Genomic DNA, 482,560 nt, shown 5'->3' on the forward strand with positions numbered 1-482,560 from the left:
CTAAAGAGACTAAACTTGTTTCTAGGGGAAACAAGATCCAGAGTCCAAGTTTTTCTGACAAGGATGATCCGTAACTCAATGCCCAGGGAACTGGTGTCAAAGAGTCAGATGTGGAAGAAGCAACAACAAGCTAGAAGAGAATGGAGGCACTCCCCCAGCTCGTTTGTGGGATGTGCCTGGTGTAGGTTGGATTGCCTCTTGGCTATTGTATGTGTACTCAATTCACCTTCCTGTGTCTTGGCGAGTTAATCCTCTGCGCCTTTTATACTGGTGATTCGGAAACAAAGAGCACCATGGTGTAGTTGATAGATAGAGTTAGACTAGGAATCAACAGACCCAGGTTCCAGTCCTGGCTCAGACATGAACTCATTTTGTAACCTTGGGCAAATCATCCTCCCTCGCTGAGTCCTATGTAAAATGGTGGTTGTACCCGATGATCTTGAAATCGCCTTCTAACTTTCAAAACCCTTTGCCTTATTTATCTATTGCAGGGATGTGATAATAGAATAGAACCAGTGTCCTTTCTCCCACCATTGGTGGGATAGATGGGGAGCCCGAGGGTACATGTACAGAGAGCACTCAGCAGGAGTTAACAGGTCAATAACCACGTGAGATGTGAGTGGCTTGGGGTGCCATGCGAGAAGACGGTATCTCTAGCAGCAGAGATGCAAGGAGCTGTTCTGTCAGAGGGTGGAAGTAAGGCCAAGCATGGACCAGAGGGAGGGAGCTACATAGATTGCCTATGTAGTACTGAGGGATTTCCCCTACTCTGAAACAAGGGGCTTTTGCTGAGCTCAAGATGTAGCCACGCCTACTAGATACCACGAGCATATCAGAGGGAAGGAGGCAAACAGCAAAGGAGACGCTGAAAAGGTCTTGGGACCTGCAATATTAGTGCATGACACAGAGACTTTATTAAATGGTGCTGGGAGTTTGCAAGGATTGTGAACCAAACCTCTAGGGGAGAAAAAAAGCTCAGCTTGGGGATGGGGAGAGGTGCTAAATTTTTCTAAGGGCTGAATATAAGTCCTTCTGTGTTTATTATTGCCTTGAATATACTGTGTGTTTATGTGTGTATGAATACATGCGTGCATTCGAGCGTGTGTGTGTGTGTTGTGTGTGTGTGTGTGTGTGTGTGTGTGTGTGTTTAAAGTACTTGGTGTCCTGATTCTTGCATGGGATGTTGAGGGTCATTTGAGAGACATGAGGCAGATGCTGATATTCCCAAGGGATCCTGGGGTAGGGGGGAGGCACGGATTATTGAAATTACTATTAGAAGGAAGCTCCTGAAACTGAACCTGGCTTGTCAAAGGTCAGGGTCTGGCATGTATTAAGTAACGTTCTCCGAGTTTACAATGCTCTCAGGAAGGCTGTGTTCCTGATAGACAATTTGATCCAAATCTCCAGGCAAAAGTCTCAGGCTTTTGAACCTTGGCTTGAACTCAAACCCTAGCTCAAAATTAGCTTTAAGCACTAAGTGTTGGCTATGACAGAGAAACAGAGGCCAAGGGGGTCTGGAAAAACAGCATCATCCATTCTGGGTAGGTGTTGATTTAGGCACCATATCACTGACAGAATTACTTCCCATTTGCACTCCACACCTCGGCCTGTCCACTAATCTACTCCTGGACTATGGGACAATTCAAAGGGGGAGATGATATAAGAGGGGAAGCAGATGGCAATATCTTAAACAACACATTCCATCCGAATGTAATTAGCTACAGTTGCAGATGAAGCTGAATCAATTGACTACAGTGGCATTGTCAGGGAGGAATGTAGTCCAGGGGTTAGATCAGGATGGGAGTTGGTTGGCAAGATTCCTGGGCCAAATCCTCACAGTTCAGTGGCAAGACATGCTTCTTCTTAAGGATAGAATTTAACACCCTCTTTAAAATGTGTATACCACCAATCATCTCACAGGGGTGGTCATGATATCCAGACATATCTCTATTCATCTATCTGCCTAGCTATCTATTCTTCTATATCTATCTATCTATCTATCTATCTATCTATCTATCTATCTATCTATCTATCTATCTATCTATCTATCTATCTATATCTGAACAAGATAGGGCAGTGGGAAATAAAGACTTAGCTTTGCCATAGGTATGTAAGGGACCTGGGTGAGTTATGTAATGTTTTTGTTTGTTTTTCGAGCAGAACTGACTCTCCCCACAAGTCTCAGTACTGACTTTTTCTGTTTCTTCCTCCTTAGCTTTTCCTTAGGTCATGGGTACTGCTTACACAGGGTTCATGTCCCCATTTAAGAGAATATCTGTGCTAGGGGAAATAAAGGGGAAATGAAAGAGATCTGGAAGCATTTTAAGAATAAGAAAGTGCCAGGGAGAAGTAGGGAGAGGCTGTGGCTTACTCAATATGGGAAAGCTACAGACCAATAGAAAGTCTTATGAGGGAAGGACAAACAAATTAGCCTAAAGATCAGATGCGTGAGAGAAGTTGATACATGAGAACGGTGGGTAGAGTGTTTAGATGTTTTAGAGAGTAACCTGCAGATGTTTAAGACTGAAAGGACAGAATATAAAGCAGAGGATTATGGGCCACGGTGTGCTGGTAAATGCTTAACAACAAGATTTACCAAAAATGTACACCTAACACACTTTCAAATTTCATACGCATTAATAATATTTTCCTTCATCCCTTTCTTAGGTTCAGACAGTGAACAAAACAATAAATCAAGTGCTGATTTGTATCATTTGCTGATTTCTGAGGTCTAAATGTTCAAAGTGAAAATTGAATAATTCATTGGCTCCAGCATGCCTCTGATTGAGGGGCTATAAAGTGGATGGGGTTTGTTTCACATGCTGGCAGAGGAGGTGACTGCCTTGGGAGCAGGGCAGCATCCTGAGATCCCAGAATCTCACTACTCATTCGGTGAGAGCTGAAATTCTCTTACCTGGGAACAGGAAATTCCCATGCAACAGTGAAACTTTAAAAAAAAAAAGTGAAACTCTCACTAACATGCTACTGACTGATACCAGTGTCTTTCTTTGAGCAGGAAGAGAAGGAGACTGGGAGTCCAAAAAGATGGAGGAGCCCCACTGAGTGAGGGAAAAGGCTAGATTAGCTTGTGAGTAGGCTATGGTAAGGAATTTAACCTACTCTAAAATTTTGTCTTGTCTTGGCCCCTAATGAAAGATAAATATAATATGTTGGCATAACAATGGTTGGAAGGCCTGGAAGTTAAAAGGATGAGTGTGAAAGATGAAACAGTGTCTGGGCTCATTTTCCCAGAGCTAGGCTGGTTACATCTCCACATCAAAGTTCCAGGGGTACCCCTGAGGTTCTAAAGTTTCTTTTGTATGTATGTGAGGCAGTTGGGTTAAGTGACTTGCCCAGAGTCACACAGCTAGGAAATATTATGTGTCTGAGGCTGGATTTGAACTCAGGTCCTCTTGATTCCAGGGCCGACACTCTATCCACTGTGCCACCTACCTGCCCCTTCTTTTTCTAATACTATTTACTCAAGCTTCTATTACGGTGTGGCTCTCCCCATCCCCACTAGCAGTTGTCAGTGATTAGTTCCATTCAACTAATTAACATCAATTAAATTTTACAAATGGATATTTGCTTTGAAGACATAGCAAGAAGCAAAGTACTAATATTCCCTCCTATTTCCTTGGGGGACACATTCTTCCCTGTACCAATCTCTGGAGAAATTAGGTTCCGACTTAACATAATTCTACCTAGCATTAGGTCTCACCATGTTCATTTCCCAAGGTGGCATTACTGTCAGATGAGTCCTCATTTTAGCCACTGCCGGACTGGGTTCCAGTATTTTCTCCTTTTTCCTTGGGGAACATATGCTGGGTTGGCTTTCAAACCTAGCATTCTCTTTATTTCAGGACTATTGGACCTTGGGTGGTTCATTCTCCTGACCTTTCAAAACTCAGAAAGTTAACTATATGTGGGCCTCTAATGGGGAAGGCTGAAGGCTTCTTCCCTAACAGCATTTTGTCTTCCTTCCCTCATCAGAATGGCGTCAAGCAGGAAAAAGTCAGAAAGAAAAGAGATCAAAATGAAAAACCAGCCTTCAGTTCTGGCTACACAGATGTGGCCAATTGAAGAGGCTCCTCATCATCATATAGTAAGCAGCCCAGAACCGGTTATATTAATATTTATGCATGCTCTGAAGTCTCTTTGACTGACTTCCATTACACATCATCATGATTGTCTCAGAAGCAGGTTCTCCAGCTTCTTCCGCATAGGAAATTGTTTTAGTGGGACTTTGTAAATGCACATAAAGAGGGAGCTCAGTCTCCTTGTTACATGTGGGAGAAAGAACTGTGTAGACGTGGGTTCTCAACTGGGCTCTGTTGCTTTGGACAAATCCCCTCCCCTCTCTGAGCCTCTGTTGCTCCTCTGTTAAAAGAGGGGGTTTTGCTAGATTATTTTATAGGTTCTTTCTAGCTATAGCTTTTTAGGATTCTACAAATTGGCAGGAGGGATAAATTACAGAACAGTGTCAGAAGATAAAAACCCCAACTATTCACTGGAGATGTTTCATATTGTTAATTTGGGACCAATAGAAATGCCCATTTATTCCTATTAGTTTCTATGTACTTGATAATGCCACATTTTCCTGGTGATAGGGACACTTTGGACCAGAGAGAGAAAAAGATGCTAGAGGGAATACAGCTGCCCCAAAATATACAGGCATATTTGAGAGTGTTAAAACTAGTGTTGGCTGAGTTGGATGCTGGGAGAAGTGATTGAAGAAACTTTTATGGTTGTATATTGAAGTAAGATTGACAGTGAGGGGATAGTATTACAAATGGCAAGTAAGTCCATAGTGAGAATCTTTCATGGGCTGTATGCATAAAAATAAGAGTGTGAGTTCATGTACATGAGGGCCGAAGGGAGGTAGGGAATCCCAACTGTTCTTTGAGACCCGGTCTGAGAAACACTGTATATTACATGGGAGTAGGACAATGGTTTGGGTTCCAGTTTCCTAGAAGTACCATTCATCTTGATACAGTGATATACCAGGAGAGAGGGCCATGATGAGAGCTTTGAAAATTAGATTCTTACATAGCACATCTGAGTCTTGATTTTCTAAGCTGTAACTGGTTCTGCAAGAGGCAATATTGGGTGACCTTGGACACTGGATGTATGTGACAGTAAGTAATAGGACACCTGGTACCCGACCAATCATTTACTCACTAAGTAATAATAAATTTATGTTTATATAGTACTTTCAAGTTTTAAAATTCTTTATATATGGCAGACCATTTGAGCCTCACAATAATCCTGTGAGGAAGAATCAATGAGCAAGCATTATTAAGCACCTACTATGTGCCAGTACCTGTGCTAGAGAATGTAGATACAAAAAATAAAGTAATCACTACTGACAAACCGATATTCTAAATGTAGAAGAGGACAAATACATCTATACACATATTATATACTATATATGTATGTATATAAAATTAATATATGCCGAATAAATACAACTATATATGAAGCAGTAAATAAAAGAATTTGGGAAGGAAAGGCACAAGCAGTTGAGAAGATGAGGAAAGGCTTAATATAAAGGTGATACTTGAGCTGAGTCTTGAAGGAAACTAGGGGATCTGAGAGATGATGGTAAAGAGGAAGTGCATTCCAGACATGGGGTATGGCCAGGGCAAAGGCATGAGACAGGAGGCAGAGTGCCTTGTGTGAGGAACAGAGAGACCAGCTTGGCTAGTCCCTAGAATGTGGGAGAGAGAGTAACATACTATGAGATTACAAAGAGGTTGAGGACAGTTAGCAAAGGACTTCAAAGCTAAATAGAGGCGTTTAGAGACAGTAATGAGCCACTAGAATTAATTGTGTAGAGAGTCACATGAGCAGATCAGGGCTTAAGGAAAATCACTTTGGCAGTATTGTCTACGATGGACTGGGGTGGGGGAGACACTTGAAGCAGGCAAGCCAATTGGAACTTGATTGCAATGGTCTTATTATTGTTTGTCCTTCATTCTTGAAGAGGACCAATGAAATCAGGAAGACAGTAGTCTAGAGAACAAGGGATGAAGGCCTGGATTTCCTAAAGTGGTAGTTGTATGAATGGAGAGAATAATCCAAATGGAAAAAGATGTTGTAGAGGTAGAAACAGCAAGATTTGGCAACTGATTGGACATATATGGTGAGGGAACATGAGGAGGCAAGGATAACGCTGATATTACAAATCTGGGAGAACTAAAGTTTGGTGGTGTCTTCTATAGAAATAGGGAAGTTTGAAGGGAGAAAGTCTGGGCCCCAGGGAAGAAGATAATGAATTCGGTTTTGGACTTGGAGTTTAAGGTATCTCTGGGATATCCAGTTGGAAATGTCAGAGAGGCAACTGATGCTGTGAACCTACAGCTCAGAGAACAGACTGATGTCTGTCTGTCTGTCTATTTACCTATGACATATATGGTCAGCTAGGTGGTTCAGTGGATAGAGTGCTGGGCCCAAAGTCAGGAAAATTCATCTTCCTGACTTCAAATCTGCCTCAATCACTCACATTTCTCCCGCTTCCTTTTTCTCAAAACTTCTTAACATCATCCTCTACTGTCACTTCCTTTCTCCAGTCTCTGACAATGAGGTGCTCTTCTCTTTGCCAAGGCCAACCCTTCTACATGAATGCTTGAACTCATCCCCTCCCCTTTTCTCCAGCAGATTGCAATCTCAATCATTCTTCCCCTTTCTCTTTAATCTTCAACCTCTCCCTATCAGCTGGGTTCTTCCCTACTACTTTCAAACATATTCGTCTCCTCCATTCTTGAAAAAATTTTTACTTGACCCTACCATACCTTCAAACTATTGTCCTCTCATTCTTATGCAAATGTCTAGAAAAATGCATGTACATTCACTTTCTTTTTCTCCTTTCACTCACTTCTCTGGAATCTGGCATCCAACTTCATGACTTAAATGAAATCACTCTTTGCAAAGTTATTAATAATCTCCTAATTCTCAAATCCAATGATCTTTTTTTCAGTCATCTTTTTCCATTTAACTACTGTATTGACCATTCTCTTCTCTTCAAACCTCTCTCCTCTTTGGGTTTTTCTAACACTACTCCCTCCTAGTTCTCTTATCTGACCACTTCTCCAACTCCTTTGCTAGATCATTATCCATATCATGCCCCAAAAAGTTTTTTCAAAGTTTTGTCCTAATGTATGCGTGTGTGTGTGTGTGTGTGTGTGTGTGGTGTGTGTGTGTGTGTATGTGTGTGTATGTGTGTTGTTGGTCCTTTGTTTTTCAGTTGCGTCCAACTCTCCATGACCCCATTTGGGGTTTTCTTGACACAGATACTGGACTGGTTTACCATTTCCATCTCCAGCTCATTTTGACAGATGAGGAACAGATGAGGAGGCAAACAGGGTTAAGCGCAGGTTCATACAGCTCACATCAAATGGTCTTAGTTTTCTAAGTAAAGGAGGAGGCCAAGTCCTCACCTGAGAGAGAAGTGAGAAGAGATAGAAATGTAATACTGCAGGTATTATTATTGTCCAAAATTATACAGAAGAGTAAATTGAGGTTCAGAAAGTTTAAGTAACTTGCCCATTATCACATAATTAATAAGGGTCAGAAGGAAGAACTGAATTTGAGCATCCCTAGGTAGTCACTGAATACCTACTACATGGCCAACCCTATGCTAGGTACTGATGGGGTTACAAAATACATCTGTATTCTATTTCTTTCCCTCCATAATTTTTAAGTTTAAATGGAACAAAAGAAATAGTTAATCACAGTATCACACAGTACCTGGCAAGCACCCTAATAGGTGATATTGACAATTAGTCCTGGGTAATACAGAGAAAGGGGTGGTTGCTGCCTACAGACCTGGGATGATAAGGCAAAGTCTCACAGATAAGGTGGGAACTTGACTGGACTTTGAAAGTTGGCAAAGGTAAAGAGGGTTGTGAAGGGCACTCTAGGAAGGGGTGACAGTGTGAACAAAGGCTTGGAGTTGGAAATAACTGAGACTTGTTCTGTGCCCAGGATTGATGGGGCCAGGGTCAAGCATTGTTAGTTTAGCAAAGGTGTCTACCAAGTGCCTCCTGAATGCAGGGCACTTTCCTAGGTCACGTCAGAGATAGAAAGATGAATAAGGCACATTCACTTTCTTGAGTAACTACAATTCAGGGGCTTATAAGAATTCATCTCCTCAGCAGAAAATTGTCAGATAAAGTTAATGTACTTTACTTTACCTCTCCCAGTTACCTGAGATATTGCTAGTGGCAGGAGATAGGGCCATGGCAGCTAGGTGGTAGAGTGGAGAGAGTGCTGAGTTGAAGTCAAGAAGATTCATCTTCATAACTTCAAATCCAGCCTCAGACACTAGCTGTGTGACCCTAGGCAAGTCACTTAACCCTATGTGCCTCAATTCCTCATCTGTGAAATGAGAAGGAAATGGCAAACCACTCCAGTATCTTTGCTAAGAAAATCCCAGATAGGCTCATAGAGTTGGTCATGACTGAACAACAACAGATAGAGTCATCAGCCATACTCCTATATTCTAATGAGTCTCAGGTCTCCTTGATATGACCATTAATGTCCCATAGATTGCCTATTAATGTGTAAATCTTAACCATGTCATTCATTAAGTTCACCCCATGAAATCTACCCAGAATCCTGGGGACCTTTCTCTGTTGTCCAGATAGCTTGAGGATGCCATTACCAGACTGCTCCTTAGTTATCCCTCACTCTTCCAACATGACCCACTTATCTATATACTTCTCAGATTCTACTCACACTTCATTTACAGCACTTCACAGGTGTGTTTGCTGCGTACTTCTACATTGTTCTTTGGGGTGATCTTTTGCTAATCATACATCACTAGAAAAGCACTGATATTCAAAAGATGGGCCTCTTCTAGGGATGAGAAACATGGAGCCATTTAAAATAGCCTTGAACTTTTCCAAAGGCAAACCAGTGCTCTTTCCTCTTCCTGTTCAAATATCAGCCCAATTCATCAGCAGATGACCTATACAAGTTGCTTGTCCAACTTTGTGTCACAGGCTGGACAAAGAGCATTCTTCATCCATTAGATCTTTCTCATGTGAATAGTTAGGTTGAACTCTTTTTGAAGGATTGTAGATTTAGTAGGCTTGGCAATTTTCCAGAGCTTGATGCAATCAGCACAATGTTGTCCTCAGACAGGAACATCTGGAGGACCTTACCTACAAGGAACTCCTCTTTGACTTGCAGTCTGCACTTGGTTTTTGTCTGTAACTATGCTGATCACTTTTGGTGAGTACATATCATTCTGTCTTAATCCTCATATGACACTGATGATCATAGGGTCATTGGACAAGGTTATCTCTCTGTTACTATCTTTCAAGGAATCATAAAATTTATTTTTTACTTTTTTTATTCTAAACTTAATAAACACACAAAAATGTACATTTCCATATATGTATGTGAATGTATATTATATTAGAATATATTAGAATAGAAAAAGGGAATTGTATATGAAATTGCAGATCCCTGTTGTGTACAACTTGTTTTTCTTTTTAAGCACATAAAAAGTTCAACCTGTAACTTTCAAAGCTGTCTTTCCTATCTGTGTTTTCCGGGTCTTCCTTCTGTTCTCGTCTTTGCATTTTAAAAAAAGATGCCTCAATGGTCCTATTTCTTTCTTTTTTTATTCTTTGTCAGCCTATTCCTATCTTCCTTGAGATGGAAAAAAGTAGGCTGAGGAGTCAGTAGTCATCGATGTTCTCTTGGTTGCTTTTTTGTATAATAATGAAGCCTAAGACTTCCCACACACACATTTGGTGTCTTCCCCTAGTTCAGATACCTTGAGGATTGATCCCTCTGTGTCCCTGATATTATGTTGCCTCCAGCACAGACCTACTCTGTATCTACTTGGTTTAGTTCAACTGTTCTAACTGTCTTTATTTTCTTCAGCAGTGTATCTATTTCCTCCAGATGTTCTTCTAGGACTGTAATACTAGAATCCAAAATCAGTGGCTCAACTGTCTTGATGGTGAAAAGAATTTCTCAGAAAAAACTTCGCAGATCATTTTCGTCTTGCTTTTGATTATTGTCTTCCTTCTAGTTTCATCCTTAAAAATGCCCCAAGTATGATTTTGTTTGGTTGGGTCTCTTGCCAAGCTTTCTTCAAACTTGTTTTGCTCTCTATTGCTTCTCATTACTGCATGAGGTGATACTGTCCATAACCATCCTTTTATATATGACTTTACAAACGTGTTTATATATTTTAAACTATCATGACCCTTAGCTGCCATATCTTTCTACTGGGCAAGCAGGTCGAATGTGTCCTACCCGAGGTAGGTTTAGTATCTTTTGGTCTCCTTGTGGCAGTTTATTTGCATTAGTTTAGGTATATAATTATAAAATAATAATTAATGTTGATGTCCTTTCTGATACCAATTTCCCATTTTTAAGCACTAAAAACTTGTTTGAATAGGCCAGGTCAGGATTGTTTTGATAACATGTCAAATATTTTTATTCTTCCAATTTCATATTAATTTTAATCTTTGTCCTAATAATCTTCATTCTAAAGTTGGTGGCCTGGTTGCAGACAGATAGTTAATTGTATGATTCCCACATCAGTATCAATTATTTCTTACATATTAAAGTCAAATCCATTTAGGTTTTTTTTTTAATTTTAATTTGGAGCTCACTACATCCAGAGCCTTATGATTGTTTCTTTGAAGAGAGTATTGATGATGTATATAAACATGAGGTGTCTGAATAGCCTACAAGTCTTTAGTCCCTTTCATTCCTCACTTCTAAATCATATTTTTCTTCATTCTTAGCTAGGCTTATCTTTGTAGTGAGGTCATCTAGTACCAAAATGTTTGGGGATTTAATTTGGAAGATTTCATGAAGCTCTTCTTAGAATTCATCTGTCTCTTCATCCTCTGAACCAGCTGCCAGGTGCAATTATTTTCAGCTGCAATTATTTTATTTCTTTTTTTCTTTTTTTGAGTATCATGAATATAACAATGCAAGATGACCAACTAGCTCATGAATGGACACTTCTTGCTGCCTCTGGACATACGATAAAAACCAACTCTTGTTTAACTCTCCATGAAGAATTGATGAGCTATCCTTCCATTTAGTCAAAACTTCATTTTGTCTCCTGATTTTTTTTATATACAAGAGTGTCAAGACTAACATGATTAGGTTCTTAGTTACCATAGAATGCAATGCTACTTGTTGATTATTGGACAAGGATCTCTCAGGTACAGTACTCTCTTTTAGAGTACAGTTAGGTTAATGTTAATAAATGGTCTACAAACTTTGTGATACTTAGGAGCCTCCTCCTTTTCTCCCTCCCTTCTGCCTGCCCCTATCACTGAAAGTAGTAGAAAGAGAATATAGAAGTGACTGTGGTCCTTTTTGTGTTTTTCTTAGTTTTGTAGTTTGCCATGGTGAAAGAATTTCTCACTAATCGACTAGCCTACTGGTGACATACTTCTCTGTATTTAGCGAGGCTGGTCCTCAGAAAGCAGACAATTTGTTGTCAGGATCTTTCTAGCGTGGTAGAATCTACTAAAATTTGTTCGCTTGGTCACACTTAAACAATTATAATAAAGTGCAAGATTTTTTCCATGCCTTTGGTATTTTCCTGTCCTTCAGATACTTGAGAATTGACCTTTTACTGCTCTCAAAATACCTCTGTAGAACATGAGAATCTAATTCACGCCACAATGAGGCATAAGTAGGACTGTGTGGAGTTTTTATTATTATTATTTAGAGAAAAAACAAAACAACCATTCCCTTTAGAGGTTGAAGCTAGTTTAAAAAAAACATAGACATGAATCATTAACCTTATTCCTAGTAATATTCCTTAACTTTATTTCTATGCATTTAGATCACTTACTTTTCTGAAATGGAGGGCCAGGAAATTTTTGAGAACTTCCCTTCCCCCAACAAGCCATGGCTCCTAGAAGGCCCCAAAGATCTTCACTTCTCCCTCCACCTCACATTATCTAGCTTCCTTTTCCAATGGATACATTTAACATTCTTAGTCTCTTATAATATTAAGTGAAATCAGAAGAAAATATGGTAATTAATCCATTGTTCATTCAAGGATTCAGGCTTGAGCAGCAGATGGGAAAAGTTGTGGATCATAACCCCATGCAATATTTGACAGAATATCAGTCAAATATAGTTCACATGTCTCCATGTTTCTGTCAGTCCCTCTTATCTAAAGTTAATCTAAAGTGACAAGAAGTACATTCACACTTTTCAAAGAGTAACACCAAATCTCCCAGAGTCTTCAGTGGTCTAAAGGAGCCCAGTTTGGTTTTCTTAAGCAATATTTGCTCTGAAACACTCAAGACTAATTAATCAAGATCAGGATTGATCAGTCTCCTTTCTTTGTGGATCCAAGCCCTTTTCACCATATCCAAAGAATGCTTCTGATGGAGGAATCATGATTTGCAGCAGTACCATCTCATCTCCCAAGAATACAAGTTTTGCAACAAAGTTTTATTAAGGCTTATAAGGGTTCCCAGTGTTTAGCCTAGTTAAGAAAGAAGTGCTGTCAGCTGGTGAAACAACCTATGTGAATAACATTTAGGTTGTATACTGCATGAGGAGTCCTCTAGCTTGTAGGTGGAGTGGCAGGGATGTTAGTCAGCTAGAGTATCAATGGCAGGCTTTTTTTTTTTCTTTAACCTAGTTTGTAGATTTTCTTCCCCAAGTGCCAACAGGCAATTACAACTTCATGAAACTTATGTGAAAACTAGTTTTATTACAAGAGAAATGAACATGCATGTGGAACTTGAAGAATTCACAGTCCATATAGAAGTTTGCATATTTATAACAGCAAGACAAAGGAAGGAGGAGATACGAGGAATCTCCACCTAAAGGGGTGTGGCATGGAAGGGGGAAAGGTGCAGTAAAGGTGGGAAAAGGACAAAACCACTCCTGAAGGGGAGGGGCAAGGTGATGGCAAAAGCCACATTCTTTTCCCTTGGGAACTGCTAGACCATGAAGACAGGATGGTCTGCTTATCTATGAGGGTCCCAGCTGCACAATCAATTTCTTAGTCTAGTGTGGACTGACTGGCGCCTGTCTTGATTCCCAACGACATACAGGAAGTCCACTTTGGGATGCAAACAACAAATTATGTCAGTTTGAGGGAGGGGTGGGGGAGGGGGCCTTCATCTTTGACACAGTCAGGGCTTCCTGAATACTCTGGGACCAGTGTTTCTGGAAAATACAGCAACTCAAAAAAGACAAACTCAGGGGACACCTTAACAGTCCTTAACACATTTTAACATTATAAGGTCTTTAACTCAATCCAATTCAACCTGCATTTATTAAACATCTATATGTGTAAAGTACTATCCCAGTGGGCCAGTAGAATGGCTCCTGCTAGGGATTGGGGATACACGGACTATTACTTTCAAGGGTTCTTTTTGCTCCTTATTGCTTTCTTACCACACCACGTTGACCTGTATTGTCATATAGCATTAAAGGGCTCTAGGAAAACCTAAGATCTTTGTGATTGATTTATTTTTTGTCACATTAGAAGGCACAGGAAATTTGGCTTTGTGGGGCAGAGAAGTTTTAATGGGTTTGTGGAGGAGGATGGTAGAAACTAAGAGGAATAATAAAGTAGTAGAAAGAGTGCCAGGTGGGACACAGTTAATCTATTCCACCAAAATAGGGAATCTTCCTGTTACCATCTTGGTACAGGCTTCTATCCCATCTTTGACCTGGAGAGGACAAAAGTGTGTCAGTCTGATACTTTCCCATTTTAACTAATCATTCTGGTTAACTAGATGCCAAAGCCAGTTTTTGTATGTTGCTGAGAGAAGGTCCATATTATAACAGCCCTCTAAAATTTGCTGCCCTGAGGCAATAGCCAGTTGCCTTGCCCTAGTTACTGTTCTATAATGCAGCTTGCAAAATTCACAAATCTTCAGGTCAGTCATCAGAGCAAATGATATTACCATTAGGTATATGCATAGCCTGCCCAGAAAACATTATTGCCCAATGTTTTAATAGCTATAACCAACAATAACTTACTAAGGAAAAAGAATTGAGAGTTGCTGGCATTACTCTACTGGAGCTTTCTAATGATTAATTAATTATACTTCACCACACACAAAACTGGTTGGGCAAGTGTTTTGCTGTTGGACATGGACTCAGAGTTGGCACAAATTCAGGAAAGCTAGGCCCTGAGAGGTGAGTATAAAGGAAACAAAAGGAAAGGAAAAGAAATACAAGGTCAGTGTTTGTATCAGGGATGGTGGTGGGAAGGATTGGTTTTAAGAGAGAACAAAGGGAGTCTGTCCCCAGCCCACCTGAGACACCTCAAACAAAACCTGTGTAAAAGGTGCACCTTATACTTGGTGTCCTCCCATGTTCTAGAGAACGTTGGTGAGAAAAGGAGGGAGGAAATATTCCAGAGAAATATACATAATACAGTTGGATCAGAACACTGGGCCTAGGGTGGGGTAGGGGCAGAAATCAGGATTCTGATACTACATGTACTACATGTGTAGTTACATTAATAAAGGAAGAGCGTGGACAGCAAACTAGCCCTGTTCTAATCTGCCTTTATTAGACTATTGTATCTAGTTCTCGGCCTCAAACATACATTTAAAAAAAAGTTTTATGGATGCCTTTGGTTTTTACACTACAATCTTTTCCTGTCATATATCTCCTTCCCCAAATAATTGAACCTTCCTTTGCAACAAAGCCATCTAAAACAGTGATCATATCTGGTAGTATTCAATACGCTGCACCTGAAGTCCTTCACTTTTCTACCAAAAAGAGTGCTGTTTCATCATCTGGTCTCTGAGACTAAGAATGGTAATTACAAACAATCTGATGCTGGCGGCCTTCCAACATCATTTTTGTCATTCTGGGTATTGTTCTCTCTTGAATTCGTTGACTTCATTCTGTTATCATTTCCTATGCTTCTTCCCATGTTGTTTATTACATTAAAATGATTTTCTATTATATTTATCTATTATAATTCAACCATTTCTCTAATTTGTTTCAAGGTTTGGGGTTCTTTTTATACCATAAAAAGTATTACTATGAATATTTTACATGGGGCACTGTCTTTTGGCCAATAATAGCATTTCTGGGTCAAAGGGAAAAAACAGTTTAGTGACTTTTCACATATAGTTACAATTTTTTTTCCAGAATAGCTGAACTGATTCAAAATTACATCAACAGTGTTTCAATGTTAGGAAAAAATCTTGCAGCAAGTTTCACTGAAACTTCCCATAATATATGGAAGGATTTAAATATATAAGAACAAGAGCTATTCTTCAATAGATAAATGGTGAAAGGATGTGAAGAGACAGTTCTCAAAAGATTTCAAATTATCCAAAACTATATGAAAAAATGCTCCAAATCATTAATAATTATACAAATCCAAGTTAAAATAACTCTGAGACTGTATCTTATAGCCATCAAATTAGAAAAGTAGATTAAAAAAGGAAATTGACATTAGTAGAGAGGTTGCAGGAAAATGATTTGCCCAGTCTGGAAGCAACTATGCTCCCAAAGTCATTAAGCCGTATATACCCAGTGATTCCACTACCAGGCCTTTGAGAGATCAAAGAAAGAGGAAAGGTACCCATATGTACAATAGTAGTCATAGAAGCTCTTTTTGTTATATCAAAGAACTGGAAACTAAGGGGATGTCGATCACTTGGGAGTGGCAGAACACCTTAATGTAATGGAATTCTATTGTGTCATAAGAAATGATGAAAGGGATGGTTTCACCTTCGATGACTTGTATGAACTGATGCAGAGTAAAGTGGGAAGAACAGGGAGAATAATTTAATAACAACAACATTGCAAAGAAAAACCACTTTGAAAGACTTAAGAATTCTGATCCATACAATGACTATGATTCCAAAGGACCAATGATAACACAGGGTATCTACCTCCTGACAGAAAGATGATGGGTCAAGATGCAGAATAAGACATACATTTTCATACACAATGTGGGAATCTGTTTTGCTTGATTATGCATTATGTTACAAGTGTTTTTTTTTTCTTCAATTGGGTGAGGTGGGTGATGTCAAAAGATAGAGGGCCTAGTCATTGGGTTGCCACAAAAGAAGAAATAAGAAAAGTGAATTGTTGAAGCATTTTTTTAAAAATGCACAGAAGAGAACAGAAGGAAATCCAGAAGGAAACACAGACAAGCAGGACAGCCTTGAAAGCAACGTGCTGAATTTATTATATCCTTAAAAATAAAAGCAAGCTGTATATAATAGAGATTTGCAGTTTCAGGCACAATCCTGTTTTTTTTCTGTTCTACTTTGTACAGAGAAATGCTCAATTTATTTGTTGTTTGTTAAGCTCAATATATTTTATATATATATATATATATTATATATATATACATATATGAAAAAAGTGTATCAGTATGACTGTATTCCAAAATCTGAGCCACTGGAGGGGGACAAGATTCAGAACTTCTGGAAAAGTAAAAACTAAGAACTCAATTTTGACTCTCAGGGACATTTCTTGCCAATAGCAGATTGTCAGACATCCAATAGGAGTCAAATCCTTGAACTCTGAGGGCCATGGAATGAGTAGTATTTTTTTTAGCAGTCCTAAGTGTGGCCTGGGCTAGAGGCCACCTGTGCAGGATTTGGGATTGGGGAGTGGGCTTAAGGCAGGAATACTCTGCTGAGACTGGGCAGGAACCTGGGGCTTGATTCCCCTTCCAAGACTATGGACATTTTCTAAGGAATAAGATCTAAGTCTATATGGTGCAGTTCATATCTGCCCTCAGACACTTACTGTGTGACCCTGGGCAACTCACTTAACCCTGTTTGCCTCAGTTTCCTCCTGGAGAAGGAACCGGCAAACTCCTCCAGTATTTTTGTCAAGAAGACCCCAAATGGGGTCACAAAAAGTCAGACAGAACTGAAAAACAATCGAACAAGTCTACACAGAAGTGTGGAGTAGGGCCAGCAGAATGGGTCCTGCTGCTTTGGCTGCTGGCTTTTTATCAACTGTGGTGCTAGGCCTAGGTAATAGGAAAAGAGGGAAAGATGTTGTGGCTCATTTACAGATTTTATGTAGGGGCAAGAGGGTCCCATTGCCTATGCCTATGACCTGCAATGACTATCCATGCTCCTCTACTTTTTTTTCCCGACTCTTTAACCCAGGGTTTGGCTCCCTGGACCCTCCTATTGCCTTTTATCATTTCTTATTTACTATCATCTCTTCAGAGCTTCAGAATGGTGTCTTGGATAGAGAGCACCCTGGGAGTCAGGAAGACCTGCTTCAGGTGCTCTCCGACACAAATGATCTGAGATTCTGGGTGTGTCACTTACCCCCTCAGGGCCCCCAGACAACTCCCCAAGGCTATAAGTTATCGATCTATACTTATAGAAGGAAATCTCTCCTCAAGGGTCCTGATGCCTAAGGAATCACGGTCCAGAGGAAAACCAAACAAATCCCTTCTTCAAAACTTAGTTGCCCTCATCCAGTTCCCTTGAAAGGAAATGCATTTTTCCAACTTCTCCCCTTCCTGGTTGTCACTGGAATAAGAACATAACCCTTCCTTAGCTTTTCTGAAGGTGGATGTTTTGGGTTTTTTTCCTTCTAGTAACAAAAAACAGGCAGGAATTTAAAATGACAAAGGGAGAAAGTTTCAAAGTTTTGCATAAATCTTAAAAGGTTATACATGCAGTGAGAGCTTGGCCTCCTAGATTCTTCCCAGCAGTTTCTCTTCATTTAGCACCTCTGTCCTGTGGTTCTCTTTGCAGTTACCTGGCCTAGTGAGGTCTGAATTGAATGCTAGCCTAAACTTGGGCTCTTAGCCCAAGGTAGGTTTAGTTGAGCAAGGAAGAGTGGAAAGAAGACTAGACATGATGTCAGGAGACTTAGGTTCAAATCCTGGTTCTACTAAGAATTTTATGTATGAATTTAAGTGACTTATTTTCCCTCCTTTGGCGGCAATGATCTCAAATACAAAATAAGAGGGTGAGACTAGATCATCCCTAAATCTGATATTCTATGAATCTGTGAACTAGGTTTTTCAGCCTTTCTGGAGCCTGTTTCCTAATCTCATCTTCAGCTGTCAGGCTCTGGGGTTGCAGAAGGGATTTTTTTAAATCTGGCTCCTCCAAAGATTTCTCCCATTCTCTTCAGATTGTCTTGCAAGGACTTTGTAACTGCTTCTCTTCCCCTTATTGAAGGTCTTAATGGATCCAGCTTCTTTGAAAATTCCAACCTCCACACCATCTTCTTACTTGGGGAAAGCATTTTTGTACTTAATCCCTAGAGATTCATCATCTGCAATGTGGAATGTCCTTGCATCCATCCCCTCCTTTACCTTCCTTAATATCCTTAATGGCTCTTTGAAAGTCCCAGCACAACCTTGATTGGGTCCTTTTTGATCCTTGTTTATTTGCCTGAAGTGAGATTAAATCCAGTTATCAAGACTAGTCCTAGCCTCTTGATGAAGCTCATCTCTTTAACTAAATCCATTAAATTCAACAAAAATTGATTAAGCACCTTTCTATGCATCAAGCACCATGCTCTAGAGATACATCAATAAAAACAAAACAGTTCCTGCCCTCAAGAAGCTTACATTCTATTATGAGAAACAGACAAGCAAATACAAAATCAGATGAGGAACACTAAGGGAAAGTTGGGGGAAGCAGGAAAATCCTCTTATAGTATACAGATCTAGTTGCTCAGAGCCCATGTGCCCTGTGGCTTGAGGATCTCAGGGGTTATTGTCTTTCCCATAGCTACTGTCTTCAAAAGCTGCCCTATAAACTGAACTCCTGAATCCCCATGTTGTGGAGTTCCCACTACTTTTCCAATTTCTATTCTGGGGATACTTCCAATGTATAGTCTTCAGCTCACTTATAGAGCTGGGATGAGGGAAAGGTTATGAGCTCAGTGAATGGTCACAGCCCAGGAAACTGGCTCCACGCATTTCCCAAGTATTTTTTGATAACTCATCTCTCAGATGTTCCCCTCTTCACTTTTCTTTCTACCCCAGAGGAATTGTTCTTTCTAGAATTTAGGTTCCCAAATGGAAAATACATAGTGCTAACTATATAGACAATGCCTTCCTCTGCTAAGAAGGGTAATCCCACAGGAACTACCTCTCATTGAAGGTGACAGAGGTGTTTTTGGGGCCAAGTAGCCACCTACTGTAGCTTGTGTATCCAAGTGGAGGGCATGGATTAGGAAGCAGAGGACCTACATTCAAATCCTGCTTTTGCTACTTCCTAATATAGTAGCCTTGGGGAGAAAACTTGACCTTTCTGGGCTTCACTTTCTTCACATATAAAATGAGGTGATTTAATTAGATTACCTCTAAGGTCCATTCTAAATCCTATAAATTCAGATACCTATCAGGTCCTTTGAGCAATCAGTGAGAGTGTGATCACAGAATCAGAGAATTTCAAAGTTGGAAGAGACCTTAGATGCCAGGTAGTCCAACCCATACCTGGAAAATACAATTCCTTCTACAACATTCCAGACATTCTTGAAGACTCTCCAGTAGAGGGAAAGCACTGCTTCTCCAGACAGTCCATTCCACTTTTGTATAGCTCTAATTATTAGGAAGGTTTTTTTTCCCTCCACATCAAGTCTAAAGTAACTTCTTTGCCACTTTCATTCCTTGGTACTAGTTTTGTCTGTAGGGGCCGTGGAGAAGAAGTCCATTTTTCCTTCTTAAGATTCCTTCAATGGGTCAGCTAGATGGTGCAGTGGATACAGCACCGGCCCTGAAGTTAGGAGGACCTGAGTTCAAATCCAGCCTCAGACCAAACACTTGACATGTACTCGCTGTGTGACCTTGGGCAAGTCACTTAACCCCAAATTCCTAAAAACTTTTAAAAAACAAAACAAAACAATCCTGCAAAAGCAGGATGTCTCCCCTTAAATCTTCTCTTATCCAGGCTGAACATCAGTTGATCCTCATAATGAATGACCTTGAAACCTTTCTCCGATTGCCTTTGTCTTTTAATTTGCCCATACTCTGGTGCCCACACACAACAACAACAACAGCAACAACAACAACCATCCTGAACTGGGAGTCAGGAGAGCTGGATTCTAGTCCTAATTCTCCCACCACTAACCAGCTGTGTGATTGTCACTTTTACAGTCTTTGTCTAAGAGAATCATAATCCCTGCTTATCTCCCTCATGGGATTGTTGTGAGAACCTGATGAGATAATACACATGAAAACACTTGGTGAATCATAAAGTACTGGACACAAATAAGGAATTATCATCACTGTCACTGCCTACTCCTGCCCCATGTGCATCCCTTGCTGTTGACAACAGCCGTCATGACTCCTCCAACTGAGCGGAGAGTTCCTAGCAGTTCAAAAGTATAGTTTGGGCATTTTAGAGAAGAGCAAAGAAGCACAGTTCTTAAGGCTCCCAAACTTGACCCTTGATGCTGTTCTTCATATCTTCTTCTACTGTATCTTTCAATCTACTACTAGAACCTAGCCCATAGATTTAGATCTGAAGAGGACCTTAGAGGATGTTGATTTCAACTTTCTCATTTTAGAAGAAACTGAGGTATACAGAGATTAGATGACTCGCCAAGGGTCATATGGCTAGTGAGTTTCTGAGGCAGGATTTGAACCCTGGCCTTCCTGACTCCAAGTCCAGTGACCTAACCGCTAGCTTATTGGGAATAAGTTAGTTACCTTCCTAGAGGATCACAGATATAGAGCTGGCAGGTACTTCAGAGGCCATTAAGTCTATATCTCTCCTTTTTGGAAAACCCAAAGCCCAGGTGAAGCCCAGGACTTGCTCAAGGTAAAACAAATAGCAAGCTTCAGAGGTAAGATTTGAACCCTGGTCCTCTGACACCAGAACTATTGGTCTTCCCATTGTACCTTGTTGCCTTAGAAACAGACATTTTTTAGGTAGATCGACATGCATCCCTCTAGCTCCTAAGGGCATCTATTAGGAGATCTTTGGTGGATGTTGACCATATTGGGCTGTCTCCCACTGCCACCTAGCCAATATTCTGAGAAAACTGCCACCTTTCAGATTCCACACCCCAGAATGGAGGCTAAATAGGTTCCCTTGCTCTGAGTTTGACCAGGAGGGATAGAACAAAGTATGCCTTTTGAAAGAGGCAGTGTGGTATAGTGGAAAGAGCATTGGACTTGGGGGGTCAGAATGCTGTGGTTCACATTCTGCCTCAGACACAATCTATGTGACCCTTGACCCCTTTGGATCTCAGTTTCTTCATTAGTAATATGAGCTGATTGGATTTGATGATCCTTGAGATTCCTTCTAGCTTCAACTATATGATACCATGAACCTTCCAGAGGCAAAAAGAAAGGACAAACTTCATATGAGGGTGGATGTGATCCCTCTGTGTCCAAAATGCCAATGGTAGGTGTCTATGGAGTGATTTTTCATACACTGCTCTAGTCTGGCCCTGCTTGTGACCATACTTATGTCAAAAGCGTCAAGATCAACTGGGCAGAGGACCCATGGGGGGAGTTACAAATGTTTGCTCCATGCCCCACCTTTACTTTAAGCCCAATCACTTGTGAGGCCTCACTTCACTTCTCAATGGGGCAGTCAAGAAATGAAAGGTTAAATTCCTCTTGGTTTAAATACCCACTCTTGGGTGGCTCTGATCATTAATACCCTGTTCCCTCAGGCAGGGAAAAATGAACAACTATTTTCCTGAATGGGCATATTTTCTAGCTGACTCAGATTTTCTTCTAGAGCACAGTATTAATGGGAACTATGTCAAGCCCTACAGACAGAAGAGGAACAAAAGAACTTCTATTCCCAGAGCTGGAGCCCAGAAATACATTTTGAGGATAAGACCAATTTGAGTGGTTTCTCCCACCTTAAAACAAAACAAAACAAAACAAAACAGTCATCTTTTATAATGTTAGCACCTGTAAATACTGTGGTGCCTTTTCGCCACAGAGCTCCACGAGACTTGCCCACATTTTATTTTTCTTCTTTTTGGTTTTGCTATAGAATGTTGCATTGTGTAAAATGAAAACATGCACACACACAGAAGAGATCTCTATTGCTGGTTTTGGTGATTTTATGCTTTCAATTTCTGCTGCCTGTAGCCCAAGCAAACCCAAGGACTTATTCCATGTCCTGTCCTCCCCCCACCCCCAACCCCCAACCCATGGAATCATGGGCAAAGTTTTTGGACTCATTTCCTGAAGAGGGGAAAAAAGGTGATGATCTCACACTGTTTCTCTGTACATATTCTATATTTCCAGCCAAACTGAGCTATAGCCAACTCCCAATTAGTGCAAACAAAGGATTTTCCTGAAGTGGTTGCATTATTCGAATTGTACTACATATTGCCATTGGGTTGGAACCAACCATATTTTATAGAATTTATAACTTCAAGTACAGTAAACTCAAATACATGTGACCACTCCAGGAGAGTCATTATTTGCACTAATTGAGACTCAACTGTATTCACTTTTTAAAAAATAAATAGTATTTTTTCCCCAATTACATATTAAGAAAAAATTTTCACATTCATTTTTTACAAGATTTTGAGTTCCAAATTTTTCTCCCTCCCTCTTTCCCTCCCTTCTTCTGAAAACGGTAGGCAATTTGATATAGTTTATATATGTGCTATCATGTAAAACATATTTCCATATTTGTCACAGTTGTGGAAGAAGAAACAGATCAAAAGGAAATAGAACCATGAGAAAGAATAAAGCAAGTGAAAAAAACATGCTTTGGTCTGTACTCTGAGTCCATCCAGTTCTTTATCTGGATATGGATAGTATTTTCCTTCTTCAGTCCTTTGTACTTATCTTAGATCATTGTGTTGCTGAGAAGAGCTGAGTCATTCATAATTGATCATCACATGATGTTGCTGATACTGTGTACGATGTGTTCCTGGTTCTGCTCATTTCACTTTGCCTAAGTGTGTACAGGTCTTTCCAGATTTTTCTGAAATTTGCCTGTTCATAATGTCTTTTTTTTAATTAATTTTTTTTTATCATTCACTTCCCTAAGATTTGGAGTTCCAAATTTTCCCTCCCCTACCCCAAGACATCCTGCAATCTGATATAGGCTCTACATATACATTATTATTAAACATATTTTCACATTACTCATGTTGTAAAGAAGAATTAGAACCAATGGGAAGAACTACAAGAAAGAAAAAAAAAAAGAGCAAATAATATACTTTGATCTGCATTCAGATCTAGTTCTTTTTCTGGATGTGGATAGCATTTTCCATCATGAGTGTTTTGGAACTGTCTTACATCCTTGCATTGCTAAAAAGAGGTAAGTCTATCAAAGTTAGTCATCTCACAATGAGGCTGTTACTATGTACAATGTTCTCCTGGTTCTGCTCACTTCACTCAGCATCAGTTCATGTAAGTCTTTCCAGGTTGTTCTGAAATCTGCCTGCTCATCATTTTTTGGGAACAATAATATTCCATTCCATTCATATGCCACATCTTGTTCAGCCATTTCCCAATTGATGGGCATCCCCTCAATTGCCAACTCTTTGCCACCCCAAAAAGAGCTGCTATAAATATTTTTGTACATGTGAGTCCTTTTCCCATGTTTATGATCTCTTTGGTATACAGATCTATAAGTGGTATTGCTGAATCAAAGTGATTTGGTCTAGAGGTTTAGGGGTGCTGGGACTCCCAGATCCCAACACACCGGTCCTGCCTGAATTTGCCCAAGCCTTCTTTCAGCCAAAACCAAGGTTTATTAAAGATCCACCATATTAGCCAGACTCTTAAGGAATCTGAGCACCTGTGAGTTATTGGCTAGATTGTAAAAATCTGAGCAATGGCTAGATTATAAGAATCATAGCCAAATGTATTCACTTTCATCTGTTCTCTTCCTGCCCTCTCCTACCTCCATGCCTCTGCTCAGATTGTACCAATTCTTAGAATGGACTTTCCTATACTTGGGAGTCATGGAAAGGGCATTTTCCCCTCCAAAACTCTCATAACCCCTTTCCCGTGTCTCTTTTTCACACTTATCACATTTTCATTTGTAGCATACAACTTGAGTGGATGACTTTCCTCCCCTTAGATTGTAAGATCCTTGAAGGCAGGCTCTATGTTTGACTCTCTTTGTATCCATAATACTTATATAAACAGCAGTTCTATTATATGAATTTGTTGAATTAAAGTAATTGGAAAAAAAAGGAGAGAGAACACAGGTAGTTCTAAAGATGAAGTGATAAGGTAGATAGAAGTTATGTGATTTCTCCAATATCATGTGGTAAAGGACCCAGGAAAGCTGGGACTTGAAACTCCAATATTTAGAATATTGAGAGCAGGGATTGTCATCCTTTGTCACGGAATGGTTTTAAGTGATAAATGGCAAGTAGGCCAGGTAGGAGAAGCATGTGCTTCTCTTTCATATGAGACAGTCTTAAGAGCCCTTACTATTGAATGGTTTTAAGTGATAGGGATAGCAGGCAGGTAGGACTAGAAAAAGAAGCATGCACTCATAGTGCCACCCTACTACCTCATCTTTCCTTTTGAAAACTTTTCCCCCTAGGGGGAAAGAGGGAAAGCCAAGGGTCCTTGGCTCTTGTCATGTAGCCTTGATCAAGCCATTTCAACTCTTTAGTTATCATAGGCTATATTACTCAGGAGTCTCAGTTTCATTTTCTATAAAATTAAAGGACTGGTTGAACTCCAAAGGTGGGTCGGCAGAGGGCAGTAGCATGAGGGAGGCACTGTAGGCCCTCCTCTTCAGCTTCTCTTCCCAACTCTAGTTACTGTTTTCCTTTCCATTTAAAGCTATCTCATGCCATAGGTTGTTGACCCCTCCTCCATTCATTGAGAGTTTAGGGCCCTAAGCTCTACTCTGACATTCTATATCTTTAGCACCTAGCCCAGTGCTCTGATCACAGTAGGTACTTAAATGATATTTATTAACTTAAATTGGCTATGCTTTTTTCCAAAAATCAGTGATCAAAGGATATGAACAGATGGTCCTCAAAATAACTTCATACTATTAACAACCATAGGAAATATTGCTCAGAGTTGTCGATAACAAGAAAAATGTAAATCAAAATAATCCTGAAGTTCTATTTCATTGGTAAAGATGACAAAAGAGGGAAATAATCAATGATGGAGGAGTTGTGGAAAGACAGGCACACTAATACACCATTGGTGGAATTGTCCACTGGTAAAACCATTCTTGAAAGCCATTTGGAATTATGCTAAGAAAGTAACTAAGAGATCTATACATTTTAACCCAGAGATACCATTCCTAGATAGATGACTTCAAAGATAGAAAGGTCTCACATGAACTAAAATATTTGTAGTAAAATTTTTTGTAGTCTCAAAGACCTGGCAACAAAGTCAGTGCTCATAGATTGGGGAATGGCTAAACAAAGTGTGATAAATGAATGTAATGTATTACCACTGAGCTGTAAGGTATTTGGAATATGACAAATGCAGAGAAGCATGGAAAGATATGAACTGATGCAAAGTGTAATAAGCAACACCAGGAAAACCTATATAACTATAATTGACATATATGACATATAGAAATAATAATATGACACATATGTATTTTATACACACACATAAATATATATATGTGTGTGTGTGTGTGTGTGTGTGTGTGTATGACTATAATAAAAATGGAAAGAACCCCCAAAATGGAAACTAAATATTGTATAATTATTATTACTAAGCTTGGTCCCAGAGAAATGATACGAGGATGCACTCTTCTTATAGAATCATGAATCCAGGGTTGGAAGGGACCTGTTTCAACTTTCTCATTGTATAGGTGAGGAAACTGAGGCTCAGGGGATGAAGTGACTTGCCTAAATTTACATAGCCTCTCTTTTTTCCAGAGATAGAACACTGAGTATGCTGATACTATTGGACTCAGGTGAAGTGTTTACCTAACTTTTTTTCTCATTTTAATTCTGTTATGAGGGATGGCTCTTTGGATGGGAGTAAGGCAGGGATATATTGGGAAATTAAAATGATGTACATTTATTTATAATTTTAATATGGCTGATTTCTCTGTTGGGACTTGGGAAGTGTGATCTTGACTCCTTCTCCACAGATAAACTCAATTAGCCCAGTTTCTCAAATATGTGGGACTGAAATTCCTACCTACCATGTACAAGGTAATTAATAAATGAATATATAAAGATTGAGCTGGAACTTGGGAAAGGGTGCCACAGACTGATTTGGGGCACAAATGATCAGACAACAGGGACCAGGTCTTAGCTGTATGACATCCATTTCCATGGGGTTATGTTACCTCTGCCCTCACTGATGATAGTCTATTTGTTTTACACTGTTATTTTCAGGCAGTCAACACTTATGGAATACCCACAGAAGCTGGTAGATGAGGGGTGACAAAGTGAAATAATGGTAATATTGGCCTTTGAGAAAGGTACAACAAAATGAAATAGCAAGAGACTCTAAGGGAAAGACAAGAGATGTAAATGTATGCAGAATAAGTGGAAACGATTTTGCTAGGAATTTAATGGATGACCCTGGGCGATGTACAATTCTTGGATTATCAATTTCCTCATCTGTAAAATTAGGGAGTTGGATTGGATGGGGTCTTAGCCTTTTTTTTTACCCTGGACCTTGTTGACAGTCTGGTGAAGCCTATGGACCTCTTCTCATAATACATAAAATAAAATGCATAGGATTACACCAATTAAATTGAAATGCAATTATCAAAATATATTTTGTTTTTAAAAAATGAGTTAATGGATTCCAGGTTAAGAACTAGAATCTGGAGGTTCCCAAAGTAGGTGATACCACCCCCTTGGGGGGTGCTGGGGGGAATTAGTAGCCTCAGGTGAAATTGGGGGGCATTGAAGAAAAATAAGGGGGTGGTAGAAACATAAGGAAAGAAAGAAAAGAAAATTTTGGAAAACCATTCATATGTGCTTCATGTGTTGTGTAACAGAGTTAAAGTTGTAGTGATTACATTATTTTCCAAATAAACACACTAAATGCAAATTATAACCAATCAGTGGTCAAGTCCACCGGTAGGTCTTAACAACAAATGTTGGCAGGCCAGAGTGTTGCCCATTGTCCGGAAGTCCAGCACGCATCTGCAGAAATATGTGCATGTAATGATTTGTTTATAATAAAATACTATAGGGTTACATGATACTACATTGCATCATTAAAATTTCAATGCAGGAAGAAATCCACAAATTTACCATAAGTTATTAAATTTACTATTTTATATTTCTTTTAAATGATGCACATTTTAAAGAAAATAGATTTCTAAGGGGGTGCTAAATGATTTTTTTAAAAAAGGGGCGGTAGGCCAAATAAGTTTGGGAACCTCTGAACTGGTGATCTCTAATCAATTGCATGATTCTAGCTGTGAAGAGCTAAACACCTAAATGCTGAAGGCAAACTGGTTCTGCCACTTAACAACCATTTTTACTCTGGCGAGTCAATTAACTTCTCTGAGCCTCAGTTTCCTTTTCTGGAAGATGAGGGAATTGAATGAGGTGATGTCTGATCCCACTGTGACCAGAATCAGGTGGGCATTAATGAGAGAAGACTTTCTGGAGGCAGGTACTCCTACATCTCTATACTTAGTTTATCACCAAGGATCACATTTCCCTAATCAATTCAGTATACTCTTTTGGAAAGTACCTTATTTTTCAGGATGCTGAAATGGGCCAAACTGGCCCCTTACTCTGCAACACACCACTGAAACACTAGGCTTGAGATGGAAGCCTGGTGCTTATGATTCATGCTTTCATTTGCCTCAGCAAGGTTAACTTCCTGAATAAGTCCCAGTTCTGACACTTAGGCATCATCATAGACTATCAAAGAACTCAGAATGTCAGAGCTGCAAGGAGCCTTCAGTATCAGTTCCATGTCCTCATTGCATAGATAAGGAAACAGCCACTTCTCCTTCTCTTCCTTTCCTCCTCCTCCTTCTCATCCTTGTCCTCTTCTTCCTCCTCTTCCTTTTCTTCTTCCTTCTCCTCTTCCTCTTCTTCCTCTTCCTCCCACTACTCAACTCAAAGGGCTGTGGTGAGAAAAGCAATTCGTGAATTGTAAAGCACTACAAAAATGTGGGCTATTTTTCTCCATCGTATACTAACAAAGGTCTTGACATCCCATTTTTACCTTCAGTCATTTCATAAGCATTTATTAAGTTCCTACTAAGTGCCAGGCATTTATACTAGGCCCTGGAGACACAAAGACAAAATGAAACAGTTCAATACAATAAACATAATAAATGTTGAAAGTGGCTTCTATGTGCCAGGTACTGTGCTAAGTGCTGGAGACACACAAGATGAAAAGAAAGTCCTTGACCCTAACGAGCTTACAATTTAACAGGGGAGACACTATGCAAACAACTATATACAAAGCAAGGTATATACAGGATAAATAGGAAATAATTACCAGACAGAGGGGACTGGAATTAAGAGTGGCTAGGGAAGACTTGTTGTAGCAGATGGGGTTTTAGTTGAGACTTAAATGAAGCCAGGCAGGTCAGTAGTGGGGAGTGGAGGAGGGAGAATGTTCTAGGTATAGGGGACAGCCAGACAGAATGCCTGGGGCTGTGAAATGGAGTGCCTTGTTCTTGTGGAACAGCCAGGGTCACTAGATCAAAGAGGACATGTTGGGGAGTAAGGTTTAAGAAGACTGGAAAGAGAGGAGAGGGTTAAGTCATGAAGAGCTTTGAATGTCAAACAGAGCATTTTGTATTTGCTCCTGGAGGCAATAGGGAGCCACTGGAGTTTATTGAACTGGGGTAGAGGGTAACATGATCAGGCTTGAGCTTAAGGAAAGTCACTTTAGTGGCTGAATAGAGAATGGATTGGAGTGGAGAGAAATGAGAGGCAGGCAGACCTACCTACCAATCCCTGACTTGAAGGTACCAGTGATCAACTGTAAAATCTGATGGCTTTTTCTTTATCCTCATCCTTCTTAACTCTCTCTGTAGCATATGACATCGTTGAACACTCTTTCCTCTGGATACTATCTCCTCTCTGGCTTTTCATGACACTCATCTCCCTTGGTTTTCCTCCTGGCTTTCTGACCATTTCTTAGTTTCTTTTGCTTGATTATCATTCATATCATGCCTCCAAACTGTGGGCATACCCCAAGGCTCTATCTTGGGCCCTCTTCTTTTCTTTCTCTATATCATATCACTGGGGATAAATGGGGTATTCAGGGAGAACTAGCACCTCTGGTGTGAGGGCTTGCTGAGTTCTTTTCAGGGCTGCTCATCTACCTTTGATGTTTACCTGTCACCCGGCTCTCACCTGTGGCTTCAAAAAGAGGTAGCAAGTGCAGTGGCCACATTCTGGTAAAACCATCTTGGTAGATGGGCTAACTGAGGTTATGAGTAACAGACAGGCTTCAAACCCATTGGTGAATCAGGGGGATGACTACTCCAAGCATGTGAAGACTTTCCCCAGTGTAATGGGCAGAAGAGAACAATTTGTTCCAACGACTATGAAGGGGGCTGAAGCAGGTGCTGGGGAGCCCTTAGAGCGTGGTCAGACATTGAAGGTGCCAAAATCATCCATTACATCCTGGGCCATCACCAGTCATCTTGAATTTTGTCTTGCCACTGGACTTTGATGACTCTGGAAGAGAGAGTGAGGCTGATGACTTTGTGCAGCTCTGCCTCACTTAAATCCAGTTAACGCACAAGTCAAGACATCACCCATGAAGTCATCAGTCATCTTCAGAAACGAAGGATGAACAACCACAACCATCTCACTCAGTGACTTTATCAGTTACTATGGATTTCTATGCAGATGACTTCCAGATCTATATATTCACCCTGTTCTCTCTCTTGAGCACCATTCTAACATCCCCAATTACGTAATGGACATCTTAAACTGAATGTTTCAGAGTTAACTCAGAATCAACATATCCAAAATAGAACTTGTTATCTTTCCCCCATCAAAACCCAACCTTCTTTGGAATGTCCCTATATCTATTAAGTATGTCTCCATTCATTTGTGTTATATGGATAATACCGTAATCTTGGTATTATCCCAGACTCCTCATTTGAACTCATGCCATATATCCGATCAGTTGCCAAATCTTGCCATTTCTACCTCCATTGCCTATTTCAAATCCATCCCTTTCTCTCTACTCACACCACCTCTATCCTAGTTCAGGCCTTCATTACCTGTCTCCTGGACTATTGGTATAACTTCCTAATTGGTTTCCCTGCTTCAAGTATCTTCCCACTTAAAACAATTACCTAAGTGATTTTCCAAAAACACAGGTCCCATCCATGTTATTTCCCTACTTAATAAACTCTGATGGCTCTCTGTTACATGGAAGATCAAATATGAACATCACCATTTGATATTCACAACCTGGATTCCACCTGCTTTTTCGGTCTTATTATACATTACTCAATCAAACAATCAAGAAGCTTCTATGTGCCAGCCTCCTTTGTGCTAAGTGCTAGAGATATGGAGACAAAACTGAAATATTCCTTGCTTTCAGGTGGCTTACATTCTAATCTAAACATGCACATTTGTAAGTCTTTACCTAGGATAGGGACTTAACCTGTGATTTCAATGGCTCACACTTGCCTGTGTCTGTCAAAGGTAGGACATCAAAGATAGGACATGGATGTAGGTTTTCTTAGCTCCAAGGCTGGCTCTCTAGCCATTACACTATACTAGGGTGGAGAATCTTCGGCCTAGAGGCCACATGTGCTCCTCTAGGTCCTCAAGTGTGGCCCTTTGACTGAATCCAAACTTCCTGGAACTGTTGTTTGAACTGAAGTTTGGATTCAGTCCAAGGACCTCACTTGAGGACCTAGAGGGTCACATGTGGCCTTGAGGCTACAGGTTCCCCATCCCTGCACTACACTGTCTTCCATTATTATGTATTTTTATGCACACACACATATGTATATATTATTATGTATATATGCTTAGTATATATACAATTAAGGGGGGAGTGTACTAGAAGCTAAGAGGGCTAAGAAAAAAAAAGGCTGAGGTGTCACTTAATCTGAGTGTTGAAAGAAACCACTGATTCTGAGAAGTTGAAGCACAAAGGGAGAAGATTCTAAGAATGAGGAATAGCCAAGTTAAAGACATGGAGATGAGAGACGGAGTGATGTGTGTGTGTGTGTGTGTGTGTGTGTGTGTGTGTGTGTGTGTGTGTAATGGTAAGGAAACAAATATGACTAGATTATAGTGTTTAGAGCGAAGTGATAAGCAAGAAGATTGGAAGGGGGATTGTGAAGAGATATAAATGTTCCCCTTCACATACACTACAGTCTAGTCAGACTGGTCTTTTACTGTTCCTCACATGGTACTTCATCTCTGTTCTCCATTCATGTGCACTGGCTGTCCACCATCATTGGAATGAAGGCCCTTCACCTCTGCCTTTCTCAATCCATAGCTTCTTTCAAGGCTCAGCTCAAGCATTACAAGAAGCCTTCCTTGATCACCCATTCTCTCCACCCCATTACTCCATTATTATTGCCTTTCTTCCAAAATTAGCTTGTTCCTATCTTGTATTTACCTATATGAGTAGAATATACACTACATTAAAATGTAAGTTCCTTGAGGGCAGGACTTCTTTCCTTTTTCTTTGTATCCCCCAGTATCTAATACAGTGCCAGGTATATAGTAAGCACTTAATAAATGCTCAGTAATTGATTAGTTGTTTGACTTAAACAGTCCATTTTATCTCGAGGAGGTAGGACTCCAGGGCCCTTGAGTATTTCAGTGGGAGTATGTAAGGTGGCCAGGTGTCTTTGTCCAGGTGAAGAGGGTAGCTGACCTGGGCAAATCTCTAAATGCTGTGTTTAATGTGCTGGAGCATGTTGAGTGAGGAGGTTTGAGGGGGACTCTGACAAGCTACCCACGGGAATGGCAAGAGGGTTTCCTAAGAGAGGAAGTGGCACTGCTTTTGTGGCAAGCTGAGAAACAGGAACAGACTGGAGCTGGGGGCAGGGTGGCAATTTTAAGCATTAAGGGTCAGTTTCTCTGTGTAATCCCACTTCCCCTCTCATGCCTCTCTCTTACCACCTCATGTTTCCAGTTTCTTTAGTTCTCTTATAAATGTCTTCCTGAAATGCAGTAGGTCAGGGGTAGTGTGGTATTGTGGAAAGAAACCTAGGTTGAAGGGCAGAGTTATAGGATCTAAGATAGAGGAGCTTCAAAGGCCACCCAAATTAGCCCTCTCATTTTACAGAGGTGGAGCCTGAGATCACCTGAGGTTAAATAACTTGTCCAAGGACACACAAGCAGCAACCATCAGAAGTGGCATTTATTCGCACCTCAGATGGTAAATGACTATTGGGCATCTCACTGCTCTTCTCTGAGACTCAGTTTCCTCATTTGACACCTTACAGAATTGTTTTAAAGCTTTATGAAGGCAATTTTATTATTGCAAACTGCTACTGCTACTGACTTCTCTTTATGCTCTTCCTTTTGTATTTGTTTATTGAAGGAAACTGGGAACAGACTGGTGCTTTAGGGGTAGGCCCTGATCCTGCTCATGAGCAAATGAGATGGGGAACCAGAGCGTGGGCAATACAGACTCATTTTTAATATGCCTAAGGAGAAGTAGAATTAGGGCAGTAAATTAAACACATACACACACACACACACACACACACACACACACACACACACACGCACACACACGCACGCACTGCTCCAAAGAGACAAGAAGACCAAAGAATATTACCTCCAAGTCAGAAGACTTGGATTCAAGTTCTGACTATTCTGTTTATTTGCAGTATAACTGTAGGCAATCCACTTTACCTCTTCTGAGCCTCATCTGTAAAATTTGCAATAGCCATCCTAACAAAGTTGATTTGAGGATCAAATGAGAAAATGCATATAATAGACAAGAGTTGTTATTGCTATTTCTTTAAAAAAGAAAGTCAGCCAAGTGTCTAAAAGAAGAGTTAACCCTCTGGAGAGCAGTTCAACCTCAGTCTTACTTTGTTTTGAAGTATAAATTAAGTTCTATTTGGGGGCTGGGGAAGGGAAGAGGACAAGATTAGTTTCATATCATAAAGTCCTGGTCTGGCCTTTAAACTCAAGTCCAGCCTCCACTCACAAAGTGATTCTCTTCCCGTGTCCAGGAGGTGCCCTGGGGCTGGCACCGCTGCATACTGCACCCAGGGCCATGTGCTGCACGGTCACACAACCCTGCTCCCACACCACCAAAGGCTTCTCTTGAGCCAGGCCTTTCAGATGTTGATTCAGGCTGGAGCTTCCTGACCTTTGGCACCTCGTGTGTCATTAGTGGCTGTTTCTGATCAATGGAAAACAGTGAGATCAACAAATAATGAAGTCCATTTGCTAGCTGCTCACTCATTTGTGACATTTAATTAGAATAATTGACCTAAACTGGTCTTTTTCTCCTACCTGCATTAAAAAATACATCAATGCACCCCAATGCAGGGAAGAAACTGTACTTTTTTTTTAACGAGGTTTTAAGTAAAGCCCAATATCAAAACACCATATAATACTTTTATCTCATTGAAGACATTTCATGCTTATTAAAATATTATTGCTCTAAGGCATATTTTGATTTTCTGCTTAAGAGTGTGTGCAGAGACTTGCTATGGAGAGAATAACAAAGGAACCTTAAACGTGAAAAAAAAAAGCTCACACACACATGAAAGATAATATGTTGGCTATTAGTCTCAGTATCATTTCCCCAGGATTATGTCTTTCCAAATATAGCATTGGTTTAAAAATAAAAAGCAGTGTACAGTAATGGAACACCCTCCCTTTTCTTGGGGTGAAGGGGTCCTGTGAGTGGCTGGCAATAGAGGTAGTTTCTCCCAGCCTGGCACTCCCTCGGTGCCCTTGTCAGGCCACTGACTGCTCTACTCTTACCTTGGGCCAGGGCTGCCTACACCTGAGTGTGCAGCACCTCCTTACTGAGCTCTCAGAAGGCAAGGGGAAACATCCCCTTTGTCTGTTTCCCCCCCCAGAGATGAAAGCCTTGAAGAAGCTGAGGAGCAATCTCATCCAATTGGCAGATGATTGGCAGCTTTTTGAAGTGTATCCACTTGGTGGAAGTCGTTGGGTCAGGGGCACAGAGAGCAGGAGGGGCCGTCTTCCTTGGCTATGTGTGTGTCTCTTAATGCAGATTCCTCTCTCCATCCATGGCCTCTCTCAGATTGGGGAGAGTCGCTAGACTGTTGCTTTGGATGGGGAAAATTGCTATCAATTGGGAAGGCCACTTGGCAATACATTTAAACTCCTTTTAGGTTGGCCCAGAAGTACAATTTAAGTTTTATTGAATATAATCAAAGCCCATTCTGAATTGATCCTCATAGAGTGAGATAACACTCTCTAGTCAAGGGAGAGTAAAACATTTACATAAACGGAATAAATCAGGTGGAAGCAATGAACAATCCCCGCTGATTCACAGAGATGTGGAGCTAAGAACAGCCTCCTGGAAGAGCCTACAGAATGATGCAAAGGAGCTAATTTCTTCGTCATTATTATTTCTTGAAAGTGGAACCCACTCTTGGATTACTTAGACTAGTTACAGCTAGTTTTCATCAGTACCACTTAGCAATCTGACCATTCCAGGCTACCCACAAATATTTCACGGAATCACAGAATCAGAAGTCATGTCATTTTCAACTCAAATCTATCAGATTGACAAAGATGATAAAGAAAAAATGGCAATTGTTGGAAGGGCTACCAGAAAATAGGCACATTAATGTATGTTGGTGGAGCTATAAATTGGCCCAGGAGACATCACTACTAAGCCCATAACCTAAAGAGATCAAAGGAAGAGAAAAAATATGTATAAAAATATTTATAAAAGCTTTTTCAAAATTTGTGTTTTTTTTAATTAAAAAAAATTCTTTCTCTCTTTCTCACCACCCATCTTGGGGGGAAAAAAGAAAACAAAAAAGAAAAACAAAATTCCTATGCATAGTGAAGCAAAACAAATTGCTCCACTGGAAATACACCCCCCCCCCACACACACACCTATACATCCACACATATACATACACATACATCCTGAGTCCATCACTTCTCTGTCAGAAGGTGGGTAGCATGTTTTAACATGGGTCCTCTGGAACTGTGACTGGTCATTGAATTGATCAGAATACTCAAGTCTTTTAAGGTTGCTTGTTTTTTACAATGTTGCTGTTATTGTATAAATTGTTCTAGTTTCAATCCTTTCACAATATATCAATTCATACAAGTCTTCCCAGGTTTCTCTGAAGTTATTCCTTTTATAATTTCTTGCAGCACAGTTGGATTCTATTATATTCATATAACATAATTTGTTCAGCCATTTCCCTAATTAGTAGACACACTCTTAATAATGATAATAATATAACAAATAAATAATAGAACACAACAGTTTTTGTTGTCAGTCATGTCTGACAGTTTGTGACCCCACTTGGGGTTTTCTTGGCAAAGATACTGGAATGGTTTCCCATTTTCTTCTCCAGCTCATTTTACAGATGAGGAAGTTGAGGCCAAAGGGTTAAGTGACTTGCCCAGGGTCACCCAGCTAGTAAATGTCTGAGGTTAGGTTTGAACTCAGGAAGATGAGTCTTCCTGACTCTAGTCCCAGGACTCTATCCACTGTGCCACTTAACTGCCTCCTTCTTAGCCCCTGCAAAAAATAGCTGCTATAAATATTTGTGAACATAAGAGTCCTTTCCCCCTTTTCTGTGATCTCTTTGGTGTCTAAACTTGGTAGTGACATCACTGTATCAAATGGTATGCATAATTTATTGACTTTTTGGGTACAGTTCCAAAATGCTTTCCAGAATGGTTTCACAGGTCTATCAATAATGCAGTAATATATGTATTTTCTCATAGTCTCTCCAACATTTGTCACATGCCTTTTTATTATCTTTCCTAGTCTGATAAGTGTGATATGTAACCTTAGAACTGCTTTAATTTTCATTTCATTAATTATTAGTGTTTTGAAGCAATTTTTATGATTTCTTTTTTTACATTTCAACATTCTCATTTAAAGTTTTGAGTTCCAAAATTCTATCCCTTCCTCCCTCCCTCTCTACCCTATCCCCTCCCTAAGGTAGTAAGCAATCAGACATAGGTTATATATGTGCAATTATGTAAAACATTTCCCTATTAGTTATTTTGTACAAGAAGACTCAAATAAAAGAAAAAATGAAAGAAAGTGAAAAAATAGCATGCTTCAGTCTATATTCAATTAATATCAGTTCTTCCTTTGGAGGCAGATAGTATACTTCATCATTTGAGATTGTCTCGGATCATCATATTGCTGAGAATAGCTAAGTCATTCACAGATCTTCATCGAACAATATTGCTGTTACTATGTCCAACATTTTCATAGTTCTGTTCAATTCACTATGCATCAGTTCATGTAAGTCTTTTCAGGTTTTTCTGAAATCATTCTGCTTGTCAATTCTTATAACACGATAATATTACATTACAATCATATGCCACAGCTTGTTTAGACGTTCTCCAGTTGATGGGCATCCCTTTGATTTCCAATCCTTATCCAGTACAAAAAGAGTTGCTATAAATATTTGTGTATATATAGGTTCTTTTCCCTTTTTGTGGATGTCTTTGGGATATGGACCTAGCAGTGGCATTGCTGGATCAAAGGGTATGCACAGTTTTATAACCCTTTGGGCACCATTCCAAATGGCTCTCCATAATGGCTGGATCAGTTCACAACTCCACCAACAGTGCATTAGTGTCCCAGTTTTCTTACATCCCCTCCAACATCCAGTGTTTTCCCTTTTTGTCATATTAGCCAATTTGATAGGTGTGAGGTGGTACCTCAGAATTGTTTTAATTTGCATTTCTCTAATCAACAGTGATTTCGAGCCTTTTTATATAACTATAGATAGCTTTGGTCTCTTTGAAAACTGCCTGCTCACATCTTCGAAGCATTTATCAATTTGGGGATGACTTGTATTTTTATAAATTTGACTCAATTGTCTCTCTTTCTCCATACATACATACATACATACATACATACATTATATATATATATATATATATATATATATATATACATACATATACGGAAATGAGGCCTTTATTAGGGATATTTGTTGCAAAAATTCTCCTCCCCCCAGTTTTCCACTTTCCTTACAATTTTGGTTGCATTGGTTTTGCTTGTGCTAAACTTTTTAAATTTTATATAATCAAAATTATCATTTTAAAGTTTGTAATGCTTTCTATATCTTTTTTGGTGCTAAATTGTTCCCTTCTCCATATATCTGACAGATAAGCTATTCCACACTCTCTTAATTTGCTTATGGTGTCATCCTTTATGTATAAATCATGTACCCATTTTGACTTTTATCTTGGTATATGGTATGAGATGTTGGTCTATATCTAATTTCTGCCATACTGTTTTCCAGTTTTTCCAGCATTATTTGTCAAATAATGGGTTGTTGTTCCAAAAGCTTGGTTCTTTGGGTTTATCACATACTAGATCATTATAATGTAATTTGTACCTAATCTATTCCACTGATCTACCACTCCATTTCTTAACCAGTACCAGATTGTTTTGATAATTACCATTTTATAATACAGTTTGAGATCTGGTACAACTAGACCACCTTCTTTTGCATTTTTAAAACTGATTCCCTTGATATCCTTGAGCTTTTGTTCTTCCAGATGAATTTTGTTTTTATTTTTCTAGCTCTTTAAAATAATTTTGATAGTTTGATTGGGATGTCACTGAATAAATAGGTTAATTTAGGTAGAATTGTCATTGTGATTATATTGGCTTGGCCTACCCATGAATAATTAATGTTTTTCCAGTTGTTTAGATCTGATTTTACTTGTGTGAAAAATGTTTTATAGTTGTGTTTCTTTAGTTCCTGGATTTGTCTTGTCAGGTAGACTCTCAAGTGTTTTACATTGTCTACAGTTATTTTAAATCAAATTTCTCTTTCTATATCTTGCTGCTGGATTTTGTTGGTAATATATAGAAATGCTGATGATTTCTGTGGGTAACTATTTACTAAATAGCTTTGGGTAACTGATAAAATTGTTAATAATTTCAAGTAGTTTCTTAGTTGATTCTCTAGGATTTTCTAAGTATAACATCATATCATCTGTAAAGAGTGATAGCTTTGTTTCCTCATTGCCTATTCTAATTCATTTAATTTCTTTTCTTCTTTTATTGCTATACCTATGATTTTTAGTACCATATTAAATAATAGAGGTGATAATGGGCACCCTTGCTTCATTGCTGATTGTATTGGAAAGGCTTCTAGTTTATTCCCATTATAGATTATGCTTGCTGATAGTTTTAGATAAGTAGTATTTATCATTTTAAGGTAAGCTCCATTTTTTTTTCTTTTTGGTGAGGCAATCAGGGTTAAGTGATTTGCTCAGGGTCACACAGCTAGTAAGTGTCAAGTGTCTGAGGCTGGATTTGAGATAAGCATCATTATTCCTATGCACTCTAGTGTTTTTAATAGGAATTGGTGCTATACTTTGTCAAAGGCTTTTTCTGCATCTATTGAGATAATCATATGATTTCTGTTGGTTTTGTTATTGATATGGTTAATTATGCTGATAGTTTTCCTAATATTGATCCAGCCTTGCATTCCTGGTATAAATCTCACCTGGACATAATGTATGATTCTTGTGATGTATTCCTGTAATCTCTTTGCTAGTATTTTATTTTAAATTTTTTCATCAATATTCATAAGGGAAATTGGTCTATAATTTTCTTTCTCTGTTTTGGCTCTTCCTGGTTTGGGTACCAGCACCATATTTGTGTTGTAAAATTACTTTGGTAGCACTCCTTCTTTGCCTATTTTTCTAAATAGTTTATATAGTATTGGGATTAATTGTTTTTTAAATGTTTGCTAGAATTTGCCTGTGAATCCATCTAGTCATGGGGATTTTTTCTTAGGAAATTCATTGATGGCTTGTTCAATTTCTTTTTCTAAGAGGGGGTTATTTGAGTATTTAATTTCTTCTGTTTATCTGGGTAATTTATATTTTTGTAGATATTCATCCATTTCATTTAGATTGTCAGATTTATTGGTGTATAACAGGACAAAATAGCTCCTAACAATTGTCTCAATTTCCTCTTAATTGGTGGTAAACTCATCCCTTTTATTTTTGATACTAGTAATTTTAAAAAAGCTCTTTTATTTTCTGAATCAAATTAACCAGTGGTTTATCTATTTTATTTGGAGCATTTTTAAGAGTGTTTTTATATGGCTATTGGTAGCTTGGATTTCTTCCTCTGAAAATGTGTCCATATACTTTTACAATTTACAAAATAGAGAAAGATTTTTATTCATAAATTAAATTGGTTCTCCATATGTCATAGGAATGAGACATTTATCAGAGAAACTTATTAGAAAGATCTTTTCCCATTTATTTATTTCCCTTCTAATTTTAGCTGCACTAAAAAGGTTTTGATTATGCAATTGAAATTATCCATTTTGTCTTCTGAGATCCTTTCTATCTTTTGCTATGGCAAAGAACTGGAAATTAACCAGCAGCTGGGGAATGGATGAACAAATTATGGTATATGAAAATAATGGAATACTATTGCACCATAAAAATGACAAAAAAGATAGTTTCTGAGAAATCTGAGAAGACATATGAATTGATGTCCAGATAAGTGAGCAGAACTAGGAGAACAATTTGTTCAATAATAGCATTGTAAAGAAAAGTAATTTTGAAAGACTTGAGAACTCTGGTCAATGCATTCATTAATCATAATCCCAGAGGACTGATGATAAAGCGTGTTATCCACCTTCTGATAAAGTAGTGATGGACTCAAGATGCAGAATGAGATGAGACATACATTTTTGGACATGATCAATATGGGAATTTGTTTTGCTTGATGGCGCTATTTGTTGCAAAGATTTTTCTTTTCTTTTTTTAGTCAGGGTTAGTCAGGGAGGAAGAGGGGACTAGTGGTAAGGTTGCAAAAAAAGAAGACAAAAAAAAGAGTGAAAGGAGGGTTATTGAAATTTTTTTAAATGCACAGGAAAGAACAGCAGGAAAGGCAAAAGGAAACACAGATATGCAGGACAGCTTTGAAAATTATAGGCTGTGAATGCAATGGAATACTATTGTACTATATGAAATGATGAGCAGGCAGATTTCAGAAAAAACTGGCAACCCTTACATGAACTGATGTTAAGTGAAGCGAGCAGAACCAGGAGAGCATTGTATGCAGTAACAATAGCATTATGCAATAATCAACTATGATAGATGCAGCTCTTCTTAGCAATACAGCGATCCAAAACAATTACAAAAGACTCATAATGGAAAATGCTATCCACATCCAGAGAAAGAACTATGGAGTCTGAATGGAGATTGAAGCATACTATTTTCACTTTTTTTCCCATGGTTTTCCCTTTTGTTCTGATTCTTTCACAACATAACTAATGTGGAAATATGTTTACCATGATTGTACAAGTATAACCTATATAAAATTCCTTGGGGATCGTCTTGGGTAGGGAGGGAGGGAGAAAAATTTGGAACTCAAAATCTTACAAAAAAATGAATGTTGAAAACTATCTTTACATGTATTGGAAAAAAAAGAAAACACTTTACAAAAAAAGAGAAAGTTACATGCTGAATTTGACATATACTTAAAGGGAAAAACAAACTGCATGTAATAGAGATTAACTGTATCATATATAGTCCTTTTTTCTGTTCAGCTTTCTATATGGAAATGCCTATTTTATTTAGTATTTAAGTTCAAAACAAAAAAAAATTAAAAGGAAATGACCTCAGAAATCAGATAGATGAATCTATATGTGACCAATCTTCCCTTTGAAAGAATTACCAACCTCTTCTTGGAAACTTCTAGTGGGGGAGGACTTTTTCCTTTTAAGACAGCTGGTTCCGATTTTTATTGCTCTATGTATTTGGAACGTTTTCCTTATATCAAGCCCAAATTAATCTCTCTGCAATTTCCACTCATTGTTCCCAGTTCTTTCCTTAGGAACCAAGGAGAACAAGTCTAATCCCTCTTGTACCCAACAGCAGTACCTGAAGAGAGCCATCCTCTTCCCCTGTCTTCACTTCTCTAGCCTAAACACCCCAGGTTCCTTTAACTAATCTTCTATGATGATCCTCTCACAATCATCTATTTATCATCTCTGTGTAAAAGACCAGTGGTGATTTAGATGACATGGAAAAGGGTCCTTCCTTTGAAAGAATTTCAACTGTAGTTAGGGACATAAGACATATGTAAGACAAGATAACTAATAATATCAGCCCATTTATGCTAAATGATATAAATGGATGAATTACAGTGCTGTCTGTAGCATAGGAAGGAGAAATCACTGTTGTCTTACGTTTTCAGGAAAAGCTTCATGGAGTAAATGGGCCTATAGAGGAGTGGGATTTAGATGAATAGAAAGGAGGAAAGAAAACATTTTAGACAAAGGCAATGGTATGAACAGCGTTTGCACAGGTGGGGAGAGGAACAGTGTGATGTAGAGGAGGAACCTTAGATTTGAAATCCAAAGGTCTGGGTTCAAATCCTGTCTCTAATCCTTACTTCCTATGTGACCTTGTGCAAGTCACTTTATTTCTGTGGGCCTCAGTCTCCCTAGCTCTGTAAAATGAAGAATCTGGGATTATCTATTAGGTATCTTCCAGCTCTAAATCCTGAGATTACATGCAAGGTGTTTTCAGGGAATAATGTATTTGTCATTTTAAGAAACTTAACACCTGGTTACTGGTTTTAGATACCTTTGATTGATTTTTTTAAAAATGTGAGATGGTCAGTTTTTTGTTCATCTAGGCTTGCTATATACAACAACATTGGGCAGATTTACTGCATATACTCCATCAGGCCCACCTGCTGCAAAGTAACCACCTTCCACACATTGCTATGGAAGGCAGCAGGTCTAGTGGTTTCACAGAAGTGCAAGGACATATAGAAAACTCAGAGGCCAAGTTCCTCAGGCCTACAGAGGAGATGCACATATCACTCACATTTCAAATTTGCTCCAGTGGCCACTGTCCAGAGAAACTTTATTTCTGCTGAATAAGAGCCATTAAAAATTCTCTATTCCTCTTTAATGAATAAGGGTCTCCACAAAACATTACCATATTGGAAATGGGGTGGGCTGAATGATATAAGTAGATGGCCTAAAAGCTAGAGGTTATGACTTAATGATCTAAGTACCAGTTTTGAAATATTTGAACTCCCCTGGAACCACCTAGAGTCAAGGAAGAGAAAATGACTTCTCTGAAACTGACGCCTCTTGCCAAGTAGCATGGGATAACTACAAGCCTTCTTTTTGAGAGGCACTAACCTCCCATGGTCCCTGAGGCCCCAGAGGCCAAAGGTTCCAGGACTCCCTTGAAGAGGTCCTCCACTGAGAACCTTTCTGCTGCCTGACATGTTTCAAGCAGTCTATCACCACAGAGTATTAGTATCCACCATTTCTGTATCCCAGAGGGCTCTCATCCATGGTGGGGTGGGGTGAAATGTGGACCCTGAAGTTGGCTGGCTGGAAGGAAATGAAGGAATTAGCTGGGTTCGTGGTCCATTACAGTTTTTACATATTATGTTTCTCCTCTCCTGGTGGATGTAATCTGACCCACCAGGGTGTGAGACTTTGGGGATTTTCGAACCTGCTACACATCAAATGTACCCCTCCTCCACTCCTGAGAAAACTGGGGGCCACTTTGCGATAGACTTGCCCAGCATTTGATTGTATGGAGCACATCAAACAGCCCAACTCTCCCTTGTAAAAGTTTTACAAGAAAATCATTGAAGACCAGCAGAGCTATCCTTTTCCTCTCCTCTTTCTTAAATTCCAAGCTCCAGCCGATTCTCGATTCCCACACTTTGGTGTTGGACAGGCGAGAGCACCAGCCTTTTCAGCAGGCACTGGCGGAAGCAACAGCCCCTGGATCATTAGAATTTCAGTCCACGGCTTGTGGGATCTAGTGATTTGGACATATTTTATTTAACCAGCTTAGTAAAAGGTAATATTCAGCAGCTGTGATCTATAGCAGAATTACAATTTTCAGGGTCAAGGAGGGATTTTGATATTAGGAGGTTGGGCAGAATTGCTGCAAAATCTCATGAGCTGTCGTTAAAAATAAATGAGAAAATAGGTTATCCAAGAGTCATTGTAAGGGAAAAATCAATAGGCAGTGTCTATTCACTTGGGCTATCAAAATCCTTGAAATTTGAACAAAAGTTTCACGTTTAGTGTGCTGTAGGTTTTGAAATATCAGTCCTGAAGTCTCCGTGGGTACAAATTCATTGTGCTATGCATTCCAACGAGGGAAAGCTTGTGAAGTTTCTCAGCTCCCTATTAAGATGGGAGAATATCTCAGTGACCAAATCAGGCAGGTAAAACATGAGGGCCTCTGCAAGTCATTTCAGCTAATTCCACCAGGCAGTCAACAAACACTTGTTAAGCTTCGCCTGCACCCAGAGAACCATACTTAGCATGATGAATTCTATAAGTGCCTCTTTGCTTTCCAAGGGACCTGCTCTTGTGGTGATAGGGGAGGGGTGGGGGTGGGGAGGTAGTACAGTGGAAGGAGCATTAACTTAGGATTTTATAGCATCATAGATTGAGACCTGGAAGGGTCCATCTCATCCAGTCTTCTCATTTTAAAATGAGGAATTGAAGACCAGAGAAATTAAATGATTCCCCCAAGGTCACACAGATAGTAAATGACAGGGATGGGACCTGATCTTGTAGGTTCTGACTCCAAAATCATTGCTCCTTCCCCTGTACCATACTGCTTCTCAAGGTTGAGGTCTGGCTGTCTGGGTCTACCACTATTAGCTATGTGACCTTGAATGAATGAATCACTTCTCTTGTCCGAGCCTTCCTTAATCTGTAAAATAGCAGAGTTGAGATGCTCCCTGAGACCCTTCCAGCCCTGACATCCTGAGAATCTGAGTCAAAAGATAACTCCTCCTGCACAACTTTCAGTGCTTGGTCCTAGAAATTATGGGAGTAAGTCCTTACATAACATGAAGGTCATGGATAATAGGGAACATTTTTTTTTGTGAGGTTGGTCAGAAATATGATTTGTTTTGTTGTTGTTGTTATCTTTTTCAGTCATATCTGACTCTTCATGGCCCTATTTGGGGTTTTCTTGGCAAGGATAATGGAGTAGTTCACCATTTTCTTCTCCAGCTCATTTTACAGTTGAAGAAGCTAAGGCAAACAGGTTAAGTGACTTGTCCAGGATCATATAGTTAGCAAGTATCTGAAGCCAGAATTGAACTCAGGAAGATGAATCTTCTTGACTTCAGGCCTGACACTCTATTCATTGTACTACTTCCGCCAGGGAAGATGAGACCTTTAAGAAACTCTTAACTTCTCTTTGCCTTAATTTCCTTGTTAGCAAAATGTATGAATAGGGAAAACTTGTTCATCTAAGTGAGCCCCCACTCATCTATCTGGTTCTCAGGTATATCCAAACACATATAATGTGTTACTAGCTCATACATGCTTCTGCCTCAATGGTCCTTCATTGCCTATTGAGTAAAAGACAAGTTCCCTAGCTTGACATTAAAAGCTCTCAACAATCTAGTTCCAATTTTCCTTTCTAATCACATCTCATATGCTACCTCCCCTGCTCTTTTATCCCCTCTACCTTGCAGGTAACTCAGACCACTCACCACTTCCTATTCTCATCTTCTTTGTCCCACCAATGGGGGCCTTTGCTCATTCTATCCTTTGAGGTTCAATTCATGTGCCACCTCTTCCATGAAGTCTTCCCTGACCCCCCTCTCAGATTTCTTAAAGCACTTTGTACACATCTCCTATGTGGTTCTAGTCAGTATTACAGTTATCCACAGTGGGTTCTTTTTTTCTTTTCTTATCTGGTAAATGTTCTGGCAAATAATTGATACATGTTGGGAGACTTATCAAAAGTTGTGTACCTGACTGTATGTTTCAATCTTAAATGTGAAGCATCTGTCATACCTGTCCCCTTTTCTCCACTCATAGAGCCACAATCTCAGTTCCGATCGTCATCATCTCTTGCCTGGACTACTGTAATAGCCTTGTAACTGGTCTCTCCTCCTGGCCTCCCTATTCTAATCCTCTCAGCTGCAAAGGGGATTTTTCTAAAGCATCTGTCACCCTCCCTGTTCAATGAGTTCCCATGGCTCCCTATTACCTCCACGACCAAATATTTGTACTATTTTGGGAATTTGGGGGGATTTAAAACTCTTCATAATGTACCTTTCAAATATTCCTAAACTTGCCTATCTTCCATACACACAGATTCAGCTACACTGATCTACTTACAGTTCCTTGTAACACATCCCTCCTCCTCTCCTGTCTCAGTGCCTCCTTACACTCTATCTCCCATGCCTGGAATGGGCTACTCACTCATCTTCTCTTGGCTTGCCCTGCTTTCTTTAAGACTCAGCTCAAAGCTCACTTTCTGCAAGAGGCCTCTTCCAGTACCTTCCCCTCATTCCCACCAGCTGCTAATATTTTTCCCTTCCAGCTTCCCTTCTATCTAACAGTAATAGCTAACATTTATGTAGCAAGCACTTACTGTATGCCAGGCATTGTACTAAGTATTTTACAAATATTATTTCATTTCATCCTCACAACAACCCTATTATTACCCCCATTTTATAGATGAGGAATCAGAGGCAAAAGAGGTTATATGGCTTGCCCAGGGCCATACAACTAGTGTCTAAGGCTGGAGTTGAATTTGGGACTTCCTGGCTCTGGGCCCGGCATTCTATCCACTGAGCCAACTAGCTGCCCCCAAGTCTACTCTGTAGATTTCTTGTATGCCCCTAGTTACTTACATGTTATAAAAATGCATGTTCCCTGAGAGCAGGGGTGTTTTTGTCTTTGTTTGACATATAGTAAGTGCTTAATAAATGCTAGTTGACTGACTGATTGACCTGGAGGACCATCCATACAAGGTCACAAAGGTGGGATCACCATACTTGGGTTATTGCAAAGGAAAGACTATGTATAGGTTGTAGGGCGCTAGAGAAGTAAGAGTTATTATCATCAAGGATAGAATGAGGAAGACTGAAAGGAACTTTAAAACATCATCCTCTTGTCTTCAGGATAGCCCAAACCTCACTAATCAGCCCAGACTTTCAGGCCTGATTTTAAAGATCTTTTAGCAAATGCATTTCCATCTCATTCTTTGTGATGTCAGGTCTTGTGGACTTGTAATAAGAAGGACTAGGTCTGAGGATAAGTTCTGCCACTTTCTTAAACTGTGTGACCTTTAAGGAGTTGCTCTCCCTCTCTGTGCATGTGTTTGGGGAGGAGATTGAACGCTATCATGGAATCATAGAATGTCAAAGGTGCAAGGGGCCCTAGAGATGATCTAATCCCAAACCTTAATTTTCCAAATGAGGGCAGGGGATGTCTCCAGTAACTGAATGTTCAACTTCACATGGCAAGTTAGTGGCTGAGCCAGGATTGGATTTTGGATTCCTGGCTCAGTGTTCTTTTTTACTACATTGTAACTCTCTCTTTTAGGTATCTTCTAACTCAGACTTAATGTGATTCAGAGACTAGCTAAGAAATTTTCCCATTAGGATAGGCTTCCTTTTATCTGACTTTGGTCCTTCTTACTGCAATTTAAGTACCTCTCAGAAAGGCTAATGTTCTCAGAACTCAACTAGCATTTATTAAGCTAATAATAGGAACATATATTCCCAGCTAGAAGAGACCGTTTAGTCCAACCATTTCATTTTACAAATAATAATAATGATGATAGCTCACATTTATATAGCCTGCAAAGTACTTTACATAAATCTTCTTAATTGATCTTCACAATTGCCCTGTGAGGTAGATACCATATTATTATCTCCACTTTATTTTATTTCCATTTATAATTTCCATTATTATCTCCATTTTATAGATGAGGAAAGCTAGACTCAGAGAAGTTAAATATTTTGCCTAGGGTCATACAGCTAGTCTGAAGTAGGATTTGAACCTAGGTCTTCCTGACTTCAAATCCAGGAGTACCCTATCCACTACGTTACACTGCTCATGTGTGGTCATAGAGAAGAGCTCCCTGATGCATTATTCATTCAAAACCAGCTTATAGCAGAAGACTTGCAAATGTCATCAACCTTTCAACATGACCCACATCAAACTAAGGAACACTGGAATTATTAATAGAAGGTGAATTTTACAGATACTTAAATCAATTAATTTGTGCATTTCTTTTTTCTCCAAACCTAAGACATATAATTGGGCTTCTCATAGGAGAAGGTGTAAGTGAGAGAAACATCTGAAAATGAAAGAAAATTCACTGTTGTACTTTGGAATGAAGTGTTTTATTTGGATCATCAAAGAAAATAAAAAATGCCAATCAAAATATGGTCCCGTGCACAATATGCAAAATAACAATCTCAGTAGATTTAATGAAAATAAATGCTTTTAATACATTAGCTCATCAAATTCAACAAATAAATAGATTCTACAAACATTAACCTGAATAATGTTAGGTAGAGGAAGGGTTAAGAAGGTAGGAAGAAGGTAGAAGATCTAAGAAAGACTGGAACTTGAAACTGACACCTATGTCACATAAAAGAGCAATATATTAATGAAAATTAGAAACAGACATTTTAACTCCTCTTTTTTATTTTTAGGATTCCGGAGGGATTTTCTCCTCTTAAATCTCACGTACACACTTCTAAACATTGCTTGTGTCACCCACAGCCCAAGTGATCCAGATAATATAATCTAGCCATCATTAGGAACCATGAAATTGCAGTCCCTCAGGGAAGAGAAGCGAGCTCTCTGTTCCATACGGAAAAGCCATTAATTAGGGGATCTGAGTGTTTAACACGATTGTGTACTACACTGATTCCAATCTCACCATTGAGCGGCTATCATTGCTAATGAATTATCGGGGACAAAGTTGACTGAGTGCCAGAAGACATCAGTTAAAATAAAAATGATTCACAAAATATCTAGGAGCTGTGCTTCAAAGCCCTAACAGAAGCAACTCACTTATCACCTGCCTGCAAATCATTACAATCATCATTGTGAAAAGTACCTCCATTTAAAACAAATTTTAATTAAAAGTTGCTTTTAAATGTATTTTAATCTGCCAAAATCCATTTTACAGAAAATGACATTATTTTCTCTGATCCTTTGTAACCGTCTGATCACTTGGCAACCATATCCCCAAATCTGGTGTTCTAAGAAATCTCCCTAAACTATTGTTTAAAACTACAGTGATACAGCCTTGAAAATTAATACAAAATATAATTTGCAGTGAAGGAATTACAAAGAGTATCTTTACTATAGCATGGAATAGTGGAAAGGCCAGAAGACCTAAGTTTGACGCCATACTGCTGTGTAACCTTAGGCAAGGCACTAACCCTGCTTTCTAATGTGTAAAATGGACACAATAATACTAGTAACTACCAATCTCAAGTGGATTGTTGTATGAGTCAAAGGAGATCAAATGACATGATCAAGAAAGTTTGATAACCACAAAGTTCTTTGTAACTGGAAGCCAATATTATAATTATCGCTCTCCTGTGAGCAGCAGTTTGAGACACTACATTACCTTTCAGTGCATTACTGCTGGAATAGACTAAAGGTTCAGACCCCCGTTGCTCAAAGGACAGAATGTTTAGGCAGCACTGGCCACACTTTCACACTAGTGCTAGAGACCACACTTCACTAGTAAGTCTTACTTTGATGCCTTATCATGGAATGAAGGTACCTCTGGGTTTTACAAAGCTGTGCTAGGGGAGTCCACTCAGCTAGAAAAGTTTTGAAAACAGATATGGTGATGGTATGGGAGCTATTGTTCAAGGATCAGATAAGTATATTATGGAGAGGCTCATCGCTAGAGTAAAGCTGGCCACCCTGTGTATTGATCAATCAATGATTAATATTTTTGGCCATGGAAGTCCATGAAGCTTGGATATAGAATTAAAATCCTTTAGTAGACCATGACTTCCTTGAGGGCAGATCTTTTTGATCTTTGTGTCTTTAATGCCCTGCACATTTGAAGATACTTAATAAATATTTGCTGAATTTTTTAATAACTTAGATTTTATTTTTTGGTAAATTTTCTTACAAACATCAATAAACATGAATTTTTTATCTATGAAGAATAGAAATAAAGGATTGTATATGATGCCATGAATCTTCATTATGTACATACGTTTTTAAAAGTTCATGTTTAAATTATAATTTGGTATTTCCAGCAAGGTTCTGCTTATCCTTCTCTGAAACTCCTCTCTTCTGTGTATTTTTTTCATATTTAATTGATACTTTTTTCTTTTTATGATATTACTATTTTTAACCTTCTTCCCCCTCAATAAATCTCACCAACCCTTCCCACATTTACTTTCTGTTTATTTTAGTAATTATATTCATGTAATTCCCTTGTGTGTCACAAATGAATGAAGCATTTATTAAGTGCTTACTATGTGCAAAACACAGTATTAACTGAGCACTAGGGAGACAAAGATTACTCTCCAGTAAGAAAAATTCTTGCTCTCAAGGAGCTCACATTCTAATAGGGGTGACAACGTGTAGATTTCACCAGCAAGTGAGATGGAAATATTCCACAGTCCTTAGGGTATAGTGGCAATGTAGATATTAATGCCTTGTCATTATTTAATGTCATTACTCTAAGACTCTTGGGTTCACTGCTTGCCTCTGCCTTATGTGCTTTTTACCCCCATACCCTCTCTGGTTATTAAAGTGTTATTGCCACCCTGTTTCCTGCTGCCAATCATGGTTTTTCCTGGTGAGTACCCAAGAACCACAAGTACAAGCCCCCATTTCATAATTTCCTAAATTAATGATCAATTCACTTTTTTTTGTAATATTGGAATTTATTGGTTTTTGATATAATTAATTTTATCAGGTCCTGTTTTTTCCCCTTGAGAAGTTCTTCTATGGTTTGTTCAATTTCTATCTAAAGTCTCTATTTCTTCCTCTGTTAACCTGGGAATTTTACAATTTTATAAATATTTATTAATTATATTCACTATCAATTTTTTGATATTTAATTGTGCAAAAGTTTCCAATGATTGCATTTTCTCTTCATTTGTTATGAGTCCCCTTTTCATTTTAGATTTTGGCAATTTGGTTTTCTCCTTTTTTGGGGGAGGGATCAGATTATACAATTGTTTATCCATTTTTTTGAAAACAAGTTCTAGTTTTGTCAGTTTATTTTTTGGTTTTTAATTTTACTTATCTTTTCTTAGTCAGAATTTTCATTTTTGTACTTAGCTGTTTTTTAAAAATACTTTTTTAAAAAAAGTTTTTTAGCTGCTTTCCAATCCATTGATCTATCCTTCCTTTCTCTCTTTGTTGATGAAATTGGTTAGTGATATAGATCTTCTAAGGACTGCTTTGGCTATATACCAGGGGTTTTGGTATGTTGTCTCACTGATATAATTTTATGAAATTAGATATTTATGTGATTTATTCTTTGACCCACACATTCTTTAGGGTCAAATTTAAGTTCCAGTCAAGCTTGATTCATTTCTTCAAATGATCTTTATTATTTTTTTTATTTCATTGAGGTCAGTAAAGAATGTTTAATATTTCTGTTTTTCTGCATTTATTAATGAAGTTTTTATGTCCTAGAACATGGTCAATTATTGTAACAGTGCTATATACAGCTGAGATATGTGTATTCCTTCCTATTTCCATTCAATATCCACCAGAAGTCTATCATATCTAATCTGTATGAAATTCTATCAATTCCTTTGTTTTTTTCTTTTCTTTTCTCTTTGGTTAGATTTGTGGTATTTTTTAAGGGGTATATTGAGGTCTCTCACTATTACAATTTACTATTTCTCTCTGTAATACAATTAACTTTTCCTTTAAGTATTTGTGCGCTATGCCATTTGGTGCATATATACTAAATGCTGATATGATTTCATTTTTTTATGGTACCCTTGAATATAATGCCTTTCCCCTACTTGTCTGATATGATTTCTACCTTAGCTTTTCTGAATTCACCTGAAGCATAATAAATTCCATTCTAGCCTTATATTTTAACTGTGTGAATCTTTTTTTTAAAGTATATTTCTTATAAACAATGTTATTTTTGGATTCTGCTTTCTAATCCATTTTGTGATTTCCTCTCTTTTATGGGTGAGTTCATTTTATTCATCCTCATAGCCATAATTGTGAACTATTCACTTCTTTCCATTTTATCTTTTTTTTTGTTTTCATTTCTTTGTTTCCATTCCCTTATTTGCAAAGGAGGAGATGGAGAAAGAGAAGGAATATGGTTAACACTAATAATCCATAATTGAAGTGTTCTGTTCTTCAACCTTCTCAGATCCTCTTTTCTTTATCTGCTCCCATATTGTGGACTTACACTTGTTTCCTCTCTTTTTAATATCTTCCTTTATGATCAACTGTCTGAAGATGATGCTTTTTGCTTACAACTATTCTTTCCCTGATTCTTCCCTCCTTAAACTTTGCCCTCCTTTCTTCCTTACCTTTTTATTATTATATTTCTCTTTTTCTTTCTCTTTCTTCTCTGAAAATGAATAAACCAAAGCAAAATCTTACAAAGTTTCTATGTTTGCATGTTACTTAAGTCCATTCATGACTCTTGAAGATAGTGAGATTCTAAGGGACACAAGTTTTTTCCCCCCTTCTCTTTATTAGACGATAAATCCATCATAATCATTGATGCCCTTCCATGTGTTCATATGTATTCACCTCTGTAGCTTTCTTTTGACTCTTGTGTTTGTGTTTCAGTTTCCTCTGAGCTCTGCTATTTCATCAAGAATGCTTGAAAGTTCTACAATCTATTAAAAATCCATTCTCTTCTCCCCCCCAATTCCATAGGATTATACTGTCTTGTACAATAGGTCTTCTTGGCTACCAGCTCTTAGCTTTCACCTTTTGGAATACGTATTCCAAGGTTTCCTCTTCTTTATAGCTACTGCATAGTCTTAGGTGATCCTGACTCACATTCGTTGGTACCTGAACTCTTTCTTTCTGGCTGCTGGCATTACTTTTTCCTCAACATGGAAACTTGAGATTTTGACTAGGATACTCTGGTGTTTTCAGTTTGGAATTTCTTTCAGGAAGTGATTGGTGGATTTTTTTTCTTCCATATTCACTTTCCCCTCTGGTTCTACTAGATCTGGACAGTTTTCTGTTTCTATTTCTTGAAGTGGGCACCCAGAGTTTTGGTTTGGCTTTGGTTTTCAGAAAGACTGATGATTCTTAAATTATTTCTTCTAGACTTGTTTTCTAGGGGAGTTGTTATGATAGTAGAGATATTTTATCTTCATCTATTTCCCCCCAATCTTTTGACTTTGAATATTCTTGTTTCATGGAATCATTAAGCATTAATTTTTAGGGAGTCTATTACTTAGGTAAAATTTTCCACTTTCTAATCTCATTCAAATTTTTCCCCTTTAGAATTTATTAGAATAAATTCTTATTTAAATTCTAATTCCATTTTTCTCTAGTTTTATTTTTTCATCCATTCTTGTAGTCCTTGTGGCCAAGCCATTTTTTTCTTTTAGGCTTTATTAGTATTTATTGTGGATATTCTCTTTGTATGGACTTCTTAGTCCATAGTGTTTCTTCATTATATTTGGTTGGTTTTTTTTCTACTCATATTTTTTCCTAGTTACTCATTCCAGCTACTGGTGACCACTGATATCTTTTTCTCAGTTCTGGATTATGTGGAGGTGCTTACATCATTTAAAAAAATGTGGTTTTTTTTCTTTATTATAGAGTGTGGAAATCAGAGTTAGAACTGAATTTGAATCCTGCCTCAGACACTTACCAGCTGTGTGACCCTGGATAAGTCTTTTTGTGCCTCAACTTTCACATCTGTAAATTAGGGATAATAATAGCACCTATGTTACAGGGTTGTTGTGAGGATCAGATGAGTTAACATATCTAAAGCACTTTCAAACCTTAAAGCACCATGTCAGTGCTAGTTGCTATTATTATATTTGCTGGGGTATTTGTCCTACACAATCCTTCACACTGTAATCTTAACCAGAAGCATGGGAAGTATTTTGTCATTCTTTCTCCCTAAGGTGTTGCTACTGAGCAAAGAACCAGGGTGTTGAGCCTTGGTATCTCAGTTGCTCTTCTTGATTAGATGAGGGAAGGGCAGGTGACGCTGTGAAACCATGGAAGAAGAAAGGGCCCTACAGGCCCCTTGGTTTACTAGTTATGGCTCCTGCAGTTTGGGTTGAGTGAGAAGGCTCCTGTTAGCAATCGTCAGGGCATCTCATCCCAGGGTTGGATAGTGAGAGGTCAGGGGGATAATAAAGTAGCAGTAACTGGTAGTCAAGCTTCCCCAGGCCAACTCATCTTTGGACCTGAATCTGGGTGGTGATTATGGTGTAGCCAGGGGGAGGCATGTCTGTTTGATTTGTTGAATGAAATGGGCTGTGATCTATGTCAATATAAGGAGTCCCACAATAAGGAAACTATAGACTGTTCAAAGTATCAAAGTAAAATGGAAGCTCCAGAACTTGTGACTCACATACCTACATCATGGCAGAATTCAGATAATAAGCCCTTTTTTGGAAGATAGCTTTATTGAAACTTTATGTTCTCCTACCCATAGGACTTCTGAGTCCCCTGTTCTCTAGCATCCCCCAGACTGGGCTCTAGTGGATTTTCATACACCTGGGAAATGAAATGATTTTTTTAAAAAATTGTAGTTGCATTCTGGGAACTTATATGGAGCAAAACACTTTGTTACTATGATGAATGTTGAAAATAACATTGTCTTTGACAACAGTATTTAAATCTTAGATTACTATAGTTGGACATCCAAGGAATTGGAGTTCCTGTGTATCACTGGAGATACTGAAAATCACAGGAAAAGAAGTCTTATGCTGGCAAGGCATATTTACTTAAAAAACACTGTCAAATATATTTTCTGATTTTATCTTCATGACATCTTTATAAAACAGGTAAGGACAAATATAGCATTGCTGTCTCTAGTTAAGGATGCATATGTGTGTATGTATATATATGTACGTAATACATATGGCTGAATTTATTGGTAGAGCAATATGGTGAAGAAGAAAGTGCTGGGTTTAAGGTCAGAAGACTTGACTTCAAATCTTGCTTCTGCCATTTACTAGTTTTGTGACTATAGGCAAATCAAACCTTTCTGGTCTGTAGTTTCCTCATTCATAAAATAAGGAAGTAGGACTGGATGACCTCTTAGATCTGTTCTGGCAGTAAGTCTATGATCCTAAGGGCCAAGGAAGTAACTGGAGCCATGCATCTAGGAACACTGTTGCTGTTTCCTAGGGAATGACTGGGGCCCTTTTCTGGCTAAAATGAGAGAAAGGCTGTGCCTGTGGCAATGAGAGATAAAGGGCTGGATTCCAAGACTTAGAGGAATCAAACATCTGAAATCCTCCAGCAGTGTTTTAACATGGGATCCAACAGAACTGAGAAGAGCTGGAGGAGTGATTCAGACCTGGCAGAGAACGAGCTATGTCCAGAGCCATTGGATGTTACAGCTTTATATTTCCAGTCTGTGGAGTTCTGAAAAGGTGTCAAGGGAGGAGTCTAAGGACTTGGCCAGCCCTATCACTGCCTCATTGTTTGGCCTTGGACAAGTCCCTTCCTTTCTTAGGGTCTGTTTCCAGATGATCTCTAAGGTCCCTTTAAGCTTGAAGGTCTTTAGGTCTCTAAAGCTGGTTGGCTTTTGCCATGTTGTCAGTTCTATATTCTTCCCCCAGTCTTGTCTCCTTTTCTCTGTTGGCCCATTGAAAATGAATGTAATTTTTCTCTCATAAAAGATTTCAGAAACTAGTCTCATACAAAGTAAGCAGTCTTCTTAATCCCTTTTCTGAATTCCAAGGTTTTAGATGAAAACTAAAGTTTTCTTTAGTCTAAGTGTGGGAATGATAGAAGGATGGATGGAGGGAGGTGGCAATCAAAATGATCATTTTCCCAAATTAGAATTTAGCTTCCATTTTCTCCTTTCAGAGAGGAAAGGAAAAGAGAGAGGGAGATGAAAGTAAAACCCTTTGAACACATCTCCTGCTTCATTTCCTGTGATTCAACAGATGAGTGGTGAGTTCAGTTTATCCAAACTGGTGGGTAATTCTTAGTCCTGTGCTAACTTTTTGATTGTGTGCCAAGTTAAATGTTTCTAATTTAATAAGGGGTTTTAGAAAATTCTAAGTCTGAGATTTGCATGATCCCTTTATGTGAAAAGGGTTCCATGGTCTGTTTCTTTATATATATGTTTCATACATATGTTATATATATATATATATATATATTATATATTATATATAATATATATATATTATATATATATATATTATAATATATATATATATATATTATATATATATATGTGGGGTGTGTGTGTGTGTGTGTGTGTGTGTGTGTGTGTGTGTGTGTGTGTGTGTAAACCTAGAATCTGCTTTCCCTAAGGGAATGGGGTACCCATATGAAAGTGTTGTCCTGACATTAGCTCAAATAGCTTATTACCTGCAGGATAAACTCCAGCCTTTACCCATACTCAAAAACATTGAAGGACATTAAAAAGTAAAAGGAATGCCCAAGACTGTCCATTGAGTTTTCCATAGTGCCCTTCTGAAAGCATTTTGTGGTGATGGGGGCATCATTCTCCATCAATTTTATGGTGGAGGGACTCAGAGTTTTGTATTAACAACAGGCGTTTAGAGAACTAATGACTAAATATGGGCAAATGAGGTATCTAAAGTAATACAGCAAATTATGGCAGAGTTACAAATAAAAACAATGTCTCTGGATGATCAATTCAGTGCTGCTTGTCCATTCTTCGTAGTCTCTGAGATTAGAATCAGTGTGAATTAAGAATAAATCTATCCCACTATGAGTGATTTCATTTTTTTAAAAGTTGTTTCTTAACCAATAACAATGATGTGGAAGCTCCTGGGAGTTGCATTTAGCCCCAATAAAGCTATTAGCCTAGTACTGATGGCCTGCTTTATAATAATAGCTTATATTTACATAGTGCTTTAAGGTTTGCAAAACACCTTACAAATATTAACTAATTCTATCCTCACAACAACCCTGGGAGGCAGGTGCCTTTACTATCTCCTTTTTACAGACAAGGAAACTGAGGCAGACATTAAGTTATTTGCCCAAGGTCATTTACTAGATAGGACCTGTGGCAGGATTTGAACTCAGGTCCTTTTGACTACAGGTCCAGCTCCCCAAGGATTACAATGTCTTGCTCCCTTCTAAAACAGCCTGCCTTATCCTCCATCTCTTATGGAGGCAAATGGGGGCACTGTAGGGATGGCTTCACATGCTATAGAGACAGACCTGTTTAGGGGCAATCTATTTTCCAAATAGAAAACAAAATATTGCAATAGCCTAAGCCTCTTCCTGACCTTTATCTAAGTGTTTTTAGAGGAAATGAGGCTAGAGATGCTCATGGTATTGAACCATTGGTTGGAAATGTCGAGTTGTGAGTTCTCTGACTGGGACCCCTTTTCAAGTCCTACTCCTATGCATAATCTAGAAGATGAGGACCGTGACCTGTTCTCTATAGGGTAGAGACAGCAAGTTTCTTGTGAAAATCATCCCCCAGGATTTTGCAACCTCTGTTGGCAGTGCCAACTCTTGTTGACAGACAACATCACTGCTGTTTTCCCCAGGCTGTCCTTATGGCACAAGATAGATCACTGGCCAACCAGATGCATATGAACCTTGTATCAAGAAGTAGAAAGGGGGGGCAGCTAGGTGGCACAGTGGATAGAGCACCAGCCCTGAAGTCAGGAGGACCTGAGTTCAAATCCGGCCTCAGACCAAACACTTGGCACTAGCTGTGTGACCCTGGGCAAGTCACTTAACCCCCAATTGCCTAAAAAAAAAGTAGAAAGGTTTGGGGACTATGTGGCATATTAGACTGTTCAGAATGTCCAAAATAGACTACTAATTACACATATGTTAACAATGACAGGTGAATATAACTGTGCAGTCTGGCCCAACATAAAATCATGTTGTTGGAAAAGCTTGCATTTGGTATCCTGGCCCTCCACTTTTTCCTATAGCCAGTGGTGTCCCCTCTTGCTCAGTTACTGAGCGTGCTGCTATACTCTTCCCCTGTCCCCTATCAAAACTTACTCTCTAGAAATGATTTGAAATTCACTCATACTTACAGGTAAATGACCGAGAAGGCTAAACACATTACCCCACCTCTAAGGTTGCTTTCATTTTAACATAGGATAAAACTTTCATCCAAAGGAACAAATCATTAATGGTGAAATGTCAGGCATCTTATAGCTCCTAGGAGAGACTGCAGCCTTTCTGGTATCCGTAAAGTTATATCACACACATAGGGATGCTTGGGTCTCTGTCATATAAGCTCTCAGAACCACTCTAAGCTGTAAGGCAGACTGTTGATGCAAGGATGTTGGGAATGACAAATTTCAAATGGAACTTCTAGATTAATATTGAAAAGAGAGAGTGACACCAAGAGATGACAGGCTGGGCTTAGCCTAAAGTTTATATGAAAATTTCTCAAATTTAGCAACCCACTACTCCTTTCTTTTCCTTTATTTCATTTAGCCTCTCCTCTTCCCGAGATAGACACATATCAGTTCTAAATTCCTTGAAATCTGTTCTTCACAAACCTTGAGCTTAGATACTCAGGTACCTTCCTGAAGAAGGGTGGTACCATACAGACTCCATTTTGCTTTCTGCCCTGCCAGATTTTACATCACAACCACTCACATAGTTTTCCAGACTTTAAAAAAAAAAAAAGAAAGAAAGAAAAAGAAGAAGAGGCTGAAAAGCAAAGTTGAGATAGATAATGGACTCAGTTCTCTCTGGATCTGTCCCCTTTTGAACACATCTGGGGGAAGCTGAAGATGGAAGGCATTCAGCACTGAACTGTGCTGGTCATACCTTCAGGAAAAGTCCAAGGAACTATCAGTGGACTTTTTGTGAGCAACAGATCAATACGAAGCTTCATATCAGCCAAGCTATTATTCACGCCAAAGGCGGTTGTTTGGATGAAGGGAAGGACTGAGTGCATAAGTTCACTGAATCATAGTACAGAGCTCTCCTGTTTGGTGTTTTTCCCCCTTTCTGTCAATGCCTTCATTATTTATGTAGGACAAGTAAAACACAGTGGGTTCAGGATGATGAAATATTTTTCTCTGTTGTCCCTGCCATGATTAACACCAAGATGGTTTTGTGTGTGTGTGTGTGTGTGTGTGTGTGTGTGTGTGTGTGTGTGTGTGTGTGTGTATGTGTGTGTGTCTTCTTGGGGTTCCACAAGATGTGACACCCAACCTGCCCGACTGCTGGGTTAACAGAGACCTCTGCACTGGTAAGAGACAAAGGGGTGAGGGGTAGTATAAGCTGCAAGAATACTTATGCTGCCAACATTGGCTCTCTTGGGCACCTTACCTGCAGACTTTGCTCAAACTGAGCAAGATCTTTGGTGATACTTCCCTGCACCTGCCTCTAGAGCCTCATTGCCAAACCTGATGAACTATCACTGAGCCCCCCTAGGGGTTTAGCTATGCCCCTGGCTACTCTACAAGGGGTCCCCCAAGATAGTTACAGAGTCTTATCTGAGAGCTTTGCTGAAAACAACTGCCTGCCACTACTCAATAGCCTGACCCATTTTTAAAAAGAGGAAGTCTCATCTGAAATCTTTGTATCCACAAGATAAACATTTCCTTAGCTGCTGGAGGGTCAGGCACTTTTCTTTTTTTACAGTGCCTAACATGCTGTACAGGTACCAAAATAATAAAAAACAAGACTATATATTCCAGCCCCACTGAAAAAAGACTATCCTCTCTGACCCTGTCAGTACCACTAGATGTGTCCCATCAGCTCAGGAGGTTAGAGGCTGATGATATGGGGCCACAGAATGTAACCTAGCCTTTCACCCTCCCTCATGCCAGCCTCCAGGTGTGTAAATGCCCTCACGGAGGAGCACTGAGCAAGAGAGAATAGATTGCTCTGTGCAGAGTCAACCCTACATAGATTAAAGTATGTACCCCATAGATGGTGACTCTGTGTATCTTTGTATACAAAGGATGGGGCATGATAACCTGAATGTTATTTTTGATGAGGGTCAGTGTGGTGAAGTGGATAGTCAGAAGGACTGGGTCCAAAATCTGCCTTGATACTAGCTCTATTTGAATCATCTTTGCCCGGCACATAGTAGGTGGTCAATGAAGGCTTGTTGATCGATTGTGTGACCATGAGTAAGGCAATGTTCTAAGACTAATTAGCCAAATTATATGTGGGTTAATTCTTGGATTATGGTCAGAGAATAAAGGGGTTTCCCACTGATGCATGTTATTTCTACTAAATTGAACTATTTGATTCAAGGTGAATAGCATTTATATGACCATCTTATGCCTTCAGGGCTCCTTTAGTATCCAGATAGTGGCAGAGTTTTAGGTCTTGGGAATGGGTAATGTCTGCAGCTAGTTCCATCGTGGGTGTAATTGATGCATTTGTACCTTTTCAAGCAGGGGAAGCAAAAACGTTTTGCCTGCCATCTTCTCTCCTCCTCTTATTGTAGCTTATGCTCACATGGTCTGAAGGGTCATGAGTTAGTATTGGAAAGGGAAGGGTTCCAAAAAAGTTGAGAGTTATGGGAAAGCATCATGTAGAATCACAGACTATTCCTTCTGGAAAGAACCTAAGAGATTATCTAGTTCAACTGATTTTACAGAAAAGGAAACAGAAAAGAATGCCTTTCTATGTTATACAATTAACTAGTAGTAACAGAGTTGGGATTAGAACCCAGGTCTCCTGACTTCCAGTCTGATGTTCAATATTTGACATCATACAGCATTGCCTTCTGCTACTCTGATGCTGCTTGACATCCCTGGGGGTGGCATAGCTCTGCTCATGAACTGTCAATGTACTGGGTCCCTTGGGTCAGATCCCTTGAGCACAAGTGGGCTGAGCTGGTGAGGTACATGAAATCTTTAGATGCATCAGATCCCACTAGACAGTGGTTCTTCCCCCACTCCCCACCCCTTCCTCCCTCCCTCCCCCTTTCAGTAAGTTGCAGCAGCCCGAAGAATGCCCTGGCCTTTGAACGTAAATTGTTCTCTGATTTACCATGACGCAGCTTTTTATTCTTAGGCCCCCCCCAAAAGTATAGCACCTGCTGAAAGGCAGATCAATTCGTTGATAGCAAGTCATAGTCAAAAAATGGCCAAAAGGTCAAACTCAGAAAAGCATCGCTCCTGTTACCCATTATTGAAACATTATTTGCAATCAGCTATGGTCAACTACACAGAGACACCCTCCCATCACGCCTGGCCCCAGACAGCCTTCCAAACAAAAGCCTGCCTTTCAGATTTCAGCACTTACTTCATTTTAGACCATGATGCTCTAAATACATGTTCGGGCAGAGCGGCAGACAATTGAGCAACAAGGCTGTGTGGAACCACCACATTTCTCTGCAAACTAGCTCATGCTGCAGTCAGCAACCCTGGCCCAGGTTTTCACACCTAACTCCTTCTTTCTCCTGGGAAACTGTGGCCAGAAAACAGCATTCAAGGCCCCCTCCTAGGCTAGTCCTCCAAAACAGAAAGACGAGGAAATTATGGTTTGGACCTGGATGAAAGTGGTTAATTCACAACTATGTCAGGAAATGGGCATATGTTAAATGATGGGAAATTTCATTACTCAAAATCAGGCTCCAAATTTCCTACCCGACTCCATGAAGGATGCCTGCTACACAGGTTGCAAATTAAGAACAACTATTTTCCTCTCTTGCACTTGAATCTAACTTACAGCTAAAGTCATTTAAAGGGGTTAACATCCACCTTAATTAAATATTAAAGTGTGCCTGTACCTGCTGCTATTGTTGCCCCTTCGAATAAGATATAACCTATTTTTGACAAGTTTTCATCTTTCTCTGTGGAAGACGCTACATGAAACCAAATCAGTGGCAAAGAGGAGGGTAATGAATAATCCATTCCATATTCCAACAGTACCCAGAGCTCTGAGTGGAAAAAAAAAATATTCAGTCAGATGATAGCAAGAGGCTGCTGAGGTACCACGTGACACAGCTAATGTTTAAATAATAATAATAATAAAAAAAACCCGCGATAAACAAATCATTAGCCCTTAACAGTTGTTTAATGCAATTTGTTAATGAACGTAATGGTGGGGACGAATAATGAAAGAAAATAAAAACGTCTAAACAGGCGCCAAGTTGCCGGTGATGCGCAATTATTTCCTTGTCAAGTTTTTATGATTTAATGAGCTCCTCTGGGACTGACGGCTGTCAGTCAGTCGTGACTTTTTGACACCATTACAACTTCAAATACAGCAGCAGGCAGGCTGTTTTCCTCGGATTTGAAATACTGAAATGATCTGACAGTTTTAAAGAAAAGATGTGCAAAAAAAAAAAAGGAGAAAGAGAGAGAGGGAGAGAGAGAAGACAGTTTCTGTTTCTTTCTTTTTTTCTTTCCTTTTTTTTTTTTCCATGGGGCAGGCAATCTTTGGATGCTGTTTGGTAATGAAAACCCAATCACTGAGGTCATTATCTGATGAGGTTTTTTGGACCGGGTAGGGTTTCTTCCTCTTTATTTCTTTACTTAATGATAACCCTCAATGGGTTTGCCCCGCATGGGATGGTCAGAGCTGCACAATTTTGTTCACCATTAATTTCTGCCTTTGAAGCTCAGGGCTCAGAAGCAGGAGCAAAGCAAACCCCCCACCAAGCTAGTTCCAAAATAAGACAATCCAGCCTGCCTTAAACAGAATAGCAAATGGCCTTCCAGCCCCGGGATGGGAACTGACGTCAGGCCCGCTGCATTTTCAGATATTTTCCCTCAATGTGGAGCATTTAAAACTCTTTAAAACTTAAGCGTCTTTAATTAAATTGCTTTTGATTTTGGACCAGGGTAACAGCATTTTATTTATTCTGTCAGGGAAACGGTTTAGTCTGCATGAATTTTACACAGCAATGTACCGCCCCCCCCCATGCATCATTTTCAACAAAGGCAACCCGACATTAGAAACATTCGACTCTTTGAGGCTTACATTTGTAAGTACTTAGAATCATTCACAGATCCAAGGCCTGCTTCAAATTTGACAAGCTACTTCCGGCAAATGTGGGAATACCCGAATCTGGGGAGGGGTGGGAGGGGAGGAAATATGTCCTCTCGGGGGTACTTTCCTTCTCAGTTTTTCCAACATCCACTCAGGGGTCATGTTGGGGGAGTTCAAGGGATCCTCCAAACCTACTTCCTCCCAACTCTCCCTAGAGACAAATGGGCTTGCCTTACCACAGGGGGTCATTACAGGAGTAGAGCAAAGTGGAGCTGGAGAGGCGTGTCTATTCAACTTTGATAGCCCAATCCCAAAGTGCAGAAATGAAATTTGGGCAACAGTACGTACTGACAGCAACGTGTGCAAAAGGCAATAACTGATGAAGGGGTGATACTTGTGGAAAAAACAAACCAACTAGTCCTTGAAAAGTTAGCATTCTATTTATTCTGCCGCTGGCACAACAATGACTTCAACATGCACTGTAGGTTTAAGTAAAATATTTTAGAGCTGAAAAGTCTGGATTATAAAATTGATTAAGCTCACTTGGTGGACCCCAGAAGCCTGCTGGGTACTGGAGCATGATTAGGTAACTAGATAACTAGATGTATACTTTAGCTAAGATCAACAGATCTGAATGAAGACTAGAGGGGATGTTCTATTACAGCCATGCTATTAGTGCTCCCAAATAGGAAGGAATGCTTTTAAAGAATGATTTCTGTAAGGTTTTTAGTGCTTACAGATTTTTGTTATCTGAATAAAAGATTCATGACCAGACGGATTCCTAAAGCTGATAGGAAAATTAACATAGGCTCCCATTCCTTCTCCAGGTCCCACTTCACTCCATCTTATTCCCTCACCATCATTCCAAAGGAAAGGCTGAAGCTTTATTTACACAATACTAAATGATTTATCGGAACACATACATGCCCTAACCTGCTTAGATAAGTACCATTTCTCTGGCGAATTTCACCATCCTTGCATCCCTGCATTTCTTTTCTGAACGGTAATAGTTCTCTTCTGAGTTGGTTTGGAAAAAAAGAAGGCAAATGTTCCAGCCAGGTGATTGCTGGCTAGGCATACAAGTTATTAAACATTTTTATGAGAGACAACAGGTTTGATTTCGAAGACGCTGAAGCTTCCAATTATATTCAAAGGCTGCCCTAGAACTTGGAGCAGCCTAGGAAACTGTAATAAAAACACCTTTTGCTTCATGGCTGAGGAAAAAACAAAAACAAAAACAAAACAACAAAAAAACCAACCAACCTACCTCACAATTTTTGCTTGAACAACTTTAAGCCTGATTACAAATGAACTCATTTCTACCCAGTACTTCAAAAAAGAAACCCGAAATCACAAATCAAATTACAGGTTGGAACAAATATCCAATTCTGGAAGGTTCTGAGAATATTGGTCAGTCAAAGCACCAGCTAACTGCCTCTCTCTTATTCCTGCACACCCCTCCTTTTTTGTATTCTGCTGTAACTCACTGTTTTCAAGGAGGTTTAGTAGATGTTTCAGATAAAGTTTATTCAAGTCTTTCTTAGTACAGAACATCATCATATTTATAATCACATTTGAAATTTCACACTAATGGAGTCATGTTCTCCCTCTCACTGAAATATTCATGTTCTCTTTACATACGGAAGTGAAAATGGAGAGAACCTTGTCAGACCTTTTACTTATACTAGGGGCTGCGTTTGGCAGCACAAATATTAAAACTGGAAAGACAGAGAGATGATTAAATTGGTCTGGAATGCCCAGGTCACAATTAAATGTTGTGCAAGGCCTCATCTTGCTAGTAAATATGAGGAAGTCTGAGCTCTTACAGAGCAAAGAAACCCTTCTCACAGCCAGTAATGAAAATTGTAAAAAGTGGATATTAGGCAATTTTAGTAAAAATATATTAAATAGAAAAACGGGGAAAGTTGTAGGTCAATTTACTACATGGCCCACATTCCATAGCATCCTTTACAATTAAGCCAAAGAGGTTTGCTCCTTTTTTTTTTTCCCCTTCTCCCTTCTCATGAACTGGATTGGTTCTCAGGAGAAACTCACTTTCTTTCTTCATCACCTGGTTTCTTCTTAACTTGTACAGTTGGACACCACAGAAAGGCTTATACAACAAGGGTTCTGACAGTCTGACACCCAACACAAGCTGACAGAAACATTAAGTAACTCATATCTCTTCCCCTTCCTTCTCCCCTTATTCCCCTAATAACACCTCCCCCTTCTCCTCTCCCCCTCCCACCTGGTCCCCAACAACCTGGCCTTTTCTATTTTCATAGACTGGAGAAAGAATTTAACAAATACCGTTCTGATCACTCAGTGAAATTTTTTCAAGTCAAATACTAAGATTCCCAAAAAATATCTCTGTGAAGACATCAGCAGGAGGGGAAATCACCCCATATGCAATCAAGAATAGAAAACATCTTTTACACTCCTTGCACCAAAGTTGAACAGTGGCAAGAGTGGGGGAGGAGAAGGGGGCACTCGGGCCTGTCAGTGCAAAGGGATGATTCATGTGACCACTTTGTCTTAATTACTCAGAACAAGGCGTGTGGTGCTGTATATCAGGGAAGAGCAGATACATCAGTGTCCTTTGACAGAAATAAAAATAGCCGTCAGGATGGTGACGACCACGATGATTGCCAGGATAACCACCAAAATACGGTTTTGGATGATCCTATAAAGAAGCAAAGAAAAAGAAGAGGAAAATCAATCATAGAAACTGGAACAACATTTGCCAAACCACACATAAAAGACAAACCTGTCTAATCAAACAGTGAGGGGAAAATTGGTCCCTGGATACCTATAAAAGGGACATGTTTGTGTGTGGTGTGTGTGTGTGTGTGTGTGTGTGTGTGTGTGTGTCTGTGTGAGAGAGAGAGAGAGAGAGAGAGAGAGAGAGAGAGAGAGAGAGAGAGAGAGAGAGAGAGAGAGAGAGAGAGAGAGAGAGAGAGAGAGAGAGAGAGAGAGAGAGAGAGAGAGAGAGAGAGAGAGAGAGAGAGAGAGAGAGTGGGAGAGGGAGAGACACACAGAGAGAGAGACAGAGAGAAACAGAGAGAGAGACAGAGAGAGAGAGAGAGAGAGAGAGAGAGAGAGAGAGAGAGAGAGAGAGAGAGAGAGAGTGGGAGAGGGAGAGACACACAGAGAGAGAGACAGAGAGAGAGGTGGAGAGGGGGCAGTGCAAGGTGGGGGTGGTGTTCCTGAAGTCTGCAGTTTGAGGACTTCACAAATTGCAATACAAAGAATAACTTCATAATGATTTCCATGCTGCACCGATGACACTCAGAAACACTTGCTGCAAGCTAAGTAATGCAAAAACTTTTCTGGGATCTGACTGCAATATAGTCTCTTAAGTGATCAAGGGACCCACATCATTTTCTCTTTTTAATCTAATATGTGAGACAAGGCTCATTTTTAGCGTTATTTCTTATTAAGGTAAAAGATTCCAAGGAAACACACGTCAGGGAGGTACCTACCTGTACAAAAATACCCAGGGAAAAGTATAAAAGGGAGCTGGGGGGGAAAAAAAGGATAGGGATAAAGAAGCAAGTGTCAAACTGTGAAGCTTGTGCTGTAAAAGCCTCATCTGTCATGGGAGTGTCACACACGTTCCATTATGCTAGAAGGGAATGTTACATTTGCTCAGTAGCAAAAAGATGGAAATGAGAAATAATAAAAAAAAAAAGATGCTGGAAGTCCAAAACCTAGGTATCATTCAACATTTGTTGGGAGAACCTTTATCCCTATGGCTGCTAAGTAGAAATCAGTCCAAAGTCTACTGAACAAAGATTGGTCAACAGAGATAATCTAAAATCCAGAATGAATAGAGACAAACATTCCACTATGCCTGGGGAAAGCTTCTGATGAACTTATTTCATAATTTGCTGTTTGGTTTTTAGAAAAGGATCCCAGTATCCTAATGTTTCCTCAAGACAGGGGGAACTTGGGTCACACATAGTCTGATGTACTCTCACAGAACCTCAAACAAATAGAAAGAAAAGTAGCTATTTAAACCTCCCTCTCTCTCTTACACACACACACACACAAACACACACACACACACACACACACACACAGACACCCTGCCCTTTTTCTAGATACAGTATTTTGAATGTGGAGTTTCTACTCAGAGTCTAAATAAATCCTTCAATTTATGGAAGACAGACTTTTTCCATGCAGTCCATAAATATATCTGCTTATGTAGATTCAAAACTCTACATAGATTCTGGATGAATGAATGTGTTGTGTGTAGCAATAAATTAAAATGCAGTTTTATCCAAGTTCAACTCCCCCCTTTCCACCTCTGCCTCCCCTATAACAATCCTACCCCCCTCCCCAAGTAAATGGATGGAAGAAAACTGTCACATCAGACAAACACACTCCCTTGTGACACTCTAAAAGGACTAGCTCTCTATCCTCCTGACAGGTTACAAAATGATCACATTTGCTGACACGTCTTCCGCAAAACTGCTTTAGTGCTTGTGTCCACTCTCCTCGCAGGAGATGAATGGCCTGTTTTGTCCTCATTTATCACTTAAAGCTCAGCCAAGATCCGTCTCGTTTATTTCTCCCTTCCCCACTAGAAAGGCTATGCCAAGACATTAATTCTTTGCGATGACAGCTAATTCAGACTTAACAGGACATATTTACTCAGCCAAAGGAAGGTATGGGGGAGTCTTTCAATAAAAATACTTAATGCCATAGCAAAGGGAATCTGCTTTTATAGATATTGGTTCATGCAAATTTGGTGGCTTAAATTTTCACCTGGACTGGACTTCTCTTTTCTTCTTTGGTGCATGTGTCTCCTGAGAATAGGCTTGGAAACACACTTATTTCCCTCAGTCTCTGTGGGAAATGAGATCTCTGTTTTTCCAGAAAGTTACCATGTGGCTGGCTTGCAAAGGCAATCGGCAAAATTGGAACTCAGCAGTAAACTAGATTAGAAGCATGAAAACGCTTTAAAATTCTGCCCTAAGTAATATACGGTAATAGGCCTCTTGTATAGTTTGGTTGACAACCATTTTATTTGTGGGTTGAAGGCCTCAAGGCATCCATGATGCTAATTTACACAGGATTAACTATGGGGAAAACTTGTTTAATCTAAGGCATGTTTAGAAAAAATGCGTGCATGGGAATGCTTACATCCTCAGTTCTTCCCTGGCCTGTTTAATTGGGTATCTTTATTTCCAGCCCCAAAGAAGATTCCATCCAGAGAGCTCTCCTAAAGTCTCATGTGTTTAATTCATTTAGGGCACACCTGATCTGAAGATTATATATTGTCTCTATCTTTCAGAGGCTCGCAATGAGACAACAGAACACTCAAGAGGAAACCACATACCTGTCAATGAGTACTTCTATTAAAGAAAGGGTAGAGGACATATAAATATATAAATATATACATATATATGTATATATACGTACACATACATACTTCATGGGTCTGTGATTTTGTCAGCGTGATTACTTCCTCCACTGACAGATCACACTCCTTCTACGATTTGGTAAATGGTCTGTAATGGTAGATCACAGCTCACCCATGCCTTCTCATCCTAAGCACCTCTTGTCCACGTCCTCCCATAAATCCATTACAGGGGGTTCATCCAATATCTGGATGGCTTTTTCTAGGTCCCTTGATATTACACAGGTATCACTGCAGAATGTGGGCTGTCCACTTGTTATCTCTTACTACATGATAGGCCTACTTTTTTTTTTCCCTGGTCATAGATTTCTTAGTTGGTATCTTTTGCTTTTATGTACAACTGGCAATATGCTGCTTATTTACCATGCATTTGGTCACCCAAAATTTTGTCTCCTTGGACTTGCAAGTCACAGATCAGCTAGGTGGCACAGTGGGGTTGCTAGGTGGCACAGTAGAAAAAGCGCTGGGCCTGGAGTCAGAAAGACTAGAGTTCAAATCTGACTTCAGACACTTACTAGCTGTGTGACCTTGGGCAAGTCACTTGACCTCTACCTGCAAAACACTGGAGAAAGAAATGGAAAACCACTCCAAATCTCTTTGCCAAGACAATCTTAAGGATGGCTGGTCCACGGGGTCACAAAGAGTCGGACACAAATGAACAGCAACAAATCATAGAGCATCAGTGGAATGATGGGTATTAAGAATGATTAGGTATTAAGAATGATTGGATTTTGTTTTAAGGAGAAGTTTGCAAAGTCCTACACTGTTTACCAGAGGCAGTTTAGCATCTATGTTCCTCTTACTTAGTTTCGGGCTCAGCTTACTGTCCATTTGCAGTGTATATTCAATATATATAAAGTGATGGACCAGCTCTATGGGCTTTCCATTCAACTGTATCTCATAGTCTGGACAGTAGACATCCATTTATTTTTTTCTGGTGTAGCTACATTGGTCAAACTCTTAAGTGATTATGGTTCTTATTTATAGGAAGCTCTAAAATGTTCCAGGGCTCAATGCAGTAAACACAATGTCATAGCAAACAGTAGTATCTAGATTACCTACATGTGTAGGGATTCCCTTTTCTTGTCTCTAACCTAGTTATTTTTTAGGCAGTGGCAAATATTTTTGAGGGACCATCCATCCCATCCATCTCTGTGTTTTATGTCTCACTTGGTGTTAATAATCAGAGAATTATTAAACAAAGTTAACTCTGTTGTTGTGTCTATCAAGGAATCTGTGATGGTCTTAACCACGTGGTATAGAAGACTCCTTGCTGGAGGGAAAGTCTTGGTGGTAGCTTTCTGCTTTACCAAATGAAATGTTAAAACAAAACGAATCAAAACCCAGACCCCAAAAATGATAAACACAGTTAGATCTTATATTCTTCTCATCTTTAAGTCAAGTGTGTGACTGTAGAGATGTAGTATGCTGTAGAATATAATTTGTGAAGGCTTTCCTATACTCTTCTGATATTGTCACTAAAGATGACCTTGATATGGTATAAAGGAGCCAAAATGATTCTGTAGAATGGAGGAAATAGGCATCTAGATTAGTATTATTGATGTTTTGATAAACTTCTGGGCAACATTAAAGAATTTCTTCTACTCTTTTGGCATTGCCCTTTCTTTCATATATGAGAAGCAACATAGTAGAGTGAAAAGAGTACACTGGCTTGGAAGTCAGCAGGCTGGAATCCCACATCCGATGCTCACTTACTGCCTGGGCTGTTTGTGCATGTCACAACTTCTCTGGGCCTCAATTTCACATGTGACTGAAACGAGGGAGATGGACGAGATAGCCACTGGGGCCCCTTCCAGCTCCAAAGCTATGATCCTAAAACATCTTGGAAATTTATTCCTTAATGCCTTCAAATGATGTCAATTAAGTTCAAGCGTTTATTAAGTGTCTGTTATGTATAAACCACTATGCTGAGCACTAGGAACACAAAGGCAAAAAGGAAAACCAGCTCCCCCTCTGAAGGAGCTTCCAGGCTAAGAAGGAAGTTGCCTCCTGTACCAACCTTCTCTTTGTATACATCATCTAGTCCAGGTATCCTTTCCCTTTCTTTCTCTTTTCCTTTTTTATCCTCCCTTCTTCTTTTTCTCCCTTTCTCCCTTCCTTCTGTCCTTTCCTTTCTTCTTTCCTTCCTGCTTTCCTCTCTCCTTCCCTCCCTTCCTCTCTTCTTTCATTCCTTAATCCTTTCCTTCCTTCCTTCCTTCCTTCTCTTCCTCCTTCCTTCCTTCCTTCCTTCCTTCCTTCCTTCCTTCCTGCTTTCCTCTCTCCTTCCCTCCCTTCCTCTCTTCTTTCATTTCTTAATCCTTTCCTTCCTTCCTTCCTTCCTTCCTTCCTTCCTTCCTTCCTTCCTTCCTTCCTTCCTTCCTTCCTTCCTTCCTTCCTCCTTTCCACTTTTCTTCCTTCCTTCCCTCTCTCCCTTGCTCCCTTCCTTCCCTCAATCAGCACATTAAGTCCTGTGATGTAAAGAGTACAAATGCACTAACTCCATTATCATTGATGGATAAAACAGTTTGTTATAGAAATCTTGACATGATATACATTTTGAAGTTTTCCCTTTGGGGAATTTATAAGGGAGAAGGGAATCTGTACCATATGAGTCAGTGTACTTGGGTTCAAGCACTGCCTAGCTCCACCACTCACTACACATTCGAGCTACAGCAAGACACTTCATTTTTCCATACCTTAATTTCCTCATCTGTAAAGTGAGAAGGTTAGACTGGATTCATTCATTTATCCAAACATTTATTAAGCACCTGTTGTAGTCAGAGTCCCTGCCAGGTGATGGTGGTGGTGGGGAGGGATATAAGATAAAATGCATGGGTTAGACAGGTCCCTTGCCTTTATGCAACCTAGAGTCTTCTCAGTGAGATAAAATATAAACATACAAAGCATTGAGTGATAAGTTCATTAGACAGTAATAAAACAAGGTGTGCCTATGTGAGGGGCCAAGACAAAGGTCTTCACCAACTTAGGTCATCAGGGAAGGAATGATGGAAGATGTGACATCTGATCGAACTGGGCCTTTAAGGTAGATGACTAGATGACCTCTAGGTTACTTCAAACTTAAACATTTTATAGTTCTAAAAAAAGATCATATTAAGAAGAATAAATTAAGCCAGAAAAAGATGAATGAAGTTAATTGGGATGCTACCCACATTAGATGAAACATGGGGTATTACTCAACAGCAGGAAAAATAATCTTTTTTTTTTTTAAGTGGGGGGAGGGAACATTTACTTTCAAACTAAAGACTGGCAAACATGTGGATATTCTGGAATGTCAAGAAAAGACCAGAGGTTAAAGCAGAGAGATGCATGATGGAGTTTTGATTCTGGTCATAGTTGTCCTCCAAGATGACTTTGGATCTTAAGAGTTTAGGTGGGAGTAGCCCTTCTGAAGAAAGCAAAACTGAGAATTGAAGGACCCCCAAAGAGAAAGAACAGTTAGGCCAGCTTGGAATCTGGAACAATGGTTGGCATTGGCAGGGGCCATCTGTAACAAAGCCCACAGTACAGTCACAGCCAGACACTGCCAGTGGGTATTGCTGTAGGCAAAGCAGAAAGGCATCTAGAGTGGGGAGGCTGAAAAGCGGGCTTCCCTGGCTTATGAAAACGTGAAAATCTGAGGAGGAAAATCCAAAATGACTGAGTTTCTAACTTGGGGGAGGGAAGAAGGACCTAAAATTCAATCAGATATTTTGAAAGAGGAGCTCCAACCTACCCCCACTTTGAAAATGCAAAGTGTGTTTACCAAGTAAATAATTTAAGAAAGAATATACACTTAAAAGAAGACACCCATTGAAACAGCCAGGCTAAACTGCCTCAAGGCAAAAATTGGTGCATTTGCATGTTGCATTCTATTAAGTTAGCTCACTGTAGCTTTAAAAGAATGCAGAGTCAAATTAAAAGGAATGTGTGACTGAAACATCAAGGATTCTCCAAGTTTACATTATGAATCACAGTGCTGTTGATACAAGATGAATTAACCATTTACTTTGAGGCTGAGCTCACTGAGTCCTGTGGAAAATACTGATCTCTGTGTGGAACCAAGGAAGAGGCTAATCTTTTCATTGCTATACTCTCTTCCCTGCCAGAAAAACAAGCTCATGTTGCTGGAAGAAGGCACTCTAGAAGACCTGCTTTGGTTTGGGCAGTTCAGCCATGAAGAAGAAGCTGCAGCAATGGTTACCTACCACCTCTGCCTCTGGGAGTCCTACTCGTCATAAGGGCCTGAGAACCAGTCAATCACGAAGTTCCTTCTGGTTTGAGTCCATTACTTTTTCCAAGTCTGGCAAAAGCTGTATCAGCTCTTTCTTTTTTTGTCTTTGAAAACAAGGATGGCTCCTCTTTGTTTGAAAAGGCTTAACCCTCTTTTCCCTGGCATGTCTGGTCATAACACCTAACCTTTGACAGCAGTGTCTGAAGCTGCCCGCAGAGGCATCTGTGCACTGACAAACCAGCATTCACTTTCAGCAAATCACTGGCTCATCCATGTCCCCTGGCTTCCAAATCAAGCCCCCTTTCTGAATGTACACACTTCTCTGGCTTGGAGGCCCTACTGAGATGATATCCTCTATTTCTCTACTCACTCAAATATCTGAACAAAGCCTGTTTCGTCCTTTTTTCCCTGAGTTGGAAATGCTACTTGTAGACAAGAAGCTATTTCAGCAGAAGCTTATTATCAAACTTACATTAAGGATGCCAGTGGTGTCTAAACCCTTTACAAGCTTGCATTCATTAGCTGCAGAGTGCATGACATCTATGCAGGTTCAACACAATGTCTTGTACATGCCTTCCTGTCTGACTGACCAGAATTGAATAATGATGGCTTGCCATTTAGGGTTTGACAGCACTGTAGCGATTATCATGAAAATGAGCAATCCTGGGGACAGGTTATAAGCTTTGGGGCAAAAGAGTCAGTACACACTCCTCTCTGGGTGCTTACCTGAAAAGAAACACTATCTAGGTTCCAAACAAACTCAACAATGGGCATTGATTGGTATATCCACCATCAATCAGATTTACACAATGATTTTAATTTAGGATTTTCAAAGCAAGGCATCATTATCACCTCAGCACGATTCCTGTGCTGATTCCAATGTGCACTACTTGCAAACATGTTTGCAAGATCTTCCATGACTTTATGGTTTAGGTGGGGACATTCACAAAGCAATCACCAAAATCAATGAGATGCTGTGCATAGAATGAAGTCCTTTAGCTTTAGTCAATTGAGACCCAAGATGAAAATGAACATAATAGTTCACTTTTAGATTATACAATGCTCACTCTTTTTTTTTGTGTGTGTGTGTGCAATGCTCACTCTTGCCAGGTATATGTCCATGACTACTTTGAGAGGGATTCCTGGAGTTGACATATACTTACTCCCAGGATAGCATGGTGGTCATTATGCCTTAATTTTATCAATGATCATGTCTGGTATTTTTGTATAGACTCGCGTCTTCAGACCCAGTGGGTTCTTTCATATCATCATTATTCTAGAGAAGGAAAGTGACATAGTGGAAAAAATCTTGGCCTTTCAGCCTGGAGATCTGGCTTTCAGATCTGGCACTGCCACTTAATAGTTGTGTGGTGACCTTGGGTAAGTGCTTCATATCCCTTTGGACCTCAATCCTTTCCTCTAAGAAGTTCCTTTTACCTCTGAAGGTCTATTGTCTTCTCTAAACTTTGAGAAAAAAGACAACATGTTTTTGGGTCTTTGTCTTCCCAGCACAGGGCTTGGCACACAGAGGACATGTAATAAATACTTGGCAGTGAATGGATAGTTTTCTATCTTATGTCTGACTTCAATAATAATAACATTTAAGGCTATTTACAAAGCAGTTTACATATATTATTTCATTTGGTCCAGCACATCATTTCTTTTGATGCTGAGCAGATAATAATTTTGTCAGATAAGAAGGGTATAGAGGCTCAATGGCTTGCTAAAGGTCACATAATTATTAAGTAGTAGAATTGGGACATGAGTACAAGTCTTCTGACTCCCAAGTCCAAAATTATTTCTCATATTCATCCACCTAGGGCTGGGCTTCTTTGGGCACAGGTGGAATGAGAAGCAGCCTAAGTGGGTGATTTGAAAAAAGCTGAAAGGTCCCTGGCAAAGGATCACGGAAATTCCCACATTACTCATGCCTTTGGGTAATGACACCAAAGGACCTGTTAAAATGCAAATGTTACCATAGCACATATTATGCCATTAATTAGTCATTAATATCTATCTCCAATTAGTTCATCAGGTTAGGTTAGGGCTCTGAGGGAATGGGAAACACGGCAGAATTTTGATGCTGCTGGGGTGGGGGGTCTGCCCACCCACCTGGAAGGAGAACCATGGTAGGCAGCTCTGAGTAGCCTGGTTGAGGACACTCAGCTCCCTAAAGAGGAAACAGAGCAAGAGTGAAAGAAGGGCAAAGGGAGCAAGCAAACTCCAACTGGTTTCCAAATTTGTGGAGACCTAATTGGCTCACCCTCCCTCTCACCACGTGGGCTGCAATTCTACTTTATACAGAACAAAGACATGCTTAGTCCCTGCCCTCTAGGGGCTTACTGAGCTAGAAGGAAAAATCAGAATAACAAGGGCACAACTAAGGTTATAATTATAGCCATTCTAATAATAAGGCAATTTGTTCTGTGCCCATAATCCTGGATTTTCGGTGGTGTGACCTGGAGCAAGGCACTCCGTGACACTCAGCATTTAAGTTTCCTCCTCAATAAAATGAGCCGACTCACCTACCCACAGGGGAAGGAGGATTAACTAATTAAAGATTATAAAGCACTTTGAAAAGGTAAAGCCCTTTTAACACACATACTAATACTACTCTCAGAGAGGGCTGAAAAGAAAATGCCAGCTCAGGGATGGTAAGAGTCACAAGCCCTCTCAGGCTCAGGGAAGCTGAGGTGTCTTATTTGTGGTGCTTAGTTGGGGGTGCCAAGCTGGCCCTTCCGTCTGTAGGGTGGGATACTCCCTCCCACAGACTGGCATCTGGGCTTTGAGTTACAGAAGTCTCCCCAGCAGGGCTGAACTTTCTCTCCAAGGTGGTAATGGCTACATCAAACAGGCGAGAAGAGACGTCCTATTGGCTGGAATTGATGATACCTTTTCAGTCTGGGAAGAGCGCCAAGGAAGACCTATCAGAGACCACTCCTAACTCTGATAGGTTCTGATCAGGAACATGTCATTCCATTATGTTGTACATTGCCAAATGTGTATATCACATTTCAATGCAGGTGCCATGACTACTGTCACCATTAGAAATGGACTGGAGCAGGGTGGCTTTGGAAGAAGCTCCTTCACAGGATGGCCTTCATCCATTCATCCTTCATTCTGGTGGACTGACCCAATCAAAGACCTTGGAAGCTGTTTATGGGTGAGGGGTTCATAGACTTGCGGAATGTTAGAACGAGAAGTGACCTCAGAGACTGTCTGGTCCAATCCTTTCATTTTTCAGGGAAGGAAACTGAGGACCACAGAGAAGAAGTCACACAACTAGATAATGACAAAGCTAAATAAAGAACCAAGGTCTTCTTGTTTTCAGCCATACCACAATACACTGATATTTCCTTGTTTTCAACCTGCACTTAAAAATGTAGTTGCCTTTGTGAATAGATAACATTTTAGGAGAAAAACAAGGAACAGATTAGGAAAGATTCCACTAATCAATCACATATTTACTAAGTACCTACTAATGTATAAGGTATCACCAGATGTTATCTATTCTACCTGTCATTGAGGACCATCAAACATACCTTCCTACATGGAGAAGGAGATTTAATAATTGCCAAAGACAATACATCTCAAAATTTAATAGCTCTTCCTGTCAAGAAGCAACAGGAGTGATTTAGGCTCAATATAAAGAAGTTTCTGACAGGGCATGCATAATGAAAGGGATTTAGGAAGGATGAATGGGTATTACCTTTTTTTTGGTGGGGTAGAGGTGGCATCTGGACCTATGATTTAATTAGTGTGGAAAATTCTTACTATAGAAACTCCCTAAGTTGACATAAATGGGCAACTCATCTGTCATCTATAGTCTTAGAGAGCTGTCCGGAGCATTGGGAGGTGAAGTGACCAGCTTCATGGTCAGAAAGCCAGGGAGTTGCCAGGGATAGATAGGTCTTCCTGACTCCAAGGCTGGCCCTCAATCCATCAAGCCATACTACCCTTCTATTATGTGTTGCTATTTCTTTAAAATGAACACTTTTGAAAATTCACTTTAGCCTGCAATGATTTTATGATATTAACATTATTAGTACTGATAAGAGATTCATGGAAGATTCTCAAGCAGAGGTCAGGTGATCACTTGTCAATGACATAAAGGATTCTTATTTTATGTACATGTTGGACTAGAAAACCTTTACAATCCTCTCCAAGTCTGAGATACAGGTTCACATTTTTAGATCTGGAAGGGACCTTAGGAGTCAAATAGTATAACCTCTCATTTTACAGATGAAGAAATTAAGGCCCAAAGAATTTAAGTCACTTGCCCATGGTCAGACAGGTTATATAAATGGCAGAGCTGAGATTCAAATCCTGGTCTTCTGAATAAAGATCCAATATTCTTTTCACTGTATCACAATGCTAAATATAGTTCAATGTGTGAATACAGTCTTCAGTGCATTATTAGAACTGAATCATATCAGTGCTAAATTCAGTGCTTTATTTTAATCTCAAATCAGACAACTCCAGAAGATTATCCATGCATCTGCCTACTTCCTTGGGATACAAACTATTCTTTTAAATGGTCAGTCTGGAAGTGTTGTTCTGCTATCATAGAAACTGTGAAAAATGTCCTGCAATTATGAAAAGTCACCAGTTTATTAGCTCTATCAGAGTCAGAAAGCATGTCTTATTCTTTGTTTCTCTCCTAGTACCTAGTAGATGCTTATAATTTGTTGAATTGAACTGAGTAGTTGAAATCAGCCTGACTGAGGCTGAAAAGCCCCTGAAGTGAGTGATAGCTTAAGGAATTTTATGTATTTACTTCAAAGATATATAATTTAGCTGATGTGGGCACTTTCTCCACTGACAGGGATTTCAAACCCTCTATAATTTAGTCTTCGAGAGTGGCTATGGCCAAAAAATTCATCCCTCTATAGCTGACCTGGTAATGAGCCTCTTGGAACTTAGCTAGGCTGGATCTCAGACAATAGAAGGACAGGCTGTCATTGAGCGCATACCTGGAGCCTTGACAACTTGGTAAGACCGGCCAGAATGCACAGTCCACTGGCAGAACCTTTGGAGAAACACTTCCACTCCACAGTGTAGCATCAGTGTAAGCCTTTTGTGGAGGAAGAGGTGTAACATATATTAATAATTTTCAATTAAGCAGCATGTTTCACCTGCTTTCTTCCATCTCTAACAGTTATGTAAGTCCTTCAAGTACTGTTGGTGATTTCATTAAATTTTTCTAGCTTAACCTGAAGCTATCAACTTGGCCTCACTCAAAAGACTATAATAGAAAAATGATATTCTTCTCTAAATCTATTTCTGGGGCATCTGCAGAGTGGTTTTCCAACTCAATTCTCTATAATTTTGGCATGTTGTATTTGTACAAGTGTATGCATTTTAAAGTATACTACAATGGGTAAAAGTCCCGAGGGGGGAAAAAAATCTAGGTGGTCCACAGGATTTAATAAATTGAATTCTTTTGGTATAGTGGCTACAGTATTGGACAGATAGAAAGACAACAGAGTACAGCCTCAATCCTTTGTTAGCTAAGTAACCTAAGGAAAAGACAAAGGTACTTATACCCAACTATAAAATGGTAATAATTACATTGGTTCCAAGCTTCTTCACAGGGTCTGTAAGCTCATGCCATTGTTACTGTGGTAAAAAGCATGTATTCTCTAAGTTCTAACACCATCTGGACCCACAAAACCACAGTAGTCAGGGAAATGGCTACACACTGGGTGAATGCCTAAGGAACACCAACTGGATTGAACTGGTCAGATGTTACAAAGAAAATGAAAGTGGTTATGCCTATCAGTGATACCAAGGGCACAGGGCTTGTCAGCCAGACCTTCCAGGGGTCTTTAGCCTTTGGGCAGCCTAAATCATAGCATTCTTCTCCCTGACATTTTGCCTCTCTGGCATTTAAGGTTTGAAAAAAAAGATTGCCAAGAAAACCACAAGACAACGTCATTGTGGAGCTACCATCCTGCAATGAATATGGCTTCCAGATTCCCTACACAAATATCGGACAATGAAACTGAAATATTATCACAAGAAAAAGCACCAAAATCACTGAATCATTCGTTTCACCATGCCTTGACTCACTTGTGACGCTTGCCAAATTAGTGGCAATTTAATAACACAGTTGTGGCTAGGGGATGGCCATGTTCCTTCTACCTCACCCATTGTAGATCTTTGTTCAGAGCATTTAAAATAATCGCCTTAACGAGGCTCACCTCTTTTGTAAAAGCTGAAGGCATCCACAGTCAACATTTCTGCAAAAATGCTAGCTAGATCGTTACCAGGGCCATGGCCCTCCTTGAATGATAGCAAAGCTATCATTGTGTGTGTATATATTTGGTTTTCAGACACTATAAAGAAAAGAAAACAATCAGAGCTGAGGCCATTTCTGAGATGGCTCTAAAAGGACCTACTCAGAGATGGATAAAAATAATGAGAATCTTTCTGTCAGGAAAGATTTAGAAAATATCACTGGCATTATTAAAATTTAATTTTTTACTCGGCTTTTTGGTTCCCCTTTCCCAGTGATAATGAGCGGGACTGCACACCTACCTCCACATAGCTAGTACTTGTTTTGTGCAATAAATTCAGCCTTCCAGTCTGAAGACATTTTAGACAACAGCTTTGACTGCTATAGGCTTATTTTTCAACCTGTGCTGTGCTTTGAGTCTTCCTATAAAAACCAGTTCATGAGATAATTTTCCACAAGGCCAGTGGAACTAATAAAAATCAATTTTTGCCGAACTGGTTCAGAGAAATCCTGGGAATAGCCAAGGCAGAACAGCAAAAAAAGAAGAAAAAAAAGATCAATGTATTCACTTAATGGTTTACCTGATAGAGAACTATCAAATTAGCTGACAGGAGACTCTTAGCTATAGTCATTTTCTTTTCAGCTTGTACAGCTCATCTGTTAAGGGGCCAGAAATATCTTTTCTTTCCAATGGTTGGAGACATTCCAGTATTAGAATTCTCCTTGGTACCTGAATGGTTGGTGAAAAGAGAGGATGGCAATGTACTTATCAGACCTTAAGTTAAAAGAGTAGCATCTATCCGGAGCTTTCAAAACCCTGTCATCATTACCACTCCATAATGTGTGGAGAAGCTGGGTTTTATGGAAATGTTTTGGGGTCAACATACGGTAGTTAAGGTAGTGCCCCAAATTGATCTGAGGATGTCATTTCTTTGAGGCTTCTGAAACAGCAGTGGTCTTCTAGGGGTAGTAGCCAGAAGCACTGGGCTTAGAGTCAGAGGATCTGTACTAGAATCCAAGTTCTCCTAATTCCCTAGCTTTGTGACCTCGGGCAAGTCACTTTAGCTCTTTACGTCTGAATTTCCTCCCCTATTAGAGGGAGAGGTTGGCTTTTATTTAGACTCACAATTTTGGCTCCTAGGGCAAAATAGACTAGGGTGAGACTAGCAAGCAACATTAAAAGAATTTTTAAATCAATTTTTAAAGACAAATTTAGTTGGGAGAGACTGGAGGGAACCAGGCTCTGTGGGAGAAAAGAACCCATGGGGGTGAGACAGATACCCCAAAAGACCATGGAGACCCTGAAGAGAAGGGGAGGATTTCACCAAAGTTGTGGCTATTTTAACCTATTGTTGCTAACTAGGTGCTAGGCCCAGTCATTTCTATGTGGCTGAAAGCATACAAAAGCTGTCAATGCCCTCTAAATTTTGATGCTCTAGGACAAAACACCATTTACCTCAACTTAGTTCTGGCTCTTTTGTACTAGATGGTCTCTGAAATCCCTTCCAACTTTAAATTCTACAATTTTTGTCATAATTTCTCAATCACACAGGTATAATTTAAAATGTGCATCATTTGCATAACATGATAGGAGGTAAGAATTTGGGGGCTTTACTGTTCTAATTCTCCAAAAGAGATACCCAAAGAAAGAGTAGATGAGATATTTCTGCTTATATTTGTTACAACATAAATATTTCATTAAAATACAATTTAAAAGTAGATGAGTGGCTGCAGAGAGAAAAATATAGTAAGTTCTCATTTATTTAGAATGTTTAAAGAATAAGAAAGGTAGTGTACTATATAGTGGAAAGAATGTTAGAAAGGGAGTTTCAAATTTCACCTCTGATACTAACTACCTGTATGACTTTAGGCATCTCATTCACCATTATGGTTTTAAATTTCTTCATGCATATACAGACATCACACCTACCCAACTTACTTCACAGAGGAGCAAACAAGATAATATATGTGAAAGTGCTTTGAAGAATATAAAATTATATTCAAATGTTAGATATGATTAACATCATCTTAATTACTTTGGCTAAGAGTTATAATATGACATCTGACTATATTGTTTTTTTCCAACCACTAGGATAAAAGGATCATTTCGTTGTGGATGACCCCACAATCTATTTCTCCAACTGTAGTCTTTCCTCTGAGTTCTAGCCTCACATTTCTGTCTGTGTGATGGATAACTGCACCTGCATGCCCTACTGGTGCTGCAAAATTAGCACAAACACAACTGAACTCATCAGCAACCCTCCCCAAATATGCTACTCTTTCCCCATTTCTGTTGTGGGTACCACTATTCCTTTTTGCAAACACCCAGGCTCAAAACCACCTCGGAGTCATGTGTGACCCCCATGCCCCATATTGAATCACTTGCCAAGTCCTGTGAAATGTCCCACCATAATATCTGCCATATCCATTCCAACTGTGACCATGTTGGAGAGCTAAGCGAGAGCCACATTGTGGAGGGTTTTTAAATTCCAGGCTGAGAATTTTGCTTTTTATCATAAAGAAATAGGGAACCACTGAAGATTAATGAGAAGAGAGATGACATGGTCAACTTGTGTTTTAGATTATGAATTTGGGCCTCTTTAGTCACTCCCAATCTAGGCAAACTGACTCACTCCCAATTCCTTTCCCACATATAACTTTCCACCTCCATGCCTTTGCAAAAGTTGTCCCCCTGTAATGCTGTCCCTCCTTTTTTCCTCCTTGTAGACTTCCTAGCTTTCTTCAAATATAACTCAGAAAAAGGACTTCTGTGTACCACAGTATTTGTAGTAGCTTTTAAAAATAGTAGCAAGGAACTGGAAACTAAAGGGGCACCCATCACCTGGAAATGGTCGAACAAATTATAGCATAAGAATATAATGGATTATTGTTGTGCAGTAAGAAATGATGGAAGAGATGGCTTCAGAGAAACCTGGGAAGGTTAATATGAACTGATGCAAAGAGCAGTGGCAGAACTAAGAGTCCAATCTATATGCTAAAAACAACATTGTAAAGACAAACAACTTTGAAAAACTGAGAACTCTGATGAATATAGTCACCAACAATTATTCCATAGGCTTTCAGAGCTAAACAGAAGAATTCACCTTTAATACTAGAGGCAATAGTGAGACACTGGAATCTATCGCATAGGTGAGTGAGAGATTGGTGTTCAAGGAAAATCACTGTGGTAGCAGTGTGGAGGTTAGGGTTAGAGTGGGGAGAGACTAGAGGCAGGGAGAATGATTAAGAGGCCATTTCAATTTTCCAGGTGAGGGATGATAAGGGCCTGAACTAAGGTGGTGGCCCTGTGATTAGAGAGGAGATTGGTTACTGGGGAGGTTATAGAGGCAGCAATGGCAAGATGAAGCAATCGATTGGATATACAGGCTGAGCAGGAATGAAGAGTGGAGGATAACACCATGGTTACCAATCTGAGAGGCTTGAAGAATGGTGGTATCCTTGATAGAAACAGGCAAGTTTGGAAGATGGGTGAGTTTTTGGGGAAAGAGGATGAATTTTGTTTTAGATATATTTCATTTGAGACATGTCTAGCAGTCTGAAGTGTCCAACAGGCAGTTAGTAGTGCTAGACTGGAGCTAAGGAGAAAGAGACTTGGGTTAGATAGAGAGAGACCTGTTAATTAACTACATAGTAAAATAATTAAATCAATCTAATCCTCTTTATATCTCCAGCTCCTAACATACTGCCCTATATTTAGTAGAATATAATAATAATCATGATAATAGCAATAATAATTAATAATAATAACAATAATAATATATGATTATATTGCCCTTGAAGGTTTATAAGATGTTCTCCTCACAACTATCTTATCCAAATATAATCATCTCTATTTTACAGATGGGAAAGGTGATACTCAGAAAGATAATATGACTTGTCCATGGTCACAGAAGTAGTAAGTATGAGAGCTGAATGTGAATCCAGGTTTCCAAGTCCAGTACTTTGTTGTTCTTTCCAGGATAGCACAGTGCTTTTCATTGCCTAAGTGTTTGCTGAAGTGAAAATAAAATACAGTTAACACTAAGACTAAACCAAACATAGTTTATTTGCATTTTGCTATGACTCAGAATGAGCTTCTGGGTCATGCAAAACACTGGAGTCATTAGTCCAAACATCAGTTAGCCTGTGAAACAAATTCTAGTTATTTGAACTATGCAGTTTGGATTCTGGCTACATGGGAATTTGCTTAGAGTCCACTTTAGTTCTTAAAGCAGTTGAGATGGAATAAAGACAAACACAGCTTGTCTTCTTGATGGGTACGGGTTTGGCTTATGGTCTTTGCCTTGTCTAACTAGGATGTAAACCACTGTGGCACAAGGATTATAACACCTATAAAGTATCTTCGGCATCTGCAGGAAACGAATGAGATGACAACAGTGACTGGGAAGACTAATATAACAGCCTAATCTTTCTCACTATGGGCTCAAAAATGTACCTGAACTCTTATCAAAACCCCTGATTGTTAGTGAAGCAGACAAGAATCACATTAGTGGGCAAACAAGGCCCATTTTGGGTTTCAAGCACTGATACTAGAAAGGTTTGCTAATTTATTTTAAAAGCATATAATGTGATTTGTCACATCACCATCATTTTTATGCCTTTGGCACGATGATGTCGGTCATTTCAAAAGAAGAAACAGAAAAGGGCCTGAGTACAGGACTTCTTAATCATTTGGCGAAGTCCTGCCACAAAAATATTATCATATACTCTGGAGATTATCCTGGGGCCAAAAAAACATTGGTCAACATATGGAAACTCAGAACGTATAAAACTCCACAGCTAAAGGGAGTTTGTTCATAATGCCCGTCCACAGTATCAGAAGCTAACATGGAATGCCAATGCTTCAGCTTAAGTCAAGACGAGGACCCATGACATTGACGCTGCCTTTCAGCAGATCACAAACAAGCACAAATCTGGGTTTCTTGTACTAATCGGGGAGGTTTCTAATTTACTTATGCTATCTGCCTGATATGGAGCTAATCTTCTCTCAGTGAACTCCTAATGCTGTCTGAAATAATCCGCTTACTGCTGGTCTGTCTTCCGTACTTTACATCAAATACTATGAGCTCTCGAGCCACAGCCAAAGCAGGAAGCAGTTATACTTGTGCTTGGGTCCCACTGTCACCATGTTCCGGACAATTATTGGCAGATGCCACTACAGACACATGTAGTTTAGGCTTTGAAAATGTCAGAGGATGAAATATAGGCTAAACAGCACTAATTATCGGATAAAAACATAATCTGATAGCTGTTTTGAAAAAAACAGAAACAGATAATTTTGCTTCCTCAGACAGGCAAAATATTTCAGGGTGTTCATCCAACCAATGTAATTATTATTGTCAACATTCAAACTTGCTATAATTTTTTTTTTTTTGCTAAATCCAGAGACACTCTGTGAACCCATATATACATTTAATGACATGGGCCAGAGACTTAATTGATATGGGTAAAGCAGTTAGTTTCAGCATGTCATTTTCCTTCCGTTATTTGGTTTGTACATTTAAGAGGTACACAAAGAATTTTAGTGAATGGAATCCTTTATATTTCATTAGCCAATGATATATGAATGCAGAGCATTCAAGTGGAATTCCATTCTGCTTTAAAGAAAAATGATAAGCAGAATGTAAGTTGCTTGAGGATAGGGGTTTATTGCTTTCTTCTTTGCCCAGCTCAGTACTTTACCCATAGCAAATGCTTAATCAATCAACCAATAAACATTTATTAAGTACTTACTATGCTCCAGGCATTGTGCTAAGTGTTGTAGATATAAAAAGAGGCAAAAGACAGCTTCTGCCCTTAAGGAGCTTAAAATCTAATGGAGGAGAAAACATGCTAACAAATGTATACAAAGCAAGACATATACAAGATAAATAGGAAATAACTAAAAAAGGGAATGCACTGGAATTAAGAGGGGCTGGGGCAGGCTTCTTGTAGATGGTGGGATTTAAGTTGGGACTTGAAGCTAGGGTGGTCAGTAGTTGGGTGGAGGAGGTAGAGCCGCTCAAGGCATGGGGGACAGGCAGAGAGAATGCCGAGAGCTGAGAGATGAGTGTCTTGTTTTTGTAGAACAGCCAGGAGGCCAGTGTCACCAGATGGAAGAAGAGAGCAAGGTATAAGAAGACTGGAAAGGTAGGAGAGGGCTAGGATATGTAGGACTTTAAATACCCAATAGAGTACTTTGTATTTGCTTTTGGGAGAAATAGAGAGCCCCTGAGTTTATTGAGTAGAGCAGTGATATAATCCAGCCTGTATTTTAGGAAAATCATCTGGATTGAACTGAATAAAAGAAATTTGTGGAGTACAGAGGCAGAGTGGAAAACATAACAACAATAATAATAGTAATTGTAATAACAGTTGATATTTAAGGTTTGCAAAGCACTTCACATACATAATTTCATTGAATTCTCACAATAGCCCTGATAGTAGTACCATGATTATCCCCATATCAAAGATAAGTCTGAGAGAGGTTAAGTGACTTATCTAGGGTAACCCAGCTAGTAAATATTTGAAGCAGTATTTGAACTCAGATCTTCCTGATTCTAAGGAATCTTCCTGTACTATCTATATCACTGAACTCAGAGGCAAGAGAGCTGGATTGCAGATTTAGCTTTGTCACTAGCTGTATGACATTGAACAAGTCATTCAAGTCATTAAGTCATTAAGATTCAGTTGTCTTATCTGTAAAGGAAAAGGCTGTACTACATATTCTAAAGACTCTCTTAATTTCAGTTATGTACCTGCAGATGGCAATGGGGTGTTATAGAAAGAGTACTAGGCTGAGAGGCAAGAGGCCGGGCTTGTAATCTGGATTCTGCCATTAAATTGCAATGTGACCCTTAGCAATTCACTTCATCTCTGTGAGCCTTGGTTTCCTCATTTGTAAAATGAAGTGGTTAGATGAGATGAGCTCCAACTCCTAACAGCTTTACCATTCTACAATTCTTAATTGAATGTTCCTTTTATTATAAGGGTATCTAAATGTAACAAGCCAGGTATGGTGGATCCATTCCCCTCTCTCAAACCCTTCCCCCAACTAAACAGAAAGCATGCTTCAAAATATTTTTTTTTCACATTTTCAGAGGTTACTGAAGGGGGAAAAAGTTATACTGTTTAATCTGACTTTATTGGAATTTGCTCTTTTATTAGAGAACAGAACCAGAAGAGTGATCAGTTAGATATACGTGTCCAAAAGGAAAAGGCGGGGGGGGGGGCAAAGAAAAGAAAAAAGAGGCTGCCTTCAAGGGCCTTGTGGAAATGTAGAAAACAAGCAGCGATATAGTCCTTTGCCAAACACTGTCATAAATTTTTTATTTGGCAGCTAACATTCTCACTAGTTTTCTTGGCAGCAATTGGGACCTTTAGCAAGAAAGGTGCAGGAGAAAAATACCTTGTTTAGAGATGTTTTCAACACTTTCTGGGATTTTTCCGAACTTCTGCCTCCAGCACATTTTTACAACTACAGTCTCCAATCACCTGATGAGTGGGTGGTGGTTTTCAAACTTTTTTTTTTTAAATATAGACAGCTGCTTACTACCCCTCTCTGGCCTTCTGCTGAGAGTATCTCTCTTGTTCTCTTTTTGGTACTGTATATTTCAGAGATAGATACTCCCTTCTGTCTGGACAAAAAACTGAAAATAGTATTGAGATGTACCTTTCATCGGGTCTGATTCTACCTATATCATATTGCCAGATGATAAAGATAAGTGGAGTGGCAGCATGCTAACAACTATGGCATTTTTCTTTGGTGGGTCTTCCCAAAACAGGGCACATTTGCTTTTCCTAGGCCACTTAGTGGGTAGGAGATGACAAGAACCATGAGATGCATTTCAGCATAGGATTTCCTCAGGCAAATACTGGGAATGAGGGTTACTGACCCGTGCAGTGAGTAACACCATGCCTTTTGGATTATATATATATATATATATATATATTTAACAACACTCCCTTAGAAACACTGGGAATGTGGGAACATATATACATATATACATATATATACATATATACATACACACACACACACACACACACGCACCTGGCCAACACTATGGTCTTTCATACTTGCCAAGTCTATAGAATGGTAATAACCAAGGAAGAACAAATCATTAGATAAGGATATAAACAGTGCATGTTTAGGTATGATTCAAATGGTAGACAGTGCCAGAGAAGGGAGACAGACATGAAAGCTGTCCCAGAATGAAGATGCAAGAAAAAGAGTATAGCTCTACTGAAAAAACCCAAGGGTTCTGAAAGGGGAGTTTTAAAAAGTCCTTAAAGTACAATGAAATCAGATTAGTGAGGAACAACAGTTACAGCTTTATGGTTCCAGTTAGAAGTATAATATAACATTCCCTGCCCCCACAAAAAAATATCTGGCAGCACAGCCAAGACACTATGAGACCCCCAAAGAGATCTGGAGGAGAACCCTTTGCCACACCCTGCTGAAATCATCATTTGAGCATAAACTCATGGGTGGGCACTTTGGGGTACCAATATTACTCCTTAGGTAAATCTCACAGGCTCACTCAGATGTCACATATTGACCAACATCCCATTCTCTGTCTCATCTCTCTCTGATCTTGGTGGGGGAAAAGAGGATTTGATTATGCCATGGGTGCTGAAATAAAATAAAAAATAGGACTTGTATTTAGGACTAGAGTTCTTTCTTTGAGCAAGCTTGTTGTAGAGAACCATGGAGAGAGCAAAACCAGACATGAACATGATCCCAAAGGGAGAAACACAGATCTGGCTTAATGTTGGGCTTGCCATCATACAAAACACATAGTTGTATGTAACATTCTGTCACGTGAATGACTTTTCCTGTTTCTGGAGCGTAATTCTGGATATAAGCGAGGAAGATACAGTTTTAAAGATCCTGCTGTCCTTCCTCTCCACTTCTTTCCTCCCTTCTTAGTTTATATTTCTTGTCCCTAAGAAAGAGAAGGATGCACATGGGAGAAAATTTATGAAGCTAAAATCATGACAAAGATTCAAAAAAATGCTTTGTGATCATACTCTTAGAACTCCCTTGATTTTGATTAGAGTAAGAGTATGAGAAGTGTGTTAGAATTGAGAAGTTATCTACTTCTACTCCCAAACTTGAGTTCTACAGTCTCTTGGGAGGTAGGGAGGGCTAGTTAGCTATTTGCTGACGAGAAAGAAGGCTTTTGTGAATAGCCCAAGTATACCACTGGCTCACTTTAAAAAGTGTCAAGTGCTATTTTAGGAGAAGATGTGGTTGACTGAGCCAAATTAGAACGCTGACTTATTGACCAATTTAGCAATAAAACATTAGAGCTTACAATGAAGACTACTCTGTTTACTCCAAGAGAGTTTGTCAACATTCTGCAAGTATATTTCTGTCATAATAAACTTTAGAAATGGTCAAAAGTATTATTTTTTACTGCTGAGGCAGAAATTGCGGTGCCCATCAGAACACTGAAACTTGAGCTACTATCACATAAGTAGCCCCTTTCCTGGGAAGAGTAGAAGCTGGGTGTAGCTAAAGTAGTGTATGATAGGTTTATTCTCATTCACAAAACAGGAATCACTAAAGGGCCCCAAAGTAAATCTAGCATAAGAAATGTACTGGCAGGTTTGCTACAGATGTGGGTTGTGACACGTATGCAAGGGATCTGCTGTTAATCACATGCAAAGATTTCTAACCTTATGGAGCACAATTCAGACAACCATTAAGTTCAAGGTCTGAACAGATAAAAAAAAAAGAAATCTTGACAAAGGAAGGGATTATTTTACCCATGTTTGTGATTATGTTTAAATGTATCTTAAAAAGATCTCATTCATTCATTTCTCCCCCATTCACCCCTTTTATTTCAAGGTTGGTTTGGCTTTTGTTCGGTGATTTCCACTGTGACATGGATGACAGTTCTTGGGGAAAGTGCAGCTCTTGAGCTCTCTCCTTTGCTGGACTATGACAGGAATGTTCTGTTAGGCATTGGTTTGAGAGGGCTTAGACTCCATGGATGACAGGAAATAGAGGAGAACAAGGTACAAATGTTCCAAATATCTCCTTCACCTAGACTCTTCTGCCCCTTTGTCAGCATGTCATCGGGCCTTAACTCAATGGTTAAGATGGCTATGGTAATTATACCATGGAAATGCACTGCTCTGACAAAATAATCAATCAAATTATTTCTCACAATTTCATTTCACCCCCCAAATTTTCCTTACCTCCAAAACCAGCTGGATATTATATTACTAAAGCTGTTGAAAGGGTGTAACACTAACCATGAAGCCAAAGGCCACTCAAACTATGCAATGCATAAATTTTTATTGTTTGTTCAGTATTGAAATCTCATTAGGGCTCATAATTCATCTGTGCACTGTAGACATATACATCTGCTGATCATGAGAACACTGGAGGAATGTACACCTTTGGCTAACTTGTTATGTACGTTCTTAAAGGAAGACAGTGCGTGTGTGTGTGCATGTGCACATGTGCCTGCGTGTATCTATTCATGTTTTAGGCACTTACCAGCTGCCAGTTAAATGTCCCTTTCCAAAACTATTTCCAACATGAATTGTAAATGTCCCTGAGTTATTTTCACTTTGGCAGCTTCCAGGCAAAGACTCACTTTTCTTAGAATATAGCTTAATCAATGTTGGAAAATTCTCCTCATTGAATAATTGTTCCTACTGCAGTTCTGTTGCATTAATTATATCAGAATTACCCTAAAGATTACCTACCCTTGATTCAACTTTAGAAAGTATTTTATCTTTCTTTTTGGTCTCTGAAACCCTCAAGACAGAAAAGACAAACAGAACTACTTCTAAATCACAAGGATGTCCATGTTTGCACACTGTTTGTCCTTATGACTAACTTTCCTAGAGACTTTCATGCCTTCCACATTGGCAGTGTTTCCATATACACACACGCATACACACACACACACACACCCATGCGCACATGCATATGAACACACCAATGGCTCATAGCAGGGCAATCTCTAAACTACTCAGAATGTCACATGCGCACAGGAATGCAATCGTTTTAAGGATGAGCTATGGCAGCAGCTGTAAGGGTCTTCTACTTAGCAGTTTAGGGCAGAGATGAAGAACACTGTGATGAAAACTCCAGAGGGAATTTAGGTAGGCCAAGTGTAATTCCCCAGTCTGACATTTGGCTTGGACATCCAACTTAACAGCCTTACTGTAATTCCTGCTGATGGCAGTGACACCTTCTGATGAGAGTCTTGTCAACTACAAGCTGCTTTTTAGTGAAACTTCACTAATGCATTGTGATGGGAAAAATCCAATACAGATGTTTTCACTCAGAAGGCCTTGGAAATTCTCAAGTTCTATCTTCTCTTCCAGTGGAAAGTGCAAGCACTTCCCTGAGGACAAAAGGAACCATCAGATTGTAATGTTGGGACAAGAGTGATGCAAGGGCCATTACAATCAACTTTTTCTAACCTACTTTTTGGGGGGCAGTGGTGTTGGTTTAGGGGAGAGGTCCAGACCTGTGATTTCATTAGTGCAAGAAACTCATAGTGAGAAAATTCCTTCCACCAATGCAGATCAGCAACTGCTTTACAACTTACAGTCTTAGAGTTTCTTAACCTTTTTTTTCTTTTTGAGTCATGGGCCCCTTTGGTAGTCTGGTGAAGCCTATGAATCTCTTCTCAAAATAAGGTTTTTAAATGCATAAAATGAAACACATGGCATTACAAAGGAAACCAATTTTATTGAAATAAAGATAAATTCCCCCCCAACCTAGGTTCACAGATTTCTTGAAATCTATCTGAAGACTCTGGGGGTCTGTAGACCCCAAGCTAAGAATCTCTGTCTTAGATGATTGCCTGGAGCACTAAAGGATTCAGGTTCAGGTTCACATGAATAATAGGTCAATGTAAAGACTTTCCTGATTCCAAGGTGGGTTATTTAACCATTATACTGCACTGCCTCTCTCCAATGTACTTTTAGGATTAGCCGAAGAACTGACAGGAAATAAGAGTTAGGCTGCTGTTGTCAGGATGACTTCCAGACAGTGGCATCAGGGGAGGGCTAGGAAGCTGTGGAATAGATACTCCCTGAGTGGAAGGCCTCCCCCACTGGGCTCTTTTAACAAGTGTGACAAATGGTAAACATGAAGTTACTTTTTAATGTGATTTTCAAGGCTTTAAAAAGATTTATTCTGGAAATAATTTGCATAAATCTCAAGCACACAACAAACTGCAAACAAAATGGTTCCTTATCCCTGAGAAAATTAAAAAACAAAAACCAAACAAACAAAAAACCAGGAGCCTAAGTTGAAGGGACTACTCATAGGCTCTGTCAATTACCTATAATCATACATATACATATGGTTTGCAATGACATAATTATTATAGGTAAATCAGAACTAAGAAATTGCCATTAGCACGAAGCTAGTTTTTGAAAAGTGGCCCAGTCAATAAACACTGATCAAGTATCCGCTACTGCTGTGCACTTGGGATACAAAGAACGGCAAAAGGCAGTCCCCGCCCGCGAGGAGCTAGAACTCTTAATAAGACACACAACTTTCCCATGGGGAATTTGCCTTTCTGAAACAATCCATCACACTGAAATACATGAAAGGGAACTCCTTCTTAAAAATATACCTAGACATAGTATACTTACTCCATATACTGAACAGATCCTTCTTTCCCAAATTACTCTATGAGCACTCAAGAATTTTCATTTCTAAATTACTTGAGAATATTATTCTAAGTTGCTTAATCTCTTTTTAACCAATGTAAATATTGTTGTATTTCTGAAAATGACCCTTTGTTCAATAAACTGTCCAAGTTCATAATTGCAAATATATCCCTATCTCTATATATCTATCTATGTCTATCCATCTGTCTAGCTATCTTTTGTAGCTGCTAACTCAGATTAGTTCTATCCTCATAGAAAACCAACAGATCATTTAAAAGTTTTCCCTGGATGGTTATCGTCTGGGAAAGTGGGTGACTGGACTGCTAGGTCAGAGTTGGAAATTCCAGATAATGTAAAAAAGCTGACACAAGACTAGTTCCTCTAATTCTGATCACAAACCCAACTACAAAGGAGAAAAGAATTGGGGCCTCACCTGGACATATCTGTAAGTCCTGCTTAAATTGTTTTCTCTGTGGTATTTTAAAAATTGGTAGCCACTTCAAATAATGCCATGGCATCTTAGCATGGTGGAAAAAACAATGGATTTAGAGTTAAGGGATCTGAGTTTGAGTCTTAACTGTGCCAGGGAGATTAACTCTGGCTAAGTTACTTAAACTTGGGAAGGATCAGTTTCCTTACTCGCAAAATGGACATACTTACACTATTTAATTCTCAGGGTTGTTTTGAAGAAAGTACTTTATAAACTTCAAAGCACCATAAATGTGAGATTTTATTATTTTCACTCCTGTGTCAAAATAAGGAACTAAGTTCTCCCAAAAGAAAAGAAAAAACAAAGAAAAAAAACCCCAACCAGCCACTGCCCTGACATATCAGACACCACTTTCTTTGACTTCTTAAGCATCCACCAAGTACACACTGCTATTATTTTCAGCTGTTTATCTCCTCGTTTGTTCCATTCAAGATGATTTTGACTGAGATGGACACTTAGAAGAGTGAATAATACTTAAAACTATTTGGCTTTCACTCCTGGAAATCTCTGGATGATACAATGGGAATAATAACCAAAAGAACTGAAAATCTGTGTATTCTTTGGTGTTTTTTCTCCTTTGCTTATAATGTGAGATTTCCACAGTCACCTCAAACAACAACAAAAAAACTTGTGTGAGAAAGTGAAGGTATCCAGCAAATCAACTTAGAGTCTTCCTTAGGTAAAATTACCTGTCCCTACCCTCTCTTACATAATTGTATCCTCACTATTATTAGGTCATCTTGATTTGTCAAAAATTCCTTGGATTACAGAGTAGAACCTAAGTATACTAGACAAGTATTTCTTTATTTAAATGGAAAAATATTGAACACACCAGCACTTGTGTAGCCCTGTGAAGTTACGGGGAGGCCCACCTTTGCTCAAATGTGTTTCTAAAATAACAATAATTTTAATTTTAAGATTTGTAAAGCATTTTATGCATGTCTTCTCATTTGTTCCTCACAACAGCCTTAAGAGGTAGGTGATATTATGATTCCCATTTTAGTGATGAAGAAACTTGAGACAGAAAGAGGTTTGGTAACTTACTCAGGGTCACACAGCTAGTAAATGTCTGAGGCAGGATTTGAACTTAAGTTTTCCTGATTCCAAATCCAGAGCTCTTACCACTATGCCACCTAGCTCTAAGTAAAAATTGCTGAAGGAATGCTACCTGATTGGATTATTCTATGCTTCTTATCAATAACTTCTGCAGAGACTGAGATGGTGGGTGGTTTAAGGTGGTTTGTTTTGTTTTTTAACTCAAACGTTTTCTCCCCTTGAACTTGCTTCATAGATTTGCCAAAGAATTTTGGCAAAAAAAAAAAAAGCTGTCATTCTTGGAACCTCTAAAATTCAGGTCCTTTAGAAAAAACCTTCTGGGGGGACAGGGAAGAAATTTCGATTCAAATCTAGATTAGTTCACATTTGGAAGTGCTGTAATTTGTGGACAACATTTTGCATTTTACCACAGTTTGGATTTCTTCAAAATTGTAGCCAGTATCTTATCCAGAGAACTGAACAGTAGAATTAATAGCAAAGGAGGAGCCTCAAAAGAGGAATTAAAATCACTTCAGGGAGCAGCTTGACTTTATTAAAAACCTTCTGGAGTCCTTTAATCACTGCTAGAGAGACAACACATGCTAGGAAAACCATGGTCCAAGCTTACTTCAATGGCTGAGTGATTTCAGTGGCATGTAAGAGTACTCCTTTCACCTGTTCAAATCATACAAAAGCGTTCCTCTGATACCCTGTCATGGTATGAAGGTGATGCTGGATTGTCAAAGGCTAGATGGGGAAGAAGCATCTGCCCTAACAGATCCTAGTAAACCGGAAAGGCTTTGAGGATGGGCCCTGGGACAAATGTGCTGTGTGCCATCTAAGGACCAGCCTAACCGAATATAGAGAAGCTTGTAACAACAATAGCTAGCATTAACACAGCACTTTAGGGTTTGCAAAGTGCTTTACAAATATTATTTCATTTAATCCTCACAATCCTGTAGTATTATTATTTCCATTTTATAGATGAGGAAACTGAGGCAGATGGAGACTAAGTGATTTGCTCAGGGGCACACATCTAGCAAGTGTTCACATTTGAACTCAGGTCTTCTGAGTTCAGGTCTAGTGGACTGTGTCAGCCAGCCACCTTAGATTAGCCACTTGATGACACATTTTTTGGTTCTACTGACCCAGTGACTGCTGCCTTGACCATGAGGAAGGACCAAGGAATTTTCATTTATCTTGTACCAATCTTGAATTCACAGCTCCTATTTTACCTCTTGCTCATGGATTGATAATCATATCAACATTAGTATTCTTACAGTGAAAGATGGGAAAATCCACTGCCTTTTGACTCAATCAGAATGTAGGCTGCCTAGGCCAAAGCTCCCTTTCCTGGGCACTATTCTTCTCTCATCCCTATCCTCATCCTTTACATGTATCCATCCCACTCTCCCCCCCTGCTCTACCTTTACTACCTTTGGGACTTTTGTTTTATTGCTAACAAATTGCCCTTCATGTTAGATCTACTCCCCTCCCCCCCAAGAAATTACTTTGTATATATTTTGTATTAATTTTCTAGTCACATATTGTTTTCTCCCAATAGAACACATGCTCCTTGAGGGTAGGAACTCTTTTCATTTCTGTCTTTGTATTCCTGACATCTAATTCAGTAGATGGCACATAGAAGGAACTTAATAAATGCTTGTAGACTTGAACTGAGTATCTGAATGACTGAACTCGATATCAAATTGAAAAAATAATATAAGTAATGGTGTCACTGATCACCAGAACCCTAGGGAAAGTATCTGCAATGAAATTTGTCAAAAGTGAAAATTTCTCTAGGGTTCTATGACCTCAATAAGATTTCTACAGGTATAACCACTAGTAACAGCAATAAGGCTTTTTATTCTTCCTCTTCCCAAACTCAAAGATCACTATGACATTATGTAATTTATGTTCATGACTTCTTTGAGATGTAGTCAGAAGACTCACTATGCAGGGGGAAGGATGACATAAAAACAAAAAAAAAACCCATCAACTTAGCATTTTTGAAGACAGCCAGGGAGAGAAGTATAATGATGTCCATCTTCTTGGTGAGTAACAAGGCCTGGTAAGATTAAATGACTTGCTTAAAAATCAGATAAATCAGACAAGGGCAGGTTCAAATTCTGATTTCATGTTGTCTTTGGCCAAGGTCACCTATATCACATTATCTCTACAGCATAGTTGTTTTAACCTGATCATACCGGTGCATGAGATATGAGTGAGATTAAAAACAGTGTATGTATTTTCTTGGGAGGAGGAAGGCTTTAAAATATCATTACTCCTTAAACTTCATGTTAAAATCCTCTTAAAGCATTCTTCTCTGACTCCTTCACTGGTTTTTCTTCATCATCTCTCCTCTAATTTGGGTGTCCACCAAAGTTCTGTTCTGGGCCCTGTTCTCTCTGTACACTCTCCCTTGGTGACCTCAGCATCACATCCATGACTCTGATTGCTTTGTGGATGATTCCAGCTCTATAGTTTAATTGTCACACTTGCTGATGAGCTTCAGATCCACATTTTCAACTGCTTGTTTGACCCACTGGCACCTTGAGCTCAAGGAGTCCAAAACTAAAATCATCTTTCCTCTCCACGTGGACTCTACTTTTAACCTGATCATTTCTTTTAATGATATTTACCTCTCTTCATGTTCCCATCTTCTGGTTGTGGAATGTCCTCCTCAATTATATATGCTTGTTGAAATCTTATCTTTCTCTCCAGGTCCAGTTCAAAGGCTATCTTTTTCATGAAGTTTTAAGATTTGATCCCTGGCTGGAAGTAACGTCTCCATTTTGAGATTGCTCATGATACATTTCTGGCATCTCTTCCATGTATTTATCTCATTCTGCTGTCTATTATAATTATCTGTGTACATGTCTTTCCTCCTCTGTTAGTTCATAAACTCCCTTTATTATAATATTTCCATCTCTTTTGGCACCTATCACACTGCTTTCCATGCATATAGTAGGTAGTAATAATAACCAAATGACCCACATTTACATTTGATCTTCACAATGACCCTGGGAGATTGGTACTGTATAATCCCCACTTTACAGATGAGGAAACTGAGACCAACAGAAGTTAAACGATTTGCTCAGGATCACACAGTTACCAAGTATCTGAAGATGGATTTAAATCAGATCTTTATCACTCCAGGCCCAACACTCTATTCACTGTGCCCCATAACTGCACAGGGAACATAGATTTACAGCTGGGAGGGGCTTTAAGAGTATCTGAAGTACTAACCAGTGAACACTCCCCTCAGCACTACATGTCCTACATGTCCAAGAGCTATATTTAAAATGTGTCACACAAGAAAGAGTTTAGGATTGTGCTGTATCTCTATGCCATTCACATAAAGTTGGCCTTTATAATTTAACCCCCTTTCTACCCACCCTTCCAGTGTTCTTATACCTCACACCTCACCACATAATCTTCCATTCCACACTGGCCTCCTTGATGTTGCTCTGACAAGACACTATCTCTCAGCTCCAGGTATTTCCACTGGCTATGCACGATGCTTGGAATGCTCTCCGTCCTTTTCCTCTATGCCTCCTGGCTTACTTCCTCTTGGCCCTCCTTTCAGCTAAAAGCCCACCTTCTACAGGAAGCCTTTCCCAGTGCCTCTTAAATCTAGTGTCTTCTCTCTGTTGATTATTTCCTATTTATCCTATACATGGCTTGTTTGTACGTAGTTGGTTGTTTGTTGTGTCCTCCATTAGACTGTGAGCTCCTTGAGGGCAGGGACTGTCTTTTGCCTTTTTTTTTTTTAGGGTATTATAGTTCCTGGCACATAGTATGCCTTTAATAAATGCTTATTGACTATGTGCCTACTCATAGCTATTAGATGGTAGCTACCTGAATTATCAGCTACAAATACCAGACAGGTAAATTAACCTTCCCAGTGGGCTAGCCTAATGAATTCAGTCCTTCTTCAGTGATGGAACAGTCAGTCACAAGCACAAGGAATAAAGTCAGGAGATCAGTTTCCAAAGGCTGCACCTGGAAACCAGACCCACAACTTTATAGTTATACTATGCACATAAATAAATTTCTACAAAGAGGTTTGTACATGATTTCTCAAAACACAAAGTCATACTTATGTTGATGCAGATATTAAATTCCTCACCTTTTTAATAATAAAAATAATAAAAACCAATTTAGTTAGCGTGAGAAGAAAAGCATTGACTCTCTCTACCTTCCAGGTAAGAGGGATATAAATGGAGCTCTTTTAGTTTCTTTTGCATATTTTACCAATCAAGCCCCATGAAATAATTTTAAACAGTAAACCATGACAAGAAGATCCAGAGCTATGAAAAAAAAAACAAGCATCCCACTCCTCCACATGGGTTAAACTAGCCCCTCTATAAAGGTTTCATGAAACACATGCTCATGGGCATAAGGAGAATAGCCTCACTATTCTTGCTAGAATCTAACACAGATGAAATTAGACACATTCTCTGTACATTGGCTGTCTTGCTTATAGGTCACAGACCAGGATGAACCATTTAATGCTACTGTGCCATTGCAGATTGGCCCAGAGAACATTTCTCGCGCTAGCCAGCGTCAACACTGACTCTGAGCTCTCTGAGGTTGCGTTAGATGTTAAAAACTAAAGTTGAAACCCTTGAAGCCGTAATGATGGAGTTCACAGAGTTCATAATCCCAGTACCCCACCCCAATTCTCCAGTGATCCTGCTGAAAGCTTTAAAACAGTCCACAGCACTAACATGGAACAGAGCATGTTCAACATACCGATCTGCTCATGATTACTCTTTGCTGCCATAAAACAATCTGACTCCTCAAGTGAATGGAGTCTGCAGCAACAATGGTGTTATTGACTTGTTGCTCCAGCTCTATTTAGTTATTACCCTCGAGGCCACAATCAATAGACTTTGCACCAAGTCAGCCTAATAAATCCCAGGCTTCCACTGGATCTTTGCCAGGACCGGCAAGAAAATCTATGGCAGTCCAACACTTAGAGTGCAGAGAGAGAGAAAGCTTCACTGACAGCTGTATAAATTAATTAACAAGGCATGATCTGATTCTTTTAAAATGATCAGATTTACACATTTGTCACTACCAAAGAAGGCACAGATAGACTATGAGAAAATTATCTGGCATCCCCCAAAAATAACAGAGCTGCCCCTCAAATAAAGAACCTTCCCCCACCCTTTCTATGGCAAGTGGTTTCCCACTTGATTACATTTTCAATTATTCAATGTATAAATTTGCTTCCTTAGTGCTGGTCTGGTCAGTCCATTCTATCCAGCTGTATTTGGACAAAGGCAGTCTGACTTGATAAGTCTTAAAGCTTGTAGCTTGAACAGCCTAACACAATCAAAATAAAAGGTTGATCATTAACAGCTTTGGGCTGCAGGATTTTTTTTTCTCTCTCTGCTGGTAGGAATTTGAATCCTGCTTGCTATGTTGTAGAGTTGTAGGGGGGCCCTCAGTGGCAAAAGTGCTAAAAGGTCAGTCACAAGTGAAGTCCTCCTGGTTACTTCAGCAGCTTTACAAGTGAATTCCAGACTAGTCTAGTTCCTTATGTAATAAGCAAATATTCTGCAGACTCAGCAGATAGAGGCCCTAGGTTCCTAGTGCTTTGAGACACACTGAATGGACCATGTAACAAGGGCTTGGTGCCTGCCTAGGAACAAAAGAATTTTTTTCCCCCACACGTTGAAAACAAATGTATCAGATCAATATGGTCTCAGAACTTCACCACCCTGGTGGTATCTTCTAGAACCATTCAGATTGTCTTAAATCATCGCTGCTTTCCAAGCAAAACATAAAAACTGATTTATTAACAAGCCTTCTCTTTGGAGTCTGGTTTTGTGTAGAGAAGTGCATACAACCCGTGGATCAAAGGACATCCTTCATAGTGTCATCCTACAAGTGATTGTACTTGTAAATGTGGGGCTGTGAAGGTCCTGGAAATGGTTTCTATGCAGAAATGGGAAAGTGGTCCTCAGTATCAGTCAGTAAGCAGTTTCCACCTCAATGGAATACATTGGTTGGACTTTGGCAAAGTCCATGCCAGTTCTATGATTCTATAACTGATTAAGTGACTTATTGAGCAAAGAACAATGGATATGAGTGCCTGGGTTCAAATCTCTGTTCTGCCACTAAAGTCCTTGGCCCTATCAAATGGTTGGTTCAACATCAGACAGTAATATGGTTTTATAAGCAGAAACGCTTTGAAAGGAGACTCATGGCCATCATCTTCGTCTCTGCACCCTAAAGACCAAGGGACCTCCCCATCTGAGTTGCAGCTAAAACCTTCCATGTGTATTATCTCCCTCATTGGAAGGAGAGCTCCTGGAGAACCCTCTGTTTGTGAACCAGCATGGAAACACAGTACGTTGCACGTAGTGAGTACTGTGCTTAATAAGTGTCTTATTCCTTTATCCATTCATTCATTTTCCTCTTCTGCAAAGTAAAGGGACAGGACTAGGTGATCTCTAAGGTCCCTTCTACCTCTAAATCCTATGATCCTATGACTGCAGGAGCAATTCCCTGTGTGAGACATCTCCAGCATTGCCTCCAAGCCATTAAAAGCTCAGTTCATTGCCCAGATCTATTCCAGACCTCACCTCCTTTGTATGTCTTCATATGCACCTGGGCACAGACACAGTCATTTCAAATTGCCTCCTTTTAAAGCTGCTTAAATTGACAGCACTCCCAATGGGACTCCCTCAGGAACACAGGTGCATATGTTTTATTATGGTATTGCTAATTGTGTTGTCCTGATTATTTATTGCCTCTTATAAAATGGTTTCAAGGTAATAAGATCTAATTGACTCAAAAGGCTTTCATCCATTGTAATTATCCTGTAATATTGTACATTAGGCCCCCTGGAGCTCCTATCAGTAAGATCAGTCTGCCACAGACAATGGGAGACCTTCCACAAAGTTCATTGACAAATAAAAATCCTGAAACAAAGTCATTACCAAAAATAAGTGCCTATTTTTATAGAAAATTGCCCTTCGTGGCTTTTGGATAAATTTACTAATTTCCATTCAACCAGGTGACAGCCTTAGAGAGTGAAAAGAATCACAGAATTTTTGATCTGTGAAGAATCTTAGATATCCAAAGCTCTTACTTACCAGAGGAAGAAAGTGAAGCATAGATAGAGCTTCAGAGGTGAATGTTGGAGGTGGGGGGGGGGGAGAATGTGGTGTCGGGTGGGTACCTTTTCTCCATATCCTCTCCTCTCCCAAGGTTCCCATGCTTATGCAGTTCCTTTGGCTGCACAGGAACATAGAATCAGCCTTGGAGTTGGATGTGATCTTAAAGGTCATTGGCTCTAACCCCCTCATTTTACAAATGAAGAAAATTCAGCCCAGACAAGTTCAATGACTTGTCCAAAGTTGCAGGTAGAGCTGGTACAGTGGGAGAGCTGGCAACCAGACTCTGCAGTGGAGGGGGGCCTTACACAAAGATTTAACTTACACAAATTAAACCCTTTGCTTTTCATAGGGAAAAAAGGAATAACTATGACTATGGTGATGAGATTATGAAGAATGGTAATGATCATCCTAGTGGCAGATAAGCAATAATAGCCAAGAGGAATGGTGAGTATTCACGTTTATAATTTTCCATTTTTAAAATTCTTTCATTTTTCTATGTGTCTGGTTTTTTTATGGAATTAAAAATAGTGTAAAACTGTATTTTGCATATGTACTCTTCATTATTGTATACAATGTACATTATGCATACATATTACTATATCAGAGTAAATACACAAAATTATTGAGTGGTTGGTCAGTCAGTTAATAAATATTTATTAAGTGCCTGCTATCTGTAAGGTGCCATGCTAAGCTCTGAGGATACAAAGAAAGGTAAAAGCCAGCCCTTACCCTCAAGGAGCTCACAGTCTAATGGGGAATACAACATGCAAGTCACCATGTACAAAGAAAGTATAGAAAGAATAAATGGGAGGTAATCAATAGAGGGAAGGCATTAGACTCATGGGGCTTCATGGAGAAGGTGAGATTTTGGTCAGGCCTTGAAGGAAGCCATGAGGCAGAGATGAGGAGGGAGAGCATTCTAGGAATAGAGGACAGCCAGAGAAAATGTTCAGAGCCAGGAGATGGAGTGACTTGTCTGAGGAACAGCTAGGGTAATAGTGCCACAGGATCACTGAGGTCATGGAAGTAGGGTGATAAAGTGTAAGAGACTGGAAGCAGGCAGTGGGGGGTGGAGGAGGGTGGGAGGGGAGGTTCTGAAGGGCTTTGAACACCAAACAGGATTTAATATTTGATCCTGGAAGTGACAGAGAGTCAATGGAGTTTACCAAGTGGGAGTGGGGGGACTGCTCATACCACTCCTCATGGTCAGACTAGCACTTAAGGAATTTCACTCTGGCAGTTGAGTGGAAGATGGACTATAGTGGGGAGACACTTGTGGCAGGGAGAACATCTAGTAGGTAATTGCAGTAGTCTAGGTATGAGGTAATGAGGACCTGTGCATCAGAATGGTGGTAGTGACAGAGGAGAAAAGGGGACATATATGAGAGATGCTACGAAGGTAAAATTGACAGGATTTGGCAACTGATTGGCTATGGAGAAGTGAGAGAGAGGAGTGGAGGACAACACCTAGATCATGAGCTTGGGTGACTAGGGAACAGGGGTACCCTCAACAAAAATAAGGAAGTTAGAAAGGGGGGAGGGTTTGGGGAAAAGATGAGTTCAGTTTTGGACATGTTGAGTTTAAGATATCTGTAGGATATCCCATGTGAGATGTCCAAAGACATTCGGGAATCTGAGACTGGAGTCCAGCAGAGAGATTAGGGTGAGAAAAGTAGATTTGAGAACCACCAACATAAAAATGATAACTGAATCCATGGGAGATGATGACCAAGTGAAATAATTTAGAGAGAGAAGAGATGAGGGCCCAGAACAGAGCTCTGTGATACCCCCACAGTTAGTGGACATGATCTGGATGAAGATCCAGCAAAGGAAACAACAAAGAGTAGTCAGAGAGGTAGGAGGAGAGTCAGGAGGAATCAGAATCATGAAAACCTAGAGAGAACAATGTATCAAGGAGAAGAGAGTGATTCAGTGTCAAAGGCCACTGAAAGATCAAGAAGGATGAGGTGTAAGAAAAGGCCATGAGATCTGGCAATTAAGAGATGAAGTTAGTAACTCTGGAGAGAGCAGTTTCAGCTGAATGCTGAAGTCAGACCAGGTAAGAGCAGATAAGAAGAGAGTGTGAGGAAAGAAACTGAAGGAAACTATTGTTTACAGCCTTCTCAAGGACTTTAGCCACAAAAGGGAGGAGAGACAAGGGATGATAGCTATCCAGTATGTATGGATCAAGTAAGGGGTTTTTTTGAGAACGGAGGAGACATGAGCATGTTTGTAGGCAGTAGGGAAGTAGCCAGCAGAGGAGAGATTAAAGATAAGTGGGAGAGTGGTGATGATAGAGAAAGCAGTTTGATGGAGATTCCTGATGACTAAATAGGATAACTTGTCCATGTCAAGGAGTTTGCCTTGGCAAGAAAAAAGGGCCACCTTGTTATGAAGAGGCAGGAATGAAGGCAGAGATAGTGGCAGAAGGGGATGTGAACTGAGGAGGAGGGGAGAAGAGGAAACCATTGGTGAATGAATGGCCTCAACATTTTTCGCTAATATATGAGGCAAAATCCTCACCTCAGGTGGGAAGAAGGGGGTAGGGCCCAGTTGAGATTATGTAAGATAAATGTGTAGTAGACCTCGTCAGCACTGTTTCATAATTTTATCCACCTATGGCAGCTTGTAAGTAGGAATAAAGGTAGTGGATGGTGCTAGTCCAAGGCTGAGGCTTGGCAAGGCAAGATTGGTGATAGGATAGAGGAGCAAGGGATTCAAGAGAAAAGGACAGTGTAGAGCTGAGCTGGTTTACTAAGAGGTCAAGATGAGGAAAGGAGGAAATTGTAGCTAGTATAGGAGTGATGACCTACATCACTGCAAGAACTGAGAGGTTGAGGGTTTGGAGGTAGGAGGAAGGGTTATGGTCAGGTGAAAGTCTGTTAATCATTGTGTTAATGGTGCATGAGTGAGCATTCCTAATGCCACATTTTCTGCTCACTAGAACTGGGAGTCCAGAGTAGATGCCCCTGATGGCCCAGGCTCTAAATCACAGGCTCCTAACTCCCTGGCAACATCTCACTCCCTCAATAGCTTCTTGTTTCTTCCTCCATTTCTTGGGGAAGGAGAGAAGGAGGGAGAGAGAGTGCTAGGATAGAGAAAAGATGCCCCACTGGGTGGGGACTTGTGATACATTATCCACATCATTCCCCACACAGCCTACCCAGGCTTTACTATCGATTCTTATCCCCGATCCAACGTGCCAAAGGCTTGCTTCTGGTGCAGTGATATCTAGGTCTCTTAGCTGCCACAAGGCCCATCTTGTAAGTCTTTTTCTTTATCATTTGGCTTGATATGGTGAACCAAGGTCTCCTCTAATCTCTTTTACCACTGCCCAGATGTTTAGTGATGGGTAGCTTCCAGGTAAAACACCATTAGGAAAATAAAACAACACTCCATTGGCTACTTCTTTCACCTAATGGATATATTTTACAATCCACAGAGCTGCTCCTTCCAGTAGATGAGTTGGAATTTTAAAAGAGGTGATAGCCGCCAGACCCACTCAGTCATTCTGAAAGAACTGGGCTCCAATACAAGAAACGCTGCTGCCACCCTTGCTCTGCTTGTCTGATGGACTTCAGAGAACAAGTAACTTGGGTTGGAGGAGGTGTGTCTTGGATGGTGATCCCACACCACACACTATCTTTGCTTCCATCAAAACCACTTTATTTGCTGCCCTTATGCCAAGCTGCTCTAGAGCTCTGAGGACAAGCTTCCCATCTTGCTAAACATACATTCAAATACTCTTCCTCTGACTTCCTAATAATCTGCTTCGTTCACATCAATGTTACTGAGCATCAACCCAGATGTTTTTTGTACAACTGTCAGGTTTTCTCTATTCATTCCTTGAGTGATGGAAAGAAGAATATTGTATACACTCAAGGAAATCTTGGTTTGTCCCTTGGAGATCGGGGGAATTACAAAAGTCTGCCTAAAGAAATAAATTGTAATTATAGCACAATAGAGGGACAGTGTGGTATAGTGGCTTCTCTTTTAACTTGGGTTCAAATAGCACCTCTGACATATACTGATCGTATGATCTGGGCCAAATCACCTAAGTTATTTAACCTTTCAGCATCCCCAAGCATTTCTCTGAGATGCTAAGATTCAGAGAATTTGCTGGTCTATACTGATAGAAAGGGCAGCTAGGTGGTGTAGTGGGTAGAGAACTTGACCTGGAGTCAGGAAGACCTGAATTCAAATATGACCTCAGACACTTACTAGCCATGTGACCCTGAGCAAGTCACTTAACCCTGTTTGCCTCAGTTTCCTCATCTGTAAAATGAGCTAGAGGAGGAATTGGCAAACCACTCCTGTATCTTTGCCAAGAAAACTCCAAATGGGGTCACGAAGAAACTGACACGACTGAAATGACTGAATAAGAACAAATAGGTGAATGAAATTATAGTCTGATCAACATATCTCTGTCCACCCCTGCAACCATAAAGGCATTGACTATAATATAAAATAATATAATATAGTATAAGGTAACCTAATATGACATAGCATGATAGAAGTATAATAGAATACTTTCATCCTCGCAATATTTTGAGGTAGGTTGAACTAGGAGTGTTATTTCTCTTTTGCAAATGAGCCAATAGAAACTTTATAGCTGGTTAAGTTACTTGTCCACAGTCACAGCTCTAGTAAAGGAGGCAGTTACTGAACTCAGGTTTGCAAACTCCCTGGTCCACAGGTCTTTCCACTATTACACCTCCCCATCCCATCTCTTCTACTCTAAATGTGTCAAGCTTTAGAGGTCTGTACTCTCTAGGGTGTCTGGAATTCTGGGCATGCTTAGGATCTAGTACACTTCAAAATCAAGGTATTTAAAATCTTTTGGGGAATCTTTTTTCCTTTGGGAGTTGGAGTTGAATTGTTGGTCTTTCCAGAATTCTTCATGTGTGAAATTATTTTGTACATTCTGTATGTTTTAAGGAGGAGTGACTTTGAAGTTAGATGGTAGAAATAGAGCATTTTGGAATTTAATTATGGAACTGGGTTACTTTTTAAAGGCCCTTGTACCTGCCTGTTGCTCAGTAAATGAATGAACCAGGACATATGATTTGTCTAATTTTGGCTGTCCTAAGAAACTAAAAAAATTAGATGCATAGTTTATAGAATTTATTGCACTGGTCTCAGCCTACTACCATCGGTCTATATTTCCCAGTAGTACTAAATTTGACACTAACTTTGTGTGTGACCTTGGGCAAATTACTTCCTATCCCTGGGCCTGAGTCTCTTTAACTATAAAATGAGGATTTCATAGTTGGACTAGTTGATTTCTACCTAAGGTCCTTGTAGACTCTCACAATCCATAATAATGCTTTCCAAAATTACATTAGGGAATTAAAAATCACATTCTGAACAAATAATGTACTAGATGAATAGCATAATTTAGATCAAAACAAAAGCCAAGTTGCAGGAAAAACTTTTAAAAATATCACCCTCTGTCCTCACATTCAAGATTACCAATGAGGCTGAGGATTACAAATCATGTATATTATATACTATCACTTTACCATGTCTGCAACACCATACCTATACCCTCCAGGTCTACAGAGCAAACTGAGTCCAGGACCTGGCCTATTAAAAAGCAAATCCTGAAAAATAAGCTACAGCCTAATCCTCACGTATCAAAGGAATTTGGTGCCCAAGTCACTTAATTTGCTCTTCTGCACAAATGGACAATTTAAGATATTCCAAACTAAAAATGAAAAAATCTGATGCTGTATCTTCTGGGGTATCAGAGGATAGCATGACTAAAGGAAAGAGTACTAGCCTTGAAGAGAGAAGATGGTTCAAGGACCTGCTGTCTCTGCCACAAACACTGAGACCTTAGAGTAATTCAATTCTTTGAATGAATAAAAAAGCATTTAATAAACACTTATAATGTACCAAACACAGCTCTACAAATATAAAAGATAGTCCCCTGCCTTCAAGAAGTTTACATTTTAATAGGGAGAGGCTGCACATCTAGGGAGGCATATTCCTTTGAAAGTTACTGGGAAGGGGAGAGGAGCCATAATTATGTCTCCTTCCAGGAGTGGTAAAAGGGTTGATTATATTTCTAGAATTGGAAGGGGAACAAGGTGTGAAGTGCACAGGGCACTATAGATACACTGAGGTGTGGAAAGGCTTCTGGTAAGGAGGTGACTGGAGAGAAGAAGAGCATTTCCAGAGGTGGTCCTGGATGTCATGAGTAACTGAGGTAAACATCAGTCAGGACAGGGCCCCCAGGAGTTTTCCTCATCTGTAAAATCATATAATGATATCTGTTCTAACTCTTGCAAAGGGATGTTATGTATATGACACAAATGAAAAAGTGAAAGCTCTTTATAACTATAAAATATTCTTAAAATGGCAGTAGTTAATAATATTTATTATAAACTAAGCTCCAGATAGGTACATTTGGTTGAGATCACCTTGTAAAAGAGGTGTTTTGGGTACTGCAAGAAGTAGAACTCCGTATGTGATGCAAGCTGAATTTTATAAAATTTGTTCTATCGTAAAAAGGCTTAGAGGGAGATCCTGGATTATTATAGGGTCTCAGATTTAGAGCCCAAAGGGACCTTAGAGATCATATGGTTCCAAATTCTCAGCCTCCAGTTTCTTCATCTGAAAATGAAGATCATAACAGTATCCACCTTATAGGGTTCTGGTGAGGATCAAATGAAATAACGCATATAAAATGTTATATAAATACGAGCTATTATTATGTTTATTAAGTGATTTATCCAAGGTCATTCACCTAGCAAGAGGCAAAGCCAGATTAAAATCTGGGGCTCCTGACCCCAAGTCCAGCAATCTTTCCACTACACTATACTTCCTAATCATTAGAAGAGCTACACTTTATCTCATTTTAAGCTATAATTAAAGGCAGAGTTCAACTCTACGCTCAAAAAGAAATTGCTTTAATCATAATTATTTTCTTTCTTTTTTTTTTTCTAAATATCCCAGATATATGTAGGTATGTATGCATGTATGTATGTATCCTCAGTCTAACAATGCCAGAAATATTCCCCAAAAGAGCTCCACAAGGGCTTTCTTCGAGGCCACAAACTAGATTAGATGGAAGCAGAGATAAACTCTTATAAAACAAACAAACAAACAAACAAACAAACCTTGAGTTATAACTATGTACTGAAATGGCTAGCCAGTGAATTGGAGCTGCACACTCAGACTAGACAGTGGCTTCAATAAACACATTATAAACCTACCTATTGGAAATAGGAACTTTGAAAAATTAAGATTCATCTTTCACAAACTTGTCTTTTCTTACTGCCATGAGCCTTGGTCAGCCTCGTTCTAAAAGTCGTAAATCTCTCCTGGAAAGGCATTGTTGTGCCCTAATTGCATTTCTGGGGAATAGGGGCAGGGGTTGAGCTACTCTTCCCTCAGCCTCTAAGTGTTACAAAGCATGGGAATCATTCAATTATGACACAACAAATGGATCCCCACACAGTTCAAACAATTCCCTTTAATTATGCAAATCACTCCACAGGGTTTTTGACAGTCTACAATCCATTATAGGTGAAAATAGCATGTGGGAAAGTATGGGTGGAAGTTGGGAAGTGGTTCTGGGAGGCCTGGGTTTGGGGAAATGGAGGGTGGGATGAAGAGGTCAAAAAAGCATATTCTGCAGGGAAGCCCTTCCATAATTTGTGGGTGCTGTAATGTATCCTAGAATGTTAGGGTGAAAAGAGACCCTAGAGAACATTTAGTTCAACTCCCTGATTTTACAGATGGAAGAACGTAAGATTCAAGATAAGGGAAGCAAATTTCTCAAGGTCACATCTGTTCATTGGTCACAAGTTCTCAAGGTCACAAATCTAGCACAGCAGGGTCATTGAAGGGGCTGATTGATTTTAAAGCCTGAAATTTCAACATTAGAAATAAATGAATTTGGTCTGGGTCATTCAGTCAAATCAATCAACAAGCATTTATACTGTGCTAAGTACTGGGGAGGCAAAGAAAGACAAAAACAATCTTTTACCTCAAGGGGCTCACATTATAATGGGAGGAAACACGTGAATAACTAGGTACACACAAGATACATACAGAGTAGACCAAAGGTAATCTCCTACCTCAACTCACTACCAGGTGGGAAGGAGAGAGAAGTCAGGAAAGGTCTCCTGAAGAAGGTGGGATGAGCTGAATTTCCAAGGAAGCCAAAGAAACTAAAGTGGATATGATGAGGAAGAGCATTTTAGGCCTCTACAACAATCAGTGCAAAGCCATGGAGATGGAGATGGAGTGTCTTTTTTGAGGAACGACAAGTAGAACTGTGCATCTAGATTGTAGAGTACATGGGGAGTAAAGGGAGGAGAAAAAGTATAAGTAAACTGGGGAAGATAGAAAGGGACCAGGCTGTCAAGGAATTTAAAAGCAAAATAGAACATTGCATATTTGATCATGCAGGGAATAAAGAACCATTGGAATTTATTGAGTAGGGGAGGGGATGACATGGTCAGAATGACACTGGTAAAGTCACTTTGGTAGCTTAGTGGAGGATGGATTTGAGTGGGGAGAGACTTGAGGCAGACTGCCAAAAGACCAGGTGTGAGGTGATGTGGATCTGCACCAGGGTGGAGAGAAGGAGACTTAAACAAGAGATGTTGTAAAGGTAAATGACAAGACAACAACAGATTAGATATGGGGGGTGAGTGTGAGTGAAGAGCTGAAGACGGCACCAAGCGTTTCTTGCCTGGATGGCTGGACAGATGACAGTGCCCTCAATAAAAACAGGAGAGTTGAGTTGGAGGAGATGACTTCGTTTGGAAAAAGACAATGAGTTTTGTTTTGGAGGTAGCAAGTTTAAGATGACTACGAGACATCCGGTTCAAGATGTCAAAGTATAATTGGTGATAAGTGACTGTAACCTAGAAGGGAGACTAGGGAAGGATATTTATATCTGGGAGTCATTTGTATGAAGATAACTGAATCCATGGGAGTTGGTGAGATCAAGTATGAAAGTACAGAACAAAGAGGATTTAAAGGCATGACATGATAAAGAATCAAAGGAGATGGACTAATAGCAGTCAGAGAGATAGGAGAACTAGAAGTGTTCATGAAAATCCAGTTAGGAAAGAGTATTTAAAAGCAAAATGTATCAATAGTGTCAAATGCTACAGAGTTCAAGAAGGATAATGATTAAGAAGAGGCCATTATATTTGGTAACTGAGAGCCTGGGGAATTGAGAGAGAAGGGGACTTAAACAAAAAGATGTAAAGGTATAAATGACAAGACCTCCACTGGGGACAAGATTGGGTAACTTTGGAGAGAATAGTTTCAGTGGAATGACAAGGGCCAAAGACATTGCAGAAGGTTTAAAAAGAGAGTGAGAGGAGAGGAAATGGAGGTACCATGTGTAGATCTTCTCAAGAACTTTAGCTGCAAAATGGAGGAAAGATAGAGGATGCTAGTTACCCAGGATTGTGAAATCAAATAAGAGATTTAAAATAAAATTTTTAAACAGTGGGGAAGATTTAGATGTGTTTGTAGGCAGCAGTGAAGGAGACTGTAGATAGGGAGAAACTGAAATGAGATAGAGAGAGAGAAAGATCGAAGGAGGAGAGAGAGAGAGAGAAGAAGAAGAAGAGGAAGAAGAAGAAGAAGAAGAAGAAGAAGAAGAAGAAGAAGAAGAAGAAGAAGAAGAAGAAGAAGAAGAAGAAGAAGGAGGAGGAGGAGGAGGAGGAGGAGGAGGAGGAGGAGGAGGAGGAGGAGGATAGAATGCAGGAAGGCATACAGAGGTTGACTGTGGCAAGGAGAAGAACCATCTCTTCATCTAAAACTGGCATGAAAGAATATATCCTTGGGAAAGGCGGTATATTAGCCTTAAAGCAATTTACATCCTGGACAGTACATTTATTAAATGCCTACTGGATACAGAGTACTGTGTTCAAGACTAGAGGTGACACAAAATTTAGATATCACATGGCTCATGCCCTCATCTATGTTCCAGTTTAATAATAGGATCCTATATCCATAAAAATAACTATTGTGCAGTAATTTATTGGATTAGCTAATTTTCATCTAGGAAGGCAGAGTGATCCTGGCCCTTCAGGAATGAAGTGTTGGGTAGCAGGTGATAGAAAAGGTTGGGGTGGGGAAGGGGAGTAATAAGCTGGGTGGGGTGGGGGAGAGGGTGCAGTGTCCTCACTGGGGCAGAGACTAAGAAGGTCCAATTGGAGATGCCAGTGGAGGGGAGTCTATGGGGATAGCATGACATAAAAGCACTAAGTCTAAACTCTACTGGATTCTAAGGACAGCACCAGATTGCGTTGGATATATGAGGCATTTACACATTAATGAGATGAGTCAGCTCGCAAGTACTGAGTTATTCATTCACTTCCACTGAAAGAGATGTAGCGCCAGAGCTGTTAGCTGCCAACTACTAGACTAGATGAACTCTATGATTTCTTATAGCTGCAACGTTCTGTGATTCTAAGTCAAGTCCTATGAGGACTGAAATCACCAAACCAGAGCTGCAAAGGCTTTCTGATTCTTATTTCCTGTTGACCCAATACTTTGCAAAATCAGAGCTTTCTTTGGTTTAACTTTCTTTATTTTCAGAAATGACATTAATCTATTATGGTAGAACAGACTATAGTGGCATTTCTATTTTCACTGTGGTCATGTTATAAGCTTCCAAACTCAACAAACAGATCTTTTTATTTCTTCTAAAGATCTTTGTCTACAATCAAGACACACTGTCACAAAGTGCCACTGGTGTGTGAGAGAGTAAAATGTTCTTCCACTTAAATAGAAGTATTTAAACAGACATCTATTTTGAAAAGAAAATTTACATAAAATTTCCAAGCAGTATTAAGAATTCTATTTAATAGGACCTACATTCCACAATTTTTCAAAAAATACTTGATTTTAATATCTGTAATTCCAGTGTGGATAGATGCTAACTGAATTCCTCCTCACCTTTCCCTAGTAAATGATCTTCATAAGTTGCTGTGGGCAAAAACAATAAATAAACAAACAAATAAATAAATCACTTGATGGCCAACTTTCTGGTAATTAGCCTTTTGAATTTAGCTAGGTTGCTCTTAATATGAAAGACACTTCTGAGAACATAGGGTTATTTCCACACAAAATAAAATATTGTAGTAGGTATTTAGCAGAGGAGGATACACATGGAACAAAATATTAAAGAAATATACATTAATGCATTAGTGAGGAAGATACCAAATTATACCTATTATGATTCTTAATTCTTTACCAATTTCCCCTTATAATAGTAAAGACAGACATGTTGGGATTTTTTCTCCTCCCTACTTGATTTGGTGCTGAAACCTATAGGTTTGTGAATTTCTGGGTTCTTTCCTTAAGTCCTTCAGGTTTTCTTCACAGCTGTGGGCCAATTTTTCTACTTTACTTTCTCCCTCACTTAACCACTTGTGGAAGAACTTCTAGGATGATGAAAAAGAATGACAGAAGATCCCTTTTCTACCATTGCTCTCTGAATATTGCTCCTTCTCCATTTAGCAGAAATCCAAAGATAGAGACCTAGTTACCTATCCTACATATATCTATATACATTAGATGTACATATACGTATACATAAATCTATGTACATGTCCATCTGTCTGTATCTTTCTGTCTGTCTACCTGTGTATCATCCTCCTTCCTCTAGCTGTCCTCAATCATTAGATATATAAAGTATTTAAGTGCTTGCTACTTGCCAGGCTCTGTGATAAATGTTAGGGACACAACTACAAGCAAGGAGGACGGTGCTGACCTGCTGGAGCTTACGTTCTAATTGTAGGGAGACAACATATAAATGGGAACTAGAAAGGGGAGATGATGACAGGGTACATGGAAGCATGATTTGGAAATGGTGGTTAAGAAGTGGTGTGGAGGCCTGGTTCTGGGCACCATAAGATGAAAACTCATCTATTAGAGCTGGGCAATATGGTAGCTAAGAAATGACTTGGAGAGGTGGTACCAGGTTGTAAATTCCTTGAGAGCAACGATTATATATGATTTCATTTTTGTAGAGGTAATACCTTACAGAAGACAAGTATTTGTTTAATTTGATTGAAAAAAGAATATTTCCTCTTCCAACAAGGATTATATTGGTAATCCTCTTCAGGTGAAGTTCATAACAGTCAATGGCTGTGTGTGCACACACATAAAACACAAGGATACAAGCTGTTTTGTGGTTTAGACAACAGTCTTTGCTACAAACCCAAAGTTCTCTTGAGGCACAAATTTATAAAATAACTTTTAAGCTAAACTTTAAAAATGTACACACATCACAGATTTAAAAATCATTTTCATGACTATGATGTTTGCTGCTAAAAATTTTTCTCCTTAATTCACTGAACTAGGATTAACTCTCAGTTATTATATAATAGATCTGAAAAAAAAATCTGCAAAGTGGATAAACCAGTCTCTTTTTAAATTCCAGTCTGGCCAGACAGAGTGTTAGAAGCGGCCTTAGGAAGACCTGAGTTCAAATCTTGCCTCAGACACTTATTAATTAAATGTGTGGCCATGGGCATATCACTTAACCTTTCTCTGCCTCACTTTCTTCATCTGTAAAATGAGAATAATAATAGTGCCCATCTTCCAGTACTTTTGTGAGTATATAATTAGATAATAATGTAAAGCACCTGAAAAACTTTAAAGTGCTATGTAAATGCTAGTTATTATTGCTATTATTATTGTTACTTGTTTTGCTGCCTACCAGGCATATATTCAGAACTCAAGTAAATTCTAATTTTTCCCTATGCAAAACATAACTCGATCAATTAATAAACATTTATTAAGTACCTACCTAGATATGCCAGATACTCTTCTAAGCACTGGAAGTTAAAGTGTATATATATACACCTACGTAAATACAAAAGTATTATAAAAAATTTTTTTTGAATTATCTGTTGGTTTGGATTAACCATGCATGGCACCATTCCACTCTCACAGATAATCAGGAAATAAGTGTAACTGGATAAGATGACCCACACTACAAGTACTTCAAATACTGATTAGGATTAAGTAGCTGGTGACTGATAGCATAATAACTGGACCCAAGAATTTCTGCCATGGAACAGGAAAAGTTGCTACCCTCAGCTAAAAATTCCAGAGGGTTGTATCTATGAGGAGAAATAGGCACAATATCTATAATGAATGTATCAGGTTTACAAGAATCTCTAAAATGAATCCCATGGATCCTTGGAATGCTGTCACTGTGGGGAAAATGACAATAAAATGAAATCCTTTCTTTAATGTGTTTCCCCCTCTCCTCAAAGCCAAAAACAAATTTTGAGACAATTTCTAGAAATGGTAGTGTAGCCTATGGCCAACAGGCATATCTATTAGATTTGGGAAGAAATTTCAAAGTACTTAGGTAAAAGGGCTTAATTTCACTAATAATAATGCAAGATTAATCATTTGCAAAGTGTTTTCCTCAGAACCACTCTAAAGAAAGGCTCAAAGAAATAAAGAAGTTGGTCAAGGTCATACTAGTACTTGGTAGAGCCAGGACCTGAAATTCTCATAATTCTCGTTAAGTTAGTATTCTTTCTACTATTCTATATTGCTGGGAGGGGCTCTAAAAGCCATCTATTCCAACCTCCAACTCAATATACCAATGCCTTCTACGATGGGCATAGGACTAGAGGTAGGTAGAACAAGGTTTTAGTCTTGGCTCTGACCTTGGGTAAGGAACTACCCTTCTTTGGGTGTCAGTTTAAAGCTCATCATAATCTGCCCTGTTCCTGCCCTGTCTTCTTATACTTTATCCTCTTCCGAGTAGTCTATAATGCATGTACACTGACCTACTTACATTCAGTTCTTCAAAAATGATACTCTGGCTTCCATTTCCAGACCTTTACCATCCACCATGACAGAAAGGATCTGCTTGCACTCTACCTCTTTCTCCCCTTTGCATCTTAATTTTTCCTAGTTTCCTTCAAAACTCAGTTCAAATCTCATTTTCTGCAGGAGGCCTTTGCTGGTCCCCTAGGACTAGGGACTTCCCCTCCCTGAATAGCTCCATCTCTTTCTACATATCACATATACATCTTGTTACTGACATTTTTCTGCTCTATTAGAATGTGAGCTGATTGAAGGCAGGGATTGACTGACTAAAATGATGAGGCTGGAGTAAATTCCATTCAATTTAATAAGCATTCATCAAGAGCCTATTTTTGCATTCCCTTCTAGTCTTCCTATTTTAGGAAGGACATTGATAAGTTGGAGAGTATCTAATGGATGCTAACCAGGATGGTGATGAGCCTTGGATCAACTGAAAGAACTGGCAATGTTTAGCGTGGAGAAGAGAAATCTCAGGGGACAGCTTCATCACTTATTTTTAAGGGCCATCAACAGATATTAGACTTACTCTGTTTGGTCCCATAAGGCAGAATTAGGAATAGGGGGTAGAAGTTGTAAAGATGAAAAATTTGAACTTGATGGAAGGAAGAAAAAAAAAACCAGCTTCCTTGTAATTAGCATTATCCCAAAGTGGAACTGGATGCTTAGGAGGTAGCAGGTCCCTTCTCACTGGAAGTCTTCATGCAAAGGGTAGAGGATACCACTTGTAAGTTGTATTGTCGAAAGGTTTGTCTGTTTGTTTTTAGTAGAAGTCGGACTAAATAGCTTCTGTGATCCCTTCCAACTCTTGACATTCTGTGATTATGTGCAAGGCACTCTGCTGGGTACTAGATGAGACCTTGAAGGCCATAAGACAAAGTACAGACTCTAAGCATCCTTTCAACTCCAATGTTCTAAGATCCCATATTTGGAGTCACTGCAATATCACTACTTCAACAACGCATCCCCCCTCCCTTTCAGAGAGCTGTAATTATTAGAAGAGAAGCAGAGTGGCATGTTGGGTAGACAGCTAGCCTCAGTGCAAGAAAGATCTAAGTTCAAGTCCTGTCTCTGACATACTGGATGTGTGGCCTTGGACTTCTTGGTGCCTCAGGCAACTGAGACAAAGGTTCTTACTGACTTTGTGGGGGTGGTCATAGACTCCTTGGGCAGCCAGCTGAATGCTGTGGACACTTTCTCAGAATATTGTTTCAAATGCATAAAACAAAATACATAGGATTACAAAAGAAACATTATATTAAAACTCAGTTGTCAAGGTATTAAAAAAAACCCAACCAAACCAAGTTCATGGAACCTCAGGTTAAGTACTCCTGCTCTAAGACATTAAATTGCAAAACAGTACCAATAAAATCACCCCCAAATTGTTAAAAAGTTCTTTGAAGTAAGCCAAAATCTATCTTCCTGTAATTTCCACTGATGAGTCCACATGGCGAGGAGTCACCTTATTTATATCTTTCAAGTTATACAATCCTGGGGAATAATAATGTGAGATGGTGAAAGAATACTTGGTTAAAAAAAAAAAGACAGAGATTTGAAACTGAAAGGAACCGTGGAGATCATCTAAACTGGCCTCTTCATCATACAGATGAAGAAACTGAGACCCAGACAAATGAAGTGATTTCTCTAAGGTGATCCAGCTTTGAGGCGGTTTTTTTTTTATAAAACAACACATGAAAAGCACTAGCCTCGAAGAGCTGTTGTGAGGATCAAATGAGATAGTGTTTGTAGAGTGCTTAGTATAGCGACTGGCATGTAGTAGGCACTATATAAATGCTAGCTATTGTTGTGAAAATTAATATCATCAAAATCCATGATATGAAATTAGAGTTTGTGACTACACACAAAAATGACCCCATTTAAACATAATACAGAAGACTTCTACACTCAGAGTGTATAAATCTCAAAACCTGTACATTAGTTTAGAATATGCATTAACTGCTACTTGATCATAAAATTCACTTTTCAGCGCAATGAGTTGGGACAGCTTGATCCTGGTGCAAACAGGCAGAAAACCAAGCTGGAGCCTCATTGCGACCTCATCCTGTTAGCACAGGTGTTGCCTATAAACTTGTGCTTGTAAATGAGCGTGTGACAAAGGTAAGTGGTATGTTTTTAGCCTAACAGGAGGCCCCACTCTCAATAATTTATTCTAGAATAACCAGAGTGGCAGAGCCAACAAGCTTCTGTGATGGGTGTAAAGTTATAGCAGCTATTTGGGTTCAGATTTAGCAGAGCCTGCAAAGAGTGTGAGGATGTGCAAAGCCTTCTTCCGCCTTTAACTCTGTGCTCCTTTTCATCTCTGCTCTATTTCTGGCTTTCTGGCTCTTTACCTGTCTTTTCTCTGCTCTCTCTCTTGGTTATTTATTTCTTTGCGCTGACCTAAAACATCTTAAGCATAGCTGACAGACTTATCAGTTCTACATCAATGCATTGGTCCATCACGTAAAAAGCTACTCACGGAGGAGACTAAGAGAGGCAGTTGGCCTGGGCCTCAAGCTCAGGGGGACCTCAAGTTTAGGAGCCCAAACAACTATCACTTTTTGACCAGAGTACCAATGTATTTGGATGGTTTCACTGTTTATTATCAATAGTGACGCTACAAAGGGCTAGTATTTGCCTCAATAATTATTTCATTTGAATAGTAAAAAAGTTTGAAAGACATTTATTTGTAAAATATAAGAAATTTAGATGGTGTCTCATGGGGGGTGTCCTATTTTGTTTTTAATGTATCATCGTAATTTTAAAAAATTATTATTAAGGGCCTCAAATGTTGGCATTGCCCTGAGCCTATTTTGATTTCTGAAAATCCCTGATTCCTGTGTTTAAAGCAAAATTGTGAAACCAAAGGGTGGAGACTGACCAAGTGTGCCATCTAAGTTTATTCTCAAAAAAACCCCCCAATTATTTCCAATAGAAATAAGAAATAATGCAAATATTATATCAACATGATTTATTAGGTTTTAGTAAAGTATTTTCCTTACAAAGTAGGTATGATTGTGCATGCTTTACCATTCAGGACACTGAGCCTCAGAGATGTAGAATGACTTGCCTTAGGTCATAAAGCCTGTAAATGTTACAGCTTGGATTTGAACCCAGACATCTGTTGACTAGATAGGTGGCACAGTAGTCACATAGCTGTGTGACCCTGGGCAAGTCACTTGACACTGTTTGCCTCACTTTCCTCATCTGTAAAAAGAGCTGGAGAAGGAAATGGCAAATCGCTTTAGTATCTTTTCCAAGAAAACCCCAAATGGGGTCACAAAGAGTAGAACATGACTGAACAACAAAAACCTGTGGACTCCAAGTGCAGCGCTCTCTCTGTTCCATAAAACTACCTCTTATAGCGAGGTCTTACAGCAAGTGTAACGGTAGTGACCTAACATCAGATAATCAAGTTCAAGTTGGATATTAATGGTAACTCGGTTTATTGACTGAACTAATGAGTTACTCCCCTTGAACAACTGTACTAACCAGTACTCCTCTTTAAACCCCAAATGATCTGATTAAGAAGAGTTCTATTGAAGTTAGAGTATCCTTAATTGAAATCCCTGGTCCAAATGTACTTTTAGGACCTAACTATGTCTGAAGATAGATTTGGAAAATTCAAAAGCAATCAGTTCCTGAGTGGCCAGGCTCTTGTAGAAGGCCAAAGTAATTTCAAATTCAATTTAAGAAAAATCTTAACTTTATGGCTCCAGTTCCAGTTCAGAGCAATCTTCCCTTTGTCTCTTCCTGTTTCTGGTTTACTATCTGCTTTCCATTTCAGAACAAAAAAAATGTTCTCAGGCTAGTTTTGCCCAACTTCACCTCTGCTTTCACTTTTCAGTGGCCCCATGACCATTTATACCTTGCAGCTGCATAGCTGCATCTGGAACGCTGACTGCTGAGCGACTGGCTGCAGCATCCCTTGTGAGTGCAACTCACCACAATGTGCCTGAAGTCCTTGAAGCTGCATGAAATAAGACCCAGGACGGCCATAACATAAGTGATTGGCCATCCCTCATTTGAATTCACAGAACGTATTGAGCCCTCGAACTTTCAAACCGATTTTATTTACAAGAAAATTTAAAACAGTAAATAAAACTGGATGTTCCTAGTAACACAAACGTCAAAATGCAGCTATTTTATTGTCTGTGGTGAGCGAGGCAGCACTATCCAGGGCTACAATAAATCAGTATATTGAAAAGAGTTTAATGAGACCACTGAGTAGTTATGAAGAAAAGGAAGCATAAGGTCAATTCTTATAGCATAAAGAAAATTGATTATATCTACCAGCAACGGTAATAAATGCAGCAGAGATATCAACTATCCTCGCAACTCAATTGCAAGGGAGAACATTTATTTTTCAAGCCCGCAGGATTAAAACTGGATTTCAACCTAGAAGTAACACATTGAATTGACATTAGGAATAATATCAGGCTATGTAAATGTTTCATGGTTAAAGAAAATGTGGCATTATTAACTGAAGTAAGACACAACTGCTCTGTTTAAGGAAAGAAAGCCTTGATTTGTTCCCTATGCCATCATAACTCAATCAACCAAACAAGACCATTTTCCCCCCTCAAGTCACCATTATAGTGGAAGTTTTGTGTAAGCTGCTTGTTTGTACAAAAGCCTGAAGATACAGTCATGAGGGGTAATCCTATAGCTGTGAATAAGGTCTAAATTAAAACAAATCTCACTAGCAGATTTGTATTTTGAAGACAGCCCTATTTTAAAAGGCCATGCTGATTAGACCACGAGATAAGCCTCCCACACAATCTAAGTTTGATCACTTTTGCAAACACCAGCTTGTCTTGCTTGCAGTTTGGGAGTCTTTTCACTTTGCAGGATTGTCAGAATCTTGCCATCACTTAATTAACAAGTGACATAACTTTGGGTAGCAGAGTCCTCAAGACAGAAAGCAAACTGTTGTGCACATAAGGCAATTTAAAACACTAGGTTCCATCACCTTTTTGTGTGTGTGTGTGTTATTTGACTTTAATGCACACATATGGGAGTGGGGATCAGTTTGATTTGTATTCAAACAACATAGAAAATTGCATTTGCAAACTGACTCCAAAATTAATTAATGGGTGAATAAATGCCCAAATCATTTTCAAATTTTCTGATATACTTGAACCAAAAGTAACTCCTATTTTCCCAACCAAAAAAATATTCAGAATATTTCCCATGTCAGACATAATGGCCGGTCTTATGTGAATTTGAAGTACAATTGAACAGCACAGAATAATATGAAAGTGGTCAATTTTTTTTTAATATCTCTAAATTCCACTTGTTGATATGTATATATGTTTGTCTTTGTTTAAACTGTTATTAGTTTCTCTTTTATTTCTTATTCTTGGCTAATGCTTTCCAGGTGGATCTAGTTCACTCAGGTACCACTCTTCCCAGAAAGTTCTAAGCCTTTTGTTCCTTGCCTAACAGTCACTCTCCCAGACTTCTGGGCATTTCTGAGGATGGTATTTTTGTCTTGTCCAGCTCTTTTCGTCAGACTTCTAGGCTCTAAACCTTTCTTTCTTGAGGTTAGACACCAGAAAGGCATCAGGAGTCTTTTGAACTGGGCAGCCTTGGAGGACTGGAGCAATGGAGCCATCCACTTGTCTAGTAGGCACTTGTCAAGCTGCCTATGCAGCAGGAGTTGATAGGCTAGTTAAGGAAGCCAGAGGAGACTCCCACAGGAAGAGAGGAACCTTTCTTGGCCATAGATGATGATCATTCAATTCTTTTGAATCTACTTTTGGAATCAATTCAACTCTTGCTTCCTCACAGTTTGGGCAGAATTGTAGCTGCCTGGAGGGTTTTCTTGCACTAGGCTGGCTGGTCCTCCCCAAGCCTGAGAGAAAATCGAAACTGAGGGGGAAAAGAAGCTACTCCAAATAACATTCTGTAGTTAGGCTGTTTGGGACCAGTGTCTGTTTCTAACAAAAGTACTTTCCAGAGCACTGTCACTAAAAGTTGGCTCAGTGGTGCTTGTGAACTAGCTTAATACACTGGGGGAAATAAGAAATGGATTTTATTAAGTTTATTAGCAGCTAAAAATGCAATACTTCAACACTAGGAAGAAAGTTATCCACCCACACAATTTGAGGGGAATGAACATTTGGCTTTAACTACAGCTCATATATGAAACCAAAAACCAAGTTTTCCATTTGAAGACCTTTGGGGTCCATTTTTACACCATCTTGATCAAACCAGGAATTAAAGCTCAAGTTGGCTTCTACCACAGTCCTAGAATATAACTGTTATTTCTCCAATCACACCTCTTCATGTCAGTATTTTCTTCAGCTTATCTGTCCCTCCCACCTTAGCTTAACTTGGCTTCCAACCAAAGATGCATTTCTACCAGTCAAATGCCACATCCAACATCCAACTTGTTCTGCCAACAGAACATTAGAAACAGAAGAAGCCTCACTTTACAAAACACTTTTCACACAAATAAAATCAGATCTAAATAACTGGAAAAACATCAGTTGCTCATGGGTAGGCCGAGCTAATATAATAAAAATGGCAATCCTACCTAAGCTAATTTACTTATTCAGTGCCATATCAAACTACCAAAAAATTATTTTATAGAGTTAGAAAAAATAATAAGAAGATTCATTTGGAAAAACAAAAGGTCCAGAATATCAAATGAACTAATGAAAAGAAATGCAGGGGAAGGTGGCCTAGCAATTCCAGATCTTAAATTGTATTATAAAGCGGCAATCATCAAAACTGCTTGGTACTGGCTAAGAAATAGGGAGGTGGATCAGTGGAACAGGTTAAATATGCAAGACACCATAGTCAATGACTATAGTAATCTATTATTTGATAAACCCAAAGACCCCAACTTCTGGGATAAGAACCCACTCTTTGAAAAAAACTGCTGGGAAAACTGGGAAAGAGTATGGCAGAAACTAGGCACAGACCCAAATCTCACACCATATACCAAAATAAAGTCAAAATGGGTTCAGAACTTAGATATAAAGGCTGATACCATAAGTAAACTGGGAGAACAAGGAATAGTTTACCTATCAGATCTATGGAAAACAGAAGAATTCATGACCAAACAGGAGATAGAGAACATTATAAAAAGCAAAATGGATAATTCTGATTACATTAAATTGAAAAGTTTTTGCACAAACAAAGCCAATGCAACTAAGATTAGAAGGAAGGTAGAAAACTGGGAAAGAATTTTTACAACCAGTCTTTCTGATAAAGGCCTCATTTCTAAAATATATAGAGAATTAAGACAAATTTATAAGAACACAAGCCATTCCCCAATTGATTAATGGTCAAAGGATATGAACAGACAGTTCTCAGGTGAAGAAATTAAAGCCATCTACAGTCATATGAAAAAATGCTCTAAATCGTTATTGATTAGAGAAATGCAAATCAAAACAACTCTGAGGTAGGTACCACATCACACCTATCATATTGGCCAACATGACAAAACAGGAAAATGATAAATGTTGGAGAGGATGTGGGAAAATTGGAACGCTAATACATTGTTGGTGGAGTTGTGAAATGATCCAACCATTCTGGAGAACAATTTGGAACTATGCCCAAAGGGCTACAAAAATGTGCATACCCTTTGATCCAGCAATAGCACTTCTAGGGTTATATCCCAAAGAGATCAAACAAATGGGAAAAGGACCCATATGTACAAAAATATACATAGCAGCTCTTTTTGTGGTGGCAAAGAATTGGAAATTGAGAGGATGCCCATCAATTGGGGAATGGCTGAGCAAGTTGGGGTGTATGAATGTAATGGAATACTGTTGTGCTGTAAGAAATGATGAACAGGCTGACTTCAGAAAAACCTGGAAAGACTTATATGGTCTGATGCTGAGTGAAGTGAGCAGAACCAAAAGGACTTTGTACACAATAGCAGCCATGTTATGCAATGACTAAGAATGTTAAACTGAACCCTTCTCAGCATTACGAGGACCTAAGACATTTCCAGAGGCCTCGGGATGGATAATGATGTTCACATTCAAAGAAAGAACTATGGAAGTTGAATCGCTATCACTTATTTTTACCTTCTGTTGAGTTTTGTTTCATCTTTCTGATGGTTCCTCCTATTGGTTTTAATTTTTACTTACAACTTCACTAATGTGAAAATATGTTTAATGGGTATGTAAATGTAAAGCCTGTATCAGATTGTGCACCGTCTTGGGGAGGGTAGGGGGGAGGAAAAGGGAGAAAAATTTTCAACTCAAAAGCGTGTGGAAAAAATTTTTTTAAAAATGAGGGAAAAAAAAAGAAAAAAAAAGAAGCCTCACAGAAGGCAAGTAAATGGTTAGGGCAGGAAATTCTCAGGGTGAGGTAGCTATAAAAGCATCTGTTACAAACCAAGCACTGGCTAGGAAGAAGCTGAAGATGAGTGGTAGTGATGCAGGAGGCACACTCAATTATTTCTGTGGATCACTCTATTTCCTATTGAAATGTGAACTTTTAGGTATATAGGATAGACATGGACTTCTGATGCTGAACTGATAGAACAATAAGTGGGATTTACCAACCTTCAGTTTCTTGAAGGGACAATTTGGTCATACTGGGGTTTCCTTCTTCCCAAACAAGGAGCTCATACAAACAATAAGAAACAATACCCAGAAGCTAAGACATGGCAAACGCCATGGGGTTCAGATTCCATTTCCATGAAGCTGTCCCTATTTCTGCTTTCACTGATCTCCCCTATTTCCTCTGAACTTCTATGGCATTTGTAGTCTCTGCCACATGATTTAATACTCACTTATATTTACCTTATACTATGCATTATTAATGTATTTATTCACACAGTCAATAAATATTGTCTATGCATGTATTATGGGCAAAGTATTGTAGGTGATACAAACAGGAGTAAAACATCCCAACTCTCTGAGAGTTTTCAATCTACAAAAACAAAAGAGTAGGATCATTAGAAGTGAGGGAGTGGAAAATGTTCACGGTGGGAAGGGTATAGACCTGTCTGTTAGTCTTGCTCTCCAAATAGGTAGTAAGCTCCTTAAGCAAAGGGACTATATGTACATACTTCTTCTAGAAAACCTTTTGGCACCTAGCACAGGAAGAAGCCTATAGTAGGTGCTGAATAAATAAAGCAAGCTCAATCATGTCAATAGTCAATATAGTCACATCAAAAGGATTGATGCCAAGATGGCAAACTGCCCTTTGGATGCCCCTCTACAAAAGCAGCATGGCAGCCACCAATCAGTCGCTGATTAATGTGTTGGGCAGAGCCAAATTGACTAATTACAAACACCATACCTAGTTAAACAGATTTTTGTTGTTATTGTTGTTGTTGTTGTTGTTTGCTAAGAAAGGCAGAGATGTACTCCCACCTCTTTATCTGCACCAGCGGTCATGCCTTAACATACTGCCACACCCCACCCTTTTCCAAAAAGATTGATAAGCATAATGATGATGTTTTAATGAGCTTAATTGCACATTCCTTATGTTCTTGCATAGTTGCAAGAACCAGCTACTTCAGGATCCAGCAGTTTATTTGTAATAACTTTTCCCCCTTCCTCCAAACCAGGCAGCATAATTATTCTTGTGGTAAATCTCTATTTCAGTTCTCTCTTCTTCTCTTCCCCCCCCCCCTCTTTCTGGGAATTACTGTAAATGGGTGTCTTTGAAAGCAGGGTGGCAGGCTGCTTTTGGTACAGTGCTTACCAAGAAACCTTTCATCAAAGAAGCTTTTGTGAGCATGCTCTGGAACAAAGCCAATCAGATCATCTCGCTGTCTGTCTCGGAAGAAAATTTGGCCCTGGTATGCAAGTCAAGCCAGACTCTGCAGACAGGGTGACTGCACTCCTAGTCCAACCTGTCTTAGCTGAGTGAAAAAATGCTGAAGGGAAAATTACCTGTTTGGCTCCAGACTGAATTAACTTTTTAAATATACAAGTATGTTTATTATTTTCCCTTAAAAGTGCCTGCCGATCTAATACATTCATTAATGTTATCTGGTCAGTACCCTTGAATCATTGTAAAATATGTGCAAATACAATAAGAATACAGTGCTGGAGGCAAAGCAAGATGCATTTTCTAATTATGTAACAGAAAACTACATTGTTATTAACAAATGATAGTACTGTGTAATCTGCTTACTCTGAGCTAGTCCATGTAGGGATATTTGGTCCATCATCAGCAACTATTTGGTATAAGTAGAATGCAGTAATGCTGTCTTACTCCCAAGCACACACATACAGTCAACTTCCAATCAAATACTAAAGACGGATATCCCATAGGCTGTATCTTATAGCCTTTTTCAAGAGATGTCAAATCTGTTTTAAATAGGATGATATAGGTCTCTTACCACCTAGCACTTGTTTCATCCTGGCCCTTTTGTGCTTAGGAGATTCAAGGGTTGGCCACAGCATTTAAAACCACTATATTGTTCAAAAATGTTCTAGAATGATACAACTCCTCTCATCCACCAAATAAATTGCCTTGAAAATATACTTTTTGATGTTTTCTTTTTACCATTCCTTAAATTCATTGTTGTTATAATAATTCAAATGAACAACTATTTGTTAAAAGGCTTATCATTTGCAAGGTATATAATAGCAGAAGTAGTGATACTGCTAATTATTACTGGTATAATATTGCTGGTGTCTCAGAGTTAATTAAAGTTAGATTGCTGAGAGAGAACTCAGCAATTATCTAAATCAGGGGCTCTTAACCTTGTGTGTGTGTGAGATGGACCCCTCTGGCAGTCTGGTGAAGGCTAAGGACCCTTTATCAGAATAATGTTTTTAATGGATAAAATAAAATACATGGATTACAAAGATAACAATAATGTTGAAATACAATTATCAAAATATTAAAACAAAACAAAACGGCAAACAAGTTCATGAACCCAAGGTTAAGAAGTCCTGATTTAATCTGATGCAAACCTGAACAGGAATCCCATCCATAATATACTCCATAAGTGATTATCCAGCTTCTGGCAGCTAGGTAGTACAGTGAATAGAATACCAGGCCTGGAGTCAGGGAGACTCATCTTCCTGAGTTTAAATCTGACCTCAGACACTTACTAGCTGGACCCTGGGCAAGTCACTTAACCCTGTTTGCCTCATTTTCCTCACCTGTAAAATGAACTGGAGAAGGAAAGGGCAAACCATTCCAGTATCTTTGCCAAGAAAACCCCAAATGGGGCCATGAAGAGTAGGACATGACTGAAAAAATGACTGAACAAAATTCCTGAACAGGAATCCCATCTATAACACCACGAAGTGGTTATTCAGTTTCTGTTGGAAGACCTTCAGTGATCAAAATTAACAACTTCAATATGACAATCCATTCTACCTTTGGCCAGCACAGTTTTTTTAGGAATTTTTTCCCCCTTATTTTGAACCAATGCCTCCTTTTAGTAATTTGCACCAATTGGTCATAGTTGCACAGCCAAGCAAAACATGTAGAATTCCCTCTTTCATGTGATGGACTGCCCTTCAAATATTTGATAGTAGCTATCATGTCTTCTTGTCTCCAGGTTAAGTATTTCCAGTTCCTTCAAGAGATACTAAGTTTTGGTTTGGTGTCCTGTCCTCCATATTCTTTCATCTAACTATGTAGCCCTAGGCTCTGTCCTAGGCCCTCTTCTACCTCTCTTTTGTGCTAAATGCATCAGCATCCATAAGTTCAATTATAATTTCTATAAATATACCTCTGGGATCTGTATTTCCAGCCCAAGTCTTTCTCCTGAGCTCCAGTCTTACATCACCAACTGGCTACTAAAGAGTTCAAAATGCATGTTCCATAGGCAGCTAAAACTCAATATCCACAACAGAATTCATTATCTTTACCCCCAAATCTGCCCCTCTTCTGAACTGCCCTATTGCCTTCACGGAACACCACTTCCAGTTCTTTCAATCACACAGATTCACAGCCTTGGCTTTATCTTCAACTCCTCCCTGACCCTTCCTGTGCATATCCAAATAGTTACTGAGTCTCATTTTTACCTTCACAGCACCTCTCACACCCTAGTTCAAGCCCTCATTTACCTCTTGCTTGGTCCAATGAAATACACTCCTGATTGATCTCCCTGCCTTCAGTCTCTCTCCCCTGCAATCTGTCTTCTTCTCAGCTACCGAAGTGATGGAAAATATCACTTACCTAAAGCAAAGGTCTGACCCTGCACAAGAAGTTCTAATGGCTCCCTATTAACTCTAGGATCAAATACAAATTCCTCTGTTTGGCATTTAACGCCCTTCTTGACCTGGTTCCAACCCACCTTTCCTGGTTTATTATCTGTATCTCCCTTTCACATACTCTGGTCAGGGCAGACCTGCCTTTTTGCTATTACTTGCACAAAGCATTTCAGCTGCCATCTCTGTACATTGTACAGGCTTTTCCCTAGGCCCAAAACATACTCTTCCCTCACTTCTTCCTCTTATTGTAGTCTTCCTAATTTCTTTCAAAGCTTGGCTCAGATGCCTTCCCCTAATTTGGCCTTTCCTGATTCCTCCAGCTTGTTAATGCCTTCTTTCCTGGCTTCGTTTTTGTTTATATTCTTTTTCCATATTTTATATATGCTGATTTTGTAAATACTTTCATGTGTACAAGGGGCAGCTAGGTGACACAGTGGATATGGAACCAGGCCTGGAGTCAGGAAGATCCAAGTCCAAATCTGGCCTCAGACACTTACTAGCTGCATGACCCTGGGCAAGTTACTTAACCCTGTTTGCCTCAGTTTCCTCATCTGTAAAATGAGAAGGAAATGGCAAACTACTCCAGTATCTTAGCCAAGAAAACTCCAAATGGGGTCATGGAAAGTCAGACATGACTGAAACAACTGAACAACACAGTTTTTGTACATGTTCTTTCTCCCTATAGAACGTACACTCCTCAAGACTGGAGACCATTTCATTTTTGTCTTTGTATTCCCAGTGCTTATAACAACAAAGAAATATTTGTTAATTGATTGAAGGAGCCTAATAGCTATCCTCTGGACTCCAGTTTGTCAGTGTTCACTCTAGAATGTGCCATCCATAAATGATGACAGATATTTTCTGCACCCAGGCTTTCTGACTTCAAAACTGTTGGTCACAGAGTTCACCACTGATAGAGCTAGTCACTCTATGTTATTACTATAACTGCTCTTCCTTACACCAATACTATGTTAGTGCTTCCTTTTCCCTTTGCAACCTCAAATTCATTTCAGGCCACTTCTGTTTACTGTCCTTTCTTTGGCTAATTTCTTCTTTTCTTTATGCCTGTTAGACTTTAAAATTACTACCTTGTGAGTGTTGGACAGGAAAATCACCATATTATGTCTCACATTAATATAGTAACAATGGGCAAAACAATGGATAATTATATTAATAAGATGTCTGAACCAAAATGGTGGGATTTTAACAAGCAGGGTTGTTGGAATATCACATCTGGTTTAAACTGAGGGCCCTGTAGTGTTAAACCTACTAATAACAAAAATGTGGCTGTGTTTTACATTTGAGATTTCATAACTTCCTGAGAAGTAAACAGCTCCCATCCCTTCACCATGAATGAGCCAAAAACAAGGAAGTAGCTGAACAAAGCTTTCCCGAAGTTTCCCAAGTGCACATAAAAGCAGAATGCCTGAAATGTAATATTCAAGCACCTTTCTATCTTTCAACTTAACAAGAGGGCCAACATCAGACAACAGGGAGTGTAATACAATGGGAAGAGCAGTGGGTGGAATGGCAGAAGATTCAGCTTCGAGTTTTGGTTCTGTCCTCTAACTAGCTATACATCTTTGGGAAGGACCTGGGGAAACCTGGCCTTCAGTTTCCTCACCTATAGAATGACAGGCTTGAACTCAGTGACTTTCTAGTCCTAGCATTTGGTGATTATGTGATAATGGAAAACCTAAAAACTTTGAGTGGACAGCAGCCAGGGAACATGATCGTCAAGCCTGAAGGGATGTAATTTTAAAATCTTGCCTACGGTATCAACACCTTGTCTCAGCTCTGCTAATGGGGCTCCAGGATAGTTATGGGACAAATAAAGATGCCAGTTCCTAGAGGTAAGAATTGTGGGATTTTTAGCTGGCTCCTCAGTATGCCTGTAAGGCATTGGCTCTCAGTGCTTCAGTCTCTTTAGGGTCCTAAGGATGTCTCCTCCCCTCCCCCAATTCTCTCTTACTCTCAGCATGGGAGTCCACCCCTGCACTCTTTTTGGACTGGCTCACCCAGAAAACATGGATAGGATTGTGTTCTTTCCATGCTATTCTCTGTGCACAGCTGCTGGCATTGAGGATATCAGAAAAGGTAAGGACTCCTGACACTGCAGAGTGCTGGCTTGCTCTCCTGTTCTCAGTGCTAACCAGAGCACCTAGTGGAAGAACACACTTAGAAAACTTGACAAATAGTACACAGTGTATTAGAAAAGCTTTAGATAAACATAATTCTGGGTCTGGCCTTATTGTTGTTGTTTTTTCAGACATGTCATTTCATCCTTGTAGGAAACTCCTGGAGAGGAAACTTCCTTCACCAGTTCAAATTGGTGCTCTGTAACTTATGCTCCTAGAATACAGAAGCCCGGAGGCACTGAGAGGCTGAGGAATTTGTCCAGAGTTACCCAGCCAGTATGTCACACCATCCCAGACTGAGAACTAGAAGAGACCTGACAGGTCGTGTCATCTTAACTCCTCATTTCAGAGAAGAGGACCGTGAGGCCCAGAAAGATGAAGTGACTCCAAGCTCACAAAGCCAGTTAAGTGTTTGATGCAGGATTCAAATCCAGGTCATGTGGACTCCAAGCCCAGGACTGCCTTTCTTGGCCTTCCTTATGAATAAATGATGAGCTGCTCATACTTTAGAGTGCAGCAAAGTTTTTCTAGGTCATGCAGGTTATATGACTAAAGCACTTTGAGTACTGCAAAGTATGACATAAATGGGAGGTACTGTTATGTGTCTGACTTGCTAAATTGTTCAGAATGCTATCCAGGAAGAGCATATTTTCATTCCAGAGGTAGAAAAAGTAGTTTCAAGTTAGAATTTCTTCTTTCCAAAATTGGGATTTGGAGGGGGTACTGGTCACTCCTGTTCAAAATGGCCTGAGACTTGGTCTTTCTCTCATACATGATGATAGATATGGCCAACAGAGACATAAATTCTATAAACTAAGTCATTTGGTCAGATAGCTGAAAATGATACCAGACTATGTGGTAAGAATGTAAGAGTCCACAAATTATAGCCCTCTGATTACACAATAAAGTGCAGTTAGGAAGAAATCAACACAAGGGAATTTAAAGACCTACAAGAAGCCGGCAGCTTGCCCAAAGAAGGGATCGTCCCATTGTGACTCATCTTTGAACAAAAGAAGCATTTCTACAAACGTTTTCATGTGGTTATCCTTTCCTAAAGTAGATTCTTAAATTTACTTCAATATTAGAGCAGAAGTAAAGTTTTCAGGAGTATGAGAAGGGTCTGGCAACATTACCCATTGGCATGGTGAGATCACAAGTCTGGCCACTGGAATGGGATCAATCTTTGTGACTGGGGTGTTTTCTCTAAACAATTGGCAAAAGTTAATAGTGTTTAGTAAATCATGTCTTTACAGATCAGAATTTATAATTCATTTTCATACCATTCTGAAGGATCGTGTCTTGATGTGGAATGGCATTTAGAAGCACTAAATTCTAATTTCAGTGCCTCTGTTGACTGAAGATAGACAATTCGCTTAGTCCATCTGTGGCTTTAATTTATAAAAAGGATTTAAAGTGCCTCTATAAGATCAAAGGATCACAGGTTTAGAGCTGAAAGGGATCATAGAGGCTACTGAGTCCAACTCTTCTTTTTGCAGATAAAGAAACTGAGGCACAGAGAGTTGTATAGGGTCATAGAACTAGCAAGTGCTTTAGGTGGGATATGAACTCAGGTCCTCCTAACTCCTAGCCCAGTGCCTTATCCATTTCTCCATGCTTGAAAGTTTCTTGAGGGGAAGGACTTCACCTTGTCCTTGTCTTCATGTATCTGTATTTCAAAGAACCTAAGAACTAAGAGTGATACTGAGGATCGTTGGGAATACTCTCTTCATTTTACAGAACAGGAACCTAAGGCCCAAGGAGGTGACTTGGATCCAAGGTCACAGGACAATTAATAGCATCACCTAACATAGTACTGAGCACATGGCAGCTGCTCAAGAAGGACCTATTGGCGTAATGGTAAAAACCAAACAGGTCCTTTGAGGGATACTGTCCTTTATCTCTCTGTATACCATGTGATCTGGTGTAAAATGGTAACAATAAGGCATGCACTGACAATTTCACAGGGTCATTGGCAAGAAAATGCTTTGTCAGCTCTAAAGCCTTACAGAAATGTGAGCTACCATTATTATCACTATGACAAAAGAGGTATCATGGGGAATGGTGCCTCGAGCTCCTTTGACAGAGAAGTGTAGATGGTCTCAGACATTTTACTATATTTCTCTATTTCCACAGAATAGCTAACAGAGCTCATGAGGTCAACTAACACACATTCCTCTGGAATGTCACATCACATGTCAGCACCTCTCTCCCCTTCTTAAGTGTTTTTTTAAATGTTCTCTTTGTCAATGCACGTGTTACATTCTCATATGAAAGCATCTAACGCTAATAAAATTTTTAAAAGGCTCTGCCCCAACAATGCTAATATTATTTTATGTAATTAATGAAAATGAAGATAATTGAAAATAAGGATCATTACCATAATCTGTCCTAAACGCAACCTAGGCAAGGAAGGAAGGTATCAGAAAATGTACTGTAACAGATATACCTGGACCAACTGTTACCTGGGCAAAAACTTTCATGCCAGTAGTATTTGTGCTGGGAGTTTTCACATGCAATTAATCATTGTCTTGTTTTTGTAATGCATCTAGCCAGAGTCATCCCCATGGCACGATGAGTCACCCAGAACCTCTGCTTTGGGGAGAACTACACTACCCTGGGGAATAAGTCAGTTGGGCAGGACTCAAGGAGGAAGCTGAAAAGTAAGGAGGTGGTGGCTTTACGAGTTGCTGTTTTAAAGAAACAAAATTTCGAGAGACTTGAAGCTAATGCTGTTGTTCAGTTGTTTTTTATTTGTGTCTGACTTTGTGACCCCATTGGGGTTTTTCCTGGCAAAGATACTGGAACAGTTTGCCATTTCCATCTCTAGCTCATTTTATAGATGAGAAAACAGAGGTAAACAGGAATTAGTGATTTGCCCAGGGTCACACAGCTAGTAAGTGTCTGAGAAGAGATTTGAACTCAGGAAGATGAGTCTTCCTGACTCCAGGCCCAGCACTCTATTCATCATGCCACCTAGCTGCAATAATCTATTATATAATAAATAGATTCTTCCACAAATTCTCCTAATTGAGACTAGGGCCCTTAATGAACATCTAGTCAAACTCCCTCATTTCACAGATAAAGAAACTGAGGCCCCGTGATTTGTCTAAGCCTGCATGGATATTAGCTTTCCTCAATTACACACAGTTTCCTTAATTGTAAAATGGGGATTACAACAGCACCTAGCTTGCAGGGTTGCTGTGAGAATCAAATGAGATAAAAAGCATATGTTACAATGCCTGGCACATAGTAGGCACTATATGAATGCTTATTCCTTTCCCTTCCCCCTAAATAGGGGAGCTGGGAGGCAACTGAACCTAGATCCTCCAATCCATTACCTTTCTGCTCCAGTTCAACAACATTCAGACTATTCTATCTCCTCCCTGATTTTCCTTTTTATGATGCTACAATCTAATTTTTTTTTTGGATATAAAATTTTGGGGGCAAGAGGTTGGGGCATATCCATCTAGGGACAAATGAATATTTTACAGACCAGTTCCCTAGTGTTCTTTTTAATTCAGTTGAACAAAAATCTATCAAATGCCCATGATATATAGGAAAATGAACTGGGAACTGATAATTCAAAGATAAAATCGGATATAGCCTAGTAAAGGATACAAGATTTATACAAAAGTTAATTGATATAAATCAGAAAATAATTACGAACGAGAGAGGCTTGCAAAGTGCTATGAGAAACCTAAGAGGGAGATCATTCCTAGCTTAGTAAAAGTAGGAAGGTTTCAAGGAGGAACTAAGTGAGATTCTGATAGAACAACAGGATAAGGAAGGAGAATCTATAATAGGTATGGAAGCTAGAGGCTGAAGAGAAAAGAGAAGGCAAGATGAGAATAATGGATGGCAAGTAATTCACTTTGGCCAGAATTTTTTAATTAATACAATTTCCTCATACATCTCCTACTTCCAGGAAATGGTTTGGTTTACTGCAATGACTGGAGCCAGGCCTGTAACTACATTGAAATACTCCCTCATCTGGGGATTCCCAGATGGAAGTTCCATTCCTTCCCATCCCCAGTCACTTATGAAATGATGAAGGAAACAGTAAACATCCATCTGAGAATTCTGCACTATTTTCTGTGGCTCTGGCATCTCCCAAGTAGCAAGAGATGGCTGACTGGGACTTTCCTCTTGTATTTAATCAATGAATAGTAAGGGAAGAATAGATATGTGTTCAGTATTTCTACTCTCCTATTAAGTAGCTGGTTGAAATGTCACTCAATATTTACCTTACCAGTGAGCAATTAAAAACAAAACAAGCAAACAAACAAGCAAGCAAAATCCATTGCTGGCCAATTTATTACTTAGCCAGCCGGTGACGTAGGCAAAAACATAAAGGTTCCAGTGATCTTCCCCACAGGGGAATTTTCAGATTGACATGCTTCATCAAGCTATATAAACTATAATTATTTCTGAGGGTTTATTAGTATAAAATTTCAGCATACGACCTCAGTAGAATCATTAGTGTCTTATAACATTGTCCTTTTGAAAACTGATAACAAAAGCAACTAAACCAATTATTTTCCCAGCTAGAATTTCACCAATCCAAAATAATCTGAAACATATTTCTCTTTCTTCCCTCAAAAAAGGTAAGTACTATCTATCATACTGCCAATTCTGCCTACTGTTAACACTAGCCTTTGTAACCCTGTAAATCCTTGGTGTCCACATTTGCCTATCAGAGAAGATGGATAAAAGGAAAGATTCTGTTGATAGTACCACTAATTTTCTAGTTACTAAGCTTTTTGACCATTGGTCAAGTCATTCTTGACACACACCCTTCCCCAATGCCCAGATGTTCTTGATTCTCCCAGGAAGCATCAAGGCACAGTGGAGACAGAGCTGTCTCTAGAATCAGATCAAAGCTCACCTGAATCTGTATCCCGCCTCTGATGCTAATTTACTTGTGTGACTTTGGAGAAGTCATTCGCTGTGAAGTGAGAGTGGAGGACTGGCTGGCTTTCTAACTCTAGTGTTCAGATCCCAGCTCCACAGCACGGCTTGCACCTGTTCTCTTCTCTCTAGTCACATGGTCATTACCTTATTTCAGATCCCTCTCACCTGGACTGTTACAACAGGAAGTGCAAATTGGACTCCCTGCTTCCAGTTTCCTCCCTCTTTAATCCCAAATTGATACTACCAATATGCAGATCAGGCTATATCACCCCTTAGTCAAAATCTTTAATAGCTCCCTGCTGCCTCTAGGATAAAACAGAAGCCCCATTTTGTTATTTAAAGCCCTCCATTATCTTTACAATTTTATTTCTATTACGCACCTTCGTGCCTCAGTTTCCTCATTTTAAAATGAGAAGGTTGGACTCAATGGCTTCCACCATCCTTTTCAGCTCTAAATCAATGACCACGTGATCCTATGTATTCTCCCAGTTAAACTGACCTAGAGATTCCTTGGGCTTTTGCACTAGGGGTCCTCCTTCATTACAATCTGGTATGCCCTTCTTCTTCCCTTGTACCTTAAAGAATTCCTAGCTTCCTTCAATGGAGACACTTTCCCCCTCCCCCCTCTCCTGAAGAGAACTTTCCTGACCCTCCCAGTTATTAGCACTCCCTCCCCCTTGTAATTCCTTTGTATTAATTCAATTCCATTCAACAAGCACTTATTGGGCACCTATTATGCATTAAGATACTGCGCTAAGTGTACAAAGACAAACATGAAACAACTCAAAGAGTTTACATCACTTTCTTCCCCTTTTCTACATCTCAAAACTCTTGGATACAATGTTCTAGTCTCTCTTCCTTTACTCCAGTTTCTGATAAAGAGGTTGCCAAAAGTTACCAGAGCTTGCCAAAACCATCCCTTTGACGCGCAATTTTCAATCTATTGCCTATAAATATGCTCAAGTGTCTCCCATTCTATTAACACACACACACACACACACGCACACACACACACACACACACGCATGCGCGCGCGCGCGCACACACACACACACACACACACACACACACACACACACACACACACACACACACCCCTCCCCTAAAAAACAAAGCAAAGCAAAACCAAACCAAACCTTTACAAGGCCTTATTATCCCATTAAGCTATTGCCCTATATCTCTTCTCCATTTCATAGTCAAGCTCTGAGAAAAAGTTATCTAAAGTAATTGCTTCTGCTTCTCATTCATTTCCCAACTCTCTTCAATCTGCCTTCTAGCTTCATCACTCAACTGAACTCTCTCTAAAGTTGCTAGGAATTTCTCAGCTGTCAAATCTGCTGGTCTTTTCTCAATCCTAATCCTTCTTCACCACCCTGCAGCATTTGACACTGCTGACTCACCTCTCCTACTCAGTACTCTTCTTTTCTTTGGAATCCATGACACTTTTCTCTTAAGTTTTGCTTTCCTGTGCTTGATCATTATCCATATCAATCAATCATGAATCAGTATTTATTAAGCCACCATTATGTGCCAGGCAATTTGGTAGGCACTAGGAATACAAGTACAAAGAATGCAAGAAATTCTATTCTCAAGGAGCTTCTGTTTTGATAGGGGCAGATAACAAGTACAAATAAAAATAGTAAGGGAGAAATCATTTCTATATGATTTGTATTTGCTTATCTGGGAACACAGGCAAGATCTTTGAGGACAGGGTTGTTTTGTTTTCATGCTGTATCCTCAGTACCTTGCACATAATCAATAAATTAGCTAATTAATAAATGCTTGCTGAATGAAATAGAAATCCAGGTGGGCAAAAAAAAAAAAGAAAAAGGAAAGGAAAAAAAAACCACAACACCAAAAACAAAAATCCTTTGCTCTGCCCCAACAAACGCCCATCTTTGAAATCGGAGAAATTACTGGGAAATTGTTTTTCTTCTTTTTCTTCTTCAAAGTCTAAAAAAAGCCTTGTGTCATGTGTGGGCCTTGGGGAAATGTTCTTTATCTCTAAGATAGTGGAGGTACTGAATGCAGTGGTTACCATAGTACAAACAGTATTTGATTCTGATTCAATTGCACAATATCTAATTACACAGAACCTGATAAAATTATGGATACTTAAGCCCCAATTAGGACCATTCTAAGGGAGTCTTTATGCACATACTTCTTCTGTAAGATTTCTTTTGGTTTTTTAATTTAAAAACAAATTTGGGACAGCCTTGCTTGGTGATTTACAGTGCTTCCTTTAACCAAACTCATGTCCTTTCACAGTGGAATTCTCTTAAACAGCAAGTGGAGGCTCATGAAGCCCCTCCAAATGAAAAACTGCTGCCTGTTGGGCAGAAAGGGCTTTTGGCCAACACAATTATTTTCCCACAAAAGCACAAGTTGAAACTATAAATTCTTTTCACCAAGACTATTCCACAATACATACACTTTAAAAATAACCTATTGGCTTCCTCTTGAAATAAATGAGGGTAAGATTCACCATCTCTATAATGGCTGGGAGCTTTAAATTTCTTTTAAAAGACTGATGAGGCTAATATATGTGCTTATGTGCATGTGCCTGCAGGTATATGCATGTTGTACAAGAGAATGTATGCAAAATATGTGTGCCTACGCTTAGCGCCACCCAGGCATTTCCCTCTGTCTTCATGCAAAACAATGCAGCATATTCTGCTAGAAATCCTCCTGCTTCAGTGCTTTGAAAGGAACAGAAATAGAGGGGTTGGAGAAAATACTAACTGCTTGAGTAGTTTGGTAACAGTATCCTATCAATGTATGAATCATTGATAATAGGGATACAATTCAATAATTTTTTTTTTCAGTTATGATGTACCAAAAAGACATTGGCCTTGGAGTCAGAAGATTTGGGTGTAAGCCTTGGCTGGGCCACTTACCACCTGTGGGATCGTGAACCAATCTGAGTCTCAGCTCCCTAATCTAAGATAGTAAAATAATGCCTATATCTAATAGTTCCTGAGTAAAGTGCTTTGCAGACTGTAAAGCATTATTAATTCATCAATATCAACCACTCAGTCAGCAAGGATTGTTGCACACCTAATATGTGCCAGGCACTGTGCTAAGGAAGAATTACGAAGTACACATATAAATACATACATGTTATAAAAACAAAGTGAAAACAAAGTAGCTAACCATAAGGAAGTTTGGAGGGGAAGGAACTTGCTATGGAGGGAAGGGATCAGAAGGCTTCATGCAGAATATGGTGCTTGAATTCTGTCTTGAAAGAAGAAAGGAAATTGATGAGGCAGAGGTAGGTTAGGAGTACTGGTGAAAAACAACTCAAACTTTGACAGTTTTAAGGTTTAGAAACGGAGCCATGAATACTATTTTTATTTATCTCATTTGTTCTTTTATTCTCATAGGTTGAGAACAATGACAATCTGAGAAAAAAAAGGAATTTTAGGCATTTTCTCAGAACATAATCATTTCAGTATTATTCTCATGAAACAGATTCATCTCAACTGTTGACACATTTAATGACTGAAATATCAAGAAGTATCTAAGAGATGTGAATGAGGAGGTTCTGGTTAAAAACAAGAAGAGCCATAACTAATACAGATTTGGAAAATTCAGTGCTAGGGTGCTAACCACTGGGAGGAGTACCCTACTTCACTCTTCCCCCATTCTATTCCTTGCCTCGTGGTTCTCTACCAGTTTCTGCTTCTGCTGTCCTTTCCCTCTTCCAGTAATCACTGCAGTGACATCTTCTCCTGGAGTCTCTGTTGTCTCCTCTCTCCCTTCCGATTTTGCTACTAGGCCCTTTTCTTCCCCTTAATCCTTTTTAGTGTCCCCATCCTGTTTTTACATTCAAGTCCTCTCCTGACATCTCATTATGATGTGGAGGTCACCACAGAATTTTAGAGTTTGAAGAAACCACAGAGGCCATATAGTGCCATTCATATGTGAACAAAAAAATCCCCTGTATACTATACTTAACACATGGTGTCCTTCCAGTCTTTGAAGTAAAGGGTAGAACTAACAGTTCCTGATTGACTGTGATTGGTGAGTATCTCACAATCAGGGCACACTGGGCAGCTAAACTTGCTGGTATGAACACATTCTAACTGTATCCTTTGTCTTGCTTTCAGTAAATTTAATTTCAATTTCAAACATTTAGTGAACATCTATTACGTGCTAGGCATGAGGGATATGAAGACAAATTCAAAAACCAGTTCTTGATCCCAAAGAGCCTACATTCTATCAGGGGATCACAACATGTGAACAGATAAATACATAACAATTTGAGGAAGGAAAAAAAGTGCTAACAACTAGGCAGGTCAGAAAAGACTTAGTTTAGGAGGTAGCATCTGTTCCAAGCCTTGATAAAAAGGAAGGTTCCTATAACGAGGTGAGAAGGGAGTACATTCTAGTACATATCTAGGCAACAGTTTGTACAAAAGCAAGAAGATAAATTAGACCACTGCAATAACTCAGATGAGAGGTGATGAAGGCATGAACTAGAGTGGTGTTTGAGTGAACAGGAGGGGACTGATACAAGAAAGGAGCCTAGATAGGACTTGGCAAGTGACTGGACATGCGGCTTTCAAAGGATCATGTGGAGGTGATAAACCTTAATTGACTGGAAGGCTGGTTCTCTCCTCTAGAGAAACAGGAAAGTTTGGAGGAGTGTTGCAGAAGACAAAAAGGTAAACAGATATACAAACGGAACATTTATGAAGTGTTTACTATGGGTCAGGGCACTGTGCTAAGTCCTGGAAAGCAGGGTAGGAGAGGGACATCCATAGTGGCATGGTATGGGAAGTGGCATGGAGACCTGGTTCCTGGCAAGTTAGGCAAACTCTCCCCTATCAGAGCTAGGGGGCCTAGAAATAAAGTCCGATAGGGGAAAATGAGGATGACAGCAGGAGTGTAGCTGGCATGCTAAGAGAAAGATAATGAGGTCCATTTTGAACACGTTGATTTTTAAATATGTGTGAAACATCCAAGTAGAGCTATCAGTTAACAACCATTTATTAAGCACTTTAAGTGACAGGTAGTTAGGGATATAAAAAAAGCAAAAAACTAAAACCAAAATATGAGCCTTAAGGTGCTCATATTCTAGTGGGGAGAAACAACATGCAAACCATCACATACATATAAGCTATACATAGTGTAAATGGAAAGCAATCTCAGAGGGAAGGTACTAGAATCAGGAAGGGAGATTGGGAAAGGCTTCTTGCAGAAGATTGGACTTGAGCTGAATCTGAAAGGAAGCCAGAGAAGCTAGGAAGTGTAGCTGAAGAAAGAAAACATTCAAGCATGGCGGACAGATGTGCCAGGAAATAGAGTGTTGTGTGCAAAGAACAGCACGCAGATCCTGTTGTAGTCAAGTGTTAAAAAAAAAAAACTGGAAAGGTAGGAAGAGGCCAGGTTGTGAAGAGCTTTACAAGCCAAAGAAAGGATTTTACATTTGATCCTGGAGGGTAGGAGAAGGAGCCATGAAATGTTTGAGGAGGGATAAGAAGATTTGGAATAGCCACTGTGGTTACTAGGAAAGGATTGCCTTACTTCAATAAGGATGTAGTTAAGATTATGTAACATGAATTTGTAGTGGACCCATTTTTGTGATTTTTCCCAGCTCTGTTCAAACAGCAAGAGAAGGTAGGGGGCAGTGGTATTAATACAAGGTTGGGGTGTGGCAAGCATTATTGGCAATAGGATAAGAGGCAAGAGATTCAAGTGTAAAAAATCTTGTAGAGTTGAATCAGTTCATCAAAAGTTTGAGACAGGGAAAGAAGGAGAGTGTAGTCGGTTCAGGGTGAAAGCCTAGGGGCAGCTAGGTGGCACAGTGGATAGACCATGGACTCTGGAGTCAAGAAGACCTGAGTTCAAAACCAGCCTCAGACACATAACACTTACTAACTGTGTGACTCTGGGGAAGTCCCTTAATCCCAACTGCCTCACCACAAAAAAAAAAAAAGCCCAGGAAAGAACTGAGTTGTTGAAGGATTGGAGGTCATGATAAAGATGAATAATAAGTTTATGTAAGGCAGAAGGATAGGTGGAATGATAAAAGATTATGACCAGATAAAGGAATTTTGGAAATCAGGACCTTAGAAGTGGATATTTATGGATGATGGGAAGAACTGGAGGAGTAGGTTATGGGCTCTGGGTAAGCCGAAGTGATCAGGAACTTAGCATGCTTGTTGTTGTTGTTTAGTTGTTTTCAGTCACGTCTGATTCTTTGTGACCCCATTTGGGGGCTTTCTTGGCAAAGATAGTGGAGTGGTTTGCCATTTCCTTCTCCAGCTCATTTTCCAGATGAGGAAACTGAGGCAAACAGGGTGAAGTGATTTGCCCAGGGTCACGCAGCTAGTAAGTATCTGAGGCCAGATTTGAACTCAGGAAGAGGAGTCTTCCTGACGGTAGGCCCAGCACTTTATCTATCCACTGTGCCACCTAGCTGCACCAGGAGGAGTGGAAAGACTAGGAATTGTAATATTAAAATGAGCAATATTTTCCCCTTGAATTCTCAACTGAACTATTAGAGGAGACATATATATGTACACAAATAATTAGAATACACTTTAGTGTATAACAATTGCCAAAGAGAAGTTTAAAAACAAAAAGTACTGAGTTTAAATGAAAGAGATAGTTTCCAGGTAGGGAAATCAAGAACAACCTTGTTGAAGAAGTGGCATTTTATCTGGGCCTTGAAAGAGGAACTGGATTTCAGCAGAAATAGATGTGTTATTACTACCCTCATTATTATGATTCTTATTTATCCTTTTATTATTTATGACTACTTAAACAAGAACTACTAGTTCAAATACAAATGTTAACTAGGGACTAAGGATCTTAAAGAACCCTATAAAAAGCTCATATTTGTTACTCCTCTTAGGAAAATGTATTGAGAGATGTGAGAGGAGCCAAGAAAAGAATGTACCCCTCTCTTCTCTGAGCCATTCATATGAGATCTTCTTATGGGCCCCCTGAATATTTGAATTAGCCATCAAAGGCCACGGTCCTCTTTATATAAGAAACAGTGAACAGGTAAAAAACATGGATCTGGCATTAGTGATTGGAAGATCCCAAGTTAGAGGACCCCAAGGTTTCTTTCTTATTTGCCAGGGATTTATTTTGACATTTAAAGGAAATTCAAAACAAATGTGTACAGCTAATTTTGGCCCAAGAGGTACATACTTAGAGATCCTCAACATTTCCCTTACCGATCAGGCTTATCAGCTCACACTGCTTCTGCCACTTTACTTATCCTGTCTTTCCCCTGGGACAAGTGCCCTTCCAGGACTCTTCACTCTCTGTTTTGGCAAAGGCACTTGTTGTATGAATGTGTTGTGCTCTCATATATTGGGTTGACACTAGACATTTGGGAGGTGGTTACTGAAGACTAAGATGCTTCCACAGGTGTGTCACACTAAAAGTAGTTCCTTTTGGGCTACTTCCTTTCTGGGCCTGATGAATTAAAAACAAATTAAATTATAAACTTGATAACTGTCAACAAACATGACTAAACTGGTTTTTGTTTTGTTTGGTTTTTTACTGGTTCTTAGGAATGAAGGATGAGGATTACACTTAATTTATCAGCCAGGAAGGGTATATTGAAAAATGCCCTGAGATAAATGATGAACAACATGATTACCAGAACATAGACTTTCCTGGCTGGAAGAGACACCATCATACTGACTATAGACACTGCTGGAGAAATTAGAAATTCTACATTCTGGTTCTAATGGAGGTTACACAGCTGTTAAATTTCAGTATTTTGAAGGAAGTTTGCATAGTTTTTGGCAAAAGACCACAGGTATCTAGGGACTTTATAGACAATTTGTTCTGAGATCTTGACAGGGCCTTATGAGGAATTTTGTACTAATGGGTCCACATATGTAGTTCTGGGACACATAAAAATGTAAGTACCTAAATGCTCTTGGGGAAAGGGCTGTGTGTGTGGAATTGGGTGTCCCTAAATGCTACAATAAGGCTATGACACCAGATCTTAATGTCTACTGAAAAGTTTCCCATGCGAAGCATATGCAATGCTAGATATAGTAGGCTATTTAAAAAAAAGAACATGTCTTTCCTTGCATTTGTATGTCATTGTGGTTCAGTGTGGGAAGAGTATGAGCAGGAGTCTGTGGAACTAGGTTTTCTAGTCCTAGCTCCATCCTATTACCTACTTACGTAATCGTAGACATTGTACCTTCCCTCTGGGGCTCAGTTTTCCCTTCTGCACATTATGTGAGGAGGAGGTTAAACTAGAGTATTTCTAAGATCCCTTATGGGTCTAACATTCTAGAATTCTGACCTTTTTAAACAGGCTTTTATTTTAATAGGGTAAGATGAATAAGAACATTCTGGATCTCCCAAGGGAGCTTCAGCAAATTAAGACGGGCTCAAAAGACACTGGAAAACTGGAAGAAGCTCTAGAAACCCTCTCTTCCAGGGGCTCATGAACTTGTTTGTAAAAATATTTTGAAAACTATTTCAATATAATTGATTTTCTTTGTGATCCTTTGTAATTGTATTTATTTTAATTATTTAGGCCTTCTACTAGACTGCCATAGGAGTCTATAATGTAAAAAAAGGTTAAGGGCCTAGGCAATCCTCTCTTTCTTACTGATAGGGAGATAAGCCCGGTTAAGGATGTGCCCAAAGTCACATGTCGTAAGCAGTGAAGCCGCGATTCAAAACTAGCAAACTCAAAGTCAACAAGTCCAAAATGGAACTCCTCGTCTTTTGCTTCCCAAGTCCCTCCCTTCCAAACTTCCCTATTTCTGCTGAAGGCCTCCCAGGCTTGTAACAAATTTGGTTCCTCACTTCACATATTTAAGCACTTTCCAAATCTTGCTAAAATTTTATAGTGTCCCATCTCTTGCATCTGATCCAGGCTCCCACCTTAGTTCAGGCCTTCACTACCTCTTGGCAAGTTATTGCAATGACCTTCTGATCGCTCTCCCTGCCTCAAGTCTTCCCACCCCAGTCTCTCCTCCACGTAGCTGCCAAAGTGATTTTCCTTAACAGCAGATCTGACCATCTGCTGACGTCACTCCCCTACTCAGTCAACTCCAGCGGCTTCCAATCGCTTCGAGGATATAATATAAACTTCTTTGTTTCACTTTTAAAGCTTTCCCAACCCAAAACCAAGCTATCTTTCCAGTTTGTTATTCCCCCTCCCGCACTCTCTGATCCAGTCGAGCTGGTCTTCTCAAGACGCCTCCTTTCCCATCTTGGACCCTAGGAACTGACTACCTGCTGTCCCTCTGGCCTGGAATGCATTCCCTTTTTGCTTCTACCTCATAGAATCCCTCTCTAGCTTCAAGATGTAGCTCAATCACCATCTTCTACCCAAACCTTTCCCAATTCCTCAAACTGCTGGTGTCTTCTTTCCTTAATTACCTTGCAGTTAACTACCTTGTATTTATTAGCTTTCTATTTAGTCTGCATGTGCTTATATATGTCCTCAGGGTATCCTTTCTTAGGATGTGAATCACTGAGAGTAGGGATTGCTTTATTCTTTCTATTTGTACCTCACGCATAGTAGGCACTTCATATTTATTGACTGCATAGAGTCATAGATCCTTGACTTTACACTCCCCTCATTTTACATTTCAGGAAACAGGAAATGCCCACGTCACACAAAGAATAAGTTCTAGAGTAGGGATTTGAACCCAGGTCCTCTAAGATTCCAAATCCCACACTCTTCCCATTCTACCACATTTCTGCTTCCAAATCCAATGTTTGTTTGTTTTCTCCACATCACAATGCCTCTCAGAAACATCTATGGGGTCAACTCCTTCTGCTCTGCCATCTTAAGAACTGTCTGTGAAATATATTCATGAAACCCTATTTCATCATGCTCAGAGCCAGAGTTTAAGTCAAAATACTGGCAAACATGGACAGTTTCCAGCTTCCATTGCTACAAAGTAGGTTCAGTGTGAAATCTTCCCCTGACATATGAGACGTGTGTAAAACAGCTTTGGCCAGCTGGTGAGGAAGTTAAACCTCTCAGAAATCTGAGCTTAAGATATTGTTGTTATTAGTTAATGCTTACTGAGTACCAACAATGTGCTAGCTAGGAGCCATATAGAACAACAAATTTAGATATGGTCCCTGCCCAAACAGATGACCTGCCAAAGAATGGAGGCAACAATTTCTTTTGTTGAAAAAACAAACAAACAAACAAACAAACAAACAAACAAAAAACAACTCGGCAACTACTGAAAGAATGAAAAGAAAAAAACACATCTAAGTCATCAGGTCTGGGAAGTTGTAAACATTTTTATATGTGAATTATCTTCATTTTATATACTTAACATTAATGGACATGATTTATTGTAGGCCTGCATTATGTCCTAGAAAGACTATCTAGTGTATTTTTTTGTTGGAATGATGGCAAATATTAACCCTGAACACTAACAGTGCTGATTAGTTCAGGACTTGTCATATTATAGTCCAACCAGACATAAATTATATTCCATTGGAAAAAGACCCCACACAATTGAAAACAAATTAATTTTCCAAATGTATCACTCATTCAGAAAGAGCATTGAATGAATATCTAATATCTAAATTGGCAGCATTAGCAAAATAATGTCCATTTATCAAATCAAGATACAGATGTTTGATGAAGCTGATTAATAAACTATTAATCAGCAGTTCATTTTCCTAGGCAGTACCTCGTCTTGGGATCCCAAATCTCATTTCCTGTTTATTGATGGTTGTTCTCACCACTTACATTTGTAAATCTTTCTTAAAAGAATGTCAGAGGGAGCCAGTACATTTATAAAACAAAAAAACCCTCTAATTAATTCATTTTCTTATACTCTAAAACCCTATCTTCTCACTGAAAGTAAACATGAAATTTATATGTTGGCTAGAAATATTAATTCTTTTACATGCTTAAAACAATATCAATGATCATTTCATCTTATAGACTCTGACTTGGAAAAACAATATATGCTTTATCCTAGAAGTAAGGTGGCTTGTCATTCATTACTAATTATTCTCATGCCTCAGTTATTTGAATTTTTCAGATGGAGTTGGTTGTCTTTCCGTTCTATTTCTCTCCATCTGACTTGTCTTCTTCGTACCCCAAAGGCAAGTAAACAGTTTGGTATGCCCTTTAGTCCATGAATACTGGGATATCTGGAGTCTAAGTTTCAATTGTCCTTATACAGTTCAAATGCAAAGTCCTGGCTGTGAAGGTTAGGAAACTGGGACTCCATTTCAGGCTGTTTACTTAACACATGTCACATCTAAAATAAGGATTGCTTCAGTTGAAAAAGCAAGTCATTTAGAAGTATGCATTTATAAGGGCAAAAGTCATGGCAACTGTGCAAACCGCTTGTCAACTTATTTAGAGGAAGTTGTGTAATCAACTTAACATACCCGTTAGACTTTACCTGCGAGGTCAAGCTTAGAGTTCCTGTATGTCACCACTCTGGCCAATTAATCACTCAGGAGGAAATTCCACATTTTTCTTTAAATTAAACTGTAGAAAGTGGAGCAAGAACAGAGCTCTGAGAGGATGTCCTCTCAATTTCTCTGTTTCCTTAAAGCCAAGTTGATGTCTAGTAAAATTTAAAAAAAAATTTTATGACTCTCTTGTTACAGAATTTAAAATATGGTCAAAAAGATATATGTCAACATGCAGTGATTTATTGCCCAGAGGCAGACCCATAGGCTTTGGTGGCTGGGAGCAATTCTACTGCTAGAGTTTTCCAACAGGTGCCAAAGAAATCTTTGGCAGTGTTGAACCAGTACCTGATACTGCATTAGAAAAAAAAATCAAGTATTTACATTTAAAGCACCACTTCCTTTATTTTTTGTGGCCAGAAAAATATTCTGGTATTAGATCTCTGGACATGTTTACATTTTGAATAGGATGGAATTTTTCTTATCAACTCTAAATGTACCTTTAAAAGAAAATATCAATGATGGGTGTTTCCTCATTGATTTCCCTAAGTCACTATTATGAATACAAAATAATCCTGGGATAGCAGTATCCCTTAAAGCAAGTGGAGGAACCTGTAGAGAATACAGACTCTGTAGGCAGAAAGAAGACAAGGTCAGATTTCTATTGTCACCAGCTTAACACTTTACCTGAAAGCTAAAATGTCTGAATTTTGAAGATATTTTAGAACATCAAAATGCTGATGATCTAAATGGTACAGAAGAACATTCAAAATGTAGAATATTTATTGGTATGATTCAATTTGGAAAAAGAAAATCAGCTTTTAAAGCATTATTTTAAATGACTGTTTATACTTTTAAAAATGCTTAAAATTTACTTCTGATAAATCATTTAAAGCTACTATTTTGTGTGAGCAGCCTCCATGGCTCCTGTTTCCACTTTTTGAGAGGCTGAGACATAGCAACAAAAGAGATAATCCTTCTTTGTGGGCATCCCTACAGTTAACAGCACACACATCTGGATGGTGGTTCAATAGTCCACTGTTATTCAAACAGTTTGTAATCACACATACTGTGTATCAACTAACAAACCCAGGCATGTAGCTTTTCATGATCCTGTAGCTTACAGTACGTGTAATTTACAAATGAAAAAAAAATACATAGCAATTACAATGGTATATTCTTCACTAAAAATCTGAGTAAAAGAACTTCTCTGTTGAAACACAGAACATCGTTTATTATTGGGTGATAAATGGAAAAATTTTAGAAGACTATACTTCGTTTGTTAAGTCTTTAAAAGCCATAGAGTAGCATATCTGGAGCACTGAAAAATATGGGGCCATACGTTTTTCTAAGTTGGGGTCCACATAGAGATGGCACAAAACCACAAGAAGTATAAAATTAGCTGACAAAGTTCTCATCAATCTTCGACTGTCTGGAATGTGGTGGACTAAGGGAAATGGAAATCTACATCATGCCCCAATATTTTTCTCTTTGAGGGCTAGTGTAGGAGATCCAAACCCTACTTGTCTGATTGACAGTTTCTGAAACAGAGTGCCTGATAACAAAAAGGGAATCTGACATCGAGCCAGCCCCAAGAAGGCAGCCTGGTGATGGGCTCTCAACACACTGAGCCGGTGAGACTCCAGGCAAGTGCAACAAGGTGGCAGAAACAGGGTGCCAATCAGTGCCGGATGGTGAGGTGCTCGAGACTGCGTCCTGAGCAGTCCCTGGGTAACGCTCTGTCTCCTGCAGCTGCTTTATGGCCAGGGAGTGCCTTCCACCAGCTCTCTTAGGGCATAGGCCCCGCTGGCAGCTTTGCAAGGGAAGCTTTTCTGACTTCTGGTCTGCGACGGCTCCTTTAGTTATATCTTGACTTGATTTCATGAGAACATGATCATAACAGCCATTATTTATGTAGCACACAGTTCCCCAAGTACTTTGCACACATTATCTCATTTGAGACTTAGCACAAGCCAGTGAAGTAGATTGGTGGGTATTATTGTCCTCATTTTGGAGATGAAATTCTTCAAGTTCAGTGAGCTGCTCAAGGTCATACGGGCTAATAAATGGCAGGGCAGAGACTTAAATCTTGACTCTCACCACCAGATTTTCCCCTATAATGTTTCCTCCTGTCCAGAAAACCAATATTTGAAAAGACCACATGAAGGTTTACAATTAGAGAACATATCTTGAATCCAAGGTAAACATAGTTTTGTCATCTCGCAAGACTTAGCAATAATGTTGTAGTTCAGGCATTTAGCCGTGTCTGACTCTTTGTGACCCTGTGGACCATACTGTCCATGGGGTTTTCTTGGCAAAGATACTGGAGTTGTTTGCCATTTCCTTCTCCAGTGGATTGAGGCAAACAGAGGTTAAATGGCTTGCTCAGGGTTACTTAGCTAGTAAGCATCAGAGGCTGGATTTGAACTCAGGGCTTCCTGAATTCAGTCCCACCTACCTGCCTCCTTTAGCAAAAACACAAGATAACAATTACTATTATTTTTTGGGGGGATGGGGGACTAGGTAACGGGGTTAAGTGACTTGCCCAGGGTCACACAGCTAGTAAGTGTTATGTATCTGAGGCCGGATTTGAACTCAGGTCCTCCTGAATCCAGGGCTGGTGCTCTATCCACTGTGCCACCTAGTTGCCCCTACAAGTCAACAATTATAAGGAACCATGAAACTCATGCTAGAAGCAAGTTTTCAAATGTTATGAGCTGAATTTGGAGAAAAGATTAACTTCACATAAGACTACATATGTCCTAAATTCCAGTCATACCTCTTTTCTGACTTTTTCCAACTGCCACATCACATCATTCTATGCTTTTTTGACTTCTCATGCAGCTGGTGGTACAGTGGATAGAGTGCTGGGTCTAGAGTAGGAAGACACATCTTCCTGAGTTCCAGTCTGGCCTAAGACACTTACTAGCTGTGTGACTCTGGGTAAGCCACTTATCCTCTTTCTGCCTCAGTTTCCTCAACTATAAAATGGGGATAATAATCACACCTACCATGCAGGATTACTTTGAGACTCAAATGAGATAGTATTTGTAAAAAAAAAAAAGTGCTTAGCACAATGCCTGGTACAGAGTAGATACTACATAAATGTTTATTCCCTTCCTTTCATCTTTGCCCCTTCTTTTATGTACTTCCTATTGTGACCAATTGTTGTGGAGGCTTCCAGGTACTGTCATTCATTCCTTTTGGGACTGATTAGGTATTATCAAGAAACTGATACACGTCCTGTGAGTTCTTAGTTACTCAATCTGACTTAACAGTAGAACAGCTGTAGTTGGAGTAACTTCAAGGAAGAGTTGGGCCTGGGGGAAGGTAAGGTAGGCAGCTCCCTAGGGTTCAGCATGATATGGGGGAGGAAGCACAATAAGAGGCAATGTTAATTTTCCTTTCTATACATACTACATGACACACAGGTATTCATTTTATGAGAAAGCAAGTCACATGTGTTCCAGTGATGGCTCACAGCTTCTAGAGGACAACATTCAGGTGACATATTTAAAATACTGAGATGGAAACCATTTTAGACCTGGCTTGGGTCACACAAATGCCTTATTGCGACTCTGCTAAGAACCCTCATGTAGCCTCTTAAAATGAAATCCCCTGAGTTTAAGTACAGTAAAGTAGATGAAAAGAAAAAAGATTAGAAATCAAAGGTGGGTCTACATCACACCATTTGCAGTATTTCCTACTTTTTAGTCGACAGAAAATAAAAGAAGTATAATATGGTTTTGGACATTACCCAGACAGAGTATTACTCTTGATCTTTGGAAATCTGCTAAGGCCTGCAAGAGGATGTTTTTATCAACACCGCAGGGCCTGCCAAGATTGCCCAAAGCATGACTCTTTGGGCCCTAATACAGCACTTCCATACACTGGGAGGAAGGCATGTGGTGCAAGGGCTCTGGTGTCAAACCAAAAATTAGGGAAAAAAAGAAGGATCAGGATTAAAAACACACAAAAAAAGACCCAGAAGCAAGTATCCTTCCTTATCTGAATGTTTTGGGGACTCTGGAAAGTGTATCCTTTGACTAAAGCAGGCCACATACAGCTTTAATTTGCACAGATCACTGTAGGTCTCTGTGACCTTGACAATCATTTTCACACAGATAAAGTGCTCTTGTTCTATTTCTGCTGTAGAACTACCATATTTCACACAAAGCTTTTGCCTTAATATTCACAGAAATAGATGAGACTCAATGAGCTATGTTGCCTGCCCTCTCTGAATGCGGGACCACTACTCAGAACATATCCACCTTACTGTCCAGACTAGTTTAAAATGCCCCAAGACATAGAGGAAAGGGTAGGGATTCTTCTCTCTCTCTCTTTTTTTTTTAAGGCAGTTGGGTTAAGTGACTTGCCCAGGGTCACACAGCTAGTGAGTATTACATGTCTGAGGCTGGATTTGAACTCAGGACCTCCTGATTCCAGGGCCAGTGCTCTATCCACGCACCACCTGGCTGCCCCAGTAGGGACTCTTCTCAAACTACATCTTCGTATTAGTGAGAAAATTTGCTCCCCTTCCAATTTTGTCACTCCCTCTTGCCTATTGGGCTGAGTACCTCCTCTGAGTGCCTCCATTTCTGTTCAAATAGCAGTGAACTCTTGAAGGATCTACTCTTCTCTCCTTTCATGATATTTCAACAAAGGGAATGAAATGTGTACTCTTAATTTCCTTATTAAAACTCAGCTATCTCCATCATTTGCTAGGGTAGAAGCTTTTTCAACTAACGTTCACGCTCCTGAGTTTCAATACCGAGAGTTCTGTAGTTGTATAACAAAGTGTCATAATGTCTAAGGATAAATTATCTTTTAATATTTTATCCCAGCTAATTAGTATTTTGTCTTTTCTCTAGCTGGTTATAGATTTAATAAGGCCCACAAATATTCTGTATTCCCTCTAGCTCCATCATTTTATTTCAGAAGGCCTTACAAAGTTATGTTTTAGGGACATTTTAGGAGTCAGTAAGAAGACTTCCCAAAAGGCAGGATAGTAGAATGGAGAGAACACTGGGATAGGAGTCAGGAGACCTGGTTTGAATCTGTGGTTCCATTGCTTATTAGCTGAGCGACACTGGGAAAGGCATGTATCTAAGCCTCAAATTCTCTCATTAGTGAGATGGGAGTAATAATCTTTGAACTCCTTATGTTTACAAGTAAGAGAATCAAATTAGATAATTAAGTAAAGCCTGTTGAAAGTGTTAAGTATTACATAAATATGTTACTATTATTCATAAAAAAAGCAAAAGATTTGTTGATCTCCAAAAAGAATTGGGGATATTTTAATAGCAAATATGTTAAATAACTTAAGAGAAGTCATATTTTCTAAAGCGTCAAATCTCCCTTCTAGCTTTTAGTAACTTTGTTTATGAAGCCTGTGTTAAGAAATAAATGTTTATTACAATATTTTGAAGGTGAGGTATATAACTTGGCAAAGTATTGGTTAATAATTCTGTATGTATGGTATAAGGAAAACCAGTTTTGAACTGAATTGTAAACAATGCATAAGCAAAGTGCTTCAACTATTTGTAGATGCAGAGCTTGCCAAAATATAACTGGTTGCAGATTTTCAATTACTTCTCAGCAAACAAAAGTTTTACATGCATTGTTTACTTTTCATTTAACTCAGACTGGACCTTGATTGGTTGATTTCAAAGTTGGCACAAATTTGGAGGGCCCAAGAAAAGCAGATAAATTTTTAAGCAGCCCTACACCTGCCGTTTTAGTCTTGAGTGATGAAAGTGTAAAAAATCTGGCAAAAATTCAATCAACTCAATCACATAATCTCAAAATGCCTCCTGTGTAATTTGTCAAAAGAAGATGTTTGGCAATAGCACATAAAACACTTGGAGATTATAATGAAGAATATAATCTGAGAAAATAAGCAAATGTCAGTTTTTCTACCAATTTAAATTGATAAACCACTGTATCATTAAATTCCATAGGAAATCAAAGATTATGAGGATTTTAAATGCTGGCCCCTGTTTCTGTGTTTTAGTTTTGTTCCTTCTTTGCTCCTTCTTTCCTAGGCTCATTCTTTTTTTTGGAGAAAAGACAATACACCTAGAAAATAATTCTATAGCCTTCTAGGATACAAGGTAAGGTACCACAAATTTTTAACAAAATCAGATACTACAACAATTTCCCCTTAGGCAGAGTTGTTAGTGATGTCAAGATGGCCAATGGAAGTTAGAAGACTTGTTTTCATGTTCTGACTCAGTTATATACTGGCTATGTTATCTTGGGCAAGTCATTTCATTTCTCTTGGCTTCAGTTTCTTCATTGCCGACTAGATTTAATCTTTCAGATCCTTTTCAAGCTCTGATATTCTCTTTCTGATCTCGAAAGACAAACAAATACAGATGTAAAACTGTAAGAACATTCCCATATGTCCACACTGTTTGGAGTTTTTAACTGATTCTCATGGGGTGAACTTACATATAACAGTAAGGGTAGCCTTAGCCCATATTTTCCTTAAAGGGCTGAGACTGAGAGACTTTGGGGTATTTAATTGGCAAGAACATTTTTCCTCCTGCAGGCATTGTCTTTACCTGAGAACCACTTGTGCCTTTTCTAGCTAACTTGCTAATGTAAGGATGCAATCTGTAATTCAAAAGACATATTTTAGGCACAGGGCAAATAGCTATTTGTATGTCCAGTGGCGGGAAAGAAAACATTAACAAAAACTTGCTGGTCTTTAGATTAATCATCAGTACCCTGAAGGGGGAATGGTGAACTCTTTGGTGTTTAGGCAGCATCATTATGTTTAAATTAGTGCTTACCATGTCAACCTATCCCCTAATGAAATTTTAAAAATCAAAACATTTTTGAGGCAAGGTCTAGAACCAGAGAAAATATCCCCTTGAAGACAGAGCTGGATGACCTCGGCAGCGAAGAACATTGCAAAGGAACGACTGAGCTTGTCTGGCATTCTCCTCATTCTCAAGTTGAATCTGATCTGACAGATGTGGTGAGTAATTAAACCCTTGTCCATTCAGACTCTGAAAGCTTGTTCAGCACAGAGAATGGGGCAAGAATAATGAGAGGCACACCCCCTCTGGGACTATTCAAGAGTGTTCACATTTGCATGGTCACATTAACCCAATGGAAGTGGATTATACTGGCCTCGGCAGGAAGAGAGGACTGCCAGGGCTCTTTGATTTGCATAAATCATGGGGATGGAAGGCAGGAGAGGCCTCAAAGTCTCTCAAAAAGGGAGGCCAGATATAGCTGCCTTCCTTCTTTTGAATCTACCGTGTGTGTGTGTGTGTGTGTGTGTGTGTGTGTGTGTGTGTGTGCGTGTGTGTGTATTTAATTTATTTTCCACAAAGGCCAAATAGGTGAATTTCTTTTGCATTATGTATGCACTAGAAAGTTTGGTAAACTTTTATAATTAAACCTCCAAACCACATGGATTTTCATAGACTCCTAGAATGATAGAACAGCAAGTGACTTTAGAGATCCCTCAGTCCAACTCTCTCATTTTACTAAGTGTACTTGCAGTTAAGTGATCTAGTTGGTCTTTTTTTTTCTTTTCAGTAATTACCTCGACAAAAAGTGATTTGAGAAGAGGCACTGTTTGCTATTATAGTTAGTGCTGTCAAAGAATTGCTTATTGCATGACAAGGTGCCTGGGTAAAGCACTGTTTATTGCTTTTTAAAAAACAGTTAATGCTTCTCAAAAAGGATTACTTACTTTGGAAGTTGCTGTTTCAAATGAAGGATAACAATTAATTAATCCATTTACATAACACCGCTTTGGATCAGCTTACTACAAAGATAAAGGCTGAAATCTAACATCCATTTAGAAAAAAAAAACATTTCAAATTTTATTCATTAATAGATAGAAGTAATCATCTTTAAAACTCCAGAAATGAAGAATTAATTAAAAAATAGAAACGTCTGAAAGTAAGTCTCTATGTAAGACACATAAGACACATTAGGGCCTATTTCGCTTATTTTACTTCCTGAATAAGTTATTCTTTAACACATCTTAGGTAAGCATGGGAATAAAAATCAGAACACGTGAGGTCTAATCCCAATGTGGCCACTATTGTCTCTATGGTACCTACAAAGAATTCATGCAATGTTGTCTCATAGAGTTTTTCTGTATGTCTGATAATAAAATGTAAGTCTTATTTCTCAACTAAACTGTAAGCTCTGTGACAGAAGGGACTATCTTATCCAAATAAATCACTAAACCCTCAGTTGCTTCAGTTTAACCACATGTAAAACAAGTAATACCACTTGCCCTGCCTAACTGCAGGAGACCTTCATGAGGATCAAATTTAATACAATATATGACGTGAAAATGCCTGAAAAATACTGTAGTATTCACTTTTGCATTCTCCATCTCCCTATCTCTGTCTCTATGTCATTATTTGGCTGTATCTGTGATTTTCTCAATGTGGATATTTGCTTCAATGGTACATACCTATATTTATGTGAAGTATTATTATTATTATTATTATTATTAATTCCCTGTGTTGCTGGTTTTATCACTGAACTACATTCAATACAATATGACATTTAAAGGACTCACTTTTGAGGGATTGTGTGGGTAGCTTCTTTAAGCTTTGAATGAGTCCTATTCTTGATACAAACAGTTATTATAGACTCAGAATGGAAAACAGAAGGCAGATATTTACTAGTAAAAACTGAGGTTCTTTAACTACTTTAATATCTATAATCAAATGAAAATTATACATTGCCTAAACTAATTGTATATAATTTCTTGGCATTAGGTATAACTAATTCAGAATATGAGAAGGAAAAGATGAATATATCCTACCTTATTTATAGGAAGATTTTCAGAGGAAAAGCTAACATAGCAAAGCCCTCTCTTTTCTAGTCTCTTAGCTCTCTTTGGTGAAACTGTCAACACAAGTTGCTTTTAAGCTTAGTCTCTACCATTGTCTTTTTCATTGGAGTTGTAGGTATTAAATCATAGTCACCTAGGAGGTTTTCCTGAGACATACAGGAGTTCTTATCAGCAGAAAATATGTCAAGGCCAAAAAAGCCTGCATAAAGATTGTGAGAGAGAATAGACAGAGAAGAGAGGAAAAAATACCACGAAACAGAAAGGAGAGAAAGCAGAGGGTAAAGAAGAGGAAGAAAGGATCTATTAATCCACAATAACCTATCATGTTCCAAGCACTACGCTGGTGCTGGGTATGCAAAGACAAAAATGAAAATGTCTCCCCTACAGTAGTTTACAGGTTTTGATACCTCAGAAGACACAGCTTAGTGTTAGATTATTTGATAGACTCACTAGGCATATAACTAAAGACCACCAAAGCTGGGTTCCTTTCCTACTGGGCCTGAGAATTTTCTGGCCATGGATCCATGAAGCACTGTCATCAGAAGGGGAGCAGTATCTCCCTCCTTTGTCAAAGCATCTCATCTCAGGATCCTGGACCCATTCCCCACAAACCCCCAGGGGAATGACTGACCGCTGTGAGACAGTGGAAGAAGAGGAAACAGACTTATCCAACACTAACAAAAACCAGGACTAGAAGAAAAATGGTACACAAAGGAATTTCCTATTTCCATACTCTCATAAGATTTGATAACTTTCTAGGAATAAAGAAGAATTCAAATAATTATAAAATTCTCTGCAGAAAGGGAATGAGAACCATGTTTCACAATTATAGATTAGATCCCATCAGGGTCTATGAGATTTTCATAGAGGACAAAGGGATAAAATTTTATTTTATTCAGAGCATGAAGGAGAGAAAACAAATTGAACTTAAGCTTAGATTAGCTTCTTTAAATGAGTTAGTCCCTTCTTGAGAGATTGGGAGTTCTGAATTTAATCAATTCATAATCTGTGTCTTCAGTTTTAAATTTGAAATTCCTCAAAGTTAACAGAAAATGGCGAGGTTAGCCACAATCTTCCCATCCCGCCTAAGAATTTTCCTGTTTCATAGTGAACTCCTATGATGAATGTACGGAAATCCAGAAGAAGAGATGAGGAAGGAAAAAATATATAGTTTGGGTCATGGTACCTAGGGGTCTCTAATATATCATAATCTATCTTGACTTAGCTAGCGCTATAACAGTCTGAAAAGAGGAAGAGCTATCAACATTCCTAGGTCCTTTATCAAAAGAGACAATTCAAGGTCCTCTAGAATCTGGCACCACCATATTTTTCTAGTCTTACTTCATATCACTGCCCTCCATCTACTTTATGCTCTAGTCAAACTGTTCTACCCTATTCCTTAAATGTACCTTGTGTCATACCTTTGTTCATGCTGATCCTACCTTATTCAAACTGTGTATCTCTTCTAGGGCCTAGCACAGTGCCCTGAACACAGAAGGTACAAAGTACTTACATTTGAATAAAGAAATGCAGAGGTGCAGCAGTTTAGAACTCAGGAGAGTCAACGATTTGTTGTCTTCTTTACGTCTTTCTTGATAAAACACATATTCTGTCCATAAAACAACAAAAATGCTTCTTGTGTGTATAAGGCTTTTCTTCTAAGGAAATCTGAGTGACTTATACAAACGATCCACATTATTCTTATGACATTTCGGTGAGACCAACGTACTCATTTATATTCAGGAAATTAAAGCCAGAGAAATGAAATAACTTGTTCAGAGTCACATAGTTGTGGTGTTAAGGACTAGATGCCAGGCTTTTAGGCCATTCCCTAGAAAGACATCACCAGGGAGTGGAATATCTTCCCCTGAGGTGCTGATGATGAAACCAAACACTAGAAGAATTTTCTTAACATTTCCTTACCCCCTTACTAGCTACACATACTTGTGAAGGGCTGACCTATAGAAGAGAGATTAGATTTATTCTGCATAGAGCAGAACTAGATGGGTAAAAGTTAAGCTGAAGTAGATTTGAATTAATTTAATGAATTTCTTGTAAATAAATGTCCAAAAAATGGAATGGGCCACATTGGTAAGTTCCGTATTACAAGAAGTTTTCAAATAGAGGAAGGATAAACACTTGGGAATGGTTTAATAAGGATCCATATTTTAGGCAATGATTGGACTAGATGTCCACTAAGATCACAAGATTCTCTTTTCATTTGACTATGAAGCTTTATAAAGGTATGATAGTCTTTACTTTCCTCTCTGGGGAGTTGTGAGAGAAACAGCTGTAAATGTATTGGTGATCTTTAAAAATTTATCAGAATAGACCTTAATATTATTGTCATTACATTATCACAAAGGCAATTCTTTTTCTATACTCCTCTCCAGGGCTCAGTTGAAATTATACACAATAAATACACACATGTATGTATGTATGTGTGTGTGTATATGTATGTGTGTGTGTACATATATGTGTGTGTATGTGTATATATACATATATGTATACACACACACACACACACATATATATATACAGATAATGCTTAGAGTAGGATTTTTTTTTTTTGGTGAGGCAATTAGAGTCAAATGACTTGCCCAGAATCACACAGTGTTATATGTCTGAGGCCACATTTGAACTCAGGTCCTCCTGACTCCAGGGCTGGTGCTCTATCCACTGTGCCACCTAGTTGCCCCTAGAGTAGGAATTTTTAACCTGTAATTTGAAGGGGTCTGTGAACTTGGTTAGGAAAAAAAAATATCAGTTTTCACTAGTCTCAATTGAAATTTAACATTTCCTTCAATTGTGGAGGCAACTAGCATTATTCTGAGAAGGGATCCATTGGACTTCACCAGACTGCCCAGGAATCCTTGACACAAAAAAAGTTAGGGATTCCTGGTCTAATGAGATGATTCCATGATCAAGAAAGTCATTTTACTACCAAAAGCTGCTAGGAAATGAAGAGGATAGAATGCTGGCCTTGTAGGCAGGGAGAGCTGAGTTTAAATCCTGTGTCAGATATTAATTATCCTTTCCACATCAAGTAGGTTAAGGGGATGGTGCCCCCACAATCTGGAAAATCCGTGTAAAAAGTTTTGGCCCTCCCTTTGTACCTGAGAAAAAGTCTGAATTATCACGGTATGAAAACACAAAATATGTTGATATTATACAATACCATAAATATATTTTATGCATTTCTGAGTTTCTAAACTTTTTCTGTGTTGTCTGCTGGCCTTTGTGTGTCATCTGTGGCTTCTGCAAAACTCCCCCCCCCCAAATTCTCATTTAATTTCTTATATTGATATATTGAAATTGCAATGGGGAAAGTCATGATGTGGAAGGGATAACTACTTCTGTATCCCAGGAAAGTCAGTTTAGCCTCTGAGCCTCAGTTTCCAAGCAGGGATAACAGCACCAACTCACAGTGTTCTTGGGAGGATCAAGTGAGGTAACACATAAAAGTCTTTTGCAAACCTTAAAGAGCTATACAAATGCTCGCTACAATTGTTATTGTTGTTATTGCCAAGATCACCTGCTTAGACTTTAATTTTTGTTTACTACAGCAGGTGACTGAGGAGCATTCTTTCCCTCTCCTTGGTGATTCAAATACAGAGAATTACCCATGTGTAATCACAGTATAGAATTTATCATGAAATTTAGAATTGGAAGGATCTCCACAGCCGTCTAGTCCAACCTGTGCCCAAAAGGCATTCTCAGCGTGAAGATCTCAGACACGTGGTCATCTAGACTCTATTTAGAAATCTCTAGTGGTGAGGGAGCGTGGATGGAAGCACCCACCACTGCTCAGGGAAGCCCATTCCACTTGTGGAGAACTCTAATTATTAGCAAGCTTTTCCTGACATCAAGCCCAAATTTACCCTTTTGCAACTTCCACCCATTGTGCCTGGTTCTGCCTTCTGGGGCTAAATAAGACAAGGCGAATTCCTCTTATATGTGACAGCCATTTAAACACTGGAAGACAAATGTTATGCCTGCCACCTCCCACCATGTCTTCTTCATGCTTAACTTCTCCAGTTCCTTCAGCTGTTCCTCAAGGCCCTTCATTACACTGGTTGCTCTCTTCTCCAGCTTATCCCAAACTGAACACTATACTCCAGATATTTTCTGACCGTTGTTCAGTCAGTCATTCAGTCGCGTCTGACTTCATGACCCCATGGACCATAGCCCACCAGGCCCTTCTATCCTCCACTGTCTCTCAAAGTCTGTCCAAGTTCATGTTCATTGCTTCTATGATACTATCAATCTCATTCTCTGCCATTCCTTTTTCTTGTTTGCCTTCAATCTCTCCCAACATCAGGGTCTTTTCTAATGAATCCTGTCTTTTCATTATGCGGCCAAAGTATTTAAGCTTCAGCTTCAGTATTTGATCTTCCAGTGCATAGCCTGAATTAATTTTTTAAAGAATTAACTGATTTGATCTCCTTGCTGTCTAAGAAACTCTGAAAAGTCTTCTCCAGCACCACAATTCAAAAGCATCTATTCTGGGTCACTCAGCTTTCCTTATAATCCAATTCCTACCACCATACATGACTTTGATTATATGGACCTTGGTTGGCAAGATGAATATCTCCACTTTTTAGTATACTGTCCAGATTTGCCATAGTTTTCCTTCCAAGGAGTGAGGACCGTTTAATTCCATGGCTGCAGTTGCTATCTTTGAGTCCATGAATATAAAATCTGACACTGCTTCCATTTCTTCTCCTGTTTGCCAGGAAGTGATGGGACCAGTTGCTAAGATATTAGGTTTTTTGATGTTAAGCTCCAAGCCAGTTTTTACAATCTCCTCTTTTCTTCTCATCAAGAGGCTTCTTAATTCCTTTTCAATTTCTACCATCAGAGTGGTATCATCTGTATATCTGAGATTGTTGATATTCTCCCAATAAACTTGATTCCAGCTTTTGATTCATCTAGCCTGTTATTTCCCATGATGTACTCTGCATTTGAGTTAAATAAGGTGACAATATTTTATAGATATTTATATTTATCTACTTTATAAATAAGGTGACTCCTTTTCCAATCTTAAACCAATTAGTTGTTCCATGTTTAGTTCTGTTACTTCTTGTCCTACATACAGTTTTCTCAAGGAAACAAGTAAGATGATCTGGTACACCTGTCTTTTTGAGGACTTGCCACATTTTGTTGTGATCCACAGTCAAAGGCTTTAGTGTAGTCAATGTAACAGAAGTAGATGTTTTTCTGGTACTCCCTTACTTTCTCCATAATTCAACAAATGTTGACAATTTGGTCTCTAGTTCCTCTGCCTCTTCAAAAATCAGGCTGCTCTTCTGTTAATTCTTGATTCACATATTGCTGAAGCCTAGCTTGCAGAATCTTAAGCATAACCTTGCTGGCATATGAAATGAGAGCAACTGTTTGGCAATTTGAACATTCTTTGGTATTGTCCTTCTTTAGGATTAGAACATAAACTGATATTTTCCAATCCAGTGGCCACTACTGTGTTTTCTAAATTTGCCGGCATATTGAGTGTAGTACTTTAACAACATCATCTTTTATGGTTTTAAATAGCTCAGTTGGAATTCCATCACCTCTGCTAGCCTTATTGTTAGCAGTGCTTCCTAAGTCTCATTTGACTTTATTCTCCAGGATTTCTGGCTATAGATTAGTAACCACATCACTATTATTTTCTGATTAGGATGGAGTGTAAAAATATCATCTTATACCTAGAAGTTATGCCCTTTAATGTAACTCATGATCATATCAGTTTTTAGGATACCACATTACACTTTTGGCTCATATAACTTTCCAAAGATACATCCACAATAAGTTCTTCTCAACCATTTCTCTTATTTCTTTTCTCACTTATAGTGCTTATTCTACTTTTTTTTTCTAACTTAAAAGAGTGTATTCTAACTAGACATGCAGGGGGGAAAAGTGTCTGAAGACTGCCTATTGTGTAGACTATGTTATGTAGTTAAATGGATAAATTTATGGATGAGCTTATCCAGAAGCATATAGCTCTTGGACAGACACAGCAAGTAGACAATGAGTTAGGTCAAGAGTTGAACAGGAAGAAGGGAGTAGGTTGCTTTGTCTCTGGGAAACTGTCAAGTATTCCACCCCCCCACCCCCAATCAAAACGTGAAATGATGATTTAGTATATATGTGGTACATTCATCCTTGGAAAAAACAGAATTGATCTAGAATGTCAAAAGGATCTATAGTATAGAACTGGCAATTGATTATTGGTTTCAATAGAAGTCATGCATTAAAAGCTATTCCATATCAAAGGGGATTGAAATGGGAAAGGTGGGAAGAATCCTATATCAGATGATGGAGAAAAGAGTCTTGGGTCAGATGAGAGTGATCATATAGCCCTAAATCATATGACATCTCCAAAAGCTTTAGTAAGGTGTGATGAGGTCAGCACAATTAGTCAATGGACCTCTGCTTTTCCCCTCTCCTCTTAATTTTAACTTGGCTCTTGTAACAACAAAGAAACCAACATGTTTGTGTTAAGACAATTTTTTTAAATGATCTGAAGCTTCACCATAAAAAATAATAACAATGACAAAAAAGTCCATCTTTTTAATATCAATCTTCCTCCAATGATGCCACAGTGCTGAGTCATGGAACACCAGTCTTCAAAGAATTAAAATTGAGGATCACTAACAAGGCGACAGAGGCCCATGGTATATTTAAGCAGTTTGCAACACATTACAAACAAGTAATTAAAAAGGAGAAGCATTTATGAAGGTGGAGAACTTACAAAGGAGGGTAAAGGTATCAGCAAGGAAACACATAAATAAAAGAGAACATGGGCTAACCATTGGATAGTTTGAGTGAGCCACTAGTATCCTTGCAATGTCAGAATTTCAAGAAAGTCTTCAATATGTTGGATGGACCCCAAGTGGTGAAATTATGGTAGGACATGGATAACGAAAGAGTCTCACTGGATAGGCAAACTCTTCAGTTGGAGAGAATATCCATATCAATAAAGCATAGATACATCAGGATATGGGAACATTGTACTTCCCCATTTTATTGTAGGAGATCTTGCTATATAGCTGCCTAGTTATGCCTTTAGAAATATTCATTATCATATTGTTCCAAGATATGGAAATGGGCTGATTTTTTTTATTATTTATGCTTAATAACTGGCATAATATACAGATTTTAAAATTCACAAAGTGCTTTTACATATTCTCTTATTTGATTCTCACAACAACATGGTTAGGTGGGGGGTAGAGATTTAATCTCCTCAAGTACCTTTGTATTATTATATTTGAGTTTTACTCCTAGTGACACCTTATTTAAAGACTATTAGTAAAGTTAATCCAAATGGATTTGGATTAACAGGGACCTCCCCCTAACTGGCACCTTTCTATTAATTATTACCTCTTGGTGATAGCAGTACAGCCACTTTTCACTCCCTAGGACAAGGTGATGTGAAATCTTTGGGTCTCTGAAACCATAAAACACTCTTAATTATGGGGAAAGGAAGCTTTTTTCCTTTTTCAATTTATAAGAAAATCCCACACAGGACACAAAATATGAGAGGCCAAGGACAGTTTCTAGAAAGTAAATCCTGCTAATGATAATTAGAGATAATTGGGGCTTCCACTTACCCAAAAGCCTCTTTGTCACTTCTTCCCTCCTCCCCCCCCACCCAATTATTTTTTCTTTTTGTTTTCCCTCCTCCAAATCAGGAAATTCCTTTGTACTTGCAAATAGTCCTTAAGCTCAGTCCTTTGTGATGCATGTGTTTAAATGTGGTGGTGACTTTTGGGGTTATCAGCCCTTTTATTTGTAGAGATAAAGGTCATAACAGACCCTACCTATTGTGCATTTTCTGGGCCCACATGCTGTTGGCAAACTCCTTTATGCATTTAGCATACCACCCACTGCAGGTTTGGGGCATGTTATCTTTTATTCTCAGGAGGGAGTCAGAATAGAAATTTTTAAAAGGAATGAATTTATTCCCCTAAATACATGGTGATATTCAGTATACTTCAAAACAAACCCACTCATCAACACTAATTTTGCAAATTTTAAAAATACTCAACTCTTCTACCCCAGATGGCTAAGCTAATGTTTGGGAAAGAACACCTAATTCCATTTAGGGAAAAACCCTACCATGGCTATACATCCTTTTACTAGCTCAGAATTTGAGAGAATGTCTAAAACAAAATTCCTCTCTCTGGTAAGTAAGCCAGCTGGTGACTTTGAGTTCATACAATACACCCCACAGCAGCCTGGTCAAATCACAGATGTTATGTACAGTTGTCTGTAAGACTGCTAAGCAGATCCACTGGCATAGCTCAGAGTATCAAACGGGCTGTATCAGGAGACTGCATTCAACTCCATCTTTAGGGCTGTTGGTCCTCAGGCTGACATGACTTTCAAGAGCCAGAGGTGACTTTCACAAGGGACCAATTTTCAAAGACCAGCCTTTAGTATGCCATTCCTTCAAAGGGCAAAATTTAACTAACCCCATGCTCATAGAGAAAAATAAATTGAACTAAAATCAAAACAAAATAGGGGGTAGAGAAAGGTGGGGTAGGGAATAAGTTCCCAAAGCATGTTTTCTTTTTAGGAATCTTACGAAAATTTTTTAAAAAATCTTTTTTTCTTCTCACTATTATGACCCCATAGGATCACTGGAGTTTTTCTTCCCTGAAAATGGACAATCATTTCTCACTAGCTGACAATTGTTGACTGCAGTGATATGTAATCTTAAATACAATGTACACAGAAAGCTTTAGAAATTCCACATTGAGGACCATCTGTTTAATGTTACCTTGGTTATTCCTTGTTCAGGGAGATGTCTGAAGCAGTTATATGGAGCACTAATAAGGATGATATGCAACAAATGTTAATGACTCCTTTTAACTCATCTTTTGGACAATAAAGTCTTCACTGTCAGCAACTTTTGTCTCTTTTTGGAAACTGTCAGAATTGCAGAAACATATGCTTAACTTTTAAAGTTTCCACTAGGGGCACACAACTTTCTCTCTGTCTCTGTCTCTTCTCTTTCTGTCTTGGTCTCTCTCTCTTACTGGGGAGGGGGTAAAGGGAAGAATTTCTACAAGGATCTATTCCTTTCCTCTAGCATTCCAAAGAAAATTTAGTGGCTGCAAGGTGCCGTACTGGGCTTCATGAGCACAGGAAGTAGAAGACACATCCTTCCCTGTAGGAGATAGCTTGACTTAAATTGGTAGAAGAAGATAAGGGCAACCCAGGCAGGGCCAGTAGCAGCACTCTGATTATTTGAACTAACAGCCATTGATTCTCGGAAGTCAAGTGGTAAGGAATTCTAATTGTCAGGTTCCAATATTGGTACTCAAACGCCTGGAAAATACTGTGTTTTCTTGTAGAATGTAAACTCCTTGAGGGCAAGGACTTTCATCTTCATCTTTGTGTCCCCAATGTACACAGAGGGTAGGTACTTAATGTTCTAAGGCAAAGAGGCCCCAGGCTCCAAGGGAAGTTTCAGGTTGAAAAAGCAACAGAGGCATGGTTTTGAAGTCTGGAGATCAGGAACAGGGCCAAAAAGGGGAAATTTTCTCTTTTACTTCAATGAATGAATAAGAAAAAATTTATTAAATGCTTAGTATGTGCCAGACACTGCTCTAAGTGCTAGGGTTATAATGTAGGAAAGCAAGATAGTCTCTGTCCTCAGGGGAATAATATTCTTATAAAGGAGGCCAATATGTAGGGAGAGTGTGGAAAAAGAGGTTGTGTGTATGGCCATATGCTTTGGAGATGGTCAGAAACAGCATGGTGGCCTGGTTCTGGGAAAGATGTGCGAAAGTTGACCTGTCAAAGTCAAAGATTCAAGGGGCAGAATTCAGAGTTCTGATAGTAGGAGGGAAAATACATGTGTGTACCTATGTATATATGTCTGTATATACTTATATTAAATGTATTTATATAATCATATAAATAAATACACTTCAACTTTTTATTATTTCCTTTGTATATGGACATGTATGTGTGCATATGTACACATGTCTATATATGCGTGTATATAAACACACACATTTGTCCATTTTTTTCCTCTGATAAAACTTGAACTCCTTGAGGGTAAGGGCAGTTTTATTTTTGTCTTTTTATTCCCAGTGCTGAATGGTGCCTGACATACATTAGGCACTTAAATATTCAAATAGATCTATGATGTCACAATTTGTATGTTCCCTCCAATGTGTCAATTGCAACCATCCAGACCTGCCCATCATATGCCACTCTTGTCCATATCATCCCAATAGTTCACCATTGGTGATCCACTCAATGGGCTGAGGCCTTCTCAATTTTACCTGATGTCATAAGGATGCTAGGTGAACACTACGGCTTTCATTCATAAATCCTTGTACCCATCATGTGATGTGCTCATCTTCTTTTCCTACCATACATTTCTCTGATGACACCATTTACTCCTACTCTCCGTCTTCAAAGTTCTTGACTGGTTATATGTTGCAGTCCGCTCACACCCACCATGCATCTCTCTCTTCTGTGTGAAAATCATTTTCAATTCTTCTGAAAGCCAATACAGAGTCCAAGTTGAATAATTCCCTGTGGATGGTGAGCTCCTTCAGATACTTCAATTTGAGGAAGACCCTGTGCTAATTACTTTAAACCCCAGAACACAGCAGTGCCTCCTAAAAGAGAGCCATAACTATTCAAAAACTCAAAAGTATTTGGCTAGATCATGCTCATAGGAAAGACCAGGGGGATGGAGATTTTCTATTGCTCAGATTCTGATTTATACCTGGATGGACAATCTATAGCACTTGTTCATTAGAATGTTTATCTGAAACAGAAAGTACAAATGGATGAAGAATTGTGTCCAATATTAAATAGGAAGAGGTGAATGGGTTAGATTGCCTTTAGGAAATGGCAAAGTAGCTTCTCCCAGAAACAAAGGCTCATCTTTTTAACACTAACATTCTACTCAAATTGTTACAGGGCTTTGAGAGATAAAACACAACAGCTTCCAAAGAATTAATCAGTCCATTGTTTATCAGTTATCAACTGACTGAGTTACAGGACAGTCTAAACTCCTGGGAGACAATGAAAAGATAGCACTCCATGCTGTGAAGTCACAAAAACATAAGGCAGGATGACTAACTTTTCTAGGTAGTATAATGACATTAACAATAGTCTACATTGGTGTAGTGCTTTAAGGTTTACAAAATGTCATCCTCACAATGAACCTATGAGGTAGGTAGTTGTCAGTCCTCACAACGACCCTATGAGGTAGGCAATCCTCGAAATCTCCATGAGGAGAAAAAGGAAAGGTTATTGTGGTCTCTTGAACATTACTAGGAAAACTATATATGTAACCACAGAATTGGAATCACAGAATCTCAGAGTTGAAAGAGACCTCAAAGGTCATTTGGTTCAACTCCACAGTAATCTGCTAATGTTTTTCCACATAGATTTATACTTTTCATTGCAAGAGGGCCTATAGGAATTCCTTTTAGAACATCCTAAACAAGTGGTCACCCAACCTTCACTTCAAGACCGCTTGTGTTTCCAGGTATGGGGGTAAAAATTAATCATTTGGCAAAAATTGCTAAGAAAACTGGAAAGCTGTCTACCAGAGATTAGGGATAGACTAACAGTTCACCTCCTATATTAAGATAAGTTCCAAATAAATACATGACTTAGACATAAAAAGTGACATCAGAAACAAAGTAGAAGAAGAATTTACTTTTTAGATCTATGATTGGAGGAAGAATTCATTACCAACGAAGGACAGAGAAGATTACAGAAGATAAAACAAAAAATTCCGATTAAATAAAATCAATAATTTTTGTATAAACAAAAAGAATGCAGCTGAAATTAGAAGGGAATTAAAACACTGGGGAAAAACCTTTGGATCCAGTTTCTCTGATAAGGGTCTTATTTCCAAGATACATAAAAAAGTGATTCAAATTAATAAGAATAAGAGTCATTCTCTGATTGCTAAATGGTCAAAGAATATGAATATGTAGTTTTCAAGGAAAAAAAATTAAGCTATCAATGGTAATATTAAAAAATGCTCCAAATCACTAATAAAGTAATGCACATTAAACAACTTTGAGGTTCCACCTCACATCCATCAGATGAGGCAAAGTTGACAAAATAGAAAAATGACAAATGTTGAAGGGGCTGTGGGAAATCAGGCATTTTAATGAACTATTGGTAAAGTTGTGATTTAGTCATTCTGGAAAGCAATTTGCAACTATGCCCTCAAAGTTAGTTAATTGTGCATACCCATTTAACCCAGTGATAACACGCTCCTAGGACTATACCATAAAAAATTTAAGGGGGCAGCTAGGTGGCGCAGTGGATAGAGCACTGGCCCTGAAGTCAGGAGGACCTGAGTTCAAATCCAACCTCATACCAAACACTTGACACTTACTAGCTGTGTGACCCTGGGCAAGTCACTTAACCCCAATTGCCTAAAAAAAAAAAAATTTTTTAAAAAGGAAGAAAGGGACCCATACACATGTGCAAAAGTATAGCAGCTCTTTTTGTTGTGGCAAAGAATTAGAAACTGAGGGGTTTGATAAGCAAATTAGGAGAGAATGGAATAGTTTACCTGTCAGATCTATAAATGAGGTAAGAATTTAGGACCAGACAAGATACAGAGAGCATTACAAAATGTAAAAATGGATCATTTTGATTATATGAAATAAAAGGTTTTGTACAAACAAAACTGATGCAACCAAAATGAGAAGGAAAGCAGAAAATTTTTTACATTAAGTATCTCTTATAAAGGCCTCATTTCTTAACTACATAGAGAACTGAGTCAAATTTATATGAATACAAGTCATTCCCCAATTGATAAATGGTCAAAGGATATGAACAGGTAGTTTTCAGATGAAGAAATCAAAGCTATCTATAGTCATATGAAAAAATGTTTTAAATCACTATTGGTTAGAGAAATGCAAATTAAAACAACTCTGTGGTACCACCTCACACCCATCAGATTGGCCAATATGACAAAAAAGGAAAATGATAAATATTGGAGGGGATGTGAGAAAACTGGGACATTAAGACACTAATACACTGTTGGTGGAGTTGTAAACTGATCTTGTCATTCTGGAGAACAATTTGGAACTATGCCCAAAGGGCTATACACTTGTTGATCCAGCAACATCACTACTAGGTCTATATTCGAAAGAGATTTTTTTAAAACGGGAAAAGGACTTATTTGTACAAAAATATTTCTAGCAGCTCTTTCTGTGGTGGCAAAGAGTTGGAAATTGGGGGGATGCCCATCAATCGGAGAATGGCAGAATAAGCTGTGGTAAATTATTATAATGAAATATTATTATACTATAAGAAATGACAAACAGAATGATTTCAGAAGAACCTGGAAAGACATACATGAACTGATACAAAGCAAAATGAGCAGAACTAGGTGAACATTGTCAAAACACTGTGACAGCAATACTGTATAGTGAAAAACTGCAAATGACTTGGCTATTCTCAGCAATACAATGATCTAAGACAAAGGACTCATGATAAAAAATGCTATCTACCTCCAGAGAAAGAACTGATGTTATCTGAATACATACTAAAGCATACTATTTTTCTTCCTTCTTTCCTTCCTCTCTCCCTCCCTCCCTCCCGCTCTCTCTTTCTCCTTGCACAAAATGACTAATAGGGAAATGTTTTACATGAATGCACATATATAAGCTATATCAGATTGTTTACCATCTCAGGGCAAAGGAAGAAAGGATAGAATTTGTAACTCAAAACTTAAAAAGAAGAACAACAAATGTTAAAAATTGTTTTTATGTGTAATTAGAGAAAAAAATAAAACATTATAAAAAAAAACTAAGGGGTTTCCTATCAAGTGGGGGATGGTAAACAAGTTGTATTACATGAATATGATAGATTAATATTGTAAAAAAAAACCAAGGTGTATTGATGCCTTTTATTCTTTTATCAGTTATTTTTTTCATATGCTCTCCCCTTGGAATTGAACCCTTCTTTGCAACAAAGAAAAAGTTAAGTAAAAACAATAACAACAACAAAAGAAACAGACACAAATGCTGACAATGTTTGCAACACTTCAGGCTATTTTTAGATAGCTATAATTACTAGGAATTTTTCTCTTATGTTTAGCCTTCATCTACTCCTCTACAATTTCTCCACGTTATTGTTCTGCAGAATCTGGGATCCTGGAGAATAAATCTAATTGTTCTTCCATATGACAGTCCTTCAGGTACTTGAAGACAGATCTCACATCTGCTCATGTTCCCCCACCATGACAGGGGTCTTCCTTTGAACACACTCTTGTTTGTCAGTATTTTTAATTTTAGAGCCAAGAACTGGACATAGTTTTCCAGATGTACTCTATTGCAGAGTACATTTGGACTATCACCTCTCTTGGTCTGGATGCTATATCTCTATTGACATGTCTTTACCTTTCTTGACTACCATATTGCACTGTTGACTGCTATTCAGTTTGTAGTGCATTAAAATCCACAGATATTTTTCACACAAATGTTTTTCTAGCAATATATATATCTGTGCTTGTTGTATCATATTGGGTTCTGCATCCAATGGGGAGTTGACTGCAACCAAGCAGTGTGATCATCTGCCTTGAGAAAATTAAAAGCAAGGCACCTCTTTCCTCAGTCCTGTGCCCATCTTCTTGTGTGTTATTATATGTTTAAAAGCTATAATAAATTTGGTCACGGTAGGGGTCCAGTCTGAAGCAACAATACTCTACTTGATACTAAAATGATCCATTGGGACCTATAATATCTCTGTGCCAGCTTTTTTCAATTAAATGACCACAGCTAGCAAACAACTATTAACATGGGGACTTGCGTGGGATACAAAGATATGCAGTGTCTGCATTGGTGAACCACAAAATACTTGTAGAAGAAAAAGAAAAAAAAGTTTCTCATATTGGTTCCTGAGACAAAGATGCTATTCACTCTTTACAGTCTTTGTGCTCCTTATAGAAATATTCCACCAATTTCCCCAATTGCAGTTGGAAGTTGCCTTCATATAATCTGTGTGCTAACTAGATCTATAATAGTCACATTTTCCCTAAACACGACACACAATCACTGATAAGTGCTACCTCAAACTATTCCTTCATCTTTTGAAAATTCAGCCGCGCTTAGTTGTGTGATTTAATTATCCCCCCTTTCTCCACTGCTCCCTCCTCTCAAAGGTCATATCAGATATTCACACTCCTTAGCATCTTACAATAGTAAGCTTAGGTTAAGTGGTATATATGTCCACTGACTCCTAAAGGGTACCCACTTTTCTAAGTTCTTACAGAATATGTTCTAAAGGTTATGATACAGTCCTTTACTTTCGTTACCTTGGTGTTCAGTGTCCTCATCCATAAAATAAGAGTTTTGGACTAGAGGGCTTTAAAGTCCCTTTCAAGTCTAAAATATTACGATTTAACACACTTAAATCCAGCTCTGTGGCTCTGAGAAGTGGCCTGATTTATGTAATACTGAATCATGTTGTTGGGAAGGAACTTTAGGAGACTGAATCAGAGAGTCTTCAGAGTTGGACAGTACTTCAGCGATCACCTGTTTCAGACCATAACTGAACAAGAATCCCCTCTATAATATATACAATTTACATCCAACCTTTACTTGAAGAACTCTAATGAGACAGAAACTACTATCTCCCCCAAAACCCATTCCACATCTGTATCACTCCAACTGCTAATCAATCAATTCATTAATAAGTCAGTCAACTACCATTTATTAAGTGCCTACTATGTGCTAGGCATTGCGTTAAGTGCTGGGCATACCAAGAAAGGCAAAAACCAGTCTTTGTCAAAGAATACACAGTCTAATGGGGGAGACAGTGTGCAAATAACTATGGATAAATTGAGGGTGTTCTCAGAGAGAAAGAATTAAGAGGCAGATTCTTGAAGAAGGTTGGACTTCAGTTAAAACTTAAAGGACTGTAGGGAAGTTAGGAGGTAGAGATGAAGAGATTCCAGATATGAGAGATGCTTAGAACTGGAAATGGAGATTCACATGTGAAGATCAGTAAGAAGGTCACTGTCACAGGATCTCATGGTGCATGAAGGGGAGTAAGGCATAAAAAAGACTAAAAGGGTAGGAAGGGACTAGGCTATGAAGGGCTAAAAGCCAAGCAGAGGATTTTTTTTTAAAAACATAAATTTATTTCTTTTTAGTTTTCAACATTCACTTCCACAAGTTTTTGAGTTTCAAATTTTTACCCCATCTCACCCCTCCCCCCACCCCAAGATGGCATGCATTCTGAATATCCCTTCCCCTAGTCTGTCCTCTCTTCTATCTCTTCCCTCCCCCCTTCTCTTATCTCCTTCCCCTTCTATTTTCCTGTAGGGCAGGATAGACTTCTGTACCCCATGTCCTGTATTTGTTACTTCCCAGTAGCATGTGAAAACATTTTTTTTAAACATACGTTTTTAAAACTTTAGGTTTCAGATTAGAGGATTTTATTTTTGATCTTGGAGGTAATAGGGAGTACCACTGGAGTTTAGTGTGTGTGTGTGTGTGTGTGTGTGAGATATGGTTGGGTCCACTTTTTAGGAAGATGGATTTGATATCTGAGTGGAGGATGGATTGGAGTGGGGAGAAACTTGAGGCAGGAAGACCAAACAGCAGGCTTAGCAAATAAATTAAATTAAATTATTAAATGAATTAAATATGATTAAATATATTTACTTTTCCATATTTTCCTTGACTCCTCCGAATTTTCTACTTAACACTGGCCTTTTCTTCAGTAATTCTTGTAAGTCCTCTTTTATTTAATGTCTCTTCCCCCCACTCCCCTTGCAGAATTATGCTCACTTTTGTTGGATAGGTCATTCATAGTTGTAAGTCTTTGTCATTTATCTTTTGCAATATCATATTTCATGATTTCCTCTGCTTTAAAATGGCGGCATGTAAGTCTTATGTAATCCTGACTGTAGCTCCCTAGTTCTTGAGCTGCAACTTCTTAGTTACTAGCTCCTCTTTCTTTTGGTTGTTTTTAGTATTTTTCCTCTGATTTAGAAGCTCTGGATTTCGGCCATGACATTCCTGGAAATTTTCATTTTGGTTGTTCCACCCAGAAAATACCAATGATTTTTAGGTAGACTGATGATTTTTAGGTCTTTTCTTGACTATTTTCCTGGTCATTTTAAAAAATAGTATCTACATTACTTTCCTACCTATTTTTTTTTCAATCTTTTAATTTTGTTTTAATATTTCTCATAGTCAGTGCTTTTCTGTTTGACCCATTCTAATTTTTAGAGAGTTAATTTTTGGGGTGAGAATTGTAACCATCTTTTCTAATATATCAATTGTCCTTTCTATTGTTTCTTCTCTAGCTGTCATTACTTACATCTCCAGCTTTGGTATCCAGCAGACTCTGCTACTCCCTATACTCTTGGATGATGTGAGGAGGTCCTGCTTGGTCTGAAATTTAATGACAAGACTAAGCCTCACATTTTAAAGGAATTCCTGGATTTTGGTTCAGTGTCGTGGTGGTTCTGCTTAGGCTTTGGACTTGGCCTCTTCTTCATTTTCTTCTCCTTACACAGACCTGAGTGCAAGGTTGGCTCTCTTCCTTGCTGTTAGCCCTAAAGATTCCAACCAGATATTAGTGAGTGTGCATTGCTTTCCAAGTGCTACTGTGACCTTTTCTCTTGCTGTGGCTCTGGTTGTGACTTGTGGGCTTCTTGGACAATGAGTAGCCCTCTCTCCTTCTATGAATTGGGCAGGGCTATCTGAGAACTATCTGGATACTTATATTTCATGCCGTTGTTTGGGAATAGAAGGCATCAGGCCAGTAGTGGGTACTGGTCTGGCCCTATCTTCTTCTTTGGATCATGATATTTGCATTCTTTACCTTACAGTTAGCCTGGCTTATCTTGAGTCAAAGGTTCCACAGACTTTGAACAGTCTTTTGTGCACTCCTGAAATTAATAGAGGAACTCATAGCTTTGTCTCTTTCTATGATTGTTCCTTGTGGTGCATTTTTAGAGCTTTCCCGGGGGTGTTTTGTGGGGGATCTGGGCTCCTCTACAGCCTAACAAGCTACCATTTCCCCAGTAGTTAGATATCTTCCATGTTTTTCACAAGAATAGCAATATTTTGTCAAATAGTTTGCTAAAATCTATGAAAGGATAATGGTACATAAATGCAATCAAATATTATCATGCCATAAGAAATGGTAAACATGAAGAATTCAGAGAAGTATGAGGTAAATTACATGAAGTGATGTAGAGTCAAGTAAGCAGAACATGAAAAAAACTAAAAAATGCTTGAAAATTGGCTGGGTACTTCTTGAGCATTTATAGAATGTAGTAACCACGGTCTTACTTTTATAATTTACTTTTAGGTACCAAGTCTTTTTCTAATTATTGAAAAAAATTTAAATTTATTTCAAATACTTCCCAATTATATCAAAAACATTTTAACAATTTTTTTTTTAGGTAAGTGGTGTTAAGTGACTTGCCTAGGGTCACATAACTAGTAATTGTCAAGTGTCTGAGGTCAAATTTGAACTCAGGTCCTCCTGACTCCAGGGCTGGTGCTCTATCTACTGCACCACCTAGGTGCCCCAACAATTATTTTTAAAATTCTGAGTTCCAAATTCCCTACTTTCACCACTCTTCCCTCCTTGGGGAGGCAAGCAATTTGATATTTATTATGCTTGTGAAGTCATGAGAAACATTTCCATATTAGTCATATTTCAAAAGAAAACACAGGATGGGCAGCTAGGTGGCTCAGTGGATAGAGCACTGGCCTTGGATTCAGGAGGAACTGAGTTCAAATCTGGCCTCAGACACATAACACTTACTAGCTGTGCAACCCTGGGCAAGTCACTTAACCCCATTGCCTAGCCAAAAAAAACCCCAAAACATAGGAAAAACAACAAAAAAGAAAGTTGAAGAAAAAAGTACGCTTCAATCTGCATTCAGAGTTCATCAATTCTCTTTCTGGAAGGGGAATGACCTTTTTTATCTTGGGTCCTTTGGATTTGTCTTGGATCACTGTCTTGATCAGCGTAGCTGAATCTTTCACAGTTGATCATCCTTACAATACTGCTGTTATTGTGTACATTATTCCCCTGGTTTTACTCACTTCATTTTAAATGAGTTTATATAAATCTTCCCAGGCTTTTCTGAAACCATCCTGTTTATTATTTCACATAGCACAGTAGTACTCCATCACAATTATATACCACAGCTTTTTCAGCCATTCCTGATTGAGGGGCACCCCCTTTGATTTCCAATTCTTTGCCGCCACAAAAAGAGCCGTTATAAATATTTTTTGTACAAATAGGTCGTTTTCCATTTTCCTTCATCTCTTTGGGATACAGACCTAGTAATGGTATTGCTGGGTCAAAGAGTAGATAGGGTTTTACAGCTCTTTGGTCACAGTTCCAAATTGCTCTCTAGAATGGTCAGACTCGTTCAAAACTCCACCGACAGTACAGTAGCATTTCAATTTTTCCATGTCCCCTTCAGCATTTGTCACTTTCTTTTTCTGATAGGTGTTGAGGTGGTATCTCAGAGTTGTTTTAATTTGCATATCTCTATTTAGTAGTGATTTAGAGCATTTAAAAATTGTTTATTTTTCCCCAGTTACATGTAAAGACAATTTTTAACATTCATTAAAAAAAAACTTTCTGGGGCAACTATGTGGCACAGAGGATAGAGCACTGGCCCTGATGTCAGGAGGACCTGAGTTCAAATCTGGCCTCAGACCAAAACACTTGACACTTACTAGATGTGTGACCCTGGGCAAGTCACTTAACCCCAATTACCTAAAAAAACAAAAAAAAAACCCTTTCCTCACCTACCCCCTCAGTAAGCAATTTGATATAGGTCATATATCAATCATGTAAAACAAATTACTATATGAGTCACATTGTGAAAGAAGATATAGATCTAAAGGGAAAAAAAACCCATGAAAAAATACATAAAATGAAAAATTATATATTTTAATCTGCATTCAGACTCTCAGGATTTTTTTTTTATCATGAGTCCTTTGTAATTGTCTTGGATCATTGTGTTGCTGAGAATGCTTAAGTCATTCACACAGTTGATCACTGTACAGTATTACTGTTAATGTGCATAATGTTCTCCTGGTTCTGCTTACTTCACTTTGCATCAGTTCATTTAAATTTTTCCAGGTTTTTCTGAAATCCACCTACTCATAATTTCTTATAGCATAGTAATATTCCATTACAATCATATACCACAGCTTATTCAGCCATTCCCCAACTCAAGGGCATCCTTCCACTTTCCAATTCTTTGCCACCACAAAAAGAGCTGCCAGAAATATTTTTGTACAAATAGATCCTTCTCCCACCCCTCCTTTTTATCTTTTTGGGATACAGACATAGTAGTAGTGTTGCTGGATCAAAGCACAGTTTTATAGTCCTTTGGGCACAGTTCCAATTTGCTCTCCAGAATGGCTGGATCAATTCACAACTCCACCAACAGTGTATCTGTGTCCCAATTTCCCCACATCCCCTCCAACATTTGTCATTTTCTTTTTCTGTCACATTAGCCAATCTAATAGGTATAAGGCAGTACCTCAGAGTTGTTTTAATAGTGATTTAGAGCATATTTTTATGACTATAGATAGCTTTGATTTCATCGTCTGAAAACTGCCTGTTTATATCCTTTGGCCATTTATCAACTGGGGAATGACTAGCATTCTTATATATTTGACTCAGTTCTCTATATATTTGAGAAATGAGGCTTTTATTAGAGACACTATCTGTAAAAATTGTTTCCCAGCTTTCTGCTTTCCTTCTAATCTTGGTTGCATTGGTTTTGTTTCTGCAAAAACTTTTAAATTTAATATAATAAAAATTGTCCATTTTATACCTAATAATACTCTCTATCTCTTGTTTGGTCATAAATTCTTCCCTTCTCCATAGATTTGACAGGTAAACTATTTCTTACTCTCCTAATTTGCTTATGGTATCACCCTTTATGTTTAAATCATGTACCCATTTTGATCTTATCTTGGTATTAGGTGTAAGATGTTGGTCTATACTTAGTTTCTGCCATACTGTTTTCCAGTTTTTGCAAAATAATGAGTTCTTGTTCCAAAAGCTGGGGTCTCTGGGTTTATCAAACACTGTATTAGTATGGTCACTTACTACTGAGTCTTGTGTATGTTATCTATTCCATTGATCCACCACTCAATTTCTAAGCCAGTACCATATAGTTTTTGATGATTGCCACTTTATAATACTGTTTTTGATCTGGTATGATGAGGCCACCTTCCTTCACATTTGTTTTCACTAATCCCCTTGATATTCTTGACATTTTGTTCTTCCAGATGAATTTGTTATGATTTTTTCTAAATCTATAAAATACTTTTTGGTAGTTTTATTTGGTATGGCACTGAATAAATAAATCAATTTAGGTAAAATTGTTTGTCATGTTTATCATATTGGCCTGGCCTACACATGAACAATTAATATTTTTCTAATTGTTTAGATCTGATTTTATGTGACAAGTGTTTTATAATTGTGTTCATATATTTCCTGGGTTTGTCTTGGTGGGTAGACTCCCACGTATTTTATGTTGTCAACATTATTTTAAAGGATTTTCTTTCTCTTGCAGCTGGACTTTGTTGTTAATATGTAGAAATGTTGATGATCTGTGTGGGTTGATTTCATATCTTGCAACTTTGCTTAAGTTACTATTTCAAGTAGTTTTTTTAGTTGATTCTTTAGGATTCTCTAAGTATACCATCAAATCATCTGCAAAGAGTGATAGTTTTATTTCCTCATTCCCTATTCTAATTCCTTCAATTTCTTTTTCTTCTCATTGCTATGGCTAACATCTCTAGTAAAATATTAAATAATAGTAGTGATAATGGGTATCCTTGCTTCACCCTGATCTTACTGGGAGAGTTTTTAGCTTATCCCCATTACAGATAATGCTTGCTGATGGTTTTAGATAGATACTACTTTCCACTTTGAGCAACATTCCATTAATTTATGTGCTCTCTAGTATTTTTTAATAGGAATGGATGTATTTTGTCAATAGCTTTTTCTGCATCTACTGAAATAATAAAATTTTTGTACATTTTAAAAAATTTATATGGTCAATTATACTGATAGTTTCCCTAATATTGAACCACCTTTGCAGTCCTGGTATAAATCTCACCTGGTCATAGTGTATGATCCTTGCATATTGCTGTATTCTCCTTGCTGGTATTTTAATTCAATTTTTTACATTTATATTCATTAGGGAGATTGATCTATAGTTTTCTTTCTCTGTTTTTGTTCTTCTTGGTTTAGGTATCAGCACCACATTTGTGTTATAAAAGGAAGCTGGTAGGACTGTACCTATTTTCCCAAATAATTTATATAGTATTGGAATTAATTGTTCTGTAAATGTCTGGTAGAATTCACTTGTGAATCATCTGGCCCTGTGGATTTTTTCTTAGGGAATTCATTGATGGCTTGTTCAATTTTCCCGCTCCCCCCTGCCCCAAGATGTGGTTATTTAAGTATTCTATTTCCTCTTCTGTTAATCTGGGCAATTTTTATTTTTGCAAATATCCATCCATTTCACTTGGATTGTCAGATTTTTTGGCATGTAATTGACAAAACAGCTTCTAATTATTGCTCTTCATTGGTGGTGAATTCACTCTTTCCATACTGGTAATTTGGCTTTCTTCTTTCTTTTTTAAAATCAAATTAATCAATGGTTTATCTCTTTTATTGTTTTTTTTTCCATAAAATCAGCTCTTAGTTTTATTTATTAGTTTAATGGTTTTTTTACTTTCAATTTTATTAATCTCTCCTTCGATTTTCAGGATTTCCAGTTTGGTGTTTAATTGGGGATTTTTAATTTGTTCATTTTCTAGGTTTTTTTTTCTTTTTTAGTAGCATGCCCAATTCACTGATCTGCTCTTTCTCTATTTTATTAAGGTGAGCATTTAGAGACATCAATTTTCCCCTAAGTATTGCTTTGACTGCATTCCATGAATTTTTGTATACTGTCTCATTGTTGTCATTCTCTTTAATGAAATTATTGTTTCTATGATTTGTTCATTGATTATTTAATTTCCAATTAATTTTTAATCTACTTTTCCACATGGTCAAGTAAATGTTATGTTATTGCATCATGGTCTGAAAAGGATGCATTTAACATTTCTGCCTTTATGCATTCAGTTATGAAGGTTTTTATGTCCTAATACATGGCTAATTTTTGTGTAGGTGCCATATACTGCTGAGAAAAAGGTATATTCCTTTCTATCCCCATTCAGTTTTCTTCAGAGGTGTATCATATCTAACTTTTCTAAAATTCTGTTCACCTCCTTAACTTCCTTCTTGTTTATTTTGTGGTTAGATTTATCTATTTCTGAGAGGGGAAAGTTGAGGTCCCCCACTAGTATAGTTTTATTGTCTACTTCCTCCTATAAATCATTTAACTTCTCCTTTAGAAATCTGGATGCTTTATCATTTGGTTCCTATATGTTTAGTTTTGCTATTACTTCATTGTCTATGGTGCCTTTTAGCAAGATGTAGTTTCCTTCCTTGTCTCTTTTAATTAGATTATTTGCTTTTGTTTTGTCTGAGATGGTGATTGCTACCTCTGCTTTTTTTAATTCAGCTGAAGCAAAATAGATTCTGCTCCAGCCCCTTAACTTTACTCTCTGTGTGTCCCTCTGCTTCAAATGTGCTTCTTATAAACAACATGTTTACATTTTCCATTTTATGGGGGCTTCCATTTTTATAGGTAAGTTCATCCCATTCATATTCACCATTATGATTACTGTGTATTTCCCTCCATCCTATTTCCCCCTGTTTATACTCTCTCTCTCTCTCTCTCTCTCTCTCTCTCTCTCTCTCTCTCTCTCTCTCTCTCTCTCTCTCTTTCTCCCCTTCTCCCCTTTCACTATGTTCCTCCTCACCAATGTTCCACTTTTTGACCACTGCCTCCCTCAATCTGCCCTCCATTGTATCACTCCCCCCTTTTGTGTTCCCCTGTCCTATTTCCAGACACAGGGCAAGATAGATTTCTATACCCAGCTGAGCATGTGCTATTTCTTCTTTGAGCTAAATCCAATGATGGTTAATAAGGTTCAAGTGATCCTCACCTCCCCCCCCCCCCCCCCCGTCTTCTTTCCCTCCAATGTAATAGGTCTTTTACATTTCTTCATGTGAGGTAATTTACCCTATTCTACCTCCCCCTTCTCTCTTCTCCCAGTGCATTCCTCTTTCTCACCCCTAATTTTTTTAAAAAATATTATCCTATCAGAGTTAATGTATTCACTTCACCTGTCCATGTATACTCCTAATTGCCCTAATAGTTATACAGTTGTTCTTCTTCTTTTCTTGCTAGTGGGTTAAGTGCCTTGCTCAGAGTCACATAAATAGTAATTGTCAAGTGTCTGAGGCTGCATTTGAACTCAGGTCCTCCTGACTCCAGGGCCAATGCTCTATCTACTGCACCACCTAGCTGCCCCTAGTTATACAGGGTTAAGAGTTACAAGTATCATCTTCCCATGTAGGGATATAAACCATTTAACCTTGCTGAATGGCTTGTGTTTTCTCTTTCCTGTTTACCTTTTTTGCTTCTGTTGAGGCTTGTATTTGAAAATCAAATTTTCTATTTATCTCTGGTCTTTTCATCAGACATCTTTGAAAGTCCTTTATTTCACTGAATATCCATTTTTTACCCTGAAGGATTATGCTTAGTTTTGTTGAGCCTTCCAGAATATCATATTCCAGGCCTTCTGAACCTTTAATGTAGAAGCTGCTAAAACCTATGTAATCCTGTCTGTGGCTCTGTGATATCTGAATTGTTTCTTTCTGGCTTCCTGTAGCATTTTCTTCTTGACCTGCAAGTTCTGGCATTTGGCTATAATATTCCTGGTAGTTTTCATTTTGGGTATAGCATTTTTTCATGCAACTATTGATAGTTTTGGTTTCTTTTTCTGAAAACTGCCTGTTCCTATCCTTTGCTTGCTTATCAACTGGGGAATGATTTTTAATTTTAATAAACTTGGCTTGGTTTGTTATATATTTGAGAAATGAGGCCTTTATCAGAGAAACTTGCTGTAAATCCCCCCTCCCTGTTTCTTGTCTTTCTTCTAATTTTGGCTGCATTCGTTTTGTTTATGCAAAAGCTTTTTAATTTTATGTAATCAAAATTATTCATTTTAATTCTTGTGATGTTCTCTATCTCTTTCCTATTCTACAGATCTGATAGGTACATATTTTACATATTTTTCTAATTTATTTATGATATTACCCTTTATGTCTAAATCATTTATCCATTTTGACCTTATCTTGGTACGTAGTGTGAGATATTGCTTTATGCCTAGTTATTGCCAAACTGCTTTCCAGTTTTCCTAGCAATTTTTGTCAAACGGTGAGTTCTTATCCTCAAAACTTGGATCTTAGGGTTTATCAAACACTAGAATTACTATGGTCATTTACTACTGAGTATTGTGTATCTAATGTAATACACTGATTCACCACTCTATTTCTTAGCCTGTGTATCAAATCTTAACATATATTGGCAAAGGCTAGGGAAGGATGATAGTGAAATAATTAAGGAAAATATTTTTCTCTTGTGTTCCAACAGTATCGTATGAGCTATCCTATTTTCCAAATCAACAGAGGACAAGTCACTCCTGCTGTAGGCACTTAAAAAACATACACATACACATACACTTACATATATTGATCTAATTCAAATGGCTAACTGCTATTCTTATGACAGTGTACTACTGTATTGAGGTGTGAGACAGTGTCACAATTAGAACACACAATGTCATAGAAGTAAAAAATTCCTTCCTAGATTTGTCATTTCTTTGTCTTTCTCAATGAAAGAGGCAACCACTTTATGCAGCAAATTGTAAAAGAAATTTGCGAGGCACTAAAAACACAACAGAATTTTCACTGGTAATATCCTTGAGCCTTCCTTGACAATGGAAGACAAAGTGGAAATTTTAAAGTGAAGTAAAAAACTTGCTGAGACTTGAATGGCCAGAAGTTTTGCCTTTAGCATTCGTAACTATAAGGTCTACTACTAAAAGGAAAACTACATTTATTTCACATAAATTTTAATGGTGAGCCTAGTTGTCTAACTTACAGCTGCTTGATAATGCTATTTTGAATCACTGTAAGGTATTAGAGAAATGTGTCAAAGTTTTCCCTACAAGCTGCCTTGCCTAAAGAAGCAAAAGAAGCCTATGGCCCCATCCAACCAAATGCCTGTCTCTGTTAGAGGGTAACTCAGTATCAGACTTCCGTGGAAGCTGTCTTCAGGGCCTGAACCAGGCTCTTTCTACCACCAACAGTGGTCTGGAAGATAGTAGGCACTTACAAAACTCTTGTGGATTTGACCAAGAAGACTGCAAAGAGCCAAAGCCTTTCCACAAAGATTTGCACTTCACTATAACAGGGAATGGGCACCACTAGACTGTAACTGATTGTCACTGAAGTTATTCAGGAAGGTCTTGCAAACCGGTACCAAACCAGACATGTGCTGACATGGCCATGCTAGTGCAGCAGGGGGCAGACAGTCTCGGGTGGGTGAAGAGGATGCATAGGCAGCACGCTTCTAGGGAGGGAGCTTGGGCGTAGGCTTGAATCCTGGCTCTGCCATGTTGTGTCAATGTGAAATCGGATGAGTTCCTTCCTCTTCCTGAGCCCCAGGGACCTCAAGATGAGGTGATGTGACTTTTAGAGGCCCTTCTAGCTCTAAGTCAATGAGTCTATGATCCTATGATTATCATTTGTTGTTCAGTCATTTCAGTTGGGTTCAACTCTTCATGACCCCATTTTAGGGTTTTCCTGGCAGAGATACTGGAATGGTTTGCCATTTCCTTCTCTAGCTCATTTTATAGATGAGGAAACTGAGGCCAACAGGGTTAAGTGACTTGCCCAGGTCACCCAGCTGGTAAATGTCTGAAGCCAGATTTGAATTCAGGAAGATGAGTCTTCTTGATGGGTCTAGCACCCTATCCACTGTGCCACCTAGCTGTCGGAAGCTAATATACATACAATAAATAGGTCCTTCTTCAAACTCTCCCCATTGACAAGATCCCCAGAGACGACAGCCCTTAATGAACATCTAATAAAAACATCTCAATTTACAGATAGAGAAACTGAGGCCCAGAGAGGTTAAGTGATTTGTCTAAGCCTACATAGATAATAAATAGTTTTCCTCAATTACATAGTTTCTTTAATTGTAAGATGAGGATAACAACAGCACCTATCTTGCAGGGTTCTTGTGAGAATCAAATGAGATTAAAAAGTATATGGCATAGTTTCTGGCACACAGCAGGCACTATATGAATGCTTATTCCTGTCCCTTCCCCCTAAATAGGGGAGCTGGGAGGCAAGGGAACCTAGATCCTACAGTTCATTACCTTTCTGCTCCACTTCAACAGCACTGGCCAATCTGAACTCTTGAAGATGAGTCTTCCTGATTCCAAACCCAGTGCTCTAGACACTGTGCCACCTAGCTGCCCAGATAATTATCACAGTGACTCGCTATGATTGTTGCTGCCCTGAAGGATTATGAGAAATTTTCTTTCCCTTGAGATACTTCCTGCTCAACTTGTTGCAACCATATCCTGCTAAATAAATAATACCTATTCTCAGAATGTTCTAGTCACAGCTTGGTTACTATGCCCTGGTAATTCAACTTTGTATACCCCTCAATGATCATCCAACTTCATACAATCTAATTCATTGATTTGTCTGATCAAATCAGTATGAAAGACTATTTAAAAAAGACCTTTTGGTTAGCTCAGTGAAGACCATGGCTTTGGTACCCATTAGTGTGTCTATAGTCTGGAACTTCCCTTATAGCTATAAGAAATAAAGAATGAATGGCTTGATTAATTAAGAAATCAGATTACTGGGGTGAATTTTTCAGGAGCAGTAACTTTAATGATATAAATACAAAGAACCCCCCAAAGCCCAAAATTGAAAGTTGTGTAATTATAATGATTAAGCTTGGCCCCCCAAAAGATGGAAGAATGTAACATCTTTACTACTTTGCACAGTTGGGGAACTTTGGGTGTGGAATACTGTATATAATGTCATATTCTGTTGATAGGTTCTGGACATTTACTCTCTCTAATCCTGTGGTATATCTCATATTTGTCAGTTCTTTCAGTACCATAGAATGCAGTTCATTTGGACCAAGTTACAACTCATTAAGGTCAGTTGGATCATTTTCTACTATCTTATGACTTCATATTGATAATCTGTTTTTTAACTTTCCAATCAAAATAACATTATTCTTGGGAGTTCTGCCTTTTAACCACTGTCAGATATCCTATCCACTGTGAGCAATGGATCTGGTCTCTTATTTGAACCACTTTCTCCCAACATGCCTATCCTCCCAACTTTTGTTATTCTAGGTTTTCCTTGCCAGTATTAGCTCATTCTGAGCTTTTAGGGCTATTCTTACTATCTCATATTCATTCCCCACTATCGACCTTTGTTTTTAATTTTTTTTAATTAAATTTTTGTTGTCATATTTTGTTTTTTAAAATACTGGAATTTCTCCCAGTAACCTTTCCCCTCCCCTTCTCCAACAGCCCTCCCACATAAGTAATATTTTCTTTTAAAAAGAGGAAGAAAAAATTTGTAAAAATGACTAATACAGTGAAAAAGTAAAAAATATATGTAATGTTCCATACCAATGGACCTCTAACCTCTGCAAAGGAGTATCTTCCTTAAAAATAAATGGGAGCAAATTAAGTAATTTTCATTTATATTATCTAGAATTACAGAAGGTTATATCTGGAAGGAAATTAGAGTTCATCTAGGCCCATTCCTTGTTTGATACAGGAATGACCACTTTCATACTTCTGAGAGATACTTTTCTAGTCATCTAGAAAATTTTCATCATCTTTCACAAGACAGTTTATCTTACTTTTAGACAGTTCTAATTCATACACTCATAAGCTTTAGAGGTGGAAAGGTCCGTAAAGATTATCAACTATAACTCCTTCATTTAATAGATGAGGAAATGGAAACCCAGCAGGTCAGGTGACTTGTCCTTAGTCATTGAGGTAATACTAGACCTTTAATAATAACATATAAAGAATAAATAATAGAAATAAATAAACTACATTTGTTGAAGTAGCAGAACCTGGATTTAAACCTCAGTCTTTTGGCCCCAAATCTAACATTATTTTGACTATAGCTTGCTGACTAGGAATTCTTAGAAAGCTCTTCCTTGTATTGATCCTGGTGTAAACATAATTTCTGTGAAATTACTTTCCAGTTTTCCTAGTAATTCCTGTCAAAAAAGGAAGTTTTTCTCCAAGAAAATTATGTTTTAGCTTTATTGAACACTGTGTTATTGAGTTCAATTGTTTCTAGTATATGAAACATATATAGATACACACACAAACATACATACATATGCATATATATTTCATTTCCCTTAGCACTTTGACTATTCCTCTCTTTTGCTACTTAATCATACCATTTTATAAAGTGAGCATTTGCATACATCTTCTGTCCCCGTTAGATTATAAACTATTTTCTTGAGGCAAAGAATTATGTTCTATTCATTTTTGTATCTTACTCAGCATCTAGAATATAGGAGTTAATGAGTAAATGTTTTATAAACCTTAGAGTACTTTGCAAATGTAATATATTGTCATTCTCAATTGTATAAAAGAGATGTCAGTAACTAAGATAAAACTTAATTCATTTTCAAAATATTTTACTTCAGTAACATCAACAAAATGCTGTTAATTTTCACAACAGAAACTAGGTGCTAGAAACCTAGAATAAATGAGTTTATAGTAATGTACAAATCATTGGTTACTAATTACTATAAAAATTGAAAATCACCTTAGTTAATAGTTCTCTCTTATAGTTCTAAATCCTTTATTCTCACTGACTTTTCATATGACACACCAGTTCTGTTCTTTTTTGAAAGGAGAAAGAAGTCCTTCCAATGCAGAAGCATTATTAGTGAATAAGTGCTCAAAATAGGTGTCTGTAAGATGTCTGTATCAGGGATACTGCCATTCAGAAACCTGAGGATGAGAGCACCTTGCCCTAGAGGCAATAGGTAAAAAGAACATATATAGACTTCCTTCTCATACTATTATGTATATCAAAGTTTCTGTAACCTCTAGAGTTTAAATTTCTATTAAAAATTCTACTAAATTTCTAATAAAAAGTATAATATGAAAGCAGCCTTTATGTTATCTTTACTTTAAAAACTAATTTGAAAAGAATTTTTCATTTTCTTAAATGAATACATAGAAGGTCTCCTACTTTTTGGGAATCCAGAGTCCTCGGTTCTGCTTCCAGCTCTGCTACTGGTTGTCTCTATGTCTATAAGTAAATAACTCTTCCTCTCTGGACCTTGGTTTCTTTAGCTATAAAACGGGAGTGTAATTTAAATGGTATTTAAGGTTCCTCTATGCTATTTTCCGCTAAACAGTGGACCACTTGAGGTCTGAGACTATATGTCTTACTTATCTTTGTGTCTCTCCCTGGGATGCTTACTACATGTTCAAAGAGGGGCACAGTGCTGTATTAAAAATATCAAAGTTTGGAGCCAAACGATTTGGTTATCTAGGCTCTGCTACTTACTCCCTCCATGACATGGGGCAAGATGGGTCCCCTGTTTCCTTCTCTATAAAATAAGGATATTGGACTAGATTACCTTGAAAACTCCTGTTAGCTTTATATCCTATGATTCTATAACCTGAGTTCAAATACTAGTTTTGAATCCTACTAGCTATGTGGTCTTGACCAAACTACTGAATTTCTATGATCCTTAATTCCACCCATTTCCTCAGCTGCAAAAGACAGTCACACATCTGACTACAGAGTTGGCTTGAGGATGAAATAAAATACTAGATGTTAAGGAACACTGCAAACTGTAAAATGCAATATGAATGTCTGTAATTATTCCCCCAATACCATCCTTATCTAATGCCTCATCTTGTGGTGGAGGTGACACTAGGTTCTAGAAGGCATAAGGTTAGCAGGTAACTTACCAAGCTGGCAGGGCTTTGAATGTGGCCTGGTGGCAGATAGACTATTTGTTGTCAGAAAAACGGCCTAAGTTCAGGGAAACATTACTAGATTGCCTGCAGAGTTATTAATTTTTTTTTTTAGTCACAGAAATTCTTTAAGATCATCTATTAAGCTAAAGAGGAGTTGTAATTGAAGGAGGAATAGCCATACCAACGGATTTACACATCTTGGAAACACAGAAGTATTATTATTTGATGAATGAATGAATGAATGAATGAATGAATGAATGAATGAATGAATGAATTATACTTTAAGCTTTACTTTCCTCTTCTTGAGGGGACTGGACTAGCCTTTTCAGCTAGACACACCATGGTTACACATTCTTGTAAAAATGAACTTATAATTTCAAAAGTGAAACTGCAGATATAAGATTCTTGAACACCATCAATTATACACTATTACAAATATCACCACTTTTTAAATGGTGACATATTGTTAAATGTGTGTTTATATTTAAAAACATATAGCCAAAGTAATCTACAACCTAAATGACAGCTTCAAGTCCAGTGCTGCTAATCTATCTTTTTTCTTTCCTTTCTTCCCTCCCCTTCTGCTTGCTACATTTATAATGCCTACTGGGCTAAGTGTGGACAGAGATACAGCAATGAATAAGATGGGGTAATCTACATCTGAGTTATAACAGAATCTTTAAAAATTTCATGGAAAAAAATTAGCACCAAATTGTTATGACTAATTCAGTTGCAACCTCTTTTATTATATCAAAGGGCAAAGTAAATTTGAAGCTGCCCTTGAAGTCACATTTATTTTGTCCAAGAGTAATTAACACTGATAATTCTTTGTCCAGCTACCTAGACAGTTTTCTAACATATAGATCATTCTTCAAAAAGAAGATGAAATTTTAAAAAATGTATAATAGAATAAGCAAGGATATTGCTGCATGTAACATATATTTCTTTTCTTCTAATCCTGAGGATTGTTTCTGCAGCACAAAATACCATTTTAAGAAAGAATGACAAAGTCTGAATGAGAAAATGCATTTTGTCACAAAAGATAAAAGTATTTCCTTCCCTAAAGTGAATATAGGTAACTTCAGAAGCAGGAGATCCTAATTATTCACCCCTGAAAAGCTAAAAAAAGTGCATATTGAAAACAGTGACCTCCAGTTTGCTCTGTGAATGAATGGAGGCACAAATTCTCATTTTACAGGAATACTGGTTGATAACTGAGTTAGGGAAAACATGCATTTCTTCATTACAGTAGAGTCCACTGTTCATTTAAATAACAATAAACAGCATAAAAGACACAAAAGCATTATCTGGCCATTCCACTGTGGAGAAATTAGTACCAACAATGCAGACAAGAGTAAATAAATGATTTTTTTCAGCATTATTTATGATTATTTCATATTATGGTAGCCTGGCATGATCAGTGGTCATAATATTCACAACACTGGGTCAAAAGGATCTGCTTAGATAACTTCTCAACTAGAATTTATTTTAAAATGCTGTTGTATTCTTTTTTCAGACTATGTTGGGGAGGAGGTGGGGGAATTGAAGGCAAATACTCAGAATGAGCTGAGGCTTGCTGAAAATCTTGGTATAGTTTAGAAAGGGAAGGACAAATGAAGGGAGAAGTTTATTGTTTGAGTAGATGGCCTAATGCTAACTAGATGACCAGAAGCAGAATTATTCAACTCTTACTTTGCTTTCCTCTTCTTTATCAAGAAGAAATTTCTGCATCAGGCAAGAGGTTGGACTAGGTGAACTCTAAGGTCCTTTTCCAACTCCAAGAGCCTATGAAATAGCTATATAGTGTTTATCTTGAAGCAAAAACATCTTGTTCTGTCACCAACTCTCAAGCTGAACAAAAATTTATCAAGTAATGGGCTGGAGATACTCAGACATAAATGAAAAACAACTCCTTTCTTCAAGAAATACACTATGTCATTATAAGCAAATGCAAAATAATTTGAGGAAGAAAGAATACTTACATCTATGAGGATCACGTTCAAGAGGTGGTACCTGAGCAGAGCAGAAAAGGAGTTGGAAGGAGAAATGGTATTGGAGCAACTAGGGTATTTCTGAGAAAGGCAGGCAGATGGGATGCCACATTGAGGGGGAGGGTACTATTTGGGGATGATGTCAAGAGGTTGGAGATAAGGAGAACAACAAAGCAAACAGCCTATTTTGCACAATTTTTTAAACTATGACTTTGGTGACAATCACCATCCCCATGTATCACTGAGAATTATGTCACATACGACTTTTAATATGGCTGCCATATAATTATTGATGCCTGCGTTAAAACATTTCTTTTTCCATTTAAAATTAGAGGGCATATGATCTAACAGTCATAATAATATTTTTAAAAATACAATACCAAAAATTGAATTGGAAATAATTATTGATTCAGCCACTAAACTTTTGCTAAGGTAGGAAGTTATTTAAATTTGAATTTAATTTCAGTTAATCCTTGCTGACTGCTGAGTGGATGAGAAACTGAGTTGAGATGAGGAAAACTCTTTTTGATCTCAAATAAATGATCCAGGAAACATATGAGATCTACCCAGGCAGAGTATGTGTTTAGGGAAAACTGACAACATTATTGACTGGTGACCTGCCAATTAGCCTCCCAAGGCAATTGAATTAGTTCAGGATGCTCCACCTTCAGAGAGCTAGTGACCACACAGTGAGTTAATAATACATGTTGCTGTGTCCTGTGCATACTCTGGGTAGATTCTGTATCAGAATTTTCCTCTTATAGGATCTAACATCAGATAAAACTTTCTGGATCATATTATTTAGCAAGCTAAATAATTATACAAGTTCAGTACTCATTTTCTAAGGAACATCTATATGGCTAAACATCTGACATTTGAAAATACAAGACAAAGATAAGTTATCTTTTCAAAACAAGAATCTATATATGTAAGGTTTTAAAAGTGGTACTTTTAAAGTCTTTGTATATACACTTTAACACTTTAAATGGCAGCGATTTCATATATGAATCCTGCTTCTGCTGAAACAGATGCCAGTCACTCTATACTTTATATTTCAGTAACAGAGAGTCTTCATGAATTGCTCTAGCCAAAAAATATCCTTACCTAGTGGCCAAATTTATGGTGACAATCTTCTGACCTTAGGTAGACTCATCCTCAGAGAACAAACATAGACCATCACTGGACCATACCTGAAGACTTTCCATTTTTGGTAGGAACTTACAGAAGTCGCATTCTACTGATGTGTCCTTTTAGAACATACAGAAGGTGACTTCCATGCCAAAAAAGCCAAAAAAGGCTTTAGGGGAAATTTAACAACAGTGGTACTTAATAAGTGATACTTGGTTGAATAAATGGTCTAAAGAAGGCACAACAGATTTTAGTTTTCTAGCATATTATCAATATTTTATTATTACTCTCCACTCCTAAGTTTAAAAATCAATAGCCTACTACTACTACTACCACTATATGATCTTAAGACTGTGTATAAAATAATGGAAAATTCTGTAATAAGAAAGTCTCTTTAACCTGTTTTACAGGCTCTAAAGGCAGTAAAAGTTAATCTGTTGACATTTAGGAGGAAAAAAAGAGTGGAATGCTAGAGTACATATTCTTGCAATGAGGTACTAGGATTCAAATTATGTTACTTGCTGTTTGCAGCCTTTTTGTTAGTATGTTCTCACATGTTATAATTATCCTGATTCTTTTCTACCCCTGATGTATTACCCCTTTAATAAAGATTCACTGAAGGCCTACTATGTAGAAAGGCACAAGTTGAAACATTAAGGAAAGTACTTTTCTCTTGAGGAGTCCTCTGGACTGCCTTAGCTCTGAATTTATGAGGGTATACTCAAAGTACATCTTGTGATGATGTTTCACCTTAACTATTACCTTTATTAAGTAAATATACTTCTCGATCTAATGAAGTGAGATTTTTAAAAGCAGCAATTTAAAATAGCTGTTGAATTGGTTAGCTTGATCAAATAGGACACCTAAAGCCATTTGAATGGGAAGGAAAAGAAAGAAAAAAATGTTTATTTTTCATAGTGAGGAAGAAAACTATAGATCTGTATTATTAGAAGGGCCTTTGGGAATTAAAAAAATACATTTTGCAATGTCCTTTCACATTAACAACATTACAAAATCTTGAAAGGCAGGTAGGGCCAGTATTATTATTATTTCACAAATAAGGAAATTGAGCCTTAGAGCAATTTCCCCAATATCACATGGTAAGTTAGTGGTGGAGCCAAAAAGGAAGGAAACAAGCATTTATGAAGCACCTACTATGACCAGACACTGTACTAAGTGCTTTACAAATACCTCATTTGATCCTCACAACAACCCCTAGTTTCCTCTGTACTCCAATGGCTTTCAATTATATTGAGATAATTATTATCTCATTTAACCCACAAGCCTGCTGGGCTTTTTCTTAGGAAGATATGGCATAATCTAAGCAAAGAATGGAGCATCAGATGAGATGGGCAGTTAAGAGATTGAGTTTCTATTCCTGTTTCTGAACCCGACAGATTTCTAAGCCCTGAGGCTCTCTGTGCCTCTGTTTCCCTCAGGGTAGCATGGAGATAAACATATCTACCCTAAACTTATCTCAGCAGGTAGTTGTAAGAATTGATTAGGTAATGTCCATAAAGTAATTTCACTCCCTCGGGAAAGAAAGCAGCAAAGTGTCAGGTTTCATCATTAGTTGAATTGATTTAGTATGGAGAGGGAGAAGATTAGGAAGTCAGTAGACAACAGGCAGAGGAAAGAGGAATAGAAAAAGAGGCCAAAGGACTAAAGTCATATCTGGCCTCATCCACAAAGACTCTGTTGACATATTCCAAATCCTACTCTATGTTTCCCTTTCTTTCCTTTTCCTTACTCTATGTTTTCCTTTTCTTTTCCTTCTTTGCATCTCTGCAGGCTATCTCCCAAGCCTGTAAAGCACTCTCCCTATTGCTCCCTCTGCCTGTCAAAATCCTTCCTTTCCTCTGAGGTCTGGCTTAGGTGCCTCTTCCTTCCAGAAGCTTTCCCTGATGCATTCTCCACCTCTCAGCCACAATATAACAAACACTTATTAAGTGCCTACTATGTTCCAGGCTCTGTGCTAAGTGCTGGGGATGATGTCTCCCTCCTCAAATTTCTTGTAATGTTTTGTCTGTACCTAATTTGCAGTTACAGTTTTTTGCTTTAGGCCATATTTAATTTGTACGCAGACCTCATGTGTCCTGTTAAGTTCTCTGTGGTCAGTGAATGTATAATCTTTCATTTTTGTATCCCAAATGTCTAATACAGTACCTTTCACAGAGCAGGCACTTAACAAATGTTTGCTGAAAATTGTCCTACACAGTATGTGCTAATGAACACAAACCAAATAAGATAATATAAACAGATATGTGATAAAATATAGATCTTCACAACTAGAAGGCTCCCTAGAGATCATGTTGTCCAATCCCCTCCTTGCAGAGGCTCAGAAAAATCAAGCGAATTATTGAAGGTCATAGAGGGAATGATAGGGCTAGGAAGCAGAACCTCAGTGTTCTGACTCCTATACCAGGAATCATGTACCAGTTACAGTACCTGTACTAGGGTTCCAGTACCCCTCCTACACATCTTTCTTATGGCGGTCTTTGTTCATGATGTATAATTTAAGGGGTTAAACAGAATACACAAATTGTAGCCATGGAGGGACAATATTTAACTTTGATTTGAACTAATTTTATACTGAAACTTCGCATTAAGGTGGTCAAGTTTTCTCTTGGAGAAAGTGTCATGATTTGGTCCTAAAAAACAGTAGATTTATACAATTGAAAATTCTCTAAATGACTGCACTTTTCAAGTGCATTCAAGGGGTACTCTGAGGAAGTTGAGGACTGGGGACTTCACGGAGCCCATGTCACTCTCTATGCCTTTTAATTAGGCTAAAACATTTAAAAAGGTTTAAAAAATGAGGCCATTCATTAAATCATTGATTTTGCTACAGATTGGGAGGCTGAATTTAAATGATACCCAAAATATAACTAGGTGTACTCAAAGAGGGAAGGGCTGATAGAGAATCTTTAAATGGAATGCAGTAGTTTAAAATGCTATTATTATTCAGATTCCCAAGAATATTAAAACTGCCCATTAAATGGAAACCTAATAATTGGCACTACTGAATTGTGACATTTTGTAACCTGTACAGAAATGTAGAAATTGTGGGAGAAAAGTCCTTTTGACACAGAATTTGATTTGCACAGTAATAGCATCCTAATAACCACAGTACACAACACATAAAAGGATAACAACAAGGAAAACAGGCTAACAAAAGTCTGAAAAGAACATTTAGAGTTGGAGCAGAAACAGCTGACTTAACGCAGAAAGTTGCGTTGTCTGGCACAATGCTGACACACAAGAGTAAGTTTAAAAATTAAGCCAGATTTAGAATTAAGCTCCCTCTCCTCCCCCTAGAATTTGTCTAAAAATGTAATAAAAACAATATCATCTACATTTTTTCATAAATGCCCACTATTTCTAGCCTTACTTTGGAATAGCCCAGAAAAATAGAAATTATAGTAGCTAGGTTCAAAAAGAGCTAAGGATACCAAGCTGGGCATTTTCAGATTCTCACCTACTGTTGACTTCTCTGAACCCTAGGGGCCCACCAGTTCTGCCTTCCCACTGACCACACAAGCCAAGGTAACAGGGATCTTAGAAGTGAGTAAGCTTTCTTAGAGAAAAATCTCTATTTAAAAATCAAGGGCTCCTCTATATACTTTCCTTGAGGTAGGCTCTCACTCATGATCCTTACCATCATGTGGCAGCAACACAGTGGGAGTGGGGAGAAGGAAGAAGCATAAATATGGGACAAACACATTGAGCTGAAAGTGGCTAAAAGGACAAAAATGCTAAAGTTGGCAGTGTCTAGCACAAAGTAGATTCTTAAGAAATATCTGTTTAATCAAATGGAATTCAAAAGAAGGAAGTGGTCAGAGAGAAAATATGATAGAGCAAGAAGAAAAGGAGGACAGTGGGTGGTGGTTGAAGGAGGACAGACAAGGAGGAGAAAAGAGGAACAAAAGAAAGATGGGGAAAATTAAAAAAAAAAGTGAAGCAAAGGGGACAGAATATTTCATGTGGTGACCACCATATACATAGTGATCAATCACCTCTAAGTAAAGTTACCGTACTACCTGCCCTTCCTTCTAAAACTCTTGCAGACTCAGTGGCCTGAAGTTGGGAGTCTTTATATGAGGAGATATAGTGAAGGGAGATCCATTCCTGGCATCCTAAGTCTTTCCTCATGTCTGCATAGGTTTAGGATACTTCCTTTAGCTCCTTCCCCTGAAATTCCACCTATCAAGGTTGAGCTTAAGTTTCTCTGTAATCATAATCACTTTCCTCAACACAAAGTGTTGAGGAATTATCAAAGCATCTTGATCATGTCTCTTATATTTTCCCCATATTTTCTTTTGTGTTATTGTTATTTGTGTACTTGCCTTACCTTCCCTGCTAGACTGTAGGCTCTGTTGGCCAGTAACCATGCATTCTTTGTTGTTGTATCTCTGCCAATGACTAGTAATGCATTTTCCCACAGAAACACTGGTAGTCATACTGGTTAGGTTCTACAGTCCTATGATAAAATTAGTCCTATTTAGCTACATAAGCTTTTGTGAGCTAGCCTGTAAACCTAGACATTATATATGACATTAGTACTACTTCTGAGTTCTAAACACCAACCTACTGGTAAAATGGTGAATGATTTCAAAAAATGTTTAAACAATTTTATGCCACGCCAGGCTGTGTCATGTGTAAGCCCAGCCAAACTTCAGCCTTGGATTACTCCCACCATTCTTTGCCTTTATTCTTACATACCAGCTGCTGAAACAAAGGTGGAGAAAATCACTCAACTGTTCTGACTGGGTCCACTACAAATTTATGCTACATAAACTCAAATGAGACCTCGCTGCTGCTGGGCAATCTGATTATACCTCCCAATTGACTCACTATCCCACTGTCCGTAGTGGTTTTTCTAAACCTTTTCATCTCACCTCAAACTTCCTATGACTCCTCCAATACTACTCTGTCTCAGTTGAGAACCCTGCCTCATATTTTACAGAAAAATTGAGGTCATTCACTCTGAGCTCCCTCTTCTCCCCTCTTCCTCATTTCCTATCCTTCAGATGCTTTTAGCCACTATCTCCTCCTTCAACTGATGTCTCACATGATCAAGTGACCTTACTCCTTACTAAGACTTACTTTTTCAAGTGATCCCAATTCCATCCCTTCTCCTCCCCCAAATTGGTTCCTCTGGAATCACCACTCTTTCACTTATTTTTACTCCTTCCCTGTCCAATGACTCCTTCTCTACTGCCTATAAACATATCCATGTCTCCCCTATCCTAAAAAAATCCTTTTTTTTTTTTGGGTGAGAGCAATTGGGGTTAAGTGACTTGCCCAGAGTCACACAGCTAGTGAGTGTTACATGTCTGAGACTGGATGTGAACTCAGGTGTTCCCGACTCCAGGGCCGGTACTCTACTCACTGCACCACCTAGCTGCCCCTAAAAAAATCCTTTCATTTGATCCTTCCATCTCTGCTAACTTTTGTCCTTTTTCTCTACTATGTTTTGTAATAACTACATTTTGTTGATAACTCTCTTCCTTGATACTCTTACCTCTAGATTTTCAGTACACCACTTTCTTCTGGATCATTTCCCACCTATCTGACTTCTCCTTTGCTGCATCTAGACCACATCCTCTAACCACAGGTGTCCCTTAGGGTTCTGTCCTCAGCCCTCTTCTCCAGCTATACAACTTCACTTGGTGATCTTATCGGTTCCCATGGATTTAAGTACCATCTCTATACTGATAAATCTCAAATATATTTATTCTGTGCCAATCTCTCTGCTGACCTCCAATCTCTAGTATCTCTAATTGCCTTTCAGACAACTTGAACTAAATGTCTTAAACTCAATATGTCCAAAATAGAACCTATTATCTTCTCTCTACCCTTCCCTATTACTGTAGAGAGCAACACCATCTTCCCAGTTCCTCAGTCTTGCAACTTAGGAGTCATCCTGGATTCCTCATAACATCTTAAACCTCCCCTCTCCATCCAAAGCCTGTTGACTTTGCCCCCGTCTTTTCTCTGACATTACCACCACTCTAGTGTAGGCCCTCATCACCTCAAACCTGTACTACTGCAATAGTTGCTGGTGGGTCTACCGGCCTCAAGACTCCCAATCCATCCTCCATTCAACCACTAAAGCAATTTTCCTAAAGCACAGGTCTAATCATATCCCAACCCCCACTCCTCTCCCTCCCACTCAGTAAACTCCAGTGGCTTCCTATTGCCTCAAGGAGCAAATACAAAATGTTCCTTTTGGCATTCATAGCCCTTCATAACCTAGCCCCATTCTATATTTCCAGTCTTCGTAAATCTTACTCCCCAACCCATACTCTTTGATCCAGTGATAATGGCCTCTTGGCTACTCCATGAACAAGACACTCCATCTCTTGGCTCTGGGCATTCTCTCTGGCTGTCCTCCATGCCTGGAACACATTCCTTCCTTTGCTCTAACTACTGACCTCCTTGGCTTCCTTTAAGCCCTACCTAGAATTCCACCTCCTACGGGAAGCCTTCCCCAAACCCTCTTAATTCTAGTGCCTTTCCTCTACTACTTATTTCCTATGTATCCTGTCTATATTTCTCTATATTTATTTGCATGTTGTCTCTCCCATTAGATTTTAAGCTCCTTGAGGGCGGGGACTGTCTTTTGTCTCTTTTTGTAACCCCAGTGCTTATCTCAATGCCTGGCATATAGTAAGCACTTAATGTTTATTGACTGATGTGTATACATTGCTCTTTCTTAAAATGTCTGAAGTTCACACTTGACATACTTGGCGGTGCTCTTGTCTCAAATGTTAAACGTGCTTACAGTAGATCCAGGAACACATACCCTTGAGAATATCTCTGAGAAGCCAGAATGACTACTGCAAACACAGAATCATGTCAGAGATACAGCAAGCACAGTACTGGACATCAGAGATGAGTGTTTATCCATTAGCACTATTAATAAAACACTCCATTCCATAAAGAACACAAATTGGTTTCTATTTAAAAGACTGAGGCATGAATACTAATAACATTCTTGAGTCTACACTAGTGGTTATAATCAATAGAACTTGTTTACACAAACCCAAGTCGCTTCATTTTGACAAATATGCACACATAAATTATGAACTGTGCATATGAATACCTGGCAGCATTCCAGCCTTCTCAAGAATGCAGAGGTTTCAGAAGCATCATACTTCTAAATCCTTTCCACATCGTAACATATATGCACTGTACACACTAAATTTTGCCGTCTTCTATTTTGGGAGGTATGCACACAGATTCTATACACCTTACTTAACACAGTGGGAGCCACTTGGGTGGTAAACGGAAAACCTGTCCCTTCCTATGTAACTTACTGAACGTTATCAAGCACATCAGTGCTCTCAGAAAGGAAGGTGAGTGATGTCTTTTTATTTCTTAAGAAAAATGTTATCAACTGTAGATATCAAAATAAATTTCACTGAGGACAAGGCTGAAGAAGTTGGCTGCACATTGGCAAAAATTCAATCAGGAGCTGCTAATTTTGGCTTGATGTTTTATAGATGAAGATAAAGGGAAACTATGAGGCAGTTACATGAGCAAATTAACTTTTCCACAGTTTATAAGTCATATTCAATAAACAATTCCAGCAAACTCTGGATTTTTTTATGTGAAAACACAGTTTTACTATTTAGGGCACTGCCTTTATAAATTTTGCTTAATGCTACAATCAGGTATAAGATTATTTCACTAAAAATATCATCTGATGGTTTACTTTCTTCCTTTTTCCATATAAATGAGTAAAAAAATTCCCATATTCTTTATTAGAAAACTACTGTCAAAATGAGAAAAAACAAATAAATTAATAAAGTGGAAAGAAATGTGCTAAAAGGGAACTGAGGGATAGAACACAAGAAGAATCACTCCGACATTTCTAAATAAATGTTATTGAACTTTGGTAGAGTGGAAATAGTACAGGTTCTGAGGTCAGGAAGGCCTGGGTTCCTATCCTGCCTCTCTTACCTACCAGCTGTGTGACCTGGGGCAAGTCACTTAATTTCCTTGGGGGTCAGTTTCACTTATAAAACAAGGTAGTCGGACTACAGGGCCCTGACATATCTTTCAGCTTTAGAATTATGACCCTAAGATCCCTTTCAAATAGTTTTCTCTTTCGATACAGGGCCTGGAATCAGGAAGACCTGAGTTCAAATGCAACTTTAGACAATTACCTGTGTGATCCTGGGCAAGTCATTTAATCTCTGTTTGCCTCAGTTTCCTCAATTGTAAAATGGGAATAACACCACCATTAACTTCATAGGATTGTTGTGAGGATCAAATGAGATAATATTTGCAAAGCATTTAGCACAGGTCCTGGCACACAGTAGGCACTATATAAATTCTTTATTCCGTTCTTCCCTCCCTGCTTTCCTCTTTCCTTCTTTTACAAGTAGTTGAAAAGACTAGTGAACCTTGAAAAACAAGAAATTGAGAAGCTATATGCTAGCAGGGACTGCCCGAGTGCCAGACAGCTTTCTTAGCATACTAGTTATACTAGTTATGAGCAGTGACCTTAGCAGTAATTAGGGACTCCGCCTCCAGTAATGACATCTGAAATTAAATGACACCTTCCAAAAGTGAATAAATGAACAAAAAAGCTTTAAGAGCTTAATATGTGATAAGTACGGTGGCCTAGAGACAGTCACCCCACATCTCTTGGTCCTCTGAAAATCTATATCCCCAGGGACATTGGAGAGAAGGTAGCTCCAGGTGAGGGGAAAAGAGTAAAAGTCATGAGTTGTTCAAGGAAAAAGGGGATGAACATTCTTTCTTCAGTTTCACTGGATCTATGATTGACTAGTTCCCTATGCCTGTGCCCCACCCATCCTAAACTGTCTTCTGCCCTGGCACCAATGCTGTACCCTCAACCCTACAACTGTCTTTGTCCAGGTGAAAAAAATTCCTAGTTATGCCACTAGCTGTGATTTATATCACACTCTCTTATCTGGCCTACGGAAAAATATTTGCCAGGAAGAAGGCACTAAGTTAACTCTTTCCCTAAAAGATTTGAAACCAAAGCTTTATATCTCCTGATGGGAACTATATAAAAATGATGGACCATTGTTCTCCCCTGACCAGTTTAAAGATTTTTTTCCCTCTTAACATACTGACAGGCAGAATATTAGAAGCACACAGCTATGAAGCAGGAAAAGCTCTCAACTAAAGAAGTTGAGAACATAAACAACATTAAAACAGGTATTTATGGCAAAGGGGCAACAGTTATTTAATTAGCACACTGTTGATTAACTTAACCCCATGTAATCACAGTCTTCTGATACTGCCAATGCTGTTTTTGAACTAAAATGAAATAAAGTAGCTAAAGAGTAATTAAGTATGTCAAGTTTTCTTAAGCTTGTGGTGAATGCTGATTGGGTGGTTCCAAAAGATGTTTGCTGTTTTGAACAGATGTTTCTATCTTAATAGAAAGTCTTTAATAAAGACCTGCTAGCAGTGAGGCCTTGAACAAGTCATTAGGCCTCATATTCCTTTTCATAAAATACAGGGGTTGGACTAGATGGTGCCCACCATGACTTTCAGGTTCTGAAAGCTATGCTCTATGAAAGACTTCTATGTCAGCTGGACATATGTGTAGCACTTTCACCAACCAAGGACATCAAAGAAGAATAGAATTTGCAATCATTCTCATGAATTCCCTTTAATAACTCTGAACAGAGTATTAGGTCTTCAATATGACATGGATGTACAATTGATTGGTAAGCTATTTTTCAAAGAAAGATAACTTTTTTTTAATATGGGAAAGGGAAGATTCTTATACCCTGGATATAAGATTGAAGAATGAAACATATGTATAGCCCTTTGATCCACCTAACTGAAGTATATTAGTTATCTCATCCACGAGGGTAATAAAATTAAGTTGGGTCTAAATGCACATATATACGTTTTGAAAACATTCAGTGAGAAAATGAGCTAAACTTTTGTGAAGACAGTGATTTTGTGGTTTCAAAGAACTGGAAACTAAGTAGATGTCCATTGATTGGAAAACAGCTAAACGACTAGTGTTATGTGAATGTAATAGAAGAATTGTGCCATAAGAAATGATAAATATGATTAATACAGAGGACTACGGAAAGATTTACATGAGCTGATACCGTGAAGTCAGCAGAGCCGAGCAAACAAGATAAAGACTACGACAATGCACTATTACCACAAAAACAATAAAAACAGCTGCAGCATGAATAAGATTGGAAGCAAAGAAAGGTATGAAGACACCTCCCCTTGCTCCTTGCCAGAGATGGGGTAGGGGAGAGGATCCACACGTGTGGAATACTGCTCATATTGTCAGATTTTTTTTCGTGTATTGATTGATTTTGCTCTCTTTTTACTCCTTTTCAGAAAGTTCTTTTTTATATGGGAGGTAGCTCTATAGGAAGCAGACAGGGGAGGATAAAGGAGGAAATAAATGTGATGTAAAAACTAAATATATCAACAAAATTTACCTTAAAACAAAAAGAAAAGAATGAGAATTTAATAAAATAACTTTTTTTTTCCAAGAGAAGTCTATATTTTATTTGTGTATGTTGTCTAATCATGGTTTAGAGGGGACCCTGAGTTCTCATGGGTTGTTCTAGTGAAATACAAGTTCTGGTGGGTTTTTACCAAGCTGGAAATGCTCCAAGTACAGGTTCAATGACAGACTGCATATCTATAACCCAAAGACCAACCAAACTAAATTCAGAGAGTTGTCACCAAGGTGGCTGTGAGTGATGGTCTTAGTGTTGTTGTTGTTATCCTTGTTGTGGTTGTTTTTTGGCTACAGTAATGCTTACCCCCATGCAACAAGTTTAGAAGAGTTTTGATCTGCTTTAGGTGGAGCACCCAACCCATACTGGCAAAATCACTAGATTTTGAAATAGTGAAATAACATGCCAAGTAATTAACTTAAGTAGCATATTTCAAAAAATTAAACTGGTTCATGTTGCACTGCATAAGCAATCTTAGTTGGTGAAGCATTTACACCTAACAGTTTGATTTCTCCTCCCTACTCCTCATTCCTAAATATATTATATGTTTCTTGTTATTTGTGCTTGAGAGACAAATCAAACCAAAGGCTCAAGTCTACACCATTATTTGTTCGTCCTTTGAAATACTCAGATAATTAACTGAATTGAAACACAGATTCCATTCAGCTGTTTGTTCAGAGTGACATCTGTATCTACATTGCTTTCTTTCACAAACATACATTCCAAATGTACGTGTCTCTGTGGATCCATAGCCTAGTTGGGTAATAACAGTGTAATGAAGACTACACCAGATGCCAGCCTGAAGACTTGGGTTCTTAGACCTAGCTCTACCATTAATTCTCTATGTGACCTTAGACAGGTCACTGTCCTTTTCTGGATCTCATAAATGCAGGATGCTGGCCTAAAGGATATCTAAGTTCCCTTCTAACTCTAAAATTTTCTATTCTGTAACATCAGCTTTACAGATGAGGCAATAGAGGTAGGCAATTTACTGTAGCACAAAGAGTAACCTTTTCTTTTTAACTTGCCAAAGTCCTTTTACATATATTATTTGATTTTAAAGAAAAAATTGCAGGTCTGTATCCCAAAGAGATCACACAAATGGGAAAAGGACCTACATGTACAAAAATATTTACAGCAGCTCTTTTTGTGGTGGCCAAGAATTGGAAATTGAGGGGATGCCCAACAATTAGGGAATGGTTGAACAAGATGTAGTATATGAATGTAATGGAATACTATTGTGCTATCAGAAATGATGAGCAGGTAGACTTCAGAAAAACCTGGAATGCTTTATGTGAATTGGTGATGAGTGAAATGAGCAGAACCAGGAGAACATTGTACACAGAAACAGCCACAACGTGTGATAACTAACTTTGACAGACTCACCTACTCTCAGCAATGCAAAGATTGGAGACAACTCCAAAGGACTCATGATGGAAAATGCTGTCCATATTCAGAAAAAGAACTATGGAGTCTGAATGCAGATCAAAGCACATTATTTGATCTCTTTTTTTTCTTTCTTTTTTTAAAATTTGTTTCTTCTTTCTCGTGGTTTCTCCCATTGGTTCTAATTCTTCTTTACAACATAACTAACGTGAAAATAGGTTCAATATGAATGTATATGTAGAGCCTATATCAGATTAGATGCCATCTCGGGGTGGGGGAGGAGAGAGATAGGGAGAAAATTTGGAACTCAAAATCTCATGGCAGTGAATGTTGAAAACTAAAAATGAATAAATTAATTTTTTTTTAGGCAATTGGTGTTAAGTGACTTGCCCAGGGTCACACAACTAGTAAGTGTCAAGTGTTTGGTCTGAAGCTAGATTCGAACTCAGGCCCTCCTGACTTCAAGGCCAGTGCTCTAACTACTTCATTACCTAGCTGCCCCCAACAAATTAATTTTTTAAAAAAGATAAAATTGCTTTGTGGTTTTAAATTTCATGCCTTCAATACTTCTAAGATCTATGATTTTACTGGTGCATACTTTCTCTACTGTAGTAGAATGCAATCTTTCCATGCCTAAGATTTTTAACACTAGATGGGCCAGATGTATCAATTGACACAATTTTTTAAAGAATTTTACTACAGCTAAGTATAATTTCTCCTATGTTTGTAAATGCACTTTAAATACAAATAGTTACAAGTAGATATTATAATTTTGAGATAAAAATTTCATCCTACTATCTCTATTTTCTTTGCATTAATGTACTGTGTTAAGTGACATAGTTTGGTACTAGATATTCTTAAATTCCAGTTCTTCTATCAAAACCATCATTTTTAAACTCCTTGAGGGCAGGGATGATTTCATTTTTGTATGGCACATAATAGGCACTTAAGAAATGTTTACTGATTGACTGATGGTGGTTTACCTTGAGGCAATGTTCCTACACATCACCACAGATATGTCATTACAACCAAGTATCAGGCAGACTAGTCCTCAGTTGACAGACAGATAATCTATCCCTGTGCTTATTTTCAAAAAGTTTATACTTTAGTAGAACTTGCAAGAAAATATTTTCACTGGCACCACCTTCCAGAACCCAAGGTCACCTCCATGCCACAGCGAGGTATCAGAGTAGCTCCTTTGTCGGGGGGACCATGGTATTAAAAGCACTAAATTTGTTTATTCCCCACCTTTTATTTGTTTCATCAAAACAAACCAGAGGTACATAGTAACAAATGCCACTCTAAACAAGGAGATGAACAAGCCCGTTTAAGGAAAAAATAAAACAAAACAAAACCTTCATTCAAATATCTGGATAATCACAAGAATTAAAAAATGGATGGTCCAAATTTAGCATCATTCTGAGAGAAAAATAGCAGCTTCTCTTGGATATGTTACAAAGAAGGGAGGTCCAATCATTTGCTGTCAGTATGAGGATTACTTATAAAACAGAATGTGATGACTGTAGGATATTCTTGGATTTCTACTTCGTGATTAAAACTATCAGAGGATGGGAAAATAGTTGATCAGTCTAATTTCATAATAATAAAAGATGACAGAAGAATCTAATCATTATTTTTTCTATTACAAGACTTGTATGCCTATTTGATTATTGACAGCACAAGAAGGTTCCCCCCCTATACATTCATTCGAAAGAACATCCCTCCCCAATTTTGTACACAACCCTACTTCATTTTCTACACATGGCTTAGACAAAAGGTCAAACCACAACTTTAAATATTTAAACTGGTCAATGACAGTCAAGTAGTCAGAAATGTTTCTAGTTTACTGTTAAATATGGATAGCCTCAGAGCTAACCTCAAGTACATGGCATGGCTTTCTAATGAGTAATTAGTTATGAAACTATGAAGTAATTTTGAATTTTAAGCAAGGCTGAAAAATAGATTGCAGTGGAGCAAATTAAAAGAACTATAATTATGTAACATCATGAGATGTATTAGATAGTCACACTATGCATATATCAAAAAATACATTAATAAACCTAACAGTAATAAAAAGATGAGCCTGGCCCTTCTAGACCTTAACACTAATTGGAAAGGATTTAGACAGCACATCTTGAATAACTTTCATTATCAATTTTGGCAAGTCATTTTTCAGCTATCTAAATAATGGTTATTTTCTACATTCTGTACTGCATCTATCAAAATCAAAGATCTAAGAAATATCATTAGCGAGTGTGAGTGAAAGAGCAACTGTTCAATACCTCCAACTTGAATAGAATATATTGGTCCTTTATAACTCATCTAAAAGACATATTTCCCCCCTCCCCCCCTTATAGGATTGCCTTTTAAAAAACAGTACGAGTTTCAAGATCACAGGCTTTGGACATAGAAAAACTTTCTTCACAGGTTGATGACTTTACAAACTTCATTCTTAATGAAGGGGAGGTAGCTTTCAACTCAAAAAATCAGATCAAAAAAAGTTTATATCCAGTAATAAATACATCCAATAGAACCCTATTGGTTAGAAATGTCAAAGAGATTCTGACAGTAACACTGAATTTTTGTAACCAAAAAAGATTTATTTTGTAAACATCTGTGGAAAGATGGTTATAACTAAAGTTTAAATTATAATGGACTAATCATTTACCAGTATTATTTGAAAAATAAATAATAATGTTACTTATTTCCTCCCCCCTCCCCCCCGCACAAATAGCTTCTAAAGCTTGAAAAGAAGAATGGTGTGTCTTATCAATGTCCCAAACCAGCCTTGACTCTTAATATTTCATTTAGGGGAACAAAGGGAAAGGGAACAAGCATTTAAGCACCTACTATGTGCTGGACTATGCTAAGTGCTTTACAAATATTCTCTCATTTGATTTATTTGTGGAGTTAAAATGTCTAATATGGCTACCAATTTGGGGAAATGATCACAGTCCTCAGTGAAGGACAATAACCTTATTTACCACCCTTCACCTAAGTGAGTTAAAGCCTTTCTGAAGAAAGGGTATCTTTAGAGAGTAAAACAGCCACAGAAATGAGGTGACTTGCTCAGTGTCATCAAGTGAGTGAGTAGGACAAAACAAACAAACAAAAAAACCAAAAACACTGCAGCCAGGACAAGAGAGGCTTAGGAATTCAAGACGGCCTTTCAGTTGCTGCCTTCTTTGGGTGTACAAGCTTTCTAGGAAAGACTTCCTCTATGCAGGTTGGTCCTTCCTTTTTAATTTTAATGCTGAAATTAAACTTCAGCTTATGCCATCTCCTCCTATCCAATCCAACAAATATCTCTTTTGTTCAAGTTATTGTTCTAGACATAGCCCATAGTTAATGCTGATTACAGTGCTCAAAGAAAATTATGATGGTATAAGTTAAAATCTACAATGAAGACTGTCCCTCATCTATTACTCCTTTCTCTATGTAGTGATATTCATTTGTGAATCATTTGCTTCATGACTCTAAAGCTGTGTGATTTGTAATGTAATACTCTAAGAACCTCCAGAGTCACTGCAATGTTAGTTATAAATACAATTTGGCTCTTTGCATATCTTAACCTTGGGAACGTGAACCTTTAAGTCTTAGAGATCAAATACCAACATCCCCCTAGGACCACTGTGCACATCTGCATTTCTGGACATCTAACTTCTTTTTTCTAATCAAATATAATCTCACTTCATAACTTCTCTTCTTGGCTCACCCTTCCCTCCTTTTCCAGGCAAGCTAAGAAATGAAGGCTCAAGAATTTGTACTCAGAGGCTTGGAGATTTGGCAGATGCTACATCAACTTTTAAGCATTTGATCTTCAGCCTCAACATGGTGAATTTAATTGAAATGTAAAGAAACCAAAATGTCGCTCCACACCCTCTCAATCTGCACCTGCAGTTTAAGGTTGCCAGTTATTTGAACTAAATATTTTGTGTAGAGAAGGAAACTGAATGACGACCTCAAGCTTCCTTCTGGGATGGTCTAGCAAGGAAAAATAACAGCCATTATAAATAACGATTGATTTCTGCTCAGTTCTGCGATGGTGTCAACTAGGATTGCTATCCCCAGCTAGACCTTACTCTTTGTTAAACTGGTCCAGTCTCATTTTTATATCTGGTCAAAACAAATGAACATGGACAGTTGATATATTCATGCCAGATAGTACCCTTTTGAATATACAAACTTGCTGAAAATGTAAGTGTACAAGAAGACTATAAAGTTCCATGAAATCAGATGAAGGAGAGAGAATTTCAAGCTTATTGAGAGTGCAGAGAAGGGATTAGGAGTTCAATTAATTTTCCCCAAGATTTAGGTAACAATGTTGTTTGCATACATTATTTCATTTGAACCTCACAAAAAACTGTAAAGTAGGTAACAGTGGGATTACTTCCATTTAAAAAAAAAGGAAACTGAGGCTTAGAAGAATAAAATGATATCCATGTTCACACAGCTGTGAAGGTAGTCAAAATTAATCTTTTTTTTTTTTTTACTATAAAGCATGCACTTCCAACTCGAGTTGTTGGTTCTTTCCAAGGCTCACTCAATCTTGATAAGACAGCCTCCAGCAAGTGAATCAGAATTAATTTCCTTTTATAATTTCTTGAAATATTATACTTAGGCTCTTTTTTTGGTCATAGCTTTCAAGTAATCCAATAATTATTAATTTTTTTCTCTTTGATCTGTTTCTCATGTCAGTTACTATGAGATACCTTACATTTTCTTCTTTTTTTCAGTCTTCAGACTTTATTTTAATATTCCCTGTTGTCCCATGGAGTCAATGGATTTTGTTTGATCCATTCTAATTTTCAGGGAGTTTATTGATTGAACACAATTTTGTATCCCTTGTGCCAAGTTGTTAATTCTCTTTCCAATTCTTTCCTTCATAGGTCTCATTTCTTTTCCATCGTTTTCTCTAGTGTTCTCACTTCATTTTAAACATTTTTTAAACTCTTGGTTCATATCTTTCAGTAATTCTATTTGAATTTGTGCTCCAGCTGTGTTTTCCTTTGAGACCTTGCTTGTAGATATTTTGGAGTCATTCTCTTCTTCTGGATCTGTGTCTTGAACATCCCTATCACCACAATATCTTTTTAGGATGGGATTCTTTTTTCTTTGCTCATTCAGCCAATCTACTTTCTGACTTTGGACTAGATGTTAGGACTGGGCTTAGGATACTTTTGGAAAGAAGGTCTGGGTCTGTTGCTGTTTTCTAGGGGGTATTATGTTGTCTTATTCCAGTATCTCAGGACAGCTTAAGCTGAGGATCTGTAAGCTACTAATGCTTCCAAAGTAGCTGTGGGTAACAGTTTTGTCTGTGATAATGCTCCAGTTCCAGGACATTTTATTGAATTCTTAAGGATCAGTTGAGGTCTACATTTGTAGTATGGGAATTTTTTTGTCTGTTATAATTTAAGTCACCAGGTTGTATCTTGGTAGGTATCCAGTAGGTGATACATTTTTACAACTTAGAGTAAAATGCTGTAGAGCTGCTACTGTTTTTTGCATAAACTTCATCAATCAACAGGTCTATCTCTTCAAAGATAATCTTCCTGTAATTTCTAGTGCTGATGACCTTGTGCTAAACTGGCATCATAACCCTTCTGTTTCCTTTTCCCCATTTTCATAAGTAAACCTGCATGCATGATTATTATTATCATCATCATCATCATCATCATCACTTTTCAGTGTACTATAGTAAAAAGAGGACTAGGCTGGAAATTAGGAGACCTGAGATCCATTCCCAATGCGATCACTTTCTTACTAGCTATATAAGCTAGACCAAATCTCTTGAGCTTCAGTTTGCCTATCTGTAAATGAAGATAACAACACCTAAAAACCCATGCAAAAAACCTTGTAAATGAATCCTTGCTAATAGTTTACCTCTCCCATCCCAACATTATCTCATAGAACTGAAAATTGTTTTCAGTTCTTAAAATATTATATTCACCTGTGAACGAGTTTTATTTCAGATATCTAGACTGTAAGTTCTTTGAAGACAGGAAATGTGCCTTACTTATCTCTGTCTCTCCATTAGTGCCTTTATATAGTAGATTTATATCCTAATGTCTTTTTTTTTTTTTGGCTCAGCAAGGCAAATAACGGGATGACCTTTTAAAGTTGCTATTAAGAGCCACCTTATTAATTATCCACCTTTCTGTAAAATACTTGCTTTCATACCCCCAAATATTTTATATTTTCCAGGATTAAATCTTCTACTTGATACAATGGTAGACAAAACTATAGACAAAAACTGTAAACAGTTCCTTGATTTAGGACAGGTACTGATGGATGCCACACAGCATACATTATGATTGCTAACAATCACATTATAGAAATGGCCAGAGAGTATGAAGCATAGCTAGAAAACCCTCATTGAAAGGTTAAATTGAAATTTTTTTCTGCTAACATGTTTAGGGTTCAGTAATAAAAGTGTCCTATTAAGATTAGTGTCTATGTAAAATGAGGGGCACAGTGCAATAATGGGAAACGGGCTGGACAGGAAAATGAAAGATCCATTTTACCTAACTCACAGGGTTGTTGGAAGAAAAGGTGTTTTATAAACAATATAGTGCTACAGAAATGCTTTCTGGAAAGTACTATGTAAATGTAAGCTGTCAGTATTATTTGACTGCTCAATGTGGCAATATCTTTAGGGACATAAGACTCCCAACTGCATTAAATCACTTCAAAATAACTCTGACTAGAGGTGTTCCAGAGAAACAAGGCTGTGGTAGGCCATCTTATACAGAGTCAACAGAATTCCCTCCCCCAGACCAATTGCAGAGACAGAAGTAGAGACGTCATCCTCTGAGAGATAGCTGTTATTTTACTAGCCACCAATTTTTCACTTAACAGTCTGAACCAATGAACCTTTTGAAAATGAGACCCTAGACAATACCCAGCCATACATTCAAGCATGAGTGAACAAAGGGTGTCAAAACATGTGTTGGAGCATATGTGGACAAAGAGCATAAAAACGTGTGAAGACGCGTGTTAAAACATCAGTTAAAACATGTGTTTAACCATGTGTGAGCAAAAGGGTGTTAAGCCATGTGGTAAGGCAAGTGTGAGAATAGATTCTATTACAAATGTTTCTAATTTTTGGTTTAAATTGTTTTCTGTCTGGCCTAGTGTTGCTAAGCAATATCTATGTGTTGTCCCAATTTAACACAATAAATTATGGTGACTTTTTGATTCAAGCCAGTTGTGTGTGTGTGTGTGTGTGTGTGTGTGTGTGTGTCTTGGATCCATCTGAGAGAACTTAAATGAATACTTTTCAAATGATATGATGCTATTCCACTACATAAGGGAAAATGGAAAGGAAACAAACATTTATTAAGAGTCTAATATGTGCAAGGAGAAAGGAGGGAATAAACATTTGTAGAGCACCTACTATGTGCCAGGCATTGTGCTACATACATTACAAACATTATCTCATTTGATCCTCACAACAACCCTGTGAGGTATTATCTTCCTTTTGCAGTTGAAGAAACTGAGGCAGAGGTTAAACAGGTTGCATAATACTACTGGCTAGTAAGCATCAGAGGCTGAATTTGAACTCAGATTTTTCTGACTCTAGGGCCAGTGCTCTATCCACTGCATCACATAGCTGCCTACTTAAAGCTAAAGCCACGAAAATGTAGAATGGTGAAGTGTAACTGTTAGAGACTCTATGGCTAGACTGTGGCCAATATGTATATGCAACCTAATGGCAAACACAGTCTGATGGTCATATGGTAACTACTCATAATTACATAATACTTTAAGACTAATAAGTACTTTAAATACATTATATAATTAGATTCTCACAACAACCCTGAGAGCTAGATAATTTTTAAAAAATGATTATTGCCATTTTATAGATGAGGAAACTTTATCTCAGAGGAATAGCAAGATTTACCTGGACTCATAGAGTTAGTAAGTAATAGTACTCAGACTCTAGGCTTCGGAATGCAAATCCAATGTTCTTTCTGAAACTCAATTCAGTAGTCATTTATTACACACCTACTGTGTAGGAGACACTGTGTGAAATGCTGCAGATAAAAGACATAAAGCAAAACAAAATAAAAACAAACAAAGCAGCCCCTCCTCTTAAGGTGCTCCCCTCCCTTATACCATCCAGCCTTCACACAATAAACATCGTTTCCCATCAACTGCTTTCCTTATGACATCTTGCCACTGCTATGATTCTTTCCTCTTTCTCTATATTATTCTTGAGAACAATTCTCTAGAGAACACTGTAATTGCCAAAGATTTTCATAGTTTTCTTAGACACAGAAGTGGAAATGAGATTGGATTTAAGGCTTTTCTGACATACTTTGCTAAATATTTTAGCTTTCAATTGAATACTGCATTGGGAAGCTTCCATTTAAGAACCTAAATGGATTCTCTTGCCTGAAAATGTAAAAATACAACCCTTAGAAGATATTTTAAAAGAGACAAAAATCAGAATGTGGTGTTTAAACCTTTTCAAAAGGACAGGGAGTAAATGCTAAACAAAGATACACATGTGAACATGAAGGAAAAACAAATTCTATGAATGTTATTTCATTTACTTGTTTTAAAGAAAAGTGATGAAGAAGTGAAATGGACTAAATAAATTGTTTTAAATTCAGCTATTTCAAAATTGGAAGCTGAAATAGAAAAAAAATTATAAAAAATTATTAAGTAGAATGGGAGAGGTACACATTTTGGTTTCAGAAGTCATGGGTTCAATTCCCAAGGAACACTAGTAAGTCACTTGGGTAAGTCACTTCATCTTTGGGAGCCATAGTTTCTTTATCAATAATATGCAGTTAATACTTGTTCTGCCTACCTTGCATTAAGTGAGATATGAAAGTGTTTCACAAAGCATAAGGCAGTAGACAAACAGAAGGTAAAATTATTATTAGGAAAGTAAGATTCCACAATGTAATATTATGCTCAGTATGGAGTAGCATATAGCAGATCCACATTAATAATAATTACGACTTCAGCATAAATGTTATCTATTTAAACACAGGGAAAAGATTTTTTTTCTTCACTTAGGATTATTATCCCACCTTCTACTAAAAGTGGTTTGAAGTGACCACAAAAGTATTTTGGATCATTTTTAGAAAAGAATGCAATAGAAACTATCCATTAAAGAAGCCATTTGTTAGCAATATATCCTTCCTGATTACCTCTCTCCTCAAGATCACTACATGTTGCATTGTGACAAAAACTGACAAGAGGAGGAAAACAATTAAATCGAGCCCATTTTGTTGTCCATACTTGTGGCAAAGGTCACAGAATTTCTGAACCATTCTCTCCTGCTCACTCATGTTAACTTAATGACTTGGCTGTGCTGTTCTGTACAACCCAAGCAAACAGAATCCATCAGCCCCAAAAGAATCATTTTTGATTGGACTGCTGTGACCTGACTCTTGGCTTAAATGAATTCCACAGAAAACACTCCTTTGGGGATTTTTTTTTTACTTTCAAAGATTCTGCCAAAATTAGGAAAGCCAAGAAGATAATTTGACCAAAATTAGTTTTATTATTAAATGCATTCATTTTAATAAGCCTGCTACATTTCTTCAAAATAATGAAGCTCTATTTTCGATGTTACAAATGGGAATACAACAAACTTTTACTTTCTGGAAATAGCATATACATATGTGCTTATAGATATGCATATATATATATCACATATGATATATATATGTATATATATACATACATATATATATATATATACATACATATATATATATATATATATATATATATATATATATATATATAAATACACTATTATTAGAAGTCACTTTACTCAGGAAATCTCAGAATGCACATAAATCATACCAGGTAATCCTGGAGATATTATCAAATCAACAGAATGCATTAGCAAATGAAAGAATTAACTACGTAGACAACTGTTTGAACTGATTAAGGGCCTGAATGAAACATTACCCATTTAAGACTAAACTGAGGATATCAACTTATGGGATAACGGGGTTACAAACACATCCAGTAAAGCAGTGTTGAAGACAAACCAATAATTTTGGTTTCCAGTTTGATATGTTATCATTGCTATTTATGACAAAGACAAGTTTGTGAGAAATGGGCTAGATGATAGCAGAGCTAGGTATTTTCCTGACTTGTTGATGCCCAAGCCCCCAAAGTAGTCATTAATGGTTCAATGACAATCTGACAGCAGATCTCCAATATTTCTGCTTGGGGCCATGCTGTTTGATAAAGGCAAATTTATTGAGCTGGGAAGGGATGCAAATTTGAAAGAGATGGCTAACATGCAGGATGACAAAATGAGGATATGAAAAGGTACATGAAAGGTTAAAGTACTGATCCAAATCGAGTAAGATGGAATCTAAGGATAAACGTATACATGGTCTTCTTATATATGGACCTCAAAAATTTAACACTGCCAAGTGCAAGATGAGAGAGGGTGAGTTAGGGAGTAGTGGTGGACTACAAGCTCAATGTGAGTTAGGAGCGTGAGATAGCAGCTTCCAAAACTCATAACATTAAGAAGCTGCTCATCTGTCCAGAACTAGGAAGATGATAGGTCCATTGAGTACTTTGCCTTAGTCAGATACCATATAGAATATAATGTCAGTTCTGTGCACATTTTAGGAAGGATACTGGCTTACTGGTTTCCAGGGGAGGGTGACATGTTTTACTATGTCCCTTTAACCCAGGGGAATGTTAATTCTTTGAGGACAAGAACTGAGTTTGTTCAGTTTTTATTTTGTTTTTGTTTTGTTTTCTGTCTCCTAGTACTGTGTCTTGCACATAGTGGGAACTTAAGAAATGCTTGATGGATTGGATAAGACCAGGATCCAAAGAGCAGTGGAATTACCATTTGCAGACTGGTCAAAGGAGCAGAGGATATTTCATCTAAAGAAAAGCAGAGTCAGGAGACATGATAACTACTTTCAAGCATTTTAAAGTCTGTAAAATAGATGAGGAACTAGAATTATTCAACATAGTCTCAGGGAAGAACTAGGAGCAGTAAGAACTTGCCAAGAAGCAATTTTCACATTGATATAAGAAAAAAGTATTAGCAGAGATATCTAAAAGTGGAATAGCTCATCTAGGAAGGTAGTGGGTTTCTTACACTGGAAGTCTTCAAGCAAAGGCTTCATGACTTTTGTCAGGTATGTTGTGTAGGGCATTTTGATTCAGATAGGGGATGACCACCAAAGTCTCTAATAGATCTAAATTCTGTGAATTTACGTTAATAACAATAAAATCCCATACTATGCAAAATGCTTTGTATACATTATTGAATTTCCATTCAACAAATCAGTGAGGTAAATAGTGCAAACATTCCCATCTCTACTCTAAAGACGAGGAAACTGGGACTCAAACAGCTCAGATGACTTGCCAAAGGTCCCACATACACAGCTAATAAGTTGAGAGTTAGGACCTGGATTCAGATCTTCTAATTTGAATCTCGGTGATCTTTTGATTATACTATGATCACTTCCTGGATTATTTGGGGGTTTCATTTAAACACAGTAAAAAAAAATTTTTCATGATAATCTGGGTAAGAAACACCTATTAGCAGATAGTACTAAATACAAGGATATGGACAGAAGAAATAGTATATCCGTAGACCATTCCCTATAGTAGCAAGTAGTGCAATGTAAGATAATATAGCTTTTAATAAATACTTAGGATTATTGGCAGAGGTGATAAAAGATGGGAATGGTTATTGTTGGAAAGGCTATGGAAGGAAGGACACACAAATGCACAAAGTGGAAGTATGAATTGGTCTATCCTAGAAAGCAATTTGTAATTATACAAAGAAGATAACAAAAATGTCCCTACATTTTGACCCCAAGATTTTGACATTAGGAATATGCCCCAAAGATGTCAATGAGAAAAAATAAGCCCCTATACACATCATGTTTTGTATTAAAGAATCAGAAACAAAGCAGATAACTATGGATTGTGGAATATCTAAATACTTCATGATAAATTAATGTAATACAATATTATTGCTCTATATGAACAATGATTATAACGAATATAGAAAACCATGGGCAGATTTCTATGAACTGCCACAGAATGCATTAAGCAGATCTAGGAAAGCAATATATATAATGACTTCTGTGATTGTTCAGTCATTTTCCAGTTGTGTCTAACTCTTTGTGAGCCCATTTGAGGTTTTCTTGGCAAAGATAGTGGAGTGGTATGCCATTTCCTTCTTCAGTTCATTTTACAGATGAGGAAACTGGGGCCAACATGGTTAAGTGACTTACCCAGAGTCACACAGCTAGCGAGTGTCTGAGGCTGGATCTTAATTCACAAAGACCCTAGGCCAGGCACTCTACACACTGTGTCACCTAGCCGCCCCATGACTACAACAACGTAAATGGAAAGAACAACAAAACAATTGACACTGAATGCTATGAAATTATGACCATCAAGCTTGGCAGTAATGAAGAGCTTTGAAAAGAAACCTTCTCCTCCTTTTTTGTAGAGATGAAAACTATGCTATGGAATAATGCACATAAAGTCAGTCCTGCACAGGATGTTGACTAGTTTTTCTGAATTGTTCGTTTTCCCTCCTTTTATTTGTTGTTATAAGGTATTACTCTCTGAGAGGAGGGGGAGAAATCATTGACATATGTGGGGGATGTATTATCAATACCATTATTTCAAAAAACACTTATGATCATAAAAAAGTTACCTCAGAAGTCCTCTTCTCCACCTCTCTCACTTTACAGGTGAAGAAATGGAGGCCTTTGTGTGATGTGCTTAAGTTTCCACAGGTGGCAAAGACTGGATTTGAAATCAGGTGCTTTGATTCCAAATCCAATATTCTTTCCAATGGACTACATTAAACCTTTCCTTAATAGTTTACATCGTGATTATTAAACCTTCTAGGAGATGATCAAAATGCTATATGAACCTTTAACCAAAGTCAGCTGGAATTTCTAATTTTCACCCAAAGTGACTTTTGCTAATATCTCCAAAGGGATATAAGAAACAGCATGGTTAAGTAGGAAAAGCAGTGAACTTGGAGTCAGAAGAGCTAGGTTCAAGTTGAACCTCTGCTGTTTACTAGACATGAGACCTTGAGAAAGTCATTTCTTTTCTTTACACATTAATTTCCTTATTAGCAAAAATGTGGAAATGATACTTGTACTCTCTATCTCAGGGTCAGAACAATGATCACATGAGATGATGAACATAAAAATGTTTTGTAACTTTTAGATGCTATAAAGGTACAAACGACTATCACCATAGCTTCCAATGGCAATGCTATACATGGAATGAAGAGCCTTTTGAAAAAATTATTATTTCCTCTTTCACCATCTTGGTGATTTTATTACAGTCATTGCTGAGGTTCAGGGCCAGCTGCTGGCAGTGTTTGCTTGACAGTCTCAGAATGCATCATCAATGGGCTGTTGTCTTCATTTCTAACAACCTTCTTCCCCCACCTCCACAGCTCTGTCCTTTTCATGGCTGAAGTCTGCCAAAGATGCCAAATTGGGTAAGAGTAAACAATTCTTAATAAGCCTGAACCAAATCTGCAAGTGTGTATGTTTAAAGTAAACTTGAGAACTTTCACAATATCCTGCAATGGGGCTAAGCAATTACCTCTGGAGGTTGGCAACATTTCCCTCTTTATGAACAAAACAGCCTCAGCAATTACAGGAAAAAGGAAAACCAACACAAATAAACCAAGAAAGCCTTTTATCTCTTTCAGGGATTTTTTAAAAATTTCTTTTAAAGGCTTAAAAAAGCATTAGGTGCTTTTTATACATCTAAACATTTATGCCCTTGTTCAACTTACTCAATATATTTCTTACTAATGCTTGTAGAATTAATATTGAGCTTTTTAATTGCCTTACATAATTAAATGCTAATACTTCAATCAGAAACAATAACACCAAATACCACGAAGAGGGGCTTAATATAGGCAATATGTGAAGACACATATTTTAGCAAGTTTCAACCTTTTATTTTTTGTAATCAATTGAGAGCAAGAAACCTTAAAGAAACAGCCCTAACAAATAAACCCTTCACAAGTGTCTTCATTTTCTGTCTCTGAAAAAAAAAAACATATCAAATGAAAAATAATCCAGCAACTGAATGATGGAATTGTCACCTCTAGATTCTTGCACTACTTTGGTATGTTTTGCTGTCTGAGACAAATAGATCTATGCAGGCAAGGTGGGTTTCCTTTTATTTTTGGAAATTACAATAACATGTAACATGGGGCTTTATGGTTTTCTAAGTACCCTAAATGACATTATTTCATTTAACCCTAACAATTACATGAAGGAGGAAGGTTAGGAATTACTATCCCCACTTTACAGACAAGGAAACGAACCTAAAAGAGGTTTGCTTGGGGTTGTCCAGCTTACAAGTGGTAGAATCTGAACTCTTACCTCTATTTCCTGCCTCATCATCCAATGCTTTTGCCACTATCCTTCACTTCTTCAAATACATGTGTAGGGTCTGACTTTGTTTAGAGAACTCTGGAGCTTATCTGATTCCAAATACTGATGGCAGCACATTGATCAACAAACATATCTATTCCATACACCAGGAAGTCCTTGCCCTAAATTTGACTCATTCGCTATCCTTATCAAAAGGTAGGAGGCTAAGACTACAAACTTTGTACGAATAGAAGTATTGGTCCAAAAGGAGTAACTGGTTTGGGTTAAAACAGATGATCACCCTTAATCCAAGAATGCCACTTCTAAGGCTACTTAAAGGAGGTCAAAGATAGAGGGAAAGGACCTTTATATACAAAAATACTTATAGTTGCACTTTTTGTTGTAGCAGTCAATTGGGGGGGAAAGTGAGAATGACTGAATAGATTATAGTATATGATTGTAATGAAAAACTATTGTACTGTAAGAAATGATGAGTATGATGGATTTTGAGAAACTGGGAAGACCTGTATAGACTAATACAGAGTGAAATGTTTATAGGGTCACAGATGTAGAACTAGAAGGGATCTTGGAGGCTATTAAGTTCAACTCTCTCACTTTACAGATAAGGAAACAAAGACAGAGAGGTTTTTGGCCATAGGAAATATTTGAAGTAGGAATAGAACTCAGATGTTCATGATTTCAAGGCCAATGTTTTATCCATTATGCCAATTTACCTCCCAGTGTCGAACCAAAATAATTTACATGATAATCACAATGATATAAAAGAAAATAACTCAGAAAAACTATAAAACTCTCTCAATGCCCTGACCAAGCATGACTTCAGATGACTGATGATGGGGCAAGCCAGATATCTCTGGGCGGAAACCTGTTGGACTAGAGGTATAGAAAGAGATCTACATTGTCACATATGGCCAATGCACTGACTTGTTTTCCTTGACTATATCTTATATAAGACCAGCTAGGTGGCACAGTGGATAGAGCACTGGGCCTGAAGTCAGGAAGACTTATCTTCCAAAATTAAAATCTGGCCTCAGATACTTACTAGCTATATGACCCCAGGCAAGTCATTTAACCTTGTTTGCCTTAGTTCCTCATCTGTAAAAAGAGCTGGAGAAGGAAATAGCAAACCACTCTAGTATCTTTTTTCAAGAAAACCCCAAAAGGGGTTGCAAAGAATTGGACAAAACTGAAAAACAACTGATCAACAAAAATACTTTATATAAGGCTAGTAGGGAGGCTTTCTGTTCTGGGGGGAGGAAGGAGTGAATCTGTAGGTGAGAGAGATTTAAAAATAAGGAAAAGGATATCAATAAAAAAATTTAAAACACATAGAGAAGAAAACAAAAAAGTTTAGAGGAAGAGATAGGGCAATTTTGTCACTCTCATATGAAATGTAACGTACACTTAAAAAACTCCACAAACTCTATGTAGCAGAAGTTCACGGTTTTATATGTAAGCCTTTCTTTGTTCTTTGTAAACTGAAATGTACATGTTTGTTGATGATATTGTTAAGTTCATAAAATTTTAAAATAAAATATTTAAAATAAAGACAAAAAAGAAAACAGATATTTCTCAAGGCTGGGATCTATGATGGATTATTCTAGTGACTATGTAAACATGAGTGACACCAGAATTGCACTAGTGCTATTTACTGTGATATAGACTAGTTTATGCATCTATGCAGCATATGGCTGATGAGACAATGTTGAGCCACACCTCTGTTTATTGGAGAGTAGAGAATGTCAGCTGTCCTTCAAATACAGCTGGAAGTGGATTTTGAATTCACTCTCTACTCTTCCATCTGAGAGGGAACTGGCTCACTTTCATAATGGAATCCTGCCCCCTCCCTCTCACTGTAAAAATGAGATTAATCCAAACACAGATATTCTACATCATCACTAGCTGCTTCCCCACTGTAGTTAACAAAATCTAAACTAACAAAAAAGCCAGCAACAAAATGTCACATCAGTAAGAAACAACCAGCTTCTGTGATACAATACTGGTCAAAAAAAAAAAAACAGTCAGTGCACAACCCTACTCCTCATACTGGCCCAGACTCAAAAAATACCCCTGTATTGACCACTGGTTATTGTGTCTTCCACTGTGAGGTACTCTCTCCTACCCTCTTCCACTTGCCTTTAAATTGTTCTGTTTAAATTGAAAGTACTTCATACTCTAAAATTATGGCCCCTTACTTTGTCATACACTATCCCCCTACTTCCCCTAACAGAAAAACTAAACAAACTACATGTTAGAAAATGATTAAGTGGCTTGAGAAATCAAGGATGAGAAGATATTTCCAGCTGGGCAAGGAGAAAGGACGGGGTGGAGAATGTATTCAAGGAAGACTGCATAGTGTAGGTGACCCTAGAGCTAAATATAGAAGGAGAAACATTTCAACAAAAGAAGATGTTAGGGAATCTATTCTAGGAATGGGTGATGACATATGAAAGACAGAGAGATGGGAGAAGATAGGATCAGAGATTAACTAACAGTGAATATTCCTTTTTGGCTGGAGTATATCATGTATACTTCTCAATATAAAGTATCCTGTGAAATGAAGCTGGAAAGATAAGAATCAAACATGGAGAATCTTGAATACCAAGCCAAGCTGCTGCAGTCTGAGAGATTTAGATCCCTCACGGACCAGAGTATAGGACAGGGTCGTCTGGAATGAATTCACAAACTCAAGCATTCTTTGAGTGAAGGTGGCAAAAATTTATCGTTATGCTATACAGCAGGCAGAGATCCTCAAGGAATTCTGCCATGGTGGGCAGAGCTCCTTAGGGAACTTGCAACCTAACAGGAATGATGCTAAAGCTTACATAGGAAAAGTAGTGAATTATGTGCCAAGTGTGCTAATTAGGTGATAACATACAACTATGTCATTCACTACTGGAATCTGGGGAGGGGAATTTCCTAAGGGGTGTGTTTTTGGTTTGTTATGTCTGAAACAACATAGCTTTGGGAGTTGACATCTATAGCTTGACCTCTGGATTGTACACAGTAACTGTGGGCATCAGTACTTGATAGTTCTGCTGGTATATGATAATCCTGTTCATACAAGGGAAATTCTACAGAGGTCAGCTTGTTCTTATAACAGGGAGAGAGAGTTTGCCTCACTGGGCCCACTCATGAGTTATTGCCAGAGATAGGGTCCTTGGGCTGGAGGGAAACTGTCAGGGATAGTGTTTCTGAGGCCAGGGAGAAATTGAGATCCAAGCACAGGCACCCAAGCACCCCATCAAAGCTGTATGCATTTTTTTAATTTCACAAACAATGGGGACTTACTGAAGGTTTCTGAGCAGAGGAATGATCAGATCTAAGGAAAGATTACTTTGGCAGAGGTTTGATGACTTGATTGGAGAAGGTTAAGACCAGCTAAGAGGCTATTATAATAGTTCTAGTGATGAGGGCTTGAATTAAAGTGGGGATGGTATAAGTGGAAAGGAGGGGTAGATACAAGAGGTATTTCAAGATTTCAAGCTTGAGTCACTGAGAGAATGAAGGTACCATTAACAGGAATGAGGTCAGGAGGCACAGCTTTTGGAGCAAAGAAGAGCTCAGTTTTGGATGAGTTATAAATGTGATGTCTACAGGACAGGCAAGCAGAGATATTCAGCAGTTAACTGGAAATGTAGAACTGGAACTCAGAGAAAAGGTCAGGGCTGGGATATGGATTACAGAGTCATCTGTATAGAAATGATAGTTGAAGTGAAGTTTATTAGACTGACAATTAGAAGAGTATAGGAAGAAAAAGGAAAAGAGATTTATGTAAAGGTTCTTAGTAGATGTCCACACTTAAGAGAATGGGAGGACGAGAAACCAGTGAGGATCAGTCAGAGAAGTAGGACGTGAACCAGGAAAGAACAGTCAGGGAAGCCAAGTTAAGAGGAGAGTAGTATAAAGTGTACATTGGGAAAAGGACCAAGGAAGACGAGGACTAGAAAGAAGCCATTGGATTTGGCAATTAAGAGGTCACTGGTGATTTTAATAAGCATAATGTCCCTTAAAGAACATTGGGAAGGCAGCTAGGTGGCACAGTAGATAGAGCACCGGCCCTAAAGTCAGGAGGACCTGAGTTCAAATTCGGTCTCAGACCAGACACTTGACACTTAGTAGCTGTGTGACCCTGGGCAAGTGACTTAACCCCAAGTGCCTAAGAAAGAAAGAAAGAAAGAAAGAAAGAAAGAAAGAAAGAAAGAAAGAAAGAAAGAAAGAATGAATGAACATTGGGCTGGGACTTAGATCATTGAGATTCATTCCTTTGGGTTATACTTTCTCAAAGAACATGGCAGGTTTGATTGATAGACACTGAGTTGGGAGTTGGGTTCTAGTTACTAATACTGGTTACATGCCATGATCTTTATGGTTGTCATTTTCTTTATCTATAAATAAAAGGGTAGACTAGATAGTTTCTTAAGGGGTCATTCCAGGCCTAAAAAGCTATGATTTTTCAATTAAATATACAGAAGCATTTCTGATCATCATCTTTGCTTTGACATTGGCTTCCTTGTGCGTTTTTAGCTCCAAGGAAGCCTGTATTTCATGTGGATTACACTCTCATGCTTAATGAACCCATTCCAAGGTGAAGCCCAAACTTAACAAGATTATGAACATAACTATTTGGAGACAGATGGGAAAGAATGATGGGTCTCCTAATATCTCACCATACTTTTTCTGATCTGCACCTCCAAAGAGGACTATAAATTTGGGGATGGGAGTGAATAAAATCTTAAAGGACAATAATTTCCACTGGTGGAAATGGGTTGATTTTTCAAACAATAAAAACAACAGTCTTGTACTTCTATAGCACTTTGTGGTTAGAATGCCCTAAGTATACACACCATATTATTTATTTTATCACAATAGCCTCATGAGCTGGGGTGTGTGTGTGTTATTTTCCTCTTACAAATGAAAAACTACAGCGGCCTTTTCAAGGTTAAATACTGGAGCTGGTACTTGAATTCAGGTATACTGACTCCAGATGCAGTGCTCTTCTGACCATGCAATGCACAGTAGGGAGTATGGGAGAAATAAGGAGCATGGCAGGAATTAGAAACGCCTTATACACAAATGGAGAAATCTGCATTCAGATGTGACATGCTACAAACTGTAGGTGAATATGCTCTGCCTTCCACATACATCAGTCTAATCCATCAACAAGTTCAGATCTGGTGGCTGGCTTTCCCATGGGGTATTGAGAATGACCCTTTCAATTCTGTTTTACTACACCACTTAGAAGGACACTTAAGCCTCAAAGAAGATGTATCTAAGGAAACTGGCATGTGGGATTTCATTTTCCCCTAAGGCTTCCATGTTGAGCTTCAGTAAATCATCAATAATTAAACAGCAACAGTTAAAACAAGACCACCCAGGTACAGAGGCTCAAGGGTTGAGCTACAGACAGTTCTTCTGGCCCCTTATCTACACAGTAACCCAGTCTGAAAGATCACCAGCTCACAGTAGGTATTTATTTCCTTTGGTGACATCAGAAAGATAAATTTCCCTAATCCTAGAGCAGGGACACCTGGGTCTACCTCCTCTCTGCAACATCTCAAGGGAGATCCAGACCTGCTTTCAGTGTTCAGCCAGTTACAAGTCAGTGATGAGTGAGGAGTACTTCATCTAGCAGGTTGCAGTCCCTGGGGGAAAAATGAATTCACCTACTTTTCACCAAAACATCAAAGATGAAAAACACATGGGTATTTATGTTCAAGAAACCCCATGTTAGAGGCATACTCCATGGCAAACTGATCTCATCCTAACTCAATGCCATATTTCTAGTTGTTCTTTTTCTCTATTTCAAAGAAAAACAGTTTAGTTCATTCTAATGTTCCTGGGGACAGAGTGAGAAGGGTGACTTTTTATGTGCGTGAAAGAATAGCACCCCCAGCCTCTAGCCATCTGAGGATAGTTTCTCCCAGGAACACCTGTTTGCTCCAATTGAAGCTAGTCCAAATTGGGTCCTGAGGATCTCGGGCTTGCTCTTCAGATGTACCATCATTTTACAATATTTATTCCCCATCTGTCTGATGACCGTGATGGCTTGGGAATGCTCCAGCCAGGGAAAGCTGTTCCATGGCCCTGTTCCTTCACAAAACTAACAGCAGCTAATGCTCCAGTAGAAGCTGGTTGGAGGCTAGTTGCACTAGAATTAAAATTGGTCTCCCCTCCCCAAGTTCTGACCTGCTCATCACAAGTTCTCCATGAGGAAGACATGAATGATTTTTATTAATCTTTAGATTCAGAGTTTACAAAGTAAGATCTACCTTTTGACCTCTGAAATGCCAATTTTGCTCATCAAGCCAGTTCCCTAATATGTTTTCAACTCCAAGTCAAACTAAAGTAGCAGTTGCATAGCATTAAAAATGGAGACTGGTAGAACTATTTCCACAGCAAGAAAATCATTAAAATCCAGAAGGTAACATGCTACAGAGATGATCTTAAACACACACAGTTTAACATCTAATAGAGGAAAAGAAAAAGGTGCCCACATCAAGCTCCAATTATAATAGTGAAGTAATGTGTTATTTAAAAAAAAATTCTAGCCATGAGAAAACGGTATATTTGAAAAGCCTACAATAAAGGCTTATAAAATAAGGGACCTTTTATCTCCTCCACATCTATGAGCTTGAAAATATCTATGCAATTTGAAGCCACATAAAAAAACCCAGTGCATAAATAAAATGCTCTTTTTTCTCTATACAGAAGCTAAAAAAATTATCCATACAAATAGCTCGGCCTTGAACAAACAGATTAAAAGACCTAAAAGGATATAGCTTCAGATCATGCATACAGAATAGAAAACGAAGGCTTTGCTTTATTGGTTTGGCAAGTTTTCTGCTAACTAAATTTCTATCTGGAAGGAGTTTATGTGATGAGAAATAATTCTTTAGATGATAAGAAAAATTTCAATATTTTAAAATGTAATACCTATTAATTGAATATCTTGTGGCAATAAAAGGATGTGAATGTCAATCTGCATCTTTTGACAGCATGTACATAATGGAGAATGCAACTGTGGATTTCAGTTAAGGAAACAAGGAAATCACATGTAGTATAACAGCAAAGTTTCAGACTTCTGTAGGTAAGTAATATAAACCAAGTTAAGAATTATTAGCATTTTCCTAAAAATGAGAGATTTTTTCTATTTAATTTTTCACCTGTAAACTACTTATGAGTTCACCCATTATTTTTTGGTTCAATCAAAAATTTAACTTCATCTCTCAAAAGTTTTCCACAGATGTTTATCTTAATGGAAAAAGGAAATCTAAAATATGATACTTTACTCATTATCAGAGTATACAATTCAATAAATTGATTTTGGTCTACACAATTCTTTCTTGAATTTACAGTGAGTGTTAAACTCGCAGTTCTTTTTCTAGCCCAATGTGCCCTGAGAACAGTCAGGCTCAGGGAGATGCTTCTGATACTACATTACCTTCTGAGAAGCATGAGTTGGAAGCTGTTAAGAAATGGAAAATGACTTTTTCCTTATGTTGGTTAAAAACAGTTGGAACTCAATTATAGGCTGAGTTCAAGTTTCATCTGCTCGAGGGAAAGTATCTACCTTATCACACACTAATCTCTGAGCTTCTTTCTCACAACACTGACTGTTGAAATATTTTTGTACACAAAGGATCTTTTCCTCTTTTTTGATTTCTTTTTGTTATGGCAAAATACTGGAAAGTAAGAGGATGTCCATCAATTGAGTAAAGGCTGAATAAACTGGGTCATACGAATATGGTGAGAGTGCTATTTGTCATAAGAAATGAAGTAATGTGATGATTTTTAAAAGACATAGAGAACCTTAGATGAACTGATAGACAGTGAAGTAAGCAGAACTAGAAGAATAATTTATACCATAACATCAATATTATGAACAATTTTGATTACTTTAATAAACTAAAGAAGAATAAAATTAATAGAATCCAGGAAACAATATATGGGAAAGCAACACTATAAAAATAAAGAACTTTGAAAGCTGTAAGAACTATGATCAATACAATGACTATCCTTGATTCCACAGTGAAATAGAGATGTGATGGATTTAGGGTGTAGAATGTATGTATATATGTATGCATGTATAAATGTATATTTGTGTGTATAGCTATTGTAAAACTTTGTTTGACATGAGCATACTTATTTATTACAAGAAATTTGCTTTTAAAAAATATATCTTCCCCCCATCATGGGGAGGAAGGTGGGATGAAGAGAAAATAGATTTCTGTTAATTAAAAAAAATAGAGGCTAGGAGTGCTTACAGACATGATATATTGCATGAATTTTCTGATGGGGTCATTGTAATATTAGTTTTACTTTTTTGTTTTGATATCCAAGAACTCTCAGAAAAGAGTGATCTCTAAGTGTTTGCTATATAAAAACAAAACAAGCTAATAAAGCAAAACATAAAAATGAAAACAAAAACCCAACATTCATTGTTTTCATCACTCACCATTTACAGAAAATAGCATATGATTCTTTGTTATTATTATTTAGCTTTTAAAATTTTGTCTTTCTAACTAGAAATTCCGTGAGGGGAGGGTTTATACATCTTTGTATCACAGCAGATACTCAATAAATGTTCACTGATAAATGTCAGCTATGATGATGATTGGGTAACTGGACTTTTTTATTTTTATGGAAGTCTTCACCCATAGCACTGGCACAATTACAACTGAGCCTGTTAACCTTCAGATAATAGGAACAAACTATAGCTTTTGAGGAAAGCATATTGGTAATGGACCAGATGATTCCGGAGATAAACTGGGGGGAAATGACAATCAGTAGAATCCTAGTGTTCTGAAACAGTTAATGCAGTTTTCTCATACCTGACTGTATACACTTGGGAAATCGGATTAATTATATTTAAATGACTCATGCATTTTTTTTTCAATCATCAAGTCAACAGAAGTCTGACTGAAAATGGTTGTGATAATCACTATGACTAGAGGCTATAAGTGGAAAAAGTGGGCTAATAGTAGACACCCCAAACCATCAATATACTCTTTTAGAAATTAAGAGTTCTCATTTTTATGTTTGAAGGGAATTTTATTGTATTTGGGTGAACCTAAATTTCTTTTTTTTTTTAAAAGTTCATGTTGATGTCTTGTTTCTTACATCATCATAGTTAATCCAAGTATCCCTCCACCAACCCCTCCTAGACAGCCATTCCATATAACAAATAGTATTTCTAGAGAGAAAAAAAAAATCAGTACAACTAATTGATACATTGAAAAAATCAGAAAACATGTGCATTGTGTAATACCTGTGGACCTCCTACTTCTACAAAGGGGCAGCTTGGGGGTGTTTTCTCATATCTCTTCATTTAAGTCCTGCTTGATCTTTATAATTTTTTATGTTCACTATTAATTTTTTGACATCATTGTTCTTTCCATTCACAGTGGTGTAGTTACCACACACACACACACACACACACACAGAGTTTTCTTGGCTCTGCTTACTTTTCTCTGCATCAGTTCATATAGATCTTGCCAGGCTTTTCTGTATTCATCACAAACATTATTTCTTATAGCACAGTAATATTCCATTACATTCATATACCATGATTGTTTAGCCATTCCCCAATTATTAATAGGCAGCTTAGTTTCCAATTCTTTGGTATCACAAAAAATGCTGCTGTGAATATTTTGGTAATATATAGGGCCTTTCTTCTTATTGTTAGCTTCCTTAGGTATAAGCCCAATAATGGAGTCTCTGGTTCAAAGTGCATGGGCATTTTAGTCACTGCATTTGCATAATTCCAAACTGCTTTCCAAAATGGTTGTACTATTTCATACTTCACCAACATTGTATTAATGTGTTTATGATTCCACAACCCCTTCAAAATAACTGTTACTAATTTTTTGTCATTCTTTGCCAATTTGCAGGGTGTGAGGTAAAACTTCACTATTATTTTGATTTGCATTTCTCTTATTATTAGTGTTTTGAAACATTTTTTCATGTGGTTTCGAATACTTAGCAATTCTTTTGAGAACTATGGAATCATATTCTTTGACCATTTACCTACTGGGGAATGACAACAGCCTCGATTGCAGATGACATTGTATTTTAGTTTCCCATTTTGGGTACTGCTTTCTTATTAAAAATTTTTACCTAATTTTGTTTCTGTGCTTTGACCATTTAAAGGGGATCTTAGTTGTCAAGATTTTTAAAAATATTATCATCAGATGCAATATTTCCCAAAATAAGATTTTATCTCCTTGTTATTGTGCCTCTTTGCTAGTTTGTTGACAATATCTAGATTGGCAATAAATAGTACATATTGTGAGCCACTTAGTAAGAGAATAACTGACTTATAAATACAGACATTACATATATCTGTTTAATCCAGTTTTTGCGCAGGAAAGAAATGAAGCCTTCCTTAATGCCTAAATAATAAACTCCCAATATATATTCCTAAGTTGTTTTGTTAACTTGGGCTATCTCTAGAAAACATTTCTGGAAAACCACAATTTCCAGCTCCTTACTTTATTTATTCCTCCACAAAACCCCTAGTTGAGTATAAATAGAAGTGTTCTTCATTGCTACTGAAAAATAAAATACCACCATGAAAAAAAACCATTTCCTGTCCTAAAGGTTTTTAATTCTAGTCACTCTAAGGGCTGCGCCTGAGCATAAATTATAATGCTGAACTGTTGCATAATGTGTAGGACAGCATTTTAATTTGGCAGGGAAAAAAAAATGGACTATATACCCCAAAGATGCCTTCTGAGAAGCCTGCAGTAGAGTTCTTATGTAGTAACATGATGAAATCCCCTTTTGTCCTCACGCGTCTGTGATGTCTATCTGTAACTATTTCTCGGTGGTGGAGATAAGCCATGCCTTGTGTCCATCACTGCACTTTCAAAGGCAGATTCACAGTCATTTGACTTTTGATCTGGGGACCGGCTAGCCTGACCACCTGCATCGTGCATGAGCTGTTACTGAGCTTGCTTTGTGCCATCTTATAACACAGCAAGTCTTTTAAAGCTGAGCCTAGGCTGATGGGTGAATACGCTAATTTACAGTGTGAGCGTTCAAACAGAAAACATGGTGATGGTGGTGGTAGGGGAAAGAGGGAGTGATTTGTGAGTAGGGCAGGCCTGACAACCCAATTTAGAAAGTACAGATATTGTTTACTGATTATATCATTAACTGAAACAGATGGCTGAAGGCCTCTCTCCACCAACAATGGGGCAGACAGTGGGCTAATAGTGCTGTGGCCTGGAATTGTAAAATGCTGTTTGGTGATGGTATATGTTAATAAATAGCCATTTACAAGGGGGACCAAAGGCTCCATTGCTTGTTTACAAGCAAGGCCCAGGGCCCCTTGCTTCCAGTTAACAGCTCAAGGCTGTATTCAAAGGCTGTATTGATGGTAAAGGGAAAGTGTACCATTCATACTCCTGCCTGTATTAAAGAATGACAATGGTTATAGAAAAGAAAAAAAAAAGAAGAAACCTAAAAGGAAGGAAATTGAAGAATTAGGTTCAACTGCATCTAACACTAAAGAAAATTATAATCATGCCTTTCAATAGTGACCAAATGCTGAGTAGCAGAAATAAATCACCATTAAGTTACTTGTTTTGATTTTGTCTTAGAGAAGAGCATGCTAAAAGTAACAATTTAATGTTCAAAAAGCTGAGGTTTCTATGTGATTATTAAATTGGAAAACTTCAGAAGCTTTGAAATTATTTTATTTTGAATAATTTAAAAATTCAAAAAGGTAGAATGTTGGAGTGATGAGCTTGCTAGACGTGGAGTCAGGAAGACTTCAGTTCAAATTCACCTCTAATACTTAATACTGCAGTGACCATAGCCAAGTCATTAATTCCCTCGGAGCCAGAAGCATCTCTCTATGATAATAATTATAGATGGCTTTTGATATGTGTAGGTGGATGAAATTCCTGCACAAGTTCTTGCTGTATTGGTGTAATTATTTTATCTGAAGAATGGCTTGGGGGATGACTTAGGGTTAAGCATATAACAGAATACACTAACAGGAAACCTCTGCAACTTTGGAAGCCTGTGGAATCTCCTATGGGAATGACTGTTTTTCTCTTAATTAGATATATTCTGTATTTTCAGACAAATTCATGCAACAACAACAAGAACTTGCTACATATGCCAGGTGCTGGGGAAATAGACAGAAAGATGAATAAGTCCCTGACCCCAAGGAGCTTCCATTATATTGGAAAAAAACAACATGTACAAAATTTATAGAACCCTTTCAAATCATATGATTCAATAGAAGCATTGAAATTAGAGTTAGAAAACCCAAGTTTGGATCCTATGTCTGACACTACTACTTATGACTTTGGTCAAGGCAAAAGGTAATGAAATCCTTATGAAAAAGGATGGCAGTAGGAATGGAAAAGGAAATCATGGATTTGAGAAATATGGCAGAAATAGTTATTGCAATACCTTTCATATTATTGGAGGTGCGGGTTGTGGCAGAGATGGGAAATGAAGTTCAAAAATTACAGTGATTGAGTCAGAGACTATGAAAGTAGAAAGGGCCCTTAAAGATTATCTAGCACAATTCCCTTCAGTTCTCAAAGTTTTTGGTCTCAGGACCTGTTCCTATTCAAAAATTGTCAAGAATCCCAAAGAATCTTAGTTTATATAGGTATATCTGTTGATATTTACTATATTAGAAATTAAAAACCTTAGTTTTATTATGAAAATAATTTTGACTTCATAGACCCCCCAAAAAGTCTTAGGGAACCCTAGGCATCCCCAGAAAACACTTTGAGAACTGCTGATCTAGACAAATTATGTAAAGAGATTGAACTTTTGGGGATACTATCATTGGTCCACTTGATTAATTCCACTGCAGGGTCAGTAGCAGATTACCTATACCTATAATCCTATATCAATAGGATTTTCCTACTGCTCTTGGATACGGTCCTTAAATGCCCCAAGAAGAGCACTTTGGATAGAATTTAAATACCTTGGGAGTTAAAATTTCTATTTTTTTCTTTCGGTCCTCAGCACTTAGCATAATGCCCTATACATAGGTGTTTAATAAATGCTTGTGGGATTTACTAAATGATTGACAAGGACCATATAATTATTAAAATATTGACATTCTTCAGAAAGATAATCATGTTGTAAACACAGTTTTTAGGTGCTGAATCTAAACAGAAGATTAAGAAAAATATTTTTTTTCTGGTCTGGACCTGTAATTTCATTCACCAGGAATTCTCAGCATAAGAGCTCTCTCTCTACCAATGCAGATCATTACTGCTAATCTCCATAATTCCTAGTTTCAGAAAATAGCCTGGAGACACAGAAGGTTTAATTGATTTGCCCATGGTCACACAGCTACTATACATCAGAGGCAGGAACTGAACCTAGGTCCTTCTTTGCCTTATTTTGCTGGGCCCCAAGATCTCCATACCTTTTCCCTCCAGTCTCCACATCAAGGGCAGCTAGGTGGCACAGTGGTTAGAGTGCCAGGCCTGGAAGACCTGAGTTCAAATGTGACCTCAGACACTTACTAGCTGTGTGACCATGGGTAAGTCACTTAACTCTATTTGCCTTAGTTTCCTCATCTGTAAAATGAGCTGGAGAAGGAAATGGCAAACCACTCCTGTTTCTTTGCCAAGAAAACCTTAAATGGGGTCATGAAGAGCAGGACATGATCAAAACAACTGAATAACAACTCCACACCATGCCTTCTGCTATTGACTATCATTTTTATCTACCTCCCAAAAGGACCTTGGACTCCACCCCTGGGTTTCCCAAGCTCTAACAGATGAACTTCAGCCTCATTTTACTGGGGCTAAGCATGGGCCCAATCCCACTTTGTTCATTATGGGGGCTTTAACTTGCTCTGTATCCAACCTGGACCTGTTTGTCCCTTCTTAGGAAACCCTTAGGAGACCCTGGGAGCTGCACCCTATCCCAGGAGCTCAACACATTAATGCCGAACATAGTGTGAACATGCAATTAGTTTAGCCCACTGTAGCTCAGAACTCCTGAGTTTAAGAGATCTGCCAGCCTCAATTCCTACAAAAGCTAGAATTACAGCTATGCGTGCCACACCCAACAGCCATTTGGCTATAAAAGAATAAATGCTCTATAAAAAAGAAAAAGTCTCTTATGCTAGGGATATGGCCAGAATCCATATTCAATTAGTAAACACGACACTAGGAAAAGAATGTGATACACAGAAGGGAAAAATACAAAGATAAGATTCTGTGAGACAATCTATGCTTTTCAGCATGTGGAGATAGTGAGGGAATTTTCAAGGACATTTCTCTTAGAAGACTTGGAAACTCTTTGCTGTTGAATTCTCAGACAGCATAAGAGCAATTAAAAATGTAACAAAACATTTCCTACGTGAAATGGTAAGAAAGGGACAACAGAAGAATGATTATTTTTTCCTTAGTAGCACTGACATATTTTCTTAAACATAATTCACTCCAACTTATTCTTTAAAATCTTTATGGCTTAGAAGTTCTCTGGTTGGAATTTCTATCAATGAAGAATATTTGCCCTCATGAATCACTACAAAAGTATATTTAAGGTATCCAGATGTTTTACCTATCCACAGACTGCTTTTCCAAAACAGGGAAAATGTGATTACAATGATAGCTGCCAATTAGTCCCCCAAATGTTTCAGAAAGTAGGTCCAAGAAAAACACACGTATTATATAGCATTAAAGGAGTTTAGATTGTGCAAGTTATGTCAACTGCACTTAACGCTTTCTGTTGCATGTGTCCAATGGATTACTTACAACAACCTTAACTAACCAAGTTGCTACATGCCATTAGCTAGAAGGATAAGCAAATTCCACATATTTAAATGAAATCTCTTTCCGATCTTTTTCAATTTGCAGAAATAGTTGGGCAGGTAAAGTTTCTGTGGGGAAAACAAGAAATGATTTAATGCTGAGATTATCTTACAAAGAATGCATTTTTTTTTTTGCTTATTATCCACATGATTTCCTTCCAAAGTCGTCTGCCTGCACACATAGCATACCAACTAACATGACTGTGTACCATTTCCTTCCAAATTTATGATGATGGGTTTGGCAAATTGCTTTGGATCTAAATCATTATTTCCCTGAGAAAAATGTAATCTTAAAAACTAAAAGTTACTAAATCTGAGGAAGGAAAATAAATTATCACAATTTCCTTTGTTTTTGCTTATCAAAAATCTTGGGAAATTATTATTATTATTCTCACTGGCTGTTAAGCACTAACACAAACAATCCAGGACCCCCTAGTCAAATGCTAACCAAGAGATATCTCTATAGAAAAATATTTATATTAAGGAAGAGCAATGTTTAGGCCAATAAGCCACACAAGTGTCACTTTAAGACATCCAATTACAGTAATCAATTTCCATGAATGTCTGTGGAAATTCAGTTTTTGGGACTCACTATCTATAGAACATGAATAGCCATTTGTTTCATCACTATTTTCATTATTATTTGAATACTACATTTAAAACTCTGTCTACCCAGCCATGAAATGAACAGTTTGTCCCTAGGCAGCTCACAATCTTATGTCAAAGAGGAAGAAAAATTACTTTAAAAAACCAGCTATATATTTATTTTCACGTAAAGTTTTCACATTATAATCTTCAACAAACCAATTTCCTCTTTTGTTTTCCTTCAGGTTACCCAAAGACCCATGTAATTTGGGATGAGATGTTTACTGTGTTATATAGAATCTTTCTTTTTTCTTTATTAATTATCCTTTCAACTTTAGTCCACTTAATAATTTGCTCACTTCATGGAATAAAACCAGGTCATCATCTTGTATTTGTTTTCCAAAATCTTTGGTTTGCTGTTGACTTGCACTATGTTTTCTACTCATTTACGGCATTTTTTTGGCATTGCCTAGCACATAGTAAGTACTTAATAAATGCTCATTGTTGTCCTCTTTTTAATTATTAGCAGGGATTAATCTGATTTGTAGCATGTATGATTGTTTTTTAAGTAGTTGCCTTAAGAATTCTAGAAAAGAACTTTTATATTCATTGAAAGTTAATGGTGATAAAGTTTAAAAAGCATAGAACCCATGATATGGGTATACAATATTGGTTGACTAATAGACTCTATATGCTTAAGGAAACTTAATCCTTTTTTTTTCCCCTCTCACTTAGTTTAGGTCAACTTGCAGAGAGCCACACAGATAGATATCCAGCTGGACTGGACCATTTTAAGCATTCGTTTCAGTTGTCTTCATAATAGATTTTCATAGATACAATCTAATCATTTCTATTGTTAAAGTGACCAAAATAAATGGATTGTCCAAGTTAGAGTTTGCTGATTTAATATATGAAGGTAGTCTAATTTTGAAAAAAAGATGATCTCTTTTCTTATCAATTAACATCTGAGTAATTTAATTCCCTAGTGATAAAATGTTTAGTATATTTAGGAGTACTTTATTTTTAAATCTAATTCTTAGTAACACACAGGAATTTATTATGCAGGCCTACATTATATATAAAGAGCATAATAAAAAAACAATAAAAAGGAAATACAAAAACTTTAACATCTGCAGAATAACCCTACAATTAAAAAAACTCTTTCAGATATATTTCATGTGATACTGACCACAATCACTCTGTGAGACAGGAAAGACAGGTGTTACAATCCTTATTTTACAGATGAGAAGATGAGACTCCAAGAGGCTAAGAGACATGCCAGTCATATATATAACAATACTTTAAGAACCTGTGATTAAAGAGGGAGTGTGGCATTGTGGACAGAGTGCTGGTCTTAGAGTCGGAAAGACATTCAAGTGTTGCCTCTGATATGAGCTATATGAACATGGACAATTCACTTAGCTTCTCTGATGCTCTTCTGCAAATACATGACTGTCAGAATCAATTAATCAACAAGCAGTTATTAATTGCCTACTGTGTGTCAGACACAATGCTAGGCGCTGGGGATACAAGTACAATGAATAAAACATCCTTGACTTCCAAAGGAGTGGGATTTGAATACACATTTCCACACAGAGACCAAAAAGTGAATCTGGAAATGGTTTTGTTGTGCCCTACAAAAAATTTATATCATGTAGGACAGTAATAAAATTAAAAAAGAGTCCAAGAATAACATCCTATACTTGGTCTCCAAAGACCCCAGTCAGTCGGACAACAACATTGATTAAATGGACCTGGTGAACTCAGCATAATACCAAGTGCTATATTCCAGCAGCTTATGATACAATGCACGGGATGAAAAGCTACACAGGTGGAAACCAGAACTTCCTCTGTTCAAATCCAGCATGGTGATTCAGAGAAGATTTTTTTTTTTAATGCTCAACCCTCAGATATATCCCAAAAGGGATGACTCAGTGATTAACTGCATTTGTGTACCCCAAGCAGATTTCACCGGTGATTTTCTTCTTTTAGTTTTTGAAACAGAGATACTTAAGTGTGTTTCCCCAGGAGCAAGCTCAGCCAGAGGTTACAATATTTGTTTGTGATTCGCCCTCTCCAAATTACTTGCAAATGTATTCAAATACAATATAGGGAGATACTTCATTTCCTTGCAAATAATGGTTTGTGGTGTCCTGCAAAAAAGGGTGAGGTGCATCAAGCATAAACGGGGGGAAAAAAACCATTGGTTTAGAAACCCATAAATCCTTATTTGAATCTGCCAACCTGAAAGCCTGGAAAAACTGTTTTTCCTAAATGCTATGTCTGATTAAGCCATACCATTAAATGACAGCTGAACTTTAACATTAATATGATATTATTTAAATAACTGCATGATTTTTTTACACTAAAAATGATGAATGATTTCTTGACAGCTCAATTGACATAAAGCAGGAGGCCCCTTTAATGAGATTTGACAAAATGGAGACATATGCAGAATATTCGTTACAGCTCATATCGCAGGGGCCTTGCTGGGGAAGCTATGGAGGGTTGGTATTTTTATTATTATTGTCTATGGGCACTGAAGCATCTCTTTCAATTGCCACTTTCTTTCTCTGTGGATTTTGAATCTCGCTTGTGTTATTTACATATTACTCTTAATCAGAGAATTTGGTAGGGTACAGTTCAGAGTTGAAATTGTGAGAAAGCTTAAAATGGAGACTCAGTGTGGTGTCAGGTCAACATTTGCTGGCAGAGTATACAAGGAACAGAGGAAACGATTTTGATTAGGCTTATAGGGGGAGAACACCAGCCTTGAAGCCAAAATAATTCAGTTTGATTTGTTGTTACAGTCATTCTAGTTATAAATGAATAACTTAGCTGAACGATTTTTGGCAAATTATTTTAAATGAATACATGATCATTGGGGACTTTGGACATTTGAAAAGAGCTGCTTTTATAGGACCAGATCTTTAGGTGATATTTTTAAAGCCCCTATTAATTTTGTCTATCCAAGTACAATTCGTAAGTATGGACATCCCATCCCCACCCCAACTGGAGAGAAAATAAGAAGTGAGTTAATGTAGTTATGTTGAAGATATTTTTCATGGATTTTGAAAGAGCAGGGATTCCTTGTCAAATATTTTCAAGTAAATAACTGATTAAATTTTAAGACTAATACAAATATTCTAGGTAAAAGCAAAACATCTTTCTTAGATTCAGAACACTGTCTTTCATTCATTTTCCTACATTTCCAGAATAGTTTTTCCATCAAATACAGGTAAAAACACAAAAAGTTCTGAAATGCATTCACTAGTATTTATAAATTCAAATCACAAGAGCTCAGATTTAAAAATCATACCATACACATGTGTGTATACACACAATCACATACATGCATATATGCATACATACATACATAAATACATACATACATTCAAGAATAAATATTTTCATAGACCCTATTTCTAAATTAAAGAAAAAAAGGTTAATTTAACACTTGGTTATGTCCCTGATAATGGCAAAACCATAGTCGTTATATAAGAAGGAAGCTATTAAAATAGGAAATGAAATCAGGTTGTTCCTGCCATGGGACCTACCTCGGGCTACGAAGAAATATTTTATGTCTAACGCTAATTTTTTTTTTCTATAACTGGAGGTATCCTTTCTACTCCCATGAAAATCTTTAATCTGATTTACTCAGCATATACAACCAAGAGTTAATATCCACATACTGTCATTTCAAAAGAGTCTTGACACAGGATAGCAAGAATAGAAATGTATACATCTGTAAAATGTGAAGTTGCAATTAGATGAAAAACATGGAATAAAAAAGAGGCTGATCCCTACCTTGGTCTTACCTTCGCAACATTCCTGTCAAGATCCGAGAACTTTTCCCCAAGTTAGCATCTGTTTCTCGAAGCTAAGGGAATAAGTTATGTATTAAAAACAAGATTTCATAAAACTGCATCATTTTAAAGTGAGTCAGTAATGAATAATTTTATTTTATATTGAGAAAACTGTACAAAATATCTAAAGATATCAAGAAACTACCAAATTAAAAAACCCCAACCAAACACTCACAATGACACTTAAATGAACTCTCAAAAATCTGTGGTTCAGAGAACTGCATAGGATAGATAATCCCAAGAGCATTAAAAGATGGAATACATGGAACACATTAAAAGATGGAATACATGAACTTGAACTGGAGAAAAAGCAAATGTCTTACAGGCTGACAAAGTTTAATATACATCTGGTAGTCATTTTTCAATTTATGAATGTGAAAATTCCCAAAACATAAGTGGGAAAAAATAGATAGAAAGAAAATGAAATTAAATATTTTAGCCTTTCTTTGTTTTATGTTTATTTTTTAAATACCCTGAATGGAAGTACATAGGACCCTTCTAGAACCTCCCTCTGTAGTCTGCTTTTTCAAACTAAAGTGCCACATTAACATATTCACTTGGGGTGTTCCAAGGTGAACAGCTAAAAGAAATCCTTAATTGTTCCTTCTTTCCTCAGTCAAACACTCCAGCGTTCTTTAGATAGTGCTTTAGAATCATGTGGCCACTTATTGGGATGCCATTATTCTTGGAATTTCTGTATACTGGGCCATGTGTTACTAAATTTGCAAAATATACCCAACTCACCCTTTCCCGAGCACGTTGTATCTTCTCCCTGTCATGACTGAGGTTTTCCAGCATCTCCTGGCCAATTTGCTCTGCATTATAAACAGAAGTTTAAATAATGAAAGAAAATCCCTATGCATGTGAGCAGCCTTCAAAATGTCAATTTAAAATGGCTGTAGAAGTAACTTCAGAAAACACTACATTAGGTTAACAGGGGAACATTTTGATTCACATAATTGAAAAATAAAATATTTTTCCCAAGCAAATATTTGAGATATGATTTACTGTATCATTAGACAAGTGTTGACCAAATCATCCTTCTGGATACTTTTGCCCCCTTCCTTGTCTTCAGAGATATCAGTTTATACTTTTTGCTTTATTTTATTTTTTTAAATCCAGTACAACGTAGGTTCCAGAGGACAGGGACTGTTGTAGTTTTGTCTTTGTCTCCAGTGCCTGGCCAATAATGGGCATTTAATAAATACTTGTTAAATTGAATTCATTGTCCCCTCATCTTTTTTTCTGACCCTAAAAGGTCAGAAATGTATATACCTGCAAAATGTAAGTTGCAATTAGATGAAAAAGATGGAATAAAAAAATTCTCCAAGTTCGATTCTTGGCTCATTTTTCTTTTCTCAATGCAATTTCCCTTAGAAATTTCATTTGATTCCATGCATTCAATGATCATTTCTTAAGGAGATGATTTGCAAATCTAGACATTCAGCCCTGACTGCTTTTCTAAGTCCCAGACCTATCTGTCCCACTGCCTATAGGACATCTCCACCTGGATTTTGCACAAGCACCTCAGACTACATGTGTTCAAAACCTGTAATCCTTAGTTCTAAACCTGCTCCTATTTATGACACCATCATTTACCCTGTCTCCCATCTTAGACACCTTGATGCAACCTTTCGCTTTTGGCTTACCTTTCATACTCAATCAGCTTTTAATTTCTCTCTCTGTAATAGTTATCAAATCTGTATCCTCTAACCACCCTACTGTAGGGCCCAAATGCCACCTCTCTGGTCTATAGTAGTACCCTCTTAAGAGATATTTCTACTTTTCTTTCATATTTTATGCTGCTGCCAATCACCTTTATGAATAAATACAGTCAGATAATTCTGCTCAAGAATCTCCAGTGGATTTCTGTTGCCTGCTAGGCAAAGTTCAAACTCCTTTGCCTAATATTCCAAGTCCTCTGGAGTCCAGTGCCACCATATTTCCTATTATATCTTATTTCATAGAACAGTTCACATATGGGATTGTCTCTTGAATAGGCCATGTGCTTTCTCACTTCAGTGACTTTACTCAAGTCATTTTCCCTATTGCCTATCTCTAGTACGTCCTGTCTCCTACAATTCTGTTTCTTTTTTTACTTCTCTCAACCCATGATATCTTATTTGGACTTTGAAGTCTAGTTCAATGATACCTTCTCCATGAAGCTTTCCCTGGTTTCTTAGAACTTAAAATCTATGATCCTATGATCCCTCCAATCAGAAATAATATCCTTCCTTCCCTCTTGTAACATTTATCATGTGAAATTTCTGTAATGTAGTACTTAACATAAATATTATGTGCTGTGGTTATCTGTTTGTGTCTTATTCCCCCTGCTAGACAATAAGATTTATGAGGACAGGGAGCATGTCTTACCCATATTGTGCAGTGCCAATTATAGCACTCTGCACATAGAAGGTGACAAGGAAGATATCTGTTTGATTGAATCCAAATGGTCTTTTACCATTTGGACAATTAAAATGTAAGACAGTAGAGAAAGAATGTATGCAGTGGAATTTGAATTTTTAACCAGGGTGGCAAGTTCCAAGTATTCTCAGATCTTAAAACAACTTTACACATTCCCCATTCTGAAAGACAACAGAAGGTAAACTAAACTCTCTTGTCTCAAACAGTATAAGGGACATAGCTTCCAGTGCATAGGAAACTCAATCAAAGAATGTTAGTGCTGGAAAGGACCTTAAAAGATTATTGGGCCCAAATCTCTCATTTTATATAGGAGGAATGCCCAGCGACATTAACTTGATAATACCACACATCAGGTTAGTAGCAAAGTGCGACTAGAACCCAGGTGTCCTGAATCCTAATCAAGTTCATGTTTTACTGTTTTGTATCATAGATCTTAAGCTTTTGACCTATAGATTGCAGAAAAAATTTAATGCTTCCTATTTTCATGATTCATATGGAATGAATCTAATTTTAGAACACAGAATTTACCTTACCATTTCCCTGCATAACTCAAGAACCCAGTTTTAAAATACTGTATATCCTCAAGAATAAGTCAACCCTCCATATAGGTTGACTTGAATTTTTCTTATCTATCTATCTATCTATCTATCTATCTATCTATCTATCTATCTATCTATCTATCTATCATCTATCTATCCACATACCTATACACACATACATGTTAAGATGAATAAAATTAATATAAGCAGAAGATATACACACACACATATTTTCTATATCTCTTTCAATACATGTACCTATGTCACTGTCTACAGAGAGAAACAGCAAAAGAGACACCTATTCTTTTTTTCTTAATTTATTTTAAACTTAAATACTAAAACTGAAATATAAAATAAGATAAGAAAAATAAAGATATTATAAACTTAAATACTAAAACTTTAAGTACAAAGTAAGAAAAGAAAAAAAAAGTATTGCCATGTGCACAGAAGAATGTAAGAGAGGATTCAAAATATACAGCAATAAATTTCCATTTCAAGAAAGCCTATATAATAAATACTACACACTGTGTTCAGAGCTATCCATCTTTTCTTTGCTTCTGCAAGAGTTTTCTTTTGTTCTCTGCTGTACACTTTTTACTTTGTTCTCTCCCCCCCTTTCTCCTCTCCCTCCCCGCAAAAGGCTACAATTAAGCATGGACATATTTATTTTCACACACACACACACACACACACACACACACACACACACACATATATTCACATACATATACTTCAATCTCTATACTCATACTCACATATAGAAATATATATTCATCTGCATCTATGTACGACCTATACTTGTTTGTCCTCTAATGTCTATATTCAATCTTTCCTACATTCTATTTTTCTATATTTCTATATTTTCTATGTTTGATATCTATACTTATACTCATATACAGACATATACATTCATCTGTATCTATGTAAGACCTGTACTTTTTTGTCTCTGAGGGATCATAACATCATCCTTGATAAGTCTAAGCCACTCCATATTTTTCTAAATACACCAACTCATCATTTCCTATACCACAGCAATATTCAAACCTTATACTGTCTAGTTATTTTAAATAGTCTAAAACAACATTAATATGGCTGACATATGGTGAAGTTTCCCTATTTTCTCTTTTGATTAAATCTATTTTAGCTTTAACTTTGTCTGAGATCATGCTTACTACCCCTGCTTTTCCCCCTAACAAATTCTGCTCCTGATCTTTGTTTTTATGTGTGTAAAATATTTAAAATATTTCTTTATAAATTTAGAAGACTTTTATTCCCTTCTAAATGTATATATTGTTCATTCTTTAACCCAGATCTGATATAAGTAGGGTTAGCTCTGAAAATCCCTCTATTATTCTCTCCCCCCTTGCTATCCCCTTAGCCTTTTATTTCTTTCTGAATTTAGAAGACTTTTATACCCTTCTATATATATATATAGATAGATAGATATATATATCTATCTATCTATATATATATCTATATATATATATGTATTGTTCTTTCTTTAACTCATTCCCAATGAAAGTAGGGTTCCAGAATTACCAGCCCTCCATCCCCATCTAATTCCTCTGTGTCAGTTCTTCCTCTCACACTTCATTTGTATAAGATAATTACTCTTTTAACCTTTTCCTAAATGGTTTTACTTTTTAGAATCACTTCATACTCAGGTTTACCCCATTCAAACTACCCAATTACTAATAACAATCTTAGGCATACCTTTTATATTTCCTCATATAAAAAGTAAACAGTCTGTCCTTATTGAGTCCCTTGTAATTAGTCATTGAAGTGTACCTTATGTTTCTCTTGGATCCTGTATGTCAAATTTTCTACTAAGTTCATTTTTTTTTTTTGGCAACAAAATCCTCAAAGTCCATTCAGGATTATGCTTAACTTTGCAAGGCATGATATTTGTGCTGCAACCCCAGTTCTTTTGCTCTTTGATATACTGCAATGTTTGCAAGATCTGTGGTTTTTTAGTGTTGCCATTGCTAGGTCTTGTGTGATTCTAACTGTGGCTCCACCATATTTGAATTGTTTTTTTTCTCATTGCTTGTAATATTTTCTTCTTAAGTTGGGGGTTCTGGAATTTGACTGTGATATTCCTGTAGGTTTTCCTCGTAGAATCTCTTTCAGGTGGTGATCAGTGGATTTTTTTCTATTTTTATTTTTCCCTCTTATTCTAATGGTTCAGGACAATTTCCTTTAATTATTTCCTGTATTATTGTATCAAGATTCTTTTTTTGATGATAGCTTTCAGGAAGTCCAGTTATTCTTATGTTTTCTCTTCATCTGTTCTCCAGATCAGTCATTTTTCTTATAAGATTGTTTCACATTCTCTTCTATTTTTTCATTCTTTATATTTTATTATTTCTTGTTGTTGTTGTTGTTTTGTTGGCTAGGCAGTGGGGTCAAGTGACTTGCCCAAGGTCACACAGCTAGAAAGTGTTATGTGTCTGAGGCCAGATTTGAACTCAGGTTCTCCTGAATCCAGGGCCAGTGCTCTATCCACTGCATCACTTAGCTGCCCCTATTTTATTATTTCTTGATCTTATAACTTCAATGCCTTCCCTTTGCCCAATTCTAATTTTAATAAAATTATTTTTTTCCAATTCTAATTTTCAAGGAGTCACTTTCTTCCTTAAGATTCTGGATCTCCTTTTCTAATTCGTTAACTTTCTTTTGATAATCTTGTTTTTCTTGGGTTATTATTTTTTTTAATTTTCTCAATCTCTTTCATTTGATTTTAAAGTCTCTTAAGTTCTCCTATGAATTCTTTTCAGGCAGGAGACCATTTGATGTTACTTTCTGGGATAGGGGAGGCTTTTTTTTTTGCTTCAGTATCCTCCGCTGAAGATGAACCTCAGTCTTCTCTATTTCTATAGTAACTTTCTGTAGTTGGGTTCTTTCTTCTTTGCCTGCTCATTTGTAAAATTTGTAGCAGCTTATTATTATAATCACCTCTAATCCTGGAGTATGGGAGATGGTACCTTTGGACTCAGATCCTCCTTCAGTTCTCCCCTCTGGCCTGGAACCAAAACCAAGAACTATGCCCTCCTATAAGTGCCCACAGCCTATGGAGTCCCCACCTCACTGCTTCTGCATTCGCTGGGCACGTACTGGTTCCTTCTCGCCCAAGGCCGCATCTTGGCAGCATAGCTGGGCCTGGCATCCCTTATCAGCAGAGGTTCCCTCAATCTTCCCTGTCTCAAATGCTGACTCTTCACACTGTTCAGGAGGTGAAAATTCCTGTGGTTGGGGACAAATACTTCCCAACCCAGCTGGCCCCAGGGCTCTCACCTTGCTGTTTCAGGAGGTATTTAACTCCATAGGGAACAAACCTTGGTTCTGAGATTTTCCTTTGGATCTTGTCCGGTTGTCCCAGGAGGACCACTGTTCTGCCCCAACTCTTTTTTATTTTTACTGGCTCTATGTTCGCCCTGAGGTGCTATTATGTCTTGTTCGCGAAGGAAATCTGGAGAGTTTGGAATTTTCTGAAGTACTCTGCCATCTTTCCAGAATCCTCCTCACCTATTCTTTCTATATGTGTCACTCCTGGATTTTTCAGTAGCTATTGTTCACTGACATTTCAGCTTTCTCTAGGCTTTTGCTTAAGCTGCAACCGATGGGCAGAAATTGTTAACCCATTAGCAGCAGCAACTTTGGCTCCAAAGCTGACATTCAGGGTAGGTTCAGTGCTTCCATTTTGGGAAGACTTAAGAAAAATTAAATGGATAATTTACAAACCATGATAGTCATCCTGAAGTAGCTACACTATTGAGTTTTAATGAGTATTTCACTTACTCTGACTCCATCAAGCTAATTCTCCCCATGGAATTGGACTGATTTTACCTAGTCTGTAGCGGTCATTGGCAGTGCCTTGACTTGACAAATATTCAGCCTGACTCACTCTCTTTCTGTGATCCCAATGCCTGGGATGCCACCTGGCTCTAGTAGTTGAACTTAGAAATTTTCTTCTCTTTTACCCTTCTTATCAATTAGAACAGAGGAATTCAATTTATAATTTGAATGTTTGGCTCACCTTGCATAGCTGGCAGTAGAGTTCATAGTTTCTGAAACTTCTTGAGATCCTGAAAGTCATATTAGCTACATTTTTTGGTGTCCATACTTTTATTTATAAACCATACTGGCATCTACAGTTTACACAATTATAAGTAAATCTGGGTTTGAAGACATGACTATTCAACCCCCCTCTCTACCTAATACTTTAGCATATCTTGCTCAAATTCTGAAACTGTTTAAATTTATTAATGGTTTTGGCCATTAAAGTACAGACTCCAAATGCCAAATAACATTCACTAAACCACAAATACCAAAGCTAACATTATCATAGAATGATAACCTGTTTTACTTAGTAATTATAAATAAATCAAGACACTGGCATTTGATCTTCAAATAAATAAATGATTCTTTTAAGAAAAAATAGGAATTATTATGTTTAAGACTTGAACTTTTGCTTTACTGGTACTGAAGAATCTGAATAAAGCTATTTAAAAATCCCTCCCAATAATGATTTAAAATAATTAATATCTATTGACAAATGTTTTCCTAGTTAAAGTTTCTCAAGACAACAATGTAGTAGAAAGATCTCAGTCTAGCAGTCAGAAGATCCAAGTTCAAATTCTGGCTCTTTGCACTTACTAGCGATATAACCTTCATAAGTCACTTAGACCTCTTCTGGGCCTCAGTTTTGATTTTTTCCTTTTGTGAAAAAAGATAATATTTTCTTTCCTACTTCACAGGTCTGTTGTGAGAAATGAGGAAATGCAAACTATAAAACATGATACACTTGAAATATAATACTAATATTATTGATTTGGGGGGGGTTAGTGAAAGGTGACACCCTACTCTGGAGTTAAATATCAAAAACTACAGCAGAGTTTGCACTTCAGGATACATTACTAAATGCAGCGAAGGAATGGGAAGTATGGCTTCATCTCTCTGACCACAAATTGGCATTCCCATTGTGTTATCTTCTCTCATCTGACTTGCAGCTATTTTTAGCTGTATACAATGCCTCCCCAACGTGAAATGTAGCAAGATGTGTGGTTTCTTAGGGCAGAAGCTATACAGCGGAGGATGCTGCAGATGATAGAGAAGTAGGAAGATGAGTTTTTATCTTTATGTCCACAATAAACCATAATCTAGAATACTGTCACACTCAATCATCATCATTTATAATGCATTTTTTACCAAGATATATCATGACAACATAGCGATTTCATTTATCTTAAACAATGCCCATGGAAACTATCACCATCCTAATAATTTAATTTTAAAATACTATAATTTAGGCAGTTTTTTTTTCCCTAATGGAGCTCAATTACCTTATATATATTGTACAAGATTCAGGAATTCAGTTTCCCGGCTAATGCTCAAAGCCTACCTGGGAAGAACAGGAATGGATTGCTATCCTCAAATAATGTAAAGCAAAAAATGGGGTTTATGAAAAATTTGGTGATTTTCCATAACAACAACCACAACAATAGTAACTGACATTTATACAGAGTTTTAAGATTTTCAAAATGGGGGCAGCTAAGTGGTGCAGTGGATAGAGCACCAGCCCTGGAGTCAGGAGGACCTGAGTTCAAATCCAGCCTCAGACCAAACACTTGACGCTTGCTAGCTGTGTGACCCTGGGCAAGTCGCTTAACCCCAATTGCCTAAAAATAAAAATAATAATAATAATAAAAAGATTTGCAAAATGCTTTAGACTTGCACTATCTCATTTAATCCTCATAGCAACACTGGAAGGTAAGGGCTAGAGTTTTATTTCCCCTCCTTCCCTCTTTAAAATTTTTTTAAAAAGGTGAAAGAGGTGAAATGACTGATCCACAGTCACACAGTTAGCAAGCATCAGAGGTAGGATTGGTACTCAGGTCTCTTAACTTCACTTGCTTCACTACACCATGCTGCCATTCTACTCCCACAATTTATCAATGGTAAGGTTGGTATGCTAAGTAACATATGGATTGTAGACAACTCTAACAAGTTCCTAGTAGCTATTAATGCTGTTTACTATATAGATTCATTTTATGACCACCAAGGCTGATACATTGAAAGAACTCTCTGTGTTTGATAAAGTGTTGGGAAAGCTGGAGAGATTTTATAAGGAAGGAAGGAATGAATCAAAAGGCGTTTACTAAGTACTTACTATGTGCAAAGCACTGGGCTAAACACAGGGAATACAAAGAGAAATGCAAGCTAGTCTCTGCTCTCAAGGCCTTCATATTTTACTGGGGGCCTGGGGGAAGGGCAATGAGTGATAACCCCAGTAGGTGGCTGTAGCAGCAAATGGCATAAAAGTCCCATGGTTCTTAGTGTAATGGTGGTGAAGAAAATGATAATGCATCTTTAAAGTTCTTTACACTGATAAAACCACATCTACTTCTAATAATGTTGAATCAATAGACATTGCAAAAATACTTTGGTGGTGATTTTCTTTTCTTTTGCTGAGGAGGCTAGGGCTGAGCACCTGAAGAAGTATTTGCTAGGATGTTATCTCCACAAGAATCAATTCCCAACATAATAGCTTCAGGGACTTGGCTTGAAGCAGAGGCTCGAATGGGTCAGTAGGAGGCAGAGTGTATAGGCTGCTAATAGGCTTGGGGTTCTGGGCTGTCTCCATCTGGATCTGAGAGGTGATAGTGATCAAGTGGTAGGAGTGGTCTGACTTGCCTGGCACATGCTACTATATGTCTCTCTTGTGGTCCCTTGCTGCTTTAACTGGGCTGGCTTGCCTGCCCTGTGGTTCACAATTGGTGAGTAACGGGTAGGGATGGTTGGCTCTTTCTCCATAGGGGATATTCATACCTGTTCCCTTCTTTCCTAAAGAATTTTATGGATCTAAGTAGTCTGGCTAGACACCTAGGGATATCATCCACCCATGCGGCAAAAAGTAAAATATTAACAGAAATATCAGGGCTGGCATCCAAATTTAATGGATTTATTGGGTATGGAATTCCAGTTTCATTCCTGCCATGCTGCTTTAAAATTTTAATGTTCTAATAAAGAAAATTCCAGGTGAAAACATATTAGAAACACTCACCTTTATAGAATGGAAAATATGCATACACAGAATGTTATAAGTGGTTTTTCATACTATGTGCCAAAGTAAAAAATAGATTAGGGACATGATTTATTTATTTATTTATTTGTTCATTTATTTATTTAAAATACAGAAAGGTCCCAAAGGTATCTCGGGCAAGATGAAGTTATTCTAAGTCCACAACTGTTAGGAAGTTGAGGGTAATTCCATTAAGTTTTCCTGTAAACATTAAGGTGGTAATAAAAATGAAGGATAAAAGTATATAATTCTGACAATGTGGCAGTCTTCAGTTTGCAAATAATCACTAACACCAAGAGAGGAGGCTGTTGGCTAAAACCAACAGTTTTACATGATGCTCAGTACCTGAAGCTTTCAAATTCTTCATCTAAAACAGTGATTTTAGAGTGGAAGTAGCTATGCTATGTTTATAGAAAAATAATTTGAGAAAACATGGATTTTTATGGTACTTGACAGTATAAACACTTGATTTTACACTCTGGCCCTTCTTGAGCTAAAAGACCAGAGATGGAAGAAACTCAATAATGATGTCTGAATTCTAGATTTTAGTCTGAACATTATATACTAATTCTAGGAAAAGAATACTGCTTCCTATATTTATTCCCTTTACTTGGCTTCTCAAGTGTAATTATTAGGCATTTGCTATTGGAAATATAGCATCAATTCCCATAAAATACACTTTTAAAAATACCCAGCTTTATAGGAATACTATTTTAAAAAAGAAACAGAACATACATAGATGCTTAGCACATTGCCTGATACATACTAGGTGCTACATAAATGCTTATTACCCTATCCTAACTTTCCAATCGTATGCCTTATACCTCACCATATGCTCTTTAATCCAGTGACACTGACCTCCCTTCTGTTCTTTGAACAAGATACTCTATCTTGTCCCTCTGGGCATTTTCAATGGTTGTCCCCAATGCCTGGAATGCTCTCCCTCCTCATCTCTACCTCCTGGCTTCTTGTAAGTTCCACCTAAATATGTTTTATAAGAAGCTTTTCCCAATCTTTCTAAATTCTAGTGCTTTCCCTCTGTTGATTATTTCTTATTTATATGGTATACATCTTCTTTGTAGATAGCTGCATGTTGTCTCCCCCATTAGATTGTGAGCTCCTTGAGGGCAAGGACTGTCTCTTGCCTCTCTTTGTATGCCTACTGTTTAGCCCAATATCTGACACAAAGCAGGCACACGGCAGCACTTAATAAATATTTATTAATGGACTGGCTGAAAATGAAAGGAAACATTGGAAATTATCTAGTTTAATTCCTTAATTTTGTACAAGAAATTGAGGTCTAAAGAGGAGAAATAATGGAGCCAGTGCTAAAACCCAAGTTTCTTGACTTGTACAGCAGTATTCTTACATCAGGTGCTCTTAACCTTCTTTGTGTCATGGACCCCTTTGTCAACACTGTACCCATAACCCCCTTCCCCTCTTATAGAATACTACATGTTTAAAATAAAATGCATAGGATTACAAAGGAAATCAATTATATTGAAATAAAGATGCAATTTTCCCCATTGAAGTTCATGAACCTCCTGAGATCTATCCTTGGCCCTGGTGGGAGTCTGTGGACCCCAGGTTAAGAATCCCTGCTCTAGACCATCACATTATATAATTAAAGAGATTTTGGTCAACTTTGTCCCTTCTTGTTAACATGTGAAAAAAGGTACCCAACATATCTCACTATATACAATTTTTTTTAAAAGAAACAAGAAACTATAAATAGATCAAGGTACTAATTTCCAGCAAACTTGAACTACTAGCTGATACCTAAGTGTAATATTCCTGCTTTTTTTTTTCTGAGCAGATGCCCCCATTCTCCTTAAGTCTCCCATGATCTCTCCATACTACCTCCCCACCCCACCCCCCATCATTAGTGTTTTTCTGTCCTCCTGTGTATGCTATATCAAGCACTCCTTGAGGCCAAGGACTAGTTGGTTTTTGGCAGTGTAATCTCAATGCCCAGCACAGCATGGAGCTGTGTGTATGTGGGGGGGGGGCAGTGCACAGAATACTGGCCTGAAACCACATGGTCTCTAGCACTTACTGCCTCTATGGAAATGGGCAAGTTATTTCACTCTCTTGAGCTTTGATTCTTATCTGCTGAAATAGGCCAATAAAATCTTTAAAACTTATCTCATATTGTTTTTGTAAGCATCAAATTTGATAACATGTAATAGCAATAATAATGATAATAAAAATAATAAAACATTCATATAGAGTTTACTCTGTGCCAGGCACTGTGCTAAGTGCTTTACAACTAATATTTCATTTGATCCTCACAACAACCTTGTGAGGTAGTTGCTATTATTATCCTTATTATGTAGATGAGGAAATTGGGGCAGAGAAAGGTTGAATGACATGCCCAGAGTCACACAGTTAGTAAGTGACAGAGGACAGATTTGAATTCAGGTCTTTCTGATTCTAGGTCCAGTGTTCTATCTACTGCTCCTGTATAAACCATTTTGGAAACCTATAACAATTTCAGCTAGGGAGTAGGGCAAGATGACTTCCAAAGTCCCTTTTAGTTCTCTTTGGTTCCATGATCCTGTACTGAAATCAGTATTCAACTCAATTAAATTCTTTCTGATAAAACTGACTTGATCCTGCCAGTGAAAAGACTTACTTGAAGAAAGAATTTCTTTACTTCTTGTGGGCCATTCTCTAAATGCACCTGCTACAGAAAAATCCAAAGTATCTACATCACCAAGTCCTTTGCTTGTAATTATCAAAAAAGAGACCAGGAATAACAGAAACGGCTACAAAGCCAACACCTACGGAACCTTCTAACGTGTATTTGATTTGGAGTTAGCCTGATGAGTATAATCAGTAAGAGCAGGCAAGAGTGTCCAAAACTCATTTAATGCTTTAATGTTGGCATTGCTTGGAACAACAGTGAACCTAGCTTTCCATTATCAGCAACTGCTCCTAATTAGATAGACTCAAGCCATTGACCACTTCTCAAGCAAAGAAACCACAAACATAGATTGTGTTGAAAGATACTAATTATTCCTTGGCACATCTATAATTAATAATTTTCTTTTTATATACTTTCTTAAGGATGTGGTTTCCAAAGAATTATTTGAAAAGAGACAACAGTCATTTGAATCTTCTCGACAGGAGTAAAAGTGGGACAAAATTATTCCTGCCACTCAAAAAAAGAAAAAAAAGCTAACCATTCTGTTGGGAGTTTTATGTGCCAACCAATAAAAACCCCTAGCTTTCAGGGATACGTTTTGGATTGGGAGGTCACACTGAACCTGTAGATCAGCACAAGATAATGAAGACAAGAGCAGTCTTAATAAGAGCAGATCTTCAAGCACTGATATATACATACATCATGTATGTATGTATATATCAACATAAACATGCTATATGTGTGATGCTTTGCATTATAAGATGGAAGATGGTATGATCACCTGTATCTTTAGTTTAAATTTTAAAGTATTTAATTGATATATTTTATCTTTTATAATCCTCATTTCCTGATATATCTCCTCTCTGCCACTATATAGGGATCCACCTCTAATAATAAAGAATGAACAAGCAAAATTTAAAAAAAAAGCAGTTCAGTAAAACCAACAAACACATCAGGTATGCCTGACTTTATATGCAGTGTTCCACATAAGTAGTGCTCACCTTTTCAAAGGAGGAAAGGAGGTGCTTTCTTATCTCTCTTCTTCAGGGTCAATTAAGCCATTATGATTATACAACACTCTGTTTTGATTTGTTTTCTTATTTCTTCATTGTTGTAGTCATTCCATAAATTGTTTTCCTGGTTCTGTTTATTTCACTCCATATCAGTTCATGTTTCTCTATATTCTTAATATTCATAGTTTCTTATGTTATAATATTATTCCATTATGTTAATATATCATGTTGTTTAGCAATTCCCCACTCAATAGGCACCTATTTTGTTTCCAATTCTTTGCTATTACAAATACCTAGCTAATTCCTAAAACCAGATCATATTTCATATTGCATCCTGCCATCTTGCCATCCATTGAGGCTATCTTTGTATCTGCCTTTCTGGTGCAGTCTTGCCCTATTTAATAGGGCTACTCCCTCCACAGAAACACTAGAGAATACATGCCACATGTCCTTGAGGAAGCTAATCTACTCTGCTTTGGAAATTCCACTGGGGGAGTTGACCCATCTTGATGAGTGAGTGAGTAAGTGAATGAATGAATAATTAATGGATGATAAAGGATTTATCAAGTGTTTACCATGTGCCAGGCACTGTGCTAAGTAAGCACTGGGGATACATGAAACTTTAGTGATGATCCCTCCAGGAACAAATATAAAATTCTCTGGCTTTCAAAGGCCTTTATAACCTGGGTCTTTCCTACCTTTTCAGTCCTCTTACATCTTACTCCCCTCCAAATATTCTATCTAGAGACATTGACCTCCTTCCTGTTCTTTGCTCAAAACATTCCCATCTCCCAACTTGTGCATTTTCACTGGCTGTCCCCCATGCCTGGAATATTCTCTCCTCATCTCTGACTCTTGTGCTCAGAGCAAGGGGTAGAATATGTAGAGTAAAGGTGGGAGGGCTGTATTATGCTCATTGCAAGAATGGCCTGGGTAGACTTCTGGATGAGATATGAGCCATGGTCTGTTCTGGAGCTGGCCACATAAATTTGCACTCACTTCCTGGTCATTTCCACACCATGCTTCCACCACTTCAGCTAGTCTCCTCAATCACCTCCTACCATAACCACCTGGATTCTACATCTGGGTCCTAAGCTTTTGCCTTAACTTGCCCAGAACCAAGCCTCCATACTCTCTCCCAGCCACTTAAAGACCATCTCACTGGGCAGGTACCACCCTACTTTCTATCTTCCATTTATGTGTTCTCTTCCAGCATTAGAATGAAAGCTCTTTGAGAGCATGGACTGTCTTACCTACTTGTATTTATTCATCAGTTAATAAGCATTTATTAAGTACTTGCTATGTTCCAGGCAGTGTGAAAAATGCTAGGGATACAAAGGAGGGCAAAAATCTGCTTCAAAGAGTTCACAATCTAATGGGAGAGAAAACATGCAAACAGTGATGTACAAACAAGATATAAAATACAGGAAAAATTAGAGATAATCACAAAGGGAAGACAATAGCATTAAGAGGGTTTAGGAAAGCTTTCTTATAGAAGGTAGGATTTTAACAGTATAGAAGTGGGGATGGGGGAAAGACATGGTGAGAGAGAAGGATTGGTCAAAGACAAACATAAGGTTATGAATCAAGATGACTGAGGGAATGGTACTAGCCTTCATGAAAATAGGGAAGTTCAGAGACTTCTGTTTACAGGGGAAGATAACCGGTTCCATTATGGACATGTTGAATATTACATGTGAATGAGATATCTAGGAGGAGATATCTTACAGGCAATGGATGATTCAGCTCTGTAGTTCAGTAAAGTGATCGGGGTTGGATATATAGATTTGTGAGTCATCAGCATAAAGATGATAGGTGAACCTACCAGATCGTTAATTTCACACTCTACCACTTAATTAGCTATATGGCCCTGGGTAAGCCATTTAATGACTCTGATCTCCCAATATCTCATCTGCAAAAGTGAAACAATATTAATATAAAGTTATATGCAAAGAGCTAACTAAATGTGAGCTAATGTCACACGATCCAGGGCAAAAATTCTGGGACTATGCCCCAGGGGAGTGATGAAGGAGCAGGTCATCTCAATGTGTACTTGATTTACTTTTGGTCACCTGAGATCTGACCTTAATTATGGAGAGTGACCTGAATCTTTCTATGTGAGAAAGAGAGAAAATGGAAGTATGTTCCCTCTGATATTGGATATTCACCCATTCTAAACTGACTAGCATGATTGTCTTTTTATCCCTTTTATATACAAATAAATTGGTTGTAAAGAATAGTGTCTTGTTAGCAAGGCCAAAATCTTGCTATATAATAATCTAGAGAAGCAGAATCAACTTTAGAGTTTAAGGGAGAAAATGAGAAGAGGAAGGAATATCAATTCTTCAAAATTGGCAGTAGGCCAGATAACAGGGCAAACAGACAGAGAGGAACACTGATGAGTAACTTGGTTAATACATTAATTTTCCCCTCTACCATGGACTCCAGTAATGACAGAGAGAACCATCTACTCTGCCACCAATACCCTGGCCACTCATGGAAAGTTAGCTGATCTTCATGTCCACAAAGAACAGAAAAAGAAGACACAGACTTAAGAATAGGGGTTTGGCTGCATTGTAAGGTTGGATTTCCCAAGAATGAGATTTATTACAAGTTGCAAGGGGTCAGCAAATGGCTTCTCTGGAGGTATTTGAAATTAGGACAGCTCTGCCTGCAGGCAAGGGAATGGACTAGATAAGCTCTCAAGGTTTTCTCTGTACCTCTAATTCTATAAACGAATACAATTTGGTTGTGAGGTACACTAGATGATGAAAGGAGCACTGAACCTCACGTGAAAAGAAGCAGTTTCCAATCCTGGCTGTTCTTCTTCCTAGCTCTCTGACTTAGGGCAAATAACGATCTCTTGGGTCTTTATTCAACTTCCTCCCTCAATAAAACAGTCATAATGATTCCTGTGTACCTACTTCAAAAGACTGTTAAGATGAAATTAGGCAATAGGATGAAATTAGATAATGCATGTCACATGTTTTATAACCACAAATGCTATGAAAATGGAAGCTATCATTCTTATTATATCATAAAAAAGCAGTAAGCAAGTTGTCACTAGACCCGACTGACCTTGGGCAAGTGATTTCACCTCTTTGGGCTTCAGTTCTTTCAATTGTAAACCAAAATGTTGGACATGGTGAACAACAAGGTCACCTTCCAGGCATTATATGCTCTATCTATATATCACAGTCAGTAGTGTCAGGAAGACCTGTTTGAATCTGCCTTAAATGCTTACTACATGGGTGACATCGCCTAAGTCACCAAGCTTCTCTAAGAGGGTTTCCTCATTTAGAAAATGGAAATATAACAGCAAATACCTCACAGGGTCATTGTGAGGATCAAATGAGATAACATATTGCAAACACTGAAGTGTTATATAAATGCTTGCTCTTACTGTTAATACCTGGTGGCAGAGTAGGTGGTTTTTGCCATTACTGAAGCATCTAACATGGTACCATGCACAATTAAACATTTAGGTATTTTTTATAATGCTACTGATAATAATAAGGTTTTCTCTATACTGTCTCCCTTGGAAATGTCATTCTCTCCCATGATTTAAGTTATCTTGACTATGGAGATTAATTTCAAATATATACATACCTCTAAACAACCAAGCTTATTATGTCTTACACTAAGTCTGCTGTTGCTTCTAGTTTCATCATTTCTGACTGTGGCATTACCATTCCCCAGATTCAGAACCTTGGTGTTATCACTGACAAATCTTCCTCAGCTATTTTTTTTTGTCCAAATTAGTTATCAGGTCGTACTGATTGCATCTGTGCAGTCATTCCTCAATGAATTATTTCTTTTCTGTTCCCCTCTAATCCATACTTTGTACTACTATCAGAATAAGCTTTCTTGAACACATAAATAGTCATGTTACTCTTTGCTCAAAAATCTTCAGGGGCTCCTTATTACCTGTTAAGTTGTTAGTGCTTTCAGTTTTTTGAAGTTTGTATTCTTTTCTATACACTCTGTATTTACTTATCTGAGTATATAACTTAATTAAATATAAGTTCCTAGAAGGCAAAGGTTGTCTTCTTTTTATCATTAAGTCCATATCATAGTGACTTGCACATAGTAGGTGTTTAATATTTACCGGATTACATTCCCATTCAAACTCCTTTTTGTGGTATTCATGACTTTTTACAACCTGGAGTCTTCCTGCCTTTCCATCATTATTTCTTATTACTTTCCTTCACACACTCACTACTCAAGCCAAATTGGAGACCGTTCTGCCTCCTCAGTATGCACTGTGCTCTCCCACCTCCAGCCTTCTTTTCCAAGGGTAGGGAACGTGCAACCTCAAGACCATACATACGTGGCCTTCTAGTTCCTTGGGTGTGGTCTTTTGATTGAGTCCAAGTTTTACAGAACAAATCCTTTTATTAAGGGCATTTGTTCTGTGAAGTTTGGATTCAGTCAAAGGGCTGCACTTGAGGACCTAGAGGTCTACATGGAGCCTCAAGGCCTCAGGTTCCCCACTCCTGCCTTAGACTACAGTGTTCCCAATACTTAGAATGCCTTCCCTTTCCCTTCAACTGTTGAAGGGGCTCCCTTCCTTTCTAGACTTATGTTATCCTCTATGTACTTGGCACTCAAGCCAAATTGGATTGGACTACCCCCCCATATAGAATTCATACTTTGGTAGCTTTGATCAAGCTATTTATTACCTATGTCTGAGTGTCCCTCTTCCCTAACCACTTATTAAATGTGGCTAATCCCACAAAATCCTGCTCCAATGCCACCATCTCCATGAAGCCTTCCCTAATCCAGTGAAACCAAGAAGGCATGCTTTACATCTCCATACCACACAGACATCACACGGCTTTTTGTGTTTACCTCTCTTATGTGCTTAACATGTATAATAATCTATTATGAATCCTATTATACTTACTAATATGTATGTGTTATCCCCAGTAGACTATGAATTCGATGAGTACGTTTTACATAAACTTTACTGGTCTCCTAGCACCTAACACAGTGATCTGCACACCAGAAGCACTTAGTGAATGTTTACCATTCACGTCATTGTAGGCATTGGCATGTTTTTTGAAACCAGTGATGATGATGAATTTATGGAAATGTACAAGTGTTTTATACAGTGATGTTTAATTCATGCCATCTTGGGAGGAATATGGTAAAACAATATTTACTCTGTAGAATTTAACATATTCTCCTTAACATTACCATCTAAGCAGCCAGAAGGAAAATACTGTACATTATATTTTGCTTGAAGTTTACCAACTCTATCACTATTGCAATTAAAAAAACAAATCACCACTGCTATTTTTGTCAAAGTCAGAGACGTAGCATTTCCTCTTTGTTACTTGCAGATGATTAACAAACACTATTCCCACAGTCCCGTAGATACCAGTCAATGAGACTGTTCAACAAATAAAGATGCTTTCATATGAACAGGTACTATGGAAATTGATGCTCTTAAACAACAAGAACCATGTGTATTACAGCCACATTTAAAAACATGGAAAACGAATCTGTTTTGTTTTATGAAATAAGACCAGGCATGCAAGGGCCCTTTCCACAATTCCACAAGGAATGTGAAAGCTAATAAGAAAGTAGTAGGAAGCCTGAATGGACAAAACTATCAAAACACATACCAAAACCCTATTGTAAAATCCATAAAACATGTATGTATTTAATTGGGAAGAGGAGAGACCCAGATGTCCTGGAAGAATGCGTTACATACTCCTAAAATGTATATCACTGACAGATGCCTAAGAAGTAACTGAATAGAAGTTGTTTTAGATGATGTGGTAAATAAAGATTCCTCACACTTTAGAATCATAGAATTTTAGAGCTGGGAGGAACCTCATAAATTTTCTAGTCCTACTCCCTCACTTTTCTGTGGCTCAGAGAAGTTAACTGAGGTGCTCAAGGACACACAGCGAATTCATGGCAAATACAGGACTAGAACTCTGTGTTCCTAAGTCCAAATTTAGTGCTTTTTCCATTAAACCACACTGCTTACTCTTTTCCTTTTAAGAAGCTTTTAATAGGTAAATGCACAAGAGGACACCACTTACTTATTGAGCTCTCCCTAACTTCCCTGCCAACCCCAACAACAATAGTAACAATAACAACAAAATCTTCAGGAAGCCAATGGTATTGAGTTCATAAGATTTTGGGTCACAAAAGGCTAATGTTTTTTGTTACTGATAAAATTGCCAAATAGTTATGGAAGGCTTCTGATTCTTCCCCAAACCTGGCTTCTGGGAATACTAGGAATTCATATTACTTGGCTTCAGTTGCATGCAACCTTACAGGAGGGAATGCTTCACTAAAAAGTTTGGACTTGCAGAAAGGAACAGGTGGGGGGAAAAAAGACATTTAACCATTATTTGTTCAGGCTGGGACATTACTGGAATTTTTGGCCTCCATATCTCCTTTTTCTTTAAGTATTTTTCTGGCCTTAATTCCATCCTGAAGATGAATTGTACCCGGAAAACCCACACTTGGCTTGATGGTATAATATAGGATACACATCTTTCATTTGACTAAGTTGACAAGGTATATGTGGTCACACGAAAATAACTAATTTGAAAAAAAAACCCTATTAACAAAAGGATGAACTCTTCCTGCTTTTAAGTCTTACAAAATAATGAAAGATCATTTACCAATTTGTGCACATAGTCCATATTCCTTTGATTCAAAAACTCCAACACATATCACAAAATATTTTTACTAATATGAACATCTGGAATGGGAAATATTCCTCATATAACTCTAAAGTATTGGTTTTCCTAGTTAGGAAAAACAATTTGGTTCAATTTAACAAACATTTATTAAGCACCTACTTTGTGCAAGGCACAACCATGACAGGTACTGGGGACATAAAGACAAAAATAGAATAAACCTTGCTTTTGGGGAGCTTACATTCTACAGGGAGACAGAAGGGTAGGCTATGTAATACAACATGCACACAAGCAAGGAGATAACAAAGTAATAGCAAGTTTAAGAGAGAATGAGTGCTAACAACTTGAGGGATTCAGGCAGACCTTGAGTAGAGGTGGCATCTGAGTGTTATTTTGAAGGATGCTGGGGATTCTTTTTTTTTTAACAGGCAATTGGGGTTAAATGACTTGCCCAGGGTCACACAGCTAGTGAGCATTATGTATCTGAGGCTAGATTTGAACTCAGGTCCTCCTGACTTCAGGGCCAGTGCTTTATCCACTGCACCACCTAGCTGCCCCAATGCTGGGAGTTCTACAAGGCAGTGGTGAGAAATGGGTAAGTTCAAGATGTGAAAGACTTCCTGTGCAAAGCCATAAGGAAGTAGATAGAGACTTCAACTATATTTCAACTCAACACTACAATATTTAAAACAATTCAAGAGATCTGTGAGTTCATTGAGTATTCCTATTGACACAGATCACAATCCCTCTATGGCTTAGTGGATCTTCATGACATACATATATCTGACTACAAACATAAAATACATATGTAGGCGTAGCCTGTCTAGAGGGTGGTCAACTCTCTCTCATGATGAGACTCTCCAAACTGAAGAAAGTGGATATTTGAATGGAAGCTACAAATAGAGCCTTCTGAATCTTGTATGTTTCTTGTATAGCCCTTCAGGGCCACACTATACCATGTTAAGACATTAGAGCAGAATTTTAGTGGAGAACCCAAACTTAAAGCCAGGAGCAATTGTTTACAAGGGTTTTATTGAATCACTGAAATACTAATTAGTTTTGGAAAACTTTATAAAACTATTTTTCTACAGTTTTGAGCAAACAGAAGAAAACATGTAGGCCATCACAGCTAAGCTAGGAGTGAAGCAATAAGAAGCCCCCTGAGACTAGAAAGTACTAGGTGGATGAAGACAGTAAGAGTTTGGGATTGTTGTATGAGAAGAAGAGTAAAAAGTTGAGAATTTTGATGCCAAATATGGTCAGAGACAAATCATTCTCAGGAGAGTAGTGTTACACCTAGGGGGAAAAAAGGCCAGAAGAAAAGAGAAAAAAGGATAGAGTTTAGAAATATAGACATATGATCAGAGTTTGAGGATTTAAACTCTGGAAAGTCTTAACGTAAATCCTGAGACATAAATGAATATTTTTAACATTGAACCATGCCATGAGTAAGATGATGGAGTCTTTTCATTTCTACTCCTTACACTTGAGAAATAATGACACTTAAAAGGAAACTTGAGAGCAGGTGATTTTACAGCATATGAAGAAAAGGAAAAATCTGGAAAAAAGGATAAATGACTACATTAGATTCTAGAATTATTGTAGTGACAGCAAGTTATACTAACACTTAAGGTTTATGGGAAGCAAAAGAGCCTTAGATTAAACCAATAATTATCTTGTTACTGAAAAATAATGTTAGAATGGAACAATGGAGTTTAAAAATAGTCATATATGCTAATATTAAAGGAAAAGCTAAATAAATAGAAATTTTGATAATCTAACTCATTAGATGGTAACAACTGGTCAATGTCAGTTGATGGACAGTACAGAATTATTCAATCTAATAAAAAAAATATAATTTTGATCTCAAGACAATAGTACACAAACAAATATGTACTGATAGAGCTGTTTTATTAAAACTACCCCCCCCCGGAAAAAAAATGGTACCGAGTATAGTGAAGAAGACAATACTGCATAGGATCGTTGTTTTTTTTTGTTCTTTTGTTCTTTTGCAATGGTGACTCAAACAAAACCCTTATTGTTTACAAGTACAATAGGGAATTTCTTAGGCCTCATCAGTTGTGTTGTATATTGAACTAATTAGCATAATTCTAAGAAGAAGCTTTAATTATATCTCAATAGGTTCTAAAAGACAGCAACCAAAATTATGTGTTTTACAGAATTTGATTAAGTGGAAGAATGCTAAACAAAGGCCTCTGAGAAGGCCTTTGGATGTCCAATGATCCTAAATTGAGATAGAATCTTCTCAGGGGTGGGGAGGATAGCATTCAAACTTGAATGTTTAAGAACAAGATTTTACCAAAAATTTGTTCATCCAACATGTTTAATGAGGACCTACCCTGTGCAAGGCACTTCAATGTAGTGAAGGTACATACAATGCAATTCTTATTTGGAATGAAGATTTGAGAGCAAAAAGGAATACGAATCTTTGAGAGAAGTCCTGCAAAATATCATGAATCAGATATGATTCTGTTACAGTAGGAGACAAAATGACAGATGATTGTTGGTTTGTTCCAGAGAGAAAAAAAGACAAAGAGAGTTTGCACAAGTCCAGTAACTTCATAGGCTCAGTAACACACTTACTCTTTCCTCTGCCACCCACAAGTCCAGATTCTGTATTGTATTTCAAGGATTTCATGCTGTTTCCAGAGATTCTCACTTACTTTCCATCAGCCTGCTAACTTAAAAACCATTCATTTCTCATGAACGAATTCCAATCACCCATCTATCTCAGCTGCCTTGCTATCATTCTCATTGAGACATTCACAGGAGGTGGCAGCCTTTGATTCCACTGAGGGTTTGTCTACATTGAAGTTCAGTCATTCTTACTAACCTCTAGCTAAGTTATCCTACCTAAACCTCCCTTTACATTTTTTCTTTGATTCATAGGGAATTTTCTCTTAAGTTAAAAAAAAAATCCTTACCACTTTTGTTCCTAAGCATTCTGTTCCTGCCCACTGTAAATATCCTGTTATGAGTCATGTGCAATTTCCAACTGGTGAGGGATCAATTCATAGGATTGTCTCTCTCCTCCTCCTCTGGGTTGGAGTCTGCATTCAAGGGAAACTTAAGGAAATGTAATGGAGGTATAGCCCTGAGGCTGAAAAATTTCCACTGAAGAATGAGACACAGAAGAAGTTATTCTTATGTAAGCTTTCTAATCACAATATCCCTTCAAAGTTTGCCATGTCCACTTCATTCATGGAGAGTCTAACCCTAGAAGTGAATGGGCAACACATTGTCCACCTATCAATTACATTTCCATCTCTCTACAAGAACAGCAGGACCCAAGTGCCTTTCATATTGTTCCTTATCATGGATATCCATTTAGTATAAATAAGATTGAGATTATCAACAATCCAAGTGATGCCAGTCTCATCTAAGAGATTCGATGACGTCTTGTGCATTTAAAGAGATAGTATAGTCTGGTCTTTGAGATACTATAGAATATGAAAGTTATTCAGGATTGTAGGATTACAGATCTATAAAAGGAAGGTACTTTCCTTTAAGATGATTAAGGAAATCAAGACACAAAGAGGTGAAGGATCTAATTCAAGGTTATACAGCTAGTAGATGGCAGAGCCAGGATTCAAGCCCAGGCCCTATGATGCCAAATCCAATGGCCTTTGCAATGCATCATGCTGGTCACTTATACTGCTTCAATTACTACAAGGCTCTGTGATTTTTGTAGGGGTGGGGAACCTGTGGTATCAAAGTCACACATGGATCTCTAGGTCCTCAAGTGTGGTTCAATTGAATCCAAACTTCACAGAACAAATCCCCTTAATAAAAGGGTTTGTTCTGTAAAACTTGGACTCAGTCAAAAGGCTGCACCTGAGGACCTAGAAGGCCACATGTGGCCTCGAGTCTACAGCCCCCCTCCCCCCAGATACTCCTTTCTCTAGTGCAGATTATACAATCCCTCCAAAATTCAGCTCAGCTGGTGTTCAGGCTACTGTTGAGTATGTACTCATCAAAAGACTTTCCATCTAGGCAGGCTGACCCCAACAGAGCTTGTGCTGCGCTGGCATGATAACCTTCTGGAACCCAGGGTCACTTCCACATCCCAAAGAGGAAATAATGAGGGGACTTTAATAAGCATTAACAGGTCAAGATTTTTTTTTTTTAAATCTAGGCCTGCAACCTTTCTTTCACGTCAGGATGAGATTCTGACTAGAGTCAAAGAGTCAGAGATAAGAGGTCAGATTTGACAATTAGTTAAGTGACAGAGAAATCACTTCAAATTCTGTTCATTAGAAAAGGAAGAAAGAAAAATACCTTTAAATCCAAGATGCAATGTGCACATTGAACGCTTGGGAATGTATATTTCAATGTAACACCTAAGCTGTTTGCCAAAGACACAATAAGACATGTAATATGATTCACAGGGTAGAAAGTTAAGATGCTTGGGAACACAAGGAAACATTCAGTGAGCCTTAACTGAGAAAACTTCAGGTGAGGACAAAAGAGCTTTCTAACAACGAAGGTTCTATGCAAGTCCCACCTTCTGCAAAAGGCTTTTCCCAGTTGCCACAAGCCAGTGATATCTTCTCCTCTTAGACTTCTTTCTGTCTGTACTGTTTGTGTTCGCTTTGGACCTAGTTACATGTATGTTGTTTTTCTCATTAGAATGTATGAGTCTTGAGGTCAGGGACTAGTCTTGCTTTTCTTTATCTTCCCAGAGTTTGGCACAGGGCCTGTCTGACTCATGCTAAGTGCTTCATAAAGGTGTATTAACTGAAGGCATAGCAAGCTATATCAAATGAGGAGACTATTGTTTGCTAGATCTACATTTCACAAGATAGTAAGGAAACACTAACTAAAGAAGTTTTTTTGAAGACAGACCTCCTCTTAGACACTTCATCCACCTCCCTTCCCTCCTCTCTAACTAACACAGTATCTCACTCAACAACAAAGAGGTATGGGGGGAAAAGTCAGCCAGAGTCAGAAGACCTGGCTTTGCCTTTTACCAGCACCGCTTCCTACGTAACCTTGGGCACCTCACATCAAGTCCCTCTGAGTCTTTCACCTCATCTTTAAAATGTGGATTCATTATCACCATTTCACCTATACTACCTACACACATGGTGGTTCTGAGCACCAGATGAGATTGGGGAAGCAATACCCTACATAAATACAAGCTATTATTATTATGGTATATCCTCAATAAGTATTTGCTTTAATTTTATAAACTATGTTACAAATGACTGGCACCAATACAGTGCATGACAGGCTACGATAAGCATTGCAAGCAATGTGCAACACCAGAATAAAACTCAAACTTCTTTTTTCTTTACAAATCAGAGAGCTCACAAAGCAGGTGGACAGCTCAGCAACCTAGAAACTGCTTCGTACAACTACTTCTCTGAATACGAATTAGCAATGGGTAGTAGCAGCATATTTATGAGGTCTCTTGCCTGGTCCTTTCCTCCTGTGAATGCTGTATAATTCATTGCGTGTGCCCTGACCCTAGTGCGCTCCTGTTCTGACAAATCATACTTGATTAAGACAAATCTTTATTAGTTAGCTAGTCAACTTCCCCATTTATCATGGGCAAATCCCATTCTCCTTTTCAGGTACAAGAGAAGTGACTGAAACACTCAAAACAGAAGACAAAAACAAAAATATACCACATGTTACAGGCGGTAAGTCAAAACAGAAGTCAGGAATAGATGATAAGACAAAGATTTAATAGGTATAAATTATAACCTACTGCCAAACTCAAATACCACCAAATATTCTTCTAGCCTAAGGAAATGTTAATTAGTCCTTTTAGGAATCTTCATCTCCTACTTGAAAACAAAATGCCATATTTGAAAAAAAAAAGTGTTGCAAAGTAAAAGGCTCCAAATACTGAGGCTAAAAAAAATTTTTTTAAAGGGCTGCTGAATAAAGAGATTATTCAAGGCTTCTACCAAAATGAAAAACCTCTTAAAAGTAAAAATGTTGAAGAAGGCAATGAATTTAAAATTCATGAACCTTTGGCACCATAAGAAAATGCATCACTTTTTTGAAGATGGTGGCATTTCCCTCCTTATGAACCTTAATATAATGTTGGCTTTGCCCAAAGAGACTCTAAAACTTTGAAGGTTTTAAGTGTGCTTTAGACAGTGGCACTACTAGCCCTTGTTCTGGGGATGTCAGGCTCTCCGGAGCCCTCACTTGATGTCCTCACCAATTTAGGATGATGCCACTTTCCTCAATATTGACTTAAATACTAGTTAGTCCCACAATATTTGCAAGTGGGTGAAATAAGAAAACACTTTTTGACATGTTTCAAAGTACTCTAGTTTCCTGGAGGTAGAAACTGGAATCAAACCAAAATTCCTTTATTATATGAAAACTGACTTTAAGGGAATTTTTATAACTTCACACTTATATCTTATCTTTAAAGAAGAGAAAAATCTTCTAATTACTAAACTTTTTTCTTAGGAGAGGATACAGTTCCATTTTAAAGTCATATTTGACTTTCACAAAGAAGAAACCTCATCTGCACTTCATATGCGCAGAGAAAGATAAACCGGAAAGGGCTCTGGGCTTGGAGACAGAAAACCTGGGTTTGAATTCCATCTAGGTCACTCTCTAGCCAGACACTCATTTATCTTTTGAACCTCAGTTTCCTCATTTGAAAAATGGAAAAAAATACTAATTTGAACTACTTATCTCTCAGGTTGCTTGCTAGAATGGCATTTTGTAAACTACAAATCTCAACAGAGCTTTGCCCTTCAGTTTTGCTAACACTGGTAAATTCCATGGTAATGAGTATAAAAGAGGAATTCTTTGCGTTTACCAATTTTCACGAAATTTTTATTTATGCAGCATGTCAGTGATATCACGAGTAATAATTTAGAGTATTTGTTTTACATTTTATTTTACTGAAGTGTCCAAGGGTTAAGCCAAAAGCTCTTTTGCTTGTTGGGCTGGATTCTATTTGCTCAAATTTCCCATTCAGAGAATGGGAATGTGGATATATACACATGCATACTTACATACATACATACACATACATACATATAGATATATACAATATGTATTATATATAGAAATACTCGGCACTTATAAAAATGCTTGGCATGAGAGACTTCAAAAGGACACCTAGTACCTTGGGTTATGGTGTGCTGATAATCCTGTAAGCAGCCCCACTGATTATGCCTACGAATTTTCATATGAACATACCTAAAGGAGAACCATCTAAGCACTACACAAACATAAACAAAGCGAAAATGACAAGATTCATTTTTTAAACATATCTTACCCATTTAAAAAAGGCACAGAAATGTTAAGTGGTTAGGAGTATAATAACAGAAGACACAGAGAGAGCTTCTAAGTCCCTGCTGCTTTTGGTATATTCATTTCCCAATAGTTTTTTCTCTCCTGATGTGTTTGGGGAAAGCAACAACAATAACAACAAACCCTAATAATTTATCCTTATCTACATTATAGATTGTTGTTAGAACCTGAAGGGACTTTAGATATCATCAATCCAATTTCCGTATCTATGGCCCAGAGAAGTTTAGCACTATGCCTAAGGTAAGACTACTAGAGAGTGGAAGGGCCAGGACCAGAATACAGGTTTCTTGGGTCCCAGAGGATTAGGAACCCCAGAAGCTAATGGAAGGCACAGGATTAGAATCCAGGTCTTTTGGATCCCAGGCCAGTGTTGCTTACACTCATACTGATCTTTTTTTTTTTAAATAATAGCATTATTAATTTTAGATGTTATTAAAAAAAACAACTGAGTTTCTGGGTCTAATAATGAATGCCCTTACATGCAACTCATATATACACATGCACATACAAAAAATAAGAAGAGACAGATGTTAGGGCAATTGGAGGTGAGGATTTTTCAGTTTTTCCTTCTTGATAACTAATGTCAGGAGGGACATGATACTGACCTGGGATGGGTTTTGTATGACAATTTAACATAGTGGACTGTTTCATGTTTCAAATGACAAATGATGGTAGAAGGTTGAGGAGGAAGTATGGTAGGGATGAAACACTGCAGTCCAGAAAGCTCAAGTGATGTGTCAGAGTTCATGCAGTAAGAAAGTGGAAGATATGGAACTCGAACCTAGGTCTCCCGGATCCTAGTATAGAAACTTTTTCATGAGACTACGCATATAAGCAGTGGTTAGACTTTTAACTTTCTATTTAATATACATCTAGACTCTAAATATTAAAGGAAGAGTTTCAGGCTAGAGCTCCTTCAAACGCATGATCCTATCAGTTGGTTCAGTAGGTGTCCATTAAGGACAATCTCTTCCTATAAATAAGATTAAATCCTCATTCCACTGTCTTTGAACCCAAAAGTTATGAAAATATAAATCTGTGCCCATTAATGGCCTGAAACCAATCACTAATTTGAGGGCACAGTATTAGGGAAAAAAAGTATCACTTATTTCCTGAAGTAGGCAATAACTTTTTTGAATTTTGGAGAGGGAATTCAGACATGGGGCATGTTCAGATACAGTTTTTGTTTGTCAAAATATACCTGTGTATAAAAATGCCACCAAACATTCAACAGTTCTTTAGAGAATGAAATTCTGAAATTTACTGAATACTGAATATTATTAAATATGCTCGCCAGGACAGGACTACTTTAGGTTAGTAGATTTTCTACCTAATTTTAACAGACTAGGTACACATAATTGGTACTTTCAAGTCAAAAACCTATTTCTAGAAAGCATAAGAAAAATCAAATAATCTCACTGTTTTTAATTATTATGTGCAACTATGAAGAAAAGTAAACTGAATGAAAAAATAATTTTGCAATAATATGTCAGATTGGTAAATCAATGCAATTTTGAATTTGAATGCAAGTCTTTCATAGAAAAACATAATTTTTTCTGCAAATTTTCAGAATGTGTTAAAATTGATGTCAGTGTCTCAGTAATTTCACAGTTTAAAAAACAGTTAGAAATGTAATGACTACACTACACTTGATTAAAGCATTTACAGCTCTAATCAAAAACTGACAGGGAGATCAAAGATGTTAACTTAAATCTCTCTTCTAATTATGTTTAAAATGCCACACCTCAGGCCTGTCTCTCCTCTTCTTTTTCAAACCAAATTCTGCTTAAGAAAGATCTAACACTTCTTAACAGTTCATTATCCAATAAAACTATTCAAAGCTTAAAAGCAGTCTACACAATTATTCAGGACCTCAGGGAGTCCACCGGTAGTCTTTATTACAGGACTTCATATTAAAACACCTTAATTATATTTGTCAAATGGATTTCATTAAAACCCATCGTCACTTTAATTTTCATATTTTGACAGTGCTGGCATAGGCATTATTACCACCTGCCAAGCTAGGAACTACAACAAAATTATTGAATTCCTTCAAATACTAAGCAATTGCTTTTGTACCTGACTGTGAGTTATCCCCCGTGTGGGGAATAGACTACAGTCAGGAAAAAGGATTAAAATTTCCCTACCTAAAACACAGTCTACATATACGTCAACTGCAAGTATACAGATTATCAACCTATATCCATGCCAGGTTTCCAGGAGTATTTTGTAAAGGGTGATACACAGGCTTTGCAGGGCATCTGAATAGCAAAGCAGGACATCAAACAGAATGCAGTGCACTTTAATAGTATCACAACCATTAGGAAAGGACAGGACATTTTAAACTCCTATTCATTATGCTGACATCTTTCTGAAATAGACTGATTTTTCTGGTCACTTACTTGAAAGCCAATTTTATTTTCTTGAGTCAAAGCAACTAACACTATTGAAAAACTGAAGAAAACAGACTGTTTTCCCCTTTTAACTGCATTATATTCCATACTAAGAGGCTTCATGCCACAGTGCAGGGGTTGTTAACCTTTTTTGTATCATGCATTCCTTTGACAGTCAGATGAGACCTATACAACCCTACTCAGAATATTTTTTAAATGCACAAAACAAATTACATAGGATTACAAAGAAAATAAATTATACTGAAATGTAGTCATTAAGGGATATCAAGGTGGTACAGTAGACAGAGTGCCAAGCCTGGAGTAAAGAAGACTCATCTTCTTGAGTTCAAGTCTAGCCTCAGACACTTCCTAGCTGTGTGACCATGGGCAAGTCAGTTAATCCTGTTTGCCTCAGTTTCCTCATCTGTAAAATGAGCTGGAGAAGGAAATAGCAACTCACCCCACTATCTTTGCCGAGAAAACCCTGAATCAGGCCATGAAGAGTCAGACACAACTGAAAAAAATGACTGAATGACAAACAACAACACTGTGCCAGAACCTGGGCTAGGAGCTTTGAATATGGCCTTATTTGAGCCTCACAAAAATCGTGGGACAGAGGTGTTGTCATTATTCCCATTTTACAGTTGAGGAAACTAAGGCAGACAGATATTAAATGACTTGCCTAGGACCACACAACTAGAAGTGTCTGAGGCCACATCTGAACTCAAGTCTTCCTGATGCCAGGCCCAGTGCTTTGTCTACTGCACCACTTTTTTGCTTCAGGACCTGCCTTGGAGACAAGAAAGTGTGGGTTCAAGTCCGTGCTCTGACACGCCCTAGTATGTGACCATGGACAAATCACTTAACCTCTCATCTCTCTAAGACTAAAACTTGCCTATCAGTTGCTGATCCACATCAGTGGAAGGAGCTTGCACAAAAATAAAATCATTGGTTGGTTCCCTACTCCTCCCCAAAAATGTCTACACCAAATTGTTAGCACCTGGCTAATTCCAGTGTTTCTCTAAGATGCTAGGGTCCAGACTAAATTTTGGTTTCTTGCTTTGCTGAGGTTTTCATAGACTTAAGTAATCCATAAAAGAATTCTTGCAGGAACCTATTAGATGGCTGTACACAACGTACAATTTTTCAGGTGTCTGAGATTATATTCTCTATAACAATAGAACAAGGATAGCAAAGGAGGATGAACTTTAAAAAAATATCATCATAAGAAATAAAAAGCAGAGAGGTTTCTGCCGTATGTCTAACATTACTCCACTGCTTTGTACAATGGTCTCAAGAATAACTTTCTCCTTGTGTTATGAATATTTTAAATTTTATTAAATGGTATTGTGAGTAAAGCTGAGATTTTTAGGAATAACTACTAAAATCACAAGACATTCAGAAGATTAAAAATGCTTATTGATTTACAATTCTAAAATCTCATAGAGTTTAGTTGGGATTGTTCATAAGGGGAAAAATTATTTATGGACTATGACACTATATAGCTGGCATCATTGTAGAATCAATATTATCTTCCTTCTCCCCATGTAAATCATAAATATATACATTATATTACCAATTCTATTCATCCTTCAAAATCTCAATCAAATCCTATCTCTTCCACGAAGCCTTCCCAGATTTCTTAGAGGCAGCTAGGTGGCATTGTTAATAGAGCCCTGGGCCTGGAGTAGAAGGACCTGAGTTCAAATCCAGCCACTCGCTAGCTGTGACCCTGGGCGTGTAACTTAACCTCTGTTTATTTCAATTTCCTCAACTGTAAAAAGGGCATAATAACAACATACACCTCAAAAGATAATTGTAAAGATTGAGATATTTGTCAAGTGCTTAGTAATGTGCCTGGCACACTTTGTAGGCTGACACAGCAGGCACTTTATAAATGCTTATTCCATTCCTCTTCCCATCCCCTCTTATGTATATCACCATCTTCAATAACAGAATTTCTCCATCTTCTGATCCACATTTACTTGTTTGCCTCTATGGTACTTTCGGCAAATTGTCCTTTATGGTAGGTGTTTATATAACTACTGATCAGGCCAGCTCTCTCCCCTAACCTCTCTGTCTCCCCATAACAGCCCCAGAGGGGCCTCCTGGAAACCAGTATTACACAGAATCCTTAATGAATCCTTGGAATCCTTAGTAAAAGCTAGGTGACACTCCTATCCCCCAACAAACAGTAAACTCCTTGAGGTTGGGGCCTGGCTCTTTCATCTTTCCATTGGTCTCCCTAGCCCCAAGCATAGTATACTGTACCCATACAAGGCACTGTATATGTACTCAATAAATGTCTGTTGACATTAATAAAAATTGATATATTTCTTGTTAAATAATCCACCCCTACCCTTTCCCTCCCCAAGCTGTAATCATGGGGCGACTTCACCTGAGTCAAGATCTCCTACAACACTCGTATACTATCCCTGAATCAATGTAGCTTCTTTATGCTTGGTACTCTCCACGTAACATGATTAGCAAATTCCTACCTCCTTGCTCCTCTAATCCCTTGATTTGGACCAGCCTTTTCTTCCCTAGGTCCTCTCCCCAGTCACCTCTTCTCCCCACCTTCAGCTCCATCCCCCAGGCCCTATCCTCCTTTTCTCTCCCTTAGCACTTTCTATCATTAACAACTTTCCCTTCTTGAGATATTTTCCTTTTACCTTTATCTTCTAGGACTCACTAAAACCTATCTTTCTTCTGAAAACACCATATTTCTTGGCACTGTCTCTAAGGTTGTCTGCTGCTCCTTTTCTCAAATGCTCAGACACACAAGGACAGGAGGAAGAGCTGGTACACTCTTTGTTCTCTTTCTACTTTCAAACCACTCCTCATCCCAACTTCCACCAACATTTAGCAACAACTCTTTTTTTCCTTTTTTTTTTTACATCTACAAACCTCCAGGTCATTCACTTTCCCTTCTTTCAAGTACCTGCTTCACAATTTTCATACTAACTATTGATCCTTTTAAACACTTTGATTTTCTAGTTGTTCAACTTCCTCAACTAACGTAACTTCAGGTCTAAAGTATACCTCAAACATGCCTCCAATGCCTCAACCTACTCCCCCAGTCAACATTCTTTCTCAGGTTCTAGAATTCCAAGTTATGGTTCTGTCCTTGCATATTCATTCTTATCCCCAATTGAACTGTAAATTTTTTGAGAGCAGGGACAATATCTTATTCCTCAATGTATTTCCCAGAATGTTTTACACCCAGGATGCATTCAGTCAAAATTTTTTGAATACAGAATAAAACATTCAGAGGAACATACTAATAGAGGCTGGCAATCCCATTTTTATCCAAGTGCATTTGTTTTAAGTTTATTATAATTTCCTAATTATCTTTCTTAATTATGAATCCTTCATTTTTGGTCCATTTCTTCCCTCTCTATATTTCCAACTGTATCTATCATTGAACATAGGTATGTCAGAGAAACACAAAGCAAATATTTTGCCTTAGAATTAGTGTCATCCAAATAAGCTGCTCAAAAATCAGGAAGTACAAACCATAGGAACAAGTGAATCATTTATTTGAAGTCATTATTATTAATAATTATAAAACAAGTGGCATTTTTTGACTAGAAAAAAGCAAATAATCTTTCCTATTTTGAGATGCTCCTCAAGGAACACTTCAAAAATGAGACTGGTTTTAAAGCCTGTTCTAGGATATTTGAAGTTTATTTGATACAAATAGAGGCCTACAGAAACCCTGCTGACACAAAAGTCAAGAGGAGCCTATAAGTTTATGAATACTGCATTTTGTACATTTTGTATGCAATATGTGTTATCATGGCACTCAAATGCCAGATTTGATTCTGGCAATGAAATGAGACAAGTTGTGTTGCTGGTGCTGGGGACCTCATTGTAATCTATACTGTGCTAACAATTTCCTGTCAGGGGCACCATAACTGAAGTTTCTGGTCATCTACAAAGGTTAACAATTTCTTATCTCTTTGTTGGCTATTTCTGATTAGACAACAAGTCTAGAAATGGAAACATGGGAATGGCTTGTACAAGGAATTGGGTCCCTGCCCTTGGGGAAGGATTACTGAAGGTAGAAGCTTTCCTAAAGTGGTGCTACCACTATAAATTGATAATTAAGAACACTGGGAATGAACACCTGGAAAAGACATGGTTGTTAAAGGTGGTGGGTAAAATAGAAAACTAATTCAGGGAGGCTTTTGGTAGTATTAGGCCTCTATCTGGTGCTTCTTTGCTGGTCCCTTGATTGACTGGGACTTCAAAAAGGAGTTGTCACAGAGTACTTACCTGTAACTAAGTAAAAATGATATGGATTGCCTCTTGTCTTCATTGCTAAGGCTACCTTTAATTGTAAACCTCAGCTTGTCTTAGATTTCACCTTATTTTCTGGCAGTCTTTTTCTACTCCACCTCCATAGTCCCAATCTTAAAGAGCAATATTTAGTATAGATTAGAGATGTCATTAAATATCTGAAGGTCAATCATTAGAAAAGTGATTGGACTTGTTTCAAGCAGTTCCAGAGAGCAGAATAATAACCAATGAAGTGGAAGTTACACTTCCACATGAGGAAGACATTTCTAACAATTAGAGCTGAGCTGCCCTTGCAAAACAGTAAGTATGTTGTCAGTGATGGTAATCAACTAGAAGGCTGGGGATGCATCAGATAGGAGAAAGTGTACAATAGACAACCCCTCGGGTCCTTCCAATTCTGAGATACTATTATCTATTGTAGACCTTATGTGTGGCCTAGGACACAGTTCTACGCCCCTTGGTACTTTGACTTGCTGACCTCATCAGCTCTCGTAGATGCAATTATCATCTCTATGCAGATGATCCTCAGATCTGTTTATCTAGCCCCAACCACTTTCTTGACCTTCATTCTCACATCTCCAAATGCCTCTTGAACAAACTGAATTGGACATGCCACAGACATCATAAACTCAACATGCCCCAAACTGAAGTCATCTTTTCCCCTAACTGCTCCTTTCATCCCAACTTCCCTATTACCACAGAAGGTATCACCATCTTCCTAGTCACCTGGGCTTATAACTTACATGTCATCCTTGCTTTGACTCTTCACTCTCTCTCATCACATCTCCAATATACAATCTATTGTTAAGTCCTGTCAATTCTAAATTTTGCTACATGTCCAGCCTATGTCCCCTTCACTCCTCTGACACTGCTCCCACCCTGGTGCAGGTTCTCATCATCTGAGGCCTAGGCTACTGTAAGAACCTTCTGGTTTATTTCCCTGCCTCAAATCTCTTCCTACTCCAGTCCATCCTCAAATCAGCTATCAGAGTGATCTTCCTAAAGTACAAATCTGACCATGTTACCCCTCACCCCCTCTAATTTAATAAACATTAGTGGTTCCCTATTACCTCCAGAATAGAAAATAGAAAATATTTAGTCTGGCTTTTAAGACTCTTCATAACCTCTCCCCTCCTGACTTTTCCAGTCTTTTACACCTGCCCTCCATGTACTTGGGCCTCCATGATGTTCTCTGCATATGATACTCCAACTCTTGACTCCATTAATTTCCATTGTCTGTCCACATGCCTGTAAATGATCTCCAATTTTGTCTCCACTTCCTGACTTCTCTGGCTTTCTTCAAATCTCAGCTAAAATCTCACCTTCTGCAAGAAATCTTCCTAGGTCCTCTTTAATGCTAGTACTTCTTTTTTTCTTTTTTGTGAGGCAATCAGGGCTAAGTAACTTGCTCAGGGTCACACAGCTAGTAAATATTAAGTGTCTGAGACTGGATTTGAACTCAGGTCCTCCTGACTCCAAGGCCAGTGCTCTATTCACTGTACCACCTAGCTGCCCCAAGATGAGTCTTCTTTACCCCAGTCCCAGCACTCTACCCTCTGATCCACTTAGCTGTCTCAACATTTACATCGCATTTATTTATGTGCCAGGCACTGTGCTGAGTGCTTTACAATTATTATCTCTTTTGATAGATCTTATTTGTACATAGCAATGCATATGTTGTCTTTACCGTTAGATTATAAGCTCCTTCAGGGCAAGGACTAGTAAAAAAAACTACTTAATACATGCTCATCAATTTGATTGGCCCTTGTGAGAATATTATTATTCCTGGGGAAAAAAGTGAATCAAGGAAAACATTTTCTCTAGTTTTCCTCTTTATGAGAAAAGATTGGCACACTTTTTAGGGAGAAGTGATTGGGGAAAAAAGGGATGCTATGGTATAAAGATGATGATAGGTTAGAGAAGCACAGTTAATGGATTTGTTTCTAAACAGCACTATATTTAGCATCCAGATAGGGTGACTACTCTCTTATATACAAAAGAATGCTATATGCCCTTTAAATGGGAAATGGTTGTCTAATTTAAAAATAGCCCTAATTGGTGGACCAATATTAAAATGATTTAGCCCCCTCTCTCTTTTGGGACCTAACACTTGATCCCTTAATGCAATTCATTCCTCTGTCATTTCAATCACTAATCAGTGCCAACAACCTATTCTACTTAATAATAATAATAATAATAATAATAATAATAGCTAACATTTATTTAGCATTTACTATATGTCAGGCACTGTGCTAAGTTCTTCACAACTACTGTTTCATTTCATCCTCACAACAACACTGGGAGATAGGTGCTATTATTATTATTCCCATTTTATAGGCAAATAGATATTAAGTGACTTGCCCAGGGTCACATAGCTAGTATCTGAGGCTAGATTTGAACTGAGATCTTCCTAATTCTAAGCCCAGAGCTCTAGCCATTATAGCACCTAGCTGTCCCAACTAAAATAGTTACCTTTAGAAACTTATATTCTTTTTTTGTAGAAAAACATTTATTGGAACGCTGCATTGCTCTAGAATCCTCTGTAATGCCAAATTCCATAAAGGAGCTGCTACCCTGGAATGGTATGTTATAGGTGGGAGGTAGGGGTGAAGTTCCAGGGTGAGACAGGTCAGAATTCAGTGATCAGCTACGACCCTTCAACAACATTACAGCTCTTACCTCTTTTTCCAACACTGTGAAAGGTAAGAAACATATAGGTGTAGCTCACTTTCTCTATCTGATGTGTTTCTGACAAGTTGCATATGAACTGACCTGGTTCCCTCCTACCTTTCCAGTCTTCTTACATTTAAGCCCCTGCCTCCCAATATAGTCTGTAATCCATTGACACGGGCCTCTTTGCTCTTCCTTGCATACTCCCTCTCCAGATTCTGGGCATTTTCACTGGCTGTTGCCCATGCCTGAAATATTCCCTTTTTCTCATATTGGCTTCCCTGGGTTCCTTCAATTCCTAGCTAAAATTTCACTGTCTATATAAAGCCTTTCCTGATCCCCCTCAATGCTAGTTTCTTCACTTTTTTGCTTGGCTCCTACATACATATCTCTACATTTATCCTACATATATGTATACATACCCACATAAATATATATAAACACATGTACATAATTATATATACATATATATATTATATATATTTTATTTGTACATAGCTGTTTGAATGTTGTTTCCTCTATTAGACTATGAGCTCCTTGAGAGGAGGGATTGTCTTTTGCCTTTCTTTGTATCCTCAGTGCTTAGCACAGTGACTGGTGTGTAATAAATGCTTACTGACTGACAGCTCAGCTTTTGAAAAATTGAATATTTTAATATACTAAGATACTGAAAGGAACCATATAGTTCATTGAATTCATAATTATTTTATTCCAGCCAGGGCCCAAGTTCCTAAATGGATATACTTGCCTCATATAACTTAAGTGCTTTAAGCGATATGTTTTCTTTCTGATTCTAAACTCCATTTTCATAAAGATGAAAAGAGATGGTAAGAAATACTCTGGTGTCATATTATTAATCTGAGACAGCATGGTACAGTAGAAAGAGGACTGGACCTGAAGGCGCAAGATCTGGGTTTACAAGCCTACTCTACTACCACCTGTGTGACCTTAAGTAAGTCCCTTCACTTCCCTAGGCTTCAGTTTCCTTACCTGAAATTTTTTTTGTTTCATATTTATTTATTAAATATTTATTTCATAAATGAGGGCAGAGGGCTAGATAATCTCTAGGTCCTAATTGATATGCAGAAGAAAAGTTGCCCAGAGAAAGGTTAGTTGTCAATGGTTATAAAGAAGGGAAAGAATCATAAATTGCACTGCTATCTCCTGGTCTACTTCTCAGATTCCAGAACCATGCTTTCTCCCAAAGACAGAGAGTAAACAAAATACAGGTCAAACTGAGAGTGTGAATATTAGTTTGTTTGGGGGGCTTCTACAATGTTAGAGAAAAGTCAGTAAAAAATTCTCAAATAAAGCATTTTAAAAAGCCATACTCAAGCAAGGATACCAAAAATTAAACTCTGCTTTTACTAAAAACCCTCATATGAAATAGTCCCCAATCACTTCCAAAATTAGCTCGCATTCATAATACTAAGTTTTTGATGTAATAACATCAATTATTGTATAAATAGGATTGCTGTCCAGCCTTTAGATTCTTAGCTTGCTTGATTTGGGAGTTGTCAGACTGTTCCAGGGCTCTTTGGTTCAGAAAATAGCATGGTAATGTCAGTTCTTCACACTTCCATGAACAAGGGCAGTCGATGCATATGCATTATTACTAATTTGATTAATGAGTCTATCTTGATGCTTACATACACACAATAAAATATATCGATGTGGGAGGGTCATACGCAGAAATACATTCATGAGCTGCAGGATCCACTCACTTTGAAATGATCTGTCCATCTTTTTCAATGGTAATCATCAATATGATTCATGAAAACAAAAACTGGAAAATAAAAAGCTCCTATAACTCTCTATACTTGATACCTCAACAATATCTTGCTTTCTGAAATAACCATGTCAACTTTGATTAAGCCATTTTTAATTGTCAATGAAATTTTGTAATAAAAAAAGAAAGCCTTAATTGAAATGCTTGTAAAATCCTCTTACTTGGAGAGTTTGTGTGAGTTGATTAATTAAAAGCCTTTCACAGTTTTCACATTGATTGGTTTTGTGTTCTGAACCTTCTCTCTGTCTCAGGCAGAAGTCAGATCCAGTCTTGAATGGGATGAGATGTAGGATTTTCCTGTGCAAGTTTTCCAATTCAGTAAATACAGCTTTTTGGAGAGTGCCACTTTTAAATCTCCCCTTCTTATTGTAAAGATTGAGAGTGCTGCTTGTTGAAAACTTGATCTTTTATGCTGATGTAATTGTCTTGGGATCCTAATTTCATTTTCTCTATACTATTGCTATTATTTTCTTATTAAACTCTCATACCAGAAAAACAATACTAGATAGATCTGACAAAGGCTCAGAAGGAAGTATGAGCACATCTACACTACTTCTCTATGGCAGAAAGCATAAAAAATTTGAAACACTTTTCTGACAGTGTGGTATTGAAATAGGTTAGTGTTGGTATATTCCAGTGGTAATAAGAGAAGAAAACTATATTAATTTGGGGGGCTCAAACTACTTAGCAAATAAAGAAATAACGTATTTCCAGGCAAGAAAATTCCCTAGTGTGGTAATTAAAGGTTTATGATGAGTATTTTCACCCCAAAACAAGGGATTTAAAACTGGTCTTTACTAGGCCTTACAGTTAAGATTCTGTCTCCTATCCTGCCCCAACAATTGGGGATTGCTAACACGTGAAAATTAAAATGGTTTTTGTTCAGCATTTTCCCCCCACACAGAGACAAGATCTTCTTCTCTTCTTTTGAACCTTTCAGCATATTTGTCCAGCATTATTTTTTCATTCTCTTTTATCCCCGGGGCTCTCAATGTTTAAATAGCTCCCTCCCATGGAAAGCTTTGCACCAATATCGATCAACTCGGGGCTGGAAGTTACCATGAGGCATTTTCAATAATCAGCCCAGCTGTTCAGAGAGCTTCTTGAATATAACCCTTAGGTAAACAGAATAATACACTGAGAAGTTTTTCCCCAGCAGCTAGCCCATCTCTGCGATCTTAAGGATTGCTACTAATGCTTCACTAAACAAAGAACTTAATTCTGACTTTAACAATGGAGGCCATAGGCTAATTCAAACAAATCCCATCTTTGATTCACATATGCAGAATGTAAGGGTGTTTTTTTTTCTTTTAAAGATGCTTGCATTTCTGATTAGCTTCTAAAGTAATGTGTGTTTCAACCAAAGCCACTTTTCACAGACCTGAAAAGCAGCTGTCTGCTAGGCAACCTTCTAATCTCAGTATTTTTCTCTTTAAGTGTCCATATTCAGGTTTAAATTTACCCAAGTTAGATGTAACGTGTCAACCTTATTATAGACTTACGCACAAACCTACAGTTGAGTAAAGCAAATATAGACAATGAGATACTTGTCATTTTATTTTTCCTCAGAGTTCATTGTTTTGTTTATTTTTCTAAAGTGTTTATTTCTAAAGGAAAAGAGAGACCTTTACCTAAAACACCTAATTGTGCTTTGTTGTCAGGTAGCAAGCTGGAGACCTTAAAGGAAAACCCTGTATAAACACAAACTATGTATAAAGTGCAATATAAAAATAGCTTTAGGTAGCTACTCTGCACCTTGTAAACCCAATAATGTTCACACCCTTCAGTGGGCGAAGAATAAACATCATAAAAACAAACAGCATTCTGAAATAGATGATTCCTATAAAGTATGTAAATAGCACAAACTGTTGGGTCCTCAAAAGACAAAAAACAAAGACTTTACATACACAATTCTTAGTGCTTTTAGATGTCTGTAGAAAATCTTTTGGGGTCAACATTTAAATGAAATACATTAAACAAGTGAGTGTCCCAATGGCCACTTTGAGACACCGGAACAAGTATTCCAGTTTGACAAACTGAAAACACTCCTTTAACAGCTCCAATGCTCCTCTCTCCAGTACCTCCACTCTTTCCAAATGCTTACTGAATGAAATCCAAAGTTATCAGTGTCATCAGACTCTCTCCACAATCTGGGCCCAAAGTGACCCTGCCAAACCCCAACTTCTTCCCTATACTATCCAGCCACACCAGGCTCGCCTTGAATTTTGCCGTGTACTAATTCTTAAAAAGCTCTGAAGCCACTTTTTTCATTGTCTTCCCTCAGTCATTTCATTCTCTCTTAAGAGTGGTACCTCCTTCTTAAAAGGTCCTAGAGCACTCTGTTATGCCTTTCTTATGGTACTTTTAATAACAAAGTCATAGATTTAGAACCAGAATGGAACTTGGGTTATCTATGTCTAATTCTTTCATTTTACAGATGAAGAAACTGAGACGCAGAGAGATGAAATGATTTGTACAAAGTCATATAGGTTATTATATGGAATTCAAACCCAGGCCCTCTTCCTCCAAATCTAACTTTCTTTCCATTGTTCCATACACTATTAAAATGTTTTGTGTGTACATCTTACCTTCTGTACTTGATTGTAAGTGTGTTAGGGGAAACAATATTTTTATTAATAGATTTATAAAATTTAGAACTAGGCTGCTCTTCATTTTAATATATGAGGAAACTGATAAAAAAAAATGAAGTGACTTACCCAAGGACACCTAGTCAATCAGTAGCAAGGCTCCAGTTTCCTTGACTCAAAATGTAGTGACTTTTTTGTTAACCCTATAACACTTAGCATAGAATAGTTTCCATAATACATCCTTGTTAAGTTATCTTTTGAATTAATGAAGGAACAAAAGAATTTCATAAAAACAGCCCTTTAAAACTGGCAAGTATAGGCATGATAGAGGTAGTACTTTCTCTGGACAATGCCGTTGACAGATTAATCAAATTACAACTTTTATTTCTTCAATAGTACTTAAAACATGTGAGATTTAATGGTCTGGAGGCAGGGAGAATAAGAGTTCATGAAATTCCTAATAACAATAACACAATTCTCTAACACTTTAAGGTTGAAAAAGCATTTTCCTCCCAACAACCAAAGAAGGTGGAAAGTACAAATTTAGACCCAATTTTGGAGATAAGGAGATTGTAAGATGAAATGACTTGCCCAATGTTACACAGCTGGTAAGTTTCAGAACTGAGACTAAAAGCCAGGTCTCCTGACTCTGAAGCCAACATTCCTATTACAATGCTTCTAAATTAGGGAATTATATCCATGGAATAACAAGGTGTGCCCTCCGCTACCAGGTGTCATTCCTAGTGAGTTTTAAGTCAGGTTTTGTTGAAAAATAGATGTGGCTCACAAATTTAATTTAAATTAGAGAAAATAGGGGAAGATATCTCAAAAAGTCACAAGAAAATTTAAACTTAAGGAAAGAATTCAGTGGTGTGATGCCTGGGGGAAGATAATTCTATAGTAGATTTTAAGAGGCTTTATCTGGTGTAGAGTTGGGTCATTAAGGCAAAGAGCATGAATTGATTACAAGCTCAAAAATCTGAAAATCCAATCACTTCTCCAAGGAAGGATATATACCATTTAGTTTTTAAAGTAGAGAAATTATCAAGAATAACATGCCTGTTTCGAGGAATTTAAAGAGTCATTGGAAGGAGTATGATGGTATTGATAAGCCTTTGAGAAAGAAACTGCCTCCATTGTCAAGTGACTTACAACTTGAGGCACCATACAAAAATGAGAATTAAATAGCTCAGCAGAGTATAGTCAACACTATACAAGGGAGTTCCTTCAGGGCAATACATACAGCTGCTAGAAACACCAACCAAGAAATGGACAATCAGGATCTCCAAAGAGATGAGTCACCCCAAGGAGCTCCAGAGGACTAGTCTAGATTCTCAGTCTTGAACAGATGCCGTATGGCCAAGAGCAAACAACATGTTGCACTCTTTCACAAAATAAATATCAAATGTATACCCTGCTAAAGTAGGATTTAAGAAACAATGGCTAATAGAGAAACAAAAATATTAGAAAAGATCTTGGAACAGTTGCAGGATCACTGTATACATACATAAATGCCACATTCATTGCCTTGAGAACTATAAAGGGGAAAAAGTTTTAGTCATGGAATTCTGGAAAAATCTATATAATCTGAGGGATTGATACCAAACAGAAACTTTGTTATGTTTTATTTTTTAGTTGACTGGTGATTCAGGATATGTTTCTGGCATTATTCATTTCACCAATTCCAGTATCTCCTTTGGAGGTAGCCCAGCCTTCCTAGGACAATATATTTCTCTGTCCCTTCTTCCAGTCCTCTGACACAGCTTCCATTTCCCCCTTGTCTAACTTCCTTTCTGGCTCTTCATTGTCCCATTGTGTTTTTCCTCTTGTCATGTTTTACCACCAGCCAAATTTTTTTGTTTAGACTCAACAAAAATAATTTTCCTTCTCTAGCAAGGTGCAGTGTCATCCTGATTTACTTCAGAATTATATGAATGAATGAAAAAGTTTCATTATGGACTATGGACCTGCTTTGTGCAAAGCACTGGGGACACAAATAAAAAAGCATGGAAGCCTCAGCTTTCAGGAGCTAGAATACATCTAGAAGGTTTCAGCCCCTAGTCAGATGGAAAGTCCTTGAAGGTACAGTAGCAAAACACAGGATAATACATTTTCTTAAATGTGATTTCTATTAATAAAACTATATCAGCTTCTGATGTTGAACAATTCGATGATGCCAAGGGCTCTGGTGTTGAGAATTCTTTTTTCAGCATTCCTCGGTTGTGGCTGCTGAGGATGAAGCACTTGCAGAGCAAGTAACTCACCTACAACATCTATAACCCCTTACCACCCCCACCCCCTGCCTTTCCCACCCCATGATTATGGCTACAGGGGCCAGGCTGGACCGCAAGCAGGGCTGGTGGTCTGGGGGATGCTGCGCTTCCCAAGGATCCGGTGACAACTAGTTAGTGGTTGGTGGTGTTAAGGGTAATGGGCTCTTGAAGTTTACTTCCCTTTATGATGGTAACAAGCACCATGTTGGAAGCAGGGTTAATGGTCCAGGGTGAGCAGTGGGGGTGTAAGGGAGAGGAAGCAGTGTTACCTGAATTCACAAACTGACATAGTGGTAAACTATAAAGTGAGTATGAATAATTGGACTGTGATTCTGGTCATGGTATACCCCTTCCTCTCTGCTTCAAAGAGGGCAATAGTCTCCTAAGCTTATCAATCAAGTTTTCATGACCTACTACATGCAAGGTACGAGCACAAAATAAATGTTCATTCTTGATGATGATGATTGCCTAGAATATTTTTTACAATATGAATTTAGAGATTACCTAAACCAAGGGTTCCTAACTTTTTTTTTGGTCTGGTGAAACCTATGGACTCCTTCTCAGAAAAATTTTTTAGAGGTAAAAATAAAATGCCCAAGGTTACAACAGAAACCCAATTCCATTCAACTACAGTTATTTAAAAAAAATTTTTTTAAAAGTTCATGGACTCCAGGTTAAGGAACCCTGATCTAGATCAACTTTCCATTTTACAGGTGAGGAAATGAAGAGAGATTAGAAGACTCTTGCTCTCTTGCTCCTTCCATTATACCATGTCATCTCTTGATTCTTGAACTCCTGAAAGTATTATAGATTACAGAGAACATAATAGTAGCATAGTGGCCCTTCCTGAATTCAAAGAGTTTGCCATCTAAGATTCTTTTTTTTTTTAAATCCATGATACTTTTTCTTTTTCCCTGGCCATTGGGTTAGGGTGAAGGGTGTCATAAACTTATGCTGAGCAAGAGGTACTGAGTGTGATAAGAAGAGTTCTAGACAATCAATAGTCTTAAACATTTTTTTAGGGAGTGTGACCCATGGACGGCCTAGTTCTGTACCAGCAATATGGGGCCTGTTCATTTCCATTAACGAATTATAGATGGAAGACTATTTCCTCCATGGTTCCAGAGGTACATTATTGTATCCTCTGGAATCAAGATAGGGAAAAATAAGCAAAATATGTTACACACAGGCACCCGTTTACAAAATAAACATTTCTAAAAGGAAACACTCTTACATAACTGAGTCTGGGAAAAGATTCTCTAAAACCTTTATCTTTTGATCAATTGGGAGACAAATCAGGTATTTACAATTAATATTCTTCTTTATTATGCCTTGGTCTTTTTTACCTTTTATGCTCAGGTTTTGATCATTAAAAAGGATGTTAGGAAAAAAATATTCAAAATCACCTTTGCAATACAGAACTTCTTTGCAATATATAACTTCTTTGTTTACGGTACTATACATAGAGACTTCTGTATTTCATACGGAAGAGGAGAGAGTTATTAAAGTGGAAACACAGGACACTAAAAACCAACTATTTTATTTGCTTATAGGGAATGTGACTATCAAGAAAGAAGTTAAATGGCTGACTGTAATCATTGCTAGGTAATATGTGAACTTACAAACCAAGATCAATACTGCTCAAATGGCTCTTCTGAAAAGGAGTAGACCTTAAAACATTTTTAATGCCAAATCTGCATCTATCAAGCATTGTTTGCAAAAAACAACAAAACCCTACATTTAAATCAAATTGTGCATTCAAAGATCACAGTGCTTGGTCTTGGCATAGCATTAGTAGCCAGTTAGAAAAGAGGCGGGGGGGGGGGGGGGGGGGGACACGACAAGAAGTTCTTTCCTCAGCAAAGCCTTGCTTAGGGGGTAAATAGCTGATTTCTTTTATTAAAGCCTTTCCATATGTTTTTGGCCTTTCTCAAATTCAAGGAAAGCACCAAGTTCCTCATTTGGAGGCAATTTAAAATCGAAAAGAGATGTGGTAGGAGGTGAGGAGCCATCAAAGGTGAAAAAGATAGTAGGGATCTTGACTGATGCCATTTTCTCTAAAACCAAAAATGAGATAAAAGAGGCTTCTGGCTCTTTGGCACAGAGGAATGAACATAAATCTGAAGTCCCAACAATAGTTATGAGAAGGAAGGAATTTAAGGGCTCAATCTTTGCCTGGGTACAGTGCTACACCCTGGGGATACAAATTGAAGCCATAGTCCTGGCCTGCAAGGAACTTACATTCTAACGCAGGATGAGAACACACAAAAGGGAGCTGAAAGGAGATGGGGAATTGGGAATAATCCAGAAAGTAAGGAACAGGACCAGCAGAGGGCACTTCCACAAAATGAACATTTCAGGGAGAATTTATTCAATTGCTAGGAATTGGGGAAGGGAAAGGGAAAGGAACAGGCATTTATCTATTGCCTACTTTGCATCAGGCACTGTGCTAAGCACTTTACAAATATTATTTCATGTAGGTTATCAATTGCTGGCACAATACAAGTTTGTAAAGCAGTCTTTGGATATAGATGTTCCATAATTGTTCAGTATAACTACGTAAGAAAACAGGGAATTCATTACTCATGAAAGATTTAATTAAGAAAATTTATAGTGAGAATGGAAAATAGAATATAGATCAAACACCTTTGCCAAAGTCAAACACAAAGATATATAACTCCTTAGCTTTTTGGCTCTCCTGGTTTCCTTCAGGTCTTTGCTAAAATATCACCTTCTGCAAAAAGCCTTTCCTCCTCCCCCTATTAATGCTGGTGCTTTCTATCTGAGATTACCTACCATATACATACATACACACACATGTTGTTTGTACACAGTTGTTAGCATGTGGTCTCCCCTCATTAAAATTTAAGCTCCTTAAGGGCAGGAACTCCTCCCTCCCCTTCTTTATATCCCTAGCACTTAGGGCAGAGCCTGGCATATAGTAAGCATGTAAATGTTTGTTGACTTGACATTTAACTACAGAGTAACTAAGAGAGCCAATGCTTTAATAACTGCTACTGTAATAACAGAAAGCAGCCTCTAGTGAACAGAAAGCCTGATGGAAAAGGTTGTAACTTCTAAAAACAGGCAAAATGAACTCCCTCTATGAACTTTCCAAAAAATTAAAATTAATTTCTAAATGAATTTACGCCTCCTTAATGCAGGAGTTTTTAACCTGGATTTCACGGTGTCTATGAACTTAGATAGGAAAAAAATTACATCTTTATTTTTATCAACCTGTAACTCAATTTAGCATTTCTTTCAATGATGAATTACAAAAAAACCCCACCATTATTCTGGGGAATCCACAGACTTCAACAGACTGCAAAAGTGATCCATGACATAAAGAAGGTTAGAAATTCCTATCTTTGGAATGCAATAAGAGTTTTGCTTTTTGAGAAACAGAATGCTGGGCCTGGAATCAGGAAAACTGGTTCAAATCTTGCTTATTAGCTGTGTTATCATGAACAAATAATTTCTGAGCCTCAGTTTCCTAATCTGCAAATTAGGGATTGTAATTGTTATAGCATTTACCTCATCAAGCTGTTCTGAGGCTCAAATCAGATGATGTATATAAAGTGCTTTGCAAACTTTAAAACTCTACATAAATGTCATAATTCTAATTGTTACTGATGTTATTATTGATCTAAATTTAAGTAGCATATTGCTTCTCACAATACTCAGGTGTATTTAAAGTCATAAGGCATAGCTCAAAAAAGAATCTAAGAAAGAGAATGTAAAAGCAGTCATAACATTTGACAAAACTTAAATGGATAAAACAAAAACAAACCAAAAACCTGATAAAGAAAATGCAATTCTTTTAAACAAAAAAGTACCATAATCATTAAAGTAGAATGCAAACTCCTTGAAGACAGGGGCTTATTTTTTGTCTCTGCATCCTCAGCAGTTAGCCCAGTCCTGCATGCAATGGATCTGTGATGTCCTAAGTTTGAGTACTTCTTTGAAAAGTTCAATTAGGAATTCATTTATGCTTTCTGAGCCTCTGAAACTCTTGTTTGTGCTCTCCTATAAATGACATGGTAGAAGTCTTTCACATAGGAGCAGCTTAAAAGGGTAAATGGGAATTTTAGCTCTAAATGTAAAATGACTTTTGCATATGATTGGGTACCAGAGACAGAATATTTGATTCTAAAACAGTAATACTGCATATGACTGATGTGATTCAAATTAAATTTACAAGAAAACAACAGTATGACTGCTATATTACCTTGAATGTTAAAATGATTACACAAGATTTAGAGCATAGCAAGCCCTACAGAAACAACACAATTACACTATCAAATGCTAAAAATCAAGAGTGTTATTCTTAAAAATCCTTACTATGGATTCAATTTAGAGATCTTTAATTTCTCCAGGGACAGTCTGTTTTGCAAAGCAGAATGGCTCCATAATTCAAGGCTTTTTTTTTAAAGGAACAATGATCATGTTTCCGTTCAGATTTCTTTGAGGTGACAAACAACAGATTAGCATAGACTATCAGAGTTGATCAAATAAGATAATACATGTAAAAGACTATATGTTTGTATGCTATTATTGCTATCTTTAGTGGGGGGGATGCAGATGAATAGATAAATGGACAGATTTTATATTTATTGTATAAAGGGAACAAATAAATAGACTAAGAATGGAAGAAATTGCTTTGAGTGTTATATTTGAGTGTTCTATTAGACTGCTAATTAAAATGTTCTTTGTTACATATGTATATACTCACATATACATAACGTGTACATAACATATATGTATATATATATGTATATATATATATGTATACATACGCACATATGTATATAAATAAAATTAGAATATAAAGACAAACACACTTTTTGTATTAAGAGCAGTAGACTGAGAGCTGGACTCCAGTCCTCGGCTCTGCTTCACAAAATCTGTGGGACCTGAAGTCACTTCACACTTCTCTGGACCTCAGTTTCCTCATCTCTAAAATAAGTGGGCTATACTAGATGAGTACTAAGGTATCCTCTAAAAAGAAACTTTAATGAAATATATTTGTCTTTATATTTATACAAGATGCCTCTGCTGTTGACGTTGTTGTATATGTGGGTGGCTGAGAAGACTGAAACTAACAGCAATCTCTTGCAAACATATGAACATCATAGACTGATAAAACGAGGGAGTCAAAAATCTGTATCAAACCCCATTTCTATTCATTTAAAATGCAGTTTATTTAATACATTTATTTAAATATTTAAGTAAACACATTATTTTAAAGTAAAAAACATCAACAGTTTAATAAACATTACAGTAAAGGCCTATGAAGTCATCAGAAACCATCTTCAGTAGAAAACAATTTGAGGAAGAAGGTGCTTATGAGGTTATCAGTGTTTCAGTGTGCCTGTCATGAGGTCTTCTTCACCTTCTATGCTCTCAAAAGATAAATTCAGTAATAATCACTTACCCCAATAAGAAATGCAACTCTAACATAAATGGCAAATTTTAAGAAAAAATACCAGAAAAAGTCTCCACCAATTCTTCCTGACAGTCCAGGTACCAGTGAGTAAACACCAAAATAAATGCTCTTGTAGTAAATCTATCACTATTCATTAAGATTTCCAAAATACCATAGTGAGATTGGGATACAGAGACAATGGCATAGTCAATAGATCTGTTTCCTCAACCTATTGGAGATTCACCAGGCAGGAATAGGGAGCTGCCAGAATCTGCTCTACTACAGGTGGTGTTGCTGAATATGGGGAGAAATGAAATGACAGAAAGGAAAGGCCTCTAGGGGATGACAAGGAAAAAGATCACAAGGACATTGACTGCTAATTAGCAACATATTATAAATATGGGTAAATGCACTAGACTTTCAACTCTGTAGCCCCTGAGTTCATATCCTAGATGGAAGTGTAAATGTGTTTGTTGGTCCCATGCTGGTCTCTGCTCAAAAGATTCCCGACAACTGGAAAGAGAGGATGAAGGTATACTCAGAGTTGCAGCTGAAACCTCCATTGTAGCCTGTTCACAGCACTGTGTCTGGCTCGGACCAGTGTATCTGTTTTTTCCTCCCAAGAATCTTGTTTATACTCAATTCTAAAAATCTTAAAACAATCTGATCTTTCAGCAAAAGGCTTCCCCCTCCCCCCAAACAATCTAGCCACTGTTTATCAGACACTGGGAGTCCTCACTTTTGTTTTTTTGTTTTTTTTTCTTCCCCTGAAGCACTAAAGACTTTGTCCAAAGCAGGAGGAATCCTCTAGGACAGGATTAGAAAACACATCTGCAGGGCTGGGTACTGATATTCATTGTCCTTTGGGAAGGAAGACTCAGGATGAATTTACAAGCCCATTCTCTTGTTCTTCAGTCTGGTGGGGAGACTATGCCTTACGCCACTTAACAGACAACCCTGTAGCTGTTTAAGACACTGATGGGATCCAAAGAGAGCCCTCTCCGACAGCAAGATGGTGACCACTGAGATACTGAGTGATCGGAAGGAGAGAAAAGACAGGGGTGGTTTTGGCAGAAAGAATTAATATAATACTACTGAGGAGAGGCATATACGCACATATACACAAACCAACTTGTTTTTTCCCCAGCTATACTAATAAAACGAGGCCACGGAGTTTTCAGCCTTTTCTTAAAAGCTCCTAAACCTGCCCCTCTCCTGTTAGATTTACAATGTTAAAGGGCAAAATCCCAGAAACCTATTTCTGTTTACTTAAGGAGGATAAAATGTTACCCCAAAACAGAGGGACCTTTTACAGACATCGGAAAACAAATGGTTTAAGAGCATTAAGATCTACATATCTCTCATGCCAGGACATTTAAAGTCATCAATCATACATAATCCAGAACATAGGAGGTGCAAAAGCGCTATAAAGGCCCCATTAAAACCCAAGCCCTTTCAGGTGTACCACCCAATCACGAAAATTAAACTCAGGGCTTCTGAAACAGCTCCAGTTTATATACACGATACCATTAGGGTCAATTTATCATGTCTTTTTAAAGTGATATATAGTACATTGTGAAATTGCTTATTAGCTCCAGGAACAACAAAGTTGGCTGGCGGTGAATATGGGAATAACCACAATTGATGTTTTAGAAACCTTAGGTAGATTCAAACTTTCAATTTGACTTTCTTTTTGGTCTGCATTTTATATTTTAAAAACTAATATTAGAAAGCTACTTCTTGTTTTGAAAAAAAAGTTATTGAGTCCTCTCTTATTAGGATACATTGAGAAAAGTTTTCAATGACAAATACTCAACAATAAGGATTAACTGTATGACTATATTAAGCATTCAAACTTACTATTTTTTAATTGATAGTATCACTGTTTCAGAGTAGAGAGAACCTTAGACACCACTGAGTCCAGTCTCTTCATTTTATATCTGAGAAAACTGCAGCCCAGAGAGCTTGACTAAATTGCCTAGGGTCACAAAGACAGTGAGTGTGTGAGGCAGATTTTGAATCCCATTCTTCTTGAGTCCCAGGTCATCACCCAGGCCACTAAACCATGCAGCCTCTCAATGTTTCCTTTGGATTTTTAACTTATTTTTACTCTACGAATTTATGTGATAATTTATGTGAAAACTTAGTTGATAATTTGTGCTGCCCCTTTGTAAGAAATCAGTTTGTTTGCAATCTCAAGTCATGAACTTTGTTTATCTTTTTTGAGACTTTTTATTATAAACTTAAAAAAAATCTATCCATTATAATAGGACTCCTGGGCCATATTAAATCCATTCAATTTATAATAAACACATATGGATAAAAGACAAAAAGTCCCAGAAATAGGAAGTATCTTTACTCACACACAGTCTACAACGGGAGGTAAATGTCAGGCCCCATGGAGGAAGGTCAAAATGTCCACAATCTGAGGTTTTATCCTTCAGTAAGGGGCTTTTTGGTAAAAGAAGCTAAGCACAGCAGCAGACAGGCAATAATCCTTACTGCCCTGGGACTGGAAGACCTGGGTGCAAGTGAGAGCTGAAGCCTTAGTGGTATGGGGGGGGGTATGGGGGGATGTGGGGGGATGTTACTACGCATATTATTACTTTTACTTTATATATCAGGAAACTATAAAACAAATCAATTAAGTGGCTTACCCATGATTATACAATTAGTAAGTAACCATGGCAGTATCCCAAACTAGGTCTTTCCTAACTCCAAGTCCAGCACTCTCTTTCCAGTAAAGCATGATACCTTACCATAGGCAAGTCACTTCATCCTTCTGAGCCCCATTTCCTCTTCAGTAAATGTAGATAACAATACCCATTGTACCTACCTCGCAGGATTGCTGTGAGGAAAAGGACTTTTAAACACTAAAGTGCAATGTAAAGGTTAGTTATTTTTGTTATCATTACATCTTAGGGGAGCTTAGATTTAGAACTGGAAAAGATATCTGAGGTCATCAGATCCTTCATTCTCACTTTACAGATAAGGAAAATAATGCCAAAAAGAGAGGAAATGACTTGCCCAAGGTCATGTCTGAACTGAGGCCCTCTGACTCCAAATTCCAGGCCTTATTCACTTGCTTGTAGGTATGTTCCTTGTCTCACTACATGTTGAAAAAAATCAGCTTTGAATTGATGTGGGCTTTTTCATCACATACTTTTTTGTGCACCTAAGTTTTTGAGAGATTAACAATAGTTATTTCTCAGTCAGAGACAGTGTTAACCAAATTATATAAGGAGATACTATTTGAAAAGGACAGACATACAGGGCTGATAGAGCACACAGCACTAGACCTAGAACTAATATCTGGGTTACCTGACTCCCAGTCTAACACACTAACAATATTATACTTGTCAGGCTAAGCTATGCACAGCAGTCAATTAAGAATTCAGGGCTGAATCAAGCCTGGGGAAAGTTAGTATAGAGATCAAGGTCAAAGCTAAAGTGTCAAATCAGATAAGAAATCCAGAACCTGAATAGGGGAACATGATGGTTAAAAGGTAGAGAAGAAAATGAAAGCTGAACAAGACAATCAATAGGCAAGGAATATCCTAGGTGGCACTGTGGATAGGGCACTGGGCCTGGAATCAGGAAGACTCTTCTTCCTGAGTTAAATCTGGCCTCAGGCACTTCCTAGCTGTGTGACCCCGGGGAAGCCACTTAACCCTGTTGGCCTCAGTTTCCTCACCTGTGAAATGAGCACTCCAGTATCTTTGCTAAGAAAACCCCACAAGGGGTCATGAAGAGTTGGACACTAGTGAAATGACCGAAAAACAACATCAACAATCCAGAAGGTAGTAGTCAAAGGCAGACCAGAAGGTTGAGTCAAGGAAATAATCAGGACAACTGAAGTAACCAGGACAGAGCCAGAGCAAAAAGAACTGGAAATGGAAGTGCCTGGTGTTCTGCAAAGAGCGCTGAAGTTGGAGCATTCGACTGGGGAAGCATGGGGTCTGTGTGCGGGGATGCACTCCACCGCTTCTCACCTACGCTTCCGCTCTCCGGATCTCTGTTTGCTGATCTGAAAGACGAAAGGGATGGCCTAGATGACCCCAAGGCTTCTTCCAGCTCTAGATACATGATCCCATGTCTTTGTAAGACTCTGGCTGGACGCAGAACAAATAACTGACTTCTGAGGGTAGAGGTAGCGCAGCGCCTGAAGGCTCTAAGACTGCTGTAGTGGTTTTCTAGAAAAGGACAGCAACTCTTCCCAAGTCTGGGCAGATCCTGACTATACTGGACTTAATTATGCTATAGCTAATCTTTTTGTTCTTTGTTTTGATTGTACAAGTGATTTGGGGAACTGCAAATATTGATTTTTTAAAGGGTTTTTGACAATAAATTTCTGCTAAAACACACACAACAATTAATAAAGGCATAAGAGAAAGAAACTCAGACAAGAGTAAGAGATCCACAAAGACATAAACACTCATCATTAACAAGATGATTTAAAAGGCACGGAATCAAGCCCCAATAGAGTAATGTGCATTTTATTCATAATTCCATAAGCAGGTAAAATGAATGATAAACACTGTCAGCAATATAAGCAAACTACACTTTCCAGAAAGTTGTCAGAATATATCTTCTAGGGTTTGTTTTAAGTTCTAGTAAGACTTCCAGATTACAAAAATTCATTTTCAAAATTAGAACTATAACTTATAGGATTAATACTTTTCTTTAGTACCTTCAGTCCAACATGAAAAGATCCATAGTCCATCTGCAACATGTCCCTATCAACAGCTTTCACCAGTGGAGTCTCCATTTTCCTCTCCCTCCCTTACACTAATCACTTTCATTATCAAGCAAAAAGGTAGACTTCATCCAAAGCCATATTAATAAGGAAAGCAATTAATTCAACTCTCATCTGTTGACATTCCTCTCCCAGCTGTAGTTAGTCATAAGAAACACAATGATCACATGCATCTGGCCCAGAAGTTTAATAGAAAAACTTCATTAAAACTTAGGTATGTTCTCATCATAAAAGAAACAGTTTCTACACTTTGCAGAAAGCCTTGAGATTTGTGTTTTAGTATGGCATGGAAGGTGGTTAGTAAAGGGTGAAGGTAGCAGTGTAGAACTTGAAGATATGCTTTGCACATTTCAGGATTAGTAAATCCTCAAATGCCCAACTGAGAGTAGCTTATGTATGCAATGATTCCTGCTAATGCCTTACATTAGAACATCTGTTTTGTTTCCATGTTTTGCTCTAAGTCCATTTTCCATTGGTTCATCCAATAGTACAATTTTGTAAAATGAAGTGTAGACTTCAACGTTCCATGTACATGCTTCCGCTCCCAAGATGTAATTATCCCCTTAGCATGAAGTAACATCTCAAACAACACAATTTTCTTAGACTTCTCCAAGCATTTTTCGGCTCTTGATAGATACTGTGCTGTAATTATTTATGCCAACAAGTATATTCCACCCTACTTTCCAATTTCATACATTCCTTTTCAAGATGGCATAGCACCACAAACCCATTAAATCACATACATACATGGCTTGAGTTATGAATTCACAAATCTCATGAATAGCTTTTTTGGATATGACATCAGCAGAAGCCATACCACAATACTACTATTGATAGAGCACCTGCCTGGTGTTGAGCTCTCCCAGTCACTGCCAGTTTCAAGCAAAGCTCTTCAAACAGGCAGAATGTGATGTGGCACATTGTACACCATGTGGAATGCATTTTCACTACAGACTCCCATAATTGAGGGCAGATGCAACATGCCCTTAAATTTGCCTTTAGTGAATATCTGTATTGTTTAATAGGGCATTTAATTACATATTTGCACAAGAGAAATGGCCTATACAAATGCATGCATGTACGTACATATATACTCTCAATACATATATGCATCGATATATGAATGCTAGAATTCTCTTAATGCATATAACACATGTGTGTATACACACATATATATATATATATACATATATATACATATATACATATAGACTCACATGCATTATACCGATATAGAATACCTAGATTTTAGCACAATATTTATTGAAATCTCTCATGTTATGTTTGTGCGTTAGCTGGAAAGATTTGAGCTAGATGATAGTGGAGTTACATGGATTTTGAACTAGTTGAATCAGCTGACCCAAATGACCCTGTAGTCATTAAAGGGTTGATGTCAACTTGGAGTGAGGTTTCTAGGGAAGGCATCTAGCTGTGCATAGCCTTCTTGCTCAACATTTTTATCAATGTCTTATACGGAATACTTGCCAAATTTGCAAATGATATAAAAATAGGAGGGATAACTAACACATTGGATAAGAGAGTATAGATCCTTGAAGACCTAAAAACAGTCTTCAACAAAAGTAATAGTTCATTACTCTGTCCTAGTCAGAACACATTTGGAAAACTACGCTGGGTTCTGGGCATCCCAATTTAGGAAAAGAATAGTGAAGCAAGAATGTACACTATACATACACGAGGGCAAGCTGCTTGGTGAGAAGACTTGCAAACCAACCATATGAAGAATGACTGAAGAAACTAGAGATGTTCAGCTTAGAGAAGGTAAGACTTAGTGGGGTGGCATGATATTGATTTCTAAATACGTGAAGAGCTGTCATGTGGAAGACCGATAAGGCTAGCTCCGTCCGGTCCCAACGATAGAACAGGGCAGAAGATGCAAAGAGGAAAATTTAGTCTCAGTGTAAGGAAAAATCTCCTAACAATTACAGCTGCTCCAAAGTGAAATGGACTGTCTTAGGGGATAATGGGTTACTTTTGCAGTGGAAGTCCTTCAAGCTAATGTTGAATAACCATCTGTTTGGAATGTTGTATAAAAGATTTTCTTTTAGTTAAGTCTTGGATTAGATGGTTTCTGAGATCTCTTCCAACTCTTGGAATCTCTAACTGTGTATGTGTGTGAGAATATACACAGATTATACAGATACATGTGTATTTATATAAACATGAATGCATGTGCATATACATGCAGTAAGGGGACTAATTTAATTTATATCCTCCACTGGTGAGTTGTGACAACCAGTGAAAGTGAGCTAACCTTACACTGGACTTTATTCCAATGACAGCATATTTCTGTAGCATGAGAATATGAAATTTTATCTTGCAATTTTGTGTCTGTTGCCTTGAGCAAGGCAGCAACAATCAAGATCTCTCTCTCTTATTTGTTGGTCAGGTTTGCATATGATACCAATCTTTCAGGTGGAATGATAGAAGCATAGGGATGCCAAATAACCCAACTAAGGACACAGTACATCAGCTGCCTGGAACAGATGAGAAGCATAGACAACAAAGCCTAGTCCATCTCATGTTTACATTTATGCAATACAATAATTTATCAGCTTATATTTTGTATAAGTCTGGAAAGGAAAAATTTACATTAAAATATATATTATGTATCTTTATCTATATATCTCCTAAGATAGTACTTACTTCCTTATTGATCTGTTTTCAAAATGAATGTTTCAATTTCTTTTGTAAGATTGTCTTATGTTTCTTAGACTCCTCTTTCAATAACTGGCTACTATAAATCCTTTAATCTTTGTTTTCTGTAGATATCAACAAACCTAATAACTATTGCATTGTCTTCTATTTTGCACTTTTAGTCAAAGATTCCTAACACAAAAGAGATTTTATTTTTAAATTGCTTTGCATTCCTTAGAAAGGAGGCTATGTGCCCTAGAGTTCATGATTTGCTAAACTTCATTCCTCAATTTCCATGCAGTTTGGTGTGATCTGAAACTAACCATGCAATTGGACAGTCTACATGACAAGGATTTCAAATAAATTAGGTCAGACTGAAAAGAAGTCAAGCTGCACATGAGAGAGGTAGTATAAAACTGAAAACAATCTTCCCTACTGTACTTGGGCTCAGTTTCCTCAGATTCAGGAGTCCTATGAATAAGGCTTTGATGGATCTATGATTTCAATGGTTGTGGGTACTCCCTTCACATGCACATAGATCACAACCCTTCCATTCCTTCTTATCCTATTCAATTCTTGTTCATTTTCCCTTAGATTCTCCACAGTGACTAATTCAACATGCTAAAGGACTTCTTACTCTTTTAGTATCTCAGAAGTTTCAATGCATTACTTGGGTTGTCCATCTGCTGTCTTTCATTCTTGCTACATGACTTCCCACTTCTTTGGCCAGTCAAATGTATGCCCTGTTATGCCCTTCATACTGATTCTAACACACTGCTCATTATTGGGAACATGTTAGAACTGGTCATTTCCCTCTGTGGGTCTTTATTTGCCTTTGAGTTATTTGAAATTTTTAAGTCTTCTGAAACTGTGGCATACCATGATTTCCAACTATTGGCTGCCAGGAGAATATTGGCTTTTTCAGTAGTCACCAGTGTGGGATCACTGAAAAACACTGTACAATTTCTCAAATATAACTCAGCTTACTCTCTTTCTTCTACTCAAAATCACACTTAGTTGTGAATTTTCAAGAAAAAAGAAAACTGATTCTTAAAGGACCTAGAGTTCTTGTCTTATGTCTGTTTGACAAGAGAATCTTTGGTTTAGTCATGTCAAAGTTGTTATTATTGTTGTTTTCTCCTTAATTCTTGAAGAGGATCATGACATTAGGGAGGTGATGCCATGACATGCAAGTGAATTGGATTTAAGTGAGGGAGGGCTGTGCAAAGTCACCAGCCTCACTTTCTCCTCCTGAGCCATCTGGGTCCAGTGGCCAGATATGGATCAGAACAACTAAAGATGGCTCAGGATGCAGTGGGGGACCTTGACCCTTTCAAGCTAAGGTCTTTAACAGATCTCAGTTTGACTGAGGTAGCACCCATTCAGTGATTAAGGCTTAATGAAAAATGAGGCAAATGGCCTCTTTAAAAAAAAAAAAAAAGAGGGGCAGCTAGGTGGCGCAGTGGATAGAGCACTGACCCTGGAGTCAGGAGGACCTGAGTTCAAATCTGCCCTCAGATACATAACACTTACTAGCTGTGTGACTCTGGGCAAGTCACTTAAATCCAATTGCTTCACCAAAAAAAAAAAAAAAGGTCGGGGAGGGGAAGACTAGGTGTTTCTGCCCAAAACAGAAACAATTGTTATTTTCGTTCATTCTGAGCCAATCAGGGCCCAAACAGTGACAGGGCTTGGCCTGGGACCAAAGTGATTTGAGGTTAAAGCTGGTCTTTCAGATAAAGAAAACCAAAACAAAAAAAAAGTTTCAGAGAATAAATTTACATTCCCTTTGGGCAGACCACTCGCAGGTAACAGTGTGATACCCTATGTGGAGACAGAAGAAAGAGAGAAGTAAAGACAGAGAGAGAGAAAGAGAGAAGAAGAGACGGGGGAGAGAGAGAGAGAAGAGAGACAGAGAGAGAAGAGAGACAGAAAGACAAAGACAGAAAGACAGAAAGACAGAAAGAAAGAAAGAAAGGGAAAAAGGAAGGAAGGAAGGAAGGAAGGAAGGAAGGAAGGAAGGAAGGAAGGAAGGAAGGAAGGAAGGAAGGAAGGAAGGAAGGAAGGAAGGAAGGAAGGAAAAGAAAGCTGGGTTGCCCACCTGGAAATTTGGTCCCAATTGCTTCTGTTTTGGCCAGAAACCCTGGGGGTCTTCCCTTCCAAGAGCTATTTTTTTTAAAAGAAGCCATTTTCCCCTCATTTTTTATTAAGCCTTAATCACTGAATAGGTGCTGCCTTAGTCAAACAGACCTGTTAAAGACCTTAGCTTGAAGAGGCCAAGGTCTCCCACTGCATCCTGGGCCATCTCCAGTGGTTCTGATGCATATCTGGCCAGATAGCTCCAGAAGAGAAAGTGAGGTTGGAGACTTTGCACAGCCCTTTCTCACTTAAATCTAATTCAGTTGCAGTTCATGGCATCATCCCGATATCATAGTCCTCTTCAAGAATGAAGGACAAACAACATGTGAAAGTAATGTCAGCACTAAATCACTATACTTTTTGAGATACTTGTGTCAATTGTATCCAGACTTTGCCACAAACCAAGATGCAGAGATTCAGTAGATAGGTTAGCTAGCAAGGGGGTTATTTGCATATGAGAGCTGCTACTAGGCCACATAATGCAGGACATGTACCTGATACACCAGCATTTCTACAGCCCATGTCCTATATTATTGCTACAATTTGTTCATAAGAAGTGGGCATGTTGGACAGAACACTATGGATGGAGTCAGGAAGATCTTGGTTAAAATCCAGTCTCAAACACTGACTATCTGTGTGACCCTGAACAAGTTACTTGACCTCAGTTTACCTTAGTTTCTTCAACTGTAAAATGGGGATAATAATCTCTCAAGGTTGTTCTCATGATTAAATGAGATAATAATTGTAAAGCGGTTAGTATGGTGTCTGGCATTTAGTCAGTCTTCCCTTCCTTCCTTGTATCTTTCCTTCCTTCCTTTCCAACCCAGTATTCTAAATTTTAGTTTTATTTCAAACCTATTAATCCATATTATTGATTTATCTCTCTCTTTGTTTTCTGAGATACATATACCCTAGGATAATGTAGTATTCTCATTTAAAGGACCACAAAGGAAGGTCCACTTTTTCAAATGGCTATTTTCCAACGAGAAAGTGACAAATTTGCTATGGAACAATCAATCCAAAATGGTCTGTAATGCTCTCAACCTTGTCAAAGTAAGAAGGTTCATGTGTTATGGAAAAGTACTAACTGTTCCTCCTCTTGATAATATCATTCAAGAGTCATACCACGGGAAAGTTTCTAAACATTAATTGATGTATCTGCTGCCATCCGCTCACCAAATGAGAATCTCTCCATCTATAGATCTCACAAAAATCCCTCCCTTGCTAAACTACTGTAAAAGTTGATTCCTGAAAATCATAATTTTCTATTCAAGATGTTCAATAAGTTCACACCTAATGCAAATGTATGTCCTCCAGAAAGCCAATATCTCTGAAATGCCATACTGTCTTATTGGCAATCAACTCATCATCATTTTCAACTCTAGATAATTATGGATTTTAAAAAGTTTTTCAGCTAACAATTTCAGTGATGATCCATTTACTATATACTATGGAAATCTGAATCCCATTATCTTCATACTCCATCTGCTCTCTCAGATTGATCCACCAATATGGTTCTATTTAAAGCTACTACCTCCTGTTGGAGTTGTGCTTATGAAAAAAAAGACGGGGGGCAAGCATCCACATATTTTTTGTCCTGTTTCTCTTGTGTGGTGGTTGACCTTGCTTTACTCTCTCTGAGGCATTCCCTCTGTCTGCCACAGTTCTCATAGGATTTATTTTGTTTTGATTTATTTCAAACATCAGCTTGTTACCAACATCTGACAACAGCCTCTTGGATTCGCCTGACTTTATAAACTGACCAGCCCCATAAAATCTCCATAAATTTTTCAAGATGTTTAACTGTGACACTGTCTAACTATCCATTAAAGTACACAGTAGCTCTTATTATTACATAAATAATTTGGGCATTCCTTACATATATGCAGAGAAATTTGCCCTAAAATATACATATATGTAGATCTGAATACATACATATATGTACATATATATATATATACATGTAGGTATTTGTACTTTTCATGTATGTACATATACTCCTACATATATATGTACATATGTATATATTTTAAATAGAGGGTATCATCTTAAATATAATTTCCCATTTAAAATTCAGAAACTTTTTTGGTCAGCCAGTCACCTGACAGGGTTAGGTCATGGGTGGTCTTCTTTTGCAAATCTTACAGTAAATGACAAAATAGTGACCCAAATATAACTGCATATCACATAGACATTTTTGGTTTTATTTAAGCAAGCTTTAACTTCACACTTAAAAAAGAAAACCACCACCGCCTTAACTGACAGTTCATGAGTAAACAATAGATGGGGTGGAGGAAGGAATTGGAAGACTTCACCACCGGCTGCCTAGTGCTATTGGACTTTGTTAGAAGGCTTAGAGAAAAACTGCTTCATAATACTCAAAGTCTGAGCTTGGCATTGGTACAAATACCAGTGAGGGCTGACTGTAATTCCCCTCTTTAACAACAAACTCCAGAGTTAACCACGCAGATTTCCATGAGTAAAATCGACTCATCATATGAGTTCTTTCCTCTGAAACCGTTTCTCTTTGTAAAAAGCTAAAAAACCATGAACATGCTTTCACCAAATCAAACACGAGTTACTGGAGAGAGCTGAATGAAAAATGGGGAGGGGGGAATGAAGGGGTAAAAAAAAAAAAGCTTACCAGGAGGCTGTTGCTTTTCCCAAGCACAGCAAGCTGAGCTTAATTGAGGCTGACGCATGACAGACTCGCCTGTACAGTATTGCCCAAGCTCTGACTGAAGCTGCTGACAGAGGGTAAATGGTGCATGGCAGTGGGTCTTGCCCTGGCCTGGCATGGCAACGTAAGTGCACACAGCCTGTCAGGAGTTATCATGAGGGCTAATGAAGGGCAGCCCTTGTTTTTAAAATTCTCACTTAGTTTTGGATCAAGACTCTACACCATGAAGCCTTCTCAACCTTTTAGTGCTTGGTTAAGGATATATGACACCTATTTAAAAATTAATGTGTTTTAATCAATTTAAAGTTAGACAGCAAAGAGCCTGTGAGATAGGGGAGACAAGAAGAGAAAAAGGCAAAAAGTGAAGGAAAGCAAAGACAGGAAGAGAGTTCTATGTGGAAGAGAAAGGGTAGGGGATGGAGAGAAAAATGCTGTAATTCTAGCAGCAAAGAAGTGTTTCCAGATATCTTGATAACAACTTAATTCAACAACTGAATTGTGGAATATCTTTATGGAAAGAATTTTATAAGGAATAACCACACAAATATAGCAAGTCAGATAAGGATATTCCTTTAGAATAATATCAAAAACCATGCCAAGAACTGAAGGTTTACTTGGAATTCCAACTATATTGTATAAAATGCAAATCCAACTATCTTGTATAAAACGCAAATGAAGAAGATATTTGACTAAAAAATGCTTGTAAAATATTTTAACTTACATTTATAAACAGTCTTTTTATAACATTACTATGGAGAACATATGACTACTTACTAGGAAAAATCTTCATTGTTTTGGAATACTGTCATACATTATTAATAATTTGGCTGGTTATGTTATCATTGAAGCAAATAGTTGGCTAAACGGAGACATTAAAACTGAAAGTATATGTTATATTTGGATTATCCTCATTGTCAATGTAATAAAGTCCATAACCTGTAAATTGTATCTAATTTACATGTTTTTATGCGCAAAATTCCCAAAAGTCATTTTAATGTGAAGTCGACATAAAATATGAACTACATAGATGAAGAGGAAAAGTGTACTGTAGTGGTTAAGACTGCTTGGTTTGGATTAAGGGTACTTGGCTAAGAGTCCCAAGTCTGTCCCCTTTGTGGCCTTGGGCCTATGGACCTCATTTTCTTCATCTATAAAATAAAGGGGTTGGACAAAATGACCTCTAAGTTCGGCCTCTTTCAGATTTAAAGCTATGACCTTATAATATCTTGTATATATCTACTTAATATTCACAAAATATTCCCCAATGGCTCTTTGAAAAGGATGCCATTTTAACATAAATAAGGAAAACAAATTATTCTGTGCTTTCAATTCCAAAAGTAAAATTAAAAATATCTTTTAGTCTGGGATTTGAGAGTCTTAAAAAAAAAGCTAATGCAATTTCTTATAATCCTAAATTAGAGAAAGTTAAGGCAAAACTTGATTTAGAATGTTCCTCAGGTCATGAGGATGTCCAATTTCAGCCTTTGGAATTCCTATTCCCTTAGATACAGGGGTAGGGAATCTGTGGCCTTGAGGCCACACGTAGCCTTCTAGGTCCTTGGGTTCAGCCTTTTGACCGAGTCCAAGTTTTACAGAACAAATCCTTTTATTAAGGGGATTTGTTCTGTGAAGTTTGGATTTAGTCAAAGGGCTGAACTTGAGGACCTAGGGGGCCACATGTGGCCTTGGGGCCACAGGTTCCACACCCCTGCTAGAGTTTGGCAGGAGGTAGCAAAAATTTTGTGCTTTAAAATAAAGTTTGGGTTTGAATTCTTTCTTGGTATACTTATGTTATCTCCCATCTCCCCTTCTAGAGCATAAGTTCTTTGAGGTCAGAAACTACAACTTATTCTTTGTATCCATCATAGTTATTAGCTCAGAGCCTTGGATAGTACCTTGCATAGCGAAGGTTCTCAATAAATGTTTTCTGAAAAATCCGATAAACAGATTTGAGAATACAATAGTTTTGCATGTAGGGAAAGAGCTTCCTTAAGTAATACAAATCTGTGAAAGAAAGAAAGAAGGAAAGAAACAAGGAAGGCAGGAAGGAAGGAAGGAAGGAAGGAAGGAAGGAAGGAAGGAAGGAAGGAAGGAAGGAAGGAAGGAAGGAAGGAAGGAAGGAACTTGGCCAAAGAGAATTTCATTGGTTTTAAAAAATAATAATCATATTCTGCCCAAGCAATCCTGACTTGATATACAAAATATGTTAAGGGGCTGATTTTAAGAATGATATATTCCTAATAATGACATCATCTTTAACACAAAAAGCTGCAGGCAAAACCTCTTATTCAATCTTACAATACCCACGTGAGAAAGGTCATACACAAGGAAGTTTAGTACAAGTGACCAGAACAAGTTAGTAAATTACTGTCAATCTTTTAAAGCATTTACATACTGCAAGCATGAGCAGCCAATCAGAATTTTTAATCTCTTAACAATTTATCTGCCCAATGGTATGATCATGACAACAATTAGGGGGGATGGTGGTGACAATAAAGCCCAGCAAACAGACATTTCATGCTACTCTACCAAAGTCAAATCACTGGATTTCAGCCAATGGAAAACAATATTCTTCTATTATTGTTTCTTGTTGAAGATTAGTGCTTGTCAATGTCACCATTCTGGGACCACACTCATTACAAATGGCTCCGATTAAGATAAGGAAAGGTTTCAACACACTTAGCATAAGGAAGTTTCAGAAACATTTTGGTGTCGGCCATCTTGTCAAGGAAATGGCAGCATTTAGCCTGACAACTACTGACAGGAAATTCCATTTCATTTGTTGATGGGATAGTTTGCTATATTTGCAGTGACAGGATAAAGTGAAGAAACTCAACCTATTTCTATTCTGACCCTTCCTAAAATTCAGAGGACAAATCTCCTAAATATAACCATATCTCTGTCAAGAGAATCAGATGATTAATAGCAGCTGATGATTCATGACGTTAACTAAAAGAAGAAAAAAAAACCCTGACAAAGCAAAACAATAAATTGTACAAACTTACCATTTCTTTTTTGGTCAAAGCTATCTTATTCGTAATGTTTTAAAATCAGAGTCAACCACCATACGGCACAATGTTATGGTAGGATAATTAACTATGGAAAAAGAAGGAATAAGAAAGGTCTAAAGGAATTACAGAATGTGCAGGATTTCACCAGAAGCTTCAATAGCAAAATGTGAGAAATATCTAGTGATTATGTCCTGTTTCTCTAACGCGCTTCAATTTGTTACTGGAATTTTCTTGAGTTAGATGCTTTTCAAAAGCTAAGTCACTATGTAGCTCTTGAACAAAGGAATTAAGTGAATAGGGAAACACGGAACTATTATCATTGCCTCAGGATCACAGAATTTACTTGATCAATAATTACTTTTAAGACAATACTGTCTTCACTAGATTATCAACATACCATAAGTATATCATCAACTGAAGTTGTAATCACACAGACATTTGAGGCCACCCAGTTATTTATTTTTTTTGTGCCCTATAAGCAAAGACGTAAGTGTTTAGCAACTGACTCTGGGGTGGGGGGACTGTGTGCATGACACACGTTTAAGTTTAATCTATACTTATTAACATTCTCTCCATCTCTTTCTTAAGTCAAAAAATCAACAACATAATAAATCAAGCCCCAATTTGTAAACTTTGCTAATTTCCAAGGTGTAAATGCTCACAATGAAAATTTAATAATGAGCATTGTGAGCTGATTTTAATTGCATCCAGCACACCCCTACCTATAACTATTCCTTGGAACAGTTAGAATAAAATTCCTATATACTATGCTATTATCAATTCTAAAATCCATAATGCCCTATTAATGTCTTTAACCCAAATGTTAATTTTTTTCAAAAAACTCAAAAACATTTACCACTTAATCCATTCATCAAAATCCACATCCAGTCTGCTGTTAAAACCAAGCAACAACATAAAAAATAACCATTAAAAAAACCTATTTTTAGTAAGTCACTGAAGCTATGGTTCATTAATGAAGTATGCTCTCTTACGTTGTCACTATATCCAAGTACTTCAAATATTGCTAAAGCATCATGTTGCTAATGTGGATTCAGTCCACCAGTACTGACTGCACCTATTTGCTTTCTCATCCTGTATGGTTCTTATCTGTGTTTTTCTAGAAATCCTCTTTGGAGTCTACTGAATACACTGGAGACCTTCCTCTGCTTCTTTTAATATCTCCTAAATAACAGTGTGGGACTTGGGCTGTTCATCCCTCTTATTACATGCTTGGCATACTCCCTTTTCTAGTCATACTTATCCTTTGACAATGTCTTTAAATTGCCTTTCACCAGTGTCATTGTTGGAAATATACTATGCCTTTCTAAGACCCAACACAAGTCTTTCCATGGTCTTTGGACTGATCACCTACAATCTTAATTGGTTTGCTATCATAGTCCTCCATGATTCGTAGTCATATAGCATCACTGAGAGAATACTGGTATGGAAAATATGGGCTGGAGGTCAGCTTGAAATTTTTGAAGGTGTGGAGTACTTTCTCAAATTCAATCCAACCTGTTGTTTTCCTCCTACTGAATTCTGGGCCACTCACTGTCCTACCTAAGATATAGGTAGAGGCGAACTAACTTAAGTGACTACCCATATAGCTGCACATCATCATCTTGTTAATATATACTTTTCATCCCTTTCTAGTAAATAATCACTCTTTTGAGTAACCATACATCTCATTCAGAAGGTCCTGCAGTGATCTGGGGGCTAAGTGCCAACTAACTGCTCCCCGCAGGACAGGCAAACAAGCCAAAAGGAGTGACTCTGAGAGAGAGATAATAACCTGCACGTGCAAATCCAATCACCACCGCCACAACCATCTTGCCCATCATCTCCCCTCAGCCCTGGTGGAGACAGCCAGGGACTCTGAACCCAAAAGCCAATGCTTCTAGTCTAGTGCCTGCATCTAACATCCTGGGAAGGAGCCCCTGTAGGCATGTAGCCTGGCAACTGCTCTGACAGGTGCTATAGCCACAGCTACAGAAGACCCAGAAAAGAAAGTTCCTGCCACTGCCAAATGGTTCAATGTCAGAAACTAGTATGATTTTATTAGTGGAAATGACATTAAAGAAGAGTATTTCCCATCTGCTTTGTTATATGGGTCCTTTCCATCTGACCTGTGTCTGAAACCATCCATACGAGTTGCCTCTACCACTAGAATGGGAGCTCTTTAAGAGCAGGGACTGTCTTACTTTTCTATTTGTATCCCCAGCGAAGTGCTTAATAAATGCTTGTCATTCATTTATTCATTCAGTGGTATCAGCACAGTATTATTGGAAAACCACATAATCAAGGGAAGGATGAAACTATCACCAAAAACTGCATCAAAAATCTTTGATCACAAGGAACTCTTTTCAGGGATTTGTTTCTCATCCCAGCTTTATTATACAACTTTAGAGAAGCAACAGAATGCAGCAGAAAGAGTACTATACTGGGAGTCAGAAGCCAAGGCTTTCAGCTTAGACTCTACTGCTTCTCAGCTGTGACTCAAAACTCAGTTTCTTCACCTACAAAAGTGGGGAAAAAAATCCTACAGAAATATTGCACTACAGTATTATAAGAACAGCACTTTATAAACTAAAAAGTGCTATGCGAGTTATAATTTTTTAAAAGCGTAAAAAGTTTTGGTAGGGGGGAGGGGAAAGTGATGGCTGAAACTGTTAGAAGACTAATGAAATTTACATATGATTATTTATCAAGATATGAAGGAAATTAAGTTGCCTAACCATCAGGATCTGACAATACTTGAGAAAGAAAAGGGAAAAAATGGAATTGAAGACAGACTTAAAAAATATTTTTAAATTCTGGACAAGGTCAAACATAGTCAATCAATTTGTGGCATCTGAAGAAATTTATTATTTTAAATGTTAAGATTTAAGTGAAAGGAGTGGTTCTCAAATATGAAAATCATTATGGTAGGCCCTGTCCTTAAAGAAAATGACAAGCATTAATTTTTCTTCACATGAAACTGCAATTTATTGCAAGGTTGTTATATTTTTAAAAATCTATTTCTCCTTTTATGAAATAAGTAATTATACCATGGATTCAATAGATGTCAAGAAATATACATGTGTTTTAACTTGGTATTTCGATAATCTAAAATAGCAAATAATACCTAAAAATATAATAAATACCTTTAAATACCTTAAATCTGTACTGCAAACGGGCTAAGGGATGCCTGTATCATTTGTCACTGGCAAATGACTTAGGCTTTTCTCAAGGGCCCTTCCCACTCTGTCAAACACAGAATAGGTAGAGTTTCTCTAACAATATTAGACTATAACCTCACAGTCTGCCTCTTTTTACCTAATACTTCTATTTCCTTTCAATACTATTCACAATGTGCATTCATTTTGAATTGATTTCATCTATAAAAAACATTGTCAGGGTTGTGGGGTAGGGTAACAGCATGATTTGCTCCACATCCTAAAAGCCCTGAGGATGGCTCTGGGCATCATCAAAACTTGGGAGTGGTGATAAGAAGAAGGGTATAATAGTGAGCAAGTAGGTCTATCCTGGAGAATGCAAAGGATTCATGCTGTAGATTAGTGAAAGATAAAACTGAAAAGGTAGACTGGGACAACGATAAGAAGTCTTTGAATACTAGGCTGACAGTTTAATCAGCAAACAAAATAAAGAGGGAGGTGGGGGGTGGGATGTAGGTCCATGAGTACTATGATTTGATATATGAAAATATTATTTATGCACAACTTTTAATACATATGCATTATAAAAAGTGAAGTACACTTGCAATACAGTCAAAAGTGTGATAGAAGGAAGTAGGTCTCTCATTTCATTGTTTTAAATGTATGACTAATGAAAGAATCAATGACCAAGTCAAAAGAATATATCATTCAATTGGTTGTACAAGCTACTGAGTTTAGCTAGACAATTTATGAGAAAAAGATCTGATGGTTTTAGTGGACCATAAGTTCAATGAGTCAATAACATGATATGGCAGCCAGGAAAGTTAATCTTAGGAGGTATTAAGAAAGACAATGTACTCAAAACTATGAAATTTTACTCACTGTATTCAGCCTTGGTCAGATACATTTCAGGAAATATATTGTTTTATTAATTATTGATGATGATGATAATTATAATAGCTAACATTTATATAATGCTTACTATGTGCCAGGCACTGTGCTGACACTTCATAGTTATTATCTCCTTTGATTTTAACAACTCTAGGAAGTAGGTGCTATTATTATCCCCATTTTACAGATGAGGAAAGAGAGGTTAAGTGGCTTGCCCAGGGTCACATAGCTAGTGTCTTAAGTCACATTTGAATGCAGGTCTTTCTGACTCCAGGCCTGGTGTACTCTCCAGTGTGCCACATAGTTGCTGTGATACATTCAGAAGAGAGTGAGGGAAGGTACTGATTTACAAGTCCAGGAAGATCAGTTAAAGAAACTGTGCTTATTTAGTCTGAAGAAAGAAACTTAGCAAAGTATCACTTACAATCTGGACATCCTCCTTATCCCTACCCCCTTCACCAGAAATTTGTATTTTGCTCCTGGGTCACTGGGCTCTGGTAGATGAATTGTGGCCTATCTTGCCAAGAACCAGGCTTCCTCGTCACTTTTTGGCCATTTCCAAGATATGCTGCCATATATATCTACTCCTCTCCCCTTTCATTAACTGTCTTCCCCCATTAGAATAAAAGCTTCTTGAGGGCAAGGTCTGACTTGCTTGCTCCTATTTGGAAGTTTAGTTTTTAGCATAGTGTCTGGCACACAGTAATACAATAAATGCTTTATTATTCATTCATACATAATCAGCAGGGACATGAACACTCTTTAAAGATCTGATAGCCTGTCATATAAGAGGGATTGGACTTATTCTACTTGATCAAGAGGAAGCAGGAAGAGGAGAAGACAGAAAGAGAGAAAGAAGGAGGAAGAGGGGAGAAAGAAAGAGAGGAGGGGAGAAAGAAAGAGAGGAGGAGAGAAAGAAAGAGAGGAGGAGAAACAGAGACAGAAAGTGAAGGAGAGACAGACAGACAATGAAGATATATTTGGATAGGGATGGAATCTTAGAAGTTGTAAGGGACCTTAAAAAGGTTATCTAATCCTAAACAAGAATCTTCTTTACCTCTTACTCCATGAATGGTCATTGAGCTTTTACCTGAAGATCTCTAGGGAGAGGTAACTTGCTTCTGCCCATTCTACTTTTGGGTAGCTCAAATCATAAGGAAATTTTTTCTTCTTTGCAACATCTATCAAATGATCCTGGCTAAGCCCTCAGGCACTATGGGAATAAACCTAACCCGTATTGCTGGTGACAGTCTGTATCCTGCCCAGGTTCTCTCTCTATGCTAAGCACATCCAGTTCTTTCAATTGATCGTTATGTGGCACAAATTGGAGGCCCTTCACCATGCTGTTTACACTTCACTGGACATCCTCTAGCTTACCAACCCCCTTCCGAAAATGTTTTACCTAGAGTTCAATAAAAAACTCTGGACCTGTCCTGAGCAGGGCAAAGTTCAAAAAGATCATCACTTTTCTAGGTAGTCCTGAACACAATGTCTTTCTTAATGCAGCCTAATAATCCATCTGTCTTCTGGGTTGTTGGCACACTGAGTTTACAATCCAATAAAATCATTATATTCTCAGATGAACTGCTATACAGAAACACTTCTTCAATCTTGCCTTAAGATGGACAATGGGCTAAAGCCAAAACTGAAGAAGAAGGAAGTAGGCTAGAACACAGTTAGTAATTGAGTATCACTTTGGAGAATCCTAAGATGTTCTACCACAGCCAATCTTTTTAATACATCCCAGTGAAGCTAGGTAGTTGTAAAATAAGAAACAAAATATTAATCATTAATTACAAAAGAATCAAAATCACAAATGACTGAACCAAAAGCAAATAATGGGAAAGGCATACAGTAGGCCTAAGCAGGCTATATATTATCAGTGACAATCTATACACCATAAATGGTGGTGTTGTTCATCCTTCATACTTGAAGAAGACCAATGACACCACAATGTTAGGGTCAAGTTACAGTATGGTTGACTGCGGTTAACCAGTCCATTATAAGCTTGGAAGGCTCTAACGTAGGTTGGGCACACATAGTCCATTTGATCATTTGGGATGGAGATGTCTCTCATGTTTCCTTTGTGCTACTGTGACTCTGCTTTGCTCAGCACCTTCTCTGATACAGAGATGGCATGCTAGGTTGTCCTGTGCCAGCGTCTCACATGCCTCACAATCAATACTATAATTCTTCAGAGAGACCTTGAGAGTGTCCTGGTACTGCTTCTTCAGGCCTCCATGTGAATGCTTGCCTTGTGCAAGTTCTTTGTAATATAGTCTTAGATAAATGGACATTTGGCATTTAGGCTACATGGTCAGCCCATTGGGGTTGCACTCTCTGCTGTAGAGTTTGAATGTTTAGCAGTTCAGCTCGAGAGAAGATATGTCCGATGCCTTACCTTGCCAGGTAATCTTCAGAATCTTCCTAAGACAATTCAAATGGAAGTGGTTCAATTTTCTGGCATGGCGCTAGTAGACTGTCCGGGTTGCACAATGCTCTGTAGACTTTCAGTTTGGTAGGCAGCCTGATACATCTTCTGTCCCACACTTTATTTCAGAGCCTCCCAAACACTAAGCTAGTTCTGGCAATGCACATGTCAATCTCATTATCTAATTCTATTTGGATATACCTGGAAAGTACGCTGCCAAAGTAAGTGAACTTATCCACAGCATTAAAATTTCTCCATTTACCATGACTAAAGGTTCAATATATGGATGGTGTGATCCTGGCTGGTGAAAGACCTCTGTTTTCTTGATGTTGATTGTTAGGCCAAAATTAGAATAAGCAGGAGAGAACTTATCCTTTGTTGCATCTCACCTTCAGAGGGTTCACTGAGTGCACAATCATTTCTAAACAGAAAGTCACGTACCAACTCTTTCCCTCCTCTTCAGCCTTGGCTTGTAGCCTGTTGAAGTTAAATAGTTTTCCATCAGGGCAGTAGCTGTACTTGATGCTGTTTCTGTCTTCATTGAAGGTATCTAACGATGCTGTGGAAAACATCACATTTAAAAACATGGGAGCAAGCACACAGCCCTGCTTCACTCCACTGGTGACTGGGAAAACATGGGAGAATTGTTCTTTATCCAGAATCTATGCAAGCATGCTGTCATGAAACTGGAGCACAACACTGATGAACTACTTCAGGCCACCAAATTTCACTTTGATCTTCCACAAGCCCTCACGACAGACAGCATCAAAAGCCTTGGTCAGGTAAACAAATGTGTACAGACTCTATGTTCTAGTAGAGGGAGGGCTCATACAATGGTCAGGTAAACAAATGTGTACAGACTCTGTGTTCTAGTAGAGGGAGGGCCCATACAATGACAAGCCAGATCTATAAAATTATCCAACTTGTTCCTGCAATCTAAAAGGGAACCTAGAGTTACTGGAAATGAACACTTGCTTAGCACTGCTACATACTAAAGAGTTTCCTATCAATAAGTCACACAAATTATAAATTAATCAAGAAGTGGTGATTCTATGTCCATGTATCTCTTCTCATTCATCACTTAGCACATATTACTTATTTCTCAAATTTATTCTTCACTTTTCCAGCAGTATTTCAGGAACATGTAATGCACTTACTTAAGAGTTAATGTGGAAATGCTGACTTGAAACTGCTAACAAATTTATATATAGATAAATATACATACACACACATACATATATATGTATATATACACACACGTGTTCTGTGTTTATAGGAAGTTTCAAATTACTTAAAAACCATCATGCCCTAAAAGACACACATTAGCACATGCACACAGTTCTCTCCCAAATGCACTCTACCAACCCCTTTTACTATCATTTGGGGTTTGCTTATTTCCCAAGCTTTGAGATTTTGGTCTCTGCTGCTATGCTCTCTGTTGCTTTTTCCCCTCACAATTACACTCCTGAAGAAGAATATGACACACACACACACACACACACACACACACCCCACTTACACACACAGACTCACCCACATGGACATACACACACACAACTTACATACACAGACTCACCCACTTGGACACACACATAATACCTCGTAAAATTCCTTAATCAAGAGCCCTGTATTGACACTGCCCACTGAAAACAGAAGACCAAAAATCACAACACTACAGGATGATTTCTATCAGGTACACAAAAATAAGAAAAAATAGACCACAAACCGGAATTAACGAGAAGAAGGATTTTTTTTTTCAAAGGAAAGCTCAAGATTTTATTCTGGTCAAGTGCCTGAAGAAAGAAGCACAATCTGCCAAATCTGCTTTACCAGTAATTAGACAAACAGCCAGGTCCTGTGTCAGAGAGACAGGCTATTATTGCTTAACACTAGTCGAGCTCCCACAGAACACTACTTGCCTCACACACAGGCTGACACAAGTATTTTTTTCAGAGGCTGAATGCCTACACAAGCCATATGCATCTCAATCAGTCGATGAAATGTCCTTAAGTTCTCAGTATATGGTCTGGAAAAAAGAATTCAAAGCATGAAAAAGTCAAACTGAAGAGAAGTACTTATTGCTAGTAGATAAGTTTTATTGTTGAGGAAAAAAAATTCTTTTAAACTTTGTCATTATTTGTTTAAAAATAAAACACTTTATAACTCTGCTCCACATTAATAGCTTACAAAAGTCTATGCTTTTAGAACAACAATCATAAAAAAAGGATGTTTTATGGTTCAAATGTTTTAAAAAGCCTTTGTAATATAAGGGAACCAACTTTTAATTCCATTACAGTGTCAAAGAGTTCCCTATCTAAATGCTATGTGTTTTTAGCTTATCATATATGTTTATAATTAAATACCACAAGGCCTAAACCAGTTTAAAGAAATAATTTACCACCCTTCACTCTGACCCTTGCACCCATGTATGAGTTACAGAACAAGCCAGGGATTATCATGGAAACATAACTTAACATTTTTAATTATTGCTAATAGAAACTTTAATATAGCCCAGTTCATGTGTCCCTATAGCTTATTTAGAAAATTTACAAACACAATTGAAAAATCTCATCTTCCAAAGAATCTTTTCACTAGCATAAATAAAGAAACTTTCAATCATATAAATATGTTTACATAATCTAAGTAGTCCAGTGGTTGAGCATGTTATTTGGACAATATCATCAAGTAGTACTGGGCAACAAATTTATTATTAAAAAAAAAACAAACAAACCCCAAACCAAAAACCCAGCTCTTTGTGATGTTTTCATTTTAGAATGTGTTTCTCTCCAACCAAGGCTACTATAACCTATCAGCAAAACAAATGTTTAAAAAATTAAGATAAACATTAATGTGAACTTGCTTGAACTCTGCTCTTTTATTGTTTGACTTTTTGACCACAATTTCCCAGCAAACATATACATGAGCAGCTGATTCCTAAGTATTTGTCAAACAGTAAAGCAGATGAGACTCTCAGAATTTTGTATGGATTAGAATGTCCTATCAGCTAAAGATTCATCTGCCACACATGCTGAAAAACATTATCAATTACAGTTCTAGTCTCCTTGACAAACTAAAAGTTAATCAGGTTTCAAAATTAAGGATTTCTTTTTCCAAAAAGAAATATTTGTCTGGGGAAAAATTGAGTAGATCTATTTTTTTCATTTTTCTTTTTGAGCAAATAATATTGAAACTTGGGGAAGTTTACAAAGTCACCATATATTTTCCTTCAATTAAATAGCACGTCAATTTCTCATGTTCATTTTTTCTAGTAGTCCACTAACTATCTGAAAGACATTCTAAATAACACAGTTGTTTGGGGATTTTTTTGAGGGAGAGAAGAGGAAAATTCACATCAAGCATTTACATATCTCTCTCTGTGGATTCTTTCTATTGTATATTTATGAAATTTGTTGTAGTGAAGAAAATACTTAGAATTAAAGATTTAGGGGCAGCTAGGTGGTGCAGTGGATAGAGCACAAGCCCTGGATTCAGGAGGACCTGAGTTCAAATCCGGCCTCAGACACATAACACTTACTAGCTGTGTGACCCTAGACAAGTCACTTAACCCCACTGCCTAGCTAAAAATTTTTTTTTAAAAAAGAATTAAAGATTTAAATAAAGGCATTTATTGACAATATTAGCCTTACACTATCATTACAAATGCCAATATTTAAAAGCAGAGCCAATAACTTGTCTGCTTTATGATAGTCATAGCCACACAATGTCTATTTTCCCTATTTTGTACCATAGTAGTAGTGATAATAATAATAATAATAATAATAATAATAATAATAATAATAATAATAGAGCTTATATAGTGCTTTAGGATTTGCAATGAGCTTTATAAATACAATCTCATTTAATCCTCATAACCCTGGGAAGGAAGTACTATTATCTGCATTTTATATATGAAGAAACTGAAGCAAGTAGAGGTTAAATGACTTTCCTAGGGTCACACAATTGCTGTCTGAAGCAGGATTTGAACTCAAGTCTTCTTGACTCCAAATCCAGCATTCTATCTATTGTGCCACCTAGCAACCCATTATTAATGGTCTGCACTCAGCACTGCACTCTAATGGTCTATGGGTACATTACTAATAATTCTAACAACATACTTTATTAAGATCTTACTTAAAAATATCATCATTATCAAGTGCTGCCCTCAAGGAGCTTACAATTGAATGCTGGAGATACACACACATACATACATACATACACACATATCAGATTTATTATCTGAATAAATTCTGACTCTCATTTCTCTTTGGTTAGTATCTTTCTTTAAATCAGCAGTTATCAATATTCACCTTTACAAAGTTCATTTCTACTATTTTATTTATAAATAGACATGTTTCACAGAAAATAAGACAATTTAGGTGTTTGGAAGATACAAATTGAAAACTCACTAAAATGTTTTAGGTCCACTAAAAGTATTGAATTTTAATAAACACATTTTTTAAAAAAACGTTACTTAAAAGCTCTCACATTAGGCCAGCAACTTTAACCTTAGGGGCACAAATAAACAATGTATGTTGGACAAACACTAATCATCAGACTAAAACATATTTTAACATTAATAATTTAGTAATGACCCCCTTAAAAGAGGATAAAAGTTTAATTTAGATATCATCTCTGTCACTTATCTATTAGACATCAAAGCAATTATTTCCTTTGGGGAATTTCAAAATTCTGTCATATTATTCTATCTATAACCAAAAGCAATACGCCCTCCCACCTAATTATTCCCTCTTGCCCACTCCAATACTGCCATCCTTCTTTGTGACCCCAGCCCCTCTTATAATATGCTATCAAACCCATAAGAGTTAAAAACACTCTTGACACTATCATGTTTTAGGCTAAACATTACAGCCTAAACAATGTAGTTACCATGACATGTGTGGACATGTTGGAAAAATAAAAACTTGGGAGGTACAGTGAATCAAATTTTTCCAAAGCAGTAAAAACTACTAGGAATCAGATAGTGGTGCCAAGATCTGTAATTCCCTAGAGGTTATTTCCATGTGAGATGCAATTGTTAATGCTATAAGAAAGGGAAAGTAGATAATCTGCATATTCCAAACACTAACAGATACAAGGACACAAACAGAATCACATAACTGCTAAGTTGAAAGGGTCCTTAGGAGTTATCTAGAACAACTTATTTCTGCACAAAACTCTCCTCTAACGTTATGCTCCAGAATGGCCATCCAGACTTCTGATAAAGATCTACAAGAGGAGAAATGTACTATCTCGCCCAGGGCAATCCATGTCACTTTTGGATAGCTCTCATGTTTAGGAAGCTTTTCCTTACATGGAGTCTGATTTTACCTCTCTGCGGCTTCTACCCACTGCTCTTAGATCTGCACTGCTGTACCAATCTAATCCCTTTTCCATGTAGATAGTCTTACAAATACTTGAAGATAGCTACCAGGCTCTCCTGTTTTTTCTTCTTCAGACTAAACATCCAAAGTTCTTTTCATTGATATTCATGTGGATTGAACTCAAGGCCCCTCATCATTCTGGGTTTCCCTCCTACTGACACTCTGGAAAATCAATGTCCTTACTAAAATGTGATGTCTAGAATTGAACACAATACAGAACACACTAAAAGAACAAAGACACTTAGATGATTAGAGTTGCTAACCTCTGTAATTTTTTCCCCCTTCATTTGAACTTGTCTACCACTTGCCAAAGTTAATCTTCTTGAAATATAGCTTTTAATATGCTGCTTCTCTGCTCAAAAGCCTTCTGTGACTTCCTTCTCCCCAGCGGGGGAAAATGGTCAATTTCATTAGCCTAGAATCCAAAGCCCTCTACAATGTGGTCTCTAATTCTCCTTTAACTTTTTTTTTTCGATTAACAAATATCTATTTTCTATCCCTCCTCACTCTTCCTCATTAAATACAAAAACAAAATGTATCTAACAATTATGCATAGTCAAGCAAAACAAATTCTCATATTGCTGATGTCCAGAAACGTTACGTCTTGAATTCACCATGCCCTTATTAGGAAATGGATAGTGTGCTTCATCATAGGTCCTCTGGTGATGTATTGGTCCTTGCTTTGATCAGACATCCTATGTCTTTCAAAGTTTCAAGTGAACTTCCCAACATTATCTCCTATTACCCTCTGACTTGAGCATACTATTAGAGCCAGACATTTTGTAAGCATGCTTTAAACATTGTTGTCTTTGGGTCTTTGCTCAAAAAGTTCCTCTTTCATGGAATGACTGACCTCCCAGTCCTCCTCTATCTATTTAAGCCCTACTTATCTCTTAAAAGTCAAGCTCATGACTCTCTCTTCTCTGACCATTCCAGTGCACAGTGTCTTCTTTTGCACCGCTGTGGTATTTACTATCCATACTTCTAACTTATTTGCATGCATTAGCCCCATAACAATGTTGCAGGATAAGTAGGGCAGATATGATGATGATGACAATGACAATTATTATAATTATAATTATTCATGGGCTACTCTTAAGAATTTCCAGAAAGACATAGATCACTGTACAGGCTAAGAAGGTCTGGTTGGGTCATAAGAATAATGATGAAAGAGGTCTGCAAACTGAGGAGATTACAAATGCACTGAAATTATATAACTATTTCCACTTGTTGCCAGTTTTTCAGATGAGGACCTAAGATGCTGAAAGGTTAACTGACTTGTAAAGTCCAGAGCAGGGGTGGGGAACATGCAGTCTTGAGGCCACATATGGTCCTCTAGGTTCTGTGAAGTTTAGATTCAGTCAAAGGGCCACACTTAAGGACCTAAAGGGCCAGACGCAGCCTCCAGGCCACAGGTTTCCCCACTTCTGGTCCAGAGCAAAGATTTGAACTAGCATTTTCTGAGTCCGAATCTAATATTCTTTCTACTATATCATGCTGCCCTAATTTGTTCTATGTGAATGCATTGTCTCAATTAGACTTTATACTAAATTAAATCAGGGATCATTGTCTTCAACTTCTTGAATAGGTAAGTTGACCTGATGTAATTCTCTATATATTTATTTCTCATAACTTAAAGTAGTGGACAGGGCACTGGACTTTGAGTCAGGAAGACCTGAATTTAAATCTCACCTTACTTACTAGCTACGCGAACCTGAAAAAGACATTCAACCTCTTTGAGTCTCAGTTATCTACATTTATAAGAAATGAGGAAGTTGGACCCAATGTTCCTTTGAGGTCCCTTCCTTCTCTATAGCTACGATCTTTTGACCTCAGATGGAGCCTCACTGGGGCTGGCCAATAGTTATTCTTGTCTCATTGATGCTCATTATACCCAAAATGATTATTTCAAGCCTTCTACTTTCTTCTTAAGCTCCAGCCCCTCCTTCACTTCGTCCAATCATAGTAGATTACCTTGACTCATACTTTTTGAAGAGGATCAAGTATATCCATTGTAAGCTCCTACTTGCCACTCTTACACTTCAACACACCTCAGTATCTTTACTCATTCTTTCCTAATTCCCTCATTTCTCAGGAGTAAATAGTGGCTTTACTCCTTGCCAACGCTAACTATTCCACTGGTGCTCTTAATCTAATACCCTCATCTTAGTCATTACTACTTGCTCTGTGAATCATTCATTCTCTTTGCCTTTCCACTGGTTATCCATCTGTGTTAAAAGCATGCCTACAATTCTCTAATCTTAAAATACCTTCTGCTGACCTTTCCACCCAATTAAAGTACTGTCTCATCTCTTTGTTCCTTTACCACCAAGGTAAAAATCTTCAAAAATCAGGCTTCACCTAATGCTTCATGTTCCTTCATATTCCTTCAGTTTTACTCCTTAGTTGCTTGAAATCTGCCTTTCAAACTCATGCTTCTATAGTTACTTCTCTCTTGAAGTTTGCCAGTGAACTCTTCGTTGCCAAAATGCAACAGTCTTTCCTCAGTTCTCAATCTGTCTTGACTTCTTTTCAGCATTTGACACTTTTAAGACTCCTTCCTCCCTTATCTTTCCCCTCCTTTGGTTTCCATGACTTTATGACTTTATAAGTCTCTGACCACTCCTGGTTGTTCTTTTCAGTATTTTCTCCAAAGTCATCCTCTGTCCTCTTCAATTCTCTCTTTATACTCTGTCCCTTGCTAGTATTAGTCAATTCCTTAGCTTCAATTATTACCTAAATGCACATGACTCTGAAAGTTCTATCTCTAGCATTGTTCACTTTAAGCCCTAGTTCAACATCTCTAATTGCCTACTGGACTCTTCACCTGAATATACTGGTCTCAAGTCCAACATATCCAGAATTTCCCTGTTTTTGTCCAGCATCACTGAGTCACCAAACCTTGAAACTTTAGTATTAATTTTTAATATTTCCTCTTTCATCTCCTATATTCCATTAGTCACCAAATCCTATTAAGTCTACCTTCCCAATGGCTCTCAAATCTGTTTCTTCTTTTACATTAATTCTGCCATCAACCCAGTAAATGTTTTCATTATCCTGCCTCCTCTCCCTCCATCCTCATCTAGACTACTACAACAGTCTCCTAACTGATCTCTCTACTTCTAAGACATGGGAGATATCTCTCCCCTCCTAATTCATCCTTCATACCACCAGTATCAGATTAATCTACCATAAGCACAGATCAGATCATGTCCTACTTCTACTCAAAAATTCCTTAATGTTTCTCTCTTGTGTAGTGTATCAAGTGTAAGTTTCTTTGCTCCTGGTTCTAGGTTCACGACACAGTGGTATCTCTCTACCTTTCCAACTTTCTCTTATACTACTCCTTTCTCTATTCACAAATTCCAGTGAAACTGAACCATTTATTTGTTTCATCTGTGTACAATGAATTCCTTCTAAACTCCATATCACGGCTCATGCCATTCCCCAGGCATGGAACACCATTGCCCTGCCACCATTGACACACCCTGCACCTGCAATACTATACATCCTTTATAACTTTGTTTAATGTTATCTCTTCCAAGAAATCTTGCATGATTCTCCAAGTGAGAAATTATCCTTCTTTCTTCAATCCTAGCATAGCAGATTATACCCTGTATTATCATGTTATATTCCATTTTCCACTATAGTTATTATATGTGTATTGTATCAAACACCACCCCCCCTACAGTTCAGAGGCCAAGTCTTAATTATTTCTGTATCTCCTTCAATGCCTATGCTAAATAATTTTTTTAAGTAGATGAATAGACTTGATTGTGGACATCTCAAATTTATGTCCTGTAAGTATCTCAAGCTCAACATTTTCCAAAATTCAACTCTATCTTTCTCCCCAAGTCCTCACTTCTGAATTTCCCTATTATGGAGGAGAGCACTAATTCAATTCAATTTACATTTATTATACATCTACTAAGTGTCAGGCACAGTGCTAAGCACTGGAGATATGAACAAGAAAAAGAGAGATAATTCCTGCCCTCAAGAAGCTCACAGTCTAAAGGGAGAAGACCATACACAAAAGGAAGCTGAAATGCAGGAGTGGGAGTGGCAACATAGGTGAAGGGAGAAGGAGCTCATCTAGGAGACATGATGTTGGTGGCCTCCAAACCAAGAAGTGTAGCTGGTGGGAAATGGGCGGGCTATGAGTCCTCTGTCCCTCTTCAAATGGAGGCTTTGGGAAGAGTTTTTGCTATGCCCTCAGCCCTCTAATAAGAGGGCCAGAGGCTACAGAGGGTCCTGATGAGGTATGAGTAACAAAGCTGATACAATTTCAAGGATGATGAATTTCCTGGTAATCAGGATCACCACCACCCTTGCACTCATCTAGGGTTGCAACTTCCATCATCCTTGACTTCTTACTGGCACTCACCCCATGTATCCAATCTGTTGCCAATCCTTGTCATTTCTACTTTCACATCTGTCTCCCCTCCATTCACATAGCCATAATCCTACTGTGAGCCCCCATCATCTAAAGCCCGGATTATTACAGTAGTCTTCCAAATGGTCTCGCTGATTCAAATTCCCCTGCCTCCACCTGAAATTCATTCTCCTCTCAGCTGCTAAAATGATTTTCCTAAAGCACAGGTCTGACCATGTCACCCTTCTACTCAATAAACTACAGTGGCTCCCTGTTACAACCAGGATCAAATATAAATCTGCTGTTTAGCATTTATGGCCCTTCAAAGCCCAGCCCCTATCTACTTTTCTAGTCTTCTTACTCCCCTCCCCATACTCCACAGTCTTGGCTCCTCTACTACTTCCTGTCACTAGCATAAGACAATTCATATGCCAACTCCATGCTTTTGCTTGCTGACCCTCATGTGGTAGAATGTTTTTCCTTTTCAACTCCACCTGCTGACTTCCTTCAAGACTCAACTCAGATCCCATCTTCTAGGAGGTATTTTCTAGTCCTCCCTCAGGGTTCCAATCTCCCCTCTCCACAACTGCCAGTACCTTCCATATAAGATTACTTTCCTTTTATAATGTATATATTTTTTTATGTTGTCTCTCACATTAGAATGTGAACTCCTTGAATGTTGCTTTCTTTGAATCCCTAGCACTTAGCATCTGGAATGAATGAAATGCTTAATAAATGCTCATTCTGTGACTAAATATACTACGGGCTAAAACATCTGCCTATTCAATTTAATTCAACAAATTTTTGTTAAATGCATGACATGTGCAAAACACTGTGCTATGTGCTAAGCATAAAAAGAAAGCTGTCACATACACCTTGTTCTCAAGGAGCTTACAGTCCAAAGCATATGAGAATAGCAGCATGACAAACCAATAGAGAGCTACACTTGGAGCCAGAAAGGCGGTTTAAGCCCTGACTTCATCACATACCTGCTGTGTGACCCTGGGCAAGTCACTTAATCTCTCAATATCCTAGGCAATTCTGTAAAACTAAATGTTGCAAAATAGTTACAGATCAGTCTTGGTAAGTAGAAGTTTGCTCAAAGGGAGTTCCCTATATCAAGGAAACCCCAGATCCAGACCAAAGAAAAATGTGCAAAGCACTGTACCAAGTTGTAGAATCAGATAAATAGATCTCTTAGGCCTTATTCTCAAGGTACTCATACTCTAATCCCTATGATAAAGAAGGACAGCTAGATACGTATCAAAAGAGGTCCAGATACAGCATTATAACAAATTGGAGAAAAAAGGAATGGCTTTCACTTGGGGAGGAAGAAACAAAGAAGAGCTCATTTTCCATGAGAGCTCTGCTTGGTTTCCACTCCACCCTACAGCACACCATGCCTCCGACAGAAGCTGATCACCTGAGATCTTAGCACCATGCTGATTGACTCCGTTTTTGATGCTCAACACTTTCTCAGCTCCCCCAGGTGCCCCTCATTCTGAATGAAGGATGAAACAATAAACTCATGCCAAAGCCTTCTTTTACAAAGGCCGAAGTCGGAACTTTCCACAAAACTCTCCATTGTCCATCAGCAGCTCTGCTTGGTTTCAACTTCCAGAGTATTATGCCACTGTGTCAGTTATGCCCAGTCATCCCTCCCCTCCGCCCCATCCCTCACTTTTCAGCTACCCTCTTTTTGCTGTCTTCCCCCATTAGATTGTATTTGTATCCCCAGCATTTAGCACAATGCCTGCATGTAGTAGGTGCTTAATAAATGTTTACTGAATTGAACTGAATTGAGAAGGGAGGGAAGGAGGAAAAGATTGGTGAACTTTATATAACAACTGTGGAATTTTGGAATGAGCTCTAGAGTTGGACTCAGATGATCTGGGTTAAAATCCTGGCATGGTCACTTATTACTAATGTGGCTGTGGGCAAATTACTTAATCTCTCTGTGCTTCAGTTTCCTTATCTGGAAGATGAAGACATTGGACTCCAATACTAGTATTCTTTCCATTACATCATGCCACTGCATACTAAAAACCAATGAAGATTATCTTTTCATTCCTACTTTCCTTTTCTTTGTCACCTAATGAAGGGAACTACAATTAAAACCCAGTTTTTACAAACAACACTCTTCATTGTTCTGTTATTTACCCTTTTGATATATCCCATGTTCGAAGTTATCAAAGCAAGACACTATATCCAAGGGAGGGAATGTTATTAATGAAGGAAACATTAAAAGGTTATACTTTTCTCCTGTGACTTTTGTCTTCTTTGGAAATGGTTTTAAAGGTCATTTTAAAAATAGACTGCAAGGCTACAAAGGCTCCTAAATTTTTAAATAACACAATAACATTGTGTTATGAATGCATATCACAAATTTTTTCACAGATATGTCAGTAATAGAATACTAAGAATAGGAAGGTGAATGGAAACAAAGGAAGTGATGCGATGATTCGGCAGAAAGTAAGAGAGGAATTCAGTAGGTTAAAAAGAATAGAAATGCGAGGGAAAATGCAACTGTTGGCTTCAGACAATTATAAAGATCTACCTAAGAAAGAAGTTAAACTGCTATATAAGTCAGAAAGACTCAAATAATTGTTGTTTTTTATTAGTATATCAGAGTTTACTAATGCTACTTTGTGACAAGTTGCCACTGTCCTAGGTTTTACTACCTCCTCTTGCCTGGACAGTTAAACAACTCAAGGAATATCAAGGACCCAACTGGTCATTCCCAAGCATTTCCCTTCCTGCAATATCGAGGTGGAAAATCATTAAATGTGGCTAAGCATGACTGTAGCCCATCCTAAAGAATCCTCTATGCTGCTGTCTCTCTTAGACAGGCTGCCCTACTGTGTAGAGTAGACTATCATGGCACATGGATCTTGCCTTGGTTTGGAGCAGAACCAGAGGATTCCCATACTGAAACAGAAAGAGTGATAAAGGCTTAGCATAATCAGGGCTCTCAAAGTCACAGTTGGCCTATAACAAGACTTAATGACTCTTCTTCCTCTTTGCTAATACCTTGAAGATCATTGCCTTTGAAGCCCAGTGACCTAACTCCAGATACTGAGACCTACCTGGTGGCATCCTTTGCCCTAAATCCCTCACTTCTAAACCCTATCACCCTTGACCTTGACTCCCTGGACTTAACGCCTTTTTGTGTATGAAAACAATGACCATTGAGTTCTACTGCTTCTACTATCACTTGCTCATTTACCTCTTTTGTGAAAATGTTTGGAAAAGTTCAACTGGGATAACTAGGATACCACAATAAACTCAAAATTAATATGTGACCTGAATATCAAAGGTCATAAAATAAAAACAAAAATAAAGTTTAAAAATTATCAGATTAGTTAACTTTCATAGCTATGACTAGAAAAATAACTCTTTAAAAAAAGGTGTAATTGATGTCTTTTTTTAAAAATAACATCATAATTTCTCTCAGTATCCTTCCCGTTCCCTCTCCAAAGAGCCAACTGATTAACAATAATAACAACATTTACATAGCACTTACTATGTGCCAGACACCATGCTAGGTGCTTTATAATTATTATCTCCTTACAACAACCATGGGAGGTAGGTTCTATTATTATTCCTATTTTGCAGATGAGGAAACTGAGGCAACAGAGGTTAAGTAATTTGCCCAGGGTCACACATCTAGTAAGTCTCTGAAGCCCATCTGAACTCAGGTCTTCCTGACTCCAGTCCGATGCTCTATTCACTATGCCACCTAGCTGCCAAATACAACAAATACTATTTTTAAAGACAAAAGAAAAATAAAGACTTGGGAAAAATCAGCATAACTGATCAACACACTGAAAGAGTTTGAAATGTGTTGTACTCATAGACCTTCCTCCTCTGCCCAGTGGTGGGATAGGGGCATAATTTTATCTCTTTTTCAAATCATGCTTGTTCTTTGTAATTTTGCAATATTAACTTTTGATTTTTTTGTGCAGCTCTTCTTTCCATTTACACTGTCATGAACATTGTTTTCTTGTTTCTACATACTTCATTCTGCATTAGGTTCATGTAGATCTTTCTATACTTCTCTATATTCTTCACAGTTATAATTTCTTACAGCAGAGTAATATTCCATCACATTCACATACATCTGCTTTATAAAAAGATGCACAGAAACATATAATTTGAGAATTGGAAAAGTCCTGAGTGGCTAATTAGTTCAGGAAAATGAATTATTTTTAAATAGTCAACCAGTATAAATACTTTTCTCTGTTTAAAATTTTCTTATTTACTTGATTATATTTTTTAGAAATGACTGGATAAATTCTCCAGTGGCCATCCTTCAATCTATCCATCCCTTCTCAATTTCTGGAGGCTAATAAAGTGTGTAAATTAAGAGTAAATTATATTTACTTACTTCTGTGTACAAAAATACCTTTTCATGAAAACTAAAAATCTATACTTAAATAGCACCCTAACATTAAGGCTTTTACCCTTCAATCCCTATATGCATTCCGTCTATAAAAAGGAAGAAAAATATAAATCATCATCTTGTAGGAAACACATATTTCAATTCTGATGAAACCAGAAATTGAGACTTTTCTAATGTCAAAATCTCTCTATTTTGGTTTAATATTTTCCAGTAGACACACAAATTTTATGCTATATATGTGCGTAAACATATTAACATATACAAAAATAATGTTTATAGCATATAAATAATAGACATATAAGTAATATGTATTTTATTTTATGATAATAGAATGATTTCTAAATATCTTGATTTTTTAAAACCCTCTTTTATAGGGAAATTGTGGAGTCTGATTAGAAAGCATCTTTATCATTCTTTGGTCACTTAATACTATTAAAAATTGTTATTTCACAAATGAGATTGCTAAGGTTTTTGGTTTTTTGGTTTTTTGGTTTTTTTGATTAGACAATGGGGTTAGGTGACTTGCCCAGGGTCACACAGATAGTAAGTGTTATGTGTCTGAGTCCGGATTTGAACTCAGGTCCTCCTGAATCCAGGGCTGGTGCTCCATCCACTGTGCCACCTAGCTACCCCAAGTTTTTGGTTTTTGGTTTTTTTTTTTTAACAAAGACTACTAGCTTCATTTAGTTTCTTAAAAGAAAAAAAAATCAGATATTTAGAATGTGATTTTCTTTTTATGTAGGACACAGGTCTAACACTAAACTGCAATATTCTAAATATAGAAAAGGCAACAATAAGGAGGAAAAGGGCTGAAATTTGAAGGAAAAATGCTCACAGAAGGCTTATAACCGCTTTGGGCTGGACTAAATTCCTTAATCGTTGCCAGAAACTGTTCTGTAAGTAGGTAGAAGGTGTTATGGGAGGTAGGAAAGTGCTGAGAGAAGGGGCAGCAAGGTGATTAAAGGGTCCTAGTGCTGATGTGTATGGAAGTTAATAGGGCTGCTTGATGGAAGGTGTTGAACATATATTAACAGGTGGGGTGGGCCTACATAAAGGCAGCCAATGTGAGAAATACAGACTTGCAAAGCTAATACAAGCACAAATGGGATCTTATCTTTCATGGATCACTACACCCTATTCGCTATCTTGAGAAATTATTAGACAGAAAATAGGACTATCCATAAACCTCTTCTATTTATAACATAACTTTTCCTCCTTCACTCTCTTCATTTCTAAGTGGGGATTTAGCATGCATTTGGCATAGTAGCCCAAAAAAATGTGTTACTATATAATATTCTACTCTATTGAGTCAACGTGTAGCAATTCCTAAATGTATAATATTCTCAAGTGATTTTTCTATATTTAGTAGTTTTAATATCTCTTAATGCATAAATTAACTATGTTAGATAATTTGAAAGAAAGTGAAGAGTTGATAGTAAAAATGCACAAATTACAACTGTTTAAGGGGAGTGGGAATAATGTTACTTTTATTAAAAGCCAATCACCTCTCCAGAGGCATATTTTTGTTGCTTTTAGACTTTTTTTTTATGATGCTAAATTAAATGTGGAGAAGTTTAACACCCAATTCCAACTTACTTCAGGTTAGCATACACTGCAAAAGCCACTTTAAAAGCCCTATAAAGTTTTTTAATGCACTTTTCAGGTCAAATCCAGCTCATTTTTCTTTCATGACATCAGAATAGTGGTTTTTAATTTCATTCCATCAGAGACCAACTGGCTTTTAAACTCTGTTTTTCTAAAATCAACAAAACACAATGTAAGGGCAAATAACTTCCTAATTAAAACAAGGCATTAAGACAGTAAGATAGCATCAGAAGCACTTAGTATAGCCCAGGAAATGTGGGAGGTAAATAAGGGAGGTCTAAAAGGGATATAAAAGGTAAAGAAAAAAAAACTTTTTGGTAATGTATCATTCTAGTTAGTTAACACACATTTGCCTAGTTATCATACTTTGTGGTTATAAAACATCATGTCTATGATTTCATTTTATCCTCAGAAGAACCTTGTGAGGTACAACTGTATCATTCCCACTCTACAGATTAAAATGTGGAGGCTTAGGGAAATTAAGGGGCCTACCTATGCTTAGAAAGTGACACAGCTAGGACTTAAATCCAGTGCTGTTCCCATTATTTATATAACACTACCATTTGTTATTGTTAAATGGAAGGGAGAACCATGTTTACCAACAATTACAAAATATACTTGTTTTGTGTTGATTAGTCCTGTCTGACTCTTCCTGACCCTATTTGAGCTTGGTTTGCCATTTCCTTTTCCAGGTCATTTTACAGATGAGGAAACTGAGGCAAACAGGATTAAGTAACTTACCCAGAGTCACATAGCTAGTGTCTGAGTCTGGATTTGAACTCAGGTCCTCCTGACTCCAGCCGTGGTTCTCTATTCACTGTGCCACCTAGCTGTCCAAAACACACAATATACTACTTACATATTAATGCCTCAGAAGTTTTAATATCAGCAATAAGTCTAACTTTTTCAGACTGGGCATTTTGACATCTAAATTTACACAATCCTTTACAAGTCCTCACTTTTTCAGTTCTTCACAATCACTGAGATTGTTTGATCTTTTATTCTGTCTATGATAATATCTACGCTATGTGGCCAATAGCAATAGCCAGACATTATTGGTTTTCCTTGTCTTGATTTTTTTTTTTACAACTTTCAGAGAGACTCTGACTCGCCAGATTTTAGAAGGGAAATACATGCTGGCATTCAATATACTATCTTCTCCGGCCACATTCTTCTTTCTTTTCATATGCTCATTCTTTAGAATATCTTTTAATTTTTGTCATCTAAACTTTCATAACTTGCTTCTCACAAGATTATAAACTATTGGAGGATAGAGAGAAATGTGAGCTTGACCTCAACTTCTGGCAATATTCTATGATATATCATTGTAAAAGATGACTACTGGTATTTAGAAAAGATAATGTTGACAAGAGGCTTGCACACTTTTATCAGGAACAGGTCATACCAGAGTAACCTAAATTCCTTTTCTGATTGATTATGAGACTAGTAGATCAGGAGAATGATATAGTTTATTTATATTTTAGGAAAGTGGTTAATAAAGTCTCTAATGTTATTCCTATAGACAAATTAGAGAGATGGAGGGCAGATGATAGTACAGTTTCATAGATTTGGACTTGGTTACCTGGCAAGATCCAAAGAGAAGTCATTATCATTCAATGTCAGCTTAGAAGATGTCTAGTAGAGTTCTCCCAGGATCTATGTTTGGCCCTGTCCTAAGAGGAACACTTGACATACTGGATGACAAAGTCAGGATCTGAAAAGATTTTAACAAGCTAGAATACTTGGCCAGAATGGTTCCTTTTAGCTATAAAATCTATGATGTAATAAAATGAAACTGAATAGGACAAATACAAAGTCTTATACTGGGATTCAAAAAATCAATTCCACAAGAACAAAATGTGTTAGAGTTGGCTAGATAGCCATTCATCTGAAAACTATTAAATGGTTTTAATGTGTTGAAAACTTATTAGGAGTCAACTGTGTACTATCATAGGCAAAAAAAAAAAAAAGCTAACATTATCTTAGGGTATAGAGAAAGTGAAAGACAATAGTTCATTTGATACACAATGCCCAAGTCACCATTTGGAATGCTATATTCATCTGTATATTAGATTTTGGGAAGCAAATTACTAAATTGGAAAGCATCCAGAAGATCATTTTTTACAATGGTGAATAGCCTCATGAGCATATAAGGATTAGTTAAAGGAACTGGGGATGTTTAACCAGAAGAAGAGAAGACTTAGAAGGGACATGATTGTTGTCCTAAAGCATCTGAAGGGTTATTATGAAGGGGTTTTATGAAGAAGAACAATTCAATTTCTTCTGTATGGCCACTGAGGCTAGAATTAGGAGGAACCAGTGAAAGTAAGAAAGAGTTTGGTTCAAAATAAGGAAAACCTATGAATTAGTATTATTAAAAATGAAATGGACCACCCTGGAAGATAGTGAGTTTCCTTTCATTGGATCAAGCAAAAGGCTACAAGGCCACTTGTCAGAGATTAAAAGGTCATATATGTAGACCAGAAAGGGGTTATAGGGGTCATCTAGTCCAACCCACTCATTTTACATATGAGGAAGCTGAGACACAGAAAGATGATGTTACCCAACCCAGGTCACACAGTTAGTAAGGAGGCAGAGCTGCAATTTGAGTCCAGATTCTCTGAATTCAGATCCAGATTCACTGTACTAGACCATGATGCAATTCTCATTCAGGTACAGGTGAGACAAGATGGATTCTGAAGTCTTTTTCAACTTCAATTCTGTGACCTCATGATTTAACTGAAAAAATTCCTGCAATATCAAGAATTAGCCTATATAGTAATGATATACATTTTATTTAAAATTGAATGGAGGAATACATGCATTCTATATATAATTTCAGAAACAACTAAAATAGATGAAAATGAACTCATATTCTAAATCTGTCCTTCATCAAGAAAATGTTGACAGAATTTGGCACTGACAGAAGTTTGTGTTTTCTTGATTAAACACTGGGATGACTTTTGAAGATAGGGGAGGACAGACACCAACTAATGTAAATGTAAACGTATATACCAATAGATGGCAATAAAACAAGCTAAGTCTATGAATAAGGAATTTTAAAGCTTATGTCTTAAGGCCCAAAGGAGAAAAATGTTACTGTTAAAAACCACTAGCCATTTTTAGGCAACTAAATCAACAGTGGTTACCCAAAGACTAAGTGCCATAATAATAGGATATGTAAAACGGAGATGTTGAAAATGAGAAATTGTGAATTTGTTTACTTTGGTCCTTTTTACTATGGCTATAAGAATAATTGTCCTGACTTCCTACTTTGTTAACCACAGTTGTTTGTAAGGAGGAGGAAGGAGGAAGAGAGGGGGGAATGGTGGGTATAGGAAAGAAGGATGGGGAGATGAGACAGGACAAGGAAAGGCAGGCTGATGCTATGCAGTCATTCTGATTTTACATATTTAACAATAAAATAATCATTTTAAGAATTTTAATGTTGAAATAATAAAAAAATCACATAACTTACTAATATTAATGGGCTAGGCCTTCTTTGGAAATAATGGGACTTAATAGTGTAACAGACAAAGACAAGATGAAAGTTCATATTTATCATATCAACATTGGTCATTCCTCATTAAGAGGGAAAACTCTCATTTAATTATTTCAAAACTTCTTTTTCCATCCACACAGTGATAAATATGATATATTGGACAACAAATCATATAACAGAAGTTGGCATTTTCTTTATTAAATATTGGGATAACTTTTGAAGAAAAACAACTTTAAAAGTGCAGAATAAATGGCATTTTGGAAGAAGTACTCAGCTTCTTTGAATGCTTTTTTGGCCATAAGCAATAATGCTGCCACAAAAAAATCTGTTTTGCATCATCTAAATGCTTGAAACAAGAACACATAATTTAGGAGGGAAAAGATGGCCACCACTTAGCCATAAAGAGCAGCAGTAGTGTTAGAAATAGCTTCCCTATGATATTTTTGTTCATGTTCTGGGTTTCTTCAGCAGTAGAAGTAATTACTGTGGTTTGTGAAGGCAGCATTTATCCCTATTACTGTTTATATACTGTATACAAACAGAGAACTTGACTCCCAATACATTCTGATTAGCACACAGGTTTACAGTCATAAGCCTGCCTTTAACCTTTAAGAAGGCTCAGGTGGTTTTATCAGAAGTAACTTTCGCCCTCAAGCAAAGGTATATCAATCTTTGATCCTATTTCTGTTTCTCTAAAAAAACCCAACCTAATACCATTTTTCTGCTTAAATACAACACTACTATTGTATGCTCACTGTTTATATGCCATACTTCATTGAATTAATCCCTCTCATAGATAATGCCCAATGATAGATTGAAAAACATAACTAAACAAGCTCTACTTTCTGTTTCTTCCAACTTTATCCCTGAAATCAAACTTTTTCCCCTACCCAAAGCTAATAAGCAAATTGAAAAGTATTTTCTTGGAGACAGAAAAAGAAACCATGTAAAACAGAACATCCACTCTTATCTAATCATTACATATGATATTATCACTACATACTTTACTGTTCTATTCTACAGTAAGTTTTTTCTTTACAATGCCACTCCTTTGGAGTTAAGTATGCTCAGGTGTCAAAGCTCTGAAGACACGGAAAGTAATAAGTTGTAATGGATGTTTGACACACAAAGAAGAAAATCATGTTTTTAATATCACTACAAGTGCATCCACTGACTTGGCACACTTTTAAGTGGCGCACCCACTTAATTGGGCCAATGGCCAAAGCCTTGACTAAGTGATTCAGGGCAATGGTACAACATGCCTAGTGCTGTTTGAAACACTATTTATACTAATGCAGAGATGGGAATCAACATTTTGTAGTACACATTTCCTTCTGTGTGGCCCTTTATTAAATCCGGGCTCATTCCCAATTGCATTATATTTTCTACAATGAATAGAAATTTATAGAGTCCCTAAAAGTACATGCATGCCTTACAATTAAAACTATTTGTGTGACAAAATGGGGATAATACTATGTTGCTAAGGCCTATGAGGAGCTTTAGTAATCAAGGTATGACTAATTTTCACAGTTCTATTTTCAAAAGGCTAAGTTAAACGAAGTCTCACATTATAAATCTCCCATGACTTCTCCCTCCAAGAAAAAATTTCAACATGCTAATTTTGAGGGGGGTGTGTGTGTGTCTGTGTGTCTGTGTGTAAACATGCATAAGGTGAAAGGTCAGAAGCAGATGTGACATTTCTTGTCTCCTATGAAGTTCAATTTGTTGGAAATCCCACAAGCATGATCTAAATGTGTAGAAAGGGATTAAAAAAGGGATTAAAACCATAGCTAAAGGCTGGCCGAAAGAGCTGCCACACCCAACAGAAAACTGTTGCTTGTGCTGAATAAAGATACTTGAAGTCCAAGGAGATAGATGGAAGCTGATTTTGATTCTTTTCTAAAATGAACCTAGGATACAATTTTTAATATAGAGGGGCCCTCCTCCAATTTACTTCTTCCTTATTGCTTGGAAAATGGTCCATCCTTATGAATATAATACTGTCAGGTAGGTGTACCCATTTTACAGAGATCCAAATTGAAGCTAAGGAAGATCATGTGATTTGCCCAGCAACTGAGTAGTATTTAAAGTGTTCTCTCTGATTCCAAGTCCAGTTCATTATCCATAAGCTTCACAAACAGTCAATATTTAATTATAGCTCATCAGAATACCTTACCAGTATTGAACTTACTAATATTCATAACACTACTATAGTTTTTCCAGGTCATGTAAGTAAAAAGATGGAGGAACATTTATTTTCTCTGATCCCTCCACCTCTGAAACCTCCCCCAACAGAAATTATGCACCAAAAATAAAGCAACTTCATCTATCTTCATGGGCTAGCATACCCAGAATCCAAAAGAAAGTTAAAAAAAAAACCAAGAGATCACTGACCCTGAGCTCACTCAGAGCCCCTTTCCCCACATCCTACATAGTAGTAAGTAGTACTAGAAGACCCAAAGATTCAACACACAAGCTTTTTTTTGGGGGGGGCAAGGCAATTGGGATTAAGTGACTTGCTCAGGGTCACACAGCTAGTGAGTGTTATGTGTCTGAGGCTGAATTTGAACTCAGGTCTTCCTCCTGACTCCAGGGCCTATGCTCTATCCAAACACACAAGCTTTTAACAAAACCCAACCCCATACTCCTATCCTCCCCTTTCTCTTTCAAGTGTTGTGGAGATCTTGCTCCAAACTGTGGAAGTTTGCTACACAACAGCCAGGAGCCTTTTAGTAGCAAAAGCATGTTGGAGGACATGACATGCAGCCAGCACTCCATAGCACCAGTGCTGAAAAGTTCTGAATTGCTGGTGCTGGCCCAAAGAATGGAGGGTCAGAGAGAGCTAAACAGGATACAAGGAAGAAGAGGGGAGAAGGGAGAGGGATTGGAATGAGTCTGAGAAGCACTCCACAAAGCATGAAGGAAAGTACAGCTAAGGGCCAGTTCTATCCACCCCAAAGTCACTTGGGGCAAAGACCTAGGCTGGTGAATTGTAAACTGCCCAGTGGCTTAGAGGTCTAGTCCCTAAAGAAGTGACCAATAATAGAAAATAAAGGGAGGGATAAAAAATTAAATGACCAAAGATCTCAGGAAGAAGAAAACTCAAAGACCTCAAACACAAGCAGATAAATTAACAGGGAAAACACTAACAACAAAAGGAAATATGGCCTACAGATCTAATTTACAAGTTCAGACATCTACAAATAAATATTGCAAAACAAAGGAAAATAAACCAACACTACATGAGACAGAGGAGTCTGTGGAATGGGAGGAGAACGATGAACTACAACATGCTGTTCCTGAGTGATTCAAAAGAGAAATGAGAATTATTAGAGGAGAATCTATGGAGTGCAAAGCAAAAATAATGGGCAAACTAGGAAAAAAAAATGGAATCTATAATGGCAAGTCTCACCAAAGAAATAAAGGAGAGAACAATATATTGAGAATGCACATATACAGAAGTAAAGAACAATGTGGAAGAAGGGGAGGAAAAACCCAACAACATTAAAAAATATATATGTTCACTATGCAAACAAAACATACTGATCTCAAAGACAGGATACATAAAGACAACCTAAAGAATATACATCTTCCGGAGGTGTGCCAGAGGTTGCAGGATGCTGTGGTTCATGGTGCTGTTCAGCCTGCAGGGGAAGCTGCAGCTGCAGAAATGATACCTGGCTATGTCAGACTAGGAGAGGAAAAAGATGGTTCAAGAGCTTAAGGAGGTCATCCTGACCAGAAAGCCCAAGATGGGCAGCTTCCTGGAGTGGAGAGACCTCAAAGTTGTCTGTAAAAGATACGCCAGTCTCTACTTCTACTGTGCCATTGAGGGCCAAGATAATGAGCTCATCATTCTAGAACTGATCCAATGATATATGGAGATGCTGGACAAATATTTTCACAGTATATGTGAACTCAACATAATCTTCAAATTTGAGAAGGCCTACTTCATCTTGTATGAATTTCTGATGGATGGTGATGTCTAGCATAGCTCTCAGAAAAGTGTGCTAAAGGCCACAGAACAAGCAAATCTACTATAGGATAAAAATGAAGTGTCCTGGAGGAGATGGGTTTGGCATAGGTTCCCACCCCAATGCAAGATGCTTCTTCAAAACATACACTTATTCAGATCCCTTTTCCCTAAGGAATACCTTTCCCCTACTCTCTCAATTTTCTCCTTGGAGAAAGCTGTGGGCTGGAATCCTTCAAACACTCTTTCTTTCTCCGACTCCCATCAATTCCTTTTCCTTCACTTTTTCCAGAGGATGTTTGAGAAATTGGATGGGTAGAGAAAAACTATGACCAAGAAGAGAGGCATAATGGTGGATTTCTCTCTCTCTCTCTCTCTCTCTCTCTCTCTCTCTCTCTCTCTCTCTCTCTCTCTCTCTCTCTCTCTCTCTCTCTCTCTCTCTCTCTCTCTCTCTCTCCCCCTCCCTCCCTCTTGCCCCGAACCTTACTCCATTCTCACATACATTTTATATACATACACATACATATATACATATATACATATACATTTATATATATGAATAAATATATAAAATCTGGCCTCCGACCAGACACTTGACAAGTTGTGTGACCCTGGGCAAGTCACTTAGGTAACCTTCAAGGGAAGGTGGTTTCAGTAAGAGACTTACAGAGGAGTGGGTGAAGAGTAGGAAAGGACTGAAAAGTGAGAGAAAAAAAGGCCTTGCTTTGGTGGTAGGACAGTATCTGTGAAGGAAGATGGGTACCTTATATTCGGTGTGGTCTGGAGGGGTTTAGTTCTTGAAGAGTTCATTCATCCTACCTTTGGATAAGGGGAGCAGGAACTCCTAGGGGCAAGTTGTATGTGGAAGAGTTGAAGGGGCATGGACCCAGGGAGGAGATTTTGAGGCAAATGGGGAAGAAAAGGTAACCAGAGAAGAGTATAGATAAGTGGTGGGCTTCATAATCATGGAAATGGTAGAGGTAGAAGGGACTATCATGGGGAAGTATCCTCTCTGACATCTACAAAAAATGGCATTGTTCTTGGAATGAGGATTAACGGAAAAGGGGAATCTGGGGTGGGGGTGGAGGGCAAGATCTACAAACCAGTAGCAGAATCTGCCTAGAGGGAAGGGCCTAGAATGGATACCTTGGAAGATTTGATTTCATGAAGAATACAGAGAATAGAGAGGCTAGATAATAATAAGCATCATGAACAAAAATATGAGGATTTAAAGTAGACAGAGAGGATGGATAATGAAGAGAATGAGAGAAATCATTTGCAGAAAGGGGTACAAAAATAGAAATTTTTAAATCTAACAATAGAACTACTTGAAGAGGAAGAGAAGAAGGAGGAATCTACTTGCCTGAGAGGGAAAAGGGTGGGGGTAGGGAGAATTATATAACCAGATAAAACCTGGAAAGTAAAAGGAACTTATAAACAAAATCCAAAAGGGAAAGCGATGACAAGAAGAAGAGAGCAGTAGTGAGTGGAAGATAGCCAGTAAGACTATAGTCACCTTAAAAAATATTAAAGTGAAATAACTGAAGGAACATAGTACTGCATTTACAATAGAAGAGAAAAAAAATAACTTAAAGAAAACCCAATATTAGAGACAGATGGAAGAAAATATAAACCTAACTCTCATAACTCTAATTGTGAATGGATTAAACAACCCAATAAAATGAAAAACAGTGACAGGATAAAAAAACAAAATCCTACAATTTGTTGCTTACAAAAACACATGCAAAAAACAAAGACATGCAAAATAAATTGAAAAGACAGGAAAAAATCAAGTAAACATAAAAAAAAGCAGGAGTTGCAATCATGCTATTTGACAAAGCAAAACCAAAAGAAAATTGATCAAAAAATAAGAACAAACAAGGAAACTACATTATCCTAAAGGGAAGCACAGATATCAAGTCAATATCAGTATCAAATTTATATACTACAAGTGCCTTAGCATCCAAATTCATAAAGGAAATAATATCTGAGCTATCACAAGATATAAACAATAATACAAAAGTGATCGGAGACTTCAATAGCCTCTCTCAGTTTTGGATAAGTCTAACAGACAGCAAAAGGCAAAAATACGGAAATGAACAAATTGCTGAAGAAACTAGTTAAAAGACTTATGGTATCTTCTAAATGTGACAGCAAAAGACTATACATATTTCTCAGCACTATCTGAAACTTATACAAATACTGACCATTTACTACAGTACAGAGATATTGCAAACAAAAGTAAAAAGGAAGAAATAGTTAATATGTTGTTTACAAACCATAACATCCACACACACAAATAGTCGTAGATTTAGGGATTCCAAACAAAAAATAGAAACCCAAATGGAAATTTAACAATGTAATCCTAAATAATGAGTGTGTCAAAGAAGAAATCATATAAACAAAAATTATATAAAAGATAATGATAATGATGCAATAATATACCAAAATATCTATGATGTAACTAAATCAGACTTCAGGGGGAAAATCATATCCCTATACACATATATTTACAAAATAGTAAGAGGATTATTTGACTGAATATACACTTAAAAAATTAGAAAGCTTAGGGGCAGCTAGATGGCTCAGTGGATAGAGCCCCACCAGCCCTGCAGTCAGGAGGACCTGAGTTCAAATCCGGACTCAGACACATGATGCTAACTAGCTGTATGACCCTGGGCAAGTCACTTAACCCCCTTTGCCTCAGGGGGAAAATTTAGAAAGCTAAAATAAAGAAACCAAAAATAAAAACAACAGAAGAAATATTAAAAATTAGAAGAGGAATAGATAAATTGGAAACAAAAAACTCCACAGAAATGATAATTAAAACTAAAAGCTGGTTCTTAGAAAAGACAAATAAAATTGATTAATACTTAGCTAATCTGATATTTTTAAAAGAGCAGAAAATAAATAAAATAGTAAATGAGCAAGGTAAAACCACAACAAAACCAGAAGAAATGAAAAGAATAATCAGAACATATTACATAATTACACACCAATATTATTATTTGATATGATTCTGGAAATGCTAGCAATAGCAATAAGAAAAGAGAAAGAATTTAAAAGTATAAAGATATATAGAGATAAAACTATCTTTATTTGTTGATGATATAATGATGTAATTGGAAAATCCTAGAGAATGAGCAAAGATATTGAAACAATAACTTCAGCAAAGTTTCAGTAATGATAGAAAGAGAAATCCTATTACCAATAACTACAAAATACATAAAATATCTGGGGATGATCTTCCAAAGCACACAAAAGACTTCTATAGATTCAATTACAAAATGCATCTTAAAGAAATAAAGAACAACTTGAGGAGAAGAATGTCTTAAAAAGCAGAATTGGCCAAATAGAAAGAAGGTCCAAAAGTTCACTGAGGAAAATAATTCCTTAACAATTAAAATGGAGCAAATGGAAACTAATGACTCTATGAGAAATCAGGAAATTATAAAACAAAACCAAAAGAATGAAAAGATAGAAGACAATATGAAATATCTCACTGGAAAAACAACTGACCTGGAAAATGGATCCAGAAGAGATAATTTTAAAGTTATTGGACTACCTGAAAGCCATGATCAAAAAAAGCCTAGACATCATTTTTCAAGAAATTATCAAGGAAATTTGCCCTGATATTCTTGAACCAAAGGGTAAAATAGAAGTTCAAAGAATCCTCGATCACCTCTTGAAAGAGATCCCAAAAGGAAAACTCCCAGGAATATTATAGCCAAATTCCAGATTTCTCAGTTCAAGGAGAAAATATTGCAAGCAGCCAGAAAGAAAGAATTCAAGTATTGTGGAGACACAATCAGGATAACGGAAGAGTTAGCAGCTTCTACATTAAGGGATCAGAGGGCTTGGAATATATGTTAAGGGATTGGAGTGCTTGGAATATGATATTCCAGAGGTCAAAGGAGCTAGGATTAAAACCAAGAATCACCTACCCAGCAAAATTGAGTGTAATCAATGAGGGGAAAAAATTGATATTCAATGATGGAGAGGAACTGAATGCATTCTTGAGAAGCTAGAGCTAAATAAAAATAACTGATTTTCAAATACAAGACTCAAGAGAAGCATGAAAAGGTAGACAGGAAAGAGAAATCATAAGGGACTTATTAAAATTGAACTATTTACATTCCTACATAGAAAGATGATATTTCTACCTCATGAGACCTTTCTCATTATTAGGGTAGTTGGAGGGAATATATATTGACAGAGGGCACAGGATGAGTTGAATATGAAGGGACGATATCTAAAAAAGAAGATTAAGGGATGAGAAAGGAATGTACTAGAAGAAGGAGAAAGGGAGAGGTAGAATGGGGTAAATTGTCTCACATAAAAGAGGCAAGAAAAAGCTTTTATAGTGGAAGGGAAGAGGGGGAGGTGAGAAGGAATGAGTAAACTGTACTCTCATCAGATTTGGCTTAAGGAGGGAATAACATGCACACCCATACCCAATTGGGTATGGAAATCTATCTTACCCTATAGGAAAGTAGAGGGGAAGGGGATAAGAGAGGCAGAGGTGATAGAAGGCAGGGCAGATTGGGGGAGGGGGTTATTAGAAACAAATACTTTTGAGAAGGGATAGGGACAAAGAAGAGAATAGAATAAATAGAGCCTGGGATAGGATGGAGGGAAATAAAGTTATTCATTTACAACATGACTATTATGGAAGTGTTTCTCATGACTACACGTGTATGGCCTATGTCAAATTGCTTGCCTTCTCAATGAGGGTGGGTGGAGGGAGGAGGGAAGAGACTTTTGAACTCAAAGTTTTAGAAACAAATGTTAGAAACTGTTTCTGCATGCAACTGGGAAGTAAGATACACAGGCAAAGGAGTATAGAAATCTATTTTACCTTACAGGAAAATAGAAGGAGAAGGGGATAGGGGTGGGGTGGGAACAGAAGGGACAACATATTGGATGAAGGAGGAATCTGAATGCAGGCCGTCATGGGGTGAGAGAAGGGGAGGGATGGAGAGAAAATTTGGAACTGAAAATCTTGTGGAAATGAATGTTGAAAACTAAAAACAAATAAATAAATTGGGGGAAAATAATTCTGCAAGAGGAAGAGAATAAATATTTGTATAGCACCTAAAATAAATAAATAAATGAAATATTTGTAGGAATTCAGTGTTCATGGTTAGGCTATGTCAATATAATAAAAAATAACAATACTACCAAAAGTAATTTGTACTTTTAATACTATAACAATAAAATTTCCAAGCAGATACTTAATAGGACTGGATAAAATCATAAGAAAACTAATTTGTAAAAACCAGAGATCTAGAGTATCACAAGAGAAAAGATGAAAAGAAGAAGGAACAACGGGGGAAGAGCACTTTTCCATGTTCCTTTTAATGCTAGTGCCTTCCCTCTAAGATTGTTGTGTTTCTCCAGTTGTTCAGTCATGTCCAACTCTTCAGGACCCTGTGGACCATGGCATACCAATGTTGTCCATGGGGTCTTCCTGACAGAAATATTGGAATGGTTTGTCATTTCTTTCTCCAGTGGATCAAGGCAAATAGCCATTGGTTAAGTGATTTGCCCAAAAACACACAACTAACAAGTGTCTGAGGTTGGATTTGAACTCAGATCTTGAAATGTCTATACACTTTGAACCAGAGATTCCAATACTGGGCTTACAATCCAAGGAAATCATCAATAAGATGAAAGTCCCTATATACACCAAAATATTTTATGGTAGCACTTTTTGTGATAGCAAAGAATTGGAAACAAAGCTTAATTGAGGAATGACTAAATAAAACATGGCACATGAACGTAATAGAATATTACTGTGGTATACGAAATAATTTTTGTGATGAATATAGAGAAGCCAGTAAATATCTATATCAATTGATATAGAGTGAAGTAAGCAAAGCCAAGAAAATTTACCATATAAATAGAAAAAAAACTAAAAAAATCCAAAGTGAATGTAACAAAATTACAAAGATCAAGCAGGACTCAAATGAAAAGATATGAGTAGACACATCCAACTAACCCCCTGAGGAGGAGAGAAGGTCCACTAATATTACATATCATACAAGTTTTTAGACTTTTCCAATGTACTGACCAATTATGCTGATTTTTTTTTCACTCCAAAAAAAAAAATACAGCTGAACCACATTATTTTCACATTTTGTATTTATGAATTTACCTATTCACTAAAATTATTTCCAACTCCAAAATCACTATTCAAGGCTTTTTCACAGTTATTTGTTGACATGGGTAGAGCAGAGAAAAATTTGAATCACCTGACTCTCACACATTTCCAGCTGAGATTGAACAAGGTGATGCTTTCTGCCCTCTTCTTTCCACTTTCATACTGTAAATTAGAATCATTTTTGCAGTCCATTTAATGCCACATTTTTTGCATTTTTGTGGGTTTCTTTGGCGATTTTGCTGTTTAAAATGGCCTCTAAACAGAATGTTAAAGTGCTGTCTGGTGCTCCTAAACACAAAAAGGCTGTGATATGCTTTATGGAGAAAATATTTGTGCTAGATAAGCTTCATTCAGGTATGAATTATAGTGTTGCTGTCCATGAATTCAATGTCAATAAGTAAACAATATGGTACATCCTGAAAAAAGACAAGAAAATTCACCAATCTGTACATGAAACCTCTCCAGAAAGTGCTAAAATAAAACGCTGTAACCAGAGGCTTGGGGAAACCTAACCCTGTATTTCCTCTTGGAGAAATGGTTCCATATTCGCTAATTCAGTGTTAATGGTGACTTTATAGAACATTAACTACCACAAATGAGAAGAATTTACTGTATTTGTTATATGGGATGGCTATCTTAGAGGGAGAGAGAGAAGGCTCCTTGGTATAATGATGATGATGTAAGGAAAAGAAAGACCATTTTAAACAGCAAAATCACCCACAAAAACTTATAACTTTTTAAAAGAGAAAAAAATTAATATACTAGTAATGATAAGCTATACAGGGAAGGGGATAAAGCACTGGACTTGGAGTCAAGAAGACCTGGGTTCAAATTCTGACTCAGAGGTATTAGCCATATAACCTTGGGACCTCGCTTAGCCTTACTTTAATCTGTAAAATGCATACTACAATAACATAAAAGTTACGTTATTGTAGGGTTATGGTGAAGATTAAATGAAAGTCAAAGCATTTTGTGAACCTTAAAATACTATATAAATGTGAATTACCATTAGAAGTATATTACTATGCTAATATAATTCAGTCTAACATTAACCCTTAGCATGCATGCATTTTCAGGCCCTTGACAATATTTGATGATAATAATACACTGACGATAATAGACACAAAATCATTCAAAACTAGACAAGGAAACTACTATGGTAAAGTATAATAGTAAGTGTCCTTAGTCTGATCTAACTTTGTAATGTTATATATTAGCATATAAGGAAAGAAAAGAATACAGTATACTTAAGTACCATATGACCCTGACTGCTTCTTTTTCAAGTGGAATTTCAAAACACAGGAGAAAGTACTACTGCCACTGTGCATTGCCTGTCACTTTAAGAACAGAAACAGGAAAACCTGTACCATTTTTGTACTTTTGTTCACTCTTTTCAACTCATTCTAAGTTGCCCCCTGGGAGTGAGCCCTCCACCAAAAGTCTCTTTCAGTACATAACTAGCTCTCTCTATTAAGCTTACCCACCCCTGCTCTGCTTTAACACTGGTTTCTTTGTACTTGCCTGGTGAACTGACCAGCTATACAGTACAATGGCTACAATGACTAAATTGCGCTGCCTGTCACTGCCTTTTGTATCACACCTCTAACAGGTGCCATTACCATGATAGGCAAATTGTAATAATCCATTCACAGCACCCACAGCCTTAATAATGTATTTTTTTTTATTTTACATAATCTGTGTGTGAATACCACAAGGCGCTTGAATGGTTAGTAAATACATGGGCCTGAAAGACAGAACTCCATGGAATGCAGCTAGCCACAAAAGCAGTTAGGACAACAGGAGTGAACACTGTGACATTCCTGAGACAGTGACTATACACATAAATATACTAAGGCCTCTCCCCCTTCCCCAAACACATACACACCTCAATGTGCTGCTTACAAACATCTAATTTATGACCTTACATTAGAGAAAACGCCCCGACATTTCCAAGTTGTTACTCCACATTTAAAATATTGTTCAACATCAAAATCAATAATGTTACACAAATGGATTCGAGTCAATGCTATTTCTTATCAATACCCCCTAAAACTGAGGGTCAAAGAAAGGGGAATAGTCATATGAGGGTAAATATTGTGAGAACACTGCCCCTTGAATATGATTTTCCACATATTCTTATAGTTCTCTTTTTATTCAGCACATCTAAGGTTCTCACATATTCATGATGGAGAGACATGAATACCAGTGAACCCTTAGGTTCATGGAACTGCCCAAGTAATAACTGACTTACCCATGAATCATTGTTATCGAAAATACAAGAATAAGTTACTGATGTAGGCATGGGGGGGCCATGTTGTCACAAGGGTCTTTAAAGTCTTCTTAACTAAAATGACTTAGCAAAATGTGATCAATGAGGATAATCTCTTTGGCAGAGTTTGACCTATTTCTAATATTAATGCTTACAGCATGATCATATCTCCATATTTGAAGCTTTCATTTATTCATTCATTGAAAAAGTATTTAATAAGGACCAACTAGGTCCACGATTGTACTAGGTGCTAAGAACAAAAAAGACAAGGCCGAAAAGGTGCTTACACTGTACCAAAAAAAAAAAAAACCACAAGCTGCATTTAGTGTATTTAAGAACAATAATAATAATAACAAATTATACACATATGATTTATGCATATTTATAATTTAAAAAATAATAAATGCATCTAGTGCATTTAAAGTTTGAAAAGCATGATACATACATCATCTCACTTGAGCTTCACAACACTGTGAGGTAAGTACTATGGGTATCATTATCCACCTTTTACAGATGAGAAAACTGAGGCTTATCTCATATGGCCAAGAAAAGTTGGAGCTGGGATTCTCAGCCAGGTCTCTCCTCACCCCTCACAAGTCCAGTGCTCTATCATGGATGCTGCCAGATGTGAACACCCAAATAAGTACAGAGCACTATGTACAGACATATAAGGTGGAATTATTATCACTCTGCTTTGGTCATGAATTGACAATTTACTGTTGACATTTACTAATCATCCTTAATGTACTACTCTGATATCTCACTATGGTATAGAAATGACTCTAAGTTATTGAAGACTACACCAGCAGAGTACCTCAACTTTCGTTTTCCACACCAGGAAAATCTCTACTTTGGGGCACTTTTTCTTTGGTCTCCTTGGCAAGGTTAATTTTTCCATTTGCCCTTTTCATTTCATTCCCTCCAGAAACTTGTTCCAGCAATTATCTCGATATATTAATAATTATCAGTGACAGTAATAACTAGTATTTATACAGTACCTGTTATGTGCCAAGAACTGTGCTAAATACTTTACAAATATCTCATTTGATCTTCACAACAACCTTGTGAGGTAGGAGTTAATATTATCCCCAGTTCACAGTCAAAGGAACTGAGGCAAACAGAGGTTAAGTGACTTGCCCAGGGTCACACAGATAGTAAGTATCTGAGGCTGGATTTGAACTTAGGTTTTCCTGACTCCAGGACCAGTGCTCTATTCACTGAGACACCTAGCTATCAATCTCTCTTCTAACTTCAATCCTTTCTTTTTCCATCACCTCCTTACAAATTAAGGGCAACCTATAAACATGGTAATAAGTCTCATTTTTCTGTAGACCTAAGTTATTCCTCCAAACTTTCCTCTCATCAACAAACTTGCAAAAAGAAAGGTCTGCACTGGAACCTAGGTAGCAATGTAAATAGAGTATTGTATCAGGAGTTAGGAAGTCCTAAAATTGAATCTGCTTCATGTATTTACTGGCTACGGGACTATGGTCAAGTAACTTAAGCTTTCTTTGCGTTAGTGTCCTCATCTATAAATTGGGGATAATAATGGCATTTATTTCAGAAAGTTAGTGTGAGAATCAAATGAGATCTCAAATGAGCCTGAGGCAACTGAATGGTTCAGTAGATAGATAGCTGGACCTAGTCAGGGAGACCTGAGTTCAGAGTTCAGATTTGGCCTCAGACAATTCCTAGCTGTGTGACCCTGGGCAAGTCACTTAACCTCTGCTTGCCTTGGGGTTGTTAGGAGGATCAAACGAGGTAGTATTTATAAAGTGCACACATAGCACAGTGCCTGGCACACATAGTAAGCATTAACATAAATACTAATCAATTAATTGTTATTAACATGATACATATAAAGTGCTATATAAACATTAGTGCTACTTATTCCTCTTTTTTCAATGATTTTCATTCTTTAAGCCTTTGCAAATTAGCTTTTACTGCCTCCACTTTACTAAAACTCTTCTCTCAAATGTCATTAATGACCTCCTAATTGCCTACATCTCTGTCTGCTGGACATCTTCAAAGGGATATTATGATGGCACCTCAAACTCAGCATATCCGTAACCAAAATCCCCACCTCACCACCAAACCCGTTTCCTCCTGCTGACTGACCTTACTTACTTAGGTTGGTGGTACCGTTATTCCACCAGTCACCATGACTCTGGGACTTTCTCTATGTTCTTCCCTCTACCTGGAATTCCTTCTCCCAATTTAAGTCCCCTCTATTCTGCAAAGACTACATAAAATTCCAACTCAGCAGTGAAGTCTTACTTCAGCCGCCTCCCTACCCCAACCCAATAGAACCTGTTCCTCTTCTGAAACTTCAGAATACTCTATGTCTGATAGACAGATAGATAGAGATATAGACATACACACACATATAACATAATGTTTTGTTTTACATTTATTTGGGCACTTATTTCACTTATCCCTGAATGAGACTGTTAGTTTCTCGGGTACAGGGACTTCTTATATATCATCTACCTCTACCAGTATATTATAACAAACAGACACTTAATAAACACTTATTAAATGAATGCATGCATGCATACATGCATCTTGAATTGGGCACTAGGAAATATTTTAAATATGGTACAAACTTTCATTCTTATTTTTTCACATAATAGAGCCTGAAATTTATTTTTTAGAAATCATCAGATTATAAGCAAATATAACATAGTACAGATTTACTACATGGTACCCAGAACAGAGCAGTCAGTACAAAAGAAACAATATCTTTTGGGCAAAGATGAAAACGTATTTTGAAGGGATTCATAAGGATGGTAAAGTAGGATCAATTGTGGAAAAACATGAAATGGAAATTCTAAGGTCAACACTTAGTTTCAAAATTCCGTTACAGGCTTGTCTAACTCTGTGGAATGTCCCTTTATCATGAATACATAAATAATGGTCATCAAGATAGCATGTCAGTGCAAACGAGGAATCTGAATGTTGAAAACATAAATTAGGGTATGATAGTTTATCAGCTGCATGAAGGGTTTATTGAGGAATAGAGACAGGGTAAATTTTTGATTAAAGTTACTGGTAAATAACAACAAAACCTATAACATTTCTATGCATTATAAAAACAACTGAAGTGATCTCTTTAAGTGACATAATAAACAATCATTTATTTAATAAATTAAAAAGTTGTTCAGTGTTATAATTATTCAATATTACTCTTCCAGGCATTTCAGTCAGTCAAGTCTGGATCCTGTAAGCTGCTGCTGGGGCCCAGGTCAGAGAGGAGAAATGTTACAGGATCCTTCCATGATCACACCATGCAATCTCTGCAATTCAATGCAAGTATTATGAAGTACCAGTCCTTCTGAGGATTCTGCTTTTCTCCAAGAGGACAGAGCCCCGAATGAGAGGGAATGCCCTTTATGCTCCCAATAGCCAGAGGTCACCATAAATCAATGTCACTCAAAGTTATCACTGTGGATGCCCCCTAGGTAGAGAGCACAGGAATAACTCCAATGTACCCTTCTGTGAAGGCACAGTAGAGGGATGTGATGCAAGACTAGAGGAACCTGATCAATGTGGCCTGTACATTTTACAAAGCAGATAGATATAGAAATTGGTTTAGAGGAAGTATCTTGGAGGCCAGAGGAAAAGTCTTAAAGACCTTTCACATACCCTTTCTCATACGCTCTGTCTCCGGGCCTTTACACTGGCTATCTGTCCCCCATGCCTGGAACCCCACCCCTTCCCCATCCCTGGAACCCCACCCCCTTCCCCATCCCAAACTCCTAGACTCCCCAGCTGTTTTCAAGTCCCAGCTCAGGTGGCTCCAGCTGGACCTTTTCTGGTCCTCCCAGTTATTACTGCTTTCTCCTCCCTTAAATTCCTTTGTTATTTGTTCATCTGTGTACATGTCGTACCCCTCCCCCCCCATTGTAAGGCACATGTAATCTCCTTGAAATTGGGGCTATTTTTTGGTTTTGATTTCAGTATCCCCAGTACCTTATTTGCACCTAGTAGGCACTTCACAGCAAATGTTGGTTATATTGAATTGAATCTTATTCTACTATATGCATCTTGGTGTTCTTTCAAATGGATGATTTAAAAAAAAAAGTCAGCCCTAATTTCCAGAGGACACAAATCAAATACTAAGATCACATTCATACATAATGGTTCAACTATTTAGTGTGAAACTAAGTTGATTAAAGAAAGGGGAAAAAAAACTTTTGGCATCTAGTGTTTTATCAAAAAGCCATTTTAGCAAAAGGGTTTAAAGCAAATTAATGGTACCTTAATGCCTCATGCATATGGTAAGCATTGGTTTGCACACATTTATGAAAATATCTACAACAGCTACTGCAAAAGAAAACCATGTATATTAGATAATTTTCCAGAAACCTAAAACATACAGAGAGCTACAAATGCAATAAAGCTCATATCAAATGCCATTAAGGGTAAGGAAGGGGCATTGTTAGGATTCTAGTCGACAAAAAGTGTTGTGAGACTATATCAAAGAGGATCTGGGATCAGGAGCACAGGGTAGGAGTCTTCCCTCAACCTCTCTCCCATTCCAGCACCCTGATGAGGCACACTGGGCACAGAGGGAGGAGAGATCAGCACAGTAGTAGAGATAAGAAGCAAAACAGTTTACTCAAATACATGAAAAGGAGTATCACAAAATAAGGCTATAAAAGCAGGCTTGAACCAGATTACAGGGGGCCTTGAGTGCCAGACTAAGGAGTTTGAATCAATTCCCCACAATTAATTTACTACTGAAATCTCTCCTTGCAATCAAGGCCCACATTAGGTGCCATCTCTGCCATGAAGCTTTTAATTCTTTTAAAATTTCTGTTTAATCTTATTTAAATGTTTTGTTTTTACATTATGTCATTTACAAATCTATCCTTCCATCCCCTACCCAGTGACACATCCGACATAATAAAGAAGAAAAAGTGGCGGAGCAGTTCTGCAAAACCAACCAACCCAGCAATTGTCTGAGAGTATAATATTATACACACACATAGCCACAGTCTCTGTGATGGAAATACATTTTCTCAACTTTTCTACATGACCAAGTTTAGTCATTTTAAATTACACAGTATTCAGTGTTTTGTTTTGTTTTGACATTGTTGTTCAGTTTATGTTGCTATAGATATTATGAATATTGTTTGCCTCCTTCTGCTTACTTCACTCTAAATCAATTCATATAACTCTTCCCATGCTTCTGTGAATTCTTCGTACTCATCATTCTTTATGATGCAATAATATTCCATTACATTCAGATACCACAGTGTACTTAGCCATTCCCTAATAGTTGGATATCTCCTTAATACTGTACCCAGTCTATGAAAATTTTTCTAATCCCGCTAGCCATAATTTGAATCACTCCAATACATGTATGTATCATTTTCCTCCCCAAACTGTATCATATTTGCTTCTATGCATGTTTTATGCCCTCTAAACACTGTAAACTCTTTGAGGGTGGGGATTATATCTTGTTTTATCTAATTGTTCCTAAAGCCTAGTTTAATGCATCATAGCACTAAACTTTGTAGCAGGTATTTAATAAATATTACATTAAATTGATATTGATGTAAACTATTCAAATCACATTACTAGTACCAGTCAAGTTCATCTAATGCTTTTCTTGGAAAAACTACAGAATTGACAACACCAGAATGTAGGAATTAGAATGCTGGGTTAAAAAGAGGACAGAATCTAGAGTGCAACATGGTACAATGGAAAAAGGACTAAATTCAAAGTCAGATCATCTGGGTTCAAATTCCAACTCTTCCAGTTATTACCTGTTTGACCATAAGCAAATCACTTAAATTTTATAGGCTTCAGATCATCATCAGTAAAATAATGGAGTGGGTAGATAATCTAAAGTTCTTTTCCACTCTAAATCTTACAAGGAAAAAAAATTAATGAGGCTAACTCTCAAAATCTGTCTAACCCTCAAGTCTGCTACTGATTAGAATATACTGTTATCCACTTTACTTTTGAAACCTCATTTTTGCCATCTATAAAATATAAAGAAAAATATTCAGTATCAGCCTGCAGCATGGAGTATTGGATAGAGCATAGGATCTGGAGTTAGGAACACTTGCAGTTAAAACCCCACCTTAAACATTAACTAATTACATGATTCTCAGCCAGACATTTAACAGCTCTGTGCCTCACTTTCCATATTTGTAAAATAAGGGGGAGGGGTGGGAGTTTGAACTTAATGGACTCAAAAGTTCTTTACAACTAAATCTATGATTCTAAGAAGGGCAGGTCACAGTCAGAAGAACAAGCTAACATTTACAATGAACATTATTATGTGGGGATTTACAAAGAGGCATCTATATATAAAGCCTCTGGAGAGCATTCTTATGGGACAAAAGAGTTTCTAGCAGAAGACAACCGATGAGACTTAGTGTTATGGTAGCATGCAGTCGGACAAGCTTCACTTATCTGAAATTTTGGAAATGAAAAAGCAGAGTTTCCTCAGTTTAGTAACAGGAGAACTAAGAAAAATTGAATATTCAAAAGAAGACAATATTTCCAAAGCCCAATATTAGAACAGATTGTCTCTCCACTCTCAACCCCAATGAAAGGACAAAGGGCAGAGGAGATCTTTAAAGTAATATAGCTGCAAAACTTACAGTACTTTTCAAGTAAAGGCAAAAAATACTGGATTAGAAAATTGGAGCATTCTTTCCAGGTTACCTTTGGTATGCATTTCTGATATTTGGGACATAAATAAGTCTTGTTAGTGGCCAGGTGTATACAATAATAAATAAACAATAAAACTATATTGAGTTGAGGAAAAACCACTTAACTTTTTACATAAATATTGTATTATTTGTAATAATAATTTTAAGAGCTGATGTCATCATAGGTAGAAAGAGGAGAAGAAACAGTTCCTTCCCACATGACTGCTTTAGTTTAACAGCTAGATGAAGAATAGTAAATATATTTTTCCTGAAGTCATTCAAGGGTTTGTTCCTTTATAATCTTCCAGCTATTTAGGTGGTCTCCTTTCTGATGTAGTATTTTTCTGATGCTCCTTGAATGTTTAAAATGTTTATTGAAACACATATTAATGCCTTGCTAAACGTGATTTATTTATGATACTTATATCATCAACAAATATTTACTTGGCACCTACTGAGTGATGCATAAGATGCATCAGATCTAAGCCACGCCCACATGGGCTTTACAATCTGTTTACAATAGGATGTAAAGAGGCCAATTAGACTGTAAGTGCAGCATATGTTAAATGCCAAATGAATGGTATAGCAGTAAAAGACATATAAGTTCAATGCAAGGTATCACTTCTCTGATATTACTGGTGAAAAAATTTTCCAGATAACTAAAGCTTACTTCTTCAATGAGCATAACTTTAAAAAAAACCCACAATATTTGGAACTGAAATTTTTCTAAAAAGAGACAAATAATTACAGAGAAAGTCACAGCTTCCAGTGGTATCATGCCAACATAATAAAAATGACAATACTACCTAAATTAATTTATATATTTAATGTTACGCAAATCAAAATACCACGGTGATGCTTTTTAGAACTAACAAAATCATAGCAAAATCTATTTGGGTGAACAAACATTCAGAATTTCAAGAAAAATAGGAAAAATTATAATGAAGGGGGTATAGCATTATCAGACATCAATTTATATTGTAAAGTAGAATTCACCAAAATTATTTGGTTTTAATTTAAAAAAAAAACAGAAAAGTAGATCAATAGAACCAACTAATTAAGTAAGAAATCAAAGCATATGAAAATGGTAGCCACTTGGTTGAAAAATAAATAACTAGGGACACCATTTCTGATAAGAACTACTGGGAAAATTGAAAAGTCATTTGGCAGAAATTAGGATTAGAATAAAATCTCATATATATAATATATAACAAGTTCAAATAGATATGCAGCCTGATATAAAAGGACAAATAAAAAAAAGAGAGGAGACTACAAAATCAGGTATCTTTTGTACTGTGAGAAGGAAAATTCTAAACCAAACAAGATATAGAAATTAAAACATGAAAACTGATAATTTTGATGACATAAAATTAAAAAAACAACTTTCACATGAACAAAAGTGCAGACAGAATTAGCAAAGAAATATTATTGATGAAAGTCTGACATCTAAAACAGATGCTTGCTTGCTTCTTGTTTAGTCATTTTCAGTTGTGTCTAAACCCCATTATAGGGTTTTCTTGGCAGATACTGGAGTGGTTTGCCATTTCCTTCTCCAGCCCATTTTACAGATGAGGAAACTGAAGCAAATAGGGTTAGTGTCTGGGGCCAGATTTAAACTCACTCACTCAGATTTAAACTGACTCCAGGCCTGGTACTCTATCTGCTGCGCCACCTAGCTTCTCCATAAAGAGTATGACGGGGGTTTTCTTGGCAAAGATACTGGAGTGGTTTGCCTTTTTTTTTCTCTAGTTCATTTTACAGATGAGGAAACTGAGGCAGAGTTAAGTGGCTTGCCCAACCAGATTTGAACTCAGGTTCTCCTCACTCCAGACCCAGTAATTTATATACTGTGCCACTGAGCTGCTCTAAAATAGACACAAATTGACACATATATACCAAAAATAGTTCCCCCATTATATAGTCAAAGAAGATGAACGAATAATTTTAAAAGACAGTTTGCAAACTCTAAATGACCACATAAAAACTTGCTCCAAATCATTAACAGTAAGAGAAATTCAAATGAAAATAAGGGAGGTTTCAGTTCATTTCATGAAACCTGGCAAAGAAGAAAAAAGTTACAGGCCCATGTTATAAGGTTTGTCCATCTCCTCTGGATTTCAATTTGTAATTATGCAAGAAAAATAAAGAAACAGTCCCTCCCACTACTGAGCACCTACTCCAAAGGTATTCAAAGACAGAAACAAAGATTACCAACATTCTTTGTTTTGGAAACACAACGAAATGAAACATAAACAAAGTAGATGCCAATGATTGAGGCATGGCTACAAAATTATGGCGTATGAATGTAATGGAGTGTTACTGCGCAGCAAACAATCATGAATACAAAGATTTCATAGAGACATGGAAAGATCTGCATGAACTGATGCAGAGAGAAATAAGCAGAACCTAGAGACCAATATACATGAATACAACAGTGTAAATGGAAAGACTACTAAAAGGAAAGTAACTCTGGGCAATGGAAAAACCAGTGAAGTCCTGGAGAAGAGATAACGAAACATGCCTCATCTCTCATAACAGAGGGCTGAGGAACTGCTAGGACAACAAGGTTTTATATGAAACGCTTTTTGTTTAATAGTTTTTATTTGCCACAAGGAAGGGTTCAATCTTGGAGTGGGGTAGAAAGTTACTGTTATTTAAAGATGAAAGAATCAGCAAAATATACTAAAAAAGAAAATAAGATGTGTTATTTACTTCTGTGCCTTCTTAAATAGAAAATAGAAAACCTAATTTAATCTTTTTCCGGTGACTGAGGATAATCATTATGAAAGTGTATTATTGTAATGTGCAGCAATACAGTTCTATGCCTACATTTTAATTTTTCTGTCTCTTGCTTCAATGGTGTCATTCCAACTTCTGTCATTGTTATTTAAAGTCCCCTCCAACCTCTTCTAGTTTCCACTCAGCTCTGTCCTGAGAAACCTGATAACTAAAGTTTTTAAGAATTGTACATTAAGATAACTGCATATTAAATACATATGAGCCAATAAAGGTTTTGCTAAGGAACTAAGGAATAAAAGTGTGCCTGTTGTGTAAGGGTTTTATGATATATTTTAGTCATTCAAAGGTCATTTTCGTAATCTTCAGAGTATGGCTATTTCTTGAAGGACTAAAGATGCCAGAAGATTGACTTGTAGAAAAGTAACAGGGTAATACACTATTTTTAATGATAATATAAAAAGAGGAAAAACTGCCAAGTAAGCCTAAGATTAGTGAAATCCCCAAATGCACAAGTCTACTACTCTGCACCAGTTGAAGAATCAGTATCCTTGGGTTTGATGCATGACTGTTATTGACTGTGGCCTCCTTCACCCCTGTGCCTTAATTTTTTTCATCTACAAAGTGAGAGTTTTATATTTCCTTATGGAAAGGGTATGTATGGTAACTATAACTGGGAGAGAAGACAACTTTGGATGAATTAATAAAGATGGGCTACAGTGTTTACTTGAGAGAAAGGTTATGGAAATTAATGAAAAATGTAGTCTGTACTTGCATTCTTCAGAACACATTTTAACTTTTAAACTTCTCTTTATTTTAAAGAATCCATTATCCAGTGCTTGGAGTACTACTTTCTACTTATATCTTGAGAGAAGAGTCAAGGTTTCATATGATTCTACTTGAAAAATTTTATCCAAATTCACCTAACTGGAAATTACTCTATTCCAAGTCCCCAAAGAGGTCAATTTCTAGTCTTAATTGTTTACATTCCTTTGTGAAGGCAATGACAATGGGTAGGTTTTAAAAGAATGATTATCCTTTCTTTATAGGTGGCTATCAACTTCCAAACTTAAGAAAAAAAATAGTCACTATTAGATTACGAAATTACCAGATGTAAATCCTAGCTCTATTTTATCCAAATGATTATTTTACATTTTACCACTGTTCTGTCTTGTACAATGTTCCTGTTTATATCCAAAAGGCAAGTATCATTTTATGAGGTGCTTGGAGACACATTGAGCTCTTTAAAAAGAAACTGCTAAGTATAGTGGGGGGACTTTTGGGTCACATGACAAAACACAATGGAGGACTAGACAATTTTCAATGGTCCTCTGTTCCTCTCAAACTTTCTGAAACAAAAATTGTGCACCAAAGATAAAGAAACTTCATCTGTTTCCATGATTTAGGACAGCAAGAATCCAAAAGAAGGGTCAGGTGAACAAGTAAACAAACCCATGAACTGACTTCTAAACTGAGGTCACTCAGCACCCCACTCTACCTGCAGGGAGGCTGCACTGGCCGACCCAATTGCAGGCCTCAGATTCCGTTCCTTATCCCAACTCCAGGCTGTAGAGGTCTGCTTTAGCTAGGAGAGAGAGCCAGTGCCCTTCTGCAATGCTCCAGTCCATGGAATCTCTTTAGGACCACACAGCCAGCACCCCCATGGGCAGCATTCTATGCTGAAAAAGATCTCTGCAGGAGTGTCCGGAAGAGAGGGAAAAGGACATGACACTTGTCTGGGCTGGAAATAATAAACTGCAGGATGGCCTAGAGAACTGAGGAACAGAAGAAGTGGTAAAAGACACTGAGATAGGCCACAGGGTAAATGAGGGCTCTGTGGCACCCACTAAACCTCAGAGGAAGCACTCAACATCCAGCTGGGACCAGTTCTGTCCACCCACAAGTTGCTTGGAGCACAGATCTGGGCTGCTGAACTGTAAACTGCCCAATACAGGAGGAGGATAAGACACTTTGAGATCCAGCCTCCATGGAAACCACCATCAAAGGGGAAGGGAGTCAGTCATAAAATGAACAATGGGGGAAAATAAGGGGGGGAAAAAGACTGAAATTACCAAAGATCTCAGGAGGTATGCTCATAGTAACTGAGAGAACATCAGAATAACAGTAATAATATCTGAAAGTTCTACTGTACTTTTAAAGTGTGCCAAGCCTAATATCACCTAAAATGAACAGCTCACTTGCTCTGTAAGGTAGTTATTACAAAAAAGGAAACTGAGGGTCAATGAAATTAAATTTAAATGACTTCCCATGGTCACAAAGTTCCTAGGTGCTACTGGCAGGCTTTAAACTCAGTTGTCCCTGCCTCTAAGAGCAGCATTCTACCCATTACATGACTACATCATGCTTCTCAATGGAATAGGTAGCTGAAATTAGGCAAGAGACAACATGATATGAGTACTGGATTCAGAATCAGAAGACCTGAGTTCAAGTACCAGCTCTGCTGCTTCCTTAGCTGTAAAATGGGAATAATAATACATGTACTACCAATCTCACAGGGTCATTTTGAGAAAAGTGCTTTGTAAACCTTAAAGAATTGTATAAATGTGAGCTGTTATTAGTATTTGTAACTCAAATGACTTGTTTCTAGGGGAAAAAAATCCTGCTTTGCAAAATAGAACAGGATCTTCGCATAAGCATGCAGTGCTTGAAAGGAAGGCTCTCAAGGTAAAACTGGCTCTCTACATAAATAGAACCTTAGATCAGAGCCTTCTGAAGCCTCCTCTGGAGATCCCACTGGCCTCTCAATAGACTTCCTTAACACTTCCATGGAGTTAGTTAACCCTATTCAAGTTGTTTTAGGAGCTGCCATTTAAAGAGATGACACAAACCTAATCCCTTGTCTGCAGTATATGAACCCTTAAAGTGTGAATATTGGTTTAACTTACAACTCAGATTTCTATTCTAATGTAATCGATGAGTGAGATAAACGCATGCCAAAGAAAATCTTGAAATTTCATTTTTGCCACAACCTCTGCCAAATTAATTATCAGAGTATCAGGTAAGTAGTGCATTGATTTATCTGAGTTTCCCCTCTTTTTTGGTCTTGGCCCAATCTGTGGTAGTAAAGATGCCAAAGAGGGGCTGTAGGGAAAAGGAAGGAAACATCAGGCTGAATAACCCAAAAATGAATGATGGAACTCCTCAATAAATTAGTGTTCACAATTTTTCTGTTAACTCCAATAGGAATGAAAACTTAAAGCAATTTTGCTTACTCCTAGGTTGGACATATGCATATGGGCTTTAAAAGGGAAGGAGAATGAAAAGAGGAAAAGGATATGTGTCCTAGATGAGTAACCATTTTTAGCTTTTCTTTTTAACAGTAACCTTTCCACTTCCAAATAATATCCCCTTATATGAGGGAATGTGATGAGAGTTTAGTTGTCTTAGAGTCAAAAGACCAGAATTTAAGTCCTGGCCATCACCTTCTATGTGATCAGATAAGATCATAGTGTAAAAATATTTGTAAATATAAAGCATTATATAAATATAAGCTATTGTCGTTACTGTATCAATCAGCTCATTAATTGTGTATCATGCTCCACAAATGATCTTAAGGTATTTGTATTAAAATGAATTGTGACTCTTTTACAAAAAGCTCAAACTGTTATGAACTGAGGAACAATCTCTAACTCATTCATCAGGCACTTACTGAGTAACCATGGAATACCCAGTATTGTACTACATGTTATAAACTAACCATTAGTTTATTTGAAGTTGCAGACTTCCCATCTAAAGTTTTCATGGCCCAAAAAGGATCATCTGCCTTATCCACTTAGCTATTCATCCACTTTTTGAAATAACAATGATTACTTAATTTATGAGCCAAATAAGAACTTTTGATTAGTCAATAATGACTTCCCGCTTGGATGTTAGCTCAATTCCTTCCATTAAAATTTTTATTTTAAATTATATTTTGCCTATTTTATGGTCCTATGATTGTGTCTCCTAGTCAGATTAGGATCATAGATTTTAGAGTTAAAGGGGACATCTAGAGATCTTTGAGTTCACCTACTCCCTCATTTTATAAACAAGAAAACTTAGATCCCAAGAAATCAAATAGCAAGTGTCTGAGGTGGAATTTGAACATAGATCTTAATCACTCCAACTTTAGTACTCTATTCAATATACTGCAATGTAGATTTAAATGGTATCACATTTCAGAATATATTCTTATTTTTCAGTGATGGAAAAAATATATTTTGTGTACTTGAATTAACAATAAAATGATAGTCCAAAAAGTATCACATTAGAAAAAGAAAATCATATTTTGACATTTGAAATTAATATTATGACTTTTTATAAGCTCTAAATCAGCCCTATTTTCTGGTAAATATGGACAATACATTTATAAGAGCATGGAGAAAAGGACAACCACAGTGAATGAAGTTGGAAGGATAATTTAAACAGCCAGTTGTCAATCACATAAAACTTATTTATAAACTTTTCATGGAATAGGAAATAAAGTGGTACCTGAGAGCATGTACGCACAGAATATTACATTGTGGCCATTTATGCAGGAGCTACTTTTGCAAGTGAACAAAGACATATATAACATAAACATACATTGAGCATTGACCATTATTTGAGATGTAAATATATGGATGAAATTTTCAGCACCAACCTTTCTGTATTCTTAGTACACAGACACATACTTCCTCCCACAATAAAATTATGATTACTCAAATCCAAAACTGCAGGAGCAATGATCTACATAAAATAATCCAGCCACCAAAAGTATGTTATATATTTCTAAATTCACAGGATAAAAGGGTCAAAGAGTCACATGCAACTTTTGATTTGAAAGTACATTATTTAATCTTTCTTCACTTTGACTTCACTTATTTTCATCATTGAGAAAGGGTTATTTTTCTGGGATAAATTCATTAAGAAATTTACATTTTAACTTAAATCTGTTTTTATTTTACATAACACAAGTACTTGTGAATCTGAGTAAAAAACTCAATATTTTATAAGCCCCCCCAGACACATACTAAAAACTCCCTCTAGACTTATATCCCATGTCAACTATATCTAGTGTTAATGCAAATACCACATTAATGTATTTTACACATTCATCAGAACAAAACAGCTTCTACTCAGATTTGCAGAATACTTTTACATGTTCCATTAGATGAGTAAAAATAATAATATTCATTTTGACTTCACAAATCTTTTGAAAAGATATGAAGGTTAGTTGGTTGATCTTAAAGTTACTGTATAAATAAGATTCTATGACAAATTTAAAAGCCCTTATTTAAGTATATCTGATACATGAAAGCTATTTTAAATGAAGTTATAAATACCTCTTAAAATGAAAATAGTTTTAAATTATTTAAAACCAAGAACTTTGAAATTATCTTTTACATGATTAAACTGTAATTCTTATGTCTAGGTTTATATCTTTCTTATATATTATATGTAAATATTTCATTTGAAAAGTCATACACATCTCAAAAAGAACTGTCCACACTAAAAAGAAAGTAACTTCACAATTTCTAAAAGTATTCGGAATTTTAAGTTACAAATTAAATATCTTTGTGTTATGTTTAATTTCCCCTAAATTGAATAATTCTAGTAAACGTAAAAAATGCTGATATCCAGAAGTCTCGAGTTCTACCTATTACACAATATCAAGTCTGAAAAAAGAGCATTTTCCTTAACTGGTGGCTCAATGGCGCAGCCTATGTGCAGGCAAGTAGAACGCACAAAATTCACTGTTTTGCAAATTACAAACAGCCTGGGAAGGTATAAATAAGTTTTAAAAAATTCAACAGGGTTTTGTAAAATGATCAATTGTACAGTTCAAATCATTTATTTCCTGAATTTCAATATGAGTTTTGCCTTTATTTGTGAGATCATTTAAAGAGAGTGAATAAAAATATACTATGGGTAGTTATAGCCTAAAAAAATAAATACAAGGCATTGATAATATTTATATCTACATTAATTTGTCTTCAAATAAAGATTTTTTCCTATCCAAAAATTATAAGTTTCTATGTTTGTTTAATTTCATATTTACTTTTGAATATGATCTACCATGAAATTTGATGACTTTATGGTATTTCCTAAAGATTCTAAATCCATTTATTACAAAATTCAAAGTTGAGTCAATTATTTTAATTTAGTATATCTGTGATATGAATTAAATAAGGCTTTACTACTGCATGTTGCAGGTGATAGAAAGGCTAAGGAAAACCTGTTCTGTCACATCCTTAGTGCTTCTGATGAATGAGTAACATTCGACATATTACATATCCCTAGTAAAATACTTAGCTGTGTTTTACTTCAGGATGGTAAAGTTACAAAATGTTATATCTCGCAACTCACCCCCCCCATAATATATGATGTAGAAAGTATGTTTCTGAACATTAAAATCAGTCTACATTCCTTTTCCCCTTGGTGCAGGGCAAGACAGATATTCACAAAGATATAACTACTGCTGCTATTAAGTCTGAGCAATAAAAAAATCAGTAAGACCATTTTAGGTACATGGCAAATGTACATCTAAAAACTGTATACAATAAACTTTATTGCATTTTGTTTTGTAAGAAAATCTCCTTTCAAAAGTCAAGCCTGTTGATAGAGAGAAGTCTTGTTTCTTTTCCCATTGTGCCCCCTCAACCTAGCTGCTAATCCTAACACAGAAAAAGAACTGTATTCAAAATTTGCACTCTATCCTTTTTTTATATTTTTTAAAGTGACCCTGTAAATTTACTCAAACTGTTTAAAAACTGAAGATACTCAAAATCATAGACTGCTTGCATTCTATAGTTATAGACCTATCAGTGGGGGAAAGTGCTTTAGTGACTCTACAATTTAATTGTTTTATTTCATAAGAGAGGCTTTAAAAAAATAACTTCAATAACACTGGAGAGGTCTAATCAATTTGACATTTGTTAAGAACAACTTAACTCTCAGTGTATATCCACACCACACAATGAGCATTGTGTTTCTATGTCCCTCACTGTCACTACATCTATTCTATGGATTGCATTTGGTCAAAACTAACAATGAATTCATCACAATTAAAATAATAGCAACTTAAACCTTTACCTTTCAATTCCTATCAGGTGACTCAATTCCTAAAGCTGTTTTCATTGCATTAAGATTAGAGTGGGGAAGGAAGAATTAATGTTTTTTCATGGTAAGATTTTCATGCGTGTGAATGTATGTATGAATGTATGTACACACACACATATACGTATATATATATATATATACATATATATATATATATATATGAAATGCTGAAAATAAAATATGGTTTTAGATGTTAAGATTCTCCTAGTCTCCTTGTTCTTTCATGAACCCACAACTGTTCCCAATATATAACTTTTTTCATATTCATCATTTTAACATGGTTTGTGTGATTTCTAGTACCTTGAAATCATGTACTATGTTACTAATTTACAAAGCTTAAACATCACAAATTGGTAACTGATATACTGTATCCCACTTTAAAATTTTTGTAAGGATGACTTATAATTTGTTGAGCCAGTTACTTTCATTAGATTCTTCATCTCTGAAATAGGCATATATAGGCTTAGAAAAGTTACATGAGACAAATTAAGATGAAATTTGCTTTTATCTACTCTTTGAGTAATTTTCTCTATTTAATGGTCATGAAGCAATATAAAATTTAACAATATTAATGTACACTAATAAACTAAAACCACTAAGAAATCATTTCACTTCTAATTTACATTATATTTCAATGGCATCTTTTTTCTTTGTCATTTTCTCAAGCATATATCTTTGTTTATGGGGACAAGACAAATGGTCAGTGTAAACACATCATTATTTAAACTTTAGAGAGAAAATGCAGGAATACTGATAGGACCTTTAGAGGAGATAACTTGTTGTCAAATATGCATACCAACTATTGCATTGGATGGCTACTTTTAAAATAGAAAATGGTGACTGAATTACCCTTTAAAAATTCTCAGGCTATATTTGGTTTAGCATTCAAAGTGCCTCAAGGATGAAGGTGGTCTGCATGTTGAACTTAGTACTGTGTGGGTTATAGTCTTTGTTTGCAGTCTTAACTGGGGATTGCACCTTAGCTACCGTAGTTCAAGCGTAAAAATACTTTGTCTGTAACACTATATGCTGTTGCCAGTGACCCTCTAAATCCTTGAACCAACTGTGTCTTCTGGTGTCACAGAAGATAATGCCAATTTATTGCAATGTGTGGCTTTTTTAACTGATTAAAATTAAGCCGTAAACACGTGACAATGGAATTAGCACATTTAGAGAGTCTGTTTTCCCACATCCCATTTTGCGCTAGTGCGGCTGATCCCTGCAACTCTACGCGGGTGCAATTTTAATGACTTTCCTGGGTTTTGATGTTCTTATGAAAAAGCACTGCTTGGTGTTTGTGGAGAAGGTAGATATGGAGGCTGAGTAGCTGTGATTGGGGACATGGTGACATCGTTTCTGTTTTTCGATAGGATCGGTGTCATTTTCCTCTCAACGATAAGACACCTCCACTGACAGAGCCCGATTAGGGAAAATTTTATTATAAAATTCACTTTTATCGAACGAGGATGGAGTGATAAACAGTTCAGCCTCAGGGAAGAAATAGAACAGATTTTCTTTCTTTCTTTTTAAAATTCCTCCTCCCCTCCCTTCCCTATTCTTCCTCCTCTTCCTCATCCTCCTCTCTCTCACTCTCAAGCCCTCTCTCTTAAACGTGATTGTGTTTCAGTTATTATTAATGGGTACATAGGAATTCCCAAAACATGTGATTGCTAAGATAAAAGCAGATGGATCAAAAGATACTTGAATGTTGTTGCAAAAGAAAATTTATTTTACACGATGGTTAAAAAATGTTAAAGGCAAGACTAGTCTGCTTTCTAAACTTGCCTTTCCTGATAAATTGCTAAACTACTAGCTCTTTAGGAAAATATGAGATCCTAAGGAAAATATTAAAGTCAAGAGAACAGTGATTTTATTTTCAATCTATACTACCATTTCACAATTGCTTCTCTTCAGGAATAAGCATTTGCCAAGTAGGCTGCAGGGAAAAGAGGAGAAAACATACACTTATGGCCTTCTACTGCTTTAATAAAAAAAATTTTTAAAACACCCTAATGCTCCAAGGAAGAACACAGAACAAATATAGATTTTTAAAAATCTACAACATTTTTACTTCTGTGTTTCATAGTTTACAGAAAATACCTTCAATCTAGCCTCCAGTGTCATAAGCTCAATCTCTGTTTACCTATTATGGAATATTTATAACTCTTAAATATTTGGTTTGGATTACTACATGAAGAATTATTTAAGACAGAATAATGTACATTCGATTTTTGTTCTGTGGTTGTTGTTCTGGTTCTTTTAAATAGTTTTCCTAAAGAGAAGCTGATCAACTGATTCAAAATATCTTTCGATCTGATGAAACAAAAAGAGTCTCTCTCACAGGACAAAAATGTCAGAGTATTGGTAGATACAAATGCATTATGAAGAGATTTGCAATGCTAGATTTCTTCAGAATGTTGGTGCTACAAGCAAATAAAAAGGGAATTTTTTTTCATTGAATGGAAATATTTGTGAGGGGAAAAGCAACAGACAGCAGCATTTTTGTTTATTTTTGTCTGGAACTCTAAATTCTATAGTGACTACATACATAAATAAACAAAATTGCCAAGGAATATTTTGAAATCTTTTATCGATACCAATTGAAGAAATACTATTCTTTCTTTGTGCAAACCTTTTTAATGTACTACAGATGGCTGGATGTCAACAATGACTGTAAGAGTTAAAAATCAAGTCACCTCATTCCAGTATTAGTAATATGTATGTTTGTAACAAAGTAACTATGGTTTGTATAAAAATAAACTACTTTCTATGCTGCTACACAATCTATTGTGCCATTGAATATTTTAAAAGTTAAGTATAAGAATAAGTTAATTAGAAATAGACTAATAACTTGATAATGAAAAATGTTGGCATACTTTTACCCACCATATGATTAAAGGGAAAGCAAACATGTAGTAACAACACTAACAAAGCTATTATGGATAAAAGAATTCTCAATCTACTCCCTTATTCCCGATTGTCTTTGCTTCAGGATTTTAATGTGAATAAAATGCAGACTAACTTGGTATCCCAACTCCAAACTGCCAGGTAATGGAAGATACTGGAATGTAGTCATATCATTTCCTTATATTGATCATTCCTCTAATATTCACATAGCCAAAGACTAATAATTACCAAAGTTTCACATTGTTCATAGTTTTATATGCTATAATGGAGAAACAAAGTTCCTTAACAATAAAAGAAAACCAAAAGAATAATATAAATTTATTGTTTTCTTATGTTCTTTTCAACTACATGCTTTTTAATAAGCATATAGTACCATGCAATGTGAACTTGCTGAAGTATAAGAATGCCTTACTTAACTCCTCTATTCATAGACAAAATGCAACATTCAAGAGAATCAACAGGCCTAATATTAATAATACTTTGAGGACAACTATGACTTTAGAAAGAATCAAACTTGACAGAGAGTGCAACAGATACAAACTGTAAAACATAGAAATTAAATATTTAAGTGCATCTTTGTCTAATTAAAAGTTCATTATGTAAAAGCATCTTTATTTGAATACCCATGGTTTGCTACAATATTAACTTTTAGATATACTATAGTACCTTCTCTATGTCTGATATTGGGAATAGTAGCTAATTATTGCAATACAATGGTATGTTGGGCAGCTTATTGAAGTGGATGTTTTTCTTGGCAAATATAGACCATAGCAGTTGATTCAAATACATAGTATTCATTTGTATATATATATATATATATGGAGAGACATACATGTAGATATAGACCCAGCCATTAGGAAAAGATATAAATCTAAAAATGGGATGAGAATGTTTTTTAAATATTAGATTGAATTATAAATACACTAGGCAAATTTTTGATTAAAGAAAATCTGTAATAAAATCCTTTGAAAATTCAAGAATCCTTTCAAAAAAAGAATTAGGATATAATAAAATACACTTCATACTAAAACTAAAAATAACAGCAATTTCCTTTCCTGATTCATTTAGTCTCTGGCAGTGCCTAAGGGTTATCATTACAAATACTGGAGGTGTGGATAATTTGTTACAGGTTTAGAGCAAGAAAGATCTTAGAAGCCAACAACCTCTTATTTTACAGATGAAGAAACTGAGGCTCAGAGAGATTGAGTGACTTGATAACATCAAACAGGTAGTGACAGAGATTGGATTTAAACCTAGTTTCCCTGATATAATATTGTACTCTTTTCCTCTGTACCACACTCAATGTGCAAAAGTACTTAGTGATAGAGAGCTTCCAATAGTAATACATAGGATCAACAAGTTATCCAATTCTTATAAGGTGGATTAGAAATGTATGTGTGTAGGATTCCACAGAGAAAAGAATTAGCATGGTATACAAAAAGGAGAACTAGACCTTGAGGGAAATGACCTGCATTTCAAATCCTGACTTTACTATTACCTGGCTCTATGAACATGGGCAATTCACTAATCACCTGTCTCAGTTTGCTCATCTTTACTCTATAAGGTAATTATGAGGCAAGCACTTGGTAAACTACATAAGGGTTATATAAATATGAGTTATTACTCTTATGGCAAAACACCCATCTAGTGCAGCATTACTGCTCATTCTACAACTTATGAATTCTTTAGAGGCCCAAATCCCAAGACGTGTGACTGCGTTTCTCAACAGATGGTCCATAATGGTATTCTAGTAAGCTGAGGTGGTGCAATGGATAGAGTGCTGGGCCTGGAATGAGGAAGATGTGTCTTCCTGAGCTCAAATCCAGCCTCAACACTTATTAGTTGTGTGACCCTAGTCAAGTCACTTAACCTCGTTTGCCTGTTTCCTTGTCTGTGAAATGAGCTGGAGAAGGAAATGGCACACTACTTCAGTATCTTTGCCAAAAAAACAAAAAAACAAAACAAAACAAAACAATCCAAATGGGATTATGAAGAGTCACATGTGACTGAAATGAAAGAACAACAAGAATCATGGCTTTCTGTTTCTGGGGCTCCAATGTCTAGAGTGGCCAGTGGAGGTTTATGTGGTTATAAATATATCTCTCTCAAAAAAATTGTCAATCTTTTCTAAGAAGAATCTCTGATTGGTTAGTGGAAAACTGATACAACAGAATAAAGAATAGCTGATAAAGAGATATTCCACCGTGGTAATGCAGTTCCTCAGCATGGCAGCTTCAGCCTTCATTGAGTGGCAAATATAGGGTGACAGTGGGGGAAAAAGGGAAAGTTTCTGTGTTTTGCATTTGAAGTATGAATGAAGGACCCCACAACTGAGCCAACTTCAGATATGAAAAACAAAAGGCCATTGTTTTCCACTATACCATCTAGATATCATTTTCTTTATACTAATTGATATATTGGGTCTCAAGCTGAAGCCCTCCAGAATTGCATTCTAACAGTAGATAATTATTAGTCAAGACTATTTTCCAGAAAGAATAAGAAGAGGTCATTCACTAATATTTGTAAAACAATTGGGGTTCAACTCTAGGTGCCAATTTGTTCTCTGAAAATTCAAAACTGCCTGTGTCTCCATCTCCTTTCCTCATATTGTATATGCTAGTCAGCCCACCCAAAGCTTTAAATCAGTTTTTATAAAGCTTATATTCAATAAACATTAGCATTTCTTCCATAAAGTTTAACCATTCCATCCTTCTTTCCCTTCTGTATAAATGAATAATTTGGATAGGCCAATAGTACCTAAACTGGTGGTAGACCTGAGTTTGCCAGTTACAGGAACACTTAAGCGCCCATTGGCACAGCAAGACTCAAAGCCCTGGTAGGCTTCAAAGAAACAGATTTTTTTCTTCTTCTTCTTCTAGAACTCTTTGCTTTCTAGTAAAGCTGCAACCACAATGTTCCCTCTCTTAATGCCACCATAAAAAATCAAAACACTTTAAAACAAATTGATGTACTCTTTAATACAGTCATCACATCATCACAGGACCCTTGCACCCTGCATGGCGACAACCATGGGGATGCAAACCACACATCTATCTCTTTGTTGCCTGCTTCAATGCTTTATGAAAAAAATGGAGCGAGAGAGCCTCTCAATTGAGATATTGGCACCTTTGATTGACAAGACCTAATCAGCTTATCTCCACACTAATAAAGTTGATGGCCTGTGGAGCTGGTATGTGCCCAGCACTGAGTGAACTTTTAGTAGGCAAAGCCTCAAGGGCCAGGGTCTGAGGCTCTTGCTTAGCTAAACTGGCTTAAATCAATTCTTAATGGGCTATTTCCATTTGGATCCACCTGAAAAGATGGAGACCTGCAATAACTGACACAGTTGTCTTGATTCACTCTGGCACCATGGTCAATTTAGCTGAGTATCTGGCAAATATGACTTCATTACAATTAATCTCTAGGGGTAAAAAAAGAAAATAAAGCATATAGATAATTATATAGTGTCTCCTATATTCCTTACATTGTTACTAAGTAAAAACAAACTCAATCCTCATAGAAAATCCTAAACTAATTTTGTCTACCTATTTTCAACCTCCATTCATTCAAAGATTTGCTATCCTTTAAGTACAATGAATTGTCCTGAGTGCAGGGGAAAAGGGAAACATAGTTTATTGTGGTATTTAACATTATTAAATAAGATGAGGTTTCTGCCCTTAAAGAATGATGTAATAGGGAAAAAAAGAATGATTTAATAGGACAGATAAGTAATGAATACCTTTAATATAAACTAAAATATATGTGCATAAGTTATATGAAGTACTACGAATCTAGATAAAAGATTCTTGCTGATTTAGGGGATTTGAGAAGATTTAATAAAACAATTGATATTTAGGGTTGCCCCTTTGAATTAAGGATGGTAAGATCTTCAATAACATTTTCTGCACATCAGTAAGCAATTGACCTCTTTAAATATTTCTAGAGTATAGTACCATTGTTTCCTTGTTTGGAAATGGTTTTCTTATGATATAGTAGACTGAAAATTAACCTTATCAGAATATTGAAGAATAGTGATCTTTTCTTCCTCTGAATTCTTATAGTAGTTATTGTCTGTACCATTATTCAATAATTAATTAACCATTTACTAGCTTCTGCCATTATCTATATTATGATATTGAACTGTTATCTCTTGTAATGGTATTTAACTTTTTACATTTTATCTTCTTTCTTCACTGGATTATAAACTCCTCAAGGGTGGGGACTATGTCATACTTGTTTATTTTCCTCCATAGCACTAAGCATTGTGCCTGGAATGTAGAAGGCATTCAATCAACTTTTGTTAAATGGCTGGTAGGGGGGAAAAGGAAGCTATGATATAAAGCTAATAAAGAAATAAAAGTACACTATATGTAAAAAAAGTACAATATTCCTTGAAAATATGGCCTTTCAAACAGGAATTTACATGCAATTTATCAATAGCAATGTTGTTTCCCTGTGAGTATATAACAAGGCCACAGCCAAAAGTCCAAGTGTAAATGAAGTGATGGGGCACCAAACATCTCCTCACACAAGTGCCTAATTGAGCCATTACATAATGCCTTGTTTTCATTACCAGCGTGAGGGGGAAAATACAGAACAGAACTCATGACTGTGCTGTCACAATGGGCAGGTCTAAAGAAAGGTATAATTCACCTGGATAAAACCTGATACAAAGGAGTGTCTCCTAGAGCAGAATGACTTCTAGAAACTTTGGCAGTGGTCCAAATTCTGCACACCCTTGAAGAAAGCAAATATAGATGACCCTATAGCCCACCATATTTACAAAGTGGTCATTGAAAACTATCAGGAAGATTGTTCTCAAACAGCAAGATACCTTAAGTATATAATCATTTGTTTAAACTCAGGTCATTTTAACCATTTTCCAAAATGGAGATTTCTATATCAAATACCAGATTACAGAAAATCTTGAGCAATATTTTTCATTCAGATTATAGTCTTCATGCTGTAACAGACTCATACAAAATCCATTCTAGGCTTATCACTCAATATTATCTTCACTGCTGTACAACGGAAGATAATTTTGCAATAAAATTTAATTTACAGAGCTTATTTTCCACTAATCTCCTAACAGAGAGAAAATGAAATGTACTAAGGTACACACGCTAAGTTATGACCCTAATGGCATTTTTTATTTCTGGGAATGTAAAACCCAAAATGTATCCATTTTATCAGGCAGAAATTATTGACATATTTTAATTATGTTAAGACCTTGTTTCTAGGAACAGTAAGTAAAACAGGTGATCAGGTACAGAAATGGATATGAGGCTACTCAGTATGAATAAACAGAGTTTCTTTGTAAAGACTTTTGTTCTTTAGGAAAGGGAGGAATCACTAAAAATACAAATATTAGTTATGAAAATTCATTTTTATCCATGTCCCTAATTTTGTATGTCACTATCAGCAATCACTGGTAATCATTGATTGCTCAGGTTAGTGATACTCACTTTAGAAAGACCAGGTGTGGATGTCAAACTAATTTGGCAAAATTTAAACTAATGACATGAAGTCTGCTTTGATGGGTCACAGTGCCAATTTTTACATTTATAGAAACCGTTCCTCTCTTGATGAAACAAGAGCAATAATCACTTTCCTATCCAATACAGATTACATGCCAAATAATTAAAACCATGACTTATAAGACACATCAATAATGAATCTTTATTTTTGTAATATGATAGAAAGTAATGTCAAAATATAGTAATATAATGAAAAAAAATTTCCATAAATAATATAAGCTCATCTAAAAGATAGTTACATGTTCTCCCATTAATCCCAAGTAAAAAAATGAGAAACTATAACAATGCACTTTTAAAAAGCATTTATAAAGTGTTTACTAGGTATCAAGCACTTGGTTAAGTATAGAGGATGTACATACAAAAGTAAAATAAGTCCTTGCCCTCAAGGAGCTTACATTTTGATAAAGAGTGCAGTCAATCCAGGGGAAGGGGGTACACAGAGTAGGGCCCTTTCATCAGAAATAGGGATGATGAGTGGGACTATAGGGAAGGAAATAAGCATTTATACATCACCTACTATGTGTCAGACGTTGTGCTAAGTACTTTTTACAAACACTATCTCATGTGATTTGTCAAAACAATTCTGCAAAATAGATATTATTATTATCCCTGTTTTACAGTTAGGAAACTGAGGTAAACAGAAGTTAAGTGACTTACTCTGGGTCAAACAGCTAGTAATGAAGTCAAATCTGAACTCAATCCACTGAACCACAAATTGCTTCTGCAGAGGAACAGACTGACACTTCTTCCAGGAAGATGGCAGAATTGATTTACTTAGGGTTCAACAAATTGGGGAGGGAGAGAGAAGGAAGGTTACATGGACAGTGGCAAGGTGACTGGCAAGGATGTTGTGAAGGTGACCAGGGAATAAAGACTGAAGTGAAGCATATCTGGGACCAGGCTGGAAGTGGGCCAGATGAAAGAGGGAGCAGTCAGGAACCCTGATCCCTACCTTCCCCAAGTTCCAGAGATTAAAAGTTTAAAACTCTCAGGATATGTATGGTCTCTGATGTTGGGAGAGTTGGGGGTTGAACAAGATGGTTGACACAGCCATTGAGAAAGAGGGTCTAATTTGCAGTGCTTGTCTCGTGTAAAGGACAACACAACCGTTCAGCCAGATTACCTCTTCCTCTTTTTCAAGTTATATCATAACAAGACCAAAGTGATATTAAATCATTTATGAAGTTTTAAAGTTTAAATATCAAAGTCATATATGTGCAAAAGTATTGTTCTGACATTTGAATTAGAGCAATAGACAATTTTGAGACATTTCAAGTAATACAACACTTGACATTTCCATGTTAATATACAAAACACTGATGGTGCAAAAAAAGTCACTTCCTCATCAACACTTGGTCTTTCAATGAAAACTTTACAAATCTATTATTTACTTGAAATCTTTTCTAAATTTTACAAAAAAGAATATATTACATCATATTCATTATAGATTAGACTTTTATATTTCATTGATAAAACTCAATTAATCGCTTTTCAAGTAGCTTATTTCCATTTATCTTCTTTTGTTCCTTTGATGTTTACAAAGTAACATCCTAGCAGAGAAGCCATAAAAGTTTCTGTGAGACATTTCTCCTATTTTAATAACTATAAGAGGGAAAGCAAAATCAGGGAAATTTCATCATCCAGAGTAAAGTATAACATTGTTCCTGGTTTATTTTTTAAGAAAAACTATACTAAACATTTACTACAACACTCATATCTCCATAACCTCGGAACAACCAAGGCAGAAATATTTTGACATAAAAGATCTCTAGGTAGAAATATGGAAGACATTTTAAAAAAGGAAAATAAGTGGGGTAATAATGAACAAAATGTCTGACATTTGCTAGCTGTCGTACTTTGCAAATTAACAAGCAGACGTTGGCTTTTCTTTGAGGTCAATAACAGAACTTATTGATCTAAAAAGTTAATACCCACTAAGGTCAATATTAAATCTCCAGGGTCAACAAATCTGGATACTGACTTGAGCTTCCTATCACAGATAAATATTACTCTGCTAAAATGGGTACAATTTTCTTTGGAGATACCAGGAAATGGTATCTGAAATGGAATTCTGGTACAAAAATAATCTAAAAGAAAAAAAAAGCCATGATGTTGTAATATACAAAAAGAATTCCTTTTATTCCCTTATATTAAGCTCCATCTAGTAAAATATTCAGATAAGTCAACCTTTGTACTCATTTACAGCAAATACTTTTTCTTTTTTAGAAGCCTAGTAGTATATCAATATTTAAAAAAAATAAAAAATACTTAAAATCTCAATGTTCGTACTATTTTTTTTGCTTTTACAAAATCACTGACAGTGAATCAGCAGCAAATAATAAATAATGCTTGACTAATATAAAATTAAGAAAAAGTGATGTAAAATAATTTTTAATGGACTGACTTGCAACTTCTTAATGTCTTTCTTATACTTAATGAAAAGGCTGAACACATTTCTACAAATTCTAACTTAGTAGGCTCAGGCAAGGCCCTTTTGGGGACTACTGTGTATGTATTTAACTCCTATATAATAGAACTAATGTGCTCCGATGACAGTGCCTTGACATGCTTTTGTGATATATAAAGGCTACATTAATTTGGATCTTTCGATAATTTAGAGAGTTAAGGGTTAGAGTTTCTGTGGCAAACCCCTTAAAAAGAAAATTCTTAGTATAAACAAAATCAAAAATGCTAATTACAAATAACTTTCGAATACCCACTAAAGTAAGTGACCTATGGATCTTTATTCAACAACATTTATCATACTATATTGGAAAGTAATACAACTAAATTCCCTTTAGAAGACTACAGTTCAGACTTCACTCAGTTCACAGAAATTAGAGTGAGTAGTGCTGGAGTTTATCTAGTTTAATCTCATTTTAAAGATAAAGGAATCAAAGACCTGGGACTTGTCCAAGGTCAAACAGGCTACCAGGAAGAGCTGGGATTCAAACCCAAGATATTTGACTCCAAATCCAGCACTCTTATCTACTACACCCAAAAAACGAAAATTTAAAAAATCAGCAAGCTGTTGCTACATGTGTTACTAATTTCTTAGTGGAGGGGCTAAAGCTAGTGACAGGCTAAAAGACAAATCTCAAGTTTGCTTCTACAATCATGCAGTATAAAACACATATGGATAGTACGAGTCTTTGATAAATTAAAATATGCCAAGTTTAGTTTTTAAAACACTGCAAAATTTATTAGAGTATGTAATCCAGATCCTCAATTCATATTTCTTTGTACTTGTTTTAAAATATTCAATTCAAATATTTACCAACTACCTACTGTATATGAGGTGCTATGCCCAATTATGACATACAATTTGAAGAATTTACAATCTTTATTTTCTGGAATGGAAAATAGAAAACATTTTATTATCAGACTCCATACAACTAGTGGTAGTTCACACTCCTCCCTCCAGCCTAGCACAGTGACTGGCACATAATAGGCATCTAATAAACAGTAAATATTAGTCAAGGAGATTATCATGCCAGTCATTCCAGCATGAATCTTAGAGGTACTGTACACATGCATTTGCTGACTGATACCAACTGCCAATGTTTGGTTGAAAATGGACACCACAGAAGTCTCTTATCACATCTATGAAAGATGACTCAACAACAACAACAACAAAAACAAAAGATAGTGGAAAGTGACACAGGGAAAAAAATATGAAAACGTCAACAATTGGGACCTGAATGTGCCCGCTACCGGGGAGAGGGGAGGAGCAGGGATGAAGTTTAATTTTCCACCATTTCAGAAGTTTCTATCTGCTAAACCAACCCTGCAGGCAATCCAATTAACACTCTGGCCTTCAATAGCAGTGAAGACAGGAAAGTTAGGAGGTCTAGCTTTGCCATTCCTGAATTCTGACACTGACATACACACACACACACACACACACACACACACACACACACACACGCATGCCCCCCCCCTTATACCACATAATGGAGCTAAATCTGCATGTTCCTTTTCTCTACCCCTACTTCTGTTCCCTATTTGCCCCCTCATCACAACACGAATACATACATTTTATATGGTAGGTACAGGGTCAATATTTTCAAGTGGTTGGTGATGAAAAGCACTAACTGGTATGAATTTTTTAGCATTCTCTAGATCAAGATAAATGTTATACAAAAATGCTGAAGAGAAAGATACACTTCAACTTTGTTACCTGCTGATAATCTTACAGTGTTTAATTTGAGCAGAGTCCAGCGACTTAGGAAGGGCACTATAGAACTGTTGCTTCTTGAGGTTTACAGTTAACAAAGGAGAGAATAGAAAAGACTTACTTGTTCTTAGGATGCTATGAATTTAAAGGATATACAGGAAGTCCAAGTAGGAAGAAAAATGAACCACTGTGCCTTGTACCCAGCAATAAAAATGAAGAAATTCATTGTAGTAAGAAATATTCACAGCTGGTAGGCAATGTCACTGAGGCAATAAGAAATTTGGTATATCTTTGTGCTTACCTTTTAGAGTCACAATGTTAAAACATCTGCTTCTTTAAAATTAACAACATCATATCTTGTAAATCTTTTCTGAAATGTTAAGACAGAAGAACCTTAAAATTTATCTAGTCCATCCCCCTCAATCTACACATATGGAAACTGAGGTTCAAAGAGTGACTTCCCCAATGTAACACAAGTTAGTAAGTGTATGGACATGGAGCCAGGATTCCTGATTCCTACCTTCATCCTTTTTTCCATAACTCAGTTATATGAAAATCTACAATATACCAAATTTAAAAATATCTTCCGTGCCAAAACCAACAAAAACAAGTAAGATGAACTGTGAAAACATATTTTGATGATAGAAATTCATAGAAAGCAAGGACCTAATTGACAAGATGCCACAATGGTATAAACAGCCAAATGATACAAGCATTGTGGATAATTCATAAAATATACTAATTGACAATGCAGAAACACAAAATATTTTAATTTCATTTTAAGTAAAATTTAAGTAGCACAGTGGCTGGAGAGCCAGCCTTGGAGTCAGGAAGAAATGAGTCCATGCCCTCCCTCTGACACATACTGGATATGTGATTCTGGTTATCACTTAATCTATCAATGAATACCACACACAAATCTCTAAAGCTGTAAGTTGTAGAATCAATGCAATATGTACATTTGTAGAGAAAATTTCAGCCAGAATTCCCCAAACCTATGAATCACAGGTACAAATAAAAAATAACATTAGGCAAGGAAGACTGCTTCTTATTACTGAAGGTGGGAGTAAGGGTAGAAAAGTTCCATTTTAGACAATAAGTAACAATTATCTATTTGTCCTTCATATTTCAAGAATCCATGATTTCATTCACATGGGTATTCCCTTTACCAATGAAGAGCCTAAGCCTTTAATACCTTAGTAGACAGGTTAACGAGTGGTTGCGCCCTTCAAAAATGTATCACCTGGTGATCAGTCCTCTCAAGATGAGCCCTTCTATGTTTAAGTGCCATGGTCTTCAGATTATGAATAAAATACATCATAGCTTCCTAGATTTAGAGCTGGAAGAGACTTCAGCAGTCACTGAGTCAAAGCCCCCCACTTTATACAATAAGCCAATCAACATAGCCTTTCCAACAAGGACCCATCATAGCTTATGTTCTGCTGGCCTAGCTTTAAAGAACCTCGGATCACCTCCATATCATGAGGTGGCATTAGAAGAGGATGTTAGCTGAGGCCTGGGATTAGTATGAGGATAATATATGATATGTGAAAGTTTTTTTGTATTGTGCCTTTCATTGCAAGGTATTTTTATTACTGTTGTCGTTAATTTGCTACATGATACAAAATGTAAACAATACTGGGGAAAATGAACTCAGGATTTGAACGTTAAAAAAACCCAAAACTTAAAGACATATGTAACAAAGCTCCTTATGCCAGTACTAAAACCTCATTCATTTAAAATTAATTGAAAAGGCTAGTCTGAATTGATACATTTGAAGTAGAGGTTATTTAAAAAGAAATCTGGTTCAATACTCTTCAAATACATATAGTGTACTAAGGGTGCTAAAGGGAAAAAAGGTTCGTAGATTTTTAAAATCTACCAGTGTTGACCAATTTTAGATAAGATTTTCAGGGAAAAAAAATTCCATGGGGGAAAAAAAGCTTGTGTTTTTTCTCCCACCCCTGGCCTTTCCCAAATCATTCTTATGGCATTACTTCCTTGGCAAAACTTTTCTTTAAAACACTATATAGGTAAACTTCAGTCCAACCCAAATCCAAAAAGAGAAATTTTTAATTAACAAACTATGAATCACTGATGTTTGACAGTATTTTAATTCAATTGAGTTTCAGTCAAATGCAATATTTGTACTAGTAATGTCAAAGATTAAAACCAGGAACTGTATTCATAATATAAATTCTGTTTGTTTTAAAGTTTGTTGGCCTTAAAGAGGAGACAATATTCCTTCACAGATGTAAAAAAGAAACATCAGCCTCTTAAATTATATCATGATTGTTGGTGATTAAACACCTATACAAGTTAAATCCAGTAAAAAAGAAAAAGGCAGAGTAGCAAACACAGGATTACAAACCAACCTGCTTATTCCTCCAACAGGGTACATTCTTCAAAAGTCTATTTCCTTGTCTGGCTTTAGGGCAGTTTCATCCTTTATCTAAATAAATAGGTATTTGTTTAACTATGACTTGGAGTTTATGTCTCAAGATGCAAAAGGGCAACACAATACTATACATGAAGGATGACCCACCATGACAGCCTCTTTGATACCGACTTTACTTAGAAAAACATATTCTTCAATAAAAAAATTATTTTTTAATGTTAACTTTGTTCTTCAGTGAAAACGAAAGAAAACATTGTTAGCCCAACAGGAAATACAGACTAAATCTTCAAATGCAGAACACACACAAAAAAAGCCATCTTAAAGCTTATGCCAGTCAAGTTTTCCACTTGATGTAAGTTGTACACAAAAGTCTTAGTCCAATGTGAACACATGCTGTGAAAATTCTGTAGCACCCACCTCAGAAAACTCTATTAAATACATAAACACCTGCTAAAGGGAAAACTTCTTGGCACTAAAAGTCACACTCAAAGGAAAACTAAACCTGATTTTAAAAAAAAACTTAAAAAAAAACTAAGGAAAGGTGTATAAGTGCAGTGCAGCAAGGTCATAAGCTTAACAGTCCTTCCCTGTAATATCTGAAGGTAAATTGGCATTTTAGCTTTCTTCTCTTTGGTTGTCACTCTCTCAACTTACAAAGATGCAACAGAATAAGAATGGTCTCAGGTGTGTCTTACAAATCAACTGGAAAACTGATAAGGCATTATTGGGTAAAGCATTTAAAAATGAGTATAATACTTTTTTAATGGATTAAAAATGAATTGTATGAATTCACTTGGACCACCCAAGGAGAAGACTTTCCAAACAGGGTTTAAAGGCAGTCCTTTCCTTGCCATTATGACTCTCTCCAATCTCTCATGTAACTTCAGAAAGTGAATCTCAGCACATCTTGAAATACTATAACAGTTTCACCCCAAATGAGATCCCCCTCTGTTCATCAAGGGTAGTGCAGTTTTCAGATGTGAGAATTTAACAGGCTTGTTGTAATTACAAACTTCAGACATAATAGCCCATAAAAAAGATTACTTTATGATTTGACCATGTATGACCAGATCATGGGGCATAATCATGTAATTCTAATCACCTCCTGAAAATAGCTCACTAGCCCAAAGGTATCTTTGCGATTTTCAAACCATAACCAATTTTTTTAAAGGAAAAAAAAGAAATACACAGAAAAATACATAAAGAAACCTTCTTGATTTTAAAATTTTTAGTGATTATTCTTATAGAAAAGATTTTTGCCAAAATTTGTATCCTTAGTTCAAGCAGATAAAGTTTATCGCTCTTATTACACCACAAATATACAGTAAATGAGTTCTTAAAATTTATCCAGCACCTTATATATGATGGGGCCCAATAAATACCTGCTGAATGAGTGAACTGTTCAATATGAGAAGCCCATATACTCAATTTGTTGGCAATGTCAAATCCTGTAGTTTGACCAAAAAAGAAATGAAGTGCTAGATTACAAATGTAAGCAGTACTAGAATACAACTATATAATTGGGGGGGGGGTGTCTTTCTCCACCCTCACCCAATAATTTAACACAATGTCATATGAATAGCAGATACTTAATAAATATTTGTTGAAATGAATTAAACAGGAGTATAAAAGTGATGAAGTTTTTCATAAGTAATTTATCAAAGATTTGGTGAGAAGCAAACCAGTCATCTGCTACAGAGCTTGACTGGTTCCACCTCTCCATTGTTATCTTTCCTCTACACTCCTCTCTCAAAAGAAAAGGACAATGGAAGGAAAGAAGCATTATACCCAATAGATAGATCTAATTCAGCTAATGGCAGCTGAGTTAGCTAATTGTTTCTGACATACAAAAACCAAGCTGAAGATCATGATCATTTGTGGTTAATACAAAATCAACTACTTAATCTCAATGACTGTTTTTCCTATAAATAAAAATTACATTGCCACTCTAACTATTGCAAACAACAATGTCCTTTTAAACAACATTATCATATAGACCTTAACACAGTGCATTGCACAAGAAGATACTCAAAATACTGAATGATGATGGTGGTGAAGATAAAGATAATGTTTAGAGGGAAGAGAAGGTGACAGGAAAATAGGAGATTCTGACAATGGGAGTCAGAGGAGTACAACTCTTATAGAGAAGACAAGGTAATGGAAAAGTTTTGAGTTTTTGGGAATTTTGTTTCCATATATCCTTCCAAAATGAGAGTTTTATGTGAGATTCTTGATCATATTCATGGAAGGAGTCCAAAAACAGAGCATGATGAAGTTTATACAGTATTATAATCCATATGCTTTTGAAATCTGCAGACTCCACGTGGCTCTCTATGAAAAGCCTACAAGAATGGATTACAATAGATTCGCCAAGACTATGTAGCAATCAGAGGTAAAAGAAGGAACTTAAAGTCCTGATATATTAAAATGCATATTCACAGATTGTTCAAAATTCTCAAAGCACTAAAAACACTTAACTGATTTTTAAAAATGAAAATATTAGCACTATTTCTGATTTATTCTGAATTTGTCCTACTGCTGTTTTAATATTAAGAATTTTTAAAAGATAGCAAAGATGAATAATGAACAGCTGTGCACACAAATCATTGTTTCTCTCTCATCTTAATGAATACCACAGTCTAAGAAATATTTATTTTCAACTAGAAAAAACAACACACTCCATGTGTTACTCTGGATAACAACAGCAGGACAACTAAATGCAAATCATAATAAGATGACCACAAAAAGCAAAAATAATCTTCTGAAGACACCAATTCTAGACACTCAAATAGAAATGCTTTTAAAAGTATGTATTTCCTATTATCTTTAAATTAGATAACTATATAGTCAAATAGGAATTTTGAAATTGAACTGAAATAACTTATTTAAAAAGTGTTACTCTTCATAGGAAAAAAATATGAAATACAAGAAACACTCAGGTATAGAGATGGATGCCAAATTTAATTTAGAATAGGAAAGGTCCTAATGAAGTTTCAGTAGAAGACATTTTGCCATTGCCCAATAGGAAAGATTGGTACATGTTTTTGCTCAGAAATTGAACTGGCAGGTGCTACTAAGAATGGACTTTGGTGACATAATGTATGCTTGTTGTCTGAGGACAAAAATAAAATATGTAGGATTGCAAAGGAAACCAATTACATTGAAATACAGTTATCAAAATACTAATGAGTTCATGGACCTCAAGTTAAGAAAGATTGTTGAGACTAATAAGCAGCCTGAGACTAGACACCATGCTTTATTTCCTCACACCTGGCACAGTGATTGTCACATAATAAGTGCTTTACAAAAATTTATTTTATTTATCCATATCTATACATATGTAAATATACATACCTAGATCAGAATGAATTGCACGTATACCATTTTGTTGTGGTTGTTGTTGAGTTGTTTCAGTTGTGTCCAACTCTTTGCGACCCCATTCAGGATTTTCTTGGCAAGGGTGTTACAGCGGTTTGCCATTTCCTTCTCCAGCCCTTTACTGATGACAAACTGAGGCAAACAGGATTAAGTGACTTGCCCAAGGTCACATAGCTAGTATGTGTCTGAGGCTGGATTTGAACTCATGACATTCCAAGGTTCCAAGCCCAGTGCGCAATTATCCACTGTGCCACCTAGCTGCCCATGTATACCATGAATCAATTCAAATTAATTGAGATGAAATGGATAGAAAAAAATAGGCCAGGAAGGGATCATCAGACTATATATTGATTAGACATTTAAATTAACATCACTTCAGGATCTGAATGTAGTTAAGAATATCACTATGTTGAAGTACCTGTGCTTTCACTGCTTTGGACACTGCCTCCATCAGTGCACATTGCTACCACCCACACTTCCTTATCCTATGCAGCTTTGGTCCATGTTTTTTTCATAAATCTTCCAAAGAACCTACCAGATATGCTACACTTTTGGCCATCGATATGTTTTTCTATGTTAGCGGATCTCAGAGGCCATTTAGGCCAGCCCTTCATTTTACAAATGAGGAAACTGAGGTATAAAGAGGGCATGTAACTTGTCCAAGGTGACAGAGAAAGTGAATTTCAGAAGCCAGATTTGAACTCTGCTCCTCTGACTCCAGAGATGTTGTATGATGATGCCCCTCCCCTTTGAGATGGTCTATGCAGGGAAAGGCAGTGTGGCCTAGTAGTAGTCTGGCTGTAAAATCAGAAAGGTTTGAGCTCTAGTCCCAACTCCAGCACGTAATGATCGTGCAAGTTATTTACCATCTCAGCATTGTGAGCAACTTTCAAGAGATGCTACGTTGGAAAGAAGATGCTGACTTGCATTGGTAGTTTCCTCATCAGGAACTGCCTACACTAATAAAATCACAGGTCTAGTCTCTATCCCTAGAGTTAAGCTAATGCTGACAAAGACTAGAAACTGTTATTGTTATTACACTCTGACGCTTTTCCATTACTACGTTACTATCCCTATGGAAGCAGAATGGGGACACAAAGTAAGAGGACCATTTTTATTTTTCTGTAAGCTGACACAGACAAAACATTTTTCATCTACTGACCAACCTATTAGAGTTGAGCTTCTCCATTCTTAGTCAAGTCAACAAGTATTGCTTAGCTAGATTAATCCTTAGAGAACAGACTCTATCTTGTCCTAAGGATCAAACTGAAAGGCCTTCTAGAATAACAAAACCTGCAAAACAGGTGGTATGATCTTTGAGAACAAAGGGTCAACTCCATGCCATAATGAGGCACCAGAGTAGGTGTTTGAACAAGAAGTTAAGATGGGCTTGGATTTAAAAACATAAACTTGAACATGTGACCACACGAGACTTTAGGCTGCTACATATCATTACTGACATGGATAAATGTGAGGAGGACTGATCATACTTTTCTAGTTGGATGGACTGATTCCATATGCAAGGCTGAAAAATCATCCTGAGCCAATGAACATATACCATGTTTTTATATTTTTTAAGAAAGTGATTTAATAGGATTTTCTGTAAATTCAACAGTTTTTAACTGTGTCTGAAACAAATTTTGTGCTTCCTTATTCATCCTTGACTTCCTTAGTGCTTTGCTTATGAAATGTAAAAATATTCAACATCAAATATTCTTAGCCTTGATCTCCATCAATAAAGGATATCTTTGCATGGAAAATGAAATTATTTACTATGGGTGTCCTGACTGTACTATGGTTGACTTCACATGCATTATGCATCATTTTGCTAACTCTAGCTATATAACAACTATACACACTGCCAAACAACTGACTATATTAACTACTTTCATACTGATGGGACAAGTAGGCCTGGAATCACTGCCTTTTGCCTATTTACTCTACTGATCATACTTCTCTGACAATATTGATCAAGTATTTATTCTGGATTCTTGACTTGAGTTAAAGTTGTAAATATAATTACAATGGAAAGAGAAAATAATCCAGAGTTTTGAGGATAAAATAGTTGACCTCAAATGGCACAAGCATCTATACTGCTCAATGGTTATACCTGTCTACTGAGAGGAAACAGAAAGGAGCAATAGCTTTCCATGCAGAGGCACTGAGACAAGAACATCAGAAATGCCAAACTGCATCAAACCAAAAGTCTATTCATGCGGCATCTTTCACACATCCTTTTTCATAGCTACATCCAGAAATGTTTTGGAGGAACACATGGCAGTGGCCCTTCATGAAATCAAGCTCAAAGTTGTCCAGCTTCCAGCTCTTTAACATAACACTAGCTGATCTCCTTCAGATACTTCTTTTTATAGATGAGAGCCTTGCATATGATAGCTAGAAGACTGACATTTCTTCTTCAAATATAAATAAAATTCTTAAAAACTTGTGTAGTCTTCAAAATATTTCTATAAAATGGAACATTGTGATAATCAAAGCATTTTTTTCACCCAAGTATAACTTTTAAAAGATGGACATGTGCTGCTCTGCTTAATCAGCTGCTCATGAAGAGATAATAGCTGCTTCATTTCTTGATGAGATACAAATAAAACATCACAACAAAATATCAAAAAAGAGATGTTCTTTCCTTTGAAAATAAGTAACTTATTTCTATAAATGTCTTGTTTTTCATAGATGCCAAGTCGAGTTTCAAAATGGTTTGGCTTTTTGATAACCTTTTTTGCTAATAATTTCAGAAAACTGGAGCAGAAAAGGGATCATTTTATTTAGAGTATAAATGCACAAACTTTGAAATCCAGATTTCAAATAATAAATGATGCCTCAAAATAGCAAATCTAAAAAATTTAGTCACAAAGACACACTGGAAAGAAACTACTTATAATCACTACATACAATTCTTTCCCAATACAGTGAAAATTAAATGATTCCCATTAAATCTTGGTATAAATGCATTCATTACTAAATTTGTCAAATGGGAAAAAACAGCTACTTAATTCAAAATACTGGTAGCCACAAAATACTGATGACACTCAAAAATGTGGAAGCCCTAATACACTGTATCATTTACAGTCAATGAAGACTTACATAAATAGTTATTTGATCTATTGTGATCATTATTCACTACTGAGGAAAAAGCAAATGGATTTGCATACCAAAATTCTAGATTTTACTTCATTCAGAATTGTCATTTGACTGTAAGCACTCATAATTAGCACAAGCCAATAGACTTTAAGGAATCAGAATGGAAAAGTATTCATACTCCAGTTTATATTATTAGAAGAGAGAATAAAGTTTTCAAACCAAATATATTAATTTTCAAATGTTAAAATAATATTATGAAATATTTCACTATCTCTAGTTAATGTTATGATGACATCAGGGGTCAAATACAATAATATGCCATCAAATATTTTTTCAAATGTTATGGAAAGATATAAAGACGACCAACTTTTAGAGAATAGAAGTTTTCTGGATTTCTGCCCTACTGTTATGCATACGGCCTTAAAAGAAAACTAATTATTTTTGCATTCAGAAATTTAAGAAGATAATTTATGGTACACATTCCATTTAAAAAATTATTTTGTACATATAATCTAGTTTTATCTCACAGCCTACAGAAGTGGATGGGAAAGGTCATATCCATTTTGTGAATAAGGAAACATGCACAGAGTACTTAAGTGACTAATCCAAGGTCACACAGCTAGTTAGTGGTACAGCCAAGACTTTTCTTATTTTTCTCAACTTGGACTAGATGACTCCCAGTAGATGACATTCTTTCCAAGTCCTTACCCAATTTTTCAATTTTCAATTTTTTCATACTATCTTACTACCTTTAAAAAACCCTCAAGAATTTTCTTTGTGAATAATGTTATGCTTATATTGCTTCTTTATAAATGTTTGTCATGCATTTACATTACAAACAGTCTAGGCCATGATCACTTGACTATCAACTCCTCAATGGAAATAGTGAAGGAAACAGAAGGAAGTCATGTCAGTATTTTACTGACAGAATTCACCATTCTAACATTACTTCAAATGCGAGCAGTGATAACGTTATGGAGAGGTAGAATTAGTTCTCACCCTACTCCAAACCTCTGAGGGAGAATACCAGTCTGTGATGGCATATAGGGTTCTCTGACAGAAACTGCTGCCAGAGATACTGAGAACACAAGGCCCCCAGAACATACCTAATCTTATCTGAAATAATGCTGGGTTGACTTCTAGCCAAGCAGTAACTGTATCTTTGTCTGCCTTCCCCTCCTGGGGGATTCTGCACACAGCCTTCATTTAGCCACTCTGCATGGCCAATACGTGGCTAACTTTATAACACCTCATTCTTTCAATTCAAAGTTATGCAATGCAAAAGGACAGGAGGTTGCCCTGTAATTGATCTTTCATGAAACATTCTAGTTAGTGGAGAAAGTTACATGACACTTTTTATGTTGGCAGAATGGTTATGATGATGTGGTTAAATTATTTTAGAACACCTGAAAATGGAGCAACCACCTAATCCAACTCAATATCATCCAGAGAGGTGTGCTCAAAGGAATACTTCGTCTTTAAATTCCCTTGTCGATGTTCATGGGTAACACTGACAGTGACACCTTCTCAGAGAATAGCTGAAACAAAATGATCTTTGCTTTTCCTTCCTTTCCTTTCCCAAATTCAATTTGCAAATTGTATCTCTAATAAAAAAATCAAAATTCTACTCTATGACAAACAGAAAGACAAATACCAGAATATTAAAAGATGACTTCTAATTGAATTCAAGTACAAAAATAAAAATACATGAAACTTTCATTATCCAATGAAGATAGAGAACCACCCCATGAGTAGATGGTAAAACTGAAAACCATATTCATAAAGGAGAGCTTTCCTAGGTTATTGGTAGCAGGAAGAGCTGAGAGTTTTTTAACAGGTTGTCCACCACTGACAAATTGCCAATGTCAATTGTGTTCTTCCCACCCAGTTCTGCAGAATTTTATATTTAAAACTAGTTAGAGAATTTAATGTCACTCAAGGACCTAGGTCCCTGCAAAAAAAAAAAAAGTAAAATAAGCCAGGTATCAAAAGAAATCATGCTTTGGAAAAGTTAAAAATAACAATATAAACAGAAAACTAGGCTGTCATAAAGAGAACCATCTGAATGACAACACCCTTAGAAAAAGATTGTTGAAAATGGTACTGACCTATAGCCTTCATAGTATATCTAGAAGGTGTACAACTGTTATACTGTAGCATTCCTTCAAATTCTCAAAGAACAACACTCATAAAGCCTATGCTTTACTAAAACTTAAAAAAAATTTTTTAATCCAATGGAAAGGTGAACAAAGCTGTATTCAGGAGAGACTTGGTGAATATTAACTAAAGATCATTCACAGACAATTTTTCACTATGTAAAATATAAAAATAATTGCACGAAACTTTCCATAACTTTGCAGAAGCTTATTTATTTAAGTAGACAAGACTTTGAAGCCTAATTACTTGTGTGTTTTCACATATCACTGATGGGTGTTAATTCAGCCCAGAAGTTTGGGCAGTGCTAACCAATGCTAATAAGATCATCATGGACTTTAACACTGCTACTTAATTTAATTCAATTTTTACATATCTGATAGCTTGCTGTATTCATTATTATTTAAAATTGCAGATTCATTAGGTAAAGCATCCTCAGCATCAGGGAAAATGAGCAAGTTGAACCAAGAAACATATTACTTCTTTGCCTCCAGACCATTTAGATTTATTAAAATGTTAATTTTTACATATGTGAATAAAAGAAAAAGAAGAAAACAAATGGAGACTGCACTGTGTGCTACCAATCATTGCGGGTGGGTAAACTGACAACATGTAACTGCATATTAAGACAAATGTAGAATTTAGACAAAGTATTCCATCTCTTTTCTGATGTATACTTTTAAACCTCAGGAACTGTTTTCAGTAGATGTCATGCCTTTTAACTTGAAAAAAGATAAGCGCAAATAAGCTCCCAATTGTCTCCCCAATATGTAAACCACATCTCGGGCTGCTGTCTCTGCTTCTCCTTTGAAGTTTCCCTGAAATGTCATGTGTTGTGAAGACTGCTGTGCATAAGCAAGACAATTTGCTCACTCTCAGAATTCTTACCGGTTTCCACTGCTATTTGGTATCCAGCCTCTAGTCTCCGAGATGACCTTTCCAGCCTCTCTGTGTTATCGAGCAGATGTGCCCTCTGAAAAAGAAAAAGAAAAAAAGAAATCAGATGCCTGTCTACAATGTTCTCCTTTCCCCATCTTTCCTTTTTTAATTATGATCTCATATGCCCAAACATTTAAAAACAACAATAAACTTCTCTAGCTATTTTATCAAATGCCCCATTACCAAAACCACTAGCATGGAGAGATTAGCAATCAATCAATGATGTACCAATTATATTTTTATTTTGAAATACAGAATTATATTTTGTTATGAGGTGGCCATTATGAAGGAGTGTAGATATCTTATTTCTAAACATCAGGAAACACATGAATGTGAATAGAATTTATCTTTCCTGCCTCATCAGAGGAAAAATGTATTAAGTTATACTTGAAGATCAGTAATCCTTACATTATACTTTTAAAAATCCTAACTTCAGAAACCCATTTTTCCTTTTCATTACAAGGGGGGGGGGAAGAGGAGGAGAAGTGCAGTGATTTTATAATGAGAACTTAATTTTCAAGAGAACGCTTCTCTTACATGGGCTCTCCAGAAAGATGCTGTATAGAACAACATATTCTACTAAATCAGAACAGTACAGAAGTCCTTGTGACTCGTGGTTAAAACACTGAGAAACAAGAGGTAAACATCTGCCTCAATGCACACAAAAACAGGAAATTATGGATTGCAAAAGGCAGACATACTGAATGAAGTAATGCACTGATCTATATGGACTCAACCTTATAACCACCACCAATTGTTCTGCCATCCTAAGAAATCAAATGCTGTTCATTTCAAATCTAATCTCACACAAACTCTACTTTCTAATTCTATCTAGCTCACTTTTTCTTTTTAGACAGCTATCCATTTGGGTTGTCAAAAACAAATATAAACTAATCATACTCATGCATACACCTATATAAGCATATATCTACATATTCACACTTACATATTTATATACATTTCTACCTAATATCTTATACCTTCAAACCAGTATTTTGTTATCTAGCTAAAAACAAAACAAAAAAACCACCCCTACAACTTTGTGTTGTTGACAGATGTCATTTAAAACCCAAGAAATGCTTTCTAATAATAATAATAAAGGAGGTGCCATACATATTATCTGAGTGGCTGTCTAGCGAAACGATCTACCTTGCTCTAATGAGCCCCTATGGATCTTGGAGATGCAAGCTGTATTGACATGCACACTTAAGCTAATACACCTAGACCGGTGCCTCGGAGCTCTAGCAGCCAGGGATGCTGACAGAATATCTCGCTTCTATCTTCAAAGTAAGGAAGTGATTAGTATGTTATCATTACCATTCAAAACGTGATTTCCCTATTCCCTCCCGGCATAGGTGACACATCTGAGATGCGGCCAGACGTTGGAGGCAGCTAAAGCCACATCAAAGCTTTCCTTGAATTTTTTTTTGGGGGGAGAAAAGAATCATTAAAACAATGCATTTAGATCAGCATAGATAGGACCTGATGTGAAGGTCAGGAGAGCTGCAATAGCAGTCTATAATAATTAATAGAGTCGTCTAATACACAGTGGATAGGTTAAGAGTAAATTGGGGAAAAAAAGCTTTTCACATTCATGGGAGGCAGAGCATTGGAAGAAAAAGCAAGAGCACTTAAGAGAATTTAGAAACACAAGTTGTAGCTCTCTAATTGAAATCATAAAAGCAAATAGATCTGTACCTAGTTGAGATGCATGGCCAATTTGAATAATTTAAAAACTTTCCTAAATGGACTTTATTCAAAGATAGCATTCCTATTCCCTGAAACCTGTCTTCATACCCCAACTTCTCTCAGTTCTCAGGAATTTAGGATAAAGCCACCAAAAAGCCCTGTGTACAAACCTTGGCTTTATATAATGCTGTTTTCTATTTTAATGAAGGTTAATTCCATTTCAAATTATTTATACTTCTCGGTAAGATATGTAAAATCAAAGCTAAAATGAAATTTTAAACTAGGATAAGACAACAGACATTTGGGGTTCATCTCAAAAAGTATAAGGAAACCTAAAGTTAAAAGGGAACGTGACTACTATTGGTAACAACTTTGGGGATCAGTATAAAAGATAGTCTATTCTAATTATATAACAATACCTACAGTAAGAAATGTAACATTAAAATAAAAAGAATTTAATGCCATGACATGCAGAAAACCAGGTTATATGACATACTAATGCTATAATGGAGCAATGTTGTCTAAAATAATAATTCTCTTTCAATGTGTACATTCCTATGAAACAAACCTGGAGGAAGTGAACATACTTTGGAACAGTCCAATTTTGCCATAAGAAATTTTCACATGAGAGGAATTAGTTCGACACCCACATTAGAGTTGGCTCTCACTTGATGTTTCAGAACCTTTTCAGTTAAATCAGACCAAAATCAAGTTCTTGTATCAGCTCTTCTATTTATATTGTTCTCCTAAGTTGTACGTTGCCCTGGCCTCTGAAAATGAAAGGCAACATACTACAGTAGCAGCTGATGCTTTCAACTTGCCCCCCAGTCTCCCACCCAAACTCATTCTCTCGCCCTCTTCTCAGCCCTTTTCAAAGCAGAAAAGTGAATGAGTAGGAGCTTCAGACAGAGTGTGAGAAAGTTGTGCAAACATGGAATGCTGGTGATTCAGCCATTCTCTGAGCAGGATTCAAACTGAGAGCTCAGGAATGACAAAGCCAATTCATCTTGATTTATGCTAACACACAGCTTCCAAGGAGTATCCCATTAACATAGATGAATTAGAAATGAGCATTTTAATGATAAGAAAGTCAATGCTACATTATCCTTCAACATGGCAAATCAGAATTTTTAAAAAGGTGAGTGCATGCCTCCTTTGGATAACTACTATTAAGAAGCCTTGATTGCTTTCCATACAAGAGAAATATCAGCATCTTATCTGAATCGTGTATTCTGAATACATCATAAATGAAGGCAGAAGCAGCAGAGTAATCTAGACTAGAAATAGCCTGCTGCATCCATTGCAAAGTAAGTTAAAAGTATATTTCACAGGATACAACTCTAATAGTTGAATGATCTAATTCTAATTCCAATAACAATTCCATTACAGTTTACAGTTTCCAAAAAACATGCACTGAAGAACCATTAATCTGAGAACCCTAACAAAAGAAGAATTTTAAGTTGAGATAAAGTAAAATAAACATATTTTTTAAAACGCAAATGCAACATATCCAACTTTTCCACCTAATACACATAATGCCACACAATTCGTCTTCATAAATACAGGGCTTCTGGAGAAAATACTGACCCTTTAAAGGCTACTTATTTGCAACATAACACATTTTGTTAAATATATTCCTGACAAATTTAGGGGAAGCAGCTTCGCCTATTTTTCTTATATTGATCAAAGCTTTGAGGTCTAACATTAATTCCATTATCATTTGAAAGCTCAAGCTCCAACATAATTTTTAATGCTACCTTCATGTAAATCGAGGCTTACAATATCCCATGGGAGTATATATACTTATAGAAAAATATTGTCCTATAGGAGAAGTAGGTTCAAATGAATCATCCACTGTCCCTTATAATCTTATTATATGTAAGGACTTGGTTTACACAAATCCACTTAACATAGTCAACTGCTTATGTGTAAGGAATAGTAAAAGGACACAGAAATAAGATAGGAAAATCTGTCTACATTTCTTTCTTCTTCACTTTTCCTTCCAGGTACTGTTTATTAATGAAAATGCACCAATAATGCACCTTGGTTAGGAAGAGTTATTGAAAACCACTATACCCATTAGTCCCCAAATAAGCACTAATATAGCCTAGAAAATGCTGAAGTATTCCTAAAACAACACAAAACCGTTATAACAAGTACTTCCTCATCATTGATGTTAAGCTGCATACAAGGACAGTTCTGGCTGCTCTTGTTGCAATATATAATTTAAAATTAAGTTTAAAATATAATATCAGCTATTATTTCAACTCAAAATTGATGGCAGCAAAGATCAATCATGATTCATCAAAATCATAGTAATTGTTATCATATATCACATACCCCTGAGAGAATATAAAATCCCTCACTGCTATGGAGAGGACATAAGAAACAGTGCTATAAATATTTCCTGGGTCTCAAATAAATTTGGAGCGATGGCAAACTGCACTCTAAAACAATCATCACACTCCAAGAAATAAGGGCACTTTTGGTGCTGTTTTACCATAAAATAGATACTGTATTTAACAATGACTAAAGCTACTGATAAAACTAGGAATCTGGGCACATTGACCAGTAGTGCATTTATAATACAGACATATTCCCCCAAAGAGAATTGGAGATTAGAAGGATCTCATATTAACATTTAACAATATCAAGGTAAAGGAAAGGATTTTTCTTTTTTTAAGTAGTAGGAGACGAATTAGAATATTTTGAAGATATTTGCCTAATCAACCACTTTCAGAAAAACAACAGATTTACAGTTTTCACAACTTAGCAAATTTTATATTTCACAAATGACACAGGTACATCTTTAAGATATATTTTTATCATTCATCCCTTTTCCTGCTTTGAATAGGCCTACGTTTCCACTGTGCCACCAAACAATATTAATAACTGTGGTAGATAGATAGTTATTGAGGAAAGGCATAAAGTAGAGAATGGTTTTAAGCAATATAATCAATACTTGTGCTTTGTCAATTTCCCTGTAACACTGAACCAAGAGATCTACTTGAGATTTAGAAACTCAGCTTTATGAGAAAGCCAGACAACAACAAAAGCTAGAAAGTACTCACCTCTTCACGTAATTTTATCAACTGCAACATGAACGCACCAAAAAAAAAAAAAGATAAAAAGGAAAGAAATGGCAGGAAAGAAAGATCAGTTGTATGACAGGATACAGAATTAACATTGACAATTTATCTGTTTACATGTTTAGCATTTAAAAATCACAGACAAACACATTAAAAGAACCTAAACATAGACTACACGCAGAGTTTTTTGAACGAATAAAGATCACTTTCTCACACTGTCACATTAAACAAAGAGAATAGTGTGAAATTCTCTTTTAAAGTACATCTAAGACACCATCATGAAATAAAGGGGAATGACTTCATAGAAGTCTATATTATAAAGAAAAAAAAACAAGTTTACTGCTCCTCTCTTCTAAGAAGGTACCACTGAAGAGGTTTTGTTATATACAAGTTTTTAGGATGTTTCTCTATTTGAGGTCTTGACAAACGATTTCTATTTTTAAAAACAAATGAAACAGATTATTAGTTTATACTGTTTCACAGTTAATAACTGATATATCAAAGATCTACATATTAGCTATCAAGCATGTTTCCCTATTCTATTGGATGGAACTTAGTTTTCTTTAAGAAATGAACAAACTACGTAAGGAAAGATAATGCTTATTTAGGCCATGAGACATTTACTACAAGATATCTGACATTAGAAATAAATGTAATCACTAGCATTGATTTCTTTTTAGTGAGGCTACTGCATATAAACTCAATATTTTGATTTTAAAACATTGTCAGATTTCAATCTGAATAAGTACTTTTGCAAATCTAGCTAATTCCACACTATAAGTATTTTGAATTTATTTATATTTCAGAATCTTTTCAGTGAAGTCAAACTAAAATCAAGTTCTTGTCCTAACTGTGAAATTGGCAAATTTTATGATACTTTAGTCATTTAATTTTTTTAAATTTAAACACCAAATACAAAGTTGCTTATTTACTTACAAAGTACGAAAATGGATGTCCAAGCATCTGGCTTATCCATTTTGATATGCTTCTTTAACAGACTCCTAAATCATTGTAAATGTTAGTGAACTGTTGAGCTGATTGCCATTTTTTTCCTACCATGAAATAGACACATCACAACAGACTATAAAGGACATAACTGCTACAAGCCTGAAATTTGCATTCTCACTTCTTTCTCCATTTAATTTACGACCTGTGATTTTAAAACACACACAAATCTAACAGACTAGTTATTAAGTCTAACTATTAAATCTATTTACTAAAATACAAGTCTTATGTAATCCGTCAAATTAGATCATTGTTTCAGGAGCAAAAGTAGAACTAGTTTGCCAAAATTCTCTCAAAAAGAATGTGCACTATTTAAACATAGTTATCTCAATACCAACAGTTGATTTTTGACACCAACTCAACGAATCCACAAAATTATTCTGGTTCTTCATTTTATAAGATTAATTTTCAAATAAACAAGGAAGTAATATATGACTGTATGGAATCCTTTCACAAAATAGAGGAGCAAGAATCTATTACATCAAAAATGCCTAATGGATTTACTTTTTAAGAAAATTCACTGTTCTTTCTTCAAAATGGACAAAATGGACACTCAACTAGCAAGCTCGTTGGCTCAGTAACAACCCAGTATGTAAGATGAAAGCTTCTAATCATTTTGTAAAAAAAAAAAAAACTACTTTTTACTCAAGAAGTTAAATTTTAAACTCAAGTACCTGGCCTATCATAAATTGGTTTGTCTTTTTCCTTTTTTTCTCACCCTAAAAAAAAAAAGGCAAACATTAATTCGCCTCAGACAGAGCCGATTTGGGAGCAGATCACACAGCTATCTTTTCTTTCTGGGGTCACCATTCTTCAGTTGACTATGATACTTAAAGGGCCAAAGTTTAAAACTACTCTTCTGCAATAGAGACCATTTGGGGCATACCACCCTGCCATAATCAATGAGTGTTTAAAAATGCTCCCCATTTGTTTTTTCAATAGTTTCCAAACAAAAAATGTTCTATCTTGTTTGTGCTGCATGGCTGGCTTTAAGCTTTGCACAGGATTTGCTGCTAAGCTAGGTAATGGAAAGGGGTTTTTTTGTCTTTTTTTTTTTTAAAGTTTATGCTGAGAGCTATTCATCCAAATTAACAAAAGATGGTTAAATTTTTTTATAATTAACAATTAGACCAGCCTCAAACCTAATAAATTTATTTTTGACTGAGTTCATCATTTGCTCAATTGTGAATGTATTTAAACTGTGTACAGCCACCATTTTAGGTTATGATAATTGACACTTCTTGTTGAAACAAAGATTTTTTTTTCAATGCAGAATTTGATACAAGAGGTAATCTGCCCCTTTGTAGGCCGAAAAAATCTGGTTTACGCTGGTTTGAACCAGTGGAATCTCTTGTGGTTAAGCCTTCTGCTGTGACTAAAATCAAAACTGCGCCTCAGAGCATGTGAGAGAGTGTGTGCGCGCACATGCCTCTGTGTGTGTGTGTGTGTGTGTGTGTGTGTGTATGTATGTGTGTGTAAGGTGTATCACGTGACAGAGGAAACTACCGAATTTTTTTAAAGCTGATAACGCCACTGCCGTCTCTGTCCGCATACAGATAACGAATAAATGCTGAACTCTATTAAACGCCCTTTACACATTATCATGGGTCGAACACACAATTTTCTGAACTTATGATGACAGTCTATTTATTTTGCTATAAACCCTCAGCACGTAACGAACAGATTTGTGTCTGGTAATGATCTGCTCTGCCAGGGCTATATGAAATGATACCGACCTTCTTTAGATCTTGGGGAATTAAATTGACCGACTTCACCCCCTGGTCTGGAGTTGAAGTTTAACACACTTTATGCACAGCAAGTCCAAATCAGAACTTAGGAGAACCTTGTAGTTAAGAAATTAAGTAATCATATCTCAGAAAAATACTGGTTTGCCACAAATATTTCATCAAGTATTTGTAAATATGCTACTCTACATTTAATTTTTTAAACACATTTAAGATTGTCTTGGATTCCTTATTAATCAATACATTTTGCATATGGAAAATGAAAGAATAATCTAGTTCAAATGGCAAAAGTTGGACTCCAATAACTGTCCCATCATCATACTTTAATACAAAAAGACATCAACTGAACTTCGTAATTTCTTTTTTGGGTGAAGGAATGGTCCTTACTAAACTGAAATAATTTAGTATATATTAAAATGAAGACACTGTTCTAAGTACAGTAGCTGTATATCCAAGAACTCAACTCTTGTAAGGCACTAATAAATACTGCCAGTCAGGATGGCATATATGATTTGAAAATAATAGATTAATAATGCTTAAGACAACATTCCTGGGAAAGCAGATAATCCAAACGCAATTCTAACATGCAGAGTAGATAGTTTTGTTTCTCCTTTGTAAATCAGAAATGAGCCCCATCTGATTGTACTCGCTGGATTTGAATCAGGAATGAATTAATTTGTACAAAGCAAAGTAATTACTTTATTAAAACAGCATGGAGTCAAATGAAGTAGTGTAATAGTATGAAGTACATCAAAGATATAATTTTTTTTAATTCTTAATTTATGAAATTTTGGCATACTTTAGTAAGGGGAGTAGCTATAATGTTTACATACCTAAAAAACAATCTAATCTTAAAAAATTAATATATTTACACTTAATTAGCTGATTATAACCCTACATATTATTATAAAAGTTTTAGGTACCAAATTATCTCATTGTAAAGTACTGAAAGAGTAAGAAGGAATGGACACTGTATTTGCAGTCTTCTAAATTCTCAAAGGAGTCACTCTAAAACATATTACTGTAAAGACAATAATTAAGCATTTGGTCTCTAGCTTACTTTATTTACCATATTTTCTATTTTTAATACTCAATTTTATTACTTTCGTGTCTGAATTAAATTTTTTTTTAGAAAATATGATCATTTTGATGCAAACCTTAAGTCAACAGCACGCTGTTAGGTTAACTATCTCACCCTGCTCACCTCTAAGTATTTATCTAAAATAAAAAACTTAGTTCAGTCTAAGCGTTGGAAATGCCAAAAATCAGCTTATATATTTCTTCATCAAATCTCTGAAAATAAACTTATTGTAGATAGGAAAACATGTACAGTTAGTTCTAATATGCATCTATTTTCTCAGTCATTGATTTATGAGAATTTATATTCAGTGCCAAGTTAAGGCTTTTGCTTTAAAAAAAATAGCCCCCCCTTTCTAACCTAGAGTCTGACTACAGAATGATGCACAAGAAAGTGGTCACACCTGGTTGTGGATGAGATGGGGGAGGGGAGTATGACTATCTCCCTCTGGAATAATTATTTCATAAATGTCAGGTTCAATGATTTCCCCCATTACCTGGTGAAAAGTGTGATTTGGTAGCAAAATACCCCCAAAAGTTGAGTGTGTGTGTGTGGGGGGTCTATCACACCTAACTCCAATTTCATACTGAAAAGTTCACAAAAGTCACAATCTAACAGCTACATGTACTTATGACTATAATTTATCACAATGTATTTATTGAAGTGACAGTTCCTTACAAGTGAACTTCAAGTTTTCCAAGCACTCTCAGAATTTATAAGCGCGTTTATCTGAGTCCAGGAAAAAACTCTGCATAATCACTTTAAAGTGACAGGATTATAATTTGAACTATTCTGAAAATATGAATGCACCCTATTTTTGTGGAATATTCTTCTCTAGGCATAAAAAAAAATCAGGCTTACAGGTATATGAAGCAAATGTTTGAGGCACATAAAATGTCCATGGAGAGAAGAGAACATGTTAAAAATGGGATCACTGTCACAGTACTACAACATCTCTTACAAAGAAGGATTCTGAACCAGGCAGAAACTCCCCCTACTCTATTTCTTCTACATTAAGCAGTAGTTTCAGATGAGGGGATGATCTATAGCTTTTAAAGGAGTTGACATGGGAAATACGCATTCAATCATTTGGGAGGTTTAAAGGCAAGATAATGCTTTTGTTGTAGCAAAAATAGAAATAAAATCATGATAAATTAAATACTTATGAACAAACTAAACCTTCTTTAACAACACAAAAAGAGAATATTCTCTTCTCATCCTTGCACATTATTTAATCTATTATGAGCAAACCCCCTTTATCACAAGTCCCCTTTTATGTCTGATGTACTCACCACTTTTTTTTTTCCTTAGGTATTCTCACATTTCAGTCAAGGGCCTGAAATCCCAAGTCATATCTTAACATGTTTACATGTCTGAACCCATGCTGATAACATCTAAATATTAAGGGGGTTGAGGGGGAATGGAGAAGGAAGAATCTATATACAAAGCAAATATATCTAGCTTGGTGATTCTTCCCTTTGAAAAAAAAATCTTATTCACACATGTGAAGTCTCTATACTTAATGACTTCTAATATCAATATTGGAAGAGATAAATAGATGCTAATATCATGCAGGTGTATAACACTCTGTAATACATCTACCCAGTAGAATGGAATAGGAATATGCAGTTTTTATAGAATAAATTATTATGAGGCAATATGCAAGTTTAGTTTACTCAAGAGGCATCACGTATATTTTAATTTGGTCGAACTAAAGATCTTTATGACATTTGCCAAAGTAATATTAATAAATATGCTCAGGTTCTGAACTGTTTATTTCTTTTATAGTGTCAAAGATAGTAGAACTACTTGAGAAATATTTTGCAGGTAACCTCTGTGTTTAGGTTCCTTAATTTTTTTAAGTCATGCATTTAACCTACACTAACTAAACTGTGGCTACAGTTTTAATTCAGAAAGCAGAAAGCAAGAATTTGATTAGATTGGTACATTTCGGACAACATTTAGGTCCCAGTTGGAATTGATAGTCAAACTATATGACCCAATTAAAAGAAATTGTGATATCTTTTGGACTATGCTGATGCTTTACAGTGACATAATAAATTTGCAGAGGCATTTGTCACAAAAATGATTTCTATACACATTTATATACATTTCTATGACAATGTCCTGGTTTCTCTCATAGTGTTACATTTAAAATCTGGATTTTGGCAAATTTATTACTTTTTTTTAAGGGGCAAATAATAAGGAGGCTAGTCTTTTTTGTTGAATGCTAAAAGCTTACTCTCATTTCTTTGGCCTGTAAAGTGTTGATTTAATTATAATGCCTTATTATCAAAGCTGTATTATGTACTTTTTTATTCCTTCTACTTGTGTTTGAGGTGAAGACCTTATCTTTGTCTGCAAACAGTGTGTTTCAAGTTATTCGTTAAGTACTAAATAATAAAGAAAAGAGAAGAAAAGATTTTTTTAAAGATAGCAGACAGTGATCACAAGGTAAAGGGTTAAATGTAAGATCTCCAAGAAACATTTTGAAGTTGATTAAGACTCCAGCTTTGCATTAAACAGTATCACTTCCACATGAGTTGTTGCTAATGCTGTTAAGGAGCAGCTTGAGAAGCCCAGTGTGCCACTGACCTCCTTCACCCTCCAGCCACCCACCGGGGTTTCCTGCTTAGCATTCTACCTGGTTCTCGGAGGAATTCCCATCATCCCCTAGGAGCTCATTCCGTACTTCGTCACTGTAGGCGATCCGTGACCTTTTCTGTAAAACAAAACAAAACAAAAAGACAGAGAGAAGCGTTAGAAAGTAAAGGCGCCGAAGCATTATTGGTATCAAGGCTGATCATCTTAAACCTCGGGAGCCCCCTAATGGATACCTATTTGCTAAAATCTGCAAGTCAAAGTTATTGAAAGTTCTTGAACTTGAGAGTTTCAGGGAAAATCATTTGGGAAAATCATCTGGGAAAAAAAAACTTGCCAACAATTCAACAATAGGTCCAAAGTACAACGTAATATGCTTCACTATCATTAATGGAATTAAAAGAAGTTGTATGCTACCAATTATATATCATTAAAATAAGGCCATTAAGTTGAAGTAAACATTGATCATCTGCAGGCATGGGGGGTGGGAAGTGTCCTGGTTGTATCAACGCAAAGATATGTGAGTCTTTAGCAGTCTAGAAGGAGATGCACTATATGATTTATGTCTTTGATATGACTGACTACCATTGTAATACCATATTCTATTCCCTGCAAGTTGTAAAATCAATCAGGACTGTGATGTTATTAAACAGGAGGGAATTTTCAAACACTTCCCATCTGAAAACAGTGTTTTACAGCATAGTTTAAAACTGAGTTGTGCATGTGTATCTCTAGTCTTTGGTTTGTGATGGTCTAAGAAGAAAGGATAAAAAAGAAAACAGGGGATAAGGGAAGATGCTTTTCATGTATCAGGTTGTTGTTCGCGTAAAACACAAAACAGGTTAAATTTAATAATCTCAGTAAGTTAAGACAAGACACTTGTGACTATACTCAGTTGACTTTTCACATCACGAAGGGTACTTTTATATAAGCATGTTCTGTTTTTCTCAAACAAAAACACTTTTGAAAATGCTAGAAAGTCATGAAGACAAGTGGTTAAACTGGAATGACCTATTCATTATTATCCTCAACATCATTATTTCTAGCACAGTTACCTCATTACCTTTTCTGCTTCTGAAATGACTAAGCAAAGACATAAGTAAAGAAAAGGACTAGGAAACAGTAGGTCACCTGACTTCTCCAATAGCTACTTCCTTCCCCCAATATATTCCTCCCTTTGGAATGATAACTCCTAATTCTCTACCTGCTAAAGTACAGGCTGGAAAAAATCAGTATTTGTTATGACTAAGTATAGGTTGGCTAGTCTGGGTTACACTAATAGGTAAATTGAAACAAATAAAAATATACAAAATGATAGCTGAAATTAAATAATGACACTTCTCTTTTTCAGCAGAATGGATTATCAAGATACTTTAAAAAAAGAATCATAGCATGTTGGAGCTGAGAGAACATATACTCTAACTCCCCTCACTTTACATAAGAGGAAACTAGTAGCCCTACAGAGATTAAATAACTTGTCCAAGTTCTGAAATTCAGGGGTAGAACCAGGAGTAAACACAGGTCTCTTGACTTCAAATTCAGTGCTCTTTCTACCATACCACATGGCCATATACTTAAAGGATACATAGATTCTGCAGATTTTTCATAATGCAGAAAATTGTGGTGGCTTTACAGACATATTTTTAACCTATGATCAATCAATAAATCAAGTAAAATAGATATTACACATTGGCAAATGACAAAAGTTTTAGACCACATGATTGGATCTTTATAGAAGGAGAAACTGAGGCTGCGAATTTAAGCCTTGGGTCAATGAGGAAGAAAACTCAATCATTTAATGTACATACAGATTGCACCTGATTACCATTATCAAATAGCATTCTTTTCTTGCTCCCATTCACTGAAATATTTCTTGTCTAGCCATGTCTATTGATTTAATACTGAATCATGTTGAAATTAAAGCTGATGTAGAAGGACAGAGCACATCAGGGACCTACTACAATATTTAAATCATGCCAAATCTTTCTTTTGCCCATTTGGAGATCTCAGCCACAGGAGTTTCAAACTAGCTAAGCAAAAAGTATTCTACAGCATTAAAGGAAATGAGAACCTTTAAACAGGCTGTGGTATCAGAGCTGCCGTTTTAATTATTCATTTCATCACTATAGGGGACTAAAACATTCCACAGTGTGCAAGAATATCATCTGGAGATTGTTTTTGTTTTTCTCTTTTTTCACCCAAAAGCCAACAAATTGGCACAGATTGTTCAATTATATTATTGTCATATTTTTATTTGATATACTTCAAAAAGGGGAGGAAATTACAAGTGTATAGCAATAACTATCTCATCTTGTTTTGGTTACCATCCATTTCTTCACCTAAAGACCAGGACTTAAGGAGCTCATGGCTCAACAGCAGCTCAGTAATCTGGTTTGGGGTCATGTTTCCTCAAATTTAGGGTATGTCTATCCAAAAGTCTCATTCTTTTGCAATTTGGAAGGCAAAAAAAAGGATTTTGATGACTCTGGGTAATACAATTTATTTTTTTAAAAAGATGCAGAACTGCAAATGGTCTTCTCATACCACTTTGTTTTTAATTTGATTTTAACCTTGTAAAGCACAGATAAATTCAAATATCAGAAAGAGCTCTTTATGGAAATAGTGCAGCACAGGTTATAGAAAAGTTAAATATTTAGGCTTAAGAATTTTTTTTAGAAATAAAAATGCCCTTATATCATTACTTATAAATGCCGTCTTTGGATGCTTCCATTTTCTCCCTCATAATGATTTCCAAATATTTAAAAATTAAAACATAACCTTTGTAATTGTTTGATTAGGGGAGAAAGAAGACAAGATTTTAGATTAGAGGATTGCAAAATTAATCGAATACAAAAGAGCAAATACTTTTGAACGTTACATTGCTTGACTAGGAGTCTTCCTTCCCCCCCACCCCCATAGCAACTGGTTTGATTTTCTTTAATTAAAAAAAAACTAAGAAAACTTTGCCATATACTACAGAGTATGTCAATATTCATGATTCAAAATTATTGAAAATGAATTATCTACTATAATTAGATAATCCTAACTAAAATATTTTTACTTTTCTATCAACTGTATATAAATTTGTACTTTAGCCAAATGCAAGCATGAGAATTTGAGCTGGAAATGTCACACACTCAGCTCCAGTTTGAAGGAACCCAATTCATAATGCATTTTATAAATAGTTAATGACTTCTATACATAAGCTAACCAGGCAAATCAAGAAATTGTCAACATTTTTAGTCTTAGTTGTCAGTTACCACTGTCTGCTGGCGCTTCATATGTGAGCTTCTGGAGAAGAGAGAAGCTCTATGCAGTTTGTAATCCAGGGAAATTTCTGGACTGTGCCATATGAGTTGAAAAGCTCCAACTGACAATATTTTTCCACAAAGATTTGTTAAATACCACAGCTTCTTCTCACATTCAGTTGTGTGTTTGTGTGAAATTGTGTTATCCATTCCGTCAGGACACCTACATTGGCACTCACTGAAAATCTCTAGGTTATATGCAGGCCTAGAAAGATAGAGGACAATTAAAAGTACTGGTTATCTTTTGTAAGAAGTTAGAGGCAAAAGTTTCTCTGGAGATTACAAAAATGAGCCTGTGGTTGCAAGGGGAAATTTCAAATTCAAGGCAGGTCTCACTTGGTATATGAACAAGATTTTTGCATACTGATTGGTTGATTTTCTTAAAGCCAAGTTCAAACAGATACACTTGCTCAGTTCTGTCTGGCAATTTGGCTTGAAACAATCTGTCTACTTGACCCGAGCCTTAACATTTCCCAACTGAACTGAATATGTTCATGGACAGGCACTGCTAAATTAGAAACAAAATGAATTAACTTAGCTTAAACTAATTAAGAACTGTGATCTGCTGTACCACCTCCTGTATGATTCTACATGTGAAGTAGTGTACATGTAACCAGACTGAGGATTCGACAATCTACCACTAATATAAGCATAACAATGAAGTTGGTTTATTACTAAAGCATAGGAGAAGTTAATTTCCATGGCGTGCACATGGCAAAGCAATTGCTTAAATTGCCTCACCTGGGAATTTAATACAATGTTATCATCAGACCAGCCACATTGTAAATAGATTTATAATGCTTTCCATGTGCTGTGCTATGTTGCATATGAATTAAGTAATGATCTGGTATTACAATAAAATCAGCTAGTTCCCACACCTGGCAGACAGGATATTTTGCTAAATTAATACCTATACAGCTACATCAGAAGGGAAGAGAGGAAAAACCATCTTTGTAGCATACAACTGTAGCTTTATGTGGTAAGACAAATACACTATAACTGTAGAAAAAGGTGCCCAATCTATTTCCAAACATGTGGGTCACAGAGTTTCAACTCCACTCTCATCCCCTTTGGTCTAATTTTCCTTGCTCTCTACTTTAATTATTCATCAGTATTTTGCCACATTCACAAACATTAATGATGTCTTTTATTATTATCTTTGTTATTTGTCATACAAATAGTGGATATAAAATACTGCATGATTTTTATAACCAAAGAAGTTTTCTCACGTACTAATCAAAGTTGTATGTAGGAAAGAAAAAAAAGAGGCTTATAAATTTTTCCATGTCTAAAAGAAATGAGGCAATCAAGCTATACTTTTCCATTGCTTTTTGCCATGTCTTTGAGCCTACATATATTTAACAATGTGCAAGGATTGTTATGCATTTATATGCAATGTTGCTTTATGTATTGTAATTAATACTTCTGGATACCTCTGTCAAGTCCTGTACATCTACAATAATATTTGTCACTAACTTATTCACATAGTTGTCATTCATTTTCTACCACATATTACCCAGTTTTACCAAAATACTATCATGCTGCTGAGATGGCATTTTCTCAAATACATTTTATTCCAGATTAAATTCTGACTTTATTGCACAAGCACCCATTTCTAACTTCACTTCTATTCCCCCAGCCTCAACACCCTTCTCCTCCACATACAGGATCTTAAGAGGATTATTAAGGCATGAAATGTAGCTTTTACATGTTGATACCAAGTAATATGATGGTATTTTTTATTAATTTTTATTCTTGTTGTAACACAACAGCCACTGAATGATTTTCTAGTCAAATCAATTTAAGGTAAAGTATATTAACACATACATGAAGTAAAGACAAAGCAAATTACTGGGTAAATGGCATTTTGTTGTTAACACATAAATATTTATCTTTAATTTATCCTATCCAGGATGATAAATAATGTATTAAGATGATATAATTTGAATTTGGATCTCAGATATCCCAACTCCAGCATCATAAAAAGAAAAAAAGAGAATGTCAACAGAACCAATTTCATTTTATAGATATTTTGTAGCTCTTTGTGTATTAATTTTTAATTCTTTCTAACCTAAACACATTAGGAAATAACTATGTGTATACGTATGTATGTGTATGTATGTGTATCTATATATATACACATACACATATAGGTATATATAAAATAGATTAAATATACATGTTATATTTGTATATATAGACATGCATACATGTATATACACATATACATATACATACATATATATATATATCTCACAAATATCAAAAGCAGAAATATATTGTCAAGAAGCAAAGGCAGAAAAAAAAGACTTCAGGAAAATTAAATCACAGACCAAATATCCATGAATTCTTCTTCTGTTTGTATAACAAGCATTAGATAATTAAACCAATCTACAGTGAAATGCTTAGAAATTTCCAATATGGTCATTTGGTTAAAGTCAATGTCTATACCATTCTAATAAAGTGTGAGTCTTCAAATATAGAAATAACTACTGCCATATAATATACCAAAAGGTTTTGTATAGCCTTTGTGCCATAATACCAGAAATGGTATTACATGACCAAATCAAACTTTTAATGGTAAATGATAATACAAAATAAGTGGAGGGAAGTCATCCTGTTGGGTAAGTGCCAATCTGTTTCTCCTAAGCAATCATCCCTCTAAACATGGCTTACTTTTGCTCAAGGGAGAGCTTAGAGTTAAAGGTCAAGCTCATTCCCTTGAAACTATACATACCACATGTTGGTGAACACTATAGCTTAATAAAGAAAAACAACAACCAAGTTCTATGCATGGCCAATGGACCATATTCATGTCACCTAGATGGCTAATATTAACACATCCTGCTAGCCTGCCTTCTAGTATAGTAGGGAAAACAGGTCACCTGTAAGACAATTGTAACTCATTGTATCTTGGCATGCATTAACAGAAGGAGATATCTGATTTGAAAGGCCACAGACCTGAATTCATCTGGGGGAAAGGGGGGAAAAAAAGGAGCCAAGCTCAGGATTTTTTCTTTTTTCTACACATTCCTTTTTATTGCAGTCTAATGTATTATTATTATTATATGTGTTTCTAACTTTTTAATGACATGTTTATGTTTTGTAATTATCAACATATAGATACATAAATACATTATACATCTTTATTCTTTTTATTACTTAATAGAAACTGCATATTTTATAGTTATTTTACATATGGTAATGGATACATATATACATAAATGCAATACATGTGGGCTAATAATTATGAAAATATTTCATAGAGACAGGACTGAATTTTATTTATGTTGAGAACATAGACTGTCTCACTGCTACTTCACTTCATGATCTGCAAAATGGGACAGTCAGGAAATCATGACACTGAGTGCCTTCATTTCCCTCTTAGTGCTTCTAAGTTTAAATGTGAAATTGCAGGTTCATATTTCAAGCAACATAAGAAATGAATATTATTGTACTTCTGACTAAGATATACAGCTGATTCTGTTTTAAGCAGAAAGTGTGACTATAGCTGAACTCAAGTTAGCTTGCTGACAAATTACTATATTTGTCAATGAGGAAACCATACAGTTTCTAACATTTTGGATAATATAACACACAATGGAAACAAATAAACCCTGTCAAGTGTTTTTTAATTATAAAATAATAAACAATGTTATTGATTGTACTTTAGTAAAAAATATCTAAAATTTTTTAATACTGAATATACTATACACTGGAAAGCAAAATTTTCCTACATATGTGTATATGCTGCTCAGAAGATGTTTTATTCATAACCGAAGGGGACAGCATGAATGAAATGTAAATTAATATAATTATAGAATAACTCATATCACCTATTAGTAGAAATAAAAGGCTTTATCTGCACGGCTGGAGGTTACAATGAAAAGCATTCCTTCGATTCAATTCAATCAACAAGCATTTATTAAGCGCCTACTTGATTCCTAAATAACATTCTCTAATCTGGCCACAATCTTGCTTCTAAGACTTAGAGAAGCATTACTCTAGGAGTCTCCTGGCTTTGTTGAATCATTGCTATTGGAAGATCAAAGACTATTAGAGAGAAAGTCTAGTCCAACACCTTCATTTTACAGAAGAGAAGACTGAGGTCCAGACAGATGAAGTGAACTTGCCCAAGGACAGAGAGCTAAGGTAAGGAGGTAGAGCTGAGACAGCAACTAGATCACACTAAGGCCCAGGTGACATTTTATCATTCCTTTCCTACATCCACAGTACTTCATGCTTTGGTGACATAGTTCACTCTATAATGCATTTAATAAATTCTACCATGTTAACTTCACATAAGAAAGGTGATCATCAAAATGATTATGTTGCTGGTGAATTAAACCTAAAAAGCAATACTTACTTGTATAAATGTCATAAATGCTTGTTGGGGGTCAGAATTTTTATTTCATAAAAAGCCTAATCATACAGGGTAGGTCATAACCAGACCTGTGGGTGTAACTAGTTACTTCCAGAAATTAACCTTTTCAGACTATCTAAAATAATCTAGCCACCTAGCCACCTGAAAGGGTGGCTGCACCTATTACTAAGCAGCATCAAGGTGTATGCAGCATAGCATCTATAAGATCTAATATACTAGAAAATGTCCTGAAAAGAGTATAAAAACTATTCTTGAACTATATTCAGTAAAGCCATATTATTGGTGAAACAAGGCTTTAAAAATGTGATTGGAGTATTCAAATCTTAAACCTAGATTATGCCAAATTCCATGCAATATGGTATATTGTAGACACACTACTGTCACATGGTATATGTCTTTTAATGATTTAAGTCAAAAGTCATAAAACTGCAATATAACAAACTAATTTACTGTTTCTCTTAAGCAATTATCCCTCTAAATATGGCTTACTTTTACTCAAGGGATTGCTTAGAGTTAAAGGTCAAGCTTATTCCCTTGAAACTGTACATACCACATGCTGGTGAATTTGGGGGAATACATTTGATACTTGAAGATTATATCTAAATATGCCTGACAACAGTCTATATAACATAATAAAGTGAATTCAAATTAGTTGTGCCATACATGATTTCTAGGAATGACGTTCTTCAAAGGTGGTTCTTAATTTTCAGCTGACCAAATTAAATCCTGTTGACCTAGTGCTTGGAAATATATTACACAGGTATCTTGCCTTGATATTTGATGAAATCCAACAAGTTTTTCCATTTGGACCATGTGATTTGACTTTTTCAATAGTAATTTAATAGAGTTTCTAGAAATCTTTATCAAAGCCAAGAAAGTGGATATCATAGAAGAAAGTCATGTTTCAACTAAAGGTTGGATATGATGGAATCTTGAGACCCTTACTACTCCGAGATGCATGATCCTAAATTTTGCCATTTTAAAAGAACCAGTGGAGCTTAAGTAAAGCAAGAGTTGGGAAAAATGCATATGTTACATAATTTCATATAATATGGGGCTCTGTATTAGTGCTTATAATGATACAGTCACATCAGCTATGGTTTTAAATTAAACACACAAAATTTTGAAGAATTTTTTTTACCATTTCATTCCAAAATATTTCAACAAAACAATGACTTTTTTCATCCAAAATGAATTATTGTACCATTTTTAAGATATCTATGCATTATTTGGAGTTAAGACAAAATCAAGTATGTTTCAGTGAGAAACAGATTGATTATAGTAGGTAGCAAAATCATTTCTACATTGCAATTAGAGTCATTTTAGATCTACAGAATAAAAAAAGTTTTTTGTTATAAAATAGCACATTATCATAAAATAATATTCATAGTATGTTACATTTAAAAAAACAGATTGTATGTTATCCTTTTATGTCCAGAGGGGGGAAATTAATTTATAAATAATTCACAATCTTTTATCCTGATTATTCTAAGTAGAATAATTTAATCTTTCTATTAGAGTTCTCTTTTTAAACCAATCTTAGGCTATTTTTCCAATATCTAAAACCACAAAGTAGTCCTTAAATAGAATTATAACCCTATAGCTAGTGAGAAGAATTATTATTATATAGTGAATAAAACATATGTTAAAGAAATGAAAATTTAAAAACTTTAGTGCTTAAAGTCTATCTTCTTATTTTTATTGTCAAACATTGTTACTTTAGCTGACTATTACACAAAACTAAAACTTTTTTCTGATAAGATATAACCTATAATTCAACATTTTAAAACCAGAATTTCATAATTAGCATGAACGAATCTCCTCTCTTCATATTTAATCTGTTCCTCTGACCCCTTTCAAAATACAACTAAAAACCTAAAAAGAATTTTTCCCCAAAATTTGACCTCATTCTGATACCTTTTCAACCCCATATCTTTGGCACTTAATGGCTTCCGCTGTACTTTAAAAAGATGAAATTAGATATGTTATGTTATTATAGATATCATCTTCTATACTTTTGTATCATTTTGAATTGATATATACTTCTGACAATTAGCTTATAAAATGTTCAAGATTTAGCTCTACATTCCTGTATGAATGAAAGAATAGGCTACAATTTATAGATGACAAAAACAGAGACATTAAAGCCTTATGCCATTGAAAAGCTAAACTAAAGCCCTCATATTTCCTAGATTCTCAGTTTCTTTCCTTATAACCTTCTTCTACTATGCATTTCAACCAGGTTATTATACACAAATTATATTTGTGGGATAACTTCCACAGGAAAGTTTCATCAATACTTTGAGAGATATACAGAGGAGTTTGCAGGGGCAAAATCCTGATTCTTCATCTTAGAGAAAAAAAGTGACACCCCCCCCCCCACCAACTCCATCCCAGGCAACTCTAAAAGCCACAGAACAGGCTTTGGCTCAAGCTACAACCTTTTTTAGAATAACTGTAAGTTAGAATGGAAGGAGAATTTCCTTAACAAAAGCCAATATACCCTGAGAAAATTTTTAAGCAACAAACTTCTGTATGTCTTTATAAGTCAATATGGCATTTTCTTTTAATTTCAAATAGAAGCATCTCTCATATCAGCAATCTTATTGTTCTCATAGGTTAGATATTCCCATTTGTTATAAGAAAGAAGCTACTAGACAATCATCTCAAACAAGGTGGTGTGCATACATATTTCTCCTTTGTTTGTTTGATTTGTGGACCTGAGGAATATGGATTACCTCTGTTATCTGCACGAACAAGCTCTGCTCCAGTCCTGGCATTCAGTCAGCTTTGATCTTGGGGACCCCAAATTGCACCGTTAGGCAACAGAGAGCACCTATCTAGATTGAACTGTCATACAAATAGATTTTTGTCAGCCACTCAATTTGTATTGGGGAGCATGCCAACAAAAACAAAACTCGGCAATTTAAAACAACAAAACAGTGCCTGCACTGACAGGAACAAATTACTACATTCCAAATGAATAAGAATTACTGTAGATCACAGATTCTGCATATAAACACTCCACCAAAAAGTAGGGGAAAATCACTCTCTGAAGTAGTTCTATATAGCCACTATGTTTATGGGATAACCTAAAGAAGGCAAATGGAATGCTTACTACAAATAAACATACAAAGAAGATGCAAAATACAACTAAAACGACTTAAAAATTAACAATGGCTATTAGTAGGACATAATAACAGTGAGGCCTTATTAAAGTTCCACTTCAAAATTCTACAACTGGCCAAAGCGGGACATTGTTAGCTACATTCCTAACTTGAAGAGTGATTCATGAGCCACCAACTCTTTGAAGGTTCAATGTCCTGGAGAGACTGATGCTGATGTCCCTTTGGGGAACAGAGGTCAAACTACTGTCCACAATTTCTGCTTCTATGGCATAGAAGCCCTAGGACGTGGACAAGAGCTCATTTGAGATCTTGTCTCCATGCAGAAGATCCACCTTTAAAAGCAATTAGATTTTACTGCAATGAGGACATTGTGATGCTACTAATTTCATTCTACATCATATCCCCTTTGGGAAAATCTTTTAAAAGAATTGATCTGTTTTCATTTGGTGACAGTACTAGATGTCAGTATTTAAAAGGTGATTTTTTTTTCTTCTATGTTTGGAAATTCAAATGGAGTAAGGTAATCAAACTTTGGAAAGGTGGGGAATCACTTAACCTGTCATTGTCTAAAACATTTTAAATTTGTTTTCATACTATTTTGGCATGAATGTAATTTCATCCCTTCAAAGCCACATAAGACAAATTTCCATTCTGAAAGTATATAGTTATTATTCCTTTACTGAAATAAGATACTGTATTTCTGAAAGCATAAACAAATGTCCAAGAAGTAACTGGATGTGCAAATTCAGCATTATTGCTTCACTAAAGGATAAAAAGGAAAATAATTAGGTATGAAGGACCAAAACCTCAATAGAGCCCGAGTAATTTTACTAATTAGGAACAGAATCAGTAATTCAAATGCAAATATTTAAGTTTTGGGTATGAGTTATCTATAGCATAGTTGTATAATGTAAATTAAATAGCAGCATAGTTGCATAATTTGAATTAAATAGTTTGCACAGTATTTATGACAAAGTCATAGAGAAATTTTAAAAGGATGATTATGATGTAGTAGAAAGAGTATTGGATTTGAAGTAAAAAAGCCCAAAACAAAAACCTTAGGTTTGAATCCCAAATCCACTATCTCCTTACTATTTGACTGCAGACAAGGCATTTCAAATCAAGTCAACAAGAATTTATTAAGCATCTCTTACATGCCAAGCACTGTGCAAAGTGTTGGGGATACAGAGAAATAGCCCCAGTTCTTAAGGAGCTCACAGTCTAACGCAGGAGACAACATGTAAACAACTATGTTGTTTGCTATATAACAGGCTACAAACAGGATAGGTTGGAGAAAATAAAAAGAGGAAAGGCACTAGCACTAAGGGAGAGGAGGGCAGGGAATGGTTTCTTATAGGAGATGGGATTTGAGCTGGGACCCGAAGGAAGCCAGCAGGCAGAGATGAAGAACGAATTCCAGGCATGTTGGACATCTAGTGAAAATGCAGGCTGGAGATCATGTGTGAGGAGCAGCAAAGAGGCCAGTGTCATTGGATCACAGGGTACTTAGAGGGGAATAAAATATAAGAAAACTGGAAGGGCAGGAGGAGGCCAGGTTGTGAAGGCCTTGAAAAGCCAACAGGATTTTATATTTGATCTTTAAGGTAACAGGGAGCCAATGGAGTTCATTAAGTAGAGGAGTGACATGGTCAGACCTGTGGTTTGGGAAGGTCATTTTGGCAGCTGAGGGCAGGATGGACTAGAGAGGAGATACTTGTGGCAGGCAAACCAACCAGCAGCCTATTACAACAGGCCAGGCTTGAGGAGATGAGAGCCTGCACCACAGTGGTGGCAGTGTCAGAGGAAAGAAAGGGACATATACAAGACATGCTGTGAAGGTAAAATCTATAGGACTTGGCAATTGATTGGATAACAGAGGTGAGAGTGAGGAATAGAGCATGACACCTAGGTTGTCACTTGAGTGACTGGGAAAACAGTGGTAATAAGGAAGACAGGAGAGAAGGGTTTTAAGGAAAAAATTATGAGTTCAGGTTGGGACATGTTCAGTTTAAGATGACCACAGGACATCTAGTTCAAGATTTCTAATGGGTAGTTGGAGATGTGAGACTGACTGAAGGTCATTAGAGAGGTTAGGGCTAGATAAATAGATCTGATGGTCACCTGAATAAAGGTGATATTTGAATCCAGGGGAGCTGATAAGATCACCAAGCAAAGTAGTATATAGGGAAAAGAGTAGATAGGTAGAAGAAAGAGATAGATAGACAAGAAGCTGCTACCAAACCAAGCAGTCTTCCTTAATGGGATAATAAATTTCTTTTCCTTAAAAACAAAAAACAAAAACAAACAGAGACAGGAAAAGAATACTCTCTCTCTCTCTCTCTCTCTCTCTCTCTCTCTCTCTCTCTCTCTCTCTCTCTCTCATTAATTGGTCACCTTGCCTCAGGTCTCTCCCGACTCAAATCTATCTCCCATCTAGAGAATGCCAAAGTGATTTTCCTTATGCGCTAGATCTGCACTTTTCTAATGAACAAACTCCACTGTCTTCTTATTGCCCTCATGATAAAATATAAACTCCTCTATTTAGTTTTTATAGACTTTTACAACATGGCCCCACCCTATCTTTCCAGACTAATTCTACACACTCCTCTTCCCAAGCTCTGCAGTTCAGCTCAACTATCTTTTTCTCTCTCATCCATGTATGGTACTCCTCCCATCTCAGTACCTTTTTACTGTTCAACCCCAGGCCTTAAATGTACCTCTTCACTGCTACTTCAGAGGTTCTCTCTCTTTCTTCAAGCTGTAGCATTTCTTCCTCATTCTCACTTCAAGAGGAAGCCCAAGAACCATCACAGATGTGAAATCTGTCCTGATATCCCCAAATGCTTGTGATCTCCCAACTAGACTATCTTGTATTTAACTACTGTTTGTACATTTGTATGTGTATATATGTGTGTGTGTTACAGTAGGGAGAGCCAGTCTTAGAACTAAGAAGACTAAGAAAATGTCCCACCTCTTATCATATACATTTTGGCTGTGTGACTGTAGGCAAGTCATCTAACCTCTCACCTCTCTAGATAACACTAATGCTACAAGATGTAGAAAAGATGCCAACATGAGAGAGCTCTCTCATACAAGAAATCCGTTGTATGACATCACAATGTCATACAATGACATCACAAATACAGTCCCTATCTTCCATTTGTACATATACCTATTCTGTAAATATCTATATATTTGTACATGTTGCTTCTTCCAAAAGACTGTAAGGTCCTGGAAAATAGGGATTACTCCTATGTTCCAGATCTTAAATTATATTATAAAGCAGCAATCATCAGAACTGCTTAGTACCAGCTAAGAAATGGAGTGGTGAATCTACTATTTGATAAACCCAAAGATTCCAGCTTCTGGGATAAGAACTCACTATTTGACAAAAACTGCTGGGAAAAGTGGAAAAGAGTATGGCAGAAACTAGACATAGACCAAAATCTCACACCATATACCAAAATAAAGAAAATTGGGTTCATGATTTAGATATATAGGCTGATACAATAAGCAAACTGGGAGAGCAAGGAATAGTTTACCTGTCAGATTTATGGAGAACAGAAGAATTCGTGACCAAACAGGAGATAGAGAACATTATGAAATGCAAAATGGATAACTTTGATTATACTGAATTGAAAAGTTTTTGCACAAATAGAGCCAATGCAACCAAGATTTAGAAGGAAAGTAGAAAACTGGGAAAGAATTTTTGCAACCAGTGTCCCTGATAAGGGCCTCATTTCTAAAATATATAGAGAATTAAGTCAAATTTATAAGAATACAAGTCATTCCCCAATTGATAAATGGTCAAAGGATATGAACAGGTAGTTCTTAGATGAAGAAATTAAAGCCATCTATAGTCATATGAAAAAAATGCTATAAATAACTATTGATTAGAGAAATGCAAATCAAAACAACTCTGAGGTACCACAGCACACCTATCAGATTGGCCAACGTGACAAAACAGGAAAATGATAAATGTTGGAGAAGATGTGGGAAAATTGGAAGACTGATGCGTTGTTGGTGGAGTTGTGAAATGATTCAACCATTTTGGAGAGCAATTTGGAACTATGCCCAAAAGGCTACAAAAATGTGCATACCCTTTGACCCAGCAATAGCACTTCTAGGGATGTATCCGAAAGAGATCATACAAATGGGAAAAGGACCCACATGTACAAAAATATTTATAGCACCCTCTTTTTGTGGTGGCAAAGAAGTGGAAATTGAGAGGATACCCATCAACTGGGGAATGGCTGAATAAGTTGTGGTATATGAATGTAATGGAATGCTATTGTGCTATAAGAAATGATGAGCAGGTGGACTTGAAAAAAACCTGGGAAGACTTGTATGGACTGATGCTGAGTGAGGTGAGCAGAACCAGGAGATCATCGTACACAGTAACAGCCACACTGTATGATGACTAACATTGATAGACTTAGCCTTTCTCAGCAATGCAAGAATTTAAGACATCTCCAAAGATCTCATGATGGAAAATGCTATCCACATCCAAAGAAAGAACTATGGAGTTTGAATGCAGGTCAGAGCATACTATTTGTGATTTTTTTCTTCTGTTTTATTTTGTTTTCTCTTTCTTGTGGTTCCTCCTATTGGTTCTAACACTTCCTTACAACAAGACTAATGTGAAAATATGTTTAATAGTAATGTATTTGTATAGCCTATATCAGATTGAGTGCTGTCTTGGGGAGGGGGGAGGGGGAGAAAAATTTGAAACTGGAAAACTTATAGAAGTGATTGTAATTTAAAAAAGAAAAAGAAAATAGGGATTACTTAATTTTTTGCCTTTTTTATCTCCAGTGCCTGCCACACAGCAGGTGCATAATGAATGTGTGTTTGAGTTCTCAAATTAGTCAAGACCACGGGATTTCTGAGCTATGTTCTCAAATCAACATAGTTCATCATCCTCTTTGGGGAGGCAACAATGTATATCCATATGGCAAGAACATAAAAATTGTAGTCACTCAATAAATATTTGTTGATTATATACTTAATTACATATTTATACACACAGAGAAACTATTCATATATCCTGATGTGATTTTGTAGTCAATGATCATGTCACCCAACCCTTTCAATTTAGAGATGAAGATCATGGCAATTATGATATATAGCAATGGTAATTATCAAATTTGTTTTAGACAACCCAGAGGGCATGCTTATAATATATTTTTGACTGACACACTACTTTTTTTTGTACCTCACACCTTTATCACACTCAAGCATTCTCAAAAGTCAAAGAAGAGAGGAAAAGTTATAGATGCAGTGGAAAGAACAATGGAGCAGAAGACAAGATACCTAAGATCTGGTACTGTTATACCAATAATTAACTTGTGTGACTTTAGACAAGTCACTTAACTACTTTGTGTTTTAAATTTTTCACAGTGGACTGATAGGTAGAGCATCTAAATATACACACATGTGTATATACGTATACACACACATATGTAATAGATCATAGACAGAGCATTTATTGTACTTATTATGTACCAGGCACTATATTAACCACTAGGGATACACAAAACAAGAAAGCAAGATGGCTCTTACCCCAAAACAGCTTACATTTGAATGGGGAAAGACAAAACAAAAAGGGGAATTGAAAAAAAAAAAAAGGATGGGTGGAATCAGGGAGTAAGGTAGCCTAGCAAGGCCAAGATTGCTACTGATGAGTTGGAGAAGTCCAGAAGATAAGTTGACCTGGAGTGAAATGAACATGGCTCAGGTCTCTCAGGAAATGTCAGTCCTGGCAAAGGACTCACCAATCAGGAAAGCAGATGAATTCTAAGTTCCCCTGAAGCACTACTATCCTGTGATTCTGAAATCACATTCAATTTGTTTCTTCAAATGTTAACAAATCTAATAGGAGAAAAACTGGAAAATCTTTACCCAAAAATTACATTCATAACTTCTTGAGGCTAAGCCTCACCAAATTCTAGGGCATTTGTTCTAAATAGTTCCTCCTTTTTGTCCTTTTTTCTTTTTCATTTTATGTCACACTCAAAGTTATGGGGGCAAAAATCCTAAATCAGCATTTTACTTAAATTGTAGCAATCATCTGATTTTTATATAGGAAAATAGAGGAATTCAACAGAAAAAGGTTCTGGTAGTATTTTAATCCAAAGAACTTTCCAATATGCCCTTGGGTTGTTCTTTAATGTTCTTGAACAGAATATACATACTATGATAGTCAGAAATGTGCCAACTAAACTTTGACTTGATTTGGCAACCAAGGTGTTATAGGTCTGTCTAATTTTGACTATGATAGCACTGGACAGGGACTGGCAATAATTCTATCCTCTGAAAAGAAACTCATACAATTGGGTGCTCAATAAATATGCATTAATAATAAAACCTTAGGGCTAGAAGGGACCTTGAGAAGTCATCTAATCCACCTCCCTTCCTGTAGGCAGTAAGATTTGAACATTACTTCTCACTGATGAGAATCTTCCCATTTTAAAGGCTTCATGATGGCAGTCCCAAAACTTCTATCAGCAATGCTTAACAACACTCACTGTCATAGATTTTGTCCTTATAATTTAACAAAATCTCTGATGCTATAGCTAAATTCACAGTAGAGACTAAAAACAGCTGGTGGCCATTCTCTGTGTAAAAGCCCTTCATAGACATGAAGACAGTAAGTACCCCCCTCAGTTTTCTACTCAACAGGGAAAACAATCCCAAGACCATTCTGCATCAGATTGATTTTCCAACCCTTTAATCATCTGTTTTACTCTTCCCTGAATCTATTCCACATCCTTTTTGGGCAAGGAGCCCTGTGTTGGGCCAAGCATCTGATCACAGGGCCTCTCCAAAGTCTAACATATGTTGAAACATACTCTTTCTCAGGATCCAAGTTTGATGAGAAGGCGTCTTTACTAAGCTCCATTACCAGGCTGAACAGTACAATACTGGGGGGAAAAAATTACTCAAAAGGCAGCATGAATCTTGAAGACTTTATTTTTAGAAGGCACTTTAGGTCTTATTTTCTGATACCTTGCAAGACAGTTTAAACAATGGGGAAACAATGCACAAGATTAAGAAAAATTCCTTAACAGTGAGATTTTTTAGACTGAAGCAGTTTCCCAAGGGAAACAGAGGAATTCCCATATCTGACCCATCACACAAAGTAGACTGAACAGAAGGCATTGAAAAGTATGCTATAGGGAGCAATCATACTTTGGCCCCTTTAAGAGGCAATAGATGATCTAATGAATCATCCATTCCTAATTTCTACAAATCTATGATATCAGATTTATATGCCTGGTTGAGATCAGAAATTGTTTTCATTGTGACTAAATCCCCAAGGGATGATAACATTAGTATCCTATGAAGCTCAGATAACAATGCACAGTAAAACTTTTAATACTTAGCAGTTCAATGATAGATAATTTCTGTCAGATAACTCTTACTAGAAATAAATTCATAAATATCATGGTTTTCCATTTCTTTCTACCTCTCTGGATTCCAGAAGCTATGAGAGAGAAAGTGCACAGTGAAAGCATATTTTAAGAAGCATTTGTTCAATACTTTAATTTTCACTTGGAGATTTCATTAATTTCAGAATCAGAAACACAGTATATATTAAACCACTACTTCTTTACTAGTACCAATGAGGAAGTAGAAAATTGGGTATTTTATTTAATAAGGAAAAAGGCAAGATTAATTTAAATAAAATGAATAATCCAAATAACCATGAAAAATTACCTATTTTGTTTCTGGGATTGAGTAATAAGGTAACATATAGTGGCCTGAAGTATACTAAATATATGCAAATGGAATAAGTACAAAGTATGCAAATTAGCAATGTTAAAAGAAGTAGGTTTAACTCTAGATTTCATTATTATTGTCTTTAAAAAAAAGTCTTAGTTATTTCAGAGTTTGAATTTTATTTGTAGGGGATATCATCTAATTATTACACTAATCTGTGGGAAAACTCCCTTAAATGGTTACAATCTAATGCTAATCAGGCCAATATTATGCTATTGCTTCAAAAGTAGAATACAGCTGAAATTGTGGATGAATTAATATAAATCTATCTCCATTATTAGAAAAACAGTTAAAACCTGATGACCCACTATTGATAGTGGGTTACTTGGGTCAGCACAAATTTTAATCAGATATGCCAGTATTATTGTTGTATACACAGTTATATATAAGTGATCATATTGGGTGACCCATTTATTTCCATTAGAATTTAAGTCTGTTTTTTATAGGGTGAGATACCTATGAAATCACATTTTACATTAGCAAATAGCTAAAAGCCTTCATAAAAACAATATGCTAAGTGAGAATGTGGCCTAGTCAACATTTGGTCTTAACACTAAGTCTGTGTAATGTACTGTACAGGTTATATCACAGATACTTACCAAACATCTCTAGGGAACTAAGAAGTTATGGAATAATGAAAAATGAAGTGTAAAGTGACACCTAATTAGAAATGACAACTTTAAATCCTCACATACATAAAGCAACAGTTTTGGTTTTTAGTAACTATGCTCAGCAACTCCCCAAACTCCTTCATTATGCTCTGTATATAATTATGTGTTCAAATAAATCATGAGGGTGAATCATCTTTAAAAAAATCAAGAGCTTAAAACTTCTAGACAGAAAGGATCTCAGCAGTCAAACTATTAAGCTAACATCAACAGCTATGACAAGAAATCCCACAATTTTAAATTTTTGAAAAAACAGCCAAAACATTATAACCTCAAATAATCAATCCCCTAAAAACTGTTCTCATGCTTCATCAGTGGTGTCTATTATATACACTGTTCCTATAGGGAAAAAAATGGTAGGAACATTAACACTCTTATCCCAAAATGCTAGGCAGGAACTCAAAGGAATTCACATCTGTTATTCTTTCTTAAGGGTTAGTACCATTTTAGGTTTCCAAATGAACAAGTAGCCCAAAATAAGGTGAGAGACCCTTTAATAATAATAATGATATTAGAAAACAATTATATACAGTCATCCCTTGACATTTGTGGGGGTTTAGGGGCCAGGACCCCCATGAATTAAAAAAAACCATGAATAACTCTAGGCCCACCCCAAGCCTTTATTTTTAATAATTCTGATCATATTTATTTAACACACAAAACAAGTAAAATGATACCTCATACCCATAAAAAAGTTGCAGTTTCTCTGGGAGACAGATTAGGTATCACACACTATGCAGAGGCTTTCCCACCGCTGGTGTAGCTGCAGCAACGCTCCATCTATTCCCTTCTCCTGTGAAAACCTCCAGATACCAGGATAACTGTGGGAGAAAATCACTTGACTGACTCTGGCCCATAGAGAGACAAAGAGGAGGTATTCCCAAAGAGAGCGCATGGACCTTTGTTCTTTAGCACACTGAAACTTTTAACAAAATTAACTGTTCATAATAAATAAATAAATATATATATATTTATATATATATATATATATATATATATATATACTAATTGTAGTAAACGATAAAACAGATTAATAATATACAATACTTATGCATTTATGACTTACTAATTTTTTTTTAGTTTTCTTTACATATGTGCTGTCATCTGTGATTTTCTGTAGTATGCTGTAAAACTCTAAAACTTCCCATTTAATTATTGATGGCCAACCCACAAATATCCAAAATCAGGACTGTGAAACCCGTGAGTGTCAAGTGATGACTGTAATTCTTTAGGATTTGAAAAGTGTTTAAATGTATTATCTCACCTGATCCTTATAATAGTGATATGTTACATGAGGTATGAGAGATGGGCGCTATTATCCCATTCTATTGATGAGTAAATTGAGGCAGAGAGACCTTAAAGGGCTTACCCAAAACTCCAGGTCCAGGCATTTCCACTATGCCACTTGGCTGCCTCTTATCTCATCTATTTATCTCATTACTTCATTTGATATGACATCTGAAACCAGGTAACCATTAAAGGTCAGAAAAACCTAAATAAACATATAATTTAAATCGATGTTTTAACATAGCTAATAAGCATAAGCAAACACTCAAACCACAAAGTATACTTTCTTACAACTTGAGAGTTTACAAGGTATAGTCTAAGGTCTAAGCAAAAGTGCACTGTAGTAACAGCAAATTCCTATTTTGAAAGGTTGCATGCTTTAACTTAAACTCAGACATTGGCTTTAACCTGAGCTCTGTTGCCGCATGATAGCAGCTCCATTTAGGTAGTTTTAGTGAAAGTCTGTATTAGTTTTTTGGATCTGCTTTCTTCACTTTAGTTGATGTAAAGTTGTATTTTTAAAAAATAGCAATCCCATGAAGCAAGGTTGGCTACTGTGGAACTTTTGGTAACAAATACATTGAACCGACTAAAATAACTAGGACAAATCTAACTGCTCACATAAAGGAACTTCTAAATATTTCTGGCCAAGACTAGAGAAAGAGGGGTGTGTTTTATAAATAAAAGCAGCATGAGCTAAACTTACATATTTTTTTCCCTACCAATATCCTAATTATAAGAAGTTTCTTCCCTTCTCATAGCATTTCCCCAGTGAAGAGACTGAATACACCTGAATTACCACAGGCTGACTATTTTATTTATTTATTTTAAAGAGAACCTTTGCTGACACCTAGCAGATGAATGATTAATTGCACTCCCCCTCCCATTCCCTTTCTGGGCAAACTCTACAGGGGAATATCTTAGCCCCTGAGGTGAAAATAGGAGAATTCAGGTAGAGAAGCTTTGGGAGACATTTGTAAAACTGACAAGGCACCTGAATGAGAAGCCTAACATGTAAAGCAATACTGTTTCTAGAAAGATTATTCCTCTGAATACAATAAGATATAGAAGGTCACAAAAGGGGAAAAATTAAGTGCAAAATACCAAATTCTGAAGGGTTCAAATTCAATCTTTATTTGACTTAGGGCCCCACATTTCTAGTTCTTGAAGTGATGAATATATCCCACAATCACCACTTATCCATCTTAATTCAGATTAAAAATACTTGTAAAATGAAATAAAATTAACTTTTTGAGAAGGACAGAGCATATTTTAAATACTTTTATAACTTAAGAGCAGCTAGAGTGCTAGCCTGGAGTCAAATTTGGCCTCAGACATTTACTAGGTGTGTGACTCTGGACAAATCACATAATCTTGTTTACCTCAGTTCCTCATCTGTAAAATGAGCTACAAAAGGAAATGGCAAACTACCCCAGTCTCTTTGCTAAAAAAAACCCAAATGAAGTCATGAAGAGTTAGACACGAATGTAAACAATAACACCTTTTCTAACAATATTCTACCAAGATATGCAAGGCCTGTTCCAAGAAATTATGATTAACTGCCTTTAGAGTCAAAAGTATTATTTCTTTTAAAGCTATAGAAAGGGAGTATGGTATAGAGGATGGAAAGCCAGCCCAGAAGCCAGAAAGAGATGGAATGTGTCCTGCCTCTAATACTGCTGGCTGTGACTCTGGGCAATTCAGTTAAACTCCTAGTGCTCTAGGCAACAAGACTGTAAGTTTCAGAGAAAGTGATGACCTGCATTGATAGAGAGAATTTCATCACCCAGGAGTTCTCTACTCAGTGAAATTACAGAACAGTGTAAGTCAACCCATCACCCCAACAAGAGAGGGGCAGAAGGTTTCCAGATGTAAACTACCTTTATAAAACCACATGAACTCCAAATGATTCATCCCTTAAACTCCACAACAGCACCTGCAATTTAAAAATCAGCAATGATATATAGTTAAAATAAGACTACTAGGATGACCCTTTATGAATTTTATAATCATTTCATTTTAGAACTGGAAGAGGCTTTAGAGATCTAGTCTAATCCCCTTACTTTACAGGTGAGAAAACCAAGGCAGAGAGAAGTCGGAACTCATTCCAGGCCACATAGTTAAATAGTAGTAGGCTGAGGACTAGAACGCAGGTCTCCAGGCTCCTATCTTTTTTCCAAATACTACCCTTCAAGCTAAATCATACTTTAGTCAATGCTCACTTTGTAGGCTACAGCATCCCAGGCTAATTTCCCCTTACCCCTCTCAATGTCACTGGAATGTTTCTGACCATTATCAGATGGGATGTGTTCCATTAAAGCAAACTAACTTTAATATGAACCTAAAAAATAATAATAATTAAGAAGGGGTGAAGGGTGTAATTAGTCACAGAGTTGGAAAGGACCCCTGTCTTTCCTTTTGAACTCAGATTAAAACTCATGTGAATAATTTTAATCAGCAGCTTGCTTAAAAATTAGCTATCATTTGATTTTTTTTAACCAAGATATGGAAAGGAAGGAAAAGTCTTCACTGTATTTTAGTCCAAAAAACTTTCTGGTATGCCATAATCTAAATCATTCTTTTTATACAGGAAGAAATTTAGGTTAACAGGGCTGGAGACCAACTAGTGACTTGTGGTAGAGCAAGGTCTCGGTCTATGGTCCCCATTTCAATGCTCCTTCCAATCTACCAGACTATCGTCAGTCTAAAAGCAACCGAGTTATTCAAACCACCACTTCCTGACATTAGCACAGAGAATAAATGAAGCTCTTATTCCAAAGAAAAGCCCAATTACTTATTTTAACATTCTGGATTTTAGAGGTTCATCATATTGCTTTCATCCTTTCTTACTTGTAGAAAGAATATTTCTTTAGGAATACTTTTACATGTATACATGATTTGGAAACAATAATATGCAGACTAATACAAAAACTAAATTTCAGAGACAGTTCTCAGTCTAATGGAAATGGGACAAGTTATATATGTGATATATAATAAGTGACAAGCACCACCTACTTAGGCCTTCTCTTACCCGGATAAAAATTATTTTATTCAGAAAAACAACTTTGGCAAAGCAACATAAAACAACAAATGATTTTTTTTAACTAGGATGATCTCTAATGAGGGCTATCCATCATACAACCTAAGAAAAATCTAACATCGTACATACAGTTCTCGATTTACTTAAGTAGACAGTTAAGCAGCCCTCTACTTAAAGTGATTTTTACATAAATGAATTTGCCCAGGACTGGGAAAGAGAGGAAGTGAGGTAGAAAGGGCGCCCCAAGGAAAGATGGGGCATATGGTTCAAGGACATGTGGGGGGCCAAAGACAGAGAAGAGAAAGATGTGGGAGCAGCATGTGGGAACTGGACATGGACATGGACAGAAGAGGACAGGCAACAAGCAGGGACCAGAGACAGACATGCAACATTCAAGTGCAGATGAAAAGAAGATAGATGGGCTAAGTGGGGCAAAAGTCTCCTCTCTGGGCAAGGAGGTCTCAAGTCAATCCCCAGATCAGGCAGCAGAGAATGGCAATCTCTCCATATCTATTCTGCTTTCACTTGAAGGGGTTTTTTCAGGTTTTTTTTTTTTAGGGTTTTTTTCTTTTGATGGGGGCTGCAGGTCACAGAACACCAAGCTGAGGGGTGGAGTAGAAAGAGTACAGTACTGTACAGTTAACATAGGTGTTTTTGGAATGCAGATTTCTTTCAGAATTCTTTAAAGTGGATTTGTGTAATGTAAATTTACATAAAGTGAGAACTGTCAACATTTATTTTCAGTAGAAGCAATACTCATGCCAAAGATTACCTCTAACTCTCAGGAAGTATCAGACAGAACTGTAGAAACTTCTCTGGGCCTCAGTTTCCTCTCTGTGTAAAATGAGAAAGTCGAACTAGGTGATATCCAAGTACAAGACCTTGAGATTCAATGAGACCCATCAGTGAAATGGGGATACAGTTACAAAGTCATATAGATTACTGAGCTTATGTCTAAAGAGCACAAGGCTACAAAGACTTTTCTACACAGGAAAGAAAAAATTCAAGCCACTTGTGTTTCATACACCTTTAAAAAAAAATTACTGGGACCTTGGAGGGAATTCAAATCAATGAGTAAAGCTTCATAGGCCTATTCTGAGACTTTGTTACATCCCAACTTTTTTGTTCTGGAAAACAAGGCAGCAAATAGTCACAGGTTTAAAAAGAAAGAAGCTGGACTATAAGGAAATCAACTTTTATCCAAGAAAAATCTGAAATAACATCAAAAAGAAGTATTGATTGGCCATGGAAATTGCCTTGATATAGTGCACAGGATTTCTGAGATTAGTAAAAGATTTTTTTCAAGGTAATGTCAAAGGCTCCCCTTATACCCTATATCACACTTTTTATACAGAAAACACATCAAAGTGCCCCTGCTCCTTTAAGTATCCCTTCTCTGTATATAATAGAAGAAATAAAATCTATCATCCACTTAGTTTAACATACACTGAAGTGACACCATTTTGACTCTGATCTCCAGATCCTACAGTATTACCAAGGAAAAGAGTAGAGTCACAAGCCTCCATGGTGAGGAAGGACACACAGCACAGGAAACAACTGCCTCTCGTTATGGAACTTGCTTCTAGGTGAAGAAGTGGAGGTTTAAGGACCTTTACCTGCATAGCCAGCCATCTGCTAGGAATGCCAAAAGGAACAGTTCCACACCAGCAATTAGAATCAATCATAGGGAGAATCCTGGAACCTTATATCTGGAAAGAAATATTACAATGCTTTGAAGAAATAGAGGTCTCTGAGGGATGACCTGATCTAGCCAAGGGCCCAGAGCTGGGCAGGGAAATTCAGGACTAGAACCCAGGTCTTCTACAGCCTGGTCCAAGAGCTCTTTCAACTACATTGTACTGCCACAATTATAATAATAATAATAATAATAATAATAATAATAATAATAATAATAATAATAATGATGATAATAATACCACCTTAATCTGTATGAACCTTTACTATTTACAAGTTATTTTCATACATTATATAATTTAAACTTTACTATAATTTTGTGAAGTAAGTAGCTCAGGGATTGTTACATCTACTTCACAGATGAGGAAACTAGGATATGGTAGATGAAGTGACAAGATAATCAAGCTACACTGCTTCATGGACAAAGCAGTGGATTTGGAAGGGGATGATGAGTTCAAGTCCTGATATTCCAATCATCAGATGTGCTATCTTTAGCATGGACTCAATGACTATTCAAGTTTCAGTGTTCCATCACCTTTAAAAAAGCAGATCGTTTAATCTGGTCTGACATGCTTTCCTTTCATATGGTGGATAACAGCAGCCAATCTCGAAACAGCTGAATGGATGGATGGATTGGTAGGTGAGTTGCGGGGCAGGGGGAGGGAGACAGAGATAGATAGAAACAGAGACAGACAGACAGACAAACAGAGAAAGAGGGTGTGTTTTCTCTAAAATCTATAGGCTATACTATGCCTACACACACACTCCCTGGAGGATAGTGGATACTCCCAGTCATCTACCTCTAGTCAAATAAAACAGGATAAACAAAGATGATTAGACCTCACATTCTACCTTTAAAACAACAACAACAGCAACAACAACAACAACAACAACAACAACAGAGAAGGTTATGTGTCAAAGGGCACTAGCAGAAATTCCACAAAAATAAACTTAAGGAAAAGAAAATGGGGGGGGGTAGGTAGGGAGAAACACAATGAAAATAATACTTTGTGCTCCTATTTTAAGTGCCTCTCTCAATGCTATATGCATAGCAGCTAGAGGCAAGCTGGAAAGCCGCCAGGTCCTGGCTGCCAGCAAAAATTTTGTCACCTCCTTTGAACATCTGAAGTATGTTTACCCAATAGATTTCATTAAATTACACTTCCATTAGGAAGCATACAATGTTGATACTCATCTCAAAGATCAAAGGGATCGCTAAGAGGCATGTCATCCTGCTCCCCAGCTGATTGCTATTTCTGGGCCAATCAAGGAAAGGAGCCAGAACAATACTTAGTTAAAAAAAAAAATGCAGCATCTCCCCAAGGACTATATACTAAGAAACTGCAGCCCCATTATCAAAATGAGCATCTCATTAATGACAATACACATACAGTGAGTTATTTTAACACAACTCCTACACAACAAACAAGCTGGATTTGGGTCATTAGCTGAATCTGTAAGACAGTATTTCCAAGGGTTATAAAACTCTTCACAAAGAGGAGAAGTTTATAAAAGGGGGAAAGCATTCTTCAGGTGTAATGAAGAAAAAAACCAATTTTATTAATTAAATGATGCTTTCAAATCAACCAATAGGTTAGCCAAATAGGGGAATACAGATTTATTAGAAGCAGCATAAGTTCTTTTTATTTTGTGTGCCACTGATTCTTCCAAATGATATTTTTTTAAACATGCCAGAAGCATATTAAAATGACAAAACACTTACATCTTTGAGCAGTAGGTTATGACTTTAAAAATTAATTAAAAAAAAAAAAGAATTAGCTGCCAGGCATGAAGGACCCCATCTCAAAGAAAATAAATGTGGTCATTAAATAAAAATTAAAAACAAAAGCAAATATACATTGTGACATGGGCTTAGGAAAGAAATCTTTAATGTGAGATGGAACACTGGACACAGCAGTGAGGGAGGAGGTAAATCTACCAAAGCAAAGCAGGGCTTCTCCCCTTCCTTCCTTCTATTCCCTTCCATAGAGAGTGGGTTTTTATTACAGAAGGTAACACTGAACAATGTAATAGAAACCATAAATTTTCAAGCTCAAGAACAACTTCTAGGGTATGATCCTGGCCAAAAGTGAGGACCCTATATTAAAAAAAAACAAAGGGTAGAGAAATTCAAGCAAGAGCCTTCCTTTCCAATTGTTTGTCAGCAACCTGTGATTATTTAACATAAATCATTTGTCCAGATCCCCACACTGCAACCCGTGTTTCAGCTGCTCTGTTTCAACATGTAGACAACCTCTTGGTTGCCCATATTTGACACATCATATGAACTCCAATTATCTATCTTTTGCAATTAATCATCTCACAATTACATTTCCGGCACTTATAAGCATCCAGCTGGGAAATGAGTTTTAATCTAGGAAAGAAAAAAAAAGGATTCAGGTTTCTAACAAATTACTTCTAATTAACCAGAACCTTTTCTAGTCTTCCTAATGTAAAGATGCCTACAGCTAATCAAAGAATGTATTGTTTGCATTCTTAATGATATTTTAAACTTTTATTTGAATTTCCCCAGTGAGTAGTTGCCAGTAATACATTGTAATAACATTACTTAAGCAAATATTCTGTTAGGTCATACACATAAATTGGAAAAAAAAGAGATAAAGATTTCTAGGGAAAAGTTACTAACTTTATAACCAGAAAGGTTATCCAATGAAATGGAATGAGGCAGAGATTTAAAAAAGTATAAGTTTGAGGTCTTCCACTAAATCCAGGAAATACACAGAATCAAAACATAAAATCACAGAAACTAGAAAGGATCTGAGCTCTTGTTCATTTCCCTCCCCGTGAAGCAGAGAAAACTGAGACCTACACAGGGAGTGAATGACCTGTCCAAGGTCACATAGCAAATGAGTAAAAAAGTTGGTGCTTAACTTCAGGTTTCCTTATTTCTAGTTCAGCTCACCACATCACAATGTAAGGAAGGGATATTATGCCTCCATGGACTATAAAGACTTCTTCTCCACCATAAGACTTCCAAAAATAAACCTAATCAAAAATGTCTGGTATAGCAATTATGATTGACAGCACAAGTAACTTTCTACTCTTAATCTTTACCATTTCATTATAGACAATGTGTTTTAACCAGTCATGAGGAGAAATACTAGCCATTTTCTCTGCCCTAAATTCTGTTATCTCTTAGGGTTGTCTTCATTTATATTATTATTTATCGTGTATATTGTTTTTTTGGTTCTGCTGTCTTCACTGAGCATCAATTCATACAAGCCCTTCCATGTTTCTCTGAGTTCTTCCTATTCATTATTGCTTATGGTATAGCAATTTTCCATCACATTCATGCACCAGTTTGTTTAGTCAATCCCCCCAAAAAGGCACAATTTACTTTGAGCTTTTTGCTACAACAGTGCCACTGTGAATATTTTGATACATATGGGACCTTTCACTGTCATTGACCTCAATGGGGTAGAAAAACAGCTATGAGATTACTGGATCAAAGTGTATGAACAATTTAATAACTTTCCTCACATAATTTTATTTTTTCTTTTATGATGGACTGGTGGGGCTGTGCCACCAAAAGTACATTAGCATACCACAGCTGCTAAAACATTGACTACTTCCATTTTTACCAGATCTGGCCAACTTAATGGATATTACCTGATTATTGCAATTTGCTTTTCTGTTGTGACTTGGAACATTTTTCATAATTGTTTAGAGTTTACATTTTTTTAATTGTTCATATACTTTTATCAATTGCTAACGTTAAATATTTTTTCAATTCCTTAAGGATTTGGTGTGTCAGATTTTTATTAGACACGTATTAAGCAAAGATTTTTTTCCTAATCCATTACTTTCTTACTCTAATTATTTGATTTTGTTCATGTAAAGACTACTAATTTTAGTATAATCAAAATTGTCTATTTGGGTTTTTACAACCAAAGGTCCAGTCTCCACCTTTATCTCTTGCATCTAGTAAAGGGAATGTCTCCCTAGACCATACATGTAAAAGATAAGACTTTCTAATATTTGATGATGTGACTTGTGTTATTTAGACTGTACTTTTTTAAGGAGACCCATCCATATGATGACTATACTTTTAAAACCAAAAATCAGGACATATGATCTCATAAGGTATGGTTGCCATCCACACCTGATGGAAATGAGCAATTAGGGTAAAGAGAAGATGTTACAAGTAAACAGAAACGGTCAAGGAAGGTGGGGAAGAGAGAAAAGGGCAAAAATGTGGGGATCCTATTCCACAATGACAACGAGTGACATATAGAGCAAAAGATAATATTAAGAAGGCATCTGAGGAAATAGAGGAGAAAACAAGAATTTTGTGTCTCAAAGTATTGATTACAATTATGGTCCCTGGGAAATGAGACTGCAAATAGCCCTAGGAGGAAGATGTAACAGTAACTCTTCTTCTAACAAAGCTCCTTACTTTAAACTCAGGACCTGTACAAGCAAAGGTTTTCAGCCAGAGAAAGGACACAGTTATTTAGAATCGTTTCTTAGCTTTTTTGACCATTCTCTAGTATTTAACACCACTGACCAATCCTTGATAGCATCTCTTCTCTTGGCTTCAATAACAGTGTTTTACCAAATCTTTCCTTAGCTATTTCTTGTTCTCCTTCATGGATCCATCTTTAAACTCCCATTTTCTGAGCACGGGCACCCTCTATGCCAGGGGAGGGAAACCTGTGGCCTGAAGGCCACATGTGGCCCTCTAGGTCCTCAGGTATGGTCCTTTGATTGACTCCAAACTTCACAGAGCAAATCTTCACAGAACAAGTTTGGATTCAGTTAAAGGGCCACATGTGGCCTCCAGGTGGCAGGTTTCCCACCCCTGCTCTAGGCTTTCTCCTCAGTCATTTACGAAAAAACTAGATCCCTCCATTAGAGAGATCACCTATTTTCATGATGTTAAGTATCACTTCAATTCAGATGACTCTCAAATCTATCATGCCATCTATAAGCCATTAGCTTCCATTACAACTCAGCTCAAAAGCTGCCCTCTGTAAGAGGCCTGTTCTAATCTCTTCAGCTGATAGTGCCATCACCTCTAAAATTATCTTCCATCTACTCTATGTGCATCTATTTATGAATACATTGTCTCCTCTACTAGACTATGAGGGCCTTTAGGGCAAGGACTTTTTTGGATTTTGTTTGTCTGTTTGTTTGTTTTTCTTTGTATCCTGAGGTATTATTAGCACAGTACCTGGCATATATCAAGGGATTAATAAATGCTTGTTGGTTGGCTGAATTGATACAAAGGTTAAATAGCAGTCCACACAGTTGGACTTAGTTAACCCCCTTTGTTTCTAAATGGGTCTCTGTACCAGAAGCATTTTTGACTCAAGTAGACATTGGAATCATAGGAAGTGGAAGGTTCTTAGTGCCTGCTCACTCCAGTAGTTCTTCATAGGCGGAGAGTGATAAAAGCTAAACAGATACTTTTGCTGTGTACCTATTTGCTGTCACATCTTTATTCTCCACAGAACCACAGGGATCCATGAAACACTGAGAGATGCTACCATAGCCTTTTTTTTTCCTTTCAAAAAGTCATGTCATCACTTGTTAAGTAAATACAATGATAGTTTTTCACTTTATAGGTGGTCAAAGCAGATCATTTCTGGGCTTCTTATTCCTTAGGTTTTGAGTAGCTCTTTCCTTCTATTATATGGTATTAGTTCTTTGAGAGCTGCTGGGAAGTAAAAAGAGTATACAGATCACCATCTTCATTCTTGGTGGAGGAATTCTAGAACTTGTCCCATACACAAAATTCCACAAAATGTTGGTCAAGAACTTATTTGTTCTTAATCTTAAAAATACACAGTAGAATAAGATACTTTATTGCTTTCATTATGCCCTAAGGGGCACTGGCCACATTTCTTTCAGCAAGCAGCATAATATGTACTATCATCAATCCTTTACTACACAACCTTTGACATTCCCCCCCCCAGATTTCTCTCACCCCACCTTCCTCCATCCTTTGGAAATAACTATAACTACATTTTGACAGGGGAAAAAGAAAAGCCCACAAGTATACCATTGTGGCCTATAGCTGTACCACTGCAGCTCACAAAGTTAAAGTTAAAGGTCACATTAGGGGCCATTTATAGATAAGGCCAAGTAGGTTACAGAGAAATTGGGAGAAGATGGAAGAGAAAGCAGTTTTCCTGACTTTAGAATCTTGTTCAAGTTCTTAAATGTTATAAGCGAGCCAAGGAAAAGTGTTGGGACAGAGTTTGGTTAGGTGAAACAAACACATACTAACTATTAAAAAGTCATATCATGGAGTCTTTCTGGGTCTCACTGAATCTACATCTTCATCTGTAAAATCATATTTAAACTTCTATGCAGAACCAAAATTCTATGATTCCATGAATCTCTACAGATAGTTTCCTACTACTAGAAAACAGTATCTGATCGGTATTAAAAATTTCTTGAATTTAAGAAGCCAAAAAAAAAAAACCCAGCATAATTGTGGACAATCATGGTGTTCAAAAAATATGTTAGCAGTAGAGTCAAAGAAATTAATGGTTGAGCTATCATTTCATTTCCTTTTTGAAAAGTACCATATTTGCTATCTGTCTACTCTTAAACCTATAATCAATCAGGTATACAGAGTCACTTAAGAACATATTTTAAGTTTCATCCATTTTAGAAAACAATCCGCACAATTACAATTCTGTTGTCTAAGACTTTGAAGCCTAGTTTTAGCTGATAAGGCACATTCCTTGAATCTTAAACTAAAAACACAGAACATGTCAAAACTAAAGGAGTGTAGAAAGATAATGCCTGCCTAACTTTTCTAGAGTGAAATTCAACCTCCACTAAAATGCTATGACACATGTGATATGTCACACTAACTTAAAAGTGATCTTGGTTTGGAAAAAGCTGTGCTATGTTGGGAGAATGAGGAACATTACAGGAGGGGCTGGACCTTTGCATGAGGAGGAGTTAGCAATACAGATAACTGAGGGTCAGCAGAGATGCTCATTTCTCGCTTTGCTTCTTTTTCATCAGCCAGCAAAAAAATGTCCATTGTAGGGGAGATGATAGAACAAAAATGAGTTAACAGGGAGTTGACATGCAAAGTAAGTTAAGAGACTGTAAGAAAAGAGCTAGTTTCCTTTATGAAATTAAGTCACCCAGCTGAGATGAATTATATCTTCAGGTAGCGAAAATTAGCCGATATGATTGCAGAAGCCACTATCAATTATCTATCAACTGAAAGATAACGGATATTGGGAGATACACTGTAAGTTAGAAGGGTAAATGCTCCTATTTTCAAAAAAGGGAAGAGATAGAATATGTAATCTACAGTTATCCCTTCCACATCACAAGGCTTAGGGGCATGGTGCCCCCACAATCTGGAAAATCCATGTAAAAGTTTTTGGCCCTCCCTTCATACCAGAGAAAATCAATTGTGTATATTTATGCTAATAAAAGATAAACTACATTGATATTATACAATGCTATACATATATTTTATGCATTTCTGAGTTTCTAAACTTTTTCTATGTTGTCTGCTGGTTTTTGTGTGTCATCTGTGGCTTCCGCAAAACTCCCCCAAAATTCCCATTTAATTTCTTATGCTGATCTGGGATATAACAGAACTGTGATTGGACAGAACCTCAATGTGGAAAGGATATAGGCCATGGAATTTGCTTCTGATTCCTGGCAAACATCTGGTCAGTCAGTGAGTCAATAGCCATTTATTAAGTACTCACTATGTGATTTTCCTAAAGCTCAGGTCTGATCTTACTCGATAAATTCCAGTGGTTCTTGAGTAGCTCCAGATCAGGTCTAGTATCAAATATAAATTTTGGGATTCAAATCCCTTCATAAACTAGCCCTCTCCTACTTTACAGTCTTCTTACACCTTCTTCCCTGCCACATACTCTGTGATCCAGGGGCCTAATAGCTGTTTCATGAACAAAGACACCCAATCTCTTGGCTCCCGGCATTTTCTTTGGCTGTCCCTCATGCCTGATATGCTCTCCCTCCTCAACTCTGCCTACTGAATTCCCGAGCTTCCTTTAAGGCCCAATTAAAATAACACCTTTTACAGAAGTGCTTAGTCCCTCTTAATTCTATGCCTTCCTTTTGTTAATTTGTCCTATTTGTCCTGTATACAGCTTATCTATATGTATCTGTTTGCATGTTGTCTTCCTTATTAGATTCTAAGCTCCTTGAAGGCATGGATTGTCTTTTGCCTTTTTTCTGCACCTCCAGCATGTAGTGCCTGGCATATAGTAGATGCTTAATAAATGTTTATTAACTGATTGATTGATCTATGTACCAGGCACTATGCTAAAAAAAGATATAAAGAAAAGCAAAAGAGAGTCTCTACTTTCAAGAAATTCACAGTCTAATGGGGGAGACAACACACAAACAAATATTAGCAAACAAGATGTATACAAGTTTAGAAAGGGAAGCAGTATTACAAAAAAACCAGCAAGGCTTCATCAAGGACAGATCATACCATACTAATCTGATTTCCTTTTTTGGACAGAATTACTGAAGTGTTACATAAGCAAAACCCTTGGATATAGTTTACAAAGATTTTTATAAAGCATCTCATACTCTTCTCATGGAAAAGATGGAGATATATGGATTAAATTAATGCAGAAGTGGTTACATGGTCAAACTCAAAGAGTACTCATTAATGGTTCAGTGTCAGTGTGGCAGGAAGTCTCTGATACAGTGCCCCAGGGATCTATATATTACTCATCTCCTTAAAAAATAATTTGGATAAAGGCATAAAAGGCAAGCTAAATGAATTTTCTGATGAAACAAATTCTGGGATAGATAGCTATAGAGAGAAATATATAGGCATAAATACCTATCTATATCGATATCTATATATGTCTATATATATACACATACAAACATATATAAATATGACAGTGATGACAGAGTCAAGATCTAAAAAGTTCTTGAGAAGCTAGAGAATTGGGATGAATATAAGAAGATGAAAATTAATAGGTATTAATGTAAGTCTTATACTCGGGCACAAAAAAATCAACTACATAAATATATGATGGGGGCATGATTAGACAACAGCTGTTTTGAAAAAGATCTTGCAGTTCTGGTAGACTGCAAGCTCAATATGAGTCAGAAAAGCATGATGAACAAATGAAAAAAAAAGCTAATGCAATAGTGAGAGGTATACCACCTAGGAATTTGAAGGTAATAGTCCCAACATACTCAGTCATTGTCATACCTCATCTGAGATACTGTTTTCAGTTCTAGACACTACAGTTAAAGGATATTGAGAAACTTGAAAATGTCCAGAAAAGGGTAAGCAGGGAGAATCTTAAAGTCTTGAGCACATGTCATATGAGGCTGAATGACCACTTGTCATACATATAGTGAAGATTCCTTTTGTCAGTGCTTAGCGTAGTGCCTGGAACATAGTAGGTACTTTAAAAATGTTTATTGGCTGACTATAAGTTGAACTAAATGACCGTTAAGACCACTCCAACTTCTCAATACTGTGATTTTGTGATTCTGCCATGAGGGTGTAAGCTCTGTAGGTCCTACTAAGATGTACGGGTTCCTAGCAGGGGCTCAATGACAGACTATCTTCCAAAATACAGCCCAGCTAAGTTCACAGAAGCTCATAACCAAATGGATGGCTATAGGGTAGCTAGGTGGCACAGTGGATAGAGCACCAGCCCTGGATTCAGGAGGACTTGAGTTCAAATCCGCCTCAGACAATTGACACTTACTAGCTGTGTGACCCTGGGCAAGTCACATAACTCCATGCCTAGCCAAAAAAAAAAAAAAAGGATGGCTACTGGATGATGACTTTTAGAGAGTCCCAGCAACTCATGAATCCCTCTAAGACCAAAAAAATCTATGTAGGGGGCAAAGGAGGCAGGATTGTGCAGCAGTACTAGCATCCTCCCAAAAATATAATGGTTGACTGTTGACTCTAGGATTAAATATAAATTCCTTAAGCTACCATTTAATTCCTGCACAATCTGTCTCAATCTACCTGTCTAATTTTATTTCATATTACTCCTTTTTACGCATTTCTATCTTTTAAGAAAACTGGATGCCTAGCTTTTCCCAAACTCAACACAACCTTTTCTACCTCTGAACGTTTCCAAGGACTGTCTCCCATACTTGGAACGAATTCCCTTGTCATCTCTGCCTCTCAAAATTATATCCTTCCTTCAAAAGGGCTCTTTTATTTTTGTTTTCCTATCCCCACTGCCTAGCACAATACCTACAACTTAATGACTGTGGCTCTTATAAATAAAATGAAAAAAAAAACACACTTCAATATATTTTTTCATTTATCCAACAAACATTTATTAAGCACTTAACTATGTGTATAGCATTGTGCTAAGGTAACACAATCAAATACTACATTTGTCTCTTCCATACAAGTGTTCATCATCTAGTTTGTGCAATGAAACTAAAGTATAACAAAATTTAAAGAGAAGGCAGTAAATTTTAAGGTCCCATTCTGCAAATTATTTCCTTCTGTGGATCTGTCTTCTTATGGTTCTCACATTTTAAAATTCTATGTGTCAAGTGAATGGTAATGATGAGTGCTACAAGATTTTGAAGGAGGAAGAAATCATTTGGGGCCAGCAAGGTTATGGAAGGTTTAATGAAGAAATGGAATATCCCCTTGATACTACAGAGCCCAAAGAAGGTGACGACCAAGAAAGAGGGTAGCTACTCATGCCCTTTCCACACTGCCCATCCCATAATCCTCAAGGCAAAAGTTAAAACTGCTCATTCCTACAGAGACATTTACATAAACTTGTATGTAGATTTTAAATTATTTTTTAAAAATTTTGGGGACCATTTTGGAGAACAATTTGGAACTATGCCGAAAGGGCTATAAATATGTGCATACCCTTTGATCCAGCAATAGCACTTCTAGGGCTATATTCCAAAGAGATCAAACAAATGGGGAAAGGACCCACATGTACAAAAATATTCATAGCAGCTCTTTTTGTGGTGGCAAAGAATTGGAAATTGAGAGGATGCTCATCATTTGGGGAATGGCTGAGCAAGTTGGGGTGTATGAATGTAATGGAATACTATTGTGTTGTAAGAAATGATGAACAGGCTGACTTCAGAAAAACTGGAAAGACTTGTGTGGTCTGATGCTGAGTGAAGTGAGCAGAACTAAGAGAATGTTGTACACAATAACAGCCATGTTGTGTGATGACTAATATTGATAAACTTAACCCTTCTCAGAAATACAAGGATCTAAGACATCTCCAGAGGCCTCGTAATGGAAAATGCTATCCACATCCAAAGAAAGAACTATGGAAGTTGATTCACTATCTTTTTTTTTCTCTTCTGTTGAGTTTTGTTTCCTCTTTCTGATGGTTCCTCCTACTGGTTTTAATTTTTACTTACAACATCAATAATGTGAAAATATGTTTAATAGGAATGTAAATGTATAGCTTCTATCAGATTGTGTGCCATCTCAGGGAGGGTGATAGGGAGGAAGGCGGAGAAAAATTTTAAACTCAAAAGCATATGGAAGTGATTATCAATAAATCAAAATAAATTAATAAAACAAATTTTAAAAAAAGGAAAAAAATTTTGGGGGAAAAATTGTCATTTTTTTCTTTTAGGTATGTAAAATGCTAAAAGGATACTAAACAAAGGAATGAATACTTAATGTGATCAATCCTGAAAGACTGATTTGGAAGGTTGATTTGGGGAGCTACAAATTGAAGACTTACGAATGGAGAGGAAGGAGAAAGCCATGCTATACAAAAAGAACAAGAACAACACCAAAGTTTCACGACTGGACAGAACGATTGGTGCAAAGTGTGTGAAGGTAAGTCATAAGAAATTGGGTTATTGGGATGGTGGGAGGGAATCTGGAGGAGGAGGAAGAGGGTAGCATTTATACACCTCTTACCATATGCCAGGAGTTGTGCTAAGCACTTCACATGTTACCTTATTTGATCCTCACCACAACCTTGGGAGGTGGGCTGTTACTATTCCCATTTTACAGTTAAGGAAATTGAGGCAAACAGAGGTTAAGTGACTTGTCCAGAGTCACACAACTAGCAAGTGTTTGAGGCTAGATCTGAACTCAGGTAATCCTGACTTGTTAAACAATGGGAAACCACTGCAGGTTCTTTAACAGTAATCATGAAAAATATTCGGAACTGTTAACATATTGAATCAAAGCAAAAAGAGAAAGAAACAAGGAATAATAAGTTGTCTGATGCTTCCAGGGTGCTAGTATGGATATGGCCTACCTTAGAGTGGTGGATAGGGAAACAATCTAGAGGAAGAAACTAGTTTCCAACTCATAATTTTGGGTGGGTCCATGCAGAGACAATAAACATTTTTCTTCTCTGACATTTCCCCCAAATTATTATTTATTTATTTTTAGCTTTTTTTAAAAATGTTGAATTCTCTCTTTTATTAGGTGGCCCTCGTAAGCCTTAGGATCGTGGGAAATATTGGATAGTTTTGGTTTCTAGATATTACATAGGCAAATGACAGAGTTTTACAGGACAGGAATCTGTCCACAAGCAAAAACAAGAGGAAGATAAAACATAGAGCAAACTTAAGATTATGGGCACCATCTGAAGAGTCATCAAATCACCCATAAAAAAGAGCTGCTAGGCACTCTGTGCAGCTCCATCCTGGCACAAATGTAACCATAGTGTGTTAATACAGGAACGGTTCTGACACAAAGCATAAACGAAATCTTGTAATCGTGCCCTTGGGTGCCCTTACAAGCCCCATATAGTTTGTATAGCTAAACAGAAGGGAAATGCTACAGAATGATTCGAGAGATACAAAAAGAAAATGGAAAATAAAAAGAATTAGGAAACAATCTACATGCAGCTGCAGTCATTTAAGTCAGATCACTACAGAGAAAGGCTCTTAACTGCAAATCTTTCTTATTGCAGCAGTTTCTTTCAGTGGCACATGAAACAGCAATGATAACAGGCTCAGGGAAAAAAAAAACTTTGAAATAAAGTTAAAAGATACATGTAACTTAAAACTAACATCTTTTCCTACACAGAAAGGTTAAATTGTGGGGTTGACATTTGCATTTGTTACATTGTCAACGTTTCCTGCCTATCAGCCTACATACAAACAATATCTAAAGATGTCATCTACATATTTATACCAAAGGAGCTCATGAACAGGACCTGTCAGTATATTTTAACACCCTTCGGAAACGTCAGCTTTCATCAGGTGTGAACACAACATGTTTAATTTATTAGTTTGGTTTTAATATAAAAAGTTGACAATCACATGTCACTACAACTATTGATAAGGTAAATAAGGACTACAGGAAAATGTCAAAAAGTTATTGAAATATTTGCCGGCATTCTACATCAAATTGTGTTTATCGGCTCATCCCTGCCAATGAATATGTCATGTTTCCCTTTACGTGGCTATTTCTGAAAGGATGTACCCAATGGTGCATTTCAGAAATCTCATTCCTGAAGCATCTTAATTCTCAGTCTAAGAAATGTAAAAGTAGTCAAGGTAGAGTAAATACATATTTAAATGCATGCATCATTGTTTCACTAAACTAAGCTAAACAGAAATTATCTTGAACTCAAAGTACAGTTCGCAATAGATACAACTTTTCAATTAGGAAACATATTTCTCATGACCACACTGCTGACTATAACTATTCTTACCATAGTAGTGTTCTCTATAAGCAAGGCAGTATTTCAAACTTTGAACTTAATGTCTCATGATTCAAACTAATTCGGCAAACAGGTATTGAACAACTGATATATCCAGAAATTACCAGTACAATGGTGAACATAAAGATAGAAGATTCAATCTCTAACTTTGAAGAGTTTATGATATTAGAGTGTTATCAAAACATAAATACATGAAGCAACTAAAGGACCATTCTAAACATAATATATAAACAAGTGGGAAAGTGAGAAATGCAGACAGTATATAGGAAACTCAAAGAAGGAAATAATTGTAGGCTGAGGTCAGCTAGGAAAAACTTTAAGGAGGTGCAACAGGAGGGCATTCATATATTGCTTTAAGTTTTACAAAGCATTTTTGTCACAATAACCCAAGTGGGAAGGTTGTTGTTCATTCATTTTTCAAACATATCTGACTCTCTGTGACCCCACTTGGGGTTTTCTTGGCAGAGATACTGAAGTGGTTGGCCATTTCCTTCTCCAGTTCATTTTACAAATGAGGAAACTGAAGCAAACCAGGTTAAGTGACTTGCCCAGGGTCACACAGCTAGTAAGAGTCTGAGGCAGATTTAAACTCAAGAAGATGAGTCATTCTGACTCCAGGCCCATAAGCCACCTACCTGCCCCAAGTGGAACGGTAGTGGCCATTTTACAGATGTGTCCAGCATATTACCTGGGTAAGTGTTAGATATTTGAATGAAAGTCACTTGACCTCAAAGTCCTGCGTTCATTCTACATTATTACTGCTTGTCTACATTGATGATATATGTGTAGTAGATAACTACATTAATCTAAACATGAAGTTCCGACGTGTGAATGCTTTGATATAAAATAGGAACTTTTCCAAATCCCTAACTGGCAAAAATAAAGCAAAACAAAACAAAACAAAAACCTTCTACTCTTGTTTTACATACAGGTTGAAGTGGAAGTTAAGATTGATTTTACTGCATCAAGGAGTTTTCTTTCACTTAGACACATCAGATGACTCAGTGAATGACAACTCTCTGTATCCCTCTGGCTGATTTGTATGAATATCTTCTTTTAGTGGAGTAGTCATTTTAATTACAAACAGTAATTACAAAGTTAGCAAATTTCAAGAACATTCTCCAATACGTATATGTGAAAACACAAATAGGTTAGAGACCTCCAATGAGGTCTCTCAGTTTAATTTTCTCAAAGCTCTTGTTATTTACATTTATTTTAAAATACCCATCATCCTCTCTTAGGGTCTTTAATTGGATTTGCCATTCATGTCCTGATGATCGATTATCTTCAATCTTAAACAACAGTCACCATAGATCAAAATAAAAATACCTTCCATATACGACTACCTCCATCTGAATATCATAGCGCAAGTAACCTACCTAAAAGGTAAAAGGGCAGCATATTCAGCACCCCAATAACTAAAACACCTCCTGAATTAGGCAAACAAAGAAAAGATCCCTAATTCAGCAGTACTTTTTGCAGAAACATAATCATGCTCACAGGTTTTGTGATACCCATCTACCTGTCTAAATACAAATAACAGTACCCACTATAGGTGAATACATTTTTATAGGCATATGGGAAGACCTCGGTGATATTCCTTATGCAAATTCAATTTTAATGTCAGCCTCATGCTATTTTAAAAAGTATTTTCTAAGTACTATCAATACTACAAAACAACAACAATAAATACCACAAAGGACAGGAAGATACTTCCTAAAAACTACTTAGACATGTTAATGATAGGCAAACATGGCATGGTTAGTGGTTAAGCAACCCCTGCCCAACATATGCATATCTCTCTTGCCTGTCCTTGCCTGTCCTTTTTTGTCTCTCTCTTTTACTTTTGCTTTATCTCCCCTTTTATCCCTTGCCCCTCCTTTGCCCGGGCCCAGTGGGGACCTTTATGAGATAGTTTAATAGTAGCAAAGTCAGAACAGTTGATGGTTCATGATTTAAAAGCAAGTTTGCAAAATGATGGATTCTAGTAGACAAAGGAGTTCAAAACAAGTATCACAAAAATGTTGTTTGTGCTTTCCATACTTTGAAAACAGTGATTTCTAAGAGGCATCTTAAAATTGACCTAAATGTGAAAAATATGGAGCTATGTTACCGCTCTAGGAAATGTAGCCATTTATAAAGTATATTCATATAAGTAATTACAGCAGACTAAAACTTCATCTTCAGAATATAAAAAATAAACCTCTGGTATAAAAGGGTTATTCTGAAAATATATTTGGTCTTAGAATTTTCTCTCGTGTAAGTTCCAGGTTCTATAGAATTCATAACCTACCTGAAGCCTTTATAGTACTCCAGCTGCTCTTCAAAAACCCAAGGCATGATGGTGGCACAGCATGAATCTGTGGAGGAAAGCTCTATGATAAGGAACATTTTCAATGACTCTTGAGCTACATTGAAATTTGTGGTGGCTAGGTGGCACAGTACATAGAGCACTGGGCTTCCAGTCAAGAACACCTGGATTCAAATCCAAGCTCAGACTCTCATCTGCAACCTCTACATGCCTCAGTTTCTTCAACTGTAAAGTAGACATAATAACAGTATGTATTTCACAGGGTTATTGTGAGGATCAAATGACATTATATTTGTAAATTACTTGGCACGATACCTGGTACATGGTAGGTGCTAAAGAAATGCTTATTCCATCCATCCATCTGTGGCCCCTCCTCTGCCATAACAATAATTTGTCAACAGCAGTCTCTGATTAAAACACCTTCTCAGTCAGTCAGTCAGTCAATGAACACTTATTAAGTGCCTACTATGTGCCAGGAACTGTGCTAAGCACTAAAGATAAAAAGAAAGGTAAAATGACAGTCCCTGCTCCCAAGGAGCTCACAGTCTAAAGGGGGAGAAAACATGCAAACAATTATGTACAAACATGCTATAAACAGAATAAATTGGAAATAATCTATAGAGAGAAGGCTCTAGAATTAAGGGAGCTTGGGAAAAGATTCCTGTAGAAGGTGACATTTTTAGCTGGAACTTGGAAGAAGCCAGGGAGTAGAGATGAGGACGGAAAGCATTCTAGGCATGAGGGACAGCCTGTGAAGCTCAGAGTTGGGAGATGGAATTGGAGAGATGGGAGTGTTTTATTCTGGGAACAAGAAGACTAGTATCACCATATTTCAGAATATGTGTGTCTGCAGTGGTGAATGGGAAGTGGAATATAAGGTGTAAGAGGACTAAAAAGGAAAATTCAATATCCTTGTCCTTGATCAAATGAGATACTATTCATAAAGTGCTTAGCACAATGCCTGGAACATAGCAGGCCTTGATAAATGTCTGTTCCCTTCCCACCCCCACTGCTCCCTCACTGACAAAAACTTGTGTAAGTCTGTTTGCCCGTATCATGCTAGAAGAGCTTTCTATTTTCTCAGGATTTAGAGGACTTGTGATGAAAATGTTTTGAAATTAACAAAATATCTAATTCTGGAGGAAATTGGACAAAATATTAATGAATCAAAAAACTCAATGAAGTACATAAAGAAATTATAGAAAAAAGACTCAATTATCTTGCCTTGAATGTGACACAGTTTTAAAATAGTAGTGTTTGGCACATACCATAGCATTCTTCTTCCAGTGCCTTTTTGATTTCTACAGACCAATAATTCAGAAGTTACTTTATGATTTCAGATTTCTAGTATATCACCAGCAAATTGACCTAAGACTTAAGTTATATCAAGTTAGAAATTGCCCAATTTGGCCACAAAAGAAACTTCAATTGTACACCCATGCCCCCACCTTCTTGAAAAAAGAAATCCTCTAGTAATTCTACTATCAAGTTGTAAGATTTTTTCCCCATTAATGCACAGCTATCATCATTTGGAACCAAGTAGATTTTCTCTCTTTCTCTCTGCTCCAAATTCACTAGGCTTACTGACAAGAAAAAGTACCGACACAAGGGAGGCAAAGAGCAATTTCTGTGGAGATCAATGAAGATGTTGACCATAACAGAATCCTATTTATCTATCACATCCAGTGCTTTTTCCTTTCTGATTAGAGATTACTGGAGATTTCTGGACAATCTGTGTGCAAGAAAAAGCAAGAAGTTACTAACAGCTTTGTCAGAGTAGAAGGAGAAAAAAAATAAACCTCTTTGCAATTGAACACACAGACAACTTTTGTTAACTTTCATTAACAGAATTGGAGTGTCTGCTTTTAAGGCAGCCAAAAACTGCGTATCAGGGTATGGAAAATTACATGAAGAAGGTCCATTGGCACTGGTTTAAGGTAAGAGACCAAAAACATAATCTAGTTAGTTTTTGGCTAACAATAAGAAGTCAAGACTTTCTGTTTTTTTTTTTTTTTTAGATTTCTGGTTCTGATTTTGATACAACGAGCAAACCAAAAGTATCAGTAGTTCCATCTGTATAAAGAGAATTATTATATTTATCAGGAGTGTAGTTCTATTTTTAAAAAACCATCAAAGGGTATTTATCAGTAACTCAATTTTAGACCATCAGCAAATTAATGTTTAAAATATTTTGATATATGATAACAAGGATGCACATAAATGTCACATAATATACTGAATTTTGCCAGCATTTCTCACATGTTGACTTTTTTTATGGGCATGATGATTTGAAGGAAAAATTTTTTTCCAAATCATATGGAAGTCAATACTTCCACTGATTAAAAAATGTCAATTTCCAGTATCTAAACTGCACCAAGCCTCCCAAAGTAATGCTCATATCATTGAAGGAAAAAGAACCTCACCACCTGTTTCATTCTTCTTTTCTTCCAAATGTTATTCCACATCAACAGTCAAACACCCTCTTTCTTTGTTTTTGAAGTAGAAATTCATTTGAAGTAGGTAGGTATTTATTTTATCGGTAATGGTTTGACCGAAATTGTTTTAACTTTGGCCATATTAATTCCAGTTCTTTAGCATATCCTTATGTTTAGAATATATGCATGCTTTTGTTTATCAGAAATAACATTTTCAGTCTAAGACAGTATAATAAAAATTTTAATTACAGATTTGAAAAAAGTAACATAACCAATTCCTTGAGGACATTAATCATAACTTTTAGGTATTATAGTATATAGACTAACCTTCCCCAAGTTTTGGAAATGACCACTCTCTTACTAACCCAGAGGATTAATTTATTCTTAATAAGCAGAAGAGAATTCTAATTTCCTTCATTTTATTTCCAGTATCACTTCTAATGGGAGTGTTGATTGATTTAATAGATAAGCACAAATACATGTATGATTAAGACTATATCAAAGATTTATGATTACACTTTACTTATGATACTATCTTGGATTTAGGCACTAAGGCTTTTATTTACTTGGTTAATATTGGGTAATGAAAACCAATTATAATGGGAAAGCTTTAAATTATCTTTGGAGAGTGATCAATTAATCAACTTATTACATACTAACCTTAGGGAAAGATTCTATTTTCTGGAGAAATAGTTGGATTTATCAGTTGGAATAGTTTTTAATGGGAAGGTGGGGAAAACAGTAAGACTAGAAGGGTAGAGAAAAGGAAATAAGCCAGTTAATATCTTTCTGTTAAGACCAATTATTGCAAATACTAATTCCCAAAGTACTCTCTACCTTAGGATGAGGGAAACTGTGGGGTAGGGAAGGGGGAATCAGAGCAAAGATTACAAACCAGAACAGTTCCATGTATATTGGAAGATCTAGAGGAAAGACATTTTCATTCCATTTCTCCAAACCTGAGGCTGAGAAGACAGTCCCAAAAGATAAGCATTTGATAGATCTATTTAAAGTTCTAAATGACATCTCTCCAAAGATATTGCCTTTTCCTATGGGCACACCTTTCTAAACCATTCCATACCTCATTTGCTACAAAACACTAAGATGCAAGAAGCCCAAGAAGATATGTTTCTAGCTAATTTTAACTGACTACACATAACAATTCCCGGTCCTGGGAAGGGGTAAAATATCTTGTAGCCAAGACAAAGATTAGGAAAATCCACTCTGTTGTCACCTTGGAAATGAGCTGTAGAAGAGCTCTCTTACAAAACAGAGTAAGTCAATACTTCATGGATGTGGGCACCACAACCAATCGATGAATGCCTTCTCACTCTAGGCAGTTCTTGTCCTTGTTCTCCCACAGATTCCCCACAGAGGATCCGCCCAGAATCCTGAAGGTGTTTTTCTAGGTCTTTTTACATTTTCATGAGAACCAGCACAACACTCAGATTGTCCATCTCAGACTGGAAAAGAAGGTGGGCCCACGGCATGTAGAAAACAAAGGAACAAGACATAATCAAAATAAAATTCAATAGAAGATAAAATAACTAAATGGTAGGCTAGAATTGAGAATGGGATTCTCAATTCTCAATGAGACCTCAGTCTCACATTTTAGTTTCTGGATATATTGCTAGGCATTTCGATCACAAGATCCACCTTACAGACAGAAACTCCTTTGTGATTAAAATACGACCTTCCTCCCCCAACCCCCACCACATCAAGAGGTACCTCTTAACATTTCTCAAGGCATTTGTATATCTATTATCTTATTTAGGTGATGTCCCATTACAGATGTCAAAATGCAGACAGTTTAAGACATTTAGAGAAAATTACTGTTTTAAACAGTAGAAAAGTTTTAAAGAAAAGTCATTACAGTGCCATAGTTAGTCATTTCAGGACAATGCCAATGTAATGAAATATAAGTTTCTAAAAAAATTAAATTTCACAGCCCTAACTAAATTCTAAGTCAACTTCGGCCATGACAAAAGGATTAAAATATTTCCAAGTCTCTTCTGATGGACCACTTACTTCAAAAAATATTTGCTACAAGAAAATTTCACAATAATAAAATTTGGATGCCCTCTTAAATATTGCTCTAATGGGGTATGACCTATAACAGCTTCTGCCACACTGAAGCTATAAGAATTTATAAAATGAATTGGTTTTTACAGTCACTTGCCTCCTGACAATCTACATCAGAACACTTAGACATCACAGGGTCATTCTAAGCAAAGGCTTTTAAACCATGACCTGATGGACTTCTTGAAAAGAAAGCCAAAAAAGCAATTTGAGTAAAATGTTTGTTACTATGTCGTGGTTTTTTAAGAGCTGCTTTTTTTCCCATTTATGGTAGCAAAAGAATAAAAAAGTCAAACTGTGTAATGCTGAGGAATAAATGAGATTATATGTATTTACTTTCCTAGCAGGCCTACAAAAACTTGGGTCCTAGAGATCAAAAAAGTCCTTCTGACTAAAACTTTTCTGTTCCCAGTCTGACTTCCTACGTAGTCATAAGATCATCATAAATATACAACAATGCAGAAATCTTCAACTATAGTGACACAAGTTAAAAAAAACCTTCACCTTCTCTAAGTATAATTTACCCCATCTGAACCTGCTGAATCCTCCTTAAAAGTCACAAGCTACTGAATAAGTCCCTCATTTGCTTTGTTTTGTTTTGTTTTGTTTTATACTTTGTGTGGTTCCTGATCAATAACAGTGAAAAGGCATTAAAAAAAAAACAAAGCCTGAAAAAGCTCACTAAAAAGAAAGGAGAGCAATAACTCCAGGTCACTAAGGTTCATTTCCACTTCTGCTAATCACACTACTAATCATGGCTCCCCACAAAAGAGGTATGCCAGTCATTAAGATGAAACCCAAGGGATTTCAAAGAAAAGAGCTTAAAAGCATATTGTTTTGTTTCACATGATTCTTGATAGAAACACAGGATTTAGAACTGGAAGGGCCTTAGATATCATATAGTCCAATTCCCTCATTATCTATAAAGAACTGAGGCCTACAGAGGGGAAAGGACTTACCCAAGGTGATACAAATAGTGGCAAAGCCAGGGTTCAAACACAGGTCTTCTGAGGTCTACCTTTCATGTGGTAATGTGATCAGTGAAACGTAATCTCCAAGAAGTAGGGAGCACACAACATAATTATTTTGTATGCAGCCAAGTAACTTCTAGGTAGTACAAAAATGTTTGATAATATTAACATTAAAGTCCTATTCTGATTCTTCACAATGGTGTGTTAATCCTAGGACTTTGGAGATTAGGTTAAGGCACTCCAAGATCTGGAAAGTTCTACCAAGTTGAAAAAGCTTGAGTGGCAGTTGGTTGTGTGTCTACTGTCCAAAGTCTAGCCTAGGAAAATCTGGAGAAACACAACACTAGAAATCTGGTTAACAGGAGATGAACCTTTTCAACCTCAAAAACTTGAGCAGCCTTGTCTATTAGGGGGCATGTGGATTTCAATTTGCATCAGAAGGAGGAACAGAACCTACATGTGGTGAAATCCCAGATGAAATCATGGATCCATGAAGTATGTGTTACCCACACTATATGAATCAACAATTACATTTTACCTTTATAGTTCAACATTCTGTGAGCAAATCATTTACTCAGAGTAAAGGAGATATCATTTTTCAACCAATTAAATTATTTTATTCCCAATAAGTACTATTTCACACATAGGAAAAAAGCAAGGTTTGAAATGCATATGTGAATAAATTACTTTTCTTATAAATGGTATCTTCATTCAATATGGCAAGGAGTTGATGCTGGGTTCTTGAAAGAAATCAAAGAGCATAAGTTCTGACTGGTCCTACGCTAAGCAAGTAAGGTTTCTAGCACCAGTCAGGCCATAGATATTATCCTTTGAGGTCTGGCCTAGCTAAGTTCAGGGACATTCATCATTAGAAAGTTGGTCACCAAGTAAAAGATTTTTTTGGACATAACAAATGAATAGAACTGCCTACTAAAGCGTCAAAACCAGAGAGTTGAGGAATGGCAATCTGCACTGTAAAAGAAATACCCACAGTGTTGAAACATGGATCTTTTGAACTATTCAAGTACTGAAGCAAATAAGACAGAAGGAGTAGGATGGATTACTAGACAATGTGTTATTCTTAGTGTCAACAAAAATTTATTTGGGGGCTTGCTATGTGTCAGGCATTGTGCTAAGTTCTGGGGATATAAAGTAAGGTAAAAACAGACTCTTCAAAGAGATCACATTCTAATGGAGAAAGACAACAAGCAAACAACTGTGTACATACAAGACGTATATAGTTTAAATAGGAGATAATCTCAGAGGAAAACCATCAGCACTAAGGAGGACCAAGAAAGTCTTCTTCTAAATGGTGTGACTTTTGCTGAGATTTAAAAGAAGTCACAGAAACCAGGACAGGGACATGAGGAGGAGGAACATTCATGGCATGGGGAACAGCCAGTAAAAATACACAGAGTCAGGAGATGGAGTGTCTTGTGTAAGGAACAGTTAGAAGGCCTGTATTAGGAACAACTGAATTTAAATCCAGTCTCTGACACTTACTAGCTATTTGACCATGGACAAGTCACTTGGTTTATCTAAAACTCATTCTCCTCATCTATAAGATGGGAATAATAATACCCTTACCTCACAGGGTTATATAAGACTCAAATGAGATAATGTATGTCAACTGCTTCATGAATTTAACTACCATGTACTATATATGTGTATACACACACACACACACACACACACACACATTCTTATTACTACTACCACCACCACCACTCCAAACTACTACTATTAGTAAAATTAAACAAGAGTCTGACCAATCCAATGAAGGGATTCGTTTTTCCAGAATATCACACTCTATTTTCAAATAAGGGGGAGTTTATAAATAACCAGCAAAAAGTTCACCATTTGTGAGCAAACAACTTAACCTTAAAAACAGGCTATTTTTGACTATGGCAATTAGTCTCTTCATGTTCCAAACACCAAATAACATTTTCCCATTAATTTTTAAACCAATGTGGCTTTAACTTAAAATAAACTGTACATCAAAAGAATGGAAAATAAACAGCCAAGGAACACAATTTGACGAATTGGATTTATTTAGTTTATTTATCTAAACAGGGTCCATTGGATCTCTTTAATAGGCTGACAGTTGCACTGGGGCTGGTTAATAAAACATTCAACACAGTATCTTCAGCCAATATAGAAATGCAAATCCCACTAGAAATATTTTATTCATGAGGCAGTAATTTCAGTTACTACCAAAGTTAAAAAGAGAGAGAGAAAAGAAAAGAAAAAGAAGGGGGGGGGGGTGAGTTGCTATGCAAACAAACACTGCCATCTAGTGACAAACACTAGACTCAAATCTGTACCAGGCGCATAAACAGCCCCTCAAAATCTCATCTCCTCCTATCTTTGCCTTTATGCCCTCAGTTTCTTCCCAGGTAAGAACCGAGTGGCTGCAAAAAAGACAGAGAAAAAAGGCCATCAAGTTATTAAGTCATTTTTGAGAAGTTCAACAGTCAAGGTTAACCATCTTCAAGTCCAAAAATAGCGTTCTCCTTTGACACATCAGTACGATCTCTAAGTTCCTCTGCTCCTACTAACACAGCACATGGGGAGAGTGAGGAATACCACAAAATCAACCGAGCCACTAATTCCTGCTGTTTGAAAAATATTCTCAAAAAGAGAAAAAAAAGGAAAAGAAAGAAAAATATTCTCCTAACTTCTGTTTCATAAGACAAATTCTAGTGAGGACAGAAGAGGGAGCCAAAAAAAGCCGAGTGACACTGTCATTTCCCACCTGATTTTAATTATATCTAGAATTAGATACAAGGGGTTTCACAAGTCTTAGCATAGTTTTAAGACATGGAAGCATATACAGTAAGCATATAATGCTTGTTGACTACCTAAACATGTACTGTTATTATTATATCCATTTACTACACAGAGCATCCCAAAATACTTAGTGCAGTTTTAAGCTTTAGTAGATCTAGTAGCTTAAAGTTGTATTAAGATTTTTGGAATATCCTATATAGCAAATAACCATAATAACGGCATATATTTAGATAGTCAATGAAAAGGCATATATTAAACCTTTACTATATGCACTTTACTGTTATGTCACTGCATCTTCATAATAAGCCTGTGAGGCATATAGTGCAAGTAATGTTATGTCCATTTTACAAATGAAGAAACTGAGGCTGGAGTACGGAGAGATTTTGCCTGAGATCACAGTGCTCATAAAATGAGACTTAAAAATCTAGGTCTTCAGACTCCAAACTAAGGGCTCTTTCAACTAAACCCCTACTGCTTCTGATGCAAATTCAGATGTGTACATTTTTATTGATGTTAGCATACTTATATGTAGTCATTTGTATAGACATACATACGAATGTGCACACCTACATTTATTTTTGTCTGTGTATACATATATATGTATGCATACATATACACAATCTACAGCAATATCTATAAAATAACTTGTACTGCTTCAACTCCACCAACTGAATAAGGATGACATGGAAGTTATTTGAGCAGACCCCACAGTCGTGCAGAAGGTAATGCTTAGAACCCAAAGCAGCCATCATAAAAATAGTTATACTGATAAAAAAAAAAGTCACAAATCCAAAGTGAAGAAAATCTATTAAGGCCAAGCTCAAATGCAGCACATACGGCCAACAATAAAATATTTAACACAAATTCCTGTTATGTTCAAGTATACATGGGAGGGAAAAGGGTCAGGAGCACAGCACCTTTACAGAATCCTGGATCAAGAGACCAGAGTGACAGAAATAAACACAGATCAGCACCCTGAAGGCATTTACTACAGCTTGGTGGATAGATTTTCGGCTTCCTCACCACCCAGAAGATTCCTTCTGTGTATTGGCCTTTGAAGTTAATGGCAGCTCTGTTAGCAGAACCGGTATCTGAGGTGAGGCCTGGAATGAGAATCTAACCAAAGAATGCCAAATGCACACTGATTTCCTACTAATTTTAACCAGGCAAAACTTCCCCTCAAATAAAGTGCTTCAATTCAGTCTGGGAAACTAGAGGCAAATGTCAAGGTCCAGTCTACCCAAGCAAGTAAAGACGGTGACTTTCATCTGCCACTTGAGAAATGCTTATCAAGAATTTATGTGAAAGATGTTCCCAGTCTTAGACCAGCTATTAGGAGATGAGCATCAACACATCCCAATATCCTTAAGGCTTTCCAAAGGAAAACACTACAGGAAATGTTTCAAATGAGAAGTTTAAACAGCAATTATCACAGGAGTCTCTTAGTCCGGAAAATACACTTTTCAGGATCACATAGTGGATAAGAGTAAGCTGGATAAGTAAGATGAACATTACAAATGAAGTACTATACAAGATCAAGGAGAGTGTGGTATTGAACAAACTGAGGAACTGCTTTCAGGGAAAAACTCTGTCTAGTTTGGCTCTGAATTCCATTTCTAGAGTGGCTATTAGGGTAGACCCAAGGTAGGAGCACTACATTGGTAGTAAAGAGAATTTGGGGTGACAGCCTTGGGATGATAATATCAGATTTTTAACTGAGAGTATCTCTCTGCCAAGAGATCCAAATCACACTCAAATATAGGAAAAAGATGAAAAAGCATGTAAACAAATGTACCAATTCTTGTCTTTTCAATTTAACCTAAAAATCAGAGGACTCAGCTTTCATATTTGTACTTCTTTATACTCCCTCAGGCTTGTGAAAGGTACGAGAATGTCAGGCCTCGCTTCTCCTGAAGTCTGATACTTAAGTTGTCTATTCACCTATCTAAAGAGAGAGCACAGGCAGTGTCAGTGAAAGCTTCAAGCTATTCCCCAACATCCCCTGAACCCTGACCTAAGGGACCAACTCTAATAGTCTGAAGAGAGTTGGGTTTCCAGGACTACTCAGCCTCACTGCTGAGACCGTCAATAGAAGTGCCATTCTCTGATGTAGACAGCTATCCACTAGGAGCTGGTCTAACAATCAGATCACATAGACTGCTTGCTAAACAGGAAAATGATAGCATTTAGTCACCACTGACCTGGGATACAAGTGAAATATAGATTCAAGGTTAAAAAAAAAACCACACCTCTATTTCTAACATCCAGCATGATCTAATTTGCTACCTGAAACCACTGCTTTTTAAAAAAGGAATTTCTACTTTTAGCTGTTAGGGAAGAAAAAAGAAATTATGAAACTTTATTATCAGCCACAAGATGGTGCCATGGCCACAGTACTGATGACCATTTCATTCAACACAAAACTACATTCTTATCATTTTTAACCAAGGGAAGGCAGTGCCTAGTGGGGAAACCTTCTCCATCTTCCTCCTATTTACTTACTGAGGCCCTACTTGGTTAGAAGAGCCTGTAGAATCTTTAGTTGTTTGGTTTTTTTAAGAAATAGATAATAATGTTTATCTTTTGAAAAAAAATAAATCACTACAATGGAGATTCATACTACTTATTTGATTTATAAATGCTTCATATTTATTGGCTATATTTTAGTTCACCAGGTAAACAACTAGGAGGCCCAAGGCTCAGCAAGAGTGCAACACTCAACACAAGCCCTATACTAATCCCCCTCACCCAGGTTCTAGTGCCCAATTCTGGGACATAACTTTGGTTTTGCTTTGTATTTGCTTATTTGTGTTCACGCCCAACCTCATAACCCCCAAAAGAATTCAAGCTATCCAAGGACACAGACTGTTCCATTTTTGTTGTCGAATGCCTAGCACTAGGAGAGTGTCTAGAAGAGATTATATGCGTAAAGAGTGATTGTTGAATTAACTGATTATAATAACAACTTTTAAAATAATTTGTCTAAATCATACTGTTCATTCCAATGTAAGGCAGATATTTTAATTAAAATCCTCTATGCTCTGTCTATAAAGTGTTAGCTATCATAATTTTTTTTTAAGACAACATTCTCAGAGAGGGGCATTTATCTAATAAGAAATAGATGCTAAGCAGATCTGAACAGTTGAGAAAATGAAAAGCAATAACTAAAGAAACCAACCAATAACAAATATATCATTTCCAAAATTCGCCAACAGTTATACAATAGTGTATAGCTAAATAGTTCTACAATCCTACTTCTCCTTAAACCACAAAAACCTTCAATTCTGTTCTCTTAAAGAAGCACTAGCCAATGCTGAAACCTAGTGGATTAAGAAATACATTGAGAAACAAGAGACCTTTGCCAAGCCATTTAACTTTTTTCCAATCATGAAAATAAAGGAATCACTTCTGGATCTGTTTTCTTTCATGTTGATAGGGGGTTGGACTAAATGATTTTTGCAGTTCCTTCCAGGTTCTAATACTATGAAATTCTTATGTTAATTGCTTTTCCTTATACACAGCTGCTGCTGCTGCTGCTGCTGCTGCTGCTCCTACTGCTCCTACTACTACTACTACTACTACTACTACTACTACTACTACTACTACTACTACTACTACTACTACTACTACTACTACTACTACTACTACTACTACTTATTACTTACTACTACTACTACTAATACTGTCAACAGCCATCATATGGCTTAAAAGCTCCGAAGCTCAGCAGGCCCAAGTGACCAATCTGAAAATTATAGAATGGAAGTTTCAGTGGTATCTCTCTCCCTACTGATGCAAATTTAAATTAATTCAACAAAGGATATTTATAGAATGTTACTAAAGATATCCAAAGCTCCCCATACATTAAATTTTATAGAGTATTTACTTCTTTTTTTAAACTAAAGCCGTTAAAGTTGTAGGATGCTAAAGATCAGATTTTACTGAGTGTTAATTATTCATATGGCTGTGGTCAGCTAGGGAAAAGAAAGTATATCTTCCTTTGTCTCTTTATTTGGTATAAATATCAATAATTACAATAAGGCTGAGAAAATTCTCATTTTACATTTAACAGTACATTAACAGGGGGAGGGGCACTTTCTGACATTTTGTTTAGTACTCAAAATTTCTAGCAAAGCTACAGTATTCCAATACATTTCAACAATCATTTATTAAGCATCTAATACAAATAAGGCATTGTGCTAGAGGCTGAGTATATAAAGACAAAACGAAATAGTCACTGTCTCTAAGAACAAGGGGAAAATAACATGTACACAAATAAGTAAACCCTAAATACATACAAAATAAATACAAAATGAGGTGGGAGAGTATTGGCAGTAGTGGAGGGGTGGGAATTAGGAAAAGCCTTGTATAAAAAGTGGCAGTTGAGCTGAGTCTGGGAAAGAGAAATTCCAAAAGGTAGAGGTGAGAAAAGAGACAGCTCATACAAAGGCAAAGAGAGGGAAGCAAGGATACATCATTTACCAATAATAGAAATGCCTAGCACGTAATACATTCTTAACAAATGCTTGTTTGTTGACTAATTGGAAGATTGGGTGGAACACAGAGTATGCAGGGATTGGGGTTGGGAGAATATGAAATCAGTCTATGAAGATTAACTGAAAATAGATTATGAGGGCTTTAACTGCCCCCTAGAGGAGTTTTTATCTTAGCCTAGAGGTATTAGGATATGAACAGGGTAGTGACATGATCATAACTGTGATTTAGGAATATTAGTTTTTCAGCTGTATGGAGGCTGGACTGAGAAAAGGAGAGAAGAGAACCAGGGAGCCCAATTATGAGTCTATTACATTTGTGCAGGTGAGGGGTGCTGAGAGGCCTGAATTAACATGGAGACCATGGGGGTGGAAATGAGGGGATAAATGTGTGCGTGTGTGCGTGTGTGTGTGTGTGTGTGTGTGTGTGTGTGTGTGTGTGTGTGTAAAAATGGGGGGAGAGAAAGAGAGAGAGAAAGAATGAATCAAACTGATAACCTTTGGCAAAATAATTAAATACGGAGGAAGGGAGGGTGAAGAAAAGTGAAGAGGGGAAGATAACTGCTAGGGTTCAAACTCTAGTGGCTTCCTATAATTTGATTCCCAGAATCAAATACAAAATTTGTTTGGCTTTTAAAGCCCTACAGAATTTGGCTGCTTCTTACACTTTACTCTCCTCCACACGTTCCATGATATAGCAATAATGGCTCCTTTCTGTTCCTCATCCACTACAATTCACTGCCTGACTCCATACCTCATCTATAGTTATTCCCCACGCATGGAATGCTCTCCCTTTTCCCTTCTGTCTCCTGCCTTCCCTGGCTGCCTTCGAGACTCAGATCAAATTTCACCTTCTTTAAGAGGCCTTTCCCTGTCCCCTCCTTTCTCTAAACTTTGCTAGGGCATTCTCTCTGAGATTATCTCTCATTTATACTGTATATACCTTGTATGTACATAATTATATGCATGTTGTCTCCATCAGAATATGAGATCACTGAAGGAAGGGACTGTACTTTGCCTTTTTTAAAAATTTCTTAGCACTTAGCACAAAGTCTGGAACATCGTAAGTACTTAATAAAGGCTTATTGACTAAATGGACATGAAGAATGATCTGCCTATGCGTTACCTAAGAGAAAGTGTCCAGCTAGTGATGTGGAATGGGAGCTCAGGAGAGTGATATTGTTATGTGCTCAGGTTGGGACAACTCAAATGAAAACCTGTACTTTGGGTGAGAAGGAAGAGGTGGCTAGTATAGTGCTATCCCTGGAACCTCTCTGCCTTATGGCTTAAGAATTTATCCTACCTTCTTTGCAGAGGTATCCAACCCTTATTACGTTTGTTTGTATTTTAATGTATTCTGTGGCATGACACTATCAAAGGTGTTTTTTTTCCCCAATGTTTTCTCAATAGGCCATCCTCATAATATTAGCCCTTCAACAAATGTATCAAGTGTCTGAAATGGACAGAACACTGTGCTAAGGCATTAGGGTAGATATGCCTCTGACCTCAAAATGGGCAAGCTATGGATAGCTACGATACAAAATAATGCACAATAACCTTATTAGAGAGGAGCAAAACAAGATTCTCTGTGAGGTTCTGGGGGGAAAACAAATTTCAGACTGGGAAAGACTTCTTGGATAAGGTATTGAGTTGGGCTTTAAAGAATAAGCTGGAATTGAATAGGCCAAGGGGATAGAAGAGAAGTAGAAAGGTGTATTCTAGTCATAAAGGAAATAGCAAAAAAGACACACAATCAGAAAAGGATGGGGAATATATAGAGGGCAGTGAGTAATCCGATAGTATCACCTTGTTACTGTTTCTTTTTTTCTTCTTTCTGTTACAGGTATTCAGACTTCTGAATTGAAGCTGGGAGATTAGAGCTGAATACCTTCTTCTCTAGCACTGATTAGCTAAAAGGTATTAGAAGTACTAGTCCAACTCTTCTTGCCCCACTCACGAAAAAAAATTAGAGGCCTCTGTACTTACAATTAAGTTCCCCTATTTGTACAATGTGAATGATCTGGACAGTGATTTTACATCACACCCTAACTAAAAGTAATACCTGATTCTGCTCTGTGGGACAATTCTGTCCGAAGAAAGAAGTAAATATATAAATACCTATCTTCTACTTTTCACCTCCTACCTGCACCTGATAGGTTATGTTAATTCTGATGATTTTTGGTCCCTGAGTGGAGCTACCATCTGATAGAACAATTCTAAGCTACACTGCAGGCCAATGGACAATATCATAATGCCCTTGATTGTATGATCACATTCAGCCAAATAACATCACATCTAAGGAATGCTTTGAGATATTCAAAAGGAAAAGTAATTTCACCTCCCCCCCAATCACTAAGAAATACTGGTATGATCTTCAAAAGAACTTTATGAGGAAAGAAAAATTATTATCCCTATTTTTGCTGAAGAAATTGCTGGTAACTGAAATTTACGTGATTTCCCTAAAGAATGGTCGAAGTGTGGCACAGCCTTCACTGGAACCCAGTGTTTGGTTTTGTTTTAACACCTACACTGACCTAGTACTTTTGCAATTACACTGTGTTATCTCCAAGAGATTGGACAGTACCCTGGTTCCAGAAGTTAGTACCAACAGGACTCCTGAAAGTTATCACCTTCCTTTCCTTTCTCTAAAATGAGAGCAAGGTAGGCTGAGGAAAGCAAAGACGTTGCTAGGAGCATAGTCACATCATCACGTTAAGGCTGGGAGTAGAGCTGGGACTTTTCTTTCCCAGTTCTAGAGTCTATGTGTTTTCAGAAAGCTAAATGATTCAGTTTCTTTCATGAATTTGTGCCTAACATAAAAGTTTAGCTTCTATTAAAAATTAATAGGACAGTGCTGGTTTTACTCTTTGAATAACTAAAACTAATCACAGTAAATAACATTTATGCTCAAATATAAAGAGCTTAATCAGAATCAGAGAAAGAGAAAAATCAATGTTGTCATACAATAATATAACAAGAAATTTTAAAAATATAATTAACAGGGAAAACATTTTAATCTTCTTTCTCTCCCAAATGAAAGAAGTTTATTTGAGGGAAGAGGGCAAACTGAAATCCTTGAGGTCAGGGACTATGATTTATAAATTATTTTATAAATTTAGTACTTCACAATGCTCAATATATATATTACTTAGGAGTAATGGACCACATGATTTGGACCCATGTTGGAATTGCTGATCTGTCATGTTTGAAATTCCATTACTGGAAAAAGATAGCATTAGATTGCCTAAACAAAATTTTAAATAAGCAACTGAGTTCTATCCACTTAAAACTGGTTAAAGGAAATAATGAAAAAATCAGAGGTGAGAAATTCAGGACAAAGTCTGAGAAATATGACTATGAGTGGAATTTGACTCACAAAATCTGTTTCAAGTTTTCCCATTTCTTGCTTGTAGCTCCTCATTCTGCTGGTATACATTCCTCTGCTCTGTGAAGGGATCTCTCGGACTTCCAGATCCATCTGTTCAAGCTAATAATGGAAGGAGAAAAAAAGTGATTTGAAGACTATGATAGAATCACAGAATTTGGGAGATTAGGAGGGACTCTAATTCCATGCCTTGATTTTAAAATATAAGAAAACAGACACAGAATTATTAAGTGATTTGCCCAAAACGACATAGCTACTTCATGGTAAGGATGAGATTAATTTTTCACTGCAACTATATAATAAATTTTCTCCAAGAGGTACTTACTCAAGAAGTAATACAAAACACAAAAGTGTCTTCTGTTTTACCTGGCAAAAAAATTGCCATGACAAAATAGAAGACTTTTTAATGCTACAAAAGCAAATGTTACTTTAAATGTCTTTGGAGGATTAATCCAGTAGCGAGGTTCCTGGTTCCCATTCTTGACTTACCCTGGCAAAAGTGGCATAAAATAGGAGCCATTACTTAAACCAGTTTCTCCCTTACGTTCCTCCCCTTCCTTCTGACAGTTGTCAGAAGCTACTTCTGAAGATTACTATTGATGCCACGGTAGAGAAGGTTCTGGGCTGCAACCTTGCAAGAGTTCAGACTCCCCTTGGATCATTTCAGAATAAAGAGGGGAAACAATAGATGCAAACAGGTTTTTAGAACTAGCAGGTAAATTTCTATGAAAATTAGATTCTTTAGATAGAGAAGTCTGATTTACTTTTAATGTTATTTTAAAACCTTTGGCAATAGAAAGTAGGATAAAGATATTACTTATCTGTATCATAATATTACATGTTATTACTTTCCAGTTTCAATATTTCAATGTAGTTTTTTTTTCCAATTTGAGGCTACACAGTATCTAGTCAGTCTGACAATAGTATCAAACTTTCTGAAACCTGATTGTATTTCTATCCAACATGATCAATTGATTACTGGTTCAGAGTGCTTTATAAACCTTAACATGCTATATAAATGCTGGCTATTATGATGATGATGATTACTATGATTACCATTGGTGCTGATCTCTTATTACTATTGAATAGTAAGAAATTGGTGCCAAGTAGCACGGATATGCATGATTTGTGTGTCCTCTACTAAAGTTCTACTCCTCTAAGAGAAATGTGGTGTAATATGAACATATTGGCCTTGGAGTCAGGGAGCCCCAGACTCAAAACTCACCTCTAACACTTACTAGGTGTGTGACTACAGACAAGTCATTAAACCTCTCTGAAACTCTGTTTCCTCATCTATTAAAATGAGAATATAATAACTTTAGCACCTACCTTTCAAGGTTGTTGTAAGGCTCTAATGAGATAACATATGTACAGCTCTTTGCAAAACCTGAAGTGCAATAAGAATGTTATCTACTGTGATTATTCATTGTGGCATGGCCTTGTTGGATTAGTAAATTACAAGCCGTGGCAGGTCCTACACCAAGGCTTCAAGTATGGGCCCAAGGATGGACCATATATAACTACTAGCCAAGAACCAACTTAGATCAGAAAGACTCATCATCAGGTTTCTCATGTGGAGATGAGTTTCTTGGTCTAAACAGCTTTTAAGACCATTTATTACGATGGAATAGTAAAAGGAAAGAGCACCACACAGATCCTTGATGTTTACCAATCCTAATTCATTTTCTAAAAAAAATTAAGAAAATAGGAACGTCTTACAAATATTCAAATTTTCTTAATTAGATAGCTTTATCTCAGAAGAGAAACATTTTGTAGTGAGAAGTATTTATTAGCCCAAATAACTACAGGCAAAACTACAGGCAAAGCAGTATGTGTATGAGGCAGCAAAAACAGGTCTGGATCAAAGCCAAAAAACTGGAACAAGGCTTGTTCCTGATAGCAACCACATGACAATGAGCAAATCACCTCAGCCCTCCAAACCTTGGTTTTCTTATCTGCAAATGGGAATAATAATCATTATATACCTGCCCCACAGGAGGAGAAAGTAGTTTTAGGGCAAAGCATTTCTCAAGCCCTAAAGTACTATCTATAGGTAAACCATTTTTTGTTATAAAATTGAACCAAAAGAACAAATTATTTGTAATATTTAAAAACTGAATCATCCTGGGCAAATTTTCTGCAAAAATCTCTAAAAACAAAGAGATTATAAGCTACTTGAGGCCAGGAATTCTATTTCTTCATATAAAAACATTTTGCATTTTTTTTAAAAAGTGTGAGATAAAGACTAGAATTCTAGCATCTTGAAGTCCCTGGAACAACTCCAAAACCATAGTAATGACTCCCTACCACAAAACACACAATGTTGTTGATGGGGGGAAAAAGCCACTCCTAAGATCTTAGCAACAATAAAAAACAGCTGAGAAGAGATGCCAATCTGACAGTTAGGCCTGATGCACAGCAGTTTGGGTCAGTTTGCCAACCACAAGGAATGGAGCATTCTGATTAGCAGATGATGGCTAGAAAGGGAAGCAGCCTTTTTGCTAGAAAGCCAAGAAGCAGGGGAGAGCCACAGGAGACAGAAAGAAGAAAAGCAGAGAGAAAAGGCAAGAGAGCAGCAGACAGCTGAATCAGTAGAGATTAAAAGCAGCAGTGGCTGGCAAAGATTAAAAGCAGGGAAGGGCATGGCAAGCAGCAGACAATCTGACAGCAGAGAAGAGATTCAGCAAAGGAAAGCCAAAAGATGGAACAGCTTTGCACCTCAAAAGCAGAGCACTTGATGTAAGACATTAGGAATCTTGAACTTCAAGAAGGGGTAGGTTAGGTCAAAACAGCCAACCTACCTCAATGGCCCCTGAGGGCATCAATGTATCATGTTAAAAGCCCACAAACCAGTAAGTTTCAATGATCTACAGTAGTTAAAGTGTCAGACTAAGTCATTCAAGCCCCATGTCTTATCTTATTAATACATGCATTTGTATTTACAGCACATGATTATGTTAAAAGAAAGTGTTAAGTTATGGTCCACATCCTCTGTTTAATAAAGTATATAAATATGTTAGAAAAATTCCCATTAAAAAATAAAATAAAATGGTTCGGTAGGTAAAGGGTCTTGGCTCTAAGGGAAATTCTCTTATCCAAAACTTCAGGGTCTATTCTATATAACTACTGTCTTACTATGGAAAACATAGGGATATCTTTTTTTTTTAACATAGGTATTTCTGTAGATAACAAAGATCTTACAATTCCTCCTCATTACCTAACAAGGTATTATAAATTGCAGTCAGTGGGTGAATATTTTGTAAGTGATAACAAGGTGTTCAATCTTCACTCTTCCAAGCTGATGAACTATTTTATATTAAAAGACTAATCAACAGTTTTTCCTTCTGCCTCAAGAGCTAAAAAACAGACAGGAGAAAAATTCCTAAGAAGACATTTCATCCACCATTGACAACCACTGTGCTCTAATTCAATAGCCAAATTCTACTTACCAGTTCCTTTGCTTCTTCTAGCTGTTTCTCCACATTAGCAACCATCTGCTTCTTCTCATCTGAAAACAACATCCAGTAAATATTAATGACTCAAATAAACTTAATATTTGTTAATTCCACTTTAATCATTATTTTCAATCAATACTTTCTCCTTTATGATCAGTCAGCTCAAGATGATTCTTTAATATAAATGGCTAGACCATTAGGAATTTCTGAATACAATGATTTCCAGCTTGCTAGGTAAGAATACAGGGCATCTCCCAAGAATCATAAGATTATTAACTTGGAGCAGGAAAGGGCTGTGGAGGATACTTTCTAATAAGTATATGTCATATGGTACTTTTAGTTAACTGGAGGAAAAATAACAAAATAAAAGCCAACATTAGGTTATTATTACAGTGTTAAATAGGCTGTCAATTGTTGATTCAAGAAAACACTAAAAAGAAAACCATACTCCATAAATGATACTTAAGAATGCTAAAATTCTACTACAAAAACATGTCTCCTTTTAATTTTACTTACATATATATTCTCTATCCTTTCTAAAACTGCAAAATGTGGTGTATATATATATATATATATACATATATATATATACTATATAGATATAGATTATATATACATCTATAGATATATATATATATATATATATATATATATATATGTGTGTGTGTGTGTGTGTGTATACACATATCCTTAAAAGACATGTACTGATGGGGGTAGAGCCAAGATGGTGGAGTAAAAGGCAGGTACTCACCTGAGCTCTCCCCCAAACTCCTTCAAATACCTTTAAAAAATGACTCTAAACACATTCTAGTACAGTAGAACCCACAGAAAGATAGAGTGAAACAAATTTCCAGCCCAAGACAACCTGGAAGGTTGACAGGAAAGGTCTATTGCACCTGGCTGATAGAGGAGCACAGTACAGTGCAGGCTGCACCAGCACAGACCACACCAGCACAAACCCGGAGCAGGCCTCTGGGGACTGAATCACTAGCAACAGTGGTGGTTTCCAGATTTCTCAGCCCATAGACACCAAAGACAATTTAGAAGGTCAGCAGGACAGTTTGCCCTCCAGATTGGAAGCAAAGCCCTACCTTAACAAAGAGTTAAAAAGTCAAGCAATAAGCTGGGAGAATGAGCAAACAATGGAAAAAACTCTAACTATAGAATCTTACTTTGGTGACAAGGAAAATCAAAATATACAACCAGAAGAAGACAACAAAGTCAAAGCTCCTACATCCAAAGCCTCCAAGAAAAATATGAAATGGTCTCAGGCTACAGAAAAGTTCAAAACAAGATTCTGAAAATCAAGTAAGAGAAGCAGAGGAAAAACTGGGAAGAGAAATGAGAGTGATACAAGAAAATCATGAAAAATGAGTAAAAAGCTTGGTAAAGGAGGCCCAAAAAAATACTGAAGAAAATAATACCTTAAAAAATAGACTAGACCAAATGGCAAAAGAGGTCCAAAAAGCCAATGAAGAGAAGAATGCCTTAAAAAGCAGAATTGGCCAAATGGAAAAGAAGGTCCAAAAGCTCACTGAAGAAAATAATTCCTTAAAAATTAGAATGGAGCAAATGAAAAAATAGAAGACAACGTGAAAAATCTCATTGGAAAAACAACTGACCTAGAAAATAGATCCAGGAGAGATAATTTAAAAATTATTGGGCTACCTGAAAGCCATGATCAAAAAAAAGCCTAGACATCATCTTTCAAGAAATTGGGGGGGGGGGGCGGCGGAGCCAAGATGGCAGAGTAAAAGCAGTGACTTGCTTGAGCTCTCCTCCAAACCCCTTCAAATACCTGTAAAAAAATGGCTCTAAACAAATTCTAGAGCAGCAGAACCCACAAAAAGACAGAGTGAAACAAATTTCTAGCACAAGACAACCTAGATGGTTGATAAGAAAGGTCTATCACTCCAGGCTGGGAGAGAAATGCAGTTCAGCATGAATGCGCAGGCAAACCAGGCCTCATTGAACCTGGAGCAGGCCTCAGGGGGCTGAATCACAGACAGCTGTGGTTGAGAATAATGTCAGGAAAAGCTCCCTAACAATTAGCACTGTCCAAAAGGGGCATGGGGCTTTCCCAGGAGGTGATGGGTGCCTTTTCATTGGAGGTGTTCATGTAGAGGATGGGTATCTTAGAGCAGGGATTCCTTCCAGGAACATGATTTGGACGAGATACTGCTGGGGTCCTCTTCAATTCTAAGTTCAATGATTCAATGAAGCAATATCATAAACAAAACTTCTGAAAATTAAATTCAGGAATTTTTCAGGAATTAGGAACCAGGGTTATTATTTCTCTAATTTGAGTTTGCAATTTCACTTGCTTTCCATGAGTACTGTCTGAAGATGACTGAAATGAGCCAAGAACTCCTGAAGCAAATATTAAATCATCAGGAAGATTCACTTTTTTCCTATAAGTAATTTCAAAACAATTCCTTTCATACTGTACCACTAAGCAGATCACAGAATCACATAATTTGTGAATTGGAAGGGACTTCAGTGACCATCTAATCCAACTCAAGCATGAAAGTAATTGCCATTAGAACATCCCCTACAAAAAGTCATCCAGCATCTGCTTGAAGATCTCCAAGGAGGGAGAGTTTACTCCCTCCTGAGGCAGCTGACCCCACTTATGGACAGCTCTAGTTGTTAGGAAGTTACTCTTGATACTGACCCTACATTTGCTTCCTTGTCACTTTTATCCACTGCTCCTTTTTAAGCCAAAGAGAATGAGTCTAATCCCTCCTCTGTACTACTAGAAGACAGCTCTCATGTTCCCCTGGCATTCTGTCTTCTCTGGACTAAATATGCCCAGTTCCTTTTCTAGATCTTCATATGAAATGGATTCCAGGCCCTGGTTACCCTCTGGATGCTCTGGCTTATGAATGTTTTAGCACAATACTTCAGAGGGTGTCTAATGAGGGCAGAGTACAGAGGGAAGATCATCTCCCTATTCCTAGAAACTAGGCTCCTCTTAACGTAACCCCAGAGAGCACAACTTTTTTTTTTCCTGTATTTGTGTCCCAAGGGCCTGCTATAATGCCTACTAGACAGAAGACCCTTAATAAAAATGTTTATTCATCAACTAATGCAGCTGCATTTCACACTGCTGACTTCTAGTGTTTGTTATATAATAAAATCTACCAGTCTTTTTCAGAACTTCTATCTAGCCATGCCCTCTTATATTTATGAAGTTGATTTTTTTGTACTCAAGAGGCAGTTACGTGGCTCAGTGGACAGAGTGCTATGCCTAGAGTCAGGAAGAGCTAAGTTCAAATCCTACTAGCAGTGTGACTGTGGGCAAGACATTTAACCTTTGTCTGCCTTAATCCACTGGAGAAGGAAATGGCAAACCACTCTAGTATACTTGCCAGGAAAACCACACAGACATTATTGTTATACTATAGTCCACAGTGTCATGAATAATTGGACACAACCAAACAACATATGACCTTACATTTAACCCTAATGAACTTCATCTTATTAGATTCAGTCCAATGCTGTAGTCTGTCTAGATCTTTTGGGATATATTTCTGCTTTTGGCTGCCATTTCTATAAAAATGAAAACCTAGGAAGACTTTGTTTTTGGAAACTATGGCAGAGGGGAAGCGAAAGGACACCAATTCAGTTAGCCCCAAGAAACCACATAACACTGCCTTTTTCTCATCTTTATCTTTCTTTCCATTGCTCTTCCTCCATTACATCTTCTCTGATTCCCAAAAGATTGTTTTTTTAAAAATTTACCTCTTTTCCTGTAATAGCACAAATCTTTAGCTACCGTGTAGTGACTGAAAATCTCTATTACTGAAAGTCCAGTTATTTTTATTGCATTATTTCTTCCATGAAAGTCCCCAGTGAGCAGTCACCCCACAGTATTTTCCTACCAAGAAACTCTTCATTTAAAAGGGATATGGAGATGAGGAACAAGAAAATGGCAAAAGGGTGCAATCTATCATTGAACTGAAATTTGGTTCATGTGGAATTTCTGTAGGTAGACTACCACCTATAAGGCTGCCAAGGCCTTAGTATCTATCTTCCCTAGTGAGATACCCAAACAAATATAAATACTCACATAGCCTGTTAAAACTGGAAGGTACCTTAAAGACTATCTGGTCCAAATCTCTTTTATAGATGAAGAAACTGAAGAACTGAAGGTGCAGAGAAGAAAAATTAGTTACTTTACTCAGGTTACACAGCAGATGTAGAATCAGAATCCAGGCCTCCAGCTCCAAGTTCAATGTTCCCTCTACCGTATCACATTGCCTAACTAAATAGTAACTAGAGATAACATGTAGTACCTAGAATGCCACAAACAGACTATAAAGTATTCTCATGCTTCCAAACAACTTAGTATTATTAGTGTGGAAGTAGTAACTCACATTCAAGTTTCAAATGCCTTAAAGTTCACAAAGCACTCTTTTAACAAAACCTGGTAAGGTACATAGTGCCTACCAGTCATCTTGACTTTTGTCTTACCACTGGACTTTGACAGTCTGGAAGACAGAGTGAGTCTGATAACTTTGTACAACTCTGCCTCACTTAAATCCAATTCATGCACAAGTCAAGATATCTCTCTGTGATGTCATCGGTCTTCTTTGAAAACAAAGGACAAATAATATTTCCATTTTACACATATGGAAAACGAGCCTCTGAGAGATCTGAATGACTAATATCTAAGGTAAGAACTCAAACCTGATGTCTCACCCAATGTTCTCTCCAATATGCTAAGCTGTTTCTCAGGGCTAAAGGGGGTATAGAGGTGACATGACAAATGTTCAAATCCCCTGAGGAGCAGGCTTGAGAAGCCATAAGTTAGAAATTAGCAAATCAATCACTATATTACTCTGTTCCCTGTGCATACTGAGCATATAATTATTTACTTGACAGATCCTACAAAAAGAACATTAGAACTAAGTGGTAAATGCTTAGTGGAAACTTTGTTTAAACCAGAAATCTGTGAATATATGATTATAAAAGGAAAAAAAAACACCAAGCTTGGTGGCTTGATGTCTCTTAAAAAGCTATACTAGAATGATTTTTATAAAAGAGAAAGTCACTAAGATAAGGCTGTAGGAAATCTAAGAAGCAGTTCTGCAACTGCTGATGAGCATTCTGTATTTTAAAAAAGGAGGTGATGATTGTACGTTTCCAAAAGTCTCTTCTCATTACAAATGAGAAGTCAGTTTAAATGACCTCAACTTAAAGGTCATCTACGAACAAACTCATTTGGGCGCATCTTTTTGCTTATTTTAATACTCCTAACTTCTTCACATACGTACACTGGAACATCCCTACTTTAAGAGCATTCACTAGAGTGTAGCACTCAGTACAAAATGGATATATTTTGCACTCCAAAGGGTTTTAATTACTTAAGTTTCAAAAGGACTGTGACTTTCTTATATACTATTGTGGTCTTATTTATAAAGGAAACTCATAGTCTGGACCCTAAAGACCACTTTTTACCAAGGCTGCATATAGTACGTCTGTTTCTCCAAAGAGGCTATACTTTTAATCATTGTTACCTCCTTGCTTCCAATCTTTCCCTATTCTGATCTTCTTAAAGCACTAATTTGATTAGGTCATTTCTTTATTAACAATGACACCAGATAGTATTCGGTATCTCCACTGCTTAATTAGAAGCACCTCAGAAGAAGTTTCTGTCATATTCATATCTGTATCCCCTTTAGCACCTATTAAGGTAGTGAATGTTCAGCCAATGTTTGTTGAATGAAGGAAACAGTCTGGCCATTCAGAAAAATCCTTATTCTTAAAAATAAGGCAGGAGGAAGGAATATAAAACTGTGATAAGTCAGATGTCCTTCCACTAAACTGAAAAATGGAAACTTTGGCTTATGACTTAAATAAGGCCTTATTTAAAATATGGGGCTTTGTTAGATGCTGGCGATACAAAGGCAGCAGTGAAATTGCCATATGAGGGGCAACTAGGTGACTCAGTGGACACAGCACCAGTCCTGGATCAGGAGGACCTGAGTTCAAATCCAACCTCAGACACATAACACTCACTAGCTGTGTGACTCTGGGCAAGTCACTTAACCCCACTGCCTAGTCAAGGAAGGAAGGAAGGAAGGAAGGAAGGAAGGAAGGAAGGAAGGAAGGAAGGAAGGAAGGAAGGAAGGAAGAAGGAAGGAAGGAAGAAGAAGGAGGGAAGGAAGAGGAAGGAAGGAAAGGAGGGAAGGAGGAAGAAGGAGGAAGGAGGAAGGTGGAAGAGAAGGTGGGAAGGAGGGAAAGGAAAAAAGAAAGAAAGAAAGAAAAAGAAAGAAAGAAAGAAAGAAAGAAAGAAAGAAAGAAAGAAAGAAAGAAAGAAAGAAAGAAATTGCCATATGAACACATAGTTCTCAAAAAATAATTTCAAACAAATAACAATCAAATGAAGGACAGCTCCAAATCACAAAAAATAAGAGATATTCATATAAAAACAATCTCATGACTAGCAAATTGACTAAGATTGAAAAATGGAAATACTCGATGTTAGAGAAGCTATGGGAAGGTAGGTATACTAGTATAATGTTGAAGTTATAAATTGGTCTAATCATTCTGGAAAGTGATTTGTAATTTTGCTAAAGAAAAATAACTAAAATGTCCCTAACCTTTGTCCTAAAGCTACTCGTGTACCCCAGGGAGTTCAAAACAGAAAGGTCCTGTACACACATGCCAAACCAAACAAAACTCTGTGTTTCAAGCCACAAGACCCTCAGTGGTTAAAATGAACTACTGCAGTGACAATCTACAAATTCTGCAGTTGACCTGGAGGAAGGCATTCAAATAAAAAGGAAAGGAAATTTGAGCAACATGAAATGATTTGGTACCCACAAGAAAATGAAGGGAATAAAATCATATATTCAAAAGAGCAAAGGAACTCAAGGTGTGAAGGTGACAAACCTTGCAAACTTGCACTTAACAATGAAAAAAGATGGAGGTTCAATAAAAGAAATCCCTTTGAAAAATCCTTTTTAAAAATCGAGCCAATTAGTTTTTTCTTCAAGCACTCCAGACAATACCAAAAAAAAAAAAACCAAGAAAAGAAAATAAATACAGGAATCCAGTAAAGTACAAGTGACCAAGTAAAATATTCTGGAAAAAAGAAGGGAAAAAAGAGGAAGAAAAAAGCCAACTACAGGGCTAAAAAATAACAACAGAAGAACCATTAAGAGATATCTTTCTAAAAGCACACAGGGAGATAAAGATAAAAGTAGAACTTAAATAGAAGTGATGATTATATTATTATTTAGGAATAGATCTGAAATAACAAGAACTAAATTTCACAATACTATAACTACACACCTGTGAATTGCTATTTTTGTGGGACTAAACTATAGAATGGGAAAATATATAAAAAGAAAGTGGAAATAAAATATAGAGGGGAATGTACAATGTTCCCTAATCAAATCAATGGTAAATAACAAAGGGAAAATAACTCTTGTAGTCTCTAAGGAAGAGGAGAGGCTATGGGAAAATGGGTGTGTTGGCAAAAGGAGGAATTGAGGAATGGGGGTGTGGGGGAAGGGAAAATATGGATTCATTGATGAAAGGGGATGCCACAGAAGAACACTCCCATGGAAGGAGAGAGATATTCCATAATGGGAGAGAGTGACATTTGATTGAATATCATCTGAAGGTATTTGGTTCTTGGGAAGAACGCTACTTTAAGAGACTGTTGTGGCTCCATAGATGGCAGTTTGTCTCAGAGCTCCTGGGGACAATCAACAATGAAAGTGAAAGCTAGGTAATTAAAATGACCAAGGACCCAGAAGAGGGCTGAGAAAATGTATCTCCTTCCCTTCACTGCCAAGTTGGAGACGACTATAAGATCATAATACTGTATAACCTATCAGATGTGATTAATGTTCTGGTCAGTTATGGTTAGTTCTTTTTTTTGTCTTTTTATATCTTTGTTACTAGGGATGACTCACTGGGTAAAGAAGAGGGAAGGAATATAATCTGAAACGAATGTGATGTGGCTAATATGAAAATATGTTTTGCAAGAGTTCACATGGATAACTAATATTATATTGCTTACCTTCTCAATAACTGGGTGAGGGACTACAGGGAAGGAGAGAATTTGGAACTTAACATTTTAAAAAATGAATATCAAAAAGAAAAAAAAATTGGAAGCAAACAAAGTTAAATGACTTGCCCCGGGTCACACAGTTAGTACGTATCTGAGGCTGGATTTGAACTCAGATCCTCCTGACTCCAGGGCCAGCACACTATTCAAAAAAAAGTTTTTTTAAATAAATGAATGAAGGGGCAGTTTGGTGGCCCAGTGGGTAAGCTCCAGCCTTGGAGTCAGGAGGACCTAAGTTCAAATCTGACCTCAAACACATGACACTTACTAATTGTGTGACACTGGGCAAGTCACTTAACCCAGATTGCCTCACCAAAAAGGAAAAAAAAAATGAATAATGTGGCGTGAAAACAAAAGATATCAATAAAAAATAAATCATTTGTCTATAACCCATTTTTCTCAACCCTAAACATACTAGTTTGAATGACTTTGGTGAGTGAAATCTTAATCTTTCAGTATGTCATAAAGAACAACTACCACGTTTTAATGACAGCACCAAAGGATGCTATGTGAGACAAAATTCTGGATTAGAATGATCTTTGGCTTGACCCTTCATATCTTAATAGCCATCTAAACCACTCCTGGGGATATAGGTAGGCTCTCAATGGCTCAAAGTAGCCCACCAGATTTATTCATTCATTCAGGCACCTTTTACGAAGTACTAATTCTATACAAAACACTTTACAATGGAATGAGACAATTAAAAAAAGCTCTCCACACTCATGGATCTTCTAGCACAGGGAATACAACTCATAGACAATGATGAAAAATTATACAACATATAATAACTGTAGTGCAAAAGAGAGAAACATAAGATTAGTAACATCTAAAAAAGAAAAGATCATTTCTGACTGATAAGGATCAGTGAATGCTTCACAAAGGAGATAGCATCTGTGCAAAGTGTTAAAAGAATGGACAGAATTTCAAAAAGTAAAGATGGCTGGAAGGGGAGAGAAATGGACTTTAAGGAAAGGCAAAAGTAGGGATGTTGTAGAAATGTAGAAGCAGCAAGTTTTGCTGGACAAAACACATATCCATGAAGATAATTAGACAAGATGGGCAGCTACCTGGAATACAAAAAAAGATATTTTAAATATTACTTTCTGTGAATGTACCTATTTTTAATACCAGAAAATTCCATTCTCCATAGCATACCAATATTCATCATACAGTGAATCAAATTGGATGAGTTTGCAGTAAAGACTCAAATCCTCTCCTGGAAAGCAAGATCCAAGTGGAATGATTTTCTGGCTTTACCTTGGGTTCACAAATATTTTGTTCTTACTGACAGATAAGGCTGGAAATATTTGGAGAGACCAAATTCTGGAGGGATAAACTGTCAGGCTAAGGAATTTGAACTATTTGATAGGAAACAGGCAACCATGAAAGCTTTTGAGCAGATAAGTGCTATAGACTAGATTTGTGCAAAAGATGGATCTGGCAGTGGTATGACACATGGAAGGTATGGGGCGTAGATGGGGGTAAGAGGGACAGAACTAGAAGCAGAGAGAAACCAGTTAGAAGGCCATTGCTATAATCCAAAAACTTGGTAATAAGAGCCACATTATGGCAATGATGGTGAGAACAAAGATGAGGGAATGAATACAAGATCTAGTTCAGATTCAAAATGTCTTGGTAACTCATCGAATGCAGGAGGTTAACATTCAAATAAGCATTTATTGAGTACATACTATGCCAGGCATCTAGCTGGCACAAGGCATAAAGATCTGAACTCAAATCACATCCTAAGCAAGTCACTTAACTTCTCGAAGCCCCAGTTCCCTCATCTGTCAAATGGAGATAGTAATAACACAGACCTGCTCAGGTGTTGTGAAGATAAAACGGGACAAAATTTGTAGAGCACCTTGCAAACCTTATATCATCATATAATTATATATTATTAACTATTATTATCATGCCAGCATTATATTAGTTGTTGGGAATATAAATGCAAAAAAGTGAAACAATCCAAACCTTCAAGGAGTTTACATTTTAATGTGGACAGACAACATGCACATATATAGGGATATACAAAACAAATGTAAAACAGAAACAAGATGACATTGGAAGTTAAAGACACTAGTACCTGGGGGTTCTAGGAAGGGCTTCATGTAGAAGGTACTGTTTGAACTGAGTCTTGAAGGAAACCAAAGATTCTAAGAGGCAGAGGTAAGAAGGGAGAGCATGCCATGCATGGTGAGGAAAACAGTGCAAAAGTACAGAGATGAAAGGGAAGTTGAGTATCAGGCCTAAGGAATGTTAAGAAAACCAATCTGGTTGGACTATAAAACTCATACAAGGGAATAATATGAAATACGGCTGAAAAGGAAGGCTGGAGCCAGGTGATTTCATCGACAAACAAAGGAGTTTATGTTTGATCCTAGAGATGATAGAAAGTCATTGGATTTTATTGAGTAAGGGACTGATGTGGTAAAATCTGTACTTTGGCAGCTGTGTGGAGATAGGACTGAGGTAAGCAAAGACTTGAGGCAGGAAGGCCAGTGAGAAGACTATTGCAAGAGTAGTGGTTGATGAGAGTTGATGAAAGCTTGAAAAAGAGTGGTAGCTGTGTGGGTGAAGAAAAGGGGGCATACATTAAAGATGTTGTGAAGATAAGAATACCATTTGGCAACTGATTAGATATGTGGAGTAAAAGAGAGGAAACAGTCTGTATTGATGCTAATTTTTTCTCTTTATAGAAAAAAAGGCAAAGATAACATGCATATTTTGAACAGGGGTGATCAGGTGAATCAAAAATCAAAAAGAATCATAGAATTTAAGGGAAATATAGTTTCTATTTTGAGTGTGAAGTGCCACAAGGCCATCCAAGTGAAAATATCTAGAAGGCAGTTAGAAATGTGGATCTAGAGTTCAGAATTTTTGGAAGTCAGCTCTATAAAAATGATCATTGAAGTCTTGGAGAGGATTGTCTAAGGAGAAAATTGGGAAGAGAAGAGGAACAAAGGCAAAACCTTGGGCATCAATTCCTTCAAGAGGTAAGGAAGAAAAACCAGTAAAGGAGAAAGAGAAGAAATAGAGAGTAAGAGGAGACACATAGACATGTACTTGTTGAATGTGGTACTTCTGAAACCAAGGAAACATATTAAGAAGGAAGTGGTGGTAAACAAAATAGGGGTCAAAGAGGATAATTTGTGAGAAAAAAAAAAGATAAACACTGGATTTCAACTGAATATCTTCTACCTTTGGGAATATAGTACCATATGCTACCCTATAATTCCAACCCTTCCCCAACATAATTTAGTGGGATATCACTTTAGTTCCAATACAGTCTAAAAGTCAATGATCACCCTTCTTCTCTCTTGAACTACTGGTACTCAACACTAGGGAATTCACAACCAGCTTTATTCACAACAAAGGAAATGCAGGGATAGGGTTCCAGGGCTTCTGCAAAAGATGAGCTGGTATCACAAAGACTGAGGAAATTAATCCTGGCTAACCCCATGCAGTGCATAGCAGCAATTAATCTTTAATATGCTTTAGACTCTAGTCACAGCACAATAGGGTTTCATATAAACTAGTTTATTTCCTTAGGACAGCAGATAATTCAGGCAAATCCAACTCAGCACACATGTCAGACTCACCTTCATCATATTATGTGTAGCAGACTTCATTAGAGTCCTTTGTTTGATATTCTTTAGAAGCCCCTTACCAAAAAGCAAAGAAACTTTCCCATGACCACAATAGACACAAATAAGTGGGAGGGAAAAAACAAACAAAACAAAATAGATTTATATAAATGCATTTATATACTACTATGTGCTAGGCACTTTTCAATTATTATCTCATTTGATCTTCACAACAATCCTGGGAGGGGGTTATTATTATCCCCATTTTACAGATGAGGAAATTGAGGCAAACAGAAGATAAGAAAGATTTGCTCAGGGTTATAGAGCTAGTAACTATCTGAGGCTGAATTTGTACTCAAGTCTTCCTAACTCTAGGCCTAGTCCACTGCGCCACCTCGCTCACTTAGTAAAATAATGAACATCAACTGATGAGACTTCAAATTTTGTTAGAATCTGCTAACTAAATGTCTACCAACCAGCTCAGGGTACATGTGAAAGATCTCTAAATTGTTTCCATTGCCATCAACAAGAGATTTTTTTATTACCTCCAAAGGAAATTGTTTCCAAATAAGTTAATATTTTTTCCTGAGAATTTGTTGCAGAAAATAAAACATCATTCTTTTAAAACTCAGTGTTTAAGACAGTGTTACAGAACTCTTTAGCAAAAAAGGCTCCAACTTTCCAAATTAGTTTATTGAACCCACTTCCAATTCATAACACAAAGAGACTTCAGTTTACGGAAAAAAAATTGTTTATTATGATTGTCCCTATTACTAAAGCTCATGGTAGTCGAATCATTGCTTCTTTAAAATGAAATTTTAAAGTAAAGATTATTTTCTCATTTGAATACTTGGATACAAAGTATAATATTCACATAGAATGGCTACTGTTGTTAATTTTACCAATCCGTCTGTAAGAATTAGTTGCTTTGGTTGAAGGGTTTATTTATCAATTTCAGATCTCCTATAACATAACATTTAGAACATTCACTAAGGTTGATACTGTTTACAACACATTTTCTTAGCTAATTTCATCTCACTACCCCTTAAATAATAAGGATAAAGACCAACTCACTGTTGTTCCCCACAACTGTATTCACTAATTGCAAATGGTCTTCAGATGACTTTTTAGAAATAGTCTTTTTCTTCCTGGCTTCTCCCACCTACTCTCAGTAAGTATTTTGATTTATCTTTACTGATGAAAAGAGAAGGGGGCAGTACATACAACATTACATAATGAACCTTTAAAGAAAATATTATATAATGACACTGTCTAGTTCATTATGTATTATTGAATATCCTGTCTGCTTAGTATTATAAAGTCTAATATACATTTTCCTTTTAACAATTCATATTAAGGTGAGTTTATAAAGTGCTTTTATAGCAACAACTCTCATTATCTTCACCATGTGAAGGTGGAGGTGGGGGAGGTGGGGGGTTCAGAGGAAGAAAAGAGAGGCAAGAAGAGTGTCTAAATCTGTGATTTCACCTTTGTAGGAAATTTCCAGGATGGAAACTCTCCAATGATGAATATCACCAAGCCACCTGTAATTTACATTCTTAGAGAGTTGTCGGGGATTTGGAGAGATTAATTGACTTTTCCCATAGTCACACAGCTAATACGTATCTGAAGTAATACTTAATTGAACCCAGGTCTTCCTTACTCCAAGGCTGGCCCTCTGTCCACATTATACCATGCTGCCTCTCATTCCCAATTTACAGATGAGGGAACTGTAAATCTAAGAAATTAAATGACTTACTCTGTTCAAATACTTACTGGTGTTTCAGGCAGAATTCAAATTAAGATCTCCTATCTGCACTTCCAGCACTCTTTCCACCATGCCATGCTATTACTCATATTATATACCTGCTACGTTTAGGTCACAGATATAAAAAGGCATAGCTTCTCCTGCAAAGACTTTCTTCTGTTATTTGTAGGAACCATTCTAAAATGTTAACACAAAATTACAAAGGAAAAAGTATTGCCACTGATAAAGTATTTATTTCTTGGGAAAAAAAATTGCTTTCACATTCTTGTGGTTCAGCAATGTTTTTGCTTCTTTGTCACTTCAGAATATTTTATATAGTCTTCCAATATTATTCCATTTAGTTTATACATTAGTCATCAATAAAATAATAAACCTTCTAGCACTCAAATTCTTATAGTTAAACAAAATCTAAATAAAACAATAAATCCTGTTATTCCCAGACTCTAGAAATCAATTCAAAATAATCTCCACCACTACCACAGTGGGGGATTAGGAAAGAGAAGAAGGAAGCCCACAGGAATTAGGATGATCTTGAGCACTGAAGAAAGCAGAACTGGTAAAAAGAATTGATGATGCATCATGAAGTGTTCAGGACACCAGCCACTTCCTCCATAAAGTTTATTGCTACCTTGCTTTGGCCCTCTTGTTCCCTTACTTGGAATCATAATTCTGTCTGAGATACCAGCCATTTCCACAAAAACTAAATGGGCCTGCAGGAGAGGAGTGAGGCGAAAGGTCAGAGATCCTGGTTTCAAGCAAATATCCCTATTAATAGAAAACAGGTGGTAAGGAGAAAGTTAAAGAAGGAACAGAATTACTTAAACTTTTTTTTCAGACTTAGGAGGCATTTTTGAATTGCAAGGAAAAAGGTAGGAATAGAGATTGGATTTGCCACTAGGAAAATTAATACTTAGGCATCTAGGTGGCACAGTGGCTATAGTACTGGGTTTGGAATCAGGAAGACTCATCTTTACCAGTTCAAATCCAAGACACTTCCTACCTGTATAACCCTGGACAAGTTATTTAGCCCTGTTGGCCTCAGTTTCCTCATCTGTCAAATGAGCTGGAGAAGGAAAGGCAAATCACTTCAGTGTCTTACCCAAGAAAATCTCAAATGGGGTCATGAAGAGTTGGACACAACTGCAACAACAACAAAAAATTAATACTTAACACCATACACAAAACAAACAAACCAACCACACAGTCCCTACCTTCAAGGATTTTACAGGTTTAGTAAGGGAAATAAAATTATATCGTGGTCATTATTATAAAATCAGATTTTAAATGCATAGGAAGAGGTGAGTGTTACATTATTTAAAGAATGAGGGATCACATTTTGGCGCTTCTTGGGGGGGGGGGAGCAGGAGAGGAGAAAACCAGGAAGAAACTTTATGAGAATCAGAGACTTAAAGAGATGGCTAGTATCTCAGGGGTCATGTAGTTCAACTCCCTCAGTTTCCAGATGAGGCCAACTAGGGCTCAGAGAGATTATGTGACTTGCCCAAGGTCACACAGGCATTAAAAAGCAAGAAAGCATTTGAACTTAGGTCCTCTGACCAGGAATCCAGCATACATTCTTCTTCATAAAGGAGTCCTTTTGAACTATGCCTTTAAGACGTCAGGTAAGGATGGGAAGGCTAAGAGTATTCCAACAGCAAAAGAGAAGAGGTGAAAAATCTTGGGAAGTGTTCGCTTTGGCTGGAGTCTGGAGCACTGAGAGGGAGCAGTGCAAGGTCAGGATGGCAAAGGAGTTTGTAGTCAGGTCATAGCGGTCCCTAAAGTGCCAGGATGTCCTAGAAGTTTGAACTTTTGTCACCTATGCTACGTAGAGTGGCGGAAGCCTTGCCGGCAGGGCAGGGAATCAGAGCCGTGCTTTACAGACATTCACCTGGCAGCCCACGGGGGTGGATCTTGCAGCCCATGACTGAGGTCAAGACAGATGTAAGACGGCAGCAGAAGCGAAGCGGACACAAACTGCCTGCTCACGCTGCCCATGCAGCCCTTCCCGGGTGAATGACGGACTGTAACTTCCCTCCTTAACTTCAGTCCCCCCCCCCCGGGATCCTCTGGGTCTCTGTCTCCGTCGTTCCCCAAGCCCAGCCCTTCCTCCCGTCGCTCCTTCCCTGCCCGCCCGGCTAAAGCTCCCCCCGGCTCCAGTGCTCACCTGGAGAGAGTTTGGGGACCCTCCCAATCTTGCTGGTTATCTCTGCGGTCAGCACGGCGAAGTCCTGCTCGTAGCCTTCGAAGTCTGACGACATGGCGGCTGTGTGAGGGTCCAGGGCTCGGCCCAGAGCTGGTAGGGGGCAGCGAAACGCCGAAACTCCGGCGGCTGCACCGGCAGCAGCGAGAACCCAGGACAGCTCCCAGACCGGCCGCTTCCGGGTTGTGCTACTTGTGCGACTGGACCCTCCGGAAACTCACCCTGCTCGTACTAAGTTCCCCTCGTTGATCCCTCTTTCGATCCCGTGAGACCTCAGAATCTGGGAGGGCAAAATTGCCGCACGGCGGTGAAGAGTCATCCTTTCTCAAGACACACGCTAGAATTCTCTCTCCTTCGGCTCCCCAAGGGCCTGCTCCCAGAGCAACAGGTGATAGGAAGTGGTTTCCGGAGGGACCACTTCAAAGAGGGACCTTCGGGAAGTAGCGATGACCCAGGCTATCCAGAGCGCCCGAGGGGGCTGCGATGAGGCGGAGGCTCTGTGGGAAGGACTGTGGTGACCTAGAGGCGCTCGCTACCCGCCTGCGGCCTCTAACCTAACTCGCTTGTCACCCGAGAAGGGCGGAGGAACCGACGACGAAAGGATCCCGGGAAGGAGGAGGAATGTATTCCGGGTGAGGCCAGCCCTGCCGCCCCGGAAGTGCCCGAGGACGGCGATGGCTGAGGAGTGGGTGCAGGGGGTAGCGCGGGAGGGGAGCTCCAGAATAAGGCCGGGGCACCCGAGCAGGTCGAGTCCCTTGGTGCATCGCGGCCCCCTTTACGGCACCCTGCCATCCTGCCCAGGGGGTGGGAAAGGCGGGGGAAGGAGGGGGCGGGGGGGGGCGAGAATCTGTGAGTGTCTGGGCAGCTGGTGCTGGAGGGGAAACCGAGGCACGAGGCAGAGTTCCTGAGGAACTGCACGTGTTTTATCCAGTTAGCATCTTACACCCCCGAATATACGCGGGCTGTGGATCGCCTGACGCGTAGCCTCCGCTCCAAAGCTTCCCCGCCGCCTTTCTCTATCCCCCAGCCTTCTCTCTTTTGGTAGCTTCTATCCCTGCCCGTTCAGCCCCTGCCCCCATGGGTGCTGATGTTGGAAGTGGGGGTGGGACGTCGCTGGGGGATGCTGCTAGAAGTTAGCGTGTAAGCAGTCCTAGGATAGCGTGACCGAAAATGAAACTCGTATAACTCACGAGCTGGAACAGAAGTTAGAGCCCATCCAGGCCAGTCGTCTCATTCTTCAAATGAGTAAACTGAGAACTGGAGAGAAGTGACTTGTTCAGGATCACACAGTGGCAGAGCCCAAGTTTGCCGATTAAATGTGCATTGGGCTACTTCTCTGCTGCTGTTTTTGCTGTCTTTGCCCCAGGCCCTTGTTTATTGAATGCCTAATACAAACTGGCTATTGCCTGACAAAGTTTTCCAAATAGCCTCCCAGAAAATCAGGGAGCTGTGCGGTTAACCAATCCGATTTAGAGGCTGGGACTATAGTTGTTACTACTTTAATTATTATTTTTTCTGGTCATTTACTAAAATTTTATGTGTCTCCAACCGTTGACATACTGGTCACTCAATAGATGTTCGTTTAATTTAGTTACCTTGCTATATTCTTAATTACTTTTTGTGCTGTTATTGTGTCTATGTCACCCCATCAAACAGTTTTGCAGATTAGTAGAATGTTAAAGCAAAGAAGGACCAAAGAGTTTTAGTTAATTACCATCAACTTACATTTGAGGAAATTGATTTAAGGCCACCTGGCAAGTGGCAATCTAAACCAGAGCCCAGATTTTAAAATTCCTAATTCTCAGTTTATTGCCTTTTAAAGTTTCAATGATCATGTTGAATTTGAGACCCATTATTGCTTAATCAAGTGACAGTTATTCATATTATAAATAGAAATAATCTACAGATCTAAAATTAGTTACTGGCTATTAGATACAGCATTTCAGTTTTTTTTTAATTGATTTCATTGGTATAGGAAACTCCTAGGGGAAACTCCTCCTACCCATGTAAATCCAGCACCTGTTCTGTAATTTATGGTTCTGAATAATTGCCTGAGACACTCAGAAGTTGAGGAATTTGATTAACAGCCAGTCAGAGGCGACATCTGAACTCAGGGTCTTCCTGACCAGGGCTATGTTGCCTTTCATTCCTGTCATACCCTTTGTTATGATGATGATGATGATAGATATTTAAAATAAAGATCTCTGTTCAAATACAAAGTACCTTTCTGGTATCTTTGCATCTGCCTTCTCCTTTCCCCTGGAGCATTGGCATGGAAACCAAGGCCTGCAATAGACTTTTCTAGCTTTGCCTCCTGCAACCATTCTAGAAAACATTACGTATTTTTCTAGTCATTCAGCCAACACTCATTACCAAGATTCCTCCCTGGGTTGGTTGTGGAGAGTTCATTTCTGTATCTAGCTTAGCAGATGAGTAACTGTGACCTTGAGTATGTCACTTCACCTCTCAGCCTGCCTCAGTTTTCCCATCTGTAAAATTATGTCATTGGATTATCCCTGGGGCCCCTTTACACTCCAAACTTATGTAACTAGATGATATTAAAGAAACTATAGGAGAGTGTATTATGAATATAGTTTCTCCCAGACTGAGATCTCATAGCATTACAGAAAAATTCTGAATTCACAGGCTTTGTGTTTTGCACTGGTTACCTTAATATATTCTGTATTTTTTTCCTAAACATTTGTATTTTGTTTTATTTAGGTTGGTTTTAAAACCATGAAATTCACTTGTTCTGGTCAAGACAAAGAGCTCTGAACAAGATACAGTTAAAATGGGTTATTCAGATTTAGCATCCCACAGCTTGAAGGCATGAGTATTAATGAAGACCCACGGACTTATGACACATGGAAATGTGTATACAAAAAAGGAACTTTACGAGGCTTTTAAAATAGAAAATAACTCTCATCATTATGGGTGTACTCTGCTCAGTTATTAGATTTGAAAATCTCCATGAGTTAAAAAGACTGTGCCACTGGGGTCCCATTATAGCTCTTGGCGTTATAGCGATATGTTCTACAATGGCCATGATTGACTCAGTTTTGTGGTATTGGCCTTTACATACAACTGGAGGAAGTGTGAATTTCATCATGTTGATAAATTGGACTGTGATGATTCTTTACAATTACTTCAATGCCATGTTTGTGGGCCCTGGCTATGTGCCTCTGAGATGGAAACCGGTAAGAAAAAAAGACATTCTTTGAAAGAGGGAATCTGATGTCAATCTTTTTTTTAATCTTTATTAAAAGTCACATCACAAAACAAAAATTAAGCACAATTTCCTTTTTGCTAATTGGTAAAGACCAGAAGCTCTAATTACTTCTTGATGATGAAAATCCATTTATTTTCTTTAAACTATTTACCTAAATTATTATATTATTTAAATATTGTATTTAAACTGTGTTTAAATAGTATAAATCTTTATAAAATATGGTATAAAATCAGTTTTGGTTTTCTTTAAAATAATGCAAACTTTTATATGTCAAATCACCATATGTGTAGTAAGCACCTATTTCATTTAAGATGCTGTATATAGGGCTGCTAGGTGGCGCAGTGGATAGAGCTCCGGCCTTGGAGTCAGGCGGACCCAAGTTCAAATGTGGCCTCAGACACTTGGCACTTACTAGATGTGTGACCCTGGGCAACTCACTTAAGCATGACTGCCTCACCAAAAAAACCAAAAACAAACAAACAAAAGATGCTATGTATAAAAAGTTTTAAGATTCTTTGGTGAAGGGCATTGAACTTTAGCAGTGTTTTATAACAATTATTATCTTCCTGAGTAGTTATTAAATAGTGGAATAAACAATCACTTGGAAAAGAAGCTGTGGAAACACAGATGAGGAAGTTGGAAAAACAGAAATAAGGAAATGGTCAAGAAATTATAGGAAAAAATTTTTCTGAAGAGAGAAAATGGAAAACAGCTAAAATTATATCTTAAATATTGAGGCTCGGAAAGATTTTAGTCTAATTAAAAGTAATAATTATATTGGTCATTGAGATAAATGCAGGAATAACTACTCAGATTTGAAATAATGAAAACTAATGGTCTATTTGCCCTGGTAAATGTTTGGCTGAAAACATGGCATAGCTTAGGTGCTACCTTCTGCCAGAGGCTTTTCAGGATCTCACTTATTGGTGCTATCCTTCCCCTTGAAATTATTTTGTATTTGGTCTGGACTTGTGATTGCCTTGGTGTGGTCACTCTAAGTGAGGGAACTCCCTTTACCTATGCAGATCTGTGGTCTGGAGGTGAGAGGCTCACCTGAGGCATGGGAAGGACACATAGCCTGTAGGTTTCAGAGGCCTGAGTCCAACCCAGGTCTGTCTATCAACTGTGCCGTTTTACCCCTCACTTTGTATTTATTCTGCATTTATTTTCTTATTTCCCTTAAGCAAAACATAAACTCCTTTAATGCAGCAACTGTTTCATTTTTGTCTTTACATTCCCAGGACCTGGCACACTACTTGGTATATAGTAGGTGCTTATTGAATGTTTATCTGGCTGAATTGGATTGTGAGTTTTAAGAGCTGGGCCTGTTTTCTCATCTGTAAAATGAGGGCATTGGATTAGGTGGTCTCTGAGGTCCCTTCCAGCTCTAGATCCTGTGATCCTATAATGAAGGTGTTCAGCTCTTGGTCCCAGGTACCAACGTGTGATATTTTTTTTCCTTATTTTCCCAACCAAGGAAAAAGCTCAGGACAGCATGTATCTCCAGTTTTGTAAGGTGTGCCAGGCATATAAGGCACCTCGTTCTCATCACTGCCGAAAGTGTAACAGGTACCAGTTCTTCATTATTTTTCATTACAGATTGATTCCCTTGATTCTTGGTCGTGTGTTTGCTTGAAGTCTTAGTGTTTACCAAAGCAGCAGTGCTGCCAGGGGCCCTACCCTTAGAGGCAGAACAATTGTGAGCAGTTACTAGCTTTGCCACTTCCTAGTGGTGTGACTTTCATCATGAGCCTTAGCGTTTTTCATTTTAAAATGGACAGGACCTTTGAGGTCATCCAGTCCAGCCCCTTCATTTGACACAGAATGAAACCAAAGCCCAGAGCAGTAGAAGGACTTGCCTGAGGTCACATGCCCCATACTCGGCAGAGCTGAGCTTTCAGCCTGAGTTGTTAGACCCCGCGGTCAAGGCTGTTTCCATTGTACAACTACCTATATGCCAGGGTTGGAAGGGGAAGCATTTTGAAAATAAAGCACTATATAAATTTGAGCTAGCATTTCTAGAAATGATGTCAGAAGTACTTTTGTGTCATAAGATGTATCCATTTGGCTTTTATGCCAGCGATCTCCTTTGTGCAGGCTTTGAAGCATATTTGCAGTCCATTGAGTAGTCTTGAGTGTTAAAGTTTTTACTTGTTTTCGAATTTTGATCCTCTTACATTTATAGCTTAAAATGAGGTAAGTTCTCAAAACAAAAAAGAAAAACAAAGCACCGTGAACAAGTTTTGAAATATTCACCTAGAATGTTTTTTTAAAGGACAGCTAAACTTATTGTTAAGAAACCTGTGATGAGAAAGTGGTAATACTGAGAAACCCTAGGAGGCAGCTGCTGCTTCCTTTAAACATTTGATTTGGCTTTCGAAAAGTTTATTCTAATAATAGTAGAGCTAAAGGAAAGGAAGGACATTAGTCCTTTGGTCATTTTACCATATCTTACACACATGGATAGGTTAGCCTACAGGAGATTCCAACATCTAACAGTATACATAAAGGAAGGAAATCAGAAGCTCTGGTTGGGCCTGTTGTTGTTTTCAATCCCAGGTGGAGATTTATGAAGGTTTTTTTGAATGTTTTCGTCGTGTTCTACTTCAGTCACTACTTTTCAGAACTAGAGAGGAGACTGAAACTTAGAACTATGCTTATCTCTATATGCTGCATGTCTCAATGGATTTCCCAACTACTCAAAACAGATTCACATATAGGAGGTACCACCATGTCTTCAGGCTCTGTATTGTGCTGTTTTGACTTTCAGAGTGTTCATCATTTATGTTTCTATGTGAATACTTGAGGGAAATTTTTTCCTTTTCCATAATGTGTAACTTCTCCATGACTTATAAATATTCCCTATTCAGTAGATTTCTTTTGAAGACAAATTTTATTGGATACAGACTTAGGGTTTTCAGCCTCCATCTTGTGTACCTTTTGTTTTTCATTAGATGTGTTATGAAGATGGACCATCATTGCCCTTGGATCAACAATTGTTGTGGTTACCAAAATCATGCATCATTTACATTGTTTCTCCTCTTAGCACCCCTGGGCTGTATTCATGCTGCTTTCATCTTTGTCATGACCATGTATACACAGCTTTATAATAGGGTAAGAGATTGTTTATTGGTCATCCAGTTGTCAGATCAAATGTTAATAGTGATGATTACTTAGAATCTGATTGTAACTATTCTCCCTAAAATTAAAAGAATAAAATTAAAATCATAGAACTTTCCTTTATAAAAACATTTCTGGCCTTTTTTCAAAACAGTATTAAAATTTGTAAAAAGTTTATTTAACTCTAGGAACTGAAATGTAGGTATTTAATACATGTTTGTTGTTGAATTGAAGTGAATAAAAGGAAATGATGTGGAGGCATTTAGGTGGGATAGGCCATGAAGCAGAGAATACCAAGTCCTGGAGGTCACTGCTACTGAAGAAATCCTTTAAACACTTGATTCATAGCAAGGGGGAAAATTTGAAGTTAACTTGGTGTAGTTATGCACATTTTAATATGTACTTTTGTCTTACTCTTACCCCAAAGTTGTTAAATTAGTAGAGGAGACTTGCCTGGCAGTGTTGAAAAATGCCCAGTTAGGAACAATTATGAATTGATTTTCTGCAAACGGATGTGCATTGGAGCCGTTGTACCAAATCAGATTCATCAAAACAGGATTTACCTTAATTACCTTAATGAAAGTTCTGAATTGACATTTTAGGAGGCAGTTTGTGGTTTGGAATATTACTTGTTGCGTTTCATCATTGTCCACTACCAGATAATTCCAGTTTTTCCATTGTAGATCTCCTTTGGTTGGAATACAGTAAAGATTGATATGAGTGCAGCTAAGAGAGATCCCCTTCCTATTGTACCCTTTGGATTATCTGCATTTGCTGCCTCATTATTTGCCTTGGGATTGGCTGTAGGAACAACAATAGCAGTTGGTATGTTGTTTTTTATCCAGGTAAGTTTGACAGTTACCAGTAGCTAAAAGGTTCAAGGTTGTTGGGGTTGAGGAGACTAAGGTTGAACTTAGGTTTGTGAAATGGAGAACTGTTTTTTGGTTTGTTTTGACCCCATCTAGGCCACAGATTAACTTTTTCTAAAATAGAATTATCTAGATAAATGATTCAGTCCTTCACTTTATTTTGCATGTGTAAATACAGACAGCTGCAGTGTAGAAAAAGCAAAACATTTTCAGAATTAAAATGCTTAGTCAAAAATTAACATTGCTTTGGAAAAGTGGTTAAAGCAGAATGATAAAATGAGTTTTTGGTTGTACTTCATACTTACTCGTGACTTAGAATTAATGTCTTTGAACTTCAGTATCCCTGTAAGCAGAGGTGAATCATATCAGTAATAAATTGACATTCTTTGATTGGAAGGCCTACATAGTACAGAGTGATTAGTCATATGTAAGAAACAATAGTCTATTGAAATAAAATTAATTAAATAAGGAAAATCTATTGTTTCTTGCTTAACTGTACATAAATTGACTGCAATGGTTTATTATCTGGATTTATATTAATGTATTTTAAGGGTTGACTAAAGAAAAGATGATATAAGAATTTAGTAGCAAAGTTTATGTATATATAGCAGCTATTTCCTTTATAACATGAAAACCTTTGCAAAATATTACTGTGAAATTTACTTAATTACTGAAAAGAATGAGATATTTTGCTAGTGTTCTTTGAACCCAGTTGATTTCCCTATGGATGTGATTTTTGTGTGCCTAAAATTTTGTGTAAATGGGGCCCAGTAACTTTAAATAATTCTTCAACTGTGTCATTTAATTTTCAGATGAAAGTAATTCTTAGAAATAAAACTTCTATTGAATCATGGATTGAAGAGAAGGTAAATTTTAATGCAGCATCTTTTTAATATATTAAATAACATAGTTTGAGTATGTTAGCTAAAAATTATTTGCTCTCTTCAGTGGTTTGCAAATTCCATTTAAAATAGAAATAGAATGCATTTTGATTAATCACTCATTTAAATGTACCAAACAACCAAAATATGTTTCTAAAAGATTATTAAAGGGCCCTCAGTCAATCAACAAGCATTTATTAAACACCTATGAGATGCCAGGCATACCTGTTGACCATCAGCTGTTTTACTTCAACTTGGAAAGGAACTCCAACAGTACTATAATCAAATCTTTCTTGGATCTCCTATTTCATCTCTAATTAAGAACTAATTCTGAAATCAAATAAGCCACATGGAGCTTATGTTCTTCATGAATGAAAATTGCTAGCAGTCACTCAGTTCCTTTTTACTAAGGACATATACTGTGTGTGTCACTATGCTACAGAAGATCCATTGCATTAACACAATACATTATCACCCTAGGAAAGTTAGGGCTTCTCTTTGTGTGCTAATTATGATCCTCAGTTATATTTCTCTGTAGAGGCACGGACCTCTCTTCTAAGATCTCTTCTGTTTGGAAGGCTACAGAGCTTTCTAATTTAAATGGAAAAATCAAAATATATTTATATGGTGGCCACAGTTATACTGTGTTAGAGAATCTTGTATCTTTTGTGATTTTTGATAATTTTTATAGTTATAAGGTCATAGATTTAAAGTTGGAAAGAACATTAGAAATATTCTAGTTCAAATCCTCCACCCCCCATTTTACAAATAAGAGCACAAAGCACAAAATGCAACTTGTCTAAAGCACACAGCTATAGAGTCCAGATTTAACCCAGGCCCTCTGATTCCAAATCCAGTAGTTTTTTCACTGTACTATGCTCTTTCCCCATTCACATCACTGTGTAAGTAAATACCACAAACTTTCTGGTTTAAAACATTTTTTTTTAACCAAATCACCATCCTTCAGGGAGGTTAGGTTTCCAAGTAACAAATTATAATAATGATGGCAGTGATGATCATGATCATCATGATCATGACATCATCATCATCGCCATCTAATATTCTTAAATAATATAAAATATTTGTGGTAGACAATCTGAGTAAATTGACTTATTGACAAAGAAAGTACTTTATAAGACCTATCAAATTTAAGGAACTTTTTAGAAGCATAGAATCCAGGTACCTGCAAAAGTCTTGCTATAGTCAAGCCGTGTCACTTAAAAAATGTTTAAAAAAAAACCAAAGCGGGTAGGGTGAGCTGTCTGAACTTACATAGCCAGATATGGCAGACCGAAGACTAGAACCCGGTTCTTCCAGGTTCAGGCCTGATTCTACTGTAGTACTGTCTCAGATATAGAGATATTTTAAATGGTCACTTTTTAAAAGCAGACTTATTTTACTCAAGTTCTGAATTGCTAGCTTCAGATGTAGACAGCACATTTTTAACCATTTTTGCAGCATTCAGCAGGAATATTCCTTTTCCAGACCACTAGATGTCAGTGGTATTCAAGAAGTGGACAACAGCCTATTAATTTCACAAGGCTAAACAAAGCTACTTAGAATTTAAGGGTGCAAGGAACTTTATACATAATGTAGTCCAGTCTCTCTCCCCGTTCTAATACAAAGACCATCGCAAACAGTCCCTTCTATACCAGTGAAGGGGAATCCTACCCAACAATTGCTTCATGCTGCTACTCTTGATTTAACATATTGCTGGTGAATAAACCCCACCTCTTGAACCTATTTATGATCCATTGTCTCCCTTCCCTTGTACCCAGATACTTCTGCACTGTGGCAGTAGCAGCTTCCAGTTGCTGTGTATAAATTTTCATAAAGGAATTGCTAAGAATTTTCTAAGTGGTCCAGAGCCATTTTTATTTTCTGTTTTAGTTCCTTACTATATTATTAAGATGAATAAAGTTTAGATAGTTTAGTTTGGAAAAGTGGTTTGAGAAGACAAATTTCTGATAAAGTTTAAATGTTAATCTTTATGTAGAAAACTAGCATAGAAAAAAATACATCTTAACGTGGGTTCTAGTCTCAGCTCTACTGCTAACTTACAGTCTGACTTTAGGTGATTTATTTAACCTCTTTGAGTCTCTGCTTCCTCAAATGTAAAATCAGAAGATTGGATAAGATGAGTTTTAAGATTTTAAAGTTGTATTAGTCTATAATTCATATCCCAAGAAACATAGTTTAAAAGTTAGAGTAATATTTTATGAAAGAATTTATGAAAATTGTTTTTCTGGATTAGTGGTATATTTTACTGTTCGTTTAAATCTACAGGCCAAAGATAGAATTCAATATTACCAGACAGCTGAAACCTTTATTTTCCCCTATGACATGGGAAGCAGATGGCAGAACTTTAAACAAGTGTTTACGTGGTCTGGAGTTCCTGAAGGAGATGGACTAGAATGGCCAATAAGAGAAGGATGTCATCCTTACAGCTTGACAGTATGTATTTTAATCAAAGCTGACTTTCCCTTATATGTGTTAACTACTTTTGTATTAAAATTTGCCAATTTGCAGAATTTCTCAAGGTTCTAAATTCATCTTTGTTTAAGTTCTGTCTTCATCGTATAACCCCCTTACTCAAAAAATTTTAATGGCTTCCCAGTATTCATGAGATTGTCTCAATTTAATCTGATGTTTGGAGCCCTTCACCTACTTTTCCAGCGTTCTTCCACAACTCCTTTATATGGACCCTCTGTTCTAGTCAAACGAACTTTCCTCACCATCCTCAGAATATACCATACACACTCGCATCTTTGCTTATGTTTTCCTTTGTCCCACCTATGCGTTCTAACAGCCTGTCCATATCCTGTAGAATAATCGAAGTCTGCTTCTGTGAGGCCTTCTCAAGCTTTCCCTCTTCTGAACTGACACTTAGTGTCTTATGGAAGCTTTTTTGTTATTTTGTCTTTTTATTTAACTTAGTTTAATGTTTGAGGGTCTATCTTGTGTCTCCAACTACAGTATAACCTCCTTGAGGATGGGAACCGTGTATTAATTCAATCCAACAAACATTGATTGTCTTCTGGGTGTAAGACCCAGACCACAAAAATGAAGACAATGCTGTTTCCGCCCTCAAAGAACATACTGTCTAATAGGAGAAGTAAAGATAGGAACACAAATAAAATACAAATTAGAATATGAGTTCACAGGTGAGAAACAATGTGCTATGAGAAATTCAGAGAGAGAGAGAGAGAGATCCCTTCTGGCTGGGGGGAATTAGGGAAAGTTAGGGAGGAAGTGAACCTTGAAGACTGGGATGAATTTCCATAGATGTAACTAAGAGAATATTCCTCTTAACTTCTTCACAAAAACTGGTGGGTATGTGAGGGGTGAGAGAAGGGGGTGGGACAAGCAAAAGCACAGAATTTGGATGTTAGGAGATAGGGTTTATGTTCCAAACAGCACATAGGGTACTAAGTACATTAGCAGGTTCTTAATTATTATTCAGTCAAATAAGATCTCAGTACCATGGAGTTTAATGATTGTAAGAGACCTTCAATTTTAACCAATCCCTGATCAGAAATTACCAACAAGAGCTCACTCAGCCTCTCCTTAAAGACCTTTAGTGAGGGGAGGTTGTCCATCCCACTTATATATGGCTCTTAATTTTTTAGGAAATTTTTCCTTAGATCAAGCCTAAATCTGCCTTTCTGCAATTTGAATCCGTCGTTCCTTAGTTCTAGCTTCTGGGGCCAAGCAAAACAAAACTCTTTTCCTTTCAAATTCTTGAAAACATCTGTCATTTCCCCTAAGTCTTCTTTTATTCAATCGAAAAATACCTAGTTTCTTTAACCAGTTTTCATGTTGCATGTTCTCAGTATCCTCATTGCCTTTTTCTGACTGCTTTACAGTTTGTCTGTCTTTCCTAAACTGTGATGCCCCAAATGGAACTCATTCTATCTGTGACCTGACCAGGGCAAGGTAGAGCAGAACTATAACATCCTTTGTTCTGAACACTACGTCTCTCCACGCAGCCAAGGATCACATTAACTTTTGTGGCTGCTATTGCAGACTGTTGACTTATAGTGAGATTAGTGTTCATTAAAACTCAGATCTTTTTCATAAGAACTATTGTCTGTTTATGCCTTCCATACCTTACACTGATAACATTAAATTTTTTTAACCTAAGTATAACTTAGGGTAGTGGGTAGGACAGTGGACTTGTGGGCAAGAAGACCTATTTACAAAACCTGTCCTATACACTTACATGAATCCTGTACACTGTGTGACATTGTCCAGATTGCTTAATCTTTCTGTACCTGTTTCCTCATCTGTAAAATAAGGTGATGAGGATTTGATGGCCCGCAAAGGTCTCTTCCAGCTCCACATATTTGATACTATGAATTTTATAAACCTTATTAAAAATTTCATTTTTATTTGGTTCCACCCATTGTTCTAGACTTAGTATTTTTGAATCCTATTTTTTTCATCTAACATATTAGCTATTCCTTCCAGCTTCATGTTGTCTGCTAATTTGATAAAAAATAAAAAAGCCATCTATTCTTTTCATAGAAGTGTTCAGTAACACAGCGTAAAGGACAGATCCTTAGGACACACCATTAGATGTCTGTCTCCAACTTGACATCAACTCATTAACTCTTTGGTCACTCACTCATTCCTAAATCCTGATAACTGTATTACCATCTAGCCTGTATCTCTGTGCCTTGTTCACAGAGATAATATTATTAAGTTTCACAGCTTACTTGTTTTGATTTACTATCTCAAATCAATGTCAGATCTGAAACAGGGCTTTAATTAGTCTAAGCCAGGAGTGGGGAACCTGTGGCCTCAAGACCATATATGGCCTTCTAGGTCCTTGGATGTGGCCTTTTGACTGAGTCCAAGTTTTACGAACAGATCTTTTTATTAAGGGGTTTTGTTCTGTGAAGTTTGGATTCAGTCAAAGGGCCACACTTGAGGACTAAGAGGGTCAGTCACATGTGGCCTTGAGGGCACAGGTTCCCCACACCTGGAAGCATTATCTGTCTTCTGCTACCAGATACATATGGCCTTTAATTTGATGATAATTTTTAGTGCAAGAAAATTGTGGTTTACTTAAGTTACTAAAAACAGACACATGATCCTTTTTAATAAGTTAAAATGGCCTATTTTCAGCACTGGAAGAAATTAAAGAATTAGTATGTTTTCTCTTTTTTATTTTCCAAACAGGTGGAACAACTGAAACAGAAAGCAGATAAGAGAGTCAGAAGTGTAAGTGTTTAATCTTTCTTTCTTTCATTCAAGGATATATTGATATATTTTGTTTTTATATCATAGTCATTTCTGATCTTTGATGGTAGGTCCGCTATAAAGTAATAGATGATTACAGTGGTGCTTGCTGCCCTTTCAATAAAGGTATCAAAACTTTCTTCACAACTCCATGTACTGAAGAACCTCGGATTAGCCTAAAGAAAGGGGAACTGATTTTAGTTACCAGAGGTTTAAGGTAAGTAATTTGTACTACTTATTTCTCTTTCTAATGACAAAATTATTGTTAATCTTAAAAGTATTTTAATCTTTTAAATATTTCAGACACTGGATGTATGGAGACAAAATTCTTGATCATTTGGCTGCAGAAGGTATGGAAATGGAATAAGTTGTTTAACATATTAGCATGCTATCTATAATTTTAAATTATAGATATTAAAATAATAGGGCATCTAAACTGTCACTTCTTAATTTTGTTAAAGGGATTATCTTTTATATTCTCTTAAGACATCTGTATTTAATATTGCTTTTTTGATTATCATTCCTCTTTGTATAGTTACAATTAACTACACAAATTAAATAATTTAATAAAGTTATTGCAATTGATGTAGAGTTATTTCCTTAACAAAATGAAATGTCAGTAAATAAATTGAATGCAAATTGTACTAATCTAATTTTTAATATTGTGCCTTTTGTGATAAAGCATTCAGGATACAAATTGTTTAAAAAGAAAATCTGTTTCATTTATGTATTGAGTACAGACAGGCATACTCTGTTTAAGCAAAATTAATGTTAAAGTCCATATTTACTTTAAAAAGAAAAAAGTTACAGAGTGATTTGCTTTACAAAGGGATTCCCAAAAGAGTGAGCTCTTTAAATGGATTTGAAATCTGATTCAAGTTATTGTACCCCTTATGTGCAAGTAAGATATTTGCATAAATGTGTGAAATGCTATATTCCATACCTCAATATAATCTATGAATTGTTTCTTAGGGTAATGTGTTTATATAGTTCTTCAAGGTTTACAAAGCACTTTATGTTCATTCTTACTTGACCTTTAAATAACCCTTTGAGAATTGGCATTACAAACAATATTATGTTTTACAGATGTACAATCTGATGCTTAGATATTCGACAGTTTGCCCATAATTGCAGAGCAGAGTTGAGACTCAAAACACACACAAACACACATACATTTTCTAAGTCCAGTGCTCTCTTCCTTGTACCATGTTTGTCCTGAACCAACAAAAACAGACCATTTTTCCCTTTTCAGGTTACTGAATTTGGGAAGTGCTGGCAGGTGATCTATGTTATCTTCATTCAATTGTCTAAAGGGAAAGAGGCATCTTTAAAGTAGTTAAGTCCCAGAGTGTTTGTAGGTCATAGTAGCATATATACTAGTAAAAGATCATTCAATTTTAAATCATGATTTATATTTGAATCCATGCCCTGCCATTTACTTTGGGTAAATCACTTAACTTCTTTGTACCTCAGTTTCCTATCTATAAAATAAGGAGCTTGCTGTAATTTTTTTTTTTTTTTAGTGAGGCAATTGGGGTTAAGTGACTTGCCCAGAGTCGCACAGCTAGTGAGTGTTATGTGTCTAAGGCCGGATTTGAACTCAGGTCCTCCTGACTTCAGGGCTGGTGCTCTATCCACTGCACCACCTAGCTGCCCCTGTAAATTATTTTAAAAGATACTTTAAGCTCTCATCTATGTCTGTAATTCTTGAATTATACTCAGAAGGAACAGCTGGTAGAAACAAAATGATGTTCAATCAGAATGACTGAAAGGGGAGGGAGTTTGAGGAAATAATAGACTTCTTTTGCTCATTTGCAGATTGAATTCAAGGTATTGACATCAGATTGTTTGTATTTTTCTTTAGCCTTACAGAAATTTCTTTTCTCTTTAGATGGATCCAGAATACGAGGATGGTTCCCTAGGAAATGTGTAGAAAAGTGTCACTATGATGCTGAAACTGATCAAGTATCTGAGGGAGAGAAGAAAAACAGATAGCTACTGCTTTAAGAAATGACTTATTCTTTATGACCACACCATTACTTGAAAATTGTATATACTACTACAGAATTATGCAATGGGCCTACTCTGGATAAAGTGTTCTTTTCCTCAAAGGTGCCCTAGTGCCATGATTTAAATATTTTTATTACCATTTTGTAACTGAGAAGCCATTCTATATATGCCTTTGAATTCCAACCTGCTCTCATCACTCCTCCCCTAAAAGGAGGAACACTTCACCCACGTAAGCATTATTGCATTTTCTATAGAATTTAATTTTTTAAATTGCGTTGCACACTACGGACCTCACCTACAAATGTAGTTCTTCCCTCCCAGGAAAAATCTGCATGTGACATTTATTGCTTTTGCTCCTTCCTTAGTTGCTGTTTCTTATGAAGTAGTATTATAGAAACTGTAGAATATATTTTGTTAGGTTAAATACAAAGCTCAATTTTGTTACCTGTGTCTTTTAATAATGCAGATTTTGTCAATCACAAATAAAGACCAATGAGTGTTCTCTATATCCCATGGAGCCCACAGTGAGTTGTATTTTTTTCCTCTTTTTAGCAGTGGTAATAGGGTCAGGGGTACAAAGCACTTCCCTTAATTCATAGTTAGACTTAGGGCCTAGAAGACCATTTAACTCAGTGGGAAATTGGGTGTTGGAAGTATACAGAGATCTTCAGGAACAAACATCACTTTATAGAAAGAACAGCTAAGAATTGGTCCTGAGCTTAGCTTAGGATTTTAAAGACTTCTAATCTAATCCATTCAAAAACATGTCAAGGAGGTATGATTTTAACTGGATTTTTAATGCTTTAGGATCTCATTGCTCTGACTGATGAAGAGACATCTTTCTTGTTTCCAGGGATGGCATTTAAAGCCTCTGCAACTTTTTTTTTTAGGCAATTGAGATTAAGTGACTTGCCCAGGGTCACACAGCTAGTAAGTGTCAGGTGTTTGGTCTGAGGCTGGATTTGAACTCAGGTCCTCCTGCACCACCTAACTGCCCCTCTGCAACTTTTAATGACCAAATCATGGCTCGAATTCTTCACTGAATGCCTGAATAGCATTGCTCTGAGCACATTTTAAGTACACCTGATAGAGGAAATACTTTGAAGAACAAAAGAAATATTCTTTTGAAATGTTTTTAAGGATATCTTTGTCTTTATGTCTCAATTGTTTCTGACTATATCCCTTTCCCTCCCCTTACTCAGTGAGCCATCCCTTGTAACAAAATTTAAGGAGAAAAGGCAGTTCAGCAGTACCAACGCATCATCCATCCACATAGAACACATGCAGAGTTCCATGACTGTAGTACCCCACAGCACATTTTTTCAATTCTTTTCTAGCACCAAATATGTTTATCATAGTTACAGCAGTAGTCAGTTTCATTGCATTGTTCTGTCCGTTTATATTGTTGTAATCAGGTATTATTTTCCTGGTTCTCCTTGCTTCACTCTGCATCAATTCATGTAATTCTTCCCATGCTTCTCTAAATTCTTCATAATTTCTTATGATACAATAATATTCATTAATTTTTTACCACAGTGAATTTAGCCATTTCCCAAACAATGGGCTTCTACTTTGTGACAATTTCTTTCAGGTCATAAAATACTGTTATGAGTATCTGGGGCAGTTCTTGATATCCTACACTTACTGCTTATGCCTGCCTACAGGCAGGACCTCTGGGTCAAAAGATATGGAAATTTAGTCACTTCTTGAGCATAATTACAAGTTACTCTCCAAATGATTGAGCTAATCATTAGCCACTAATTCATACCTCTACCGATCAGTCAGCTTTTATTAAAAGCCTACTATATGCTAGGCTTAGTATATACAGGTTCTTAAAGCATTTATGTTCATGTTCTGTATTTTTTGACAGCCCCACCAACCATTTCTGTCTTGTGTCATCTTTGCCAATATGCTACATGTAAAGTTAAGCTTCAGATTTACATTTCTGTTATTAGTCTTCTGGAGCAATTTTTCATCCATTGAGGAATGGCTCATGCTCTTAGATATTTGTGGTGGTTGTCAGTTCTGTTCTTAAAGCCCTATAGAAAAGGGAGATGCACTGGTTATTTCAGATATGAAAGGCACCCTCTCAAACAGGAAAAGACACAGAAGCAAGGTTAGTCATTAATATTAAATGCTACCAAAAAAGCAAGAGTAAGAAGGACTTGGAAAATGCATTTGGCTTTGGCAATGGTCAGTAGTAACCTTGCAAAAGGACATGATCATGTGTTTCTCAAGTCTACTCAATAAGGCAGACTTTTCTTTCCAGAGGTTTGACAGAGTTGAGATGAGAGAATACAGTAGGTAGAAGGTTAGCAAAATAAGGAGACATTAGCATGTAGGCACTTACTACAATTTTGAGGATGGAATGAGAATGGATATAAAGTGCTTTGCAAACCTGAAGTCAAACTTTGACTATTATTATTGTAGGTAAAAAAGAGGAGTCACTAAAAATGCAAGAGGTAGAGATGATCAAGAGAGAAAACCTAGAGAGAAAGGGAGAGGATGGAATCAAAGGCATCTAAAGGGCGGGGAGAGGAGGGGGTGGTAAGTCTTGGCAGAGACAGAGCTGAGAAGGAAGTGAGATCATTTCTAGAAAATGCTTCAGTTTGCCCATGCAAAGGAGTGGGGCTGGAAGGCCATGGGCTTGAAGAGCATCAAAAAAGTTTCAGATATTTGTAATCTTTTGACTGATTAAGGGCTGTTTCAACTGAAATTAGAGAAGATAAAAACAGCTCATAGTTGGTTTGGCAGATATTGGTAAGGATAAGTATCTGTTACTGTGATTAGCAGGATTGGAAGGAAAAGAATAAGAGAAAATTGGACAAGTAATTGATGGGAGGCTTTAGCTGAAAAGAGGGAGATTCAGCAGTAAAACCTATGGCTTCATCTATGTATGGTACAAAGGCATAAAGTATGTGTTACAGGATAATCACAAAGCAAAGAAGTTAATTTGACAACACAGGCATAGTAAAGGCTTAGTAAAATGGGGCTAATGACTGCAATATGGCAATGAAAAGTGATGCCTTATTCTAGGAATAGGGACTGGACTCATGATTTCATTGCCTTTGGGAGCTCCCAGATGAGAGGACTCCTACCAATGTAGCTTGGCACCTTCTCTCAACTCAGAGCATAATTTTAAGAGTTATCCACACACCTGAAAGGTTAATTACTTCTCCAGGGTCACACAGCCAGTATATGTCAGAGGCAGGATTTGCACCCAGGTCTTGCTGGCTCCAAGACCAGCTCTTTATGCACCACATCATGTGGTCTCACTTTATTCCAAAGTAGAATAATAAGAAACATATGTCATTCCCCTGTGTCTAGTAAAAACACTGTGTTAGTGTGAGGGAATGTAGGAAGCTGAAGGGGAAGAAACAGGAGCAGAGACTTTGATCTAGAAGGGACCATAAAGGTCATCTAGTCCAACCCTCTCATTTGGCAGATGAGGTAACTAAAAGGCAAAGAAGCAAAGTGACCTGCCTGAGGTCACACAGGCAGGAAATGACCCAGCCAGGATTCAAACCCAAGTCCTCAAACTCCCAATTCAGTCCTTGCCACCATGCTACCTTGAAAAAACTTCAGTAAGAATCAAAGGAGGGAAAAATAGAAGCAATATTATCAATATGCTATAGGTCCCCTGGACATAAAGAGGTAGTAGATGAAGTGAAGGAAACAGGACAGACCTGAAATGGAAACACCCAAATCCAACCATCCCTTCTCCAAGCTTCCCAATTCTTGTTGAAGGCAGCTCCATCCTTGTCACCCAGATGTGCAACTTTGGAATCCTCCCTGGCTCTTCTCTTAACCCCAGTATCTAGTCAGTTGCCAAATCTCATCCATCCTTCTTACTGATCTCTTGCCTCTGTCCCCTCTTGAGGTGTACAACTACTACCCTAGTTCAGATCCT

General features: G+C 37.2%; 2 protein-coding genes and 1 pseudogene across 6 annotated transcripts; 2 read left to right on the plus strand and 1 right to left on the minus strand.

Annotated features, from left to right (window-relative positions):
* Positions 1-62,304: 62,304 nt before the first annotated feature.
* Positions 62,305-463,513, minus strand: VTI1A (vesicle transport through interaction with t-SNAREs 1A). Of its 4 annotated transcripts, none has more exons than XM_020988024.2 (9): positions 463,262-463,513; positions 447,651-447,709; positions 444,193-444,303; positions 386,840-386,917; positions 380,350-380,370; positions 375,539-375,623; positions 232,732-232,802; positions 231,940-232,001; positions 62,305-64,566 (listed from the first exon to the last, which is right to left on the minus strand). In XM_020988024.2, exons 1-9 carry the CDS (start codon positions 463,353-463,355, stop codon positions 64,473-64,475), a joined length of 675 nt encoding a protein of 224 aa, XP_020843683.1. In that variant the 5' UTR covers positions 463,356-463,513; the 3' UTR covers positions 62,305-64,472. The 4 variants fall into 4 exon arrangements, with proteins under 4 accessions (XP_020843683.1, XP_020843684.1, XP_020843689.1 ...); XM_020988030.2 differs by having other exon boundaries at positions 64,478-64,566; positions 231,929-232,001; XM_020988025.2 differs by lacking the exon at positions 380,350-380,370.
* On the plus strand, positions 325,705-326,171 carry LOC110209516 (AP-1 complex subunit sigma-1A pseudogene; annotated as a pseudogene).
* A 226-nt stretch (positions 463,514-463,739) lies between the features above and the next one.
* ZDHHC6 (zDHHC palmitoyltransferase 6) lies at positions 463,740-479,158 on the plus strand. Of its 2 annotated transcripts, none has more exons than XM_020988022.2 (11): positions 463,740-463,929; positions 466,019-466,494; positions 468,004-468,095; positions 469,481-469,640; positions 470,330-470,491; positions 471,328-471,381; positions 473,683-473,850; positions 476,581-476,622; positions 476,712-476,857; positions 476,944-476,990; positions 478,532-479,158. In XM_020988022.2, the coding sequence occupies exons 2-11, from the start codon at positions 466,228-466,230 to the stop codon at positions 478,633-478,635; spliced, it is 1,242 nt and encodes a 413-aa protein (XP_020843681.1). In that variant the 5' UTR covers positions 463,740-463,929; positions 466,019-466,227; the 3' UTR covers positions 478,636-479,158. The 2 variants fall into 2 exon arrangements, with proteins under 2 accessions (XP_020843681.1, XP_020843682.1); XM_020988023.2 differs by lacking the exon at positions 463,740-463,929 and adding an exon at positions 463,947-464,042.
* Positions 479,159-482,560: the final 3,402 nt, after the last annotated feature.

Source organism: Phascolarctos cinereus, unplaced genomic scaffold (genome assembly GCF_003287225.1).
Source record: "Phascolarctos cinereus isolate Bilbo 61053 unplaced genomic scaffold, phaCin_HiC Scaffold_3;HRSCAF=262, whole genome shotgun sequence".
Classification (NCBI taxonomy): Eukaryota; Metazoa; Chordata; class Mammalia; order Diprotodontia; family Phascolarctidae; genus Phascolarctos; species Phascolarctos cinereus.

What these genes read in the sequence shown, in the direction of transcription:
- VTI1A (XM_020988024.2), bottom strand. Translation starts at nt 463,355, where the DNA reads ATGTCGTCAGACTTCGAAGGCTACGAGCAGGACTTCGCCGTGCTGACC. An exon ending in TAGAAGAAGCAAAGGAACTG is followed by an intron (nt 444,304 to 447,650) that starts GTAAGTAGAATT and finishes TTCCATTATTAG; the next exon opens with CTTGAACAGATGGATCTGGA. An exon ending in TTGACAGGAATGTTGCGAAG is followed by an intron (nt 64,567 to 231,939) that starts GTAAGACCAAGG and finishes GCTTCTTTATAG; the next exon opens with GATCATCCAAAACCGTATTT.
- ZDHHC6 (XM_020988022.2), top strand. Translation starts at nt 466,228, where the DNA reads ATGGGTGTACTCTGCTCAGTTATTAGATTTGAAAATCTCCATGAGTTA. An exon ending in CACTGCCGAAAGTGTAACAG is followed by an intron (nt 468,096 to 469,480) that starts GTACCAGTTCTT and finishes GTTTTTCATTAG; the next exon opens with ATGTGTTATGAAGATGGACC. An exon ending in ATACACAGCTTTATAATAGG is followed by an intron (nt 469,641 to 470,329) that starts GTAAGAGATTGT and finishes TTTCCATTGTAG; the next exon opens with ATCTCCTTTGGTTGGAATAC.